Source organism: Podarcis tiliguerta (assembly GCF_965153285.1).
Source record: "Podarcis tiliguerta genome assembly, chromosome: 7".
NCBI lineage: Eukaryota > Metazoa > Chordata > Lepidosauria > Squamata > Lacertidae > Podarcis > Podarcis tiliguerta.
In genome coordinates this window covers 87,876,315-88,453,030 of record NC_139540.1, presented here as the reverse complement: position 1 = coordinate 88,453,030, position 576,716 = coordinate 87,876,315, and the positions used below count along the sequence as shown (strand labels likewise).

Below are 576,716 nucleotides of genomic sequence, written 5' to 3'. Positions count from 1 at the left end.
AAAACAGCATTTAGTATAATATTGTACAATTAAGGAATGTTGGGAGATGGTGGAATGAATTTATATGACTTTAGTGGAAATATGACAAGGATTTGAGATTTTAGGATTTAAGGGTATAAGATTTAAGGTTTTTCTCTTTTCTCTCTTTATTAGATTGGAGTATAGATTTCTTCTAGATGTTGATGGGAGGATAAGGTTTAAATGGATTAAGATAATTAAGTAAGTAAGCAGTGAAAGATGGAAAGAATTTGCTGACTTAATTAGTAATTGGAATACAAAAAGGGAGGTGGGAGGAGGTCGAGGAAATAAGTTATTGAAGGATGGAATTTTGAAAAATGGAAGTGTTTCTTTTTTAAATGTTTTTGTTTTTTGTTTTTTCTCTTGTTGGTGGGGTGGAGGTGTGGTTTTTTGTGTATTTTTAATTTTTATCTTTCCCCCCCTTATTTTACTGTATTTTGTCTTTTTCAATTCTTTTTGTATTTGTGAAAATTGGAATAAATATTATTATTTTAAAAAAAGAGAAATTATCTTTGCCAATCCTCCTTGCATGCCCCAGTGCCCCATCTGAAAATCTGTTCTAGAGGGTTAGAGTATAGAGGTTATATCCTTATTGATTTCATTCTGCTGCAGCATACTTCAAGAAGTGAAATCCTCAGAGTAATAAGTGTAGTATTTTGCAAGCCCATTTAAGTGGAGAAAATTCAAACAAATTGTGTTCCAGGAGCAAAACTTTCACAGGCACCAGCAAATACAGTCACAATTTCCTGGGGTCCACCTCTAAGGACACCTCTTTGCTGTCATCCTTCTCTGCTTATACGCAGTGCAACCATAGGCACTGCCTCTGTTATCCTGCCAGAGACACAGCAGTTGTTTTCCTTTTATTTCATGAAGAGGAGCAGAGAATTTCATGTTTTTATCTTGACAAGGCTAGCAATTGCTTTGCCATATAGTTGTCATTTAAACCAATCATGCCTACATATCATTGTGGTGTGTGACATTCATGCCAAATTGTACAGCCTCATTTGTAAAATGGGAAATACCGTATTTCACAGTGTATCTGTTCTGGATGTCTACTCTTAGAAGGATACAGGTAGAACTCTTTGCCCAGAGATAGCTTTGAAGCTATGGGAATATATTAACTCGGTAAGTTTCCAGACAATATTTGGTTGTTGGTTGTTGTTGTTTTGCTTTTTTAAGTGTGTGTGTGTTTTGGTGTGTGTATGTGAAAAACCTCATTACAAAAACAATCCTTCTAACTTTGTAAGGGATAAATCATATTTCAGAGAATTTGTGGATGTTGGGAATTAGAAATGGGTGTTCTATATTGGCTGGTTGGTTTATATTTTCATTCCTACCCTATTTATTTTGTTCCAACAAGAGCCCCTCACATGTTTGTTAAAATATTTATATTCCACCTTTTCGTTTTGTTTCCAAGATGCCCAAGGCACCTAACACTGACAAAATATAAAACATATAATACTAAATTATATATAACAGAAACAAGAACAGCAGGAGAAATCATCTATTTGCACAAGCAGAATATTAATAAGCTCAAAAATAACAGCTCAAAAATGCACAGGACAGTGGCCTCTGTGAGCAGAAATGTTTTTACTTGGAATGGGAATATTGTGAAGGAGGCCAGGTGCATTTCCCAGGAATCAAAGTTCCATAAATGTGATTGCCGCCCCAGAGGCTGCCCAGCCACCCACACCTCTGATGGTAGTGGGATATAGAGCAGCACCTCCCACCCTGAAGATCTGAGCATATAAGAATACATGTCCTTTACTGGGGAGCATGTGTTGGTGATATGGGAGTAACCGTTAGGCTTCCTGTGGCCCACAATGCATATAGAGCTGGCAGCTATACACATTCACACATGCAATCTATCCCTTTTTGCAGCAGACGGACCATGTGGTTGGGGTCATACTCATGATCAAGTGCACATCAGTCCACCTGAAATGTTATGCATACATGGACTGGTTGGGCATAAAGGAGTGAGTGGTAGGAGGAACCGGGTGGAGCCACCAAGGGAAGAAGGTCCAGAGCATGGGAAGTGGTGATGGGACAACGATGAGTGGTCAGAGGGAGAAGACTGGGAAGAGGAGTTAATGGAAGCTGAAGGGGTAACAGGACTCAGAGAGTTGGGAGAGTCTGTGGCAGAGAGAAGTCAGGAATCACAGGCAGAAGCTGAAGCAGGATGGTGGAAGGAGGGAGGTCAAGAGGCAGAGATGAACCAAGTTAGTGGAAAGTCATGGGTGTCTCCCCCTCCTGCTGCTACAAGCTGACTCCCAGAACCAGAAGAAGGGATGAAATGGGCTTCTGTGATGTATAATGTTTCTGGGGGTGGTCCTGAGTTTGAGGGTGGGCAATTTCAAAAGTCTATATAAGGGCTGGCACACCTTTGTTCTGGGTCTTTCTCCTCTCTCCTGCGTGTGGGGGGAGCACCCTGTTGCAACAGTTTTAATAAAGATCAGACTTACTAGCTGCTTTGCTTCTCAATATTCTATGGTTGGCCTCTGTTATTTTCTCCTACCGATAGGGAACCCACTTAAGGACTCTATACGGGCTCTTGGATACCCCTTAAGGGAAAAAGGGCAGATTTTGTTAACAAAATTGGGCTCCATGATCACTGCAGATGGTGACACAAAATTAAAAGACGCCTGCTTCTTGGGAGAAAAGCAATGACAAACCTAGACAGCATCTTAGAAAGCAGAGACATCACCTTGCCAACAAAGGTCCGTATAGTTAAAACTATGGTTTTCCCAGTAGTGATGTATGGAAGTGAGAGCTGATCGCCGAAGAATTGATGCTTTAGAATTATGGTGCTGGAGGAGACTCTTGAGAGTCCCATGGACTGCAAGAAGATCAAACCTATCCATTCTGAAGGAAATCAGCCCTGAGTGCTCACTGGAAGGACAGATCCTGAAGCTGAGGCTCCAATACTTTGGCCACCTCATGAGAAGAGAAGACTCCCTGGAAAAGACGTTGGGAAAGATTGAGGGCACAAGGAGAAGGGGACAACAGAGGACGAGATGGTGGGACAGTGTTCTCGAAGCTACCAGCATGAGTTTGACCAAACTGCGGGAGGCAGTGGAAGACAGAAGTGCCTGGCGTGCTCTGGTCCATGGGGTCACGAAGAGTTGGACATGACTAAACAACTAAACAACAACAACAATCCTTGGCTGAACCAGAGTGGGGAGCTTAATGCCAGCTGAGTCTGGCTGAGTCTGTAATCAGCTGGCTGAACTGGAGATCTGCTACATCCAAAAATGCTAATCCCAGCAAATCTTGCCAGAGGGTCGTCCTCTTAGCAACCAGCTTTATTAGGCTTTTTCTGTGGCAACTCCCCACCTCCAGAGTGATTTCCCCCTCCAAGGAGTGTCTTGCCTGCTGAGCTCATTCATTTCAATGTGATTTGCCATTGGTGGGCTGCACCTTGTGAGGTTTTCTGAGCAGATGTTTTGAATCCCCTTTGACATAACGATTGTTTAAATTCCCCCAGAGAATTTATGATGAGCCTCATTTTCAGAGCATCACTGTTTTTCAATGTTGATGCCATAGGAAAAGAATCTGAGTTTGCTCCAGAGTGCACTTTTATTAATTTACTGTGTCCAATAAATCATATCACTTGTGTAATTACTTCATAGGCTCCTGAATCACTGTGAATAAGGTTCCACCCCCAGCTCCCGCTGCACAGCTGTCATTCAGTGGCAGAGCTTCATGCTCCGGCAGCAGGGGGGGCAGAGAGCAGGCGGGGGTATGGCTGGTGTGCATCCTGGGGGTGTGGCACACCACCTGCGGGGCTGTGGCACCCAGCGCAGGCAGGGGGGCAGCCATAATGGCACCCTACCGGGATCGCGCTGCGGGGGTGGTGCGCTCCAACCGCCCTCCTCTTCCTCCGCCAGTGCTGTCATTGTCACCATAAAGGAAAGTGAATAGGTCTGGAGCTGATAGAATGCAGGCTATCACAGAACAACACTTACCCATTGCCTTGTCAAGTTCTAAATCAACTGATTTATGAGCTTTGACTATCATCCCCAGAAATTGTGTGAGTTTTCAATAATAAAAACCTTAAGAGGAAATGAAAAGACTTCTTACAGGAATATTTCAGTTTACCTGAGATGAATACCATCTCTTTTGCTGATGCTGTTCTTTATTTTTCTTTATTGTTAAAGACTGAGTTCATTTAATTGAATAGTCAACCTGCAGCACAGTAGAGGCAATGTTAGAGGCAACTGGGGTTTGATATCCTCCTCAAGACGACTAGGAGGGTCTGTTTGGACCTAGTTAGGATGGTGTAGAATCAGGAGTGTTCTTCTGCCTACTTTGGGAGCTCATTGTTACCTGCTCTCTGGCTAGTAGATGTACTAGGGGCCAAGGTGGCTTTCCTCAGCAACAAGTTGCCCATCCTCAAAGAAGACAGCCAATCTGGGAGCAAGAACATCACTAGAGCTGGAGCCTGGGGGGCACAGCATCATCCTCATCCTGAGCATCTTCCTTTATCTTCTCCTTGGAAAGAGATGAATAGCTCAGTTGGTTAGAGCTTGGTGCAGATAATGCCAAGGTTGCAGGTTTAATCCTTGTATGGGACAACTGCATATTCCTGCATTGGAGAGGGTTGGACTAGATGATCCTCAGGATCCCTTCCAACTCTGCAATTCTGTGAAGGATTCAACTGTGAACCATCTAACTTGGTGAGATAAATCTGAACCCAAATAAGTCCAGCACTAGCAGTGAGGGGTCCTCCACAAACATACCCAAATTAATTTTGATATACCCTTTTTATTAGTTTATGTGCTAACCATGATTTGGTTGGTAGATCAGATTTAATTGTCGTGTTGCATTCAGGGGCGAACAAAGGCATCGTGATACCTGGGGTGGGGTGTCGCTATGTAGGGCGCATGTGCAGCATCGATAAGTACGATGCATGCGCTGTACTTACTGACGCTACACATGTACTGTACATAGCGGTTTGCTGGCGGTGCTGCTCCAGTGCCATACGGATGGTGCCGGGGTCCTCTGCTTGCGCCTGCAGGCACGAATAGAGGATCCTCCACATGCAGCTGCGGCAGCACGATGCCTGCTCACGCCATTGCGGTGGGGCGAGCCCCTGCGGGGTGCCTTCTTGTCACCGCCAGGCATGGCACCCAGGGCGCAGTGTACCCCCCGCACCCCCGTTGCGGCGCCACTGGTTGCATTAATGTTATTATAGTCTTTAGGTCCTCCATAAACCTATTCCCAGTAGAAAAGCAGTCTCTAACTTTCCATATTTGTTGCTGTGTTCTACAGTTAGTTCTAAGTAACTAACTGCAGTGTAAACTAACTTTCTGTGTAAACAGAAAGTGTTTCTCTAAATGGTTCGAACGTTTCCTTGGGCTATTTGTATTAATGAGCTCCTGCTTATATTTCATTGCAGCCTGTATGAATAAAAGGCGATTCCCAAGCTACTTAGTTTCTTGCATGAATATGGATATCCTGAAGATTTCCATCCATTTTGGGGCTCATGGAAATGTAAGGGCAGTTGGAGCTTCACCTCTTACTAAAGGATTAATAGACCTGCTAATACATATTGCGGTTTCCTTCAATCATTTTATTATTTGCTCTCAACCTGTTCTTCTTAACCTTGCTCAGAAAGTGAGAGAATTCTCCAAAGAGCCCCAAAGAAAAGCTGGCTGCTCACCAGAATGCAGGATAGAGGACTCCTGAAGATGAAAACTTCAGGGGAGAAAATTGCCAAGAAACCAGGTTGCTGAGTTTAGGATCTGAATGCAAAATTAATTCTTCAATCATTGTAGAAAACTTTCTGCGTTTCTAACATCTTGTACAAATGAGGTTGCAACCCAGACCACTGTGTACCACTGGAGCCTTGGTAAGCAAGCTTAGGATGCTACATAGCTTACAAATGATAGCACAGTTATTATTTCATAGACCATGTACGCCCCCAAGTTTCACAGTTATGTCTTGCTTGCTTTCTTCATAATTTTAAAAACAAAGCTCAGCTTTGCCATGCACGCATTCTGAGGCCCAGGTGACACACAGGGCAAAAGGTCTCTTCTGCGATCATGGTTTAACATGAATTGCTAGTCATTCATATTTAGAGAAGAAGGGGTACAATACAAATTAATAATACAATTTCTCCTCCCTCAGGGCATGAGTCAGCAGCTACTGGTTTATGCAAAGAAAATACATTTTAATGGATTGCCTTTACTTGAGTGCTCTCTAATGTTTTAGGGCCTGGTTGTTAGTAAAGGCAGCATACCCATGAGAGAGATGCAAGGCCTGGACCTTGTTCCTTTTATCCTGATCAGGCCTAGGCAAACTCGGCCCTCCAGATGTTTTGCGACTATGACTCCCATCATTCCTGACCACTGGTCCTGTTAGCTAGGGATCATGAGAGTTGTACTCCCAAAACATCTGGAGGGCCAGGTTTGCCTAGGCCTGTTCCTGATTGACACACCTGCTGGGTGTGAAAGGGTTGCCTCTCTAGCAGCCAGTGAGAGACACAGGCCATTTCTTTTTCCCCCGTGCCTTTTACTTAGTTTGAGGCTTACCTAACCCCTTCACAGTTTAACTGGGAAGCTCTTAGCAGATTGGTGTTGTTCCTCATACAAACTGCTACACTAGCAAGGGGTGGGGCATGTTTTCACATAGCTGGAGAGGGAAGACTTAAACCTCCCAGTAGGAAGTCTCAGAGCAGAGAAATCCAGGTTCAAATCCACAGACATCTATGAAGCTTCCTGCATGACTCTAGCCAGGCTTTCTCTCTTTCTCTCCCCAGCCCCCTCTCTCTTTGTCTGGAACCATGGCTCTAGGGAAATTTTCTCTCTCTATGGATCCTCTCCTTCCATGCCATTTTCCATCATCACCACCACTGTTATGTACTGAAGTTCTCACCCTGGGCCAGCAGGGGAATACTGTAGATAGTTATGCAAATGAAGGATCAAAAGTGACGTTCAGTGATTGGATAGTTTGTATGCAAATGAAGGATCGGAAGTCATGTGCAGTGATTGGATAGTTTTAGAAAATGGCAACAGTTACATTGTTCTGGAGCTCTATATAAGCAGGCTGACTGAGCTCCTCAGTCAGTTCTGTTCCAGCTTACAAATAAAGAGCTGCTTTGGAAGAATCGCCGTGTCGTCTGATATGTTCGCCCACAACTTAACACTGGTGACGAAGGTGGGATTGATGGACATCAGAGCACAGCCACATGCGGCCATCCTCTGAACGGAGCTGAATCACTGAGCTGAATCACTGAGCGAAATCACTGAACAGAACCAATTCAGAGCTGACTGTTCTGGCTAGAGCACAGTGTTCCATCCATCGCTCTTCATGCCGGCATCAGAATCATGGCTTCACTTGTGCCTCTACCGCCGCTTGCACCAGCCTCTGAACCATGGGACTCCTACCTCGCTCGGTTCGACTGCTACCTCCAAGCCAACGAGCTGACAGCAGTATCAAAGGAACTGAAGCGGGGCCTATTCCTCAGCCTTTGTGGGCCTGAGGTGTTTGAGACGGCCTGAGCATTGGTTGCGCCTGAAGCAGTCCAGGCAACACCATGGGACACGATCCAAGAGAAGCTCCGCAACCACTACGCGCCAAAGCCGTCCAAGATTGCTGCCCACCATGCATTTTACCACCGGAACCAGGCAGAGGGGGAGTCAATCAGCAACTACACCACCGCCCTCCGACAGGCTGCAATGCACTGTGAGTTCCGAGACTTAGATGATGCCCTGATGGATCAAATTGTCTGCGGGGTCTGGGACATCCATCTGCAACGGCGTCTCCTCGCCAAGCCAGACTTCACACTACAGAAAGCCATTGAGGAGGCTGTGGTCTCGGAAGCTGCCCAGGAGATCCGCAAGGCCAGCAGCCTGCATCTTGCTAGGAAGCCAGTGAAGACAATGACATGCACCAGACAAAGCGGGAGCACAGAAAGTTCCAACAGAAGTCCAAGGGCCAACCGGAATGTGCCGGCTGCGGAGGCAACCATTCCCATGCCAAGTGTCGATTCAGAGACGCCATCTGTCGGACGTGTTCCAGAAGGGGCCACATCGCTAAGGTCTGCCGATCGGCTCTGTCTGACACCCCCCCTTCACCAACTCGCAAGTCCAAGTCTTCACTCCAGTCTGCCAAGGAAAGCTGTTTCGCTCTCACCAACTGCTGCTGCCCGTCTGGAACCACGATTGGCCAAACTGACTCGCCTACGCGACACAAGCTGAACGTCATGGTGCTCATTGAAGGAGCTCCATGTGACATGGAGATCGACACCGGGTCTGCCCTGTCCATCGTGTCTTGGAGCACCATCAAAAGAGTGGTACCCAGAGTGTCCAAAAGGCAACTCGACTCTCACCGCGTACACCTGAGAGACTACCAGGGAAACAACATTCCCGTGGTAGGCGTTGGCCGGTTCCAGATCGCCTTCAAGGATTTTTCGGGCCTGCTCCGGCTGGTGGTGGTCGAAGGCCAGCGGCCAAGCCTCCTAGGGCTAGACTGATTTGATGCCCTCGGCCTGGAAGTCACCGGCATCAACTGCATCTCTAACGCAGAGACTGAGGGTCTGGTCAAAGACTTTGCCAAGGTTTTTGACGGCACTTTGGGGCAATATACAGGTACGCCCATCTCCTTTAGCCTTGATCCACAAGTCACCCCCATCAATCTAAAGCCACGCCGGGTTCCCTTTGCTCTCAAGGCTAAGGTGGACGAACAACTGGACAAGCTGATAGCCCAAGGAATTTTGGAGCCGGTTGACCACACCAAGTGGGAAACCCCCATCGTCATGCCTGTCAAGCCGGATGGGTCGGTGAGAATCTGCGCTGACTACAAGTGCACGATCAACAAGGCACTTCAGCAGCACGCTTATCTGGTTCCTGTTGTCCAACACCTGCTGCATTCCTTGGGTGAGGGTAAGGTCTTTGCTAAGCTGGACCTTGCCCAAGCCTATCAACAACTGCCCGTTGATGATGCCACTGCTAAAGCCCAGACGATCGTCACCCACCGAGGGGCATTCCGTTGCCGCTGTTTGCAGTTCGGGGTGAGTGTGGCTCCTGGCATCTTCCAAAGCCTTATGGAGCGTCTCCTGCAAGGGCTTCCGGGCGTGGTACCGTATTTTGATGACGTCTTGGTGTCCGCAGACTCACACCAGCAGCTGTTCGAGCGCCTCCGTGCCATGCTGACCAGGTTCCAGGAGGCCGGGCTCAAGGTAAAGAGGGAGAAGTGCCAGATCGCCATTCCACAGGTGGAGTTCCTGGGCTATTTATCGATGCCTCCAGCCTTCACCCGACCGCATCCAAGATCCGCGCTATCCAGCAGACCCCCATCCAGAAGAACAAGACGGACTGCTGAACTTTTATAACATGTTCCTGCCCCACAAAGCCACGGTGGCTGAGCCTCTTCACCAACTTCTCAGCACGAAGACACCTTGGTCCTGGGGTCATCGGGAGACGGCCGCCTTCAACGCTGTCAAGGCTCTCCTTTCATCGGACAGTGTGCTGGTACAGTACAGTGAAGCCAGGCCGCTGGTCCTTGCCTGCGACGCTTCACCTTTTGACATCGGCACCGTCCTTAGTCACCATTTTCCAGACGGAAGAGAAGCACCGCTTGCCTACTTTTCCAGGACGCCATCTCTGACTGAACGGAATTACAGCCAGCTCGACAAGGAGGCACTGGCACTTGTGGCTGGAGTGAAGAGGTTCCATGAATACCTCTATGGCAGGACTTTCGACCTAATCACTGACCACAAGCCTCTCCTGGGCCTCCTCGCCGGTGCGGTGATCGACCAACTCCTCTCGCCGCTCATGCTGCGATGGACTGTTTTCCTGGCTGCCTACCACTACCGGCTCGTCCATCGCCCGGGGAAATTGATGGGCCATGCCGACGCCCTCAGCCATTGCCCTCTTCCAGCATTTGTGGAAGACCCAGCTCCTGCTTCATCGCTCCTCCTGATTGAGGATCTTCCGGCAGTGCCTGTATCGGCTGCTACTGTGAATCATAGAATCATAGAGTTGGAAGAGACCACAAGGGTCATCGAGTCCAACCCCCTGCCAAGCAGGAAACACCATCAGAGCACTCCCGACATATGGTTGTCAAGCCTCTGCTTAAAGACCTCCAAAATAGAATCATAGAATCATAGAGTTGGAAGAGACCACAAGTGGCCTCTGCATCTGCCCAGGATCGCACCATCAGCTGTGTGCTCAACTGGGTGTGGAGGGGGCGGCCACAAGGGCCTTTTGCATTGGAGTTCCAGCCCTTCGCAACCAGACAACACGAACTCTCGGCTCATCGCGGCTGTCTGCTGTGGGGAGACCGCGTTGTGATTCCCCAAAGACTCCGTCAATGTGTCCTGGAGGCTCTGCACGTTGGCCACCCAGGAATCGTCAAAATGAAGGCGTTGGCTCGGTGTTACGCCTGGTGGCCTAACATGAACGAAGCCATCACTGCCTGGCGTGCCAAGAATCGAGGCCTGCGCCACCGGCAGCTAAGGGACACACCTGGGAGACGCTCAAGACACCCTGGTCGAGGGTGCACATCGATCTGGCCGGCCCCTTTCATGGCCGGACCGTTATGCTAGTGGTGCACACCCATTCCAAATGGCTGGAGGTGGCCCTGATGCCCTCCACCACTACCGAGGCCGTCATCCGGGTGCTGCGAGGCCTCTTTGCGACGCATGGGTGTCCTGATGTCCTTGTCTCCAACAATGGACAGCAGTTCACGTCAGGCACTTTTGAGCGGTACCTTTTGGGACTGGGCATCCGGCATGCCCTAACGGCACCATTTCATCCATCTAGCAGCGGGCAAGCGGAGAGAATGGTGCGCTTAGCAAAAGAGGCACTGGGACACCTGGACCGGGGAGACTGGCACGAGCGGGTCGCCGAATACTTGTTCGTGCAACACATCACTCCTCATGCGGCCACAGTCCTGCCAAACTGCTTATGGGCCACCGCCTCAGATCTCCGCTCGACCGGCTGCACCCGGACTTTGCCGTGGCCGAACCCCCGGTTGTGCCAACGCGCCACGGTCATTTGTTCCAGGAAACCAGGTATTTGCCCGGAACTTTGTGGGGGACATTCCTTGGGTGCCAACCACAGTTGTGGGAGTCACTGGACCTCGCTCGTACCAGGTGGCACTCGAAAATGGACGTTTGTGGCGCCAGCACATAGACCAGCTTAGGCGCAGGGTTGGGGACTTGGACACTACCGTGGTGCCCCCAACTGTGCTTGTGGCTCCAGAACAGACACTTACAGATGGCGAGGCTCCACCTACACCTCTCTCGCAAACTGCGGGCGTGGAGCTGAACCAAGCCACTTCAGAGGGTCTGCCAGACTTACCACAGACTCAGACCACTGCCGTGCCTGACATTCCGCCAACTCCACTCGCGGAGGTTCCACCCACAGCAGCGGATCCAGGGGACTTGGTTTCAACGCCACCTACGGTCGCGCCACAGCCTCAGCAAGAATCGGGCAGCCCACCGGACCTGGGTACCGCTCCCCGGCAGTCTGGCAGAGTTTCTAAGCGCCCAACTTATTTAAAGGACTATGTTGTTGGACATGTAACACTGTTGGTCTAAGTATGTGGAAGTATGTGAAATGTAACCGATATGCTTTTGTGCCTAATTGAACCATTACGTGTAGTGCTGTATATAAGGAGACCATTACTATTGTAACTAACGCCTTATCTCAGTGGGGAGGGGTGTTATGTACTAAAGTTCTCACCCTGGGCCAGGAGGGGGATACTGTAGATAGTTATGCAAATGAAGGATCGAAAGTGACGTTCAGTGATTGGATAGTTTTAGAAAGTTGTTACAGTAACGTGGTACTGGAGCTCTATATAAGCAGGCTGACTGAGCCCTTCATAGAATCATAGAACTGTAGAGTTGGAAGGGACCCTGAGGATCATCTAGTCCAACCCCCTGCAATGCAGGAATATGCAGCTGGTACATACAGGGATCGAACCTGCAACCTTGGTGTTATCAGCACCATGGTCTAACCAATTGTGCTATCCAGGTATGTTTAGTTCTGCCCTGGCCTGTGAATAAACAAGAGCTGTTTGAAGAATCGCTGTGTCGTCTGATATGTTCACCCACAACGTAACAGGGGCGGGAGGAAGATGTGAATAGGAAACAGATGGAATCCCCATATACCCTTCCAAGGGAGAAGAGATATAATTGCAGATGTTTATGAGAAAACGACTGATGTCTGGCTTCAGCGATTGATGGATGGATGGATGGATGGATGGATGAGAGCTAGTGGCAAGAGATATTCTCCTGATGCTAGTGAATCTCTCTTTAGTTTTTGGATTGAGATTCCCATCAGAGCTTGGGGAAGGCAATCCCATGCTGACCGAGGGAAAGGAACAGGCAATAGTAGGAGCCAGTTTTGCAATTTGAATCTGGAGGGAATGCAATAGTGTGTGAAATGGCTGAAGGTGAAGCAACTTAGGTTGCAGGCGGTCTCTCTGGGAAATCAAATGCAGGGTTAGTGAATTTGCTGCATGCTGTAGGAATGCCTATTCTGCTCTGCTTGTATATTTGAAAATAAAGCAAAGATGATGTGAACACCATAAGTCTCTTGTATTGTCTCATCTAATGGAAGCTAAATCTAGTGCTGCTGCCCCAGAAAATTCTTAACGGAAGAGAATAACAGTATAATAAAATCAACCATACAACAATAATGCCCAGAAACATTTCAAGATGGGACAAAGATGCAGGTAGAGGCCGCATGAAATGGAAGCTATCTCCATGCACTAAGCCATTCATGCACACAGCCTCACAAAAAGCAGCTGGGGATTTTATCCATGTTACAGCAAAACCTTAAAGAGGAAAAAAAAGTCTGTAGCACTAAAGAGAAAATCTTGTGATCTGCAATTTGTCTGGTAGTTCCTGTGCTGTATAGTTATGTATTCCCCAGCTTTCGGAGTATGCTGAAAGAAGAATAAGACTTTAACCTTCATTGGTCAAACAACCCACCATTCGCCCAAAGGCCACAAAGTGCCCAGGAGCTCATCTGGATCAGATTAGTTCTGTGCTGCTTTCAACTGGCTCCATATTCTGCCGCCATTAAGTCCCACATTTTACCAAATCACTGAGTATGGGATTTAATTCAATTTCCATTCATATGCTACTGGAACTTAGCCACTAACAGAAAAGAGGTAATTAGTTTCCTTCGTATTTTAGGTGTCATCCTCTCTTCTTTGAAGTAATTTAATAGGATCTATTGGGAGGTAATAGGCCATAATTTGTTCTGTCCAATCCAAAGTCTTTGTACAGCGCAGGCAGCATTTTAAAGACAGATACCAAATATATTATCATTTCTGCTCTTCTAGGGTAATCCAGAATGTTTGGAGTGTCTGTGGTTCTCCTGGTCAGTCAAAAGGTGCATCGGGGAAGAGGGATCCAGCCTGCACTGGATAAGGTTCCACTCTCCTTGAAGACTCAGGCTCACAGTTTGAGGGTCCTTCTGGATTATGTCCTGAACCTGGAAGAGAAGTTTCACCAGTGGCCAGGACAGCATTTGCACAATTATGGCTTAGGCTCCAACTACACCCATTCCTTGAGATGATGGATCTGGCCACGGTGACACATGCCTGACTTGTATCCTGGCTAAACTACTGTAACACACTCTATGTGGGGCTGCCTTTGACAAGCATTTGGAAGCTTCTTCTGGTCCAGACTGCTGATGGGGGCTGCTTTCAGGGAGCATGTGAGCCCCTTGTTAAAACAACTTCACCACCTACTGAGCCATTTCTGTGCACAGTTCAGAGTGCTGGTTATGCCATCTGAAGCCCTATATAGCTCAGACTGCCCCAACCAGATGCCTTTGAGAACACCACAAGGAGAACATGAGCGGAACACAACAGGGAGGAGAAGCCTGCTGAATCCTCTACCTCATTAGGAATTGAAGTATGCAGAGCAAATCTCTGGGCTGAAACTCACCAGCCACACCTGTATAACCTGTAACCTACTAATCTGTGTGCAGAGCACCAAGTATAGCAGAAGCTTGATAAATGTTTGCTTTGAGGGGACTGTGAAGACAAAGCAGCTGACAGGCGTTCAATGGGCCACTAATAGGACATGCATTCAGTTTGGTGGGTCACAGATTTTGCAGACCTGGTTCAGGATGAGTTGTTAAACTCTGCTATGGGCAGCTTACCTGCCCATTCACTCATGATTGTGCCCATTTTAGTCTCAAGCAAGAGAGCGCTGCCATGCCCAACTTTTGAGTCCTGGGCCAAATAGTGAAAGTGACAAGTTTAGCAACGATAGCATTCACTTTCCCTGCAAACAGATTTGAGCTATGCTACATGAAAGAGGAACCCTTCTCATTGACATGACAGCTTTGTATTTTCCGGGAGGTTTTTGGCTATTCATTTCTACCCTACCAATCTGAAATGCTACAGTCCAACAGAGGCATGGGGTGCACCTGCTGATAATGCACCCTGTAAGCCACCATGTTACAGTTTTAGGTACTTTCCCTGCTACTAGCATAAACTGGCCCATGTGCTACTGCTGCCGCAGTGACAGATCTGCAGCATTAATGGTAATCTTCACTGGTACTCTTCTATTCAATTGTCTTTCCTTGGCATGATGTTACCTTTAAATTAAATTAACTAGAATTTGTGATTGCATTTCCTGGAACTTTTGCTGCCTAAGCCTGCAAGCTAAAACTTGCACCCACTTCAGAAAAAGGTGACTCTTCCATTTCTTGTTCGTTTTTCCTTTCTTTTTAATCAAAGTTGTCAGTGAACTCCAGTTCTGCCTCTGCTGTCTTGATTCTGCTTTGTTCACTGTATGTATGTATGTATGTATGTATGTATGTATATCTGTTCAACACAAAGTGTGATATTCCTTCGGATTCATTGGTAAAGACAAGGATTCGATTTCTTCAATATAGTGTTGCTTCATTTATTTGACACTCAGAAGGTAGCTTTAGCCTTTGTCCTGGTCCTCACACTGCTTTAAATCAGGGCATATGAGGCCCCACAGTCTGCATATAGCTTCTCCTTTCCAACCAGCTGCAAAACTCAAATTGTGGTCTACCCCCATCCCATCCCACATCAGGGACATTCTCCCTTCATGGATGCCAGTTTAAATGGCACCAGAGATTAATCTGGTCCAGAGAGAGGGGAGGGCATAAGCAGCAGTCGTCACATTGATTTTGAACTTAGATGTTTGGGTTCAGTTTGGTCAATGAGAAATTTCTCTCTGCAGGCAGCCGTTCTAATTTGCTTGGACAACCAAAGCAGCACAATACTTAAGCACTCCTTTCCAGACACTGAAATAATCAGCTTCCTCTTATCCCCTAGACAAAAGAGTGTAAAAGTATTTATAGAGAGGGAGCAAAAAGCAATTTCATGCTACAGAGGAATAATGCAGAATGGAATCATATTATTCAACAACTTAAATAGCTAAAATCCCAGCGTGCTTTTCCTGAAAGAACGACTCTGCATCTATCCAGGATTCATCCATTAAAACAGATGACAATAATGCTGATTCATATATTTCTGAGTTTCCAAAAGCACTTCACACCCATTATCTAATTAATTTTCCCAGCTTTTGTGGAAAATAGGTCAGTGATATTTATCTCCATAACAAAGGAGGCAGCTGAGAGAACAGCAGTGGCCTAAGGTCAAATAATGGCTTCATGGTTAAGGTGAGATTTATTATTTTTATTCCTAATGTTGGGGTGTATGGGGTGTTAGAGGAGGGGTAGTAGCTTTGGTGGGGGGCATGTTGTGCTTCTTCTGGGTAGTTTGTCCACCTTTGGTCCCCACCCTGTACTCCACTCCCACCTCTGGCTACTAGAAGCTGTCAGTATGTGACAGTGGCCACACCCTGGGAATGGCTTCAACTAGCTAAACAGGTGAGGGAGCTGATGGGTCTCAAACCCTCGGTGAGTTAGGGACTTCCCCTGCATGTGAAAACAGATGGGCTCCTGTGGATTGAGTGGACGAGACCAAAAGTGGGTCCAATGGTCAAGGAGGCGGTTTCTGCATGTGCTGTAGAGGGAAGTGAGGGGCAAATGGGGCTCATCCACCTGGGAAGGGAGCTCATCTACGAGAAGGAAACTCTGATCCTAAACCTCTGCTGCCTAGTAGGATATCTTCAGGAGAAGAAAAGGCTAAAGAACAAACCCTACACAAATCTGAAGGAAATCTCTAAGTCAGTTAGATGGTGTTTCATATGCCTCCTTCTGCAGCCAAGCTGGTGCCAAACATATTGCTCTGCTTTCCTTTGGACCACACCAGCAAGGCTGAGAGGGGGTCTGGTAATCTGGGCAGCCCAGGACCTCCGTACACACTGCCCAGGCTTGCAGCCTGATCAGGTCAGCAGTTTGACTTCACCCCCAGAGGTGCACTCATTTGTCTCTTGAGACAGACAGATACCAACAATTTCTAATATTGTGTGGACCTCCTGGCACAAAGCATATTCCCTTAACCACAAGAGCAGGTCAGTTCTCATTATGATTACCTGCTCAACATCACGATGGGTGGCATGCGTGAGAGGTTTGTATCATAAAGTCCCCTTGGCCTGTGTACCCCACCCAAATCAGATGTGTCCCAGCTTTGCTCTCATTGCCTCAGTGTCATCTATTGTTTATAGGGATAAATGGCAAGTATTCACTTACGAAGTATAAAGTGAATGTGATACATGTAGAAACGTTGTCTGACGTGCCTGGAACCATCTTTCTCTCCCTGGTGACAAAATCCCCCTTGGGGTTCTGTGTAGGCCTGTTCTGGAGCTATAAGCCAAACATACAAGGAAGACATCATGAGTAGTCCCAGCCTGCTGTCAGGCATCCACATGTATTATTACAAATATTTATATGCCACCCCACCCTCAGAGAGTATCCAGGCCATGTGAGCATCAGCCTGAAACCATATAAAGCATTATTTCCATTCACTTCATTTCAATGCACTGTCAGCAACATGGTTGGGCTAAAGTGTGGAAAGGAGGGAGCAGGAGCTACGTCAGACCCTTGGGGGAGAGATTCAATTCAGATCACATTCAAAGAGCTAATTTCACTTCTGAATGAAAACACAGTCCTTCTTTGAAATTCACACTTCTCTGAATTTTGCAATTCCAAATCTCCAGCCAAGTAACATGCACAAAATGCATGTACTATATTGGTGAACATAACAAAAATGCATTCTATCAGGGGAAATTGCTTTTCAAAAAATGTGTGTATTAGGCAAAATTGCATAGAAATCAATGCATTAGGAGAAATTAATTCTAAAATGCTGATGAATTTTCATGAGAACTTTTTAAAAAAAATGCAAACTGATGTGAAAATGTGGAGAACTGAATTTAAGATGGAAAAACTGAAAGCAACTGAAATGGACAGATTTGTCAATCCCTCCAGGTGGATGGAGCAGGGTCTGCTCAGCTGCCATGATGTCACAGCAGAATTCTTTGCCTAGTCCCCACTCGCCTCATGACTGACTTATCATGACAGACTGTGAGGAACTGCATATTGGCAGCTGGCTTATATATTCTCCAAGGCTAGTTAACATATCTCTAGCAGAGTTAACAAAGTCCAATCAATATTTATGTGGCGCCTTTTTATCTGCCACTGACGTACTGATCAGATGCATCCAGCCTGGTTTACATATAGTTTTGTCTTTCTGCTAGCAAATGAGAAACATTACCTGAAAAAATTCAGCATAGCTTTTACACACCTCAGTGAAGATACATCCTTCATGCTACTTGCCTTTGAAACAATAAGAGAAAAACCTTCAGAAAAATCAGAGTTTAAAAATAGGCCATGGATGCTTGGGGAATACTATTGAGATGAAAAATGAATCTCATCTTTGATTGAATACCTTGCTTGCGTTATGCTGCATACTTTGTTATGTAAAATCTCAGAATCTTTTTTCCTCCTGTAAAGGCTGTCAGTGAAAATTAGAAGAAAATTTGTGAATTGCATTTCCATAAATGAATTGCACTGAGCTCAGCTTTAATTATTTTTAGGAAATACAATTGAATTCAATTTTAATTATTCATCCTAGAATGTCTAGGCAGGGATGAATTCAAACAACAGTGCAGAGTTAGAAAATTACCTTGGGACAATATTATCATAAAAAGTCAGCTCAATGCTCTAAAACCCTGTTTTGCAACACTGGTTAGCTAACTCCCTTCAGAAATAATAGCAATATAGTACACACAGCACAGCCTTATCAAAAATGTGTCTCAAACTGTACAGTTTTTTAAAAATATTGTTTGCTTTTCTGAACACTCAGTCATGACGTACTATAGTGTTTCTGTACCATTGCCTTGCCTTTGAAAAGAACATCTAACTACCACAGGGTGAAAAAAGGAACAGCAGGATATTCATTATGTTGTAGAGAGAGGTTTGGAAAAGAGATCCTACTCTCCAGTAGCACAATGGTGATTGCTCCATTAAAACTTGGTTAGTTTTGCATCTGCCATCACTCAATTTTAAACAGCATTCCCCACAAAAATACATAGGCTAGAATGATTCACAGCTGTGCAAATAAGATAATATTTTACTCACAGAGTTTCCAGAAGTTACAGCAAACAAATCCCCATCCACTGGCAGTAAAAGAAAGGTGAAAACAAGGTTCCATATGACTTACAAAAGAAAAGAACTTTATTACCTTACAAAAAAGATCATGCAATCTTTGGGTTAGCAAAGATGCAGGCTATAAAATTTCCCTTTTGGAGAGATACAGTTCACTTGCAGCATTTGCTGAGTTGGGAGCCAAGCTGCATGTCTCCTTCTTCATTTGTTCCACAAAGAGAACAGACTGAAAAGAGAGGGAGCAGAGGTTGCTAAGCTACACCCACTCTGGTAACTAGAGCTCAGGGCTCAGGTTAACTCATTCATTCATGGACACAAGTTTGAGTCAGTATCTGCATATTACAGCACATTCAAGCCGAGACATTAACGTCTCACACCAGAGCCACCCCTGTCCTGGAAATCAGGTGAATCTTGAGACTGAATCATCTGTAGCCAGGGGGGAGAACTTCAGGTCCAGGAACCAAACATGGCCACCCAAAGTTCTCAAACTGGTCAGGATTTTCCCCAGGGCACACTTCCTACTAGCCCTTGTCTGGGCCCTCCTGGAGTGCTTTTCTTTGGATGGAATGTGTCCTTGAACTGTAATACTGACTTTTGCTTGTCTGAAGAGAGAGAGAGAGAGAGAGAGAGAAAGAGATTGTGATTTGCCATGGGACAGAGCTGCAGGAGCAAAATCGGTTCAGACTAGATTTCATTTCATTCCCAGATCTTAGTCTAGTTCAGAACTTATTCACATCTATCTTATTATTTTCCCTAAAAAAAAATATTATTGCACATAAATTATACCTGTTAAGATAATTTAACTAAGCTAATTCTTACAGATCTCCCAACACCAGCTTGACTTGTTTGTTGGTTTTTGTTTTACATTTTGCTAGTTGATCATCAGAGAGTAGAGGTGATCAGGGGAGTCTTACCCATAGACATTAGTAGCATGGGGCACCAGGGAGCCAGGATTTTGGAGGGCGCCACAGGCTGAGTGTCCAGCCCTCCCTTCCCCGCTCTGGGGCAGCCCTCTCCTCTCATCTCAGCCACCCATTGGAGCCCACTGCGTCCAGCTCAGGGAAGCCTCTTTGCATCCCCTCCCGCCGGGGCTGCCTGGGTGCCTGGCGGGTGCAATCGGGGGCCATTCCCAGGCGTCTGATCACTTGCTCCTTTGTCCCCTTGAGACTCCGCCCCCAGACTCTCACAGCTCTTGGAAGGTTTGCCGGTGTCCTGAGTGAGTAGCTGGAGGGATGTGAGAGCGGCAACTCAACAGAGGGATTCCCCCCCCGTCCCTGTCCCACTGGGAGCCAGCTAAGAGAGAGAGAGATTCATGGGTCCTCTAGACCAACCCCCCTCTAGTGCAGGAATCACAGCACAAGCATCTCTCACAAAACAGTTTGCTCCATCTTCCCTGTGAACAGGGAATGATAGAACTATTCAGAGAGTTGGAAGGGAACCACCAGGGTCATCTAGTCCAACCCCCTGCAATGCAGGAATCTTTTGCCCAACATCGGGCTTGAAACCGCAGCCCTGAGATTAAGAGTCTCATGTTTTACTGACTGAGGTATATCTAAGTTCAGGTTAAGCTATGCCATTTTGCTTGGACAATTTAAGACCAGGAGTGACTTGTCAGATTTTGGCTGGCCCACATGCACCTGAGACCACACGGCCCATAGGCTGTCTTGAACCCCATATATATATTCCCATGTAGTGGTAGAGCTGCTGCTTTGCATGCAGTAGATCGATCCCAGGTTCAATCCTCAATATCTTCATGTAGAGCTGGGAATGCCCCCTGTCTGAAACCCTCACCACTGCTGGTCACGGTAGACAATAAACTCAGCTTCCTGTGTTCCATAAGCCACTACTAGTATATCCTATCAGGGGCTTTAACAGAGAATTATCTCATATAATTTATGTAAGATGATCCTTTTTTCTGCGTTTATTTTCCTTTAATCTCTTAATATGCTTTCCGTTGGATATGTTACAGCTAGTTCTGCAATCTGATATTGAGTGTGTACTTAAGAATTATTGTGGGTAAAAGGAACACAAGCAAAATTGGCTTGGATCACAGTGGGCAGTGCAACAAAAGCCCTGCTAGTGCTTAGAATAAAAAATCACACTGATCTGTCCTCTTTGTGCCAAAAAATGCCCTGAAGTGTTGCACTGCTATACTAGCTGACAATTCCTTCTGGATCTTTTGCTTTTGTTTAAAACAATGATGCTTCCTAATTCTGTTGTTTCTGTGCAGATCACATTAGCTCGTTCTTGCTGCATAGCATTCCTTGCTTATAGATTTCTTTCTCTTTTACACATGCATACATGAACACACACACCAGGTTAAGGGGGGGAAACCCCTTCCTGTCAGTTGCCAGTGTTAAAAAGGTAAAGGTAAAGGTACCCCTGCCCGTACGGGCCAGTCTTGACAGACTCTAGGGTTGTGCGCCCATCTCACTCAAGAAGCCGGGGGCCAGCGCTGTCCGAAGACACTTCCGGGTCACGTGGCCAGCGTGACATTGCTGCTTTGGCGAGCCAGAGCCGCACACGGAAACGCCGTTTACCTTCCTGCAGTAAGCGGTCCCTATTTATCTACTTACACCCGAGAGTGCTTTCGAGTATTAAAAGAACTGGCAGATGTGATCTCAGAACCACTGGCAATCATCTTTGAGAATTCCTGGAGAACAGGCGAAGTCCCGGCAGACTGGAGGAGGGCAAATGTTGTCCCTATTTTCAAAAAGGGGAAAAGAGAGGACCCAAATAATTACCGCCCAGTCAGTCTGACATCAATACCAGGGAAGATTCTGGAGCAGATCATCAAGCAAACAATCTGTGAGCACCTAGAAAGGAATGCTGTGATCACCAATAGTCAGCATGGATTTCTGAAAAATAAGTCATGTCAGACTAACCTGATCTCGTTTTTTGACAGAATTACAAGCCTGGTAGATGAAGGGAACGCAGTGGATGTAGCCTACCTTGATTTCAGCAAGGCATTTGACAAGGTGCCCCATGATATTCTTGTAAAGAAGCTGGTAAAATGTGGTCTTGACTATGCTACTACTCAGTGGATTTGTAACTGGCTGACTGACCGGACCCAAAGGGTGCTCATCAATGGTTCCTCTTCATCCTGGAGAAGAGTGACTAGTGGGGTGCCACAGGGTTCTGTCTTGGGCCCGGTCTTATTCAACATCTTTATCAATGACTTGGATGATGGACTCAAGGGCATCCTGATCAAATTTGCAGATGACACCAAACTGGGAGGGGTGGCTAACACCCCAGAGGACAGGATCACACTTCAAAACGACCTTGACAGATTAGAGAACTGGGCCAAAACAAACAAGATGAATTTTAACAGGGAGAAATGTAAAGTATTGCACTTGGGCAAAAAAAATGAGAGGCACAAATACAAGATGGGTGACACCTGGCTTGAGAGCAGTACATGTGAAAAGGATCTAGGAGTCTTGGTTGACCACAAACTTGACATGAGCCAACAGTGTGACGCGGCAGCTAAAAAAGCCAATGCAATTCTGGGCTGCATCAATAGGAGTATAGCATCTAGATCAAGGGAAGTTATAGTGCCACTGTATTCTGCTCTGGTCAGACCTCACCTGGAGTACTGTGTCCAGTTCTGGGCACCACAGTTCAAGAAGGACACTGACAAACTGGAACGTGTCCAGAGGAGGGCAACCAAAATGGTCAAAGGCCTGGAAACGATGCCTTATGAGGAACGGCTAAGGGAGCTGGGCATGTTTAGCCTGGAGAAGAGGAGGTTAAGGGGGGATATGATAGCCATGTTCAAATATATAAAAGGATGTCACATAGAGGAGGGAGAAAGGTTGTTTTCTGCTGCTCCAGAGAAGCGGACACGGAGCAATGGATGCAAACTACAAGAAAGAAGATTCCACCTAAACATTAGGAAGAACTTCCTGACAGTAAGAGCTGTTCGACAGTGGAATTTGCTGCCAAGGAGTGTGGTGGAGTCTCCTTCTTTGGAGGTCTTTAAGCAGAGGCTTGACAACCATATGTCAGGAGTGCTCTGATGGTGTTTCCTGCTTGGCAGGGGGTTGGACTCGATGGCCCTTGTGGTCTCTTCCAACTCTATGATTCTATGATTCTATGATTCTAGGTTGGCAGGCGCTGGGACCGAACAGCGGGAGTGCACCCCGCCGCGGGGATTCGAACCGCCGACCTTTCGATTGGCAAGCCCTAGGCGCTGAGGCTTTAACCCACAGCGCCACCCGCGTCCCTTTAAAGCCAGAGTTAGGCTTTATCTATAATTTCTGGCTTTGCTCTGCTGTGAGCCTCTTGGATTGTTTTTATGAAAAAAGATCTGTTGGACTGACTTTGCAGTCATTTAGATTATTATTATTATTTTTTAAAGATCTGAATTTAAAAAGAAATCAACATTGTTAAAAACAAGGCGATACATAATAATATAATTTGTCTTAAATCTGAAAAAATAAGAAAAAACAAAACATGATGGTGTTGTATATACCACCTCCAGAACGGACCTCTAGAATGAATTAAGTTCTTAACCCGAGGTACCACTGTCTAAGTGCACTGTTAATAAATGAGCAACTAAAAAAAGCTTACAATATATTTCCTGTTTTCTTTTCTGGTGTCAGCTCCCTAAAAAAAGGTCAACAACTCTGAGGGAACCTTTCCTTAAAAAGTCAACAACTTTTGGGTCCCTCCTTAAAAAAGGGGAAATTGGGGGGGGGGCACTGGCAGGATCTTTGCACCATGGCGCCGGATACGCTTAAGATGGCCCTGGAGGTGATGGCAACAGGTCTGGATGTGAAAACTGGGTTTGTCCTCAAATCCATACAAAGAGAGAGGGGTGAGATGAACTGGGGTCTATTTAAAGCACAGAACGGGCATGGGGACATTGAACACCTCCCACACCGGTGCTAATCCACGAGTCCTGCGCTGGTTTTACCTACTAGGGCTCTGTAAAGGGCAGAGAGTTGGGGGACAAATACACAGGTATGCACACAGTTTTCATACTTTCAGTGTTTAATTATTTTTTAATGATTATTTTTCCCTTTGTTTTTAGTTGGTCTTCTTTTTATCTGTAAGCTGTTTTAGAATCATAGAATCATAGAGTTGGAAGAGACCACAAGGGCCATCGAGTCCAACCCCCTGGCAAGCAGGAACCACCATCAGAGCACTCCTGACATATGGTTGTCAAGCCTCTGCTTAAAGACCTCCAAAGAAGGAGACTCCACCACACTCCTTGGCAGCAAATTCCACCGTCGAACAGCTCTTACTGTTTTGAGTCCCATCAGGGAAAAAGCTGGGGTTATTATTATTATTATTATTATTATTATTCGGCTTCTTCCAAACCACTTGTCTGCCCTGTTTTTTCAATTATCACATCACCCCTTTATACAGATTCAGCAAGACCAAAATTGAGTCAGTCCCCATCAAGCCTGCTTTGGCCTGTATATCCTGAAATAAACTGAGCAAAGAGTCCCCCCTGCAAAACAGTTGCCTCCAGAACTGGATGTTTCATTTTAGAGCTGCCAAGTAGATTGATGTTCCCTCTCATGGCTCATGCTTCGTTTGCGTTCCCTCTTCAGAGCCCACTGAGATATCATGAATGGTAGGCTAATTTATCATGGCTGCGATGATAGAGCAGCTGCAATCTAATGTGTTTATTTCAGAAACAGAACACTTCTACTATTGATTTTTAATTAACTTGAACACTTTCCTTTTGGACTTCTGCATTCTGGGAAAACCATGTGGGAATGCTTGAAAGGACTCTAGCCATCAAACCTGAAGGCTGATTCGCCCATGTCTGTCCAAAGCTTAATGTCAGCAACCGCAAGTGGATGAATGGGTGAAGCAGTCATTGCAAACCATCAACTACCACAGAGAGCCTTTGCATCAGCTCATATCTGTCAGAGGAAGGTTTGGGGCCTGGGCAGCCACACCTGAATCCAGACCTTGGGGAGGGTCCCTGTGCTCTCTTGCTGAATGTTGAGGATGGGGAGCTTGAGGTACAACAGGGATAACACACTGCTTTGTCGACCAGGTGACAGCAGAGGGCTAGAGTCCTAGAATTTATAGCAATCTCATACTGCCTGCCAATCGTAGTGCCTGATGTTGCACCTTCATATTCCATTTTGTACCTTAGGGGGCTCTGAGTACACAACCCCAAACACCTTATTGGGTAGATCTTAGTCTCAGAGCAGAATAATAATAATAATATTATAATTATTTAGTATTTATAGCCTGCCCATCTGGCTGGGTTTCCCCAGCCACTCTGGGCGGCTCCCAGCAAAAGATGACACCGAATCTTTTCCTTTCTTTTTTTTACTTCCCTAAATTTCAGGTGTCTTCTAAAAGTCAGGTAGTTGCCTATTTCCTTGACATCTGGTGGGAGGGCATTCCACAGGGCGGGCACCACTACTCAGAAGGCCCTCTGCCTGGTTCCCTGTAACCTCACTTCTTGCAGTGAGGGAACTGCCAGAAGGCCCTTGGCGCTGGACCTCAGTGTCTGTTCCTGCCAACCAATCATACTGCTGCATTGTTCTAGGGCCAATCAGACTGCTGCATTCTGAATCCTATTGTTCTAGGACCAATCAGACTGCTGCAGTTTGGATCCTATTCAACTCAGTACATAACACCCCTCCCCTCTAAATTCCAGTCCTGACCGGGAGGTCACATTCATAGACCTCAAGGTACGCCGGCAGCCTACGTGTGCGTTGCGGCCTGGGATGTTCCCTGGTCCGGGGTTCAGGTTCATGTTCCAAGGATGCTGGCTGTGATGGGGCCATTGGGTCTGGCGCAACCGGCTCGCTCAGTCGTGGTTCTGGTTCCAGTGTCCTTTCGGCCTCACGGGTCCTCTCTGTATTTACTGATTCTGCCTCTCCTGCTGGCCCCTTCTGCTCTATGGGCCTCACTGCCCCACTGTTCCCTTGGGACTCCTCTGACCTGTCCTCCTCCTGGTTTTCTCCCGGGAATCGTCACCGTATCTGGTCGCAGTGGCGGTGCCAGCATTGCCCCCATCCGTTAGCACCTCGTACGACACGGGGCCAGTGACCCTGGTGACTGTGGCGGGTACCCATGCTGGGCCTGCCCCAAAATTCTTTGCGTACACTGGGTCCTGGGCCTCGAAGGTACTTGCCTTCCACCCCCACTACCTCAACCTGAGCTCTATAGGGGTGAAGGCGGTTCAATCTGATTGCAAGGCGCCGACCCATTAGTAGTTCAGCAGGGCTCCGGCCAGTCGTTGAGCTGGGAGTGCTGTGCTGTGCTAGAAGGAATGTGGCAAGGCGGTACTCCCAATCCCCTTGCGTCATGCGGTGGAGGGTGTCCTTGGTGGTCTGCACCATGCGTTCTGCTTGGCCATTGGTGGCAGGGTGGAATGGCGCCGAACGGATGTGTCGGATGGCGTTCTGCGCTGTGAAGGTTTGGAATTCTCCTGACGTGTCAGGGAGCCCGTGGGTTGCAAACAGCCTGCATAGTACCCGGATGGCTGCGGACGTAGAAGTGGATGGTACCAGTATAATCTAACAACTTAGACCTCCAGTCTTCTATTGTCGGTATTTCCTGTTGTTTCCATTTTTGTTAGATTATGCTGAATTAGATAAGATGACTGGAAAGATTAGATACCTAAGAGACCAAAAGTTTACAGAAAACTGGGGGAAATTTGTTAAATATCTGGAGAATATAAGTGATGGTCAAATAACGCTAGAAGGTTTCAAAAGAGCACTGTGAATATGCAAGAGACATTGTTAAAAGGAATGAGAGGGAAAAAAGATATAATTAATGACAATGGTAAAAAAGGAAATGCGGAAACTAATAGTGACTACGAAAGATTTACGGAAAAGCTGAAGGAAGTCCAAAATCAAAGATCTGGAAACTGAAATGTGAAATGTGAAAATAATGTATGTTCTGTTTTGTTTTGTTGTAAATTAATAAAAATTATTTAAAAAAAAGAAAAAAAGAAGTGGATGGTACCAGTGCGACTTCCAGCCATTTGGTGTAGGAGTCCACCACTATGAAGAATGTTTTCCCCTGAAAGGGGCCAGCGAAGTGCACATGCAGGCGTGACCATGGTGCTCGGGCAGACTCCCAGGACTGGACTGGGGCCCTTGGGCGATTTGGGCGGGATTCTTGGCAGGCCTGGCAGTGTTTGACCCAGGCCTCTATCTCTCTGTCGATCCCCGGCCACCACACATAACTCCTGGCAAGTGCCTTCATTCTTACTACCCCTGGGTGTGTCTCGTGTAGGGCTGTGAGGACCCTTTTACGGAGGGGCTGGGGAACAACGACCCTGCTTCCCCATAACAGGGACCCCTTGTGGGCCGACAGTTCATGTTTGCGGGTTGTGTAGCCGGCGAATTCTGGCCCGGGGCTGCTGCTGGGCCATCCCCTCCACACCCAGTCCAGGACCCGGGAGATGACCCTATCTTTCTTGGAATGGTGTGCAACTTCTTGTGCCTGAATGGGGTGGTCGGGAAGCAGCTCCAGGCTCATAACCTCTTGTGCAGGTGCTGGGTCGGGGCCTGTTTCCAGTAGTGGTAGCCTGCTGAGGGCATCCGCATGGCCCATTGCCTTCCCAGGTCGGTGAATCAGTGCATACTGGTAGCTGGCAAGGAAAATTGACCACCTGAGGACACAAGGAGACAGCAGTTGAGGGGTCTGCTTTTTGGGGGCAAACAAGCCAAGCAACGGCTTGTGGTCAGTCACCACAGTGAAGTGCCGCCCGTATAAGAAATCATGGGATTTTTTTGCCCCCTTCACGATTGCCAGACCCTCCTTGTCGATTTGCGAGTAGTTCCGCTTGGTTGCGTTGAGTGTCTGGGAAAAGTATGCCACCGGTACCTCTCTTCCATCCGGGAGTTGGTGTCCCAGGACAGTGTCAATGCCATAGGGCGTGGCGTCGCATGCTAGCACCACCGGCAGCCTCTCGTTGAAGTGTGCCAAGACTGAGTTTGAGACAAGCAAGTCCTTGACTACCTGGAATGCGGCCTCCTGGTGCTGGCCCCACACCCAAGGGGCCCGCTTGTCCAGGAGTCTGTGTAGGGGCTCCGCTACCACCGCCTTGTGGGGAAGGAAGGAATGGTAAAAGTTCAATAGTCCCAAGAAGGCCTGAAGTTCAGTCTTGCTCTTAGGCACTGGGACATCACAAATGGCCCGTACCTTGTCCCCAGTCGGGTGGACCCCTTCTGCGTCCACCATAAATCCCAGAAAGTCCACCTGAGGCACTCCTAGTAGACATTTTTCCCGCTTCACCTTGAGACCCGCCGTCTGGAAACGGTGCAGAACGGTGCGGAGGCAGTCCTCAAACTCCTCTGGTGTGGGCCGGGCAATCAACACATCATCGAAGAAGGGGGTGATGCCAGGAATCCCTTTAAGGAGAGAGTCCATTAGATTCTGGAATATGCCTGGTGCCACGCTGACACCGAATTGCAGCCGCTTTACCCTGAACACTCCTCTGTGCATCACAATCGTCTGTGCCTCTGCTGCGGCCTCATTTACTGGCAGCTGTTGATATGCTTGGGCCAAGTCCAGCTTGCCAAAAATTTTTGACCCAGCCAGGGTGGCAAGGACATGGCTGACCACTGGCACTGGGTATGCGTGGGCCGTGAGGGCCTTGTTTATGGTACATTTGTAGTCTGCGCAGATGCGGACCGAACCATTAGGCTTGATGGGTGTGACGATTGGGGTTTCCCAGGGGGCATTAGGCACCGGCTCCAGCACTCCTTGCTCCATGAGCCGGTCCAATTCCTCGTCTATACGGGGTTTCAGGGCGAACTGGACCCGACGGGCCTTGAGCCTGACAGGTCGTACTGCAGGGTCAAGCTGTAGAGCAATGGGGGGGGGGCCTGTATACTGTCCCAATTTCCCATCGAAAACCCCCGGAAATTACTTGCATATGGCGTCCAGGTCCACTTGTAAGCTAATGCGGTTCACCCCGGTGACGGCTAGCCCCACTGGTCCAAACCATGCCAATCCCAGTAAGCTAATGTAGGGGCCCTTGACCACAAGCAAGTCCAGTTGCCGTGTCCGCCCTCGATATTGCACCCTGAAGGTCCCCACCCCCATTGTGGGGACCTTACGTTTCTGGAAGTCCCGGAGGGTGAATGGCGCCAACCTGAGTTTGGGACCCTCACTAGGACACTTAAGGTCCTTGCCGAGATTATGGATAGAGTTGAACCCATGTCAAGCTCCATGCGGCACGGGGACCTCTCTATCTGTACCTCTACATAAATTTTCTCTACATTGGGGTGGGGCAACTGGTATACCTGGATGTCTGTGAGCTCCGTTGAGTTGCCTTGGTGCTTTGGGCCCTGGGGCTCTTGGATTGGTCATCTGATGCCTGGCGTCAGGTGGGCCGAGCCCGACACACCTGGGCGATGTGTCCCAATTTTCCACACTGTCTGCACTCTGCGTTGCGGAAACGGCAGGTCCTCCTCTTGTGACTCTCCCCACAGCTTGCACAGTTTCCTCCTTCTCGTTGAGGCAGTTGTGGTCTGTGCACTGTTTGAGTGCGCTGCTGTACTCGGTGCACCTCCTCTCTGTCAGATCCTGAGTCCTCGGTGATTGGTCCTAGAACAATAGAATTCAGCATGCAGCAGTCTGATTGCTCCTAGAACAATGCAGCAGTATGATTGGTCGGCAGGAACCACCCAATCATGCTCCAGATAGAAGTGAATCCACAACCTGATTGGCCTACAGGAGAATTCCGGAATTAGCCAATCACATGCAGCCCATTGTGTAAATAATGTATATAAAGCAGATACCTTGAGGGGACTTTCATTCCCTCCTCACCACTATGAGCTCAATAAAGAGCATGAAATCCACTCTCAACTCCGAGTATATTTCACTGGCGACGAGGATGGGATTCCGCTGAGCTGACCGCCACACGCAGCAATGCCTATGAATTTGTTTTATATAACAACATGGAACCTGTTTTTGAAGCTTTTCTTGGGTTCAAAAGCAACCTCCAGAAATGTGACAGGGTTTTCCATTTGAGCAATCCAAATCCAAATCCCTCTTCAATGTCCGAAATTAGTTGTGCAGTTCTTGGGATCCTGTCTGCTATATTTTAGATTCTGCATAAGTAAGGACGTCTCCTTGGTTACTTTCTGCAAGGCAGAAGACAGCTATAATTTGAATAATTAGGAGGTCTGTTCTTTGATTAAACACCCCCAGAATGTTTAGATTAACAAATGATGCTAATCACCATCTATTTAAAAAAATTATTCCATTTATGTCACAGTAATGAGGATTAATGGGTTGGATACTGATCACACACATCTCGATTTTGAAATTATTTACCTCCATGGGATCGTCATGATTTTCACCAGAGAATAAGGCAGCAGAAAAAGAAACTGACAATCCATAAACTCCATATTTTGGGTAGGCTTTAGGGAGTTCTTCTTCCTCTGAACGCCAGTCCTTCCTGAGTCCATGCATAGCCTGAAGTAATCTGGATGGGGCCCCTGAGTCACACTGGTGCTACTGCTGAAGCCTTGAGCCCCATAGGAGCCAATGGCATCACTCCCAGTTGTGGAGTGGCAAAGTGTACCCCTCTGTGGTGTAGTGGTTAGAGTGTCGGACTAGGACTCCGGAGACCAGGGCTCATAATCGCCTCCCGGCCATGAAGCTCACAGGGCGACCTTGGCCCAGTCACTGCCTCTCTGCCTACCAAGGTGGTCGGGGGAATTCAATGAGGAGGGGGAGAGCTGTGGGCACCACTCTGAGCTCCTTGGAGAAAAAGCTGGGTATAATTGCCACAAATGAATACACTGAGCATCCAAAGCCTCAGACTGTACTGTGATTTTCGCACCTCATCACCCTCCCCTTCTCCTTCCAGTGAGACAGAGCAGAAGAAAAGGACACAGCAGAATCTGAGGTTTTCCCGGTGCCACGCAATGATATCCAGAACTCGGAAGGTTCATCTGTAAAGAGCGGCATGAGCACCGCACACACAAGTTACAGCTTAAAACAAAAGCAGTATTAATAAAATTTAAAATTACTACCCACCCTTCATCCCAAGGGCCCAGGGTGGGTTACCACAATTACAAACATGGCACTAAAAACAGTTCAGAACAATGTAGAGTTATAGAAACAAGGTGGGTACAGCTGAAGTGTCAAAAGCCTAGTAACTGCTCCTCACTCTCCACGATGGTGGTGGATTTCAGAGCTTGCCATGAGTTCCATTTCTAGAAGAAGGCAAAGGGTGACAAAGGCTGTCATCATTCTATGCAGCAAACAAAGCCACTCTTGAGAGTGTGGGACAGTCTCGTAAATGTTGTGTGCTTCAAAGTGTGTGTGTGGGGGGGGAATTAATCTTTCGGTTGCCAAAATTACCCGTGTCTAATCTTATGTCATGCTTGACATTCTGCAGATGAATACAGAAATCTTTGAGGGTCCTGCTTTTAAAATACATGTCTCTAGAGACAAACAGTGGCTTCCTTTTCTTGTATGTCCTTGCTTCTACTTTTCCTCCACAGATTGCTTCTGACAAACAAGCATAAACAATAGAAAAGGGAAACAAAGATGCTAAGAAGACAATGGACAAATCTACAGATGAAAATAGTGATTTAATAAGAGCACACTAGGATTGATTGCATCAGGGCAAGCGCCTGTGCTGGCGTCAGATGCTGATGGTCCTGGGGCCAAGTCAGCAGGCCTGTGACTGACTGAGACTATGAACACCAGAGTCTGTTGTGTTCCATAAGGTTAGGCACACTTGCCTCTGCTTGGGTTCAGAGAACGTAAAGCTTTTTCTGATTTTCCGATTAAGCCTATTAAAGTCTGAAATCTCAATAAAAAGATTTCCATGGAGGCACAGGTTTCAGCAACAGCCAAGGCGACATTTTTCCTCCTTCGTTGCATTAAGCAGTTGGTCCCTTACCTCTCCCGCCCCGATCTGGCCCCAGGCTTGACTACTGTAATTCACTCTACGTGGGGCTGCCCTTGAAGCTGTCCCAGAAACTCCAGCGGGTGCAAAATGCTACAGCGAGGCTCCTCACAGGGTCTCTGCCATGGGAGCATATTCACCCAGTGCTTTACCAGTTGCACTGGCTCCCAGTGGAGTATCGGGTCAGGTTTAAGGTGCTGGTTTTGACCTTTAAAGCCCTTTGTGGCTTAGGGCCCTCGTATTTATGGGACCGCCTCTCCTGGTATGCCCCACAGAGGACCTTAAGGTCCATGAATAATCATAGTTTAGAGGGCCCGGGCCCTAAGGAAGTCAGAATATCCTCTACCAGGGCCAGGGCCTTCTCAGTGATGGCTCCGACCTGGTGAAATGCTCTGTCCCATGAGACCAGGGCCCTGCAGGATTTAACTTCCTTCCACAGGGCCTGTAAGACAGAGCTATTCCGCTGGCTTTCAATTTGAACTTAGCCTGATCTTTTATTCCCCTTCCTTCCCTCCCCCTCCCCTTTTTATGAAGATTACTCGCTCTGGGATCCCACAGCTATTCTCCCCTAGTCTCCTCGCTGGCCCAAATAGGAATAATTTAGCCAGCTAGCCCTGGTGATCATCTAACGTTTATTGAATGGATTTCCCCCCTAAATTGATTTTTGAATTCTGAATTTATTGCTATTCATGTTTTATACTGTATTTTATGCTGATGTTTTGTTTTGTTTTTTTGCATCAATTAAGTGTTTTAAATTTGTTGTTAGCCGCCCTGAGCCCGGTTTCTGAACTGGGAAGGACGGGGTATAAATAAAAAATTATTATTATTATTATTATTATTATTATTATTATTATTATTATTAATAGCTTTTGGAGGACTACTTACAGCTACACCAGCCAAGGGGAGTGAGAGATGCTCTAGAGAAGTGATAGATTCAACCCATATTCTGCTAACTTGAACGATTGTTCTCATTGTTGCTCTCTTCTTCCTTTGCAACCCTCTGTGGGCATTGCCCCATCAAACATTAATATATGCTACTGTGAGACCGAGCTTGAGAACATTTATTTAATACTTAATGGATGAATATATCCTAACTGAAACAGAAAACACAAAAAAAGAATGAAAGTCAGAGGAATTAAAAATTTCACGGTGTCAGCACAAAAAAGAAATCTATGCAGCTTGCACTTCAGCCACTAAACAGGTAACCAGACCTTTACTAACCAGGGTGTAGGTGTGCAGTTGCTACGACAACAGGGCAGCCTGATGCAAAGGCTTTAACAGCAGTGTTGAATATGGAGTTTCAGCTGGGTTAGCTGCCATATGACAGAGGTGGGAAACCTTTCTCAGTCCAAGGGCCTCACCCTGTGCTTGGGAACTTTCCTGGGGGTGCATGTCAGTGATGGGCAGGGCCAGAGGGAAAAGTGCTGGTGTGGACGGATGAGACTCTTAGCTGTTGTCAGGAAAAGCATTGACCATAGCACAGCAAGTACATCATAATAGGCTCAGGTTTGTATATATGTGTAAGTAAATGATATATCCTAAAGACACCACAGTCTCTCCTGGGCCTCATTTTCAAAAATGTAACATAGACCCTGGGTAAGTGTGTCTTAACCCCTGGAATCTCGCACCACTTAGAGACTGGGATGGGGGGGAGGGCAACAGTATCAAACGTCACTGAGAGATCAAGGAATGATAACAGGGTCACAATCCCTGTGTCCTTCTCCTGATAAAGTAATACACCCCAACATTTCTCTGATGAAAATAGGGACACCCTGTTCCACCATAATCATAACCATAATGTTATTATTTATACCCCACTCATCTGGCTGGGTTGCCCCAGACATTCTGGGCATCTTCCAACATATGTAAGAACATAACAAAACATTTCAAACCTTCCATATACAGAGCTGCCTTCAGGTGTCTTCTATAGGTTGTATAATTGCTTATCTCCTTGGCTCAGGGAGTCACATAATTTCATACCCCCTAACATTTCTGTGATGAAAATAGGGGCATCCTAAGGAAAAGTGGGACATTCTGGGATCAAATCAGAAATTGGGATGGCTTCCTTAAATCAGGGACTGCCCCTGGAAAATAGGGGCACTTGGAGGGTCTGTAAAGGTACCCAGGGCCGATTCAGTCCCATAGCTAGACCTGAATCTTGACTGGAATGGGTGAACTGTCCTTTCCTATCTCTCTTGACCACCTTTCCCAGAAAGAGGGTATTTATGACTGGGTGGTAGTTGCAACAAACTTCCAATGCATAACCATTGGTGAGGCTGACTGGGTGGGGGTTGGGCTTGACAGGAGGGCTGCTGGCCATCATTACACTGAGGATAGAAATGGATGTCATTGCACAAGCAAGATGCTATTTCCTTTCCTAGGGAAGGCTACCTTCATGCAGTGCTATCACACACTCCAGACCAGGACTCTTCCCTTGGAGATGAGCAAATCTGTCAATTTCAGTTTCTCTATGTTTCTCTTTAAGGTTACCATTAAAAAAACAAAAAATGTCCTCATGAAAATTCACCTGCATTTTTGTGTAAATTTGTCCTAATGGACACATGTTTACAAACCATTTTTTTCTAATACAATGCATTTTTAATGTTATTTTCAAATATATACACATTTTTATGCACACCTATCCATGAGCATGTGCATGGCAGGAGAAATGCTTTGCAAAATTTGGAGAAGTGCAAAATTCAAGGGATGGCTGTGGTTTGCTTCACACATTGTTCTATTGCTGTTTAGTCGTTTAGTCGTGTCCGACTCTTCGTGACCCCCTGGACCAGAGCACGCCAGGCACTCCTGTCTTCCACTGCCTCCCACAGTTTGGTCAAACTCATATTGGTAGCTTCGAGAACACTGTCCAACCATCTCGTCTTCTGTCATCCCCTTCTCCTTGTGCCCTCCATCTTTCCCAACATCAGGGTCTTTTCCAGGGAGTCTTCTTTTCTCATGAGGTGGCCAAAGTATTGGAGCCTCAGCTTCAGGATCTGTCCTTCTAGTGAGCACTCGGGGCTGATTTCCTTCAGAATGAATAGGTTTGATCTTCTTGCAGTCCATGGGACTCTCAAGAGTCTCCTCCAGCACCATAATTCTAGAGCCTCAATTCTTCGGCGATCAGCTCTCACTTCCATACATCACTACTGGGAAAACCAGAGCTTTAACTATACGGACCTTTGTCGGCAAGGTGATGTCTCTGCTTTTTAAGATGCTGTCTAGGTTTGTCATTGCTTTTCTCCCAAGAAGCAGGCATCTTTTAATTTCGTGTCACCATCTGCAGTGATCATGGAGCCCAATGTTGTAAACAAAATCTGCCCTTTTCCCCTTATGGTGTACCCAAGAGCCCGTATAGAGTCCTTAAGTGGGTTCCCTATCGGTAGGAGAAAACAACAGAGGCCAACCAGAGAATATTGAGAAGCAAAGCAGCCAGTAAGTCTGATCTTTATTAAAACTGTTGCAACAGGGTGCCCCATAATTCAAAAGAATCAATTCTTTGGCAATCAGCCTTCTTTATGGTCCAGTTGGCAAGGTGATGGCTCTGCTTTTTAAGATGCTGTCTAGGTTTGTCATTGCTTTTCTCCCAAGGAGCAGGCGTCTTCTAATTTCGTGACTGCTGTCACCATCTGCAGTGATCATGGAGCCCAAGAAAGTAAAATCTCCAATTCTCCATGACAATAAATGAAGAGATAGAATGGAAGATAAAATGGCTGAGACATAGAAATTTTGAGTTTGCAAATAAACCTGGCAAACTTCTGGCCTGGCAATTAAAGAAGAAAAAGGAAGATAGAATTATCAATAAAATTAAAATTGAAGACAAATGGATTTAAGAACCGAAGGAAATTAGTAAAAACTTTGCTAGTTTTTTTGGAAATCTATATAAAGAAGGTCCAGAGAATCTAGAAAAAATAATTGATTATTTGGGCAAAAATAAACTACCAATAATACCTAAGGAAAAAACTGAAATTTTGAACTTACCAATAACAGCTATGGAGGTGCAACAAGCTATACAGAGATCAAAATTAGGAAAGACACCGGGCCCAGATGGTCTCCCAGCTAATTACTATAAAAAGTTAGAACAAGCATTATTTCTTCCCATGAAAGACCTAATGAATAATATTCTGACAAATGGAAAGCTACTGAAAACCTGGAAGGACAGCTTTATTACTCTTATCCACAAACAGGGAACAGATGCCTCAAACATGGCCAATTACAGACCCATTGCACTGCTAAATAACGATTACAAGATATTTGCAGACATTCTTGCGAATAGATTAAAAATGGTGCTGAAAAAGATAATTCATAAAGATCAAACCGAATTTCTTCCCGGACGATTTATGCAATCCAATATTAGATGTGTGATAAATGTGTTAGAATATCTGGATATTAAAATTGATAAACCAGAAGCTATTATGTTGATGGACGCTGAAAAGGCTTTTGACAACATGTCCTGGAAGTTTATGAAAAAATTAATGGAAGAAATTGGACTGGGAGAAAATATTTGTAAAGGAATAAATGCCATCTATTCGGAACAATATGCAAAATTGATCATCAACGGAAGAATTACTGAGGAGTGCAAAATAAACAAAGGAACCAGACAGGGCTGCCCACTGTCACCACTGATATTTATCTTGGTGATGGAAGTCTTGAACAATCAGATAAGAAAGGATCAGCTTGTTAAAGGTATCACTCTGGGAAACAAATCATATAAAATTAAAGCTTTTGCGGACGATTTACTTGTTATGAGTGAAAACCCTAAAGAAAGTCTGAAAAGAATGCTGGAATTGATTAAAGAATTTGGAGAAGTGGCAGGCTTTAAGCTGAACATAACAAAAACAAAAATGCTTGTTAAAAATGTAACCATGGAAGAAAAGGACGACTTAGAAAAAATATTGGGTCTGAAAATCTCCTCAAAAGCGAAATACCTGGGTATTTGGATCCCCCCAAGAACATAAACCTATTTCAGGATAATTACACCAAAACTTGGTTAGAGATTAGAAAAAACTTTGAAACCTGGAGTAAATTAAAATTAACATTTCTGGGTAGGATTTCCATTATAAAGATGAATGTGCTTCCAAAATTAATCTTTTTATTTCAAATGATTCCAATACTGGGTGAAGCAGGTTGTCTCAAGATATGGCAAAGAGAAATTTCCAAATTCCTGTGGGAAGGGAAGAAGCCTAGGATTAAACACCTGATCTTAATAGACATAAAAGAGAGAGGAGGCTTTTCTCTACCCGACCTTAAACTTTACTACGAGGCAGCCTGTTTCACCTGGCTAAAAGATTGGTGCACGTTGCAGGATCCGGACCTCCTGGACCTGGAAGGTTTTGAAAACCATTGGGGATGGCACACCTACCTGATATATGGAAAAGCAAAAATTCATAAAAAATTTACCAATCATATAATAAGAAACTCACTCTTTGCTGTATGGGAAAAATACAGTGGTGCCTCGCAAGACGAAAAGAATCCGTTCCGTGAGTCTCTTCGTCTAGCGGTTTTTTCGTCTTGCGAAGCAACCCTATTAGCGGATTAGCGCTATTAGCGCTATTAGCGGTTTAGCGGCTATTAGCAGCTATTAGAGGCTATTAAAGGCTTAAGGGATTAGCGGATTAGCTGCTAAAAGGCTATTAGCAGCTTAGCGCCTTAGAAAAAGGGGGTGGGGAGCGGAAAAACCCCTCAAGAATCGCAAGACATTTTCGTCTTGCGAAGCAAGCCCATAGAGAAATTCGTCCTGCGAAGCACCTCTGAAAACGGAAAACCCTTTCGTCTAGCGGGTTTTCCATCTTGCGAGGCATTCGTCTTGCGGGGCACCACTGTATAAAGACCTGATGGAGCCTAAAGTGCTGTGGTGGACATCTCCAATAGAAGCCATAGCAGTAAAAAGGAAAAATACTCAGGAAAGCTGGCCAACATATAAAACACTTCTAAAAAATGAAGATAACCAAATAAAATTTAAAAACTTTGAGGAAATAAGAGAACACATCTCAGACTGGTTCCAATACCATCAGTTATTTGAAAAATTTAAATCTGACAAACAAAGGGGGTTCTCAACAGAAACTTCCAGATTCGAATCTGATCTTGTAAATTCTAAAAGAAAAACTCTTTCCAAAACTTATCGACTCCTCCTTGACTGTCCCGTCAAGGAGGAGAAGGTAACAGTAGCAATGGTGAGGTGGTCCCAGGATTTTGGCCACTCAATAACCATGGCCCAATGGGAAAACTTATGGAAGATCAATTGTAAATTCACAAATTGTTACACGATTAGAGAGAACTTTCAAAAAATACAACATTGATGGTATCTAACACCATGGAAACTTTCAAAAATGTATAAAAATGTGTCAAGTAATTGTTGGAGATGCGGAGACTCAGGAACTTTTTATCATATGTGGTGGATATGTAGAAAAATACAGGTATTCTGGGAGAGTATCCATGCAGAACTGCAAAAAATGCTAAAGATATCTTTCAATAAAAAACCAGAGGCCTACCTCCTGGGAATAACAAATTTGGATATTCCACAAAAGAGGAAGGGTATCTTTTTATATGCGACGGCGGCAGCAAGAGTTTTGATCGCAGCAAAATGGAAGAGTAATGAAATCCCCTCTATACAAGATTGGATCCAAAAGCTGACAGAATATGCCGAATTAGATAGTCTATCAGAAAAAATTAAGAATAAATCAAAACAGGAATTTGTTTCAAAATGGGAGGTTTTCAAAGAATATCTGAAAAATAAATATAGTAGTTTAAATTCTGTTGCAGCATTCGAGGAACTTCAGTAATAGTTGCAAGGTGGATATAAAAAATTAGATTTATTAAGAATAAGTTTAATTATGATAAAAGTGTGTATTGGCAATAAGTAATGTGAAATTGAAATATGGAATAGACAGGAGGTTGGGTCTTTAATGTTAAGACCAATATATGTTTTATTGTTTGCTAAGAAAATTATGTGTCTATGGTTATTCTTGTGTGTAATTTGGTATTTGTGTTTGTTTTTTTTCTTGTTGTATCAATATTTTTTTTTTTTAAAAAAGAACACATTGTTCTAAAATGTGCTACTTAGTTGGGCTTTCTTTTAAATGCAAATTGAATTGAATTTTCCCCTCTCTATCTGCCCCTTTAAATTCCTTCCAGCTTCTAGCTAATAGGTGCAGTTTGGGCACTCAGCAGGCCTGCTTGGCTGTTTAGGTGCTCAGTTGAGTTCAGTCAACTGTTGAAACAACATCAATCTCACCTTCAGGGCTCTCCAAGCTCCAGCACAATCGGCTTCTCGTTGCTGGATGACTCCTGTTCAAAGTAAGTTTTCCCCAGGCCTTGCTCCTCATCCTGTGAATTTATAGCTTGGTTAAGAACGGCAGACAAAGAAAGGCTGAGTTAAGCAAATTGGTTTCCCCCCCCTTTGACAGCTCATCAGATTCTATGAGTTGAAACTTTTGCAGAAAAAAAGAATTGGGGAAAGGGGAGACAAGGCATGCTCAGCTACTAGTTCAGTAAATTCTAGGAAGGCCTTTCTAAATAACTGTTGGCAACTTATACAAATCCTCTATTTCCCTATTCAACCAAGCTTGGTATCTTCAGACTATCTATATTGCTATTATCATTATAATCATTATTATTTTGATTACAGTACTTACCATAAGATCCCAGGGTGGGTTACAGCAATGTAAAATTCAATATTAAAAACAGTACAAAACAAATTACAATCACAGGATAGGTCTCAAATATGTGCGTGTGTGCATGCGCGTGCACATCTATCATCTATCTATCTATCTATCTATCACCCAAGTTGGTCTGTAGGGAAGGAAGCCATCTTTCAAATAGTTGAGGTTTAAGTCGTTTAAAAACTAAGGTGAGCACTGTGTGTCTGAGTCGCCAGAAGCCTGCAGATAGGTGTTGTTCCATCTTTAAAGGTGCTGGAGTCTGTAATGTGCCTGCTGCCTCTTCAGGCCTTGCACCAAAGCAGACTAACATGCCGTTTCTTTAAAGACATTGGGCCTGATCCAGCCAGAACCAAATTACAGCATTTTAAACACCATTGCTTTCAGTGGAAGAGATTTAAGCTGTACTTCTTACCATAAATTGAAATTAATGGGACTTTAAGGATGGAACTGTATGCATTCTTAAATGGGAACCGAACCCCAGTGAACTCACTGGGGCTTGCTCTGAGTAAATATGCATATAATAGGCTGCACAATACTTTAAATTTGTTTGGGTCATGCCCATCCTTTATACAGGATGGTTTTGTGATGGTGGAATATTTTAATTGGTAGTACTATTTTATGCTTTGTTTCCTCTTGCTTTTTATGTTTTGAAGAAGAATTGGAATACATAACTTGCATTTGCCTTGTTAGTCCTTGACGCTTCCATTTGTCATCCTGTTTTTCTTCTCCTATTGTCACAATTGTTCATTTATCAATGTTGCTTCTCTGCCTACAACAAAGCAGAGAAAAGAGCTTCCAAGAAGCTCTTTTTGAAGCTCCTTTCTTCCCACATTCCACAGCGTTATAAACTCCTTGACAGGTTAGCTTTAAAAGAAGAAAATAAAATATTTCCCTCCCCCATGCATAATTGCAAAAAGAACTGTGCTTAATGAAATCCCGCCAAGAGTGTGGCGAGGGCGCAGCCAACCTCCTGGGGGCATGACAGTTTGCTTGACAGAGATAGCACATGCCACACCGCTATTTCGTCTCCTAAATCTTTTTGAACTTGTTAGGAAGAGAGTTTGTTGTGTCTGAAAGACAAACTGAGGAGAGGACCTAGTGAAGAATTAAAAAACTGAGAAGACAGCAAGCTGGGAAGTGAAGGGTTGATTTGGTTGTTTTGGACAAAGGGCAATCTTTGAACTTGTCACTCATAACCAAACTAACAAAATGCTTTTCATTTTGGCAGAGGTGGTCCATCCAGCGCAGGCCTCCCTGGAGCACAACTTGTCTCTACCTTTTGTACATGGACACCTTGTGCCTTCCTTGGAGATGCTCTCCAACATCTGATGTTGCCCTTCCGGAAGAGTAGCACTTTTCTTTCTCCCATTGAAGTGAGCGGTGGTTATTTGTGTATATGGAAGAAACATAAAGTAAGTATATTTGGGGACACTGTTGGAACAGGAAGTAACTCTGCCTCATCCTGGCCCTGGTGGCAACAGCACCTTATCATAGAATCATGGAATTGTAGAGTTGGAAGGGACCACAAGGGTCATTGAGTCCATCCCCCTGCAGTGCAGGAATGTTTTGCCCAACATGGGGCTCGAACCCACAACCCTGTGATGAAGAGCCTCATGCTCTCTCTACTCTACTGAAGTAGTGTAGCTTCTCCCCCCCCCCCACCTCTCTAGCTGTGTCCACAAGACTGGAGTAAGAGGCATGAAAATGTGAGTTTCCCTGTTTCTGCATATTTCCAGCCCAGACTTTGTTTCTTGGGGTGATAGTAGACTATGACAGCACTCCAAACTAGCATCTGTATATGATTGATGAGTTGGATTATTGAATCATTCCTGTGCCATTCACTATGCCTAGTTTTATTTTATAGTCTCCTGCCTGCTTTTGAAAATCAGTATAACAAACAGTCCAGATGTTTTATGCAACAAGGAATGGCATGGCTTTCTTTTTGCTCCCACTGCACTGGTTTGAGTATATACCGTATTTTTCGCCCCATAGGACGCACTTTTTCCCCTCCAAAAATGAAGGGGAAATGTGTGTGCGTCCTATGGGGCGAATGCAGGCTTTCGCTGAAGCCAGGAGAGCGAGAGGCATCGGTGCGCACCGACCAGTGGCGTAGCGTGGGTTGTCAGCACCCGGGGCAAGGCAAGTAATTTGCGCCCCCTCACCCGTGGATTTGCGCCCCCTAACCCTAACCCCCAGATGTTGCGCCCGGTGCGGCCGGCCCCCCCTGCACCCCCCACGCTATGCCACTGGCACGACCCCTCTCGCTCTCCAGGCTTCAGGAAGCTATCCGCAAGCCTTGCAAGCCCTGTGGGAGTTCCCACAGGCTCAAAAGGCTTGCGGGCAGCAGCCTGCCACCAGAAGCACGGGGAACCCTCTGGAGGACTCCCCGTGCTTCGGGCGAGTGTCCCCAAGCCTGGCGCGCCCGAAGGGAGGTCCCGCCGAGCGCGCAAGGCTTGGGGCGGCAGCCTCCCGCCCGAAGCACGGGGAGCCCTCCGGAGGACTCCCCGTGCTTCGGGGGCGTGTCCGCAAGCCTTGCGCGCCCGACGGGAGGTCCCGCCGAGCGCGCGAGGCTTGGGGCGGCAGCCTCCCGCCTGAAGCACGGGGAGCCCTCCGGAGGACTCCCCGTGCTTCGGGGGCGTGTCCGCAAGCCTTGCGCGCCCGACGGGAGGTCCCGCCGAGCGCGCGAGGCTTGGGGCGGCACCTTGCCGCCCGAAGCACGGGGAGCCCTCCGGAGGACATCCCGTGCTTCAGGCGAGTGTCCGCAAGCCTTGCGCGCCCGACGGGAGGTCCCGCCGAGCGCGCGAGGCTTGGGGCGGCAGCCGCAGCTGAGGGGGGGGAATAAATTTTTTTTATTCATTTCCCCCCCAAAAAAACGAGGTGCGTCCTATGGGCCGGTGCGCCCTATAGGACGAAAAATACGGTACTTCACCTAATCACTTGTTGTCAGGGGTTCAGGAGCAGAGGCACAGGAAAGGGAGGAAATAGAGAGCGAGGGGGAGGAGTCCGAAGGAAATGTTAGCGATGACAGCGGTCCGAGGTCTCTGAGTCTTTCCAGCGAATCGGAAGATTCACAGAAAGGGGCTCCCATGGTCAGGGCAAGGGGGGTGCCTAGGGGGACACCCCAGGAAGAAGGGGCCAGAGGGGACTCAGAGAGCAGCAGTTGGAAATCAGGACCAGCGTCCACACCAGAGTGCAGTAGGGGGGAGGAGTCCCAGGCATCGGGATCAGGCGGCGCACTGCCAGCGGGAGGACATGAGTCAGGATTGGCCACGCCTCCATCGGGGAGTGAGGAAACGGTCGAGAGGAAGGTTGAAGGCTGGGCGCGCACGCCAAGTTCAAATGTACAGGAGGGCGGCACAGTTGGCAGCCCGGATAGGGAGCCAGGTCCCAAAGCCCGCCGAAAAGAGCGGGAGGAGTCAGGGGGGTCAACGTCAGCCTCAGAAGAATCCAGGAAGGAAGGGACCCCGGGGGGTAGCAGGACCCAGAGGAGAAAGGAGAGACGGAAGAGGTGGAGTAAGGCTAGAGTCTTAAACTGGTGTACAGGGGGCGGAGATTCAGATGGAGCTTCGCCGATCTAACCCTAGACGTAGAGCTGGGGCGCTGCGGCTTGAAAATGGAAACTGTACTTCAATAAAGACTTTTGTACATTACTACCGGCTAGCGTTGGTCCTCTGTGAGCTGGGACCTGGAGCCAGCTCTGACAGTAAGCTCCATCTCCAAAAATTTTGCACCAAAAACCTCGTAACGTGAGTGGACGCAGCAAGGGAAGAGGATTGGTGCTTAGCGAGCTCACAAAAGTCAGGCAAGATGACTACAGAACAGCAACTAGCAGCCCTGCAAAATGCAGTGACACAACTCAACGCGGAGGTACTTGCATCCAGGAAAAGGGAAGAGGAAGCGGCTGCCGCCTGCAGGGATCTCCAAGCCAGGTTGGAAGTGCTTGCTAAGCAGGGGCAACCGGGACCCAAATCAGAGGGGATTGGGCTGGGGAAAAGAGGAGGCAGCCTTGTATCTCATTTCGATGGGAATTTACAGCAGTACCCTAACTTCCGAGCAGACCTGCTGTTTGCGCTGGAACTGCTGGATAAAGACTTTAGAGATGAGCAAGAGAAGGTGGGGTTTATCTGGTCCCATTTGCATGGGGAAGCTAAAGCGTGGCTGCGCAATCTGTGGAGAGATAAGGATCCGGCGCTCCAAAATGCGGATGCTTTCATTAAAGCGATGGATTCGTGTTTTTTATCAAATATAGACATTGATATCGCCAGAAGAGACATACATGGGCTCAAACAAGGTAGAGCCAGTGTAAGGCAGTACCATTCTCGCTTTTTTGGATTAGTCCATGCGCTGGGATGGGAGAAGGATTCTGCTCCAGTCAGAGACCTTTTTTGGGAAGGCTTGAATGCAAATGTGAAAGATGAGATTGCAAGGGGGGAGAGACCAAAGAGCACTCAGCAGGTGGTCCAGCGGGCGCTGGAGATTGGGGTGCGTCTGGATGAACGTCCATGGAACAGAGAAGAAGGACGTTGGGGACGTACGCCAGCGAGAGCACCTCCCCTCTTTCCCAAGGATGCAGCGCGTGCGCAATCCACACCTCCGCAGGGAGGGGGAGAGGAACTGATGGAGATTGGAGGCGCCAGGGCTCAGTCAGCTACCAGAGCCCTAACACCGGGAGCAGTCAAAGCGAAGCCTCCTAGAGGGAACAGGAAGTGCTATATCTGCGACAGTGCTCAGCACATGGCGAAAGAGTGTCCCCAGAGGCTCCACAAGCACACTGCAGCCTCAGCAACAGTAACAGACGCAACTCAGCAGAGAGAACCACAGCAGGGAAACGACAGAGTCTGGCTGGAGGAAGAGGCACTGGGGTCCAGCCAGATAAGTCAGTGAAGCAATCCCCAGAAATTTTGCAGCCCACAGACCCCCTCCCGCCCAAACCAGTGGTGCAGCTCACAGCATCGCTCCAACTACCCAATGGACTCACTATGGAAGTGCCGATTACCATTGACTCTGGTAGTAACGCAGACTTCATAGGACTGGATTTCATTCAACAGCACAACATAGCACTACTGCCAGCCACGCTGCCTCTGAAGGTTGTCACGGTGGATGGCAGGGAATTGCTGGGGGGGCAGGTGGTGCAGCAAACGCCTCCGATGGTGATGCAAATTGGGAATCACCGGGAAGTCATCAGCTTCAATGTCACCCAACTGTCAGACACGCCTGTAGTATTGGGCATGAGTTGGCTGCACAGGCACAGCCCAGCAGTGGCGTGGTACCAGCGCCAACTGACCTTCGGCTCCTCCTACTGTGCGGAACATTGCATTCTGCCTAGCCCGGAAGGGGAAGAGGATGACCCGCAGCCACAATTAGGCACGCTGCAAGCAGTGCCACTCAAGTACGCAGAGTTTTTGGAGGTTTTCTGCGAGAAGGAAGCGGACAAGCTGCCTCCCCACAGGTCCTATGACTGCAAGATTGACCTCCTACCAGGGGCGACGCTGCCAACCGGGAAACTGTATTCCATGTCTGAAGACGAGTTGCAGGAACTCAGGGAGTTCATAGACCTCAACTTGAAGCGCGGTTTCATCCAGGAGTCGAAGGCAGTGGGGGGCAGTCCTGTATTCTTTGTGAAGAAGAAGGACACGCCCCCAAAAAAGGCTTGTGGTAGACTATAGAATTTTGAACTCGAAAACCAAGCCCACAGCCTTTCCCATGCCCAAGATAGACGACCTGCTCGCAACGGTGAGGAAAGGACGCGTTTTCACAAAGTTGGATCTGCGAGGGGCGTACAACCTGATTCGCATACGGGAGGGCGACGAGTGGAAGACTGCCATGTTCACGCCCCTGGGCACCTATGAATACAGAGTTATGCCCTTTGGATTACAAAATGGCTCCCACTGTTTTCAAGCCTTCATGCATCACGTATTGGCGGGTCTCCTCTACAAGAAATGTGTCTGCTTCCTGGACGACATCCTGATATTTTCAGAATCAGAGGAGACCCACGAGGGAGACGTCAAGGAAGTTCTGCAGAGACTGCAGGAGCATAGGCTGTACGCCAAGCTGGAGAAGTGCCAGTTCGACATGAAGGAGGTAGATTTCCTGGGCTACAAGTTGTCGGACACGGGGCTTGCCATGGACAGCGCCAAGGTTCGCTCAGTGTTGGACTGGAAGAGCCCGCGCAATCGGAAGGAGGTCCAGCGGTTTGTCGGTTTCGCCAACTTTTACCGCAAGTTCATCAAGGGGTTCGCGATGCAGACGGCGGCCATTACCGACACGCTCAGCTCCAAGAAGAAGAAGTTCATCTGGACGGAGCAAGCGGAGCAGTCCTTTCAGAAACTCAAGCGTCTCTTCTCGTCCGAAGAGCAGCTACTGCATGTGAATCCCAGCAGACCGATGAGGGTTGAAACGGACGCCTCAGACAGAGCCGTGGGAGCAGTACTGTTGCAGCAAGACCCGCATGGGGACTGGAGACCGTGTGCCTTCTACTCCAGGAAGCTCAGCAAGTCAGAGCAGAACTACACCATCTGGGACAGGGAGTTGCTGGCCATTCATGCAGCATTCAAGGTGTGGCGGCACTTCCTCATCGGAGCCAAACACACAGTGCAGGTCCGCACGGACCATAAGAACCTGGAGTACTGGCGCACGGCAAGGTTCCTGAACCAGAGGCACATACGATGGGCGGAGTTCTTTGCGGATTTCGACTTCAGGATAGAGTACATCCCAGGCGACAACAACATCATGGCGGATGCACTGTCCAGAAAGCCGCAATACCTCGAAGAGGCGGCACCAGCAGCGGCCAAGCACATTTTCGCACCGAAAGCGTGGGCGTGCGCATCAGCAACCGTGGACCTGGATGCTGTCCGTCGAGCGCTGCAGGAGGACCCCTTCGCACAAGCCAAGATGGAGGAGGTGCACAGAGGCACGGCGAAGGACGACGAGTTCCAGATGCGCGACGGATTGCTCATACGCAGAGGGGCCCTCTACGTACCGGGAGACGACCTCCGCGCGAAAGTACTGCAGCAGTTGCACGACGCACCCACCGCCGGGCACTTTGGCAAAGAGAAGACGGTAGAATTAGTGGCCAGAGATTTTTGGTGGCCCAAGATGCGGGAGGAAGTCGCGGATTACGTCTCGAGGTGCGACACCTGCCAAAGGGCCAAGTCAGTGCACAAACCGCCGGCGGGACTGCTCGAACCGCTGCAGACACCGCTCGAACCGTGGGAGAGGGTGGCCCTGGACTTTGTCACGGATTTACCCAGCTCGAGGGGCAAGATGGCAGTGCTAGTGGTGGTGGACATGTTCACCAAAATGGCCCACTTCATTCCGTGCGCGAAGGTGGCCACGGCGGAACAGACCGCCAAACTGTTCATAGACCACGTGTTCAGGGTTCACGGTCTGCCACGGTCTATCCTGTCCGACCGGGGGCGACAGTTCATCTCGAACTTCTGGCAGAAGCTGATGGGTTTCCTGAACGTCAAGATCAACCTAGCGTCGGCAAGACACCCGCAGACCAACGGACAAGCGGAGCGAGTCAACGCCATCATGCAGCAGTACCTGAGATGCTACGCAAATCAGCAGCCGGCAACATGGGTGGACTACCTGCCGCTCGCTGAGTTCGCCTACAACAACACGAAGCACGTGTCCACGGGGGTGACACCGTTCTTCGCCAACAACGGGAGGCATCCCAGAACCTTCCCGGGATTAGAGAGACTGGGGGAGGGGGAGCCACAGGCAGCGGAAGCCTTAGCGTCAGAGTTGCAGGAGGTTCACGAACGGCTTCGGAGGCAGTTAGAACTAGCAAAGCACGCATACAAACTGCAGGCTGACAAGCACAGAAGGGTTGGGGAAGACATACAGGTGGGAGACTGGGTTTGGTTAGCAGCCCAGGCAGTGCCGACCAGATCGTTAGCGAAGAAGAAGCTCGGACATAAGCAGCTAGGACCTTACCAAGTCGAGGCACAGATCAATCCAGTGGCCTTCCGGTTGACACTTCCGGAGGGATCCAGAATGCACCCAGTGTTCCATAGATCAGTGCTCACGCCCTACAAAGCACCTCACAGATTTCAGGAGCCGGGCACGGCACCAGACCCGCTCAGGGAGACGCCCACAAGGAGGGGGCCGCCAAGAGGGGAACCCATCAACCAGGTCACAGAGATTTTAGACTCGAGATGGGGGGAAGAGGGAGTAGAATATTTTCTCGCCAGAGAAGGTACCCCGGCCAGCGCCAACCGTTGGGTGCCGGACTATGCCTTGGACGAGCCTCTTCTCAAGGAAGAGTTTCATGCCATTTTCCCACACAGGCCCATGCCAGCCGCATATTTCGACGACTGGTTTTTCACACCCACATTTTCAGCCAGCACGTTCCAGGGGTTCACCTCGGACGAAGAACCGGCACTAGAAACACGTTCCCCGGAGGGATCGCCCTCGGGGTCTGCCTCAGACCGTGCTTATTGGTGGGACGATCGACCAGAGGAGCAGTGGCGCAGGAAGTGGCTGGGGGGTCCTTGGCAGGCAACGTCCCCAGAGGAGACCGGGGGAGAGACGGACATGGACGCGTTGGGGGAGGACCTTGGGTTCGAGCAGGGCGGCACAGAGATGGAAGCAGAGGAAATCGAGGTCGGCGAGAGCACGGAGGACGAGCCGGACTTATCCGGCTGGATGCACGCCACGGGGGACGAACTGTATCCGGCATTCACCCCCACAACGACGGAGCACCCAGCACCCACACCTGAAGGAGGGGAGGGGGGAAGGGGGGGCTTCGAGGGGGGGATGGATGTCAGGGGTTCAGGAGCAGAGGCACAGGAAAGGGAGGAAATAGAGAGCGAGGGGGAGGAGTCCGAAGGAAATGTTAGCGATGACAGCGGTCCGAGGTCTCTGAGTCTTTCCAGCGAATCGGAAGATTCACAGAAAGGGGCTCCCATGGTCAGGGCAAGGGGGGTGCCTAGGGGGACACCCCAGGAAGAAGGGGCCAGAGGGGACTCGGAGAGCAGCAGTTGGAAATCAGGACCAGCGTCCACACCAGAGTGCAGTAGGGGGGAGGAGTCCCAGGCATCGGGATCAGGCGGCGCACTGCCAGCGGGAGGACATGAGTCAGGATTGGCCACGCCTCCATCGGGGAGCGAGGAAACGGTCGAGAGGAAGGTTGAAGGCTGGGCGCGCGCGCCAAGTTCAAATGTACAGGAGGGCGGCGCAGTTGGCAGCCCGGATAGGGAGCCAGGTCCCAAAGCCCGCCGAAAAGAGCGGGAGGAGTCAGGGGGGTCAACGTCAGCCTCAGAAGAATCCAGGAAGGAAGGGACCCCGGGGGGTAGCAGGACCCAGAGGAGAAAGGAGAGGCGGAAGAGGTGGAGTAAGGCTAGAGTCTTAAACTGGTGTACAGGGGGCGGAGATTCAGATGGAGCTTCGCCGATCTAACCCTAGACGTAGAGCTGGGGCGCTGGGGATTGAAAATGGAAACTGTACTTCAATAAAGACTTTTGTACATTACTACCAGCTAGCGTTGGTCCTCTGTGAGCTGGGACCTGGAGCCAGCTCTGACACTTGTGGTTATTCTTCCCCTGTGACTGAATGTAACATCCAAAGGAATATGTAGTGTCAGCAATCGTGATGACTTATTCGTTGTGTTGGTGAAGCTAATCACAATACAGTGGTACGTCGGGTTAAGAACTTAATTCGTTCCGGAGGTCCGTTCTTAACCTGAAACTGTTCTTAACCTGAAGCACCACTTTAGCTAATGGGGCCTCCTGCTGCCACTGTGCCACCGAAGCACAATTTCTGTTCTCATCCTGAAGCAAAGTTCTTAACCTGAGGTACTATTTCTGGGTTAGCAGAGTCTGTAACCTGAAGCGTCTGTAACCCAAGGTACCACTGCAATGAATGATGCTTTCATGAGTGAATTTGTCAACCAAGTGCTGCTGCCACATGAGGCAAAAGACACAGCTGTGCATCCTTCTGTAATACTGAACAAATACTCATTATGAATCCAAGCAAACCGTGACACATGTTTAGGAAGCAAAGCAGGGCAGGTACCAATGGCAACCTGACATCTTCTGGAAAAAGTGCCAGGTCCAGTGCCGAGGGCCTTCTGGTGGTTCCCTCACTGTGAGAAGCCAAGTTACAGGGAACCAGGCAGAGGGCCTTCTTGGTGGTGGCGCCCTCCCTGTAGAACGCCCTCCCACCAGATGTCAAAGAGAACAACAACTACCAGACTTTTAGAAGACATCTGAAGGCAGCCCTCTTTAGGGAGGCTTTTAATGTTTAACAGACTACTGTATTTTAATACTTTGTTGGAAGCCGCCCAGATTGGCTGGGGAAACCCAGCCAGATGGGCGGGGTATAAATAATAAAAAATTATTATTATTATTACTACTACTACTACTACTCATTACAGTGGTACCTCAGGTTATATACGCTTCAGGTTACATACACTTCAGGTTACAGACTCTGCTAACCCAGAAATATTACCTCGGGTTAAGAACTTTGCTTCAGGATGAGAACAGAAATCGTGCTCCAGCGGCGCAGCAGCAGCAGGAGGCCCCATTAGCTAAAGTGGTGCTTCAGGTTAAGAACAGTTTCAGGTTAAGAATGGACCTCTGGAACGAATTAAGTACGTAACCAGAGGTACCACTGTATAGAGCTATGCTTTTCCTACTCCTGAACACTGAGAAGTTCCAGAAAGCAGCGCTGCAGTGAATTTGGCTTTCTTTGTATGACTTAAGGCATTTTTATTTATTTATTTACAAATATAAACACAGTATGTTAAGTGGAGGTGACCAGCAGATATCAGTGGTGGAGCTTCCACCCCCAGCAAGGAATTCAATGTCACACTAAGTGATTGTTCTGTCATTGCAAACATTTTCCACTGTGCACTCTTCTGTGGATTCTCCCGACTCTCCTGAGCCAGTTTGCACTGGCTTCTGCATGACCTCACTATTCTCCCAGGTTTTAAAAATGACCAGAGCTGCTTTTCATTATCTGGGATAGCTCAGGGTCGTGGATGTGAGCCCCACATTGAGCAAAAGATTCCTGCATTGCAGGGGGTTGGACTAGATGATCCTCATGGTCCCTTCCAACTCTGCGATTCTACCATTGCTGTTGGTGTTGGTTCTTGACTTCAAAATGAATGTTGGCGGTTCTTGGGGAGGGGGCGGCATTTCTTCTGTTTGTCTACGGCCCTGAAAACTGACACTGGAGGGTAGGTAGATTTGTTTGTTTTTAATACCCCCAAATAAATTGTGTGTAGCTTATTATAGGCTCCTTACTGAATACTTCCAATCTCCGTAGGGGATTGCAAGAAGCTGGGTACCAAATGAAGTGTGTGGGGAGAGGTTGGAATTTCTGCTGTTGTGCTTCATTACAGCTTTTGCTCTGCAGGACTTCAGCAGAATGAAATTGAAGCTGGTCGTTGTTGTGATATGTTGGAAGCAATTCCATCAGCTATTATTCCAGAGGTGGCTCCTGCTGCTTTAGTTTCTAAGATGAGCTCAAAGAACAGAAATAAAGAGATGGGGGGGGGGCTCTCTTTTTTTTAAAGGAAGCAGTCTTGCTTTAGTGAAATAAAATGAATTTGTGAATCTACCAGTGAGAGCAATCGCAATCTTTTTCTCCCCATAGAGCCGTGCCCCCCAAACCTGATGCCCAGGCAGGCTGAGGCCGAGGAGAGATGCAGCGCAAAATATCTGTGTGGCACCAGGCTGGGGGAGGCTGCCAGAGGCAGACGGAACAAAACCATGGATTGCTCCATTCTCCCATTCCAGGACAGTACGCAGGCTGCAGATGTGATGAATGTATTCTAGGCCCTTATTGGTAGAGGACGTAAACCCTGAAGAAGTAGGGATTAGTTATTCTTAACCATATAACAGATGATAATGGAAAAAGAGTCTGCTGGTACCTTAAAGACTGCCAGATTTATTATGACATTATGGACTAGAACTCAGTTCCCCAGATAAACTTAATCAAGGCTCTAATTTATGAAGTCTCTTTCTACAGAAAAACTTTTGGTTTTTAAGATGCCACAAGACTTATTCATCTTCCTGCAACAGACTGCAGAATTTTATCGCTGGGATAAAACTAAACAAGCAAATTGAAGACATAAACTTAAGAGGTGAGTGCGCGCTCTCTCTCTCTCACAGACACACACATGACTGACTGTGATACAGCACTACCAATCAGTGTGGAGTGTGCAATGATATTTTTATAATTTTATTATAGAGATATTCAACACAAGCACTTAAGTATGTCTGCTAACTTGCCAATAACAGCCCTTGGTAATATCCTGCACAGAAGGCAGAATTCAATCATGTTCCTCTTCCCACAGCCATGAACAAGACACAGATAATGTGTGAGAACACTGGATGTAGCTAAGCAGGGGTGCCAACTTGCATAAAATATTGGATGGGGGAGGCAGGTGAGCTCCACCACACAGAATCGATCACATGACATGGTGCACACACACCATTTGAAAGGCAATGCCCATCAACTTGAGGGGGCGGCCCCCTCAAATATTTTAGGGGGGCCCAAAGCCCCCTCAGGCCCTAGGAGCTGGTTCCTATACAGCTAAGAATTTCACTGCAGCAGCCATTGATAATACAGTTCTGTAATCCAATCGGGAATCACCCACAGAAACTGAAAGACCAAGCATTCTAGAGCCCTGGGCATTTGAAGAAAGAAATTTGAGATGTTAAAAAAAGAGTGATAGAGATGAAATTACATGTACTGAATTTTGTGAACTTTCTGTGTGTGTGTGTGTGTGTGTGTGTGTGTGTGTGTTTTGCAGCACAACATTTATCTTGAAGTTTGATATCCATATTTATAGCACAATTCTCTTTCATTGGTCCCTGCACCCATTTTCAAGAGGGCCAGAAAATAAAACACCCTGACCCAGTTCATACATAACACTATGCCCAACCATAGCTTAGTGTGAATGAGCAAACCTGTGGGTTCCTAGAGGAAAGATTGTGGCTTTGATGCAACTGCACCACTTGGGACTAAGCAATGGTTTGGCTGAGTATTGTGTCCAAGCTTAGGTTCATGATTTGCCCCCCCCCCCCGGCAAGCTACAGCTGGCAAACCTGGAGGAAACTTTGGCTACAGCTCATGGTTTGCCTGGAGTGACACAAACTATGAACCCAGGTTCAGAAGTAATACTTAGAAACCATGGGTTAGCTCTGCCTAGGGTGGCAACAGCAGAGCTGTGATTTGTTAGTGTTGCCATACGTCTGTAATTTCCTGGACATACTTAGAATACTGCAGTTGGAAGAAGTGTCCAGGTGGAAACCAACAAAATCTCTGGGAAAATCTGGACGTATGGCAACTCATGTCAGCTCAACAACTTTGGCAAAAAAAAAAAAAAAAAAAAAACCCCAAACCCCCATGTTTGCATTTTCAGCCTTGAGATTAATGGATATATCTCAGTGCAACTTGGCATGTATGATTCTGAAGCAATTATTTATATAAAGTTCAGATAAAACCAACATACGCATTTTCATGTGGGGAGCAATGAATGATGCAGAGATGAAAAATTATAATGTGAAATATGTGCTGTAATACAGCATCTGAAGCAAGGCCTCTTGGACCTGGTGCTTTGCTAGTTACATGAAACAACAACAACAAGATCACCTCCTTTCTATCCCAAGTCTCAGGCTGGGTTTCAAAAGAAGAGGACAGAATTCCACTTCTTGGAAAGGTATAGAAAGCTTAATGTGAGCATTCTCCTGAATATAATGAAATCCTGCTTGGTGATATTGTGCTTTGCAGCCATGTGTGTTTGGTTGTCTTATCAGTATCCTACAGCTGTGCAGTTCAAGATGAAACTGACAGCATTTTGGAGTGACAGGTCTTGTGGGACATCATGTGCAGAGGCACTTAAGCTGCTTGGTGGAATAGACTTCATAGCAAATAAACTGTGTAAACAGAAAAGTGGCACCTTTTAAAAATAGACTTTGGAATGCAGGTGTCCTATGCAGTGGCGTAGCGTGGGTTGTCAGCACCCGGGGCAAGGCAAGTAATTTGCGCCCCCTAACCCGTGGATTTTAGTACTCGAGTCTCTTCCACTAGATTAGCGTGCCCCCCCGATGTTGCGCCCGGTGCGGCCGGCCCCCCTGCAACCCCCACGCTACGCCACAGGTCCTATGCAACATTGGACCCACTTTGTGGAAGAGAAACCACAGTAGATTTCTGTATAGTAATGCTGTAACTAATTCAATATACAGTGGACGCTCAGGTTGCAAATGTGATCCATGCGGAATACACATTTGCAACCCATATCTGCGCATCTGCGCATGCGTAGGTTGCAATTTGGCGCTTCTGCGCATGCACGACCACTGAAACCCGGAGGTAGCGCATTCCGGGACTTCCGGGTTTCGGCGGTCCATAACCTGAAAAAACACAACCTGAAGCATCTGTAACCTGAGGTATGACTGTATTTAAAAACTGGTCAGAATCACTATACGTTCACACATACTATGTTTTTGTTTAAGCTTTTTATTTCTTCATTCAAATGTTTGTTTATTATTTACATTTTCCTGCCACCAGGTAACACAAGTCCTCTAGGTGACATCTCTTGTTTTGGACTTGGCCACAAAGATTGTTTGACATTCAAGTTCTTTATTACAGTCATAGACCAGCATAAGCAAAACATCTAAATAAATAGCAAAACAGTATGAATCTAAGCGAATAATTATTAAATAAATAGGAGCAAGAACCAAATGTAGATGTAAACATATACATAGAATACTTAATTAAGCATAGATAATGGGTGAGAAAAAATTTATAAGAAAAATTAAAAGATCTGTTAACACAGCTATATGGAGTAGGCTTCAGAAGTGCAGATCTAACAATATGTGCCTTCAGTTTAGGATTGAATTGTAGCATAGACCATTCTTCGTTGAATATTTATCATGGCAGCGCAAAATCTGGCGACTGAATATGTGACTTCTGGGCTCCGTCCTGTAGTACTAGGAAGATGTTGTGGTATTCTGAACACCCAGGAAACTTATACAGTGGTGCCTCGCAAGACGAAAAGAATCCGTTCTGCGAGTCTCTTCGTCTTGCGTTTTTTTCCGTCTTGCGAAGCAAGCCCATTAGCGGCTTAGCGGATTAGCGCTATTAGCGGCTTAGCGGGCTTAGCGGATCAGCTGATAAGCGGCTTAGCGGATCAGCTGATAAGCGGCTTAGCGGATCAGCTGTTAAGTGGCTTAGCGGACCAGCTGTTAAGCGGCTTAGCGGCTTGGGAAAAAGGGGGGGGGGGGAGAATGAAAAAAAAACCGCAGGAACTCGCAAGACATTTTCGTCTTGTGAAGCAAGCCCATAGGAAATTCGTTTTGTGAAGCACCTCCAAAACGGAAAACCCTTTTGTCTAGCGGGTTTTCCGTCTTGCGAGGCATTCGTCTTGCGGGGCACCACTGTATAAGGTGGGATGGATAAACCTAGTTCGAATGTCTATGTAATACTGGCAATGAAGAAGGGCACGCTCCGTTGTTTCCTGCTGCCCAGAGCCACATGGGCATTTCCTCTCCTCATAAGGTGTCTTCCTATAACGGCCTTCCTGAACTCCTGAAGGGAGGGCCTGAGAACGGGCCAAAGTGAAAGCCCTTTGTTGTTTTGGTATTTCAAGATTAGCTATGTATAGCATTTGGGAAGTCGTTTCGCTAATTAAATTTAATAATTAATAACTAATAATAATAATTAATAATTAATAACAATAATTAATAACTAATAACTAATTAAATTTTTTGGCTAGGTCTACCTGTCATTCTGTGTCTACCACACGCTGTTTAATGTTGTTTTTTGCTTGTTCGTGCGCCATGTTGAGTAGGATCTGTGGAATGAATCCTAAATTTGGTATTATATTTTCCACTGCTCATTTCCATGTAGACTGAAATTCATCTATAATAGTCAGGGAAGCAAGGCCACTCAGAAGGAAGGCTAGTCTCAGCCAGTAATTAAGAGTGGCGAGTCTCACTCTGGCCTCGATTCTTATGAATCCAGTTTCGAGGTGTATAGTTGTGTTGGAGACATAAGGTACTTGTAGAACAGATCTTAGGAATTTAGATTGCACTAATTCTAATGGAGCACAGTTGGCGAAGGGGCCTAATTGGGCACCGTATAACAATTGTGCAATCAATCTGGCCTCAGACAGTTTGAGGGCTGCTGGTATGTATTGTCCCCCTTTCGACCTAAAGGTACCTAAGGATGGTGTTAGCACTGCATTCCCTGCAACATAGTCGTCATGGGTTTTTCTGATTCCTGATGAATGAAGGGCTGTACCCAGGTATTTAAAGCAGGTGACCTGCTTGATCTTATGCCCTTCAATGTACCATACACGTAATTTAGGCCTCTTAGCAAAGACCATGATTTTGGTGTTTTGGTAGTTGAGGTTCAATTGGTTCTCTTTGCAGTATGTAATGAGTGTTTTGATAGCTCTTTTAAGGCCTATCGGTGTTCTGGAGAGGATTGCAGCAGCATCTATGTAAAGCAGCACCGAGATGTGATTTCCAGCAAGTTTTGGAGGATGGAAGTTTATATTGCGTAGGTAAGGGATCATATCATTTACAGCAGTACCTCGGGTTACAGACCCTTCAGGTTACAGACCCTTCAGGTTACAGACTCCGCTAACCCAGAAATAGTACCTCGGGTTAAGAACTTTGCTTCAGGATGAGGCCCCATTAGCTAAAGTGGTGATTCAGGTTAAGAACAGTTTCAGGTTAAGAACGGACCTCCAGAACAAATTAAGTTCTTAACCCAAGGTACCACTGTATATAATAACTGAACAAGGATGGGGCCAGTATGCATCCTTGTTTGATTCCTTTCCAAGTTTCCAAGTTTGCATTGGATAAGTGGCCCTGGGAGGTACAACACACTTTTAGTGAGGTCCCTTCATGTAACATGCATATTAGGTATAGGAAGCGTTTATCTAGTGTGGAGGTCTCCAGTTTTTCCCATAGTTTTTTTCGTCAAAGGCTGCTCTGAAGTCAATGAAGGCCACATAAAGAGAAGCGATATTGTTGGATGAGTACAGTGGTACCTCGGTTTAAGAATTTAATTTGTTCTGGAGGTCCGTTCTTAACCTGAAACTGTTCTTAACCTGAAGCACCACTTTAGCTAATGGGACCTCCCACTGCTGCTGTGCCACCGCCGCACGATTTCTGTTCTCATCCTGAAGCAAAGTTCTTAACCCGAGGTACTATTTCTGGGTTAGTGGAGTCTGTAACCTGAAGCGTATGTAACCCGAGGTACCACTGTACTTCTATTAGATGTTGAAGAACTAAACATTGGTCAATGGTCTAACAGCCTTCTCAAAATCCCGCTTGCTCGTGTTTGACATTTATTTGTTTACTTACTGTATTAGCCCCTAGGTTGCCTGCTGTATTTTGTTGTTAAATCTTTAGTTACCGTATTTTGCGCCCCATAGGACGCACCAGCCCATAGGACGCACCTAGTTTTTTGGGGGGGAAATAAAAAAAAAAAAATTTCCCCCCCAGGTGCGGGGCTGGAAGAACCAGGTCGGGGAAGAGTGGGAAGGCGCGCTCCGCCTCCCTGCTGTCCCCCGAGCTTGTGGGGAGGCGATGGGGAGAAGTGCGCTGAGCCCGGGACTGGAGGCAGCTCTGCGCAGCCATCGGGAGCCCAGGACTGCAGGCAGCTCTGCGCAACCCTCGGAGTCGGTCTCCCGAGGGTTGCGCAGAGCTTCCTGAAGCCTGGAGAGCGAAAGCCTGCATTTTTGGAGGGGAAAAAGTGCGTCCTATAGGGCAAAAAATACGGTATATAGAACCAGAGAATCATAGAATTGTAGAGTTGTAAGGGATCACGGGACGTGGGTGGTGCTGTGGTCTAAACCACAGAGCCTAGGGCTTTCCAATTGAAAGGTCAGTGGTTCGAATCCCGGCAGGTGTGGCCAATTTGCTCTGTCCTGCTACAGAAAATTTACAAAATTTCATTCCATTTTTTAAAAGGCATGATGCCGTTAGCCCTGCTGGACCCAACATTTATATTGGTATTGGCTATTCTATCTTTGGCTCTTATTCTTGGTTCAGATTTCTGGTAAGATATATATTAAAACTGGGGACGCGGGTGGCACTGTGGGTTAAACCACAGAGCCTAGGACTTGCTGATCAGAAGATTGGCGGTTCGAATCCCCGCGACGGGGTGAGCTCCTGTTGCTCAGTCCCAGCTCCTGCCAACCTAGCAGTTCAAAAGCACGTCAAAGTGCAAGTAGATAAATAGGTACCGCTCCGGCGGGAAGGTAAATGGCGTTTCCATTTGCTGCTCTGGTTTGCCAGAAGTGGCTTAGTCATGCTGGCCACATGACCCGGAAGGTGTCTGTGGAAAAACGTTGGCTCCCTCAGCCAGTAAAGCGAGATGAGCACCGCAACCCCAGAGTCGTTCACAACTGGACTTAACTGTCAGGGGCCCTTTACCTTTACCTTTTTAAGGGTCATTTAGTCCAACTCCCTGCAATGCAGGAATCTTTTGCCCAATATGGGCAATATGGGTCTTGAATCCACAACCCTGAGATTAAGAGTCTCTTGTTCTCCCAACTGAGTTGCATCTCTTGCACCACTGACGTTCATTGTGCTTCCATCAACACAAGTCATGGCTCCTTGACAGAGCAGTGAAAGGGCAGGTTCCTTCCCAAATGAATCTGCAATTTAGTCTTTTGGGGGGGCGACAATAGGAGGTATCTACCAGGAGTTCCTCTGCCAACAGGGGCATCTGTGGAAATGGAGGCAAGTGTTGTGACACCATCTCCCTCTAGCAAATCTGAGGAAATTGTTTCCCTCCTGTTCCATCCAGGAATGCCTTCAGTGAGCAGTGGGGAAGTGCTGGATACTACCCAATCATAGGAGCCAACTCCTAGGGGCTGATGTCCCTTTGACACCCCCCCCATAAAATATTTGAGGAGGCTCCCCCTTCTCCAGTTGATGGGCATTGCCCTTCAAATGGTGTACATGTGCCATGTCATGCAATCGATTATGTGAAGTGGGGCTTCCCTCCCCCCATATTTTAATCAGGTGGGCACCCCTGCAATCCATCAAAGCAAAAGAGGTGCAAAATGCAAGGGATGAATGCGAAGAAATGTGGGGACATGGATTTGGACTTAATTTCAGACGAGGGAGAGGGCTTGGATGAGATGTGATGTAACTGATTCTTATAGGGCATTGCTGTTGCATTACAAAAGTTTTTGGTGTTAGCTGGTCTGATGCCTTCTTGTGCATTGTCACAGTCTTATTTTATAATTGCAATAATAATAAGTGGCCAGGATAATAAAAAGTGATTTGAGAACTGAAAGTCATAGTACACAGTATTTCATGCATCCCTAGTCCTAGTCCTTTCCTAGATACCTTTTCACACCATTTTGCTAGTGTGTCCTTTCCCAGGATGGGAAATAGTTTAATAAATGAAACTTAGTTCCTCATAGCTACTTGCTTTGTAAGCCAGAAATTTTGCCTGCAAACCACCAAATCTTAAATAGCCTCTTTCTTTTTTGTAATCAGCAGTATAGGAAGGTTGATTTGTGTGATCATTTTAAATAAGGGTGGCTTCATATCAGAGAGGTTAAGCAACAACCATGAAATATGCCACTCAACAGACGATGCAGCACTGATGAGCACGCAAAGCGAACCATTGTGGTGCAGACCAGTAGCAAGAAAGAAGCCAGATGTGTACTGTTAGAGGAGGTGAATTGCATAATAGTCAGATCTTCAGTCTTGTAGCAGGGTTTTGGGATGCTGTTGCAAGTTCTGATATTTTGTATGGAATGCATTAGACATGGATTCCCGTAGTGCAGGGATGGGGGGCATATGGGCCTCCTGATGTTATTGGGCTACAGCTCCCATCGTCTCTGACCATTGGCCGTGGTGCCTGGGGTAGGTGGGGTTTTGGAAGACCATCCATATCTGGAGCATCCCAGATTTGGCCCCTGATTTCCCATTATTGCCGCCAGTACTTTTCTTCTAGAAAAAAAAGGTGCCGGTGCTGCGTACCCTTGAGTACCCACAGAAAAAAGTGTTGCTTGCCGCAATGTGAAAGTTCATATTGTATCGCCAAATCACCCACTCTTTTTGGAGAAGTCGTGTGGTGCCTGCTTTGCTTAGCTCAGCCCTGCTTTGTCCTCTGCAATTGCCAGTGTCAGCCTTCAGGGGACAGAGTGGGACGGCTGGGAACAGAGGCTTCCTTTTCACCCTTAGTAATCTGGGTTGGGAAAATGGTGAGGGAGAGAAACTAGGATTGCCTTCCTTTTTTGCTGGATAAATTATGGCCATCTGTTACTTAGGGCTTGTGCATGCTCCCACCTGTCCCGTACCTACAAAGCACATGACCAAGAGATTTTCTGCTTGCCCACCTCCTTTTCCAGGGAAAACCCCACTTTTTAGCTCCAAATTTCAATCTGGAGAAAACCCAAATTGCTGTTTGCTCCCACTGAGCACTAAAGAGTGGTTTTCCCCAGGGGAGAGCAGTGGGACAAGTGGGGATAAGCCCTCACATGGTAGGGGTTTTATCAAAACTTCAAAATACTTTTGAGCATCTAGTTACAAATGCATCAGTCTCCAGCTATAATAGTATAACATAAACTACCCTATGAGGTAAAATGGTAATGCAGGGGCATAACTTTTCTTAATCATCCATAATTCAGGAGGACGCCTCTCTTCCAGTTGGCAGGGCCTAGCAGAGCTTAATGCAAGAGGATCACAGTCCTTTCTTTCTCCCTTCAGAGCTTTCCCAGACCCTGCAAGTGACCCAAATTATCAGGGACATCCCAAATTGGCGGAAGATGCCTCTGCTTCTCCTCCCAATCCCCAGTGTCCCAATTTTGCTCCCCCCCCCCCACTGGTTGTGCCAGAGTGAGGGACCAAAAGACAGGTGTTTTTTGGTTCTGCTGTGGTGAGAGTCCAGAAATGTAACCAAAAAACAGAAAGAAAACTTGCCTTGACCTGACCTCCTCTTCCAGAAGTTCATCTTAGGTGCCGGAGGAGGCAGATGCGTGTCCAGTCTGTGCCACATCAGGAGATGTAGGCCAGGCCAAGATGCCCTCCTGGCAAGCCATGGGGCACAGGCCCAGCACAGCCTGCCGGAACATCAGCCCAGCCAGCGCCACATCTCCTGATGCTCCTTGAGGCTGTGGAGGAGGGCAAATGGAGAAAGGGGGGGAGGGGTGTCAGCTGCAGGGAGGGGGCAGGGGACGGCGTCAGTGGGGTGGTGGTGGGGTGCCCCAAATTCCCTCCCAAAAGGGATATGCTTTCCTTCCAGCAGTGGTTGCTGTGCTTTCAACTTTCCCAGCCACAGGTGCCTTGAGTTTCCTTCTGTGGTTCTTCCTGTTCTGCCCAAAATGCCCACACAAGGCTCACTCGCTCTGCCTTCACTTCTCCCCTGGAACTGCACTTTTCACACAACGTCTTTGGCTTGACCTCATGGTTCTAACCCCCAGATAAAACACCACAAGAGAGCAACCCTGGGCATGTCTACTCAGAAACAAGTTAGTCAATTCTATAAGCTCAGTGGGACTTACTCCCAAGTAAGAGTGTGTAGGATTGCAGCCTGAGTAAGTATCTCTTGCACTTGCTGCCATTTGTCCTTTGTTAACTTTGCACCAACATCTCTCCCCTTCGTTGGGCTCCTTCATTTTCAAAATGAATGTAAATTTGTTTTGGGATGTTTTGTGGGAAGTGATTCATATATGAAATAAATAAAAATATTGTACTGACCTTCCTAGAATGACTAAGGAGGGATATCAGCATGGCAGAAAAGTCAGTTGGTTATATCCTCCTAAAATTGGGTTTTTAAGGAAATTCTTAATATTCCAAACAAAAATGTTAAGAATCCCTGCCAATTTGAAGGTCAGTATAATTCAAGATAAATTATAACTAACACAGAATACTTACCTAAAGAGAGCCAGGGGTAGTGGAGAGCACAGTTTGCAGTTAATATCTATGCACAAAGAGTAATGGCAGTTAATCTTGCTTCACACTTTTAATGTTCAACAAACATTAACGAATATATCACTTTGAAGTGCATTTGTTTGGATCCACTTACGGATGGAAAACTTTAAAAGCATCAAGAAGCTTGATAGCATGTGGTAAAGGGGCACACAGAACAGAGACAATTAATAACCTGAAAATGAAAGGCCAGGCTCTGGGATTTTAAGTTTAATATCAAGGTAGCAGGCTAAAATTAGTCTGAAAACGCGTCAAGTTGTTGGTCTGAAAACATTCCTTCCTTTAGCTTACCAGCGGGTGGGGAGGGGCAGTATTCCATCAGACTCATTTCCCCCTCCAGCTGTTATGTGCAAATACGGATTTCCAGATCCAAGTTGCTTAAATAGAAAGATTGTTGAATTCTGGAGGTAATCCAAAAGTATTTACCGTACCAGTTTTCACAAACTTTTTCAGCAGTGTTGTCAATCACACTTGTTTCTAACCATTATTATTTTATTTTACTTTTGGTACTTCTTACAAATAACATCCACCTGTCCATGTACCTTTGCTTGCTTTCACACTCAGTTGCCCTTGGTGATGAGATTGCATAGCCATAACATTCACTGTATGGCAGGGGCTACGATCACCCATGTGACTAATCCAGAAATAACTGGTAGTTGGATGGCAAATGGTGCAGAAGCAACAGCCCCCCCAGCAGGTGAAACTGAACAATATATTTTGCAAAAAGATTAATAGTCAATCTATCCGTGTTTTGTTTTTTGTTTTTTTAAATGATATTTATTAAATTTTTCCAAAAATATCAAAAACAAAACTGCAAACAGAATATAGACAAAAAAGAGAAGAGAAAAAATAAAAGGAAAAGAAAAAACGCAAACCCGAGAAATACATATATAAAAAAACCCCTTCCCCACCCCACCAACACAAAAATTTTGCAAAACAACAACAACACAAAAACACTCAAACGAAACAAAGCAAAATTTCATTTTTCAAATTCCTTCTTTCATAACTTGGTTCCTCAGCCTCCTCCCACCTCCCTCTTTGTATTCCAGTTATTAATCAAGTCAGCAAATTCCTTCCGACTTTCACTGCTTATTCACTTATTTACTTTAACCCTTTTAAACCTTGTTTCTTCCTCAACATCACCAAACAGATAGGCATCAAAAAATATAAAATTATCCAATCCCCAATTCCCTAAATAGCAAAGAAAGATAAAAAGAGAAAATAGCCTTAAATCTTATACTCTCAAAACCTAAAATCATATACCCTTATATCCTAATGTCTTAAACTCTTTATCTTGTTTCACTGGAACCAGATAGAATCCTTCCACCATCACCCAAAAGTTCTTAATCAATCCATATTACACTAATATGAATTTTACTTAAAGATTCCCAATTTATCCCACCATCTCTTCCCCCCGGTTTCGGGTACTGCCAATCCTTTTTACAAGTTTTAGAGTCTTTCCAGTCGATAAAATAAATCACTCAACCAGGTTCTCTTATATCCGAGGCTTTCAAATCATCTTCCTGGCCTGTCTGCAAGTTCTTTTTCCTGCCGGAAATAGAGTCCCAAAGCACTTTCCCCCCAACGTCTCCTTTGACCCTCTTCAGTAAGCTTGCCCAAACTCTGTATTTCAACTTGTAGGCCAGAAAATAGTCCAAAGCTTGTTGCACACTCTCTTTAAAGTTGCTGAGGCTCACTTTTCCAAACTTTCTCACAGTGCCACCCTCCAAAATGTACCTTGTCAATCCTAAACCACTCAATCCATATGGGACACTGCTTCTCCAGATCTGTCCTTTGGTCTCCATGGTCTCACAATCAATTTTATGTCCATCAATTTGAGGCTCTGTTACTGTAACTTCCACGTAGGATTTCTCTTGCAGAAACAGAGCCTGTTCTGTTTGTTCCATCTTCTTCTCCGATGCCCGTCCTTGCGGGATTAATTCCATTTCTCGAACCAGATCTGGTGATTTACTCCCTTTCTGTGCCAAAATATATGCATTTTTTTTCAATTCAGAAATACCAAGTTCAAGAATGCTCACTTTTTTAAAGACTTGTTCCAACAGAGCTGTTATTTTTTCAGCCATGTTCCCAGGCTTATTCTTCCAGTGTTATCTTACTGTCAAGGTCAGTTACTTGTCTACAGTCTGCAAATTGCAGCCTGCATGGAAATTTCCATCCAAGAATGTAACAATCACAAACACCTTTCTGCAACAATCTGCAGCAATCTGATACAGTTTCCTTTGATTATTTTCCATCCACATTTCAGTTACAGTTATAATTCAGCTCCCTTTTTCCTTTCCAAAAAGAAAAGTCAATTAATCCGTTCCTTGGTTGTTATTATTTTTAATTATAAAAACTTTTTTCCTTTTGACAGCCTAGTCCCGGGCTCGAGAAGGTAGTAGATTAGATCAAATTCCACTGTCCTGCAGGGCAATAGTCTGTCGAAACAGTCTCCCCCTCTTCCCCTGCTTCCGAGGGGGGGTTCAAAAGGCTTAGATGACGAAGATATTTACTTTATAAAACACTTTTCAAAGGCTCCAGCTTCTATCGACTTTGCCTTGATCTTTCTACAAAATGGAAGGTGGGCTTCCTGTTTAAACCTTCCATTCAAGTGCCGAATTCCAGTAATTTTATAATCCAATTTCCGTTACTTACGAAGTTTCTTTAAGTCCGAATGTCCACAGGAAAGGTTGGTGCTTTCTGACAACAGCTGTGCGGCTTCACTCCCCGAAAACAGTGATCGATTCGAAGTGCCGCGCCACTCACCCCACGTCGCTCCGGAGCCCTGAAACCGGGTCTCCCCACGAGTAGGGGAGGCGCTAATGGCACGAGCCGAATCCCAAGCCCACGGTCTTCCTCCGACCGTGGTTTTTTGCGGGTCTCCGCCTCGCCGCGGTGGTCAGACCCTTCTTTTCGGAGAGCGGTCTCCTCCGAGACAGAGGAAATCTGCCATTGCCCAGGCGCGCCAACCCGGAAGCCACTCTATCCGTGTTTTGGAGGGGAAATGCTGTCCTGTGGAAATGGATACATTTGACTCATGAATGAAAACATTGTGAATATTTCTCATAGTACTGAATCTTTGGGCAAACCAGCAAATTTCTATTTGGTATGCAAGAATCAACTTGAATTTCTTTGTTTTTGCGGACTTCCGGTGCTGGACTTCCAGGGCCGGGGGGAACAGGATTCACTCATAGATTGTCTCGATACCTGACTTTCACTCCAGGAATGAATATGGGAGCAGGGAAGTGCTGACTGCAAAAAGCACATCGCCTATCAGTAACCCTCCATTACGACACCATTAAGAAGCAGAGGCTCTTCTGTTCATTAAAAGATTAATTAGGATTAAAGCTGGCTGGAGGAGTCAGGACAAGATTACAAATTGTTGAAATGATACAGCTGCGAGGTCATTAAGATTTGAATCAGAAGGAAGACTTTATTCGGTATGAATACAGTATGTGGGGGGAGCCTAAAAATGGAGAGAGAGGGGGGGGAAAAACTTCCCAGAAGTGGTAAACTTCCCAGAAGTCTATTTAATATTTTAAGTAAACAAGGGAAGATAAAAGTGGACTAAATTATATTATGGAGTACAAAAAAGAAGAAAAAGAACTGTGTGTAAGGAAAATAAAACAAAGAAAATAATCTTAAATGGATGTGGAATTAACAAGCCGGTCTTGGCCAACTATTTGGTGAGAAGAAGAGAAGGTGTTATCTCAGAATGTAAGAGAAATTGGATTTTGGAGATACGCCAAGTCTTTGGCAGGGAACCATCTTTAGCTGTATGGACAAAGAAAGGGAAATGGAGACCCGCTAGAGCTCTGGTGGGCTTCCAGTTAACTCTTTCCCCAAGCTGAAGCACTTATATTGTAATCATAATTGAGAGGAGAATGACTGGATCAACACAGAACTTTTGGGGAAGAAAAAAATGGACAAATAATTACTATAAGCAGGAAAAAGGGATATAGATCTTTACTTGTGGATTAATAAATTACTGAATATGTTAATATGAATGGAAGTCACAAACATCACAGCTGTTGAACAAGGGACTATGATTAAGATTGGAATACAACTGGAATAAATAAGACTTTGCAAGGAGGAAAAAATGAATATTTGATTAATTGTTATTTGATTGGTATTATGATTTGATATGCATATAATGAAGTTTGTTTAGGATTTTTGTAATTGAAAACTAATAAAAATTACACTGGTCAACAACAAATTTGTTGTCTGTGTTTTTTCAGTTGATTTAGGACGAATCTGATGCACTGAATCCAAAAATCACATTGGTTTTGCTCAATAAGGTCAAGTTTTTGAGCTATGGCCACATGTCGTTTTTTTACGTTTTTGTTCACATGTACGCTTGTGTGGAGCATTTTAGAAGAAGTTGGTGGGGGTAAAATGCCATGTCAAATAATTGTTTTGATTGGAAATGATTATTTTAATGACAAGAAGTATTCAGGTCTGATAGCTCTGGGTGATTATGTTGAAAAGGGATCAATTTGAAGTCATAAAACCTCGAAATCTTCCATAAATTGGTGCGGCAAAGCATAAAGTTGGGGGATCAAAACTAAGTTAATCCTGATCTTCAATCAGCACGTCGTCCTGTAGCTCATTGTGATGAAATTCCAGTGCCTATCTTCGGAGAACTTCCTGACATTAGTGACGAAGATGCCTCCAGTGTTGAAGGACATGAAGAAGAAGAAGTGGTTCTTGAAGATGATGCTCCATATCCATTTTCCCAAAAGGAGTTGAATAATCTAGTTCGCGACCTCAGCTTGTCAAAGGACTCTGCCGAACTGTTGGCATCCAGAATGAAGGAAAAAAACCTCCTCTCTGACAGTGCTCGCTAGTTTGTGGACTTGATTTGCTTGCAAGAAACACATGTGACCAGGCTTCACAGAAAAATTTTAATTAACAAAAAGTTGGGACAAGAATTTATCTCATCGGACAAAGTTAAAAAAAGAGGAGTTGTAATTTATGCTAAAGAAGGCCTGGCACCAAAATTTGTTTTTAAAGATGAGCAAGGAAGATATTTGGCTATTGAAATACAGTATCATGGACAGAAATATTTGATGGTGGGCGTATATGCGCCCAATGAAGGAAAATCAGAATTCTTTAAAAGACTGCATGAGACATTGTTGGATTATATGGAGTACAATGTGATTCTAATGGGAGATATGAACGGAGTAGTCTCAACGAATATGGATAAGGCACAAAGACAGGTAGTTACCAAAGATGGGAGACTACCGAAAACCTTTTTTGAAATGACTGATAACTTGGACTTGATTGACATTTGGAGAACGAAACATCCCCTGGAAAGAGAGGGAACCTTCTTTTCTGAAGCCCAAAAGACTTGGACTAGAATTGACCAAATTTGGACCACTAGAGAACTGGCCCCAAAGATAAATAAGGTGGAAATCTGCCCAAAGACTTGCTCCGACCATAACGCTATTAAGATGGTAATGAACTTACAACCAACTGGATCCTTCAGATGGAGGATGAATGACTCTCTTTTTAGAGATGCGGAATTAGTGAAGAAAGCCCAGAAAACTCTGAAAGATTATTTTGAAATAAATTTGAACACTACGGTGGAGAAAAGAATTATATGGGACGCAAGTAAGGCGGTTATGAGAGGCTTTTTGATCCAACAAAATGCACTCAAGAGAAGATTACAACAGGAAAAAAGAGAAAAGATTTTGGATAAGATCAAGGAAGGTGAAAAGAGATTGAGAACAAACCCAAAATCACAGGAAATATTAAGAGAGATAAAGTTGTATCAAGTACAGTACATGCAATTAATAAACCAAGAGATTGAATGGAAAATCAAACAGATGAGACAAAGAACATTTGATTCGGCAAATAAGTGTGGAAAGTTATTGGCATGGCAAATAAAGAAGAGACAAAAAATGAACACTATTACAAGTTTGGAAGTTGAAGGAAGAATGTTGCAATATCCCAACGAGATCAGGAGTGCTTTTCAAAAATATTTTAAAAAGCTCTACTCTCAACAACCACAGAAAGAAACAGAGATAGAAGAATTCTTGAAAGTGAATGGGCTACCAAAAATATCGCAAGAAAACAAACTTAAACTGAGCAGTAGGATAACAGAACAAGAGGTAGAGAGTGCCATCCAAAATATGCAACTAGGCAAAGCTCCGGGACCTGATGGGCTGACTGCAAGATATTATAAATCATTGAAAGACTGGCTAACTCAACCCTTAAAAGAAATATGTAATGAAATACTTCAGGGGAAAAAGGCTCCAGAATCGTGGAAAGAAGCTTTTGTGACTCTTATACCAAAGACAGACGTTGAAAAACATCAACTTAGGAATTACCGACCTATATCATTGTTAAATGTGGATTACAAAATATTTGCAGATATCTTGGCGAGAAGATTGAAGAAGGTACTAACAGAGGAGATTCATAAAGATCAAGCAGGCTTTCTCCCAGGAAGACATCTATCAGAGAACGTAAGAAATATAATTGATATTTTGGAACTTTTACAGGAAAATATAAATACAAAAGCGGCGCTGATATTTGTGGATGCGGAGAAAGCCTTTGACAATATCTCTTGGAGTTTTATGAAGAAGAATCTCCAAGGCATGGGGGTAGGCCAAGAATTTGAAAATGGTATAGGGGCAATCTATTCTGAACAAAAAGCTAAATTAATTGTAAATAATGTTTTGACAGAAGAGTTCAGAATAGAAAAAGGAACACGACAAGGGTGCCCAATTTCCCCACTACTTTTTATATCGGTCCTGGAGGTCTTGCTGAATACGATCAGAAAGGACCAATTGGTTAAAGGGATACAGGTCGGAGCCAAACAATATAAATTAAGAGCCTTTGCAGATGACCCGGTTTTGACGTTGCAGGAGCCAGAATCTAGTGGAAAAAAAGTTTTAGAACTGATTCAAGAATTTGGCCAATTGGCAGGCTTTAAATTAAATAAAACAAAAACTAAGGTTTTGACAAAAAATCTGACAGAAATTGAAAATGAAAGGTTTCAGAAAGAAACAGGTTTAACAGTAGTGAAGAAAGTTAAATATTTGGGAATAACTATGACAGCAAAAAATGGGAACTTATTTAAAGACAACTATGAGAAATGCTGGACGGAGATAAAAAAGGATCTAGATACGTGGGCTAGCTTGAAACTCTCACTACTGGGGCGTATTGCTGTAATTAAGATGAATGTATTGCCAAGAATGCTATTTTTGTTTCAGACACTGCAGATTATTGACAAAACTGATTGTTTCAAGAAGTGGCAAAAAGATCTATCTAAATTTGTCTGGCAGGGCAAAAAGCCAAGGATAAAATTTAAAATATTAACAGACGTTAAAGAAAGAGGGGGCTTTGCCCTGCCAGACCTAAAACTCTATTATGAAGCAGCAGCTTTCTGCTGGTTGAAGGAATGGCTACTTCTTGAAAACACAGACATATTGGATTTAGAAGGGTTTAATAATGCATTTGGCTGGCATGCATATCTATGGTATGATAAAGTTAAAGTGCATAGAATGTTCAAAATTCACATTGTTAGAAAAGCACTGTTCAATGTCTGGATCAGATACAAAGATCTTTTGGAAAACAAAACCCCAAGGTGGTTGTCTCCAATGGAAGCTAAGGCAGTAAAGAGACTCAGTATGGAGGCAAATTGGCCGAAGTATTGGGAGATCTTAGAGCAGGATGGTGACAAACTGAAATTGCAGAGTTTTGACAAACTAAAAAGTAAAGTCCGAGATTGGCTTCATTATTATCAAATAATGGAGGTATTTAAAATGGACAGAAAAATTGGCTTCCAGGTGGAAAAATCAAAATTGGAAACAGAACTATTAGAACCTAAAACAAAAATATTGTCTAGAATGTATAATTTGCTGCTGAAATGGAACACACAGGATGAGGAAGTGAAATCGGCTATGATTAAATGGGCTCAAGACGTTGGCCATAACATAATGTTTGCTGACTGGGAAAGGTTGTGGACCACTGGAATAAAGTTTACGGCATGTAATGCCTTAAGAGAGAACATAATGAAAATGATATATAGGTGGTACATGACACCAGTCAAGCTTGCAAAAATGTATCATATGCCTGATAACAAATGCTGGAAATGTAAAGAAGCAGAAGGTACCTTTTTTCACCTTTGGTGGACGTGCCCAAGGATTAAGGTTTTCTGGGAAATGATTTATAATGAATTGAAAAAAATATTTAAATACACATTTAGAAAGACCCCAGAAGCCTTTCTCCTGGGTATGGTAAACCAACAGGTTCAAGTGAAGGACAGAACTTTTTTTATGTACGCTACAACAGCAGCAAGAATACTCATCGCGCAATACTGGAAGACGCAAGATCTACCCACGCTGGAAGAATGGCAAATGAAGCTCATCGACTATATGGAACTTGCAGAAATGACTGGCAGAATCAGAGACCAGGGAGAAGAGATGGTGAAGGAAGATTGGAGGAAATTTAAAGACTATTTACAGAAGCATTATAAAATTACGAACGTTTGAGGTTATCAGATTGAATGTAAAAGAATGTTATTATAAAAATGACAATGTTAAAGAAAGTATATTTAATAAGACATAGGGAAATGTAAGGATAAATAAGACAATAATATTAATCTGAACCAAAGATACGCCAGAGGGAAAGAGTTTACTACCAGAATATAAGACCTAGAATACAGAGTGGGAAGGCATGGGGAAGTCGCAGACCTAAGTTAATGCTGAAGAATACAATGATACAATATTTGTTTTTAATTCTTTTATTCTTACTGTTTTCATTTTTCTTTTTGTCTTTGTACAATGTATGTATTGTTTTTCTTTTGCTTTTTTCCTTTTGATGTGTTTGTCGATTTGTTCTTTTTTTGTTTATTGAATGCGGAAAATAAAATATTATTTAAAAAAAAAATGAATAATCTAGTTCGCGACCTCAGCTTGTCAAAGGACTCTGCCGAACTGTTGGCATCCAGATTGAAGGGAAAAAACCTCCTCTCTGACAGTGCTTGCATCAGCTTCTTCCGCAACAGGCATCAAGAGTACCTCAGTTTTTTCTCAGAAGAGAAGGACTTGGTATACTGTGCAGATATTGCGCAGCTTCTGCTCAAGCTTGCATTGCCACAGAACGAACCCAAAGATTGGAGACTGTTCATTGACAGCAGCAAGCGATCACTGAAATGTGTTCTGCTACACAACGGCAACCAGTTTGCCTCTATACCCCTTGTTCACTCAAGTACACTGAAGGAGAACTACGAAGCGGTGAAGTATGTGCTGGAGAAAATTGGTTATGATCAGCATAAGTGGTTTATTTGTGTTGACCTGAAGATGGTGAACTTTTTGTTGGGACAACAGTCTGGCTTCACCAAGTACCCATGTTTTCTGTCCATGTGGGATAGTAGGGACTGTGCTCAGCATTACACAAAAAAGGACTGGCCTGTGCGGGAGGAATTGGTGCCTTGCAAAGAAAGGAACGTCATCAACGACCCTCTGGTGGACAGAGACAGAATACGCTTCCCACCAGTGCACATCAAGCTCGGCTTAATCAAGCAGTTCACCAAGGCTCTGGACAAGGATGGTGACTGCTTCACTTACTTGTGCCAGGATTGACCATGGAGAAGTTGAAAGCTGGCATCTTTGACGGTCCTCCGATCCGTCAGCTCATCAGAGATCCAGAGTTCGGAAACTCAATGAACGAAGTGGAACTGGAAGCGTGGAAGGCATTTGTTCTGGTAGTGAAGAACTTTCTGGGCAACAATAAGGCCAGAAACTACGCAGAACTTGTCAACAACATGCTGACTGGGCTGCAACATGAGCGTCAAGATGCACTACCTATTTTCACATATGGACCGGTTTCCTGAGAATGTGGGTTCAATGAGTGACGAGCAGGGGGAGAGATTCCATCAGGACATGAAAGAGATGGAGACCAGGTATCAGGGTTGCTGGGACGCAGTCATGATGGCTGACTACTGTTGGACTCTGAAGAGAGACCTCCGTGCTGCTGAGCATTCCAGGAGTTCCAAGAAATGGAAGTTCAAGCCCTGAAGTTTGAAAAATGGTGAAGCAACATGCAATTTACGTGTACTTACCTTTATCAATGCCCACCATTCAGTTTACAGTAAACCTGACCTGATGGAGAGAAACGGATGCCATTTCCTGATTCAGCCGTGCAAAAATACTCTAAATCAGTTGTAGAAATCTAGACAACATTCAAAAAGTAAAAAATTGTTGCCCAGTGTTATTGACAAAAAAGTTTCTTTGTTTTTGCATCTAGTACTGCCACTTTCGATGTGTTTAGACAGGTGTCGCTGGTAATCAGTTCTGCTGATGCATCATAAGGAACAATTCCTTGTTCACTAAATTAGCTGTTTGTTCTATAATGCTCTGAATATTATGTCCAGCAGATACCACACTGAATAAGTGGATATGTGCAGAATTGGATGTACAATATTTTGCCTATCACTTTCCAGGGCTCAGTTCGCACTGTACAGGGCATGGAAATATTGGTTGAACATTCAGACTAAATTGGTGTATTCACAATACCTTTCTGCTTTCCTACATCTCTTCTGTGAAAAATGATCTGTCCAGGCTTAAGCATGGCATGGATGCTTAGAAAGCAAATTCTTTCTCAACTTGACAGTAGGTCTCAGTAACCACTCTGGGCCAACTTCTGTTTGCTTTACCAAAGTTTGTACAACAGTAGTGACCGGACATTCTTGTGTTTGCGTGTTTATAAAGCCACTTTTCAAGAGAGCTTCTCCACAATGCAGCTTACAGCAATATGGAAGGTGTGCCCCCCACATGATTAAAAGCAAATGGGAAAGGCAAGTGGCTGCTAAGTGGGCCTTTTTCAAAGGTGGCACCACAAGTGTGCAATGCCCTTCTTACTCAAGATGTGGTCTTTCCAGTGCCACGTAAATATATTCTCTGAGGCCTTTTAGAAAGTGTGTTTGTGATGCTTTGTTATCATTGCACTGTTGTTTCATCTGTAAGTTTTTTCTGGTTCTATGCTGTGTTGTTTAGTTCTGTCTTTTTTAAGATTTTATTTTTGTGGTTTAATTTTTTTGAGAACATCAGCTACTGGATAGTATGAAAATGCAGCAAAGAAGCATTTCCAGTGTCACTCTCCTGTCTTTCATCAACTGTAGCTGTGCCGTTCTCCTTTTGGAGGATTCTCATAATAAATCTTACAGGGAAGTCTGGTGGAATGGCACACACACCAAGAGTCCCAGCTTCATAAACTGGAATCTTGTCTACAATGCACCTTCTCATCCTCATCAGAACAAACACAGAGATAGACTTCTTGCAGTCTGCTGAGGTCTTGAAGGGAGCTTTCCTGGTTCTTTGCCTTGCATCATGTGCCTAATAATAATAATAATAATAATAATAATAATAATAATAATAAATTTTATTTATATCCCGCCCTCCCCAGCCGAAGCCGGGCTCAGGGCGGCTAACAACAATAAAACAGTACAAACAACACTCTAAAATCATTCATTATAAAATTAATTAATTCAAGTCACTGGCAACCATTGGGCCAGAGCTCTGCGAAGATTGCCAATGGAGGGAGTCAGGCTGTGCCCTGGCCAAAGGCCTGGTGGAACAGTTCTGTCTTGCAGGCCCTGCGGAAAGATGTCAAGTCCCGCAGGGCCCTGGTCTCTTGTAACAGTGCATTCCACCAGATCGGAGCCACGGCCGAAAGAGCCCTGGCTCTAGTTGAGGCCAGCCTAACTTCTCTGTGGCCTGGGACCTTCAAGATGTTTTTATTTGAAGGCCGTAAGTTTCTCTGTGGGGCATACCAGGAGAGGCGGTCCCGTAGGTACGAGGGTCCTAGGCCGTATAGGGCTTTAAAAGTTAAAACCAGCACCTTAAACCTGATCCTGTACTCCACCGGGAGCCAGTGCAGCTGGTATAGCACCGGGTGAATGTGATCTCGCAGCGAAGACCCTGTAAGGAGTCTCGCTGCAGCATTCTGCACCCGCTGGAGTTTCTGGGTCAGTCTCAAGGGCAGCCCCACGTAGAGCGAGTTACAATAATCCAGTCTGGAGGTGACCGTCGCGTGGATCACAGTGGCTAGGTCAGGGCGAGAGAGGTAAGGAGCCAACTGCTTAGCTTGGCGGAGATGGAAAAATGCCGCCTTTGTTGTAGCTGCAATCTGCGCCTCCATGGAAAGCGAGGTGTCGAAGATTACACCCAAACTCTTAACGGACGGTGCTGGCACTAATTGCGCCCCCGCAAGAGATGGGAGTTGCCCCCCCAATCCCATATCATCCCGTCCCATCCACAGGACCTCTGTCTTCGAAGGATTTAGCTTCAACCGGCTCCCACATAACCATCCAGCCACAGCTTCCAAACATCTGGTCAGTGTGTCTGGGGCCGAGTCAGGATGGCCATCCATCAACAGATAGAGTTGGGTGTCATCAGCATACTGATGGCAACCCAGCCCAAAACTTATGCAAGGTGGATGCCAGAAACCTGTGCAGCCATTCCCCAATTGCCTATCTAAATAAAGGAGGAGTTTAAGAACTGGCCCCACCAGACCAGAAAAAACACCCTGTGCCTCGAGCTGATTAAACTAGTGAGCAAGATAATATTACCTATTGGGTCAGGTGAAACATCACCATTTTGAGAAACTGGATGCTCTCTGCCCCAAGGAGAATGTGGAAAAGCAGAAGGGACAGTATTTTTCCTAACCATTTCAACCATTTCCACATCCACAAACAGGGATGCATAACTGAGACAGATTTTCAAAGGCAAGTCAGAATCCCATCTCTGACCATAAAAGAACTCAAGGGGGAAGCCATTCTTGGATGACTTCCCAGAGTTAGCAGCTTCTGACAGATGGCATTATGTTGATGAATCAATTGTTAGTTTATTTTGCAAACTAAACACTATACGTAGAAAACACTGCAAGGAAAAATACCAAATATCAAAATACCTTGAACCAAAATTAGGGGTCCTCAAACTTTTTAAACAGGGGGCCGGTTCACTGTCCCTCAAACACTGTTGGGGGCCAGACTATAGTTTTTTTAAAATGCGTATTTACGCGGAAGTCGCTCCCCTATTTTTTTACTCAAGAGTAGACCCGTTGACATGTGGCCATGCCTACCCCAGGTCCATTCATTCCAGCGGGCCTGCCCTCTGTGTAAAAGTTGACATCACATCCCACCAGAGCGCAACAACTCCTGGGTAAGTGCGCACCATGCAATGGTTACAACAATATTGTGGCAAGGTCTCTGTGTGCGTGCGTAATTGCTGGCTCCATGCAAACGCCACACAAATCTTCTTACAACAATCATCCCCTCTGCTTTGCACGCTCCGCTTCACCCAAGCCAGCGAGGGGTCCGCAGCGCACGGGGACTGACCGAGCAGGCGGCAGGGTCCGAGGGCTGGATTTGCGAGCCTGGGGCTGCATCCAGCCCCCGGGCCATAGTTTGCTGACCCCATCATGTCCACAGAATCCTGTTTAGTCTTGCAAACCATAGACATTTGTAGAATCAAACTTCCAGATTTGATATTATTCAGTGTTTCCCCAGCCTCACAACTTCTGGGCTTCTGCCTCGGTCTTGTTATACATTTGCCAACTTTACAGATTAAACATGCTACATTTTAAAACAACATTTAAGTTTGCCTCCTACTGGACTGTTTCTGAAACTAGTCCTATTCAGAGAAGACCCATTAAAATTAATGGACACAACAAACTTAATTTCATTAATTTCACTGGGTCTACTCTGAGCAGAAATTAGTTGGAGATAACCTACCCTGAGGTGTGGATGTTTTTAAGGAAGTTCAGTCTTAAATGTATTTGTATTGGATATTTTAATAAATTGAGGACCATGAAGGGATGTAGTATTGTAATCTCACTTCTGCATATATATTTTTGTCACCTGTGAATAGAAGAGATTGTTCTGATTATCTGCTGCTTTAAATGCACTTCCCCTTAGAGTGTACACCTTTGGGATTGGCTTTTTCACGCTCCATCCCTCTTCCTTGCACTGGGGTGGGTGGGTGTGCTTCGTTGGTTTCACCAGTCTAGGGACGCTCCAGTTGTTCACCCCCTTTCCCCTCTCCACCTCCCCTTTACACAGGAAGAGATCATGCAGAACAAAGAAGAGGAACGCTCAGAATAGAATAATTTTTCAAGATACTTTACGTAGCTTCCAGCCTACCCACAAAATCCAGTTCTTTCTACAGCATCCTACCAAAGAGAGGTTGAAAGCAGACCATTTTTTCCTGCAGCAATTTGAAGGATAGTTTTGAGGGTAGTTTTTTTTAGCAATTACTACTGTTGTTGTGGACCCTTTTGCCTCTGAAAAAGTAGCTTTGCAGGTTTTGTATTGTTATGAAAACCTGTTTGACCAGAGACAAAAGTGGGACAAAAGTAATAAGTATGAATACTTGTGGGGGAAATTGCCAATTAACCAGAAAAATCCTTTCTGCTATGCTCTTGCCCCCGCTGGCTGTCAGGAGCCGGATCTTAGCCATGCCATGGGGCAGAGCCAATGGAGAAAATGGTGGGCTTCCCTCGGATCTGCCCCTTGCCTATTTAAGCAGCCCACACCTGGGGCGCAGCCTGTTTGTACTCCAAGGTAATTGTGTGTAAGATTGTCACCTTAGGTGTTGCTGGTTTTAAACTCAATAAGGTAAAAACTAAAATGTTGGTGAAAAATGTGAATGTACAATTAAAAGAAAAATTACAACAGATCAGAAGCAATATCTGAGTCAATTTAACTTGTACAGTGCTTTTTAATACACTTTTTACTTGCCCATGAGAACATGTAAAACCCCCCACAATAGTCAAGGTTATTATCTGGTCTCATATAAGGCAGCTTCTTAAGTTTGTCATTTAAAAAATAATCATGGATATGGATAACCTGCTCTAATATTGTGATCCCATTGGTCTCCCCTCCAGACAGTTGGCCAGATTCATGCCTCCTCCTTAGCACCTGAGGTTCTCACACTATTCATTTGATTTACCGTATTTTTCGCTCTATTGGACGCACCGGACCATAGGACGCACCGGACTATAGGAGGGGGAGAACAGGGAAAAAATATTTTTTCCTTGTTCTCCCCCTGTAAAACAAGGTGCGTTCAAGGTGCATTCACCCGAGCCTATGGAGCTGTTCCGTCTCGCTGTTCTGCCCTCCGTCTCGCTGTTCTGGCTTGGGGACAGCCTTGCTAGCCTCTGCAGGAGAGCGGGGTGAACGCACCCCCCTTTCCTGGAGAGGCTTTGCGCGCAGCCGTCCCCAAGCCAGAACAGCGAGACGGAGCCCTCTGTCTCGCTGTTCTGGCTTGGGGACAGCCTTGCTAGCCTCTGCAGGAGAGCGGGGTGAACGCACCCCCCTTTCCTGGAGAGGCTTTGCGCGCAGCCGCCCCAAGCCAGAACAGCGAGACGGAGCCCTCCGTGTCGCTGTTCTGGCTTGGGGACAGCCTCTCTAGCCTCTGCAGGAGAGCGGAGTGAACGCACCCCGCTTTCCTGGAGAGGCTTTGCGCGCAGCCGCCCCAAGCCAGAACAGCGAGACGGAGCCCTCCGTCTCGCTGTTCTGGCTTGGGGACAGCCTCGCTAGCCTCTGCAGGAGAGCGGGGTGAACGCACCCCGCTTTCCTGGAGAGGCTTTGCGCGCAGCCGCCCCAAGCCAGAACAGCGAGACGGAGCCCTCCGTCTCGCTGTTCTGGCTTGGGGACAGCCTTGCTAGCCTCTGCAGGAGAGCGGGGTGAACGCACCCCGCTGCCCTGGAGAGGCTTTGAGCCCATCCGTCCGCAAGCTAGAACAGCAAGACGGAGCCCTCCGCAGTGCTCCGTCTCCCTGTTCTGCCTTTCAGCTTAGCGGCGCAGCCTGCATTCGCTCTATAGGACGCACACACATTTCCCCTTAATTTTTGGAGGGGAAAAAGTGCGTCCTATAGAGCGAAAAATACGGTAATTTACAAACTCACAAATCATACATTTGCACAACTTATAATGCAATGTCTCTAAAACAGAACCATTTTAATAAAGGATTCCATTCCACAAATTTCTCACAGCAGCAACCTGGTAAGATAGAAATGGCAAAGACTAGTGGAAATCTTAGACCAGGAATTGACTCAGTGCCCATGGTATCAAGCCACCTATTAAAGCTTTCACTGGTACCCCCAACCAGCTGCCCCAAACTCTGAGCTTCCAGGGTTTTGTTTTGAAGTCTATAGCCCTCCTAGAAAGAAAGTTATGGGGTGAAATATGCAGGAGCCTTCTAAGTGATTTCTATGAAATGAGAAAGGTGTTGCTGTGGTCTATATAACCAACATGCTTAACTCTAATTAATCCATGGAGGGGTTAAGACCATAGAGTAAGCTGTCCTGCCAGGCTTAAATCCGGCAAGTCACTTAGAAGGTGGAAAAAAGTGGGCTGGATGAGATAACTGTTAGGTAGATTTGTAGCTGGTTGACTACGGAACCCAAAGAGTGCTCGGTAAGGCTCCTTGTCACCTTGGGCAAAAGTGAGAAGTGGGGTGCTGCAGGGTTCTGTCCTGGGTCCGTTGTTGGTCAATGTCTTTATAAATGACTTGAATGAAGGAATTGAGGGGATGCTCATCAAATCTGCAGATGAAGACAGAATCAGGATACAAGATGACCGTAAGAGATTGGAGAACTGGGCCCAAGTTAACAAAATGAATTTAAATAGGGAGGATATCTTAAACTGCAGTCTGACTTCTCCAAGTGGGGACCATCCCAACCATCTTACTGCTACCATCTTTAACTTTTTGGGTTACGCCATCTCCCAGATATGTAGCTGACAGGAACCCAAAGTTTTCTGCAAATGAGTTATGGAATCTGTATGTGCCTGACACTGGTCAAGAACAAATTTGTTGTCTGCATTTTTTCAGTTGATTTAGGACGAATCAGATGCGCTGAATCCAAAAATTACATTGGTTTTGCTCAATCAGGTCAAGTTTTTAAGCTATGGCCACATGTCTTTTTTTACGTTTTTGTTCACATGTACACTTGTGTGGAGCACTTTAGAAGAAGTTGGTGGGGGTAAAATGCCATGTCGAATAATTGTTTTGATTGGAAATGATTATTTTAATGACAAGAAGTATTCAGGTCCGATAGTTCTGGGTGATTATGTCGAAAAGGGATCAGTTTGAAGTGATAAAACCTCGAAATCTTCCATAAACTGGTGCACAAGTTTCATAAGGCGTGCTTACCATGCTTATTTTGGTATTAAACTTTGTGACAAGGATAAAGCTTGGGCGCCACAAGGCATGCACTGAGACTCTACATGGGTTGCCCAATGGCAAGAGGAGTCTGAACTTTATAATTCCCATGGTTTGGAGGGAGCTGACAAACCATGTCACTGACTGCTACTTCTGCGCTGTTGATGTGACTGGGATCAACAGAAAGAACCGGAGCAGCCTCAAGTATCCTGATCTTCAATCAGCACGTCGTCCTGTAGCTCATTGTGATGAAATTCCAGTGCCTATCTTCGGAGAACTTCCTGACATTAGTGACGAAGATGCCTCCAGTGTTGAAGGACATGAAGAAGAAGAAGTGGTTCTTGAAGATGATGCTCCACATCCATTTTCCCAAAAGGAGTTGAATGATCTAGTTCGCGACCTCAGCTTGTCAAAGGACTCTGCCGAACTGTTGGCATCCAGAATGAAGGAAAAAAACCTCCTCTCTGACAGTGCTCGAATCAGCTTCTTCTGCAACAGGCATCAAGAGTACCTCCGTTTTTTCTGGGAAGAGAAGGATTTGGTGTACTGTGCAGATATTGTGCAGCTCTTTGGAATTTATTCTTGACCTTGGCAATGTCAAGGGCAATGTATTCCTGGAGCTTGTCCGCTGTCTCACTCTTCTCTTTGAGGAAATATACAACACAAAATCTTGAAAAGTCATCCAGAAATATTAAAATATATCTATTCTTTCACACTGAGGGAACATTCATGGGTCCACATATGTCAGTGTGCACTATGTCAAGCACTTTGTTGCTTCTTTGTTCTGCACAACATGGAAACGAAGGTTTTACAGCCTTCTCAGTAATACAGCTTACACACTTTGCTGGAGCTTTGTTGCTCTGCTTTACCTGCAAACCTCTTACAAGATCTCTTTTCTGTAGATCCAAAATGACACTGGTATCTCTGTGTCCAAGCCTTCTGTGGCATAGGTCCAGAACTGCCTCATCCTTCTGGCTGGAATGTGCCACTTTTGCAGACTGGTTCTCTGAAAGATCAAGCTCATATACACCATTTATTAGCTTTGCTTGAGCAAACACTTTGCCATATTTAGTCACTTTACATTCTCCATTTCCAAATGTGATCTGGAAACCTTTCTTGTCCAAAGTGGACACGCTGATTAAATTGCAGCTCAGCTCTGTAATGTACAAAACTCTAGAGATTGTGTTCTCAATGCATTCATTGTTTATATTGCATTTCAAGCTCATGGAACCTGCACCTTTTGCTTTAACAATGTTGCCATCTGCAATCTCAATTTCAGATCCTTCTTCATCTTTATCTCATTAAAATAGTCCCTTTTATGACAAAAGTGGGAAGATGCACCTGAATCCAAAATCCATTTATTACGTTTATTTTCCCGATTCTGGACAGTTAAATTCCTTTCTTGCAGCAACCATGTGCATTCACTCCCCTTCTTTTCCCCTTTTGGCTGAAAGGGGTGGGGTTTCTTTGCTTTAGGAGCTTTGCAGTTCTTTGCAATGTGTCCTTCTTTGTTACAATTGAAACAAATCACTTTCTTAGGCATCTCTTTGGACTTTGTAAATTGCCTAGATACATAACTACTGTCCTTGCTTCTAGCATTTCTCACTGGAGCTTCAGCTCTATCTTCATTCTTCTTTTAAATAACCAATCAAGTCTTTAAAAGTCAGACCTTCTCTATGGTCCATCAAGCTTACAAAAGCGCTAAAACGTGGCCCGTGATGATAACAAAAATGCTATCTTTGTATCATCATCAAAAGCTTTGGGAGTCAGATCAATCCTCTGAATAATCTCAGTAAACTTGTTGATGTGCTCTGTGAAGTCCTCTTTTGAATTCATCCTCAATCTGGTTAATTTACACACCAAGTTTCTGTAGGAGTTTATGCTAGATTCTCCATATACGCGCTCAATATCTTTTAAGATTTGAGATGCATCATCTGTACTATTTATTAATGATAGATGCTCATCACGAAGACCAGTCAAAATTACATGTCTAGCTTCACTGTTCATGCGCTTCCAAGCACTTATCTTGGCTAAATCCTCCTCAGACGATCCTGTAGGTTGAGGGTTTAAAGCTTCCAAAATGTGCTTATAATCTAAACATGCTATCAAGCGCTGCTTCCAGTGTATGAAATTGTATTCATTCAGCACAGGCATTCCTAGCTTTGCATCACTATCAAAAGCAGCTCTAGCCATCTTAAAATCCAAAATTTGAAAATTCTTCAAAATTCAAAATTTCTCAAAATTTTAAAATCAAAATCTCAAAAATCTCAAAATACAAAACAATTCTTCACTGACTTGGGTCACTGTGAACTCTGAGGGAAGGGGGGGGGGTTGCTTAATCCCCACTCCACAATGGAACAAAGGACCATGTGCTTACCAGGAAGTTCTCTCAGAAAAATACCACTCAATTCAAAATCACAATCCAATGCAATCCTTCAAAAATACACAGAAATATGCAACACTGGGGCCAATAACCCTTTGTGGGAATGTTCAGGGGTGCAGGAGAGGATATATTGTGGGATTATATCCTAATCCAATTTGTGCTAACAAGTTTCCAAAATATCAGCAGAGTTTATAAACATTCCCTTTTAAAGTTCACAATGGTAGCGTCTGCACAGGTTTGCTAGAACCTCTATAATAATTACTCTGGTAATTTCCCCTTTTGTTCCCTCTTAAAATACAAGATATGACACAGTTTATAAAAGTATAAGAGTTTACTCACGTTCTGTTCTGTTCACAATATGATCCCAGAAGGCAGACAGGCTTAAAAAGGTAAAATACATTTAGAATCTATCTTATAGGAAGATAGTCCTTTCCTCCTCTCTTGGCTGAGAGCCAAGAGGGCATGTTGCTTCTTCGAAGGAAGATGGCAAAGAGGTGAGGCCACACACACCTCTGGTCACTGCACAGGTGAGGCCACACACACCTCTGGTCACATGCAGAGGAAGTCCGTCCCCAGGAAGTTTACCTGAGATGGTGAGCCATAGCACCCTTCCCATTCTAAAGAAGGCTACTACAATGCAAATATACAAGGCAGCAGCCATGCAGCAAGAACAAAAAGTACACTATTTTTTTACTAATATTGCACTACATAATTAAGACTACTATAGTGCAGGTTTAGTGTGTTTTTGAAATGAATGTTCGATGTTGACCAAATTTAGCCTTATACATGGTTAGTTTTATTAGTTTGAGATAAGGGCATCTTTCTTTGTCCCATAATTATTAAATGATCAGTACTGCAGGATAGGGAGACGAAACTATCTATTTCTTGTTTTATTTTAACCTGACAATTCATTTGCTGAAATTAATGCTCTTTCATGTGAATTTGTCACAGTTGAACCCTGCCAGCGACTAAATTGGTGTCACATGGCACTTTTCTAAATCATTGAGCTGGGTGAAATAATGAAGGTCTAAGAATAAATACAGACCTTCCAATTAATTCCAGACACAAGATGCATCCCTAGATGATAGGAACAAATGTGCATTTAATGTGTATCATTTCCTTGCAGAAGTGTTTTTCACTTGTGGCTATCGGTTGTGATTTGGCAGGCAAAAGCCATGCTCCAAACATCTCTGTGGCTCCTTTTTTCCCTCTCCTGTGGACTTTTACACACTTTGCAGTTTTGATTTAAAGAGCTGGCTCACACATGAATGTACCCCACTGGATGAATAGGAAACCAAGTGATGACAGACATATGTGAATGAGTCATCTTAGATCTGACACTGCAGACAAACTCTCATATCGCTCACAGGGCAAGGCTTTCCCAGTGACTCACATATTCAGCTGCCATCAAGGCCCATTTCAGATACTTAGTGGGCCCCAAAGCACTAGCAAACGAAAGCAGCCCCTTGTTGTTGTTTAGTCCTCCCACATAGCCCTATATAAAACCAGCATGCCCTGGCTGGCGTACTCCTGCAAATGGGGCAGACAAACCTCTAAATCATGCACAAGTGGGGAGAGCTTTTAAGCTCTCTGTCTTGCTTAGTGGACTCTGGGAGGCAATAATTTTGTGAGGCTGTCCAAGATCTAACAAGAGCCTCCCAGAGCCTGGCAAGCAAGTCTGAGAGCTTGAAATCTATTTCCATGCTTGGAGAGCCCTGCACAAAAAAAGCTTTGAAGCTCTCTGCCTTCTGTGCATTTAATTTCTGTTATTTCAACTGGCCAGCCTTTCAACTGTGTAAAGTTGATATCACGCGTGTTCAATGTGTGCAGGATGTGATATTGCATGGTTAAATTGCACGTGCCATCCCCTCCACAAATTCTGCACTGCTGGCAAGACCTTTGGCATCACTTTTCCTTTTAGTTAATGCATGCCATTATTTTTGTCAGCAAACAGAAAACTATTTTTGGTTTTCCTCTGGGGCATGGAAATCTTAGTAACTTTTAAACTGCTACTCAGAGGTTCACCAAATCAGTAAGAGGGCAGGCTCTGCAACAAGTCTGAATAAAAAAAAAGCAGTAATTTTTTCAAAGTTGTAAAGAATTATGTGATATGGTTTCTTTTGTGGTAGATTTGTTTTTGTGGCAATTTTTATCAGGTGTTTTTAATTTGGCTGCTGGGTAGACCTCATTAGGTCAGTCATATACATCAAGCCTTAAGTTATTAGCCTCCGAGATGCTATTTTTATAAACTACTATATAGTATTTTAAGGCTATAACAATGAAACTTTTTTTCTGATACTTGCCTTAACTATAGGAGCACTTCTGTGCTCCTATAATACAATCTTTGCTTGTGTCATCAAATCCTAAGTGATTTCTTTGGATCAATTCTCATATTCATAAGTATTATACAGATTCAATCTGTGACAGAAACATATTGCTTCTTTGTCAAATCAGAAATTGTTTGTCTATTCCCTGCAGCACTTACCATTTAAGTACCTAAATCTGGATTTATCTCAATAATCTGAGGCAGTTTTTAAACCTTTGACTTACTTAATTAGAAATTATCTCATTTTTATAAGGCAATTCTGCTTTATACTCTATTTGCCTGGATTTACATTCAGACCTGAATTAATTTAACCAGAACAGTTATTTCCAAATGTTCAGTGTCAATGCTAACGCAGAAGCATCACAGAACTTACTTTTTTACCAGCTTTCAGTGCTTTTGGAGGACATTTTATTTATAAGTAACAAAATGGTGAGCAGAAGAAATGGGAGCAAGGTGCCTTGGGAGGGCCACATAATCTGTGAACCCAGTTTTTTCAGCATTTATCTTCTTTCAACGCCGTGGCAAAGCCAGCATGCGTGCTCCTGAAGCCTTGCTACCTGTTAGCAATCTGTCCCCTGATGAGCTCTGTGCTACATAACACCCAGCATTCTATGTCTTTGGGATTATATGGCTTTCAACAATTCTGAAAAATGTCTTGAAGTAAATTCCTAAGCAATGTGATGGTCCACTGTAAACAAAATTAGTAGAGAAGAAGCTTAATGCTATATATCAGTTACAAAAAAATAAAAAAATAAAAAAATTAGTTGTCACAAATAATCTTACAAAGAAAGAACCCACACAGGAAGGGTTGTCTGGTTGTATTTACACAGTTCCACTTGGCTTATGATGATGAAATAGCTTGCCTAATGATGGGGAACTGGTGTTCATACAAGACATCCTGTTGTCAAGCTTGGTTCTCCTCAGCCTGTTCTCAATTATGAATAGTTTGCTCAGTGAATTGTCTTCTTGTAATTGTGAAAGTTATTAAGGTTTGGTGCATAAGAACAAAGTTGGGAGAATGGTCGCATCTGTATTGTCAGACACACGGCAAGCATCAGATTTCAGTGGGGACCTCAGCATGATTGATTGATTGATTGATTGATTGATTGATTTTTTATATCACATTACCCCCTGGGCCTGAGGTTCACCAGCCCTGGCCTAAAATAAACTTAATCAGCAGATCAATTAACTAACGTTTTAATTATTTAGGATTAGTTGAATCAGTTGATTCAGAGTTTTCTTGTTAATAATGGCATTAGATTAAAATGCACAAATAGAAGCAAAGTCCAATATTGGACATATATCTGTTTGGGGAACATAATTCTAGTATATTCTCTCTGTATGCCATATTCTTTTCTTCTCATCCCCATCAAAATGCTCTAGGACTAAGTGCCATTGCCGCTTTGAAGCTCACGAAGGCCAACATGAAAAACAAATCCATTAGCAAAAGCAATCAAGCATCACTTGATAATCACACAGCAACTACATGTAATTATCAAATGGCTATCGAGCTGTAGAGTCACTGGCACTCTAAATTAAGAGGTTGGTAATGAACCCAAGCAAGCCATGAACTCTTTGGAACACGAGAACAAGAGGCAATGCAAATGGCTGCAAAACAATGGTGGGCAGCTTACAGTGAGTGCTGCGTGTATAACGCTGAAGTCTTTTCATTTTGCAAAACCAGAACAGAAAGGAATGGTGCTTTTAAGGCTGCAGTCGCTACCCAGTCATGACCTACTCTTGGGAAAACAATCAGCCAAAATATATATTTTGCTCTTATATAGAGAACGGTGAGTAAGCTTGTTGAGCCTTGGCAAAAAGACTTTTGTTTTGTTTGGTTTTGTAAAAAAATCCTCTATCAAAGTTTGACCTACCTTCTTGCAAATCCTGTTCATATTCTGCAATATTGTGCATAGCACACTCCTCTTCCTCTGGTCACAGGAAGGAGCAAGGAAGTGTATATCCATCTTCTCTGACCACTGGTCTTAGTGGGCAATTACAGTGGTACCTCAGGTTAAGAACTTAATTCATTCTGGAGGTCTGTCCTTAACCTGAATGTTCTTAACCTGAGGTACCACTTTAGCTAATGGGGCCTCCTGCTGCTGCTGCACCGCCACCGGGCGATTTCTCATCCTGAAGCAAAGTTCTTAACCCGAGGTACTATTTCTGGGTTAGCAGAGTCTGTAACCTGAAGCGTCTGTAACCCAAGGTACCACTGTACTCTGGCTTTTGATATTTCACGGGACATGACCCACAGAACATTTCAATAATATTTTCATGCCCGTAAAGGTTAGAAATTTGAGGCCAAATACTGCAACATCTCATTGATTACAAAGGGACAGAGTGTTTCATTACTCTTTCTTTTATCCATTCAAATTGCTACCCAGGTCTGAATCCTGTAGTCTGTTCAGATGACACCTGCTAGAAATATAGAAAACTTAGTCTGCCATCCTCTACTGACATAGCTGGGAGTAAGCCCCATTTAACTCAATGGGACTTACGTTCGAGTAGATATATATAGGGTTGTGCAGTTGGAAAATGAGATGCGTAGTTCAGTATGTGAACTAGAATTCCTCAGTTCTGCAGCAACTTGCCAGGTGCAAGTCTCCTTGCTGCCCATTTTCTCTCCCAAGTTCCCCCTTGGATTTCTTCCTCTGGTCTTCACTCCTCTCCCCATGTTCAGGTGGGCCCAGCACTCTTCCGACACAGGGATGCTTCCAATCTCTCCCTCTATTTTAAAGCCATTGCATTTCTGTTGCTCTGTTTGTTTTTCTTTCAAAACCTTATATCATGCCTGTGCACCTTGTGGTAGATTTGAGTCCCTTCAGTACCTCTCCACCCCCGCCCTGCCCTAATACCATTCCATACTCACACATTTCAATAAAATACTGCAAAAAGCAATATTTATGTGTGATCATACGTATGGCCTTTTTTCTCTGGTCTGTTACCATCTGGATACAGAATCGCATGTGTATATGTCAATGAAACACCACACAAAAATAATTGCATCTAGATCACTTTCTCTCTCTCTTTGGCAGCATTTGAACGGTACATATGTGTGCATTGACATCATGGGAAGGGAACATGCAAATGAACTGAAGGAACAGAAAGCTGTGGCAAACCGCACAATTCTGGAATTGATATTAGAAATTAATTATAGAATTAAGAAGGAGAGGAATGCAAAAGGAATGGAATCTGGGAGGGAGGCAATTCTCTTGTCCCTGTTCTATCAGTGTTCTATCACTCAGTGTCAACTGACCTACTGTGTGTTTGTGCCCCTGCCTCCTTTCCTAGGACCACCCCCTTCCCCTTCCTCTCCTAGAGTCTTCTTCTTTTTTAACCTGTGCCTCACAAAGGCCTGAGCAACTCAGCCAATCACTGCCAGAGTTTTTAGCACCAGCACAAATTCCTTTAGTGAAAGAATACTGGGAATGGCGGAGTATCTCGATTTTGGTTTCTCTTGGTTTCTCTTTTTCCCCATTTTAAGTTCAGTTCTACGCATTTCTCCATCAGTTTGCAAACTCTGGGGTAGTTTTTTTTAAGTCCTTATGAAAATTCACTAGCATTTTAGTGCAAATTTTGAACCATTATGCACATTTTATATGGAATTCTACCTAATACATATGGTTTTATGTGTTTATTTTCACCAACATATTTTCATCCCTGAAAACAATGGAGCATTTGCACATTGCCCAAATGCCACCGCCTTGCTATATCTATGTCTGATTACACTGTGACTGGTATTATATTTCCTAGTACATATAGGCTTGGGGTTAGGGACATAGATTGCAGGAAGTGTCATCTTTGTTGTTGGCATCCATCTGTCTGGAGAGACAATGAAGTGCGCCTCTGGGGGGGGGGTTTGAAGTCAAACTGCTGCATTAGCAGCACCGGAGTGACCTCCCCAAGGCACAAGCTTGAGCAGTGTGTATGGAGGTCCTGGGCTGCCCAGATGACAAGACCCCGCTCTCAGCCTTGCTGATCAAGACGTTTGGCCCCAGCTTGGCTGCAGGAGTTGTCAGAAGGAGGTGTACAAGGCGCCATCCAACAATCTTAGGGACTCCACTCAGGAGTTGTGCTGGGTTTGCTCCTTAGACTTTTCTTTTCCTGAAGATGTCCCTCAAGGCAATGGAGGTTTAGGAGTCGAGTTTTCTTCTCCTTGATGGGGGACACCCTTCCCAGGTGGATGAGCCCCATCGGCCCCTCACTTCCCTCTACAGCACATGTAGAAACTTGACAATTGGACCCACAATTAGCTTCATCCACTCAATCCTCCAGAGCCTCTCTTTGCATACAGGGGAAGTCCCTAGTTCACTGTGGATTTGAGACCCGTTGGCTATCCTCACCTGGTTTAGCAAGCCAGTCAAAGCAGCTCCCAGGATTGTGGCCACTGTCACCTGCTGACAGCTTCTAGGAGCCACAGGTGAGAGCAGAGTGCAGGGTGGGGACCAAAGGTGGACAATGTATCCAAGAAGAAGCACAAGGTGTCCCCCACCAGAGGAACTTTGTTGTTGTTTAGTCGTTCAGTCGTGTCCGACTCTTTGTGACCCCATGGACCAGAGCACGCCAGCCACTCCTGTCTTCCACTGCCACCCGCAGTTTGGTCAGGTTCATGTTTGTAGCTTCGAGAACACTGTCTAACCATCTCATCCTCTGTCGTCCCCTTCTCCTTGTGCCCTCCATCTTTCCCAACATCAGAGTCTTTTCCAGGGAGTCTTCTCTTCTCATGAGGTGGCCAAAGTATTGGAGCCTCAGCTTCACGATCTGTCCTTCCAGTGAGCACTCAGGGCTGATTTCCTTCAGAATGGATGCGTTTGATCTTCTTGCAGTCCATGGGACTCTCAAGAGTCTCCTCCAGCACCATAATTCAAAAGCGTCAATTCTTCGGCGATCAACCTTCTTTATGGTCCAGCTCTCACTTCCATACATCACTACTGGGAAAACCATAGCTTTTACTATACGGACCTTTGTTGGCAAGGTGATGTCTCTACTTTTTAAAATGCTGTCTAGACCAGAGGAACTACCCCTCCTCTAACTCCCCATACACCCCAGGGAGCATCATCAGCCTTGCAAATATGTTGGTTCATTCTATATTCCCATCAAAGCCACTTTTTCTGTTGCCAACTTGTTAGCTTAAATTTGTCTGGAGTGTTTTACAGCCAAAGAATATTTTGAGCATATTCAATTTTAATATTTACCAGTGTGAATCCTGAGGAGTGTTTCTGAGGCTTTGTAAGAAAATCTATTTTATTTTATTGGTTTCAAAGCTTAGATTTGAAGGAAACTTTTGCAACTTTTCAAACTAGTTCATCCCTCCTCCCAACCTATTAACTACTATTTTTTCTCCTATTTCCTGCTGCTTTGGGACAATTTTGTATCTAAACCTGTTTTCTTCTTGAATTAGTGACATAGGTGATGCCAACCAATTGGGGATTATGTTTGATTGGGGGGAAATGGGGAAGAAGACGAAATAATCACACATTATGTAATTTCATGGTTTGCCTTCCTCTAGATTTTCTAATAACAACTAACCTCTCAGTGTATTTTTGGCTTTCATTTAACATAATCTCTGAAAGTCTTTAAACTGGCAATTTCCATTTCTCACAGTGTTTCATTTTCAAGTTGAAAGTACAGTGGTACCTCGGGTTACAAACACCTCAGGTTACAAACACTTTGGGTTACAGACTCCACTAACCCAGAAGTAGTACCTCAGGTTGAGAACTTTGCTTCAGGATGAGAACAGAAATTGCATGGCGGCGGTGCAGTGGCAGCGGGAGGCCCCATTAGCTAAAGTTGGTACCTCAGGTTAAGAATGGTTTCAGGTTAAGAACGGACCTCCAGAACGAGTTCATAACCAGAGGTACCACTGTAGTGCTTTTGGAGGGGATGGGATTTAAACATACACACTTGATTGTAGGAGTGTTTGTTGAGGCTGAACTTCCAAGCGGGCATTGCCAGTTAGCATTGGTTAATGCAGATGAAGTCCATCTATTGCAGAAAGTATATCAAATTTGAAAAATGGACTGTAACTCTACACACTCAATTTGCCAGTGGTAATTGACGTCTTTATAAGCTGCTGAAATGTATGCTTCCAAATGCAATACAGAGCAGGCATGAGGGAGCTGAAGAATGACAAATTATATATTACACATATTTCTTTTGCATATTTGTGCAGAAAGTTGATACACTTGAATGAAACCTGTCTGGAACTTTCCAACATATGAAAGCTTTTTAAAAGAACATTTAAAAGAACATTCTGAAAGCAATGGTAAAAGTGTGGGTGAGGTACATATTTTGTAACAATACACTAATGACACAATGCACACCCAGTCACAGGGTCCAGTGTGCAAGCTTGTGCACAGAGGATAATACATAAAGCAACTTGTTATGTTTTAATGCATGTATTAGTAGATATTAATGCTGAGAAATTATCACAAGGCCACAGGCCATCTCCTGGTCATATACCCGATTCCTGTCTGCCCCATTTTCTCCCTCTTCCAGGCTTCACCATTTCTCGGTTTGTGTTTGTTACTTTTTCTGCTTTCTTGTGGCATGGCTAAGTCTTTCCTCCTACGTTGAGTGAATGAAATCTGCATTGTGACCTTTTGCATTCACAGCTACTTCTTGGTGACTGAAATGCTGTCTAGAAAAGCCTCTCTAAATTTGTGGAAGTTTCCGTAGCCAGTGAAGCCTCTGGCACCTATTCTTCAATTTGCCAGATGAAATGTGCTGCCTGGCAGATTAAGTTCAATTACCGTAGTTTATATTGACACACTGCTGAGCTCAGATGCCACACACTGAGCATAATCTCAAATAAGATTAAATTTGAGAGGAGTGTAGAAAGAGAGCCTCATCTACACTGTGGGCTTCTCACTTTAATCTACTTTAATGACACAGACTGAGGAAGAAAATGTAACTTTGTTTCAGTTGCACCTTGTAATTAGACTAAGGTGCAGTCATCAGGTGCAGGAGCTGATGTTTAATGATTAAAGAGAACTACTACTCTCCAGGTTATCTTTTTAAGGAAAGAAACTTCCACAAATTTAGGGTATTCTTTCAGATGGTGTCTCAAAATACTCATCACAAAGTTAAATCAACATCAAAACCATCAAATGCATTATCTGTGCATTCATAGGGCAGTTCTTCACACTGACATTCAGTAGACTTACATTTACTTGCCATAACTAGCGAGAGTGTGCTCCCGAGGGGGGCAGGGCGTGGAGGGTGCCCTCCCAGGTGAGAGATAGCCATTTGGGCGCATGCCCTGCAGCCGGGGCAGAGTTAGCCGCTGATGGCGGACATTCAGCACACCACCTGCCCGCAACTACCAATTTTTTTACAAGAATTTTTTACTACTTTTTTTACAAGAAAGAAGATTCCACCTAAACATTAGGAAGAACTTCCTGACAGTAAGAGCTGTTCAACAGTGGAATTTGCTGCCAAGGAGTGTGGTGGAGTCTTCTTCTTTGGAGGTCTTTAAGCAGAGGCTTGACAACCATATGTCAGGAGTGCTCTGATGGTGTTTCCTGCTTGGCAGTGGGTTGGACTCGATGGCCCTTGTGGTCTCTTCCAACTCTATGATTCTATGATTCTATGAAATGTCACCCCCCCTCAGCAAAGACACCCGGGGCAGTCTACCCCACCACACACCCCTTCCTCCACCCCTGGACATAACCTGACTTCACTGAGCTCTATGTACTTCCTCTACAAGCATCAAGTATCCAAGATAGCATGCTAGATGAGGTCTGATGCCACAAGGAGATGCTGCCAGGCCATGTTAGGCCTCCCCCTTTATTTTGTTCCTGGATCAGATATCAATCCTACCAGAACTTGGTAGAGGTAAAGTACCCCTGGGTGGTTAAGTCCAGTCAAAAGTGACCATGAGGTTGTGGCGCTCATCTCACTTTCAGTCCGAGGGAGCAGCCATTTGTCCAGACAATTTTCTGGGTCATGTGGCCAGCAGGACTAAACCACTTCTGGCACAACGGAACACCGTGACAGAAACCAGAGTGCACCGAAACGCCGTTTACCTTCCTGCCACAGTGGTCCCTATTTATCTTCTTGCACTGGCGTGCTTTTGAACTGCTAGGTTGGCAGGAGCTGAGACAGAGCAACGGGCGCTCACCGTGTCGCGGGGATTCAAACCGCCGACCTTCTGATCATCATCATCAACCTTTATTATGGTCCAGACCCAACAAATCGTTACAAAGCAATACATAATTCATACAGCCTACCTCCAGGTTAAACAAGCATTTCGTTCAGAATATAAGAATCATTGGTTCTTGCAACCACCGATAAAAACTTGGCCACTGCTAATGTTCTAGCATGTGTCCGGTCTTCCAATAGGAACCTGACATAGTGAGCCTCTGGTTTTCCCGGGAAAGGTACCAGCAAGGGTAATATCAGTTCAGCCCTGGCTTGCTCATATTTTGCACAGTGCAACAAAATATGTTTTATGGAATCAATGTCTTGAGCACACGAGCAAAGTCTGTCCTGGCAGGGAACTCCTCTCAATCTGCCATCCAACACTGCAGGAGGAAAGATGTTTAGTCTGGCTTTGGTGAAAAGCCTTTGATAATTTGGTACTGTCAGGTTTTTAATGTAAGATGTTAACTTAAAGACATGCCCATATTGTACTCCTACTGCCAGCGGACTACAGACTGCGTGTGATCGAGATCGCAAGTCACTGTGTGCATTATCCCATAATCTTTGCTTTAATGTCTTTAGGGCGCCTTCATAACCCAGGTAATACAGTTGGGGGGGGGGGTGACAGACTAAAAGAGGTGGCTTTTTTAGCCATGGTTTTCTGCCATTTGCTGACAAATTCCTCATTGGTCAGGTGTTGGTACAAACCCTTCCCTAGATCAAACACTGAAAACCTGAGCCAATGTTTTAGGGCAGCCCACCACTCTTTAGTTGAAATTGGGCATTCACCAGCTTCTAACAGAAGTATGGAGTTGGGGACACAGTTGGGTACCTGCAGCAGAGATCGTAGAAATTTTGCCTGAAAGCCATCTAGCTTTGGCAGGTCCCCATTATGCCAGACATTTGCAGCGTACAGGAGTTGGGAAATGGGTTTTGCGTTGAAAACCCTTAAGGCTGCTGGAACATATTTGCTGCCCTTTGTGAAAAAGAATCTAAGTATGGCTATCTTTGTGATCTCCACCTTTTGAAGGGAGGTTTGCCAGTGATGCTTCCAAGATCCTGTATGATGGAATGTGAGCCCTAGATAACAAGTATTTGATCTGTTCAAGGTTATGGCCATCTAGCACCCATTTAGACCGGGAGAAGCTTCTTTCAAAAACTAAAATTTTAGATTTTTCATAATTAATGGATAAACCATTTCCAGAACAGTAATCAGAAAATTTCCTCAGCAGATAATTCAAACCCGGTCTGGAACGTGAGATGATGGCCTTCTCATCCTATTTTTTGAATGTGTCCATCTGGGTCCATTAAGCTCTCTTCTAGGTCATTTAAGAATAGACAAAACAATGTGGGGGCCCAAATGCATCCCTGTCTCACCCCCCCAGTCATCTCAATACTTCGATAACTGTCCCTGCCGACCGCATCAGACCTGCAGTTTGGTTCCATTGTACAGGGCTTTTATAAGCAAGAGGAGTCGTTTATCCTGCAAAATCAGATTTAATTTGGACCATAGCTGGGATCTGGGGGTGGAGTCAAATGCTGATTTCAGATCCATGAAGGCCACGAGGAGTTTGCCCTGTAGAGGCCTGGTATACTTCTCAGCTAGGAAGGACAGCACTAGACTGGCACCACAGTTCAAGAAGGACACTGACAAACTGGAACGTGTCCAGAGGAGGGCAACCAAAATGGTCAAAGGCCTGGAAACGATGCCTTATGAGGAACGGCTAAGGGAGCTGGGCATGATTAGCCTGGAGAAGAGGAGGTTAAGGGGTGATATGATAGCCATGTTCAAATATATAAAAGGATGTCACATAGAGGAGGGAGAACGGTTGTTTTGTGCTGCTCCAGAGAAGCGGACACGGAGCAATGGATCCAAACTACAAGAAAGAAGATTCCACCTAAACATGAGGAAGAACTTCCTGACAGTAAGAGCTGTTCGACAGTGGAATTTGCTGCCAAGGAGTGTGGTGGAGTCTCCTTCTTTGGAGGTCTTTAAGCAGAGGCTTGACAACCATATGTCAGGAGTGCTCTGATGGTGTTTCCTGCTTGGCCAGGGGGGTTGGACTCGATGGCCCTTCTGGTCTCTTCCAACTCTATGATTCTATGATTCTATGACAGTGGTCTGATGTTGAATGGTTCTCATGAAAGGCTGCCTGGGCTTCAGATAGTATATTATGTTCATTTAGAAAAGTTGTCAGTTTGCTACTGAGGAATCGGGCATACAGCTTCCCAATTATTGAGAGCAGGCTAATTGGCCTATAATTGGAGGGTACATTTGGGTGGCCTCTCTTAAAGATTAGCATGTTTCCAGCTATATGGTACTTTACCACAGTTATTTACTACCATAAAAAGTGCTGCCAGAAGCGGAGCCCACCAGTGCTGGTTTGATGTAATCAATTCCGCTGGGATAAAGTCTTTCCCCGGAGCCTTTCTGCTCTTCAGATTCCCAGTTAACATATGGACTTCCCCCACAGTAACCGGCCTCCAATGAGGGAGCAGTGACAATTCTGCCCTGTCATCATCCTGGAAGATGGAAGGGAGGTTTGGATTTTCCATAAATATATTTCTGAAGTGGTTCTCCCAAACCTGAGCTGGAATGGCACAGCTGGGGGCTGAAGAACTATTTTTCATTGAGTCGGAGACCGGTTGCCAAAAGTTTGGTTTCATTGTTTAGTGAGGCATTCAATAGCAGGGATCAGGAATTTTGTTCGGACTGCCTTTTTTTTTGAGGCCAAAAGGGCTTTATAATATTTTTTGATTTTGAGATAAGATGGAGGTAAGTAATTTACTCCAGCGTTTCTATAGGCCAAATAAGCGTTCCTTAAGGCTTCCTTCTTTGTCCGGCACTCTTGGTCAAACCAACAGCGCCCTTTAGCAGTGCGGGGCTTGCCGGCTGAGTTTATGTTGACAGAGACCACATCCTGCAAGGACTCAATGAGATTTTCATAAGCCATCAGGGAGGAATCTATTGATAAATTGTTTATTATAATTGATCTTAATTGCAGTTTGTGAATTCAATCTATTCTCAACTGCAATTGCTATCTCAGGTGTCAATTTTTTTCTACGCAATGCTAGATCATGGAATCATAGAGTTGGAAGAGACCACAAGGGCCATCGAGTCCAACCCCCTGCCAAGCAGGAACATTTGCTTTATCTATTTCCTCATGTTCTATGTAAGAGCGCTGAATTGTGCCAGTAGTGGAGACGATTAGAGGTAGGTGGTCGCTTTCAGTCCTATTATCTATGTTGAAATTTTTAATTGATTTGAAGGCCTCCCTGTTAGTGAGACAGTAGTCTATTGTGCTGGCTCCATTTGTATTTATGAATGTGTACTCGCCTTCTCTGTCCCCGGGGAGCGCCCCATTAGCAATGATGAGGTCAAGACTTATTTGTAAAAAAGCCAGGCAGAAGCCAGCATAGTTGATTTGACAATCTTTCGAATGTCTGCGAGGGGGTGGGTTTAGAAAGAGGGCGCTATTTTCCTTTAGATCTCTTAATATTAGGAATTTTATTTCCAGGCTATCATCATTTGAGCCTACTCTGGCATTCATATCTCCCATTAGGTAAAATGGCGATCCGGGGTACTTACTTTGTAGGGAATAAAGGAAACTAGGGAATTTACGCCATGCGCTCTCGATCTGTGTTTGAACTGTATATGGTGGGATATAAGCTGAAACAAGAATGATACTCTTGGATTCGAAAACTGAGCACCCAGTAACTTGTGGCACCAATTGAGTGGAAACCAGAATTACTATGCCCCCCTCGGTCGTCCCCTTCTGATCAGCAAGCCCAAGAGGCTCAGTGGTTTAGACCACAGTGTCCTGACCGTTTTACCTTACTGATGTAGAATGTGGTGGAGCAGAGCTCTGAAAAGATGTCAGATTAGGAGCAGTATTGTCTCAGCAGGTTATTTGACAGATTCTCCTTGTTACTGCAAATGAGTGAACCAAAGTTTCCTACTGTGTGACAAATTAGCATAAAGAAAGTTTGAAGCTGTCTCGCTATGACTGTCTGCTGATTCTAATAATTGGGTATTTCTGTTGTGTCCTGCTGCTCTTGGTTTGTGTGTGGTGGATCAGCAGAACTGCCAGAATTTGGAGGCTCTTCTTCATGGCTGTCAAGATGAACTCTCACACTTCAAAAATCAACTCTCCAAGACTGGAAATACAGAAATTGCTCTGTCACAACTATAGCAGGTCAATTCTGTGTCCAGGGCAGCTCCATCTGGTACACAGGCTGAGACCCTACCTGCCTGCGGACTGCTTCGCCAGAGTGGTGCATGCTCTGGTTATCTCTCACTTGGACTACTGCAATGCGCTCTATGTGGGGCTACCTTTGAAGGTGACCTGGAAACTACAACTAATCCAGAATGCGGCAGCCAGACTGGTGACTGGCCGAGACCATATAACACTGGTGTATTGAAAGACCTACACTGGCTCCCAGTACGTTTCCGAGCACAATTCAAAATGTTGGTGCTGACCTTGAAAGCCCTAAACGGCCTTGGTCCAGTATACCTGAAGGAGCATCTCCACCTCCATCGTTCTGCCCGGACACTGAGGTTCAGCGCCGAGGGCCTTCTGGCAGTTCCCTCACTATGAGAAGCCAAGTCACAGGGAACCAGGCAGAGGGCCTTCTCGGTAGTGGCACCCACCCTGTGGAACGCCCTCCCATCAGATGTCAAAGAGAAAAATAACTACCAAACTTTTAGAAGACATCTGAAGGCAGCCCTGTTTAGGGAAGCTTTTAATGTTTAATAGGTTAATAGTATTTTAGTGTTTAATTGGAAGCTGCCCAGAGTGGCGGGGAAACCCAGCCAGATGGGCGGGGTATAAATAATAAATTATTATTATTAACAGGGATTTTCAACCAAAGCTCTGCTCTGGGTAGAATTTTACACTTTGCCTGTGTCTCTGAAATGAGTGTCCTGGAGTGATTCTGCCAAGCACACTTTATACTGTGCACCTAAGTACAAAGTAACACAAGAATAGCCTTGCCTGCAGAATGTGAACTATGTGGAGTAGTGGGAGATGCTGGGAGATGTTCTGGAAATGTTTGGTTCTCATTAAATAATGTATTCAGTAGCCATAGCTCGAGGGGGGAAAGAGTAGGTGGAAGCCTGACTGAATTATGAATGTTAAGGATAAGCAAGCGGGTATTTGATTGACGGGGCTTGGCAAACATGAGGATTCATTGCAAAAGGTAGTTCACAAAAAAGGAGGCTATTCCTAACATGTCGGTTGCGAGTCATTCGATTAATGCCACCCTGGATATGAAGGCTGCAAATATCAATGTTATGCATAACAAGATTTGGTTCTGCTATTCCCAGTGATTTATGGCTTGGCAAATCTAAAGGTCTTTTCTCAAACTTGTTGCCTTGCCTGCTACCTCTGGCACTGTCAATCACACCCTGGCCCTAGACGGAGCTTCCATGATGCTGTCCCTTTCTGGACAGCCCATAATCCCTTAGCCTTCTCTGATGTCCTTCTGTATCCCCCATGCTCTCTGTGGAAGACCTGCTGTCCCACACTTCCCTGGTTTTCCCCATCACCTTTGTCACATTTCATTATCATGTCCTTAACGTTGCTGTTTCTCTTGCTTTCCAGAAGTCTGTTTACTCCCATATAACAAAGTGCCTTTTGGGCATTTTTTCCTTGATATGCCACCAACGTTTCGGTTTGAACAGAGCTTCTTCTCTTTCTACCCCAATCCAAAATCCCTTTTACTGTTAGGGATACAGGTGTCCTCCCTTCTCAGACACACTTTACACATTACAAGAAGAAATGAAGACCCACTGTACAATTCCACTTTTGTACTACTCCAACTTAAGCTTGTCTCTCCTTGGTCCTTTTGCTCAGGAGCACAAAAGCAGATATTCAAAGACCCATTTCAAGCCCGTAGGATGTGAAGTAACTCTCACTAACATGAAACTAGCCTTGCAATTCAGACATTCCTGAGATTTGGCCAGTTTTTCCTCCTTGTCATCTCCATGATTGGTCTTTTGCTTGCTGTACCTATTGCACCTATTGTGTGGATTTTATAGAAAATAGGCTTGCCTTTTCCCCTCCCCCCCTTTTTTTTGCCAAGTTGAGCATTTTGCTGATTTCCACCTGGATGCTTCTGCCAGATGCAGTATTCTGAATGTATGGCAACCCTATGAACATTACAATTTTTTTAGTCACATAACTAACCTGCCTAAATTGCCTGATTTTTTTTGAGCCAGGCTTGCAATTTGATGTTCAACCATTCATGGACATGTCATGTCATTTCTCCAGTAAAAGGGAATGTTTGTGGCATCTTCATTCAATGATAGTTTAACTCATCCAGCTCAATTTAGATAACTGGGCAGGATGCCCCCCAAGCCAGTTCCCTTCTCCTGTGTGTAAAGGTTATTCTCCTCTGGTTTACCACTTACCTTCTTCTCTGTCCTGCGATGAGATACTACAAGATTTTATCATGCATTATCTGTTCTAGAGGTGCACTAGGCCATGACCTTGCTGAATCTATGCAGAACTGGATCTAGACGCGTCAAAGAAGTGTTCCAGTTAAACACATTGTAAACCTTGTGTGAGAAAGCTGGCAAAAACAGAACTCCACAGCGCCATCTGGTGTCACAGTGTTATAGTGCATATTCAATGCATATAAAGCGCTTTTTCTTTGCCGATGTAGCTGAGTTCTAGGAGTCATGAGTCCAAGAGCCATCACAACTCGGAGTCTCCATTGTCCCCAGCAAAGAAGCTGAACCAGGTTCAGGACTCTGTGGCTGCTGCTGGAGATTAAGAGACCAGGGAGACTCAGGCTGACAGAGATTGAAGTCCTCAGAATAACCTCAGATGGACCCAGGGCCCATAGAGTCAGAGCTGGGAAACTTCCCTGAAGCCAGAGAAACCAAATGCCTGCCATAGCACCTCAGCAGCCAGAGGTACAAGCAGAGGTACAAGCAGACCAGGCAGGAAGCCATGGAGCATACCTGGAATACCAGTGGTCAGGACGGGGGGGGGGGGGGTTGAGAAGCTAAATTCTCCACAAAGCAGCAACGCCTAGGAGAGTTAGCAATTCTGCTTGTCCCATGCCTAGAAAGCACAGGTTCGAGCAGTTTCCCACTTTTCCTGTGCTTTCTAGGCATGAGGCTGAGCAGTTTTGCCCTCACCCGTGGCTTTCCCTAAGAAAGCCCACGGTCCAGCTCTATATCAGAACAAACAGCAATCCACGGCTTGTTCTGACTCAGCATATAGCCTGCTTTTTTCTCCAGGGTGAAGTGGTGGGGCAAATCATAGAATCATAGAATCATAGAGTTGGAAGAGACCACAAGGGTCATCGAGTCCAACCCCCTGCCAAGCAGGAAACACCATCAGAGCACTCCTGACATATGGTTGTCAAGCCTCTGCTTAAAGACCTCCAAAGAAGGAGACTCCACCACACTCCTTGGCAGCAAATTCCACTGTCGAACAGCTCTTACTGTCAGGAAGTTCTTCCTAATGTTTAGGTGGAATCTTCTTTCTTGTAGTTTGTATCCATTGCTCCGTGTCCGCTTCTCTGGAGCAGCAGAAAACAACCTTTCTCCCTCCTCTATGTGACATCCTTTTATATATTTGAACATGGCTATCATATCACCCCTTAACCTCCTCTTCTCCAGGCTAAACATGCCCAGCTCCCTTAGCCGATCCTCATTAGGCATTGTTTCCAGGCCTTTGACCATTTTGGTTGCCCTCCTCTGTACACGTTCTAGTTTGTCAGTGTCCTTCTTGAACTGTGGTGCCCAGAACTGGACACAGTACTCCAGGTGAGGTCTGACCAGAGCAGAATACAGTGGCACTATAACTTCCCTTGATCTAGATGCTATACTCCTATTGATGCAGCCCAGAATTGCATTGGCTTTTTTAGCTGCCGCGTCACACTGTTGGCTCATGTTAAGTTTGTGGTCAACCAAGACTCCTAGATCCTTTTCACATGTACTGCTCTCAAGCCAGGTGTCACCCATCTTGTATTTGTGCCTCTCATTTTTTTTGCCCAAGTGCAATACTTTACATTTCTCCCTGTTAAAATTCATCTTGTTTGTTTTGGCCCAGTTCTCTAATCTGTCAAGGTCGTTTTGAAGTGTGATCCTGTCTTCTGGGGTGTTAGCCACCCCTCCCAGTTTGGTGTCATCTGCAAATTTGATCAGGATGCCCTTGAGTCCATCATCCAAGTCGTTGATAAAGATGTTGAATAAGACCGGGCCCAAGACAGAACCCTGTGGCACCCCACTAGTCACTCTTCTCCAGGATGAAGAGGAACCATTGATGAGCACCCTTTGGGTCCGGTCAGTCAGCCAGTTACAAATCCACTGAGTGGTAGCATAGTCAAGACCGCATTTTACCAGCTTCTTTACAAGAATATCATGGGGCACCTTGTCAAATGCCTTGCTGAAATCAAGGTAGACTACATCCACTGCGTTCCCTTCATCTACCAGGCTTGTAATTCTGTCAAAAAATGAGATCAGGTTAGTCTGACATGACTTATTTTTCAGAAATCCATGCTGACTATTGGTGATCACAGCATTCCTTTCTAGGTGCTCACAGATTGTTTGCTTAATGATCTGCTCCAGAATCTTCCCTGGTATTGATGTTAGACTGACTGGGCGGTAATTATTTGGGTCCTCTCTTTTCCCCTTTTTGAAAATAGGGACAACATTTGCCCTCCTCCAGTCTGCCGGGACTTCGCCTGTTCTCCAGGAATTCTCAAAGATGACTGCCAGTGGTTCTGAGATCACATCTGCCAGTTCTTTTAATACTCTTGGATGCAGTTCATCTGGCCCTGGAGACTTGAATACATCTAAACTAGCCAAGTATTCTTGTACTATCTCCTTAGTTATTCTGGGCTGTGTTTCCTCTGCTGAATCATTTCCTCCAAATTCTTCAGGTCGGGCATTGTTTTCTTTATCGGAGAAGACTGAGGCAAAGAAGGCATTGAGGAGTTCAGCCCTTTCTGTGTCCCCTGTTTGCATTTCACCATCTTCTCCTCTGAGTGACCCCACTGTTTCTTTGTTCCTTTTGCTACGAACATACCCATAGAAGCCTTTTTTGTTGCTTTTAACCTCTCTAGCAAGCCTGAGTTCATTCTGTGCTTTAGCTTTTCTGACTTTGTGTCTACACGTGCTGGCTATTTGTTTGAATTCCTCTTTGGTGGTTTCCCCCCTTTTCCATTTTTTGTACACATCCTTTTTTAATCTTAACTCAGTTAAAAGTTCTTTAGATAGCCACCCTGGCTTCTTTAGGCACCTTCCATGTTTCCGTCTCATTGGTATTGCCTGAAGTTGTGCTTTTACTATCTCCCTCTTAACAAACTCCCAGCCATCATGAACTCCCTTTCCTTTTAGTATTACTGTCCATGGGATCTCACCCAGCACTTCCCTAAGTTTTATGAAGTCGGCTTTCTTAAAGTCAAGAAATTGAGTCCTAGTATGCTTGGCTGCTCCTTTCCGTTGTATAGTAAACTTCAGAAGAGCATGATCACTTGCGCCTAATGATCCTTCCACTTCTACCCCATTAACCAGGTCATCGACATTGGTTAGGACCAGATCTAAAATGGCTGTTCCTCTTGTTGCTTCTCCCACTTTCTGGACAATGAAGTTGTCTGCAAGGCCAGTGAGGAATCTGTTTGACCTTATGCTCTTGGCTGAGTTTGACCTCCAACAAATATCCGGGTAATTGAAGTCCCCCATTACTACTATCTCCCTTCCTTTTGCATGCTTGGCCATCTGTTCCAGGAAGGCATCATCTATGTCCTCCGTTTGGCTTGGGGATCTATAGTAAACTCCCACAATGAGGTCACTATTATTCTTCTCTCCCTTAATTTTGACCCAAATGCTCTCACTTTGGCTTTGAGGTTCTAAATCTTGGATCTCTTCACAGGTATACACATCCCTGACATATAACGCCACTCCTCCTCCTTTCTTGTCTGGTCTGTTTCTCTGAAATAGATTGTATCCCTCCATTTTTACATTCCAATCGTGGGACTTATCCCACCAGGTTTCAGTGATGCCTATTATGTCATATTTAGTTTGCTGTACCAAGAGCTCAAGCTCATCTTGTTTATTTCCCATGCTTTGTGCATTAGTGTACAGACATTGAAGTCCATTAGTCATTTCCCCGTGTCTCTTATTTAAGGATTTTTTCCTCCCACCACTAGGTCTGCTTGCTGTTTGCTCCATTTGGTCTATGACATTTGGATGATCATCTTCATCAATTAATAGACTCCTACCTTCAGGAGCACTGTCTCCCTCCCCCACATTAGTCAGTTTAAAGCCCTCCTGATGAGGTTTCTTAGTTTTTTGGCAAAAACATTCCTCCCAACCGTTGTGAGGTGCAGCCCATCGCTTGCCAGAAGTCCATCCTCAAGAAACTGCAGTCCGTGATCTAAGAATCCAAACCGTTCCTGTTTACACCATTTGCGAAGCCAGCTGTTTACTTCCACTATTTTCCTCTCTCTCCCTGGGCCACGTCGTTCAACTGGGAGGACAGATGAGATGACGATTTGTGCATTTAATTGCTTCAATTTCCTGCCCAGAGCCTCGTAGTCTCTTTTGATCTTCTGGAGGCTATTGCTTGCAGTGTCATTGGTTCCCACATGAACCAGGAGGAAGGGGTATTTGTCAGTGGGTTTTATGATTCCTTGCAGTCGTTCAGTTACATCTTGGATCTTAGCCCCGGGGAGACAGCACACTTCCCGAGACATCTTGTCAGGCCCACAGATCACTGCTTCTGTTCCCCTCAGTAGGGAATCCCCTATCACCACTACACGCCTTCTCTTAGGTTTGGTCAGGGTTCTTCCGTGAGCGGTCCGTTCCAAGGTCGCCTGCACATTCCCTGAGGACTGACTTTGCTGCTCATCTTCATATACGTGATCGACTGTAATGAGGGAGAGATCCTCAAATGGAGTCTGCTCTTCGTCTTCCATGCTAGGGGAGAGGACCTCAAAGCGATTGTGTATTTCTAGACAATCAGAGCGAACCCTGGGCCTCCTACTTCTTTGAGTCACGTTTCTCCACATATCAGGCTCCTGTGTTGGTGAACTAGCCTCCTTCTCAGGGGAGTCCCCTGTCTCCTCCTTGGTGGAGACGGTGTGCTCTGTTGCTTCCAAGAAGAGCTCCAGCTCTCTAATTCTTTGGAGCGTAGCTACACGTTCCTCCAGTTGCTGGACTTTGTCTTTTAGGAGGGCAATCAACATGCAATTGCTGCACGTAAAGCTGCCTGCAACCTTTGGCAAGATGGCAAACATTGCGCAGGAACCGCAGGCGACTGCAGCTGTTCCCTCCCCCTCCATCTTGAGAATGTGTCTTTGGGCTTGAGACTAGCTCCCCTAAATCTAAAAGATGGTTCAAACTGCGCGCGCCGCTGCCCTGCAAACACTGATAAGCTCCTCCCACAGCTAATCACCTGCCTCAACAGAAACCCTGCCCCCTCTGACCTTTGACCAGGGAAATCAGCTAATCAGCCACAAGAATCACACACACAAGAAACCCCTTTTGGCTCCTTCTTCAGCCGCTGCCCTTAGAACACAAAATGGAAGTGTGGGTGAGCCCTTAGTCTTTGGGCATTATGGGTTTATTCTTTCTTTTCTTTCTTTCTTAGGGAAATTCACTAGGGAGTTAATTGCAGCATTGCAGCACTGGGGGATGGACAAACATCATTTTCTTGCAAGCCATTTTTGGGATCAAAACTGTTGATCCCTTACTTACTGTATTTTTTGCTCTATAAGACTCGCTTTTTCCTTTCTAAAAAGTAAGGGGAAATGTGTGTGCGTCTTATGGAGTGAATGCAGGCTGCGCAGCTACCACAGAAGCCAGAACAGCAAGAGGGATTGCTGCTTTCACTGTGCAGCGATCCCTCTTGCTGTTCTGGCTTCTGAGATTCAGAATATTTTTTTTCTTGTTTTCCTCCTCCGAAAACTAGGTGCGTCTTGTGGTCTGGTGCGTCTTATAGAGCGAAAAATACGGTATTTTCTCAGCTGAATAAGCTGCCCTATGCCCCCCCCATGCACATGGGAAAGCAGCTGCATACAACTTTGTTCTCAAAAACAACTAGCAGAGAAGGGGTTAATTCCTCCCTTTCCCCCAGTGACATTGCTCTGACCAACTTTGTGGCATTCACCGCCTTTCCCTAAACAAACCATCATGCTGTTGCTGACGTTATTACTCCAATTTAGCATTAAAGAGTGGGTTTTCATAGGGAAAGCTTTGGGGCAACCCCCCCCCTTTGACACAGAGCTGTTAAGTGTGCACCTGTGCCTTGAAAGAATGGGGTAGAAAGCAAGTGTGGATAAGCCCCCAGTTGTGCTTGATCACTTTTTATTGTTGTTGGATTTCCATCCAAAAGACACATCCCTACAGAATGTATTTCGGGTTGCAGCAAAGGTCAGTCTAGTTAAATCCCCCCCCCCCCGGGCCCCTCGCAGTCCCAGCAGAAGCCTTGTGCTCTGTTGACTTGCATGCAGATACGCTGAGCTTTTGCCACCTGAGCATTGCAAGTCAACCCTCGACGTGTGGTTCTGTTCTTGGGCCAAGCGACTTCCTCTGCCAACTCTTCTCTTGGATGGGGTCTGGATCCGGAGGCAGAGTTTTCAGGGAAGACATGCTAAACTATTGAAAGTGTTAAAATAGCATACCCCAAGAGACAACAAAAATAAGATTAAAGGCTTTTACAAGTCATGAGTAGTAATAGTCATGTATCTTGTTGCTCCAAAGTAGGGGGGGGGAGAGAAAGAGAACCCCCCAATTAAAGGAGACATGTGGCCACGACCAGCCCAGATCCTGCCCCTGCCCCTCATTTGTTCCTTCATAATATTTCGAAAAAGAAACAGAACATCACTGCATTCTGTGTTGAAGAGTGCAGAATGAGCTGTCATGTCACACATTTTGTTCTCTGGGGCCTTGCACGCTTTCTGAGGGAACATCTTTACTGAGCCCAGTGAGACTTCCGTCAGAGGAAGCACCTATAGGACTGTGCTGCACATGTGAAAGAGGAGATTGGTGTGTGTTGCAGTAGCTACATATCTTCTATAATGTTTAGTAGAAGAAACAAAACTAAAAGCCTTATCAGCTGAGGAAAATATTTAATAAGAGGTTTATACTAGGGGTGTGCATCAGCTCTGAACATCTGCACAAATTTGGGTGATTTGGGCAAACTCACAAATTCCTGAATTGGATTGTGCTGTCAGCAAGGTATGTTGAGGCATATCAGGGTGTCCACCACTTCCAAGCAGCTTTGATGCCTCAGTTTTCCCAAAACAACCCCCACCCTTTATTTTTTATTTTATTTTTTAAGAAATGAAAACCAAACTGACTGGGGAAACACCCAGTACTTGAAAAGGGAGGGAGGGGAGAGTTGGGGAGTGATCTTTCATTTTGGTGGACAAGTCTATATTTTCATTTCAGTGAATTATTTTTAGAAGCCCCTCCAGTTACAGGTAGTTTGGGGAGTGATGCTGAACTAAATAAACAGAGTTCCTCTTCATGTAATTTATCATTCTTCAAGTCTGAGCTGTGAGACAAGGGCGTAAGTAGCAGACTGCCGAGTGGTCTCCTTTCCCATTCCTTCTTTTTCTTATCTGCCTGAAATCTGGCAGGCTTAATCCACTCTAATTTGGCTGCAAATTTCATCTGTGTAAAAAAAAATGTTATAAGTTTTTATATTCCCCAATATAGTCAATGGGGGTGAAACAGCTTCAGATTTATCCGATCACATTGGGATCAAAATAACTAACCTAATCAGAACAACATGGAATGGATCTGAAACAGAATCACCTGTTTCTAAATGCTACAGATGCAAGGCAAATCTTTGTTGCACACCCCTATTTTATATACTCCAGCTCCTGGAAAGTCAAGGGTGTAGAAGACAAAGCACTTCTCAAATAATAATTTTCCATCCTAAATTTAGGACACTTCAATTGTGTCTGAGCTGCCAACAATTTTATATCAGTTCCAGAAGTTGTAAGTTATAATTGATTTTTGCAGCTTCTATTTTTCACTCCACGAAGGATCACATAGCTCTCATTTCCAGACTTTGGATGTGGATGTGCTACAACTGTCATGATTTCCAAGTTATTTATTTCTGACAGATTCAGAATCCCTGTGGAGCTTTCTTTTCTCTCTTTTTTATTTTTGGCTGGCAGCATGTGCATATTTGAGGGGTGATGGTTTTTTTGTGATTTCATGCCTGAGTATTTTCTCTAACGTAGTCCAATACTTGTCGGAGTCATTAGTATGCTCCAGGGATGAGAGTCCTCTGAGGAGACTCCAGCCAGTAGGATGAGATCAAACTGGCCCTGACTGATTCTGCTGAACCAGCCAATAGATTTTTGCTTCGGTTGTGACCTATTGTACTTACTGAGCAGACACTAGCCTTGGAATCTCTATGTGCCTGATTCCACAGGCACCCAGGTCATGGGTCTGAATAAAGTTAGGATCAGGTCTAGTGTGACATCAACACCGCTGTCAGATGATAGCTCAAAAGCCTCATGTAGATCATGCTACATAAAAGAGAACATCATGTGCAAACAGAAATAACTTCTAGATGGACAAATGGGTCCCTTCTGCAGAATGCTATCCTCAAAGTCCTATAATTGCCACTTTGGAAACAGCATCACTTCATTTTTGTCAGAGCAGTGGACTAAGGCAAAAGCTAAAACACTTTGACAAAAAAGAGCAACAACAGCTTCCAGACTAAAAGCCAGCTGGAATAAAAAGGTATTTACTAACTGGTGGAATATTTGGGTGTCCCCCCCCAATATCTGTGTATATTTCTTGTGCATTTTTTGGCTTGCATATTGTTGTTTGCAATGCCCATTCCTTCTGCCGAGATAGCAGAAGGTCTTGCTTAAGGCAGTTATTTCTATTTCCTACAAAATTCCATTCAGCTCAGTTGCAGGGCTAGATTTAGGTTTGATGAGGCCCTAAGCTACTGAAGGTAATGGGGCCCTTTATATAGCAGGTGGGGCCCATGACTTACATCACAGGAGCCTACACAGCACAAAACACTGTTGCTGTATGTAGGTTTTATTTTATTTGTTTTTTATCTTATATTTTGGAAATGTACATCCAGTTTTTCACCCTTTAAATTCCCCCCCCCCAAGAGAGTGGGCCCCTAAGCTATAGCTTGTTTAGCTTATACGAAAATCTGGCACTACCCAGTTGTCAAGGGTTTGGTTGTGTGTTCAGACCTTTAAACCTCCCCCTTAAATAAATTCAGACAAGACTCAAATTTTGGTTTGGTTTTTGGCAGAATTTAGGCTACAATTTATTGATTACAGCAAGTGAGTGGTTGCATAGGCTCTGGTTTGACTAGCTCCCTGCACTGTGGCAGGTGGCGCTTATCAGTGATTGGAAAAGAAAAGGTTCTGACCTCCTTTTTACTCCTTTGCCTAGTCCTCAGACCTAAGTTGGCACAAAGAGTCCTTAAGAAAGAATACTTTGCAGAATGCTGCTTTTATTCTTAACTCATCTTTTCCAACCACGACCAACAGCTTTATACATATCAAACGCAACCAGCTTTCTACCATCCAACCAACTCACACCTAACACTAACATTGACCACTCTATATATACAGGTACAATTTGGTGAAAGTTGCATGAGTCATTGTAGGCCGCTGACTCATGCTGACTTCTTTTAGCATTAAAGAAACAGCGGCCAATTTTTAGCCGTGACAGCGCTGACCCAGGACACCAGCATAGGTCAGCCTAGGGTGAACACCTGGATAGCTGGAAAGCCAGGAACAGGCTATGTCCACCACCCACATGTCCCCCTGGAGTCAGGCACGGGCACAACCCCCTCACAAGGTTGACCATTGAGTCCCTGGATTCCTTTAACGGAATTCCCTTCACATAGGGATGGCAAGAGTGTTCCCCCATCCTTATCACCTGAACCAGAGCCTATCCACCACACGAGCACCTGCACTCACCACCAACCACTCACACCTGTAACCAATCCCTTAACCCCGCTGACACGGCAGTTAGCCACAAATCATTCCCAATCACAGACAGATGAACCCAATCAAGCCTGTAAAGGGACGCATCTTGGAAGGTAATGCCCAGGTGACAGATCACCGCCCCGCCCAAGGCCAGAACCTTCTTGGCCACTGTGCTCTGCATGCACCTCCTGGCCCTCTCAGTGGCAGCTGGGCAACGACTTCCTTCATGTCGCTGCAGCAGTTGCAACCAGAATATTTTGAGTCCAGCTGCCTTCAACTCTTCCAAGTCCTCCTGCATGCGGGTCCTCAGGCTTAAGTCGGGAGCTTCTGGCAGGTCATTCTCGCCTAGCTGCACCACTATTGCCACAGGTGTGCCTTCCGCTGACACCTTCGCCAGCACCGTTGGAAGAAGCTCCTCCCAACGCATCCCTCGTCTAGAAACCCAGGAGACGCTCATGTGGCCGGTGGGCCTGAGCCTGTGTCCGAAACCAGACTCCTCTGCCTCTTGCCAGCCCAGTGGACAATGCTGTGCCCAACTATCCAAACGTGCAAGGTGGGCAGACCTAGGAATAAACAGAACAACATTAGCAACTGCACCTCAGCACCGCTTCCAAACATAACCCTTGTATGCTTCAGATTTCCAGCGGCCCAGATCCTTAATCCTGTCAATGGACAGGCCCCAATGCGCAGCTGTGGTGCCCCAATACGAAAGGAATGAGGCGCAAACTCACTGGCTGACAGGCCTCACGCTGCCAATGCCTTGCGCATTACTGCAGCAAATTGATGGCTCCTTAACAAGAACCCATCCTCATGAACCAGGAAGGGACCATCCCCAGATGGGCGAAGGAACAAATATTTCTTGGCATCCTTAACTGGACAAGGGCCAGGCTTACCAGTGGCAGACAACCTCATCAAGGCGCCCCTGCCCAACTGGTCAGTTTTTGAGTTGCAAATGGTGAGCACCATCTTAGCACTGGACAGCTGGACATCCTGCAAAAGCAAGCCCATGGGAGCCCTTTCCTGTGCTGGCTCCTGCAGCACTTCGCCACACGCAGTGCACCAAGAAAGGCAATTGAAAACGCTGCCGAAAAGAGTCTCGCCTCATAAGTAGACCAGCAAATTAGTCTCAGCTTACTGCACATAGCGTAAAGAATGTCAAACGTGACCGACCTCCTCCCTGGCACCCTAGATGACTGCAATCTAGCCCAGCCCTCAAGAGCCTTGCGCCCCACAAACTTTGCACAAGGGTCTCTGGAATAAAGAACTTACAGAAAAACAAAATGGCAGACAATTGAATTCGGATGGACTTCACCACACAACCCATAAAATGCAGGTGGGCCAAATACTGCAACACCTGCTGCATAGATGGTGACTCTGTGCTAAGGCTGGTCATGAGCTGTACTCTGGAAGCTAAAAAGTCCATCCAGGCCTTTTTATAAGACATCAGGGTGGAAGGAGAAATAGAAGCTCCTACTCCCTGTAAACTAGCTGCTGCCAAGGTTCCAAAGTTGAACTGGTAAATATTCCAGAAGCTGCTGTGCCTCTAGAGCCAGGGATCTGATGTGCTCCATCTGAAAACGGGATAGGGCATCAGTGATATCATTATTGGCACCAGGAATAAAACGGGCGGAAAACACAATATTAGGGCTTCCGGTCGATCGCAGAGAGAAAATGCAAGCGGGAATTTTCTCTTGGGAGAGATTCCAAGCTTTAGGAGGAAAAAAGGGGCACTGCAAGGGCGCCACAGCCCCCATATCCCCCCTGGAGGGAAATCCAAGGGGTCAGGTTCCTGGCGAAGCCTTTTTGCGGACCACCTGGCCGTCAGGTAGCCCCCTAAAGGGGTGAAGAGTACAGCAGAGTGAAGAAGCAGGCTACAAGAAGCCATTTTCTATCCTCCAAAAGCGCACGGAGGCTTGCACGGAGAAGTGATCAATTCTCAATCAATAAAAAATTTGGACCTAAACTGAGGTATTTATTGAAATTTATTGAAATTTATAATTGGGAAAGGATTCGGACGGATGAAGTGGTAAAAAGGAGGTCAGCTTCATCTGAAATCTGAGCTACACGCAGGAGGTATTCACAGAATGCAAGGGTATGGAGTGTGATTTACTGCAAGTGGTTTTAATGCGATTAGACATCTACTTAGAAAATAAGGATTGAGAGAGTAAAAAGAGGAACAAAAAGATATTAATTAATAAGTTTTGAGGTTTTTTGGTGGAACTGGTGGGACCGTGGGAAAAGGATCATTAAGAGTTTTTTAGTTTCGGTTTTAAAAGTAACTGTGCAACAGATATAAAAGAATTTTGTCTCTATTTTTTCTGTGACAATTTTTCTTTTTCTGGCTGCAACTGAGGGTAAGGAGAGGTTAAAGAAAGACAGACTGGACTATTTTCTCTACTATATATAGTTTAAAGGGTATTTGCTATCCCCCCCTCCTACCTCTAAGGTTCCACGGGATATGAAAGGACTGTTTATTTTGTTTGGTAGTTGCTGCTTTTCTGGTGTGGCCTCTGTGTTTTTTATGTTCAGTTGATATATGCCTTGGGCACGATAATTTAAAAGGTTTAAAAGGTTGCACTTGAATCTGTTTTTATGCGAGACATGGATTAGCCAAATAAGTGGCAAGAAGACTAATTACAGACCTTTAAGCTTTAAACTTTTTGATGAAAATTTGGCTTGATTTGGATTGACTAGCCATCCAAGAGGCAAGAAGATATTTTTCTTTTTTTTCAAAGGGGGCGGTTTTGAATTTATAATACTCTACTTTGTTTTTATTTTTTATTTTTGGTTTTACTTCGGGTCTCGTTTTAAGAGTGGAAATAGCCAAGCAAGTGGCAAGAAGATTTATTTGAACTGATTGACTTGGGATTTAATTTAAAAATGTCTCACTCACAGAAAAAAACAAGTGAGGGAGTGACACCAGGGGACAGGAAGGGCTCAAGACAGGAGTCAGAACTTAAAGGGGATATATTGAAAATGTTTGCTGAAATTAAAAAGGACATAAAACAAAGTGAAAAAAATATAGAATCTAAATTAGAACAGGTGGACAAAAAAATAGGACAAATGGATAAAAAAATAGAAGTGACGGTGAATGAATTGAAGGGACAAATAAAGGAGGTTACTAAAAGGACACAAAGCTTGGAAGAAGGGATGAAAAGAACAAAGTTAGAAGTGAAAGAGGTTAAGAGAGGGGATGTCAGAAATTAATAAATCGCAAGAGGAGGTGTGGGATGCGATTGCTATGAATGAACTGAGGCAGAGGGAAGTTAATTTAAGGTTGAGGGCGGTGCCGGAATTGCAAGGTGAAAATATTAAAGAGAAATTGATCATAGAGATAGCACAATGGTTAGAGATGGAAACGGAGGAGATGGCAAAAATGGTGCAAAATGCATTTCGAATAAAGACTGGAATGACTAAAGCAAGGAAATTCCCAGGAGATTGTTTGATGATATTCAAAGATAGATATATGAGAAATCTGATATTACGGAAGAATAGAGAAAAGAGACTGAGTATAGATGGAAATTACATAATTATTCTTAAAGACATTCCGCTTCGTTTGTTGAAAAGGAAAGACCCCTTTAAACCATTGGTGCAAATATTGAAGAAAAATCAGATTGAATTTAAGTGGGAACTCCCACAAGGGATTTCCTTTTTTTATAAAGGCAAGAAGCATAGACATACAAGTCCAGAGGAGACAAGCAAATTTTTGAGAAGATACAAGGAGTTAGGAACAGGAGAAGAAGAAACAAGAGGCAGGAGCAGCAGCAGGAGTTGGAGATCAAGCAGAACCTGAAGAGGAGGAAGGGGATGATCAGGGAAAGAGCAAAGAGGAGGAGGAAGAAGAAAAATAGGAAGAGGAAGAAAGGTTATAAAATTTTAATATATTAAAATTATAAAAGGAGGACAAAATGGCGGTGAAATTATGGACATGGAATATTAATGGGATGAACGAGAGGAAAAAACACAATAAAGTTAAACACTTTTTAAAGAAGAAAAATTTGGACATTATATGTTTACAAGAAATACATGTGGCAAGAAGACACAGAAAAGTTTTAATTAATAAAAGATTAGGAAATGAATTTATATCATCAGATAGAAATAAGAAGAGAGGGGTAGTACTGTATATAAAGAATAAGATTGAAGCTCAGCAAATCTTTAAAGACGAAGAAGGGAGAATCATAGAATCATAGAGTTGGAAGAGACCACAAGGGCCATCGAGTCCAACCCCCTGCAGTCCAGATCAACTGGCAAGGAGAGAAATTAATAATAGTCGGGATTTATGCACCAAATCCTCTTCATGGATCACTGCCTTGCCGTGGCGAAGGGGCTTGAATAACTCAGAGAAGCTATGAGCTATGCCCTGCAGCGCCACCCAAGATGGACAGGTCATAGTGGAGAGTTCTGACCAAACGTGACCCACCTGGAGCAGGAACCGGCAAGTCACTCCAGTATCCCTGCCAAGAAAACTCCATGGACAAAGACAACAGGCATATAAAAGTTATGACGCCGGAAGATGAGCCCCTCAGGTCAGAAGGCGTCCAACATGCTACTGAGGAAGAGGGGATGACAAGTACAAGTAAATCCAGAGCTGATGAAGCGGCTGGGCCAAAGCCGAAAGGACGTTCAGTTGCGGATATGCCTGGAAGCGAAAGAAAGCTTCCAATGCTGTAAAGAAAAATATTGCATAGGAACCTGGAATGTAACAACCATGAACCTTGGTAAGTTGGATGTGGTCAAAAATGAGATGGCAAGAATTTTGACATCCTGGGCATCAGTGAACTAAAATGGACAGGAATGGGCGAATTCAGTTCAGATGACCATCATATCTACTACTGTGGGCAAGAAACCTGTAAAAGAAATGGAGTGGCCCTCATAGTCAACAAAAGAGTGGCAAAAGCTGTACTGGGATGCAATCTCAAAAATGATAGAATGATCTCGATACGAATCCAAGGCAGACCTTTTAACATCACAGCAATCCAAGTTTATGCACCAACCACTGGTGCTGCAGAAACTTAAATTGACCAATTCTATGAAGACTTACAACACCTTATAGAAATGACACCAAAGAAGGATGTTCTTCTCATTATAGGGGATTGGAATGCTAAAGTAGGGAGTCAAGAGATAAAAGGAACAACTGGCAGGTTTGGCCTTGGAGTTCAAAACGAAGCAGGGCAAAGGCTAATAGAGTTCTGTCAAGAGAACAAGCTGGTCATCACAAACACTCTTTTCCAACAACACAAGAGACGACTCTACACATGAACATCACCAGATGGGCAGCATCAAAATCAGATTGATTATATTCTCTGCAGCCAAAGATGGAGAAGCTCTATACAGTCAGCAAAAACAAGACCTGGAGCTGACTGTGGCTCAGATCATCAGCTTCTTATAGCAAAATTCAAGCTTAAACTGAAGAAAGTAGGAAAAACCACCGGGCCGGTAAGATACAATCTAAGTCAAATCCCTTATGAATACACAGTGGAAGTGAGGAACAGGTTTCAGGATTTAGATTTGGTGGACAGAGTGCCTGAAGAACTATGGATGGAGGCTCGTAACATTATACAGGAGGCAGCAACTAAAACCATCCCAATGAAAAGGAAATGCAAGAAAGCAAAGTGGCTGTCCAACGAGGCCTTACAAATAGCGGGGGAGAGAAGGCAAGCAAAATGCGAGGGAGATAGTGAAAGATACAGGAAATTGAATGCAGATTTCCAAAAAATAGCAAGGAGAGACAAGAAGGCCTTCTTAAACGAGCAATGCAAAGAAACAGAGGAAAACAATAGAATGGGGAAAACCAGAGATCTGTTCAAGAAAATTGGAGATATGAAAGGATCATTTCGTACAAAGATTACAATAATAAAAGACAAAAGTGGAAAGGACCTAACAGAAGCAGAAGACATCAAGAAGAGGTGGCAAGAATACACAGAGGAACTATGCCAGAAAGAAATGGATGCCTCGTATACCCCAGGTAGTGTGGTTGCTGACCTTGAGCCTGACATCCTGGAAAGTTGGGTGGAATATCAAACATTTTCAGGGATGCACCCTTGAAATAGTTTAGTGTAAGGTGTGGCAGACATCCTGAGCCAGACATCCTGGAGAGCCAGACATCCTGGAGAGTGAAATCAAATGGGCCTTAGAAAGCACTGCTAATAACAAAGCCAGTGGAAGTGATGATATTCCAACTGAACTATTTAAAATTTTAAAAGATGATGCTGTTAAGGTGCTACACTCAATATGCCATCAAGTTTGGAAAACTCAGCAGTGGCCAGAGGATAGGAGAAGATCAGTCTACATCCCAATCCCAAAGAAGGGCAGTGCCAAAGAATGCTCCAACTACCGCACAGTTGCACTCATTTCACACGCTAGCAAGGCTATGCTTAAAATTCTACAAGGCAGGCTTAAGCAGTATGTGGACCGAGAACTCCCAGAAGTGCAAGCTGGATTTCGAAGGGGCAGAGGAACCAGAGACCAAATTGCAAACATGCGCTGGATTATGGAGAAAGCTAGAGAGTGCCAGAGGACTTCCGGGTTGGCGCTTCTGGTAATGGCGGATTTCCTCCGTTTCGGCACAAGATTGAGGGCACAAGAAGAAGGGGACGACAGAGGACGAGATGGCTGGACAGTGTTCTTAAAGCTACAAACATGAGTCTGACCAAACTGCAGGAGGCAGTGGAAGACAGGAGTGCCTGGCATGCTCTGGTCCATGGGGTCATGAAGAGTCGGACATGACTAAACGACTAAACAACAAATGCACCAAATGGAAATAAGACTGATTTTTTAAAAAATTTGGAAGAAAAACTGTTTGATTTTATGGATCAAAAGATGATAATAATGGGAGATATGAATGGAGTGATTTCAATGTAGATGGACAGATTGAGGGCAGCGGGGAAGACTAGAGATGGGAAACTTCCAAAGACCTTTTTTTATATGATTGAGAATTGTAACCTAATAGACATTTGGAGATTAAGAAACCTGTTAGAAAAGCAGTTCACATTGCATTCTGAACCAAATCAGTCAATGTCAAGAATCGATCAAGTATGGATCTCCAATGAATTAACACCAAGAATTCTAGAAATTGAAATTCAACCAAACCAAAGGTAATCTCGGGCCATAATGCAATAAAATTGGAAATAAAGGGATTTGAGGGGGAAACGTTTAGACGGAGAATAAATGAGAACCTTTTCGATGATCAAGAATTTTTAATAAAAGCACAAAAAAATTGACTATTTTGTAAATAATTGTAATAAAGAAACGAAAATGAATATAGTAAGGGATGCCAGCAAAGCCGTGATGAGAGGTTTCTTTATTCATCAGAATTCGTTTAAAAATAAATTTAGAGAGAAAGGCAAAAAAGAGATTTTGAAACAAATAATGGAAAATGAGAAAAAACTAATCAAAAGACCAAACAATTTGAAAATAAAACAAAATATAAAGATTTTACAAACAATGATAATAAACAAAGAAGTGGAATGGAATATTAAAAGAATGAAACAAATAAATTTCAAATTTGCTAATAAATCAGGGAAATGGTTGGCTTGGCAGATTAAGAAAAGAAAGGAACAGAATACAATTAATAAAATCATCGTTGAGGGAATTGAAATAGATAACCCGAAAGGAATTAGAAAAGGATTCTTGGATTTTTATAGACATTTATATAAAAGAAGAGAGAAGAGTAATATGAAAAAAATAGAAAAATTTTTAAAGGAAAAAGAGGTGCAGAAAATCCCGACTGATAAAAGAGACAGACTGAATGACCCAATAGAAACTGAAGAGATAAAAGAGGCTATAAAGGAATTAAAAAAAGGAAAGACACCAGGACCAGATGGATTTACAGCAAGGTATTACAAAGAGATGAAACACATCCTACTAGTACCATTGAAAGAAGTTATGAATAACATCTTAAAGAAAAAAGAAATTCCTGAAACCTGGAAAGAAGCTTTTATCACGTTTATTCCAAAACAAGACTCTGAAGCTCTGGAGCCAAGTGAGGATTCCCAGGTAAGATCCTCCCTCTGTTGTGTGGGCAGGTAATCCCTCCCCTACCTGGCCTGCTCTCCTTGGCAACGCTTCCCCCAGGTGGGATTGGACAACTGACTGGGGTAGGCGGAGACCTCCAGGTATCTCACCTGAGGGAAAGCAAAGCCAAGCCTATGCTGATGGAGCCGCTCCAGGTCCAGGGGCTGCGCGCGTCCACGCAAAAGTCGCCCCCCGTTTTATGCGGGGAGCGGTCATTATCACGTTTAAACAAGACTCTGATCTAACACAAGTTAAAAACTACAGGCCTATTTCGTTGCTAAACAATGATTACAAATTATTTGCAAGTATTTTAGCTAAGAGGATGAAAAAGTTACTACAAGAAGTTATTCATAAAGATCAAGCTGGGTTCTACCTGGCAGACAGATGAAAGATAATATAAGAAATATAATTAATATTTTGGAATATCTGACAGCCAGAAATGAAAAACAAGCTATGTTGATATCTGTGGATGCAGAAAAGGCCTTTAACAATACATGTTGGGACTTTATGTTGAAAAAATTAGAAGCTATGGATGTAGGTCAAGAGTTCTTTAATGGTATAAAAACTATATATACGGAACAAAGAGCAAAATTGTAAATAATGTGACGACAGAAGATATAAAAATAACTAAAGGTACAAGACAGGGATGTCCTCTTTCACCATTATTATTCATCTTGGTGTTGGAAATCTTTCTGAGATCGATAAGGAAAAATAAATTAATAAGAGGGGTAACAGTCGCTCATAATAAGGTTAAAGCCTTTGCCGATGATCTGGTATTAACTGTGGAAGAACCGTCAAGAAGTGTTAAAGAGGTATTAGAGGAGATAGAACAGTTTGGTCAAGTAGCAGGATTTATACTAAATAAGAAAAAAACTAAAATAATTGCCAAAAACATGGAACAAGGTTTGATAGAAACAATGCAACAACAAATAGGAATAGAAGTGGTTAAGAAGGTTAAATATTTGGGAATTTGGTTAACCCCCCAAAATATTGATCTGTTTCAAAATAATAATATGCCAATGTGGAATGGAATTAAAAGGGACCTGGAGGTGTGGGGGAGGATGAAGTTATCATTTTGGGGAAGAATCTCAACGATAAAGATGAGCGTGTTACCAAAGATGCTATTTTTATTTCAGACAATCCCGATAATCAAAGGGGCAGTAATATTTAAAGAATGGCAAAGAACAATTTCAAGGTATACCTGGCAGGGTAAGAAGCCAAGAATACAGTTTAAGTTGCTAACAGATGCGAAAGAAAGAGGAGGCTTCGCCCTGCCAGACCTGAAATTCTATTATGAAGCATCATGCCTCTGTTGGTTGAAGGAGTGGATGAGATTAGAAAATGGAGAATTGTTAGACTTGGAAGGATTTGATAACAGATTTGGTTGGCACGCATATTTATGGTGTGATAAGAAAAAAAATCATAAAGGTTTTGAAAACCACATCTTCAGAAGATCTCTTATAGAAGTTTGGGATAGGTATAAAAACCTACTAGAACCAAGGATACCACACTGGTTGTCTCCATTAGAGGTGATGAGTGTAAAGAAGATCAATATGAGGGGGAATTGGGTAGCATATGGGAATCTGATTGTTAAAGAAGGAGGTAAATGGAAATTGAAACCCTATGAGGAAGTTAAAGAATATGGTAATGATTGGTTGTATTATTATCAGGTTAACGAAATGTTTAAAAAAGAACTAAAAGATAAAGGTTATGTTGAAAAAGAATCAAAATTTCAAATAGAGATATTGAATAATGACTTTAAAATTCTATCTAAGATGTATAAATTGCTGCTGGAATGGTATACCAAAGATGAAGAAATTAAATTGGTTATGATCCATTGGGCTAGACATTTTGGATATAATATACAGTTATGTGAATGGATAAAACTATGGAATGAAAGGTTAAAATTTATGGCCTGTACTGCGTTAAAAGAAAATGTTATGAAAATGGTATATAGATGGTATATAACACCAGTGAAGCTAGCAAGAATATACAAAATGTGTAATAAATGTTGGAAATGTAAAGAAAAAGAAGGGACTTTTTATCATATGTGGTGGGAATGGAAGAAGGTGAAAGGCTTCTGGGAAATGCTATATAATGAATTGAAAAAAATGTTGAAATATACATTTGTTAAGAAACCAGAGGCATTTTTGTTAGGAATGGTAGGAAATGAAATAAACAGAAAAGATTATAAGCTTTTTTTATACGCAGTAACAGCGGCAAGAATACTTCTAGCCGAAAAATGGAAACAAGAAGAACTACCGTCGATGGAAGAATGGAGAATGAAGTTAATGGAATACGCAGAACTTGATAAATTAACAGGAAGGATCCGATTCCTACGAGACCACAGATTCACTGAAGACTGGAGTAAATTTGTAGACTATTTGAAAAGTATATGCTATGAACAAATAATGTTTGTAGGTTTGCAAGAAGCTCTGTGGGGAAAAAATAGAAATTTTGTAAAAAAGGGAATAAGAGGGAGGAGGTTTTTAATAAAAGGCAATATTAAATTGAGAAATGCGGAAGAAGGATTAAAACGGAGGATTTGCAGAAGAGCTGAGGGAAGTCCAAAAAATGTATTTGTGAAAAACTTTGTTATGTGTTTTTATATTTTTGTATTGTAAAATGAATAAAATATTGAGAAGGAAAACACAATAGTAAATTTGAGGCACCGCAGCGCAAACGTGTGCAACAAGGCAGAGACTCTGCTGGAGTGGGATGACTGCTTTGCCAAAACGCTCGCCACAGCCTGGTTATCGGACCAGAAACAGACCCGCTCGTCCTTGAACTCCTTGGTCCAGATGTGCACTGCTACTACAATGGGGAAAAACTCAAGAAAGGTTAAATCGTGGGTGCTCAGGCCACCTCTGAGCGCACCAAGGGCCACGGAAATAGAGCCCAAAGCCCAATTAGCCAGCAGCATCCGAATGGACCTGAAAATCAAATTGCAGATTCAAAGTATTCTGCCGCAAGGATATGCCATTCCCTCAGGAATTCCAACCACATCTGGAGGTCTGCCTTGACCTCACTGGGCAAACGCACCCGATGATGGGGTGAACGCAAGCCTGCGGAAAGCCTGGCCAAACGTGCACAAATTCTACAGGCAAAATTCAAGTGACCTAGGAGGGACTGAGTCTGCCTCAAAGTAACCTTTTCTCGTGGCAAAAACTGCATAATAAATTCATGCAAAGCCACCAATTTTAATTCAGGCAAAGCAGAATTCTGCGCCACAGTATCCAGCTGAATTCTGAGGTAAGACAACCTCAAGACTGGGCCTTCAATTTTATCAGCCGCCAACGGAACACCTAACTCTACCGTTAGGTCATAAAAAGCTTGCAATAAAAGCAAGCATTCATCCAAATCGGCTGCAGAAATTAATAAAAAATCATCAAGATAATGGGTCACACCCCTAAAACCTGTTTTAGTGTGTAAAGCCCAGTCCAAAAATGTACTGAAGGCTTCAAATGCTGCACAAGATATTGAGCAGCCCATAGGCATAGCCTTATCCACATAGTAGGCTCCATCAAACTGGAACCTAAGCAACTTAAAGTCATGTGGATGCACAACCAGGCTGTGTAGGCGAAAGGCAACTTCCACATTGCACTTCACCAAAAGAGCACCTTTCCCAAAGCTCCTAATTACTGGTAGCTTGACCGCCCGGTCAAAAGTTGCATATTTAACAGAAGACAGCTCAGCAGGGATAGCATCATTTACCGATGGACCCCAAGGGTAAGATAAATTATGAATCAGGCAAAATTCACCGGGGGCCTTTTTAGGCACCACACTCAAAGGGGAAAGGTGCAAATCAGGGTAAGGGAGGCTGTCAAATGGACCAGGATTCCTTCCTGATCTTATGCCTTGCAACCTCAGGCAATTTTCTGACAGATTTCTGATTTTCTACTTTTGACACCCTTGGCGGGAACGCCACTAGGATACAAAAGCCCTCAGAAAATCCAAGCCACAAATATGAGGCAGCCACCGAGTCAGCGTACCTATTAAGCCACACCTTCAAGGCGGGCAACTTAATGGGAGTACGTGACCTCACTTAGCATCTTGGGCTGATTGAGGAGAGGCTTCCTTCTGTTCTTGCTGAGAGCCCCTCCTTGTCCCTCAAAAGGGCCGCTCCATACCACAAGATGTAGCAGGGTGACTTCCGGAACATTTATTGCAGGTGTGGGAATACCTACAACCCTGCCGCTGGCAAGAACCCTATTATATTCCCAGAAAATAAGAAGCTTTGCTGGCTTCTTAATCTCTTGCTTGGATTTCTGATGCTCAGTGGACTTGCTCTTGAAATTAGGGGAAACGTAAGTAGTCCACACATCAAGATCCTTATGATCCCATCAAGCCCTGGGGGTGCAGACTGCAGATGGGGCAGACCGGACTGGAATGCCCACTGAATCATGGCATCCATACTCCTAGGCTGACCCCTGGGACTGGCTGGGACTGGGATCCTAGAAGGTTGGAATTGGGGGAACAAGGCGCCAGAGGAATCAAAAGCCTCACTCCCTTCGCTAGTATCAGAAGGACCATGAGCCTCGAAAACCATAGAGGAGGTGGAAGGGCCAGGCTGAGAAACAGGCTGCCTTCCAAACTGCTGAACCAATGACTCCAGTTCTGTGTTAAATCTAGCCAGGGCCACAGGATCTGATCCAATTGTGCCCAATTGTACCCATAATTGTACCCAAACGATCCAGTGTCTGCTGGGGAACCACTGGAGAAGGAGTAGAACACAAAGCCTGAGACGGGCCTCTGATCACCCATTTAGAAGGGAGAGCAGGACTAGGGTTTCTTTTAACAGGCATCCTGACCTTTTAATAATCCGATAGAATTGGCAGAACTACAGATAAATAAAATTGCACTGGGCAATTAAGATGGCGCTCCCGCCAAACCAAGATGGCGCTCCCGCCAAAATTCTGTTGTAGATGTCCCCCACGAAAAGAAGGTACAAAATTAATGTGAGAAAGGGAGCCGCTCAGAGAGGGAACTCTCAGGATTTAAGAAATCGGCTCCATTTCGCAAGCCCCGATGCTGCAGCCACAGCCGGGGGACGGAGCGAGCTGCTGCACGGAGGTCCAGCTACTTAAAGGCAGCAGCAAGCTCAGAAAGCCCATGGGGCCGAAACCCCATGGGGCAAAAGCCCCTTAAGGGGAAAAGGGGGAAAGGCAAGGTAAGGAGGGAATTATTGTGAGGGGTAAGCAGCTAAAGGAACAATTGGGAAAGGATGGGAAATAACGAAAACAGATCACCAAGCGGAATCGTCAAAGGTAGATCTCTCTCTGTCTCTCTCTCTCTGCTCGCAGTGGACATGTTGCAGGTGTTCCGATGCACGCACCAAAAGAGGAAGCTCTGGGTCACGTGCATAGGTATATATAGGTCCCTTGATCCGTTTAGCCTGTGTCCCATTGGCCTGATTAAACCCTGCATCAAGGGACCTACCAATTGGGTGTTGTGGCTATCCAAACGTACCCACCCACAAGACAGGGTTTGGTTGCCAGGTCTCACCGCAACATGTGCCCTCTTTAAGGGAGGACCCAATAATGTACAATTTTTCTCATTGCACCTGTCACTGTGGCTTTGAGATCAGCAGTTGGGGAAAGAAACTAGGTCACTTGGCTTGTTGGTGTGCTGGCCTCCTCTGCTTGCTCTGAAGCCTTTTTTCTTATCTGCTGCTGCTCCCTCTTTTGCCACTTCAGATCCTTCCCCCCCCCCCCAAGTTCTCTACAGAGCTTCCCCTTTGCTCACGGAGAAAATACCAATGTGTTAGCAAAGAGGAAAGCCCAAAGAAAGCCATAGGATAAGACAGCAGTTGCCAATGGAGGGTGGGAAAATGGTTGAACAACAGGTGAAGCAGCCCTGGATTCCATACTGCTTCCGGCAGTGCCAATAGGAGTGAGCAGATGAAGGCAATAATGGGTGAATATGAAATCTTGCTGTAGCATTCAAAATGTCATTCCTAGAAGAGGGAGTTCCATTTGTGCTCTGTGTCAGGACAGAAAATGTTTTGGTCTGTGACTGCGTGAACTGCACAACGTATTTGAATACATGCACAGATCCAGTGGAGATGCTTGAATATGGACACTCACTCCAGCTGCAGGAACAGTCAATCTGACTCAGACGGGGAAGGGCGAACCAACAAGGCTCATATTGTTAGGATATAGTTCCGTTCCACCTTAAAAGGGACAGGCATGACTGTTGTGTGTCACATGCCTGTTTACTTCCAGCACAGTCTGCTGGGAACTTCCGTCTTTATATTGCTTTTGTGTTACTGCTGTTTTGCTGGACACGAAGGGAAGCAGACATGTTTTTTCCTTTGTTCCTGAATAAATGCTGTAAATATGCTTACACATGACTCTGTCCGCCACTTCTGTTGCGAGAAGATTTATTCATTCGGCTGATAGAGCATGCATAGCTTCTAAACATATCTGAGGCTTGTGTCGCTGTTTGATGCTGTTCCAAGTGAGACTGGTGATCGCCCAGCTGCCGGCCGGTGGCTGGAGCCGGCTGGGAGCCTGCCTGATGTCTCCCAGCAGTATCCCAACAACAATGGTTTTTGGGCCCAGAATCACGGTGCTTACAGGAAAGTAAGGCTGCTGACGGCTACTACCCAGCAGAGACAGAAGCATGTGAAGCAAGGCTTTTCTGTGCCGCAGCAGAGAGTCTTTGAAGTCCGAGCCAAGCAATTAGGCTGGAAAGAAGCAAGCTATGTCTGATTTATGACATGCTGAAGATAAGGCTGATTGTGAAGAGTCTTACAGCTCACGGCTGTAGTAAAGAGCTGAAATGGAGCTTTTAGAAGCCTCAGATGGGGGTCCGTGTCCAAAGTTTAATGGCCACAATTATCTGACCTGGGCAAGGTATTGCAAGGGCCAGATGAGAAAGCTTGGTGTGTGGTACATTGTTTCTTAGGATCCCCCCGCCCCTGTAACAGATGCATGGGTTGCACAAGATTCAAGAGCCATGGGAATAATTTTGCTCTCAGTAGCTCCAGAAGAGTTAATTACCCTGGCTGGCAAATCCAGCTCGCTTGAGATGTGGCAGGGGCTTCAGGCCTCTCATCTCCGACAAGACGCTGGGTTTGTGTTGCTTTACTTCAGAAAGCTGCACAAGAAGCGTTTGGGGCCAGGGGGAGACCTTAGAGCCCACATCTTGCATTTGCAGCATCTGAGACAGGAATTGATTCAGAGAGGTTTCACGATGCCAGAATCTCTGTTTGCTATATTAATACAGTGGTACCTCGGGTTACATACACTTCAGGTTACATACGCTTCAGGTTACACACTCCGCTAACCCAGAAATAGTGCTTCAGGTTAAGAACTTTGCTTCAGGATGAGAACAGAAATCGGGCTCCGGCGGCGCAGCAGCAGGAGACCCCATTAGCTAAAGTGGTGCTTCAGGTTAAGAACAGTTTCAGGTTAAGAATGGACCTCCGGAACGAATTAAGTACTTAACCTGAGGTACCACTGTATTGGATTCCTTGGATGAGAGCTACCACGCTGTGGCAAGCCAGCTGGCAACTCTTCCTGTGCAGGAGCTCACTGCTTCAAAAGTTTTGACGACCTTGCAAAACGAATATGATAGGAGGAATGCAGCTGAAGCAGCTTGTGTGCTTCAGGGGGATCAGTGTGGGACAGCATTCCAGCCTCCAGGGGGAGCCAAGGCATTGGCAGCTGGAAGTGCTGGAACTGTGGAATTCAAGCCATGTACAGCGTCTTTGTCCAAAGGCTGGAGAGAAACAAAAGAAAAAGCTTGCAGATGGCTGGAAGAAGGGGGGTGAGAAACCCAGGCCAGTGAAAAACAAGGCTTTGTTTGCTGGCACTGCTTCTCCAAAGGCCAAAGGCCGGTTTGTCATCGATTCAGGAGCTTCGAAGCACATAGCAAAGGATCGGCACCTGTTTATTTCCTTCACACCTCAGGATGGGGAAATCCAACAGGCTGATGGTAAGACTTTGAGAGTTGCAGGAGTCAGGACAGTGAAACTGGCAAGTCTGCACACAACCATCAGCAAAGTACTTTTTGTTCCAGATTCTGCAGACAATTTGCTCAGCATCGCACAGCTGACTGAGCAAGACTTTGAGATTTCCTTCAAGAAGGGCTTCTGCGTCATCAAGAAGAACAGAGAGGACATTTTGCATGTGAAGTTTGTAGATGGCTTGTTCTTGATGACTTATGATGACAAAGCTGTTGATGTGTCTAATGTTGAATCTTGTTGTGTTGCACAGACTAACAAAGTTCTTCATGCAGGATGTACCTTATTTTTTGCTCCATAAGGCGCACCTGACAAAAAAATGCACCTAGTTTTTAGAGGAGGAAAACAAGAAAAAAATATTCTGAACAAAACAGTGGCTGTATGATTTTTGTGGTTCATGCTGTGACCACAGACATGTGATCTGACGGTGAGTTTGGGGTAGCCCAATGCAAAAATCCTGAGAATCCATGTGGATCCGTGCTTTGTAACCACTTTTTTGTGCCATTGCGGCCCCAGGCAACAGTGGGTGCATGATTCTTTTGGTGCAGGCTGTAGACATGGACATGCTATGTGATCTGATGGTGAACATGGGGTGACCCAATGCAAAAATCCTGAGAATCCATGTGGACCCGTGCTTTGTAACCACGTTTTTGTACCACTGCGGCCGCACGCAATAGTGCGTGCGTGATTTTTCTGGTGCAGGCTGTAGCCATGGACATGCTATGTGAACTGATGGTGAACTTGGGGTGACCCAATGCAAAAATCCTGACGATCCATGTGGATCCGTGCTTTGTAACCACGTTTTAAGTGGGGAGGGAAAACACTGAAGGGACAAGGAGCACGCGTGGGGGGAGTGGAGAAGGAGGCAGCTAACAACGGAGAGGGGTTTATGGTGAGGGAAGGGAAAACACTGAAGGGACAAGGAGCATGTGTGGGGTGTGTGGAGAAGGAGCTTTTTAGCTCGCTGAGCCGGGGAGGGAGAGAGGGAAAGAAAGCATGGTTGCTTTAAAGGAGCCAACCGGACAGGAGCGGCTTACACCCATGTAAGTGGCTCCTCTTCTCTCCTACTTTGCCCTTTAAAGCAAGCGGGCTCTCCTTCTCTCCCTCCTCAGGCACAAAGCCAGGTTGGTCACCAGAGGTTTTTCACAGGTGCCAGGACAGGATTACCACAAGACCTACTCACCCACCGTCAAGTATGAGAGCATCAGGCTTATGCTCAAGATTGCTGCAGAAGAGAAACTTCACGTTTCTCATCACGATGTGAACACGGCTTTTTTGTAAGGGATTTTGGGGGAGGAGCTGTACATACTTCCACCTGATGGAGTGCAGGTACAGAAGGGAATGGTTTGTAAACTACGGAAATCCCTATATGGTCTCAAGCAGAGTGCCAGGTGTTGGAACACAAAACTCACTGAGACATTGCTTTCTCTAGGTTTTCACCAAAGCAAAGCTGATACATGTGTGTTTGTCAAAGAGGAGGGGCAAAACAAACTGTATTGTTTCTGTTCTGTTGATGATCTTTTGTTTTGGAAGAATCAGGCTTTGTACCAAAGCACCCTAGCTCGGCTGAAGGAGCACTTTGACATGAAGGATCTTGGTGAGGTATCCAACTATCTTTCTCTGCAGGTGGAGAAGGACCAAGCAGGTAATTTTCTGGTACACCAAACACAGAAAATTGCTGATGTATTAACCAGGCTGAATTTGGTTGATGCAAACCCAGCAGACACACCGATGGTGGCAGGTTACCAGGTAGAGAGTACTGCTGAAGCATTTTCTGACACCACACTGTACAGATGCATTCTAGGCAAGCTGAATTTCATTGCTAGATGTTTAGGACCTGACATAGCTGTAAGCACTAAACTGCTTAGCAGACATGCCAACAATTCTACTGTTCAGGGCTGGAAAGCTCTGAAGTGCATAGCTTGCTATTTAAAGGGCACTTTGCACTACAGGCTGAAGTTCACAAGTCAGAAGACTGGAGGTCTTGAAATCTTTGCAGATGCTAGTTTCAGAAGTGACGCCACGGATGGTGCCAGCACTTCTGGAGTGTGCTATATGTACAACCATTGTCTGTTTGACTGGTTGTGCAAAAAGCAGACGACAGTAAGCCTAAGTTCCTGTGAAGCAGAACTCAATGCCCTGTCATTTTCACTCATGGATTGTGAATGGTTGATGTAACTGTTTCAGGACATCAAGATTTCTGTGAAATGTCCTATACAGGTGTATCAAGACAATAGATACTGTTTGGCTTTGCTGAACTCAGAGAGTTGCAAGCAAAGAACCAAATACTTGCAGATTAAGTTACATCGTGCAAGAGAATGTATTCAGAAAGGACTCATTCAGGTGTCCTACATGCCAGGAAACGAAATTCCTGCAGATCTGTTGTCTAAGGTTGTTAACAGAGAACAACTTAAGGTTTATGTACAGAGGCTGCAATTGGGTTGAACCACAGGTACTACAGGTTACACAGAAAGGAGAGGATGTTAGGATATAGTTCCGTTCCACCTTAAAAGGGACAGGCATGTCTGTTTACTTCCAGCACAGTCTGCCTGGAACTTCTGTCAATATATTGCTTTTGTGTTACTGCTGTTTTGCTGGACACGAAGGGAAGCAGACATGTTTTTTTCCTTTGTTCCTGAACTATGCTGAATAAATGCTGTAAATATGCTTACACATGACTCTGTCTGCTACTTCTGTTGCGAGAAGATTTATTCACTCTGCTAATAGAGCGTGCACAGCTTCTAAACGTATCTGAGGCTTGTGTCGCTGTGTGATGCTGTTCCAAAGGAGACCAGTGATTGCCCAGCTGCCGGCCTGCCTGATGCCCCCGTCTCCCGGCAGTATCCCAACACATATTGTATTTTGTTTAGGATAAGAAATAACAGGGGAAACAGAGAGGAAGAGATTGCTGGAGACTTCTTGATGAGTGGTGCCTGGAATAACAGTATAGAAAATTAACAGTGGGTCTACTTCCTTTTCCTGCCCAGTGAGAAGTCCAAAGACAACCCTGAACGGGTTTAGAGTGTGTGTGCATTATATATATATATACAGAGAGATAGAGAGAGAGAAAGAAAGAATTATGTTGTATCTTTGTAGCATCCGTTTTCTTTGCATAGAGCCAAGTAGCACATAATGGAAGCAAGCAGACTCTCCTTCAACAATCAGCAAAACGGCTCCACACGTGTCCATTTCCAGAGCCTGCCTCCCGGAAGGTTCTTCCCCTTCAGACCTCGACTCCAAACTTCCTTTCAGTTTCTCAATCGCCAGACGCAAAGTGTTTTTCCTCTGCTGCCACCATCGTGCTAGCCAGAATTAACTTCCCAAGTTCTTACAACTATTACCTCAAGATTAGAGACTGATTTTCAGCCCTGAGGATGACATCTTGCACTAATACTTACTAGTGGAAATATCAGTTAGTGAATGTTAATTCTAACAAGGTAAATTAACCACATGGTGATATTTTTACTATATCAATTTCATGTGGCAAAGACGTTGTTTCAGTATGTTCTCACTTGGTAGAAGCTGACTAATGGTTAGGTTCCTCCACCCACATATGTATTCAAACAACATATTTAATATAGGAAAATGATAATGGTCAAATGCACATTTTGATAATTTAATTTTGATAACCTTGTGGTGTTTTACATATAGTATCTCAGTAATCCTTGCAACAACCCTTTTAAGGTGGCAGCATGGTTATGATTGCTAGTGAATCCATGAGGTAAGTGCATTTTTAATTGAGTATTTCTGGCCCATAGCTTCAAGTCACTAAATTTGTGCTGAAAAGTAGTTTGCATATCGTACCTGCTAATTTTGGCAGCCCTGTAGATTCTAGATTTGCTTAGAATTTGCACCCCTCTTGGACCTGAATTCAGTGGCCACAAATACTAGTTTCTACAAAGGCTAACTAGAGACCCTCTGTTTCCATGCTGCAATTTGTACCAAAAATTAATGATGGGGCATCTAGCACAGGGGTCATCAACCTTTTTCAGCCGTGGGCTGGTCCACCGTCCCTCAGACCATGTGGGGGGCCGGACTATATTTTTTGGGGGGGATGAACGAATTCCTATGCCCCACAAATAACCCAGAGATGCATTTTAAATAAAAGGACACATTCAACTCATGTAAAAACATGCTGATTCCCGGACCGTCCACAGGCTGGACTGAGAAGGCGATTGGGCCGGCTCCAGCTCCTGGGCCTTAGGTTGCCTACCCCTGATCTAGCACATGACAGCTGGTTTCTGGGAAGCAATATAAATTTGGTTTGAGGTGTTTTAGAAATAATGAAGACCATTTAGTTTGAATTTTTTTTGTGACACACCATACTGTATTTGCCATTCATAACCAGACCTAAAATGGTTTTATTGTATGATTGCCATCTTTGTGATGAACAAATAATGCTAAGAGCTGAGTTAATTAAGCTGGCATGCCAAGTGCCCAGAGTGGAATCTCTTAGCATAAAATAAATATAGCATTCTGAGTTGTCTTGGGTTTCTAAACATTTATTCTTGTTTGAAAAGCACGTGCCATTCTGTTTATATTCAGGGTTTCTGGTCATAGGAAACAGTGTTTCTGAATGCTGGGCTGCAGGCATGCAAGACATTGCCAGACTAGAGTATTTGGTGAATTAGGGGGCAATATTGACAGAGATTTTAAGGAGCTGCTGATCTGAGATCCGAACGTTGCCTATTGTCCACCACAGCAGAGCTGTTCACTGGAAGGCAAAGTTGAGGAATTTGTCCAGACAAAGCAAGAAGTGAGAGCAAGAGTTATCATGGGTGCATGCAGAGGATGGGGTAGTACCAGGAGGAGGAGTTTGAGAAAGTTTTTGCCCAGACAGAGGATGGGCCATCGACTGTGAGAAAGGGGGCTTGTAGGGCATGGGTCTGTAACAGCGAGAGGGAGGCTTTGCAGGGGCCTGGTCTGGTGCGGGAGAGAGAGGTTTCGCGCAGGCAGAGGCAGGTGGTTGGAGAAGGAGACTTGGAGTCAGAGAGCGTGAGAGAGTAATGGATTGCTTTGAAGTAATTTCTGCACCAGGTAATTTTTAGCCCCTCAATCCGCTGCCTCCGACTGTCCCGTATTTTGCCCAACCTGTCCTTTATTTGCCCAACCAAACGTGGCAGCCCTAACTATGACTACTGTCATCCCTGACCATTGTCCAAGCTGGCTAGGACTGATGCAACCCAGCGACATTTGGAGGGCCCCCAGTTGCCTACTCCTAGGCAGGCCCAAGCCAGGCGAGGGAGAACCAGGGATCTGTCTTGGGACGGGTGGGAAGATGGAACCTGAAGTCGGCAGTACTGTACTTACGCTCTCCTCTGAGCCCTTTTGCTTTCCACTCTGCAGCTTTGAGTAATTCATGATACACAGCACTAGTGATGCTACCAGAGGTTAAGAATGTACCAACCTGAGGTGAGCGGGAGAAATACCCTGACTTCCTCACTTTACAACCCAGCCACTTAATCTGAAGCACTTGACTTCACCCCAAAATGGATGAAATTCACCTGGTAATTTCAGAACAAACAGTGTTGTGAAATCATCCCATCCCCAACTTTCTTCCAGTGTATCAATTCACTTACAGTATTCCTCAGCGTGCTTACTTGGAGTAAGTTTTGTTGAACTCATAAGGTGAGTCTTATGCAGGCCAATGACCCATCTAGATGCGGAAAGCATTTGATTAATAATAAGCAAAATTTCTTGCTCTCTGCTCTGCTCTCCCTGTCCTCCCACCCAGAGCAGCTCTGTCCTCGGCCTGCCCCTCAGAGCCTGTGCTTCATGTGGGGCTGGGCCTCAGCTGTGACAGCCTCTCCCCCATGGAGAAGCTACGGAATGGTGCCTTGCAGCCGCCAGGCTGATCAGGTCAAGTGCCAGCTCCTCCCCCCCCCAACTCAGGAAAATAGGGACATTTGGGGATCTAATCAGAAGCCAGGATGTTGCTTGGGCTGGAAAGGGAGCTCAGTCAGATGCACACCTCATGAGAAGTAAGACATACTGAATTCAGTGGCGCTTACTCCCAGGTAAGTGTGCAAAGTATTGCAGCCTACAAAACAGATGGCTCTTATAGATCTGTCATGGTAATCTACAATAAGTTCTTCAGCAAGTTTAATGTTGTTCTACTTACGTTTTCTAAAACATCTTATGAATATGCATATTCAGTTTCACAAGAACATCTGAATAACATTTGTGCATAGCTTTCTTTAGTAATGCTGATTGTATAGCAACAGTGTTTGCCATTTATATACAAGCACTTTGAAATCCGCATGCTAACAGGAAATTTCTGAAGGCAATTAAATGTATTTGAATGTATTAACAGGCAGAAGGTTTAAAATAAAATATGGGCTTCCCACCCCCACCCCCACAGTGCATAAATAACTTGAAAAATCATTCCTGTGGGTTGTTGGGAAGGTGAATAATTTTAATTGGGGTTTCGTTTAAGATAAATTCATGAGGGATTCTTTGTATTTCTCTTTGCTATTAAGGAAGCAAAAATCTCCAAGGACAGTTTGGGGATTTTTTGTTGGCATCTGTGTGTCTCGAGAAGCAATGGAGTGCACGTCTGGGGGTGAAGCCAAACCACTCCAGGGCGCAAGTCTAGGCAGTGTGTGTGAAGCTTCTAGGAGCCACAAGTGAGAGCTGAGTACAGGGTAGGGACCAATTATTTTATTTATTTAACTAATTTATAAAGTACAGTGGTACCTCAGGTTAAGTACTTAATTTGTTCCGGAGGTCCGTACTTAACCTGAAACTGTTTTTAACCTGAAGCACCACTTTAGCTAATGGGGCCTCCCGCTGCCGCCGCACCACTGGAGCCCGATTTCTGTTCTTATCCTGAAGCAATGTTCTTAACCTGAAGCACTATTTCTGGGTTAGCAAAGTGTGTAACCTGAAGCGTATATAACCTGAAGCGTATGTAACCTGAGGTACCACTGTACTTTATAGCCTAAAGTCATCAAAATGGTGTGCCACAAGTTTTTTTAAATAAATAAATACAAAATCCACAAATTCTAAATGCAATAAAACCATTCCTACAGAGAGCAATATTATAATATTTTATTAGTGTCTGCAGAATGAGCAAGAGGGAAATGATCACATTCTGTTCCATTTCCTGTAACCTGGAAAACTCATTTTAATCATTCTGCAAGTTTAGCTTGTTCAGCTCCTGCTGAAACTTAGCCCTGTAGGAGATAGTTTTTAGGCAGAAATCATAATCAGAGGTCAAATGGCAGGTGAGCTGAAAGCTGGAGCTATGTGATCTTTACCATTCTATTTATAAAACAAGCCTTTAGCTCAGCTCCCTTTTTAAAGTATAAGTTACAATTATAATTTCATGATTTTGACACTGGCATCCTCAGTGTCACGCTGAGATAATCAAGTTTTCTGGAGCATTCCTATTGAGAGAATCGGTTGATTGTGCATTACAGAAGCATTACAGAATGTTATTTCCATTATTTGCTGGTTTGATGGGGTGGGCCAGATGTTTAGTATAACATACAGAAGTTAGTCATGCTGCTTTGAATAGCATTGGTGGGGAGTCATATGGCTCTATTCTGACATGCTGCATTGAAAGCATATCTCCCCCGTAATTAAATCCAAGCAACTAACTGAACAGTCTACCTCTTTTGAAATTAGTACCCACATTTTAGCTGTGCATGGTTGTGGGCTAGTAAGTTTATACTTCTTGGTTTGGAAGTTAGCACAATGTGAGAGGCTGCTGAGCGTATTTACTGCTTACCTGGTGCTAGTGCTGTGAAGAAAATGTCTCCTGAATTTTTCCTTTTCTTTTACCACTCTCCATCAATTAAAGGAGAAAATTATCAAAGGAGAGAGAAACATGCCAGTGAAATGCTCCTGGATGGAGTTCTGTCAGGGACTGGCTGGACACTGAGGAGGGGGCACGGGGAGAAGAGAAGGGCTTGGAAGAAGGGAGCAGAGATCTGGGAGAACCTGCACCATCCAGGAGACAAGAGGCAGAGTCAGGAGAAGCTGCAGGATTGGCGAGTGGGAAAAGGTGCCGGAGGAGGGAGAGAGAGGTCAGGCTGGGGCAGAGCCAAGGGCTCCCATCACCCTGGAGATGCATGCCATTGTCTCTCAAGACAGACAGATGCCAACAACAGCAGAGAATGGGGCATCGAGGGAAGAGATAGCCACTCTGTTGCTTACTTCAGTGGCCACATTGATGATGGTGGCAGCCAGTGCTTTTTCTCCAGGGGGTACTCAAGGGTACGCAGTACTGGCACACCTTTTTGTTGTTGTTTAAAAGTGTGGCATTTACTGTAACAACTTCATGGTGAGTACCAGCACCTATTTTTCGGGGTGGGGGAGCACTGGCTACAGGGATTTGTGTTACGTCCACACAAACCCTGTTTGAGTGCAGAGAAGAAAGAAGTTTTTGAGAGCTGAGATGGTGACGGCCCTTGCACCATCAGCAATTCCTGGTCGTGTATAATAGACCTGTGTGGTGCAGCAATTTCCGGGCAGGAGCCATCAGTGTAGACCCCCTCACCACCCCCACCCCCAGGAAAGAACAAATGGAAGGGGCTTCCGAATCCCTCAAACTGGCAGGAGAAACATTCTTTCGTGTCTGAGCATCCTTGAGGGGGTTATGAAATTTCTTAAGAACTGGGGATTTAGGGAAGGAGAACATTTTAACCAAGCTTTTATCTTTTAGGTGCTGGATATTTTCCAAAGGGCAGCATTTTCTGTGATGATAGGGAAGTCAGCAGAGATGCCGTTTACTTCTGCCTTCTTGGGCTTGCTTTTATCTTAAGTATTATAGATTCACAGAGCTTCAAAGCACTTTGCAAATGCTCCAGTAGCTGCCAGATGTGAATGTTGGCCCTGTCTCCAGCATTTGGGGCAGAAGCAGAGAGCACTTTAATAGGCTCCTGCATCTGAGCACAGTTGCAAAGCCTCGCCTAAATGCAAGCGTGTTCAGAAGCCAGTGCAGAGGAAATTCAATACAGAGTGTGAAAGTCATTCAGTGGCAATGCCAGCTGGCAAACACAAAGCTACTTTATAAAAAGCTCCTATTAAGGCTAAAACTCTGTAATTTCCCATGGTGTCTGTACTTACATCTGCTGGGTGACAGCAGCCATAACACACATTTCATGCTCAATTTGCTCTCACTTTCCCCTTTGAGTTATAAATATTGTTAGAAATCATCCTAGTTCTAATAAAAAATACCTCATTTCACAAGACTTTCACATTGGATGAGAGTTATTCCCACAAATGTTATCTGCACCTTTTAATATATAAGGTAAAGGTAAAGGGACCCCTGACCATTAGGTCCAGTTGTGACCGACTCTGGGGTTGCAGTGCTCATCTTGCTTTATTGGCCGAGGAAGCCGGCGTACAGCTTCCGGGTCATGTGGCCAGCATGACTAAGCTTCTTCTGGCGAACCAGAGCAGCGCACGGAAATGCTGTTTACCTTCTGCCGGAGCGGTACCTATTGATCTACTTGCACTTTGACGTGCTTTCGAACTGCTAGGTTGGCAGGAGCAGGGACCGAGCAACAGGAGCTCACCCCGTCGCGGGGATTCGAACTGCCAACCTTCTGATCAGCAAGTCCTAGGCTTTGTGGTTTAACCCACAGCGCCACCCGCGTCCCCATTTTTAATATGTACCTTACCAGAAATCTGAACCAAGAATAAGAGCCAAAGATAGAATAGGCAATACCAATATAAATGTTGGGTCCAGCAGGGCTAACGGTGTCATGCCTTTTAAAAAAATGGAATGAAATTTTGTAAATTTTCTGTGTGTTGGTTGGTGACAGCTGCACCAGGACAGAGAAGTGCTGAGCAAATTGGCCACAGCTGCTGCCAACCTTCCTACCCCAGGAGGCCTCTGAGTCCCAATGGATGCTCTCTTGGAGCTCAGGAGCATTCTCAGGTCATGTCAGGAATGGTGGGAGGAACCAGCCAGGGCAGACGGCTGGGGGTGGGATGAGGGGCCAGAGGGAGAAGATGGGGAAGAGAAGGGTTCAGAGATGGGGAAGAGGAGGGGTCAGCTGAAGAGGGAACAAGGCTTAGTGGGCGAGGAGAATCAGAATCCAGGGCAGACGCTGAAGCAGGAGAGTGCGGGGAAGGGGGCCAAGAGGCAGAGAGGGGCCAGGCTGGGGAAGAGTCACAGATGTCTCCCTCTCCCCTCTTCTCCCAGAACCAGAAGAGCTCTGAAAAGGGCAGAGGAGAGGTTGGCTGCACATAGGTGCAATCTCTGATTGCTTGGAAAAATCCCTGGAGAGGAGGGGACTGTGGGGAGGAGGGGGCTTTTGGCAGCTGACTTTCACGGAGTAAGACCACCGAGAATGAGCTGCTGTGCTCATTTGGCCTGACTCTCAGCCAAGTCTGTGGAAATCATGCTTTAGCTAATCATGAGTTAACTCCAACTTTGAATTGTGTGATTCCTGAATGGACCCCTCCTGTGAGAGGCCAGAGAAATGGGTGCTTTGGATACTTCCCGCAGTGCTTGGTCTGACATATCTGCTTCTGCTAACCACGGCCCCGCAGGCTTAGGGTGGGGGGCAGAGGGGCTGTGAGAAGCAGCAGCGGGCATTGGCCGGGGGGGGGGGCTGGCTGATCAGATGAACACCAACTGAATCAGCCTCCATTTCCCTGGGGAGGACCCACCAAGGTGGTGCCTAGAGGACAGCTTGACCGGGGCTGCTTCAAACATGGTGCTTGGCCTGCTAGTAGCAAATGTAACCCCCTTCCCACAGAGCTGACATGCTAAATCCAGTTTTATCCAGCAGCTCAGATAGTAATAATGCAAACTGTGTGCCATTTACAAATTTAGCTGGCTACTTCACAGCCCAATTTACCATGCAGAAGCACCTTAGTTTATCTGATTATCTAAAGGGCAATAGCAGCCATGTTCCAATGCATGCCAATAAAACATTAGAATCACACACAGGAACAGCAAAAGCAAGCCATCACAACAACATTAATCAGTCAAGCTGATGCTTTCCTGAATCAGAAGATTTTAAATTATGTGTAGGCAAACTAAGGGCCAGGGGCCGGATCCGGCCCAATCACCTTCTAAATCCAGCCCATGGACTGTCCGGGAATCAGAGTCTGTAATCTGGTCAAAGGACCCTCTCCTGATAGAGAGCTGCTCAGTGAAGGGGCCATTGCAGAAAAGGCTCTGCTTTTCATGCCCATAAGCCTGCCTTAATTCAGGAGGCAGTGGATCAAAGTCCCATCGGAAGAGCTCCGAATTCAGGATATGGTCATCATACAGGTGTTTGCTCCTTCAGGTTCCTGCCGTGCAAAAACCTACTCAACCAATCTTCATCCCTAATTACCGGTTTGTTTTATTCGCAGCTGTGCTGCTTTCCATCCAGCCAAGCAAGATAATACAGCAGCAGATTCATAGATTTAGTTCTAGATCTGCTGTGATCATGTAGAAAGTGAGATGTGTGTGTGGGGGAGGGAGGTAACCTGAGAAGCAAAGCCCTGATGGAGGTGAGGTGTGCAGAACCCTCCCCTGCCCACAGCTCACTTTCCTCTCCCAAGGACTTTCTTCTCAGCCATAATAGTAATAATAATATTCCTTTACTTATACCCCGTCCATCTGGGCGGCTTTCAACAAACTTAATAATAAAGCATCAAACATTAATAGTAACAATCTAATCCAATATAAAAAGTCACAATAACTTTAAAATAAACAACTTATATTCAATAATTTGTTGAATAATTAAACATCAGCAAATAATAATTAAACAGTTTACACTTATCAGTTACAATAAAGAATTACTAATCTATAATCAATAAAAATTATGGCACTGGAGGAGACTCTTGAGAGTCCCATGGACTGCAAGAAGATCAAACCTATTCTTCATTCTGAAGGAAATCAGCCCTGAGTGCTCACTGGAAGGACAGATCGTCAAGCTGAGGCTCCAATACTTTGGCCGTGGAAAAAACCCTGATGTTGGGAAAGATGGAGGGCACAAGGAGAAGGGGACAACAGAGGACGAGATGGTTGGACAGTGTTCTCGAAGCTACCAATATGAGTTTGACCAAATTGCAGGAGGCAGTGGAAGACAGGAGTGCCTGGCGTGCTCTGGTCCAGGGGGTCATGAAGAGTCGGACACGACTAAACGACTAAACAACAACAAATCAATACAAATAATGACAAATCAAAAGGCATAAAATACCACAAAACATACAAAACCATGCAATAGGATCAAACTGAGAAACAAGAACACACAACTTATACAATTTAAAAAAAATATATATCCCTGAACTCTTCCCAGCTGCTTTTGCTGTTCTCAAAGTCATGGTCTGGGAAAGGATGTGAGGGCTGGAGGGGGGGCATGGCAGGTGGAAGAAGCCATTGCCTTGCAGAAAGTCTCTCTCCCCTCGGTTCATCGGCACTCCAGCTGGATTTTTTTAACACTGGCTTGACAGTGTGTGTTGTTGGGGGGTACGCTCGGGGGGGGGGGGGTATTCTGTGCACCACTTCTGTACCACGTTTACTTCTTAACTCAGACCCAGGCCTCTTATCTCCTGTGTAGCTTGTTCCAGATCCAGCATCTGCTGCTTTCAAATCAATTTTTCAAATCAATTTTTAGTTTTAAAACAACACACAAATCTGCAAAACCTGTTGATCGGTGGCAAAAGCGGGGTGAGTGTAAGTTCACTGTGCTTTTAAAAAAATCAGTTTATTGATGTCGTTCTTTGTGTGCATGTTCTTATTTTAATTTTATTAATATTACATTGTAACAATATGTGGCAAAACCCATTATACCTCAAAACTCTTGCTTCTCATGCAAAAGGGGGGAGGGAATAAGTGGGGAAAAAAAGAAAAGAGAAAGCAAGGAAATGACATGTGAAGAGGCAAATAATGTTGAATGTTGTACTTCGTTAGCTGCCTTAAGGCTACGGGCAAAAGATGAATTTACATAGGATGTCCAAATTTCACTGCATCATTGAGGCCCCCCTCAATAAAAGATACTATGTAAGTTGTTGTTCTTTAAGTTTTGCTTCCAAATGTCCATTTGACTCCCTCCACTGCCACCACCCCCCCAGTGGATATTCAGCATAATTTTGCCAGGCAGGCATGCAAATAGCCCTCAGTGCTGATTTCATGGCTTCATTAGAGATGAAGAGAACTTAATTACGGTAGCCCTGGAACTACAGGGAAATCACCTGGCTGGAACTCTGCCTGGGCCTCAGTCCCACCTTCAGCAGCCAGAGCAGTCTCAGACACACCACCGCGAAGCCGCTCCCCCGGGCTCCTCTCTTCCTTTTCCATGGTTCTCTGCAAAGGCGGATGACCCCAAACCATCAAAATGTGATTGTCTTGGAATGTGTGGCAGCCTTTTTTGTTTCCAGTTCACTCAATTCTCTGGCTTCGTTTAAAAACAAAGCAAAACAAACACAAATAAAGCACACCATTATTGGAAATGGTTTTTTTTTTTGGGGGGGGAGGGATATAAAATTTGTTAAAAGGTTAAAATTGGAGTTTTAATATCACAACTGATTAATAATTTAGTTTTCCAATGAAAGCAATGGAACTTACATTAGTTATGACTACATTTTCACAGTGAGTTCACGCAACCTATGGAATAATTTGGTCCAGATCCAACCCAAAGGATTCTTTTTCAGATATAAAGTGCTTTTTATATGTGAGTAGTTTGTTTCCCCAAGTACCTATTATTGGCTACTTTGGTAGCATTCAAATTTTAGAAACGAACTCATTGTCACGTGGTTTGGTTTTTTAATTCTACTAATAGTGACTGGAATCCATAGAAGCTTATATATAAATTAAGCATGTTTGGAGCAAGCGTTGATCTGTACTGCAGAAACTATGCTTGGCATGGTCTAAGGAACACCCAAACCCAAGGCTATGTGCAGAGCTACACTGATGAACAGTCAGTTCTTGCAATTTGACAGAAGGTTGTTACATAAGGAACACTAGATTTCTGGAATATGTGTGTACACACACACACATACACATATACATGCACACACAAATGGGTATGGGATATGTTCGCATGGTATGTTAAGTTATAAATCACGACTTAGTGAGTCACACACACTTTGCTCCTCCTGCCACACTTCCTGGCTTAATGTATGGTCAAATCAGGAACTGTGGCTTCTTTCACCCCAAACAAACCATGATCTCTAACCAAGCTTTGCTCTTCCCTTACTGATTTTGGTCTGTTTTAATGAAATCAACTATGGTCCCGGCTTCAAGGATTATAGTTTGTTTTCCTCCAGTGCAGTGCAGGGTCTCAAGAATACTTTACCTATGTGGATGTGAGATGATGAGCTGAAGTTCTATTAAGAAAACTTTATTGTTGCATATATTGGGCATCTTTTCAGTTTACAGGCAACTTACATGGAGGTTACGTTCTGGTGCCCCCCCCTCCACATAAATGAAAATCAAGGAAGTGGGGAGCACCCTCTAAGCACACTCTCTGCTGCTCTCTCTCCAATCCATACCAAAAATACTGTAGCCAAAAATATCCACAACTGGAATTGAAGTTCTGGGGACTGGAGGATGCGTAGAATGCTCTGGTTGCGCTACCACATGCATCAGCTGATAGGCGGGAAGGCTGAGCAGCATAACAAAGCCCTGCTGCGCCCCCACTCTCTTCTCTGCCCTCACTGATGTCCTCTTTGGGAACCGGGGAAGGTACTCTTCTCGAGCCACAAGCTGTCTCCCTCCATTTCCTGGTGTGTATTAAATTATTTAATTATTCCCTGGCACCACATGTATACACAGTCGCATGCAAGCAGAGGGATGGCCGTATAATACTACTGAGATGCTTTTCTGATGCTAGAACAGGGGTCAGCAAACTTACCACACCTCGGGCCGGTGTCTCCAGCGCCGATCACGTGGCGGGCCGGAGGGCAGGGGAGCGCGTGCCCATACGCGTGCACACACCCTATTTCCTGCACACTTCTGGGTCAGGGGAGCACCGGAAATAGCTTGTGCGCATGTGCACGGGCCTCCTCTGACCGGATGTGCGCTGGAAATAACGCTTGCGCAAAAGCTACTTCCGGTGCTCCTCTGACCCAGAAGTGGGCAGCCACACAGCGCAGCGCCGGTAAGAGCACCTTATCCGGCCCACGGGCCTTAGTTTGGGGACCCCAGTGCTAGAATCTGGTCATATTTCCTGGTTGAAGGTAAAGGTAAAGGTACCCCTGCCCGTACGGGCCAGTTGTGACCGACTCTGGGGTTGCGCGCCCATCTCGCTTAAGAGGCCGGGGGCCAGCGCTGTCCGAGGACACTTCCGGGTCACGTGGCCAGAGTGACGAAGCTGCTCTGGCGAGCCAGCACCAGCGCAGCACATGGAAACGCCGTTTACCTTCCCGCTATAAAGCGGTACCTATTTATCTACTTGCACTTAGGGGTGCTTTCGAACTGCTAGGTGGGCAGGAGCTGAGACCGAAGGATGGGAGCTCACTCCGCCACGGGGATTCGAACCGCCAACCATGCGATCGGCAAGTCCTAGGCGCTGAGGTTTTACCCACCCGCGTCCCACTATTTCCTGGTTACTTAATCCTATATTGGATTAACAAGTGACAATGCAGGTTTATTATCTCAATATGCCTCCCAATTTGGCAGACATCTTAGGCTCTGCAGTGTCCAACATTCATGGCTGGGAGAAAACAGTTACTGAAAAATCCTGCCAATGAACTCCAAACAGAAGCCATTGATTTGTCTGTTATGACTATTTTGTGCTTCAGTAGCTTCCTCTATGACCTTTTGTGTTGCAGTTAATTAAAAACTGGATTCATTCATGCCTTACCCTTCTTTGCACACAAAGAATATATTGTAATCAATTGCAACAATCAATTTATCTATTTCTTTCGGCACCACACAATTTATTTTAAATCAATTAACAAATCTATTTCCCCCTGACAACAAAAAGGGTTTTTTAAAAATAATCAAAAACAACAAATCAGTACAGTGGTACTTCAGGTTAAGAACGTAATTCATTCTGGAGGTCCGTTCTTAACCTGAAACTGTTCTTAACCTGAAGCACCACTTTAGCTAATGGGGCCTTCCGCTGCTGCCACGTAATTTCTGTTCTCATCCTGAAGCAAAGTTCTTAACCCGAGGTAATATTTCTGGGCTAGTGGAGTCTGTAACCTGAAGTGTCTGTAACCTGAAGCGTCTGTAACCCGAGGTACCACTGTACTCCCATTTCCACAACACACACAAAAAGCGTATTAACTCTGCATTCTGTAGTGGGAGTTAGTTGGTATCTGTCTGCCTCGGGAGACAATGGATGAGTATGCCTTTGGGAGTGAAGGTTGCAGCGCCTGCTGTGGCTGTAGAGATCAATGTAGGAGAGACGTGTATTGTTGCATATGGGAGTGGGCGTTGAGACCCTATAACACTGGTCCGTACGTTTCTGAGCACAACTCAAAGTGTTGGTGGTGACCTTTAAAGCCCGAAACGTCCTTGGCCCAGCATACTTGAAGGAGTATCTCGAACCCCATTGTTCAGCCTGGACCTAGCGCCAAGGGCCTTCTGGCAGTTCCCTCCCTGTGAAAAGTAAGGTTACAAGGAACCAGGCAGAGGGCCTTCTCAGTAGTGGCGCCTGCCCTGTGGAACGCCCTCCCACCAGATGACAAGGAAATAAACAACTATCTGACTTTTAGACGACCTCTGAAGGCATCCTTGTTCAGGGAAGTTTTTAACGTTTGATGTTTTCTTGTGTTTTTAATATTCTGTTGGGAGCCGCCCAGAGTGGCTGGAGAAATCCAGCCAGATGGGTGGGGTATAAATAAATTATTATTATTATTATTATTATTATTCCTGACACAGTGCCTGTGACAATTGTAAGTTGCCCACATGCAAGCCTGGTAGACTTCCATCTTGGTATTGGAATAAGTCCTCTTAATACAGTGGAGATGTATTGCAAATCTCCCCACTTGTAAACTGATCCAGTGCCTCAGCGAGTTAAGGCACCGGAGTCTTTATTCCTCGACTGGAGCCCACTGTGACTTCAAAATATCAGTAATATTTTATTTCTGGTAATAATAATAAAATACAAAGTCCTGGTTTGAACATGATTCTAAGTCATACAGTGGTACCTTGGTTCTCAAACGCCAAAAACCTAGAAGTAAGTGTTCCGGTTTTCGAATGCTTTTCGGAAGCCAAGTGTCCGATGTGGCTCTCAGCTATTGTTTCCGGGGCACCTGCACCAATCTTTTGCAACTTGGCTGTATTTTTTCTCCCTGCTTATTTAACTTATATGCAGAATTCATCATGCGAAAGGCTGGGCTGGATGAATCCCTAGCCGGAATTAAGATTGCTGGAAGAAATATCAACAACCTCAGATATGCAGATGACACAACCTTGATGGCAGAAAGTGAGGAGGAATTTAAAAACCTTTTATTGAGGGTGAAAGAGGAGAGCGCAAAATATGGCCTGAAGCTCAACATCAAAAAAACGAAGATCATGGCCACTGGTCCCATCACCTCCTGGCAAATAGAAGGGGAGGAAATGGAGGCAGTGAGAGATTTTACTTTCTTGGGCTCCATGATCACTGCAGATGGTGACAGCAGCCATGAAATTAAGAGACGCCTGCTTCTTGGGAGGAAAGCAATGACAAACCTAGACAGCATTTTAAAAAGTAGAGACATCACCTTGCCAACAAAGGTCCGTATAGTAAAAGCTATGGTTTTCCCAGTAGTGATGTATGGAAGTGAGAGCTGGACCATAAAGAAGGCTGATCGCCGAAGAATTGATGCTTTTGAATTATGGTGCTGGAGGAAACTCTTGAGAGTCCCATGGACTGCAAGAAGATCAAATGCATCCATTCTTAAGGAAATTAGCCCTGAGTGCTCACTGGAAGGACAGATCGTGAAGCTGAGGCTCCAAGACTTTGGCCACCTCATGAGAAGAGAAGACTCCCTGGAAAAGACCCTGATGCTGGGAAAGATGGAGGGCACAAGGAGAAGGGGACGACAGAGGACAAGATGGTTAGACAGTGTTCTCGAAGCTACAAACATGAATCTGACCAAACTGCGGGTGGCAGTGGAAGACAGGAGTGCCTGGCGTGCTCTGGTCCATGGGGTCACGAAGAGTCGGACACGACTGAACGACTAAACAACAACAATTTCATACATTTCTGAAGTCAAACTTCCAGAACAGATTAAGTTTGGCGCTTTTGTTTTTGCTATTTATTTTGCATTTTTGTTTTTGAGGCTTTTTTGGTTAATTTGTTTTTGCGACTGTGTGGAACCCAGTTCAGCTACTGATTGATTGATTGATTGATTGATTGATTGTGTTACTGCGAAAATGGATTAAAAAAAACCCCATCCAAACAGTGACTATTATCAGTGCAGGGAAGAAAAAATAATTAATTTTAATTTTTATCATCCACAATATTGTCTTATTTATTTTATAGTACATTGATTATTGCTTTCATTTTATGGATCAATGGTCTTGTTAGATAGTAAAATGCATATTAAATTGCTGTTTTGGGGGTTGTTTTTAAAAGTCTGGAACGGATTAATCCACTTTGCATTACTTTCTATGGGATAGCGCCTTAGTTTTGGAACATTTTGGTTCTGGAACGGACTTCTGGAACTGATTACGTTTGAGAACTTTGGTTCTCAAACTTCTCAAACTTTGGTACCACTGCAATATGTTTAACAAACCATAAGTTTGGGCCGGTGGGCAGGGACACGGAGGTGCAGAGCAACGCTGCACACACTGAAAGCACTTGTCCCTGTAAGAGATCACAGTTGCATTCAGATGAATAAATTCAAATAAAGACCAGCAGAATGTGTCACAGCAGCCTCAGGGCAGGTCATATTGCTTCTGTTCATCATTCCATTGATTTGTTGCATTTGATGTAGCTGCTCCTGAGAGAGCATTTGTTATCCTGCCATCTGTGATTTGACTGGTTCTGTATTAGAATTTCATCCTGCATTCAAATGCAATGGGGCTATTTGGGCCATGCCTGCATGGAATTCTGCCTCCCCATCAGCCTGACAAAGACACCCTGGGTCAGGGCATGACCAGCACATCAGCGTGGGTGGCCACACACTTGAGGTGGTAGACGACATTGTCCGCCTGGGCAAGCATAATGGTGAGGCAGCAATGACAATGGCTCACCTCCCCAAAAGGGTCTGGGAGAATGTGATGCTCCTGGAGGTGGGGGTGCCTGACTCACACAATACAAGCACTAAATGGAAGAAATGTGAAACATGTTGCAACAACAACAACAATAATAATAATTTATTATTTATACCCCGCCCATCTGGCTGGGCTTCCCCAGCCACTCTGGGCGGCTTCCAAAAAAATATTAAAATACTGTAATACATCAAACACTAAAAGCTTCCCTAAACAGGGCTGCCTTCAGATGTCTTCTAAAAGTTGTTATTCTCTTTGACATCTGGTGGGAGGGCGTTCCACAGGGAGGGCGCCACTACCGAGTAGTCCTCTGCCTGGTTCCCTGTGACCTGGCTTCTTGCAGTGAGGGAACTGCCAGAAGGCCCTCGGTGCTGGACCTCAGTGTCCGGGTAGAACAATGGGGGTGGAGACATTCCTTCAGATATACTGGACCGAGGCCGTTTAGGGCTTTAAAGGTCAGCACCAACACTTTGAATTGTGCTCGGAAACGTACTGGGAGCCAATGTAGGTCTTTCAAGACCGGTGTTATATGGTCTCGGCGGCCGCTCCCAGTCACCAGACTGGCTGCCATGTTCTGGATTAGTTGTGGTTTCTGGGTCACCTCCAAAGGTAGCCCCGCGTAGAGCGCATTGCAGTAGTCCAAGCGGGAGATAACTAGAGCATGCACCACTCTGGCGAAGCAGTCCGCAGGCAGATAGGGTCTCAGCCTGCGTACCAGATGGAGCTGGTAAACAGCTGCCCTGGACATGGATTTGACCTGTGCCTCCATGGACAGCTGTGAGTCCAAAATGACTCCCAGGCTGCGCACCTGGTCCTTCAGGGGCACAGTTACTCCATTCAGGACCAGGGAATCCTCCACACCTGCCCACCTCCTGTCCCCCAAAAACAGTACTTCTGTCTTGTCAGGATTCGATCTCAATCTGTTAGCCGCCATCCATCCTCCAACCGCCTCCAGACACTCACACAGGACCTTCACCACCTTCACTGGTTCTGATTTAAAAGAGAGGTAGAGCTAGGTATCATCCGCATACTGATGAACACCCAGCCCAAACCCCCTGATGATCTCTCCCAGCGGCTGCATGCAGATGTTGAAAAGCATGGGGGAGAGGACAGAACCCTGAGGCACCCCACAAGTGAGAGCCCAGGGGTCTGAACACTCACCCCCCCACCACCACCACTTTCTGAACACGGGCCAGGAGGAAGGAGCAGAACCACCGTATAACAGTGTCCCCAGCTCCCAGCCCCTCTAGACAGTCGAAAAGGATGTTATGGTCGATGGTATCAAACGCCGCTGAGAGATCCAGCAGAACTAGGAAACAGCTCTCACCTTTGTCCCTAGCCCGCCGGAGATCATCGACCAGTGCGACCAAGCCAGTTTCAGTCCCATGGTGAGGCCTGAATCCCGACTGGAAGGGATCCAAATGCTTAAGCAATCACTGCTTAGGGTAGAGATTCCCAGACTGTGGTCTGTGGATCACCAATGGTCCATGAGTTTTAGTCAGGTGCTCTGTGGCATGCCTGTGGACTTTTGTTTGACAGGAGACGGCACCTCCACCATATTAGCTATTCATATTGGTTTTTAATTGCATTTTTATTGCTTGTTTTATTTCTTATACTGCAGGTTACAGTATTTCAATTCTATGGAGTTCAGATTATCGCACAATAAAGTGTGACTCAAAATAGATGAAATAAAAGATGCAAATAAAATACAGTTAAAAATCATGCAGCATCTAGCACATTACAATTGCTACAACAGGCAGGAAAATCATTAAGCAGTACACCAAGATCCTCAACTGTTTTCAAGAGGTCCATGCAAAAAACAGTTCAAGAACCACTAGCTTAAGGGATAATAAAAAGTAATAAATATATCACGCCTCTAATATTTTCCCTCCAGTCCAGAGTGAAAGCAAACAATAGTGTTTCACTATATTATAAACGCACACTAAAACAATATAGAAAAAGTTACGTACTTAAGATTTAAAATACAGTAGATGAGATGCTGGATATTTATTTCATTAGGACTGGGATAGACTTAGGAGCTTTGGGGAATAATGAGTAAAAAAGATTAGTATTTTCCCAACTAACAATCAAAAGAGCTACAGTATATATATGCCTGTCATTTTTGTCCATGGTCTGAAGCTCAAATTAAAAAAAACGAAGATCATGGCCACTGGTCCCATCACCTCCTGACAAATAGAAGGGGAAGAAATGGAGGCAGTGAGAGATTTTACTTTCTTGGGTTCCATGATCACTGCAGATGGTGACAGCAGTCACAAAATTAAAAGACGCCTGCTTCTTGGGAGAAAAGAAATGACAAACCTAGACAGCATCTTAAAAAGCAGAGACATCACCTTGCCAACCAAGGTCCGTATAGTTAGAGCTGTGGTTTTCCCAGTAGTGATGTATGGAAGTGAGAGCTGGACCATAAAGAAGGCTGATCGCTTAAGAATGGATGCTTTTGAATTATGGTGCTGGAGGAGACTCTTGAGAGTCCCATGGACTGCAAGAAGATCAAACCTATTCTTCATTCTGAAGGAAATCAGCCCTGAGTGCTCACTGGAAGGACAGATCGTGAAGCTGAGGCTCCAATACTTTGGCCACCTCATGAGAAGAGAAGACTCACTGGAAAAGACCCTGATGTTGGGAAAGATTGAGGGCACAAGGAGAAGGGGACGACAGAGGACAAGATGGTTGGACAATGTTCTCGAAGCTTCTAGCATGAGCTTGACCAAATTGCGGGAGGCAGTGGAAGACAGGAGTGCCTGGCGTGCTCTGGTCCATGGGGTTACGAAGAGTCGGACACAACTAAATGACTAAACAACAACAATGCAGTATATATACCAAGCATGTTATGGTGAGGTCTACTAGTTCCCATTGGAGGAATCTGAAGGAAAAATAATCCATGAGGAAAAGGAAGAAAACAAAAAAATAGAATGAAAAAGGAAACCCTAAGAAAGAGCTGACCTGTGTGATGCCTATCCCAAAAGGAGTGTAGGTCTCCTCTTGGCAAACAGATAAGCTTGCCCAACAAAAACACAAAAAACAGACCAATTCTCCATCTCACAACAACACTAGCATGCCTTCAGGGAAGACGGTGTTGGAGGGGAGGAATAGATCCAGGAAGGCACGCCAATGCAAGCTAAAAATTGTAAGAGAAAGATCAGAAGAGGAAAACTCAATTCCAAAATGTTCTACCCTTTTGTGTGTTTGCCTAACATACGGTAAAACTCTTTCCTTTTCAGATCTCCAGCTACACACTGATTTGTTCTCTCTCGCTACACCCCTGGATACTTGATTTTACTCATTAACAATTAGTCCTCTATTGATTTATGGCTTGCTCAAGCTTTCAAGTCTTCTTTAGTCCTCTTCCTATAGTTGCATCCCCTGATCTTACCAAAACTTTGCTATAGCTATTGCCCAAGCCAGGAAGACGAACCTTGAAACCATTTGGTTTCTACCTGAGAGAGTCTGTGCTTCCTTTCTCAAATAATTGCCGAAATCAAATATGTTGTTTAGAATTAAAATGGTTGTCATGAATACCACAGCCCCTTGTGTGAATAACTGGAAAGGAGGTTCACCACCTTCTGCCTGTCCAACAGAGCAGGAGCTTTATGGGGCGGGGGGAGGGGCAAAGAGATCATTGACTGCTGGCTGGGGATGACTAAGCGGAGGTATCAGAGGCTTACAGAAGCAAAGCACACAGCCTTGTCACTGAGGACCAGGCAGTGTCTCTGTAGATGGAAACGGAGCCACCCAGATGGGGTGCACGTATACAAGTTTGGCATTCTCGCCTGATGAGAAAGTATCACAAGTAAGCACCCTTCCCCTTCCCACCAGACAAAATAATCTGGACTTATATTAGTTAACTTTTGACAATGTGACAAAGTGATCTGCTCTGTCTCATGACCAACCAGGACATTCTAAGAGATGACTCACCATCCTTGAGTTTATCATAAAGGCACACACTTACGTAATTATGAGACAGCAGAAAAATACATTATTCACCTCAACCTTGAGGTGTCCAGCTGATATTTTACACTGCCTCATTCACTCCATCTCCTAGAGTTTATAATTGGGTTGCTTCTTGGTTTGAGATAAAAGAAACATGGGTAATTATTATTCTATATATTTTTTATTAAATTTGTATACCACCCTTCATCCATAGATCTCAGGATGGATCACAGCATAAAATAATAGGAAAACCAAAAGATACTCAACTATATCAGTGGATTGAAGTAATAAGATTCCCAATAAAACAATAGTTTCATCACAGACTTAAATCAGCCACGGAGATAAATTCTCTACTTTGTCTTGCTTTTCCTTGGAATATGGTCAACCAGGTTTCTCTTGTCTAGGGGTCCGTCTGGTGCAGCTATCAGAGAGAGATGCCAACTATCAAGACAGCCATCTTCAAAGGAAGGAATAGTCACTGTGTTTATCTCAAAGTTCATGTGGTAGCAAACATGGCCCATGTAGCCAGCATCTTTTCTGCTTCTACAGTCTTCAATCTAGGTATAATGACCATCATGGCTTCTCAAAACCAAACTTTGGTTCACACAATAATTGGATCTGGTCCTTCTGCACAGTGCCCCAGAAACCAAATCTGAAAGGGACGTAAATGATGGATGTTCTGTGAAGGTACTTTCAAGCATGTACTAAGGAAGGTAACGTGGATGTGAGATTGGAAGGCTATATCTTATCACTGCAAAAATCAGGGAGAGCCAGGGTAGCTTGCCACTCTCTAAACAGTCCCTTGATAATGCCTTTCTAGATGCAAGGTTCTTTGGCTCATTGTGGGCTGTAGCCTACCCTCTAATTCTACAGACACGGCTGCTGTTCTTCTGCCAGTCCATTTGTCCTGGACAACTTTCCTGACATCACTAGCACGTTAGCTCTGCTTCTTTCTAACTTGCTGTTCATCTGGCAATTCTGGCTTCCTATTCCTGGCTGCCTCTTTTCTGCAGTATCTCCTTTGAGAAAGAGGATTCTAATCTTCATCATTTATGGGCGGGGGGGTGGGGTGGATGACTCCACTCAAAAGATTTTTAGGGGTACTCTAGCAAAGGGTCCAGAAATCATTCTGAGGTAGGAGAAAAGAGCTTGTAAGATAATTTCACAATTGAATGCTGACATTTATAGAGCATCTACAGGCTCAGTGCAAAGGATAAGAAGGAACAATGACTGAAAGAGCAGATGGCCCATCATCTAGAAAGCCTCATGCAGATTAGGGTATCAAAATAGCTTTTGCACATCACATATTAATACAGCGCTTTCCCCATCTCCTTAAAATCTTTTCATAGTAGCGAAACTCTCTTACTAAATTAGAGAACTTCAGTAGAAGCTGGGGGCTCTTTTGGGCTGCAAAAAAAACAACCCAGTTTGACTCCAAGAAAACACAAATTCTTTCCTCAGAATCATGCAAATGGTGTGGGCTATTGGCTATTTTTATTATACAGTTTTATATATAGTTTTATTGGATCTTGTTACATTTTTGCAAAAAGTATTAATAGCAAAAAAGTCAATAGAAAATAAAGCCCAAACTATAGTAAGGAGCTGGAGAAAGGTTTTATTTGTGTGCATGTGTGTATTGAAACAAAAGGGAGATAAGGAATAGAAGGGACACACAGTTCTTTCCCTTGTTCTAGTGTGATTGTGGTGTTGCTTCAGTGTCCTTCTACTGGTTCACCAGCAAGGCATCTCTCTGAACCTCCTTCAGATGGAAAGGGAAGCATCTCATGCCTTTCTTCAACTGTGTCTAATATACACACAGTTCCTCATGGCCAAAATCAACGTCTCTTTCATCCACTGGTCAGTTTTAGAGCATACTTAGCTTTCCAAGTAAGCAGCAACAGTCCCTTCATAATAAACAGTGTACATCATAAACCACACCACATTGCTTCAGGTGCATGATGTTCCGCGTTGGGAGGTGTGTAGGCTGTTTGCCTGAGCCCCCTTCTAGTTCCTGAACCCTGCAGCTCCAGAATATAGACATGAAAGCTGCTCTTGCTCTTTTATACCTCCAGCAGTACTTCCATTGATTGTGAATTTTGCTTAATACTGATTAAGCAAAATTCACAACCAATGGAAGTACTGCTGGAGGTGAGGAGTCAGGTTCCATTGAAATTGGAAAAGAAATTCTTTTGAAATATCCCAACTGTGAAAATTAAGTGAAAATCTTAAACATCCAATCCCATTCTGTTTGTAAGATGGTGAAATTAAATTTTGACAGATCCCTTTCCCTCTTATATGATGGGTTTAAACATTCTCTTGTCAACTGGTGCTGAGAATGCTTTTGCAATTGCTTTTATCAGTTTTTTAACAGAAGCTTCTCAAATGCCATAAAAGGATGATGTATACCATATTTTGTTTTCAATTTTCCCACTGTGTGATTTCATTGACAAAAATTGAAATAGTGGTGTGTTTGTTACTTTTTTGGCCTGTTCATAGGAAATTGTAAAACCATAGTGAAGGAGATTATCCCAAGTAGACAAATCAATACTCAGTTTGGATTATACAACCATTTTTTCTAGAACTGACATTAAGGGGGATAAACTTGGAGTTATTTTTTGTGAGCTGCTGCTCCAAACTTTTAATATTGCTTTTGCTTAAGTGAGTAGAATGTGGTGATTTATGTTCTTCTTTGGTTTATAGAAAAGTAATTCCCATAGTTGTATCTTGTATAGTTCCTGCTCCCCAAGTAAAAATTTATCATGATTATCTCTGAACCACTCAAGAACTTTTGCTATTTTTGAGACTTGGGAATATATTGTATTAGGTACTCCCAACCAAAGTAGATAAATTTTACAGGAGTTTACTCAAAACATTGTGGTTTATTGGTGTTCGGGGAGTGGTGGTACCTCTGGTGGGGGGCATGTTGTGCTTCTTCTGGGATACATTGTCCACCTTCGGTCCCCACCCTGCACTCAGCTCCCACCTGTGGCTCCTGGAAGCTGTCAGCATGGGGCAGCAGCCACATCCCAGGAAGAGCTTTGACTGGCTGGCTAAACTGGGTGAGGGGAGCCAACGTGTCTCAAACCCTTGGTGAGTTAGGGACTTCCACAAAGACAGGCTCCAGTGGATTGGGCAGATGAGACGAATGCAATTTTTCTAGAAAAAGAAATGTGTGAACTCACCATGAACACCTCCCTTGTTCTCTTATAATGGCAATGGCACCCATGTGAGAGGTGCTAGAACTGAGTTCCGGCAAGTTCCGGCTGCAAAAGCCCTGAGTGGGTCCAGTGGTCAAGAAGGCGGTTTCTGCAGGTGCTGTAGAGGGAAATGAGGGGCAGGTGGGACTTGTCAGCCTGTGAGGAGAAGGACAACTCCACTGCCTTGTGGCTACACTCAATTATGAGAAAGGCTTCAGAAATAGCTGGAGATGGCAGGAGAGCTCTGGGACAGCCGGAGGGCAGCGTATTTTATCAGGCAAGAAGAAATGCTTGCACAGAGATGGAGCAAACTGCTTAACACTACATTGAATGCTGCTCATCAAACCCACTGCTGCCACATCAGTTTTCTGGAGTGGGGCCACCCCTCCAAGATCCCCAGACATGTTTTTCCTACAAGCTTTCGTGTTCACTTTCTCAGCTTTTCACTCCAAAAAGCCACAGTCTCAATCCGCATGCACACCTCACCACTGTTTCTGTTCTTTTCCACACAGAGAGACTTACATAATCCCTAGCGGTGAAAGGAAAGAACAGGAAAAGCCTGCCTGCTTCACCTAACCGCTCTTCTCACATCCCAGGATTCCAGAGTGGTTTGTGCACCAAAGAACCATTCCCTGGATGTGATGGGTCCTGTAGCAAGCAATTTATTTGACAAATGATATGGCCAGGGCAGCATGGCTAGCATTCGCAACAGTGTATGAACTTATTATAGCTACCAAATTTCACCTACAGCAACATATATATATTTTGCAGCTGGAGAGGTTATGTCCAAACAAAATAAGAAGGGAACAAAATGGGGAGAGGGTTCGGGCATGATCTGTGCAGCTAGAATGAAAGGGTGGATTCTGCCTACTCGACGTTTTGGCTCTGCATGAGGCCCAGCAGCAGCTGTGAGAGCTTCTTGCTGCCAGAATACAGAGTGGGAGCAGAAGCATGGCTCAGCCTAGCAGAAAAAGGAGCACGTACCCCGTGCCAAGGAAACTTACAAAAATCTCCAGCTGTAATCAATCCTGCCAATCAAGCTGGATCTCTTCTTTTCCCAGGTTATCAATTAATGCAGAACTTTCTTGGTGAGGCCTGAGCAATGGGGAAAAAAAGCTCTAAAGGGATAGAAAAAGGGCAGCAGTCATGAAGAAGAGACAAGGAGTGATTCGTGACTTTTTCAAAGCTTTGGAAGCTCTCCTGCACAACCTCTGGAGGTTTTGCAGCTGAACTTCTGTTGCACCAGGAAGTTCTTCTGGCACAAGCCCTTTGAAATACAGGTCCAGTTCAGTTGTCAGAAGAACTGTCTTGAGGTAGCATCTTAGGTTGAACGTCCTTTCAGTTCAGTTCTTCTAGCAAGTCTGACAAACTTCCTGTACATGCGCAAACGGAAGGTTTCAAATTACACTCTTCACAGAGCCTTTTCGAGCCTGTGAACTTCCTGGGAAATTCTTTCCCACAGCTAGCCGCATCTTGTGATGTCAACAAGCTGGCTGTTTGCAGCTGCGATGATCTCATATACTGACAGCTTTGTGTATCCATGTCTAATCTTGCCCCCTTCTAAAATTGAATTTTTGGTGTTTTTCTTTTCTTTTTGTAAATCTACCACAGAGCTGTGGACCCCTTCTCTTACTGAATGTCAAAATCTCAAGCTGTCCGATATCTCTGATTTCACCCTTATGCTGCAATCCAAGAGGACACAAAACCTTACCCGTACCATGTTTGTAGATGCAGGAATCACTCTCAAAAAACATGTGATCTCTGAAGAAGCTGTATTCTCAGACATGGGAGAGCCCTCAATATGGGTAGTGAATTGCACTTCTTCAGATATTATGTTGTGGGCCACTTTTGAATGCCTCCCTGTTTTGTTTTGAAGCCCTCCCTATAGGTATAAACCCCTTCATGGATCACTGCCTTGCCGTGGCGAAGGGGCTTGAAGAACTCAGAGAAGCTATGAACTATGCCGAGCAGGGCACCCAAGATGGACAGGTCATAGTGGAGAGTTTGGACCAAACGTGATCCACCTGGAGCAGGAACCGGCAAGCCACTCCAGTATCCCTGCCAAGAAAACTCCATGGACAAAGACAACAGGCATATAAAAGATATGACGCTGGAAGATGAGCCCCTCAGGTCGGAAGGCGTCCAACATGCTACTGGGGAAGAGCGGAGGACAAGTACAAGTAGATCCAGAGCTGATGAAGCGGCTGGGCCAAAGCCGAAAGGACGCTCAGTTGCGGATATGCATGGAAGCGAAAGGAAAGTCCAATGCTGTAAAGAAAAATATTGCATAGGAACCTGGAATGTAAGAACCATGAACCTGGGTAAGTTGGATGTGGTCAAAAATGAGATGGCAAGAATAAACATTGACATCCTGGGCATCAATGAACTAAAATGGACGGGAATGGGCGAATTCAGTTCGGATGACTATCATATCTACTACTGTGGGCAAGAAACCCGTAAAAGAAATGGAGTGGCCCTCATAGTCAACAAACGAGTGGCGAAAGCTGTACTGGGATGCAATCTCAAAAATGATAGAATGATCTCGATACGAATCCAAGGCAGACCTTTTAACATCACAGTAATCCAAGTTTATGCACCAACCACTGGTGCTGAAGAAACTGAAATCGACCAATTCTATGAAGACTTACAACACCTTATAGAAGTGACACCAAAGAAGGATGTTCTTCTCATTATAGGGGATTGGAATGCTAAAGTAGGGAATCAAGAGATAAAAGGAACAACTGGCAAATTTGGCCTTGGAATTCAAAACGAAGCAGGGCAAAGGCTAATAGAGTTCTGTCAAGAGAACAAGCTGGTCATCACAAACACTCTTTTCCAACAACACAAGAGACGACTCTACACATGGACATCACCAGATGGGCAGCATCGAAATCAGATTGATTATATTCTCTGCAGCCAAAGATGGAGAAGCTCTATACAGTCAGCAAAAACAAGACCTGGAGCTGACTGTGGCTCAGATCATCAGCTTCTTATAGCAAAATTCAAGCTTAAACTGAAGAAAGTAGGAAAAACCACTGGGCCGGTAAGATACAATCTAAACCAAATCCCTTATGAATACACAGTGGAAGTGAGGAACAGGTTTAAGGATTTAGATTTGCTGGACAGAGTGCCTGAAGAACTATGGATGGAGGCTCGAAACATTATACAGGAGGCAGCAACGAAAACCATCCCAATGAAAAGGAAATGCAAGAAAGCAAAGTGGCTGTCCAATGAGGCCTTACAAACAGCGGAGGAGAGAAGGCAAGCAAAATGCGAGGGAGATAGAGAAAGATACAGGAAATTGAATGCAGAATTCCAAAAAATAGCAAGGAGAGACAAGAAAGCCTTCTTAAATGAGCAATGCAAAGAAATAGAGGAAAACAACAGAATGGGAAGAACCAGAGATCTGTTCAAGAAAATTGGAGATATGAAAGGAACATTTCGTTCAAAGATTACCATAATAAAGGACAAAAGTGGTAAGGACCTAACAGAAGCAGAAGACATCAAGAAGAGGTGGCAAAATTTGACAGAATTACAAGCCTGGTAGATGAAGGGAACGCAGTGGATGTAGTCTACCTTGATTTCAGCAAGGCATTTGACAAGGTGCCCCATGATATTCTTGTAAAGAAGCTGGTAAAATGCGGTCTTGACTATGCTACCACTCAGTGGATTTGTAACTGGCTGACTGACCGGACCCAAAGGGTGCTCATCAATGGTTCCTCTTCATCCTGGAGAAGAGTGACTAGTGGGGTGCCACAGGGTTCTGTCTTGGGCCCGGTCTTATTCAACATCTTTATCAACGACTTGGATGATGGACTCAAGGGCATCCTGATCAAATTTGCAGATGACACCAAACTGGGAGGGGTGGCTAACACCCCAGAAGACAGGATCACACTTCAAAACGACCTTGACAGATTAGAGAACTGGGCCAAAACAAACAAGATGAATTTTAACAGGGAGAAATGTAAAGTATTGCACTTGGGCAAAAAAAATGAGAGGCACAAATACAAGATGGGTGACACCTGGCTTGAGAGCAGTACATGTGAAAAGGATCTAGGAGTCTTGGTTGACCACAAACTTAACATGAGCCAACAGTGTGACGCGGCAGCTAAAAAAGCCAATGCAATTCTGGGCTGCATCAATAGGAGTATAGCATCTAGATCAAGGGAAGTTATAGTGCCACTGTATTCTGCTCTGGTCAGACCTCACCTGGAGTACTGTGTCCAGTTCTGGGCACCACAGTTCAAGAAGGACACTGACAAACTAGAACGTGTACAGAGGAGGGCAACCAAAATGGTCAAAGGCCTGGAAACAATGCCTTATGAGGATCGGCTAAGGGAGCTGGGCATGTTTAGCCTGGAGAAGAGGAGGTTAAGGGGTGATATGATAGCCATGTTCAAATATATAAAAGGATGTCACATAGAGGAGGGAGAAAGGTTGTTTTCTGCTGCTCCAGAGAAGCGGACACGGAGCAATGGATACAAACTACAAGAAAGAAGATTCCACCTAAACATTAGGAAGAACTTCCTGACAGTAAGAGCTGTTCGACAGTGGAATTTGCTGCCAAGGAGTGTGGTGGAGTCTCCTTCTTTGGAAGTCTTTAAGCAGAGGCTTGACAACCATATGTCAGGAGTGCTCTGATGGTGTTTCCTGCTTGGCAGGGGGTTGGACTCGATGACCCTTGTGGTCTCTTCCAACTCTATGATTCTATGATTCTATTCTATGATTCAAAAATACACAGAGGAACTATACCAGAAAGATATGGATGTCTCGTACACCCCAGGTAGTGTGGTTGCTGACCTTGAGCCAGACATCCTGGAGAGTGAAGTCAAATGGGCCTTAGAAAGCATTGCAAATAACAAGGCCAGTGGAAGTGATGATATTCCAGCTGAACTATTTAAAATTTTAAAAGATGATGCTGTTAAGGTGCTACACTCAATATGCCAGCAAGTTTGGAAAACTCAGCAGTGGCCAGAAGATTGGAGAAGGTCAGTCTACATCCCAATCCCAAAGAAGGGCAGTGCTAAAGAATGCTCCAACTACCGCACAATTGCACTCATTTCACACGCCAGCAAGGTTATGCTTAAAATTCTTCAAGGAAGGCTCAAGCAGTATGTGGACCGAGAACTCCCAGAAGTGCAAGCTGGATTTAGAAGAGGCAGGGGAACCAGAGACCAAATTGCAAACATGCGCTGGATTATGGAGAAAGCTAGAGAGTTCCAGAAAGACATCTACTTCTGCTTCATTGACTATGCAAAAGCCTTTGACTGTGTCGATCACAGCAAACTATGGCAAGTTCTTAAAGAAATGGGAGTGCCTGATCACCTCATCTGTCTCCTGAGAAATCTCTATGTGGGACAAGAAGCTACAGTTAGAACTGGATATGGAACAACTGATTGGTTCAAAATTGGGAAAGGAGTACGACAAGGCTGTATTTTGTCTCCCTGCTTATTTAACTTATATGCAGAATTCATCATGCGAAAGGCTGGGCTGGATGAATCCCTAGCCGGGATTAAGATTGCTGGAAGAAATATCAACAACCTCAGATATGCAGATGACACAACCTTGATGGCAGAAAGTGAGGAGGAATTAAAAAACCTTTTATTGAGGGTGAAAGAGGAGAGCACAAAATATGGTCTGAAGCTCAACATCAAAAAAACGAAGATCATGGCCACTGGTCCCATCACCTCCTGGCAAATAGAAGGGGAAGAAATGGAGGCAGTGAGAGATTTTACTTTCTTGGGCTCCATGATCACTGCAGATGGTGACAGCAGCCACAAAATTAAGAGACGCCTGCTTCTTGGGAGGAAAGCAATGGCAAACCTAGATAGCATTTTAAAAAGTAGAGACATCACCTTGCCAACAAAGGTCCGTATAGTAAAAGCTATGGTTTTCCCAGTAGTGATGTATGGAAGTGAGAGCTGGACCATAAAGAAGGCTGATCGCCGAAGAATTGACGCTTTTGAATTATGGTGCTGGAGGAGACTCTTGAGAGTCCCATGGACTGCAAGAAGATCAAACGCATCCATTCTTAAGGAAATCAGCCCTGAGTGCTCACTGGAAGGACAGATCGTGAAGCTGAGGCTCCAATACTTTGGCCACCTCATGAGAAGAGAAGACTCACTGGAAAAGACCCTGATGTTGGGAAAGATGGAGGGCACAAGAAGAAGAGGACGACAGAGGACGAGATGGTTAGACAGTGTTCTCAAAGCTACAAACATGAATCTGACCAAACTGCGGGTGGCAGTGGAAGACAGAAGTGCCTGGCGTGCTCTGGTCCATGGGGTCACGAAGAGTCGGACACGACTGAACGACTAAACAACAACAACAACATAGGTATAAAGGCTGTAGTCACCTCCTTGCTCTACTAGTTTTCTATATACAGAAAGTATGACTGTGTGTGTGTGTGTGTGTGTGTGTGTGTGTGTGTAGGCGCGCGCACACACACATATACAGACTATACCTTCCAGACTCTTATCACTTCATTTCCTTGCATGTATAGCTCCAGCTTGAATGTACTTTATAGAGAGAATGTTATTACTAATACTAATTTGCATCAAGGACAAAATTGCTTTTCATTTATGAAAGAAGAAAAATGGGGAACGGGCTTAGTGAAAGCTTGCACAGATTTAAAACTGTACAGGCAAAAGTATTGTTATTGAGTCTGTGGGCTCTGCCTAGGTCCCTCTATTAGCAACACTTTCCATTTCAACATCTGTCAAGAGTTTCTCCTGCCCAATTTCCTGCACCTTCTATGCCACAACTAACAAAAGCATATGGATGGGGAATCCCTCTCTTTGCCCCCCCCCCTGCTTGACATAGGTATATGGAGGAGAAATTCCATTTAAAGGTGAAATGTAAAGGTGAAATTACCTAATCCACACTTTCTGAAATAATATGGAGAGTCACACATCTTGAAATTATGCAATGCAGTTCTTTAGCCAAGGAATGTGTAGAAAGATACATATACTTAACTGTGCATATAAATGAATATGCTATTGAAAGTAACATATAAAAATGCATTACCTTTGGCAAAGCTGCTTTATAAAACTGTGTATATTAGGCAAAACTGCACACAAAAATATGCATATTGAGAGAAATTTGCTGTAAAAGGCTGAAAAATTTCAGGACTTTTTTCCAATTGCACACTGATGAGGAAGTGGGGAGAACTGAAGTGAATAGTGGAAAAAAGAGAAAATGAAATGGACACCCTCGCCCATCCCTGATTTGTCTTTATCTTGGGTCCCAATGTGTCTTTCTGCCTCCAGCTGTCCTCTGCTCATGGATGTTTTAAAGGGTGAACAGCTGGCTTCCCTCCTGCCTCGTTTCTGCTGCCGGCTGGGACGGAGAGGTGCCACTGACGGGGCTCACGCGTGCTGGTGCCTGTCTCATCCCTTCACTGAAGTGCTGCCTTGGATACTTTGATCATGGTTTACTTAAACCACATGTAGCTCACCACCATCCCTATATTTGCAGGAGGAATGGGCAAATTCAGCCTCTCTTGACACTCCCTCTTAGCTCTGCTACTGCAGATCATTGCTGCTGGAAATGCCAGAGACCAAAGATGGGAATATGTGAGGTCCCAGGTTTGCGTGTCTTTCCACTGAGCTGTAGCCCTTCCTGTACCTGTTGTTCAGGTTTCCTTTTATCCCAGAAACTTATCTCAGGAGAGACTGAAGAAGGGAGCTGCATGCTCTTCTGCCGGGAGATGTTGGTTCAATAAATGATGTCACCTAACCTATATTTTCTCCCCTTTTCCTCCTGATTACATGCCTGGCTGGTCTGCATTTTAGCAAGCACAATAATGGGGCGACACGGTGTTTCTTGTCTCTCTTCTCCTGCTGCCTTTTATCGCTCTCTCCTTTTGTTTTCCTAATAGCCTTTTTCAATATGGAGAAATACATGATTAGAGCTCATTAGGCTCACTTTTGTCTACACCTCATGGTTTGGAAGGATAAATCCTGAACTTGATCATGTGCTGATGTATTCACATGCAAGCATGATGGAAGCTTTTCTTTTCTTCACCCTTTCCTTCCACCCTTTCCTTCCACAAGACTGCATCTCTCTCGGCTGCTATATGGAAGGAATGCTAGCCAGCCGTCAGAGTTCACTCCATGTTTGGTGCCAACAATGTAGGTGCCTAAGGAGAAAAGTTAATGCTGCTGCAGGTAGTCCCTGGAATAATGCCTTATATGACAGACTGCACAGAACCAAAAACTTTATTTCTCTGGCCAGATTAAAAACACTGGGATTTGCCAGCACAAGATGTAGTAACAGTTACAAATTTGAGACAGTTTGAAAGGAATGACTTCAGACAAATTCATGGAAGAGAAAGCTGTCAATGCCTACTTGCCATTATTAATATATACAGTGGTACCTCGGGTTAAGTACTTAATTCGTTCTGAAACTGTTCTTAACCTGAAGCACCACTTTAGCAAATGGGGCCTCCTGCTGCTGGCGCACCGCTGGAACATGATTTCTGTTCTCATCCTGACGCAAAGTTCTTAACCCGAGGTAATATTTCTGGGTCAGTGGAGTCTGTAACCTGAAGCGTCTGTAACCTGAAGCGTATGTAACCCGAGGTACCACTGTATTACCTTTGGTATTGGAGTTGGTATCTGTATCTGGGAAGAGAATTTGTGGATGCCAGGATCCAAGTACAGAGCAAACAGGGGCGTAGGAACGGAGGTGCGGGGAGTGCAGTCTGCCCCAGGTATCATCCTTTGGGGGGGGGGGACGAAATGGCACACCACGGGGGATGGCACTTACCACAGGGCCTGGCCTGCAGCACACCTGAGCCACATAGTCTCTCCTGGGAGTGACGCGGTGGCTCAGGGCCCCGCGCTGCCCAAAATGGCAGCGTGGGGCTTGCGTCTGCCAAGCGGACTCAGTGGGCAGCTCACCGCAGCGCCCCCATGGGTGGGTCGCTCCGCCCACCAGGTGTTGGAGCAGCTAGCTACGCCCCTGAGAGCAAAGCAAGTACTCTTTGGTCAAAGAACCCCAGTAGATTTAAAATGTTTAAAAAGGCATTTTAAAAGTAAAATGTGGAAATATAGGCTGTAAAACCTTTAAGGCATGGGTAGGCAACCTAAGGCTCGAGGGCCGGATCTGGCCCAATCGCCTTCTAAATCTGGCCCGTGGATGGTCTGGGAATCAGCGTGTTTTTACATGAGTAGAATGTGTCCTTTTATTTAAAATGCATCTCTGGGTTATTTGTGGGGCATATGAACTCATTCATTCCCCCCCCCCCAAATACAGTCTGGCCCCTCACAAGGTCTGAGGGACAGTGGACCGCCCCCCTGCTGAAAACGTTTGCTGACCCCTGCTTTAAGGCCTTTCCAGATGAGTTTCAAAATTGTCCCCTTTAAAATTTCCTTCCAAGTTTCCTTCTTCCCCCAGCATAGGAAAAGACCACGTTTGGTAAGTTAGAAAATGGTTTACTTACAAACTCTCCAAAGGTCAAATTCATGTGGTTTTCCACACGTCAAGTCATAAAAGCTGCATATGTCAGTCAGAAAAGTTGCACCCTCCGCCCACTGGAGCTAAATAGGGCAGCACTGCACCACCTGCTTGGCCGCACAATGGGGAGCCTGCCCAGGCAATGACACCCTATTTTGAGGGGTGCACTCGGGGTGCCCTGTGAGCCCAGTGCTGTTTCGTGAGACTTGCAAAAATGGCAGTTGGGTGGCAGAGCACCGTGAGCTGTTGCATCCTTCTCAAGGTGCCCTCCAGTGTGAGAAGGACGCAACAGCTCACAACACAGCAGGGCATTGAGAGGAATACACCCCCCTAAAACTGTGCCCCTCCCGTCCTCTCACATTATGCCACCGCTATGAAGCCCTACATAGCTTTGGTCCAGGCTATCCGAAAGACTGTATTCCCTCATCCAAAACTGCCCAGGTTCTGAGATCTTCCATGGAGGCCTTTCTCCATGCACACTTGGTGGGGATGCAGGACAGGGCCTTTTCAGTGGCTACTTCCAGACTATGGAACTCTCTCTGGGAAGCCAAACTGACTCCCTCCTTGTTGTTCTGCCCGGAGGTGAAGAACAGCAGGCTCTGGGGGACAGGTGGCTTTTACTGAAAGGGCTGGTGCCATGCTGTTTTTATTGTAATTATCTGTAAGTTTACTGTTGTTGTTGTTTAGTTGTTTAGTCGTGTCCGACTCTTCGTGACCCCATGGACCAGAGCACGCCAGGTACTCCTGTCTTCCACTGCCTCCCGCAGTTTGGTCATACTCATGTTTGTAGCTTCGAGAACAGTGTCCAACCATCTCGTCCTCTGTCGTCCCCTTCTCCTTGTGCCCTCCATCTTTCCCAGCATCAGGGTCTTTTCCAGGGAGTCTTCTCTTCTCATGAGGTGGCCAAAGTATTGGAGCCTCAGCTTCACGATCTGTCCTTCCAGTGGGCACTCAGGGCTCATTTCCTTCAGAATGGAGAAGTTTGATCTTCTTGCAGTCCATGGGGCTCTCAAGAATCTCCTCCAGCACAATAATTCAAAAGCATCAATTCTTAGGCGATCAGCCTTCTTTATGGTCCAGCTCTCACTTCCATACATCACTCCTGGGAAAACCATGGCTTTTACTATACGGACCTTTGTTGGCAAGGTGATGTCTCTGCTTTTTAAGATGTTGTCTAGGTTTGCCATCACCTTTCTCCCAAGGAGCAGGCATCTTTTAATTTTGTGACTGCTGTCACCATCTGCAGTGATTATGGAACCCAAGAAAGTAAAATCTCTCACTGCCTCCATTTCTTCCCCTTCTATTTGCCAGGAGGTGATGGGCCCAGTGGCCATGATCTTCATTTTTTTGATGTTGAGCTTCAGACCATATTTTGCGCTCTCCTCTTTCACTCTCATTAAAAGGTTCTTTAATTCCTCCTCACTTTCTGCCATCAAGGTTGTGTCATCTGCATATCTGAGGTTGTTGATGTTTCTTCCGGCAATCTTAATTCCGGCTTGCGATTCATCCAGCCCAGCCTTTCACATGATGAATTCTGCATAAAAGTTAAATAAGCAGGGAGACAATATACAGCCTTGCCGTACTCCTTTCCCAATTTCGAACCAATCAGTTGTTCCATATCCAGTTCTAACTGTAGCTTCTTGTCCCACATAGAGATTTCTCAGGAGACAGATGAGGTGATCAGTAACTCCCATTTCTTTAAGAACTTGCCATAGTTTGCTGTGGTCAACACAGTCTAAGGCTTTTGCATAGTCAATGAAGTAGAAGTAGATGTCTTTCTGGAACTCTCTAGCTTTCTCCATAATCCAGCACATGTTTGCAATTTGGTCTCTGGTTCCTCTGCCCCTTCGAAATCCAGCTTACACTTCTGGGAGTTCTCAGTCCACATACTGCTTAAGCCTGTAAATTTATACACAATGATAACTCTATCAGTGTTTATTTTTTATGACTGTTATTTTCATTGTTTTTAGCTGTTCTTATTTTTATCTGTAAGCTGCCGAGTTCCCAAACAAACACCCCCACCTATGCATTTCAGGTGCCACCACTGGGGCTCCAGGATGGGACCAAGTCTTTCTTTCTGCTTTGCTGCGCGTTCACCAGGAGCCAACTCGGCAGCCTTGCTGCGCTTGCACACCCGGCTATTAGCTGTTTGCATGAGCGCTGCTCGAGACAGAGGACAATCCAGTGGATCTAGTTGCGGGAAGCCCGGCGCCTTGCCCCACTTCCGACCCGTGCGCTCCGAGGCGCCGCCGAGGAAGCTTCGGCACTGATGGTTTCGGCGCAAGGCGCAGCTGAAGGAGAGCTCAGTCAGTAAAGCATGAGCCCCACGTTGGGCAAAAGATTTTTGCGTTCCGGCGGGTTGGACTAGATGTCCCCCGGGATCCCTTTCCACTCTCTCCCGTTTCTATAACACATCGAACCCGCGAAGTCCTTGTCCTGTCTGTCGGCGTCCGGAATGGATCCCCTTGCGCCCACCGCCCAGCTGCCCTCTGCACACGCTCAGATCCCCCGTCGCCAAGTGCAGCGCCCACCTCAGAGCACCGTGGCCTTGGAAGGGCTCCCCGGGGTCATCTAGTCCAACCCCGGCAGTGCCACGCGGCCTTCCCGGCGGCGGAGCGCGCGCTCCCGCGCCCAAGGCGGGGGGGGGGGCGGCGGGCAGGGGGCGGGCGCCGGAGCCGGAGCCGGAGCCCGCCTTCTCCTCGCGCGTCGCCGCCACCGCCGCCACTCGGGGACTGGCTGGGGCGCCTTCTTCGGCCGCTCGCCTCTCCGCCGGGACGCCGCCAGCAGCAGCAGCAGCAGCAGCAGGCGAGCGCCCTCCGGCTCCCGGCGCGGCATGCGGAGGCGGCCGGGGCGCTGCGCCGTCGGGGGCGGCCGGGGGGCGGCGGCGTCCTGAGTCGCGGGGCGGCCCCTGGCGACGCCCGGCCGGCCAGATCGGCGGCGCCCGCGCGCCATGAGGAGGCACCGGGAGCCTGCGGAGCGCGGCGAGGGCTGCGGGGCCCCGGAGGGCTCCGAGGGGCCCCGCCGGCTGCGCCTGTGCTGCCGCCGCCGCCCGCGCGCCCCTGGCCGCGACTGGCTCTACGAGTCGTACTACTGCCTGAGCCAGCAGCACCCGCTGCTCGTCTTCCTGCTGCTCATCGTGCTGGGCGCCTGCCTGGCGCTGCTGGCCGTCTTCTTCTTCTTCGCCGGCGGGATGGTGAGTCTCCCGGGAGGGCCGAGGGCTCCCGGGGCGCAGAGGGGCTTCTCCCGCGCCGCCCTGGGGAGCCGAGAGCAGGCTGGGCTGCGGCCCCCTCAACTTTCCAAAAGAGAAAGGAAGGCTTCCAACATAGGCAGAGCTTATTTTCCTTCTTTATATATATATATATCTGTGTATGTGAATAGTTTCATCGATGATTTTTTTTTTAAATCGTCTCGTTTTATTCTCACATGAATGGGCTGGATTTTAATTTGGAGCTTTATTGATTTTTCTTTTTTAAAAAATGTATGATTGTTCAGTTTCACGCATAACGGTACACATTTTTGTAGCTTTGCGTTTCTAATGAATGGGAAGCCTCAATTCTGGACAATTTTGGTGCAAGTGGCTTAGAGATTTGGCAGCTCTCAAACTTGCCGGAATACCACGATCCAGATGTTATGGGCGGATGGAGAAATGTTTTGTAAAAAAGCATTTCATGTGATTAGAAATTCAAACGTAGCCCTGCCTGTATTGCTTTGAAACACAAGTGACATTATGATCATGTTTAATTTCTGCATTTTGCGACCTACCACAGTTGATTAGCCGGGCAGCCTGATCCCACTCCGATCCACCCCAAGGAAGTCCCACTTTATACAGGGGCATTTACTCCAAGGAAAGTTTGTGAGGGATTGTAGCCTTACTTCCATCTCAGCTTTTTCAGGTTGCTTTTTATAAAGGATTGTTCTACTCTGCTGTAATCCCGTTGTACAGCTATTTGGAATGTTCTGGTCTGGATTTATCCCTTCTTTTCTGTACTCCAGAGCCTCTGCTGCGTTTTTCCTTTTACATTTTTTATACTGGCAGATAACTTCATAACCCATTTCTGCTCAGGAGATGCAGTTAATTTCAGATAAGCCGCTGCAATTGTTACCTCACGGTGTGTCTGGCAAAGCAGAGACTTTCCTTGGCCTCCCCAACCCCGGCACTTTCTAGCAGTTTCGTGTTTTCAAAGCAGGTTTGAATTGTGACTGCCTTTGGATCTGTTTCAGCACAAAATTACTTTGTGCAATCTCTCGGGCAACTTGCATGTATTCATGTAAATAGCAGAGGACACGCCTGCTTGGCAAGGCTGCTGGGTCCTTTTAGTTAAATATTCTGTTCATGGATCACAAGTGGAATAAAACTGCCAGGCCTCTAGTCCTCAACATAGCTACTTGGAAACATCCCGCAGATTTCAGCAGAGTATCTGGCCGAGTAAGTGTGCTTAGGCTTGCAGTCCAAATTTAATACCTCTAATTCATTTGCTTGCTTTCCTTCCTGCTGACAGATTAACCTTATTGGTATTTGTTGTTCAGGTGAAGGTTTTAAAGCTACAAAAGAGCTTTAACTCACACTTAAATGTTTTCACCTCAAAACAGGAGTTGAAGGAGCCACCTCCCTCCATTTTTGATGTTTGGGCATGAGTGCCATTGCTAATGTAGCAAAAATGACAGCGCCCACAGTCAGGAGGAAGTTTGGGCAGGCTGGGGAAAACCCCAAGGTTTGCAGAAGTGAGAAAAATATCCAGGAAAAGATGGTGTGGGGCGGGGGGGGGGGAGAGGAGGAGGAGGAGGGAGGACTGGGGGGGGCGCCATGGGACAGAATGCTGACTGATGGTGGGGGTGGGCAGGAACAGGATGGAATGGAGGATTCTAGAGAAAAGGTCTGACTGGCTGAGTGGAACAGTGAATAAGGAGCACTGCACACGGGAACAGCTTGTTACAGGTCCCACTCGCTATCCACGTTTTTCATTTGCTTCAAACAGTTAAAAGGTAGTCTGTTGCTCACATCATTTGCTACGCATGCAAGATTGACTGTGGTTAACAACCCTCTAATTTTCAGCAGAGGAAAACTTTGTGCCATTTGTCGAATTCCTTATTAGCTTGTTCCCAGGGCTCCAGTTCTTCTCCACTAAAATCAATGGGAGTTTTTGCTCTTGACTTCTGTATAGGAGCCGGATTGCACCCTCAGTCTAAAGTTCAGGGAAATAAACCGTAATCAGGTGTAGCCCATACACTCAGCCAAAATGCTCCTTTTTTCCTCCTGATTGCTGCAATTAGTCAAAGAGATTTCCATTCTTGTGAAGTATTTCCATGTTCAGAATGTAATGATGTGAACCACTGTGAGCTGCAATCTTGCTTATCAATGAACGTCACACGGAAGAGCTGCACTTACACCTTATTAATTTCTCCCTGAATCGAGAGTTGGAATAAATGAGGATTTTCCTACCCATTCTCTGCGCGCACAAAGAAACTCTCACACACTCCTTTTTTGCCTATCCTTCTCCACATCCCTGGCATATTCCCCTTCTTTGGAGGAGAGTAGGCAAACCAATTGTGGAAACTAGGTGGGAGAAGACATGGCTGCCTCATCACTGACTGCCTGATTCAGTGGGGAATTTAAAGGCACAGAGCAGATTTCCAGGTTGCAACTCTCAGGGTGACTTGCTCAGGCTAGCACCTTCTGCATTGAAACCATGTGCTCTGCTACTAAGCTGTGTCCTATCCTTAGCCTTAGAACTGTTTATCATTTGGTAACTTCAAAAGTGACCTCCTGTTTTATACATTTCTATTCTGATTTATTGAACTCTGGAAGCAGATAATAATAATAATAATAATAATAAATTTTATTTATATCCCGCCCTCCCCAGCCGAAGCCGGGCTCAGGGCGGCTAACAACAATTAAATAATCAAACAATCAAATAATCAAACATTCTAAAAACATTCCATTATAAAAATTAATTAAAGTCAAATTAATAGCAACCGTTGAGCAAAATTCTGTGCAGGTTGCCAGAGGAGGGAGTCAGGCTGGGACCTGACCAAAGGCCTGGTGGAACAACTCTGTCTTGCAGGCTCTGCGGAAAGATGTCAGGTCCCGCAGGGCCCTAGTCTCTTGTGACAGAGCGTTCCACCAGATTGGAGCCGCAGCCGAGAAAGCCCTGGCTCTAGTTGAGGCCAGCCTAACCTCTCTGAGGCCTGGGACCTTCAGGATGTTTTTATTTGACGAGCGTAGGTTTCTCTGTGGGGCATACCAGGAGAGGCGGTCCTGATAGGTTTTGGCTGATTTAAGCATGGATGTCAGCTTTGGTTTCTATCAGTTTTTCACATTTTCCACCTTTTTGCAACAATTTGGGAATTTTGTTTTTTAAATCCCCAAGAAAATTTCTCTGCATTTTATTGTTATTTTTTCCTAATGAACACCTTTTGGTATGCAGTTTTGACTAATACAGTATACACATTTTTGCAAGCAATTTTCTGTAATACAAAACATGCATTTATGTTTTTTTCAATCACTCCCCCCTAATTTATGCATTTTTGTACACATTGCAAAATTTGGAGAAGTGCTAATTTCTGAAGGATGCCTTCAGTTTTGGTTCACATATTGTTTCCAGAAGTACAAGTTAAATAGTTTCTCACTAATATGCAAATAAAATCTGATTCTTCCCCATCCCACCCTCATTTTATAAAATAAGATTACTGCATACTTGATGATTTGGACAGCCCTGTTTAGGGACGTTTTTAGTGTTTGATGTTTTATTGTCTTTTAAATCCCCTGTTGGAAGCCGCCCAGAGTGGCTGGGGAGGCATGGCCAGGTGGGCAGGGTATAAGTAATAAATAATAATAATAATAATAATAATAATAATAATAAATTGAATGTATGAGCGGACTCTGTTCAAAAACATTGCATTTGAAGGCATATGTAATATAAATAAAAACTACTTTGCATCAGTTTGATAGCAGGGCAATGTACAAAAGGCAATTATGTTCATGTAAACGTAAAATCCACAGTAATATGTCAGGCATAAAATGCCACTGAAACAACATTAAATAGGCAGTGAAAACAAAATACAAGAAGACTAGGTGCTAGAGGATAATAGAAATGTGATTCTATGACACTCAGGGGTGATGTGAGAATTGTACTGTTGGTATGAAGTCTAAGATGACTCTTCACACCTCCAAAGCAGTATTTTCTGTTGCAACGAGGATGCATTTGTAAACCGGAAGGGTGCTCGATTTTTACCATAGTGGTTAGTCAGTTGGGAATCTGAGTGCTTCACATTTGGAGCAGACTCTTATGGAGGAACTGCCTAGAAACTCCCTCTGCACCCGTCTCCCATTTTATGAAGGTTTCGCAGAGGTGTTAAATTGGAAGGTGGGGGGGGATGCATTCTGGTCAAGGAGGTGGGTTCTGCTGGAGAAGTGGGTCGCCTGGGTCAGGAATGGCCATGAGCCATGGGAAGGTACTTTCTGAGTTTTAATAGACCTTCAAAGTTTATAAACGTTTCTGTGGTATGCAGAGCTATGTCAATTTCAGAGCAGATACAAATCAAAAACACTGAAGCCAGTGAAATAGCTAGAGGTAAGCCAGAGCAGTAGTATTTCTCTTCAGATTAGACTGATGGTCTTCTCGCATCACCCTGCTCTAAATATTCTGTGATATGTTCAAGTCCAGTGCATAAAATAATTAGAGGGAGGGTGTTGCCTACAAAATCCAAAGCTTCCATTGTGGACGTCATAGAACTGAAATGCATTTAAAGAGCCTGTGTTGAAAATGCACAATCCCCTTGATCCTGATTTTGTTATGCATCTGAAACATTCTTAGGCTAGTTTAAACATTTTCCTCGCTGTAAGTGTGTCATCATGGCTGCAGCTCTGAGCTGATGGGCTCTTGAACGGTATGGAAGCCACGGTTTGCATTGGCAGAGGCTGGGCAGGCTGAGAGAGAGGCTGTGAATCACAGAAAAATAGAATAGTGCAACCCGCTCCAGTGCAGGAATTGCAGCTAAAGCATCCTGACAGATGGCCACCCAACCTCTGCTTAAAAACCTCCTAGAAAGCAGGGGCTGCCTCCTTCCAAGGGAGTCCTTTCCACTGTTGAACTGCTCTCACCACCAGAAAGAATGTTAGTTTAGTTTGTCTTTGGCATTCCAGGCATGCCATAGGAAGGGGGAGAAAGCTCATTTATAATGTATTTAGGAGGCTTTATTTCCCAATGGCTAGCAGTGAAAAATGGGATCTAGAGAGGGAGAAAGAACTAGCCACTTACTGTTTTATCCATGAAGTTTGCTTTATGACATAATATTTGTCCTTGTGTTCATCTTCCATTGGCTGCTGAACCAGAACCTTTGGGTCGCTGGACGTTTTATACTTCAAAGCTCCCCCCCCCCCCTTCTAGTCTCTCTTACCCTAGATACTATCAAGGGTCAAGTATTTTATCAGGTATAATTTTCCTTTTATTGTTTACAATGTACTGTGCTGCATCTTTGCTGTGTCTGAGAATTCATAATTACTAAGTGGTAATCAGAAAGATGAAAGAGAACGGCTGATTATCTATAAATTGTAAGACTATGCAAACTACATTTTCATTCACTGACTGATCATAGATGTTACATAGTAATAAAAGATAAAAAGTTATGATAATAATGCTAATTTTAATATCATAATTTGCAAAATTATTTGCAGTATAAATCCTGCAATTACATCTGTTGCATAAATTGAAACATATTATTCAGCATTTTCATATTCCTATATAATGAGACTATTCTTCTGCGTTGCTTTTGAAATTTGCAGTAAATGGTCTACTGTAATAATATCATTCCTGATTTGTGTCTGTGAGTGCATTAATTTTTCTGAGAAATGTAACACTGGCAGTTCCAAAGGAAATAAAACATTCTTGTCTCAAAAATAAGATGCAGCTTACGAATAGCAAGGACACTCCAGCTGGCAACGGATTTGGGCATTTAGGCCTGGGTTTAAGCTCAAACCTCCTGATGAAAATCAGAACAGCTTTAATTTTAGTTGGATTGCCTCAAATAAATGTGCAGATTATAAATATCAACACAAATATCACAAAATGCTACACAATATATAACAGGCCATTAAAAATAAATATTTATTCAATATGTCCTTCTAGAATGCCAGGTATGGTGATGCAGACTAGGTAAAGGTAAAGGGACCCCTGACCATTAGGTCCACTTGTGACCGACTTGCGGCGCTCATCTCGCTTTATTGGCCGCGGGAGCTGGCATACAGCTTCCGGGTCATGTGGCCAGCATGACTAAGCCGCTTCTGGCGAACCAGAGCAGCACACGGAAACGCTGTTTACCTTCCCGCCGGAGCGGTATCTATTTATCTACTTGCACTTTCGGTACCTATTTATCTACTTGCTTTCGAACTGCTAGGTTGGCAGGAGCAGGGACCGAGCAACGGGAGCGCACCCCGTAGCGGGGATTCGAACCACCGACCTTCTGACCGCGTTAAGTATAAACTATGCGGACTAGTTTATACTTAAAAGTCTATCATAACTCTAGAGAAACAGCATTTAAAAGAGGAAGTAAGCCACTGAGTTGAGTGGGACTTACTGGTAGGTAGGTGTGTATAGGATTTCAGCCTACCTCTTTAAAATATCAGTGTGCAGCTTTGGCAAATCCAGAATGGTTTGAAAATTTACTAATCAATTTCGCTTCTAAGAATGTAACACTTTTCTATATACAGTTTCTTAAATATAACATTTCCTGAGGCAACTTTGGAAATGAACATTCAAGGTTAGGAGTGCCATGCATTCAAATGACATTCTTTTGAACCATCATATTACTTTCTCTGTGACCAGGTACCTGCATTGCCTCTTTATTACTGATTTACAGTAGAATAATAAAGTGCACACTGAGGAAATCAGGCTTCAGGTTTTTACATATTTTTTAAGTGAAAGCAAGCAGCATTTCCCTCTGAGCCTCTTCAGAAGCTCATTACAGTGGTACCTCGGGTTAAGAACCTAATTTCTTCCGGAGGTCCGTTCTTAGCCTGAAACTGTTCTTAACCTGAAGCAGCACCACGTTGGCTAATGGGGCCTCCCGCTGTCACTGTGCTGCCGCCGCGAGATTTCTGTTCTCATCCTGAAGCAAAGTTCTTAACCCGAGGTACTATTTCTGGGTTAGCGGAGTCTATAACCTGAAGTGTTTGTAACTCGAGGTACCACTGTACAGTACTAACAAAGAAGTGTACTTTTATTTTCTGCTTATGTATGGCCAAGGGCTACTCTGTTTATAACCCATGATTTCCTCCTGACTTTTTTTTTTAAAAAAGAACTTTGTTGTTGTTTAGTCGTTTAGTCGTGTCCGACTCTTCGTGACCCCATGGACCAGAGCACGCCAGGCACTTCTGTCTTCCACTGCCTCCCGCAGTTTGGTCAAACTCATGCTGGTAGCTTCGAAGACACTATCCAACCATTTCATCCTCTGTCGTCCCCTTCTCCTTGTGCCCTCCATCTTTCCCAGCATCAGGGTCTTTTCCAGGGAGTCTTCTCTTCTCATGAGGTGGCCAAAGTCTTGGAGCCTCAGCTTCAGGATCTGTCCTTCCAGTGAGCACTCAGGGCTGATTTCCTTCAGAATGGATAGATCTTCTTGCAGTCCATGGGACTCTCAAGAGTCTCCTCCAGCACCAGAATTCAAAAGCATCCATTCTTTGGTGATCAGCCTTCTTTACGGTCCAGCTCTCACTTCCATACATCACTCCTGGGAAAACCAGAGCTTTAACTATAGGGACCTTTGTTGGCAAGGTCTGTATTTAAAGAACTACTTACTATAAATAAGCAATAAAAGTGTCTTGCTTTCCATCTGGGCAGCTTGTTTATAATCTTGATTTTTTTATGAATAAATAAGAATTCACTGATTTACTGATTTTCTTAATTCCCCTGTAAATTCAAGTGTACATTTCAAGGCAGTATAACAGAACCAGAGTTGCTTTTCTCCATATGTGCTTTATGTTGCTGAGAGCATAATCTGCCTTTCCATAACAATGATCAAGAAAAATATGAGGCCAGTTTAGTATATTCTCAGCAGGATATACTGTATGTGGACTTCTCAAATGAAAGTGTCCCTGTTGCAGAACAATCAGGCAAGAGTTTCAGAAAGTAACTTGATCAACAATACAGTGGTGCCCCGCAAGACGAATGCCTCGCAAGACGGAAAACCCGCAAGACAAAAGGGTTTTCCGTCTGCAGAGGCGCTTCGCAGGACGAATTTCCCTATGGGCTTGCTTCGCAAGACGAAAAATGACGAAAAAAATCGAATTTTTTTTTTGCTCCAAAACCCCTTATTCTGAATTGCTAAGCTGCTAAAAGCATTTTAGCAGCAAAACCGCTAACCCCCCCCTAAAAAAGCCGTTTTTAGCCCTTTTTTAGCCAATAGCGCTAATAGCGCTACTCCGTCAATGGGCTTGCTTCGCAAGACGAAAAAACCGCAAGACGAAAAGACTCCCGGAACGGATTCTTTTTGTCTTGCGAGGCACCACTGTATAATGTAATAATGTCCTCCCATTAATGTCCTCCCATTAATTTTACCTCTCCGCTCTCCAATATCTTTCATTTTTTGTTCTTACCAATTCTCTAAAGGATGGACTGGGTAATACTAATAATAATGTTTGTTTGTTTATACCCTGCCCATCTGGCTGGGTTCCCCCAGCTACTCTGGGTGGCTCCAAACAGAATATTAAAAACACGATAAAACATCAGACATTAAAGCTTCCTTAAACAGGGCTGCCTTCAGATGTCTTCTAAAAGATAGTTGTTTATTTCCTTGACATCTGGCGTTCCGCAGGGCGGGTGCCACCACCAAGAAGGCCCAAGAGGGAGCTTGGGCTGAGGCTTCTGGGCCCTTCTCAATAACTGATAGCTGCTGCTCAGTCTGATGCTGGGAGGCATTCTTTGGGTGGCTTAGGTGTTTACACATACATGACATATTCTTGGATTGCAATTCCATTATTTACAGGAGTACAACTAGAATTTTTCATGTGCTTGTCTTAACTCTAGTCGCTAAAGAATTTGCACAGATATTTTGAGTGACATGAGAAAGGCACTTTTGGCATTGGTGGTTTTCAGTAACCTGAAGAGCAGAGAAAATAAGAGTATGGAATCTTACAAATTAGGAAGAAAGAGTTTAACTGGCTAGGGCAGTAGCACTTGTGAGACATATTCTGTACAGGGCTTGTTGTCAATCAGTTAAACATGAGTCAGCAGCATGTTTTATTAAAATAGTTCAGTCCCACCTTACTTTCCCATAACAGGTTCGTAAAGGTTCGTAAAGAACATAAATCTCAATAAAGCAACAGGAGAACAAAGAAACAAGCACCAAAGCAACACTAACGGTACATCAGCGCAGAAAGCAAATAAATAATGCCAGGCTCCTTCATGTTGTGGGAGCACACTGAAACCAGGGCACATCGGGACCCTGCTGTTCTTACCTGTTGCCTAAAGATGCAGAGGGAAGGGTCAGCTGGGTTTCCCAAAGGAGTTTCCCGGTGTGAGTGCCTCGCTTTCTGCCATTGGTAGGAGATGCATGGCAGCCTGTACAGTGGTACCTCAGGTTACAAACGCTTCGGGTTACAAACACTTTCGCTAACCCGGAAGTAGTACCTCGGGTTGAGAACTTTACCTCAGGATGAGAACAGAAATCGTGCGGCAGCAGCAGGAGGCCCCATTAGCGAAAGCGCGCCTCAGGTTAAGAATGGTTTCAGGTTAAGAACGGACCTCCGGAATGAATTAAGTTTGAATTAAGAATACCACTGTATTCTCTTGATTGCAAAGTAAGGCCCCCAGCATTATTTAGTAGGCAGACTTTGTTTGGGAAGCCTTTGGGTTAAATCCCTGCTCAAGCACAAAGTTGGCTTTTTGACCTTGGGCTGCTAAGCTGCTTTGCGTGGCTGTGGTGGGAATGAAGTGGGAGAACTTGAAAGAATGGGATACAGCTGCAATAAAATGAGAAAGCTAACTTGATGGGGGTTATTTCAGGAGGGTTTGGAAGAGCAGAAGCAGTTGCTCACACTAAGAACAGGACAAGATGTAGGAATGTGGGCCTGTGATTTTGCAACAACTTCAGGGACCCCTTTCAGTATTGGCCCCTGTGTGTGGCACACAAAATTCCAAGGCAGGTTGTAGGTGCACCTTCAGTTCCATGCTGAGCTGTGGCCATTTGTGTCCACTTGGCTAGAGTGAGAAGCACCTGCCTTATCCTGAGTTAGACCATTGCTCCATCTTGCACAATATGGTCTATGCTGCCCAGAAGTAGCTCTCCACAATATCCAGCCCTACCTGAATGTGTTGGGGATTAGAACCTGGTAGCTTCTGCATGTGAAACAAGTGCTCTGCCACAACAAATGCCTTTCCCAGCCTTATCCTTCTGAAAGCCTTTATTAGATTGCATCTAGCGAATGTGTTTGGGTTCCATAAGTGATTTGCATACATTTTGGTCTGTAGTAAGAGAATTAGGAGAATAAAGTAGAACTTTGCAATCATTTTCTTCTCCCCTTTTTCTGCCTCTTCTTCATCTTGTTGGAAACTGGTGCAGGGAGAAGCTTCCCTGGAGAGAGAAAAACACAATTTGTAAGCCTCCCAAGTGTGACACTTTTGCAGCGATTAGCTTTGCGTATTCCGTTTCTCTGTAATGTTGATATTAAACAAAATAGTATGAAAACACATAGTCATCCATCATTTAAAAATAATTTATTTGTATCTGCTTGTCACCTCCTTGGTATGGAGTTGAAACTGAGCACACATATCTGAAAGGGGATGCTGACAGACAGGCAAAGGAGGGAGGGTATCTTTTGCCTCAGAAACTCAACAGCCAGTCTGTGGGGCAATGCAGCTGCCACCCTGTCCAAAGAGGAAGGAGGATCTTCCTGCAGGATCTTGGGAGGCCTGGCACCTCACCTTTAAGAAGACTGGCCTCCATATTCTCCAGCCTCCTCCTTCCTCTCCTCCCCTCCTGTAGGGGAAACTTCCGCAGCCTTCTCTGTTTAGGGGCTCCCACTGCAAATAGGGGCTCCCACGTGCTTGCAGTGGCTACTAGTGAACAGTGCTGGAAAAGAGTTTTACTCCCAACTGCAACTGGCCCTGGGTTCAAAGGTTTTTCGCCTTTCTGTGGGTGGGTAGCTGCAGTTTTGTTAAGATGTCTTATCTTCATTATCACAACTTGGTGAAAGTAGCATTGGGTAGGGTTTTTTTGTTGGCATCCATCTGTCTTGAGAGACTATGGCAGGCGCCTCTGGGGGTTAAGTCAAACCACAGCATCAGCAGCACCAAAGTGACCTCTCTGGGGTGCAAGCCTGGGCGGTGTGTATGGGGGTTCTGGGCTGGCCAGATGACAAGAGTACACACAAGACCCCCATCTTGGTCTCACTGATGTGGTCCAAAGGAAAGCAGGGCGATATGTTTGGCACCAGCTTGGCTGCAGGTGTTGCTGGAAGGAGGCGTACAAGGCGCCATCCAACCATCTTAGGGACTCCACTGCGGATTTGGGTTCCTAAATACAGAATTATAGAGAAATATTTTTAATGGATATTGTTTTATTTTGCTGTGGTATAAGATGAAACCTCATGCATTTTTGTCTTCTTTTTTATAATATTCTTTGAAATCAGTACTATTTATTGCTCCCATTAAATTTATTGAATAATGCATAGATTTAGTAACACTTGATCAAATATACAGCAATTCTAATTAGGATTTTTAAAATACTTGCTTAATAGCTGGAGGGCATGGTTTCTTGGCTTGATGAAACAGTACAATAAAGGCTGTTTTTTCCTAGAAGCAGAGGTGTGCAAGTGTGCCAGTACTTAGACTTTGCCTAATACTGACAGTTATTATTTTAGATGTGAGGAGGCATGAACATTGTGATGGCCACTGTTTCAGAGGGGAAGTTAAAGTAAGCATACCTGTCTCCCACTGAAATCAGTGGTGCTTTAAACAGCTTCACTAACTCATTTGTATGCCATATTTCTAATACAATTGCCAAGTTGAGTAACAGCCAGCTTCATTTTTTGAAGCAGCCCAGGCTAAGTGGCTTCACGTTCAGGGGGATATCCTAGTAGCTTTTTGGAAGGAATGGATAGAAGGCTTACTGTTAAGATGAGAGTGCATAGGGGTTTTAAGTTCTCTTTTTTACCACGTAGCAGTGGAGCTTATTCAGCCCCGTAAAGTGGGAACGTTCCCCTGCTGGCAGGACAAGCAGAGGCTGCCTAGTAAGCAAGCCAAGTCAATATTTGTAAGAGCCTTCCTGGATCAGATGGAAGGTCTGCCTCATTCAGCCTGGTCTTTCTGAGAGTGGTCGGCCGGATGCTTTGATGCCCATAGACAGGTATGCGCAGGACAGTCTTCTCCTTCAATGGTTGCAGTGGACGTGCTTATTCTGCCACAGATCCCTGGCTTAAAAGTATTGCCCAAGTCAGGGTCTGCTTGTAATTGGAGCAAGGAAATATAAAACTGAGCCATTCTTGCCCCCAGTGCTTTGCATGACATCCTTTACTCAGGAGGTTGCAAAGCAAACTAAGGCGTCTTTCACTGGTCTCACAAGCTATCTGTGTATAAGATTCATAAACAAATAAATTAAATATGATGCAAAAGTATATGATCTCTCTTCAGTGTTTTCACCATGAAACATGAATTGCATGAAGTTTGGCTGAATTAGGCCGCTGTCATAGACACACATTCCTTGAAACACGCCCCATTAGTGGGACTTGCCCTTTCTAAGTAAGCAGCACAGACTTACAGTAATAGAGTCCTAGAATTGTAGCATTGGAAGGGATCCCAAGGGTCATCTAGTTCAACCCCCTTGCAATGCAGACATCTCAACTAAAGCACCCATGACAGATGGCCACCCTACCTCTGCTTAACTTGCCCTGTAGAGTTCTCAAGCTCTTGTGCTCTGCCATGCTTAACCTATTCTGTTATTTAAGAGAGGATGCAAGGTCTGCTCCCTTCTGAAACAGTTTTTCCCAATCCAGTGCCCTCCAGCTATTGTGCCCTACACTTCCCATCATCCCAAACTAGCACGGCCATGCTGTGTGTATGCTGGCGTATGCTGACTGGTGTTGATGGGAGTTGTAGTCTACAACATCAGGAGTAGGAAAGGCTGTTCTAGAAAATGGAAAGATTGAGGATGCTTGCTTCCTATGTGGAATCCTCATTTATTAGGTTATAAGTCTTTGTATGCAAAAATTATACTATCTGGTAAGATAATAGAAATAAACAGTTACAATGCAATCCTATGTATGTCAACTCCCAGAGTATATAATTGCAGCCCTAAGCTCAATGAAATAAGCATTTCGGGGGGGGGGGGGGGTTAGTGCAAACAATATTTGGTGAATATTGGATATTAAAGATCCCTACTTAGTTTGCAGAAATATACTGTACATTAAATTAAAGTACTTTTGAAAGCAGAGGGAGCTCAAGAAAACTACTGTATTTTTTTGCACCATAACACTCACTTTTTTCCTTCTAGAAAGTAAGGGGAAATGTTTGTGCGTGTTATGGAGGGAATGCCTACGGGTGGCATGCCTATGGATTTTCCTCCTCTAAAAATTACATGTGTGTTATGGTCGAGTGCGTGTTATACAGCGAAAAATACGGTACTTGCCTCTAAATGAGCAAATAAATAAATAAAAATATGGAAGATTGGATGTGACTGTAAAAAGATTATTCTAGACAAAGAACTGTAGAGGAATTTGATTATTGAGAATCATTATATATTCATAAAAGACAGAGAGTTATATTAATAATTTCCTAAATGGATCATATTAATTCCACATTCAAGTGATGGTCAATGAATTTATGGATTAGTTTATCAGAAGAAGTGGTTAACTCAATTGAAACACTAAGGTTCTGGGTTCAGATGGTTTAAGAGCTGGTATTTTAAAAACCTCTGACAGAAACAGTGCAGGTGGAAGAAATGGCTTAGATCAAAAGCAGTGCATCTCTTTCACCACAGCAGCTTCCAAAAAACTGACTCCAGGAGGGATCAGTGGGAAATTAGTGAACCCATATGAAACTATCAAACATTGATGAGTTAGTCTGCTTTTCTGTGATTTCCTATACACAGAAAAATCTAAGGCTGTCATCACGCAGCCCCCATGGGAGGGTTTGTAGTGCCTCATCACAATCCCGGATTTGCATGAAGTCGGGGTGGGGGAGGGAGCAAAAATGAAGGCAGGTTTTAAAATGGCAGTTTTAAACAATGGCAGAGATTTGAGTGAATTTGGGGCAGAGAAGCAGGTTGTTCCGTTAAAGCTGATTTGGTGTTCGTGTGCAACAAGCACATCCCCCCCGTCTGCTACTTTTTGTGGTAAATCAAGCAATAATGGGAGAAAATGCCGGCAAGTGTGAGATAGCAATTGCTTGATGTTGTATAACCTCTCTGCAAACAAACCAGGATGAGTGCTTAATAAATAGCTGACACAGTTCGACCTTCCTGCAAAAATTTTTGGAAACAAAATCAGGATGATTGTTAAATAAAGAAGTTGTATAGAAATGGCCTGGGAGTAACATGTATTGAACATAGTAGGACTTGCTTCTGAGCATGCAAATACAGGATTGCACTATTACGTAGCTGTCAATCTTCCCTTTTTTTTTGCGGGAAATTCCCTTATTCTAGCGCTGTTTCCCGCTGCTTCCCGCTGCTATCTCGGATTGTTAGATATCCTGTAGACCAGTGTTTTTCAACCACTGTTCCGCGGCACACTAGTGTGCCGCGAGATGTTGCCTGGTGTGCCATGGGAAAAATTTAAAAATTCGAAAGATTTTTAAAAAAAAAATATCAAATTTTCGCCCACTAGGCGGGCGCCGGAGTGTGTCCTGGGTATGGTTGGGGTGGGGTTTTTGACCCCACCCTCGGCCAGCAGGGGCGCCGATTGGCGCTCCTCAGGGGGGACACCCTCCACTTTTCTGATGTCCGGGCTGTGATTGGTCCAGACTCCAGCCTGGACCTATCACAGTATGACATCATCTTCCAACTTCCTTCCCGCCCGAGCACAGTGTGCGCAGCAGCGGAGAGAAGAAGACGTTGCGACTCGAGTCACCAGGAGGACCGGAGAAGTTGTCATTTAATTTCTCTTCAGTCTCCACTGAATGCCTTGACTGGGTTAGGGACCCTTATAGCTCAGCATCAGTTGGTGGAAAGGTCATGACTTTACAGGAGCAGGAGGAACTAACTGAACTGAGACAAAATCGTGGTTTCAAGCTAAGATTTGCTGATCTACCTTTGGACAGTTTTTGGTTGGATACTGCCAAGGAGTTCCACCTTCTGGCAAACAAAGCTATTTTGACATTGCTCCCATTTTCCACTACGTATCTGTGTGAGATGAGCTTTTCAAGCATGATTGCTATAAAAACTAAATACAGAGAGAGACTGAGAGCTGTTGACGAAGAGCTACGTGTGTGTCTTTCTTCGATTCCAGCCAGAATATCAGCTTTGTGTTCAGCCAAACAGGCCCAGGTTGCGCACTGAATAAAGTATTTTATAATTTTTCATGTTTCTTTTTACTTACTGTTTCATAATAAAGTAATTATAAAATACTTTCTTTGTGTTTATTTGATTCCTATTCAAGAGAATTACTTTATATATAGTCAATATAGGCACAGAGTTAAATTTTTTAACATTTTCTAATGGTGGTGTGCCTCGTGATTTTTTTCATGAAACAAGTGTGCCTTTGCCCAAAAAAGGTTGAAAAACACTGCTGTAGACTGTCCCCGGGACAGGTGAGGCTGCTGATCCCTTATTTTCAAGGCTGCTGATCCCTTATTTTCAAATCTGAAAGTTGACAGCTATGCACTATAAGTTGCAAACTGATATGTTTTTAATTGTTCAAGCAGCCAGGAAATAATTACAAGTTTTTCTATGAATTACAAAATTGCTCCTCCCTCCTCAGTGACTTAAATTGCTCTCACCAAATCAGTACACCTTGTCATTCTCCACCTCTTGATTTAATCAGAGAATAGTTTACTCTTGAAAACTTAATTCCAGGTTTTGTAAGTCTCGCACTTAAGTAGGCAATTGATTTGAATTGGCAAATCTGGTGGTTCGTTGATTCATAATACAGTGGTACCTTGAGTTACAAACGCCTCAGGTTACAAATTCTTCAGGTTAAAAACACCGCTGACCTGGAAGAGTTACCTCAAGTTGAGAACTTGCCCCAGGATGAGAACGGAAATTGTGTGCCGGTGGCGCAGCGGCAGCAAGATGCCCCATTAGCGAAAGCATGCCTCTAGTTAAGAACAGTTTCAGGTTAAGAATGGACCTCCGGAATGAATTAAGTTCGTAACTAGAGGTACCACTGTAATGAAAGCAAAATGTTGGTTTCCTGTTGCATGGGTTGAGTAGTAAGCTTTCCTTTCTTCTTGTTTTCAGGAAACGGAGGACCATGTGGCCTTCCTAGTAACTGTTCCAACAGCCCTGGCAATTTTCTTCACCATATTTATCCTTGCCTGTATAGAGCCATTATTCAAGAAGTTCCTTCGTGTTTTCTCTTTGGTCGTTTGGGTGTGTCTGGTTGCCATGGGATATCTCTTCATGTGTTTTGGTGGAATAATCTGTCCATGGGACCAGGTAAGTTTTTGTATGAAATTGATTCTTGCTGGTTTTGAGAGGGCCATATTATTTTGTCAGAAATGTGAAGGAGGAAAAAAAAAGGTCACGGATTTCAAGAATTGACACTTAAGACTCCTTGATCCAGTTGGGAAAACTTCCAATGCAAAGGCTGCAGATCTCTACTTGAAAATCCAACATTCCCAAAGAACATTTTTAGAGAACATAGATAGAAATAATTATGTATTTTAAGTAGGGCACAATCATATGGGAAAGTCTTCTGCACAAACCCTATTGAAACAAATGGGTACTGGACAAGGGCATGCCAGTCTGATGACTGCCCTTTAAAACATCCCATGTGATGTCTCTAACATTATAAAGAGCTAATTATTAGAATTTTGGTCAAGTGATAGAAGAATTCTCCTTTTGGGTCAGCAGTTCAGCTAGCTGAGTCATAGAATAATCTGGAAGGGGGGCTGCTCACACCATAGTCTGCTTTGTTTTCTACATCCCTCTTTAATTTCAAATAGTATTTTAAAGCAAGGCAATGGCTAATATGCAGAAAGTCCTAAAGAGATGTAGAGTGGATGTATTTGACATTTTTTTCACAGGGAAATATTGTCATAAATTGATAAATCCCTTTAATTTATTCTATGGTTACCTAGAATAAACACAGCCTGTAAAGGTGTAATAGCCGTAGGTCATAGTCTTCCACTGATAACTAAGCAGGTATCAAGTATAATTACGCTGCACATTTTTCCTCCATGAATTTCTGAAAGATTGCAGAAGTATGGTAAAAGACAAAGACAAATATTAATGGTCAGCTGCAGCAATGCATTGATTTTCATTTGTTTCTTTTTCTGTTACTTTATTGTGTACGCAAATACACTCACAAACATACAGTGTTCCATTTGTTTCAATGGGCTTTGTTTAGAGGCATTTACTGTAACTTGTATTCTTGCAATTGAACTGAACGCAATTGAAATGAATGGGCAGCTGGCCTTCTGACTTTGCCTGTTAAACAGAGCAGCGCTTTCTGGGTGCTGCAGCTCAGGCTTCAGCTTCTGCAGCTTCAGTCAGTGACCTGAGGGACCCTGGACTGGAGGAGATTCTGTCCATCTCTAGATTTGGGCAAACCACCTTCAGCCCTAACGCAGGCAGAGGTTTGAAGCAGGGACACAACCGGATGCTTACCGTTTACATGCCTTGTTGCTATACCAGCCATTAAGAAGATGGTTAAATTACGTTGACCACGGTGGAGGGAGTTGGGGATGCGTGGCCTGGAGAAGAGGAGGCTGCGAGGAGATAGGAGAGTCATCTTCAAATATCAAAAGGACTGCCAAATGGAGGGTGGAACATGCTTGTTTTCTCCTGTTCTGGAGGCCAGGACCTGAACCCATGGCTTGAAGTTACCAAAAAGGAGATTCTGACTAAATACCAGAAAGAACTTTGTGATGGTGTGAGCTGTTTGGCAGCAAAACAGCCTCCCTTGGAAGATGGTGGACTCGCCTTCCTGGGAGGTTTTAAAGCAGAGGTTGGATGGTCATCTGCCATGGATGTTTTAGTTGAGATCCCTGCATTGCAGAGATTGGATAACCCTCAGGGTCAGCGCTACAGTTCTATGACTATGTTCTGCAGTGTTTTTGGATGCATTTAAATGACATTTGTAAGACGATGTGTAAAGTTTTAGGAAATCTTTATTTCAGTTGTAATTTATCTGGCTTGGTTTTTAAATTTGTAGATCTCATTGCCCTCTTCTTCATGTTATCCCTTTGTCATCACATGTTCCCCTGGTGTATGAGCACATCCTTGAGTTCCTTCTAGTCTAGTTGGTGTGAGGACAGAGTGTCCCATGTGCAGATTAGGGTCTTGCTGATGTCAGCAAGGAGGTTCAACTGCCCCAGCCTGTTAGCAGAGCTGGAGAAACCCTTCTTTGTTTTTTAAATTTTGTTTACATTAGTTTGTTTTTTCATTATGAAAAGCCTAAGCAAATTCATTCAGATGAGACTCTGGGAGAGTGGCAGTTTCAGGAGGCTGGGAGAGGGCTGGTCCCTTGAGGCCCCCCCCTCCAGCCATGCTGGACCCACCGCATGGCCGACTGGGTCGTGCCCACTTCTGCTGTATTTAGGAGGGGCGTGGGTGGGCAGAGCGCCCTCTTTGCTGGCTGGTGTGGGATTTACCACCCACCCACTCAGTGGGGGAGCAGGCAAGTTGGTGCAAGGACCTTGCTATGGTTTACTTGGTCGCCATATTCGGGGCCAGGGAGGAATTTTGTCCTGCAAGCAAATGGGCTGGTTTTCAAGTTTTTGCCTCCTAATGAGAACCGTCACAACTCTGGCAGATAAGGCATTGGGCTGGATAATGCGGGTACCCTGTTAAAGTGGCCCGGGTGTGTGTGTGTGACTCTATCTGGGAGTCTTCTGGTTGACCAAAGCACCTGTGCGGGGTCGTGGCACCTGATCCATGTCGGCAGTGACTCGTCAGCACAGGATTAACCCTGCTGGGTTCCTATCAGGCACCTTGCTGGATGCCGGATGCATGTCTGGTGCCTCAACCAAACATACTCTTACCTTTAATCACTAAAGTTGTGGCCTAATTCAACTCAGTTCCAGTCTCCTGTGTTCATTTCTTTAGTCTTCCCAGTGCTGGCCACAGACATCATGTTCCAGTGGTGGCAAATATTTTCTTTAGTGTTGAGATTTCTAAGGTGTTAAGTTGTGGGCGAACATAGCAGACGACACAGCGATTCTTCAAACAGCTCTTCTTTATTCAGATGTCAGAACAGAACTAAGCTGAGGGGCTCAGTCAGCCTGCTTATATGGAGCTCCAGAACAATTGTAACTGTTGCCATTTTCTAAAACTATCCAATCACTGAACGTCACTTTTCGATCCTTCATTTGCATACAAAACTATCCAATCACTGAACGTCACTTTTCGATCCTTCATTTGCATAACTATCTACAGTATCCCCCTGCTGGCCCAGGGTGAGAACTTCAGTACATAACATAAGGAGATTCAAGATTATATGGGAAATGGCACAGGTTGGAGATGGAAAGAAGATCTGATGGAGGCCTATCAGGTTGCTGAAATCAAGCTGTGATTCTCATTTAACTGTCAGAAGATTTTGCAGGCCAAGAAGATGGAATGCATTGCAAAGTATCTCTGCTTGAAGTATCGTTTTTGGAATTCAGTAGAATGGCTTAAAAGTGGCTTTTAGGCAACCATCAAGGAATTTCTTGCCAGCTGCAGGGGCGCGTTGCAGCCAGCCGGACAAGCAGGAACCGTCTCCCTCATTGCTTTCCAATGACTCACTGAAATGAACAAACATTAGTGGATTAAAAATGAAATGTGTCCAGGTTTAAAGAAGGGAAGTCAAAACTGAAAGGGGCTCGTAAATGAGGGAAGGCAATTCCCCCCCCCCCAGTAAGGTGGGTCACCTGGCATTTGTCAAAGGCTAATGCAAAAACCCCCAAAGCTGAAACTAGCCAGTGATTGTACTAACTCTATCCTTAAACTTTATACATTTGAATTAAGAGGGATTAGGAAAGTCAAACATATTACCTTATGGAACTTGAGATGTCTTTCGTCTTCCAGCGAGGGTATATTTTTCTGGTTTTGTATGTGATATTATTAACAATATTTTTCTTTAATTTACATTACCTTCTCATCTACCCAAAGGGCAAGATTACAACACATCTTCTGCTCTTTATACCTCTGTAAAAACTTTGAGAAAGATTAGCATGTAGCAGACTTGCCAAGACCACCCAGACTGCTGGGTCTCCCGCGTTCAAACCCAAGCCACACCATTTGAGGTGGGGTGGGTGGTGACCCGGAAAGCAATCCTTTCAGTAATGGTACCCCATTAATGCTGTTCCTTCCCTAGAGAAGCATGCCCTGCTGCGTTTTGGATGCCAGGCAAAGACCTTTTTATTCTCCCAGAACTTTTAAGTTCTGAATTTTGCTGTAAACTTCTGTCTAAATTGCTGCTCTTATTAATTGCTTTGTGATTTAAAAATTGATTGTGTGATTCCCCACCCCCCCATTACGGCTTTGATTTTATTCTGTTTTGTTGTAAATCACCCCCTGGCAACCATCAGGCTGTATACATATACAAAATTAAGTGTTCATGCTTACATATTCAAAATCAGTGATTCATGCTACAGTGATGGTGTGCAGAATAGCACAAAACCAAGTTACCTGGAAATAGCCTTGATATGCAGATATTCTTCATGTGTGGAAGTTTAGAATGTCAGTGGGAACATTAGGTTAGGACCTTTTCCCCTGACACTTGGGGGTCACTTTTGTTTGGAGGGGCATTCAGTTATAAGAACCCCCATTTGATGTAGGAAATGTGGCAGCCCATACACAGATTTACCACCTCAGCGAGCATTAAGTCTGAATCATAATCCATAAGTATTATAAATCATGTATGAAATAAAACATAACATTTTTGCATTTGTACTAGTTAACATAGTTGATTGCTTCCTTAACCCTTCAGTCATGAAACATGTGCCCTGCCTGCTTCATTCAAACCCTTTAAGACAGCAGAAGTATGAACAAATAGTGTATATATTTAATTTGACTGAATGTTAAGAGATCAGGATGGATTGTTGAAAACAGGCGTTTATATTTATACATTAAAAGGAAGGGCAGTATAGATGAGGCAGCTGACTTTTTCAGCCTCTGGCCATTGCAGAGCCTGCAAATTCAATTTGTTATAAGAATGGGGTGGCTTGTCTTTGACAAGGAGAATCCACTTGGTGAAAGGTATAATCTGGCCTAAATTCAGAACAGTCCAGTGAAGAATGGCTGGATTGCAGCAGTTTTAAATTTTTGCTTTGAGGTTCGGGGCATCTTCTGATTGTGGCCATTATAGTAACCACCTTCAATTTCTCCTTCCATTGCTTTGGGCTTTGTCAAACATTCACAAATATTGCAGTGGTGTGCGCTCCACTGATCTGTTGAAAATCTGTTGCGTCTTCGTAATGTTCTGAGGTTTCAAAAATCCCATTTTAATCAACCATTTAATTAAGGGCAAGTTATGAGCACATGTCTGTTTGTTGAGTTTCCTTCCCAAGGGAAAAATGGTCACTGCTGAACTGAGCTGGCAGATACCCACAGAAGTCTGTAGGCAGGGGTGGGGGGATGCTTTTGTGTTGTGTGCTGTTTGTTTCTGGGGCTGCTTCTCTATCTGTGTGTGTGCGTAAGAGAAACTCACATTGATCCTGCCATTTCTATCCTGTCTCTAATGTAAGTAAAATGTGACTGCAAGGGAGGCTGGGTTGTAATACGTGAGATTCTAGACTGTTTTCCAGTTAGCACATTTTAGAGCTGAAGGTTGGTCCTATGCTTTTTAGTACACAAGTGGTTTTTTTAAAGAGTCTTTATTTTTCACATAAACCAAAGGTGTTCTGAACGTGGAATATAAATGAATGTTTCTCCAGCTTGAAGAACTTGACTCTGCTGGAGGTTTTCATGGGGCATTAGAGACTGATATTTTTGCAAACATGTTGGAAATGATTAGATGAAATGAAATATAGTGAGTTTGTACTGGCTACTCGAAGATTCAAAGGACATATTAAGGGAACTATTCTAGCTTTGAAAGGCATCTCATGGGAATTTCATTGCATTTCATAGCCCAGCATGTTTTGAAAAGATACCCGAAAGGCTATAACTCTCAAGTCTGCAGGATTTGTAGCAAACTGATATTCTACAAATGCAGCAACAGAGATAAATGTTTACAACCCATACATAACTTTTGCTCAGTCTGACAACATCTTTATGGACATAAACATCCACAAATCTCTTTTTCTCCCGTCTCTGTACATCTTGTTATATATGATGCTATTGAGTGGAGGAAGTCTCGGGGTGATATCTGATTGTGCTGCTGCATAATTGCAAGAGCTGTTGAGCCAGTGGGAAGTGTCTGCTCACAGAAGAGGAAGGGAGATGACTTTCCCTTATTTCCCCAAATCATCCAAAGCAGATTATTGGGGGGGAGGGTTGTTAAAGGAGAAAGGGGAATTGGCAAAAATCTTATCACATCCTCTTCTGTGAACAAGGATGCCTGCTGGCCTGATGCTGTCATGATTCATCATTCAACGGTACGAGCAGTTGTAAGTACAGTGGTACCTCAGGATGCAAACGGGATCCGTTCCGGAGCCCTGTTCGCATCCTGAAGTGAACGCAACCCGCGTCTGTGCGTACGCGAATTGAGATTCGCCGCTTCCGCTCATGCACATGATGTCATTTTGTCCGTCTGCGCATGCGTGGGCAGCGAAACCCGGAAGTAATGCGTTCCGTTACTTCCAGGTCGTCGCGGAGCGCAACCCGAAAGTGCTCAACCTGAAGCGTATTCAACCCGAAGTATGACTGTAGAAGGCCACCTTCCTGCAGCTCTTCTAGTCCAACCTGACTCCTGATGTAATGGGAATCCCTTTCTGTGGATGCAAAGGGAATAGCAGCTGAGTGACTGAAGGGGAACACCTGAGGATGTTCATCGGTGTTGCTGCTGTTATGCCAAGCAAATAAGGGCTAGAAACTGCACTATATTGGGCTCAGACAGCTTGTTTAGCTATAGCTTTCCATTTTGTATTGCTGTTTAAGCAGAAGGCAACTTGGGCACATGGACTGAAGTCTGCCTTGTGTTGCTTCCAATTGTTAGTGTAACTTTTATTGCGTAGCTCTTGAATTACTTTATGTCAAGCGATTTAACAATAGTAGCAATACTTTTCCAGTGGTTTGTTTTTTTTTAAACGGAGTACACAATTGAGGCTGCTGTCCTCCAGGAGTGAGTCATCTTTTCTAGCCTGAGGGCAATTTTCTGGGGGCCACATGTGACTGATGAGGTAGACCAGAGGCAAAAGGGAGCAGAGCAGCATGGGTCACCTTTGCTTTTCACTGTAAGCTGCACTCTACCTCCCACAAAAGTCAGTGGCTTCTCTGTGCATGCGCACCAACGCACATCTTCCCATGGTCCATCCACTTACTGTAGTTCAGGGATCATGCCCAGCGGGTGAAATCACTCAAGGAGTGTGCGGATTATTCACTCCCATTTGCTCTTGCTGCTCTGTCTTCGCTACCCTGAAGCCTTCCACAAATCCAAATGTAGATTCTCGAGGTAGAGAACTGTATCTTCGTTGTTCCACATTAGCTGTGTGCATAGGCCATCAATTAACCAATCTCCCCTTTGGTAGGTTGCCCACCCTGAAACCTAAGACCTTCTTTAATTATTTCAGAATCTCACCTACCAACTTCCCAATCAAACTTCCTTTCCAAGCCTTCTGTGCAATGGGGACGTGAGCTAAGAATGTCAGATTCAGAAATCCATGCAGATTCTGTGATGGATATATTTGCGGCTTGCTGTCTTGGGACTCTTATTAGATGGTGTAAAGGCTTTGTTTGGGGAAGTGTTTCATGAGACGGGAAATGGCAGAGCAGGAAAGGTGGGGGGAAGGGACAAGAGTAGAGTAGTTTAAAAACTGTAGTTCTGTTATTGGTTTACTCCATCTGCTTTGTGTTATCTAAGAATCCAAATATCTCTCTCAAATAAATCTCATTTAAAGTTTCAGATAGATTGTTATAAGTCACCAGGGATTTTTCATTGAAAGACCACCTTTGGAATACAGAAGTGAAAGAGAGGCTTACTTAGTCCATTCCAACCTGATTGTGTGGCTCTTTATAGGTGTGGTGATGGGGACATGTCATGCCAACCCACATCCCTTGGATTAGGTTGCAGAAAAAAGCTGGCAAAGTCTTGTGCTGTATTCTTGGTGTCTAAAAGGCACATAAGACCTCCCATACTAGGGGTTGTCCAGCGCTCTACCTTCTTCTGTTTGGGAGTACAGGCAGCTCTCCATTTGCATGTATTTGGCATGTGTGCAACCACTGACACACACACACACACACACACACATTTCATTATTCCATAACATCCTTTTACGAATTCATATCAAGCTGAAATGTGAACTCACATCCCCATAAAAATCTGTTAAAATGTATGTAAGTAGCAAATGAAAAATGTTAGTACCAGAGTCAAAACACAGTGCTGAAGGTTGTATTTTTTTGTCATCACTTTTTTTAGTGATGTAAAGAACTGTTTGTAGTTGTGATTGCTTTATGTACACTTTTCCGTGTATAAGACTATGTTTTTTTATTCATAGAATCATAGAATCATAGAGTTGGAAGAGACCACAAGGGCCATTGAGTCCAACTCCCTGCCAAGCAGGAAACTCCATCAGAGCACTCCTGACATATGGTTGTCAAGCCTCTGCTTAAAGACCTCCAAAGAAGGAGACTCCACCACAATCCTTGGCAGCAAATTCCACTGTTGAACAGCTCTTACTGTCAGGAAGTTCTTCCTAAAGTTTAGGTGGAATCTTCTTCCTTGTAGTTTGGATCCATTGCTCCGTGTCCGCTTCCTTTTATATATTTGAACATGGGTATCATATCACCCCTTAACCTCCTCTTCTCCAGGCTAAACATGCCCAGCTCCCTTAGCCGTTCCTCATAAGGCATCATTTCCAGTCCTTTGACCATTTTGGTTGCCCTCCTCTGGACACGTTCCAGTTTGTCAGTGTCCTTCTTGAACTGTGGTGCCCAGAACTGGACACACTGTTGGCTCATGTCAAGTTTGTGGTCAACCAAGACTCCTAGATCCTTTTCACATGTACTGCTCTTAAGCCAGGTGTCATTTTCAAAATTAGGGGTTGTCTTATACATGGGTAGAGCAGGTGGGCAACTCTTGGCATCCCCCCTAAAAAGCTCAACAACTGGGGGTAATCCTCCCCCCAAAAAGCACAACAACTTCAGGGAATCTCCCCCCCTTTTTGTTAAATTTGAGTCCCCCAAAATAGGGGCTTTGTTGTACAAGGAAAAGTATGGTAGTTTTGATCAACCTTGGAGCTGCTTGTTGTTCTTCAGCAAGACTCAGTGTCTAAGAGACGCTACTCATAGCTTGTCAATCTGCTTGGAGTTGTTCTCGAAAATGAAACATAGGTTGAAGGCTGTAGCTTGCAGCAATCGCCTTCAGTTGTTTTCAATATGAGCATAATACCTTGCTTAGGATACTGCTTTGTGCCAGAAATTGCTGCTAGGTGTCATTTTCCTCTAGGTGTTGGATTAATAATGCACATCCTCATTAATCTGAACAGTCCGGATAAAGTTGAAAACTGAGGAGCCAAAGCTATTGCAGTTTTTGATAGCTTTTTGATGGCTGTCTTAGGAGAAGACTATGAAGCCTTCAGACCACAATAAAAGTATACGGAGAAGTGGCATTTATTGACTGCTCCTCTTTATGCTTTTGTCACATAGCCAGCACATTTTGTCATGGAACCATTTTAATCTAAGCTGCTTGGAAAAATTAGTGAAGAAATAATGAAGTGGCAGGTCAAAATTTTCATTACTGCTTTTTGCTGTGACCTCTGTGCCAGGTATGGAAATCGTGGTTCCAGAAGCTCAGGTCAACCCTTTTGCATAGCTAACATTAATTTTCCATAAATCTTTTTTAGGAAAAGATCTCAAGGTGGCCAGTGTGAGAGCAGCGGGGATAACCTTGAAGCAACAGGGTAACAGTGGAGTCTCACAGTCCAGAGTTGCAAGCAATTGGCTCAAGAATGAAAGTTCTGGAGCCAGTTGTCAACTGAGCCCGATGAGGCAAGCTTTTTAGGGCTAAGAGAGCTCCCTTGATAATGGATGAGGGAAAGTGTTTCCAAATCTGAAGGCAGGCAGCGAGAGAGGTCAAATTCCAGTCAGTGTCATTTGCACATGCGTTCCTTTCATAATTCCATTTGCCTTCTGTTTTCATATCAATGGGATTTTTGCTTTAAAAATTGAAACAAAAATAATAAATATTTAAATATTACATATTTTCTTATTCTAATTCCTAAATTGTCCTAAATGTACGCATTCCTGTGTAGCTTGGTGCAAGCTTTGAGCTGAGAATTGCATTGCAGTATTTTGCAAAACTCCACAATCTGTAGGATATCTGTGTTCTAGTCTGCACATTAGTCTGGGAGGTGTGTGGGTCAGGTCTGTTCATTGTGGAGGTTCTGAATTCTGCAAGCATCCCAATAAGAAGGTTGAAATATCAAAACCAGCAATGTGGGTTAGGACAAGGCAAAGCAGACAAACCAAGGAGCAGGCACAGGTCTTGCTGGCACAGTGGATCTGTCCTATTGCTCTCCATCCTGATTTAACCTGGTCCTCAGATTGTTATGCAACAGCAGGCTCTGGAGGTGGTGGAAGTGAGAGGGGGCTGGTTCCTCATGGCCACTTCACCACAGCGACAATGGCTTGCTTATTTATTTATTTAATGCTTTATTTTATGTAACAAGATTAACAAAACTTTCCAACAATGGAAAGGAAGGAAGGAAGGAAGGAAGGAAGGAAGGAAGGAAAAAGAAAAACAATTATTATTTAATTTATATAACACCAAAATGCCTAATAAGTTTTTTACAAGTAGAAAATTAATTATCAAGTGTCCACATGCAATAAAAATACGCCATAAAGAAAGCCTGCCAGATGTCAAAAAGAACAACAACTACCAGACTTTTAGGAGACATCTGAAGGCAGCCCTGTTTAGGGAAGCTTTTAATGTTTGATGCATTACTGTATTTTAATATTTTGTTGAAAGCTGCCCAGAGTGGCTGGGGAAGCCCAGCCAGATGGGCGGGGTATAAATAAATTATTATTATTATTATTATTATTATTATTATTATTACATTCAACCTCCAAGGTACAACTGTATACTGAAAGAAATTCCACTGAGGATACTCCGTAAAACAAAAGACTACTCCTTTATAACAAATAAAATTAAGCAGAAAAGATTGGACATAATGGATGGAGTGATTTTACCTTTAATTAGAAAGATTTTGACTTGATTTGGTACAAAAAACAAGAGACTATGGAAAAATTCAAGCAAATGGATGAGACTGAAGAAACAGAATGGGGAGCTGGGGATAGGTTAACATTCAACAGAAGCCAGAACTTTTCCTATTAGGAATAAAGGATATACAGTTAGAAAAGAACCATAGAACATTATTTCAGTATATCATCACATTGGATTTTATATGCACAAAGATTGAAAGATACATTATCTGCCTTGGAGGAATGGTGGCTAAAGTTAATGGATTTGGCTGAGATGACAAAGTGAATGCGTTTAAGTAGTGAAAAATCATTGTTGATATTTACAGAAGATTGGAAACCCCTTATAGACTTTTTGCATGAAAAAGAAAATGAACTTGTGATATCTGGATTTCAGCATTGAAGAAAATATTGGTTTTTACAAAAAGTGGAGTAGTGTTACCTTGCAGAGTGGGACAATGTTGGGTGGCAGAGAACAGAGCAATCTGTGCCATGTGGCCTGTCTTGTGCCCCCTAAGCTATCTGTTGTTCTCAAATGCAGTGGAGGATGCTGTCACATTGCCAGTGTTGCAGTAAGAGTCAGCTACCCATCTTGTCCTTTGCCTCAGGCAGCAAAATGTCTTGGGCTGGCCCTGAGCAGGGTGTGACTGCAACTTTTTTATGTGATGATGGCAAAGCAACCTTTGCTTACTCTCCCTGCCTCCCTGCCTTTGGAGGAGCAAAGGGCTTGAAGTCTTCATGAGATCTGGGAGGGTTTCCTTAAATTATTATTTAAACAGAAGCAGTAGCATAATACCTTTTTTTAAGTGGTATTAATTTTTAGTGCTATGAATTTCCCAGAACTCTCCTTTAACTGGATGTTTAACAACAACAAAAAAGACAGCAGGTTAGAGGGTATTGTTTGGGACTAAGAAAAGCCAAGCTGCAGTAAGTAATAGTCTTTAAAAGGGGATGGAAGAGGTATTATTCAGACAGTGCAATCCTATGCACTTATATACTTGGAATTTCAGTAGGACCTACTCCCAGTTAAGTGTGCATAGGGTTTTAGCCTTAATTAGGTTAGGTGAGCAGTAGCAAACATGGGGCGCTGCAAATTTAATAAATAAAATGTACCCCTTTTAAATGTGTTTGTGGGAGGAGGGAGTTATTTTTATTTTGTTGTTTATGTATTTTGTGTTTTTATAATGTGTTTCTATCTACGGATGGAGGGTGGCATATAAATTTAATAAACAAATAATATTTTGGACTATAACCCCTATCAGTCCCTGCCAGTTGGGCCAGTGGTCAGGGGTGAGGGGACCTGCAGTTGAAAACATAGGGAGGCCCCCACTCTGGCTATTTGCCAGGTTAGGGCTGAGGGTTATGGGATAAAAATATATTGGGTGGTAGCTAGGCATGCTGCACTGAAGAAACAAAGGTGGCAGCTTTATTTAGTAGCTCTACATTTCATGCAGACATCAATGAGAGCTAGTACCTCTGATTCTATTCGTGTTTACTCCACATTGAGTTCCCGTAAGAAGCCCAGTAGTTCACAGAGAGCTTCAAAGCAGACCAGTTAATCTTTCCACACCAAGATGTTCTACCTGTTTCTGTGTAGCATATGAAACCAAATACATTCCTATTTCATGTGCTATTTTTGGCAGTGGCAGTACCCTGCTGCCTGGGAGAAGGGGGGAAGCAGTTGTTGTTTTGCTGGTGCTGAAAGCTGGCCCTTTTGAAGGAGGAAATCGGGTACATCTCATAATTTTTGTTTTAAAACCCAGATCTCTAACATCTGCCTAATCATTTGGGTTAATCTGACTCGCTGTTGTAAAGAGCAGGCAAGTGTGTGTGTCAGTTGGGCAACAGCACCAGTGAAATAACATTTCTGTAAAATATCTTGGTCCAGGCTGTTTTTCTTTACTGTCTGCTTGATGTATTGAAAACAGTTTAAATTTCAGAATTAAGTTATCTCAGTCTCTGAGCAACAGACAACACAATATTTTATGGCCAAAACTGTCAGTGAGAAGGGAAAGACACTTTAAAATAAATAAATTAGAGATGTACTGTATTACAGGGTCATTTTCCATCTCTTCTCATCCTCTTTTGCAATCCACTTCTTTCCACCTTAAAATATTTTGTTGTCAGTTGATATCACTTTGGGAGACCTGTAGTTTACAAACTCTCCTGCATCCTTATCTTAGCCTTCTAAAGCCTCTGAAAATCTTGAATAGGGAAAAGCAGCATTTGAGGGCGGGGACTAACCTGCCTCAAATGATGCAAGCAAAAATATGAAATATGAATTCAGTTGTTATTTAAGCAAGTAATGGTGCAAGTTCAGCAGCAGACACAGGTTCAGGTATTCCAGAGCAGAGCGAGAAGTTAAGAAGAGGACGGAAATGACATAGATCTCCCAACAAGTTTCCACGTCCTGTCCAACAAGCTTTTATATATGAGGTGGGATGCGCTAGCTCAGAAGACTTGCTCACCTTGCAGGAATGTTGAGATGGTGTGTGTGCATGCGCGCACAAACATACATTCAGTCGGGATAGGTGGGTCTGCTCCATTCTGCGAAGGCAGTGCCCTGTTCTGGTGACAGGACTGCACTCTCCAGTTCTGGCTTCTGTTTGGTTGCCGCCGCCGCCTTTTCCGCCTCCCACTTCTGCTTCCACAAACCCTCCTTAGGCTACACTGAGGCTTTGCACTCCACAGGAAGGCTGCTGGGGGGGGGGGGAGTGCCGGCATCCCTGCACCTCCTTCTGAAGCAGCTGGCATTGAGTCAGGGAGGGGAGATCCCTCCTCCTCCTGCATCAGAACCTGCCTCTCCAAGCACAATCCTGACAGCACTGTGAGGCTGGTGATAGGAGCACGGAGAGAGCTGGGGGGGGGGATGAGGAGCTTCCTGCCATTTCTGCCCATTATTTCTGCTCATACTTGCCCCAAAGTTCTTCACTTGGAGACTCCAAATAGGTCTACTGAATGGCAAATGCACATTTGGTACCCTATGTGGGGGATGGCTTGGGTGCTGGTGGTTTGGAGTGGATAGGGAAAGAGTTAGGTGCGCACACACACACACACACGCCAAACACATAGCTGTGCACCACTTCTAAATCCCTTTTCCTAGACTGCCTTCATTTAATCTGTTTGCAGGTGTATATGTATGTGTATATATGTGACATGTAATTACATCCTTTAGTGAAGTCTTGTACGCTGCACAATCTCTTGGAAAGCCACAGCATTGTTCTGATGTCTGTTTGCAGAGCTGAAATTAATTGGTGTCGAAATATTATCCGGAGAATTGGTGAATACTCCCTGGTGAATAATCAGTTGGACAGCCAATAGCATTTTCCTGTTCCTGTTTTCTCCATGGGCTCTTCCAGCCATACCTTTTATAGTTCTATTTGTCCTGTTCGTTTATAGAATTCACAGGAGTGGCAGTCATTTGTATTGCTGTTCTGGTTGATTTCTCTTATCATCCCTTTGTTGCAGCTACCATACACTTATTTGGAGGCCATGCGGCTTGATTTTCAAACTGTCTCCCATAGCTTTTAAAAAATTGTAAAATGCGGTATGATGCTTGCTATTGGGACAAAAATCACCATCATATTTGTCTGTAGCCCTGAAACGCATCTAGCTTTTAACCTTTTGGATTTGGATCAAACCTGGTCAGCCATCCATTTGTATCCAAATGTGGCCAGCTGCTCTGCAACCTATCTAAAAACAGAAGCAACAAGAAGAGGAGTTCTTGCTATAAATCTTTCTGCTGTTCCCATTTCCATTAGCAGCAAAAGCAGCTGCCAAACCTCCTCAGTTCTACAATAAGATCCTTTTTGTAAGCAGACTGCCTGTCCGGATCTTAGATTTGCCTTTATTACACACCAGGGGCCTCTATTGGAATTACAGGCAGTCCCAATTTCTTGCTTACTCCCCTGAACCTTCACTCTGAAAGAACGTACAGAGCCTCTTTGCTGAGCACTCCTCCTTCCATAACGTATTGTTCTAGCAGGTTTGAAAATAAAAATATTTACTATGTATTTAAAATTCTAAACACATTTACAGCAGTCAGCATTTTAATAAATGAACAAAAGGCAAACAAGACTTCAATAAAGCAAGCTATACATTTGCAGACAAAAGCCAGACAAGTGTACACTTTCCCTCATGGGCTTATGAATTGTCATTTGGCTGGTCTTCTATGCCATAAGGAGGCAGTGCCACATCCTAAGGAACAATCCCATTATCAGCTAATGTTAGTTAGTTAGTTAGGCTCTTAGTTTCACCCATGTTACACAGCCCCACTCATGAGGTGACCTATTATTGCCAGTTGGAGCAATAATAGGGAAGTAGCACCTGCCCACAATCTGTATTGTATGCTGGGACCCCATTTAGGCAGGTCTGTCCTTGATCTGTGTAATAGAAGAATGCACTTAGCAAATACATTTTTTTCCAGGAGACAGCAGCTGTGCAGTTTTATTACTAACCATCAAGGTGAGACTACTGGCACCTCTAAATTACCAACCAAAAGAAAGTGGATAAAATAAGTTTTATTGAAACACCTATCAAAAGAAAGGGGAAAATGAAGGGGGAAACCATGAAGGTGGGAGAAATGGAATATCATTTTTTCAGGGTATCAGTATGACCAAGACACATGGTGTGTGTGTGTGTGTGTGTGTGTGAGAGAGAGAGAGAGAGAGAGAGAGAGAGAGAGAGAGTGTTATTGCACGAATACAACTCAATTTGCAACTAACTTTACGGTAGTCCTCTAACTTCAGAGTGGAGTGCAGCAGCAGCAGACAGGGCTCTGTGGTGAAGCCCATGCCAAGGCCTGTCTCGTCCACAGTGAATTTCCAAAGGCCAAACTTCAGTGCAACTTCACCATATCACTTGAGCACAGAGAACCACCACACAGCAAAAGCAGCTTGCTTCGCAGCAGATACTAGTTCCCTCCTCATCATTTTCTGTCCCTGGAGATGTGGCCAAGGGATTTTAGCAATCTTGAAGAGAGTAGCTCTGGAAATTCTAAAACGGAAAATCTAGTGTGCATCATCCCAAATATTTAGAACAGCATTCTCCCTCTAACCGTGATTGTTGGTTTCAACTGAACATGTTCTGGGGGACTGTTTCACTTATAAAGAGAGTAAGAGTGGGTCCAAAGTGGTAATAATTAAATGGCTGGCAGTTCTCTAATCCTCCTCAAGTTCATGCACTGGTTTCTACTCAGGCTAAAGAATATGCTGGCATCTCCTCTGATGGCTCCTTCTCAGTTTGGAGAAGAAGACCTTAACATTGCCTAATCATCAAGCCAGTTAGGATACTACACCAGCCGGCCAGGCTATATGCCTGCTGAATTAATATAATGCTGATTCAGATGGTGCCTCAATGTGCTCAAACGGATTTGCAAGTGGAGATGCTGGAGCAAAGAATTCTAGAGAGCAAGGTTTGCCATGGGAAATAAACTGTCCTATATCCCGACCAATGAAAGGGAGTGATCAGGCTGCTTCACGTGGCTGGTGTTGGTGGAGGGAGGCGGCTCTTCTAGTTTGAGAGGGCCTAGGCCAGTAGAATGCAAACATGTACACTCTTCTCTGGAACGGAGTCCTGTTGAACCCAATGGGGTGATTTTTCTGATCATACATATATCAAATTGCACTGTAAAACACTTGAGCTTGTGGTGAGAGCTTTGCTCCATACCCGTATTACAAGCTGGACACTGATAGCCAGAAACTCTAGGCTAAATTTAGAATTTTAATCATTAGAATTTGCACAGCCTTCTAATATAGCACGGTCTGAGACAGATGGAAATAGAAATCCTATTTATTTCTGTCCAGTGCTGTTTGTGAATCACCTTTAATTCTGCAGAATGTGTTAACTCTGAATAAGTATGCCACCTGGATAATTATAGGCCATTGGCGATGTGCAAAGTGTCATTTTCTTACTCCTTCCCCCAATGGTGTGAAGGGGGCAGCATTCCAATAAACGTGTTTTTGTTTTGTTTTTCATTCTGGAACAGAAGGATGGAGTAAATATTCTACATTCTCTTTAAGACTTGACGTGGTATTAGAGAAATTTCACATATGAAATCCCATTTTCATTAACAAATCTCCCCAAATGAAGCTGAATGCTGGGGATGAAAAGTACGGTAATTCTAGCACACAGTGGCATTTCTTATTGAAAAGTATGTTGTTGTTGTTTAGTCGTTCAGTCGTGTCCAGACCAGAGCACGCCAGGCACTTCTGTCTTCCACTGCCACCCGCAGTTTGGTCAGATTCATGTTTGTAGCTTCGAGATTGAAAAGTATAATGTTCCCCATATCTCATATCCACATTTTTGGGTGGCTATTCAATATTTGAAGAGGGTATTGTCTTTCTTGCTGCATATTTCTTGCTTGTCAAATATTTGAGACATCAAAGCTAAATCTTCTAAACTTACAGTGACTAATTCCAGCTTTGCAAACTGGTTGCTGACGTTTTAATTTATATGTATATGACTATGGGTGCATCGTACAACATTCTAAATGTCACATACTTCTTCAACAATGTACATCCCTTTAAAACTAAAAGTAGAATGTGGGCTATTGGTGAACCACTGGAAAATTTGTGATGGACCACAAGCAGATTGGTTGCTGGGAGTTTTGCAATGAAAGTCGGACTCTGTTGACCATTGTTTGATTCAGCAAGGGATTGCTTATAGTCTTAAGTAGCAGGACCACTTACCACAGAGCCTCTTGTTCACACAGATTAGTTATTATGGCTCAACTGCAAAGAAATCCTGAATAAATTTGTAAACTTAAAGCACATCAGCAGACTATGCAGACTGCAGTAAAAACAAATCCCCAAACACATGTAAGCCAGAAAACCTGGCAAACATACCCCTGTTTTAAAACCTGTTCCTGAATTTATGCACAACAAGATTTTTGATGCTGAGCAGTGCAGCTAGTTCTGTGTGGCTGAGAGGGATTATGGGTCTTGAACCATACCCTATAGCAATTTGCTTTTGAAACAAACAGGACTTTTTAAAAAAGCTGGTGGTGATAAGGCCGTGTAAGTTTATCTGTTGATCACATTAAAAAATCCTTTTAAGAAATCCTGTGCATACTTAAAATAGCTCTTTTGTAATTTTAGATAACATGTACTTGAAATATTTTTAGAATTACTTTTGACAAGTATTGTCTTTGTCTTTTCTGCACAGGTGTCATTTTTCTTATTCATCATTTTTGTGGTCTATACCATGTTGCCCTTCAACATGCAGGATGCTATAATCGCCAGCGTTTTCACCTCTGCATCACATACCATTGTGCTAAGTATCTGCCTGTCATCAACAGACATAATCAAGGAACACTTGGTTTGGCAGGTATGTTTCCAGTGATGTGGGTCATTATGTGCTGTGAATGACTTGATGATCATCCTTACCATCAAGCATAAGTGGTCTGTGATTAGAAGCATAATTGTCTCCTTGCACTGTACATTGCTTACTTACCTATTTTTCATTGGGACAGTCAGCTCCTCAACTCTGTAGAAGCTCTTTGTATGCCCTGGGATTGCCATTTGCATGCAAGGAGATGCTGCACTGGGGCAATTGCAGTTTAATATTTCCATATTGCATATTTAATATTTAAAAGGATGCAGAATGCTTAAGAATATTACATAGATGGGCCTGTGCACATTTCATAGCATTTATGTCATGCAAAACTTCTCATGGTTCCCAAGGATAATATATGATCCTTTAAAAAGCACACAGATCAAGGCTTGCTACATACGATGATACATTCCACAACACAGAATGTGGGAACTCTGCATCCATAGCACATCCATTGTTAGCTGTCTGCTTCAGTTTATTGGTCCTTGTCTAGCCCATTTACTGAATCCAGGTTTTGACTCAGCATTTCCACAGCCTCATTTGAGTTAGTTTTATGACTTCTACTCTAAAGGCAAATAATGCACACTATCAAGCACCATATGGATGTTGCTTTGACAGTCAGGTTCTCCCCCTGATTATTATTATTATTATTATTATTATTATTATTATTATTATTATTTTATATACCACTAAGTTGACTGGGTTGCTCCAGCCATTCTGGGTGGCTTCCAACAAATTAAAATATCAAACACAGTAAAACATCAAGCATTAAAAACTTCTCTGTACCTCCAGATGTCTTCTAAAAGGCATAGTTTATTTCCTTGACACCTGACGGGAGGGCATTCCACAGGGTGGGCGCCACTACTGAGAAGACCCTTTGCCTGGTTTCTGTAGCCTCACTTCTCTCAGTGCCAGAAGGCCCTTGGCACTAGATCTCAGTGTCTGGGCTGGACGACAAAGAAGATGCTTCTTCAGGTATACAGGGATCAGAAACGTACTGGGAGCCAGTGTTGACTTTTTAGAACTGGTGTTATATGGTCCCTGTGGCCCCTCCCAGTCATCAATCTGGCAGCCGCATTCTGGATTAGTTGTAGGTTCTGAGTCCTTCAAAGGTATCCCCACATGGAGTGCATTGCAGTAGCCCAAGTGGGAGATAACCAGAGCATGTACCACTCTGACAAGACAGTGGCAGAGGCAGGGAGGGTCGCAGCTGGCATACCAGATGGAGCTGACCTGGACCAGACAGCTGCCCTGGACACAGAATTGACCTGTGCCTCCACGGACAGCTGTGAGTCCAAAGTGACTCCCAGGCTGTGCACCTGGTCCTTTACGGGCATATTTACCCCACTCAGGACCAGGGAATTCCCCACACCATCCCATTCCCTGTCCCCAGAAACAGTATGGAATTCAACCTTAGTCTGTTGACCACCATCCACCCCCACAACCCCCTCCAGACACCCACACAGGATGTTCACCTCCTTCACTAGTTCCGATTTAAAAGAGAGGTAGAGCTGGGTATCATCCAAATATTGGTGAACACCTGGCCCACTGGGATGATCTCTCTCAATGGTTTCATATTGATGTTTAAAAGCAAGGGGGAGAGGATGGAGCCCTGAGGCACCCCACAAGTGAGAGCCCAGGGGTCTGACCACTCATCCCTTACCACTACTTTCTGGACACAATCCCTTACCACTACTTTCTGGAGGAAGGAGTGCAACCACTGTATAACAGTGCCCCCAGCTCCCAGCACGTCTAGTTGGTCCAGGAGGATACAATGGGTGACAGTACTGAAAGCTGCTGAGAGATCCAGCACAGTCAGAAAACAGCTTTCACCTCTGTCCCTAGCCTGCCAGAGATCATCAACTAGTGTGACCAAGGAAGTTTCAGTCCCATGATGAGGCCTCAAACCCAACTGGAAGGGGTCCAAATAGTTTGCATCCTGCAGGTGTGTCTGGTGTTGTTCCATGACCTTCTCAATCACCTTGCCCAGGAATGGAAGATTTGAGACGGAGCGATAATTGGCCATAGTGGCTGGGTCCAAAGATGTTTTTTTAAAGAAGTGGTTTGATAGTTGTTTATATACCTGAGGAGCGGACCTGAGTGAAGCCTGCAAGTTCAGTCAGCTCCACCGCTCGAGGGATGCCTGCCCCCAAGCCTTCCTGCCGTTGGCCAGTTTGGTAGGCAGACTAGATTCAAGCCGAGCGAGCCGTTCCAGCCGTCCAATGGCTAGAGATTCCCTGGCAGAGGCAGCCTTGTCTGGGATGCATTGGGGAAGTGTCACCTGCTGCAGCGCTGCCACATCTCGAAAGATGTGAGCAGAGCTGTGGCTTGCCCAGATGACAGCTTTTTCCACAGTCGACTTTTCGTCATCATTTTTTTTCCCAACTGCAGCACAAAAGCAAAAGTGAGGAAGGAAGGACTGCCCACAATATCATCAGAGAGTGTGGAGTTTTTGCTCTTTAATTCCATGTCAAAAGTTGGGCCATCAGCAGTCAGCACGGAGCTTGTGCCAATCTCTGTGTGGACATGCTGAAATGGCATCTCTGCCACTTGAGAAACTTTGTCGGGAAGAATCTGTGCTGCCTACTAAGCACAGTACTTTTCTAAATTGCTGGGATCATATTCATTTCATTTAATTTTTGAAATGTATACATGCTACTAACCACATGACCCCCAACAAGTGAGTACATGAGTAGCTTACTGCATGTCAAACAGACAGCCAAGGCTGAATCAGTAGCTTCCTCCAATACAAAGGTGATGAAACTATGAGACAATGATGATGACAATGATTAATTGAATTTCTTAGCAGCTTTTTATGCCCAGGTCCCAGAGCAGGCTAAAATTTAGAAATATAATATTAGAGCAAATTACAATGAAGAGAATAGGGTTGGTGGCATAGGTCAGGCTCAAGAGGTCTTTCTTTGCATACATTGGAGCTTTTAAAAGAAATGGCCCAGGGTTGCATTTCACAGCCTTTCAGGCCCTATTGAATGCCGTTGTTCCTCTGCCTTACAATCTGCCAGCTAAAGATAACACTCCTCACAGCCAGTCCATGAATGCTGATGGCACAATAAATCTTGGAGTCTTTAAGGTGTCACAAGGTTCGTGGTTGTAATTGGGAACCAGTGCAGCTATTTCAGGACAGGTGTAGAACTGGATGGCATTTCCTGTGACATTTCTCACTACAAAGGGCACACAAGAGAATGGCCCAAACCGGGGCAAAGCACAGCCTCGGAAATGAACCTCTAAAGCTATGAGTTCACAACATCTTTCCTCACTTGCCCAAGGCTTTAAAAACTTCCCTGCCTTGTGGTTTTATTCCCTGCCAGCAACCAGGCAAGCAGCTCTTTACAAGTCTGCACAAAATCACATTGGTATTTGTCAATGGATTTCAATCTAATCAAGACCCTCCCCCCAAAAGAATTAATTAAAAGCAATGTGTCTAATTTTAAAGGTTAAAATTTAGCCTTTAAGCCACTTTGAGCATTTGTCTTTAAACCTCTGCTCTGTTTTCCATGCCTCAGTAATTAGAGGGCTGTGTGTTTTTCCCAGCGTGTCTTGTTTGCTACAGATTGCAGTTTGGTGACTCTCCTTAATTTTTCCCATTTCATTTCATGGAGGTTATATAACATTGCGCCAAGGAAGTGTTGTCCTGCCACTCTGCAACACAGTTTCCTATCACTTTGTAGTTCATAAAGTCCAATTTTAGGTTGTATATATGTGTGTAGGCTGTATAGGGTGTATTTATGCACACACACACACAAGTGGTCTGTGCAAGTTTCTTAACTACTGAGCAGCTTGGTAAAATACCCCTCTGTGCTCTCCTCTGTATCATTTCCATATGAGAAAGGGCTTAGGGTATTCTGGAGAAGCCCTGCTCCCCTCCAGTGTCTTAATCTAGCTAGGGGCCATATTGCCATGGATACTGACATGTGTGGTGATTTCCCAGACTTGCCTTGCAGACTGGGGGTTGCATATCATAGAATCATAGATTTGTGGAGTTGGAAGGTACCCCTGGGGTCATCTGGTCCAACCCCCTGTAATGCAGGAATCTCCGCTCAAGCATCCATGACAGATGCCCACCCGACCTCTGCTTAAAAGCTTCCAGTGAAGGAGAGATTGTGCAAAAAGCTGGAATCTTGCTGCGCTGCTGTTTAGGCAGGGTGTGTGTGCTGGATTGAAGCTCCTCTAGCCTCCGCTTTCATGCCCGTGTTCTGCCTGCGCTGTTGGAGGCAGCGGGAATTGCAAGTGGGGAGAGCGCTGTTCTCATTCTGCTTGTGAGCTTCCCAGAGGAATCTAGTTGGCCACTTTGAGAGCAGGATGCCCAAACCTTCCTGGCCAAATCCAGCAGGACTCTTCCTGCTCTCCCATGTGCTTGCAGCCCTGGCTCTCTCCATACACTGCCGCACTGAAACCTGCCTCTGTGGCGCGGACAGAGATGTATCTCTGTGAGTTAAGGAGGTTGTGTTCTCTTATGACTCAGAGCACTTGGACCTTGTTTGTTTGTTTCATCTATGCCACCTTTCATCCAAGGATCACAGGGGGGGTTACAATGTAAAACGCAGAAATGCATGACATAGTAACCAACAAAAACAATAATCCCACAGCACATTTAAACACCTTTCACTCTGTCCAGTTATGACATCCAGGCATGACCAAGAGTTCCCACTTAACAATGCTAACCTTGCACCTAGTGCAAAGACCACTGAAGACTAACTCCTCTTACCGTTTCTGGACTGGAGAACCACTGAGTCTCGGAATCTGCAAATGGTCACAGGCTGAAGGAGACAGGCACCGGGTGCTTTGGGTGAACATTTTCTTCCCCTCTGAAAAGTGTCCCCGCAGCTGTTTTGAGGGGGCGTGAATGAGGTTAAGAGTTTTTCTGAAGCTGCAGAATGATCCTGAAGCAACTGCTGACCAAGGCTGCTTTGAATGTCCTGAATGAATATTTTTCACACAAAGTATGTTTGGCTCTAAACTTTTGCCACAGCCCCAACCATCGATTTCAAAGATATGCAGAAGAATGGCAATGACTGTGCCTTATTTTGTCTTGTTCCAAAGACTTCTGTATCTCTAGGGTGTTTGATCTATGGGTACATACTGGTATGACAGTATAGCACTGCTTTCCAAAGAGAGGCAATGGTTGTTTCTTTAAATAATAATAATACTCTGAATCATAAATAATCTGGTAGAAGTTCATTTATTTAAAAGTTCAATGCCTAATTTGCTCTGAATTCTCCTGTATGCTAAACTATTTAATCTACTTTCCTTCTGCACTTTACAAACAAAGTGGAAAAAGATAATTTGCGAATAGAAAACCAATTAATTTTACTAAATGGCCATGTTTTATCTTTTAAGAGTTCTACATGGAGGAAAAATACTGGGCCTAATTTTTGCCTTGCTGTTAAATGGGGAAGAGCAAATTGGTGATGCATTCGGAGACAGTCTTGTCCATCAGTTAGCATGATTTGAGGGTGGCTCAGCAAGTTGAGAAGCAGGAGATCGTTTTCCAAGCGTTGCTTTAATGGGTGGCCTGGGAAAGTTCAGTTCACTGGTCTCCCACCGTAACAGCTTTAAACTGGTCAACAACAAATTTGCTGTCTGCATTTTTTCAGTTGATTTAGGACGAATCTGATGCGCTGAATCCAAAAATCACATTGGTTTTGCTCAATCAGGTCAAGTTTTTGAGCTATGGCCACATGTCTTTTTTTACATTTTTGTTCACATGTACGCTTGTGTGGAGCATTTTAGAAGAAGTTGGTGGGGGTAAAATGCCATGTCGAATAATTGTTTTGATTGGAAATGATTATTTTAATGACAAGAAGTATTCAGGTCCGATAGTTCTGGGTGATTATGTCGAAAAGGGATCAGTTTGAAGTCATAAAACCTCGAAATCTTCCATAAATTGGTGCGGCAAAGCATAAAGTTATTTTGGTATTAAACTTTGTGACCAGGATAAAGCTTGGGCGCCACACATGGTGTGCAAGGCATGCACCGAGACGCTACGTGGGTGGGCCATTGGCAAGAGGAGTCTGAACTTTGAAATTCCCATGGTTTGGAGGGAGCCGACAAACCATGTCACTGACTGCTACTTCTGCGCTGTTGATGTGACTGGGATCAACAGAAAGAACCGGATCAGCCTCAAGTATCCTGATCTTCAATCAGCACGTTGTCCTGTAGCTCATTGTGATGAAATTCCAGTGCCTATCTTCGGAGAACTTCCTGACATTAGTGACGAAGATGCCTCCAGTGTTGAAGGACATGAAGAAGAAGTGGTTCTTGAAGATGATGCTCCACATCCATTTTCCAAAAAGGAGTTGAATGATCTAGTTCGCAACCTCAGCTTGTCAAAGGACTCTGCCGAACTGTTGGCATCCAGATTGAAGGGAAAAAACCTCCTCTCTGACAATGCTCGCATCAGCTTCTTCTGCAACAGGCATCTAGAGTACCTCCGTTTTTTTCTCAGAAGAGAAGGACTTGGTGTACTGTGCAGATATTGCACAGCTTCTGCTCAAGCTTGGAGTGCCACAGAACGAACCTAAAGATTGGAGACTGTTCATTGACAGCAGCAAGCAATCACTGAAATGTGTTCTGCTACACAACGGCAACCAGTTTGCCTCTATACCCCTGGCTCACTCGACTACACTGAAGGAGAACTATGAAGCGGTGAAGTATGTGCTGTAGAAAATTGGTTATGATCAGCATAAGTGGTTTATTTGTGTTGACCTGAAGATGGTGAACTTTTTGTTGGGACAACAGTCTGGCTTCACCAAGTACCCATGTTTTCTGTGCATGTGGGATAGTAGGGACTGTGCTCAGCATTACACGAAGAAGGACTGGCCTGTGCAGGAGGAATTGGTGCCTTGCAGAAAAAGGGACGTCATCAACGACCCTCTGGTGGATAGAGACAGAATACGCTTCCCACCAGTGCACATCAAGCTTGGCTTAATCAAGCAGTTCACCAAGGCTCTGGACAAGGATGGTGACTACTTCACTTACTTGTGCCAGGCTTTTCCAGGATTGACCATGGAGAAGTTGAAAGCTGGCATCTTTGACGGTCCTCAGATCCGTCAGCTCATCAGAGATCCAGAGTTTGGAAACTCAATGAACAAAGTGGAACTGGAAGCGTGGAAGGCATTTGTTCTGGTAGTGAAGAACTTTCTGGGCAACAATAAGGGCAGAAACTACGCAGAACTTGTCAACAACATGCTGACTCCTTTCAGAAACCTGGGCTGCAACATGAGCGTCAAGATGCACTACCTATTTTCACATATGGACCAGTTTCCTGAAAACCTGGGTTCAATGAGTGACGAGCAGGGGGAGAGATTCCATCAGGACATGAAAGAGATGGAGACCAGGTATCAGGGTCGCTGGGACGCAGTCATGATGGCTGACTACTGTTGGACTGAAGAGAGACCTCCCTGCCGCTGAGCATTCCAGGAGTTCCAAGAAACGGAAGTTCAAGCCCTGAAGTTTGAAAAATGGTGAAGCAACATGCAATTTACATGTACATACCTTTATCAATGCCCACCTGTGATGGCCTGGGAATCCGATTCAGAGGCTGAACCGGAGGAATCCCAGCCTGCACAGGAGTCCCTGCCTCCAGGGCTGGCTGAACTGGGGCAGGGCCTTGATTCTGAAGCCCCTGCACCTGTGCCGGATCCTCAGGAGCAGGCACCAGGTGAATCCACTCTGGCTCCGGAGGTGGTTGAGGACTCAGTGCCTACAGGTGAGTCTCCCCCTGGGTCCAGTAACCCTTCAGCCTCTCCTGAACTGCAGAGGCTCAGGGCAGAGAGGCGGAGGGAACTGGTTTCTCCCAGGAGGAGTGCTTGCCTTAAGGCCAGGAGAGGCGGGTCTCCTGGGGGCTGGGACCGCCCCTGACCTCAGAGAAGATAAAGGCCAGTCAGCCCGGTCCCAGGTTGCGGGAGCAACGTTGTTGAAGAGCTGTGTCGGCCAGCACCCAGTCCGGTTCCCCCAGAGTTCCTGTCCTTGCCCGGCTCCTTTGCCCGTGGAGGACTGTCTGCCAACCCTCGACTCAGGTCCTGGACCTCGCCCCACGGGAACCTCCCCCCTGGACCAGCACACCACCATTCACTTTACAGTAATCGACGTTTCTATCAGGTCATCAATATATGTTGTTGGAAAAATATTTTTTTCTCTTAAAAACATATTTAGAATGATATGTGTTGACAAAAATCAGCTGATAATGCCACAAAAATGTAATCGATTTTGTCACAAGATCTGATTTTTTTCAAATCAACATAACATAAAAATCTGACCTGATGGAGAGAAAAGGATGCCATTTCCTGATTCAGCAGTGCAAAAATACCCTAAATCAGTTGTAGAAATCTAGACAACATTCAAAAAGTAAAAAATTGTTGCCCAGTGTCAGGTTGGATTTTTTTTTTAGGTGACATATTATTCTTATCTTGGAATAGCTATCTAGCACTCTGTGAAATTTGAAAGAGAAACTCGTAGCTACCATTTACCAGAGAATTGAGATTCTGAAATATCTGCATACTGGTGTGAAAAACATGGTGACCTTAACCCAAGAATGGAAAATAAGAAACTGAGAGAAACTGAAATGAACAGATCTGTCCATCGCTATTTGGGGGTGACAGAGGAAGATTCAACATAAACTTAGGCAGTGTAGCCTGGGGGTCCTCCTGGATCCTTTGCTGTCGCTCGAGGCTCAGGTGGCCTCAGTGGCTTGGAGTGCCTTCCATCAGCTTTGGCTGGTGGCCCAGCCATGCCCCTATATTCCCTGGACAGGAATAGCCTACCTACTGTCAGTGGTGGAGGAAGCCGCTTGGGCGCCTGGGCGGCATGCTTAGGGGCAGGGTGAGGGTGGGGCAAGCCACCCATAGGGTCTCCAGAGTTTGCCTGCCTCCTCCCACTCAGCCGCCTACAGCTGGGGGGAGGCAGTGAGTGGACCGTTTGGGCAGCACGGAGCCTGCATGCGCCAAAGCCACTGTGTCTCTCCCAGGAGAGACATGTGGCTCAGGAGCATTGCAGGCCCTGCGGTGAGTGCCAGCCAGCATTTTGTCACCCCCCTCAGTGGTGACACCCGGGGAGGCACACCCCCACTGTGACCCCCCCTTCCTCCGCTCATGACTACTGTTGTCTATTCTCTGGTAATCTCAAGGTTAAATTACTGCAATGTGTTATACGTAGGGCTGCCTCTGAAGATGGTTCAGAGGTGCAGAATTCAGCGGTCAGGTTGCTCACCGGGACAAGACGGTTTGAGGATATTACACCTATCCTGGTCCGACTGCACTGGCTACCAGTTAGTTTCCGGGCCCAATTCAAAGTGCAGGTTTTGACTTACAAAGCCTTAAACGGCTCAGGACTGCAGTACCTCAAGGACCTCTTCTCTCCATGTGAAGCAACCCAGACCCTGAGATCATCTTCTGAGGCCCTTCTTCGTGTGCCTCCTCCTCAAGAGGTCTGGAGGGTGGCAACACAAGAACGGGCCTTCTCTGCAGTGGCTCCTCGTCTGTGGAATGCTCTCCCCAGGGAAGTTCGCCTGGCGCCTTCATTATACACCTTTAGACACCAGGCAAAAATCTTCCTTTTTAACCAGGCCTTTGGCTGATCTGTTTGACATCCTATACCCTTTAAAATGTGTGTTTTTTAGAGGGGGGGGCAATTGGGTTGTTATTGTTTTTATTTCGATTATGCATTTGTGGTTTTATATTTTGATTTTATTCGGTGAACCTCCCTGAGACTCTGGGTATAGGGTGGTATATAAATTCAATAAATAAATAAATAATAAAAATACACACTCCGGTTTACCCTGCATCCAGGGTGCTCCTGCTGCTGGTTTTGGAAGTGGTGCACATGCATGGTTGTTCCTACTGAAATATTCAGTTATTGAGTATATATCCTACCCTTCCTTCCAAAGTTGCCCAGAGTGACAAACACAGAGACATTTCAGAAACAAAAAACAAAACAGCTAAATAGTTAAAACATTTTAAAAACAATTGTTGTTGTTGTTTAGTCGTTCAGTCGTGTCCGACTCTTCGTGACCCCATGGACCAGAGCACGCCAGGCACTCCTGTCTTCTAAAAAACAACAACAACAACAACAACAATTAAAAATACCTAAAAACAATTTCAGTTAAAAACTTTCTAAAAGCAGTTGCATTAAAAACATCATTAACAATATTATTTCATCCAAGACACTCAGATTTGCCTGAAATACTGTGTGTCCCCCCCCCCCCCCGACTCCAGCTTCAACCTGAATTGAGGGGGAAAAGGACCTAGATTCATTTTAAACTGATAGGGTGTACACAGCCCTAATCTCAGCAGGGATCTGTTTCATTAGCTCGGAACTATTTTTTCCTCAGTTTCCAAAGAAGCGATTTCTTGCTCCTCCACCTGCAGCTGCTGGGTGACCTTGGGCCAGTCACACTTCTCTGAAGTCTCTCAGCCCCACACACCTCACAGAGTGTTTGTTGTGGAGGAGGAAGGGAAAGGAGAATGTGAGCTGCTTTGAGACTCCTTAGGGTAGTGATAAAGCGGGATATCAAACTCTTCTTCTTCTTCTTTTGTTACCTTCTTATTCCTCTGTATGCTGCAGTTGTCCTTTCGTGGGTGAGAGGGACTATCATTATAATTTCAGATGATATATATATATATTGGTGTTTTAAAATATGACATTAAAAACAATTTTTTAAAAATTGCAATCACAAAACATAGTGGGTCCTAAAATATACATCATACCTGTCAAAGGCCAAGATAAAGAACTGTATCTTGTAAATCTATTTTAATAAAAACTATTCTAAGCCTATTAATATATCTATTATTTATCTTTATGCCCACCCAGAACTCCATACACCAGGCATGTCCGAATTCCGTTTTGGGGGCCCAGTCTGGCCCGCCGGTTGGTTTAATCCGATCCCTGCAGCAGTTTAATTCCTATGGTAAAATCCTCAAAAGAGCTCAAGATATTCAATCCTCAAGAAAGCTCAAGAACTTCGGTTGGCCCTCACGCATGTTCACTTCATCAAATCTGGCTCTCTTTGAAAAAAGTTTGGGCACCCTTGCCATACCCCAAATAGGCCTCAGTGCAAAAAGCCAGTTACAAAGGGGAGATTGAGGGAAACAACTCTCTTGTGCAGATAAATGACAGGTGTACATTATCCAATGCATTGTCAGAGGGAGCACATGATGGCAGACTTAACGGTGTCAGAAGCTTCAGACTGAGCCACTTCAGGTGAAATCTCACTTGTATGTTCAGCACTCTCCTGTGCTGAAAAATAAACCTGTCTGCCTATAAAAGGGAAGGTCATGGCAAAATACAGAATATTGTTTGATAGGTTTTGTGACAAGGACTGTGAGCAGTGCTATTTCATGAACAGCTCCCTTGTTCTCTTAGAATGGCAACGGCCCCCCCTGAGAGGGGCTGGGACTGAGTTCCAACAAGTTCCAGCTGAAAAAAAGCCCAGACTGTGAGGATGCAGGAAACTATAAAATCTTCACAAATAAACCAAGTACAGTTGTACCTTGGTTTTTGAACAGCTTAGTGCTCAAACATTTTGGCTTCTGAATGCCACAATCTGGTTCCGGTTCCGGTTTGTGAACTATTTTTGGAAGCCGAACGTCCGACAGGGCTTCCGTGGCTTCTGATTGGCCGCAGGAGCTTCCTACAGCCAATCAGAAGCCGTGCTTTCGTTTCCGAATGTTTTGGAAGTCGAACAGACTTCTGAAACGGATTCTGTTCAACTTCCAAGGTATGTCTGTACTGTCTGACAGTGACATCGGACTGTTTCATTGCTCTCTTCTTTGTGTGTCTGTATATGTGTCTGTGTGCTTAGATCCTGGCCAATGTTATCATCTTTATCTGTGGGAACCTGGCAGGAGCATATCACAAACAATTAATGGAACTTGCTCTGCAGCAAACATATCAGGACACCTGCAACTGCATCAAGTCCCGGATCAAGCTTGAGTTTGAGAAGCGGCAGCAGGTAAAGCTCTTCTCAGGATTTCATTTACCTTTCCATTTTGTCCAGTTCTTTGTTTTCCTTTGTTGGGTGTGTGAAAATGATTATTGATTAGGCAGGAGAGGCAAGAAGCTCTTCAGAAATCCATTTACGACTTGCAGTTTCCACCCAGGCGTAGAGATGTAATTGCTGCTGCTGTCCTTGTGCTTTTTCCCCTCCTTCACTTGTAATCCAAAATAAGTGAAGAAGAAAAAACAGTAAGAAGAGAAAGTGTGAGATAAAAGGAATATTAGGCTGATATCATCAAAGTTCTTGTTTTGGTATGGTCTTTTGCTGTGGCACATCAATGACCATTCATCCTTTATGCTGAAGAGCAATTTCAAGGAGCATCATCCAGACTAATGGACATAGCTTGTTAATGGATGAGTCTTCTCTTTAGGTGGAAGGATCATGTGATTTACAGAAGTCTTGGGGAAATGCAAGAAGATTCTGTTTTGTAATAAGAGAAAATAGAAGCTCTTATTCAGATAAATTCAGGGCTATAGAAACTTGCAACAATTCATAAAACCACAGTCAAACATTAAAAACTTCCCAGTACCACAGGAAGTACCATATTTTTCGCTCTATAGGACGCACCGGACCATAGGATGCACGTTGTTTTAGAGGGGGGAGAACAAGAAAAAAATAATCTCCCCCTCTCTGCCCAGCACCCCTTCAGCGGAGCGGCAGGAGGCGCTGCGCAGAGAGGGGGAGAATTCCCCCCCCTTGTTTTCCCCCTCTAAAACAAGGTGCCATTCAAGGTGCATTCAGCCGCCACCAGGCGGCTACCTTGGAAGCCTGGAGAGCGAGAGGGGTCGGTGCGCACCGACCCCTCTCGCTCTCCAGGCTTCAGGTTCCTTTCTTCTTTTTCTTTTTTTTTGGGGGGGGGCCACCTCGGAATTTTTTTTTTTTTTAAAAAAATAATATTTATTGATCTTTCCAACACCATAGCAACAAAACAAAAACATACCCACAATAAAAAGAACAAAGAAAATAAAAAATAAAGAAGAAAAAGGAAGAAATAGAAAAACCCAACAAAAGAAACCCTCTTCCCCACCCCCCAACACAAAAAAATCCAAAAAACAGACACAAAAACACCTAACCAAAACAAAGAAAAATTTCATTTTTCAAATTCCTTCTTTTTTGACTTGGTTCCTTAGCCTCCTCCCACCTCCCTCTTTGTATACCAGTTTTTAATCCAGTCGGCAAATTCCATCCAGCTTTCACTGCTTTTTCACTTATTTACTTTTACCCCTTTTAACCTCATTTCTTCCCCAACATCTCCAATCAAATAAACTTCAAAATAGAATATAAAACTATCCAATCCCCTATTTCCTAATTAATAAATAATACAAAAAAGATGGTAATAGAAAAAGAAAATTAGCCTTAAATCTTCTAATCTTAAACCCTGTAATAATATACCCTTATATCCTAATGTTTTAAACTCTTTATCTTAATTCCCTGGAACCAAATAAATTCCTTCCATCATTCCCCAAAAGTACTTATTCAAACCATGTTACATTAAATTTTACTTAAAAATTTCCAATTTATCCCACCATCTCTTCCCCCCGGTTTCGGGTACTGCCAGTCCTTTTTACAAATTTTAAAGTCTTTCCAGTCCACAAGGTCAGTCAATCAGCCAGGTTGTCTTATATCCGCAGGCTCCAGGTTCCTTTCGACCTGCTCTTTGGGGCTGGCAGGGGGAAGCCTTCCGCCAGCCCCAAAGAACAGGTCAGGGAACAGCGGAAAGGCGCGCAACCTTCCCGTTGTTCCGCGAGCTTCTCGGGGCTGCCGGGGAAGCCCAAGGCTATGGCTTCTATAGCCCCTCGCACCCTCTCCCGGCTGGTGAGGTGGCGCGCGGCTATGGCAATATTCCCACCTCCCGCAAAAGCACCCTTTAAGGAGCGCGCGGCTCCTGTGGGCTTTTCTACGAGGAGGGAGAAGGCATTGACTGGCCGCGTCAGTCCCTTGTCCCTCCTGAGGAAAAACCCGCAAAAGTGACGCGGAGCTTTTGTGCGGCTTTTGGGGGCTTTTCCTGCCTGCCTCCCCCCCTGCATTCGCTCCATAGGACACACACACATTTCCCCTTCATTTTTGGAGGGGGAAAAGTGCGTCCTATAGAGCGAAAAATACGGTACCTTATACCATTACTCTGCCTGTTTTTCCTTAGACTTTTAGCATATGCACAACCCTGGCTTTTGTGTCAAGTGTTAGTGCATGTGATAGATTAATAATTTAATAATCAAAGTAGAAGCCCGAATTCATAACTTTCTGATAAATTTAAAGGCAGATTTTTAAAAGGCAATGAAAAATGTCATAATGCATTCTTAAAATCCTTACTGATAAAGAATTTTGCCTGAAAGATGAGCTAGTGAGCATTGCATCAATCCAGATGCAATTTGAAAGAGTTGCTTCCTCAAGCAGAAGAATTCGCAGGACTCTTCAGTGGTTGTCCCAGAGCAGCTTGGGTTTCCTTCGGTCTAGTTAGTATATCGGTTTTAAAATGACTAAGGGTGATAATCAGAACAGAATAGCTTGTCACATGTCTCAGGGGATTGTTGCCCCCATGAGTGCCCTGCTATCCAAGCAAAATGGGACCACCTGACTTTCAAACAAACAAAGGGCAAGGGCAAAACGTGGCTTGCTCTTCGCTTTTCCCTAATCCCTCAGATGCGGCCGCATCCTGGCTTTCTCGTGACACTTTGCTAGAATTTTGTATTTTTATGCTGTGAGCTGTCCTGTGATCTTCAGAGGAAGGGTGGTATACAGATTTAATAAAAAAATATTTAAAAAGTAAAATGAGCATGTGCCTCTTTTTGTCTCATTTATTGCTTTTATGACAAATATAAAATAGATGCATGCTCTGTATGTGTATATGTGTGTCTAAATATATATGTATGTAAGCTCTTTTAGCACATATATTTCAGCTACCCTATAAAATTGTTTGCCCCATTGATAAATTGTTGCAGAAAATAAACTAAGGCACTTTCAAAGCTTTCATGCCTGGTTTTGACATTGACAAGTAGTTAGCATAATTAGCCTTGTTCATTTCAGGTGTTTTGCATCTTATGACTTCTAAGATGTTTTGAAAGACTCTAGCAGGAGGCGGCAGAGGTATCTCAGAGAGAGCTAACTGAATGTCACTCTCAGGGAGGAGGCAGGATCCGAATAATAATAATAATAATAATAATAATGGGATTAGAAGCTGGAGTCAGGAGCTGTGACAGGTTTAAATGAACAAGGTAACCGAGTGGTTACACTAGATGTGTAACTGAAGCAATGCCTTTCTTTACTATGGTGAAAAGCATTTTCCAGCTTGCGAGAGAAAATGAATCCAGTAGGAAAGATCTTCATTCTAAATAAACTGGGATGGAGGAAGAAAGCTTGTTAATTGCTAGTGAAGCATTATTGTATTGAACTTGTACATCTGATTAATTCATAGTTGTAGAAGTGGCATGCTGTCCATTTCTGAGCAGCAGGAAGTCCAGGGGCAGGGCTATAGGATTTGGAACGGAGGATTTATTAGGTATTTACTTTATTTGCCAATATTGAAGCAGAACATAACTGGAGGCCAAAACAGGCATGCCCAGTGCAGGTAGAAGATCCTTTTGGGAGTCTGTGTGCCTGTAGTTTTGTGCTAATGGGGCAGAGAGTTTTCATTAGGAAGAAGGCAAGCATGGCTGCTGTTTGAATGAAATGTATTCCTCTGAAATGTCAGAGATGTATTCCACTTGAATGTGATTTAGCTTTAACTTGACTGTATCATGTGCTTATCAGGCCTTGATCTCTGCCCTACCTGAGCATTCAAGAAGCCCCCACAGCCATTAAGAAACATTAACGTTGTTAAATGGGCTCTGAGCAGTCATTCATAGTTAGTAGGTCACTCAAACTTGCAATGCTGTAAATGTTAATGCCTACATAAAACAATGCACTAATTTCACATTTCAGGAAAAAATAGCTCCCCTGGAGTGTTAGTGTATATTGGCTTATTCTTTTTTAAATGACTTATCTTTTCACTCATACCTGGAGAGGAAAAGCTATTTGAGTCAGGTTAATGCTCAGGACATCAAAAATAGATTTTCTTTTCAGTTCTATGGTTGCAGGGGAAGGAGGAGGAGAACTAGATATGGTTTGGCCAGGCTGATATTTTTTTTTCTTCAATATAATTTTTATTCAGTTTACAAATAAAACAAATTAATACAATTCATACAGTTTTTTAAGTCCATTCTCTTTTTTTGACTTCCCTCAACTTGGCTGGTACTCCTTCTCTTCTTCCTTTCCTACACATTTCTGAAGTCTCATCTAATTTGTAAATTAAATCTTGTTTCATTCCAATTCTAATCTTTCTTTTTTACAAAGCTTCATTAAAAGTTACAAGCGTTATTTGTTTTTCACTTAGATTATGCATATATTCTGAGAACTTTTCCCATTCTTCAGTAAATCTCTGATCTCGTCAATTTCTGATTCTTCCTGTCAATCTGTCGAGTTCTGCAAAGTCCATCATCGTCATTCTCCATTCTTCCAGTGTTGGTAGTTCTTCTTGCGGTTTGGCCAGGCTGATAGGGTGTTGGCTTAGGAGAGTCCTTTTCATTTCAGATTGCCAGTTGAGGGACCTTTCTTGTTTGTCTCAGAACTCTCTCTCTTTGGCTGGGAATACTGGGGTTGAGATGTAAGACATTCAGTTCACATGGAAACATTGGACAGGTCTTTTGGGCTGTAGTTGTGTACCAAGAAGTTGAAAATGTATTGATAATATTTCCAACATCCAGAAAAAAGGTGCCAGCACTCACCACGCAAGGACATTCTGGCCCCACAACCCAGACTCTAGCCACAAAAGTGGAGGCCTAATGTTTGTTTAGTGATCACAGCATTCCTTTCTAGGTGCTCACAGACTGTTTGCTTAATGATCTGCTCCAGAATCTTCCCTGGTATTGATGTCAGACTGACTGGGCGGTAATTATTTGGGTCCTCTCTTTCCCCCTTTTTGAAAATAGGGACAACATTTGCCCTCCTCCAGTCTGCCAGGACTTCACCTGTTCTCCAGGAATTCTCAAATATGACTGCCAGTGGTTCTGAGATCACATCTGCCAGTTCTTTTAATACTCTTGGATGCAGTTCATCTGGCCCTGGAGACTTGAATACATCTAAACTAGCCAAGTATTCTTGTACTATCTCCTTAGTTATTCTGGGCTGTGTTTCCTCTACTGAATCATTTGCTCCAAATTCTTCAGGTCGGGCATTGTTTTCTTTATCGGAGAAGACTGAGGCAAAGAAGGCATTGAGGAGTTCAGCCCTTGCTGTGTCCCCTGTTTGCATTTCACCATCTTCTCCTCTGAGTGACCCCACTGTTTCTTTGTTCTTCCTTTTGCTACGGACATACCCATAAAAGCCTTTTTTGTTGCTTTTAACCTCTCTAGCAAGCCTGAGTTCATTCTGTGCTTTAGCTTTTCTGACTTTGTGTCTGCATGTGCTGGCTATTTGTTTGAATTCCTCTTTGGTGGTTTCCCCCCTTTTCCATTTTTTGTACACATCCTTTTTTAATCTTAACTCAGTTAAAAGTTCTTTAGATAGCCACCCTGGCTTCTTTAGGCACCTTCCATGTTTCCGTCTCATTGGTATTGCCTGCAGTTGTGCTTTTACTATCTCCCTCTTAACAAACTCCCAGCCATCATGAACTCCCTTTCCTTTTAGTATTACTGTCCATGGGATCTCACCCAGCACTTCCCTAAGTTTTATGAAGTCGGCTTTCTTAAAGTCAAGAAATTGAGTCCTAGTATGCTTGGCTGCTCCTTTCCGCTGTATAGTAAACTTCAGAAGAGCATGATCACTCGCACCTAATGATCCTTCCACTTCTACCCCACTAACCAGGTCATCAACCCTGCTTGAGAGGCCAGAGATCACCTTATCTCAGAGTCCTTAAAGATCTGCGTCTTGGGGTGCCTGCAGACTCTAAGGATGGGGTGTTGCTTAGGAGTCTTTTCATTGGGGTGAAGATTTCATTTCGGAGACATTAATTTTGCTGTTATTGCCATTGGCTTTTTGTATTTTTAGTTTTAGATCTCATTATGGCTTATGTTGGGGTGGTTTAATTTTGACACATACGTTCTGGTATGTTTTTATTTCTTGCTTAAGTGTGCTTTCGTTATATTTTTGCAATTGCCCGAATCTCTTCTTGCTGTACGCTGCCTTGAGCAGGGTTTTAATTGTGGAGAGATTTCACAAGAGGAGCGAAAGTCTCCAGCCAAGGAAGGCACCGCTTGGCACAGAGGTTCTTGCGGCCAGAAGCAGCAAGGTGTCCTCCTGTTCTGTACAGGCTGATCCCAGCCCTGCAGTGCTCCTGCTCACCCCCCCCCCATGGGCACCACAATGTCCTCCCATGCCCTTTGAACCTGCCCTTGAGTCTGGGAGGAGCATCTCATGCCTTTTCAAGATGAATGGAATCTGGGCCAGAAAACACCAACACCCCATCCCAAAATAAAATAAACCCCAAGACAATAAAGTAAGACTGTGTGTGTGTAAATATCTCTCTATCTATCTCTCTATCATCATCTTCATAGTCTGCTTAGTTCTTGTCCTGCATAGTGCTAGTCCAAATCTTTTAAAAGACCAATGGCACAGGTTTAGCAGCATCTTTCAGAACTGGTGTACATAATGAAAGGCTACCAAGCTATCAAGAATGTCTCTCTCTTTCTCTTTCTTTTTTTACCCCTGGCCCAACATAACCTTTGTGTGACTTTCTCAGTAAAAGTGTCTTCCCAAGCTCCTCCCCCTTTCCATCTAAGATCTTATGAATCCCCCATGCTCCTATTAAAGCCCAGGCAGAAATAGGTGGCTCACCCGTAACTGAGCCGGACACCTGTGCAGTCACCCATACAGGCTTTATGGCACAGACCATGCTCTGGGATCTTTTAAAGCTGCTGCTTCTGTCTTGTGCCCTCAAGGAGATCGAGGGGTCGGGCCAAGTGTCTTTCTAGTCAGCTAGTTCCTCATGGACAGCCAAAGGAAAGGCCACCCCCTCAAGACAACCTAAAAAACACCAGCAAACTGTTTTGGTCTGCATTTTACAAGGCAGGGCAAGGAAGGAGCATTTTCTTGTACAAATAGGATCAGGCCCCTGCAGAGTCACTACTGCCCTAAAAGTGTCAGGGCCAGTGGGATAAGTTTAGCCAACACTCTTTTTAATTGCATTTCTGGTGCAACCTGTGTTACTACTCTGAGGAGCTTATCTTTCACTGAACATGCTCAGGATTGCACTGAAATATTTAGGTTTAAAAAACTGGTGGTAGAACTCTTTATTCTATATAACTTGATCAATATTTTTGCAGAGTAGCATAAGCAAGAAAAGGCATGTTCTTTCCCCTTGAGGAGCTTAGTGTCAATTTTGAAAGCAAGAGGGGGGAGACGGAGGCAAGGACAGTGGGGACAGAATCCACTGCCCCACCTTGCCATCTGCTACTGGTAGGAGAGATGGAGGATGAAAGCAGGAAGGGATATATCAGGATCTGGGGGCAGAGAGATTATAGTGGGAGTGATTAAAACCTGTGTATAAAGGAATATGTTTCACTTCTCCCTGCTGTAATGCTTTGTTAGGAGAGTCAGTACCAAGCCAACCAACCTGTTTCCCCAACTCTGTGATTTATCCAGTGATGTTAAATGAATTAGCATTGATATATGGAAATTTGTTGGCCTCCATATCAGAGCTGTCCCCTTCGCCACGGCAAGGCAGTGATCCATGGCAGTCCCATGGACTGCAAGAAGATCAAACACATCCATTCTTAAGGAAATCAGCCCCGAGTGCTCACTAGAAGGACAGATCCTGAAGCTGAGGCTCCAATACTTTGGCCACCTCATGAGAAGAGAAGACTCCCTGGAAAAGACCCTGATGTTAGGAAAGATTGAGGGCACAAGGAGAAGGGGACGACAGAGGACAAGATGGTTAGACAGTGTTCTCGAAGCTACAAGCATGAGCCTGACCAAACTGCGGGAGGCAGTGGAAGACAGGAGTGCCTGGCGTGCTCTGGTCCATGGGGTCACGAAGAGTCGGACACGACTAAACAACTAAACAACAACATATCAGAGCTGTGCTTTGGTTCCAAGAAAGTGGTGTGCGGGTTAAAAGATTGTGGGGGTTTTTTGCCTTGTATGGTATGGAGAATAAATAGGCACATCAAGGTCTTGTCATGTATCTGTCGGAAATGCAGCCTGTTTTGTGTTGCCCACATTAGAGCTGACACAGAACTATTGTGCTGAAAAGAACCTCAAGGGTTGGAAAACAAGGTCAACTGAGACAGAACGACTACAGCTAACTCCCATTTTTGCTGCACCTCTCCCTGTTTTAAAGCATCAGGAACCAGCAGGATGGTTTCTGAGGAAGGAAGATGTGATAGAGTATGGTGGATAGCTCTGAAAGGCTTCAGGGTGGCACATAGACACCAGGTCAATGGCTGATTTTTTACAAGGGAAAACCTGATGAGTGCTGAAAGGCCAGCACCATTGGTTGTTTCCACTGACTCCTACACAACTGAAACCAGCTTTTCTCCAGATCAAGCATAGCTTTGACAGAGGCCTCCCAGGTGAGCTCTTCCTTATCTTCTTTCTTGTGACCAACAGCAGCTATGTGTATCTGCTGTTAGAACAGCTAGCTCCCTTCTGACACAGCTGATGACAAACTTCTGGCTTGCAGGACCTACGTTTCTGTTTTGCTGGAAACCTCGTGATCCACCGGTTGGAGCCAGGAGCAAAAGACATCCTCATAGAATTAAGGAACATGGTGCTTTTGAGCAGTTGCTGACCTGTTTTGAGTGCCAGAACTGAGCTGGGCTCACAGTACTGCTAAAAAAAAACCACCCAACCCAACCACATTCTTCATCACCTCTAGCTTTCTTCATTGCTGCAGATTTGTCTTGGGGGGGGGGAGGCATTTTAAACAATTGGAAGTCAGAAATCCTTTCCAATCTACTTGTAGACCAGTCTTCCTTCTGTCCTGTCCCTGAAATAAGTTGCAAGAAGAGAGAAGTCAGACAAGAGGACTCTGTCGAAACCTCTTAGGTTTTTACGTTGTGTGTGGAAGAAGCTAACAGAGCCTTTGGCTCCTTCTTGACATGAATGATAAAAGTGGCCAAGGTCATGTCAGACGAACCTGATCTCATTTTTTGACAGAATTACAAGCCTGGTAGATGAAGGGAACGCAGTGGATGTAGCCTACCTTGATTTCAGCAAGGCATTTGACAAGGTGCCCCATGATATTCTTGTAAAGAAGCTGGTAAAATGCGGTCTTGACTATGCTACCACTCAGTGGATTTGTAACTGGCTGACTGACCGGACCCAAAGGGTGCTCATCAATGGTTCCTCTTCATCCTGGAGAAGAGTGACTAGTGGGGTGCCACAGGGTTCTGTCTTGGGCCCGGTCTTATTCAACATCTTTATCAACGACTTGGATGATGGACTCAAGGGCATCCTGATCAAATTTGCAGATGACACCAAACTGGGAGGGGTGGCTAACACCCCAGAGGACAGGATCACACTTCAAAACGACCTTGACAGATTAGATAACTGGGCCAAAACAAACAAGATGAATTTTAACAGGGAGAAATGTAAAGTATTGCACTTGGGCAAAAAAAATGAGAGGCACAAATACAAGATGGGTGACACCTAGCTTGAGAGCAGTACATGTGAAAAGGATCTAGGAGTCTTGGTTGACCACAAACTTGACATGAGCCAACAGTGTGACGCGGCAGCTAAAAAAGCCAATGCAATTCTGGGCTGCATCAATAGGAGTATAGCATCTAGATCAAGGGAAGTAATAGTGCCACTGTATTCTGCTCTGGTCAGACCTCACCTGGAGTACTGTGTCCAGTTCTGGGCACCACAGTTCAAGAAGGACACTGACAAACTGGAACGTGTCCAGAGGAGGGCAACCAAAATGGTCAAAGGCCTGGAAACGATGCCTTATGAGGAACGGCTAAGGGAGCTGGGCATGTTTAGCCTGGAGAAGAGGAGGTTAAGGGTTGATATGATAGCCATGTTCAAATATATAAAAGGATGTCACATAGAGGAGGGAGAAAGGTTGTTTTCTGCTGCTCCAGAGAAGCGGACACGGAGCAATGGATCCAAACTACAAGAAAGAAGATTCCACCTAAACATTAGGAAGAACTTCCTGACAGTAAGAGCTGTTTGACAGTGGAATTTGCTGCCAAGGAGTGTGGTGGAGTCTCCTTCTTTGGAGGTCTTTAAGCAGAGGCTTGACAGCCATATGTCAGGAGTGCTCTGATGGTGTTTCCTGCTTGGCAGGGGGTTGGACTCGATGGCCCTTGTGGTCTCTTCCAACTCTAGGATTCTATGATTCTATGTGTGGACATCAAAGCTGCACCCTTGGGATCAGTAACTTTGTTGGGGGCAGGCTCTGCCACCAGATTACCTATCCATGGTGTCATTAGTAAGCGCAAGTTTTGTTATGGGAATTTACCCGATTAAATATATTCTTGATGTCCCTCACAATCTCCTTCACTTGAAATATGAAGCTGGTCCATCTGCCTATAATTAGATCTGTTTGTGGGTTAATGCCCAGTCTGCCTCCTGCAGGTACATTGTGCAGGGATGCCACAACTCTCTAGTTTGTGAACTGATGCACTTGTACGGTGGATTCTCAGCCTACTGTTGGTCCCTTTATCCTGTGGCTTCCTGTCCTGATCTATGCATGCGTGTTCTTCATGCGCACAGAGAGCAACTGACAAACAAGAAAGACAATTGGTGGATAATAAGGGCCAAGGAGGGAGTAAGAGGAGAGCCTGCCAAAGGCATTCAGAGTCCTGGAGGCAAGTGCTTGTAGAGTCATGAGGACATGAAATAATTTTTCTTTTGTAAGAGCTAACTTTGAGCAGATTGTGTGTATTGATGCAGCTTTTCTACCCATTTTTAATTTTTTAATTTTTTTTAAAGCCCTGGAGAAGAAAGGATGCTGAAGCCATTCATGCTCCTCTTCACATAACCCCACCCCCACCTCCGGTCAGCTTTCCACAGAAGAGTTAATCTTTTGCAGCTGCATTTCATAAAGAAAAGAAAACGTGAAGTGGAGGTGGGGGCCACAAGTGAGAGTGCATCGTGTGCAGTTTCCTCCCAATCCTTGAAATAAATTCCACCCCACTGTTGCTCATAGAAAATGTGTTCGTAATAACTACTTAGCAGATTTTCCTGCTTGAAGCTCAGTTGAAGCCTGGGCCATTTTGTCTTTCTTCTCTCCCACCTAGGAGCGTCTCCTGCTTTCCTTACTTCCTGCTCACATAGCCATGGAGATGAAAGCTGAGATCATCCAGAGGTTACAAGGACCCAAAGCAGGCCAGCTGGAAAATACAAACAACTTTCATAATTTATATGTCAAAAGGCACACCAATGTAAGGTATTGTTTGGAACAGACACTTGCCCATTCTCAGTGCTGAAGTCCATTAGTTACCATTACTAGCAAAATGCTTTAATCACAGCGGGTGGCGCTGTGGGTTAAAGCCTCAGCGCCTAGGGCTTGCCGATCGAAAGGTCGGGGGTTCGAATCCCCGCAGCGGGGTGCGCTCCCGCTGTTCGGTCCCAGCGCCTGCCAACCTAGCAGTTCGAAAGCACCCCCGGGTGCAAGTAGATAAATAGGGACCGCTTACTAGCGGGAAGGTAAACGGCGTTTCCGTGTGCGGCTCTGGCTCGCCAGAGCAGCGATGTCACGCTGGCCACGTGACCCGGAAGTGTCTGCGGACAGCGCTGGCTCCTGGCCTCTAGAGTGAGATGAGCGCACAACCGTAGAGTCTGTCAAGACTGGCCCGTACGGGCTGTGGTACCTTTACCTTTACCTTTATACATTGTTTAGAGGGAGGCGGTTGCCTTGTTCTTTCCTTGTTCTTTTCTTTCCTTGGAAGCAGGTGTTCAGGCACACGGATATTGCAGGTTGATTCCATAGAACTGTGACTATAGATAACCTCTGTGGACCTTGTGACATGTTTATTTTGGGAAGGCAGCTGAATTTAATTAGGCATATCAAATTTAAAAGCAATCCAGAGGCTGAAATATTATTGCTTGAACAAATGGCCTTAAAGTTTTCGTGGTAAATATCGAAAGCAAAAAAAAGCGAGAATGCTTTGCACTTGATACAAGCTAACTTGTTATATGGCTGCCATCAGCACTGATTAGCACAGTCATTTGGGGGCAATTTTCAGTGTGGCAAAGCTGGAATGTGTTTCAGTCTCAAGGACGGGTAAGTGGGAGATGAGAAACGTGGTGGAAGTCATGTTGGCCTGTTTCATTCAGGCTCTGGTCCCATCCTGCACCCTTGAGGCCTATACTGCCCTTCAGCTAAAGTCACAGAAGAGTAGGGGGCAGGTTCCATACATTGATGCCCAGAGTATGAGTTTTGGGCTGGCAGGGCTGCCTCAGACTCTGAAGGACCTGAGAGAGTCGCCAGTGGGTGATCTAGGAAAGGCAAATGTGCTGTGGCATCTCCAGAAGGGATTTTGAATTGATGTGATTTATTATACTTCTATATCCCAAAGCACCTTACAAACAACAAATGACAATAGCTTGACAGAACATAATAAAATGTCACAAATACAGCCTAAGTCATATGGAATAATTAACAAATCATCAGTGAAACAATTGCAATCTATAAAACATGGTTAACAAAGCACAATTAAAGCAAAAGTCATATTGTATGGTTAACAAATCAATACAACATATATAATCTATAAAACAATATTAACAACATTAACAAAATAGCAAGCAAAAATGAAAAATAAACAAAGCACTATGGGAACAGGGAATCTTTTTCCCCTCAAGGTGCTGCATTCCCCTAGGGGTAAAAGGCTGTGGGTTGCATGCCAATGATGTGTGAGGCAGAGCCCAAACAAGATGGGGCTTCCCATTTCTCCCCCACCCCCCAATGAACTGCTGCATGAGGGGCAGCGCACCCTTGCCAGGCCCTTGCAGAAGACTCCCCTGTTTTGCCTTTTCTCCTGTCTCACCTTCCTTCTCTCCTTGTAGGCCCACCCTCCTGCGTGGAATTAATACTGTAATTGGTTAAGCAACGATCTTGCCTGGTGGGTGGCTCAGTTTAGGCACCAGAAGATATTAGCAGCTCCTCTTTGCAGACTGGTAACCTGCCCTTCTCTTCAAAGAGGTCTGCTGGGAGTTCAGCTTCCGACCGCAGTGTGGCAAACTGCGGGGTGAGGCACAATCCTTTATAGGCAAGCGGTCCTGGCAGGGTCACAGCCTGAGTGGACACAGTGGAAGGGGAGTCAGACCACAACAGCGGGCCATCCAAAAAGGATGTATGAGCTCAGCATCCAAACATATGGTTTTGGACAAGTTGTATCTGCTGCTGGTGAGGTGTTTAGTGCATTCCCTTTTCTCTTGTTTGTTTTCTCCAAGAAACTCTAGGGATAGTTTTAAGCTAAGCAAAATGGTAAAATCCCCTTTTTCACTTGTAGCATTTTATACGCTGATATTGTGGGATTCACTCGCTTGGCTAGTGATTGCTCTCCTGGAGAACTGGTGCACATGCTGAATGAGCTCTTTGGCAAGTTTGACCAAATTGCAAAAGTAAGTACCCCTGAGGGCTTCAGTAATGGCTGTTAGGTTATCATTGTCTTTGATGTTAAGATTTATAGCTGTGGCGTGAGAGTGGCATGCCAGGTTGTTGACCTGGGGTCTGCTGCGAATGCAGTTTTCACAACCACCAAGCAACCCTCACATCCTGGGCCAATGCTGAGTGCCATGGGAAATTGGGGAGCCAGCCCGTAGTTCTCAGGTTGACCCTGGGGCTTTCAGTTCCTGGTCTATAATTTGCACTGTCCTTTGGTCACAAGCTAATACAAATGTGGTGGGGGGAAGGGCACAAAGAAAGAGGATAAAAACAGCAATTCTGTGTGTATCTGCTATGGGTCCCAGCCAACAAAATGGCTAGGGCAGGTTTCAGAGGGGGGAGGGGGAATGCACTGGGACAACCGATTTCAATGATCACAAGTAGGAGGAGGAGTTACGCTAAGACCAGACCATGTCATTACTGAGGAGGCAGGTTTAGTCATTGTTTGAGGGGTCTGGTCTTGACCAGACGGATACTGGAATCAGCAAGGGATACCCACATGACCTTAAGCTACTGCTGTACAATGCCAGGTCAATGATTCATAAGACCACTGCCATCCATGACTTGATCATGGATGGAGGACTTGACCTGGCATGTGTAACAGAGACTTGGTTGGATGAAGCAGATGGGCCTGTTCTTGCCACTGCTTGCCCACCAGGTTTCTCTTATGCACAGCAACCCAGGCCTTGTGGGCGGGGGGGGGGGGGTTGCAGTGATATTTATGAAGTCATTAGTTTGCATCAGGCGTTCTATTGGGAAGATCCAGAACATGCACTCAGAAAACTGGATCTTCCCAATAGAACGCCTGATGCAAACTAATGACTTCATAAATATCACTGCAACCCCCCCCCCCCCGCCCACAAGTGGGCAATAGGGGCAGTACAGGATTCCTTTTGGTGTACCGACCTCCCTGCTGCACCAAGGATTCCCTGCCCGAGCTGCTTCAGGTCGTGGCGGATGTTCTCCTGGAGACACCTAGTTTGGTTGTCCTAGGGGATTTTAACATCCATGCCGATACGACCTTACAAGGGGCTGCTCGGAACTTCATGGAAAGCATGGCCTCCATGGGGCTGTCCCTGAATAAGTCTGGCCCAACTCATAGTCATGGACATGCCTTAGACCTGGTGTTCACCTCTATGGATCTGACACTAAGTAAAAATGAAACAAAAGAAGTGCCATGGTCAGATCACTTCCTGGTGCAACTGGACTTCTCCGTGACCCTTCCCCTCTGCAGGGAGGTGGGACCGATTCGGATAGTCCACCCCCGCCACTTAATGGATCCAAATGGTTTCCAGAGAGTGGTAGGGGATGTTTTATCCCATGTTGATGGCCTTTCAGCTGATTCCCTGGTGGCCCGCTGGAATGTGGCGTTAACCAGGGCTATTGACTGTCTGGCTCCAAAGCGCCCTCTCCGATTGCATGAGCCCGGACAGCCCCGTGATTTTCCCTGGATCTGAGGGCAATGAAACAATCGCTGAGACGGCTAGAGCGCCAGTGGCGGATAACTCATTCTGAAACTGACTGGACATGGGCTAGAGCTCAATGTTGAGCCTACCAAGTGGCGGTAGCTATGGTGAAGAAGACTTTCTTCACCGCCTCCATTGCATCTGCAGAAAACAGCAGCAAGAGACTCAGGTGGTTTGCAATTTAGCGGAACCACCTGCTCCAGTGGGGCCCAGTATGGGCCACATGATCTCCTGCAATGCTTTTGCAAAGTTTTTTGCAGATAAAGTCGCTCTGCACCTGAGACTTGCCTGCCTGTGAGCATTGCTGAGGAAGATCAGCACTGGTGGGGAAGCTGCCTTTGGGGCAGCTTGCCAATAGCACTGATCTCACCAAGAAAACCCTGAGGAACCGCTGAGGAACCCTAGAGTTTTATGATAAATGATTTGCAAATCACTAACATCTAATGGAACAGTATTTGCTTTTGAACGGATTAAAAATAACGCTGGTGGGCATAATTTAAAAGACTAATCATGCTGTCGTGAAGGAGCACGGCAAAGTGGCAATAAGCCTAGGAAGTGGTGTTGCTCTTCCTGCAAGTGCTGGAATAGGGATGACAACAAATATCCCGTACTCCCAACAGAGATATCTATTTTTGTACCAGGCAGGAGGAGTTTTCATTTAATTTCCTAGGTCTCTGGATGCTGCATAGCTTGTGTGTGCTTCTGATTTCACATTTCAGCAAAAGTAGGTCAGTGGAAATGGGATGCACATAGCTCTTGGCAGAGCATCTCATCCTGCATGTCCAGCCCAGCTATCTTCCTCCCCATCGTTATGTCTTAACAGTTAGTCTGTAAGTGTCAGTGGGGGCCAATTCTGGATCCACACATTCTTCCACAGTGGGGACATTGGTTTCCAGGCGGGAGTTAATCACGGTGTGGATTTGGCAAGCGTGCTTTCCTCTTAGCACATTTCTCCCTTGCGTCCTGAGTTCGAGTGTCTTCAAAGTCCATGACACCTTTGGTAAAGGCTGCTCTCCAATGGGAGCGCTTGCAGGCAACTGTTTCCCAATTGTTGGTGTTTATACTACATTTTTAAAAATTTGCCTTGAGACTTTAAACCTCTTTTGTTGACCACCAGCATTACGCTTTCCATTTTTAAGTTCGGAATAGAGTAGTTGCTGTGCTGGCCATCTCTTAACTGAACCTTCTTTCCCCCTCTCAGGAAAATGAATGCATGAGAATTAAAATTTTGGGAGATTGCTACTACTGTGTGTCCGGCCTCCCTATATCTCTCCAAAACCATGCCAAGAACTGTGTGAAAATGGGACTGGACATGTGTGAAGCCATAAAGTAGGTAGAGGCGTTTTGTAACTTGTCCTTGTCCTTACCTTGAACCTCCCCAGTAAGCCTCACACGGTTGCCTTAAATCTGAAGTTTTTGCTCTGGTTTGTGCTTCAGTATGTTTAACATTTTCAGCTCCATATCAAATGAGATGATGTTGTTTCTCTCCATAGCTACAACAGTGAGGGATAGTATGGATTTGGGGGTATACCACATGAAACAGCATTGCAGCGCAGTAAGATAATACACAGAAGAGGTAAAAGGCAATCTTTCCCTCACGATGTAGTGCCCACTAGAGATGGCAAGGAATTCTGTTCAGTTTGCATTTAAAGACTAGCCTGCCAAAGTCATGCTTTCCCAAACAATGCAAGAAATGAAGTACAGCCATCCTTGGGAATTTGTACTTCTCCGAATTTTGCAGCCCAGTTGTCCAGCTAGGTAATGTGTGCATGTAGATAAAGCATCCATAAAATGTCCATACTGGTGAACATAACATACAAAAAGCATCATTTTAGAGGGAAATGCTTTGCAAATGTGTATGTTAGGAGAAATTAACACTAAAATGCTGGGGTGTTTGCAGGAGGACTTTTTTTAAAAAAGCAAACTGATGTGGAAATGTGGAGAACTAAACTTTTGATTGCAAAAGCGAGAAACCAATTTGCCCATTTTTTTGTGTTCACTCCCTGCCCGTTATGGATCTAGATCAGTGATGGCCAAACTTGGCCCTCCAGCTGTTTTGGGACTACAATTTCCATCATCCCTGACCACTAGTCCTGTTAGCTAGGGATGATGGGAGTTGTAGTCCCAAAATATCTGGAGGGCCAAGTTTGGCCATCACTGATCTATATTATCTGACCATGTTGGAAGATCTAGATCTGCTAAGACCTTTTTAATGACAGCATCGACTTTCCCAGGTTTTCCGAAGATATTCTAAAAGTGGGCTAACTGCCCCCATCTTGGAGCAGAGGCTGGCTGATGTGCAAATTACAGGGCCCAATGTTGGAGTGTATACAATATTTTTGAGCAGCCACAAATTTGTCTAGCATCATCAATGTAAATAGTGCTTTATGGCAGTAGCCACCAAGGTGGTCGTCTCTAGATGTTGAGAACTACAGTTCCCACCATCCTTGACCATTGGCGGAGGGCTGAGTATCTGGAGGGCACCATGTCGTCTAGGTCTAGTTTACAGAGTAACACAAAACAAGGCCCTGATCCAATAAGCTTAGAATCTAAATTTTGATGGTGGAGAAGACCATGGAGAATAGCAAGGGGAATAGGATGATGACTTGCAGCAGGAACAAGAAACCTTATATACCATAGCCTAACTACAGCTACCAGCAGTGAAGGAGAATCAGGGATTGCTTACTGACAACTAAACCCCCTTTTCATGAGTAGACCAATGACTCTGGGTCCACAGCTCTACTGTGTTGTCACTCTTTGGCCTGAACCCAAAGACTTGGGCGCCAGCACTCAAAGGCTGGAGGATGGCTCCACCTGCTCCTCTGACCATTCCAGGGGTTCCTTGTCAGGTATTAACGCAAAGGGCCCCTCAAAGAGGATCTTCAACACTGTATTTAGCTGGCCTTGACTGCTCCTCAAGGTCCTTGGCCTGTGGGGTGTTTGGTTTGTCCTCCCAAGGACTCAGCATCTGATTCCAGATCAGGCTAGGTATGACAACTGCCATTTCGTCTCAAAAAATAAAAAGCAAGTTCCAATTTTATTTAGAATCAGTTCTTTGTAAATAATACTTGTGAGCTTGAATTGAATTTGTGGCCATTTTTTTTAGCTTGTTTACTTTTATATTGATGTTAACATGGCTGTGCTTTAACCAGCAAATATCTTAGTTATAAAAGTATAAATATTTCTATACCACTTTTTAATTAAGACATGAACAGTAGCACATGAAAAAGTCATTGTGTGGTAATGGTAGCACCGTGCACTTTTTTCAAAGTCCAGAAAATAACAGCTGCGATTGATAATAATTTCTCATCAATAGGAAGGTCAGAGATGCAACTGGAGTTGATATTAATATGCGAGTAGGAGTGCACTCTGGGAATGTCCTTTGTGGCGTGATTGGACTGCAGAAATGGCAGTATGATGTATGGTCACATGATGTTACACTAGCCAATCACATGGAAGCCGGAGGAGTTCCTGGGTAAGACTAGTCTCTATTTAAGATGGGTGTAGATACATTTCCCCAAATAAATTGGTGCCTACAAGGTCACCCAAAACGCCTACTGTGCAGTTAAGAGGGCCCTGTAGTCCTCAGCCACGGGGATGGCCTTGCCTCGCCCACTGGAATGTTCTATATTTAAATAGGCCTGATTACCTTTTATAAACATTGGATGTGATCCCACCAAAGTTAAGTCCTTTTAAGCCATGTGTTTAACTCTGCAATTGAAAGTAGTAGGCCTACAGGTGTGGCTAGATTGTGCCCACTCCTCTATTAAAATTCATGCATTTTACCCTGTTTATTTGCTCTGATCCTGAGCAAACAGAGATTTTTCCCTTTTACTGAAATGCAATAGTCTTGGAAGGCACACAATACTGTTCAACTGCTGAGCATATAGGTTTGGCTCCCATAAGTTGATGAGAAGGCAGACCCCCTAGAAACCAAATAGAAGCTGCTCTGATCTGTCCTGAGGAAGAGAAACATTTAAGTGGATAGGGAACAGCTCCATACCTTTCAAATGTATTAGTTGAATGGAGAAGCCACTTGCCTTGGGGCTTCTTGTGCTCCTTGGATCCTTTTCACCCACAAGGGATAACTTGATTGGAACAAATGAGAATGTTAAAGACTGGCTGTTTTTCTGGAGCGCAATTGAATGATGGGCCTAGTTCTCACTGAGGTGGCCATCTGGAATCAGGGTTTTACTGTTCTGTTCTACAGGTTCAAGTGACTGAATCCACTCCACATTAAAAGTCTAGAGAAGGATGGTGGAAGAGGTACTAATGTAGTCCTTGGACATGCTCGGATTCTGTGTACAGATGTATTTCTCTATTTTTGAATGCAGGAATCATGTGAGCTCCTGCTGAAGTTTGAAATAATACAGACAAGTTTAGGCTGACTACATCAGTGTGGATGAGAGCAGAGTTTGCATTTGTTTTTGTGCTCAGCAATCCAGTTTCGTTGCCTGCAAATATATATATATATGCAAATAAATATATATATAAGTATGAAATACTTGTGAACTAAACAACACATTGTAAATGAACATATATATGTTCATTTACAATGTGTTGTTTAGTTCACAAGTATTTCATTTTGTATAGCTATTGGGAATATTTCCCAATAGTAAAAGAAAAGAAAAAAAGCAGTGTGACATTCTTAATGTTGTATAATGGTCATTTTAAAATAAACCATAATTTCAGCCGTGTTCACATTACTTCAGTCACCTTGGCCCACTTGAATGGAGCTTACCAAGTGGAGGAAGGGGATGGAGATGCAAGGGACCCGTATCTCAAGGAGCATAAGGTGAAAACCTACTTCATTATCAACCCCAAGGTTAGTAATGTTTCATTTGTTTTCTCCACATTGTATTTGAAACTGCTATAAGCAGACAAGAGCCATGATTTTGTTTCTGTGGCTTCTAGGGCTACATTGGGCTCGTTCAGACATAAAAATGAGTTTAGGCAATCATAGTTAAGTACAACCGCAGTTTAGGGTTTGGGGCTAATCTGTGGCTGATCTAAAAGTGGAAGCTTTTGCTTTCTTCTTCTGGCACAGCCATAAGTTGGGGACGGGGGGGGGGGGAGAAAAGTGCACCAGGTGGGGGCTTACTGCTGCTTGCCTTCACAGCTCTGCTTCACAGCTGTCCAGGCCTGGCTTGCCCAGTGGGGCAGAGCCACAGCGGCCGCCTCTTGGTAGGTATGTCATGCCTGCTTCCCAGAAGAGGGAGGGTCGAGATGACTGGGAGGAGGGGTGACCCATCTGAGGTGAACCCCCCCCCCCACCAAAGCCTCGCTTACCCGGGTTGTTCTGCTGCAGTGGCTTCCAATGAGACAGCGGCTTCCGACAAGACAGAACCCTGTGGCACCCCACTAGTGGGGTGCCACAGGGTTCTGTCTTGGGCCTGGTCTTACTCAACATCTTTATCAACAACTTGGATGATGGACTCAAGGGCATCCTGATCAAATTTGCAGATGACACCAAACTGGGAGGGGTGGCTAACACCCCAGAGGACAGGATCACACTTCAAAACGACCTTGACAGATTAGAGAACTGGGCCAAAACAAACAAGATGAATTTTAACAGGGAGAAATGTAAAGTATTGCGCTTGGGCAAAAAAAATGAGAGGCACAAATACAAGATGGGTGACACCTAGCTTGAGAGCAGTACATTTGAAAAGGATCTAGGAGTCTTGGTTGACCACAAACTTGACATGAGCCAACAGTGTGACGCGGCAGCTAAAAAAGCCAATGCAATTCTGGGCTGCATCAATAGGAGTATAGCATCTAGATCAAGGGAAGTAATAGTGCCACTGTATTCTGCTCTGGTCAGACCTCACCTGGAGTACTGTGTCCAGTTCTGGGCACCACAGTTCAAGAAGGACACTGGTAAACTGGAACGTGTCCAGAGGAGGGCAACCAAAATGGTCAAAGGCCTGGAAACGATGCCTTATGAGGAACGGCTAAGGGAGCTGGGCATGCTTAGCCTGGAGAAGAGGAGGTTAAGGGGTGATATGATAGCCATGTTCAAATATATAAAAGGATGTCACATAGAGGAGGGAGAAAGGTTGTTTTCTGCTGCTCCAGAGAAGCGGACACGGAGCAATGGATCCAAACTACAAGAAAGAAGATTCCACCTAAATGTTAGGAAGAACTTCCTGACAGTAAGAGCTGTTTGACAGTGGAATTTGCTGCCAAGGAGTGTGGTGGAGTCTCCTTCTTTGGAGGTCTTTAAGCAGAGGCATGACAACCATATGTCAGGAGTGCTCTGATGGTGTTTCCTGCTTGGCAGGGGGTTGGACTCAATGGCCCTTGTGGTCTCTTCCAACTCTATGATTCTATGAGATATAGCGAGATCTTGCAGAAATTTTATGCGATCTTGCTGGAAGCCATCACTTCAGGGGACGGGGGATGTGCATGGGGGGGACCACCCACTGGATTTCACCTCCTGAGGTGGCTGCTTCAGTCTGCCTCGTGGGCGGGCCGGCGTGGACAGGGAGACAGGTACAGCACAGGTGCAGTGGTGCGAGGCCTGCAGTGGCTCACCTCCCGGCAGCAGCAGTGGCATCCCTGCTGAGAAGCTGCTGTTGTGGCTCCATCCCATCAGGTGAACCACTTCTGGATTGTGCTTTGTCAGGACAATAAGAACTGCAACACTGAGCATTTACTTACCTAGATCATTATGTTACGTGGCTGCGTGGTATTGTCGTCTTCCTGAGGATCTTGGTTTGTTTGATTTTAAGGAACAAGTCCCTTGCCCTTATTTATCTGTCCACAACGCTAGCTATAATCTCAAAAGTCAGGAGGCGGCTAAATAAGATTTTCAGTAGTTTGTGTTTTATTGCTCTCCGCGGCTTCACCCCATGATGAGCAAAACTAGAATAAATTGGGCGAAATAGGAAACAATAAAAATTGTGCAAGCTTTATGCTATCTGTACCTCTTGGGTTTATTTATTCCCTAACCAGGAAGAAAAACGAAGTCCGCAGCATCATTTCCGACCCCGGAATACTCTGGATGGAGCTAAAATGAGAGCATCCGTTCGTATGACCCGGTACTTGGAGTCATGGGGAGCAGCCAAGCCATTTGCTCACTTGCACCATCGGGACAGCATGATTACAGAAAATGGCAAGATCAGCACCATGGTATGAGTTTTCTGCATCGTTATATATCAGCGCTAGCACAGTGGAGGAGAGGGAAAAGTATGCCCTCCCCTCCTCTCCAGATTTCTCTCCTTCCCCCACCCCCAGACAACAATTCAGTTCTCAGATTTGAGACTGGCAACCAGCCCTGAACCAGAGCCCTTTAGCACTGTGCAGTGTAGGAAAGGGGAGATAAGGGAAATGGACAAACTCCACCAGCCTCCATAGGATCCTCCTACAAGACTCTGAAGCCCTGGAATCTCCTGATTCCAGGGTGGGACACTTCTGAAGACCAGCTGGGAAAATAAACTAGGGACTGGTGTTGCTTTCATGGCTGTCAGGCGGGCTTCCTCCAAGTGTCTGACTGAGAAAGAGGGTGCTGATCAGCCTGTGTTCTGCTCTGTCAGAGCTTGGCCTGTATTAATATGATCCTGAAATCATTAGCCTCTCATGCTTAATTTAGCTGGGTGTGTTGCTGTCGTTTGGCTTGCACCACTCAGGCTACACACATTGACCAGGGACTAAGTCATATTCAGCTCAGTAGGACTTTACTTATGAGTTGACATACAAGGAATTGCACTGATGCAATTCTGGCCCATTAAAATTAATAAGGATTTTATCATATACTTCACTGGGATTTTTGAGCTGGAGAAAATGTTCTCTGACACAACATTTGCGTTGCAATACAATCTTATATACTGAGAATCAAGAATTTTTTTTATAATACTATGTGGACATTTTCTCTCAATTTCTCTTAGGACATGCCTATGGGTCAGTATAATTTCCAGCGATGTAGAGAAAGGTATGTGTTGATTTTTCAGACATTGATTCTATGAGAAAAATGCATTACAGTGGTATCTCGGGTTAAGTACTTAATTCGTTTTGGAGGTCCGTTCTTAATCTGAAACTGTTCTTAACCTGAAGCACCACTTTAGCTAATGGGGCCTCGCCGCCGCTGCACAATTTCTGTTCTCATCCTGATGCAAAGTTCTCAACCCGAGGTACTATTTCTGGGTTAGCGGAGTCTGTAACCTGAAGCATATGTAACCTGAAGTGTATGTAACCCGAGGTACTACTGTACTCTCTTTAACCAGCAATTCTAATCTATATAAGCATTCACTTTGTTAGCTAGGGTCATTTTGAACAGCAGTTAGGATTAAGCTGAAATAACATAATTCTGCTACAATTTGACTCAGGCAAGCTGATGCTACAGTACATTTGCTCTTTTGTATTGGCCTGGATTTGTTGAAGTACTTACAGTATTGGAGGGTGACTTAAGCATTTTGTTGCTGCTGCAGTCCTGATTAGAACTGGACCCCCACCCCCCCCCACCCCTGCAAACGCTGGCTATTCACAATGGGAGGGGAGTTCACAATAAAAGCTTTCCTTCCATTATGAATAACAAGCGTGGAAGGAAGTCTAGTTTGGGGACCTTGGTGAGGACAAAGCCCCCCTTTCCTATTCAGTGGTCTTGATCTGCCCCACCATTGAGGGGAAACTCCACTATACTGTCAAGTCATATGACAGATGCCATGTCTAATTCAGCCCTGAGACTTGAAATCAGCCGACTGCTTAGTAATTGTAAGAATGCCATTTCTGGGCTGGGATAGTCTGGCCACAGGACTTCATGCCCTGGTAACCTCACAGTTAGATTTCTGTAATGCGCTCTACATAGGGCAACCTGAAGTCTGGGAACTTCAGCTAGTGCAGAATGCAAGAGTTCTGTTGGATGTTACCTGGTAAAGGGACCCCTGACCATTAGGTCCAGTTGTGGATGACTCTGAGGTTTCGGTGCTCATCTCGCTTTATTGGCCGAGGGAGCCGGTGTACAGCTTCCGGGTCATGTGGCCAGCATGACTAAGCCGCTTCTGGCAAAACAGAGCAGCGCATGGAAACGCCGTTTACCTTCCCGCCGGAGTGGTACCAATTGATCTACTTGCACTTTAACGTGCTTTTGAACTGCTAGGTTGGCAGGAGCAGGGACCAAGCAATGGGAGCTCACCCCGTCGTGGGGATTCGAACCACCGACCTTCTGATTGGCAAGTCCTAGGCTCTGCAGTTTAACCCACAGCACCACCCGCGTCACTGTTACTTGGTACACCCACATAAAACCAACCGCATGGGATCTGTTCTGACATCCTATGTGCTACTTCTCATGATGTCATTATATAAAACCCATAACTGACTTGGGACCCACTTGCTTGAGGACATGTCCCTTCCTGTGGCCTGATGGGTGGCAACGCAGGAGAAGGCTTTCTCTGCAGTGATGTCCCAACTGTGAAATTCCTTTCTCCTGGAGTCATGGATGGCCGTTATGATATTGGGTTTCCAGTTCCAGGTAAAAACTCACTTGCTTAGCCAGGCATTTGGAGATACGTGATGGTTCCAAGTCTTACTGTGGTTGTTGATTGCTCAAACTCTTGTGGTCTGACTCAGTGTAGGGCAGCTTCCTGTGTTCCAATTGTTAATATCTTATTTAACTTGTTAATTTTTTATTGGACATGGTAATTGTTTAAAATATTATTTGTGGGTCCCTCCAGGCATCGTTTATTGTCCATTCCTGAAGATTTGTGCTCATTTATGCATGATCTTACTTTCAATAATGTTTGCACCTGCAAAAGTTTTGGGGCAGACATTTTGCTCTGTTTCCAATCATTTCATGTCCCGTGGCTTCCTGCTGAAATTCTGTAACTTTTCATACCACAAGGGCTCTGGGTTGGTACCACTTTTGTCACACTATACTGCTTTTCCAGATGACAATAATGTGGCTTTAGGGAACAACTAATAAAACTGAGTTATATATGGTGCTCCACTATAAATCCAACCACTAATGTACTATTATTGTACCAATGCAGAATACACTTGCAAAAAAATTCAGTCTGGTAGGACCCCATATTCCACCTTGAAATCTGGAATGGATGAAGAGCAGTCAAAGCTCAATAAATACCGTATTTTTCGCTCTATAAGATGCACCAGACCACAAGACGCACCTAGTTTTGGGAGGAGGAAAACAATAAAAAAAAATATTCTGAATCTCAGAAGCCAGAACAGCAAGAGGGATCACTGCGCAGTGAAAGCAGTGATCCCTCTTGCTGTTCTGGCTTCTGGGATAGCTGCGCAGCCTGCAATCGCTCCATAAGACGCACACACATTCCCCCTTACTTTTTAGGAGGGAAAAAGTGAGTCTTATAGAGCAAAAAATACGGTAGATAAAAATGTTTGTGACCTACTGTGATAGCTCGTGTATGCTCTTCGCAATAAGCACCTCTGCTCATTCAGAGATATTTACAGTTCTTTATTTTACATATGTACAGGCAGCACATTACAATCATGCATCTGAATGCTCCAGTTCAGATTCTGGAAGTGGCTTTTGTCGGCTTCTCCTCCAACAGAAAAGGCGAGGAAGTTTCCTGTGACGCCTCTCGCCCCTCTCTTTAACTCTCCCCTCTCCTGGGCAGACGGAATAGGCACCGCCTCACCATCAGTACCAGAACTTCCTGTGCTTGCTGGGGCTCTGCTTCTGCATCTAAGGGCCTTTCCGCCTCCTGGCTCTCTCCCCCTTCCCCATCCGTCACTTCCTGTCTACCTCCCTCTGAATGTTCCTCCTCCTCCCCGGCATTCTCTAGCAGTCCCATGACACCTACCTGCCAGGTGACTTGCATACAACCCTCTTTTGTAGTTTCAGGCAAGACAGAAAAGCAGAAGAGTTATTCTCTTAGTGAGTTACCTACTACATGTAGCTGTGAACTATGTTCAGCTTGGTGGGTGCTCTGAGTTGGGTCAGAAAGGAAGGCTCTCCTCTTAGGGCTTTTAGGCTACCTTGGGCTTGTGAAAGGAAGAATATGCCCATGCAGGCATATAGTCAGAGACTTCAGGTGGTGCAGATAAACTTGGTTCACTCATTCAGAGGCTTCATCGTGAAGAGTGAAGAGATAAAATAAGCCATTTCTTGCAAACTTCTAAATGTCACGATACCACAGAATCACATAAGGTCAAGTTTATAGGTAACAAAATGTGTAACTTTAGCAGTCCACTTGAGGGCAACTATATCAGACCCAGTTATTCTAAGAGAATTCCTAAATTCTAGTTTCCTGCAGTTTTGGGACGACCTGAAGTCAAACTGTTGGTTATGTTGTTCTAAAGTCAACTCAGCAACAAGTCAACTTCATATTGCAAAACGAATGGCTGATGTTAAATGCAGGTCCAAATATGGCAAGTTGTGTAGACTCTGTTCTATATACTGCTGCAGGAAAACAAGAATACAAAGAGCTGGCTTCCTTTTCGTTCTCTGTTCTCTAATTGTTGCCATGCCTTATTTGGGTATTTTCCCCAAGGCTACTAACTCCTATTTGCCCTTTTGTCCTCCACAGAACAAAATCTCAGAAGAAGAAGTTTGAAGAAGAACTGAATGAAAGGATGATTCGAGCAATTGATGGAATAAACGCTCAAAAGTATGTTTGCACACAAGGTTGCCCTGATACTGATACCACCAGTAGCGCTCTGTGCAGTGGTGTAGGTGAGGCACTGGCTTCCGAAAACAGCATGTCACTGGGGCTAACCAATGTGGGGAGGGGCAAGGCACCGAGACCTTGGCACTGTGCAAGCACACAGAAACACAGAAGGGATAACAAGGGCCATCTAGTCCAACCCCCTGCAATGCCCAATGTGACCCTGAGAAGAATTGTCTCATGTTCTGCCAACATAATGGCAAGAGTGCCTCATTGGCTGTGCCACTCCGCACTGAGCTCCCTTCCCCCTGTCCTCCCCCCACCCCTCTCTCTGGTAAGTCCAGTGATTCACTGTGTTTGGAAGTCAGGAGTTCAAAGGAACAAAGCACTCCATTGCTGAATTTCCTATAGATGAGGAATAAGTATTTTAGTAACCTGGGGTGTCTGGTTTATTGGAAGCAAATGAGAACTGAGCAAAGACTATGCTAAATGACTCAGAGACCTATTTAGAACACCATATGAGATGAGGCTCTTTGGTCCTCTTCATTGTTGGGGAATGTGCTATAGGTTGTGGTGGTGGTTGTGGTGGTGGTGGTTGTTTTTACTTTATTAAAAGAATTTCATTTATTGAAAACAAAGTGATGAAAGAAAAAAATTAAGAGAGAGAGAAAATTATCAAAAATGCAAGAAAAATCATTCCAACTTGGACCAGTTAATATTCTGATATTTTACCACAGGTATCTATTGTTTGGCTCAACATAGGAATGTTAGTATGAAGCTTCAAAATAAACAGAAGTATATCATCTGCAGATAAAACCAATTTATATTCAACTGAATTGTGAACTGCCCTGTAATAGCACAAGCCGGGGGGGGGGTTCTAAGGTGAATGTAGACGCTCTTGCCCAATTCCTCGGGACAGTGGAAAACTAGCAGACTTTTGCCATTCACTTTAACTCTAGATGTAGGCGAGTCATACAATATTTTAATCCATTTTATAAAACACAACGGAAAACGAAATTTAGTTAGAGCTACCTCTGTACGCAGGTGGCGCTGTGGTCTAAACACGCTGTGGCTTGCCAATCAGAAGGTCAGCGGTTTGAATCCCCGCGATGGGGTGAGCTCCTGTTGCTCGGTCCCTGCTCCTGCCAACTAGCAGTTCGAAAGCATGCCAGTGCAAGTAGATAAATAGGTACCACTCTGGCAGGAAGGTAAACGGTGTTTCCATGTGCCGCTCTGGTTCGCCAGAAGCGGCTTAGTCAAGCTGTCTGCGGACAAACACTGGCTCCCTTGGCCAGTAAAGTGAGATGAGCGCCGCAACCCCAGAGTCGTCCGCGACTGGACCTAACAGTCAGGAGTTCCTTTACCTTTACCTTTACCTTTACCTTTACCTTTACCTCTGTTTATAAATTTTGTCAAAAGCCTTTTTAGCATCTAGTCATAAAATTAGAAATTGGTCTTTATTTTTGTTTAAATCTACCAAATTCATCACTCTAATATTATCTGCTGCTTGTCTTGTTTTATAAAACTGGTCTGGTCATTCTTAATAACAGATACTATCACTTGCTGGATTATGTTTGCTAAGGTTGCTGATACATATGCAAACGTTTTTTATGTGCATTGTTTTGCATGCTTAAGCCTCAGCTAGTTAAACTGAATTTAAGTGTGAAATTTGATCTGCAGTTGTTCCTCTTGCCTTCTGGTTCAGTGGACTGCCTAGAGCATGTGTAGCAGAGCTCCAGAATCCTCACTGGCTGTTTATAATTTGGGGACATAATTCCAGGTCTGGGTTTGACCTATAATTGCAATAATAATAATAATAATAATAATAATAATAATAATAATTTTTATTTATACCCCGCCCTCCCCAGCCAAGGCCGGGCTCAGAGCAGCTTAAATGAGTTGAATGTCAAGAAGCTGCTCTCTCAAATATTCTTTTGGGACCCGATCAACTAAGAGCACCAACACATGATCATATAGTGTTGTTGTCAGGGGTTCAGGAGCAGAGTCACAGGAGAGGGAAGAAACGGAGAGCGAGGGGGAGGAGTCGGAAGGAAATGTCAGCGGCGACAGTAGTCCGAGGTCTCTGAGTCTCTCCAGTGACTCGGAGGATTCACAGAAAGGGGCCCCCATGGTCAGGGCAAGGGGAGAGCCCAGGGGGACACCTCGGGAAGGAGGGGACTCAGGGAGTAGCAGCTGGAAATCCGGGCCAGCGTCCCCCCCAGAGTGCAGTAGGGGGGAGGAGTCCAAGGCATCGGGATCAGGGAGCGCGCAGGCAGAGGGAGAACGTGAGGCAGGACTGACCACACCCTCGTCAGGGAGCGAGGAAACGGTCATCCGGAAAGTAAAACGCGCGCGCGCGCCAAGTTCAAATGTACAGGAGGGCGGCAAGGTGGGCAGCCCGGGTAGGGAGCCAGGTCCTAAAGCCCGCCGAAGAGAGGGGGAGGAGTCAGAGGGGTCAAGCTCTGCGTCGGAAGAGTCCAGGAGGAATGAGACCCCGGGGGGTAGTAAGACCCAGAGGAAGAGAGAGAGAAGGAAGAGGTGGAGTAAGATTAGAGTATTAAACTGGTGCACAGGGGGCGGAGATCCAGACAGAGCTTCGCCGGTCTAAAGTCCAGACGTAGGGCTGGGACGCTAAGACTTGTAAATGGAGACTATTCTTCAATAAAGACTTTGTTACTGTACGATCGGCTAGCGTTGGTCCTTGGTGAGCTGGGACCCGGAGCCAGCTCTGACAGTAAGCTCTGTCTCCAATTTTAAAGTTTTGGCACCAAGAACCTCGCCACGTGAGTCGACGCAGCGAGGACAGAGGAGGGGTGCTTACGGAGCTCACAAAACTCAGGCAAGATGACGACGGAAGAGCAGATAAAAGCCCTGCAAGAAGCGGTGACGCACCTCAGCACGGAGGTAATTGCATCCAGGAAGAGAGAGGAGGAAATGGTTACCTCCTGCCGGGATCTCCAGGCCAGGTTGGACGTGCTTTCTAAACAGGGGCAAACGGGATCCAAGGCAGAAGGCATTGGCTTGGGGAGGAGGGGAGGCAGCCTGGTATCGCATTTCGACGGGAGTTTGCAGCAGTACCCCAACTTCAGAGCAGACCTGCTGTTTGCGCTGGATCTCCTTGACAAAGACTTTAGAGATGAGAGAGAGAGAGTGGGGTTTATCCTGTCCCATTTGCATGGGGAAGCCAAAACGTGGCTGCGGAATCTATGGAGGGACAATGATCCAGCGCTCCAAGATGCGAAGGCTTTTATTAAAGCAATGGACTCATGCTTTTTATCAAAGGTAGACGTCGATATTGCCAGGAGGGACATACATGGACTTAAACAAGGCAAAGCCAGCGTGCGGCAGTACCATACTCGATTTTTCGGACTGGTTCATGCCCTGGGGTGGGAAAAAGATTCTGCGCCAGTCAGAGACCTCTTTTGGGAGGGGTTGAATGCAGATGTAAAAGCGGAGATTGGAAGAGGGGAGAGACCAAAGAGCACCCAGCAGGTAGTCCAGAGGGCTCTGGAGATCGGGGTGCATCTGGAAGAACGTCCTTGGAACAGGGAAGAAGGGCGTTGGGGAAGGGCACCAGCCAGAGCACCTCCCTTCTTTCCCAGAGAAGCAGCGCGTGCGCACTCCACACCCTCGCAGGGAGGGGGAGAAGAGCCGATGGAGATAGGAGGTGCCAGGGCTCAGTCAGCTAACAGAGCCCTAACGCCGGGAGCAGCCAAAACGAAGCCTCCTAGAGGGAACAGGAAGTGCTACATCTGCGACAGTGCTCAACACATGGCGAAAGAGTGTCCCCAGAGGCTCCACAAGCACACTGCAGCCTCGGCAACAGTCGCTGAAGCAGCTCAATTGAAAACGCAGCAACAGTTAAACGACGGAGTCTGGCTGGAGGAAGAGGCACTGGGGTCCAGCCAGACAAGTCAATGAAACAATCCCCAGCACTTTTGCAACCCACAGACCCCCTCCCACCCAAACCAGTGGTGCAGCTTACAGCGTCTCTCCAACTGCCCAATGGACGCACTGTGGAGGTGCCGATCACCATTGACTCCGGCAGCAACGCTGACTTTATAGGACTGGAATTCATTCAGCAGCACAATATACCACTGCTACCAGCCACACTGCCCCTGAACGTTGTCACGGTGGATGGCAGAGACTTGTTAGGGGGGCAGGTGGTGCAACAAACGCAACCAATGGTGATGCGGATTGGAAATCACCGAGAAGTCATCAGCTTTAACGTCACCCACCTGTCGGACACGCCTGTAGTCCTGGGCATGAGTTGGCTGCACAGGCACAGCCCAGCATTGGCGTGGTACCAGCGCCAACTGACCTTCGGCTCCTCCTATTGCGCGGAACATTGCATCCTTCCTAGCCCGGAAGAAGGAGGGGACGACCCGCAGCTACAATTAGGCACGCTGCAAGCAGTGCCGCGCAAGTACGCAGCGTTTTTGGAGGTTTTCTGCGAGAAGGAAGCGGACAAGCTGCCTCCCCACAGGCCCTATGACTGCAAGATTGACCTCCTGCCAGGAGCGACGCTGCCAGCCGGGAAACTGTATTCCATGTCTGAGGACGAGCTGCAGGAGCTCAAGGAGTTCATAGACCTCAACTTGAAGCGCGGTTTCATCCGGGAGTCGAAGGCAGCGGGGGGCAGTCCTGTATTCTTTGTGAAGAAAAGGGACACGCCCCAAAAAAGACTTGTGGTAGACTTCAGGCTCTTAAATTCAAAGACCAAGCCCGCGGCCTTTCCCATGCCCAAGATAGATGACCTGCTGGCGACGGCGAGGAAAGGACGCGTTTTTACAAAGTTGGATCTGCGAGGGGCGTACAACCTGATTCGCATACGGGAAGGAGACGAGTGGAAGACTGCCATGTTCACGCCCCTGGGCACATATGAATACAGAGTTATGCCCTTCGGTTTACAAAATGGCGCCCACTGTTTTCAAGCTTTCATGCATCACGTCCTGGCGGGTCTCCTCTACAAGACATGCGTCTGCTTCTTGGACGACATCCTGATATTCTCAGAATCTGAGGAGACCCACGAGAGAGACGTCAAGGAAGTTCTGCAGAGACTGCAGGAGCATCGACTGTATGCCAAGCTGGAGAAGTGCCAGTTCGACAGGAAGGAGGTGGATTTCCTGGGCTACAAGCTGTCGGACAAGGGGCTTGCCATGGACAGCGCCAAGGTTCGCGCAGTGTTGGACTGGAAGAGCCCGCGCAATCGGAAGGAGGTCCAGCGGTTTGTGGGGTTCGCCAACTTTTACCGCAAGTTCATCAAGGGGTTCGCGATGCAGACGGCGGCCATTACGGACACGCTCAGCTCTAAGAAGAAGAAGTTCATCTGGACGGAGCAAGCGGAGCAGTCCTTTCAGAACCTTAAGCGTCTCTTCTCGTCCGAAGGGCAGCTACTGCATGTGAATCCCAGCAAACCGCTGAGGGTTGAAACAGACGCCTCAGACAGAGCCGTGGGCGCCGTACTGTTGCAAGAGGACCCGCATGGGGACTGGAGACCGTGTGCCTTCTACTCTAGGAAGCTCAGCAAGTCGGAGCAAAACTACACCATCTGGGACAGGGAGTTGCTGGCCATTCATGCAGCATTCAAGGCGTGGCGGCACTTCCTCGTCGGGGCCAAGCACACCGTGCAGGTTCGCACGGATCATAAGAACCTGGAGTACTGGCGCACGGCAAGATTCCTAAACCAGCGGCACATCAGATGGGCGGAATTTTTCGCGGATTTCGACTTCAGGATAGAATACATCCCAGGCGACAACAACATCATGGCGGATGCACTGTCCAGGAAGCCGCAATACCTTGAAGAGGCGGCACCAGCAGCGGCCAAGCACATTTTCGCTCCGAAAGCGTGGGCGTGCGCTGCAGCAACCGTGGACTTGGAGGCGGTCCGTCGAGCACTGCAGGGGGACCCCTTTGCACAAGCCAAGATGGAGGAGGTGCACAAGGGCACGGTGAAGGACGACGAGTTCCAAGTACGAGACGGATTGCTCATCCGCAGAGGAGCTCTCTATGTACCGGGAGACGACCTCCGGGCGAAGGTACTGCAGCAGTTACACGACGCACCCACCACCGGGCACTTTGGCAAGGAGAAGACGGCAGACCTTGTTGCCAGGGATTTTTGGTGGCCCAAGATGCGGGGGGAAGTCGCGGAGTACGTCTCGAGGTGCGACACCTGCCAAAGGGCCAAATCAGTGCACAAACCTCCGGCGGGACTGCTCGAACCGCTGCAGACTCCGAGCGAACCGTGGGAGAGGGTGGCCCTGGACTTTGTCACGGATTTACCCAGCTCAAGGGGTAAAACGGCAGTGCTAGTGGTGGTGGACATGTTCACTAAAATGGCCCACTTCATTCCGTGCGCGAAGGTGGCCACGGCAGAACAGACCGCCAAGCTGTTCATAGACCACGTCTTCAGAGTGCATGGACTGCCACGGTCTATTTTGTCCGACAGGGGGCGCCAGTTCATTTCGAGCTTCTGGCAGAAGCTGATGGGTTTCCTGAATGTCAAGATCAACCTAGCGTCGGCGAGACACCCGCAGACCAACGGACAAGCGGAACGCGTGAACGCCGTCATGCAGCAGTACCTGAGATGCTATGCAAATCAACAGCCGACGACATGGGTGGACTACCTGCCGCTCGCTGAGTTCGCTTACAACAACACGAAGCACGTGTCCACAGGGGTGACGCCGTTCTTCGCCAACAACGGGAGGCATCCCAGAACCTTCCCGGGATTAGAGAGACTGGGGGAGGGGGAGCCACAGGCAGCGGAAGTCTTGGCGGCGGAATTGCAGGAAGTTCACGAGCAGCTTCGGAGGCAGTTAGAGCTGGCAAAGCACGCATACAAACTGCAGGCTGACAAGCACAGGAGGGTTGGTGAAGACATACAGGTGGGAGACTGGGTGTGGTTAGCGGCCCACGCAGTGCCGACAAGATCCTTAGCTAAGAAGAAACTCGGACATAAGCAGCTAGGACCTTACCTAGTTGAGGCACAGATCAATCCGGTGGCCTTCCGGTTGACACTTCCGGAAGGATCCAGAATGCACCCAGTATTCCATAGGTCGGTGCTCACGCCCTACAAAGCACCTCACCGATTTCAGGCGCAGGGCACGGCACCAGACCAGTATAAGGAGATCCCCCCAAGGAGGGAGTCGCCAAGAAGGGAACCCATCAACCAGGTCACAGAGATTTTGGACTCGAGATGGGGGGAAGAGGGAGTCGAATATTTTCTCGCAAGGGAAGGTACCCCGGCCAGCGCCAACAGTTGGGTGCCGGACTATGCCCTGGACGAGCCTCTCCTCAAAGAGGAGTTTCATGCCTTGTTCCCACACAGGCCCATGCCAGCCGAGTATTTCGACGACTGGCTTTTCACACCCACGCTTTCTACCAGCACGTTCCAGGGATTCACCTCGGACGAAGAACCAGCATTAGAAACACGTTCACCGGAGGGCTCGCCCTCGGGGTTTGCCTCAGACCGCTCCTTTTGGTGGGACAATCGAGGAGAGGAGAGGTGGCTGAGGGGCCCTTGGCAGGCAACGGACCCAGAGGGGAACGAGGGTGAGAGGGACATGGACGTGATGGGGGAGGACGTTGGGTTCGAGCATGGCGGCACGGAGATGGAAGCAGAGGAGAACGAGGTCGGCGAAGACATGGAGGACGAGCCGGATTTCTCTAACTGGATGCACGCCACGGGGGACGAACTGTATCCACCATTCACCCCCACAACGACGGAGCACCCAGCACCCCCGCCGGAGGAAGGGGAGGGGGGAAGGGGGGGCTTCGAGGGGGGGATGGATGTCAGGGGTTCAGGAGCAGAGTCACAGGAGAGGGAAGAAACGGAGAGCGAGGGGGAGGAGTCGGAAGGAAATGTCAGCGGCGACAGTAGTCCGAGGTCTCTGAGTCTCTCCAGTGACTCGGAGGATTCACAGAAAGGGGCCCCCATGGTCAGGGCAAGGGGAGAGCCCAGGGGGACACCTCGGGAAGGAGGGGACTCAGGGAGTAGCAGCTGGAAATCCGGGCCAGCGTCCCCCCCAGAGTGCAGTAGGGGGGAGGAGTCCAAGGCATCGGGATCAGGGAGCGCGCAGGCAGAGGGAGAACGTGAGGCAGGACTGACCACACCCTCGTCAGGGAGCGAGGAAACGGTCATCCGGAAAGTAAAACGCGCGCGCGCGCCAAGTTCAAATGTACAGGAGGGCGGCAAGGTGGGCAGCCCGGGTAGGGAGCCAGGTCCTAAAGCCCGCCGAAGAGAGGGGGAGGAGTCAGAGGGGTCAAGCTCTGCGTCGGAAGAGTCCAGGAGGAATGAGACCCCGGGGGGTAGTAAGACCCAGAGGAAGAGAGAGAGAAGGAAGAGGTGGAGTAAGATTAGAGTATTAAACTGGTGCACAGGGGGCGGAGATCCAGACAGAGCTTCGCCGGTCTAAAGTCCAGACGTAGGGCTGGGACGCTAAGACTTGTAAATGGAGACTATTCTTCAATAAAGACTTTGTTACTGTACGATCGGCTAGCGTTGGTCCTTGGTGAGCTGGGACCCGGAGCCAGCTCTGACAGTTGTTTACTCAGAAGGTTTGAAATCAGAAGGCCTCATTGCCAGTATGGACTGTGGCTATTTGATGCGCCAGTGCCAGAGGAAGAGAAAAAACTTAAACACATAGTAGAGATTCCCAAAAATAGACCAGAGGCAATTGTACTTCATCCAGCAGAGCTTTACTTGCTACTGAAGGCAGATGAGCATAATGGCCACTAATCCAGTACATTCAGGCTTGGCACAGTCCATAAAAATCCAGTTGCAGCACTTGCAAAACTTATAAACCTATAGCAAGACTAAACCTTAACACTAGGCATACTATGTACAGAGTACCACACCAAAAGGAAGAGAGATAGAAAGTAAAACGCAGGCTCCTTCTGGTCTATATTTATAGTCAGCATGACCTTAATTGGAAGAGATAAGAGAACCAGTTCAAACCAGCTTCCCAGAAGGTATAACCCAAACAATCATGAAGCTTCTTTCATACAGAGAAGCTTCCAGTAGCTTCCAGAACCTTCTTGAATTAATCAGAATAGGAAAAATCTCTACACATCAGATCAATACTTTCTGCACTAAGAAACGCAAACTCCCTATATTAAAAATTGAAATTGGTTGTATTCCCTCACAGGGCTATAGTTTCTTTTCTCAGGCTTCCCTGTGCCTCTTACTTAAACTTTTCAGAAAAATATAATAAGCAAATAATTATCCAGCTTTATGTATAATATTCTGTATGTTCTTTCTTCCTCTTCTAGGCAGTGGCTTAAGTCTGAGGATATTCAAAGGATATCATTGCTCTTCTATAACAAAGCACTGGAAAAAGAAGTAAGTAACACTTAGCATAGAAGGGACGCGGGTGGCGCTGTGGGTTAAACTACAGAGCCTAGGACTTGCCGATTGGAAGGTCGGTGGTTTGAACCCCCGGGACGGGAGTGCTCTGATGGTGTTTCCTGCTTGGCAGGGGGTTGGACTCGATGGCCCTTGTGGTCTCTTCCAACTCTATGATTCTGTGATTCTATGAGCTCCCATTGCTCGGTCCCTGCTCCTGCCAACCTAGCAGTTTGAAAGCACGTCAAAGTGCAAGTAGATAAATAGGTACCGCTCCGGCAGAGTCAGTCACGACTTGACCTAATGGTCAGGGGTCCCTTTACCTTTAACACTTAGCATACAGTATCAGGGTTCTGTGTTCATTTTGTAAAAGCACGTCATGGCACTAGTTGTTTCTAGTTACATGGGGGTCCTCTGACCTGAAAAATGTGTGGCCCTATTGGTATCTAAGTTGAGGTTTTTCTCACCGATTCTTCTATTTAATCTCCTTCCTGACATGAAGCAAAATTGGATTCCTTCTGGTAATGTAAATGATGTGCCTGTTCTCCAGATTGCAGCCTTTCGGCTCTTCCTGCAAAGCACTGTAAATTTCATAGAAGTGGCGTCTGACTGACCAGAGAACTTGAACTTTGTTGGTTTTGAGTTCTTCCACTGCTGTGTTTTATATATGCTTGTCCACCAGGCCTAACAAATCAGAGCATTTGGTCCAAACGAGAGTCGTCCTTCCTTTCTCTTTTTGCTGTGAATGTTTTCAGTGCTACCACACAATGGTTATCTCCTGCTCTGTCTTCAACATTTCTGGTTCAATTACCGTATTTTTCGCCCTATAGGACGCACTTTTTCCCCTCCAAAAATGAAGGGGAAATGTGTGTGCGTCCTATGGGGCGAATGCAGGCTTTCGCTGAAGTCTGGAGAGCAAGAGGGGTCGGTGCGCACCGACCCCTCTCGCTCTCCAGGCTTCAGGAGAGCCCCACCCCCAGCCCCACAAGCTCGGGGGAGAGCAGGGAGGCGGAACGCCGCCATCCCATTGTCCCCAGACCTGGTTTGGAGGCTGGCGGCGGGGAGAAGCCTGCTCCTCCCCGTCGCCAGCCCCGCAAACTCGGGCGATAGCGGGAGAGGCGCGGCGCGCCTTTCCCACTGTCCCCCGACTTGGTTACAAGGCTGGCGGGGGGAGAAGCCTGCTCCTCCACGTCGCCAGCCCCGCAAACTCGGGGGACAGCGGGAGAGGCGCAGCGCGCCTTTCCCGCTGTCCCCCGACTTGGTTAGAAGGCTGGCGGGGGGGAGAAGCCTGCTCCTCCCCGTCGCCAGCCCCGCAAACTCGGGGGACAGCTTCCCGCCCCAGCCCCGCACCTGGGGGGGAAATAAATTTTTTTTCTTTATTTCCCCCCAAAAAAACTAGGTGCGTCCTATGGGCCGGTGCGCCTTATGGGGCGAAAAATACGGTATGTCAGCTTATTCTAAGGCTAGAAGTGGGCTGTTTGGGGATTTCTGGGTCAAGTTGGTTTTGCCCATTTTCCATTGCAGGGAGAAAGGGAAACATTCCATGATAAACATGTTATCCCAGTAGGCCTTGCCACAATCAACTGGGAAGCTCCCCACTAAAATGCAGCATAAGGGAGCATTGGGTGCAGTTTGATAGGACTTGTGCAAGAGAACTTATTGGTGGTTTGTTTCCTATAATTATACAGTAGTTAAAGGACCCCTGACCATTAGGTCCAGTCGTGACCGACTCTGAGGTTTCGGCGCTCATCTCGCTCTATTGGCCGAGGGAGCCACCGTACAGCTTCCGGGTCATGTGGCCAGCATGACTAAGCCGCTTCTGGCAAACCAGAGCAGCACACGGAAACGCTGTTTACCTTCCCGCTGGAGCAGTACCTGTTGATCTACTTGCACTTTGATGTGCTTTCGAACTGCTAGGTTGGCAGGAGCAGGGACAGAGCAACGGGAGCTCACCCCGTCGTAGGGATTCAAACCACCGACCTTCTGATCAGCAAGTCCTAGGCTCTGAGGTTTAACCCACAGTGCCACCAGCGTCCCTATAATTATAGTTACGTACCCCCAAATAGTCACAGTTTTTGAGCCCCTTGTTTATGTAAAACATTTTTTAAACAAATGGTCAAGAGAGTCACAACTGTTAGTGGCAGTGGCTCCTCTTGCTGTTTTCTTTCTGGAAAACCATTGAAGAGGTACAATATAACAATATAAAATCTGTGATGGATCAGTCCAAGAGTCCATCTAGTTTGGTGCCCCCTGACCAAAGAGATGCTTCCAGGAAGCCTATCAGCTGGGCATGAAAGCAAGACCCATTTCCCATAATTGGTCCCTCTGCCACCAGCGGGCAGAGGTGCATCGCCGTGGTACATGGAGGTTCTGTTTAGCTACTATAGCTAAGAGCAGCTGATAAACCTGCTCTCCGTGATTTTTTCCAGTTCTTTTCTTTAAAGTCTTTTAGTTAATGGTCAGCTCAGGAAGCATAAGCCTGTGTTCTAGTAACTGAGTTAATTTTACCAACTGTTTTAAAAGTATGTTAGGTTGTGTTTTTTTGTAATCTCTTTCTAATTTTGTTTTAGTATAGAGCAACAACGCTTCCTGCGTTCAAGTACTATGTGACCTGTGCTTGTCTTATATTCTTCTGCATTTTTCTTGTGCAGATCCTAGTACTACCCAAGTAAGTAAGAAATTTGCACAGCTCTTTGTTTATCTCCATTCATGTTGTTGTCACCCTTTTCAGTTCTGGGAAGGTTGTGCCATTAATCCCAAATGCAATAAGGGACTGGCTGATTAAATAAACAAATAAATCCTGGCATGTAATTCTGCTTCTATTTCTGGCTGGTTTTGCCCTCCTACATCTTTCTGACCCATCAGTGCCCATTGGGACAGAGCTACAGAGCTGGCCTTCCAACACTGGTATTGCTGTAGCATATCTGGATGGGACTGGGATGGGACACTGTGTTGTGACACACAGACAAATGACTGGTTTCTGGGAAAGAGCCTCTGGGTGGGAGCAGTTCAAGTCATACAAAACTGCTCAAAAACCTTGTGCAATTCAAACCGCTGTTGAATTTCATGCATTTATAAATAGGAAACTTTCAGAATATTGGGATGGGAGCAGTAGAACAGTATGTACAGTACACTTGAATTTCGAAAAAAACAAACCACTTGTACCATCGATTGTCAGGAAGCAATTGACAAAAAAAGAAAGAAAGAAAGAAAGAAAGAAAGAAAGAAAGAAGTAGTTAAAAAAACCCACTCGTGTTTATAAGGGCTTTCTTTCTCCTGCACCTGGTAAAAGAAAAGGGAGGGCTGCCATGGATTTTTATATTCAAAAGATGTTTTAACAATGAAGCTCTTATGCAGTCCAAGCCTCTGCACTGACTGAAATCTGTTGAAAGCTTCATGAATGTACAAAAAAAAAAAAAAGAACACCCAACCCCACAGAGTGAAAGATACTGAAATTATCAAACTCAAGTCGAAGCTCTTGAAGATAAAAATTAGCTCCCTGCAGGAATCTGTCAATGAACATATTTCCCATACATATATTGAAATCTTAAAAACAGGGATAGACAGAAGGTTGTTGTTGTTAAGTCATTTAGTCGTGTATGACTCTTCGTGACCCCATGGACCAGAGCACGCCAGGCAGAAGGTGCCATTGGTTAATGACAGACTAGTTTGTAGTAGCCTACTTAATACCTCCTTGTTTCTGGGATTCTTGCAAAGAATGCTGGACTGCTTAGCTAGCTCCAATTTTGGGAGTCCCTGGGCAATACACTAGCATTGGCCCCTCAGATCTATTTTGTTCCTACCCATGTAAAAAAGAAAATGACAGCAGCCTTGAGAAGGTACATTGCGTTTCTCCAAACCCAGTACATAAGCACATCTAGTCTTAAAGCATGTTTGTTTTGGCAAAAGGGCTTCCAGGAAAGATTGCTGCCACATGGAATGAGAGGTGTTGCCTGGAAGGAGTAAACGTCCTTGCTACTCACATGTCATAGTCCATGTCAGAATCCACATGAGTACTCTAATAGGAAAGTTTGCAGGAGGGGTTAGTGGTGGGCCTCCAGCATTCTGACTCCCATCTGTGGCCAAATGGAGATCGATGATAGCTATAATTTTTAGCTTGCTTTTCTGGGCAAATGCCCATGCAAATCAGCTTGCAATCAAAAACAAACAAAGATGAAAAGAGCAGGAATATAAAAGTTGGTGTTATTCAGCAAGCCACTTCTTAGTTCCTCAACAAGTGCAAATATTCATTTAGATTACTTATACCTAAAACTAATCTAACCTACAATTGTTAAAAGATCCATTCCTTAGTATTCACTCTTGTTTTGAAAATTTAAAACATACGAGAATGTACCATTGGGATTTCAATACAACCAAAGTAGACCAATCAAGACTGAATTCATTCTGCCTATTCTTTAGGATACAATAATATATGATGCATTTTCTTTTTTCCTTTTAAGCAATTTTCAAAGGAGGCAGACCCACATGGCTGTTGCAGTGCCATTAAGTGACTGCAAACATGCTTGAACAATCCATCAACCAGAATTCCTTCTGTGTCTTTTATTTGTACATTGGTTTCTCTAACAGGCCTTTCTTCCTGTCTTGTAGAAAGTCTGCCCTTGGGATCTCCTTTGGAGCTGCCTTCCTTGTGCTCTCCTTCATTCTTTTTATCTGTTTTGCTGGACAGCTTTTGGTAGGTATTAAGAGAATGCCCTAGCAACACAATTCGTTCTGCATAAGCAATGAGGCCTTAACGCCCATGCAATACAGCCAAGGTTACTTTCCCTTCCTGTTAGTTGTCTGGGTGAGAAATAAACCTTTTGAGAACTTCCTTACTTGGAGTTAATTTGCTTAACACTTTTCTCAATGATGTGAAATGCAGAAGCTTTTTCATATAGGCATTGCTATGTACTGACCTTTACTGGAGATGAAAAACTGAGAGACTTGCATTGTAGCTTGCCTGACCTGTCATAGCCAATGACTTTTGCTGACAAGCATGAATAATTTTTAATTAAGCCCCCCCCCCAATATGTGTAACCAATCAAGAATTTAAACTAAGATACAACATCCTGAGATAAAAGGTTCTAAACCCCGCACATCTCAGGTCACAAGTGGCTCTTGAAATTGAACAGTTTACTGTGTGGGATGGGGGGGGGGATGCTGTTTCAGGACCAAACTGCACAGTTCTGCTCTGGAGTGCAGGTTTCTACCCCCACACAAATGGACAGCACGGGGCCTCCAGTTCAGTTTGGGATTATAGCATGGAAGGGTAAGGGGACTTGTTTACAGTGCAAGTTGCAAGTAGGAGGCCCCTAATACAGCTTGAGTCGTCACTCAGCACAGTAAGGGCCCATCCACACAGCTGTTTGTCCTGTGATTTCTAGCCTTTTGTATCTATCTATTATCACGGGTCCAGTAGGGTTTTTTCTTGTCCCATTGCCTTTCCTAGGAAAACGCGCTGTTTCCTGCTGAATCAGGACAAACATTAGTCTACAGAAAACTGGAAGAAATATTTGTCCCTCTTCTAATCCTAAAATAGACCTTGAAGGGGAATAAGCATGCTTTCCTGGGAGCTGATTTTGGGGCAATCTGCTCTTCCCTCCTTTCCTTCTTTTCCCCCCATCACCTACAGAATAATTTCTCTGGTTGCAGTGCACTTCCAGTTTTCTCTGAGTGCTTAATTTTTTATTACTCTTCCCTGTTTAGCGCTAATAAAAACTGTGGTCAAATGATACATGTGCAAAATGTGTGTGTTCCTGCTCGTTTTCTTTGATTTGTTGTGATGATTCCAATCACAGCTTTATTTTCTGTCTTTAAAAATAAGTGTTAATTAATAGGTATTGGAAGGGTCGCAGGTCCTTTTGTATATGTCAAATGATGGTTTGATTCTCTGGTTTTCTGATTCTCTGACTCTCTGCCACGGATGGGGGGACCTGAAGGTGTAGACAACACGAAAAGCAGACTATTGGTTATACGAAGAATGAAGGGGAAAACACTGGGTTTTGGGGGTTTTTCCCAAGTAAAATCCAAGGCAAAAATCACAAGTGGGAACACCCAGCCCTGGACCAAATTGAAAATGGCACAAAGAGTTCTGGATTTAAGGGGAAACATGGCTGGGCCCTAAGCGTGCGTAGAAATTGTACTCAAGACCAGAACTACACAGTTAAGGCCACATATAGTTATGCACTGAGAAAAAGAAGTCTAAAGTCTCTATGGGGACACAGAACTTGTTCTACCGGATCCTGACCCCAGGAGTTCCATTGCAGCACAACCACCACCACTGGTAACTCGGCTTATCAAAACTTTGGGTCAGCATTCTCAGGACAATGAATCAAAATGAAGAAACTGCTTTAAGGAGATCCAGGCTCTGAAAGATGCTCTTTGTTACTTATCCAAGCAAGAGGAAAATGAGATTGTCCTGCAGTCGCAGGGAATCCAGTTAACACTGACCAGATATAGGTATCACCGGGTGCTGACTACATTGCAGTAACACACTTTGTCTCCTGTTTTCCCCAAATGTTTCAGAAGAAGAGAGCAGCTGAAGAAGCCTGCATCTCAGCTAGGAAGAAGAACTTGACTGGGGGTTTAGTAGGGATTTGAGACTTTGGGGCTTTGGACAACTAGGACAACGTCCCTCATTGTTAGTGGCATTATATCCTAGCCTGCTCTCAAGCATTTTACTTGCACTTTTGTGCATCTGTTTGGAGCTTGAAGCTGGCAAGTCAGTGCACCTACTTGCAAATGCAAATGGGTGGATTTGTCCCTTGTGGAGTGCACTTGCACCACAAGTAGGTAAAGAGTACCCAGGAACAAATGAGAAAGAGAACAGACAAAATCAGATCAAATGAAGCCATGATGGAGGTGCTGCAGCGCAGGCTGCTCTCAAACTGTGCTAGACAAAAAGTGCCTTAAGACAAAAGTTGTGCTCAGAATGAAAGGATGGCTTTTGATTGTTTTCTTTCTCTGAAGAGGTAATTACATTACTGCAAAGGTGCTTTGTGTTCCTCCCTCTAAGGAACATACACATTTCCTTCCTGTACAGTCATCATCATATTATTACAAAAAGGAGATATTTTAAGGGAGGCCTGGCATTTTTTATATTAATTCCAGTCTCCTTTGCAGCTGCCTGTCTTTTGCTTTCAGTAATACTTTTTCTCTGTTTTGCTGAATAGCTCAGTAGGTGCTGGGAGCATGTTGCTTTTCTTAGAACCTCAATTCCAGTAATAAGGCCATAATATCTCAACATTATTGAAGACCACCTTATAAAGAAAAGTTCCTTCTTCGTAGCTTGGGTAAGGAAACAGATCGCTGAGGACTTTCTTCCCTGGAGTTAATTTACTTTTACTTACCAACCTGTGGTGATTTCTAGAGTTCGCATCACTCAGTGTTGTCAAGACTGCAAGCAATTTCTTTCTCGCCCATTGTGTTTTCTGTTAAATGAAACTGTCTTACTAGCTGGACAGTTTTTCCAAAGCGACTTGGTTTTTGATGTATAGGAGAAAAAAAGCAAAAAGGGTATGTGACCTGATGTGTCCCTGATTGTTACTTAGCAGATGGATGCCAAATATCTCTTGAGCTTGAAATGTGCAGATAGTTTTCAGGTCAGAGCTGTTCCTACTCCAAGTAATGCCAAATAAAAGAACAGGAGGAACCTGGAAAAAATAAAGCATTCGTTCTAGTGAAAGGCACAAAGATCACCCCCCCCCCTTCTTAATGCAGCACCTTTATTGAATGGTGCAGCTCTCTTCAAACATAAACCTTTTTGGTTAAAAGTAGCTTTTATCAATGCTGATAAAAGGTTCCATGAAAGTGGTTAGGTAAGTGGTGTTAGTGTAATAAAACTGGTATGTAGACATTTAGGGTATGTTGTTAAAGCAGCCATGCTACCGAAGGCAGAGATTTATTTCATACTGTCAGGGGTTCAGGAGCAGAGTCACTGGAGAGGGAAGAAACAGAGAGCGAGGGGGAGGAGTCGGAAGGAAATGTCAGCGGCGACAGTAGTCCAAGGTCTCTGAGTCTCTCCAGTGACTCGGAGGATTCACAGAAAGGGGCCCCCATGGTCAGGGCAAGGGGAGTGCCCAGGGGGACACCTCGGGAAGAAGGGGCCAGAGGGGACTCAGAGAGTAGCAGCTGGAAATCCGGACCAGCGTCCCCCCCAGAGTGCAGTAGGGGGGAGGAGTCCAAGGCATCGGGATCAGGGAGCGCGCAGGCAGAGGGAGAACGTGAGGCAGGAGTGGCCACACCCTCGTCAGGGAGCGAGGAAACGGTCATCCGGAAAGTAAAACGCGCGCGCGCGCCAAGTTCAAATGTACAGGAGGGCGGCAAGGTGGGCAGCCCGGGTAGGGAGCCAGGTCCTAAAGCCCGCCGAAGAGAGGGGGAGGAGTCAGAGGGGTCAAGCTCTGCGTCGGAAGAGTCCAGGAGGAATGAGACCCCGGGGGGTAGTAAGACCCAGAGGAAGAGAGAGAGAAGGAAGAGGTGGAGTAAGATTAGAGTCTTGAACTGGTGCACAGGGGGTGGAGATCCAGACAGAGCTTCACCGGTCTAAAGTCCAGACGTAGGGCTGGGACGCTAAGACTTGTAAATGGAGACTATTCTTCAATAAAGACTTTGATACTGTACTATCGGCTAGCGTTGGTCCTTGGTGAGCTGGGACCCGGAGCCAGCCCTGACAGTAAGCTCTGTCTCCAATTTTAAAGTTTTGGCACCAAGAACCTCGCCACGTGAGTCGGCGCAGCGAGGACAGAGGAGGGGTGCTTACAGAGCTCACAAAACTCAGGCAAGATGACGACGGAAGAGCAGATAAAAGCCCTGCAAGAAGCGGTGACACAACTCAGCACGGAGGTAATTGCATCCAGGAAGAGAGAGGAGGAGATGGTTACCTCCTGCCGGGATCTCCAGGCCAGGTTGGACGTGCTTTCCAAACAGGGGCAAACGGGATCCAAGGCAGAAGGCATAGGTTTGGGGAGAAGGGGAGGAAGCCTTGTATCGCATTTCGACGGGAGTTTGCAGCAGTACCCCAACTTCAGAGCAGACCTGCTGTTTGCGCTGGATTTACTTGACAAAGACTTTAGAGATGAGAGAGAGAGAGTGGGGTTTATCTTGTCCCATTTGCATGGGGAAGCCAAAACGTGGCTGCGGAATCTATGGAGGGACAATGATCCAGCGCTCCAAGATGCGAAGGCTTTTATTAAAGCAATGGACTCATGCTTTTTATCAAAGGTAGACGTCGATCTTGCCAGGAGGGACATACATGGACTTAAACAAGGCAAAGCCAGCGTGCGGCAGTACCATACTCGATTTTTCGGACTGGTTCATGCCCTGGGGTGGGAAAAAGATTCTGCGCCAGTCAGAGACCTCTTTTGGGAGGGGTTGAATGCAGATGTAAAAGCGGAGATTGGAAGAGGGGAGAGACCAAGGAGCACCCAGCAGGTAGTCCAGAGGGCTCTGGAGATCGGGGTGCATCTGGAAGAACGTCCTTGGAACAGGGAAGAAGGGCGTTGGGGAAGGGCGCCAGCCAGAGCACCTCCCTTCTTTCCCAGAGAAGCAGCGCGTGCGCACTCCACACCCTCGCAGGGAGGGGGAGAAGAGCCGATGGAAATCGGAGGTGCCAGGGCTCAGTCAGCTAACAGAGCCCTAACGCCGGGAGCAGCCAAAACGAAGCCTCCTAGAGGGAACAGGAAGTGCTACATCTGCGACAGTGCTCAACACATGGCGAAAGAGTGTCCCCAGAGGCTCCACAAGCACACTGCAGCCTCCGCAACAGTCGCTGAAGCAGCTCAATTGAAAACGCAGCAACAGTTAAACGACGGAGTCTGGCTGGAGGAAGAGGCACTGGGGTCCAGCCAGACAAGTCAATGAAACAATCCCCAGCACTTTTGCAACCCACAGACCCCCTCCCACCCAAACCAGTGGTGCAGCTTACAGCGTCTCTCCAACTGCCCAATGGACGCACTCTGGAGGTGCCGATCACCATTGACTCCGGCAGCAACGCTGACTTTATAGGACTGGAATTCATTCAGCAGCACAATATACCACTGCTACCAGCCACGCTGCCCCTGAACGTGGTCACGGTGGATGGCAGAGACTTGTTAGGGGGGCAGGTGGTGCAACAAACGCAACCAATGGTGATGCGGATTGGAAATCACCGAGAAGTCATCAGCTTTAATGTCACACACCTGTCAGACACGCCTGTAGTATTGGGCATGAGTTGGCTGCACAGGCACAGCCCAGCATTGGCGTGGTACCAGCGCCAACTGACCTTTGGCTCCTCCTATTGCGCGGAACATTGCATCCTTCCTAGCCCGGAAGAAGGAGGGGACGACCCGCAGCTACAATTAGGCACGCTGCAAGCAGTGCCGCGCAAGTACACAGCGTTTTTGGAGGTTTTCTGCGAGAAGGAAGCGGACAAGCTGCCCCCCCACAGGCCCTATGACTGCAAGATTGACCTCCTGCCAGGAGCGACGCTGCCAGCCGGGAAACTGTATTCCATGTCTGAGGACGAGCTGCAGGAGCTCAAGGAGTTCATAGACCTCAACTTGAAGCGCGGTTTCATCCGGGAGTCGAAGGCAGCGGGGGGCAGTCCTGTATTCTTTGTGAAGAAGAGGGACACGCCCCAAAAAAGACTTGTGGTAGACTTCAGAATTTTAAATTCCAGAACCAAGCCCGCGGCCTTTCCCATGCCCAAGATAGATGACCTGCTGGCGACGGCGAGGAAAGGACGCGTTTTTACTAAGTTGGATCTGCGAGGGGCGTACAACCTGATTCGCATACGGGAAGGAGACGAGTGGAAGACTGCCATGTTCACGCCCCTGGGCACATATGAATACAGAGTTATGCCCTTCGGTTTACAAAATGGCGCCCACTGTTTTCAAGCTTTCATGCATCACGTCCTGGCGGGTCTCCTCTACAAGACATGCGTCTGCTTCTTGGACGACATCCTGATATTCTCAGAATCTGAGGAGACCCACGAAGGTGACGTCAAGGAAGTTCTGCAGAGACTGCAGGAGCATCGGCTGTATGCCAAGCTGGAGAAGTGCCAGTTCGACAGGATGGAGGTGGATTTCCTGGGCTACAAGCTGTCGGACAAGGGGCTTGCCATGGACAGCGCCAAGGTTCGCGCAGTGTTGGACTGGAAGAGCCCGCGCAATCGGAAGGAGGTCCAGCGGTTTGTGGGGTTCGCCAACTTTTACCGCAAGTTCATCAAGGGGTTCGCGATGCAGACGGCGGCCATTACTGACACGCTCAGCTCTAAGAAGAAGAAGTTCATCTGGACGGAGCAAGCGGAGCAGTCCTTTCAGAACCTTAAGCGTCTCTTCTCGTCCGAAGGGCAGCTACTGCATGTGAATCCCAGCAAACCGATGAGGGTTGAAACAGACGCCTCAGACAGAGCCGTGGGCGCCGTACTGTTGCAGGAGGACCCGCATGGGGACTGGAGACCGTGTGCCTTCTACTCTAGGAAGCTCAGCAAGTCGGAGCAAAACTACACCATCTGGGACAGGGAGTTGCTGGCCATTCATGCAGCATTCAAGGCGTGGCGACACTTGCTCTTCGGGGCCAAGCACACCGTGCAGGTCCGCACGGATCATAAGAACCTGGAGTACTGGCGCACGGCAAGATTCCTAAACCAGCGGCACATCAGATGGGCGGAATTTTTCGCGGATTTCGACTTCAGGATAGAATACATCCCAGGCGACAACAACATCATGGCGGATGCACTGTCCAGGAAGCCGCAATACCTCGAAGAGGCGGCACCAGCAGCGGCCAAGCACATTTTCGCTCCGAAAGCGTGGGCGTGCGCTGCAGCAACCGTGGACTTGGAGGCGGTCCGTCGAGCACTGCAGAGGGACCCCTTTGCACAAGCCAAGATGGAGGAGGTGCACAAGGGCACGGTGAAGGACGACGAGTTCCAAGTACGAGACGGATTGCTCATCCGCAGAGGGGCCCTCTACGTACCGGGAGACGACCTCCGGGCGAAAGTACTGCAGCAGTTACACGACGCACCCACCGCCGGGCACTTTGGCAAGGAGAAGACGGCAGAACTCGTTGCCAGAGATTTTTGGTGGCCCAAGATGCGGGGGGAAGTCGCGGAGTACGTCTCGAGGTGCGACACCTGCCAAAGGGCCAAGTCAGTGCACAAACCTCCGGCGGGACTGCTCGAACCGCTGCAGACTCCGAGCGAACCGTGGGAGAGGGTGGCCCTGGACTTTGTCACGGATTTACCCAGCTCAAGGGGTAAAACGGCAGTGCTAGTGGTGGTGGACATGTTCACTAAAATGGCCCACTTCATTCCGTGCGCGAAGGTCGCCACGGCAGAACAGACCGCCAAACTGTTCATAGACCACATCTTCAGAGTGCATGGACTGCCACGGTCTATCTTGTCCGACAGGGGGCGCCAGTTCATTTCGAGCTTCTGGCAGAAGCTGATGGGTTTCCTGAACGTCAAGATCAACCTAGCGTCGGCGAGACACCCGCAGACCAATGGACAAGCGGAACGCGTCAACGCCGTCATGCAGCAGTACCTGAGATGCTACGCAAATCAACAGCCGACGACATGGGTGGACTACCTGCCGCTCGCTGAGTTCGCTTACAACAACACGAAGCACGTGTCCACAGGGGTGACGCCGTTCTTCGCCAACAACGGGAGGCATCCCAGAACCTTCCCGGGATTAGAGAGACTGGGGGAGGGGGAGCCACAGGCAGCGGAAGTCTTGGCGGCGGAATTGCAGGAAGTCCACGAGCAGCTTAGGAGGCAGTTAGAGCTGGCAAAGCACGCATACAAACTGCAGGCTGACAAGCACAGGAGGGTTGGTGAAGACATACAGGTGGGAGACTGGGTGTGGTTAGCGGCCCACGCAGTGCCGACCAGATCCTTAGCTAAGAAGAAACTCGGACATAAGCAGCTAGGACCTTACCTAGTTGAGGCACAGATCAATCCGGTGGCCTTCCAGTTGACACTTCCGGAAGGATCCAGAATGCACCCAGTATTCCATAGGTCGGTGCTCACGCCCTACAAAGCACCTCACCGATTTCAGGCGCAGGGCACGGCACCAGACCAGTATAAGGAGATCCCCCCAAGGAGGGAGTCGCCAAGAAGGGAACCCATCAACCAGGTCACAGAGATTTTGGACTCGAGATGGGGGGAAGAGGGAGTAGAATATTTTCTCGCAAGGGAAGGTACCCCGGCCAGCGCCAACAGTTGGGTGCCGGACTATGCCCTGGACGAGCCTCTCCTCAAAGAGGAGTTTCATGCCTTGTTCCCACACAGGCCCATGCCAGCCGAGTATTTCGACGACTGGCTTTTCACACCCACGCTTTCTACCAGCACGTTCCAGGGATTCACCTCGGACGAAGAACCAGCATTAGACACACGTTCACCGGAGGGCTCGCCCTCGGGGTTTGCCTCAGACCGCTCGTTTTGGTGGGACAATCGAGGAGAGGAGAGGTGGCTGAGGGGCCCTTGGCAGGCAACGGACCCAGAGGGGAACGAGGGTGAGAGGGACATGGACGTGATGGGGGAGGACGTTGGGTTCGAGCATGGCGGCACGGAGATGGAAGCAGAGGAGAACGAGGTCGGCGAAGACATGGAGGACGAGCCGGATTTCTCTAACTGGATGCACGCCACGGGGGACGAACTGTATCCACCATTCACCCCCACAACGACGGAGCACCCAGCACCCCCGCCGGAGGAAGGGGAGGGGGGAAGGGGGGGCTTCGAGGGGGGGATGGATGTCAGGGGTTCAGGAGCAGAGTCACTGGAGAGGGAAGAAACAGAGAGCGAGGGGGAGGAGTCGGAAGGAAATGTCAGCGGCGACAGTAGTCCAAGGTCTCTGAGTCTCTCCAGTGACTCGGAGGATTCACAGAAAGGGGCCCCCATGGTCAGGGCAAGGGGAGTGCCCAGGGGGACACCTCGGGAAGAAGGGGCCAGAGGGGACTCAGAGAGTAGCAGCTGGAAATCCGGACCAGCGTCCCCCCCAGAGTGCAGTAGGGGGGAGGAGTCCAAGGCATCGGGATCAGGGAGCGCGCAGGCAGAGGGAGAACGTGAGGCAGGAGTGGCCACACCCTCGTCAGGGAGCGAGGAAACGGTCATCCGGAAAGTAAAACGCGCGCGCGCGCCAAGTTCAAATGTACAGGAGGGCGGCAAGGTGGGCAGCCCGGGTAGGGAGCCAGGTCCTAAAGCCCGCCGAAGAGAGGGGGAGGAGTCAGAGGGGTCAAGCTCTGCGTCGGAAGAGTCCAGGAGGAATGAGACCCCGGGGGGTAGTAAGACCCAGAGGAAGAGAGAGAGAAGGAAGAGGTGGAGTAAGATTAGAGTCTTGAACTGGTGCACAGGGGGTGGAGATCCAGACAGAGCTTCGCCGGTCTAAAGTCCAGACGTAGGGCTGGGACGCTGAGACTTGTAAATGGAGACTATTCTTCAATAAAGACTTTGATACTGTACTATCGGCTAGCGTTGGTCCTTGGTGAGCTGGGACCCGGAGCCAGCCCTGACACATACGCTTTTCAATGTGGAGCATTGTTGGGTGGAATATCAAACATTTTCAGGGATGCACCCTTGAAATAGTTCAGTGTAAGGTGTGGCAGACATCCTGAGCCAGACATCCTGGAGAGCCAGACATCCTGGAGAGTGAAATCAAATGGGCCTTAGAAAGCACTGCAAATAACAAGGCCAGTGGAAGTGATGGTATTCCAGCTGAACTATTTAAAATTTTAAAAGGTGATGCTGTTAAGGTGCTACACTCAATATGCCAGCAAGTTTGGAAAACTCAGCAGTGGCCAGAGGACTGGAGAAGATCAGTCTACACCCCAATTCCAAAGAAGGGCAGTGCCAAAGAATGCTCCAACTACCGCACAATTGCACTCATTTCACACGCTAGCAAGGTTATGCTTAAAGTTCTACAAGGCAGGCTTAAGCAGTATATGGACCGAGAACTCCCAGAAGTGCAAGCTGGATTTAGAAGAGGCAGAGGAACCAGAGACCAAATTGCAAACATGCGCTGGATTATGGAGAAAGCTAGAGAGTTCCAGAAAGAAATCTACTTCTGCTTCATTGACTTTGCAAAGGCCTTAGACTGTGTCGACCACAGCAAACTATGGCAAGTTCTTAAAGAAATGGGAGTGCCTGATCACCTCATCTGTCTCCTGAGAAATCTCTACGTGGGACAAGAAGCTATAGTTAGAACTGGGTATGGAACAACTGATTGGTTCGAAATTGGGAAAGGAGTACGTCAAGGCTATATATTGTATTCCTGCTTATTTAACTTATATGCAGAATTCATCATGCGAAAGGCTGGGCTGGATGAATCCCTAGCCGAAATTAAGATTGCCGGAAGAAATATCAACAACCTCAGATATGCAGATGACACAACCTTGATGGCAGAAAGTGAGGAGGAATTAAAGAAACTTTTATTGAGGGTGAAAGAGGAGAGTGCAAAATATGGTCTGAAGCTCAACATCAAAAAAACGAAGATCATGGCCACTGGTCCCATCACCTCCTGGCAAATAGAAGGGGAAGAAATGGAGGCAGTGAGAGATTTTACTTTCTTGGGCTCCATGATCACTGCAGATGGTGACAGCAGCCACAAAATTAAAAGAGGCCTGCTTCTTGGGAGAAAAGCAATGACAAACCTAGATAGCATCTTAAAAAGTAGAGACATCACCTTGCCAACAAAGGTCCGTATAGTTAAAGCTATGGTTTTCCCAGGAGTGATGTATGGAAGTGAGAGCTGGACCGTAAAGAAGGCTGATCGCCGAATAATTGATGCTTTTGAATTATTGTGCTGGAGGAGACTATTGAGAGTCCCATGGACTGCAAGAAGATCAAACCTATTCTTCATTCTGAAGGAAATGAGCCCTGAGTGCTCACTGGAAGGACAGATCGTGAAGCTGAGGCTCCAATACTTTGGCCACCTCATGAGAAGAGAAGACTCCCTGGAAAAGACCCTGATGTTGTGAAAGATGGAGGGCACAAGGAGAAGGGGACGACAGAGGACAATATGGTTGGATAGTGTTCTCAAAGCTACCAGCATCAGTCTGACCAAACTGCGGGAGGCAGTGGAAGACAGAAGTGCCTGGCGTGCTCTGGTCCATGGGGTCACGAAGAGTCGGACACGACTGAACGCCTAAACAACAACAAGGTGTGGCAGAAGGATCCGGACAAAACTTGTGGTGCTACTCATGTGCCCTGTGACAAACGGAAGAAAATGTGGAACAAGCCGAAGGGTGGATAGGCCCTCTGTCACATGTTCAGTTGCCTTTAGTTCGTTGCTTTTTAAATAAAAGTTAAAGGGATGGATAGAAATGTCCCCCATGGGAGTTTTGCAATGTGTGTTCATGGCAAGTAATCTAAGCAGAAACTGAGAGAGAATAAAATGAAGTAGGTTATGGATAAATGGCTGATGCTCCTTCTGGGCTGATCATGTCATAATAATTGTAGTTTATTTTAGCAGTTTTTTAGTTTAATTGTAGCTGAGCTTTACTTATGTGAAAGTGGAAAGCAGTTATGGTAACTTCAGTTTTAAATGTTTTTATAGAATCCGTTCACATCTATCTGAAATAAAAGTGCTCAAGACTGAGATGTTGATAGTGGGGACTTGTGTAGTACAGAAAGCTTTTAGGGTTTGATTTTTTATGATGTCATACTCTTCCCAGGGAGGTCTGCCTGGCTGGATTTATTGTAGGCCTTACAAGGCAAATGAAATAACTTTTCATGCTGCTTGGCTTTAGGGCTCTGTGAGTTGGATGGTTTTTAATACTGCGTTTATCATTCTGCTATTAATGTTTAGTATTGTTAATGGGTTTTTAACATGTCTGGGTCCTTTCTTTAATATACTGCGAATTTTAAAATTATGTTATACTTGCTAGCTAGTCTGGAGTCTCTGCATTTGCCAAAAAATGAAATAAGAACTGTCTGATCCCCGGATCCTACATATGACTCAGTTGATCAGTGACCTTTGCGCTTAATTCCCATTTTATCTACTGTTGTGGTTAGCCAGTCATTTCCTACCTTACAGCTCCAATATGGAAATAGTTGCAATTCAGTGCACATTTTAATCCACTCAAGAACAATTCATCAATGTGTTTGAGCAATGCTTGAGACCCTCTCCTCAGCTGCTCTCTGTGCATCGCCTGCATGTTCTTGCCGTTTAAAATTGTGAGAATTCTTGTTTGAAGCTAACGTGGAAGAAACAGATTATTCATAGTGATGCATTTTCCTGTATTCCGTGTACAGCAGTGCAACAAGAAAGTCTCGGCCTCACTGATGTGGATCTTGAAGTCCTCCGGATTCATCGCAAACCACCCCTGGCCACGTATCCTGCTCACTTTGATAACAACAGCTATAATATTAACAATGGCTGTATTCAATATGGTAAGTTGAATGGGATTTTGTTTCCATTGCTATTTTTCTATCTTTCTGACGTGTTTCTGTGATGCTTGTTACATGCAGCAGTTTCACTCGGGTTTGGGATTGACTCAACCTGCCCCCAAAGTTGCACACTCTGGTTAGCCTTGCCCCTGGTGTCCACACATACGGTGATAACATCTGCAAGGAAAGAGCTGTACATGCAGAGCCCTCTCTGTGCAGATGTTTGCAGTGGGGCCAGGGCTTATCAAAGAGCCCGGTGTTGGGGCTGACTTGTTGACAGAGCTCCACTTGTGGATTGATGCAACTTTGGGGTCAGATCACCTGAATAGAGCTAATATAAATAAAGAAATGGGGCAAAGCCAGTGTCTGAGGAAACAAAGGAGTTGAAGAAAGGAGGCGCTGAGGAAGAAATAGGCCTAGAGAAAAATCTTACAAGGGTCTATACACCATTGGCAAGAAGGAACTAGACCAGCAAGGGAGATTTGAGAACTGTGGACCATAGCCTGGGTGGCAAAGTGGGTATATGGTTGCTAGGTCAATGATCTTGACCTCAACTAGTCTGCTGTACCTTTGACAATTTCCAGAGGGGTACTGTGTCACACTCGTTGCATAAAAACCAACAAGAGTTCTGCGGCACCTTAAAGACTATAAATTTATTATGGTATCAGCTTTTATGGACTACCACCCACCTCGTCAGATACAACAAATCTTTCTTGCTAAGCACTGTTGCACATTTCAGGTCTCCAGAACCTGAAGGTTCATAGTCCTGGGCCAAAGCAAGATAGACTGAGGTAGTTGTTGTCCCACCCCCATGGGGGCATTAAAGGCTGTTTGAAGGTGAATTATTGTCCCTTTTGCCTCTAAAGGTGGTAGGTTTATGTCTCGTTTTTCCAGATCCTAAGAGATTTCATGTTTGTTCTAGTTTTTCTTGGACGATGATGGTGTGCTTGAATTCCTCTCCATGCTAAATACATCAAATGCAAGTTCTCTGAATACAAGCAGTCATATCCTCTCATATATGCAAAACAACTATTTTTTCCTTCCAGTAAGTTCATATTATATTTCTTATTTGTATAAGCTTGTTCTGGTACCGTCAGTAGAGCCAGAAAGACTAAGTTCCACTTTGGAGGCACCTCTTAACGTTCCCTCCATAGTTGCTACTGCTATGCAAAGGTTTCCATTCCAAGGAAATGTCACACCTTCCCAGGAGCTGTTAGACATTCTAGCAAAGGGCCTTGGGGAAAGAAGTTCTGCTGGGTTCACTGGGACAAACTCCCAAGTGAGTGTACATAGGATTGGAGTCTTTTAGTCCAGTCCTAACTACATTTGCATGAAAGTCCATGCTCCTTCAGGTTCTTCAATTAAGGAGACTAAGAAGCAGGAAACCAGCAGGCAGTGCCAGCCTTTGGTTGGTTGTAAATGTGGGGACAGGTTGAGCGTGGTGGGGCACTGCCCTGTTGGCCTTAATGGAGCAACCTCCACTGTCCTGAACCAAGAGGGAGGGGCTATTGTGTAGGTCCTTCTCATCCAGTTGTCTCCTGGTTGGGAAGCAAGTACAACAATTGTGCAGGATGGACCTGGGGAATTGATTATGTGGTTCCAGCGTTTTAAATGTCACCACAGTGGCATGGGATGAAACCACAGAAACCATTGTGATAATGCCCCCTCTGATCTCATGGAGCATGTGAAAATAGGCTCTTGTGCATGGAAAACTCACTTGTCATGGAGAAGACTTGGATTCTTCACCCTGACACACACACTGTATGTGTGAATTTATTTTTATTTATTTTCTACTTGAGGGCACAACCACAGATTAGTGAGAACTAGGCCTTAGCTGCAAACTAAATCCAAATATTTGCTTTCCTTTTCCAGTACTTCATCTATAGCTGCATCCTGGGCTTGATTTCCTGTTCTGTTTTCCTCCGGATAAATCATGAGCTGAAAATGGCAATCATGCTGCTTGCTCTGGTGGCCTATAATGTCATTCTTCTGCACACACATGGCTCTGTGCTGGACAACTACAGCAAATCCCTCTATACAATGGCCCCTCTGAAAAGGTAGGCCAGCGAATCTGAGCCTCAGGGAAGGAGCTGCTTAGGATCAAACTAGGTGTTGTTGGAGCCACAGAGCTGCCTGCACTGCGCTCCTCCTCTGGTAATGTGTAGTAGTCAAACAAACGTGGCATGACATCAACATACTTTGTGGGCTCATCCACACTCCTGATTGTCCTGTGCCTAGAAATCACAGGGCCGAGAGGTTTTCTGCTTCTCCTGCGCTTTCTATGCACGGATCCAAGCCGTTTCCCTTTTGCCCGGGAGCTTTCCCAGGGAAACCTGCTCTTTAGCACTGATGGGGCAGGTGGGGCTTGTCAAGCTGGGAAGGGAGCCCATCTGGGAGAAGGAAAACTGATTCTATACCTCCACTGCCTTGTGGGATGTCTTTGGGAAAAGAAAAGGCTAAGGAGTGAATTCTACACAAATCCAGAATGGAGTTGGATGGTGCCTTGTGTGCCTCCTTCTGGTAATTCCAGCAGCCAAGCTGGTGTCAGACGTATTGCCCTGCTTTCCTTTGGACCACATCAGTGAAGCAGAGAGGTGGGTCTTGTCCTCTTGGCAGCTCATGACCTCCCTATACACTGTCCAGTTAGTGTGGGGAGGTCACTTCAGTACTGCTACCGGAGCAAAAAGAACGCAGGAGGCAGAAGTTACAAGGTGCCGGTTACTGCTGCCACAGCAGGCACTGTGATCCTTCAGCGGTTTGACTTCACCCCTGGAGATGCACTCCATTGCTTCATGAGACAGATGGATGCCAACAACAGCGCTGAATTGGATCAGACATCACTCAGTGGAAAACCCAATGGATGTTTTCTCTACCGGAGCTCTAAAGAGCAGGTTTCCCCATGGGAAAGCAGGGGGACCAGCAGAAGTGTGGACAAGCCCTGTGTTAGCCTGCTGGTTATGTATGGCGATGTCATGTCACACATGGGCTCAGCAGTGGCAGCTCTGTCTCCCTTTAAAACCTAGTTTGGCCCCTGCTTCCTGGAGGAGGGAGGAAAAAACAATTGCGTTCAGTTCAGCTGTTTGGTTTAGGTTTTATAAGTAGCATGACAAAATAATAATAATGCAAATATCGCCAAGCAGGCAAGGGCAATAACAAGCAGGGCAGGCGTTAATTTTTAGGATTGCAGAATTGACCCATTAAATATGGAAACTCTGTCTCCAGATTTGTCAGGCTAGCAAGAGATAATGTTCTCTAGCATTAGTGATTATATGTGCAATTACTGTGGCATTATTCATAGGAAACTAATATGTTCCACAAATGAGGTATTTAATTTTCTTTACCGTGACCAAAATTTCATTCTCTCAATACAAATTTATTCAAAGGAAATGTGATTCATAAATGAAATAAATAAATAAAAATAAAGATCATAACTCTAGTTATCTGATCTCTTTATGAAAAGGGGCATGGGAACAAATAACAGTCTGAAAGCTTTATGCACCTGGTGTGACCCTACTAGAGCGTAAATTGTTTCTCGTATCCTATATAGTTCCTCTTTACAGCAGATGTATGTGTCGTCTGGAATCTTGCTGCAATTAAACTAATGACAAGGGGGAGATCCCAAAATACGTTGGAAACTAGTCAGTCAGAGAGAAAATTTGACTTGTTTTCATTGAACCCTGCTCATGAATTTCTTACGTGGAGAAACATTTGCTCACATCAGATAGCAGCCTGAAGTGTTATAGTGCAAGAAATGCTTTACAGCTTGCATTTCATAGTATAATCTGGTCCTCCATCGCAGCAACTCAAAGGAAAGTGGACAGGCTCAGAATATGAATAGCATTTTTGTTTTCCTGCCAATTCTACTTACGCATTTGCTTTCACAGACCAGGGATACTGAAAGATCTCAAGACAATGGGCTCGGTGTCCCTCTTCATTTTCTTCATCACTCTGCTGGTACTCAGCAGGCAGGTAGGAACCTCCATCTTTTCCCACCTTTTCATACCACTTGAAAGGTTCGCTCTGCGTTTTTTTAGGAGGCTCCCACTGTTTCTCGCTTACTGCATTGTCACAGTTACCTCTCGCATTGAACAGCTGGATCGCCTTATGCTTGTTAGACAAAATGTTGTGGCATGAAACAATCACCAGAGAACCCAATTGAACATCGTATTGGTTCTGAGGTGTGAAATAATTAAATCTTTGAAATTGTCATTTTTTACACCTTTAAACCCTAGAAGCTTGCCTTGAGATTTTTGCTCAGATTCCATTTGTTTGTGTACAACTTGCCTCCCCGCCCCGTTTAGGTCCATAGTGGTAAGCAGCAAGGCAGGTTTATTTGTTTTATTGTTACAGCATCTTGATCATACAGTGTTGTTCAGAAAAACTTGTTCTGGAAACCTCTATTCATAGTATCAAGAATTTTGTTTGCATGTTGCTTTGTATTTAGTGTAGGGTGCAAGACCAAGAAAAGTTGTTTATTTATTATTACGTTTATATCCTGCCTTCCCTTCAAGGATCTCAAGGTTTTGTGAACATTTTACCCCCAGCCACAAGGTCACCAAATGAGCTTCATGCTGGAGTGGAGATTTAAAACTGGGTTTTCCTAGTCCATCCCTCTAACCACTACCCCACACTGGCACCATAAGAAATGCTGTGATGATATGCTTGTCAGTTATTGGTGAAAGCTAGTCAGCTATAGGTACAAAGAGCAGGGCCTTTTCTGTGGTGCCCCCTCTCAATTGGTGGAACTTAATTCTAGGCTAAATGAGGCAAGCTGACATCTTTAAACAAGCTCTATAGACACTTCTTTAGGATTGTCTTCGTGCTGTGCTGTGCAGTGGGCTCTTTTTAGATCCCTGCATTGGAGGGGGTTGGACCTTGGGGTCCCTTCCAACTCTACAATTCTATGAGTCTGTGATTAAAATATAAGGTTGATCGTTGGGCTAGACTAGTTGGGCCTTGTGGCCAAGGCTCATTTTAGTCCTACATTTATTTGTCATCAGAATCAGAGTTGTTTATTGTTGTATTTTAAATCTTGTTAAACTGCTGTGTGAGATTATTGTTCTGAAAAGTAGCACGTAAACCTTTTCAATTAATACATGAATACATTCTTGTTTTTTGTAGATGAACTCTAATATAAAACAGAGTATGTTGTTACTTGTAAAACTAAACAGTCAACTTTTTGAAAATGACAATTTCTATAGCATTGAGCTTCTCACATTATTATCCATTAAAGTACAGGTTTTTCATAACCTGTTGGGAGAGGTGTTTAAATATGAATTCAGGATTGTGTTTGCCCGTACCAATTTACTGATAATGACCAGTTTACTGCAGTAATTTCGGCAGTTTGGTTTTCTAAGAGGTCTATTTTTGTGTTACAACGGCTGGTGCTCTTTCACTTTATGAGCTCTGCTAGCAAGAGCTGAGAGAGACATTGTTTGTTTTGCTCAGTAAATTAGCCTAGGATAGTAATGAGGCATTGAAAGGCCACAGTTCTAATTCTCATGATAAATATGCACTTGAACAAAGCATCTCTTGGCTATATTTTGCATTATAAGGTCAGTTTGGAAAATGGTTCATCATCTGAGTTTGCCTCATGGCGCTATCTGTGAATGCTTTTGAGTAGAAACTGAAGTCAGTTCCTTGATTCTCACATAGATAATCAATTCTGAGGGCTTTTATTAAAAATATAGGGCCTGCCTTAGTGACTCAGTTCTGAAGTCCACCTGGATCCAATTGAAGAGGGTGTAAATAGGACGTGCCCTGCCAAGCAACTTCCCCACCTTCTTGTTTTTACTAGAGGTCGACTTACTCTTCACATGGAGGTTTCACTCAGCTGTCACGGCTGACAGCACTCATTGCCAAAGTTCATGCGCTGGATACTTCAGGGCTGGATTACTGCAAGGCACTCTGTGTGGGGCTTCCCTCACACTTGATCCAGAGGCTACTTTTGGTGCAGGATGCTGCAGCACAATTGCTGACGGGAGTGAGGCCCTTTCAGGATACAGCACCTGTCATAGCTGACAACTTACAGATTTGAAAATAAGGGACCAGCAGCCTCCATAAAAGGGATCAGCAGCCAAAATGAGGGATTTTGGCTTAGTTTATACAGGAATCCATCCCGCACTCATGGAGCCATGCTGCTTTGGCTGCCCCTGACTGTGTTTTGCAGGGGGTTGGACTAGATGATCCTAAGGATCACAACCCCCACCAAAGAAGAGGGGCATACAAAACTGATGAACGACGTAGAGTTGGCAAAGCTTACAGGCAGAATTAGAAACCAGGAAGAGGATCTCTTTAATAAAGAATGGGGAAAGTTTATAATTTAGTTGAAAAGCTATTGTAAAGAGTTACATACATTGGTAGGATTGACAGAAAACTTGTAGTAAAAATTTGAACTATGGATGGACAAATGATTTATAAAAATAGAGTTATGAAAGGGATGCAGAGGGGGAAATCACTACATTAAGATGCTGCACTGGTTGGAGGGGATGCTAAGCAGCATGTCGGGGCTGCCGTCATCCTGGCGCCAGGAGTTCCATCGGCCCTTCCCCGCCCGAGGGGGGGAAGGGAGAGAGACTCTTGCCCATGCCGCCTGCGAGCCCGGCATGAGGCGGTTGTGGCACAGACGCGGCCGCTGAGGCGCTGCCCTTCTGTGTCCCTCCCCATCCCCTCCTCTTCCTCCTCCCTCAGGCCGCCTCCTCTGCCGCTGCCCCCTCCGGCTTCCCCTGGCAGCGCGGCGGAAGTCTCGCAAGAGAGGGGCTGCCTGCCCCGCCACCCGTCTCCTCACGACGCGCCCCTGAGGGGATAAAAGGGAGAGACGGAGACACGGCAGCTCGTGCGCGTGCTCTCTCGCACTCTCTCAAGGCGGAGGACCCCGAGCCGCTGCTTCCCTCCCGAGCCGGGCGAGCATGAAACCCGGGAAATTTAAGGGACATCATCAATAAGGGACAGCAGCGGGGAATGGCGCAGGGATAAGGGAGTTTCCTGCCAAAAAGGGACGGTTGACAGCTATGGCGCCTCTGCTCAGAGATCTGCACTGGTTGCTGATCTGCTACAAGGCTGAGTTCATGGTGTCACTGTACAATGTCATGTGACAAAGACACATGAGAGCAGAAGCAGCCAAGCAGGCTGGGAGGTGCTGGGACTGCGCAGTCATTTGGGCGACTCAAGTTCTCCAGGCCTGACTGCTAACTGGGGAGTCCCTCTGGCAGGGGACGTGGCAGCCAGTTTCTCTGTAAGTGTTCAGTCAGCGTCCGTCTGCCTCAGCTGTGAGCAGTGTGTAATCTCAGTCAAACTGTTTGGAACCATGTTGTTTATGAAGAAGTTTATTTTAACTCAGTAAAGCTCTTATTCTTTAAAACTCTGCATTATTAATTTACGCCGCACGTCATACAAAGCCATTAACAACTTGGGCCAGTTTACCTACGAGATCCTCTGACCCTGCCTGTGCCCTCTCAGCTGCCTCGGTCTGTGAATTTGACACTATTACAGGCACCTTCGTAAGAAATTTGTTGTTTTGTGTGGCTGCGCCTAGACTTTGGAACTCCCTGCCTCTTGAGATCAAGCAAGCGCCTTCACTGTACTTTTTTTGGCACATGCTGATAACATTCCTGTTTAAAGAAGCCCTACTCAGATGCTTAGAAAGTTGAGGTGATTCTAATCTGCTTTAGTATTTTAACTTTTGTATGTTTTAAAGCAGAACTATTACTTGACTTTACTGTTTCATCTTTTTGTAAACCGCTCTGAGGTTTTTTATAATCAAGCGGGGTATAAAGTTTATGAAATAAGTAAGTAATGTTGTCCCTTACCACATTTTGTGTCAGTGTCGTGTGGTGAAGCACTTTGATTTTCCCAGTCCTGAGCCTATTGCCAGTCCATCCCCTCTAGAAATATGTCACCCAAAGATTAATAAAGCAGATCTGTTTTATGTCAGCTAAAACGAGAACAAAAAAGGAGCATTGCTGTTGTTTTACTTTGCCTCTTTGCCTGACTCTCCTTAGTGCTGCCTCAGCAGGACTGCAGATTTGTTGCCTTGCCTGCTCTGCGTTTTTGCCCTGCCGTGCCAGTGGGGCTTATCTGGGCCAGCAGGAACCAGCCCAAGACTGGGGGGCTGTTTAATTCCATCCAGATATTGTTCTCCTGCGGGCTGTGCCAATATTGTGCTTGTGGAATGCAATTTAATTGAAACTCTCCTTACCACTGTGGAATATTAATACTGTGATAAAGTACCTTATTAAGCTTTGAGTAGACTTTAACTCTTATTTGGTGGCTAGTGCTGAGCAAGAGGAGTATTTTAATTTGCTGTTGAGTTGCAGTTAAAGGTCAGATCTTGTGAATCTTTTGCCAGCCCCACAACCTCAACCTCTCCAGCCGTTGAGCTTCTGGCGTCTAACATGCTTCATAGGCAACTAGTGCTTGAATCATAGAATTGTAGGGTTGGAAGGGACTGCAAGGGTCATCTAGTCCAACCCCCTGCAGTGCAGGAATCTTTTGCCCAACGTGGAACTCGAACTCATGACCCTGAGATGAAGAGTCTCCTGCTCTACTGACTGAGCTATCCCAGTTAGCTGCTGGATCGCACGGTGTGCACACACACATCTATTCCAGTGCAATCTTTGTTCTTTCAAAAAAATGTTTTATTTAGATTATTTTAAAAATCTGTATACAATATTTTGCCATCTTTTATTATAATTTATTTTAAAAAATATATTTTTATTGAACAGTTTTAACAGACAAATTATCAATCAATATAACCAATTACATTCCCCCCCCCTTTTATTCCCTCCCATTCCTTCCTCTCCCACCCTCAGCTCCACACTCTTGACTTCCCTCAGCTCCACACTCTGATTTGTTTGCACATATTATTCTCTGCATGTTAAAAAGTTATACATATCATACCTTATCTATCCTATGTTCTACTAATAAATTTGTGGATGTTTATTCAAAACTTGCCAAGGAATCCAAGTATTTTTGTTGTCTTTTTTAATAGTTTGTAAAAAGTTCCTATTCTTCCTTGAAGTCACGGTTGTCCTTCTCTCGTGGTTTATATGTTAATTTGTCCTAAAATCCCTAAGAAAAATGCTTCTGGTTCTTTTACAAATGTCATTTTGAACATTTTTTTCAGTTCATTATATTTCATCTCCCAATTTTTTTTAGCTTCTCTACATTCCCACCACATATGATACAAAGTACCTTCTTTTTCCTTACATTTCCAACATATATTTGACACAGTTTTATACATTTTTGCCATTTTTCTGGTGTGATATACCATCTATACATCTTTTTCATATAGTTTTCCTTCAGAAGAGAACAGTCTGTAAATTTCAAATCTACTTTCCACAATTTTTCCCAGTTCTCAAATTGTATATTATGTCCTATATATTGCACCCATTTAATCATAACCGATTTGACCTCCTCGTCTTTCTTTTCCCACTCTAGCAGTATACTATATTCTTTCTTCAATAACTTTGTGTCTTCTTCTATAACCTCTTTTTGGAATCTAGAGATTGTATAACTAAACCTGTCAGGGAACTGCCATCGGAGCAGGAGGAGGTGAGAGGGCTCTCGGACGATGGTGGAGAGGGTACCAGTAGGAGGAGGGATAGCCCATACGCTGGGGAAGGAAATCAGCGTAACACCAGTGGAGAAGGGGAGGAGATAGAGGAAGCGGAGAGTTGGCTCCAAGACTCTTCGCAGGAGACCAGTGGAGAGGGGACAAGTGCTCCGTTACCCACACCCACAGCGCGCAAAAAGCTTGCGCGCAGGCAACGGGGGAGGAGACTGGGCGTGAAGCAGCTTTTATGTTGGAAGCGGTTTAAGAAACGCCCATTGACGGATTCTGCCAGCGACTGAGGCAGCCACGAGATAGAGGCTGCTCTGTCAGAAAGGGTTCGACCATGCAAGATAGCCACGAGTAAAGGCAATTTACGCACAAGCAATCCCTAGAACCATAACAAAAGCCTTTTTTGCTATCTTCCTTATAAATTTCATTTAATTGTCTGTAATGCAACCAACTCTGAAAATGGTCTTTAATTTCATCATAATCTTTTAGTTTCCATTTTCCTTCTTGATCTCTCAGTAAGTCTCTGTATGTAGGCTGTTATGTACTGAAGTTCGCACGCTGGGCCAGCAGGGGGATACTGTAGATAGTTATGCAAATGAAGGATCAAAAATGACGTTCAGTGATTGGATAGTTTTAGAAAGTTGTTACAATAACGTGGTACTGGAGCTCTATATAAGCAGGCTGACTGAGCCCTTCAGCTCAGTTCTGTCCTGGCCTGTGAATAAACAAGAGCTGTTTGAAGAATCACTTAACACAGGCCATTTCCCCTTTTTACCGAGCGGTTTGAGTAATGAAGCTTCAATTGGTGATAGCCACCAAGGTATTTTTTGTTCTATTAAATCTTTATATCTCTTCCATACTCTCATTAATGATTTCCTAATGTAATGATTTTAAAATCCTTTATGTACTTTCCCTTTTCCATAGCATAAATATGCATGCCATCCATATCTGTTATCATGACCTTCTAAATCTAATGCTTCTTCCTTTTCCAGTTTTATCCAGTCCCTAATCCAAACCAAGCATGCAGCCTCATAGTACAGTTTAAGGTCTGGGAGGGCGAGGGCCTCCTCTTTCTCTTGTGTCTATAAGTAAGGTAAAGGTAAAGGAACCCCTGACCATTAGGGCCAGTCGTGACCGGCTCTGGGGTTGCGGCGCTCATCTCGCTTTATTGGCCGAGGGAGCCGGCGTACAGCTTCCGGGTCATGTGGCCAGCATAACTAAGCCACTTCTGGCTAACCAGAGCAGCGCACGGAAACACCGTTTACCTTCCTGCCAGAGCTGTTGATCTACTTGCACTTTGACGTGCTTTTGAACTGCTAGGTTGGCAGGAGCAGGAGCCGAGCAACGGGAGCTCACCCCGTCGCGGGGATTCAAATCGCCAACATTTTGAGCGGCAAGTCCTAGGCTCTGCGGTTTAACCCACAGCGCCACCTGCGTCACCTAAGTCCCTAAGTCTGTACATATCTTATGTTTAATCCTTGGCCTTTTGGCCCCCCAGACAAACTTAGAAATATCCTTTGGCCATCTTTTGAGACAATCATCCTTAACCATTACTGGGACTGTCTGAAAAAGGAAGAGCATCTTCGGCAACACATTCATTTTAATCACAGCAATTCTTCCTAGTAGGGAGAGATTCTTTCTGCTCCAAATTTCTCAATTCCTTTTTATCTCACACCATACTTTTTCGCAGTTGTCATTATACACATTTATATTCCTTTTTTAAAAAATAATCTTTATTGGTTTTTCAGTTACATACTCCACATACACATATTGTATTACATTTTACATTTATCCTTGCTCCTGAGAGCTGACTTCCTTCCTTCCTTCTTCTGGCTTTTTTGTATCGCATCTAACTTTTTCACATTGTCTTTATCCATTTTGCATATTGTTGTTCTTCCATATTTGTCCATATTTGTCCATAGAGTATTTGTACACGAATAAATCTTTCTATTTACACAATTCTTGTTGTCTATCTATATTCATTTGTGATTGCTATTAATTACATTAGTCACATTATACATTTTACTTATTATTTTTATTATCCGATGAATTTCTTTGTATTTCACGTTATGAGGATTATTTCAGTTCTACTGGTTTCATTATTTCACCTTATCTTTCCTATATACAACATATTTTTTCCCCATTCTTTTTGAAATGTTTCCTCGCCCTGTTGTCTAATTTTTGCCCTTAATTTAGCTAGTTCTGTGTATTCCATTACCTTCTGTCGCCATTGTTCTACTGTTGGTAATTGCTGTTGTTTTCAAACCTGAGCTAATAATAATCTCGCCGCTGTTGTTGCGTATAAAAACAGTTTCTGATCATTCTTAACAATATCTTCTCCTACCATTCCCAACAAGAATGCCTCTGGCTTTTTCAAAAACGTATATCTAAAGATCTTCTTTAGTTCATTGTATATGTTTTCCCAGTAGGTTTTCACCTTATCACATGACCACTGCATGTGAAAGAAACTACCTTCTTTCACCCCACATTTCCAGCAATTCTTGTTTCCTTATACATCCTTGTCAGTTTAATTGGAGTGAGGTACCATCTACACATCATTTTTAACAGCTTTTCTTTCAACAGTGTACATGCTGTAAATTTTACCCCCGTGTTCCATAATTTTGACCATTTCTTATACTCAGTGTTATGGCCGACATTCATTACCCATTTAATCATAACACTCTTGATTTCTTCATCTTTTGTGTACCATTCTAATAAAAACTCAGAAACCTTAAGACCGTGTTTTGGTGTTATTTTGTATTACTGCAGTTTCTAATATTGATCTTGTTTGCTCAAAACGTCTTGCTTTTTTATCTTTTGAGATGATATCATTCATTTGGTGGTACTCCATCCAACTTGATAATTTATCTTTTAGTTCCTCATACGGCCTGATCTTAATTGCGTTATTTTCTTCCTGCAGCATGTCTCTATACATTAACCATTCTCCTTTCATATTTAATTTTTTCACTGAGAAGGCTTCTTGGGGTGACAGCCACCATGGTGTTTTCCTTTTAAACCACTCTTTATACCTCCTCCAAACTTCATATAGTGATCTTTTTACAATATGATTTAAAAAGTCTTGGTGTACTCCGACCTTGTCCTACCAAAGGTATGCATGCCACCCGTATCTATTTCCAAACCCCTCCAGATCTAATATATTGTGTTTTTCAGGCTGAACACATTTATATTCCTTATTGTTAACCATATCCCTAGATATTTTACTTTTTGTGGATTTCTATCTCAATGCTTTGCACCAAATCTTTTTTCTCTTCTTTTAGATTTTTAAATAATAATTTAGTTTTATTTCTATTTAATTTTAATCCTGCCACTTCCCCAAATTCATTTTATTATAATTTCTTGGTCCACTCAATCTGCTGGAGCCTGTCTTCGGAAGCAGGGAAGTCTCTGACTCATTGAGGGTTTGAGACCCATCGGTTCCCCCCACCTGGTTTAGCCAACCAGTCCTAGTGCCGGGTGGGGACCAAAGGTGGACAGACTCCCCCAGGAGGAACACAAGGTGTTCTCCAGCAGAGGTCCTCCCCTTCCCCTAACACCCCAAGGGAGACCACCACAGAAAACACTGAGACGTTTCCGCAGTTCAGGTTCTCTCCCCTCTCCACACTTTTGCACAAGAGGTGGGAGGTGATGGGAGGGTGGAGCAAACCTCTGATGAAGGGGGACTTAAACAGGAAGTATGACAAAGCTGTTTGAGCGAGTGTTAGAAATAGTGTTTTCATATTTCCCAGGAGGCCGTCTTTAAAGGATTTATTAAATATAAAAGTGATAAGAGAGTAGCATCCAGTAATTTAATATGCATCACGAGTACATTGATAATGCTAGAATGATATTTCCTATTTGGTGATGAATAGGTTTTTATTCTTTGGCTCTGCATAGGAATGTCATCAGCTTCAGTGTTTTAAGTCATCCATTTGGCACTCCACTAATTTTTTAATAACACAGTACAGTGGTACCTCGGGTTAAGTACTTAATTCGTTCCAGACGTCCGTACTTAACCTGAAACTATTCTTAACCTGAAGCACCACTTTAGCTAATGGGGCCTCCTGCTTACGCCGCGTGATTTCTGTTCTCATCCTGAAGCAAAGTTCTTAACCTGAGGTACTATTTCTGGGTTAGTGGAGTCTGTAACCTGAAGCGTATGTAACCCGAGGTACCACTGTAATAACTGATGATCTGCAAGATAGTGAAGTGAAATGTGATGCGTGTATTTAGGGCTCAATTCTGAATTTCAGATTTAAAGACCAGGTCAACCCCCACGGCTGCTTTTAGAGGCATAAGGAAATGGCAAAGAGGGAGGGAGGGAGGGAGGGAGAACACAGTTGTGGTTTCTGCATTGAAGATTGAGACATCAGAATGAAAGTTGGTACAGGCACTTTTATTTTGTGTCTTTCAAGTGTCAACTCCTCCTTGGTCCCTGCACCTGTTCTCCAGGGAAACAGGAAAGATGTAAAACTTAATACAGTACAATATCTCTTTTGAAGACTGCAGCAAGTTTGAAGACCAGTATGACTCTCCACACCTCTTTTGAAGCAGGGGGAATTCAAAGAAGATTGTAATTTGTCTTTGGAAGGAAAGCCTTCTGAATACTGTGACTTCCTAGTTTCTTGCAGTACAGTGCTTTAAGCACAACCTTGGCTTCCATTTTGCAAACAGAGAAAACTCTCCAATTCAGATTTCCTTCTCTCTTCCCCAGTCCTTTAAATCCAACAGAAAATGTCATTGTAAATTAATTCAGCTGCAGATTTGTGGTTCTTTAGCATTTCCTTTACTATCTTAGAACAGCCTGTATATTAAGTAGGGCTTTCCCCATATTTGCCCTGTCTGATGCTTTGAAAATCTCCCTTCTCTGAGGTGAGTTAAATAGGAGCCATGAAGCAGAGCTACTATTCCCAAGGTTTTCTTCTTTTTGTTTTAATTTTCAATTCTTTGCTCCCACCCCCACCCCCGCCTTACTAGAGCTTGTTCTGTTTGAACATTGTTCATGCTGTCGCTGCAGAATTGAGGCTGGTGTAAAGGTACGCCTGGAAGGCAGGCTGCCCCATCCATTCCCAAATATATTGTTGGCCGTTGTCATTCGCTTCCCTCAGCTCCACTGCTCTGAAAAGGTGATTCGGAGGTGTCAGGGGACTGCCATCAGCTCAGAGGCGAGAGGTGGAGCCTCCCTAGATCGTGAGAAGCAGCACTTCCTCCGCGGAGGAGGGAAGCCCCGCCTCTAGTGGGGAAGAGATGCAGGGCTCGGAGGATGCAAGAGAGAGCCAAAGAACCGTGCATGAGCAAAGCGGGGGGGGGGGAGGCAGGTCCCCCTTTGGCCACGCCCTCTCTGCGCAGTAGGTTTACGCGCAGAGAGGGGAGGCGTCGGCTGGGGGTCAAGAGACTACTCCGCTGGGGAAAGTTTAAGGACCGCCCACTCCCAGATTCTGCTAGTGACTGAGCAAGACATGGAATTGAGACGTTCTGCACTGTAAGTGTTTCTGCACCAGTAATAAAGCCTTTGAAAAGACCAGTGGGGATCTTGCCTGTTCGCTCTCGAGCAACCACGCCGGTAGGCATAACAGGAGGTTTTGGACACCTGTGGCCTCTGAGACTTCCCATCCTCGGCTCTTATCCCAAACCACCAGGAGTGATTCGTCTGCAGACTCCAGATTAGACCCAGACATGGGCTCGCCCTCAAGTCCTTCATGACTCGCTGTTTCCACTGGGGCAAATAAAAAGGGACCATTCCACTGGGCTGGAAGCCCTCTTTCAAAAAACTGCTTTGTAACTTTTCCTGTGTAATAAATAGGATGGGTTCATTCACACCTCCGTTTGCTCTGCCACTTTCACTCGGGGAAACCCTCTCTTTGCCGCTGGATTGAAAGAAACAGCAGTTGGGTTTTCCATGGACTCCCGTTTGTTCTGATTCATCAGTAAGGAGCAGGTGCTGTGGGGCAAACGCAAAACCACTCAGCCCCCTGTTGAGAGGGTCCGGCTCCTGCCGTTTTCCACCAGGCCGAGGGAGGGGCCTGACAGACTAGAAAAGGACTGCTGCTGCCAAGCAGAGAGAACTGTTTGCATTCTTTTAAACTGCTTTTCAATTGTCTTTTAAAAATATTTGAATTGTTTTTAACTTTTGAGAGGGTTTTTGGGGGGGTATTATTCCGCTACTTCTGTTTATATTTTGAGTATGTATTCTGTGTTTTTATATTGTAATTTTATCCTGTGCCCTGAGACCTGCAGGTGATTTATTATTATTATTATTATTATTATTACTATTATTATTATTATCTAGAAAGTATGGGGCAAGTGGATAACCACTCTGACAGCTTTCTAGGCAAGGGACAAGTGGGAGTGTGGGCCGGCTATGGGGCCTCCTCTGAGTAGCACCACTTGATGGTTCAGCTGTTATCTGTTATCTGTTCACACAGTGGACCATCTCTCATCGTCCCTCTGGCCCTATAAACTCAGCCCATCCTCACTCCCCATCAGATGATCACTAGTTAAGTTTGTGAAAAGTGACAAATAGTTGTTGTCATCCATCTGTCTCAGGAGACAATGGAGTGTGCCTCCGGGGGTGAAGTCAAAGTGCTAGAGTATCGCAGCACCTGCTGTGACTTCTTAGACTGGTAACTTGCAACTGCTGCCTCCTGCGTTGTTGTTTTCTGCATTAGGAGCACCAAAGTGATCTCCCTGGGGTGCAAGGCTGTGTAGTGTGTATGGGAGATCCTGGGCTGCCCAGGTGACAAGACCCCCCCTCTCGACCTTGCTTATGTGGTCCAAAGGAAAGCAGAGCAAGACGTTTGGGCACCAGCTTGGCTTCATGACACCATCCAACTAACAAATAAATTAAGTAAATAAGAATGAGGATGCTGACCTGAAGGGTTTCTCCCCCCCCCCCCTCTCTCTCTCTCTCTCTCTCACACACACACACACACTGTCATATTTGCTGGATCAAGCTGGGTAATAATATGCATGCACAGAATCTGCCTGTTTAACATTGACAGATTTTGGGTTCTCAGATTTAAGCAGCGTCCTATGTGACGCTGAAGTTTGGCATCCCCTCCTGCTTCTCACATGTTGTTCTACAGGATTGTTGCAGCTGCCTTGGTGGCACTGCCCTAAAACCGCCTCTGTCTTTGGGCCCCAGCTGGAGTGGAATGAATACCTTAACCTACTGCTTCATTGTTTTGGGGGAGGGGTGTGTTTTTCTCTCTCTCTTAAAACCATCTGATAGGACAAGATGCCTATTGTTTCTTTACTTCTGTGTCCTCTTTGTAACAGAATGAATATTACTGTAGGTTAGATTTCCTGTGGAAGAACAAGTTCAAAAAAGAGCGTGAGGAGATTGAGACCATGGAGAATTTGAACCGGCTGCTGCTGGAGAATGTGCTGCCTGCTCACGTGGCCGAACATTTCTTGGCAAGGAACCTGAAGAATGAGGTCAGTCCTCACCACCTTTAGTCGTCTTCGCTGTTCTGAAATAAAACTGGCAACCTTCAGGAACACCTGCACACCTTCAGGAACAAATCTAGTCCAGTGCGCACACAGTATATTATAGACTGCCCTCTCACTGAAAGTGAGAATTGGCATACCAGCTTGCCTCCATTTCTAGTTTGTTTCCAAGAATAAAACAGGAGAGAGATAGACTGTGACAGATTATTTCTGGTGTGCACTGTGGGTTTTACACACTCCCCAGTTGCCCAGTGATAATTTCAAGGGCAAGGCTACTGAGCTTTGCTTTCTTTTGCAGAGTGGATCACACAGGCCTTACTTTGCCTTTTATAATAACTGTTTGCTTAGAAATAACTTCAAAACACGAGAAAACAGGCAGGCAGTGCAAGCCTTTGAGAAGCTGCCACAGGTCCACCCTTTCCAAAGCGATCAATGTGTCTTTGGAGTCCTCCAATTCTGTGGTTGCTTTTTGCAAGCCGGCTGCAAAAATCAGACCTCTGTCTCTCCTGAGGTCTATGTACCAACTCCAAATATTTTTTTCTAGTCCCTCAAACACACTGGAAAGGCACTGTTCCCTAGCCCCACTTGGACATAGGTTGCCCATTAAGAAAGCAGACATTGCAAACACTTTTGTAAAACAAGAAAATCTTTGATAAAAAAGGGAGGGGAGAAAGCCTATTGAGGAAACATCCCCAGCTATTATGTCATGAGCCATAGCAAATGATGACCTTTGCAGTGATGACCAATATGAGAGAAACATCAGTGAAGATTTTGGTGACAAACTGCGTAAAGAGACCAAACATACTCAGTCCAAATAGCACTATTTGTGTTCTAGAGTCTGTTGATATTTAACGGTTAGGAGATTACTGCTTTCTCAATGATACCTTCTTGCATTATGTCTGCTCTGAACAAGCAGTTTTTATCTGTGAGTTACCAGTTGCTGGGGGACAACTATGGAAGAGTTTGCATTTGTGTTCTGCTTGTGGGCATCTGGTTGGCACTTTTGGAAACAGGGTGCTGGAAGGGTCTTTGGCTTGATCTGGCAGCTCTCTTCTTTGGTACATTGGAGCAAATGGGCCTCTGGAACAGTATTCATTTCCATTTTTCTTGCCTAGAAGTGATGAAGAACTTTGATGATGATAAGTAACTTTGACTTCCTTTTGCTGTAGCATTTTTCAAGCACTTCCAACTTAATTAAAAAGATTGAGAAAACAGTGTCATGGTTGCCAGGCTTCCAAATGACAGAAATCCCTCAGTTTCACTAGAACAATGTTCTGGTCCTTTTGCACTGCGCTAGAAATGGGATCAAGTCAGGTGCAAGGCTTCAGGGCTTTTGTCACCTGCTTGGTAAACCTGTTCCTTGAATATCACTGAGCTGTTTCCAATATATCCACTGATGTAAAATGTGTAGCCAGTTATATAGAGAGGTAATTTAACTGAATAAAACAGGTTAATTAAGGGACGCGGGTGGCGCTGTGGGTAAAACCTCAGCACCTAGGACTTGCCGATCGCATGGTTGGCGGTTCGAATCCCCGCGGCGGGGTGCGCTCCTGTCGTTCGGTCCCAGCGCCTGCCAACCTAGCAGCTCGAAAGCACCCCGGGTGCAAGTAGATAAATAGGGACCGCTTACCAGCGGGAAGGTAAACGGCATTCCGTGTGCTGCACTGGCTCGCCAAATGCAGCTTGTCAGGCTGGCCACGTGACCCGGAAGTGTCTGCGGACAGCGCTGGCTCCTGGCCTATAGAGTGAGATGAGCGCACAACCCTAGAGTCTGGCAAGACTGGCCCGTACGGGCAGGGGTACCTTTACCTTTAACTTGATGAAATTATTCATGGATGGGCATGGCTTACTATAAAAGTAGTAAAACATCAGCAAATTATCTTTGTACTAAATAGGTGCAAGCACACCTTACACGAACTTTTCATCCATCCTTTTTCTTTCCAATCTGTACTTCATTTTATGAACGCCTTCTACTGAGAACATTTTGTGACTGGTTTCTCATTCTTCTCTCTTGAACAGGATTTATACCATCAATCATATGACTGTGTTTGCGTCATGTTTGCCTCCATTCCAGATTTCAAAGAATTTTATACAGAATCTGATGTCAACAAAGAGGGCTTAGAATGCCTCCGGCTTCTAAATGAGATCATTGCTGACTTTGATGATGTAAGTACATCATGTCTGTATTTGGCTAAAGGACAAGCAAGAAATTATTTCGTTACAGAAGAGTTTCCCACATTGTGGCCCCAATTCAAAACAGATTTAAGTGCATTTTATTCCATTTAAATCAGTTAACTTAAACACATTTAACTCTATGCTGGACTATGGCCTCCATGTTTTGTTTGTAAGACTAAAACTTGCTTATCCTTCTAAGGCAGAAGAAGCTGTTGCCTCCATATCTCTTGGAATTGTGTGATAAATATTTTTACACCAACCTTTGAGTCATCTCTTATAAATATAGCCCATACAAGACCCTCCTGTGTCTCGTAAGATTATGTAGGAAGGGCTTATAAATCTGACCAGTGCCTAGGAAGACTCAAGTGAGAATCAGCAATGTTTATGGTTTGACACACAGGATAGTGACTTGTAGAGCAATTCTGTGACAGGTAAAGGAATGTAAAAATGTGATTTAATCTGTTTTAGTATTTTAACTTTTGTATATTTTAAGCTTTGGGTTGTAAACTTCCATTGATTTTACTTTTTATCTTTTGTAAACCACTTTGAGGGTTTTTTCTATAATCAAATAATAAAATACAATAGAATAAATATATTTTTCTTATACTGTAAATCACTATCACTTTGAGATGCTTTGTGGGAAGCAATTCATAAAGGAAAGAAATAATAATAATAATAATAATAATAATAATAATAATTCCTAGCCAGCACAGCCAATACTGGCAGAGGCTTGTACTGGCAGAAGCTGCACTCTGAATTTGAGAGGGCACCAGCTGCTGTAGAAATGTAGAGTTACACACCAATGCAGTCTTTATAGGCACTTCTGCATAAAATGGCATAATTTTCCATGCAGCATTTAAGGGGCACATGGATGACTTTTGTGTTCCTAAATGGCCAGTAGTGGTTTTTTATATTTACCAGAATTCTAGGTTATGATTCATTCTAGATTCCTTTGCATTGAAATGAATGTCCTTGGCATTATTGAAATGAGTGGTGTGGAAATAATTGCATCATTAATTACATTTAAGTTCTTAATTTACATGAATAACGATGTAAATCACATTGACTAGTGGACAGGGAGATGAATTTGGTGGAGGCCAAACTGCAGCAGAGAGGAAACAGCAGAGGTTGTGACAAAGACAGGTCAGAAGAGAAGTCATTGCCTTCTTGCTTCTGCTGCTCAGAAGTGCAGTTGATTCCCCTCCCCCACCACAAAAGCAGCACTCTACCTTATCAAAATGCCTAAGGCAGTTTATATAAGGCACCACTGAAGAGAACAGCACCGCAAATCCAGATGTCGCAGTAACACTGACTGCTCCTTTTGCAAAATGTTAAAATAGTTTCTCAGTGAAACCAAGAGTTGCATTAAAGCTCAGAATGTGTTGGGTTTCAGGGAGCTATTCTCACCTGCAGGCACCTTTTGCTGTAAAATATGATCCCCTACCCGTGTCCTATGTGAGATTGGGCCAAAGTTAAATAAAAGGCTTTACTACTGTCTCAACTAGTTTGGCTGCTTCTGGATCTGCTAAATGTGCTTGAAAGATGCTCCAAACAAGTGCAGCCCTGGGAAGCGTGTGTATTAACAATGCTGATGCATTATTTGGCAATCAGACACCTGAGTGCCTTATTTCTTCACAGCTATTGTCGAAACCCAAATTTAGCGGCGTTGAAAAGATCAAGACCATTGGGAGCACTTACATGGCAGCCACAGGGCTAAGTGCAATGCCCAGCCAGGAACATAGTCAGGTACGTCAAAGTTACTGTGTCCACTTTGTAGGGACCATATTTTGTCTGGAGTGCAAAAGGCCACATCTGGGAATGCAGTGAAGCTTCTAAGTCATCTCCCCACCAAGCCGGTTCAAAGGCTCTGAAAAGCTGCTCCCAAAACTTGGGAGGAATATTAGGAGCATCCCAGATGAGGCTTGCCAACTTCAGCTATGCCAGTGTTCCCAGAAACATTTGCATGCGCCTGTGCAACTTTTGGCTCCTGATCTCAGGAAATACAGTTAAGACAGTTCCCCTCCAATGAAACACAACACTCAAGCACTTGGATTTTTTAACTCTGAATATGCTTTTCATTCCCTGCATAAACACCCTGCTATTACAGAACAGTGTTTTATTTCTTGCTGTTACAGCATTATATAGCAATGCCTAATGTGGGTGGGTGGGTAGGCAAAATGATATTCCTGCATAATTTCCCTGGTGTTCCAATATTTGAAGAATCTCATCTACATTTTGTGAAGTGGTGCTAAACTTTACCCCCCCCCCCCAAAAAAAACCATCCACACTTCAACCCCACCCTTTATTTCTTTCTCCTTCGCTTCCCACTCAGCTTCTGAGTGAGAATGGATTTATGCCTATAGAGAAAGTAGGATATTTTTGAATAATCATGCTTCATATTCACAGAACATTAAAACAGCTCAATCCTAATCTCCTACAGTCCACGGTTGCAGCTCAGAGGGTCCTGTGCACTGGTGTACATTAAGTATGTGTGAAGACCTGGCACACACACAAAAAACAGCTGGGCCCTCCCCTCTCACAAATGAACAGATATGAGCCTCTCAGGTGACTCCCCCTATCTGTACGGTATGAAATGGGCAGTGCCACCTGGAACTGAGAGCGTGCACAGGTGACCCATTTGGCCGTTGTCTTAAGGCCCGAGACTTGAAGGGCCTATTGCATCAAGCTAGGGCTGGTCCACCCAGGAGGCAAAGCGAGGCCTGACCCAGAGAGACAGGAAACCCAGTCTCCAAGGAATGTGTTGCCCATGGTGATGTCAGCAGCTCTGCCACCTCCCTGGCAGCCTCCCCCATGCCACTTGTACAGCAGCCTCTAAGCAAATAGGAGGCACTGCTGGGCCCTCCCACCCTTGTTCCCAATGAAGCTCTTTATCCCTCCCCACCCGCTTGTTCCCAGTGTAGATGTTCACTCACCCCTTCTTCCCTCGCAGGAGGATGCACCATTTTGTGGTTCGCCTCAGGTGCCAAAATGTCTAGGGCCAACATGGCGTCCAGCTTTAGACCCAGCACAATTCTTTATCCTCTTTCCTGCACTTCCCATCATTCAGGAGACCAGCAGGGGAGCAAAGAGGGAAAGGATCATAGGAGGGAGGGAGGGACCTGTTCTTGCAAGGGGAGCTGCGAGTCTGTTACTTACTGGGAACCAAAAGCAGATCTCTTACCCAGGGGCCAACAAGCACTCGGAGCCATTCCAGGACCCATTTTGACCAGGCACATTGATTTTCCACAAGGACATAGCTGATACAAAACTGAGCTGTGCGCAGGCATAAATAGCATACAGCCCAATCCTATGCATGTTTCCTCAGAAATAAATCACACTGAGCTCAATTTAATTAATTAAATTTTTATATTTGTTAGTTTATATCCCACTTTGATCAGGAATAAATCCAAAGTACTGTGATTCTGTTGGAACAAGTAAAAGTATATAGGGTTGTAACTCTAGAATTAAAACACTGACTTCTTGTAAGTTTTCAGTATATTGCAACATTTACAGAGAGCAAATCTCTATTGAGGATTCTTTGATAATTGCAGTGGCATTACAGGATATGTCTATGTGTTTACATCCAGGAGCCTGACAGACAATACATGCATATTGGGACTATGGTGGAGTTTGCATTTGCCCTGGGAGCAAAACTGGATGTCATAAACAAGCATTCCTTCAATGACTTCAAGCTACGCGTAGGTAAGCAGCATAAATATTTTGTCTCGTCTCCAAGTACAGCAATAATATCCTTTTTTAATACAGTGCTAACAGTTCAAGTTCCTCCACTTTGTTATTCCAGCATTGTGTTTGCAGAACTTCCCCCCTCATTGCTAATTTCAGCACATCACTGCATTGAATATTGTGAGGCTGTGGCCGTGATCACTAGGGTTATAACTTTTTGATTTTCAAAAAAAAAATGGATTTTTTTTCCCCGTTTTTAAAAATGGACTTTATTTCAAAAAAAAATTAGTCCCTTTTCAGTATTTGCTTAGAAACTGAGCTGTGAAAAAAGGTCACCCCAAAATGAAAAGTGGGAATCACCATATATGCAACATTACCACTCATTGAAAATGACTTCAAGAACTTGTCAGAAATATTGAAACCTTTTTTTGAAAAAAAGCATTGTGGGTATTGGAGACTCACTGGAAGCAGGGGCCATCCATCCTCCAGATACCAAGAAGCAAGCAGTGTGCAGAAGGCGCAATCAAAGTGATGTGGGAACTTTATGGCGCTTGCAGCAGAAACAAAGAAGAATTGCAACCAGGCAGAGGGCCTTCTCAGTGGAACACCCTCCCGTCAGATGTCAAGGAAATAAACAACTATCTGACTTTTAGAAGACATCTGAAGGCAGCCCTGTTTAGGGAAGTTTTTAATGTTTGATTCTATTTTTAATATTTTGTTGGGAGCCGCCCAGAGTGGCTGGGGAAACCCAGCCAGAGTGGCGGGGTATAAATGATGATGATGATGATTCTAAGCAATAAGAATTGATATGCAATGAACAGAACATTGTACAAGCATTAGAAAATTTGCAAGCTATTTTCCTGTATTATAATGTATAATTATTATTATGTATAATGGCACAATAATGACACAATACATTAGACAGTTACATATACTAAAATCGATTTATTGATTTTGGGGTAAGCTTTTTTCAAATGACAGTTCATTGCTTTGTTTTTAGGCAAAAGTTAATCTAACTAAGCTACAGCACATGAGGTTGTAAAAAAGTTATAACCCTACTAATCACACATCAAAATAAGCCATAAACAATTGTTTAATGTGTACAAGCAAATTATGCTTTCTTTGCTCTGGGAGGGAACAAACAATGGTTCCTAGCTTAGCCTTTGTACTCCAACAAACCATGGTCAATAGGTCAAGAGCACATCTTGTGCTTTTGGGGAGCAAAGCAGTCCACGATTGCTCTTTCAAATTTAACACAACTTGGGGGTCATGGCTTGTTTCCTCACAGAACAAACAAATAACTCACTTCTGTACATTATGGCTTACCAAAATGTGTGACGGCAGCCAGTCTCTGAAGAACAATGGCTCATAATGAATTAAATCAAGGATATACGGTGGTACCTCGGTCTACGAACAGCCCTGTTAACGAAAACTTCGGACAATGAACTCCGCAAAACTGGAAGTAGGTGTTCCGGTTAGCGAACTTTGCCCCGAAAGAACGGAAGCTGAACACCGGTGGCGGGAGGCCTCATTAGGGAAAGGGTGCCTTGGTTTAAGAACGATTTGGTTTAAGAACGGACCTCCAGAATGGATTAAGTTAGTAAACTGAGGTACCACTGTAATCTATCTATATCTGCTGGATTCCCTGATAGGGACTCAAAGTGGCTTACAGATAAAATAAAAACAGCTAAAAACAGGGTGAAGGATGTCACTAAAAAAATTAAACATTCTTAAAGAACAATTAAACATTATAAACAGAGATTCTAGAAAGCAAATATGATTGTAATTTGGCCTTTTATATATTTTTCATCAATGTTCCTTTTTATGGCTTGCCGATCAGAAGGTCGGTGGTTCGAATCCCCACGACGGTGTGAGCTCCCGTTGTTCAGTCCCAGCTCCTGCCAACCTAACAGTTCGAAAGCACGTCAAAGTGCAAGTAGATAAATAGGTACCGCTCCGCCGGGAAGGTAAACGGCATTTCCATGTGCTGCTCTGGTTCGCCAGAAGCGGCTTAGTCATGCTGGCCTCATGACCTGGAAAAACTGTTTGCGGACAAACGCTGGCTTCCTCGGCCAGTAAAGTGAGATGAGCGCCGCAATCCCAGAGTGTTCGCGACTGGACTTAACTGTCAGGGGTCCTTTACCTTTACCTTTACCTTTTTTTTAATGTTTCATGACGTTGCTTTCATACTTGATCTGTTGTACACCATCTTCGTGGCTTTCAAAAAGGCAGCGCAAAAATATTAAAAGTAAATAAAATTATATTAATAGAGAAAGCTGCTGTTATCACTGTTCTCAAGTTCCTAAACTGGAAAATTAAGGCAGGCAGGGAAAGGCAAAAACAGCTTGTCAGTTTTATTTTCTTTGGGAAGTTGCCTGGAATATTTTTTTTTAAAGACCTGCTTGTACAGTTTCTCTCACTCTCTTATACTAGGACCCAGGGTCTTCCAATGAAGCTGAAAGGCAGATGATTCAGGACAGACCATAGGAGGCAGTTCTTCACACAGTGCATAGTTAAAATGATGAGATTTCCTACCTCAAGACATAGAGATAGGTGCCAACTTGACACAATTTTTAAAAAGATGGTTAGATTCTTGGAGGATAAGGCTAAAGCAATGACTGGTATTCCTGATGGTTAGAGCCTTAGCATCAGAGAGAATATGCCTCTGAATGCTGATATCTGGGAAGTGTGACTGGGAGAGTTCTGCTGTGCTCATGTGCTGCTCATAGGCATCTCGGTGGAAATTGTGGAAACAACTCTGGAACTAGATGGGGGGATCCAGCAGAGCTATGCAAGTTCCTATATTGTAACATCTAAGGGAAACATTGATTTGAGTTACTTCTTTTTGTGTGTGTGAAATTAACCAGACTGCTTTGACAGCATAAATATTGTTATAAATAAGAGGAATTCAATACATATTGCGAGATTTTTTTCTTTTTTGGACACACTCTTAAAGTTTGAGCATGTAGAATCATGCTATGTAATACACTCTTCTTTAATATATTGTACTTTTTCTTGAAAGTTAGAATCATAGAATCTTAGTCCCACCCCCTGCAATGCAGGAATTTCAGCTAAAGCATCCATGAGAGATGGCCACTCTGCTTAAAAACCTCCAAGGAAGGAGAATCCATCACCTCTCGTGGGAGTCTGTTCCACTGCTGAACAGCTCTTACTGTCAGAAAGTTTTTTCGAATGTTTGGTTGGAATCTCCTTTCTTGCAACTTGAAGCCATTGGTTCGAGTCCTACCCTCCAGAGCAGGAGAAAACAAGTTTGTTCCACCCTCCACGTGATGGCCTTTGAGATATTTGAAGATGGCTATCATATCTCCTGTCAGCCTCTTTTCCAGACTAAACATACCCAGCTTCCTTCAAGCACTCCTCATAAGGCTTGGTTTCCAGACCCTTGATCGTCTTGGTTGCCCTCCTCTGCTCACCTTCCAGCTTGTCAACATCCTTCTTAAATTGTGGTGCCCAAAATTGGACACAGTATTCCAAGTGTGGTCTGATCAAGGCAGATTAGAGTGGTACTATTATTTCCCTTGATCTGGACACTAGAGTTCTGTTGATGCAGCCAAGAATAGTGTTAGCTTTTTTGCTGCTGCATCACACTGTTGACTCATGTTAAGCTTGTGGTCCACCAAGACCCCTAGATCCTTTTCACATGTACTGCTAGTAAGCCAATTGCCCCCCATCCTATATATGTGCATCTGGTTCTTCCTGCCTAAGTGCAGAACCTTACATTTGTCTCCACTGAAATTCATTTTGTTAGCTTGCGCCCAGTTCTCCAGTCATTTTGAATTCTGATTCTTTCTTCTGAGGCATTAGCTACCCCTCCCAAATTGGTGTCATCTGCAAATTTGATGAGCATCCCCTCAATTCCTTCATCCAAGTCATTTACAAAGATATTGACCAACAATGGGCCCAGGACAGAACCCTGCGGCACCCCACTTGTCACTTTTTTCCAAGATGACAAGGAACCATTAATGAGTACTCTTTGAGTTTGGTCAGTCAACCAGCTACAAATCCATCTCGCAGTTACCTCATCTCCACAAGAAAGCCTTACTGAAATCAAGATATACTATGTCCACAGCATTTCCTTGATCCACCAAGTTTGTAATTCCATCAAAAAAGGAAATCAGATTGGTCTGGCATGACTTATTTTTGAGAAACCCATGCTGGGTCTTATTAATCACAGCATCCTCTTCTAAATGCTCACAGACCGACTGTTGAATTATCTGTTCTAGGACCTTTCCTGGTATTGATGTCAAGCTCACCAGTTGGTAGTTACCTGGGTCTTCCTTTCCTCCCTTTTTGAAGATGGGGACAACATTTGCCCACTGTCAGGCTTTGGGGAATCAGATCCCTTCCCCAGGGGCAGTAAATAAGCAGATCAAACAAAAGTAGCGTTCTTATCAGTTAGTTTCTTTAATAATCACAGTGAGAGACAAAGGAATGCATCTCTCTCTAGAAATGGTGTTGCTCCCAGTTAAGGTTCACCTCCTCCGTCCCCCCTAATCAACGTCACTCCTACGTCAGTTAATCTGAGCTTGTTGCCATTGTGCTTTCTGTTCTATCACTCTCAAAGCCCGTCTAGTCTTAGGCGAAGGGGGAGTCAGGAATGCTGTCCAAGGACAATGAATCTGCCAGCTCTCTTCTGGTGTTTCCTCATCTAGCTGTTCCTCATCCAGTATTTCCCAGCTTTTCTCCTCTGGACTGTGCTCTTCTGCAAACCACTGTTCGAAATCAATAGTGTCCTCCTGCCCTTGGGAAGGTTCAGGAGAAGGAGTGGGGGCTCCCACCATTTCTCCTCAGTTCAGCCCCTGACACCTGCCTCCAGTCTGTAGGGACCTCACCTCTTCTCCAAGAATTCTCAAAGATAATAGACAAAGGCTCTGAAATTACATCCGTAAGCTCCCTTTCGTACCCTTGGATGCAGCTCATCAGACCCTGGAGATTCGAATCCATTTAAAGCAGCCTGGTGTTCCCATACTACTTCTTTTGCTATCTTGGTAATTCCTTTTTAAAAGGAACATAAAAACGAGATAATAAATCCATTTCCAAGCTAGAGGGTGTCATATCACCTTAGAGGTGTGGGCAGAATCCCACCTAATGGAGGTTCGAGTTCTTCTCTCCTGCTTGCTTTCTTTCACTCAGAAATCTTAAACCTTTTTTTTAAAAAAACAACAAACCACACAATTGTCTGTTCTGCTTAACTGCATTTTTTCATTCTCTTATTTTCATTTAAATACTTATGCAGCAAATTCACATAAATTCAAATACTGCCATCTTCCCAAAATATCCAAGGTTTGTAGAATGCAACAGCAGAAAATTAAATTCCTGACTGACTGACAGAGGGGTCATTCCAGGATTTTAATATCCTTTTAGTAATGCCATTTGTTTTTGAAGGCTTCAGAAGTTTTAAAAGTATGCAAGAAAATGGAACCAACCTATAAATAAATATGAAATATTTCATGTTTAATGTAACAGTATTTTTCTTTCTGGGGTTCTCGCCGCCCACCCCAGTTTGTATAATTCTAGTTTTGCTCACTGGCTGATTCTGTTCATTTTAGCTTATAGTGTCACCTAGTGGCAGAAGCAGGTTGTGGAAGAATGCTTTGAAACTAAGAGACACAGCACTGAATCGAAACAAAAAGCAGTTGGCTTTTCTGTAGATTGCCTTTTGTTCCAATTTAATGCTAAAGAGCGGATTTTCTGGGGAAAGTGGCAGGCCAAAGGCCATGCATAGAAAGCAGGAGACAAATGGAAAACTGCTTGGACCCAGCCTTTCTAGTGTGGATGAGCCCCAAGTGGCAAACACTTTTCTTCAGAAACCTGTAATGTAGCGCTTCTAAATAACATCAAGGAAAACCTTTTTTCTAAGGCACAAAGGATACTTTCCCTCAGAAAAAAGATGGGGCAACTTGTAAAAAGAAAGCTGTTACACTTCTAACAAATATTTTGATTTTATATATAGCGCTTCCTAGTCATTCATTAGCAGAGCAGTGTTCAGTGTGTTCCAATTATATGACATATTCCTAGGAAACAAAAAGGAGGTAATACAAATCCATAACAAAGCGATACTCATTTCCACAGCAAATGCTTTACAGCTCTGCCACAGAAAGATAACCATCAGCCTCATACAAATCTGTGCTGGCATCTTAACACATTCCCTAGTATTGCCTATGTTGTTCTGTCAATGCATTAATACTTCTCAATTTTCCCATTATAATTGTTCAATGCTTATTTGATGGAATTTTGCACTTCTTAAATGAACAATACTATTATTAATAAATTAAATATTAATTTGATCTGAATCCCAGCCATAGGAATAAATTCTGCATAACTCCAGACCCCAAATTTGACTGCAGATGTGCCTATGTGTTTCAAAACATTTTTGTTTCCTCCAGGGAGCTCTGCAATTTGTAGCATTTAAAAATATATATTTGGTGAGGTGGAACACCCTTAATTTGCCATCTTCTTTACAGGAATTAACCATGGACCTGTAATTGCGGGTGTCATTGGAGCACAGAAGCCACAGTACGATATCTGGGGCAACACTGTAAATGTGGCCAGCAGAATGGATAGCACCGGTGTCTTAGATAAAATTCAGGTTTGGCTTCTATTTGTGTTTTTACTCAAGTGCCCCTGCACAGCAGTGGAATCTCCCCACTAAAAGTCCCTCGCAGGCAAAGATACAGGCTATGACACACGTGGGGGAAGCTCATCAAGTGAAGACAGCAGCAGCACAGCTGGGGGGGGGGCAACTTGTAGGTTAGTTGAAGGTTCATTGGTTAAAATCTGATCCAAAATCATACTTCAACATTTTTTATTAGGTGGGTATCCAACAGGGTTGCTCAGCTGACAGGGAATCTACCATCGGCAGAATGGGGAGGAAAGCATTTTTCAGTAATTCCAACTCCATCAACTCGCCATCTCTTCTTTTGAGGGGCCCATAATTCTCTGGAGCAAATTTTGGGGCTGTGATGGTGGCGGCGGCTGCAGGGTGGTGATGGAGGAACTGATTCCAAGAGATGACAGCATTGTCTGTTGTTGCTGCTGCTGCTGCTGTTTTTTTCCTGTGAATTGATAGAAGTTGTAGATATGCTTGGGGGTGGGTTAAATTTTTATTTATATATTTCAAAGTTTTTTAGAATCTGTTCAGTTCAAGGTGCTGTTTTTATCCTGTTGTGTAAATTATTTGTGGTGGATCTTCTGTGATTGTATTCACTCACCTGCCCATTAAGATTAGCAAAAACGAGACCCTGTGTGAAGTAAAACAGTCCAATGAAGGGCTTTCCTCACTGCTATGTCACTTGGGCAAAGAGGGGGAGGGAGGGAGGGAGGGAGGCTTTGAGATTTCCTTTTCTTAAAGTATGGTGTGCTTGTCTGTCTCTTGCATTGCAGGTCACAGAAGAGACCAGTAACATTTTACAAACATTGGGCTACATTTGCACCTGCCGAGGCATAATTAACGTAAAAGGAAAAGGGGAGTTGCAGACCTATTTTGTACATACAGAAATGACAAAATCCCTCTCACAAGGGAACGTGGTGTCCTGAAACAGGCTCTCGGCTGCAGGCAGTGCCGCATTTTAAAAGAAGCATTGCCCATTTTCTCTCAAGTCTCTTTCAGCCCATACCATGAACATGTGTGTAATTTTCTGGTACATAGAAATGTTGCTGTAGTTATACTTACGGTCTCCTCCCACCATTCTGTATCCAGAGACCTTAATAGTCTTAATGTTCCAGGATGGCCGAAACAAGGTATGCTCTGGGCTGGGAAGACTGAGCTTGCACTGTCAACTCTTCAGTGGAAAAGAGAAAATTTGGACAGGAGTTGGAGATATTAAAGGTCTGAGACCTTGGGGAAGACGGTTTTAAGAAAGAAAGAAAAATACAAAAAAAACTTATGGCAATAAAACTGGAGCTGCATGGAAAGTTGTGGGAAGTATGGTGGCTCCCCAATATCACCTTCTAGTCCTGAATTTGTAACCTCTAATTCTGTCCCTTCATCTACTACAACTAAGGTGTGTTCACTAGATGCCAGGGACAGGAAATGGAGCCCCTGACTAACCACCTTCTCAAAAGAACTATAGATGAGCAGGACCAGTTTTGTACAAAATGTGTCAAATGTTTTGATGCCATTGTCTTTTGTAAGTTTAACTCATTAAAACTTTATATGTACTTTTGTCTTGCAATGTGAGGTTATTGCGACTCTTGCATGAATACATACAGCACCATCAAAGTATGGGATCTTTTATAGCCTAAAAAAGGCAGACCCAATAAGTTCACAATTTACTTCTGACAGGAAGGGAGAGGAGGCAGGGGAGACATGGGGCAGGCAAGCCAGGGTGGATGTGAGGCCATGCAGCAATTTATACTTTACCTCTTTTATGGATGATGAAGAAGAAGAGGAGGAGGAGTTTGGATTTGATATCCCGCCTTTCACTCCCTTTAAGGAGTCTCAAAGCGGCTAACATTCTCCTTTCCCTTCCTCCCCCACAACAAACACTCTGTGAGGTGAGTGGGGCTGACAGACTTCAGAGATGTGTGACTGGCCCAAGGTCACCCAGCAGCTGCATGTGGAGGAGCGGAGACGCGAACCCGGTTCCCCAGATTATGAGACTACCGTTCTTAACCACTACACCACACAGGCTCTCACCACACTGGATAGCAACTTCACTTATTTCATGTGGGTTACTTTCACCCTATAGCCTCCCTAGTGCTTGTTAGAACCAGTTCACTCTTTAAAAAATAGTAATGAAAGGAAATCAGTAATTAAAATCTCCTCCACACTGGGAACAGAATCAAGCAAATCGGGGAAGCAATTCAAGTAGCAACTAACTCCTCCTCACTAATCTCCCAGTTGGGCTCAACAGGAAGCAGTAACAACAGATGACCTGCGGAAAATAAGTGTTTAATTTCAAAGGTACAAGAACCCTGAAAAGCTTTTAAGTACAGTGGTACCTTGGTTTTTGAACAGCTTAGTTCACGAACAACTTGAAACCTGAACGCTACAAAACTGAAAGTATGTGTTCCGGTCTTTGAACTTTTTTTCGGAAGCCGAACATGCTCCGTTTTGAGTCCTAAGCTTCTGTTTTTACTGTTGCGCTGCTAATTTGCGCCCCCTATTGTAATTCAAGGCTTCCGTTTCCGATTGCAGTGTTCTGAGGTGGTATTTGGAGCTTATATTTTGGTGCCTTTGTTTTTGCTATTTATTTTGCATTTTTTGTTTTTGAGTCTTTTTCGGTTAATTTGTTTTTGTGACTGTGTGGAACCTAGTACAGCTACCAATTGATTGATTGTGACTCCAGAAATGAATAAAAGCCCCCCATCCAAACAATGATTATCATCAGTGCAAGTATGAATTTTTTAAAAATTTTATCATCTGCAATACTGTTTTATTTTATAGTACAATGCATTGTTTTTTGCTTTCATTTTATGGATCAATGGTCTCCTTAAATGTTCATGTTAAATTGCTGTTTTAGGGGTTGTTTTTAAAAGTCTGGAACGGATTAATCCGTTTTGCATTACTTTCTATGGGAAAGTGTGTCTTGGTTTTGGAACGCTCTGGTTTTGGAACGGACTTCTGGAACGGATTAAGTTTGAGAACCAAGGGACCACTGTAGTACTTTATACCTAGACAGGCTGGTGCTGGAGCTGCATTGAGTTACAAACATGTTGTTATAAATCACTATACATCAGCTCTCACAGAAAACAGTAGACTGAAGCAGTTTGATAATGACTCTGTAAAACAGGAGAGGAACCAGGGTGTTAATTCTAGGGCATGGAGAGGAACAATATGGAAGCAACTGCGGTTTGACTCTCTGTAACAAAGTTGCTGATATTATGTGCCAGCATCCACACTTGCAAATTCTGCTGCAGGAAAATACCGGGTGTGAGAGCTGAGTTGTATGTTATGCAACTTATTTGTTGTTTGTTGTTATTTAGTCGTTAGTTGTGTCCCACTCTTCGTGACCGCATGGACCAGCGCATGCCAGGCACTCCTGTCTTCCACTGCTTCCCGCAGTTTGGGCAAACTCATGCTGGTAGCTTTGAGAACACTGTCAAACCATCTCGTCCTCTGTCATCCCCTTCTCCTTGTGCCCTCCCAGCATCTTTACCAGCATCAGGGTCTTTTCCAAGGAGTCTTCTCTTCTCATGAGGTGGCCAAAGTATTGGAGCCTCAGCTTCAGGATCCGTCCTTCCAGTGAGCACTAAAGGCTGATTTCCTTAAGAAAGGAGAGGTTTGATCCTCTTGCAGTCCATGGGACTCTCAAGAGTCTCCTTCAACACCATAATTCTAAAGCATCAATTCTTCAGCGATCAGCCTTCTTTATGGTCCAGCTCTCACTTCTATACATCACTCCTGGGAAAACCATAGCTTTAACTATACGGACCTTTGTTGGCAAGGCGATGTCTCTTTTTTTTAAGATGGAACCTGGAATGTAAGAACCATGAACCTTGGTAAGCTGGATGTGGTCAAAAATGAGATGGCAAGAATAAATATTGACATCCTGGGCATTAGTGAACTAAAATGGACAGGAATGGGCGAATTCAGTTTGGATGACCATCATATCTACTACTGTGGGCAAGAATCCTGTAAAAGAAATGGAGTGGCCCTCATAGTCAACAAGAGTGGTGAAAGCTGTACTGGGATGTAATCTCAAAAATGACAGAATGATCTCGATATGAATCCAAGGCAGACCTTTTAACATCACTGTAATCCAAGTTTATGCACCAACTGAAGAAACTGAAATTGACCAGTTCTATGAAGACTTGCAACACCTTCCAGAAATGACACCAAAGAAGGATGTTCTTCTCATTATAGGAGATTGAAATGCTAAAGTAGGAGTCAAGAGATAACAGGAACTGGCAAGTTTGGCCTTGGAGTTCAAAATGAAGCAGGGCAAAGGCTAATAGAGTTCTGCCAAGAGAACAAGCTGGTCATCACAAACATGCTTTTCCAACAACACAAGAGACGACTCTACACATGAACATCACCAGATGGGCAGCATCAAAATCAGATTGATATTCTCTGCAGCCAAAGATGGAGAAGCTCAATACAGTCAGCAAAAACAAGACCTGGAGCTGACTGTGGCTCAGATCATCAGCTTCTTATAGCAAAATTCAAGCTTAAACTGAAGAAAGTAGGAAAAACCACTGGGCCACTAAGACACAATCAAAATCAAATCCCTTATGAATACACATTGGAAGTGAGGAACAGGTTTCAGGATTTAGATTTGGTGGACAGAGTGCCTGAAGAACTATGGATGGAGGCTCGTAACATTATACAGGAGGCAGCAACTAAAACCATCCCAATGAAAAGGAAATGCAAGAAAGCAAAGTGGCTGTCCAATGAGGCCTTACAAATAGCGGGGGAGAGAGGGCAAGCAAAATGCGAGGGAGATAGAGAAAGATACAGGAAACTGAATGCAGATTTCCAAAAAGTAGCAAGGAGAGACAAAAGGGCCTTCTTAAATGAGCAATGCAAAGAAATAAGAGAAAACAAGGCAGCCCAAAAGGCTGCACATGGAAGTGCTGTAATGCTCTATGGTTCCGGGTGCTCTTCAATAGCAGCTGCTGCTGAGGAACATCTGAGCCTCCCAGCAGCCTCTTTGTAAGCACAAATCAATAATGTCCAGTTTCTCCGCTTATTCAATCTTTAATGCCTTCCCCATTGCTTTAGCAGCTTTGGCCCCTCTTCCAGATGGATGCATCCCCACCTCCTGGAGCCTGGCCGGCCTATCCATCATTGATGTGGGTGTCTCACATTTCGGAAGCTATACAACATCATACGGAAGACCCTGTCCAGTGAATTCATTCTCAAGCCCAGCTTTAGTGATCCTTGTCAGATCCAGGAATACTTGTGGCCTTTTGCTGCAATCTCCTCTAGACAAATTGGTTTTAAGCTCCTTTGTTCACGCAGAAGCAGCTTTTCTCAGCCTTCCAGTCTCCTTTATATGTTGTCTGACATCACACTTAACACAGACCGTCTCTTAGTAACCAAAGAACTCAGCAGACGGGGGGGGGGGGGGGCTGGCTGGAGAAAAAGCGGCCACTGGAGCCCTGAAGGCAGCCAGCCTGCCTCCCAGCAACGCTTTTAGGCTTCAGTAGGGAATGCAAGAAACCCAAAATGGGGGGAAACTGGGAGCAGAAGAGGAAGAGTTGGAGGAACTGGGAGGCATCAATGAACAACTAATAAGGAAACACCAGCTGCCACTCTCAGCACAATCAGCCTTCAGCTATGTTCCCCCCCGACGCAAAGATCCCCCTGAACTCAGCTATTTTCACCAAGAGAGCAAGGTGCGTAGAGCAGAGGGGAAGGAGCAGTCGTGAGGAGGAAGGAATCCAGTTTTGAACTGCTGTTTCACTGAAGGAACAAAGTGGGAAGGAGGGGGAGAGAGTGAAAGGCAACTCAAAACTTTAAGCAGCTAAAAGCAGCTAATAGGGAGCCAGTGTGGTGTAGTGGTTGAGAGCGGGGGACTCGTAATCTGGCGAACCGGGTTCACGTCTCTGCTCCTCCACCTGCAGCTGCTGGGTGACCTTGGGCCAGTCACACTTCTCTGAAGTCTCTCAGCCCCACTCACCTCACAGAGTGTTTGTTGTGGGGGAGGAAGGGAAAGGAGAATGTTAGCCGCTTTGAGACTCCTTAGGGTAGTGATAAAGCGGGATATCAAATCCAAACTCTTCTTCTTCTAGCAAATTCTCTATTAGCAGTTATATCTGTGCTACAGGTAATTTCTCAATATTTGCACACACACAACCTTCCATTGGTGCCAGCTCTGGACTGGCCCATTTGGAAAACGACTTGTCCAGACTTCCACTTGTCCTGTGCCAAGAAAGCATGGGTCCAAGCGGTTTTCTGTTTGTCCTTCCACTTTCCCTGGGAAAACCCAACCTTTACTGCTCAATCCCTGGAACATCAATCCCTGGAAAACCTGACTGCCGTTTGTTCAGTGGTAAAGTTCAGCTTTCCCTGGGGAACAGTGGTGGGAGAAGTGGAAGTCTGCATGAGCCCTAAGTGGTAAAATGAGGGTCATGTGTCTGCTTTTTCTCCCTCACAAGGAATAGTCTGTATTTGTCCTTGGAGTCATTCTGCTGGTTCTTGTTTCCTTAGACTCTTGCTTCTTCTTACTCCTTTTCTAGATCCTTCTGTTTACAGTCCCCCCTCTGGGATCTGAGCTTTTCTGTCCCTTAGGAGAGTTCTGTGTCTCAGGAGGTCACTATCGAGAGGCTTCAGTGGTCTCCATCTTCACAAAAGCTCTTTAACCTATTACATGATACATTAATTGGGAAGAAGCGTGTTGCCCCGACCTGTGTGGGACAGTTGTAGCAATGCCAAAGACAGTGCTCCAATCTATGCGCAGTTCTCGGCTCCAGATCGATTTTCAGCATCAGGGCTGAATGTTAAAGCTATGTGGTGCTGCCATCATGAAAAGCGCATGTGGGCATTGTGCTCACAGCAGACGCAACCAAACCTCATTATATCTGTCTGTTTTATTGGTATGATTCTTTGTAACCTGTGTCATCTTGTCAGTTAACGGCATGGCATTTCTTCCCCCCTTTATTTTTAAGCCAGGAATTGTTTCCCTGTACGACTGCATCTTTAAAAGACCCATGGGCTATGACGAAAAACTCCACCGCTGTGACAGAGAACACGCCAAAAGCAGAGGACTTCATATTAATGATGAGGTGACCAAATTGATGATCTCTTGACTGGGCTGCAGTTTGACGGCAATCACTTTTTGCTCATCTTTCTGTTCTCCCAGTCATGAGAACTGCAGCTCCCCTCCTCCTTGGCCACTGGCCATGCCGGCTGGAGCTGGTGGGAGTGGCAGTTCATCAATAGCCGGGGAGCCACAGGCTGCCACACCTACTGCAAAGTGCTTTACAAATGCTAAGTATCGTATCGTGTAGGTTTGAGGAGGCGACAAGAACAGCTAGTGGTCACTCTGAACCCACTTCATGGACCATAGCTGTGTCAATTTTATGAATGCTCCTCTCTCCCACCAGCAACAGTAATGATACTAAAGACTATAGACAGTAAAGGACACTGACAATGAAGTGCACCTAGAGGAGGGCAACCAGGAGCACCAAGAACACAAATGCAAACCCAAAGCACAGTCCCATGAAACACCCACCACCATTTATAGAACCAAAGAGTTGGAAGGGCCTCCCGGGGTCATCTAGTTCAGCCCCCTGCAATGCAGAAATCTTGGCAGTTTCCCCCTTCCAAATTTAAACCAGTCCAGACCCTTCTTAGCTTTGCAAATGTGCTAGCAATTTCATTGCTGCACCACTAGGAGGACACAGGCCTATCCCTCCACCCCCACCCTGTCCCCCTCCACCCTGTTCCACCTTTGCTCTGGATGTGGATCAAAAGTGGGAAGGCACCTGACAGAATGATACCACAAGATGGGCAGGGAGCGGAGGAAAGAACATTTTGGCAGCAACCCTGCACTAACCACCAGTTTCACTCTCTTGCCATACTCAGAAATAACATCTAACATTTCTTAACAGGAAAAAGCAAGGCCTATGGCAGTCTTGTCCTCCTCTGAATATGGGCGACGCATAGACAAGCCCGTGGAGCAGCTGGTCCGAGACCATGTGCGCATTAAACATGTTCAGGCGGAATTCTACAGGAAAAACGGAATAGCTTGCTTGATAGAAAAATCATCCAGAAACATTGAAGCAACCTAAGGCTACTTGTGATTGATAGCAGGGGAGAATTAATCTGCCTGGGTTTTGTTTCTGTATTATTTCCTGTACTGTGCTACTGGGATTTTGGGGGAAATCCAATGTTGCATCAAATCATCTGATGAATTCTTTGCAGGGTTGCTAAATTAAGTGAGGCATGTTTTACTTGAATGTGCCTGTAACATGGCAACATTTATGCAACGAGCAGCTCACAGCAGCATTCTACAAGGAGCATTAGCTCATAATACAATATTCGGGGAAGAGGGCACAGTTGCTCCCATGACAAGGGGGTTTCCACTTTTTTCAGTGCATCCTGCTTGCTAAAGCAGCCATGTGCTTGTCTGTGAGTACTAGACTCAACCATTTCTTATGACATGCTAATAATATGCAGGTTCGAGCTTTGATTCACAAATCAATGGATGTTAGATCACAAATGAAGGTGCTGACAACATGCTTTTGCTTAATGTGTCTTTTCTCCCCTCATTCTTGGAAACAAAACCTTGTTGCATATCTCATCGTTACCATGTCTTATAGTGTTAACAGCTTAGTATAGTTATAAAGCAAAATTCTTCATCCATGCATTCAGAATGCTCAGATAATGATAAATCTGCAAAATAAAAAAGCTTAGGAAAAGATATGCATTTATTTGACAGTACAGTATGCACATCATGATTCACAGAGCCAAAGGCAGCCCACCAAACTTGGGCTGGAGCTGTGTCCAAGTTCAAGGGTCACCAACCTCACATTCAGAGGTGTTATGGCGCCTGCAAAGGCCTTCTTTGCTGCATCTGGGATGAACCATAATCCCCAGATTCATTTTTAAGAAAAGCTTATAGTATTTTAGAATCTGAGATATGAAGCAAAATATATAAGCAGCATTCCGCCAATTTTTTGTGAGAAACTAGCCTGCTCCAACCCCTCTCACTTACTTCCCCACTCTGGTCTGGGGAAAAATCCCGTGGGTGCCCAGAGGAAGAGCTGCCTGAGTAGTGAGAAGGGGAGGGGGAACATAAGTGCTCTTTGAGAGAAGGAACACAGGCATTTGTGGTCTGTGAGAGAGATGTCTGTGTGGGTGGCAGACCAATGGCTGTGTGCCTGCGGTCTGTATGCTTTGTTGAGATTCCTACATTGCAGGGGGTAGGACTAGATGACTCTACAGTTCTATCACCTGATGGTTCTATGTGCACCTGGCTGTGAATGTAGTGTGGGCACCATGTAACTTTCTTGGTACTGGGGAATGCTCCCTGTTGCAATTAGGCAGCAACATCCTCTGTGTGTTTGTCTGAGAAAGAATCAATATTGTGCAGTCTCCACACTCAGGATCAGCAGGACATAGCAGACTTCCCATTGTAAGCCGGAGGTTATCCAGGTGTGGGAATGATGGCAATTACTAAAGTCTCCCCAATTTTCTATTACGCCACTCCTCCATGGCAGCCATTTTTTGAAGGGTGTCCATGGCACTTTCTCAGAATTCAAAATGTGCCAGGCGATCCCTGCCCTAGTGCTTGAAGAAGGGAATTATTCAAATCAAGATTTACAGCCCCAAATATCTATTTAAATCTCTATTTCCATACAGTATTGTTATTGTTACAGCTCTTGGCCTGTAGCTGTAAAAAGCAGGCAGACACAACCATGGCTTGAGGTGAGAAGCAATTTGGAAGAAACTTACAAGCCACTTGGACTGGCAGTGATGTTTCTTTTAGTGCCATCACAGGTATTATTGTAACTTTAAGGGGCCAGAAGCCAAAGGGCAATGTCTAAGCGACCTGACACTTTGGGGTCCAAGCAAATGTGTCTGGAAGTTGTGTCTGGGGTGGGTTTTCATTTAACTGCTTTAAAATGGTTCTAAGATGTTGCAACAAGACGGGGAAGGACTTCTTAGAGGTGAAACTAACAAGGTTGGAGCACTTTTGTGGTCAACCAAGACTCCTAGATCCTTTTCACATGTACTGCTCTCAAGCCAGGTGTTACCCATCTTGTATTTGTGCCTCTCATTTTTTTTGCCCAAGTGCAATACTTTACATTTCTCTCTGTTAAAATTCATCTTGTTTGTTTTGGCCCAGTTCTCTAATCTGTCAAGGTCGTTTTAAAGTGTGATCCTGTCCTCTGGGGTGTTAGCCACCCCTCCCAGTTTGGTGTCATCTGCAAATTTGATCAGGATGCCCTTGAGTCCATCATCCAAGTCGTTGATAAAGATGTTGAATAAGACCGGGCCCAAGACAGAACCCTGTGGCACCCCACTAGTCACTCTTCTCCAGGATGAAGAGGAACCATTGATGAGCACCCTTTGGGTTTGGTCAGTCAGCCAGTTACAAATCCACTGAGTGGTAGCATAGTCAAGACCGCATTTTACCAGCTTCTTTACAAGAATATCATGGGCACCTTGTCGAATGCCTTGCCCCTACCAAGTCCCAAATTTAAAATAATAATAATAATAAACCAATCTTCATAGATCTGTCAGCATCATTTGGATTCTATTTCAATCACCAACTGAGCCTATAAGAGTTAGAAAAAATTTTCTTGTGCAGGTATTCCACTATTTCACTTCTGGTCTTCAGTGACTCAAATTCAAAAAATGGAATCTGAAAGTTAAAAGGAAGGAAGAATGTATTACTGAAAGCATTTTTCAGGAAGCAAACTCTGATAATTTTTCTTCTGTGAAATTAGAGGAATTCGTCTGTTGCTTATTTTTTCTTATGTATTGTATCCTATAGTTTTTGATAGAAAACAAAAAGAGCAATAAAAATTTAATTAAAAATCAATCCACAGCCACTATAGCACATCACAACTGATACAACAGGCAGAAAAACCATTGAGTGGTCTGCTGAGTGATCTTCAAGTGGTTCATGGGGGCAGCAGAAGTTTGGAAACTACTTTTATAGATCTATTCCATCTTTGGGAAGAATTATATACACCTAGGGTAGAATTCTCCTAGCAATCCCATTCACCTGTGGGGAGTGAACCACCCAATAACAGTACCTCTGCCTCATCTGGAATGAGTTTCCATTTATTAATCCCAATCTAGTCCATTACTGTGGCCATGAATTGTTTCAGGATGCCCATAGCCTTGCCTGAAGTCAGCGACAAAGAGATAAAGTTGGGTGTCACCTGTATATTGGTGACACTTGAGGCCAAATCTCTGGATGACCTCTTCCATCTGCTTCATGTAGATGTTCCACAGCCTGGAGCAGAGTGTGGAACCTTGTGGGGACCCCAAGCAAAGCTGCCATAGGGTTCCAACAGCCCCACCCTCTGGAACTGCTCCTCCAAATAGAAGCAGGACCAGTCCTAAGCAGCGCCTTCAACACTCAGCTCAGTCAGACTGTTAAGAAGGATGCCATGGTCAACAGTACTGAAAGCCGCTGAGAGGTCTGAGGAATCCAGCAGAGCCATGCTCCCCTACCCTTCTCTTTCTTGGGAAAGGTCATATCATTATGACCAAGGCAGTTTCTCTGTGCCAAAGCCAGTTCTGAAGCCAAATCAAAATGGTTAAAAAAAACCCAAAACAAAACAAAAACCCCAGCTTCATCCAGAAGTATCCTAGCATTTGCCAGCTGCCACTCTCTTCAGCAACTTGCCCAGGAATAGGATATTAACCACTGGCCTGCAATTGTTGACATTTTCCAGGTTCAGATTAAGCATTCAATTGGAGTAGGTATCAGCTCTTAAGAGCCCAAGCTTCAAGAGAGAGTCTGAGGCAGCAATATGGATTTCCAGTGCTACCTGCTGTTCACACTATCTTGCCTGCAATTTTCCTATCCGCTTTGAACAGCAACCATTTGATTCACCCCAACTACTTCAAATATTTACCTGCACAACTTCGTAACCAGCTAGCTGTAGGTGCCTTTGCTTAATGGCCTCTTTTCCAAGAAGATTGTGACTGTTGGTACAAAATCTTCTTTGATCATCAATGCAGAGAGCTATTCTGCCAATCAAACACAAAATAAGATTAAATATTTATCGCATTTGAATCAAACTTTTATGACATCCTGCATAGTTGTTGTTTTTTAGGTTATTACACGTCTTGTGTGATACAAAGACCTGACAAAACCTCCATGGTGCAATGTGGCTGCCATTTCCCTGCGGTGGGATGTCATATTGCTCTTAGGATTTGAACCACAGAATCTTGTGAAGTGCCTCGACCCCAGGGGAAGATCCCACAGGAGGAGCACACCTTGCCATGGGCTGGTGCCACAGAACAAGTTCTTTGAAAGTGGTCTGACTCAGTGCAATTGTTTAACTGAAATGTTTCTGGAGTCCTGTGGGGTGCAGCCCCAGGGAAGCAACAAGCAAAGACACAAATTGAAAGAATAGAAAATTGTACACCACTTGAACTACCCTGTTTATATTTAGCATCTTGCTTACCTTTGGTACGCCTCTTCATGTCTATTAGCTGGTAGTACAAATCCTTCATCATTGAGTTTAATCTCAATATCTGGTGCGAGGAAGGAGCAAGAAAAAAGTTACTATGTTTCTATAGCAGGGATGGTCAACAGGTAGATCGCGAGGGCTGTGGTAGATCGCTGCCCTGCCCCCCCCCGACTCAAAAAAAGAAAAAGAAAAAGGAAAAAAGGCCCAACAATTTTGACTTCCTAAAAAAATCTCTACAATTTTGGTAGATCACTGCCAGTTTTTTTAATAGTGGGAGTAGATCTCAGTCTCTTGAAAGTTGGACATGCCTCTTCTATAGCATATACTATAAATGTTGTGCAAAACCACCCAAAATACTTGAGCATTATTCTTCTTTACCATCTGGAATGTGGAAATCATATGTGGGCCTTTCTGCTTCTTATCTACACTTGATATGAATGCAAAGTATGAGATCTGTTAAAAGAAATCCATCTCTCATAATAGAAAAACATTACGTATTAAAGGTAGCAAGAGGATAAAAGTATCGTCTACATCCTATTTCCAACTCATTTAGTCTGCATGTGAATGGAAAATGGGGGGTGGGTGGGTCAAAATAGGATTTCTATGATGGTAAGGACCCCTTTTCCTTCTGCAGAATAGTATAGTATCTGGCAGTCAACCGGATACTGACACAATCATGGGAATTTCCCGCAATATTATGCTGAGCAAGGAGGCATTTGGCAAGTAACTCTACTATTTAGGAGAAGCAATCATGTCAGGGATCAGCTATAACTGAAGGGTTTGTTTGCTTGCTTGTTTGTTTGTTACTGCATTCATTCATGCAAAGTACAGGTCTGTTGAAGATTAATGCAGCATTACTTTACACACTGAAACAGAAATTTTCATAATTATGGGACTGTGACCATTAACATTTGCATTCAGCAAGACACGCATTAGCAACAGCTTCCCTACCCAGAGTATAGCAGTATGGTGTCAACACGTGAGAGGCAAAATATATCCGGGCCCCCAAGAGGTCAGTGAGGCCAGCCTTTACTCTGCTGTAGAGGTGACTGTCTACCAAGGACTCCATTGAACGATCTGGCGTGAGAAAGGACTTGACAATGTACTTGGGAAGGAGTTGGGGACCCTATTAAGACAGGAGAGGAAAATAAGCAGTTTCTTCCTGCAGGTAGAAATACTAATAAATATGCAAGCAGTTTGGTACAAGGACAGGAATGGGTTGCAAGGGAACACTTGGTGGCACAGAACAAGTTATTTGCAGTCTTTTTTTGGAAGGTACTCCGCTGAACTGAAAGCCCAACGGGCCACACATGGAACACTAAGCTACCAGCAAAATTCAGTATGACTGCTGCTATTGACAGTTACTAATTAGCATCATTACTTAAGGCTGCTTATTTTATTATGCAACGCTGTTGCCTATTCTGAATAAACATGTGCAGGATCAAAACATGCACAAAAATGAATAGCATATTCTCATACCTCGTAGGAAGGACACTCCAGTGTAACTGTTAGAAATAGCTGGGTCAACTGAGAAAGAACAGACTTCTTCAAACCAGGTCCTTCAGCTGGGATAAAAGAATCAGAGGCATCAAGAAAGATGGTTACACAATTTATTTTCCTTTTTTTTTTAAAAAAAAAAGGGGGGGGCTAAGAAACAGCTGCTTAAAGCTATTTCCTAAGCTTTCATTTCACAGGAAAGCTACTAATCACCAAGGGGAGTATAAAGTAAGATTTGCTACCAACTCTGCTGTACAACTAACAAAATCCTGGGAGGCTACCCCTGAGCTCTTGCCCCACTTCAATCCTACTGCAGATGTAATTTCCCAAGGTCTCTCCAAGACCCACTCCTGTTCTCCAATGTGAATTCACAACTTCCATTACTAGCCCATGTGAGTTAACAATGTTACCAGGGGCATGTCATTTATATGAGGTGACATTTCTGAACATCCACATCCCTAGACAAGCTATATACTTACCTTGCAACTGCTGCAGAAAATAGGGACTAAAGACTTTTGCCAGGAAATTCAGGGGATAGCGTTCAACTAGGGTGCATGCATGAAGAAGGCTCAAGAATACATGAGGCTGAAACTGGGCCGATCGAGTGCTGAGTATCCTTTCAAGCTTTTGGAAAAGAGAAGGAGCACACGGAGGCAAATAGTTGAGTTTCCCAAATGGAATAATCTGCTCAGCGATCTGAGCAGTGGTGAAGTTGTCAGCATTGTAGATGAAACTTTCTGCCACTGCATTGAAGATGCTTTTAGAAAGGATGCGCTTCCTGCTGCAGAACTGCATGACTTTGGAAACGGCACAGGGATGCATGGTGAAGGCGTATTTGGCAACATGTCTTTCTAGAGCTTCAGTGAAGAACTGGTCGTTGTGTCCAAAATGAATGAAAGCCTCCAGCACCTTTTCTAGCTCATTGTCAGTGAAATATGGGATGTGCCGTACTGAATGCTTGCAAAGCTTTATCACTAGAGGAACGGCTTGGGTTTGATCAAGAACCACCAGAGCATTTAACACTGTACTGGTCATTTCGGGGCTGAACTGAGGAACCCGAGTTACAGTTAAATTGCTCATTTTGTTTAACAGGGCTTGGTACTTTCCTCTCTCCCCGACACCCAGCTGCAGCATTTTGTAGACCATAGCCATTTCATCAGCCTTCCAGTCCTCCAGGTTTGTACTTTGAACTTGGTCCATAATTTGTTCCAGAATAGCACAACTTGGACCCTCTAGATTGAACAAGGATTCTCCAAGAACACACAGATTTCTAATAGTCATCTGGCCTTTATCAAGACGTTCTTGGCTCTCTGACACCAAACGAACCATCAAGGTACTCCAGGGATCCACACGTAATTTTATCAAAGCATTTAGTGAATTTACAAGACCAGATTCAGATAGGCTTCGTGATTCTTGTTCCAGCTGGAAGCAAAGTGACCTGAAGACTTCATCCTCCATCACCTCTTCTGGATTATTCAGCATACTGTCCTCCAGTTGAACATCACACAACCGCTGAAGGACAGCTGCCACCATGGTGTCAGATAAACTTTCCAATGTGCTTACAAATCTGAAAATGTCTTTGTATGAACAGAAACAGTTCAACTTCAAAAACACCTGTTCATCTGTCCACGTGCTGCCAGATTTTACACTGTTACCAGCTTCTCCATGGAGTTGCACCATTCCCGTAACATAGCCGGGGTGATTTCCCAGTTCCATATGGTAGTTTCTACAAGCCGTGCACTGAAAACCACAGACTGAACACACTGTTCGCAATGTTGAAGAACCATGGGGACATAACCTGAACTGCCTAATTTGCTGGCCAAAATGGTTCAAGGCTGTGCCTCGTGTTAGTAGCTGCCTACATGCTTGCATTCTAGAAATAGATGCCTGGATACATCTAAAATTCATGGAAGCCATTTCAGGTCTGCTTTGAACATTTCTCCCTGAAAGAAAAACAACAACTAAAAGTCAGTGTCACTATAGAGATATCCTGGTTAGCCTTCGAGAGCTTTTATTATTATTATTATTTTTTTTTTTTAAAACAGTATGAATAGAAAGGTCAAGAGATGGCACAATGAGGACTGTGTCCATCCCATAGTTCTACAGAAGGGGAGACTAATTACATAACATGGTACTGTCCACAGAATCAAGTGTCTTAATAACCTCAAATTTCCATATTCATGGAGAATCACATTTCTAGCCATTATAGATGCACAGCTATGCTTCAAAGTGTGATGGGCAGTGGCTGTTGAAATTCCAGGAGCCTAGAGTAAGGGTTGGCTTTTCTTAGTATGGAATCTGGATTTCCGCGGCATGGAATTTACATTATTAAGCATGGAATACTAACTTCTTTACAGTGAACAAGAAGTGAATAAATAAATGCACTGAGCTGAAATTACAGGCAGACTGATGATCCACTGGCCCATGGCCTAAGTATTAATCCTTTACTGCCATACATAGGTTACAAGTATAAGTCAAAGTGTAAAATTGGCATCTGTTCATGAAAGCAGATACTTTAAGATAAAACAGATAGACGTCATAAGGTTAAAAAGTGCCTCTCAAGTTTTACAGCGACATCATTTCATGGCATCTCTCAGAAATTTTGCTACATTCACCATAATGTCAGTAGAAAGGAAACCTTGGATAAATCAGGGCAATTAAACCTTTCTTTCAGCATGAGATTTAAATATTTCTTGCCGATTTCAGCATAAAAATGGACAGTAAAATAAAACATGTGCAATGGTTTCAACCTGTTTTATACCACAAGGACAATGCCTTTCTAAATATGGGATTTTCAAGAAGCTTCCTTGCAGAAGCAAGATGGAATGAAGTTACATCTTGCAACGGGAAAAGTTCTATGTTGGTGGGGATTGTATAGGTGATGTAAATATGGAGTGATCTGGCCAAAGAAAGGTAAGATTCCTAACCCCAATTGAGAGCAAGATTTATGGGGCTGTAAGGCTGAGATTTTGGAATTCAATCTCTAGAAACCTGTGCTTGTTTGAAATGCTTCTGACAGTGATCTAAGCAAATGGTACCAGTATGGGCAGCCAAGGAAATCAGCACATGCAATTGGTCCTAAAGAATTAGAATGTTAAGTCCTTGTGCACTCTCAGTCCTTGGAGGACTGCTGGCCTGTGGGGGTCAGGCCCCACTGCTTGCCATATCTTCCTTAATCACACAGATGCACATTGGTTTTCCTGCTACTGAAGGACAGCATAGAACTGGGAGAGCTGGTTAGGAGGGCAAATTTCCTTGCCCACCCCACAAGCATTTGTTAAGACTTAAGAGCCTCAGTAAAAAGAAGCGATGAGACATCCAAACAAACATCAAATCAAACTGTACCACATTCTGGTACAAACATTGCAAGCTATATCTCTTGTGCTGAGCTGTGGCGAGAAGGGACTTCAGTTATGTTCTCAAGAGGACCCCTCCCCACAACACAACACAACACAACACCAGCTGGGTTCTACCAGAAAATGTTGCATTACATTATGACTCAGGCGAAATCTATCTAGAAATCAGATAGAAAGGTCACTTTTAGTTAAAAGCATGGGGGTTCATTAAAGGACAAACATATGTGTGTGTTTAAAACATACAGATAATTATAACAAAAACAGCAAGGCGGCAAAGAGGGAGCCAATTTGGCTTCCCTATGCAGGGAGGAGCCACCCCCGAGAAGGCCCTCTCCTGCGGGAGGGGCGGGCCTGAGGGAAGGGAGCTGGACCCGCCAGCGGCCCTTCGAGCGGGGCCCGGAAAGGGAGGCCTTGGCGGGAGGCGCTTCATCCCCGCGCGCCAAGGTCGGAGGCGAGGCTTCGCTTGCCCTCTTCGCCTTACCCGCTTCTCCGCGGAACTGTGGAAAGAGCGGCGCTTCCCCTCCACTACCCGCCTTCCGGTTGGGGTTCGGCCTAGCTTTTCGGCAACAGGAAGCGGGGGTTCAAATGCACGACCCCGGAAGTGGCCTTCGAGCCGCCCGATGGAGCCCGACCACAACTCCCATCGCCCCTCGCGAGGGCCCGGCGCGCAAGCTCAGAAGAGTGTCCTTGTTTCTGCCGGAATGCTTGGCTCCCTTGGGCGGGTCAGGCTTCGCCCTCCAGCCACAACTCCGGCCTCGGCGCGTGCGCACTGGGCAGCCCTGCGCTCGGGGAGAGGAGAGAGAGAGGGAAAGAGAGAGGAGCCCCGAAGCACCTCCTTCCCGTCCCTACTCTACTTCTCCAGTCTATGGTTCGAGTGCCGAGCGCCCAATCGGGCGCCTTGTCCCGCCCCCTCTTTGCTCCGACGGGCGGCTCTCCTCTTCCGCTGCTTCTTCCCCGGCGGGCGGGCGAGCGGCGGGCGAGCAGGTCTGGGCCCGGAGAGGCGCGGGGGGGGGGGAGGCCCCGGAGGCCATTTCGCCGGGGCGGGAGCCAAGCCTGGTCCGGGGGCGGCGGGGCTGCCTGGCCGTCGTCTCCTCCTCCACACGGTCCTTTCCGCGTGTCTTCTTCAGGCTTTCCTAATGCAGCTCCTCTTTTCCGTCGCGGGCAAGAAAATGGAACGCAGGGAAGCATTTTGCTCCGCTCCCTTGTACAGAATGAGGGGGATCTGACTGCAGTCAGGAAAATAGGACCTACTCAGTTGCTGCCCCCCCTGCTGTGGTTATGTTTTCCTAAGCAAGAATCAGGATGATGATCATGAAGATGATAATAATAATAATAATATAATAATAATAATTTATTACTTATACCCCGCTCATTTGACTGGGCCTTCCCAGCCACTCTGGCCATCTTCCAACAGGTGATTAAAAACACAATAAAAGATCAAACATTTAAAACTTCCCTGAACAGGGCTGCCTTCAGATGTCTTCTGAAAGTCATATAGTTGTTTCTTTCCTTGACATCTGATGGGAGGGCGTTCCACAGGGCGGGTGCCACCACCGAGAAGGCCCTCTGCCTGGTTCCCTGTAACTTGGCTTCTCATAGTGAGGGAAATGCCAGAAGGCCCACGGCGGCGCTGGATCTCAGTGTCTGGGCTGAACAATGGGGTGGAGATGCTCCTTCAGGTATACAGAAATAAGGATAGAGAGGTTTTTCTTAGAGGGGTTTTCCAATTAGCCTTGAGCTCCTGGATTTCTGCTGCCCCAAGCAGCAGCCTGTACTGAATCATAGAATCATAGAGTTGGAAGAGACCACAAGGGCCATCGAGTCCAACCCCCTGCCAAGCAGGAAACGCCAATACTGCCTATTTTGGTTGGGCCACCTCACTTGGGGTGGGTAAAGTATGTCCAACCTGATCCTGCACATATATTCTTGGAGGCAAGTCCCACTTTGTTCAGTAATGTGTATAGAATTTTGGCCCTGAACTTGCTTTCTGAAGGGTAATATATTTGGAAGGCTGCGGGGAGAAGAGAAGCAGCAACTGCCGTTTCTGGAAAGGATTAGAGTCTCATTGTTGCATATGAAGTAACCCCTTTGCTTTTCTCTCTTTTTTCCTTTCCCATGTACTGTAGTTGATCTTTGAAAGATGTGCTGTAAAACAAACCGTAGGTTTTTGCTCCTTTATGCGAGCCAGAAGGGTCAGGCAAAAGCTATAGCTGAGGAAATATACCATCAGGCCAAGGACAGTGGGCTTGAAGCAGATCTTCACTGCATCAGTGAGTCAGACAAGGTAAGATTCTTTGAACACCCCGTTCAAATATACAGGAGTGGCATATTTTCAAATGACTTTCCACAACATTTCTTTGGATCATTCAGAGCTTTCCTTAGAAATCTTTCCCCTCAAAAGGTACATCTTGATTTTGTTCTCTTTTTGTTGAAGTCTTTGGGTAAAAAGGGTAATCAACGTAGATGGTAGTGACGTGTTAAAGACTGCACCTTGTACCAGGTTGCTCACACTGCAGATTTTGTCCAAGGGAAAAGAAATTGGAGAGGGGGAAAGGGAGGGTCATGGAATCATAGAAATGTAGAGTTTCAAGGGATCCCGAGGGTATAAGAAGGCAGAAATGTGAGCAGACACACTTATGCATACTTGGGTTTCCTCTTGATTACATTTACATTTCTTCTTATGCCCCCTCATGGAAGTTATCCTGTTTTATCCTTAGGGCAACCCTATGAGGTAGGTTAGGTTGAGAGTTACCTAGTGACGTTCATGGCTGAGCTAGGATTTGAATACAGGGCTATCTTATCTAAGTTCAATACTGCAGGAAATCTACTACACTGTGCTTATATATTGCATAGATTTGTTCATGGAGAATTAGGATGCAAGAGGTTAAATTGTGGACTGAGTATATATAATTGGGGAGAGTATGTGATTTTTGATTCCAAGCTCAACTATTGCATCTAGCTTTGGATCCTTGCAACATGTAGATGTTGCAGATGACACCAAACTGGGAGGGGTGGCTAACACCCCGCTTCACACTTCAAAACGACCTTGACAGATTAGAGAACTGGGCCAAAACAAACAAGATGAATTTTAACAGGGAGAAATGTAAAGTATGGCACTTGGGCAAAAAAAAAATGAGAGGCACAAATACAAGATGGGTGACACCTGGCTTGAGAGCAGTACATGTGAAAAGGATCCACTGAGTCTTGGTTGACCACAAACTTGACATGAGCCAACAGTGTGACGCGGCAGCTAAAAAAGCCAATGCAATTCTGGGCTGCATCAATAGGAGTATAGCATCTAGATCAAGGGAAGTAATAGTGCCAATGTATTCTGCTCTGGTCAGACCTCACCTGGAGTACTGTGTCCAGTTCTGGGCACCACAGTTCAAGAAGGACACTGACAAACTGGAACGTGTCCAGAGGAGGGCAACCAAAATGGTCAAAGGCCTGGAAACAATGCCTTATGAGGAACGGCTAAGGGAGCTGGGCATGTTTAGCCTGGAGAAGAGGAGGTTAAGGGGTGATATGATAGCCATGTTCAAATATATAAAAGGATGTCATATAGAGGAGGGAGAAAGGTTGTTTTCTGCTGCTCCAGAGAAGCGGACACGGAGCAATGGATCCAAACTACAAGAAAGAAGATTCCACCTAAACATTAGGAAGAACTTCCTGACAGTGGAATTTGCTGCCAAGGAGTGTGGTGGAGTCTCCTTCTTTGGAGGTCTTTAAGCAGAGGCTTGACAACCATATGTCAGGAGTGCTCTGATGGTGTTTCCTGCTTGGCAGGGGGTTGGACTCGATGGCCCTTGTGGTCTCTTCCAACTCTATGATTCTATGTAAAGTCCTACCTACTGTACAAGCTGAGGCAAGACTTGGAATTAGAACCATTATTCTGTTCCTTTCACTGGTTGTAAAACTCTGCTATTTGTGTGGGATTCAACAAATGACTCCCACCCGCAGAAACCCTGTGCAAGGACTTTTGCTTGTGCAATAGGGCCTTCCTCCCTTCTGCTGCCCCCATGCACCCCCTCCTGAAATTGGCTCAGGGGTCTGTGTCAAGAGAACTCCTGGGACAGCCCATGTGGGGAGGAGAGGGGGGGATTCTTCTATCTGGAAACCAAAATGCTTGCGCAGATAGAATCATCACCTTAGTGTGATATTCCTCCCCGTAGGAGGCTCAGAGGTATCAAAATAGATTTTAAAAAGCTAATTGAAAAACCTGATGAATTGAAACATCACAATGGCTTAACCCCACATTACTGGATGTTCAGCTCTGATTGTGTGCGTCCAAATACCACCCAGTTTTGAACGTTTCTGCATTATGCTCCAACTTTGTTTCTTTTAATTTACAGTATAACTTGAATAGTGAAAAAGACCCCGTGGTTATTGTTACTTCTACTACGGGTACAGGAGAGCCACCGGACACAGCAGTCAAGTTTGTTAAGGAAATTAACGATAAATCTCTGCCGTCGGACCACTTTTCCCATTTACGATACGGATTGCTAGGTAATTTGCTTGTAAGCTGCTATTCGTATAAAGCAGGGGAGAAACCTTGTTGCAAAAAACTGCAGGCTGGATCCAATATATTTTTGATCGAATTGCTTAACTATGATCACAGTTAGTATAGCTGTGCGGCCCTCATTACGAGTATGGATGAGGCACCACACAGAATCAGGGTACAATTCAAGCCTCTCTGAAATAAGGATTTAGCTGTACTTTCTTCATTGGGAAATATGAGCTATATATTTTTAAATTTTACAATTTAGCATCCTTTGTATTTTTAGACTGTGTTTTTGCTATATCTTTCCGTATTTTAAAATTATGATCCATGAAAGAACTCTGATCCAACAAATGTGATTCCAAAGTCAATGGCAAATTGGTATGAATTTCAATTGTATAACCAAAGGGGATTATTTCATTTATGATAGTGAAATAAAAAATAGCACTATACATTATTTTTTTACTTCATGTGTGCTGTTGAATAGGAAACCAGTAAAAAAAAAAACATGACTTGGTGTTTTAACTTTACTTATTGAATTCGAACATGCTTTTCTGCTTTTAAGGTACTATCAGCCATATATAGCCAGCTATTCTGCTAATTAATTAATTTTGTCTTTTAAAATTTGGAAGTCTGAAGAATAGGATGATGACTTAAATACAGGCATCCAAAACTTAATTGTGGAAGAGGACTTGCCTATTGCACTTTGGCGATTGTGAATATTGCCCATAATTCATTGACTTTTTCACTAATAATTCTGGTGCCTGGCTACTTACCTTTATCAATGAGCAATTTTTTATTTTTATTTTTTTTTGTAATAGCAGTTGATTCCCAACCAGATTGCAGGGAGGTAATGGTTTTCTCTAGATAGCTGTTTGGAGGGATGGGTAGGAGCAGCAGCCTAAGCCTCCAGGTTGCTAAAATGGCGCATGCCCCCACTTTCTGCTTTTGTGGCCCCCTTTCTTTCTCCTTTCTGTTTCTCCTGCTGCACAGAGGAAGTGGCTGTTCCTAGAGCAGGTCTGTGTGCTTCGCAGTTACTTCCAGATAGCCTGAGAGCACTACGACACCATGTGGGGCCGCTGCCCAGCAATTATGCCACACGTCATCCGTTTCCAGCATCACCTGGGGCAGGCAGGGAGGGGTGAAGAGTGAGAATGAGAACCGTTCTCTCTGTTCCAGTCCTTATGCGAAACATTTCAAGCTGCGTAGAAGAGAAGTGCTTCTTTCTGAGTTAGTATCTTAGGGCCAGTCCAGATTGGACTGATGGTGCCAGTTCCCAGTTCAGAAGAAACTTACATTCTTGTTCTCCTCTTCTGAACCGCCTGAATGGTTTAGAGACTGGGACAGGTGAGAGAGTCAGCTTTGGAAAATTCCACCCTGCCTTACCAAAGCTTTGGGGGGGGGGACACAGTTGGACTCTGCATGGAAGAAACCATTGTCTACTTGGCACCATCCATGTCTGCACAAGGAGGCCTGTGTTGGCAATCCTAGGAACTTGTGCTTATTGTTTTGTAGTTTGTCTTACTGCTGCATCAAAGCTGGAGGGCAGAGTTTGATTTATTCTGAAACACCTTCTCCAGGGAATTGATCTGATGCAGGTTTTCTTGGTTTGCCTTTTCCCTTACTGTTATTTGCAGGCCTGGGAGACTCAGAATACACATTTTTCTGCAATGGTGGGAAGATAATAGACAAACGATTTCAGGAACTTGGAGCACAACGCTTTTATGAGGTTGGACTCGCTGATGATGCTGTCGGGTAAGAAACCTAAATTTCTCTGATGAGGTTTTGGTTAAGTCGCCTTGTGTGGCATTTGTTCCAATCCCCACCCCCACCCCGGCTATTTATAGCCCCATCTGGACACCAATTTAGAAACTGAGGAGGAGCAAAATAGGAGAGATCTGCCAGTGAAATAATTTACTTTTCCCCAAACTAAGCACAAGGGTGGAATGACTCTCCACTGCTACTAAAAATTTCATTTCTATCCTAGATGAAGATTGCTCCTGCATCATGCTTCCTTCATTCCCCCAGGAAATATTCCCAGAAGCAGACAGTGTGTCAGCAGTAGCCATGGGCAATTGTGACGGTTCAAGTTAAGAGCATAGCTTGTTTAGCCTCAGCTGAAATGACCCCACTGAGTCTTTTTGCCCACTGGTTCTGCAGAGCTACTGGGCAGAAACATTCCCAAACTCCTGTGTACAGCTGCCTTCACTGCTGCCTTGCCCTCCTGCTCCATATCTCTTCTTGGAAAGAGCCTCTTGTGACTTGATCTCCCAGAAGAAGTAAGAGGAGTTGAAATTGATAGACATGGTTGAATTTGTCCTTCTTTGCCTCATTAAGTACTGCTATTGTTTTCGTTTTTTGCAAATGCAGTGCAAAGAGCAGCACAGCACATCCCAGGAAGTAAATATCTTGCTGGGGCTCTTGTGATTATATCAGCTCTGGTGTGCTGCTTTTAATAATGGCTTTTAAAGTGGGAGAAAGCCAATAGCCTGCACACGTAGCCAGAAGAGCGAACTTGGTTATTCAACACATCATTATTAATAAAGTTTTAACCTTAATAGTCTTTTCAAATTCATGTATCAGTGGCATTTAACACCCTACAGGATAAGCAAAATTTACAAATCTCTACTATAAGATGCTGGAGATCCAGAGCAATTTGAGCAAGAAACTTCATACACGTTTCCTGACCACATGTCACTATAAAGAAAAATTCTGGAACAACATATGAAGAAAACCCAAAATGATTCTTTTGTTCGCAGTCCAGACAGAAATAGAAAAGGTGGACATACAGTTAGTCACATATCTTCTGATAGGTGCAAGACTGCGCATTAGTCATCTCTGGAGAAACAAAAATCCACCTCCTGTATCAGAATAAAAGGAAAATATGGGAAAAGCCTTATTATTTAGATTAACATACCAAATAAGAGCTAGCATCAGAACAGTAAATAAGAAAACATTTTTTAAAAGATGGGCATTTCTAAGTTTCTGGAATGAGAAAATTAAATATAATACCACACATTGTAACTTTTCCCCACTACTATAAAGTCTGTTAAAATATGTTAAAGTCCTGTCTAGTGAGATATGTGTGCAATGTCTCAGTTCCTGCTTTTTCTTTTGTAAACCGCTCTTTAAAAAAACCAACATAAACCTTTGAAATAACTTGTAAACTGTGTTTAAATAATCTGCAGGTGCTGTTTGGGTGCTGACATTTATCCTGATCTTTTCATACATACTTTTTAAAATTCACTTTTTTTGCTTGGTTTCAGTTTGGAACTGGTGGTTGACCCTTGGATTGCTGGACTTTGGCCTGCCCTCCACCAAGAATTTGCATCCAGAAAGAAAGAAAGAAACCACACTGAACAACCTTCATCTCTTTGTGCTGATGCAGTTTGTAACTCGTGCATAAACTCCAGAGTAGAGCGTTTGAAGCTAGAAGTTTCGGGTGTGAACAATGATCTCCTAGCAAAAGCAGTTACTAAGTCAGAACTTCCCCTTCAAGGCTCTCAGCCTTCACTTTTCCACTCGGTTCCTCCACTTTCACAGTTGGCCCTTAATGTTCCTGCTCTGCCACCAGAATACCTAGAAGTGCACTTTCAAGAAAGCTCTGAGCAGGTAGGTCTCCCACAGGGACACCATTTCCAGATGTAAAACTCCGATCTTCTGTAAGTTTACATTTGGGAACTAAAGATGCAATATGATTTTAAAGTTACTTATTTGTGAAGAAGGGAAATGATTTTATTATTACATTTATATCCATTTTTTTCCTTCAAGGAACGCACATTGGTGCGTGTGGTTCTCCTTCCCCCCATGTTATCCTCACAAGTGGGGAGAGGAAGATAAGAGATGATTGTTTTTACTGGGAAAGACCACAGTGGCTTTCTTCTAAAGTTGGAGAGTTAAACATGTTCTCAGCTCTTTCATTGAAATGATAGGCCTTGATGTGCTGGGGGGGCAGGGCAGGATCATGTATATATTCTACTGTTATTTCATATAATGGTGTACAAATATGTATGTGCTTATTCCTTTGGTCTAAATTTACGTCAGCTTGTTTTTAGGATCCCAGCCTGTGTTGCGTTTCGGAGAGCTCCGTTTTCCAGGTTCCTGTCATCAAGGCTGTTCAGCTTACTAGGGATGATGCAATTAAAAGGACTTTGCTGCTAGAACTTGATATTTCTGTAAGTTGAATTAGTTTGGGGTTTTTTGATTAACTTGACAGAAATGATAATGATGATAAACCTACGGTACAAGACAACCCTTTTGAAGTCCACTGTCCCAATTTTAACACTAAACAAGTTTTAAAATATGATTTTACAAGGGGAATCTGCAATAAATGTTGCAATGTGAAGTGCTCCTCTTTTGTGTTCCAACCAGGCAGCTGTTCCCTTTTCCAAGACATTCCATTCCCTCTTCCCAGGTTTCTGGGTATCACCAGATCTATCCAGTCCATCATTTCATGTCCACTGAACTTCTCAGTTCACAATGAGTTGGTTTGGGCTGCTCCTGCATTAAGTTCCTCCCTCCCAAATTCCGTAAAACTTTGGGATTACCTGCCAGTGCCTCTTTTTGATGTGTCAGTGGTGCCATTTGGACTACCTAAGGATCCAGACATGGCCCTCAATTTGGTAAACAGAAGTGTATCAGTACATGCTGCAGTAGATGTTCAGGTTAGTACAGTGGTGCCCCGCAAGACCAATGGCTCGCAAGACGGAAAACCCGCTAGACGAAAGGGTTTTCCATTTTTCAATGCGCTTCGCAGGACGAATTTCTCTATGGGCTTGCTTCGCAAGACGAAAATGTCTTGCGATTCTTGCGATTTTTTTTCGCTCCCCACCCCCTTTTTCTAAGGCACTAAGCTGCTAATAGCCTTTTAGCAGCTAATCCGCTAATCCCTTAAGCCTTTAATAGCCGCTAATAGCCGCTAATTCCGCTAATCCGCTAATAGGGTTGCTTCGCAAGACGAAAAAACCGCTAGACGAAGAGACTGGCGGAACGGATTCTTTTCGTCTTGCGAGGCACCACTGTATAATGAAACACTTCCTTCACGGGAGTTTATAGTTGCCAATGAGCTGCAAAGGTCTTGGAGGACAAGAAGGAGCACACATCCATTGCTTTGACAAGTGTTTATTTTCACAAATTGTGGCATTAACAGAAGGGATTGTATCTGGCTAATATGTGGAGAAGACCACCGATTTCAATAAGTCTAAAGATTCCTGACTGACTTATTTCCTTATGGTGTCCATGTAGTTCTGAGGCAGTTTCCACTCAGACCCAAACCTGCTTAGCTTTAGCAAGGTGGTGTGCTCGTGCACCGTCAGCCCATACCTTGGGATCAAGTCTGTTGGAATCATGGGTTTCCTTGGATAGGTCTTGCTGAGATAGAATAACCCACAATGTTTGCATGCAATGTAATAGAGGGAAGGAAATGGTGTATGGCACGTGTCTTTTCAGTTTCACATGGACCAACTTGTATTTTAAATACAGAAAACCACATTTAGCTACCAGCCTGGAGATGCCTTTAATGTCATTTGCCCTAATTATACCAGTGAGGTGGAAGAGCTTCTTCATATCTTGGGACTGTCAGAGAAGAAAGATTACTTTGTTTGCTTGAAGGTTAAAGCAGGCACTAAAAAAAGAGGTAGGTTTTATGCATTTACCATGATATTGCATGTGATACTGCCCTTGAGAAGAGAAGAGAAGAGAAAACACATATTGTGTAACTGCCCCTTCATTTTGGGATCTCAGGAGTTCTGTGCAAATTGCATTTCAAGTTAAAATACCTGAGGCACTTGTTAGACAGTCTTGTCCCCAAACTTGTGCCATCTGTCTCTTAGAGCCTTGTGACATATGAGCTTGGACTCCAAAGCTGAAATAATTTTAATCTTTTTACAGCTTCTAAATCATTGCCCTTTCTCTTCTCTTTTCTGAGATTTTGCATATGTGATCCTTTGAGCAAGTAGCAGAATATCTAAAAATGTACTCCAGTTTGATTTTGAAAACTCCCAAAGTTACAGGCAGCAGATGTACTAGCTGGATATCCTATTTGATGTCAGTGGGAAAACAGAAACAAAAATAGACATAGATGGGTTTTAAGGCATTTCAATTTCCATTAGATTTTTAAACTGAAATGTTTGGGGGGCATTTTGTTCTTTCTATTCATTTTAAAACTAATGCACACCCCTAGTTCATATGCCACCAGCATATGTGTGAAGTTGGGGAGCGTTGTCTCAATGTACACCCCTTCCTTAGTCCTGAATATTTTCAAATACAAGCCTAATTTATCACAATGGAACTTACATAAATGTAATAAGTGTAACACCTTACTACTATTTTGTTTGCCCATTTACCTAGTTTGTGGAGATTCTTTTGGAGTTTTTATTGGTCTCATTGGGATTTCGCCACAATGAATAATCTGGTGTCCCACTGCAAATTTGGCCACTGCTCTGTCTGCCTCTGCATTCTGATAACTTCTGTACAAGTTAAATAGTCCTGGTTTAAATGATTACAGAATTTGTGCAGAGCTTGTTGTTTACTTCCCTGCTTTGTGACACTGTCAGTCTACTTAGAATCATAGAATCATAGAGTTGGAAGAGACCACAAGGGCCATCGAGTCCAACCCCCTGCCAAGCAGGAAACACCATCAGAGCACTCCTGACATATGGTTGTCAAGCCTCTGCTTAAAGACCTCCAAAGAAGGAGACTCCACCACACTCCTTGGCAGCAAATTCCACTGTCAGGAAGTTCTTCCTAATGTTTAGGTGGAATCTTCTTTCTTGTAGTTTGGATCCATTGCTCCGTGTCCGCTTCTCTGGAGCAGCAGAAAACAACCTTTCTCCCTCCTCTATATGACATCCTTTTATATATTTGAACATGGCTATCATATCACCCCTTAACCTCCTCTTCTCCAGGCTAAACATGCCCAGCTCCCTTAGCCGTTCCTCATAAGGCATTGTTTCCAGGCCTTTGACCATTTTGGTTGCCCTCCTCTGGACACGTTCCAGTTTGTCAGTGTCCTTCTTGAACTGTGGTGCCCAGAACTGGACACAGTACTCCAGGTGAGGTCTGACCAGAGCAGAATACAGTGGCACTATTACTTCCCTTGATCTAGATGCTATACTCCTATTGATGCAGCCCAGAATTGCATTGGCTTTTTTAGCTGCCACGTCACACTGTTGGCTCATGTCAAGTTTGTGGTCAACCAAGACTCCTAGATCCTTTTCACATGTACTGCTCTCAAGCCAGGTGTCACCCATCTTGTATTTGTGCCTCTCATTTTTTTTGCCCAAGTGCAATACTTTACATTTCTCCCTGTTAAAATTCATCTTGTTTGTTTTGGCCCAGAATCTGTCAAGGTCGTTTTGAAGTGTGATCCTGTCCTCTGGGGTGTTAGCCACCCCTCCCAGTTTGGTGTCATCTGCAAATTTGATCAGGATGCCCTTGAGTCCATCCTCCAAGTCGTTGATAAAGATGTTGAATAAGACCGGGCCCAAGACAGAACCCTGTGGCACCCCACTAGTCACTCTTCTCCAGGATGAAGAGGAACCATTGATGAGCACCCTTTGGGTTTGGTCAGTCAGCCAGTTACAAATCCACTGAGTGGTAGCATAGTCAAGACCGCATTTTAGCAGCTTCTTTACAAGAATATCATGGGGCACCTTGTCAAATGCCTTGCTGAAATCAAGGTAGGCTACATCCACTGCGTTCCCTTCATCTACCAGGCATGTAATTCTGTCATAAAACGAGATCAGGTTAGTCTGACATGACTTATTTTTCAGAAATCCATGCTGACTATTGGTGATCACAGCATTTCTTTCTAGGTGCTCACAGACTGTTTGCTTAATGATCTGCTCCAGAATCTTCCCTGGTATTGATGTCAGACTGACTGGGCGGTAATTATTTGGGTCCTCTCTTTTCCCCTTTTTGAAAATAGGGACAACATTTGCCCTCCTCCAGTCTGCCGGGACTTCGCCTGTTCTCCAGGAATTCTCAAAGATGACTGCCAGTGGTTCTGAGATCACATCTGCCAGTTCTTTTAATACTCTTGGATGCAGTTCATCTGGCCCTGGAGACTTGAATACATCTAAACTAGCCAAGTATTCTTGTACTATCTCCTTAGTTATTCTGGGCTGTGTTTTCTCTACTGAATCATTTGCTCCAAATTCTTCAGGTCGGGCATTGTTTTCTTTATCGGAGAAGACTGAGGCAAAGAAGGCATTGAGGAGTTCAGCCCTTTCTGTGTCCCCTGTTTGCATTTCACTATCTTCTCCTCTGAGTGACCCCACTGTTTCTTTGTTCTTCCTTTTGCTACGAACATACCCATAAAAGCCTTTTTTGTTGCTTTTAACCTCTCTAGCAAGCCTGAGTTCATTCTGTGCCTTAGCTTTTCTGACTTTGTGTCTACATGTGCTGGCTATTTGTTTGAATTCCTCTTTGGTGGTTTCCCCCCTTTTCCATTTTTTGTACACATCCTTTTTTAATCTTTTTTTTTTTTTTAAATAATATTTATTGAGATTTTCCAACAACATAACACCAAAACAAAACATATCCACAAAAAACAGAAGAAAAAAAGAACAGAAAAAGGAAAAAAGGAAAAAAGAAAAACAAAGAACCCTCTTCCCCTTCCCCCAACACAAAAATCCCAAAAAACAAAACAAAAAAATACCCCACACAACACAAAGTCTCACATTCCCTTTTTCCCTTTAACTTGTTTCCATGGCTTCCTCCCACCTCCCTCTTTATATTCCTGATTTTAATCTAATCGGCAAATTCCCTCCAACTTTTGATACTTTTTCCCTTAGTTACCTTTACCTCTTTTTTAAAAAAAAACAATAATAATAGAAAAAGAGAATTTATCTTAAAACTTCTAATCTTAAATTCTATAATTATATACCCTTATATCTTAGTTTTTCATTTTCCTTATCTTACTCCTGGAACCAGTTAACCTCCTTCCGTCATCCCCTCAAAATACTTATTAAAACCATATTTTGTCAAAATTTACTTAATAATCTCCAATTTTTTCCCCCATCTCATTCCCCCGGTATCGGGTACTGCCAATCCTTTTTACAAATTTTTAGAGTCTTTCCAATCCATAAATTCAGTCTATCAGCCAGGTTGCCTGGTGTCCGAGGCCTTTAAGTCATCTTTCTGGCCTGTCTGGAGAGTCTTTTTCGAGCTTAAAATTATGTCCCAAACCACATTCCCCTCAACATCTCCTTTAACCTTTGTGAACAAGCTTGCCCGAACTCTGTAGTTCCTCTTGTAGACCAAAGAATTGTCCAAAGTTTGCTCCACACTCTCTTTAAGGTTGCTAAAATTCACTTCTTCAAACTCTCTCAGAGTGCCAATTTCCAAAATATATCTTATCAAACCTGTGTCTCTTAGTCCATACATGGCACTCCTTTTCCAGATCTGTCCTTTAAACTCTTTACTCTCATAGTCCATTTTTTGTCCATCAACTTGAGGCTCTATTACTGTATTTTCCACCAGAGATTCCTCTTGTAAAGACGGAACCTGTTCTGTTTGATCCATATTCTTGTCAGTTGTCCTTCCTTGTTGGTTTAATTCCAGTCCTTGGGCCGAGTTTAATAATTTTTTCCCTTCTTGAGCCAGGCTGTGCACATTTTCCTTCAAATCAGAAATGCCAAATTCCAAAATAGACAGTTTTTTTTGAAATTGCTCAAACAGAGCTGCTATTCTTCCCTCCATGTTCCCAAGTCTGTTCTTTCAATGTTATCTTACTGTCAAGGTCAGATGCTTATTTAGTCTGTAAAGTTGCAGCCTGTGTGAAAGTTTCTATCCAAAAGTGTAACATTTGTAACGATCCAACATGAGTTTCTGTAACTTTCCACAGCCACCTGATTACAGTTTCCTTTAGTTATTTTTCATCCACCTTTCAAAAACAATTGTCATTTAACTCCTTTTTTCCTTTCCCAAACAGTAAGCAAAAGATTCAGTTCTCTCTTAATACTTTTCTTCTTAATAATTCTTAGTAGTTTATTTCTTGTTATAAAGATTCTTTTTCTTGTTTTGGCCGCCCGGTCCCGGGCTCGAGATGGTAAAAAATAAGTTCAAAGTACCCTGCTCTGCAGGACTATAAACTGTTAAAGCAATCTCCCCCTCTTCCCTGCTTCCGAGGGGGGGTTTAAAGGGCTTAGGTGACAGATTTATTTCCTTGTGAAGTACTTTTTAGAGGCTCCAGTTCTCACACTTTTGCCTTGATCTTTCTACAAAGTGGAAGGTGGGCTTCCTGTTTTAACCTTCCATCTGATGCCGAATTTCAGTAATTTATAATCCAATTTCCGTTTACTTACGAGAGTTTCTTTAGTCCAAATGTCCACAGGAAAAGTTAGCGCTTCCTGACAGCAGCTGTGCGGCTTCACTCCCCGAAAACAGCGATCGATCCAAAGTGCCGCGCCACACACCCCACGTCGCTCCGGAGCCCGTAACCGGGTCTCCCCGCGAGTAAGGGAGGCGCTACTGGCACCAGCCGGATCCCAAGTCCACGGTCTTCCTCCGACTGTGGTTTTTAACGGGTCTCCGCCTCGCCGGTCAGACCCTTCTTTTCAGAGAGCAGTCTCCTCCGAGACGAAGGAGGTCCGCCATTGCCAGGCGCGCCAACCCGGAAGCCCACATCCTTTTTTAATCTTAACTCAGTTAGAAGTTCTTTAGATAGCCACCCTGGTTTCTTTAGGCACCTTCCATGTTTCCGTCTCATTGGTATTGCCTGAAGTTGTGCTTTTACTATCTCCCTCTTAACAAACTCCCAGCCATCATTAACTCCCTTTCCTTTTAGTATTACTGTCCATGGGATCTCACCCAGCACTTCCCTAAGTTTTATGAAGTCGGCTTTCTTAAAGTCAAGAAATTGAGTCCTAGTATGCTTGGCTGCTCCTTTCCGCTGTATAGTAAACTTCAGAAGAGCATGATCACTCGCGCCTAATGATCCTTCCACTTCTACCCCACTAACCAGGTCATCAGCATTGGTTAGGACCAGATCTAAAATGGCTGTTCCTCTTGTTGCTTCTCCCACTTTCTGGACAATGAAGTTGTCTGCAAGGCCAGTGAGGAATCTGTTTGACCTTATGCTCTTGGCTGAGTTTGACATCCAAGAAATATCCGGGTAATTGAAGTCCCCCATTACTACTATCTCCCTTCCTTTTGCATGTTTGGCCATCTGTTCCAGGAAGGCATCATCTATGTCCTCCGTTTGGCTTGGGGATCTATAGTAAACTCCCACAATGAGGTCTCTGTTATTCTTCTCTCCCTTAATTTTGACCCAAATGCTCTCACTTTGGCTTTGAGGTTCTAAATCTTGGATCTCTTCACAGGTATACACATCCCTGACATATAATGCCACTCCTCCTCCTTTCTTGTCTGGTCTGTTTCTCTGAAATAGATTGTATCCCTCCATTATTACATTCCAATCGTGGGACTTATCCCACCAGGTTTCAGTGATGCCTATTATGTCATATTTAGTTTGCTGTACCAAGAGCTCAAGCTCATCTTGTTTATTTCCCATGCTTTGTGCATTAGTGTACAGACATTGAAGTCCATTAATCATTCCCCCGTGTCTCTTATTTAAGGATTTTTTCCTCCCACCACCAGGTCTGCGTGCTGTTTGCTCCATTTGGTCTATGACATTTGGATGATCATCTTCATCAGTTGATAGACTCCTACCTTCAGGAGCACTGTCTCCCTCCCCCACATTAGTCAGTTTAAAGCCCTCCTGATGAGGTTTCTGAGATTTTTGGCAAAAACATTCCTCCCAACCGTTGTGAGGTGCAGCCCATCGCTTGCCAGAAGTCCATCTTCCAGAAACTGCAGTCCGTGATCGAAGAATCCAAACCGTTCCTGTTTACACCATTTGCGAAGCCAGCTGTTCACTTCCACTATTTTTCCCTCTCTCCCTGGGCCACGTCGTTCAACTGGGAGGACAGATGAGATGACAATTTGTGCATTTAATTGCTTCAATTTCCTGCCCAGAGCCTCGTAGTCTCTTTTGATCTTCTGGAGGCTATTGCAAGCAGTGTCATTGGTTCCCACATGAACCAAGAGGAAGGGGTATTTGTCAGTGGGTTTTATGATTCCTTGCACTCGTTCAGTTACATCTTCGATCTTAGCCCCGGGGAGACAGCACACTTCCCGAGACATCTTGTCAGGCCCACAGATCACTGCTTCTGTTCCCCTCAGTAGGGAATCCCCTATCACCACTACACGCCTCCTCTTAGGTTTGGTCGGGGTTCTTCCGTGAGCTGACCGTTCCAAGGTCGCCTGCACATTCCCTGAGGACTGACTTTGCTGCTCGTCTTCATATACCTGATCGACTGTAATGAGGGAGAGATCCTCAAATGGAGTCTGCTCTTCGTCTTCCATGCTAGGGGAGAGGACCTCAAAACGATTGTGTATTTCTAAACAATCAGAATGAACCCTGGGCCTCCTACTTCTTTGAGTCACGTTTCTCCACATATCTGGCTCCTGTGTTGGTGAACTAGCCTCCTTCTCAGGGGAGTCCCCTGTCTCCTCCTTGGTGGAGACGGTGTGCTCTGTTGCTTCCAAGAAGAGCTCCAGCTCTCTAATTCTTTGGAGCGTAGCTACACGTTCCTCCAGTTGCTGGACTTTGTCTTTTAGGAGGGCAATCAACATGCAATTGCTGCACGTAAAGCTGCCTGCAACCTTTGGCAAGATGGCAAACATTGCGCAGGAACCGCAGGCGACTGCAGCTGTTCCCTCCCCCTCCATCTTGAGAATGTGTCGTTGGGCTTGAGACTAGCTCCCCTAAATCTAAAAGATGGTTCAAAGATGGTCCAAACTGACCTTTGACCAGGGAAAGCAGCTAATCAGCCACAAGAATCACACACACAAGAAAACCCTTTTGGCTCCTTCTTCAGCCGCTGCCCTGCAAACACTGACTACTACTTTTGCTTACTTAAAAAAAACTACTGATTCTTAAGGACCTGTCCTCTTATTCCATGACTGCTAGGTAACAGTCAGCTTCTTGATGTAAAAGTTAAGGAATCCTTGATAAGGTTTGAAGGAAACCTAGGATTCCCTGGGATATAATTCGAAAGCTGCCACTCTACATGAGTGAGTCTTCTAGGAGGTAGCTTTTACAACTCACAAGTAATCGTAAAGAAGAGTGGAACTGTTTCTCGATATGTTCCCAATTTAAATTTATTTTTTCTTCTTAAACAGGAGCAGCTGTGCCACTGTATATACCTGAAAAGAGTACTGTGAAATTTATTCTGACGTGGTGTCTGGAAATAAGAGCAGTTCTCAAAAAGGTGACTTTTTACTTTTTCAAATAACTTTATTATATCCATTCTTGGTACTCTCTAAGGCCTAGACCGGTTGGGTGGTTCAAGCCTACATTGGAGAAGTTTGGAACTTGGAACCATTGGCATCAGGTAGCTGACACAGGGACTTCCCATATAAATTTATTTTTGCCTGAGGTCAAGAGGAAGACATTCTCAGTTGCTCCGGTTTTAACTGTTAGTCTCTGAGCAGTGCAGAATCTTTGCAATAAGCTCTCAGAAAGTAGTTTGTCCCCTGAAGCCGTCAGCCCATTTGTGAGCTGTTGCAATGCCATGGAATGTTCATGGGATGGAGGAGGCCGGATTCCGATCATACTGAAGCCAAGGAATGAGGCTTCCCTTGGCCAAGAGCCTCCCATGCTTGGAGCAGCTCCCATTTCCAGCTACTGCCAGACCCATCAGCAGACAATCCCTTTCAGGTTCTCTCTCTGCGCTGCCACTTGCTCGCTCACTCGCCCTTGGCTTGCTGCACCAGGCCTCCTTTTCTGGACCTGGAGCAGCAGAGAGGATTAGGAAATTTGCTGCTCACGACAACTGCCTTGTTCCTCTCTGCTGCTCTGAGTCCAAGAAGAAGTCAAGTGCTGCTAGTGAGAGGGCAAATGAAGAAATAAGTGCTGAGAGGCGCTGCCTTTGCAGGGCTCAAAGTTGTGGAAGAATAGTTAACAAATACATGTTTGAACAAGCAGGCTGTATTGATATCTGTGCTATCAACGCTCTTCCACTAACTAAAATAATCAGTAACTGGATACCAGCAACGATGAGCAGCCAGCCAGATGAAAGGCTTTGTAACTTGAATACAGTGGACCCTCTGGATACGAATGTAATTCGTACCAGGGGGTCCGTATGTACCCCGAAAAATCCACAAGAAGAGGTGCCGCTTCTGTGCAAGCACGCAGCGCGATAGAGCGCCTTTGCGCATTCGTGCGCAGCAAAACCCAGAAGAATACACTTCCAGGTTTGCCACGTTCACAACCCGAGGTTCCACTGTACATCTTCCCTTGGTGCTAGATTAAACATGTTTGTGGGTTTATTTTGGTGGGCCTTTCCCACTAGACCACTAGATGTCATCAGTAAACCACATGTAGCAGCCTCTATGAACGGCTGTACCTTGTAAACACACATTTAAAGGCTTGGAGACTGATTTCCCATGAGCAGAACTTCAGTTGCGTGGTCCTCCTGCTGAGCTGCTCTGGAGACAGTGTTGCGGAATGTCTCCCTGCCCTCGCCAACTTCCGAGCTGCTCTGGAGATTGCAGAGCAGAGGGGGAATTGTCTAAAGTCACTGCCTCTTTTCAGCAGGAACCTCTGCCTGATTTCAGGAGACCTTCTGTTCACAGAAGTCACATTTGACTCAACCCTGGGCGTTCATAAATTACAGAGTTATAGGTCAGAGTGCTACCCAAAGCACTCATCCTCTGTATATGTTACTCAGCATGGTGACATACATACTTTATGCAGTTTGCTTCTGTCAGCTGTTATTGTGGTGCTTCAGTGCGCAAACTGCTTGGGCAAGTCACTCAGTCAGCCTAAAAGATATGTAATTGGCCTCTCTTGGTTGCCTGTGCCAAGCAAAAGCCGCCTAGGTGACTAGACAGGAACGCTTTACCCAGCTTGATCCTTCTCCGTGAGCCTTCTCCTTTTAGACCAAGAATGACAGACACACTGGGCCAGAAGGCTAATAGGAAGCTCTGTGGGCGAGTAGCCTTTGCAAACTGATTTTCAAGACTTGCCTCAACAGTTTTATTACAAAGGATTTCATGAGATAACGTCATGTGTGCAACCCTAAGCTCCTTGGAGGAAAGCCATGTATCTTTTTCTTAAAGCATTTTATTAAAAATATTGTAACAATGCAAAATACCTTTTTTCAGATAACAAAACAAAAATTGGGACCATAAAAATATGCTACGTGTTACAATGGAGAGAAGAGTAAGGCAGTGACAGTGGTACATTTCATCAGCCATTCATCCAGATCTATCCAAAATCATCCAGATCTCCGGCGATTGAAGTCCATGCTGTCTGGATATCTGAAATAGAGCTATGGCATGTGCCACAAAATGAGTCTGAAGCCTGTTAGTTTTCTGGTTGCTTTCAGTTGGCAGGTCAGCTTTTCAGCCAAAGCAAACATCCAGACCTGTGCACACCAAGTTTTGGGTAACCCATTCCCTCCAAACCTTCAAGCACCTAGTAATCTCAAGTCTTGCCATCCGTAGGAGAAACACCACAAGGTCTTTATCTTGCCCTTACAAACACCCAATAAAGCTGAAACTACTATTGTCTGCAAGAACACTCTACACCAGATGTTTTGCATTGTAAAATATGACCGGCATATGTTAAATTTTGTCCCCCATGCTGCACCCCCTCCAACATTCTGGAGTGGTGGAGCCCCTAATAAAGGAGCAAATAAATGGGAGGGGTGTGAGGTACCACCTGTGGACCAATTTCCTCATACTAGGATTGGGACCTGTATCTCCGTATTCCCCACCCACAACCTGGAGCATGGCTCTCCTGGTACAGCAGTCCCCAGGCATGTTCCCGTAACATCCTCAACCACCTGGTTTACTAGGAGCCGATTCACAGAGGGTTGTCTGTACCTGTTCTGCCTTCAAAGGCATATTATTAGCAAAGAGATGGTACAGCCTGACAGCCTCCCTTCCTCTCAGCTGAAGTCACTTCCTGCCTGACTAAAGGCTGGGTGTGCTAAGAGTGGGAGCAGAGATGACCATAGTTGGGAGAGTTTTTTACCACTAGGTCCAAACAACGAAAGGACATTTTAGCAAGAGGTTATTGATGTTTGTGAGGTTCTGCAGAGCCCCTGCCTTACAGGAATCCTTAGGAACACTGTTTATCACAGATGTGACAGAGGATGCGGAACATAAGTTGAGAATAATCAAACCAAATTAAAAACAGACTCTTCTCTTCTGCTAGGCATTTTTGCGCTCTCTGGTAGAATACACCACTAATGCTGGAGAAAAAAGGAGACTGCAAGAGCTGTGCAGCAAACAAGGATCCTCTGACTACAATGCTTTCATAAGGGATGTGGGTGTGTGCTTGTTGGACTTACTCCATGCTTTTCCAGCTTGCAAGCCTCCCCTAAGTCTTCTCCTTGGTGAGTAGTTGCATGGAATAGACACAGCAAGAAAAGGAAGATATTGTGACCATTGTAGCAAATGGATGTCTTGGAAATAAGGTTCACTGATTGCGGGAAAATTATAAGTCTGGGCAGAGTTACCAGAAATGCAAAGTAAGATTTTCTCTTGCACCTACCGTATTTTTCGCCCTATAGGACGCACTTTTTCCCTTCCAAAAATGAAGGGGAAGTGTGTGTGCGTCCTGTGAGGCGAATGCAGGCTTTCGCTGAAGCCTGGAGAGCGAGAGGGGTTGGTGCGCACCGACCCCTCTCGCTCTCCAGGCTTCAGGAAGCTATCCACAAACTGTGGAAGAGCTGCGCAACTTCTCACAGCTCTCCCACCGCTTGTGGAGAGCTGCCTGCACCCCAAAGCCTGGGGGCGCACAGAGCTCAGCACCCCCCAGGCTTCGGGCTTTGCGCAGCTCTCCGCAAGCCATGGGAGGGCTCCGCGAAGTCGCGCAGCTCTCCCACGGCTTGTGGAGAGCTGCCTATTCTGGAGTCGGGGGAAACTCGGGCTTCCCCTGCCCCAGCCCCACGCCTGGGGGGGGGGAATATTTTTTTTTCTTTATTTCCCCCCCAAAAAACTAGGTGCACCCTATGGGCCGAAAAATACGGTCTCTCCATCCTGGCAGCAGCTAAGAGAAAACAGTCTAGACTTCAGGGTAGAACCCCAGGGCCAGGGTCAAAGATAACATTTGCAATCACGGGAACCAATTGTGATATTGCATTTTTAATAAAATCAAAAGGTTGACACCTGTTTTCTGAAACTTGTACATATGGGTGTGTCTTCTTTAAAATGTTACAGGTAAATAAAGGAAAATAATTTCTGAAGTTGCTCCGATTCTTAGGAGCAGCGGAAGATGTAGAAATACATACTAGTGAAGCTTATTTTCCTGCTGAGACCATGCAGGAAACGTGTGTGATTAGAATAATAGAATCATGGAGGTGGAAGGGACCCCACGGGTCATCTAGTCCAGCCCCCTGCAATGCAGGAATCTTTTGCCCAAGGTGGGGCTTAAGCCCACAACCCTGAGATTAAGAGTCTCATGCTGTACCAACTGAGCTATCCCAGATGTATTGCATTTGAAAACATGAAATGTAAGATCCATGCATTGCTGTTATTTTAGAATGGCACATGTGTGAGCAAGTGCTCCTGACTTACAGCCCTTTGCCAGAAAGCTGTGAACTAGAAACTAGAAATCTTAACCTCGGCCATATATTCAGTAGTTCAGCTTTGGCTAACCATCTTTCTCTGCCTCCCTTCTCCCCACTCCTTCCAAATTATTGAGATAATAGTACTGGACTATCTGGCAAGGTTATTTATAAAAATTACTGATATAACGTATGTCGAGCTCTTTGGAATGCTTTAAAGCGTTATGTAAATGCCTGTCATTTAGTATTGGAAGTGTCTTGATGTCGTAGGTAGGTGAGAGTAGAAGGAAGGGTGAAATCTTGCATTCATTCACTTCTGTTCTTTTCAGAACATCTTCCTAAATTGCAAGCCAGACCCTACTCGGCTGCAAGGTAATGCAATATCTAAGTTTAATTTTAATTATAAACTGGGTGTCTTTCTTTCTTTCTTTCTTTCTTTCTTTCTTTCTTTCTTTGGACCTCATCCTCCTATGATGGAGAAGGCTCCTAAGGTGCTAAACTAGGCTTCTTCAACCTTGGCCCTCCAGATGTTTTGAGACTACAATTCCCATCATCCCTGACTGCTGGTCCTGCTAGCTAGGGATCATGGGAATTGTAGGCCAAAAACATCTGGAGGGCCGAGGTTGAGGAAGCCTGTGCTAAACTGAAAATGTTTTCAATAAATAACACATTGATCCCAGGCATCTGGAGGCATTTCCCATATGCCTCTACTTCACTAACTCTCATTGCTTCATTACTGAACAACTAGATGACTCACAGCCGAATGCATGAAGGAACTTTTTGGAACCTGTTGTTTCTGAGACATTACAGAAATTCTGTGTGTGGTACTTATTCTGTGATGGCTCATTGGTGCACGCAAGTAACAATGTGATGTTACAACAAGATCCTCAGTAAAAATCATTTTAAAGGTCTTGTATAACCATTATCAGGAGAGAAAATGATTTACTTAATATTTTTCCCCCCCAGATGGGGTTTTTCATACCCATTTGCGGCGTGGGGGGTGAGATGCAATATCTGCTCACCTGACCTTTCCTACACTGAGATAGTTGTTTCCTTTAACTGTCCCAAGTGTTTGATTTCCTTTTAATTGTTTCATTGCAGCTCCAGTTTATTTCAGTCTGGAAAGATGAGTTTCATCTTTAATGTTCTGGAGTTTCCCACCCATCTAGGTGAACTGCGAAGAGGGGTGTGCACCGGGTGGCTGCTTCAGCTGGTTTCCCCAATCCTTCAGTCAAGTACAAAAGCAGAGGAGCTCCTAATTCCAAAGGTATCAGAAGACAGCTAAGTTCTTGGGCATTTCTTATGGTACAGACAGAGCTTGTGTATTCCTAAAATAAAGGCCATCTTTTCCACTTTGTTATGATTTGGGGGCTTGGAAGCGGCAGCAGTAACATCAGCAGTAACTGATGTTGCAACTATTTTAGGAAATGGAGTGGGTTTTTCTTTTCTTTAGATGAATCCAGTTAATAGGATTTTCCAGTACCTGCATCTCTAACTGTGGGGCCTGGGGATTGCAGTTGCAGCCCACTTTGGAAGTAAAGGGGGGTTGCATAAGAAGTTAAAGAACCAGGAAAGGACATGTGGAAGATGGGTGTATATGGTTAAAAATGAAAAGTAGGTTTTGCATGGCAAGTTTTAGTTCCAGACTTGAAACTGCTGAAGTCAGTATTGTTCTAAGACAGACTGAATGGTTCAAGGAGGAATGAACGTTCTAGGTTTCCTGCTGGAGTTGATGATTGCTTTCCCACCCCTCTGCACCTGACGTGTGGTTTAAAAAACACAAAAAGCTCCTTACGACTTAGTTGACAGGATGGTCCAGGGGGAGGCAGCTTACTCTTGCATATTTGGGTCATCTAAATTGAGAAAAAATGGGCAATTAATAAAAGAGTGCATGTTTTCTGCAAGTGTTCTGTTGAAGTCTGTCTGGGAGTTATAAGGATTTTGGCATTCATTTGAAAAATGGAAAACTTGGTTACAGGGATTGGTTTGTGGCAGTATGAGGCACTTCGTAGCCAAAAGAGAAATGGCAGCTACTCCAGCTAGTTACTTCATGGCACCCAAATATTTGCTGCTAGCAACAGCAAGTGCCTTGGGTTGTGTGTCACAACACAGGACCTAATGTGCCTTACAGTTGGAGAAAGAGTGTTTTACATGGAAATCTGTGAAATACCCTGTTTCCCTGAAAGTAAGACATCCCCCCAAAATAAGACCTACTTCCAGTTTTGCCTCTCGCTGTAATATAAGGCGTCCCCCAAATATAAGGCCACCCCGATAATAAGGCCACCCCGGAATATAAGGCCCCCAAAGCTACCGTAAGGCATTGTACCGTATACAGGTAATAAATTTCCTCTTTTTTTTTTGTTCAACAATAAATGTGTACCGTATTCGTCTTCATGGAAAAATATGACATCCCATGAAAATAAGACCTAGCACATCTTTGGGAACAAAAATTAATATAAGACACTGTCTTATTTTGGGGGGAACAGGGTAGCTGTGCTGCTTTTAGCTCATGGTGTATCTAATTCTTATGAAAATGTGGAAGACCTTTATTTTAGTGGGTGTTGTGGCAGTGCATTTTTTAATACAAATCTTAGAAGAAGGGTATAGTTTATAAATGTATCTGCTAGTTCTCCTCATCTACATTTTAATGATACTGAACTGCATTGTAGATTTCCATATCTTCTCGTCCAGCAAACATTTTTCACTTACCAGAGGATCCATCAATTCCCTTTATTATGGTTGGTCCAGGAACTGGAATTGCACCATTTATTGGTTTCCTGCAACATAGGTAAGCCCATGATTTATATTTTTAAAAAACCTCTCCTCCCTGCCAGCTTGTAATGTTTAGGAAAGTAATTCACAGCACCTGGAGATGCCCGTGGCAGAGGACAGGGGGGAACAGAGTGAAAAATACTAGTGGGAAGCAGACAGATTCAGCAATATATATCAGCCACCACAAAGGCACAGAGTCCTTCATCCCCTGAGGCAGGGAAAGTTATCTGGTGTCTTGCATAATGTACAGAAATGGATCTTCACCCGCGCACATTGTGTGGGCTGAGACCCTCGTCATGTCCTTCCTGGTGACAACATCCCACATGGTTACGACATGTGCATGAATACTGTAACCGCATGATTCTCCTCTCTCTCTCACGCACACCCCTCTACCTCCAGGGAAGGGGCTCCCCATCTGATGGTCTCTGTGTGTTTGTGAGTAGAAAGGAGCCCTGTCTTGGGAAAGGGACTCTTAACTTTGTATTGCCCCAAGGGAGATCACAGTTAAGTTGGTGGGTTTTGTTTTGTTTTTTATAGTGTGACCATTCCAATTCAATGTCAAAAAAGAAGAAGAAAGGGCAACCATTATTTATTTATTTTCCACATTTTACTGACCACTGAATTACATTAATCATTTAAGGATTTTTTTCATACTGAAGGGATGTGACTATAAAAGAAGGGGGTTGTTGTTTTGCTTTTTTGTTTTACTTGTTTACATCCTGTATTTTATTCTGTGAACCATCCTGAGATCTTATGAGGAAGGGCGATATATAAATCTAATGAATTAAATAAATAATGAGGAGTCTGTTAGATTGGACCATGAAGTGAATCAGTCTCCAGTCTTATTCTCTATGGGATGTTGCAGGCCGCTGGTAATGTTCTGCTGCCTTTCCTTCAATTAATATCTCTTAGTAGTCAACGCCACCTTATCTGACATGCGCCAGGTCACGGAATGAAGGCTTGATGGGAATGTTGTACACTTTAAGCTATACATTATGACCACAGATGTATGGAAGGGCTGAAATGCAGGATTGCACATTCTAACTCTGTTTTGATTTTATCTGTTGTGTTTTCATTTAGCTCAGTAATTCTGAGCAATGCATTAAGGCATTGTCATTGTTGTTTTCCACACACCAAACACGTTTTCTTGTAGGGTGTGTAGATTTTTAATTTTTTTCCCCGCACATCAACCAGGCTTGAAGATCATTGTTGTTGAAGTTAAGCTGTGCATGTACCAAATGTCCTGCCTTTAACATTTGATTCTCATCTTTGTAGTTCTGTGTTTTCCAAATTCACATTTGATTTAACATGATTTTAAAGTGTCAACTTGCTGCCTTGGTTTTTGTAATTTAGGGTAGAGAAGTAGGGAAAATAATCTAGAGACGTATCTGTATGTGGAGCATGAAATTGAATTGTTGCAAAGCCAAATGATTTCTTTTTTAAACTGGGTAATAAATTCTTGGGAAAGCGTTACATGGGACAGCCAGAAGCTGTCTTCCAGAATGAAGGGGAAACAGATTTGCTATCATTACTGCTAATAATGAGAACTCGTGATGTTTAACAAGCTGCTGTGACTAATTTAGTCCATATCATTTCAATGGCTTGAGTATTTTATTGAAAGGCAGCTTGTAGCAGCTGTGAATTAAAGTGGGCTGAAACTTTGATGTAGTTACAATAGAAAGTATTTGAGAGTTATAATGCCACTGTGAGCCCACTGTTGGTGCTTAGCGGGTATCACGTAGTGCAAATGGAGAATATGATAACCTAAAGGGAGGGAGTTTGCATTCACCAGGCATTTAAATAGTCACAGACACCTTGGGCTATTTTTAATGAAAAGTTAGGTCATAAATTAATTTTATTTATTTTCATCATTTATTAAAGAATTATATACTGCCCTTCATCATAAGATCTCAGAGAGTGGTTCAGAGAGTAAAATACAGGATAAAAACATGAAAATAAGTAAAACAATAAACCCCCTTCCCACAGACACATTTAAAAGACTGTAGAATATTAATCAGCCCAAGGTCTGGTTGAAGAGGAACATTTTCACCTGGCACCTAAAAATATATAATGAAGGTGCCTGGCGAGCCTCCCTGGGAAGAGCATCCCACAAATGGGGAATCACTACAGAGAAGGCCCTGTTCTTGTGTTGCCCCCCTCCAGACCTCTCTAGGGGGAGGCACACAAAGAAGGGCCTCGGAGGATGAATGCAGAGTCCAATGCTGTTCATTTTTAACTTTAATTCAGCAGGAGCTGCATATATGAAGTATACCAGTGCCCCACGTTCTGCTAGATCCCCTTCCCTCATAGATGCCCCCTCAAGGGCTTCAGACTGCACCAGGTGCCACATAAGAAACCGATCTTCTAGCTCCTACACTTTGGAACTCGCTTCCTATTGACACCAGGCAGGCACCTTCACTGGACTCTTTTTTGCACTTGCTAAAAACATTTTTGTTCAGGCAAGCCTATACAGATAAGCAAAAGTTTGACAGGTGCTTTTATCTGGTTTTTAGTGTACTGTTGATTTTAATGTTTTTTTTAATGTTTTAAACAGCTGTTTTTAACTGTCTTTTTACTGATAATTTCATTGTTTCATTCATTTTGTGTGGTTTTTTACAATCAAGCAGTATATAAATTTTATGAACTAAATAAATAAGCGTTCTCTAAAGGCTGGAAGTAGCTTCATTGTTCGTGGCAACCATTCAGCTGCTTTCAAGGAAGTTTGGAGGCTGCCTGGTGTTCCTTCAGGCTGGCTGGCCGGCCCAGGATTGACTGCTTTGGCTGGCAGCCGCCGCTGCTCTCCAGGGTCAGCGTCTCAGGAAGGTCCTTCATCCCCCCCCCCCCTTTTTCTTTTTTGGCAGTATTTTTATTAAGTTTACTTATCATTACAGTTATTCGATTCATTATTCAAAACATCATAAGATACATAAAGAAAAACCAGAATAATTTAACATCTTTGAAAATGACTTCCCTTCACCTCATTGTGGGCCCTTACTTCTTCTTTTTCTTTTTAACTGTGTCCTTTTTCAAATTCAATTCATTGATCTCACATAACGTAAATTATCTGTCTGTTAACTAATTTGCGAAAATTAATCAAAGCATATTAGAGATTTTGTTTGGGAACAGTGTTTTTCTAAGTGTACTCTGTAAAACTTCCACTCAGTTTTAAATTTTTGGTTTGTTTGATTCCTGATTGCCTCTGTCATCTTTGCTAGTTCTAAGTATTCACATAATTTATTTTGCCATTCTTCCTTGGTTGGAATTTTCTCTCCCTTCCAATTTTTGGCAATCAACATTCTTGCTGCTGTTGTTGCGTACAGGAAAACCCTCTTATCATTTGGAATATCATCTGTCAAAATGCCAATAAAAGGCTTCAGGTTTTTCCGCATTTGTTTGTTTAAACATTTTTTTATAGTTTTTTATGTTGCAGTTCTGAGCCATTTAAGGCTTCATAGGTCAAAACCAGCACTTTGAATGATGCCTGAGAATTAATTGGCAGCCATTGCAATTGGGCCAGGATTGGTGTAATATTCTCAGACCGCCTTGTCCCAATGATAAATGCAACACGTTAAATAATAAGGATGAAAAGAAAGGTGTTTCGGGCCTCATGTCTTCTTCAGAAATCTTCTTTCTTTAAATTGATTTAAAGAAATGAGGACATCATTTCTAATCATTACTGAGTTCTCTTATTCCAGCCTGCAAGAGGATCTATGAATAGGTTTTTTAATGGTCATTCTGATTCTTCATGTCACTGCAGCGTGCCCTCAAGTAACATGTGTAAAAGATTTTGCTGTGAACTGCCGTTAGAAAAGGCGCATGGCTCCCTCTTTGACTGGCTTCATCCATATCCCTGCAAGCAGCAGAATCGTTGTTATCATGAGGCCTAGAAACTTATGAGGCCAAGGGAGGATGGTCACATTTTGCAGCAGTGGGCACACTCTGGTCCAGAATCCTTCGTGCTGCTATATATGCATGTTTATACCCTGCATGTGGCCTCCATGTTTACTTTAATGGAGGTGACATCTAGATATCTACAGCTCAGCCCATTGCACACTGAATGACTTCATCTAGTGATGTGAGTGAGGAATTTTGTATGCATCTTGGATCCACTGCCCATAAGATGCCACTGAATTGAGTGGTTAGGCTCTCTCCCTCCTCCCTTCCTTAGTGTTTATCTCCCTGTGTTGCAGTATTGTAGCACAGAATATTGAATTAAGGATCTTTTCAAACAGCCGTGATCAGGAGCAAACCTACTCATAACAGTGCTCACAGATACTTGAACAGAGGAAGTGGAAACTAGATTTGAAGTGCGCCCTTAGTGCAGATAATTTAAAAAAATCAGGGCTGTATGTGCACACTCCCCATGACAAGAAAGGTAGATTGGCTAGATCATGGGTAGGCAAACTAAGGCCCGGGGGCCGGATCTGGCCCAATCACCTTCTCAATCCAGCCCACGGATGAATCAGCTTGTTTTTACATGAATAGAATGTGTCCTTTTATTTAAAATGCATCTCTGGGTTATTTGTGGGGCATAGGAATTCGTTCATTTCTCCCCCCCCCCAAAAAAAAATATATATAGTCCGGCAGTGTCTGAGGGACAGTGGACCGGCCCCCTGCTGAAAAAGTTTGCTGACCCCTGCTAGATGTTATGGACAGTGTTTGGTGAAATCTCAGACCTGATAATAGGGCTCTGTAGGATTTCAGGTAGTCAAGAGTGTTGAAGATAAACTTCTTGGCCCATCCCTTGACAAGCAGAGCCAGAATGAATGATGCGAAATAAATGTAAACCAGCATAATGAGTGCAGGCTTCCATCAACTGGGGCCATCTTGAGGTTTGGCCTCCAGCTTTCATCAGCCCCAGCCGGTTGGAGAGAGCTGTAATACAGGATGCAGAACTTGGGTTTGTTTTGTGCTGCTGCTGCTGCTGTTTTTAAGTATAGGGCATGCACAGTCTTAAGTTACAGTTTTTTTCAAAATTCTTTTTCAGACAGAAGCTCCAAAAAGATCACAAAGACTGGACATTTGGAGAGACATGGTTGTTTTTTGGCTGTCGCCACCAGGTCAAAGATTACCTGTTCCAGTAAGTTGTTGCCTTGTGCTCTCTTTCCTCTCAGCCCCCTGCCCCCTAAGCTGCTGTGCAAGGGAATTATGTCTTTACCCTTGCAGTGATCCTTAACTTTTATCTTTCAGAGAGGAGCTCAGGTGCTTTGCTGAAAGTGGCACATTAACTCACCTAAAGGTTTCTTTCTCAAGAGACGCCCCAGCTGCAGTAGAAGCTGCCACTCCTAAATACGTTCAAGATAACCTTCGGCTTTACTGCAAAGAGGTTAGCAGGATTCTGCTGCAGGAAAAAGGGTATTTTTACGTGTGCGGGTGAGTCATGCCGAATTTTATGAAACTTGGATTTGCAAGAACTTGTAGAAACGTTAACTGCTTTTAGATTAGCAAGAGCTGGGAGCAAAAGATGAGAAAACAAAATTAATGGGAGCCCAGGTGTGGTGGTGGGTTTGTTTGTCTTTTCCTGAAGAGAATACTCCCTTTAGGCACAGTTTCATAACATCGCTGCTTGTGAGAAGATGAGGATTGCAGAAAGAGCTGCCCAGAGAGCTTCTTAACAAGCTGAAAAGTGAACTGGAAGGGAGGGCAGCAAGCTTCGTATGGGGCTTGTTGAGACAAAACAAAAGAGCAAGGGCGTTAGAGAGAAATAAGAAGGCCATGTTAGTACCCTATATGCCCTGCTGACACAAGCATGGTCTTCACTCATCTGGCTCTAACAGAAGGACTGATTGCTGTCATTTTTACATGGACATGATCTCACCCAGTGGAGCTGCTCTTAAGTTGCATATGCTAACCTAAACTTCATGGTTATTACCATCTCGGTGGTTAGCCCCTGTTATGTCCCATTAATTTCAGTACAGTGGTACCTTGGGTTACATACACTTCAGGTTACATATGCTTCAGGTTACAGACTCCGCTAACCCAGAAATAGTACCTCGGGTTAAGAACTTTGCTTCAGGATGAGAAATCAGGTGGTGGCAGCAGGAGGCCCCATTAGCTAAAGTGGTGCTTCAGGTTAAGAACAGTTTCAGGTTAAGAACAGACCTCTGGAACGAATTAAGTACTTAACCCGAGGTACCACTGTAGCGGGAATCTGAGAATGTGCATAAACTCACCTATCAGTAGAATTTAGAAGTGTTTGAACTTTGGCTGGACCGTGCCTTGTGTCTATAAAATGCATAAACCTTATTTGAGGGATCTTTGAGAAGGTTGGGTAGGCTGTTAACCTAAAGGAAAATGCAGTGGTTCAAGATTGTGGAATTCAAGGCTGTAAGAGGTGCATTCAGTTAGCATTATCAGAGTTTGTACTGAGCCATGACCTCTAATCTCATCAAAGCTTCCACCCCTCCAGTATCCTTGAGTGTAGAAATGTCAAAGTCAGCAGTTTGTGGCGTAGGGCGAGAAAACCTCCTTCAAGTGCCAAATGCTTTGCAGCATCTAATCTTCCTGCAGGTCAATAGCTATTTAGCAACTTAACCTCAAACATCTCAAGAGCCCTATTCTATCCAACTGCCCCTCTTTTAGCTTAGATGCTTGGCAGATGAAATAATGCCTAAACATTGGTCAGATGTTCTAAGTATTTATTTACTACAAATGTAGTTAATTGAGAGACTTGTTTGAATCCTAAAGCCCTATGGGCATAATCCACTGGGTGGTTCTCCTGCACAAGCTGTATTGGGGGGGGGGATTGGAAATGTGCAAAAGCATAGCAGTACATTTGAACAACTCCCATTCATTCCAGTGGGGCAGGAGAACCTCCCATTTAAGCATGTAGCTTAAATGTTACCAAGTTAAATTCTAAACCTTTGTTATACTCCAAATTCTGGGGGAAACAGAATTTTTATTTCTACATACACAGTCTAGCAGGACTGCAGAGCAAAAACTTCTGCCTTTTCAGGTGTGCAGTTAGAAAGGGGTAGTCAACTTACAATGGCGTGATTGACTTTATACAATATGTCAAGATAATACGTGGCCAGTTGACCAGTCAATTGATTTTAAATGTGACCAGTTCTTTTACGCGTGCGCGCGCACACATATTGTACTCTTCTCTTTCTGATAATTGTCTGAAAGTGACACCACCTCCATCAACGATACTGGTTTGTCTGCTTGACTGATGATGATTTTTCCCATTTTTTCAGAGATGCAAAGAATATGGCTAAAGATGTGAACGATGCTTTAGTAGATATCTTAACTTCTGAGAGAGGAGTTGATAAACTGGAAGCACTGAAGATGCTTGCTCTGTTAAGAGAAGAGAAGAGATATTTGCAAGACATCTGGGCCTAGGAGCTAGCCACTCTCTGCTTAGTCCATTTGGCGTTGATGATCTATGGATAACCTTTTTATGCATATGCTGGTTGGTGGTGACACAAGTCCTCTTGTCTGATACCTAATTGATATTATCCTACTTAGCCTGCACAGTTGGAATCACTCATTTCAGAGAAGTTTTGCACAATGAAAGGAACTCTTCAAATATGCCATCTGTCAGTGCCTTTTAATTTGTAGGTATTTTCTCAGCAAAAGTTGTCAGATGGCGTTTATTTTCTGGCTTGGAGCACCAGATGAAGTAAATATTTAAAGCAATCCTACATATGCTGGTCTTTCTCTTCTGCTGATCTGGAGATGCATTCAAAAATAAGATAGTGTGTGCAGCCTCTACCACTTCTGCTTGGGCAATAGGGTTTTCTTATTGAGTGTCCTAAGTTTAGATTTCATTTCAAAATTATTTTCACAAATTATTTTCACTATAGCACCTGGATGGGCTGTCAGGATCCTGGAGTAAAGCTTCAAGTTCAACAATGGACTTGCTTTTGGGCGCAAATAATTATTCCAGTACACTAATTTTCACCTCTGAAGTTGCATCCACGGGGTCATGTCCAGTGCTGGTGGTTCCACTTTCTCAGCAGAACCAAATTGTTCCATGTGCGTAGAACAAAGAGGCAGTGAAGCATTCCACAGTGACACTAGAATTTGGGGACATCACTAATGGTAGAACACTGGAAGGTTTAGGACAATCAAAGAAAGTATTTCTTCACATAGTGCATAGTTAAACTCTGGCAATCGTTGCCACAAAAAGCAGCAATAGCCACCAACTTAGATGGCTTTGAAAGAGAACTTTGGGGCTGCGAAGACAGAAACATGACTCATGTAACATTGGATACAATGCATGGCTATGGTTTTAAATGCAAACAGTATAATTGTTTTGATGGAAATTAGAGCATATGGATGATAATTATTTTAAATTGTTGGGACTTAAATGTGTTGAAATTGGATTGAAACATGCCCAGTGTTTGTGAGAAAGTGCAAACTGATTTTATTTTCAATATATATTTTAAAACTAAAACGGTTCAGAGTTTTTCTTATCTTCTTTGAACCATTTGACTGGGTTACAAGGTTGTCCTTAGACCAGGAAGCAAACAAACAAAGCAGATTCTTCTTTTAACACCTGCTTGAAATCCACACATAACGTTCTTTGTGGCAGAACATTTTGATGTTAAAAGCAAAGGAGCAGTGCAAAAACTGGCAACTCCCTTGGATCTACCTTGATACTTCCTATAATTATTTCAAATGTGAGTAACTTCTGAAGATATTAAGGGAACAGCTCAGTCACCCCTGCAAAGAACTCTGTAGTTTCATTTCCCTTTTAGCATTGCTCTTAAAATGTTGCTGACACTCAGTTTAGGTGGTTTATGGATCTCTTAATGCTAATGCTGATGGATTTCTGATGACCTCTAGTTTTTATAGATGCTGATTACTGCATCTGTTACAAACTCATAGAATTTTAAAAATGGAAGTGCTGTTGTGGGTTTTTTGGGCTTTCACTGGGTGGTCAGTTTGTTTCCAGCTGCCACATGTTCCTTCTGTGGTTTATTGCCGTAGGTTTTCATCTTCCACCTTTGCTACTTACCAGGGTAGCACTCAGTGGAGCTACCACCATTCAAAGAATGATTTGAAAAAATGAAGCAGTGAACTCCCCACCCACCCCCACCCCAAGTTTAAAATGTGGAAGTTAACACACGCCACCCACATGTTTTCACCGGGTACCTTCCCAAGGAGAGTGTTCCATAACACTGGAATGTAGTGTAGTGTTCCTTCTCCCCGTGTTAGAGAAATGTGACTTGAGAGAGAGAGGACTTAAAGGCTTAGGATAACTTTGTTAACAATCTGTTTATTTACAAATGTACAAGTTGACTGTGATGGAGGCACAGCAGTCCACAAAGGCAGTGTCACTTCCAAAGCAACCACAGGCTCCCCACCAGCCAGCTCTAAACAATCAAGACCTGCTAGGCTCTCTCCAGCGTCTCTTGTAGTTCCAGGCAAAGCAGCCTCCATCCTTGCACCATCCTGGGCATTGCTGTCACTGTGCATGCTGTGTGCACAAGGCCAAGACAAATGGTCTAGGGGGGATTTTTAATTGGTAGTTTTATATATACACACAGACACCTGCTCCAGGAAGGAGACAGTTGTCCTTTTCGTGACAATCGAGCTGTTCACATACTTGAAGGCGCTGCTCAGCTGGCTTCAAACGTTGTGGGAGAGACTCACCTTGCCCCCACGCTGGTTTTATCATAGAAAACATTCCAATAGAAACAACAGGAATTAAATGCTTATCTGCACACCTAGCAGCTATGTGCCAATGGGGAAGAGCACACTGGGCTGTACAAAACTCGATGGTGCATTGATACCGAAAGGCTTCCTAATGGCAACACAATCCATGTCATTAATCACAAAGAGCCTCAAATTTAAGTGAACTATCAAAAATATGATACTGAGTTGAATGCAACAGTGTACACACTCTGAAATCAATAAGCTTAAGCTCGTCGTGCCCATTGACTGCTGTGGGGTCGCCTCTGAGGAGGGCTTAGTTGGAGTCACCTTATAGCAGGGGTGCAAATTTCCAAGGGCCTAGTTGGCCCAAGTTCCAGGTGGTGACAGAGAAGGAAACAAGAGGCCCTCCTTTCCCCCGTGCAGAATGAAGGAACAGGAGTGAAACTTGACAGGTCAACTGTGCCAGCTGCTGCTAAGTTCTACTTGGGTTTCCATGGAAATTTAGCAGCAGCAAATGAGCTGTTGTGTGTCCACCCTTTCACACTGCCCTGTGCCAGTCTATGAGAAGGGGCTCTTGGGAAGGAGCCTTTCCCCAGAGGGTGGCAAGAGGAACATGCTTTGTGGCTTCTGCAGGTGGTGGGTGGGTTGAGAGCTGACTTCTAAACACAAAACAACCCTAAGCATGGGTGTAAAACATGAGTATTCCTTGATGGAGAGAAGGGAGGATGCAGTAAAGAAGAAGCATGAGGTGGAAGGAACGGGAAACAAGGGCGGGGAGACCTCCTGAGCAGAGGAAGGTGAGGCAAGCGGAGCAAGCACTGCATTTCCAGGGAGGAGATACAGCTTCGGCCTTGTTTTTTCATCCAACAAATTTGAGGCATGTCTGTTACTTCTTAAGGCCAGTTCTATGCCCAAAGACTTGTGGACAGTATCCAGCAAGAAAAGCGTGTCCCAGGTTAGACAGTGGAAGAATTCTGTTGGCTGAAGGAAAGTTTTGTCAATTCATGGATCTGGGGAGGTTAGGTGAGCAGAAAGAGGCAGGCAACCCCTTTTGCCACAGCAGAAATGGGCTTCCGAATCCCACTGCTCTATTGACACAGTTGCATCACCACAGGAAGCACCAGCACAATCCAAGCAAGAGGGAGGAGTTTCAATACACTGAAATCCATGGCTGAAGGCACAGCTAACTCTAACAGGTATGACATTTCCTGTTCACTTAAAGTAAACCATGGTTAAAAGTTCAAAAATTCCCATTAACCCTGGGCAGGAATGTAAAATAGGTAAGATAGGAATAGAGCCTGAAAAACTCAACCAGTCTTGCTAAAAGAATTGAAAACGTTAGTGGCCTCAGATCACTAATTCCCTCAAATGGAGGGAATTGGCAAAGTCAGGATATGATGAGAAGAGAAACTAGGCCAGAACCATAGTCATAGTACCTGCGTTTTGTGTGAATAAGAAAAATCTCTCGGGAATCAATACTACAAGATGGGGAATGCCCATAAATGAATATAAGGTTAAATACTGTAAATTAAGGGGTAGAAGTGTTTCCCTGTTGCAAAAGGGTTGGGTGGTGGTGGGCAGTAAGAAGGAACCCTGTAAAAACTGGCCTTGAGCTTTCAGGCTTTTTATGCAATACAAGGGGTAACTGGCTATTCTTTGACAACAAAATGGCAATGTGCATCCTAATGAACTACTTGACTCGCCAAGGCATTTTTGCATGGCTGCAGTCCTACAGCCACCCATCATGTCCCCCAGTAATCTCACCTGAGATTTTAGATGCTCTTTGCTCACCAATACAGAGGGATCCTTTGCAGCTGCAGAGGGGTGGGGAGCCCCAGAGGCAGAAAAGGACAGCTGCGGGAGGGGAGCCAATTCCCAACTTGTTTTAAGAAAACCATCAAGGGAAATTGTGTTACGTTTGACAAAGAAGGTGTACTGCAGCTGTAAATTCGTCTCAAGCAGTGCCGATTAAGAAACCATTTGTGCAGCTGCCTCTGTGTTTATTCCCTCCGACGGTTTGGCTCTTAGGGAAGAAATGTGTTCTCAGGACCAGGTATAAAAAACAGGAAGGAATCTGAGGAAAGAAACACAGTGTCTTCTACAGAGGCACAGGAAAAAATATCCACTATGCTTTGCGTTTCCACACTGTAGCTCTTGCATTTCCTCTTAAGGCCTGACTGCCGCCTTGTGAGTGTCAGTGGCCAATGGGTCTCTTGCTTCAAAATAAGAGGCCATTTCCATTGAGCCAATGCTGTCCGTTGCTGAAGACAAGCATGGGGTTGCTAGCTTAAGGTGAGGCACTGAGCTTCAAATTTGTGTGCTTGGAGGGAGGGCAAAAGCAGTCTTGTGTGTGCAGAGCTAAAGAATCAAGCGCACATCCAAAGAGCGTAGAGCCCTGGCTTGCTCTCTCCTTTTTCGCTACTTTAGCAAATAGAACATATACACCTGAGCTATACATGCTGTGAAACCAGCTGGCTGAAGCATTTAATGTAATAACTCTGGCATTCCTTGCAACAGAATAGTAGTTTTTCTTTGAAAAAAGGCAAACCTATCATTATTGATAAAAGCAAGCAACAGCAAGATGGCAGTGAAACTGGTACAAAATTTGGAGCCCCAATTTATTTCCTCTAGTTTGTCATCAAGCACTTCCACTATTTACATAACCAGGCATGATGAGAAATCTCACTTGGTGCATCAAAACTATTGCAATAATGCTTTGCTTAATATACTTTATGCTGTTTTTAACTTCATGAATAATAAAAAAGAGCCATTAAAAATAGAAGCATTTGTGCTTTCCATCTCTTCCTAAGGGAGGCAGGCAAAGGGTGTGATGGATCTGCAAGCCAGTCCGGGGCCATCTTTCTGTTCTGGTGGCTTTGTGAATGTCCTAATGCACAATCCAGGTGGAGTCCATGCAGATACATTGCAGGGACCACCCATCAGGCAGAAGTAGATCCTTAGTAACATGTGAAAACAGTTTGACATGTCTTCCCTGCTTCCGTTTCACAGATACATCCCAGCAGATTGAAACAGGCAAAGCATGCACATTTCTGATCGGTTCTATCACTCAATGGCTCCATTTCTCTAGCACTTCTTTTACCAGCTTCCCTTGTGCCAGAAGTAGCTTGTAGTCCTGCCATAAACTATTCCCAGTTTCCACAAGGTCCAAAACAAGTTCATGAGTCCCAAGTATCCAGCCAAGAAGATGCCAATGACCCTTGAAGGTGAGAAGGACTGGCTTCCATACAAATCAGGATCATTCCATTCAATAATCTTATTTGTGGCAGGGAGGAGGCCTCCCAGTTGTATAAACGTATTCTCCTAGGCGGTCTCTAGCAATTAGGAGGATGGCAGCATGTTGACCAAAACAGATTGGCCAATGCAAAAGGACCCCATGATCTAATTCTGCAGTACAAATATTGTACTGAAATGCAACATTTTAGAAAGGGAAACCTTTTACCCACACAAGTCAATGTTTTGTTGACGATGGCAGCAACATGATGTCTGAGGACCCAGGCCTTGGGGACGAATGTGAGTTATACAGATTTTCCCTCTTAATACTCATCATAGTGGTTCAGATCTGTAAAATAGGCATTGGAATATGCCTTTGCAGTGAGATGTGGATTAAAGTACTTGTTTTGCTCTTCTAGTATCAGGTTATTTTTGTTAAATGCCTGGGAATAAGAAAAGGGAGGGGGAGGAAGAGTTTAGAAAACACATCATTCAAACTGAAATAATAAAATGCAAAACAGGGCAACTGATCACTAAAAGATATGCACACTTATAACATTATCTAGGAGGAGGGGGGGTAGAGATGGCAAAAGCAACACCAGAGGTTGAAATTGGAGCGATAGCAAGAGGAAGCTATTGTAAGAAATACAGATTTAATAAGGAAGGAGGTTGAAAAAGAGAACTGAAGTAGCAAGAAGATGTTCAGGACAAGAAGACTGGGAAGAACACAAGAGGAGGAGGAAACCCGAAAGGTATGACTTTGTAAATGCGTAACACCTTTGAGGAGGCAGCAGACACTGCCATGGTCACTATTATTCACACAAGAATGATAAGAAGGAAGTCTTCATGTGGAAATCTTTTCCTGTAGTCTCCGTGTGAGTAAAATAATGTGTGTGGTTCTTTGTTTTGTATTTTTGCCTCCCCTTCACCCAAAAAAAAAAGTTTTGACCCATTAGAATACTGGTTCCATAAATCTGAAACATAACTGCAGCAGTCCCTTTTTGGACCACAGTAATTGTCCAGAGTATCTGCACATCTAACACCTTTAAAGAGCACCAGCCCTGTCCATTCCTTACCTTGATGGCTTCTACAGAGTCGTACTTGTCCAGCTTGTTGATGTGATTAGTGATGTTGGTATTCAGAGGAGCCGGTGATACTGGGTGGATGACAGTTGCATCGTGCGACTGCTGCTGGTACCGTTGGCAGTAAGTGTAAACCAAAAGAGTCAGAAGGCACCCGAGAATGCAGCTGCTCAGCCCCACAGCAGTCATATGGAACATATTAAACTCTACAGGGTGGAAGAGGCAAAGCAGAGTTGGCAGGTTTCGCTTATGTTTGATTGATTTCCAGACAACCTGCTTATGCATCACTATGTCAGCACTTTGTATGCACCATGCAAAACAGGCACAGCGGGGGAAATACACATAGTAAAACTACATACAGGTCTTTCTTTTTTAGTAGGCATGGCTGGGCAGTTCTCTCCCTTCATTCTTCATGCAACTTTCTGAGAATCTAGCATTCTTTTTAAAAAAACAACAAGAAAAGAACAAATATGTTTCTTGTCCTCATGACTGGGAAAGGCTGTGGTGTGGGATTAGGAGTTCCTGTGATCATAAGATGCTCTCATTGGAGAACTAGAAGAGTGTTACTATTCTGATTATTTGTATACTTCAATTTATCCAAAGATCCCAGGGTGGTGTACAACATTAAGAACATAATCATAAGAACAGCCCCCCCCCCCCCATATTTAACAGGCCACATATTATCTTATGGCCAAAGGCCTGGGGAAAGAGAAATGTGTTCACCTAAAGATATGCAAGCCTCTCTGGGGAGAGCATTTCACAGTCGGGAGCCACCACAGAAAAGGCCCATTCTCATGTTGCCACCCTCCAAACCTCTCCGGGAGGGAGGACACAGAGAAGGGCTCCGTTCTGTCTTCTTGCCCGCTTTGTCTTCCCCCTGAAAAACTCTGCTGGAGAGCCTCCAGAACAACAACAAGTGGCTGCAGGGGGAAGGGGAAATTATTTCCTCAACACTTTCCTCCTGTGGGAGCCTCAGCTTGACTGCAGTGCCTTCCGCGAAGGGGAGGAGTGAAATCTCGAAGAGGTTTCTCTTTGAAGTGGTGGAGGAAATAGCTTGCCTATTTTACCAGCATTTTTAAAAGTAGAGAACTAGTGCAAAAGGAGTAAGAAGCTACAGGGAAAACAGTTCCCAAGAATACTGGGGAAAAGAACAAGTCAGTATTAAACTTAAATCTACTGCTGCTTCCTTTATTCACTCACTTTTTACAGTATATCTAAATGATATTGCCATCAAACTGTTGTTCTCTTGTGTTTCCCCCATGCTGCTTTGTCTCTTTGGGGACGGACATTAATCCAACTTTTTTCCTTTTTTTATAGACAAACGGAACAGCAGAGCAATCTCTGCAAGTGGAGATAGCCTTTTCCGTCCCTGGTGCTTTCTAGATGTTCTGGACTCTTAATAGTCCCAAAACATCTGGAGGGCACCTGGTTGGCAAAGGTTGTCTTCATGTTACTCTTCTGTCTGCTTAGAGGGGCATTTGCAGTCACATTTTGGGGTGTTTTAACCAGGCCCTGATTGCCATTGTCGGAGGTGGGGGTGTTCCTTTCTTTCATTCAATTGATGATGATAAACACTGCTACAATGTAAGTTTGCTTCATTTTCTTTTTAATTATTAAAATATTCATACCATAGCACTTGAACATAATTAATCGCTCTGGAATAAGTCCACAAATTGAAATAGAAGAATGGGGAAATGGTGGTCGCTAAGGGAAAAGCAATTAAAGGAGATGGGGCCAGAGAAGGCCAGTTAAGGAGCCGGTTGCACCGCTGCTGGGAGAAGCAGGAGCTACCATACTTTTCTGTGTATAAGACTAGGTTTTTTTTACTTTAAAATAAGGTTAAAAATATGGGGGTGTCTTATACATGGATAGTGCATATGTCCATTTTCTAAATTTGGGTGTCCCCAAAAGTAGGGAGTGTCTTATACATGGCGGCGTCTTATACATGGGAAAATACGGTACTTTCAGCCACATCAGAGAAGATGCCTTCACCAACCAAAGGCTACAGTTCTAAGCACACCTTCATCCACACTTCCGCTTATCCCATCGCTTTCCCCTGGGAAAACCTGTTCTTTACCACTGAATTGGAGGAAATATCAATCGAGTTTCCCACAGATCGACGTTTGCTCTGATTCAGCGGTAAAGAGCAGGTTTTCCCAGGGGAAAGTGGTGGCGCAAATGGAAAGCCGCACGGGACAAGCAAAGTGCGGACGAGCCCTAAGTCCCATTAAACAGAAGGAGCAAAGATACTTTTAGGGAACTTGCTACAAAGCTGCCTGTCCCATCTCAGTACGGCTAGTCGACTTTTGCCTTTGCTGTGGTGGCAGAGCAGCGGAAGATTTCCATGGGGATAAAGCGCTAAGGACCCAAGAACAATGCTCCAGCATCACTAGAAGGCTCAGAGGAACATTCTGCAGAGAACACCTGGAGCTTCAGAGGAATCCTAGAACTGTAGAGTTGGATCTAGTACCTTTTGATGTGTGTTTTATTGTGTATGACTTTTGTTATGTTGGTAATTGTGTAAATCTTGTCGTGTTGTAAGCCGCCTTGAGCATTGTTTTAACTATGGAAAGGCAGCATACAGTTGATGATAATGATCTAGTCCAACCTCCTGCAGTGCAGGAATCTCAACTAGGTTGTCCATGACAGATTACAAGACTTCCATCCAACCTCTGCTTAAAAACCTCCAAGGAAAGAGAGTCCACCGCCTCTTGTGGAGGTCTGTTCCACTGTCAAACAACTCTTATTCTGGTTTGCTTCACTGCTACAGTGCCCCCAGGCAGCAGCAAGGCAGCGCTGAGAAAACAGGACAAACTGCAGCAGAATGAATCCACCACTGGTGCAGCCTTTTTGCGTTAAGACCATGTTGCCAATTACACCCACAATAAAACACCAGTCCGGGGGGGGGGGGTTAATGTCATGCAAGAACAACAGCCTTAAAATTCTGATTTCAGGATTCTGCTTCACACAAATCTCAGTTTTCACTGTATTTTTTTTAAAAAGCATGTTTCTAACACTGTGGGTTAAACCACAGAGCCTAGGACTTGCCAATCAGAATCCCTGCGATGGGGTGAGCTCCCGTTGCTCGGTCCCTGCTCCTGCCAACCTAGCAGTTCGAAAGAACGTCAAAGTGCAAGTAGATAAATAGGTACAGCTCCAGCTGGAAGGTAAACGGCGTTTCCGTGCGCTGCTCTGATTCGCCAGAACCATTTAGTCATGCTGGCCACATGACCCAGAAGCTGTACGCCAGCTCCCTCGGCCAATAAAGCGAGATGAACACCGCAACCCCAGAGTCGGCCACGCCTGGACCTAATGGTCAGGGGTCCCTTTACCTTTACCCCTGATTCTTATTTATACATGCTGTGAAGCCTGCATTCCTCCAGTGAAACCTCCAGCCAGCACAAGGCGATAAGAGGCCTTCCTGTCCTTACCTTTCAGCGCCAAAAGGCAGCAGTGGAGACAGTGGGGGCTGCAGCCAACCCTTTCCAAGAGTGCAGTTGCCAAGGGGATGGCCCCATGCCAAGGTGACCATCCACTGGCGTGGGGACACCATTGAGCAAAACTCCAGGAAGCCACACCCTCCCTCTCGTGTTGTGGTGTCTGGTATCCATCTGCAGCCACCAAATGTATTCTTTAAAATGTGAAAATAATGTTTGCCAGAACCTTGGAAGTCAGTGTAGTTTCTCAGTAAGATTTACACTCACTATAAAACCAGGCTAGGGTGGCCCACAGAGCTCCTTGCCCTCCCCCTGACTAAGAGAAGCAGAATAAATGCTTCAAGCTAAGAAAACTCAATGTCATTGTTTTCCATAATTGACTCTTTTCACTTTGCATAACTGCTCCTGATAACATAAATCCAGCGTTCATTGGCTTTTGTAGATATGGTGCACACTTTAAATTTTAACACTGAATGCACACGATTTATAGTACAAATCTGACCCAACGTCCTCTTGAAAGGAAACTGAGTACTCTTTGAGGTATCAAGGACCCTTATGGAGAAGAAAGTTGTTTTCTGGCTTCCTCGTTTCAACCCATAATTTAGAAAATAGTGGTGTATGGATCTGTACATGGATTGAAAACAAACACTCTCCTTATATGGTTGAAATACCCCGTTTCCTTCACTGACAATATACAGGCACCAATTCTGAGATGTTGTAAATACTGTTCCCAGAGCTCAAGTCAGCAATTACATGCCTATTTTCAGACTCTCGTTTAAGAACTTTCCTAGTCTCATCTGAGATGCACAAACCCCCGGGTTAAGTACTCAAAATGGGTATTGATGGTTTCTCTGATGCTAAGGATGATGGCAACTTATGAGTGGGAAGACTCGTCTTTTGGGACTCTGGAGGTGAACTGAAGATGATCTCTGGACTAGTCCTGCCTTGGAGAGTCTTCTTTTGCCATTCCTCTCCTCTTTGCTTTAAACAAATCACAGTCAAGTTGTTGTAATAGGCCACTGAAGGCCCTTTCTCCTGTAAGGCTGTGTGCTCCCTGAACTTTTTTAAATCCTGCTTTAAGTATAACATATGCAATGTAAGCAGCTGTGCCTAGTTACTCTTATTTTTACTATTTTTCAAAATGTATTCTGCTTCTGTTAGTCACAAGGAGGGAAGGAGTGAGGAGATTTCAGCAGGCATTGTTTTAGGACTTCTGCATAGATTGCCACTTATTTATTTAAATTGTTTTATTTACCGTACTTTTCGCACCATAGGACGCACTTTTCCCGTCTTAAAAACTAAGGGGAAAAGTCTGTGCGTCCTATGGAGCGAATGCAGGGGGGGAGGCAGGCAGGAAAAGCCCCCAAGAGCCCCACACAAGCTTCGCGCGGCTCTTGCGGGCTTTTCCCCAAGAGGGAGAAGGGACTGACACTGCCAGTCAGTCCCTTTCTCTCCTCTAGAAAAGCCTTGCACAACCTCTCCAGCCGCGGGAGGCTTCGCAAGTCTAAAGAGGAAGCCAGGGCAGCGAGCGCGATCCATCCCGTTCGCTGCCCTATCTTGCTCTTTAGGCTTGCGCGCCTCTCCAGCAGGGGTGGGGTGGGGGGGTGGGGGAGGCTTTGCAAGGCTAAAGAGGAAGCCAGGGCAGGGAGCGCGATCCATCCCGTTCGCTGCCCTATCTTGCTCTTTAGGCTTGCGCGCGGGGGGGGGGGGAGGCTTCGCAAGTCTAAAGAGGAAGCCAGGGCAGGGAGCGAGATCCATCCCGTTCGCTGCCCTATCTTGCTCTTTAGGCTTGCGCGCCTCTCCAGCAGGGTGGGGGGTGGGGGAGGCTTCGCAAGTCTAAAGAGGAAGCCAGGGCAGGGAGCGAGATCCATCCCGTTCGCTGCCCTGGCTTGCTCTTTAGACTTGCGTCCCTCTCCAGCAGGGTGGGGGGTGGGGGAGGCTTCGCAAGTCTAAAGAGGAAGCCAGGGCAGCGAGCGCGATCCATCCCGTTCGCTGCCCTATCTTGCTCTTTAGGCTTGCGCGCCTCTCCAGCAGGGGTGGGGTGGGGGGGTGGGGGAGGCTTTGCAAGGCTAAAGAGGAAGCCAGGGCAGGGAGCGCGATCCATCCCGTTCGCTGCCCTATCTTGCTCTTTAGGCTTGCGCGCGGGGGGGGGGGGGGGAGGCTTCGCAAGTCTAAAGAGGAAGCCAGGGCAGGGAGCGAGATCCATCCCGTTCGCTGCCCTATCTTGCTCTTTAGGCTTGCGCGCCTCTCCAGCAGGGTGGGGGGTGGGGGAGGCTTCGCAAGTCTAAAGAGGAAGCCAGGGCAGGGAGCGAGATCCATCCCGTTCGCTGCCCTATCTTGCTCTTTAGGCTTGCGCGCCTCTCCAGCAGGGGTGGGGTGGGGGAGGCTTTGCAAGGCTAAAGAGGAAGCCAGGGCAGGGAGCGCGATCCATCCCGTTCGCTGCCCTATCTTGCTCTTTAGGCTAGCGCGCCTCTCCAGCAGGGGTGGGGTGGGGGAGGCTTTGCAAGGCTAAAGAGGAAGCCAGGGCAGGGAGCGCGATCCATCCCGTTCGCTGCCCTATCTTGCTCTTTAGGCTTGCGCGCCTCTCCAGCGGGGGGGGGGGGGAGGCTTCGCAAGTCTAAAGAGGAAGCCAGGGCAGGGAGCGCGATCCATCCCGTTCGCTGCCCTGGCTTGCTCTTTAGACTTGCGTCCCTCTCCAGCCGCAAGAGATCTACCAGAGGTAGATCTTAACCCTTGCCTCACCTGGGAGCTTCTCTGGGCAGGAATTCCCTCAGCTTAAGTGGGGTGGGGGAAGTGTGGCAGGTAGGGTGGTACCTACCTAGACACTGAAGCCACATGTCTCTCAGATAAAAATTGGGAGTGGGCATTGTGTGAAGTGGCTGTGGATCTCCTGCTGCAGAACTGTAGGAATGTATAGAGTTGGGAGGGCCACCCGAGGGTCATCTAGCCCAGCCCCCTCACAATCTAGGAATCACAGCTAAAGAATGCCAGGCAGATGGTCCCCCAACCGCTGCTTAAAAGCCTCCAGTGGTGGAGACCCCAAACACCTTCTGATGTCATAGAATTGCAGGGTTGGAATGGGACCCTAGGAGTCATCTAGTCCAGCCCCGGTGGACAGCGGGCGCCATCCATCCCGTTGCGCAAGACTAAAGATGCTGCACAAGGCTAAAGAGGAAGCCAGGGCAGTGAGTGGGATGGATCGCGCTCACTGCCTTGTCTTCTTCTTTAGCCACGCTGGAGAGGTTAACTCCTGGCTGGAGAGGTTGCGCGGCTATGGATCCCGCGCGCTGTCTTGGCTTCTTTGCTCTTTGGGGCTGGTGGGGGAACCCGGGCTTTCCCTGCAGCCCCGAGAAGCTCTGGGAGAAGCAGTCAGGCTGCACGCAGCCTGTCCGTTGCTCTTTGGGGCTGGGGGGGGGGTAATATTTTTTTCCTTGATTTCCCCCTCTAAAAACTAGGTGCGTCCTGTGGTCCGGTGCGTCCAATAGAGCGAAAAATACGGTATGTGTTCCTGATTTAAATTTGTACCCTGCATTTCCAATCAAAGCAATTTATACTGATCAATCTGCAAATGTACTAGTAAATAATATTATCTCAGACAAATGCCAAATAATAAAAGGTACTAGACAAGGCTATCCCTTATTTCCGTTGTTCATTTTGACATTAGAAATATTGCAGCAGAATATAAGGAGAAACAAGGAACTCAAAGGAATAGAGGTGGGACTCAGAGCCTATAAATTAAGGCCATTTGCTGATGATGTGGTGTTAACATTGGAACAGCATATGGTAAGCATTCCCAAAGCATTAGAAGAAATTAAAAGGTTTGGAGAAGTGGCGGGTTTCAAAATAAATACAGATAAAACCAAAATGTTGGTTAAAAACATGGATGAGCAGCCAAAAAAGGCCTTAGAAAAGATCTCTGGCCTAAAGACATTAAAAGTAAAATATTTCAGGATTTGGCTGTTGGTGAGAAATCTCAACTTATTATCTCAACTAATTATATTAAACTGTGGGAAGAGATTAAGAAAGAATTGGAGATTTGGGAAAGGATGAATAAAGCTTTCACTATTAGGCAGAATTTCAGCCATTAAAATGAATGTACTACTAATATGTTGTTTTTATTCGAATCTATTCCGATTGTAAATAAGTTGCCTCAAAGAATGGAAAAAAGATGGCTTTTTCTGGCAGGGGAAAAAAGCCATGAATCAAACAAAATCTTGATAGATGTAAAGAAAGAGGAGACTTTGCCTTGTCAGACCTACAACTGTATTATGAGGCAGCCTGTTTGTGTTGGCTAAAGCAATGGATCATATTGTAAAATGCAGACATTTTGGATTTGGAAGGCCATGATATAAAATTTGGCTGGCATGCATGTCTTTGGTATGGGAAAGCTAAAATTTATAAGAGTTTTACAAACCACATCATTAGGAAGAATTTATATAGAGCTTGGGAGAAAAACAAAATTTTGTTGGAAAGAAAAATACCTTTGTGGTTATCCCCTATTGAAGCAATTACAATTAATAAAATTAATATGGATAGACAATGGGCGACAAATAGGGAACTGCTGGATTTTACAGGCAGGGAACCCAGACTGAAACCTATGGAGGAATTAAGGAGCCATCTTACGGGTTGATTACAGTACCACCAGTTACTTGATACGTTTAAGATAGATTCAAAAAATGGATTCCTGGACCAAAGTTCACAATTTGAAAAACAATTATTACAGAATAAGGGCAAGCCATTGTCTAAAAACTATAACTTTTTATTAGAATAGGAAACAAAATACGAGCTAGTCAAAGCTTCAATGACACATTGGGCAATAGATGTAGGATACAATATAGACTTAAACCTCTGGGAGAAACTCTGGAAAAACGATTCAAAATTTACTGCATGCTATTAAATGAAAAAGAACTTTATGAAAATGATTCATAGATGGTATTTAACTTCAAGTAAGTTGGCTAAAATGCTTAAAGCCGAATCAGATATGTGTTGGAAATGTAAAGAAATGGAGGAAATTTTTTTTCATATGTGGTGGACATGTAAGAAGGTAAAAGAATATTGGGAAATTATTTATAACAAGTTGAAAAAAATGTTCAAAACAACTTTTTCAAAAAGACCGTAGTCCTTTTCGATGAGAATAATTCAGACAGAAGTTCCTAGGTGTCAGGAAAAAAATATTTATGTACACAACAACAGCAGCTTGGGTTTGGTTGCTCAAAAATGGAAAGTGAGGGAGTTTCCAAGCAAAGAGGACTGGCAACTTAAGATGTTAGAATATGCAGAAATTGTAGGTTTAACATATAAAATAAGAGAGCAAGAAGAACATATATTTAAAGAAGAGTGGAAAATATTTATTGAGTGTATGGAAAATAACTGTACACAGCTGAAAACGCTGGCAGCATTAAGATAAAATCAACAGTGTAAGTAATTTTGAGTGTTGTAAAAGTGGAGAACTGATTAAAATGGCTAGAGTAAAATATGCAGAATGAACCATGGAAGGAGAAGGAGAAGGAGAAGAAGTCGTTGGATATTTAACAGTATGTAAAATGTTTATTTTGAACTGAAAAATTGAAAACTTAATTCAAAAAATGAAAAAACAAATTGTACCCTGCATTTCCAAACAATCACTGGTGGACGAAGGGGGGGCGGGGTGAGGGGTCTGCCATCACAGCTGTCCCTGGGACGCGTGCCACATCCCCGCGGGTGGCGCACCACACCCCCGGGAACCTGTGCCAGCCATGCCCACGCCTGTTCTCCGCTCCCGGGGCCAGAGCACGTAGCTCCGCCACGGCATGCAACATAAAATGATCCTAAAGCAAGAAGGTAAAAAACAAAACAATGACAACAGCCAGTTTTACTGAGTTGCAGACTTAATGTCTGCACATTCAAGGCTCAAATTCTGTATCATTCTACGATTCTTCCCTCCCCCCTCATTTTTTTTAAAAAACCCAAAGCAGCCTGAGCAGGTTGTGAATCTGGGCAGAAGAAGAATGGATGGAGAAAGGTACAATTACCCTTCCCAAACGGCTTCTTCATCTGGGGTCATCTTCCCACCCCAGGGGGAAATGCAGCTTGGGGAGGTTGAACTGAACACCATCCAGGGTCTTGCCTGATTGGACTTTCTTCCATGCAGGTTTGTTGCTTTACATTTAAAAAGCAAGGAGAATGGAGGACAGCATCACGTCCAGGGTAGCAGAAAACAGCACAGAAAGAATCAGGGAAAGAATGCAGAAAAATAATCAGGGATGGAAAGAAACCTGGGGAGGAAAACTTACCGCCACATCGTTGTTCTTTGATGCTGCTGGTCCTTGCTACTGTTATGTCTGCAACAGCAAATAATTCAATTATGCAGAAGTCATAAAGAAAAACAGCCCAATATAATTCTTTAACATTTCTGTTCAAGTGTGAACAATATATATATCAGTCTGGTATGAATAATTCTTAACTCAGCAAGAATGCTCTTCACTATCAATCACACACTTTGCTAATTTGCTGTGGAAAAAGAAAACACGCTTCATTCTGCAAACATAGCTGCTGTGGCCCCAGTTATTTCCAGTAAATGCTAGCAGGACCCTCGTTTGTGAGACTTCATTGTGAAGCTCTACACACCTCCCCTTCTGCCAACTCTTGTTGGCAGAGCCCCACACACTGTAGGCAGCTTACGTTTTTGTAAAATGATTTGTAAAAATTACACACTTGCTGGATTCCAGATTAGAAGACAGGAGAAAGAGATAAGCAATACCCTTACCTGGTATGAAATTGGAATCAGAAATACATGGGTGACTCTCAGTGGTATTTCCAGAACACTGGTTACCCACAGGAAATAAAACATTGCACTGGCGGGTGCGGAACTGGACTCCGGATGAATCGCAGCCAGACCACTCTGACCAGTCCGACCAGCTATCTGTGACAGCCAAGAAATAAAGAGGCACATGAAGGGGTCAGCCCACACTGCAAATTGTTTTTAAGTGTTTTGTATACTTTTCCTATGAAATAATCCATTTTTATCGCAAAGTTGCCCTGATTCTGCAAGGAAAATCCATGCACACACAAAAAGGATTGCCTAACTTGAGGTGGTTACCATGCACAAAGGATGCTGTGAATGTTCAAGAAATGCACATCTAAATCTTGAGACTGCATGTGGGGTGTCCTCAGATGGACCAGGACTGAGTCAAAGCCAATCACCAGCTTGGAGGGCTGGGGGCGGGGGATGAATCCAGCTATTCCCTCCTTCAGCCAATAACAAGTCACCAAAGAGTACAGTGTACTGACAATTTGTACAATGAAGAGATGCTCACATCCAGCAACAAGCAAGGAAGCTACTGCTATGCAGGAGGTCACAGAGTCTGAGGCCCAAATGTGCATATTCTTATGATTCTTTCTTTGAATAAGCAAGGCTTCTCTTACAAATCCTGTGGCTGCATAGCTGACCTACAGCGAAACCAGGGCTGGCACCACATCTCACATTCAGTACAGGAGGGCTGCTGTCACAAAAGGTACCTCTGTGTCAAGTTCTCTCAAGAATACGACCACAGACCCTACGACCTGACATCAGCACACAAAGTTTCATGGCCACTTCTTTGCATCACTAGCAGAGGCTCAACGCATGATGTGACAACATCACAATGCAATGTAAATGAGCCCACCTCTATGGGGGGCACTGAACCTGAGGATGTTCTTTGTGGTGGCAGCTCTTAGTGATGTGTGTGGTCGGTCTAGGACATTGCTGGTATCAAGGCAGAGATTGTTTTACAGCCTGGTGTGGAGACTTAGCACCACCACGGAACACCTGGGTGCCTCAGCCTCACCATTTTCACAGGGTTGTGGAGATAAAATGGGGGCAGGGAGCTATTTTGTTCTGCAGAAAAGCAAGAGAATGAATGAGCTGGGCTTTCCTGTACCTGGGCATTGCTGTGTATTGCAGAGTGCTTCTTCGGTGTGGAGTCCTAGGCAGATATCACCTCCGTAAGCTGGCGCTGGGTTGCTGCACGAGCGAGTCCTCATATAATGGCCACTTCCACAAGTAGTGGAGCACTTAGACCACGATGACCAGCAGGACCAACCTCCATCAACTGGGAAATGGCAAAACTACATTGTTTCTTTCCTCTCAATATGGAGATAAATAGTTGAATTAAGAACACAAGAAGAGTTTGGCAGACCAGGTGCCTTTGGGAACCCCATAAGCATGAGGGCTTCAGCACTCTTCCCCCGGTAATTTCCAGCAACTGGTATTCTGTGACATGCCACCTCAGGCACTGGAGGTAGTACACCAGGGGTCAGCAAACTTTTTCAGCAGGGGGCTGGTCCACTGTCCCTCAGACACGGGGGGGGGGGGGCAGACTGTATTTAGAAAAAATAATAACAAACAAATTCCTATGCCCCACAAATAACCCAGAGATGCATTTTAAATAAAAGGACACATTCTACTCATGTAAAAACATGCTGATTCCCAGACCGTCCACGGGCCGGATTGAGAAGGCGATTGGCCCGCATCCGGCCCCTGGGCCTTAGTTTGCCTACCCATGTAGTACAAACTCATCATGGCCAACAGCCAATTAGAATCAAGGGTCATCTAGTTCAGCCCCCTGCAATGAAGGGATCCTCTCCACAGCCACCCCTGGGTGGGCTCAAACCACCAACCTTCCAATTCACAGCCAGATGCACTGACCCACTGAATCATTTTCATTTGTATTTCATAGCCAAAACCCCCATAAGTAATGGCAAGAGTTTCAGGCATTTTTCTAGATTCCAAAAATTCAATGTTTTAAAATTGTCCCTCTAGAAAGAGATCACAATATTTTTATTGATATAGGACAGAGGGACAAAAGCCCATTCCAATGGTGCATTTTCCAAAGTAGAGGATGATGGGCCTAGTGGCATCTGACAGAAAAATCAAGGAAATTTGAAGCCCTTTCAAAAGTAACTTTTGTGCCTTCTTTCTACATCTAACTTAAAAAAAACACCCCAAAGAAACCACCACCACCAAAACCATCACAATTTAAATAATAAAGCAAAAGGAACAGTAAAACAAGTCAGCAATCCAACTGTAAAAATTAATATTTACACAGTGATTAAAAGACAGCAGAGACAACAAAGATACATCTCCTAATTAAAAGTCAATTGAAATAAAATGCTAAGCAGTTAGCTTGCAGTCCTATACACTCTTAGCTTGGAGTAAGTCCCACTGAAGTCAATGAGGCTTACTCCTGCGTAGACATGCATAGGATTACACTATATGTATAAAATCTCTACTACTGTCCTTAGAAACTTTTTTTTTAAAGAAACCCTTTTGTTCATTTCCTTGGCCACTTACCTGGGCAAGGGAGCATGTTGCATTCCTGGTATTCCAGGGGTGGTCCCAGACAGGGCAGCCCCCCATACTTTGGCTCAGGGTTGTTGCAAACACGCTTGCGGTTTCGAATGCCTCTGCTGCAATCGCGGCTGCACTGGGACCAGGGAGACCAAGGGGACCAGGCGCCATTGATGGTGTGAGCTGAGTGACGCCCAGAACGCAGGAATTCACCTGCAGGAAACGGAGGCACACGGTACACAAAAATGTGCCTGCTAAGGAACACAATGATGGCGTTTTGTTTTTTAAAAAATACTGTTCTGATTTAATTTGAATTCTCCCACCAGTAATTTTACTACTGAGATATTTAAAAAGTGTACACAAAAAATATAATTTGGTATCAAATCTGACTGTAGTGCAAAGCTGACCGTGGCATAGACCCAAAATGGCCTTGCCAAAGTCACGAAAAACAGCAATCTGGAGGCAATTAAGCAGGGCAGGGCTAAATACTGAAAAAACCAAATGAAGCCCAACAAAAGCAGAATAGATGTATAAAATTAAAGAGAGTTAATTTTAGTCAAATTGATTCTTTTCCAAAAATCTACTGGGCGGAGTATACAACAAATATGGGAACCTGCAAGGCATATTTAATGAACCCAAAGTCCAGTCTACATTTATAATCAATTCTGTGTCCTTTTTATGAGATATTTCTGATGATTATTTTTGTGTAGCATGATTTGTGTATGACTCTTATGAAATGTGAAACAAGTTTTATTTTAAAAAAGGTTATTAACTGATTGATTGACTCTCTGCACAACCTACATTAGATAGGTAGGTAGGTAGGTAGGTAGGTAGGTAGATGCAGTGCTACCTCGAGTTACAAATGCTTCAGGTTACAAACTCCGCTAACCTGGAATAATTACCTCGAGTTGAGAACTTGCCCCAGGATGAGAACGAAAATCATGTGCCGGTGGTGCAGTGGCAGCAGCAAGAGGCCCATTAGCGAAAGAGCGCCTCTAGTTAAGAACAGTTTCAGGTTAAGAACAGACCTCTGGAACAAATTAAGTTCATAACTAGAGGTACCGCTGTAGATAGGAAACCTTTTTTTATCACAGCCCTGTATACCTGTTTGCTTAGGGGCAAATCTCATTCCTCTCAGTAAGGTTAAAGCTAAAGGGACCCCTGACCAGTTGTGGCCGACTCTGGGGTTGCAGCGCTCATCTCACTTTATTGGCCGAGGGAGCCGGCGTACAGCTTCCGGGTCATGTGGCCAGCATGACTAAGCCGCTTCTGGCGAACCAGAGTAGCGCATGGAAACGCCGTTTACCTTCCCGCTGGTGCGGTCCCTATTTATCTATTTGCACATGACGTGCTTTCAAACTGCTAGGTTGGCAGGAGTAAGGTTACTCCTATGTAAATGTGCAACCTCTCTGAATGTATCTGTGGTCTGTACAGCGACATCCCTCCCTCTCATAGGAAACTCCCCCAGGGCCAGACTTAGGGTAGCACGGGTGGTTCCCCCACACAGGGCGCCAAGCTGAGGGGGTGCAAAATTGGGAAGATCCATTTGAGGGTGCCAAATTTTTGTACAGGATGTCGTATTGCTAAAGATAACCAAAGTTCCCACATGACACTTCCCAAAACTAGGCCTCTGAGAAACAAGAGGGAGGTACTGTCTTGTTCAAGGAAACACCAAGATTTGCAGAAGTCAACGTGTTTAAAGGAAAAGGACCCTAAAGAGGCAACCCAATAGTCCTGCAGGGACTGAGCTTGCTTCCTGGACACAGAATGCTGACTGGACAAGGAGAACAAGGGCCTGGCTGGCTGACAGGAAACCTGAACAAGATCAGTCCACAGCATTAGCCTTTTGTTGCAGGCCCCAGTTGTGTGGACATTCACATATAGCAGATAAGAGATGTTCTAAGGATCTCATGAACATTATCTCAATAATCCGTACAAAAAATCAGCAAGGTAGGCCAATAGTATTTCTCCATATTGTAAATGCTGGACGAAAAGAGTAGCTAGACTGAGACCACCTAGTGAGTTAATGACAGAGGCAAGATTTGAATCTTGGGTTTCTTGGCTCAGTCTCCTAACCTGCACATTGGTTCTTTTTCGCTCTCTTCCTTCAATCTTAGAACTACTTTCATTTGCAGACTCTCAACCGTTGCAATTACCAGGCCATTTTTAATTAAGAAAAAAATCAAAGTTAAGGGAGACAATGATAAAAGCCTTTGGATATTTGGGATGCTGCCAGAAAAAGGAGCGTCTGCTATTGTTGTCTCCTGGCCCAGAGTCAAGGATGAGCTGGAGTAATGGACAAGTTGTAACAACGTAAGTTTGGTGGAGCCTTAGGAAATGCTGCACAATGGCTACAATGTTGCTGCAGTGAAAGATCTGTCCCTGGGAGATGGTTTAAAAATCGGGCAGGAAGGCACTGAGATGAAGAATGTGGCAAGAAATGGCGCCGCAAGCATTTCAAAGCAGCCATATTTCCGCCTTGTACTTAAGCACTAGGTGAGAAGGAATTCCACGTGGGCAAGAGGACAGACTGGAAGCGCTCTGTCCTCCTCTGGGCTCAGCTAAGAACCCAAAGGACTGTCAGAGAAGGAAAGTCCCCTTCTCTGGGCTCCTTTTGGCAACCTATTTATTGAGCATTCATTCTTACTTACTTGCACAAAGCTTATGCAGAGGTCATATTATATCGAACATTTGTTCTGATTTGTTTGCAGGGAAGTTAAGACGACAATGAGCAGCCATCCTGCGCTGCTCACATGGCGGTTATACATCTTCCCATTAATCATTTGTTCATTCCACACTTTTCAGTGCCTGGTTTGAGCAGCAAAAGGGTGCCAGAGAGAGTGCAAGCCTATATTTCCCAGAATGTGCTTGGATTCATCCCACAAAATAGTGACAGTCTTGAAGGGGCCTCTGTTTGCAAGCTGCTATACTATATTCTGAATTTTGCTTCACAGACACATCATGCTTCCATTTTCACCAGAAATTCACCTGCCTACCTCTACACACATGCAAACAAGAATCAGAGAGCAAGGGAGCTCTAGCCAACACCTGCATGTGCTGTGGCAAGCTGCACTACAGCAATAAAAGACTGAGGGAAAACAATGAGGCCCATTCACTAAGCCCATTCACTTCACCTGTCTCAGTCTCTGGCTTTTAATAGCACAACAAAGTACTACGGCTGTGGCTGATTTCAAAGGAGGGTTTGGTTGAATTGCAGCTGGCAGTATTGCCACAGCTTCCAAAATGGAAACTACACATTATCTCAGGTTCCCAAACTGAAGGGGAAGCTTGAAATCAGTGGTTGGGGGCAAAAGGTGATCATTCTTCCTCTCTCCAATCTTCCCAGATGTTGCCCCCTCAGGCTTATTTAATATTTTGCCATCCAGCAGGAGATATGTGATTTTTAAACTCCAGGCAAGGAGCACTGGTGACTCTCCTAGAAATCTTTTTTAAAAGGTAGACTTCATGAAGCTAAGATTAGGTGGACGCATGACATGCAACTGACTGACAAGCTACCAAAATACTGGACTGGAACTAGGTACCAAATGCTATTTTGCAGGGATTTGTGGTGGGTGAAGCAGCATGTGAAAGAATGGGCTGCACACTCATCAAAGGAAAGGATCATATAAAAAACGGGGGAACTGCCAACTTTTTAGAGGTTAAGATACAAGTTCAAACCAATCTCAGACTTGACAGCTGGGCAGACAGTATTAAGATGAAACCTATTAAGGGAAAATATAAAGTATTACTCACAGGGAGCAAAAATCAAATGCATGAGATGGGACATAACTGGAAAAACTTTTAAGTTTGCCAAGAAGGGTTTGGGATAAATAATGAATTACCAGGAGGCTGATGTTGTGGCAAAAATGGAATATGCCACTTTAACTGGGAAGCACCATCATCTCTGAATTCTGAGAAATTTCAATAAGATTCTATGAAGTACTGGCAAATTGGCACACAATGTAAAGTTCTGGGTGCCACAACAGAAAGAAGCAGAAAAAACATTGAAAAAATGCCCCGTTCAGATGAGAGCAATGAAGATGATGGGGGGGGGGGGGGAATATCTAGACTGAAAATTGTAAGAATGAAATCAGAAGCCTGGTTATATTTAGCTGCAAGGAAGGAGACTGAAAGTTGAGAGGTTTCAAATATGTAAAAGATGTCAGGAAATGAGGAAGAGCTATAGCTTTCTACCAGTTTCAATGTTAGGAAAAATGTCCCAATGGTAAGAGCTGTTCAGCCATCAATCCAGCTACCTGGGAAGGTTACAGAATCTTCTGTGAGATTTTCAAGGAGAGGCTGAGCAGGCAAGAAGGCTTCCAGTGCGTGATATATTGCATGACGGAAGGAGGCTGGGGAAAGGAAGGCGCCAGATTCTGCCCAAAGTTCCTACCGTATATCACCACACTTTGGGACATGGTCTCCCCTGCGGCAGCATTTTCTCCTTTGCCACAGAAAGGAACGGCACCCGTTGACTGTGCAGTGCGCGCGGGAGAGATGTATGTGCCACAGGAGTCAATAGCTAATTTACTTTCTTAATCAAAGAGCACAATGTCAAAGGGGAGCCACTAGAGATGGGCAAATTCTGCCACACTACTGATACTGGAATCATCAGTATCTGACAGAGGCAGCATGTTTGATCCTCACCTGAACTTTGTCCTTGAGAACAGCATGTGGTCCCTTAATCAGTAACAGATTTCCTGCAGTAGCAGGAAAGGTCTCAGCTGATGGCCTTTGAGGACCCTTTTATGCCTAGGGACCCAATTCAGGCTGATGGCAAAGTTGGTGACTTCTTGGGGCGGGGGAGGTTGCTCCTGGACTGACGATATTATTGGACGCACCTCATTAGGAAGAACTTCCTGGCAGTAAGAGCTGTTCGACAGTGGAATTTGCTGCCAAGGAGTGTGGTGGAGTCTCCTTCTTTGGAGGTCTTTAAGCAGAGGCTTGACAACCATATGTCAGGAGTGCTCTGATGGTGTTTCCTGCTTGGCAGGGGGTTGGACTCGATGGCCCTTGTGGTCTCTTTCAACTCTATGATTCTATGATTCTAGGATTCATTATGATCTTCCACAAAGCGTGTCCTGCTTTTGCCCACTGTGGCAATAGGTGCTTTGCTAGTGGTTCTATCAGTACCAACAAAACCAAAGTCACCTCCAGCCATAGCAATGGCAAGAAACCTAAGATTCTGATGCACACGGCTGCTTACCATCTGTTGAGCATCCAGTGGTCCCGTCGCTGGAACAGTAACGCATTTCAATCCTCTGCCTTCCCACATCTAACAAACTTGCATCAGGCAGCCGTGCCTTGCAGGTGTATCGGAATCGTTGTTCATAGTGCCCACCGTTGTCGGAGATGTTCACCGGAGTCCATGGGGTCCAGGGAGTTGTCTTTTTCAACTCTGGGCAGGGGCTGGTGTTGCAGCCTTGATACTCCTGAGGGAAAGGGGTTGATTACTTCTATTTAGTGTCTAGCATGGCCCACAAACACCTTGAAACTTTGCATTCACTCTCTGGGCCAAAGGGGTTTAGAAACTATAATATCATTGTTTAAACATGGAAATTAAGGTTATTTGGGGGCTCCTATACTCACAATGCCTGCATTAATAAAGCACAACCTTAATATAATATTCATTACGAGACAAACCCAAGAACTAGACTGTAGGATTCCAAGGCAGCAGCTGCTACTTTTGACGATTTTTAGTTGGTTTATTTCTTTATTGGATTTTGTTGTTGTTGTTGCTCCCAGAATAGCTTTTAGAATTTTTCTTGGCACCTGTCTGTCTCGAGGGACAATGGAGTGCATCCCCAGTGAGTGTGTGTGTGTGTGTGTGTGTGTGTGTGTGTGAAATCACAGCACCTGCTGTGGCTGCAGAAACTGGTAACTCATAACTGTTGCCTCCTGTGTTGTTTTTGCTGCATTACCAGCACTGAAGTGACCTCCCTGGGGTGCAAGACTGGGCAGTGTATATGAAAGTCCTGGGCTGCCCAGACAACAAGACCCTTCTCTTGGCCTCACGGATGTGGTCCAAAGGAAAGCAGAGCAATATGTTTGGCACCAGCTTGGCTGCAGGAATTGCCGGAAGGAGGCATACAATACGCCATCCAACTGTCTTAGGGACCCCACTCCGGATTTGTGTAGGATTTACTCCTTAGTACTTTCTTCTCCCGAAGATTTCCCCTTAAGGCAGTGGGCAAGTGTTTAGAATGCCTCTTACATAACAGAATGGCAGTGAGGCTCCGAAAGGTTGGCTGACTCTTTTCTAGATTCCCACCCCAAAAAGAGTTGCTTTTTTGGGAAACGATGGATGCCACATCTTTTGTAAGCTCAGCCTGCCCCAATCTGGTGCCTTCCAAATGTTGTGGACTACAGTTCTATCAGCTCAGGGTTCTGCTGGCTGGGACTGATGGGATTTGCAGTCCAAAACATGTGCAGGGCACCAGGTTGGCAAAGGCTGGCAAACCACTTTGTTCGAACCAGCAGCCACTGAACCACGCACATTTTACTACAAAGTCTTCTCATTTTTAGGCCCTCAGGTTAATGCTGCTCAGCACATAATCTCCGGCTTTTCCTTCTAAATATACAGTTAGCACGAACAAGCTATAACGCAGCTTCAAACGAGAGTCATAATTACAGCAGCTAAAAAGAGAAGCATTTCCCCCCTTCTACCCTGTGCACTGCCATTGACTTTTCATGGGTAAATGCCAAATCACACCCTTCAATATAAAAAGCCATGGCAGGTCAACACAGGTCTTTGCTTGCGCTGTCTTACGACATTGCGCACTCTCTCTCTGACCTTTTTTTTAACCATTCGGAATTAAAGGTTCTCCAAGGAAGATCAAAGTAACCCTTTCCACTCCGAAGACTGAAAGGGCACCATTCCAGAAGCCTGAATCTGCCATTCCCAGAGGCCACTGAGAAGAAGCGAGGGGATCGGGAGCAGGAGACACTGGCTTGAGACCCAGGTCGATCCCAGTTTTACTTATTTAATTTATGGGTCACACTTCAGTAAAACTACAGGGAAAACATGCAAGTGAAACAACAATGAAAACAAGGACACAGAGTAGATCAACACAGCAGTGAAACTCAACAGAGCAGATCAAACAAACATTAAATCCAGCTTGCATCCCATGCTAGAATGCCTTTCCCTGGTGCATCACGGTTGGCACCAGTTGAGCCTCCCTAAGGAGGGCATTCCAGAAGCAGGGGGCCATGACCAAAAAGTCCTTCTCCTTTGCACCCAGCTCGCCTCAGGTGCAAAACAGAGCCGGTGCCGAGGTCTCAGGCCACTCCAGATGTTAGAGGGAAGCATCAGGGCTTTGTGTTGTGCCTTGAAATGGACATGCAGCTACCAGCATTGTTTAAGAGCAGGTTTTGAATCATCAGTCCCAGTTAGTAATCCAGGCTGCATTCCTTGCCCTCACTCCCCTCCAGTGGGACTTTGCAGGGTGGGGGAGTCACTGGAGCAACCACAGCCCAGCTGTTAATCATGGCTGCTATGGAGGGTGGTGCTGCGGAGAATGACCAGGCCAAATCAATGCCAGATCCTGGCTGATACAGTGATCAGCTCTAGGTTGGTCCCAGTGCCTCACCCAACAGCCAGGAGATCAGCTTAAGAGCCATGGGATCCTGGGCCAGCTCAGCCCCAACCCTCCTCCCCACCCTGGATAACCCCAGCATGTGTCCCTCCTACACAGTTGAGCAGAAAGACATCTCTGCTCAATACACATACACCGTCCAAGACAAAGGAAGTTTGGGTTGTTCTGCCAGTTGCTGCATTGTGTACCAACTGAAGTTTCTAAGAAGTCTTCAAAGGCAGCCCAACAAGCAAGGAATTGCAGTAGTTTAACCCAAGAGGTTTCCACACCTGGTCAACACAGGCCAGGCTCTGACTGTCAGTACACATCTATCTATTTATCTATCTATCTATATATCTGTATCTATAGGTAGGTTGGTTGGTAGGTAGGTAGGTAGGTAGGTAGGTAGGTAGGTAGATATTGGGTTTCACCATTACCAGTTTGTGTCAGTATCTCTGTCACAGCTTAGTATGCTACAAAATCCCCTCATGAATACATATTAAGGTCATAAAAATATAAAATACTGTATTTTTCGCCCTATAGGACGCACTTTTTCCCCTCCAAAAATGAAGGGGAAATGTGTGTGCGTCCTATGGGGTGAATGCAGGCTTTCGCTGAAGCCTGGAGAGTGAGAGGGGTCGGTGCGCACCGACCCCTCTTGCTCTCCAGGCTTCAGGAGAGCCCCACCACCAGCCCCACAAGCTCAGGGAACAGCGGGTGGGGAAATATTTTTTTTCCCTTTATTCCCCCCCCCCCCCCCCAAATCTAGGTGCGTCCTATGGGCCGGTGCGTCCTATAGGGCGAAAAATACGGTATGCATATACACAATTAGAGCAATTAATGTGTGACTCACCACGCTGCAGCCGGGACAGTCAGGGCCATTCTCACAGGTTCTGTGGCGGGCCTGGATCCCGCCTCCACACTGGGATGTACAACGTTCCCAGGCACCCCAGCCAGTCCAGAACATGTGCGGAGAGCACAGCAGGTGCTCATTGCAATACCTGTGAGAAGGGAAGCAAAAGAGAAAAGAAACAGTATACCTGGTCACAGCTATTTGCATTATTTAAGAACAGGGTTTAGTGCTTTTACTATCAAGAAGGTACACATACATTTCTGAAGACCAATGTGAAGCCGAATATGATTGTGGTCTTACCATAATATTTTGTGGTAATATATAGGACTGGTCTCTGCCTCAAAAAGGTTACATTCAGAATTTTGAAAAAAAGGGCAAGATGGAGGATGGGGAGACGAATTGTAACAATAAGGGATGCATGTGAACAAGTGTGAGTAAAAGAACCTACATACACACATGGTGGGACTGTCATCTTTTGAGAAAACACTGTGTAGTTATTTTACATATTTTATGTGCCATAACAAGGAACTTATTACCACATGCACCAGTGGTACAGTGGTACCTCGGGTTACATACGCTTCAGGTTACATACGCTTCAGGTTACAGACTCCGCTAACCCAGAAATAGTGCTTCAGGTTAAGAACTTTGCTTCAGGATAAGAACAGAAATCGTGTGGCGGTGGCATGGCGGCAGCGGGAGGCTCCATTAGCTAAAGTGGTGCTTCAGGTTAAGAACAGTTTCAGGTTAATAACGGACCTCCAGAACGAATTAGGTACGTAACCAGAGGTACCACTATATTCCTGTCAGGATATATTCAAGAGACTGTGACCCATCTTGATTTAGTTCAATTTTTGCTGGTAGCAGCTAAGATCTGACTTGCTAGATTTTTGAAACATGCCAACAATTTTGAAAGGTTGTCTGAGTTCTAGGCTATTGCAGCTATGGAAAAGAGGGAGTCTGTTCCGCTGTCAAATAGCTCTTACTGTCAGAAAGTTCTTCCTGATGTTTAGTCAGAATCTCATGTCTTGTAATTTGAATCCATTGGTTCAAGTCTACCCTCCAAAGCAGGGGAAAACAAACTTGCTCCATTGTCTATGTGACAGCCCTTGAGATATTTGAAGATGGCTATCGTATCTCCTCTCAGTCTCCTCTTTACAGGCTAAGCATACTGTACACAATTCCCTCCACCGTTCCTCATAAGGCTTTGTTTCCAGAACCTTTATCATCTGGATTGAACACATTCCAGCTTGTCAAAATTGACAATGAAGGCCTTTTCAGTTGTGGATTTTTCAGCTGCCAAAGTTTTTGCTGCTGTTTTTTTCCTGCTTTTTTCTATGTATTCTTGTTTGTTGTATGGCTTTTATTGTAAAGCATTGTTTTTCTCTCCTGGTGCTATGTTATGCTTTATTTTCTTATAGTTTTGTAAGTTGCTTAGATACTTTTTCTGTAGCAACCAACTTATAAAAATTAATAACATGATACCTGTCAGATGCAGGTGGTGGTTGCTCGTGAGTAACCAGGCAGGACTCCAACCTGTCTTTTACAGGTTTTATTGGTGCAAACTATTTACAGTGCAGAACCAACAAGTTCATGTCCGTCTTAGTCACTTGCAGGATCTGGGAGTGGCCTCTTCTGGCTTCTCCCCAACATAAGAACTTAATCACCCCAAATCTCCTCCTCCCCTCCTTGCGTTTCACCCCCCTGCGCAGGCTGGGCGATGGAAGTGGCGTGTCTGCCCCCTGGCCAGCCGGGCTAGGTGAGGCGCTTGGGCTCTCAGCAGCATCTTCCAGCCCTCTCCTCGCTTGGCTGGCCCCTTCCCTTTCTGCTCCACTGGAGGTGTGGCTTTCCCCACCGCTGGACCAGGAGCTGCTCCTCAGAAGCCTCATAGGCTCTCTGTATTCCCCTGCCTCCCTCCCCTGTTCCGATGGCAGTCCCCTGACAATACCCAACCGAAAATCGCCCCATATCAAGCACTACACGTTCAAGGATATTGTCCCTACTGGCAGTTATGGAACTTCTCTCTCTCTCTCTCTCTCTCTCTCTCTCTCTCACACACACACACACACAAAAACACAGCAGACAACTCAAGCCCAGTACATGCACAGGACTCTCGACTGCAGCCAGAGAGTTTGTAAAAACTGCTTTGCTTTTAATAAAACAAAACGAAACATGAAGCCAACTTCACATTTGCCTCCCAGTCAGAATGAGCCACGACACACATGTTAAATTGCTGCACCAAGCAGACAAGCCCCAGAAGCCTCCAAGTCTCATTGTGGGGGTGAATCTGCTGGAACGCAGGATTTTGAGCAAAGTCTGATTAATCCTCTTTCTGGAAGCATTTCAAGCTAGCAGGAAGCGCTTTTCCCCAGCTGCTCTTCCCCTGCCTGTTAATTTCTTCTTTTCTCAGGACCCAGAGGGCTTATGTTTTGCAGCGATTCTGCAAAACAAGCAATGCAAGGGTTTTAGATCTGTGAAACTGGAGACCTCTGCACTGACCCTGCGTCTGGAAGTGATGAGGGCAGAAGTGAGAGGGTGACATGGAAAAATTGCCAGGCCAGTGACATGACCCTAGATGCATCGACTGAGGCCATAGTCAATCTCCCCAAAGATAGCAATTGCTATTTGAAGGTGTGGAAGGGAGAGGGGGAGGAGCGACAGATGATTAAAAACATGCACACAAGCTGGTCCCTTCCCCCCAGTGACTCCAAACTCAAGCTTGTTTCCTGGAAAATAATTCATTGTGCTCACACAGACTTCATATTTCCCTCCATAGAATGGGAACAGATGCTCGTTCTTATGGTGACTGAGCACCTCACAAACGCAACACCAGCAGACTTACAGGGTTGGGGGCAGCAATACTGGCGGTATTTGGTGATGCAGCTTAGTAATAGTTATGATGAGGCAAAAGGAATTAACTACAGCAATTATCTCCACGTGTCCCAGGGCTGGGAGAAGGCTGGCAGTGACTTGCTCCCTTGCCACACCATTTACTTGCATGAGCAGTGTTTGCTTCTTTCACAGCGGTCTAGTTGCATTCTGCTTTTCATTCCACAGAACTTAGAAGATACCATCAAAGATAAAAGCCTGCTCTTTTCCACGCAGCCTGACCCTTGGCTCCCCTCCTTGGTCATTATACCGGTGGGAAGTTTCAGACTGCGCCCAGGAAAGCCCTGGAGCTTCTGAGAACTCAGCAAGAGTGGACAGCCTCCCCAAAGGGCAGCTCTTCCTGCATTATTACAGATCTTCCCTTGCAAAGCACATCTGCAAGGAAGCCTTGGGCATGTTCTGGGTTGCTTCCCCTGAAAACATGCTCCAGAAGATTTTGCAATGCCCCAGATTTTTGTTTCAGATGTGCTGGGGTCCGGAAGCAGACAGGTCAAGTTGTAAAGAGTATCCTGACAGCAGGAAATTTCAAAACCTCTGCTTTAAAATGTGATGGAGCCTGTGTGGTGGAAGCATGAGGACCCCCAGCTCTGCCAAGCTGGAAGAGGTGAGCTTTATATAGCAATTAAAATACTTTTTAAGCATAGTCTGCTTTAATGTAACATAGATTGTTAGGCAGCTACAACCTTGAAAGCATTCTCTAGCGCTTTACAGAGCCTTAGAATACTCAGTGAAGAAATCAAAAACCAGCTGGCTAACAATCCAGTGCAGAGATCATACACTTTCCCCTGAATTGCAGAGAGTCATGTGCCAGGCTAAAGGCACTGCAGGGAGAGGCAGAACTATGTGGCAATGCTGATTTGGGGAGATCCCAACTAAGTGAAAACTGCAACTGAATTTTTATTCCCTCAGTAACTATAAGGATGCTACAAGCAGAAATAGCAGAAATTGGAGGAGCAAAGGCTGATTGACACAAAGGAGAAGAAATGAAAGAGGTTGATAGAATCAAGGAGACACCTAAAGGTTAAGTCAATGACGAGGAGAGAGCAGCTTACCTTTCTTCCCGGTTCTGTCCCACACACACACGGCCGCCATGCCGAGGGCTTGGGTTGGTGCAAGAGCGCTGGCGGACTTGGAAGCCTATCCCACAGGAAGTGCTGCAAGGGGACCACGATGTCCAAGGAGTCCAGCCTCCATTTCTAGAAGAATAAGGGAGCAGAACTCTGAACCTACGTGGGAAACAGCTGTTTGGAAGGGATTGTGGAAATCTGGACTGAGGACAGGCAAGGAAAGAGTTAAGCACCCCTTTCTCTCACTACTCCAGTGATTTTTTCTTTAAAAAATTACATCCTATACACGTCCATAGTTGACATTTTAAGGTTTATACCTAAAAGATCCTACATTTACACCTAAAACATGTATGGAGTGGCCCAAAGTGCGACATCAATACCCATTTGCAGAAAAGTTCCCCACCCCTTCAGGTCCCCTCCTCTTTCTTTGGCTCACCTGGAGCAGTTGGCCACTTCTAGACTTGGCCCTTCACACTGCCGCCCTCCGCATTTCGGAACTGGGCTGTCACACGAGCGTCTTCTGCAGAGGCAAAAGCCCACACTGGAGCCGTCCACGTGGGAGCAAGACTTCCACTCTGACCAGGCTCCAAAATGGCCATCCACAGTCAGATTCCTTACCTAGAAAGCAAAAGGCAAAAAGACAAGCTCTGGTTGCCATAGTTAAGGTAATAATCACAGCAGTCATGGAGCTCAGCTCTTGCTGAATTATACTGCTTTCATATGCTTGAATATTTCTCATTAAAAAAAACAAAAAACACTTCTGCATTTCAAAAATTAGCATGCCTGGGGAAAAGGGCTTTATTTCCCTGATGTGACAGCTTTCCATACGCAGGGAGTTTTTGCATATGGGGAAAATTTAAACATGGGACTTCCTCACTTTCATCATGAAGTGATACAGTCCTATGAGGACTGTACTATGATGCGATTCTGCTGGCAATGTGTGTCAATCGCTGTCATTTTACCATTTCCTCAAAATTCTAGACCAAAAGGCTTTCTCCATCTTTTCTACAAAAGGGGAAATTATCTCATTGCACACAAGACATTTTTCATTATGCATGATGAGTATTTTTGCCTCTTCAAGACCCAGCATGTACAACTGGAGCTGCTGGATCATGGCCACAGTGTGCCCAAAACTTATTACCAGCTGTCTCACCTACCAGCTGTCTCTTAGCAGAGGCAGCCAGGGTTCATCGAGCCATTCAACACCACGAACAGCTGTGCTATATGCAGCAATCTGCAGATACTATGATTGTGTATCAAAAAGACTGGCTTCCTGCTGCCATCAACATTACCTTAGGTTCTTCGGGGAAACTGTTCAGTTCACAGTTTTGCAATTCAGTTCATACATATAGACCAGAAATAAATTGAAGTAGATACTCGGTGCATTGAGTTGAAACACAGGCTTAAAAATAAATAGGCTGAAAGTAGACAGCCATTTTAAGTGTTGTGGAAGTTGTTTCAATACACAATCTCTACCTTAAAAACCAACACCTTGGAAGGCGGTGAATGCATGTCAGAAACCCTTCAACCACCCAACAGCATGCCTGTCTCCCTTCATCGATAGTCCATAATCCATGATATATGATTATGTGAATGACATTGGTCACCAGCGCAACATACCTCAAGCTTAGAGAAAAGCAGCATATCCAACTAGCATTGACACAGATAAAAGGCTATCATGCAGTGCAAAGGTGTAAGAATGAAATAAAATTAGTCTGGACTCAATAAACCCATCAGGCAGATCACCGGGAGCAAGTGTGACATTACCAAGTCCCATGAGCAAGTTAAACAAGGCTGGGAGCAACAGGCTCAAGAGTCCTCCAGCCTTCCTCCCATTTGCCTGGCCTGGCATTCCTGCCTCTCCAACCCACAGCCCTCCGGGGCCAGCTTACAGCATCACTTGTCACTGGGCCCCATGGGAGGCTTCCTGGCAGTCTTCCTCTTTATCAACCTCTCCTTTCACGGAGCCCCTTCTCCTCAGACTCGGGCTCGCCTACCTAACTTTCTAGATTTTGACTGCTCAGCCCCCTGCTTCCTGTCTGAACTCTTCTTCCTCAAGACTCCCTTCTTCCCACTCTGCTCCAAACCTGCATTTCCCTGCAGCACAGCCTTGGATTCCTTCCCACTTCCTGCCAACAGCACACATCTCTTGGGATGTCCCAATCCCTGTGCGAGGCTTCCGCAGCCAGCCTGACGTTCCACTTCTCCGCAACAACTGCAATTGCCAGCATCCTACAGCTGCAACAGACGGATCTTCTCTTGTTATGCAGGTGAGACTGTTGGTGGATAACTTAATGACTCAGACATACAAATCATGCTGCGTAACAGCTTGCAGAGGAAAGAAGAAAGGTTCAGCCTGTAGCTCAGATCAGAGAGACAAGAAGGCTTGAACTGACATTATTTGTGCATAATCACTTCCTTGACCCAAATACTCAGACTTACTTCTGCGGGAATCACTTGGACTCAGGGAAAAGAAGAATCTGAATTGAACTTACTGGACACACTGAGATGCTTTGCTCCCACTGACTCATACTCAGGCTTTCTTCCAGTGGTGTGCACTTCTTGAGCACCAGGTCCCAGCCGCAGTAAGGATCCTGGGATCCAACACATGCGCTGGAAACACAAACCCAAAACATCAGACTGCAGTATAATCGTGCACCAGGAAGGGCTTCAAGTGGGTCCCCGCTCAAGAAGGCATGTGCCGTAGAGGGGCACAGAGGACTTGTCAACCTGGGAAGGGAGCCCATCTAGGAGAAGGAAAACTCTGATCCTAAATCTCTGCTGCCTTGTGACTATATTCATTCATGAGAAAGGCTTTGGGAGTAGACCCTGAGGAAAAACCTGTACCACCTGCCTTGTGGGACACATTAAGGAGAAGAAAAGGCTCAGGAGTGAACCCTGCACAAATCCAGAGTGGAGTCCTGAAGGCAGCTGGGTGGCGCCTTGTACACCCCCTTCCGGCAACTCCTGCAGCCAAGCTGGGGCCAAGCCTTTTGCTCTGCTTCCGTCTGCACATCAGCAAGGCTGAGAGAGGGGTCTTGTCATCTGGGCAGCCCAGGACCTTCATACCTGCTGCCCAGCCTTGCACCCCCAAGGTCACTTCAGTGCTGCTAACACAGCAGTTTGACTTTGCCTCCGGAGGAGCACTCCATTGTCCCTCGAGACAGATGGATACCCACAACCTGTGCTTGAGAAAGAGCTGCTGTTTCTAGCAAAAGACCTGTCACACTTGACAAGTAGGGCAGAGTAGGAGGGAGAATTCTAGCCCTTCCCCAACTCTCCTCCCCATTCCAGAGAGGTCTCAGAGGTTGAATTTCCCTACAGATAATCTCCATTTGTTGGAGCAATTAATAGTTTTCTGGAGATGTTCTACTTTGTCCCAAAAGGAAAAGCACTGTAGATTATATTACTGAGATTAGATAATTATTAAACCCTTTAATTGGAATATTAAACAACTAAAGCTTCAGCTGATTAATTGATAGGAGGCTATTTTGGATGGGTGCAATAGACCTCAACTGTCCTTGAGCACATGTGCAAACCAGAGAAACTGTGGCAACCATGCACATACCACAACTACATGCACATACCACACCACTTTCTCCTCAGCTAGCAGTAAGTCTTGATTCCCCCAACTCTTTATTTTATGGGGGTTGATCTTCATAGATAATGCATCTTGGAGGAACCCCACCCCCCATTCAATTAATAGATTAAGTGGAAGTTGAATGATCAACTAAAATTCTTTAGGATTGGCTGGTGGCCCCAACAGTAATGCGTTTTTACAAATCCCTGATATCTTTGAATTCTGCACTTCTCAAAGTCAGCCAGCCAGATACCTGTGTGTTTTGTAAAACAGACATCTCTTCAGTGGGATCTTCACCACACTTCTCTGAAGGCCCACATACAGAGCACTTTGGCTGTGTAAAATCTGCAGACTCCTGATGGGCTCCCACTGCTTCTTTGGGAATATGTCAATCTCCTCCAGCAAGCAGCTGCTCGATGTTTGATTAACTGGAGCAAGTACTTTCTTAATAGTGCCATGATCTGTAACAGCAAGAGAAGGGAGTTATTTGTGAAAACAATGATGCAAGTAGAGGATGCATGCATTCCTTGCAACTCAAAGGAGACCTACGTTGCATGAAACCAACTGACACTGAATTGGCCAAATGGCCCATCTTGCAAGGTGTTGTGTAATCTGACTGGAAACAGCTCTCCTGGATTTGGACTTTTAGGCAGATTTCACTCCCAGTTCTGCGGCTTACCGGTGCTAATTTAAGATGGATGGAGATGATGGGAGCCATAATCCAACAACATCTGGGGATCCAAGGTTGAAGAACACTGTTTCAGGTGATCTAGCAGTGAATTATTGCATCCTCACATATGCAATAATTGCTGCGCTGCGCAGGAGTGTAACTGTGCTCCAGAGCACTGATTGGCAACTAGTTTCAACCCAGGGCCTCCTAGAAGAAGGGATGGGCAATGGCTGACCAGGGTACTGCCCCAACTGGACAACCAGTAAATCTCACTCCTGTGGCCACTATTCAATCCTTATTCTCCTCTTGCCTTAGGCTTCCAGTTGCTGATTCATGGGGTGGTGAACCTGCAGCACGGGTGCCACAAGTGATACTGGTATCATAGAATTGTAGAGTTCCAACTATAGAGTTGGAAGGGACCCCAAGGGTCATCTAGTCCAACCCTCTGCAATACAGGAATCTTTTGCCCAATGTGGGGCTCAAACCCATGACCCTGAGATGAAGAGTCTTTTGCCCCACTGGCTGAGCTATCCCGGCTCTGACAGAATCAGACCTGCACTTCTGCCTGCCTCTCCTGATGGATGCTCTCTAGATCAACAGACTACAGGCAAAATCACCTCAAGGCATTGAAATGATTCAGTGTACACTAAAGTATGCGTTAGAACGCCACTCTCCCACCCTTTGGACTGGCAGCACACTTGACCAAAAGGTTAATCACAACTCTTGTTTGGAGTTCCTCTGGGCAGCCAGCCACTTTCCCTTCATACAAAACAAGGCCAGGAATGCAATACCATGTGCAGAGAGACCCCTGAACCGTGCAATGGACTCTGTTTGCTCCTCCCATGGCACAAGGGCAGCCAGCCATTCTAGGGAAGGGAGGCCTGAGAGCATCTCCTGTCCAGCGCCTCTTGTTGCCCAGTTAGGCCTGCAATTGTTGGATAAAATACCATGGGAATGATCCAGTCCAGTGAACAGGGACAGAGACATAGATTAACTCCCACTCTTCTCTTTCCCAGTGTTTCCTTTGTATTGTGTGGAGGCCTAGATACCTAAGCTTAAGTCAAGGAAACATTCTGTTTGTTCTAATATCCCATTCTGTTCATTTCTGTTTCTGTAATTATTACCATAGATCATATTCTGTCTGGGGCTTCGAGGGAAAACTGCACTTCTTATGATTTTTCAATCGCTCAGATATGCTATCCTTAGACTATTACAAAGGAAAAGTTAATTTAAAATTAAATCAAAATGTAACACTGTGAAGATTAAATCTTCGTCAAGAAAATGCAACAGGTCTGGGCTGGAAGCAAAGTCATGAAGAAACACTGGAGTTCAGAGCCAGGGATTTTAGCAGCAGCCACAAATAGGTGCAAGGTCAGCACACGATATCTAAAAACGGAACGCAGGATGGGAGGCATTCAGACACACACCAAAAGTGTCCAGAGTTAGAAAGCATCTTCTTCACTTTTCCTCTGTATTAAATGTCCGGGAAGCTTTTGTCAACAGACCAATGAAGGTAGATGCTGTGGGGGTTTCTAGCTCTGAAAAATGTACCTTTCTTTTTCTTCTTCTTCTTCTTAATAATAATAATAATAATTTTTTATTTGTATCCCGCCCTCCCCTGCCGGAGCTGGGCTCAGAGCGGCTAACATCATATTAATAACACAATATACATAAAAACAAGCAATCAGTTGATTAAAATGCATCCCAAAATTAATTCAAATAAATTAAAATTAAAATCAAACTAAACAAATGGCAGTCCTCAGGTTAAATTGAAAGCGGTTAATTCTCACCAGGACCAACTGTTTCCACTGATATTATAAGGACCTGTGAGCGGGCTAGGAAATCTCCTTTGTGCTTGTTCTTATACAAAGAGAAAATGAGTCAGACTGAACCCTGACCATAGGCCTGGCAGAACAGCTCTGTCTTGCAGGCCCTACGAAAAGATATCAAATCTCGCAGGGCCCTGGTCTCTTTTGAGTGAGTGTTCCACCAGGCCGGGGCCATGACTGAAAAGGCGCTGGCTCTGGTCAAGGCCAGTCTGACCACTCTGGGGCCCGGGATCTTCAGGGTGTTGTTATTAGCAGACCGTAGGGTCCTCCGTGGGACATACCAGGAAAGGCAGTCCCGTAGGTATGAGGGTCCTAGGCCGTATAGGGCAGGCTTCCTCAACCTCGGCCCTCCAGATGTTTTTGGCCTACAACTCACATATGTCACATAGAGGAGGGAGAAAGGTTGTTTTCTGCTGCTCCAGAGAAGCGGACACGGAGCAATGGATCCAAACTACAAGAAAGAAGATTCCACCTAAACATTAGGAAGAACTTCCTGACAGTAAGAGCTGTTCGACAGTGGAATTTGCTGCCAAGGAGTGTGGTGGAGTCTCCTTCTTTGGAGGTCTTTAAGCAGAGGCTTGACAACCATATGTCAGGAGTGCTCTGATGGTGTTTCCTGCTTGGCAGGGGGTTGGACTCGATGGCCCTTGTGGTCTCTTCCAACTCTATGATTCTATGATTCTAACTCCCATGATCCCTAGCTAGCAGGACCAGTGGTCAGGGATGATGGGAATTGTAGTCTCAAAACATCTGGAGGGCCGAGGTTGAGGAAGCCTGGTATAGGGCTTTAAAGATTAAAACCAGCACCTTAAACCTGACCCCGTACTCCACCAGGAAACAGTGTAGCTGGTGTAGCACCAGGTGAATGTGATCTCGCAGCGAAGACCCCGTAAGGAGTCTTGCTGCGGCATTCTGCACCCGCTGGAGTTTCTGGGTCAGTCTCAAGGGCAGCCCCACGTAGAGCGAGTTACAATAATCCAGTCTGGAGGTGACCGTCGCGTGGATCACAGTGGCTAGGTCAGGGCGAGAGAGGTAAGGAGCCAACTGCTTAGCTTGGTGGAGATGTAAAAATGCCGCCTTTGTTGTAGCTGCAATCTGCGCCTCCATGGAAAGGGAGGCATCAAATGTTACACCAAACTTTTGACGGAAGGCGCTGGCACCAGTTGTGCCCCCGGCAAGGGATAGGAATTGGGCCCCCAAGCCCATACCATCTCGACCGAGCCAAAGGACCTCTGTCTTCAAAGGATTTAACTTCAACCGGATCCCATGCAGCCATTCAGCCACGGCTTCCAGTCATCTGAACAGTGTCGTCGTCGCCTCCTCCTCCTCCTCCTCCTCTTAAAACAGCTCTATGAAGCCACTTAGTATGGCCTCCACTATTGCTCTCTTTCCCCACAACACATTGTATCATAAGTGTCTGGTGTTGGTAACAGGGAAGTTTATAGAGGGAGAATGCTACAAGTCTATATCTAGTCTCGGAGGCTAATCAGATATAATCTTTGTCAATTTCACTCCTGCAGCAAAGGTTCTTGCCAGTTTCACTGCTGCTCTTTTCAGCCTTTGCAATGGGACTCGATAATGTGCAGCTGGCACTGAATTATCCAGGGCTAGCAGCTAGGTACACAAGCCTTTGTTTGAGACAGCGAAAGCGGGAGACAGGCGTGTACATATTCTGTGGACAGAACTGAAAACAGCACCAAACTTCTGAGGAAACCAGGGGACAAAGTTCCATATATCTCTGCCTGGATCCAAAAGGTGATGAGTGGAAGGAAATAGTGCTCTTTTGCAAACGTGCTAAGAGAGAGGACGCCACACTAACTATAAGGGGTAGGCTCTATAGCAATCTTCTTGTGAAAGGAGAACATGGATTAGGTTTTCCTCTTCTCATTCAGTGCTCTGAGCAGCTCTTCCACACAAGGAAGAAGGGCATTTTGGGATCCATCCCTCACTGCAGTTCCCTTGCTTGTTGCAACCTTCCATGGGTCTCCACTTGCACACATTACAAGCTGGATCCTGAACACAAACTGGTTCTGACCTGATCTTCTAAAGAGAGAATTCTGAGTCTTCTGCTATGCTGCCATAGAAATTAAATCTGATGAGGACAGGAATATTAGCATTGCAGCTGTACTGCTGCTGTAACCAGTTAATACCGAGAGTATTTCAGATGTAGTAATAGTCCCTTAGAAAGAGCTAATATGAAATATTTCAGTTAATTTCTTTCCTTATGCAACAGCATCAGGCCAGAGAAGCTGCGGTGGAGGAGGAGTAGAATTTGCATCTAGGAGCATCAGTCTGGAATGGCTGTGTGCAATCCTTTAACCACCAACCGTTTCCCCTCTGCACCTCCCCAGCTCCACTTATGAAGCAAGCTTACTTGTGGGTGTCCTGGCTGGAGGGGCAAAGGTGTGGGGGAGGAAAAGTGGCTGATGAGAGAAGTAGGCAGAGAAAGATTTATGCACGTGATGATCCATTAAAAATGTGCAGATAAGTGAATTCATTTGCAAACTCCTCAGATACATTAAAAGGCACCATCCAAAATGATAATTCATTTGAGTTCCTTGAGTCTATCTTGAGGACGCCATGAGACAATCCGCTGTACATTTTCAGAATCAAGTAAGTATTTTGACAATTGCTTGTCATGCTGTCCAAATGCTTATTCTACAGCAATAGGATAATTATGGTTATCTTTTCACATCCCTCTGAATAAGACTACTCTCGTTCAGCCTTGTCCTTTTCAGACTTGTGCTTTTAATGGCTTCATCTCTACACCCGGTGATTATTCAAAAGAAAAGGCTGTGCCCTAGTCAAAACAAAGAGTTTTGATGAAGAACAAAAGAATCAGGGAACAAAAAATTCTGTTTTCCTAACCCCTCTATCATGAGACAAACCTGTTTCTGAATGGGATGTGACTGCCTGGGTTTCCTACCCAAAATCAGGCAATGCACATGCTCATGAAACAAAACCCAGGCCAAGCACCACATCACACATACCCAAGGCCGCCTCCCTCTTCTGGCGTACTATATCAGGCCTCCTGGAGAATGACCGCAACGTGCCAGTCTGCGCTATCCAACCTCTTGAAGCCTCTATCACTCACTCGATCGAGACCAGGATGCTGAGTCCAATCAGCTAACAGTCCAGCCTTGCCTCCAGTAACTATAAATGAGGTCAAAAACCTCATTATGCAGCTAAAAAACAATAAAGCACCAGGCATTGATCACTTGCCTCCAGAACTCTTGAAATCCAATATTGATTGGTGGGCACCCCTGCTTGTGGTACTCTTCTCACTTATTGACTCATCTGGTCTACTCCCAGATGCCTGGGCCACAGCGGTATATTCAAAAAGGGCCTCACATCTGATCTGGCTAGTTACAGACCAATCAGTTTGTTACCTATAACTAGTAAACTATATGCAAAGCACTTCTATAACAAACTAGCCGACTGGATAGACGATGAGGCTATTCTCACCGAAGAGCAAGCAGGATTTAGGCAAGGCAGATCCACTCTAGATCATTGCTTTGTTCTAGCACATCTCATAGACAAGTAAGCTAAGAAACCACATGGTGTGCTTTACGCTGTTTTCATCAATTTGAAAGCTGCATTTGACTCAATTTCGCGAATAAGACTCTGGGATAATCTGAACTCCTCATGTATAGACAAAAGACTACTGTACTTGATCAAATGCTTATATGAAGATACAGTGGTGCCTCGCAAGACGAAAAGAATCCGTTCCGCCAGTCTCTTCGTCTTGCGGTTTTTTTCGTCTTGCGAAGCAAGCCCATTAGTGGATTAGCGCTATTAGCGCTATTAGCAGTTTAGCGGCTATTAGGGGCTATTAAAGGCTTAAGGGATTAGCGGATTAGCTGCTAAAAGGCTATTAGCGGCTTAGATCAGCTGATAAGCGGCTTAGATCAGCTGTTAAGCGGCTTAGATCAGCTGTTAAGCGGCTTAGCGATCAGCTGTTAAGTGGCTTAGCGAACAGCTGTTAAGCGGCTTAGGGGCTTGGGAAAAAGGGGGGGAGGGGGGGAAAACCCCAGGAATCGCAAGACATTTTCGTCTTGCGAAGCAAGCCCATAGCAAATTCGTTTTGCGAAGCACCTCCAAAACGGAAAACCCTTTCGTCTAGCGGGTTTTCCGTCTTGCGAGGCATTCGTCTTGCGGGGCACCACTGTACAGTGCTGAAAGTGTGCTGCTCCACAAATGGACAAGTTACAGCATCTATACAAGCCACAAAGGGATTCAAGCAAGGGTGTATCCTAGCTCTGGCACTGTTCAACTTGGATATAAATGACATTGTCCAGTGTCTAACATCTCCACCCCTAAATTGGCCACAAAACCCATCTCAATACTATTATATGCAGATGATGCGGTTCTTCTATCCCAAACAAAAGTAGGCCTAAAAAGACTAATCAGAGCATTTTCAGGATATTTCCAGAGAGAACAGCTGGCCGTGAATTATCGTATTTTTCGACCTATAAGACGCACCGTATTTTTCGCTCTATAAGTCGCACCAGACCATAAGACGCACCTAGTTTTTGGAGGAGAACAACAAGAAAAAAAATATTCTGAATCCCATAAGCCAGGACAGCAAGCGGGATCGCAGCTCAGTGATCCCGCTTGCTGTCCTGGCTTATGGGATAGCTGCGCGCAGCCTCTCCTGGGCAGCGGCATGAATTCTCCCCCTGCCCGGGAGAGGCTGCGAGCGGCTAAGGCTCCCCCAAGAGCCACTCTCCCTTTAAAGAGCGCGTGGAGCGTGTGTGCGGCTCTTTAAAGGGAGCACTGAGCAGAGCCTCTCACCTGCATTTGCTCCATAAGATGCACACACATTTCCCCTTACTTTTTAGGAGGGGAAAAGTGCATCTTATATTTTTATTTTAAATATTTTTTATTAAGTTTAACATAAGAAAAAAAATAAAAACAACATACAATAAACAACAAACAGAACAAAATAAAATACACAATTACAAAAAAAGGAATAAAAACAATTTTATCTTCATACTGTTCCTTGCATTTCCTTGTTTCTCCGACTTCCCCAAGCCTCCCTTCCCTGTATTCCAAGTCATACCATCTGACAGCAAATCCCTTCCCTCTGTCTTAGTTAAATTTTTATCTTAGTTTAAATATCCTAATTTAGCTTGTTCAATTCTTATATCTTAAAATGTTGGATCTTTTAATTTTTAAAATTTTTAACTAATAACCTTATTACATTCAATCTGATGTCCTCTAACATTCATTAATCTTATAATATTTCTGTAAATAATCTTTGAACTTCTTCCAATCTTCTTTCACCGTCTCTTCTCCCTGGTCTCTGATTCTGCCAGTCATTTCAGCCAGTTCCATATAGTCGATTACTTTCATCTGCCATTCTTCCAGAGTGGGTAGTTCTTGTGTCTTCCAATGCTGTGCGATGAGTATTCTTGCTGCTGCTGTAGCATACATAAAAAAAGTCCTATCTTTCTTTTGCACCTGTTGGTCGACCAGAAAGGCCTCTGGTTTAAACCTTACTGCTTCGGTTCCAAATTTACGTTCTTTGCTTTAAGTCCCAATTCTTTTCCAAATTTATATACTTGTGTCCTTTAGAATTTCTGTATTTCCCCTACTCACGGGTACTTCTTTTGTAGTCCAATTTGTCCCAAGAAGAAGTTGAGCGCTCTCCGATTACAGCTATGCGACGTCGCTCCGAGGAAGTAGCGATCGACTCTCAGCACCGCGCCAGCCCCCGTCACACTCCGGGGCCCTTACTGGGCTCCAGAGACGTTTTGGGGAGGCACTAATGGTGCCCGCCGAGTCCCACGGTCATAGGCTTCCTCCGCCTACTATTTCACGGGCTCACTGCCGTAGCGGTAGAACCCCGGCTTTCTCAGAGCTCTCCCCTCCGCTGTTCAGAGGGAAGCCGCCATAACCGATGGCGCTCAAACCGGAAGTCTGGAAAAGTGCATCTTATAGAGCGAAAAATACGATACAAGAAAACAAAAGTCATGGTTTTCTGAAGAAACTATAGGGCCCATAGATGGCGCATGGACAACCAGCTAAGTGAACAGTTCAAAGTTTTCAAATATCTTGGCCTTATTTTCCAGTCTATAGGGTCATGGGGAGCACACCAGAAATGTGCAAAGGAAAAAGCATCCCAAAGCGCCAAAATTCTGACACGCCTTTTCCACACAAAATGTGGTAAACATATACTCTCAGTCCTGGAAGTGTTCCAAGCTAAACCCCTAGCACAGTTGTTACATGGGGCTCAGATGTGGACAGGCACTCACCTTGCATCTACGGAAGCTGTCCAATCAAAGTTCTTAAGGCAAATTTTCTCTGTACCACCCTGTGCCCCAAGCACATCATTGCGCAAAGAGGCTAATCTTCCCTCAGTAGAATTACAGATCCGGCCTAGGACACTTAACTCTTGGCTTCACCTAAATTCAAATCCCCCCAGTCTAATATCCCTAGTGCTGCAAGATGGTCACAAGAGCGCCTGGACTAAAATTGTCTATCAAAAATTTCACTCTTGTGGTTTATCACCACAACAGCTACTCACTTTGGGTTTTAGTAAAGCAAACAGTCTAATTTGTCAACGCCTAAATGATATCGAGCGCCAGAACAACTTGGCCTCAATAAGGAAATTTTGCCCATGGTATGCCTATTTTCCACCTTCCTTCCCATTTTGACTCTCTGGCACCCTATCTGCAGAACCTAGCAATTCTAAAATATAGACACGCTTTTACTCTCACAAGATTGAATGTATTGCCCTTGGCTGTACTTGAGAGATGATTCCAACAGATTCCACATGAAAAACTCTTATGTCCCTGTGGAGATGGCAGTACCAAATCGGGGGCACATGCCCTTCTGGCTTGCACTCTTGATTAAGACTCAAGGAATGAGATTATCACCCCTCTTTTATTGTCCATTCCGGGTCGCCCAACCACTGCCACAGGGTCCTTTCTCTTGGCAGATCAAGATGAGCAGGTGACAGCAAAGGTTGCAAGGTTTTTAGCTGGGGCAATCAGAATAGGATCCACTATTTGACTATTGATTCAAAACCCTAAAATGTATTTCATATGATTGACCTTTTATTTCTATTCTTTGTATATTGTATTGTTGTTTTATTGCTATGGCCAATAGCTGATGCAAATAAAGATTCATTCATTCATACCCCAGAAGCTTTTGCTCCTTACAGCCTTCTAAAACAGGTTGCTAGAAGCAAGCAGCCAAGTGGGGGCCCTTTCTTGATTGATTCTGTCCTTGTACAGTACCGAGCGAGAAGGCATTTTAAGACTGGTTAGGGTAAGGCAGAGGGAGCCAATGTGATACCTTCGAGACATTATTGGACTCCAGTTTCCACATCTTCCCCAGCCAGCATACTCAATGCCCAGGGAAGACGTGAGCTATGGTCCAACAATATCTGGAGGGCCCCACACTGGGGTATGGCAAGGGGATAATGACCTCTGTGACACTGAGGTATTCCTCCAAAAGAAACCTTCTCCCTGCAAATAATGGGCTTTGGCAAGACAAGGTGCAGCCTGTTCGTCTTCTGCTGCCAACCACAGATACCGGGCCCTTTGCCCATTCCCCAAACCACATGAGAGCCACTGTCCCATGGGGCTTCCATGGGGCTGGGATAATGCTCAAGTGACCCAAACACATAGACATGAACGGACGCCATAGTGACTTTATGCTATGCCATGTTTAAAACTGCTTTTAATACTTCCTTCATATTCAAATGTGATTTGCTCAGTGGCCCAGGAGGTCTCGGGTGAGAAACACTGGACCAGAGGTTATGAGCACAAAGTGCTGTTTTGTAGCCATGCCATGTATACTGAAGCAGAAAGAAAGAGGGTGCAACTCCACAAAGGGCTGATGCAGGAATATATACTGATGCTTCAAAAGTAATTACTATGCACCTCTATGGAAAACTGGAGACTACAGGATAAATCTCTACAAGAAAATGTGATACTTAATTTTCTTATTTTAAAAAATCCTACGAGACTGTATTTGAGCACTTGGAAGGAGAGGGAGAGAGCGAGTGAGGAACAAGGCAAGACAGATAGAAAGAGAGAAACCGCTAGTAGTGGCTCTTTCAAGATTTTCGTCAGCTCAAAGGTTCACTTCTGGTTCCTGCCCTGAGACCACACACAGACTAGAAACATCCCTGATCCACATATCCAGACTTGCACATGAACTTACGGTAAGTATGCACAGTCCGAGCACAGAGAGATTTATTCTGCTGGGCTGCGTGATAAATTGCTAATGGGCCAAGGCACAGATTTATATAGCATAGCAAACAAGTACAGTGGTACCTCTGGTTACATATTTAATTTGTTCCGGAGGTCCATTCTTAACCCGAAACTGTTCTTAACCTGAAGCACCACTTTAGCTAATGGGGCCTCCCGCTGCTGCCACGTGATTTCTGTTCTCATCCTGAAGCAAAGTTCTTAACCCGAGGTACTACTTCCAGGTTAGCGGAGTCTGTAACCTGAAGTGTTTGTAACCTAAAGCATCTGTAACCCGAGGTACCACTGTATATGTATTTGTGGCTGCAGAGGTGAACAATGGGAACCTGTCTCATTTTACCTAAGTCTGGCACTAACACCTTCCAAGCTTACCTCTTCAGGGTTAATTTCTCTTTTTTTGCTGCAACTCCCAGCCCCCCCCCCCCGACCATTAGCCATGCTGGCTGGGGCTGATAATGGGAGCCACAGTCCAACAACAACTGGAGGGTAAGGTGTTGGCTACAGAGGTAGTTTTAGCTCAACAACTTTGGGTCTATCCAAGAGTGTAAATGACACACCACTGTGTCTCCAGTTACTATGGGCAAGGACACTGTGGTTCTCCTAAACAAAAAACATACCCATATACGAGGGTCAGGGAACATTCCTATATGATACAATGGATGAACATTCTTGAGCTCTGTCTGCAATTAACAGCAGCCAAGTTGAAAGAAATCCACATAATTACAACCTTGCTGCTAAAAAGACTTCTGCTACAGACACACTTTCCCAGCTAAACACTTGCTTGCAGCACACTGTTGTTAGTTATAAATAAAAATGAATGGAGGGAGAAGTTTTGTACACTACAGTGGTACCTCGGGTTACATATGCTTCAAGTTACAGACTCCGCTAACCCAGAAATAGTACCTCGGGTTAAGAACTTTGCTTCAGGATGAGAACAGAAATCGTGCTCTGGCGGCACGGCAGCAGCAGGAGGCCCCATTAGCGAAAGTGGTGCTTCAGGTTAAGAACGGACCTCTGGAACAAATTAAGTATGTGACCAGAGGTACCACTGTATTAGTGTTTTTAAAATCTTCAGAACTCAAAAGACATACAAAAGATCATCAGTTGCATCTGAGTAATTTCTGCCTCTTAGCTTCTTCCTGGCTCCTACGGCATCCCTTGGCCCGGTTTCACTTGCTTCCTTTGCTTCCCATACTATTTAATATTTCGAGGAAAACATGCAATATGCAGATTCAAGGCTCTCCACTATAAGTCCTGCCTCCATTAGTGCTGCCAGGTAGGAGGGTAAATATCTGCAACATTACACTGTCTGAAAGTGAAGAACTCTGCAGGGTAAAATCAGGTTTAAAACTACTAAGCTGTAAATTATATATGACATTGTAATTTTAAAGCCCTGTTTTATGTATGCACACAAAGTGTGATGCATCTACAGTTATGTACTCATCATTTTTATGAATGTTATTTTATGAGTCATTTAGTGTGCATTTTGAACAGCTGGTTTTAAATTGTTGTGTTTTTATCATTTCATAAGCTATGTTGAAGGAGGGGGGTTGTATATCCTATGAAGAAGAATTTAAATGGGAAATAAATAAGTAACATAACATAAGGTACCATGTGGTTGCTTTGAATGAAGCACTTCAAAATTGTAAAAATATAAAAGCTGCAGCACACAGATAAACATGTAAAATTTGAAATAATATGTGATCCACATCTACCTGTCACAAGCAATGCCATGAAATTCCTATGGGGATTTTGAGATGGATAATGAAATCAAGGAGACTGCAGTAATGGAAGACTTCAATTACTCCAATATAGGCTGGGTACATATGTGTTCTAGTCACAACACAGAGATTTTTTTATTTTTAAGATATCCTAAATGATTGTACCCAGAACTTTTGGTGATGGAACTGGCCAAGTAGGTGCACATGTGTCAGGGTGGAGCACACAATCCTGGACTCAAGTGATGTCCGGAACCTGGTGTGAGATTTAAGCGTTGTTGTACCAACCGGGAACAGTGACTATGCGCTATCAATGCAACATGTATGAAAGTGGACATTTGCTGGGAAGGTCAAACATGGTCACAAATGATTTGAAAAGAGGAACTTTGTAAAAAGGACATTGAAAGGCAAAAACAAGGGAGTGAAGTTTCTCCAAAAAGCTTGGGGGTTGTTTAAAACCATGGTGATAGAAGCTCCATTAACATGTATTCCACAACAGATCAGAAAAGGTACACTGGGGCCAAGAAGATTAACAAGCAGAGTCAGACTGGTTAATGAGCAGTCCCTCCCATCAAACACCTCCACCACCTCTCCTGCCCCCCCCCCCAAAAAAATATCCGAAGCAGGGGATTTCCCAGTGCTGTTAACAAAGCATTTACCTGTGGCCAAATAGATGATGTGAAAAAGCATGTCCTTGCCTTGAACCACATCCACCACCACGTGGGAAAAACGGCTGTTGTCTTCCATGAAGTAAGGAAAGGGTGAGATGGGCTGGATCACTTCATGCATCAAAATAAATTTCTGGGCATCTTGGAGATTCCTCTCTGTCAGATTCAAATATGCACCCTGGTCCATGGTGCCACACTGAAAAGGCATAGGTTTTCTACTATTGTCATAATAAAAGATTTAGCGAATGAAGACAAACCCTTCATATCCCTAGATAAGAGAATCCCCAAGCTAGTTCTTACATAAATTTGTGCAGTAATGACTGGTCATTGAGCTACACAATGTACTTCAAAGAAAAATGTTTTTTCCATACTGGCAAGTCATTCATACTTCCTCTGCAAATATATGACAAAATAAATATAGCAAATAATACAATTAAGGGCAATGAAAGAAAAAAGGCAGGAGGAGGTTTTTTTGGTGGCCATACACATGTATCCCAAATATATGGGAAGAGAATGTAGGTTTTGAGAGATGCCTCCTCCTGCAGCTGCAGCAGCAACTCTTCAAGGGCCCTCTTCTCTGCCATGGGGCCTCGCCTGAGACAAAAGCCAGGGTGGAACAGGAAATTCCTTGCCAAGCTCCATCTTGCCAGACCGAAGAGCGCTGGCCGGAGGCAGACCGTCTTGCTGTGCTCTCTCAGGCTGATTAGGAAGAGGGTGACCTACATGTCCTCAAATTCCAAAGGATCTAAAATCATGCTCAGGTTGAGGGTAGATTTGTCCACATGTTTCTACCCCACCTTTCCCCTGCCTGTACAAAGTTGCCTCCTTCCTTTCCACACAAGAGGCACGCAGAGGAGGATAACAAGCAGAAATAATTGTTTTTCCCCTCCTGTTGAGCAACCTCAAGGTTTCCCTGCCTTCATGTTGCCTCTGGCACTTGTACTTAACAGCCAATTAGTCAGTGATGACTCTGATGGCTCAGATAGGACATCTTCCTTTTTATTTTTCAAAACTGTTACTGGTGAGTTAGTTTAAAGTTATTTTTTTAAGAATAAAATGCTGCATGTGGTTACATTTAAGCAATCTTTTCTTTTTTAAAAAAACCAACAACCTACTTTAAAGAACAAAATCAAGTTGTGACGTTGGTCTGAGGAGGGGTGGGGTTCATGATGTCATAAGGCAGCAGCCAACACACAGTTTGTCTGAAACAAGACAACTGTTTCATAAAATAAAGTCTTTAAGCTCTCTTTGGCTTTTAATACTCAATCATTTTGTTCTTTAAATGAGGACTGGGTGTCTTGTTCGACATCTGAAGGGGAGAAATTATCCAGTTCTGTATCCACTTGTGACTTCACTTGTGTTTGGACAGAATAATTTTGTCTCCATAGAGATGAAGTTGGGGAGAACTTGCTAAAGCCTCCATAATAAAAATGGGTATTCTGCATTTGCACACTGCCTACTCAGATTCAATGATATTTTTCTAAGGACATTCAAAGAGTACCATGTCCTTTCAAAGTTTTTCTTGCATTCCTGAGTGGGGGCTGGGAGACACTTGCAGAGAAAGAGTTGCACTACTGGTCTCATCAAGCCTCATTCTATTGCTCTTAACCTTCCTTAGAGGCTTCTCCAAAGCAGGAATTTCCAAGATTACCTCATGATTTTAGGTGACTTTTGATGGCAATTCTAACCCCAGGTCTTACCAACTTTGGCCACTGTTTTACCAATCCAAGACTTCCCAACCGGACACCCAGTGTATATAAGAAGCAGATCCTGAAAGGGCCACGGGGAGGCAAACTAAGGCCCGCGGGCCAGATCCGGCGCAATTGCCTTCTCAATGTGGCCCACAGATGGTCCAGGAATCAGCGTGTTTTTACATGAGTACAATGTGTACTTTTATTTAAAATGCATCTCTGGGTTATTTGAGAGGCATTGGAATTCGTTCATTCCCCCCCCCCCAACAATATAGTCCAACCCCCCACAAGGTCTGAGGGACAGTGGGCCGGCCCCCTGCTGAAAAAGTCTGCTGACCCTGTGCTAGGCAATGCTTTTTTCAGGGGGCACTCAAGTGTACACAGTCCTGGCACCTCTTTTTTGTTGTCAAAAAGTGTGGCACTTAGTGTAGCAACTTCATGGTGAGTGAAGTTTTTCTAGAAAAAAGCACTGCTGATAGAGCTATGCCACAACTTGACCCATTTAAACCTTTGGGGTCAAAAATAGTGCTTTTGGTGAGACAGAGCTTTTTTCTTCAGTTGTGAGCATGTTCACCCCTTCCCAACCCATTAACTATAATTGTTTCTCTGATTTTCTGTTACTTTGGATTGATTTTTTATTTAAACATGTTTTCTTCCTGAGGACTGTTTTGAGGCTCTTAAATATACATATATTGTTTTATTGGCTTCAAAGCTTAGCTCTAAAGAGAACTACACAACATTGCAACTTTTCAAACAGATTCTATTGAATATTAATGGATTTGGTTCCTGACCTCAACTCAGGATAGGTATGAGAAACAAGAACATGGCAAGTACACTGATGGAGAACAGTGGCTCCTCTTTTTAGGGCCATTTGTATGCACCCACACGGATGTCAATGTGTGACACATGTCACTCAAAATACCCAAATGAAGCTGTTTTTTAGCAGCATGTTATCATTAGAGGTGTACATCAATGCATGGTAAGGACAAAGATCACAACTGCAGTTGGACAGAAATATTTCCCTGTAGTCATAATGAGTACAGGGCTATCTCCACTCTTGCAAAACAAATAATCCCGTTTTAAATATCGTTTTTATAAATTTATTCCCCCTTATTTTTGATCTCTGGAGTACACTATAGTTCAGAGTTATGCACATTTCCAATTTAATGAAAAGATTTACTTGCAGGGTATTAAGGGTAATTAATATAACTAATGAATAAACTGAAGTGATGCAAACCAGTAGTTTTTGCTGCTCTAATCTTGCTCCCCTGATCACATACTCCATAATGCCCAAGTTGAAACATGGCAAAATCACCAGCCCTCGGGGTGGTCACCTGCCATGTGTGATGTGCTGCTTTGGATGTGCTTCCTTCTTAGTGCAGAAATGCCCTCAGTGATCTCTGAGGATGGGACATTCTGGAGCTTGCTTGTATCAGGTGATAACATATCATTCATCCAACCAATATAGAGGCACGGAAGGTAATTACAAGACCTCAGAGGATGCTGCTTGGAAGGCCATTTGCTTAGAGCCTCACAGAATATTCATCCATTTATCACTGTACACCAACACACACTCTCAAGTCACATTAGTGGGAATGATGGCTCGATTTGCTCATGTTTTATTCAGTCCATAGCCACATTGCCCATGACAATGGTCTGCTTTATTCCCTGGTCTAGATTAATGTCACCCATTACCAAGTGGCTGCTTAGGAAGATTTCTGCCCATTGGCTCAAAGTGAGGTTGGGCACACCACCTTCTGGTGAACCCTCACAGGGGCATTTCCTATAGCAGTTTAGAGAGAGCTTCTTCCTAATCATCCCATCATGACAAGGAAACTGGAAGTATGCTGGGCAACATACTGGAAGTATGGTGGAAGTATGCTGGGCAACAATCCGCCCATCATCTCAGCTACTTTTAAAAATGCAATAGCAGTTTAAAGACAATTCATATGATTCAGTACCTCCCCCCTGCCCCCACCCATTTCCCTCCAAGTACCTGAAAGTTGGGGTTAGGGTTGGGGTAAGGCAGCCAAGCAGAGCGGGAGTTCTCTTGGAACTTAAATGGCCCACTGAAGACCTGAGTTATTGCAGTCATGTTGAATACACAAACGGCTGAAACTGCTATGCTGTTCCTTAAAAAAGAAGAAGAAACACACACAAGCAACACCACACACAAGCAAAAGATGAAGTACTTCAAGCAGACTGAAATACAACTCTTTCCCTTCATAGCTATAAAAGGGCAGTGCTGGCATGTTAACAAAGAGGTGGGAAACCCAAGGTCCTCCTGGTGCTGCTGGACTGCAGCTCCTGATCAACAGCTGGCTGGCAGATGCTGATGTGAGATGGAGTCCAACGATATCTGAAGGGCCACAGGCCACCCCTGTGCTAATAGCTACATTATGTAATTCATCTGTGAAAGAAAGAGGCAAGAATGGTGTGGTTTGCTCATTGTCAATTTAGGGGTTGGCAGGGAGAAAAGGCATGCTTGCAGGTGCAACATCTTACTTCATTTGTTTGTCCAAACCCCTCAAAATTCTGGATCTAAGGAAGGCTGAAAGCTCTCTCTACTTATCCAGGATTTTTTAAAACAACTATCACCCACTAGCATAAACTGAAATAATGAAATCTGCCACTCTGAAGCTAATAAAAAACTGTCTAGGTGGTGTGTTGTTCGATAAGAGATTGAGTGTTTGGGGGGGTGAGGCTCGTTTAATTTCATTTTACACAGGTTGTACAATAAAGGTGTTGTCATTATTATTATTATTATTATTATTATTATTATTATTATTAGCTTCCATTTAGTTCCAGCGTCACTGCAGAACAGCATCTCTATGCTTCTTGACTGAGTAGCATGTGTGTATATTTGTCAGGGAAGAGTTAGAAGTTTCCAGTTTCTCAGAGGGAGAAAGCATTCCCCAAGGGGGGAGGAGAGCAGTGAATCTAATAGAAGGGAGCAAGAGGAACAACAGGGAGGGACCGGCTGTTCCCAGGAAAGGCAAGGGTTCAGTTCTAGCTCAGATTCGGAGGAGGGGAGATACAGGCCAGCTCTAGCCAGGAGGGTAGAAAAAAGAGCAGGAAAGTGAAGGGAAGGGCGCCTTCGCCATTTTGAGGGTGGCTGGTCATGGAGAAGCAGAGCTCAGAAGGTATCTGAAAGAAGGGACTCTGAGGAAGAAGAGTTAAGAACTGTTTATAAGATTATTTTGTTAATACACAATAAAAAGTTATAAAAGTACAAGAAGCGTTTGTGTGGTGATCTGAAGAGGACAACGACCAGGCCTGACAATATTAAAACGCACTAAACATTTGTTTAAGATCATCATTGCCCTGGGTCGGCTAATTACCCAAAGGTTCTGCCCTCCAGGGAAAGAGATGGCAGAATGCAGAGCTCCTAAGCAGGAGCGCTTTCAGTTGAGTGGCTCAGACACAGGAGCAAATTACAAGCTGGTGCTGTCAGAAAAGCACAAGGAAAACTAGCTCAGCAGAACAGCAGATTGAATTGGAAGTTTTAAGAATATTGATAAAAGGTTTAGCTGAAGCAAGATCTTCAGTGCTGAGTGGAAGCAGATATGGAAGTACTTCAACTAAATAATTCATGGGGTAAAACACCAGCTTTATATTTCTTTCTAAGAAAAGATGTAGACAGGAGTTGGTAGACTTTTACACAAAGTATTCTGTTTAAGTGAAACTGTTAGAGTGATCCTACTCCCTAAAAAAAGTATTCCACTACCAACACTGGGGCTACCACAACTACCAGAAAGAAGTTGATTTATATAAATTGCATTGGCTTCCAATTCAATTCAACATGTTGTTCATTGCCTTTAAAGCCCCTCCCCCAACCCCCAACTTAGGACCAAACTTATTTAAAGGACTGCCTTCTCCTGCATGACCTTGCCTGGACACTCAGATCTTGGAGGACGGTCCTGTTATTACAGAAAAGGTCCTGTGCTGCATTCTCAGCAGGTGAAGCTCAGCTGGTGGGAACAGAGGACGAGATCTTCTCCTTTGCAGGCTCTGGAACTTTGCTCCCTGCCTTGAGAGGCCCTCATGGGTCCTCCCTGATGACATCTGAACAGTATTGCTCTTTAGGGCCTTTGGCCTATTATCAACTGCTCTCCCACACTACGTGATGGATGCTGCGCTGTGGTGACCATAGGTGTTTCCTTGCCTGCTTGTTTTTATGCTTCTTTTGTTTTTAAAAAAGGATCTCATGATTGTTTTTAATGGACTTGTTAGTAGCACTGAAGATTCTTGATGAAGCCGAAAGCACAGGAGACAAATATTTCAATTAATAAATAACTGCTCCCTTAGACATGTAATCACAGACTCATAGAATTGCAGAGTTGGAAGGGACCCCTGCGGTCATCTAGTCCAACCCTGCAATGAGGGGATCTCAACTAGATCATGCATAATAGGTGGCCATCCAATCTCTGCTTAAAACTCCTTTAAAGGAAGGAAGTTTCCATTTAGTTGTGTTAAACTAAAAACTCCATCAACAAAAGTTTTCTGGTTTGAGAAGTTGGCCTGCCCTCAGGTCCTGCACTTCTATAAGCAATGGATGGATGTATTTCCGTCAACACTCCCTATTCCGTTCCTCCAAGAGCCCTTCTCTCAGAATTTTTTCAATATCAATTCTATTTCCCAGGAGGAGCAGGCAGCACAACTCTTTTCTCTAATTCATTCTGAATATTCTAGAAATAAAAAATTTCATAAACTACATACATATTAGTGGTAAAGATCCCGTAGATTAAGTCCAGTTCTGGCAGGAAGAACGTACTCTGCAATTCATTGTAGTAAAATGGGATTTCTCCAGGGCGGGAGCAGTTCAAGCGAGCTTTCATGAAGGTGGTCCAGGTGTCCTCCAGCAGGAACCTGCCTCCAATGTCATTCTTGCAAACTCGAGCAGCTCGGGAAAAGACTATCTTGCCACAGTCATACTCCACTGCGTTCTCTCGGAAGAAGAAATAGACGAAGTTCCCAATGTCATAAGAAGACACAAAATTTGGTTCTGAAATGCATTGATAGACAAAATATCAGAAAACAACTATTTTCAAAAGGAGAAACAAATGTTACACTGGACTGCTGTTTAAAAGCCACATCTACTTGTGATTGTGACAGTACCTATCTGTACATTTAAATTGTTGATGCTTTATTTATTATTTTATCCCTGTTTAGGGAAGCTTTTAATGTTCAATGCATTATTGTATTTTAATATTTTGTTGGAAGCCACCCAGAGTGGTTGGGGAAGCCCAGCCAGATAGGCGGGGTATAAATAAATTATTGTTATTGCTGTTGTTGCTGTTGCTGTTGTTGTTGTTGTTCTATCCTGCCCTTCCTCCTAAAGAAGCCTAGGGCATGACTTGAGAATATTCCAGCCAGGTGGTGCTTACTCCTCCACGCTCAGCTGCCTTACAGACACCTGCTCATTTAACTGGTTCCATCCATTCACTCTTCAGGTCCTTCCTTTGGAAAGGTCTTCCGCTGAGTCTTTTAGTCCTCATCCCCAATTGTAATCAAGCTGAAGCACAGCTGACGCATTTGTACACATTCGTCCCTTGCCATCTTTGTCTCTCTCACCATGTTGTATTCCTCCATTTCCAGTTCCTTGGGGATCAAAGCCTGTCTTTTGTGCTTTTGCTCACTCATCTCTGTAAATTGCCATGTGCATTAAAATAATAGCAATGAATTTAATGATGCAGTCCAAAGACTGAGAAGGAGTCCATGTACCAAGGATCTTTATAGCTGACAGTGCAGGAGACTGAACCCATGACCTTCTGCTCACAAAGCAAGCCCTCTGCGACTGAGCTGTGGACGTTCCCTGCCTCTTCTTACACTCTCTCACCTCCTCTCTATGTTTTCCTCTCCTTTTCCTCCCCACTCACCCCCTCCTTCCATGCTGAACTGCCAACTTTAAACCATCGGTGGTTGAAGACTTTCCCAGAGTCCGGAGAAACAGGCAAGAACCTTTTCAAAAGCACCAAGAAAGGACTTGTGCTCCTTCAGAACAATATTTACTCACGTAAACAACCAGTTGTCTCTGCACTCACCATTAAGCCACTTAGAGTTGTACTGTGCAGTCCGGAGAGGAGGAAACACCCCCAAGCTGCGATAAATTGCAGGATCCCTTCCTGGGAAGTCCATGACTGTTGCTGCATATAGCTCACCAGTGCTTGCAAGCAGAGCGGTGGAGTTGTGCTGGGGGCTGTAGGGACAGCGAGCCATGCCGCTGATCTGATCATGCGTCTCTTCCAGGTTATTTAGCTGCAGCGGAGGGAATTAAAACCATATTACTGAGCAGGAAACCATAAATCAATCTACAACATTACGTGCCACAAGAGAGCGTGCATCCTCTCACACAGAGCAACAACCACTTTCTAGCTCTGTGGTGAGTATCTGAAAACAGAAGGCGGCACTCCCACTTGCACACTTTGCAATCGAAAGATATCTAATAGAATATCACTAGCATTAACTCTAATTGCATTGCCTGGTCTCCCTGTTCGTGATACCACCTGTGCATCAAATTCAAACAGTAAGAATGCAAAGAAAGGAGTTGCCCCATTACCTGGAGTACACTAATCTCAGCAGCATTGTGGGACTAGCCTGTTTCCGGAGTTAACCCAGCAGAGAGATGATGGGATGTGGTTCTCTTTTGCTAGAATTCTTTTGCTTTCATTACCAGCCTCAAGCCTTCAGGATACAAGCAGCTTATAAATGAATACATAAATGAGCACAAAAATAAATAATTTCTAGCAGAAAATAAAACCAGGGGCAGAGTGATAGATGTAGAGTGGTGTAGGAGGCTCTGCCATCAAACATGCATCCAGAATCTATGTTCTGCTATGTTATTTTTCTTCCCAAGTTCTAGACATTGCTCAAAGCGAGAGGCACAGTAGTGTAGGAAGCCCCCAAAGGACTTTTTTTAAAGCTCCAAAAAAGTTACATGTTGCATTTAATATGGGATTTCTAGTGGATCCAGGGACTAGCAAATCATCACAGGTACTGAAGGTATGAGAGGAGATGCTATACTGGGCAATCCTTAGAGTACTTATTTTTCTACTCTTGCTTCATGCCTGTCAATTTTCTGACTTCTGCAACATATTCAGACAAAATATGACTATGTATGCACTTTTCAACCTGATACCTAAAAACATTTGCCTTGTTAACTGCCAGTCCTGTACAGACATTCTGGATACTTACAACATGGTTGTTGGATCAACTAACTGCTCTTACTTAATATCCTCACAGGTATATAGAAAGAACCGCACACAATTCTGCTCCTTGTCTCTGAGCGGGTATAATTCTGCAAGGCATACGTCATCATGACCAAAAGGTTTATATTGTGCTTCTAGATAGCATAAAGACTCCATTTGGTTGCAAGCCAAAATGACTTAATTGTGATAGAAGCCAATTATAAATGCAGGAACTTCAAAAAGGGGAAATCTTAATTTAAATTGGCCTTATTTCTCGATTATTATTTTAAAATAATCTAAATTTGCTTAATTTAAATTAACTAATTCTGACAACAATCAAACTCAGGGTCCTTCTCACCATCCCAACAGAACAAGATTTCAGTCCCTTTCCCTTTACATAACTTACATAAAGACTCCTCCCCACGACTCATGAAACTCAGTGCTGGCTTGCAGGCTGAGGCTTAAGTGGGGCTGTAACCAACTGCACGACCAGGGAAGGGGTTGATAATAATAAAAATGAAATTGCATGAATAGTATTCAGGTTAGCCCCAATATTAAAGCAAGCTCTCCCACAGATTTCATCTAATTTCAACCTATGAATTGCCATGAACAGCATCAGCTAAGCAACCTCCAGATATTTCCTCCAGCTGGCAGCAATAATCATGACTGCTTACCTACTTTATTTGTTTCTATTTATTATATTTTATTCTATTTCTATAGAAGCAATGCCTCCCTTTTTATGGATGCACATGTTGCAGCTGCAGCAAAGCGGCGTTTTTCCACCTCTGGCGTGCTAAGCAGCTGGTCCCTTACCTTTCCTGCCCCGACCTGGCCACAGTGATCCATGTGATGGTCACCTCCAGGCTTGATTATTGTAACTTGCTCTACGTGGGGCTGCCCTTGAAGCTGACCCAGAAACTCCAGCGGGTGCAGAACGCTGCGGCGAGGCTCCTTATGGGGCTCTCGCCGCGGGATCACATTCATTCAGTGTTTTACCAGCTGCACTGGCTCCTGGTAGAGTACAGGGTCGGGTTTAAAGTGCTGGTTTTAACCTTTAAAGCCCTATACGGCCTAGGACCCTCATACTTACGGGACCGCCTCTCCTGGTATGTCCCACAGAGGACCCTATACGGTCCACAAAGAATAACATCTTGGAGGTCCCGGGTCTCAAGGAGGTTAGTCCAGGGCCAGAGCCTTTTCAGCTGTGGCCCCAGCCTGGTGGAATGCTCTGTCACAAGAGACATCTTTCCGCAGGGCCTGCAAGACGGAGCTGTTCCGCCCTTTGGTCTGGGCCCAGTCTGACCCCCTTCTTTCTATGGGACCCTATATGTAAGTGGCTTCCTTGGCTCTTTCTATCAGCCCATATGGGACCAGCACGGGTGGCTGGGCCTGGTGAACTTTTAATTTTATTTTGATTTTAAATGTGATTTCAAATTGTATTTTAACTAATCATTTGATTTTGTGTTTTTAATGTATTAATATATTTGGTGTTAGCCACCATGAGCCCGGTCTTGGCCGGGGAGGGCTGGGTATTATTATTAATAATAATAATAATAATAATAATAATAGTAATATTTCAAATTAACTTTTGTATTGCGACCATGCACTCCTCCTATCTTGGAAACTGTAGTTTGGTACACGCGCTGAAAATCTTCTCTTAACTTGCCAACAGGACCAGAGCCTAGCATGTAAAGAACTGCAAAAAGGGCCTCAGGTGGATCTCCCCGGAAAGGGCCTTCTCCCAGGCAGCCATAGCACCCTTCCAGCCCACACAATCCCAGTATCCAGGGCTCCCTGAGAAGAAGGAATGAGTTCTGATACAGTTTAATTCTGTAGTGTGGATTTGTCCATATTCTTACCGTCCGATTAGTGCAAATGGGCGTAAACGCATTAGTTCCACATGCAAAGAGTCTGTCCCCACCAATGAGAAGGACACGGATATAATTCTGGCACTCTTCCTAACATCAAAAAAGAAAGAGAAAACAGGATCATCAATATCCCATAAGCAGCGTATGCTAAGCAAAACCTGACCTGCTCTTCAGTATCCTATGGTATGAAACTATGTATGGAAAAAAACAGATAAACTATACCTGAAGGTGTGTGCAGATTATATTTACAATCAATTCCTAATTACAAGAAACCCATTGATCCTTTTGCGAAGCTCTGCTGCATCACTTTCTCTATGCTTTGTTGTAGCAGTTGACTCAACTGTGGCAAGGGCCACTAAAAAACTTAATGCAAGTAATTCAGGCTCTTTTTTCCTCCAACCTCCAACAAACAATGCAGTACTCCATTCTTTGCTGTATTGCACATTGAATTTTCTAATACTAAAATGTCACAATGGTCCTCTCTAATTCTACGATTCCTTTCTTTACATGCGCTCACATTTTGCACCCTGTAACTCTTCCAGGCATTTTGGATTTGGTATAACTCTTTGGGGCCATACGATCTCAGGTTCATAAAGGAAGCCGTATGAAGCCCACCCTTCCCCATGAAAGAGGGAGAGATGGGGAGGGAGAAAGGGAGTATTGTGGCAAACTCCGTTATCGATATGTGGGGGTAATTTCAGAGGAACAGACACTCCTTGGAGCATGCACCGCACCACCCACACCTGGCGATGCAGAAACTGTCAAACATTCGTAGAGTTGGTCAAAGGAATCAATCAATCTCCAAGTTTTTCTGCCTCTTTCAAAAGTATGATTCAAGGGTGCCTTGGCTGTGACTGTGCTCATAATTGTGCAGCTGGACATTTTTGTGGAGGTCAGCTTGTCCATACAAGAACTGTGTGTGTTGTGGGCAATGCCAAGGCAACCCTTTGTGGTCTATATATGCAGCTACCATTATATGTGGCATGAAACAGACCGACTGCAGTCACAGAATGCATTCAGCCCATAGCTTTGGGGTATGCAGAACAAAGAGTATTCAGATTTCTACCTTGAAGTACTATCTCAAGGGGAATTACGGATTTTATAAGATTTGTAAACGCCAAATAATCTCTGGTGTCTGTACTATATGTTGTCATGCAAGCAGGAAACAAATTTGGTAAGGCTTGTTTCTATTTTCATAGTCCTAGTGTTTTAAAATTGCATCTGTAGATTTTTAAACCTCCAGCCTGACTTTTTCCAGAAGTAAGAATGCATTATGATTGATTGTTATAACTGCAAAGATATGCTTCCTGCTTTTATCACTCTACCCCCCCCCTCAAAGGACTGAATTTGGAAACAACAACAAAGGTCTATTTGCTGTACCATTCAGGTGCTTCCAGCACCCCAGAAAGTCTGCAGACAAGGCTGAGTGAAATTCAGTCTGGTTACCGACTTTGTCCCAGGACCAAAGAACAAAGCCTAAGGAGTTCATTGTAACTAAAAAACATGCACCCAACATGGTAAACACTAGCAGGTTCCCATAATAATATAGCTCCAAGTGTTCTGCTGTGGTGTGAGAGCAACCACAGTACAAAGACTCTTGAGTGGGACTTTAAGCATGCATGCACAAAGGTGAACCCTCCAGTTCCTAAGCCTGCCAAGTGTCCATGCACTGGATGCAATATCTGCATGAGGTCTCTGCGTGTGGGTCCAAACTGGAGTTAACTCACATAGGACACTGCACAAATGTGCAATCCAGTAAGCAGATCCCAACAGGTCTTTAGGCAGGAAAGATGCACACACTGAGCAGTGTGGTCTTGTTCCTTCACTATGTACAGATGCCAACTTGATTAGAACCTTGCTTGAATGAGTCTCCAATCCTGTGAACATTTTCAAGTAAACATGCATAGGCACAAGTGGACAGATGAACTTTCTCACTGGGATCTAGGAAATTAATTATTTAAGTAGGAGCTACTCACCTTTGATTTGCCTTTACTGTAACAAGCCTTTGTAGTAGCTTCATCACAAGACCACTCCACTCCCTAGCACACAGAAATAAATAAAGATTAGATGCAGAAAACAACAAGCAAAATGCCCAGGAGCAGGCTTAGAGATCGTGTGTTTCCACTGAAATAAACAACAATGATACAAAATTGCATGGGAGAGAAAATATAATGGCTGTATTTGGGCATCACGGTAAACCATAAATCATGGCTTGCTGGGCACGAGTGAATCATGACTGTTTCGCTTCTCCACGCTAGCACTGGGAACAAGCAAACCGCAAGCCCTGGCTCAGCATTGCTTCTGAACCGGAAGTCGTGGGTTGTTTTGCTCCAGATGATGGTAACTTACAGTTTGCTTTTGGCTTAGCAATCATGGTGTGCTTCTTCTGCACGCAAGAGGCAAGGAGTGAAGCAAGTAAATTCATTCACGCACAGGATGACGAAAGACCAAAATATAACTATGGAGAAATTAATTCAGGGCCACACGTAGCCACGTTTGTTCACCTGTTCCCCTTGTTCATGTATGAGGTGTGGCTGGGGTGGGTGTGGGGTTCAGGGTCTTGTTTCAACATCAAAACCTTTAATGTGCTGAACAAGCACATTAAGAAATAAACATGTTTTTTATTATTTAGAATGGCCAAAATGTTTACGTGTTTATTTAAAAAATCTGTATGCTGCCGTTCACCAAATGATTTCAAGACAGTCCAGGACAGCATACTAACAACCATGAAATACTATAAATAACAAATAAACACCATAAGGGATTAAAACAAAACATGAGGATGCAGGATGGATAAAGATGCACATTAAAATCAAAGACATTTTAAAGACCCAGGTGGAAAAAAGCAGTACCTTGAAAGCCAAGGAGATGACCGCAATTTAGGTCCCAGGCTATATAGGGCATTGCTGGGAAACCTCCAACGGGTCATTTCCCCCAAACCACGTCCCCCTGCTCTACATCTGACATCATATAAGGTAAGGCTCCCTGTTGAAAGCAGAATTTGCAGGAGCCTCTGATCAGCTGATGCCTGCAAATCTTTGTATCTTTGCCTGTGCAGTATATTGATTTCTGCAGTACTGCTGCTGAAGTCACGGAGTAGGCCATTTACCTCCCTGTTCTATGGACAACCTTTGAACATTCATTCCCTGCATTCCTTGCAACCAAGTCAGTGTTCATGTGAACCTAACCAGTGTGGGGTCATAGTTAGAGCACCAAACGAGGACTGAGGAGAACGGTGTTCAATTCTCTCTCTCCTGAACCATGAAGCTCACTGAGTACCTTTGGAGCAGTCAGCAACACTCACCCCACTTCACTGGGTTGTGAGGAGAAGATAGGGAGAAGATAGTATGTGTTGCCTGGAGGATATAAATATTATATTTATATTTATATATTTATTTTCAGGGTTTCATTTTCCTTTCTAAAAAACCTTACACTATTCAGTCAGATATTAAAAATACATAAAATTAGTATATTATTAATTATTTATCAATAATGCATTATTAATGTATCATTCTATATGATTAGAACTTCCAAATTATACTAAAGATTATTATACTAATAACCCAAATTATACTAAATCCCTATGTGGGACTGATATACCACTGTACTGCTCCAAAGGGTTGACAAAGGTGAGAGCTGAAGGAAGAGTTGAAGTCATCAATTCTTTGTCTGCTGAGGGACCAGTTTCCATGGAGACCCAGCCGTCAGCTGAGACAGACTGGAAGAGGGAGGGAGACCCACAAGATGCTTTTCCTTTCCAGGCATGGGCTGGAAATCTGTAGAACCTTTGCAAGTTTTCACTTGACTTGGCTAGTGCAATTGCCTCTACCTGACTTCAGCAACCCTACAACTGGCACAGAAACTAGAGCTGTGACTTCTTGATTCTTGTTTAAATAAATTCCCAAAGCCAAGAATCAACACTTGGCACGTAGCATCATGCAAGCAGCTTTTCTTGGAACCTGTACTTAGTTTGCTGTGAAATAATAGGCGAGGGGGGGGGGGGAGTATTTAACAGCAGGGATAATAGCTCAAAGATAATGTGATTTTCCAAACTTTCTACTGTCAAGGAACCTTGTTCACATTGACTCGCATGCAAAGTAATCAAGCTGTGATTGTCCCATGTGTTGGAGAAACCGCCCCATAATATTCCACATTTCAGAAGGAATTGGTCCTGATTTATCACTGCATCTGAAAGAAACTCATTGATGTGCTTCATTGTAGGTCGGGGAAAGTGTTTCCTGTGGTTTGAGAGGGCTCGCCCTGAAATGTCAGCGCATCATTTTTAAAAAGTCTCCTTGAATCAGAGAGGGGATCAGCAAATTCTGGAAGCATATTAAAAGCAGACTTTCAGGTAAAAGTCAACAAATTCACGGTTGCAGGTTCGTTGGGGAAGGAGTAGGACGTGTACCTTGCGGCTGATAGGAGCAGAATTGTTTTTAAAGGCTCCGTTCCTGAAAGTGTAAAAAAGTAAAGGGAAATGGCCAAGCATACCAAGCAGCATAGCTGTCAAGCGTCCCTTATCCCAGCGCCATGTCCCGCTGCTGTCCCTTATTGATGATGTCCCTTAAATAAGCTACTGAAGGTAATGGGGCCCTTTCTATGTCCAGCTGTGCTTTGTCAACAACAAATTGTTGCTGTTTTTTTGTGTTGAATATATGCTATATGGTAATTTATGGACCTAATGGGTATCTAAAGCCATTTGCACGCAACAAAATATGTATTTCATCAAAGTAATTGTTGATCCCTTATTTTGGCTGCTGATCCCTTATTTTCAAATCTGTAAGTTGACAGCTATGCCAAGCAGACTGCCCGTACGTCCACTGGTGGCAAAGCTCCATGTAAACAGCTGGCTACCAAAGCTGCTCGGAAAAGTGCTCCCTCTACTGGTGGAGTCATAGAATCATAGAATCATAGAATCATAGAGTTGGAAGAGACCACAAGGGCCGTCGAGTCCAACCCCCTGCCAAGCAGGAAACACCATCAGAGCACTCCTGACATATGGTTGTCAAGCCTCTGCTTAAAGACCTCCAAAGAAGGAGACTCCACCACACTCCTTGGCAGCAAATTCCACTGTCGAACAGCTCTTACTGTCAGGAAGTTCTTCCTAATGTTTAGGTGGAATCTTCTTTCTTGTAGTTTGGATCCATTGCTCCGTGTCCGCTTCTCTGGAGCAGCAGAAAACAACCTTTCTCCCTCCTTCATGTGACATCCCTTCATATATTTGAACATGGCTATCATGTTCAAGAAACCCCTTCGCTACAGGCCTGGTACTGTGGCGCTGCGAGAGATTCGTTATTACCAAAAGTCCACGGAACTTTTGATGCGCAAGCTTCCGTTCCAGAGGCTGGTAAGGGAGATGGCTCAAGACTTCAAGACAGACTTGAGGTTCCAGAGTGCAGCCATTGGTGCTCTGCAAGAGGCTAGTGAAGCATATCTGGTGGGTCTCTTTGAAGACACAAACCTGTGTGCCATCCATGCCAAGAGAGTCACCATCATGCCCAGAGACATCCAATTGGCTCGTAGGATGTGGGGGGAGAGGGCTTAAGAGGAGGAAGTTTTTATGGTGTTTTGTAGTAAATTCTGTAAAATACTTTGGTTTCAATTTGTGAGGTTTTTTTTGTATGAAATTGTTTATAATATGTTACATTTGTACTTAAACCATTCCATCTTTCACCCAGGATGAATGCTAAAAGTGACTGTTCACATAAAAACGCAGTGATGTGAGCTTTGTTGCTCAACAGTGACAAGTTGCTAATATGCAGACGGGATGGGTGATCTTTCTTGCTTTTCATGCATGTTTCCGTATGTTAATGACTTGTTGGGTAGCTAAAATTGTAAGGTACTAGAATCATAGAATCATAGAATCATAGAGTTGGAAGAGACCACAAGGGCCATCGAGTCCAACCCCCTGCCAAGCAGGAAACACCATCAGAGCACTCCTGACATATGGTTGTCAAGCCTCTGCTTAAAGACCTCCAAAGAAGGAGACTCCACCACACTCCTTGGCAGCAAATTCCACTGTCGAACAGCTCTTACTGTCAGGAAGTTCTTCCTAATGTTTAGGTGGAATCTTCTTTCTTGTACTTTGGATCCATTGCTCCGTGTCCGCTTCTCTGGAGCAGCAGAAAACAACCTTTCTCCCTCCTCTATGTGACATCCTTTTATATATTTGAACATGGCTATCATATCACCCCTTAACCTCCTCTTCTCCAGGCTAAACATGCCCAGCTCCCTTAGCCGTTCCTCATAAGGCATCGTTTCCAGGCCTTTGACCATTTTGGTTGCCCTCCTCTGGACACGTTCCAGTTTGTCAGTGTCCTTCTTGAACTGTGGTGCCCAGAACTGGACACAGTACTCCAGGTGAGGTCTGACCAGAGCAGAATCCAGTGGCACTGTTACTTCCCTTGATCTAGATGCTATACTCCTATTGATGCAGCCCAGAATTGCATTGGCTTTTTTAGCTGCCGCGTCACACTGTTGGCTCATGTCAAGTTTGTGGTCAACCAAGACTCCTAGATCCTTTTCACATGTACTGCTCTCAAGCCAGGTGTCACCCATCTTGTATTTGTGCCTCTCGTTGTTTTTTTTGCCCAAGTGCAATACTTTACATTTCTCCCTGTTAAAATTCATCTTGTTTGTTTTGGCCCAGTTCTCTAATCTGTCAAGGTCGTTTTGAAGTGTGATCCTGTCCTCTGGGGTGTTAGCCACCCCTCCCAGTTTGGTGTCATCTGCAAATTTGATTAGGATGCACTTGAGTCCATCATCCAAGTCGTTGATAAAGATGTTGAATAAGACCGGGCCCAAGACAGAACCCTGTGGCACCCCACTAGTCACTCTTCTCCAGGATGAAGAGGAACCATTGATGAGCACCCTTTGGGTCTGGTCAGTCAGCCAGTTACAAATCCACTGAGTGGTAGCATAGTCAAGACCGCATTTTACCAGCTTCTTTACAAGAATATCATGGGGCACCTTGTCAAATGCCTTGCTGAAATCAAGGTAGGCTACATCCACTGCGTTCCCTTCATCTACCAGGCTTGTAATTCTGTCAAAAAATGAGATCAGGTTCGTCTGACATGACTTATTTTTCAGAAATCCATGCTGACTATTGGTGATCACAGCATTCCTTTCTAGGTGCTCACAGATTGTTTGCTTAATGATCTGCTCCAGAATCTTCCCTGGTATTGATGTCAGACTGACTGGGCGGTAATTATTTGGGTCCTCTCTTTTCCCCTTTTTGAAAATAGGGACAACATTTGCCCTCCTCCAGTCTGCCGGGACTTCGCCTGTTCTCCAGGAATTCTCAAAGTTGATTGCCAGTGGTTCTGAGATCACATCTGCCAGTTCTTTTAATACTCTTGGATGCAGTTCATCTGGCCCTGGAAGAAGAAGAAGAGAAGAGTTTGGATTTGATATCCCGCCTTTCACTCCCTTTAAGGAGTCTCAAAGCGGCTAACATTCTCCTTTCCCTTCCTCCCCCACAACAAACACTCTGTGAGGTGAGTGGGGCTGAGAGACTGTGACTGGCCCAAGGTCACCCAGCAGTTGCATGTGGAGGAGCGGAGACGCGAACCCGGTTACCCAGATTACGTGACTACCGCTCTTAACCACTACCCCACACTGGCTCTCATTGGAGACTTGAATACATCTAAACTAGCCAAATATTCTTGTACTATCTCCTTAGTTATTCTGGGCTGTGTTTTCTCTGCTGAATCATTTGCTCCAAATTCTTCAGGTCGGGCATTGTTTTCTTTATCGGAGAAGACTGAGGCAAAGAAGGCATTGAGGAGTTCAGCCCTTTCTGTGTCCCCTGTTTGCATTTCACCATTTTCTCCTCTGAGTGACCCCACTGTTTCTTTGTTCTTCCTTTTGCTACGAACATACCCATAAAAGCCTTTTTTGTTGCTTTTAACCTCTCTAGCAAGCCTGAGTTCATTCTGTGCTTTAGCTTTTCTGACTTTGTGTCTACACGTGCTGGCTATTTGTTTGAATTCCTCTTTGGTGGTTTCCCCCCTTTTCCATTTTTTGTACACATCCTTTTTTAATCTTAACTCAGTTAAAAGTTCTTTAGATAGCCACCCTGGCTTCTTTAGGCACCTTCCATGTTTCCGTCTCATTGGTATTGCCTGAAGTTGTGCTTTTACTATCTCCCTCTTAACAAACTCCCAGCCATCATGAACTCCCTTTCCTTTTAGTATTACTGTCCATGGGATCTCACCCAGCACTTCCCTAAGTTTTATGAAGTCGGCTTTCTTAAAGTCAAGAAATTGAGTCCTAGTATGCTTGGCTGCTCCTTTCCGTTGTATAGTAAACTTCAGAAGAGCATGATCACTTGCGCCTAATGATCCTTCCACTTCTACCCCATTAACCAGGTCATCGACATTGGTTAGGACCAGATCTAAAATGGCTGTTCCTCTTGTTGCTTCTCCCACTTTCTGGACAATGAAGTTGTCTGCAAGGCCAGTGAGGAATCTGTTTGACCTTATGCTCTTGGCTGAGTTTGACATCCAACAAATATCTGGGTAATTGAAGTCCCCCATTACTACTATCTCCCTTCCTTTTGCATGCTTGGCCATCTGTTCCAGGAAGGCATCATCTATGTCCTCCATTTGGCTTGGGGATCTATAGTAAACTCCCACAATGAGGTCACTGTTATTCTTCTCTCCCTTAATTTTGACCCAAATGCTCTCACTTTGGCTTTGAGGTTCTAAATCTTGGATCTCTTCACAGGTATACACATCCCTGACATATAACGCCACTCCTCCTCCTTTCTTGTCTGGTCTGTTTCTCTGAAATAGATTGTATCCCTCCATTATTACATTCCAATCGTGGGACTTATCCCACCAGGTTTCAGTGATGCCTATTATGTCATATTTAGTTTGCTGTACCAAGAGCTCAAGCTCATCTTCTTTATTTCCCATGCTTTGTGCATTAGTGTACAGACATTGAAGTCCATTAGTCATTCCCCCGTGTCTCTTATTTAAGGATTTTTTCCTCCCACCACTAGGTCTGCTTGCTGTTTCCTCCATTTGGTCTATGACATTTGGATGATCATCTTCATCAATTGATAGACTCCTACCTTCAGGAGCACTGTCTCCCTCCCCCACATTAGTCAGTTTAAAGCCCTCCTGATGAGGTTTCTGAGTTTTTTGGCAAAAACATTCCTCCCAACCGTTGTGAGGTGCAGCCCATCGCTTGCCAGAAGTCCATCTTCAAGAAACTGCAGTCCGTGATCTAAAAATCCAAACCGTTCCTGTTTACACCATTTGCGAAGCCAGCTGTTTACTTCCACTATTTTCCCCGCTCTGCCTGAGCCACTAGAATTGATATAAATGTGTACAGGGTATTTTTGCAATAAAACTGGTTATAAGGTAAAGGGACCCCTGACCATTAGGTCCAATTGTGACCGACTCTGGGGTTGGGGCGCTCATCTCGCTCTATAGGCAGAGGGAGCCGCCGTACAGCTTCCGGGTCATGTGGCCAGCATAACTAAGCCGCTTCTGGCAAACCAGAGCAGCACGCGGAAATGCCGTTTACCTTCCCGCTGGAGCGGTACCTATTTATCTACTTGCAATTTGACTTGCTTTCGAACTGCTAGGTTGGCAGGAGCAGGGACCGAGCAACGGGAGCTCACCCCGTCGCGGGGATTCGAACCACTGACCTTCTGATAGGCAAGTCGTAGGCTCTGTGGTTTAACCCACAGTGCCACCTGTGTCCCTAAAACTGGTTACAACTTGATCCAAAAAAAAAAAAGGCAACAAATTCTTAATTCAGGGCAAGCATACAAATAACCAGATTTAAACAATTATTTAATTCTGGTTCTTTTATTTTCTTGATTATGATTACTGGATTATTTATACAGTGGTACCTCATGTTACAGATGCTTCAGGTTCCAGACGCTTCAAGTTCCAGACTCTGCTAACCCAGAAATACTACCTCGGGTTAAGAACTTTGCTTCAGGATGAGAACAGAAATCATGCTCCGGTGGCGCAGCAGCAGCAGCAGCAGCAGCAGGAGGCCCCATTAGCTAAAGTGGTGCTTCAGGTTAAGAACAGTTTCAGGTTAAGAATGGACTACTGGAACGAATTAAGTTCTTAACCCGAGGTACCACTGTACAGTCAAACCTTGGTTGTCAAATATAATCTGTTCCGGAAGACCTTTCAACTTCCGAAACGTTTGACAACCGAGGCGCAGCTTCCGATTGGTTGCCAGAGCTTCTTGCACTCAAGCAGCGAAAACCATGTGCGTGGGAGGCAGACCCCAGAGACAGCTCTTGAGGTTTGTTACAGTCTTCAACTGGCCTTTGTCTTTGCTTTGATCTGCAGCAATTAGCAGGTGATAGCATGTATCTCCATGCTATGAAAATGTTCACCTGCTAATTGCTGAAGATCAAACACTTTTAAAAGACACAGGAACCAGGGCTGGTTGAAAAGTTGACAACCGTGCCCTGTTCTGTTTCAGGACTTCTGATCTTCACTGTTCCACATGGTTAGGACTAGAAATCAGAGAGATCGGCTTTTTTCTGCTTAACCTGCTTCCCAATTCAGTGAATGGTTCTATTGCCTTGAAATGCCAGATTTCAACATGAAAAGTTTGGTCCAGCTCTAGTATAAACTCTTGCCTTCTGTCTCCTGCTTTTCCCCAAACCCCTGCCTGCTCTAAGCACCAAATTCAGTTAACAGCAAGCCTGGTTTGTTTCTTTGCTTTTTGTTTTTTTTACCACCAGAAAAATACACATTTTACAGAGTAACATAAAGAAAAGGAGGGGGGAAAGACAGAAGCAGATCTCTGCCCCAAGGAGCTTACAATCTTAGTTTAGACAGAGGAGAAACGAAGGAAGGAAAGAAAAAGGTAACTGGATGAATGGAAGAATATAACTGAAGGCAGTTCAGTGGGTGGAGTCCAGCAAGTGGAGGCTATTTATTTATTTTTATTTAATATTTACAATACACTTATACTGAAGTACACAACACCACCACACTTAAACTTATAAGTATTGTTTAGGCACCTGCTTAGGAGAAACATCAGTCATGTCAAAGGTGCCGCTGACCCCGCTGCTGCATAGCAGCTCAATACAACACGTAACACAATATTTTAATGTAAGAGTTAATTTCGTGTGCATAGCGCCATTGAGTCTGATAAGCCCCACTGTTGTGAATGACAAGCGCTGCCGCTGGCGTGGCATGTCTTTGGTAAATGACCGCAGAAAGATGAAAGTCTTTTGGTGAAACAGTACGTATACATTTCAGTAATACCTAGGTATATATGTATTTTGTTTTTCTAGCTTAATCAGAATTATTTATTACTTCATAACAGGTAGATAGTTAAGAGCTTAGGTGGCTTCAGCAGTGGGCGTCCCCCAGAATTCAGCGCCCGGGTGCCCCGCACCCCTTGCACCCTGGGTAAAGACAGCCCTGCCCATAGGAGCTTTGGAGGAAGAACAAGGAGGAGTTTGTGTATGAATGAAGTATTGCGCTGTTACACCCATTATGACACACACCAGACAGATACAGCAACAACATCTACCATCGCAACCACTCATACCAACAGAAATACATCTCTTTTGAGCCCCTTCCAACTCCACAATTCTGTGATTCTATGAACTTCTATAAACTAAAAACAGAAAACAAACAGAAAAGAACAAAACAAAATTCCAGACAGATGGCAGAGCATGCCTTAGGCAGATGGCTCTGGTAATTAGACACTGGCAAAATATATTATTTCCAAAGGTGGTTGGATTACACCGCCTCAGAAAACAGCTACATAATTTCATAATTCCATTTAGTTGCGTTTTTACTATTGTTATCTGTTTGCCTTCACATCTTATGCCATGTATTCAAACACCATGTTTTTCAAAGGTGCAATGCAACCAAGAATATAATTTGACAGAACAAAATGACAGTAATCAGTGCAGGCTTCAGGTTTGCAGGCCTGGTGAAGGGGGGCTCTGGCAAAAACCGTCATCCTCCACCCCAGGAGTTTGCTAGCTGGTCAGGGAGAGCGAGGCAGTGGGGAAGCAGCTTCTCCCTCGCTGCCATTGCTACTCACTTGCTCCCCCCTCCAGGCCTGGGTTTGGTGAGCACATGGGCAATGAAAGCCAAAGGAGGAGAAGCATCAGGGGCAGAAGGTCCTTGGCAGAGAGACTCTGCCAACCTCTGACAGACACAGATTGACCGTACCCATGCAACAATGGAATAGCATCACTGTGCATCGCTCCAAGATGTCTTAGCTGTTGTAGCTACTGACTCATAGTCAGGGAACGGAGTTTATTGCTTACTGAAGGAACCAGGGGCGTTTTACCCATAGAGGCTAGTGGCGCGGGGCACCAGGGCGCCAAGTTCTGGAGGGTGCCAGGGAAGAGGCGGAGGCTGGACGCGGTGCCTCTCAGCTCACCGCTGAAGCAGTGCCGTGCCCGGCGCCTCCTTCTGCCGTGGCCACCACAGCACAAAGCGGCCAGTTGAGCCGGGAGGCACCGTGTCCAGCCTCTTCCCTGGCACCCTCCAGAACTTGGTGCCCTGGTGCCGCACTCCAGCCGCTGCCTGCCACTTCCAGCCCCACCGGCAGCGCCATTCTCCCTAAACGGGGAGGGGGGGAGGGGGCGCTGGAGGGAGCTTTGCACCATGGCGCCGGATATGCTTAAGACGGCCTTGGAAGGAACACACGTGAACATGAGAACTGCCTTGCTAGATCAACTCCAGTCATTTCTCCAACAACTGCAAGACAAGACAGCTCTGGAAACTTACAAGCAGAGCACAAGGGTTATGGCCAAGCCAAGGTTTAATTTAGCAGTAGTGGTTAACAGCAGTAACAGCCTCATCCTCCATTTAAAGCCATTCTGCTGCCTCCTGTGGTGTCTCTCATGGGGACAGAAGATTCTTCAATCCAGTGGAGGTTTTACTCAGTGGAAAGGAGACTGAGGTGAGTTTTGTCAATTGGTTCTCTCCTCTGCAGGTCCCCCTTCCCTCTGAATCTTATGTGCTGTTCTGAAGGGTCCCCCATTCAGGCATAGATGGGGGCTGCAGTGAGGACAAACTGGAGAAAATCTCCTCCTTCCCGGTTCTGCTAAAGCCTCTGCTGGATCAAAGTGTCTTCTGTCAGCAGACGGTCACCACTGGATGCAACCCATTTAGCTAGTGGTGACTGTCACATCTAGCCAGGCCCCCAAAAGGAGTTATGCACTTGAGACAGGTGAGACTTTGCAAAATAGGGTGGCAGGAGCAAGTTCTTTTTACCAGTTCAAAATACTCTCCCTAAGTCTTGTTGCACCTGGAAGAAGTGCTGCTTTCTCTGTTGCAACAGCTTATGAGGAAGAAAGGAAAATATCACAGCCCACATTCAGAGAACCTGCGCCGTTCTCTAGCTGCAGGGTAATCTCAGAGGGAGAGAAGCCACTGCCTGAGGAGTCATCACCTCCCGCTCCTCCCAGACCACCCAGGCCAGAGGATGGACTACTGTCAGGCTCCATCAGATCCTCCAAGCGTCCCTCGTTTACAGGGACAGTTCTGGATTTACAGAAACTGTCCCGGTTTCTGATTTGATCCCGGAATGTCCCCCTTTTCCTTAGAACATCCCTATTTTCATTGGAGTAATGTTGGAGGGTATGGAGTTATCTGGCCCCCGAGCCATCTGAAGGGAAGTTTTTTAATGTCTGGAAGTTTTTTAATGTTTAATGTTTTATTATGTTTTTATATATGTTGGAAGCCACTGTGAGTGGCTAGGGCAACCCAGTCAGATGGGTGGGATATAAATAGTAAAGTTGCTGCTGTTGTTATGGACGCCTCTATTTTCGTCACAGAAATGTTGGAGGGTTGTCAGCTCAGGACACCCCTCACTTCCTCCAGCCTGCAGGAGGCAGCTTTTGCAGAAGAGGGCGATGGCCCTTTAAAAGAACAAACCATTCTCCTGAAGGGGTGGAGCAAATGCAGGGGGCTCAGGCCAGCCAACCAGCCTCTATATGACTTCAGGATGCTCTTGAGGTAGAAGTTCTCCTCTCTAAGACTTAGTCAAGAAGACCGAGACCAGGATAGGCAACATGGCAGCCTGCAGGTATTTTGGACTACAACTCCCATTATCCCTGATCATTAGTCCTGCTGGCTGGGGCTGGAGGGCACCATGTTGAGAACCCCTGACCTGACTCTGTAGGACATTCCGAGTTCTGCCTGGATATGCCATTACTGGAACTTTTGTATGCAGTGCATATGCTCTGCCAGCCAGCAATGGTCCTTCCTCTTTCTCATTCCTAATAATAATTCACATGGTGGTTGTCTTTAAAAAAACACACACAAAACAGTACTGCACATATTTTCATGGAGCAGCCCCCTCAGAAGCCAGCATCCCTCCCAGCTCCTCTGAGCAGCCTGCATTTAAAGTTACTTTTTCAAACAGTTATGGTACCAACACATGGCAGCTGAGGGCATCTTAAGAGATGCAATGAGCATTATTCAAAACACTATTGAGAAGCAATTATGAGAAAATTCTTCAAGCTGTGTCAAAATGCGCTCAAACAAATTTGGCATTTATTTCCAGCCGTACCCTTTAGCAATGCTTGGCAGGATTTTTGGAATAATGCTGTCGAACTGGTAACATGTACTGTGGTCTTCTGTCAGACAAATTCTGTAATCAAACTGAGGCAGAACTGAAAGGATAGTGGTACATGCTTTAAAATAAAAGCTGATAAAGGCCAGAGTGTGTATGATATCAATAGCTGAAGAATCTATATGGATGGCTGTAGAGAAAGGTTAGTGAAATATATAATGTGTTGTGCTATGCAAGCAGTCCTGCAGGGAACCTGGCATCACAGCAGATAAATAACTGTCAGGCCAAAAATCCTATGAATTGTAGTTTCTACATTTCTGTTTATTACAATTATAATTCCAACCTCTTTGAACTTCAGTCCTTGGTGAAGTAGCACATAGCTGTATTTGTTCTTACCTGTGCACACATTTAAAAGACATGTGGACATGCATGAATATTACCCATAGATTTATAACTCTGTCCTGTGCATGCCTAATCTCCAGTAATACCCATTAATTTCACTCGTCTCTCTCCTAGGCAAGTATCTATGGGAAGCTCTGGCAACCACACAACAAAAATATTTGCCTGGCAAAGGGTGAAGCCGCCCTCAATAAATACCCCATATATGCTAGTATTTCAACTTCACTCACCATTAACCTCATTAATGCAGGGAGTAAAACACCTGCACGGCTACAGTGCATGACCGTATGCCTCCTTCTCCCCCTTTCTAAAAAAAATTGTAGGTGGTTAATTTGGACACATTGTGCCCCAAGAGCACAGTGAAAATGGCCCTGAGTAGGTAGACAGACCAAGTTCCTCTTGTAGCGGGGGTGGCTTCTAATATAAAGGCCTTTGGCTGCCAAGGCAAGCAGGTGTTTTGTATGTTTTTAAAAGGCATCTTTACAAGATGGACTATAAAGGCAATTCAGTAACAGCTGAAACCCTCTGTGCAATAGGAATACAAAATACAAAATGCAGACTCAGGTAGGGATCATACGCACAATTAGTTTCCATTATTATGCTTAGCTTATAGGGAATTTCTGTTCCCCACAAGCAAAGAGTTGAATGCCATCCACGTCATGGCTTCACAAAGTAAGAGCCAATTTATATGTTAGATTTTGAAGATAATTCACACATGACCTTTTTAGGTTAAGAGGAACATCTTTGGGAAAGTATTAAGCACAAGGGCGTATTAGCAAAGAGCCAGGATTGGCTATAGCTCTCTCTGTCAGAGAACCTGGTTGCCAGCCCAGGTTTTCTGTCAAATAATGTGTGGCAGAGGTGCTAAGTTGTGCCTAACATGGGGGGGGGGGGGAGGCACGCAATACAGGTGCGCTGGGCTCCTCAAAGAGTTGCACACACACACACACCTTACCTGGCTGCATAACATATGGAGCTAAGACATAATTAAACCTTATCTATCTATAAGAAATGTAAATACAAGCCATCAGCAGTAGCAACCATATTGCGCATGTACAAGTCATGGTAGATACATTTGTATATAGATCACTGTAGGTAGTACCCACTTCAGACTGCAGGTGGGAATTCACTTGATGAAATGCCCTTCCGTACCAGAGAGAGAGAGAGAGAGAGAGAGAGAGAGAGAGAGAGAGAGAGAAAACCCTCTGCATAGAAAACTAGGTATCAAGGACAGAAGGCAGCAGAACCACATGCTCATAGTCCCTGAAATGCTAATTGCTAGAAGAAAGATGTATTAAAAGAAGCCTACACAATTTGTCCCAAAAAGCTGGTCTGAGATTTATTTTAAAATACTGTATAGTGAGAAATAAAATATACAAGAGAAGCCAACTGTGTGGATAAAATTCAATAAAAATGCTTTAAAGGGGACAAAAGAAGGGGGAAACAAAACAAAAGTCAATTGCACCATTTGGCATCCTGAAGCTTTTTCACATCTTCACTGAAAACGTTTTAATGTCCATTTGTTTTGCTTCTTTTTTAAAAGAGGGAGGGGTAAAAGTTAACTGCTTACCTGGATGAGAGAAAGATCCTCACTATGTAGCCTGAAGAGGTAGTTTCTAAAAGAGGGAAAGGAGAAATGGCATCAGTTATGCAGGTGAACCAGGAGAAGATGGTGCTTGGATATTCTTGATTTAGAAGCTTAAAAGCCTTTGTCACAGTAAACCTGGATTTGCCACTGACAGTGCACTTGACAAATAGCTGCAGCCGCCCCTGGCTCTTCAATAAGGAGTAAACCTATATAATGTATCTGTTAACCACACATTGTGTTTAGCTTAGCAGAACCAGGAGTTGGGAAGATTTCCTATTGAAATCAAACAAGCCCCTGCAATTTTGGAAATCTTCTGCCTGCTGAAAATGTTTCTATTCTGCGAAGAAGTGTTGGCCACTTGTTCTGTATTTCATTATTTTATAGTTTTATGATGTTTCATCATTTTATTGTACACAGCCATGGTATTTTTCAATGAGTTGTCAATTTAGAAATACTCTGACAGAGAAATAAAACGTTTCAAAACTTGTTTGTCTTGTTAGGCGTTTCTAAGTGTACACTGAAGGTTGTCGAAAGCAGAGAGATGTTTGATAATTTTACTGTAGGTATCTTACCTTAAGCATCTTAGGATATGAGATCTACATTTTCTTTCTTAGTTTCTCTAAAGTTTACTCCCACTGGCATTTTGAGCGACTAGGAGGAGGATATACAAATATCTGTGTGTCTGTTATATATCAAATATCAAATAACTCTATAGACTCTTGACATGTGGAGCATAGACAGAGAGGAAGTCCCAGAGCCCAGGGTTGGATTCAAGTAGCACTAAGTAGGAATGGCCTAGGCTTGTACAATGTGACTCTCCTCCCCTACATCTTCCCCTTTGGGGGACAGTGGGGGGGGTGCAGGAGGGAAGGGGAAGGGAAGGGGAAGTCCCACTGCACAAGCAGAAGTCACTCTGTGCAATTATTTGGTTGAATACTGCAAAAGTCCTTTAAGGACCTTCCTTCTTTTCTTTCTTAATCTACAGGAGCTCGTCTTTTCATACATTTTACATGAATATTTCTGTAGACTTTCCTGCAGCAAGCACAAAAATAAAATATTCCTCTAGTCAGCAACTAGATTTGCAGGAGAAGCTTGATAAAGATGGGATGAAAGTTGTGGGAGCAGCTTCCTCTGTGGACTGTCAGTGACTATCGGCTCAACCCTACATATCTTGCTTCTGAGTTGGCCAGATAATAGTCCTCAGAGAAGGGCACTTTGGCCTATGGGCTTTCAGCTGCTTATCCCTAATTTATGCAGAATGGAAACCCTGTTTTAGGAATTGCAAGGCTGAAGGTTTTTTTCAGTTGGACAGCCTCTCTCAGATTGCCTTCCTGTAGCAGCAGAGCATCTGATGTTTTCTATTTGAGAAAAATGAAGAGCCGGCCAGGAAGTAACGACCTTCCTTTCCTACAGTAGCTCATTGTCAAAAACGTCTTTGAAATTTTCACCCTCACTACTGTGGTCTCCATTATTAAAACTCCTATCTCTCTCTCACACACACATTTCCTCTGACAGCATCAAATCCGCAATGTGTAAAGACAGGACATCTCTAATGCAGCCATTAAGACCTTCTTATACAGGCATCCATATTCCAGTGGCACTTTGGATCTCCCATTTCCAACTCTCACTCGCTCTTGGTTACAAACTTTAATGAAACATCATAAAAATAAATGTACTGTTGTGGCTGCTGGCTAACCATTATTTTTGTTAGGTGGTTGCTGGGTAACAGCCCAAGATAATCTGTTAGTTTCATTAATTAACATGAATATCAGAAGGTGGTCTTTATAAAATCTGTAATAGGAGTTAGGGAGGTTTTTTCTGACTTTGAAAACAATTCAAATTCAGGTTTGGCCATCATCTTGAACAACTGTGGCAATGATTAATGAGAGGAATTATTGCTATCTCAGTACCTATGAAACCAAATTTGAATTCATAAGTTATTTTTAAGAGGCATTGCAATAACCTAAAAAATTCCTTCACCTTTTGATGAGCAGCTGTTCCATTGTTTGAAGCCGTAAGGATTTAGAAACAAAAAACCAAAGCAACCTGCTTCAGCCCAGATCTGAAAAACCATATTTTTCTTCTCTGCAGAACCAAACCACCACCACCTCCACAGATCTCTTTTGGTTGTTTTTACAGCCAGGGCATGGGTGGTAGAGCTATATCAAAGGCAAACCAGGAGAGTACAAGCTGGGTAGGATTCATGGAGTATCAGGGCAGAGCAGGCGGAAAAATCAGCAAGCAGGTTCATGGCACATTCCAGGAGTTCCAAGTGAGAGCTTTTCAGCAGCCTGCTAACATTCTCTTCCTACTTCCTTCTAGAGGGGCTGGTAGGAGCATAGCTGTCAACTTTTCCCTTTTCTTGCGAGGAATCCTATTCGGAATAAGGGAATTTCCCTTTAAAAAAGGGAAATGTTGACAGCTATGGGTAGGAAGCTCAAATGAACTGGCATTGAAAGGCAGGACTGGGCTAAGGAGCAATGTTCACCAATTTGATCAGAACTGAATTTTAACAAACGTAAGAAAGAACTTTCATCCATGCACACTGCAGGTGGTGACATGGCATGTTTTATTTAAGTTGCATTGCTTCATCAAAACAAAAACAACACTTTGGGGGTTAGCTGTTTAAATTTTTGGGCAACTAATAAAACAAACCACCAGTCATCATCTAAGCCACTTCCTTAAAGCAGTATTATTATAGCTCAGTCTGACCCCAGAAACCCAGGTCAACATCTGTAGATAGAATCAAAAGCAGGATAATAAAAAGGGCAAAAATATTGCATGCTTAGGGCCACAACAGTTGTATCCCAAATTAAGATATTGCTGGGCAAGTTTAAGCATGTTTGACTCTTAACTGTTTGCAAGATTTGTTCGTTGGGCTGATTTGAAACTAGTAAAAGTCTAGGCTCATAGCAGAGTGTCAAGATGCACTCTAATGCTAAAAAAATCCACTCATGACAGAAATATAAAGAGCAGTAACAGACAGTGCTTTAACTTGTTGTGAGTCAGCTTCACAATTTGCATGAAAGGGAGAAACACCCACAAATCAAATGCTAATTCAGCCAGTCCCTTCCTTACTGTGACAGTCTAACCAGAACTGTATAATATGATTCTCTTGGCTGCATCACTGAGCTTCAAGTCCTAAACACTGCCAGGATTGCAGAATCTAGTTTTCTTAAAAAAGTGGTTACCAAGTATCACAGCTAATTTTGAAGTCCATAGCTTGTTCACATGTTAAGGTTAAGGTAAAGGTACCCCTGCCCGTACGGGCCAGTCGTGACCGACTCTGGGGTTGCGCGCCCATCTCACTCAAAGAGGCCGGGGGCCAGCGCTGTCCGAAGACACTTCCGGGTCACATGGCCAGCGTGACGAAGCTGCTCTGGCGAGCTTGCAGCAGCGCAGCACATGGAAACGCCGTTTACCTTCCCGCTATAAAGCGGTACCTATTTATCTACTTGCACTTAGGGGTGCTTTCGAACTCCTAGGTGAGCAGGAGCTGGGACCGAACGACGGGAGCTCACGCGGGGATTCGAACCGCCGACCATACGATCGGCAAGTCCTAGGCACTGAGGTTTTACCCACAGCGCCACCCACGTCCCTTGTTCACATGTTACATGGATATAAATGATGCATTTTAATCAAATATGCATTCAAACAAGAAAAATTAGCCATCTGATAAGAGAGAATTTTTTAAAAGCATTGTCTCACCTTGCTCCAACAACAAGTTCTTTTTGTCTTGGATCAAATGTTATCTGAGAGAAGTCGACAGCATTTTCTGCTCTGAATACATGTAACCAAGGAGCAATCTCTATACAAACATAAATTTGATAAATACATAAAATCAGATTATTAGCATTAAAAATATTTAGCATTTACCTAGATTTTTCAATGCTATCAAGGAACTTTGCCTATCTTATTTCATGAATCCTTACAACAGCCTTGTAAGCTGATGTTTCTTTAGCATAGTGCTAGCCTAAGGCAGTCCTCTGACTGAGAGGTTTCCAGGCACAGACTCATGTGCTTCTTTCTGTCCATTTCTCCTCAGAAGAACTGGAGGTGGTTTCAAGATTCACACGTTTCCTGGTTTTGCATGAACCTGGTCCCCTTATATAGCTACCTGGAAAAGCAACTTCAAGCTATGGTTGTCAACTGTATGGTTTAGGGTGGATTTATGGTTCATGTAGGTGCACATGCATTGTGAAAATATGGTGTCATGGTTAAGGTTATCAGACATCCCCGTTTCCCGGGACAGTTCCCAGATTTACAAATCTGTCCCCAGACAAAATCCATCCCCGGATTTCATTTAATGTCCCTGGATTTATATTTTAAGTGCTGCAGATTTATTAGTAGGGAATGAATGTTGCATGATTGGTTCAACGGCACAAGACACATCATATGGGGACTTCTGGCAAGGCAAAATGGCGGGCGCCACAGCAGCAAGCAGCTCCAGAAGCCAGCCAGAGTCAACTGTGCTACCGCTGCCGCTGCCATTGCCAAGCGGGAACTGGGGTGCATCAACTGGGAGAGCCACTAAACCCCCCCCCCCCCCGCGACCCAAATCAAGCCGGGCGCAAGAGCGCCCGGCCAACTGTCCAGAGCCACTCCGGGGCCAGGAAAACCATGGAGCCGGCACAGGGGGAAGAAAGAAGAGGGAAGCCCTGACCTTGCCGCGCCACCGCCGCTGCTGAGGAGGAGGAGAGGTGGGAGAGAGCACCGGGAGGGCAAGGGCACGTGACCAAGCCCAGACCCAACCCGAGAGAGCAGGCAGGGGCCCCGAGGAAGGCCATGCAACAGAGGAGAAATATTACATTTTTATAATGTTAACGAAGAAGCCATTTGCATTCATGTAAATGCAATACAGTTCAGAGTTAACACAGATTGGTGTTCCTGCTTTCCTTCAGTTGCCCAAGGCAATATTTGCTTTTGTCGTTCTTATTATGTGTTTTGTACTCCAACTGAAGTTGAAAAGTGTCCCCAGATTCACTGGAAAAAAATCTGGTAACCTTAGTCATGGTTCTCACACACCCTTTAGGCAATTCAATGAGAATGCAAGTGTCAGGGGTTCAGGAGCAGAGTCACAGGAGAGGGAGGAAGTGGAGAGCGAGGGGGAGGAGTCCGAAGGAAATGTCAGCGAGGACAGCAGTCCGAGGTCTCTGAGTCTCTCCAGTGACTCGGAAGATTCACAGAAAGGGGCCCCCATAGTCAGGGCAAGGGGAGTGCCCAGGGGGGCACCTCGGGAAGAAGGGACCAGAGGGGACTCAGAGAGTAGCAGCTGGAAATCCGGACCAGCGTCCCCCCCAGAGCACAGTAGGGGGGAGGAGTCCCAGGCATCGGGATCAGGGGGCGCGCGGGCAGCGGGAGAACGTGAGGCAGGAGGGATCACACCCTCGTCAGGGAGCGAGGAAACGGTCATCAGGAAAGTTAAACGCGCGCGCGCGCCAAGTTCAAATGTACAGGAGGGCGGCAAGGTGGGCAGCCCGGGTAGGGAGCCAGGTCCTAAAGCCCGCCGAAGAGAGGGGGAGGAGTCAGAGGGGTCAACGTCTGCCTCAGAAGAGTCCAGGAGGGAGGAGACCCCAGGGGGTAGTAGGACCCAGAGGAAGAGAGAGAGAAGGAAGAGGTGGAGTAAGATTAGAGTCTTAAACTGGTGCGCAGGGGGCGGAGACTCAGACGGAGCTTCGCCGGTCTAGACTCCAGATGTAGAGCTGGGACGCTGAGGCTTGGAAATGGAAACTATTCTTCAATAAAGACTTTGATACGTTACTACCGGCTAGCGTTGGTCCTTGGTGAGCTGGGACCCGGAGCCAGCTCTGACAGCAAGGAACTGGGTTTTCATTTTTTAAATGGAAAGGCCAACCATGTAACAATCAGAGGAGAGAATAAGAACAGACAAAACCCCCTGTAATTTAGCAAGAGGACATGGTTTGGAAAGTTACAGTGAGCAGCTTTTGGAGGGGTCTAAACAATAAAAACAACACTAGTAGAGATGAAACAGAAGTTGCAGCTGAAGACTGTGACCAGTCAAGACATTCAATAAATTTAGATGAAAGAGAGGGGAAGATAGCAAGAATGAAAGGATCAATGAAAACAGGGAATATTGGAGATTGCTTGCAGTTAAAAGGCACCCAAACAGACAAAAAGAGAAAAGGTTAAAATATAAGAGCAGAGCAGCAGGGTCAACTGACACCAAAAAATCAATAGGATTAAGAACATAGGAAGAGCCCTGCTAGATCTGACCAGGCACATCCTGTCCATTCTTCGCTTCTCACAGTGGCCAGTCCCTGGAATGCCTCAAGAGAACAAGGAATGAGCTGACCATTACTTTTAAGAAAGGAAAGAGGAGGAGACATCAATGGAAGGTAAGTGGTGGGGTTGATAAGGGAGGCAAGAAGATGAGACACATGAAGATGACCTGAAGAAGAAACAAGAGATGATTCAAGAGTGTGGTAGATATCATTGCTACCTTCCTGCACCCAGCTACATTCCTAGGTTATTCACCTGAGTTTTTTCTGTTTTGTTTTTGTTTCTTTGCTGGGCCTGCTGTTTTATTCTGTCTTTCATGAAACTAAAAACAAATATATTTTTAAAAAGAAAGAAAGGAAGGAAGGAAGGAAACTTTATGCATACAATAGTCAGCAGACAGGGGGAGAAAATTACATGGAAGAAGAAGGGCTGGGAAAGGAGATGAGAATTAATGTGGGGGGGCGGGAATACAAGAAAGAGGAAAGGATTGATGAAGGAGGGGGGAAAGAAAAAAATGCAGATGAGGGAAACGCAGAGATTAAAAATGAAGAAAAAGCAAATGAGAACGAGGTTTCTGCCAAAGCTGCTCAAAGCTTCAAGAGATCACAATGGGTGAGGCAGTCATGAGCAGAACCTCGAACTGTGCTCTGCAGGATGCATTTATTCAGTGCATTGACAAAATAGTTAAGACACCCCCCACCCCGGAGGAGATGAGCTGGTGATGCTCTGCCCCAGCTGAAGCTTCTAAGCAATCTTTGAGGCATGTGGTACTTGAAGAGTACTGTTCTGCTGTTTCCCCCTCTAATTTTCTTGTGGCATCCATTTATATTCCACTCCTGCTTTATCTGTTATTGTTGTTATTGGTTGTTATTTTTGGTTGTTTTTAAAATAAAGCTGGAAATTGAGCGCGGATGTTCTGTAACGCCAAGAAAGTGAAGTGAAGTGAAGTGGAAAGCTAATGCTTGGCACTCAGAGGATATGCCAACCCCCTTCCAATATAACAGAATGTTCTGCAACTACAACATGAAGAGTCTAATTTATCATCTTCGTTAAGTCTATGTGCTCAATCAAAAATTCTGTTTCAAATGGGCAATGAAACAAGACACACACAACCGCATTTCAAACTACTCTCCCTTTCCATATGTCACCAGGGCAATTCCAGGAGGCTTGTAAAAGTTTTGCTACATTTGTTCTGCCTTCTGTTGCCGGAGATGCTCATTCAATTAATCTTCATTTATGACAGACTGAAATCAGCCCATTTGTTGTGGACTTCATAAGGATCGGCGGCCTGAGAGAATCTTTTCCCCCAAAAGGCCTTCTGTTTCTGCAAACTAGGATAATGCAAGTTGATTTACAGCTCAAAGAAGAGTCTAATAGGGCTTCCTCAAGGTCAGTGTGCACAAGATTGTAGCCTGTCCGGTTTAAAGGGAGATGATGGAATGATATCAAACTCTGAATGAAGACTTCAAATTATAAATTTGAGGTGACTAAATGGGAAATCATTCTTTTATGATTCTGGCCGCAGCCCCTGATCCTGTGTTGGAAGCTGCACTGGAGGTTGTTCTGGTCCAAAGAGGGGGAAAGATATGGGAAGATGCTGTAGGGAGGAAGAGCCCAAACAGGTCCTGGTGCAGAAGCAGCCTTGCGGTTCTCCAGATCCAAGCCAGAACCTGCCCTTCAGAAAATGTTGTTCTTGTCCTGAATTTCAGATGGCACAATCAGTGGCTCCATTGTTCTTCCACAAACCCTTTTTTAACCCTTGCCTGGCCTGTGCCCTCCACTGAATTTTACAGAGCTGATTTCAGCAACTATAATTGCCAAGTAAGTAAATGAATCTATTTCAGCAGATCATCCTTACAGTTGCAGCAAGCAAGGGAACTCAGCTGTGTTTAGCAGTTACTTGCATCAGATTGTTGTGGTTTAATTCCTTGGGGTGTATGCTAGTTACGCAAATAAAAAAAAAAATACTGCAAGAAGAAATTGGGGCATTTATTTATTTGTTCGCCCTGCTGGCTTCCTATCGTCCCACTGAGTAATCACTTTACTTTTAACAGCATCTGTGCTGGTTACTCCCCTCATTCATACATTCTAGTATGCCCCTTCTCCCGTCTGTAGCACCACTGCTAACTTTCGTAGCTGCTCAAATTGCCAATATGTTCACTGCTGGTACCCTGAAAGAACACTGGCAATTATGGCAGTCCCTGTGGAGAAAAGGAGGCTGATTAGCAGCAAAACCCACAAAGACATCTTTAAGTCTGGTCATTAAGCAGTCATACGTCTGATCAGAATCGATCAGAAAGAAGAACAAGGAGTCTCAAGTACGAAGAATAAGGCCTCACACCTGAAAGCAGCTTACAACCACAAGTAAACACCACCTTTAAGTTTATGCAATGTTCTTTCTCTAGCTCCCTTTCATCAGGATTTAAAAGAGGTTATGGAATCATTTTCAGCTCCCTGCAAATGGTGGGAATGCAAAAAGCGATATGGTTGTCATGAGGAGCAGTAGCTGAGTGGGCTGATGAATGCCAGCATTATTCTCCCTTGGTTTTGCCCTATTTTTGCTTCCCTGAGCCCCTGCCTCATCCTACTCTCTGTCCCTTAGGATCAGATCTCTGTCTGCTTCCCCATGTTCCTCTGGCACTATCACATAGTTGCATTTCCAGAAAGCAGTTGTGCTGTTTCTTGCTTTCATAGCCCTGCCTTAAACCTCAACATTTGGCTTCTAAGTCTGTTAAGTATGGCAGTCTGCCCCAGCATGAAGTGGGCTGGTTGCTAGGCATGCAAATAGGTGTGAAACGGGGGGGGGGGGGAGGATCAGAGTAATGGCTGCTGATGTCACAAAGTAAAAGTGCTGTTCCCATATGCAATCCCTTTAAAAAAAAAGTCCTTTGACATCTCAAATGAAAGCTTGCTAGTTTCTCACATACAAGTCTATCATCTTCCGCTTCCTCCTAAATTTCAAATGGTCTTGGGTCTTTCCTGACCACACCAGCAAAGAGGTTCAGGAAGAAAATGCAGTTAGGTTCATAAAGGTGTGAAATGCTATGAGTGTGTGTCATTTTCTTGGCCTAACAGAACGTCAGTGATTTTTGGCTACTGCTAAACTTAAATAGAACTATCATAATTAAACACAGTAATTTTGAAAATGTAACAGTAGTGTTTCCTTTTTATAGCTTATGAATATGAATACATATTCAGATGTAGGACTCCAAAATTTCCACTCTCTGTTGACTCCCCTTCTTTGTGGAGTAAAAACAGGCTGTAGCTTGGCCTATGAATATATCTTTGCATAACTTTTCTTGCAATATCTTTGGGGAGAAGCAGCTTCAGGACAAACAGATAGAGCTTTCTTTCCTGGTGCAGCAAAGCTCTGGTGCTTGGCTGTCAAAACCTGCTGGCATTTGGTCTTTTGCCTTCATTGCTCATTCCATAGGTGCCCCCTTTCCACCCAACTGAGCAAGAGGGCTGCAGAACGACAGGCAAGATTCAACGCAAGGGAATGAAAAGTGATGCTTACTGAAGCAAAGAGTCCTAACTTCACATATATACTAAAGTCAAAATTGGCTATAGCTCCACAGGAGATGGAGGTCTTGGAATCATATACAGATACAGGCACAGGCACAGGCACAAGCGCGCGCACACACACACACACACACGCAATACACCAGGAAATAATGAAATCATTCAATTCAAACCCGGAAATGGTGAGAGAGAAATGGAGAGTTCTTGTGGTTCGTGAGGAGACCCTCCCTGGAGCCCGAAGAGGACGTCAGTTTTGCCTGACCTTGTTCATCTGAACTTACCCTCTGCTGGGTTTGACCTTGCCTCACCGGAACCTAAGCCATGCTTGACATGGCTCTGCTTCTTGGGTTTGGAAAGGATGCTAGCAGTATGTGATCTAGAGTCCCTGGACTCTGTGCTTGGGATAGGTCTCCCTTTGGCTGGAAGCCCATTTGCTAGCTGGGGCTACTGCCCCGGACAAAACAATAGCAGCCTTTTAACAATGCTGGCTTGAGAGATAATGACTGTTCTTGGGAAAATAGTGCGCCAAACATTTTGTGGACTCACAGCAGTCGTTGCCCTTGGTGAGCATTTATGAACTAGCCCACTGATTCAAAGGAGTGAAAATTAAAATGCAGGTCAATTATGAGCAGAGATTTCCAACCAATATGTTGCAATCTCAGATTTTCTTAATACAGACAGAGGTCTATAAGGACACTAGCCAAAGAACAACAAATCAGTGCCAATTTTGCTATTCTTTGCCAACGTGGTGTAGTGGTTAAGAGCAGTGGACTTGTAATCTGGTGAACTGGGTTCGCTTCCCCGTTCCTCCACCTGCAGCTGCTGGGTGACCTTGGGCTTGTCACACTTCTCTGAAGTCACTCACCTCACAGAGTGTTTGTTGTGGGGGAGGAAGGGAAAGGAGAATGTTAGCTGCTTTGAGACTCCTGAAGGGGTGTGAAATGCGGGGTATCAAGTCCAAACTCTTCTTCTTCTCTTCTACTTTATTTGGAAATCGCCTTCTCAATCACTTACCTTCACTTGTAACAACAGGATGCTCCACCCGCTGGCACTGGGAATCCTCTGTGGACACTGTTCCAAAGTATATCATCCCCAGACCTGTGACCAGTATCACCATCCAAATGCCATCCTGCACGTTAGCCATGTTTTCCTGTGCACCGGTCACATCTCTCTTAGCCGGGAACTCTTCTTGTCTTCAGATGCGAAAAGGCCCTAGAGAATGTCACAACATAATTACAACTAAACCAACAATGGCCAATATTCGGTGACAGTTGACTCTTCAAGGGTGATCACCTGACACCTCCAAGTGTTAAGTGGTCCCTAATTTAGGCTACTCAAAGACAGGACAACAATTTATCTTCCCCTCTTATAGGAACTAATTATTCTTATTTTAAGAGATTTATAGTCTGCTTTTTTAGGAGGAAGTCCTCCCAAAAGGGGTTTACTACATGCGTAAAATACAAATCCAACTCATAAAATGTTCTTAAAATATACTATCAACAGTGACAGCAGAATCAAACACAACAAAGTAGCAACAATAAAACTTAGCCATGACCTAATAAACAGCCACTACTTATGACCTTGTGGAGAAGAAATCAGCATAAGGGCCACTTTAAAAATGTGAGGGATGGGGCATGCCTGATCTCTGTAGAATGACCGCTCTCCCCATCAACCGGAGGGCGCCCTTTGCGTGGCCACGCGCAGCACCCCCAATCCTTTGAGACTCCCGGCAGAATGCTCCTGGTCCACCTCCCCACGTCACAGCCCTTGAGGTTCCCGCCAAACCTCAGCTCAGAATGAACCCATTGTGACGGGCGGAGGCGGAGCCAGGAGAGCGGACCAAGAAGGGGTAGCCATCACTCCTTTGCATATGAAGGGGGTGGAGCCTACTTGGGAGCCCCCAGTCAGCTCCAGAGCTTCACCCGCCCTACCCTCCCTTTCTTTATGCTCTTTATTTCAGGTTAACCTCTTTACAGGCATGCGGGCACTGCTATGGTTGTTCGCTGGTTGCTGTTAAAGGACTGGGAAGGGATTTCCCCAGCATTGGCAGGTGTCTCCTTCCCTGTAGCAAAATGTCACAACTTTGGTGGTTTTAGGCCTTGGGTGGAATCCTTTAGTCTATCTTCCCTAAGTGCGGGGGGGGGGGGGGGAGGTGTGAAGCGGTGACACATGCCTCCCCTCCCCACACACAGCGGTGATCCCACGGTTCCCTGTTAAAGGGGCTGTGTTGATGGGAGTCACTGGCCATATGCTGAAAGGTTGTCAGTGGACTCCCCTGTGTTGTGGTGAAATGGGGGTGGGCTCTCTGCTTAAATCCCCAGACAGATCTGTTAACCCTGATGTGCCCCAGATCCCCGGCTGGGGACTGAAAGCGATAAACGCCCAATGGCTAAGCAAGCCAAGGTCTAAGCTAGCTCTCAGAGTATGGGCTGGAAACATGGGTGCAGTCCTTTGAATAAACTGGTCCCAAACGTATAAAAATGTAATTATATGAGTTAAGTTTCTGTTTTCATCATGTATTTAGGTAAGAGCACAGCGAATAGTGCTGCCTGCAGTGGGAGAACCAGAAGAGGAAGGAAACATCCATGCAGCCTTTTTCGCCAAGAAACAAGTTATGGAAGCAGTAGCGAAAAAAAGTGTTGCGTTTATACAAGTATCACTCTTCTGTTAAAATAGTCTATAGAGGTCCTTCAGAATGCATGTGTTCCAGGGCAGCGCATCTCTGCTATGAATATTCTATGAATCTGTGCTCAGAGTTTCCATGTGAGAGCTTCGTTTCATACATCTCTGTTATATATGTAGCAATCTTGTCATCCTTTTTATATAGATTGCCCAAGAGGAATATAAGAATAAATGAGACCTATTAGAGAATGCTGCTATTTGCACCAAGGCAAAGCTCCGTTTTATCTCTTAGCAGGAAATGATTCAATGTACTTTTCGTTTCTTTTTCTTTTTCGCTGAGCCACAAAAGGTGGCAACTGTTATGACACTGGCTTTGGAGCAGCGTCCTGGGAATCCTGGAGTTGAGTGGAAGGCAAGCTTCTCCAAAAGACACAATCCCTTACAATGTGCAGGTGCACAAGGAACAATGGTGGCCCCCCCTCACCATGAGGTGGCATGCATCCCTGCTGCTTCCCAAAGGGGGGGGGGCGCTGAGTGCCAGGACTGAGGTGGGGTGCCAGTGCAGGGCCAGGAGCAGTGACTTGGCTCTGATGCCTGCTCCCATGCTTTGTCCCTTCTCCTGTCAGTGAGCGGCAGCCACTGGGAATCCACGGCCAGTATTGTCCAAAGTGACTGGCAGCAGCTCTCCAGGCTTCATGGAAAGGGGCATTCACTGCCCTCCATGGAGGTGCCAAGAAATGACCCTGGACACAACGCAGACACGCTACTGCCAAACTACAGTCTTGCTCAAGAAATATGAAAAATGACTCCGGAGCAAATCCCATTAAATTCAGTGGAACTGATGTGCTCAGGAATGAAGCCATACAACCTAATCCTAACCAAGACTTCCCACACCAGCCCACAAATATTTATTTGTTTGTTTGCTTTTGTTTGTTTGATGGAGCACAATAAAGGCCATACCAAAAACATACCATCTTTGTGGCAGCATCAAAGGCAAATACAGTGGTGCCCCGCAAGACGAATGCCTCGCAAGACAGAAATCCCGCAAGACGAAAGGGTTTTCCGTCTGCAGAGGCGCTTCGCAAGACGAATTTCCCTATGGGCTTGCTTCGCAAGACGAAAACTGACGAAAAATTTTGAGGGTGTTTTTTTTTGCTCCAAACCCCTTTTTCTGAATCACTAAGCTGCATTTTAGCAGCAAAACCGCTAATCCCTTAAGCCTTAAAAAGCCGTTTTTAGCCCTTAAAGTGCCAATAGCGCTAATAGCGCTAATCCGTCAATGGGCTTGCTTCGCAAGACGAAAAAACCGCAAGACGAAAAGACTCGCGGAACGGATTCTTTTCGTCTTGCGAGGCACCACTGTACTTTGCTCCAAATATAAAGGACCGGTGTGTAAAGTTTCCTTCACACATTGTGGTTTGTTTTTAGGTTTACACTTTTGTCCCTAAAACCTTGTCTAACTGAGATAAGCAGAGGCTTCAGGAATAATTTTCAGATTGCATCAGCTGTTCTGACAGCAGACAGACTAGATGATCACCTATAAACAAGCAGTAGGAATGCATTTCATATACTGCCAAGGAGTTGGCTGACCTCTGAGGTCTTTTCCAACTCTATGATTCTGTGACTGAGTTAACTGTCAGCCTTCACTGGTATATATATCACCAAATGTCAGTGAGATTTGTTTTACCCTATACATATCAAACCTGCCTCCATCACCCAGCCCCAAAGAAAAAGCCTCTATCCCCATGGCTTCAATATTTCTGGGAAGTTTGTATCTCTGCAAGACTATTCTCGGTTTGGCAATTATATAACATTCCAGCTTTACATGATACGGACACAACATTCACTGCACTGAAGTGAAGATGACTTAACAGCCAGCAAGTTCTTTCACCCACACATCCAGGGTAGCCTCTGCTTGGCAATAAAAGGCTACTCAGACTGATAAACAGAACAGGGCAATCCCATAAAGCAGCATGGGAAAAGTCATGAGGCAAATAATGCTTTCAACAAATGCTGATCACCGAACATAATTGTTTTATCAAGCAGCAGTCAAGGAAAGATTAATTGCTGTGGTCTTCCTGATGTGCTAAACTCATAAAGTCTTCATTCCCCACCCCAAAAAGGTTAAATCAGATAAAATATATGGGCTGAGAGGTGGGGGGAAAGGAGGGAGAGAGAGAGAGAGAGAGGGAGGGAGGGAGGGAGGGAGGGAGGGAGGGAGGGAGGGAGAGGGAGAGAGAGAGAGAGAGCGCTAATAGGCTTGGAAAGCTATTTCCAAGATGTCAACTTATTCTTTAATTATGCACAATAGGTTGACAGCCTGAGGAAACATTAAGAGTTGCCTGTGAGAGCCGTATGACGGAAAGTTTACTTCTGAGAAAACTCCACTGACTTCTTCCTAAGCCTTCCACAGGAAGTGCTCAAAAAGTGCAGGGTCATCTAAGAGAGACCAGTCCTCTCCCTGAATTACGACAACTCTCTTAATGTGAAGATCTGGCACCTGAGTTTATTTGCTTTCCTCTTTCCTCTTCATCCCTTTTTTTCCTTTTGTGTAACATATTTTATTTTATAAGCCTGAGAGCAGGGACCATTTTTGGGTTGGTTTTTTTTATCTGTAAGCTGCTCTGGGAGTCCTGTCTGCTGAAGAAGGAGATAAAATACTTTCAGTAATTTATGTGCGCAGAGAACTGCAATTTGACTGTCTCCATTCCACCAAGTATTACATTAAAAACAGAAGGTCTGACAACACCGTTCCGGAGAGTCTGCCTTCCTCTGAATGCCACATACACCAGTCCCTGGGAATCACGTGTCCAGTTACAGTCTGCTTCTGCCTGCAGGCTCTCCATGTGAGAACCAGGTGCTGGAGCAGACAGGGCTCATCTTTTGCTATGTTCTCAAAGCAACCTTTGAGACCAGGTATTTGTTCTAGAGCAGCTAATAGGAACAGGAGTCCACAAACGCAGCTGCCCAGCCACCAGTGGCAACCACAAGATGAATTCTGCCAACGGCTAATACTGAATGTCCACGCACAGACAACATACCCCTTCCAAAGGAGCCTCACCAAAATATGGGGCAAAGTGGGGAAACGTGGAAAAGGTGTTAGAAATTAGCCAAGTGCCAGGCGCATTTTGCACCCGCGTCTCCTTTCCCAGGGCAGGAGCAATAAAACACAATACCAAAATGTGTGGATTTCTGAATAGGCAAGACTCATGATAGATCTGAGATATAAATTGGAGGAGGGGGGTTCCAAAAGTTTGTTTTAGGGTGAAGAGACCATCAAATGCTCATTTTCTATTCAGTTATTTTATAAACCACTTAACAGACGGTATCTCTAAACATTGCATATATCCTCAGCATCTACATATTGAACCAAGAGTTTGGAACTGGAAACTGATTTCAGCCATGCTTTTGACTTCTGGGGGGTTTTATTTCTCTGTGTCAGGCAGGGTTCAAATGGGACCCTCCAGGTCTCTCTCTCTGCCCAGGGCACACACCTTCCTCAACTGCTTTTGTGTGGCTGGAATGTATCAGAAAACTACAAAATAATGCCTCTTGCTTGCCAGGATGGAGAGACGTGCAAAGATTGTGTGGGGCTGGACTGCAGCCTAGTGCACAAATGAAAGAGCTGCGCCTGTTGCTCTCCCCACTTTTGTCCATGGCTCCACCCACCGGGGGCATGCGGCCCCCAGGAAGTTTGCCCATGAATCCTGGCCAGTGGCTACTAAATATATAGGCTGTGGAAAAGTCAGCAAATTTCCATTTGCATTGGGCAAACATGCACTACAGTTCCATGCACGCACGGCACCAAAATAATTCCACCTCTGCTCCCCCCCCCAGCCTCTACTATCTGTGCACATTTGGCGCCAAGATGGAGTGCAGTCATAGCAAGCAGGGCTGGCTCCCTCTAACCTCCACTCCCCGTTTGTCTGTTTCCACTGTCTTTCCAGTTGATTTTGTACTCCTTCCAGCTGGAATTAATCCTCCATATAAGACACGATTAGATAGTTTACAGTTTATGCTACGAAAACTGAACAGGGAATATGAGCAACCTCAGGCAAATCAGTCATTATCATCTATTAATCTGGAAGGCCACACAGAATGACTAAATCAATGAAGAGGCATTGAATGGTTATTTAACTCCTTCTATTCTCTTTAACAGCATTTCACCCTCTTCTGAGTATGAATCACCCCTCCTGGTCAACATTTAATCACGAGATCGGTAAAGAACATATTTGTAACCCTAATGTGCAGAAGAGGTTCACAAAACAAGAGGCACTCAAGCTTTGACTCGGGAAATTCGTTTCTAAGAAGCTTTCTCATTTACATTCTCTCTGCCTGCTCCTCTCTGGATTATATTGATGGTAGATGGAGAGATGCAGCAGTTAGCAAAGGCTGGCCACACAACCTTAATTAGTCATTCCTTATGCACAATTTCCCTAATCTCTTGAGAGACAGGTCAAAGTTATACTTCTAAAAATTCATAATCCATCAATTTGTGCACAGATTTTAACTCTGGCCACAACTGATAACTCAACTGTAGAGCAGCCCCATTAAAATGGAAAATACTGGAGAAAGTTGTGGATTCATCCTCTGCTGTTGCAAGCATTTGATGTCTTGTTTTTATTCACAAAATCATTTGTTCTCCACCTTTCTGGTTCAAAATGAACCACCAAAGGCCACTAAAGAATAAGATAAATGCACGAGAATAATACAATTGAAAACACAAATGGCAGACCTGGCTTTTCATTGAGAGCAAAACCACATCTAATATAGGCGGCAGCCCTATTGCTGAAGCAAAGGTTTTCCTGACTGAAAGCATTTCAGCCTTGTTTAGAATGTGTGTTTGGTACTCTGTGTTGCACTCCAGGAAGGACTGGAGGCCCCAGGGAAACAATGGCCCCAATCTCCATTCTTGTCAGGTGATCTAAAAGAAAGTCATAGTCAATGGTGTTAAAGCCACTGAGAGAGAAAGCTGAACAGAAGCACACTTCTCCTGCCCAGCTCCCAGGGCACATCATAAGCCAGGACAACCAAAGTTGTCCCAATCCCAAACCTGGGAAAGAAATCAGACTGAAACAGAACTAGCTAATCAGTATCATCCAGAAATACCTGAAAACTGGGTCACCAGCCCTCACTTTAACTCCTTGCCCCGTGTTGGAATACTGGCGACTGGGTGGTAATTATCCAATAGAGCACCATCAAGAAAGGTCTTTTTAAAGCAACTATCTTACTCTTGCTTCTCTGCTGCCTTCATAAACAGAAAGGTACAATTGCTCTTTCAGTTATTTAGTAACAGGAGACATGCACACCCATGCTTCAGATCTGCATAATGAACAATCAAAACAAAAGCCAAGCAAAGATGGAAAGATTTAAAGGAATTTTGTCCTAACGAATCAGTTCAAGCAAACCAGCAGAAATCAAAATCCGGCTATCCATTTTTGTTGAGATGTTATTATCACTCTTTTAAAAAACAAAACAAAAAACCCCAATAAAAATAGGAAGGGGTAATGTCAGATTCTTTCATTTAACCCATTTGTATGAACGATTGTTAAAAAGCAATATGAATTCCACACACACTGAAACATGTTTAGCCCCATAAAGTATAATGACATTTACCACACTAATATCATTCACATCAATGGATGGCCCATAAATTCCACAACTCCCCCTGCCCATTTTGACAACCTTCTCCAAGGAAGCTCATAAAAGAAGCTGATTGTTCTCTCCCCCAGCCCTTTCCAATATCACTTAATAGGTCTCTAAGGACTTTTACAGTCTTATTAAAGCACCATCTAGGCTGTACCATAACCGAGATGTAACCTGTGATTGATTAAGAACCCAGAATGTGGAAAGCCCTTTCTTTCTGCAGTGTAGTACAACTTCTGATCTCCAACAGAAAAAATACATAACATTTTTTTTAATTCATCTAAAAATACAGTAAACTAATTTTATGTTTCAACACAGGAGCATTTAAAGCAACATAAAGAGCCCATCAGACAATCCAATCCAGGGTTTAACAGCCAAATACTTATTCCTCTGGAATTTTCCCCTCACACACAAAATATAATATACTTAATGCAGGTCTATCCATGCTACAATTAAGAGGTGAGGCAGCTCTAGCGATGTTTTTAAGATTGTGCTCCCATATTTCATCTTGAAGATTTTAAATATGATTTTGGTTTCACAGTCCCCAACACACCCCATAGTTCCTGGGGCAAACATCAAAAGATGTTGTGGTTTTACTTCTCCATCTTTCCTTACGAATACAAAACAATGTACAGTGATACCTCAGGTTCCATACGCTTCAGGTTACAGACTCTGCTAACCCAGAAATAGTGCTTCAGGTTAAGAACTTTGCTTCAGGGTGAGAACAGAAATCGTGCTCCGGCGGCACAGCAGCAGCAGGAGGCCCCATTAGCTAAAGTGGTGCTTCAGGTTAAGAACAGTTTCAGGTTAAGTACGGACCTCCAGAACGAATTAAGTACTTAACCCGAGGTACCACTGTAATTCACAAGGTGTAACAAGGCCAGATCAGGAGTGCCAGGCCTAATGAGCAGGCCAACTCTTCTCGGTAGGTCTTGCCCCAATGAGGCAGTTGTGGAGACTAAAGGTTTCCCACAGCTGCCTAAGCTTCCCCCTCTCCCACGTCCTTCCCAAGCAATCTGAGGCTGTGCTGGCACGCTTGTCTCTGCTCCTCCCGTTTCATGCCTCTCCTGGTCCTGGAAGACCAGGGGAAGAGCAGCTTGTCACAGCAGGAGGGGAAGACACCCTGGCTTGTTCATCAGTCGGACTCATCTCTGCCTTTTGGCCTCCCTCCTCTCCTGCTTCTGGACTTCCCTCTGACACAGACTCTCCACCGTCTCGGCTTCAGACCCCTCCTCCTCCTAGGCGTCTCCTTCTTCTCCCTCGGATCATTTATGGTCATCCTATCACCAATCCCTGGGCTCAGAGCCTTGGTTCCTGGGTGGTTCTCCAGCTGTTGCCTCCCACTATTCCACAGTGTCCAGCCAGTCCGTGACATTCGGCACTAATAGAACAATCTGGTTAGCACTATGTTGAATTCCTCCTACTATATTTTATGGTTAGCTGAGGTTTTGCTGAAGCAAGATGTGCAGTATAATGGATGGACCCGGGACTGAAGGCGTGTTGCAAGAATAAAATAAGAGCAAAACCGTTTTATGCGGATGTGAACTCCCTGCAAGAAGCAAGAAGCATGAATGAACCAGCCAACCAGTCCTTGGAAATCTACTGTATTTTTCCAAGTATGAGACACCCCCAAGTATAAGGCTACCCTTATTTTTTTGAAACCAAAATTAAGATAACAAAACCCTAAAATAGAAGTGAAAATCTGGATGATCTGCGGTGGCAAGTTTATCTTTTTTTGGGCAAAGTTTCCTGCATGAGGAGCACCCCACACTCAGGGGCGTAGGAAGGGGGGGCGGTCCGCCCCAGGTTCCATCATGGAGGGGGGTGACAAATTATCAAGGAACAATTACTGCCCTACTAGGGCGGTTCATAAAAAACTTTTTTTAAAAAATGCATGCTCCAAAGGTCTTATCTTACTAAACTAGGGATTACCGTATTTTTCACTCCATAGGGCGCACCGGACCATAGGGCACACCTAGTTTTTTTTGGGGGGGGAATAAAGAAAAAAATATTCCCCCCCAGCCCCAAAGAGCAAAGGATCCATCCCGCTGGCGGTCTTGGCTTCCTCTTTAGCCACGCACAACCTCTCCAGCCGGGAGAGGCTGCGCACGGCTTTGTTTTTAGCCGCGGGGCTGGGGCGGGGGAAGCCCAAGCTTCCACCGACCCCACCCCCAGAACAGGTCCAGGGGCGGTGGCAAGATTGCGCACAACCTCGCCGCTGCTCCCAGAGCTTGCGGGGCTGGGGGCAGGGGAAGCCCAAGCTTCCCCCAACCCCAGCCCCCAGAACAGGCTGCTATCCGCAAGCCTTCGGAGCCCGGCGGGCACTCCTGCCGCACTCCGAAGGCTTGCGGATAGCTTCCTGAAGCCTGGAGAGCGAGAGGGGTCGGTGAGCACCGACCCCTCTTGCTCTCCAGGCTTCAGCGAAAGCCTGCATTCGCTCCATAGGACGCACACACATTTCCCCTTCAGTTTTGGAGGGGGGAAGTGCGTCCTATAGAGCGAAAAATACGATATATAGCTATATCTGAAATTTCATGCAAATCAGTGAATATCTTGACCCTGCTCCACTGAATTGAAATTTTAGCCTTCACGACATAGGAAAACGGCCAAGTAAACAGCTATTTTCGTGGAGGAGGGTCAAGATATTGGCCCTACTGCCCTCCCCTCCACTGGGCTTCCCTCCCCCACCTCCAGTCCCCCTTGTTGTGTCTTTATCCGTTGTGTGTCCTGGCTGAGGAAAAAAACAGAAGGAGGATGGCCATCGGTCAGGGATGGTCTAGTTGAGATTCCTGCATTGCCCCAGGGGTTCGGCTAGATGACCCTCGGGGTCCCTTCCAACTCTACAATTCTCTGGCGCAGGCTTGTGCAGAGTTTTAGGTACAAGTTGGATGCAAAGGGTGCATAGGATTTCTGCCCATCTTACGCACCGTCGGCTCGGGAATGATGAGACTAAATAGATGTTGTGCAGTCCTGTTTTTTAAATAAATGTTTTCCTTTTCAGATAATACACAGCACGATGAAATCACAATAAATAAAACCTCTCCTTCAGTAGTTTCAAGCACTACCTCAGGTTCCACATAATATCTGTACTGCATTGTTTAGTGTGGCAGCACCTGCACTGTGGAACTCCCCGCCTCTTGCAACAAAGCACGTGCCTTTGCCAGACTCTTTTCGGGCACCTGCTAAAAGCATTCTTCCTTAGGCAAGCACACCTAGATGCTTTGGAAGTTGAAGCTTTTGTATGTTTTAAGGTAGGATTGTTAATTTTTCTTGATTTTAGTGCTGTGGTTTTTTGTTTTGTTTTTTGTTTTGATAAACCACTTTGCAGGTTTTTAAAATTAATTTTATTAAATAAATAAACAATAAATATAAATAAAATAACACAAGCCAAAACACAATCCATCCTGTAGATTTAAGTATCTGTTCATAGTCGCCTACTTGTTATCAGAGGCCCAGAATCCACATTCCTTTGTAAGAAAATATGAAATAACGTAAAACCATTTTTGCAGGCAAAAATAAAATAAAAATCAATGGGGGGGGGCAAGAAATTTTCCGCACCGGGTACCACCTTGCCTTCCTACGCCTCTGCCCACGACCCTCCTCAGTGGCAGCGCCCAGCAGGATGCCAAGGAAGAGCTGGGAAGGCAGCGTCCGCTCTGCATGGGGCCATGCCGTTGAGCAAAGTGAGCTGAGGAAGGGGGTGAGCGGGGTGGGGGCAGGGAGGGCGTCTGAGAGGGGAGGGGGGGGAGGAAAGAAGGGCAAGGAGGGGCAGCTGCTCTCGATCCAATGCTGAGCCAGCGGGGGCTTCCGGAGGCGAGCCAGTCGCCAGCATGCAGCCCGAGGGGGGGCAAGGGGGGACGGCAGCAGGAGGGACCGCCTCAGCCTGTCCAAGCCAAAATCCCAGACATATGCTTAAATATTACAAAAAAATCCCTCTGGATGCCCGTGTTCTGTGTACAAGATGACCCCCAATTTTTTACTATTTTTTTTAAGCAAAAAACCTTGTCTTATACATGGAAAAATACGGTATATCCTTGATATACAGACTCATTTGGCATTATGCCAAGCCCTACACAATCTTAACAGTGGTTTGGCATGGGTCTGAACTGAAAAAGCAGTAGTTAAGATTGTTCTTTCTCCCAAGGCTGTTGCACTATAAAAATAAGAGCTGACTTAGGAAGCTAAACACTGCAAGGATGAAAAACAAACTGAGACGCTGCTGTAAGCGAAGGTTTGCCCATTGTGCATTTGGAAACTCAAACCATGATGTGGTTCTAAGCAAAAACAACCAACCCCATAATTTAGCATGGCAATTGTCTGAAATGCACAGTGCCGCTGTCAGAATGACTTGGGCTGATGTCAACCATACAGATCTTTCAGAAAAGTCTCTTTTCTATTGTTTGCATATGTAGGAGCACAAGTTCATATTCTAGCCATAGTTGGCATAATTGTATAGACTGACTGGAGCAATGGAATCAAGCCTTGTGTTGCACTGGCAGTATCCTTAGTGATTTCGGGATACGTTTTTAAAGTTCAAAGGCTAGGAAATTGGAGGGTGTGGTAACACAGTACTTAAAATAGAAGGGCTGCACAAACAGCCAAGATAATTGCTCTCTGAAATAACAGTGGCAGAAAACAACAGCTGCTGTTTGGACACATCAATGTTCAGTTTTTCTAGGATGCCCTCAATCTATGAAATGTTGAAATCAGCATTGCCGCTTCCCAACAACACAAAAAATAATCAACTTTTTCTTCTCCTGTGCTCAACAGCCATCTCTGCCTTGGTTTTCAATTGAAAAACTTTTAAGATGAACAATGCATTATAGAGCTAAAAGCAAACATATTTTAATATGGGGAAAATGTCATGAAAATGAATCTACATTTTTTGAATTGAGTAGAATTAAAGGAATTTCCCACTTAAAAAAAAAATCAGAATTCCACACCTGTATTCATGAAACTATTTTCCTTTGAAATGAAGTACATTAAATGGAAGGTATTTTTGTTGTGCCAAGTGAAGAGAAAACCACTCTAGATGCTGTACAGCTAATAACTAAAGATATTCATTTAAACACCCCCCCCCATCAATAGGAAAACTGACTGCAGCAATGTGGAATTGAGATCAAATGCAAAATACCGGGTGGAAGCTATTAGGCATGACTCCACTTGCAAGAAATCATCCCTTTGCTGAGACCTTCTCTTTTTCCAGTAGAGCAAAAAGTCAACAAGGTCAGCACAACCCCACAACATAAAACCTACTAGTTGTTAAGATTTTAAGAAAGGCATGACCATTATTGTGCATATAGCCAAAGTTTAACAAGGCAATAATGATGTGAATGACTGGTAACTGCTTAGATTCAGTAGGTTGGTCTGACACAGTCAAAACATATATATATAAAAAAAAAATATCCAGTAGCACCTTAGAGACCAACAAAGTTTGTTTTTGGTACAGTGGTACCTCGGGTTAAGTACTTAATTCATTCTGGAGGTCTGTTCTTAACCTGAAACTGTTCTTAACCTGAAGCACCACTTTAGCTAATGGGGCCTCCTGCTGCCGCTGCTGCACAATTTCTGTTCTCATCCTGAAGCAAAGTTTTTAACCTGAGGTACTATTTCTGGGTTAGCGGAGTCTGTAACCTGAAGCGTCTGTAACCCGAGGTACCGCTGTATAAGCTTTCGTGTGCATGCATACTTCTTCAGATACCAATGGTAACTGCTTAGTTTGTAAGCCCACAGGCAGAGACAGCTTTGTTTTAATTGGCTGTATGCAAGTCACCCTGGGAGCAGGATATGAACAAACACCAAAAAAATCTCACACTAACTACTTGTGCAGCTTATGCACAATCACTGTGCAGAACAGGCAAAACTGTTACATGAAGCACAACACTGCTGTGATTTTCCACCTTTGTGTTAACCACAGAGAACACACAGTCCCCTTTTCTTCGTGTTATATTTTTGGTCATTACTGTGTTATGTATTTTTGTGTTTTTATATTGTAAGCTGCCCTGTAATCCTCGGATGAAGGGTGGTATAGAAACTTAACAATAATTTTAAAACCTAACATTTCCAAGACTGCCTCTCTTGGGTTTGTGGGCAAGGAACTCGGGGAGTTATGATTGTTGTTTCAATGTTAACAACCACAGTCTGATTTTTCTAACTAATCTCCTGGCAAAGGAGTTATCAGGCGTTATATTCCATCCAGCAAATGTGCTGTTAGAATCATAGAATCATAGAGTTGGAAGAGACCACAAGGGCCATCGAGTCCAACCCCCTGCCAAGCAGGAAACACCATCAGAGCACTCCTGACATATGGTTGTCAAGCCTCTGCTTAAAGACCTCCAAAGAAGGAGACTCCACCACACTCCTTGGCAGCAAATTCCACTGTCGAACAGCTCTTACTGTCAGGAAGTTCTTCCTAAGGTTTAGGTGGAATCTTCTTTCTTGTAGTTTGGATCCATTGCTCCATGTCCGCTTCTCTGGAGCAGCAGAAAACAACCTTTCTCCCTCCTCCATGTGACATCCCTTCATATACTTGAACATGGCTATCATATCACCCCTTAACCTCCTCTTCTCCAGGCTAAACATGCCCAGCTCCCTTAGCCGTTCCTCATAAGGCATCGTTTCCAGGCCTTTGACCATTTTGGTTGCCCTCCTCTGGACACGTTCCAGTTTGTCAGTGTCCTTCTTGAACTGTGGTGCCCAGAACTGGACACAGTACTCCAGGTGAGGTCTGACCAGAGCAGAATACAGTGGCACTATTACTTCTCTTGATCTAGATGCTATACTCCTATTGATGCAGCCCAGAATTGCATTGGCTTTTTAGCTGCCGCGTCACACTGTTGGCTCATGTCAAGTTTGTGGTCAACCAAGACTCCTAGATCCTTTTCACATGTACTGCTCTCAAGCCAGGTGTCACCCATCTTGTATTTGTGCCTCTCATTTTTTTTGCCCAAGTGCAATACTTTACATTTCTCCCTGTTAAAATTCATCTTGTTTGTTTTGGCCCAGTTCTCTAATCTGTCAAGGTCATTTTGAAGTGTGATCCTGTCCTCTGGGGTGTTAGCCACCCCTCCCAGTTTGGTGTTGTCAGGGGTTCAGGAGCAGAGGCACAGGAGAGGGAGGAAATGGAGAGCGAAGGGGAGGAGTCCGAAGGAAATGTCAGCGATGACAGCGATCCGAGGTCTCTGAGTCTGTCCAGTCAATCAGAGGATTCACAAAAAGGGGCTCCCATGGTCAGGGCAAGGGGAGTACCCAGGGGGGCACTTCAGGGAGAAGGGGCCAGAGGGGACTCAGAGAGCAGCAGCTGGAAATCTGGACCAGCGTCCACACCAGAGGGAAGTAGGGGGGAGGAGTCCCAGGCATCGGGATCAGGCGGCGCGCTACCAGCGGGAGAACATGAGGCAGGATTGACCACGCCTCCGTCAGGGAGCGAGGAAACGGTTAAGAGGAAGGTTAAACGCGCGCGCGCGCCAAGTTCAAATGTACAGGAAGGCGGCACAGTTGGCAGCCCGGGTAGGGAGCCAAGTCCTAAAGCCCGCCGAAGAGAGCGGGAGGAGTCAGGAGGGTCAACGTCTGCGTCAGAGGAGTCCAGGAGGGAGGAGACCCCGGGGGGCAGCAGGACCCAGAGGAGAAAGGAGAGAAGGGAGAGGTGGAGTAAGATTAGAGTCTTAAACTGGTGTACAGGGGGCGGAGATTCAGACGGAGCTTCGCCGGTCTAGACTCTAGACGTAGAGCTGGGGCGCTGAGGCTTGGAAATGGAAACTATTCTTCAATAAAGACTTTGATACTTTACTACCGGCTAGCGTTGGTCCTTTGTGAGCTGGGACCAGGAGCCAGCTCTGACAGTAAGCTCCGTCTCTTGTTTTGGCACCAAGAACCTCGCCACGTGAGTCGACACGGCGAGGGCAGAGGAGGGGTGCTTCGAGAGCTCACACAAATCAGGCAAAATGACTCCAGAACAGCAACTGACAGAACTGCAAAATGCAGTAACTCAACTCAACGCGGAGGTATGGGCCTCCAAGAAAAGGGAAGAGGAAATGGATGCCGCCTGCAGAGATCTCCGAACCAGGTTGGAAGCGCTCACTACACTGGGGCAAATGGGACCCAAGTCCGAGGGCATTGGACTGGGGAGGAGGGGAGGCAGTCTGGTATCTCATTTCGACGGGAGTTTACAGCAGTACCCCAACTTCAGAGCCGACCTGCTGTTTGCGCTGGATCTGCTAGAAAAAGACTTTAGAGATGAGAGAGAGAAAGTGGGGTTTATCTTGTCCCATTTGCATGGGGAGGCCAAAACGTGGCTGAGGAATTTATGGAGAGATAATGATCCGGCGCTCCAAGATGCGAAGGCTTTCATTAAAGCAATGGATTCGTGTTTTTTATCAAAGATAGACATCGACATTGCCAGAAGAGACATACACGGGCTTAAACAAGGCAGAGCCAGTGTGAGGCAGTACCATGCACGCTTTTTTGGCTTAGTTCATGCACTGGGATGGGAGAAAGATTCTGCTCCAGTGAGAGACCTCTTTTGGGAAGGCTTGAATGCAGATGTAAAAGCTGAGATTGCAAGGGGAGAGAGGCCAAAGAACACTCAGCAAGTGGTCCAGAGGGCGCTGGAGATTGGGGTGCGCTTGGAGGAACGTCCTTGGAACAGAGAAGAAGGACGTTGGGGAAGGGCACCAGCCAGAGCACCTCCCTTCTCTCCCAAAGATGCAACGCGTGCGCAATCCACACCCTCGCAGGGAGGGGGAGAAGAACCGATGGAGATCGGAGGTGCCAGGGCTCAGTCAGCTACCAGAGCCCTAACACCGGGAGCAGTCAAAACGAAGCCTCCTAGAGGGAACAGGAAGTGCTACATCTGCGAGAGTGCTCAGCACATGGCGAAAGAGTGTCCCCAGAGGCTCCACAAGCACACTGCAGCCTCGGCAACAGTCACAGACGCCACTCCACAGGGAACACCGCAACATGGAAACGACGGAGTCTGGCTGGAGGAAGAGGCACTGGGGTCCAGCCAGACAAGTCAATGAAGCAATCCCCAGCAATTTTGCAGCCCACAGACCCCCTCCCACCCAAACCAGTGGTGCAGCTTACAGCGTCTCTCCAACTGCCCAATGGACGCACTCTGGAAGTGCCGATCACCATTGACTCCGGCAGCAACGCCGACTTTATAGGACTGGATTTCATTCAGCAGCACAATATACCACTACTACCAGCCACACTGCCCCTGAAGGTTGTCACGGTGGATGGCAGAGAATTGTTGGGGGGGCAGGTGGTGCAACAAACGCAGCCAATGGTGATGCGGATTGGAAATCACAGAGAAGTCATCAGCTTCAATGTCACCCACCTGTCGGACACGCCTGTAGTCTTGGGCATGAGTTGGCTGCACAGGCACAGCCCAGCATTGGCGTGGTACCAGCGCCAACTGACCTTCGGCTCATCCTATTGCGCGGAACATTGCATCCTACCTAGTCCGGAAGAGGGAGGGGAAGACACGCAGCTACAATTAGGCACGCTGCAAGCAGTGCCACGCAAGTACGCAGCGTTTTTGGAGGTTTTCTGCGAGAAAGAAGCAGACAAGCTGCCTCCCCACAGGCCCTATGACTGCAAGATTGACCTCCTGCCAGGGGCGACGCTGCCAAACGGGAAACTGTATTCAATGTCTGAAGACGAGCTGCAGGAGCTCAAGGAGTTCATAGACCTCAACTTGAAGCGCGGTTTCATCCGGGAGTCGAAGGCAGTGGGGGGCAGTCCTGTATTCTTTGTGAAGAAAAAGGACACGCCCCAAAAGAGACTTGTAGTTGATTTCAGACTCTTAAATTCCAAGACCAAGCCCACGGCCTTTCCCATGCCCAAAATAGATGACCTGCTCGCAACGGTGAGGAAAGGACGCGTTTTCACAAAGTTGGATCTGCGAGGGGCGTACAACCTGATTCGCATATGGGAGGGAGACGAGTGGAAGACTGCCATGTTCACGCCCCTGGGCACCTATGAATACAGAGTTATGCCCTTCGGTTTACAAAATGGCTCTCACTGTTTTCAAGCCTTCATGCATCACGTCCTGGCGGGTCTCCTCTACAAGAAATGCGTCTGCTTCTTGGATGACATCCTGATATTCTCAGAATCAGAGGAAACCCACGAGGGAGACGTCAAGGAGGTTCTGCAGAGACTGCAGGAGCATCGGCTGTACGCCAAGCTGGAGAAGTGCCAGTTCGACAGGAAGGAGGTGGATTCCCTGGGCTACAAGTTGTCGGACAAGGGGCTCGCCATGGACAGCGCCAAGGTTCGCGCAGTGTTGGACTGGAAGAGCCCGCGCAATCGGAAGGAGGTCCAGCGGTTTGTGGGTTTCGCCAACTTTTACCGCAAGTTCATCAAGGGGTTCGCGATGCAGACAGCGGCCATTACCGACACGCTCAGCTCCAAGAAGAAGAAGTTCATCTGGACGGAGCAAGCGGAGCAGTCCTTCCAGAACCTTAAGCGTCTCTTCTCGTCCGAAGGGCAGCTACTGCATGTGAATCCCAGCAGACCGATGAGAGTTGAAACGGACGCCTCAGACAGAGCCGTGGGCGCAGTACTGTTGCAGCAGGACCCGCATGGGGACTGGAGACCGTGTGCCTTCTACTCCAGGAAGCTCAGCAAGTCAGAGCAGAACTACACCATCTGGGACAGGGAGTTGCTGGCCATTCATGCAGCATTCAAGGCGTGGCGGCACTTCCTCATCGGAGCCAAACACACAGTGCAGGTTCGCACGGATCATAAGAACCTGGAGTACTGGCGTACGGCAAGGTTCCTGAACCAGCGGCACATCAGATGGGCGGAGTTCTTTGCGGATTTCGACTTCAGGATAGAGTACATCCCAGGCGACAACAACATCATGGCAGATGCACTGTCCAGAAAGCCGCAATACCTCGAAGAGGCGGCACCAGCAGCGGCCAAGCACATTTTCGCACCGAAAGCGTGGGCGTGCGCTTCAGCAACCGTGGACCTGGATGCGGTCCGTCGAGCGCTGCAGGAGGACCCCTTCGCACAAGCCAAAATGGAGGAGGTGCACAAGGGCACGGTGAAGGACGACGAGTTCCAAATACGTGATGGATTGCTCATCCGCAGAGGGGCACTCTATGTACCGGGAGACGACCTCCGCGCGAAAGTACTGCAGCAGTTGCACGACGCACCCACCGCCGGGCACTTTGGCAAGGAGAAGACGGCAGAATTAGTTGCCAGAGATTTTTGGTGGCCCAAGATGCGGGGGGAAGTCGCGGAGTACGTCTCGAGGTGCGACACCTGCCAAAGGGCCAAGTCAGTGCACAAACCTCCGGCGGGACTGCTCGAACCACTGCAGACACCGAGCGAACCGTGGGAGAGGGTGGCCCTGGACTTTGTCACGGATTTACCCAGCTCGAGGGGTAAAACGGCAGTGCTAGTGGTGGTGGACATGTTCACCAAAATGGCCCACTTCATTCCGTGCGCGAAGGTGGCCACGGCGGAACAGACCGCCAAACTGTTCATAGACCACGTCTTCAGGGTGCACGGTCTGCCACGGTCTATCTTGTCCGACAGGGGGCGACAGTTCATCTCGAACTTCTGGCAGAAGCTGATGGGTTTCCTGAACGTCAAGATCAACCTAGCGTCGGCGAGACACCCGCAGACCAACGGACAAGCGGAGCGCGTCAACGCCATCATGCAGCAGTACCTGAGATGCTATGCAAATCAGCAGCCGGCAACATGGGTGGACTACCTGCCGCTCGCTGAGTTCGCTTACAACAACACGAAGCACGTGTCCACGGGGGTGACACCGTTCTTCGCCAACAACGGGAGGCATCCCAGAACCTTCCCGGGATTAGAGAGACTGGGGGAGGGGGAGCCACAGGCAGCGGAAGTCTTAGCGTCAGAATTGCAGGAAGTTCACGAACAGCTTAGGAGGCAGTTAGAACTTGCAAAGCACGCATACAAACTGCAGGCTGACAAGCACAGAAGGGTCGGGGAGGACATACAGGTGGGAGACTGGGTGTGGTTAGCGGCCCAAGCAGTGCCGACCAGATCATTAGCGAAGAAGAAACTCGGACATAAGCAGCTAGGACCTTACCAAGTTGAGGCACGGATCAATCCAGTGGCCTTCTGGTTGACACTTCCGGAGGGATCCAGAATGCACCCAGTGTTCCATAGGTCGGTGCTCACGCCCTACAAAGCACCTCACCGATTTCAGGCGCAGGGCACGGCACCAGACCCGTATAGGGAGACGCCCCCAAGGAGGGAGTCGCCAAGAAGGGAGCCCATCAACCAGGTCACAGAGATTTTAGACTCGAGATGGGGGGAAGAGGGAGTAGAATATTTTCTCGCCAGTGAAGGTACCCCGGCCAGCGCCAACCGTTGGGTGCCGGGCTATGCCCTGAACGAGCCTCTTCTCAAGGAGGAGTTTCATGCCTTGTTCCCACACAGGCCCATGCCAGCCGAGTATTTCGACGACTGGCTTTTCACACCCACGCTTTCAACCAGCACATTCCAGGGGTTCACCTCGGACGAAGAACCGGCAATAGAAACACGTTCCCCGGAGGGATCGCCCTCGGGGTTTGCCTCAGACCGCTCGTTTTGGTGGGACGATCGAGGAGAGGAGCGGTGGAGCAGGAGGTGGCTGGGGGGTCCTTGGCAGGCAACGGACCCAGAGGTGACAGAGGGAGAGATGGACATGGACGTGCTGGGGGAGGACGTTGGGTTCGAGCACGGCGGCACAGAGATGGAAGCAGAGGAAATCGAGGTCGGCGAGAGCACGGAGGACGAGCCGGACTTATCCGGCTGGATGCACGCCACGGGGGACGAACTGTATCCGCCATTCACCCCCACAACGACGGAGCACCCAGCACCCCCACCTGAGGAAGGGGAGGGGGGAAGGGGGGGCTTCGAGGGGGGGATGGATGTCAGGGGTTCAGGAGAAGAGGCACAGGAGAGGGAGGAAATGGAGAGCGAAGGGGAGGAGTCCGAAGGAAATGTCAGCGATGACAGCGATCCGAGGTCTCTGAGTCTGTCCAGTGAATCAGAGGATTCACAAAAAGGGGCTCCCATGGTCAGGGCAAGGGGAGTACCCAGGGGGGCACTTCAGGGAGAAGGGGCCAGAGGGGACTCAGAGAGCAGCAGCTGGAAATCTGGACCAGCGTCCACACCAGAGGGAAGTAGGGGGGAGGAGTCCCAGGCATCGGGATCAGGCGGCGCGCTACCAGCGGGAGAACATGAGGCAGGATTGACCACGCCTCCGTCAGGGAGCGAGGAAACGGTTAAGAGGAAGGTTAAACGCGCGCGCGCGCCAAGTTCAAATGTACAGGAAGGCGGCACAGTTGGCAGCCCGGGTAGGGAGCCAAGTCCTAAAGCCCGCCGAAGAGAGCGGGAGGAGTCAGGAGGGTCAACGTCTGCGTCAGAGGAGTCCAGGAGGGAGGAGACCCCGGGGGGCAGCAGGACCCAGAGGAGAAAGGAGAGAAGGGAGAGGTGGAGTAAGATTAGAGTCTTAAACTGGTGTACAGGGGGCGGAGATTCAGACGGAGCTTCGCCGGTCTAGACTCTAGACGTAGAGCTGGGGCGCTGAGGCTTGGAAATGGAAACTATTCTTCAATAAAGACTTTGATACTTTACTACCGGCTAGCGTTGGTCCTTTGTGAGCTGGGACCAGGAGCCAGCTCTGACAGGTGTCATCTGCAAATTTGATCAGGATGCCCTTGAGTCCATCATCCAAGTCGTTGATAAAGATGTTGAATAAGACCGGGCCCAAGACAGAACCCTGTGGCACCCCACTAGTCACTCTTCTCCAGGATGAAGAGGAACCATTGTTTTCTCAATGTCCAGATTCTGAAACTATTGTTTTCTCAATGTCTAGATTCTGAGCACATTTTGGCAGCGCACGTTAGCTAAATATGCACTAGAATCATAGAACTGTAGAGTCCTTAGGGTCATCTAGTCCAACCCCCTGAAATGCAGGAATCTCAACTAAATCATACATGACAGATGACCATACAAGCTCTGCTAAAAAAAAAAAACCCAGTTAGAAATTCAACAACATGTTAGAATTACTTCTGCTTATCTAACGCTCCCTCATCCAGCAGGTATATAAATCCCATTGATTTATGTAGTGCCACTAGCACATGACATTTTACAGAGTCTTAAACAAAAGGAAGTCTGGTCTCTGCCCATGAAGCTTACAATCGAAACTAAATTTCAGTAAAATACCAATATAATCAGAAACAGGTTGTAGGATCCGTTGTCTATTGCATTACACTTCACTGCTCACCAATTATATAAGACATCTTACTAGTTACCTATTCATTAAATGTCTTCTGGGTCAGGGGGATAATGAGGAAAATGTCACAGGAAGAAAGGTGAGTTCCTCCTTCCTCCCCCCCTTGAAAGGCACAAACGTAATTCCCAGAACAAATTGCCCGCACAGGAACATATATAGGATGGAACGGGATAGCATAGGATGCTCTGTTCTTGCAAACAGCAATCTGTTATTCACATTTTAATATCTTCAGTGTCACCCTCCAGCATAACATGTACAATTAAGAAGAAATAGAAAGATAATTTCCCCCCTATGCAAACGTTAAGATGCACACAGCACCAGAAGAAATTGCGTCAACCACTCAACCAACTTTAAACATTTTCATTAATCTTCAACACCTTCCGTCACTATTCAAATGCTAATTATGTGCAGTCTTTGTTTTTCCCAGCTAGCAGCAATTTCATCTGGAAATAGAAATGGAGTAATTATGAGAAGGGTAGCTCAGAAATGTGAGACTTGATACTTCTTGAGGACATGCATAGACCCCAAGACTGAAACACAAAGTCCAACCCCACCTGCAACATATCTCTGTGTGTCTATCTCAATCAACTTTCTTTTTCAACACAAAACACCCACCCAGGGACTTCAATCTTGAGTAGGGAACGAGTCAATTTGATGCTCAAAGTCTCTACTCCCCAAAGCTGCTTTTTGACCAACAGGAGGAAAGATGAAAATACCCAAATCTTTTTTAAAAAAACAACCACTCTCAAAGAGAAGCCAAGAGCAAACCAAAAAAGGGGGGCTCTGAATGGGAAAGCAGCCAGAGTACAAAGGGTTAAAGAGTGCCCCTGCATCCTCCTCCTCAAGACTGCAGCCGCCTATGGTTGCTTTCAAAGTCAGGGAAGCATAGGTGGAATCCACACACATATAAAAAAATGCTGTGAAAATGATTTTTAAAAAAAGTTTTGGAAAATATATTGAATTTGCCATAGCTCACCATTGCCATCTAATGTCACATTTGTATATTATACTTTACAACACACTTAAAACGTTTTATTCGCAGCTGTATAGCTGAGTCCATAGTTTCAACCTGAGAGGCTGTACTAAAATGGATCTTTTAAAATCACTGTTCATGGACAGAATCAGCAAAGCATAAAGGATCCGAAAATTATTCCGTCCAATCCACACCCTAAAGCCGACCCCATCAAATATTGATCAGTATTTGCTCCTCACTAAGCCCGTTACAGATTATAATCAGGGTGATTTGGGGGTAAAGAGTGCCTAGACTGGACAAGGCATCCAGCTGCCTCAGGTTCCTAAAGGGATGTTGTTCTCAAGAGACAATGAAGTGCACCTCTGGGGATGAAGTCAAACGTCTGGAGAATCGCAGCGCCTGCTGTGGCTGCAGAGACTGGTAACTCGTAACTGCTGCCTCCTGTGTTGTTCTTGCTGTGTTAGCAGCACCAAAGTGGCCTCCCGGGGACGCAGGCCTGGGCAGTGTGTAGGGAGGTCCTGGGCTGCCCCCCCCCCTTGCTGCACTGATGTGCTTGGCTGCAGGGGTTGCCAGAAGGAGGCGGACAAAACACCTCTCCAAATTTGTGTTGGGCTTACTCCTTCGCTTTTTCTTCTCCCAAAGGTGTCCCACAAGGCAGTGGGTGATCTATCCTATGGGGATAGTGTAGGAAAATAAACATGGCAGGCAAGTCACACGCAGCGTGTGCACCGTGGGATGTAATCCATTGGTGCAGTCAAATGCCACATTCCTTATTTCCCTAGAGTGGGCACAGGCAGGCGGACATCCAGTCAGGGTAAAGTCCTCTTCCACTGGTCTGGAGCATCCTCCCCCTGCATGTGACCTGGGAGATGCACCTGGCTCTGGCTGACTCCACAAAAGAGCCGAGTCACGCAGCCATTTTCTCACTTGCAGTTTTGTCTTGTCTTGTTCTCTCTTTTGAGCCATGCTGCTTTCCTGCAGCCACTTTGTATTCTTAATGTAATTTTTCTGTCTGCTGGCTCTTAGCCAGCAGCACATGAGTTCAGTCTCCATACAGTGGCAGAGCAAGGGGGTGCAGTGGGGGTGGAAAGCCCCAAATGTCATCCCTAAGGGGGGTGGCATTCGGCGTGCCGCGCGCCCGCTGCACAAGCCGCCAGAGGAAGGGGGGAGCTGCGCCGCTTTGCCAGCGGCCTTCTTGGCAGTTCGGGAGTCGGGGAAGGTTTGGGAGTCGCGGGTGGGATGCGTGTGCCCCTCTTGGCTGGAGGAGGCAGGCAGGCAGGGGAGAGGATGGGAAGGAGGCAGGTGAGTGGGAAAGGGAGAGGAAGGAAGTGGAGTCGGTGGGTGTGCCTTTCATTCTGCCTGGAAGCCGGCGTGGTGAGTCCAGAATCGGGGAGGGGGGCGTCATGGGAAACGGACCCCCCAGAAGAATCCAAAATGGGGGGCGTGGGGTTGACCCAGCACTTTCTCCCCTCCCAGCCCGTCACTGCTGCCCTCCCGGGGCCCCCTCCCCTCCCGCTTTGCAGAGAGGAAGAGGGGCTGTTCCTGCTGCCCCCCTCCGGATGCAGAAGCTGGGCTGGGGGCAGGAGGTGTTTCTGTGGTCGCTGGAAGCATTAGAAACCATTTCGTGTATTGCAATGCGGATGGTGTCCTTCTTAGTTTATTTATTATAATTAATTAAAATTGTATCCCGCCCTATACCTGTAGGTCTTAGGGCGGCTTGCAACCTTTGCTTCATTTACTGCACGTTCCTTCCCACCATTTCCCACTAGGGGCTTGAGATGGAGTGCTGTCTATGGCTCTCCCTCTCTTCATTTCATCCCCACAGCAACCCTGTGAGGGAGGCCAGGCTGAGGGGAGGGGCTGGCCAGGGACACCCAGGAGCCTCAAGGCCCAGGGGGGATCTGAACCCGGGACTCAGTCCAACACCGAACTGCATTAGAGTGGGGGGCTGCAAGGGGAGAATAGGGGGAGGAAAGAGAGCGTATTTCAAACAGAAACCCTGAGCATTTTTTAAGTACAAAATGATGTTATTTGGACATTACTCAATTTTTAATTGTGGCATCTTAGCATGTTTTTTCCTGCACACCTGACATGGATTCAGGTAGGTCTGCCATACGTTCGGGTTTCCTGGACATGGGGGGGGGGACTTCAGGGAATATGGCAACCCTAATTAAGCGTCAGAAATTAACCCCATAATCTCCAAATCAAATACATACAGGATTAAATAATAATTATTATAAAAACGGTCCATTTCCTTCCCACCCACTCATTGCTATTTTCAGCTCCCAGGCTCCCCTCCAGCTCCCCCCCGCCCCCCCCCCCGGTTCTCCAGGGATCATTCGTAAATCAAAAGTATATTGAAAGGAAAGTTACTATAATCACTGGGGGGTGGGGGTTGTGGATTTGCATAACATCTGCTCTATATAATACACAAATTGCTGTGCTGTTTTTCAGTTGGAGTGAAGGGCCCAAAAATAAATTGGTTCTCTCTCTCTCTCTCTCTCTCACACACACACACAAATGCCTGAAAGGTGAAGCTTTCCCAATGTGAACAGGTGAAGCTTTCCCCATAATTGCATTTCCATGGGAGAACCTGTTGAATTTCTGCCTGCCACACAGTTCTAATAGGCACAAGAACCTCAGCTGTTTTTGTGCAACTCCCACCATCCCTAGCGAGCAGGACCAGTGGTCAGGGAGAATGGGAATTATAGTCCAAAAGCAGTTGGCAACCCAAGTTTGGGAAACACTGAGGAGACCATTGTACTGTAAGTGAAGGATACTGTACAGTGAATTCTTAATAGCATCCTGTTTGCTAGGAAAAAAGGAAGCACAAACCCCTGAGATTGCCAGGACCAGGAAATGGGACAGAAGGGGAGGGGCCTCCCAAGGACCCCCAGGGAGCAGCAGTCCCTGTCTGTGGAATGCCCAGCCTGACCCCTGGGGAAAGTGGGCTGACTTTGGCTAGATGGGGGGGGGGGTAGTCAGACATCCCACTGGTGGGAGTGGGACGTTGGGGGCTGGGAGGGTAGGACTGACCGACTGTCCCAGGGCCAAAACTAGGCTTTCTGTAAGTATCTTATTTTTCCTTCTCTTAATAATTTCCGGGGGGGGGGGTTGACAAGAAATTTTCCGCACCAGGTACCACCTGACCTTGCTGCGCCACTGTCTCCATAGGAGATAAACTCACAGTTTATTGCTTAACTACTAAGAAAAGCCTGCCTTTCGGGGATCGAATTGTGAACTGAAATGTGAGTAAACTTTTGTTACTTTACTCAGACTCTTGTGCCTTTATTCTTTTAAGAGGAATTAAAGGGGACACCAGGAAATCATCTTAACTAAGAGATTCAAACAAATCTGCAAACTAGCTTCCAGCTATATTGAGGGGAATCTGCTCTGCTACATCACTTGCTAGCATGAGTGAAGGAAGGATAATACTTCTTCAATATATCCTTTCCTACTATCTTTAACATTCCCACATGCACACTGCTACTAGCCAATCAGACAATGATAACTTTCCAAAACAGTTCATTAAAGAAAAGGCCCAAGGTTGGTTTCTTTATCAAGCACATCTGTATCTCACCTTTCCTCGTCAATGTAGTTGACATTATTCCCTATTTAAATAGCCAGAGTAGACCAAGGCCCTGGGTCCAACATCAATATTCTGCCAAGGACCCTGCGGCCTGTACTAGCGATCTTGGCCTCCAAGGCGGAGGACGCAGCCTACTAAGCCCTCCGAGGTGGGTGCCAAGTGCTCTTCAAGCACATGTGCCGCCAGTTTCTCTGAGTGGTGGCCAGGCTGAAGCTTCTCGGCTGGCCTGCCTCTTGCCTTTGGACATTCTGCCTGCTGCATTTCAGCACCCAGTAACTGACCTCTCAGATGCATCCACACCAAGTCTGGATTCAAGTACCACTGCCAGTGATGCAGATATGTATTTTAGGCTCTGGATGCAGCAGTTTTGCTGGGGATGTATGTGAACTCTTCAGCTGGCAATGTGTACTGCTTATCTCACTTTGAGAGACAGTGTGGTGCAGTGGTTAGAGTGTCTGACTAGGACCTGGGAGACCAGAGTTCAACTCCCAACTCAACTGTGAAGCTCACTGGGCAATCTTCGGCCCCCTTCATGGGATTGTCTGAGGGTAATATGTGGGGGGACAGAACTACCAATGCCAGCTTCAGCTCCTTGAAGGAAAGGTGGGATACCAAAGTAATTAGACAGATATTTTATTTATTCAGACTCTTTTAATGGCGAGAGAGAGGTGGGGGGGGGGGTAACATTTTGCTGAGTGGGGCCCAGGATCCCAAAGCTCTTCCCTGATGGCACCAGTGACCACGGTCCTGGTCCTACTCCATCATTCCTCCTCCTCCTCCTTTTCTAGTTGAAGCCTGGCTTGAAATGTATTCTTGCCCATCATTTCCCAGCCCACTCTCATGCCAAGCAATGTAGGCAGATCTACGGAGAACACTTGCCAAACAAAGCACAGTCTCAAAGGGCGGGCAAGCAAGGATAACAAGGTGGCAGGCAATTTCGCCTCCTTCCAGGCTGGACCCTGAATACAAAGACAGCCACCTCAGGTGTGCTGAATTCATAATAAAATGCACTAATGAGACGGATTTCAGAACCCTCGGTAGGGTTACGTTCCCCGAGAAAAAGAAGAACAGAAAGAGGCATGAGTAGAAAAGGGAAACTGAAGGCCACAGAAACGTCCTTTAGCAATTATAATGATCTCAGAAATTAAACGGAATGCTTTTCATCACAGAAATCAGTATGTAGATGGACGTGTGACCCCAGAGCTCTGTGGGGGCTTCTCTCCACTGACTGCAGGAGGTTTAATTCAGATGTGTAAGAACGATACCCGCCAACAAAAAGAGAAAATCAATCCACCACAATTTTCCCAATTATTCCTGCTTTTAAAGGTCTTTGGATAGCACACCTCAAATTACTACGATGCCTTCGGCTTTTCACTGCTGTCTCCACAGCTAGCCAGAAATGTTACACGTGTATCGGAGCTATGTAAAGACATTACTAGAGTTTTACTGCTGTATCTGGTAATTTCTGTGCCTGGACCAGGCTCTTAATTGCACCAGCCATTGGGAACTGTCCAAAACGCTGGTAGACCAGAAATCCCAATTTCTTGCTGCTCAGCAGCTTTAGAACCGTGTGGTGGGTGTTGTAGTTCAAAACACCTGGAGGGCACCAGGTTGGAGAATGGTGTGCAGAACATCTGTAAGGTTTCGAATCCAGCTGTTCTGTTAGGTTGCAGCCACCAGGCCAATGAAAGAGGGCAGCTGTGCCACTCTTGCCTTCCCTGCTGCTCTCACTGCGCCTCTAAGTTGACAACATCTTGAAGACAATCATTCCACACTCTAGATAAAACCTCACACAGCATAGTGTACCCTTGTCCACTTTTCAGCCAGAGGAGGTGGCCCTTTTATCCTGGCCTAATTACGTAAATTTTCACATTTTTTTGTACAATTACAGGAATTTTAGATGACAAAGCTCTACATTCGGGCTATGGAAGTCATGTGGTTGAAGCACAATTCACAATTCCTTCGCCCTTGGGCCAGGCTGACTCAACAACACAGGTTCCTCACCCCTGCTCTACATCACCTTAAATTCCTTTCTAACTCCGTTTTTACACACTTGTCACTCCTTGCATATCAAGCGTTTCTTGCTGGAATTTTCTTAAGTGTTGATCTTATTTAAGTAGATAAAATACCTTGGTGTATTTCAGACTCCAAGCAGTACCAGTAATCTCATTTCTTGCTGCCAAAGCCTGGTTCTTAATTAAAATAAAATCCTCTTAGGTTTCAAGTTGAAACTTTAAGAGCCATTTCACTGGTCTCCGTGTTCCAATTAAAATATCTTCTCTGCTGCCTGCTATTCTGCTTTTTCAACTGTGTCTAACAGAACAGTATATAAGTAAAAGCAAGTAATTATTCCATGGGCTCCCTAGAAATGTGGAATGCTGTTGTATGAAGTACTCAGCAATTCTCAACCACATTCCAAATGTTTACTCTGCCTATCCAGATCTCTTCAAGTACGGCCACTCAAACAATTACACCAGACTGTGCTAACAAACACTTACGATAAATAGTTGACTATACTGGTGGTTTCTGACCAAACTGCGGGTGGCAGTGGAAGACAGGAGTGCCTGGCGTGCTCTGGTCCATGGGGTCACGAAGAGTCAGACATGACTAAACGACTAAACAACAACAACTGGTGGTTGGTTACTGGGGGGGGGGGGGTTTCAAACGAGTTTCTCGGAAAACAGAGAATATGCTCCAGTTTTGGGTCACTTTTCTGTAGCTGCGCTCCTCAGGCACTGGAGTCTTCCAACTCATGCTAATAAAGCTAAAAGATTTGTCTTTCCAATTTGTTTTATTGAGCTGGCAACAGATAGACCTCCAATCGGGAAGTCCCTGGTTAGAATCTGGCCTCTGCCATGAAAGCACTGGGTGGCATGAGGCAAGCTGCTCAGCCTGTGCTCTTCTACAGTCTGAAGGTGTCCCACCTGGCAGAGTTGTTGTAGTCCCTGGCTTGCACTAGGCATTGAAAACGCCAGTGTTTGTGTGTCTGCAGGAACAAGTGGTCAGTTCAAACATGGTTCCAGGTCACTCGCTTACAATTCAGATCAAGGCAAACCAAACTGAGATCATAAATGCAGCCCTGAAGCACCACAAAAGACAAAAGCCCACAACAATTTTTACCAGCTTACTTATTTGTCAGTCAGTCATACATGTCACTGATAGCCCCAAAGAACCACAATTCTCCCAGTTTACAAAAAAGTTCCCTTTCAGTTTGCTTGGAGGCAATTGTTAGTCATACCAGCAAAGAGGTGAGTCTCTATTTAATAGTCTGTACAGCAGTCTCTAGCTCCCTGTAAACATTACCTTGATGTATTTTCATGTAAAAAACTGGGGGCTTTTAAACTTTCTGATTAAGACAGCCAATTGGCAAAAGGAGATCAGAACGCACACATTCACTGTCAAATGTGTCCAACTCAGTCATGGCACCCTGCTAAGAAGCCAGCCATGGGGCGGAATAAATGGCTATTCTTTCAGAAGTCAGTTTCCAGAACTACCAGTGTTCAAAGAAGTCACAGTATGGGTGGCGATGTAAGTTTCCTTGGGCCCTTGCAAACTCTCTTGATGCTTTCCTGCATTTACATGGCTGGAAAAAGACCAGTTTCTGCTGTATAAACAACACCACCTCTTTTTTTAAATCATGTGTCCATGCATCAGTTACGAGGACAAGGGCAGCTTTGTGCAAGAGCCCCCTCGGCCAACACGGTTTTACCTGTATCCACAGCAACCGTGAAATCTGCACACAACTTTAATTTCAATAGGAGCCAAAGGCCAGGCAAACATTCATTTAGCACATCTGAGAATGGAGCACAGCCTGGCTCCCTCCCTCGGCAATCTTCGCCGAGCTCTGGCCCAATGGTTGCCAGTGGCTTGAATTAATTAATTTTATAATGAATGGTTTTAGAGTGTTGTTTGTGCTGTACTTTTGTACTGTTTTATTGTTGTTAGCCGCCCTGTGCCCGGCTTCGGCTGGGGAGGGCAGGATATAAATAAAATCTATTATTATTAATTATTATTATTATTATTATTATTATTATTATTATTATTTTAACCTAAGACTCCCCAGCTCACATTTTATTTAAATAATGCTATCAGCGTTCTAAACTCTGTGGGGAAACAGTAGCGGGAGCCAGGGACACACAATAGTACAAGGGAATAATATGGGCAAATATGTTTACATATGCTTAAAGCTTGATTGACAATAAGGATTTATAGGAAATGTGACATCACATTCACAGCTGGGGTGCAGAGGAGAACAGGGGGCCCCCTCGCACTTCTGACTGCAGCACAGAAGAGGGAGTTTCAGCAGAGGCCGCTTGTAATGAGAGGCTTGGAAGTGAGGTTCTCTTGGCAGTTCTTAGAATCACAGAATTGTAGAGCTGGAAGGACCCAAGGACCTAGCTGACAACTTTCAGATTTGAAAATAAGGGATGAGCAGCCTCCCCTGTCCCGGAGACAGTCTACGGGATATCTAACAATCTGGGATAGCAGCGGGAAGCAGCGCTGGAAGAAGGGAATTTCCAGCAAAAAAAAGGGAAGGTTGACAGCTATGCCCAAGGATCATCTAGTCCAACCCCCTGCAATGCAGGAATCTCGGCTAAAGCATCCATGACAGATGGTGCTCAGTGCAGGGCCCCTTGAAAAAGCCTTTTGAGTGTTGGCCCCACCACTAAGAAGTGACTGGCCTCTACATTTTGGTGACAGTTGCAGACACACCTCTTTCATCAGGCTTTTTATTGGTGGAGAGTTGTGATTAGTGAAGTCAGTTTTCAGTACAATGCTGTTACTCTGTTAGTTATGTAGCAGTTTTGTACAAATTGACTTAAATTGGCTGTATTATGTTTTGTTGTATTTTATTTTGCTATACATTGCCCTTTCTCTGACTGTTACGGAGAAGGGCACTATAAAACTAAGTAACTACACAACTTAATGGAAATAATTCCTTCTTTTTATTGGACTCCCCCCCCCCCAGCAAAATGTACAATAGGATGCAGTTATTCCTACAAGCAGCTATAGTAATGAAATCTGCACTGTGTGGTGTAGTTGGCAGAAAGGCAGATATATGCACAGGACTCAAAAAGTTAGCTTGCAGTCACAAAATCATTCTTTTCAACCAACAAAACAAAAGTTGCATAGTTCAAAAATCATCCACAACAGCTTCTTTAAAGAAACTGGATGCTTAGTGGGTGGGTTTCTAGAGCCATAAATTCCAGTCTTGTCCCGAAACAGTAAACAACAACCTGACAGTGTGTTTCATCAAAACTACATCCATTATTAAGCAAGGGGGAGCACTCTCCTGCCCTGCTCTTCCGTGAGCCCCTCTCCTCTCAGATGGCTCAGCTACGTTCCAGAAGAATAGCAGAGCAAAATCAATATGGAATGGATGCACCTGCCCCAATCTGCTTCTAATTTGCCATTATCCCTCTCTAGTTATAATTAATTTTGTGCAGCCCCTTTTTGAGACTTTAATCTTTGCAAGGGAAAGAGGGGACAGGGAAGATAATTTGCTTCCACTGAACATGCATTTTTCATACCCCAGAGGCATATTTTAAAAAATCATCTCAATAGGTTCTGAAAACTTACAGGGAGGTTGCAAGATTGCTAAAATTCAAGCCAAAAGAATATCCTCTAAGGTTAGGCGATACTCAATGACTATGATACAAGTTTCCGAGTCAGGCTTGCTTGCTGGCACTTTTGGACTGTTGCTATCTGGGGGTGGGATCCAATCACATGCCAGCAAATTCAGCTCACCCAGTTAAGTGGATTTTGAGCTCTTGCACAACAAATCATCTTCCCTCCTAAAATTAGACTTTCTGTGACAAGGGAAGTAATAAATCGAAGCAACAAGTAATTTTAGAACTACTTGGCTCTAGCTGGCCACTGATGAACTAGAATGCAAAAATCACAAAATCAAACCCAAATAAATAACTCTTGCTGGTAGATTTCTGTGGCTGAGCTCTAATGGGCTTCAGGCCACTTCAGAAGCAGGGGGGGGGGGGGGAGAAAGGCACCAACTTCAGGCCACCAATAACATCAGTGAAAAGATATTTTTAATGCTTCTGTGGCTTTTGATCCCATTGGCCATGGAATCCTTCTGGAGTAGGTCAAGGAGGAGGTGCTTGTCACAGGGGATCATACTATTAATAGTGTTGACATCTTTTAGGAGGGAAAGAAATTGAGAGTCCCAATTAAGTCCACATTGAACAGAATCAAATTGTCTAATGTTTTAGCGGAGCGATGTCAAACTGGGTTCCCTCTCTGAAGTCTTCTTGCTGAATCATTCAGATCAGCAGCAGAGTATTCTGGGAGACTCAAATGTTTCTCACTAACAAAAAAAAACCACAACTCACCCTCCAAAAGACACCTTGAATAATTTTGAATAAATGAATAATTAAGTCATCTGAAATCATAAGGTATTTTCTAAAGATATAAATCAATAGAAATAATGTAGCGTTGCTAATGCAACAGACAAGCTTACACATTCTGCTGCATGCTTCTTTTGCTTTCTGTTTTGCAAAACAGTTTTCCTCCAGGAAAACAGATCAATATATTTTTATTATCTTGATTTCACTGCTCCCTTTTCTTGGGCCAATAGGATTTTTATATGCCTTCTCTGAAATTCAGATAAGGCTAGTTTCTAAAATGTTTTACTGATGCACTTTAATTTGCCCCATTCACTATATATTCAATTTTATAGAACAGACAACAAGGTCTAAATATCAATTTAATAGAAGTCATTACAAAATACCTGTGTTGCAGGTATCTGTTCATGAGAAACAGATGAGCAAGCACCGACGCAAACCCTCGGCAGGACATTGTGACTTATTTGCAAAACCCTGCCAATAAAATAGCTCACATCCCTTCCAACTTGGATCACATAATGGATAAAGGTCAAGTGCAGGAGGTTTCCTTAGACACCGTTGTCATCATTTTATGGGAGAGGTTCAGTTATTGCAGCCTGAAGATATGGGCAGGGTATGGTCCAAAATTTGCCCTTCTTGGCTAATAGTGTCTAGCAAAGGAGGAGTGCCCAGCTGGGTTCAGCGAGGGGTTAATGACCTGGCAACTTGTAGGTCCCAGTTGGATCCAGTTTTGCTTCCTGACTCAGATGGAGCATCTTTTAGAAAATAGTTCCACTGTTCTATAAGCAGTGGGCCACATACATCAATACTTTAAGTTACTAACATAAGTCAGCGTTATTTTGCCCACTTCTATTAATACCCCAGTAACAGCCTCTCCTGGATAACAATAGTCCTGCCACAGTTATCCTTTGGAAACATCCAAGTTAAGAGTACTGTAACTTTTTGGCACTGGAACAGCCCATGAAAACATTGGAAGGCAGGAGCCAAGTTTCTAACTGGGAGTCATGAAATCATAGCGCTAGAAAGGACCTTAAAAGGCATGGAACCCGCCCGCCAACAAGTGATGCAGCAAATGAGTTGCTACATCATCCAAAATGGGAGGCCATCGAGACTCTGCTTAAAAACCTCTAACAAAGCGGAGTCCTTCCTGGTCGAGGCAGTCTATTTCATTATCCAACAGCTGCGCCGTCAGGAAGACCTTCCTAACATTTATTTGAAAACCACTTCTTTGCAATTCACAGAAATAAATCCTCACTGGCTTGCAGCTTGTTTCCAAGCACAATTAATTGGCAGGCCTGCTTTCAACCCACAAAGCCCTAAATGACCTGGGATCCAAGTCTCTGTAGGACCATCCTTCCCCATATCTGTCTGCTGGTGCATGGAGAGAATGGCCAGGGCCCTGTGGCATTCTGCCGAGGGAACCCCCCCCCCTCCACATGCACTCGCCTACTTCACCTTCCTTCAGGCATTGGCTGGAAAGGGTGTCATTCATGATTTCCGTTTTCATTTTCTGCTTTTGCAGGAACAGCGCTGAGCTGAAAGCAGCTCAACAACAATAATATTCAAATTTAGTAAATGTTAAAAGTAGGTAAACATTACCATCACTAAAAGCATATTAAAAACACAACAGCAAATAAAGCAAACAACCCCAAACAAATTCATCAAGCAATTAATACAATTCAATACAAGCTCATTGTGATTCAAAATATCATAAATGGATGCCGAGCACCAACCCTGTGCTAGCTGACATTTTTCTCTCTGGAAAGAGGATTCTCTCAAGCTTTTGGCACCGTTTCATTTGGAGCTGCCCTAATACTGGGGTGTTCTGTAGTCAATTTATATTGTTTGTTTTGATCTATGTGATGCTATTTATGCAAAGTTGCAAGTCAACCTAGAGGCCACTGGGGTTCAGGGGGTTAAATGTCTTTAAAAATAAACACTACTACGAATCCTGATACACAAATTCCAAAAGCAATTCACTGTTAAAAGATCAAGAAGCAAATGAAGAGATAAACCCACACCATGTTGCCAGAAAAAGAAAAGAAAAAGTTTTACAGCAAACAGTTTGCCTGAAGTATGGGAGAGGTCTACAGCTGAGCCAAGATTCAGTTTGCTCATATGCATATCTGATATTTCAGTTGCAAAACTGGGCCCTCTCCACAACTCAGGAACATGCGGAATACACTCAGGCACAAGCTTCATAGTGATGAGCACAAGCAGCAGTAGCCAGGGTCTGGGAGATCAGGGTTCAAATGCTGATTCAGTCATGAAGCTCACTGGGCGCCCTTGGGCCAGTCAGCCTAACCCACCTTCACGGGGTTGTTGTGAGGAGAACTTTGGAAAGGAATCATGCATGTTGTACTGAGCTCTTTGAAGGAACAGCATGAAAAAGCTATCATCCACTATATGTCTTTCTGTCTGCCCATCTGTTCTCTATGGGTTTGGCACCTCTTGAGATGGCACAAAATGTTCCCAAGGTGGAGGTAGTGGTCTTCATTGACATTTGGGTGCCAGTTGCCAGTTGCCATTTTGAATCAAGATAGTGGATTGAAATGTGCTTTTGGTACGGCTTTGTCTTCTTTCCTGGCACAGGCTAGATACCATCACCAAACTTAGCAGGAGGGTTTCCAAAGACGGGTGGCCCTCTTATTTGATGTTTGGATGCCAGGAACCATTTTGAATCAGGATGGTGGACTAAAGGATGACTTTGGTATGATGGGTCCGAATTCACAAATCACAGTATTTGGGGGTTTCTACAAGTTCCTGGGCAGCATCGAGAACTCCCCGCCAGCAGACAAATAATGATTTTGGCAGCAGTGTTGTTAACGGAAGTGTGCTTGCAACATCCTGTTAACTACAGTATTGTCAGGATTTAAAGTTTAAGGGGGGGTGAAGATCACATTGTAAAGATGCTGAGTTAACAAAATAGAAGGGTTATCAAATGCCAATAACTGTTACAGAAACTCTCAAGACTATAAAATGTGTACAAGCTGACATTCTATGGGGCACGCACTAACCAGGCAAATGTAAGCCCTTTTCAGGTCCCACTGATTGCTCCGGAACAGAATTAAGCTGCTGTTTAATTCTCCTCCTGAAATGCATAGAGGAGAAAAGTGCTCAATATTGGCTGCATCATTTCCATAGTGTATACATTAGTCCATTTATGCAAGGCTTTTACTTCATCCTGCCCCACAAGCTTTCCTCTTCCTCTCTTTTAACATTCCCTGATATTTCCTCATTTTAATGATGCCGTTTATATAACCCATGGTTTCTTTCTCCGCAGATATCATTAGTGGAAGCCACCCAAAGTTCCAAAACTCTTAAAATCCCACAGCTTTAAGTGGGGGGAAATTTAAGCACGTTTTCCCACTGAAATCATGAAAGCATTTAACTTAGACATGCATCACATGTTTTGTGTAGTAAGTTTTATTTAATGAACAATAATTTTAAAAAGCATAGGAAGAGCCCTGCTGGATCCGACCCAAGGCCCATCGGCCCCAGCATTCTCCTCTCCCAGTGGCCAACCAGTTCGCTATGGAAAGACCAAAACAGGACCTGAGGGCAACTGCTCTCCCCTCACTTTTGATTTCCAGCCCCTGGGTACAGATGGGCACACTGCCTCTGACAAGGAGAACACAGCCATCATGGCTAGTAGCCTCTGACAGCCCTGAAAATAGTTTTTAAAAACCAACAAGCCACCTCCTTTCAGTGCAGTATTTGTGATTCGTTTATCTTGCTCACCCAATAGCCTTCTTTTAATTGCCATTAATTTGAGCTGAAGTGGCTGAGTCCAGCTTGGAAAAGCATTTCCAATTCCTAAGTGCCCACTCACTTTTTTTGGGGGGGGGATTACAAGCTGGAGAATAAGCAGTTTTTTTTTTAATGCACAAGCTGCAAATTTTGGGGTGCCAGGGAGACCAGGTGCTCGGGTTTTCCTCCAGCCTGAGATCTTAAGCCATCCTACATTTCCAAATTCCATTAAGCTGTTTGATGCCAGCCTGTCTTCAAATGTTAAAATGCATGTAACAGGTTGCGGTCTCAATTTACCGCCCTGCCCTGTTTCATGTTACCACAATATTAAAAATAACACACATGTAGAAGAATGCTTTTGTATACGGAAGTGTTAAAACCATTCCCAGCATAGATTCATTATTGGTTCAGACATATGACTGCAAAAAGTTAACCTTTGCGGAGCTTTACGCTGAAAAAGAGGCATGGTGGTTTCACTGCTTTTCTAATGTTACTGACAGATATATATCCCCCAGATTATCCCAACAAATAACTCTACTTACTGCACTGTACTGTGTATATACACATTGCTTCATATGACAATAAGCTCAGGAGAAATGAACTGTATCATTCATTTCCTGATGAATTCAGGAGTCCTGAGAACAATTAAAGACTTGGTAGAAGTAAAACAAAAGTCCCCAACACCAAATTTAATTCTTAGCATTTGGGTGCACTAACTGTAACACTTCGTCTGTCTCCTGAGAAATCTCTACGTGGGACAAGAAGCTACAGTTAGAACTGGATATGGAACAACTGATTGGTGCAAAATTGGGAAAGGAGTACGGCAAGGCTGTATATTGTCTCCCTGCTTATTTAACTTATATGCAGAATTCATCATGCGAAAGGCTGGGCTGGATGAATCCCAAGCCGGAATTAAGATCGCCGGAAGAAATATCAACAACCTCAGATATGCAGATGACACAACCTTGATGGCAGAAAGTGAGGAGGAATTAAAGAACTTCTTAAAGAGGGTGAAAGAGGAGAGCGCAAAATATGGTCTGAAGCTCAACATCAAAAAAACGAAGATCATGGCCACTGGTCCCATCACCTCCTGGCAAATAGAAGGGGAGGAAATGGAGGCAGTGAGAGATTTTACTTTCTTGGGCTCCGTGATCACTGCAGATGGTGACAGCAGCCACGAAATTAAAAGACCCCTGCATCTTGGGAGAAAAGCAATGACAAACCTAGACAGCATCTTAAAAAGCAGAGACATCACCTTGCCGACAAAGATTCGTATAGTTAAAGCTATGGTTTTCCCAGTAGTGATGTATGGAAGTGAGAGCTGGACCATAAAGAAGGCTGATCGCTTAAGAATGGATGCTTTTGAATTATGGTGCTGGAGAAGACTCTTGAGAGTCCCATGGACTGCAAGAAGATCAAACGTATCCATTCTTATGGAAATCAGCCCTGAGTGCTCACTGGAAGGACAGATCCTGAAGCTGAGGCTCCAATACTTTGGCCACCTCATAAGAAGAGAAGACTCCCTGGAAAAGACCCTGATGTTGGGAAAGATGGAGGGCACAAGGAGAAGGGGACGACAGAGGACGAGATGGTTGGGCAGTGTTCTCGAAGCCACAAACATGTGTCTGACCAAACCAAATACTCATACAAGAAGCAAGCAGTTCTAGAAGATGTGGTTATCTTTTTTAAAATAATATTTTTATTACCGTATTTTTCGCTCTATTGGACGCAGTTTTTCCCCTCAAAAAATTGAGGGGAAATGTGTGTGCGTCCTATGGAGCGAATGCAGGCTTGTGCCATAGCCGCGTGCAACCCCTCCAGCAGGGAGAGGCTGCACAGGGCTATGGCTTCTTTAGGCCTGCGCAGCATCTCCCGGCAAGGAGAGGCTGCACGGGGCTGAAGGGGAAGGCAAAACAGCGAGCAGGATGGATCCCACTCGCTGCCTTGCCTTCTTCCATAGCTGCACGCAACCCCTCCGGCAAGGAGAGGCTGCACGGGGCTATGGCTTCTTTAGCCCCACGGAGCCTCTCCCAGGAGGGAGAGGCTGCACGGGGCTAAAGGGGAAGCCAAAACAGCGAGCAGGATCCATCCCGCTCGCTGCCTTGCCTTCTTCCATAGCTGCGCGCAACCCCTCTGGCAGGGAGAGGTTGTGTGCAGCCTGTACGCTGCTCTTTGGGGCTGGGCGGGGGGAAATATTTTTTTCTTGATTTCCCCCCCCCCCTTAAAACTGGGTGCGCCCTATGGTCCGGTGCGCCCAATGGTGCGAAAAATACGGTAATTTTCACAATGAATAAAATCATTACATTAAAGAAAAACATAAGACATAAGATAAAACATTTAAAACAACTGTGTACAGACTTAATCCACATTATGGGATTATTTGAAGAGGGAAAAAAAACCCGATTTCCCTCCCCTGGTTCCTTTGTATTATCTTCATTTATGCATGTCAATAAAGTCTTTATTTCTAATTACCTCCAAATTGAAAAATTACAATCCTGCTAATGCATTCACTTCCTTGCAATGCTTTTATAAATATGCAATAAACATTTCCCATTCTTTTTTATATTTGTTATTGTCTTGATTTCTTAGTTTCCCAGTTAGTTTAGCCGCATATTCCATTAACTTCCTCATATTCCATTAACTTAATTTGGCAATCTTCCTTAGTGGGGACTTTGTGTTCTTTCCAGTGTTGGGCTAGCAATATTTGAGCAGCCGTTGTTGCATACATGAACAAATTATTGTACTCTTAAGGTAGATCCATTCCTGTAATTCCTAATAGAAAAGTTTCTGGTTTTTTTAACAAAGATTATTTTGAACCTTTTTTTTCCAGTTTGTTATATTTCATTTCCCATTTTTTTAGATAACCTTACATTGCCACCACATATGACAAAACTTATCTTCCACTTCTTTACATTTCCAACACTTATTTTCCCTTGTTTTGTACATTTTTGCCAATTTAACCGGCGTTAAATACCACCTATACATCATTTTCATAAAATTCTCCTTAAGTAAAGCACAGGCTGTAAATTTTATATCGTTCTTCCATAGTCTTTCCCAATCTGCCATTTGAATATTATGTCCCACATCTATTGCCCGCTTCATCCTTAGTTTCCCATTCCAACAATACATCATACATTTCTGATAATAATTTATTATCATTTTCTATTATTTCTCACTGGAAATTTGAAATTTCATAGGGGAATCCTTTCTTTTTAACATTTTTAACATTTAACATTTAACATTTAACATTTTTAAATACTTCATTTAACTGAAAATATTGTAACCAATCTGTTACCTTCCCTTGTATTTCTTGAAATTCCTTCAATTTTAGTTGATTATCAATTTCCGTTAACAGCTCTCTATATGTTGCCCAATTAGTTTTCATATTTAATTTTTTCATGGATATCGCTTACATGTTCAATTCTGTTCCTTTTTCTTTTATTTTTTAATCCATTTACATTCCAGTTTAACATCCTCAAGTCAGCCATGTTTAGTTTAGTTATTAAAGTCTTGTCTTGTCTTTTCTTTTTACCTTTTTTCTTTTTCTTTTTCTTTTTACTCCCTTTCTCTTCTTCTTCTGTGCTATTATCTGATATTTCTTGCTCCTGCCCTCCTACTGCTCCCTCTCATAAAGGTTCAACTCCTCCTAATTCTTTGTTATATCTCCTCCAAAATTTATCAGCTTCAACTGCGTCTCTAAATCTGAACTTTTTCTCTTTATATGTACAGTCCTTCTGGAAACTCCCATCTGTACCGTGTGTTATTTCTTCTTAAAGCATCAGTTAGGATTTTATAATGAATGCATTTCTTGAGAAGGCAAGCAGGAATCTATTTAAGAAAAATGATATTTTGGCCTTCAATCTGAAGTCTCTTACTATAATTGGTCTGAAAAATTATGTCTTTAATGGATCCAGAATTTAAAAATACCAGGCAATCCCCTGGCATCTTCTTTTCCAATTTAGATCTAATTCTAAAAATCCTGTCCATTGAATTGCCCAGGATTTCTTTGTCGATTTCCAACCAGGTTGCTAAATTCTCAATTAAATATTCTTTTAAATCCTGCTCACCTTCTTCTGGTACTCCTCTCAGACGGCTCACCAGTTCTTTCTGTTTCATCTCAACCACCAAAGCATCCCATGCCAATCCCTGAGATGTGGAGACTCTGTCCACATCTACCTTTAGTTTTTCCTGTTTTCTTTTCACACCTTTCACCTCTTCCTGCATTCGTTTAGTTTTCTCTTCTACCCTTTTTAGCACAGTTTAAACTTTTGTAGTTCTCACATTTAATTCCTTCATTTGTCCCATCATCTCTAGAACCGTCTTTGGTTTTTTTCAATTTGGGTAGCTAATGCGCCTACAGTTTCTTTTAAAGCCTTGCCTATTTCATTTTAAATTCTGGGGAAAAAAATCAGCAAGTTCAGATCTATTATCTTCTTGCAAGTAGGCTTTTCTGCTTGGTGTTGGCGTTAGGACTTTCTTTGCTGCCATTCCTACCCTTAAATTCTACACCAATAATTTCTCAAACTTGACCACTTCCTTTCAATTTCCTATTCTCCCTTAACAGTAAGTTTCAAAACAAATAGCCTCTACCACCAAGTGCCAAGCTGTTTGGCCTTATCAACACTTTGTCAAGGTGTTTCCATGGAGGCTGGAAAAATACTGTACAGCTTTTTGCTAGTTTCTCTTTGTTCTAGCCCCTTTACCAACCCCAGGTTCTTAGCCTGAGTACTATAAATGATTTACAAATCAAAATTTAAAAGAAATAAAAACCTTACATACATATATACTTTGTCTTATTTTAAAGATATAAGGAATAAAGTAATATGAAAGTATGATATGTAGAGAGAATAAATAAAGAAGAGGAAGAGATGCGTAAGTAGCAGTCTTTTCACACAAAGCTATTTAGTACAGTGGTACCTCTGGATGTGAACGGGATCCATTCCGGAGCCCCGTTCGCATCCTGAGTAGAATGCAACCGGTGACTGTGCATGCCACGATTTGCCGCTTCAGCGCATGCGCGTAACGTCATTTTGAGCGTCTGCGCATGCACGAGTGGTGAAACCCGGAAGTAACACGTTCCGTTACTTCCGGGTCGCCGCGGAGCATAACCTGAAAACGCTCAACCTAAAGCATATTTAACCCAAGGTATGACTGTATATAAAATAATGTAATCCAACAGTAGAGTTTATCTCAATTCCAGTTGATTTAAAAAATAAAATAAAAAATAAACCAAGGAGTTAGTTCCACTTGTTGTTGCTTCAATGTCCAGTAGAAATAAATTTCAATATAGTTTTAATTCTATAATAATCCAAAGTAATTTTGCCAGAATATAGATATGATCCACTTTTTTATTCTTGAAACTTGACACAATGTTTAGTCTCAGTTGTTTTCTCCAATATCTCAAGCTTCTTTGAATATGAAAGTATTAATAACTTCCCAAATTAATCAGAGTCAATTAATTCCACCAGGTTTGTTCTAAAAATCAAATATATATGTCCAAGTTCAATACTGATGTAACTATAATCACAGGTCAAGGTCAAGTTTAAATACAGTCTCAAGTTCAGGTCAAATTTAATTCAAGTTAAAAGTTTTAAAAATCCATAAAATATCCAGATTGGTATTTTAAAAGCTATGTAGATTCCTTGTCCATTAGCTGGCTTTAACTCCAAAAATTAATCCACAGTTTTTTCCGGTTGTAAAGGTTCTCATGCGATATAAAATACCCACAGACAGGAGTAGACTTCCTTTTTAGCCTCCTGTTTTTTGCTGAATTAAATTAAAAGTATTATCGAGAGATTGTTCTCCTCACCTTTGTAATTTGGCTTGGCGTTATTTGGAATGATAGTCTGCTGCTGGCTGGTTCAGAGGCTTCGCTCTGCAGAGTCGCGCTGGTGCCTAAACCACTGGCTTTTTGCTCGGCTCCCCACCCCCCCACTTCCCGCACCTTTCGGTACAGGGGCAGAGACCAGAGCTACCGAGCTGCCGTTTGCGGTCTGCAGGATTCCTCGACACCTCAAACACCCTTTTGAGGCTTTTTGGGGGATACACTTTGCCTCAGAGCTTCCCCGATCCTCTGCAGAGTCAGAGTTTGACAGAGCTGTCAAATTCGTGGTCCATCCGCCATTTCACAGCTATCTGGAAGTCTAGAAGATATGATTATCAATGTTCCCCGTCCTGGGGCCCTCCAGATGTTTTGCACTGTAGCTCAGATTCTGAACCACAGGCAATGCTGAATGGGGCTAATAAAAGTGATAGTCCAAAACATCTGGAAGGTGCCAGTTGGGGAATGCAGATCGAAATGCCCCTTCACCATATACAAAAATGTGTGAGTGCAGTAAGCAAATGTAGCAGAATATGTAAACACATGGAAAGCACTATTAATGTTTGGGTCTGATTAAAATAGTGACTGCACTAATAAATTCAGCACTTGTGATGCATCAATTAAATGGGAATTAAAAACATGTATGCATGGTAATTTGTTTAAAACTAATTATACTGGTTGCCAAGTTTGTACTGAAACTAATAAAGCATAATGGGAAGGGGATGCTTACTTGATAAAGGGTGCATAGACCATTATCTTTGCCTGCGTATAAAAGGACTCATCTGTCCTTAAATACGGCCATGATGAAACCAGAAATCAAGCCAAAGTAGCCACAGGGAGGCATATAGGGAAGATGGCTCCTGCCTGGGCCTCAGACTGCGGGGCCAGCAGAAAAGCCAGTGCTGGGCCACCCATTTATCATACGTGTAGAAAGGTAAATGTCATAAAATGGAAGCGGTCGTCTCCCAAGAAAACAGCTTTACACTGCTTATTAACGGCTCTCAGGAATTAATTCACGTGTGGTTAATTAAATCCTGACACCAACAAGGTCTTTAAAGAAATGAATGGATTCAGTATAAACACAGATAGTTTAGCACCACAGGGATCTCTAACATTCATCTTCCATGAAAAAGATGTGCTAATTGCTCCCTTAATCATCAGGTTCTTAATGATATTTTGACACAAGGAAAATCAGTGTGTCTTCACAAAGACATCTGCAGTAAAAAGAATAGTCAATGAAGAAACTGAAAGCCTATAGAAGACACTTTCCAATTGCCTCTTATGCTGCAGCACAGCAGACCACACCTGGCCCCATCGAGGTCCCACAAACCCCGCCAGACAAGGCCTTAGCATCGCCTGAGGACCCCTCTCTCCCAGCTGGAGAGATGTGGAACAGGCTGACACAGTGCAAGACTAAGGGCAATGCTCAGTCATTCTGGACACACTTCCATGGGACGTAAACCCCAATGAAGTCATAGAACTGCACTGTAAAGCAGTATCTTCAGCAGGTGTATCTCCAAACAACCCTCTTCATCTGCAAAACAGCACTGGGTTGTCCTAAGGCGAACAAATCACAGATTCCCTCTCTTCTATTAGCTACATTCACACTATTTAACCATTTTTTCCAGCCTCCAACCTGTCATTCTCAGCTGGCCACCAGTGCCCTTCAGCACTGCAATCAAGCTACACAAAAGCCTAAAGAGACGAAAATCTCTTCCCTTGAAGCAACACAATAGCATTCAGAATAATGTAACAACCTAGTACTCTAGTGCAGCCCTGCAATGAGGGAGTGAGACCAAAGAAACCTCAACTCAGGAAGCCATTTGAAGACACGAGGGGGACAAGAGACCAAAAGGAGCATACGCAATTAGCAAGATAAGGAGGACTTTGGAATCTTTCTCCACTTCAGTTACTATGAATTGTTGCTTTTTCCTTCTTCAAACATCACCACCACAACTCTGCTTCCTGCAGGTGAAGACACTCCCTCGCCTCCCTGCCTCCCTTGGCAGTTCAGCTGCCTGAGGCTAGAACTCTAGGCAACGCCGTCAGAGAATCATAACACTGTAGAGTTAGAAGGGACCCCCAAGGTCAGGGGTCCCCCGTGGGCCAGGGGAGGATGCTCCCCTACTTTCCTTGGGGACCCATTTGCCTTATATCGGGTGTTGGTGGGACCAGAAGGAGATCCTCTGAAATGGAACGGGGAACCTGGGAGATGCATCCCCATCCCTAACCATTTCAGAGGTATGTACTGCAAGTGGAAGAACTCTTTGGATCAAGGTCAATTTTTCTCAGGCAATGTTGTAGCACAACATTTTGAGATTCCCGTTTTGCAGGGGATTGGACTAGATAACTCTCAGGGTCTCTTCCAACTCCACAATTCTATGTAAAACAGCTCTCCTGTGAGTGGAAGTTGCCTTCCACACACACAAGGATGGCTTTGGACAAAAGTCTGCTTCCAATTTCACATTCCATTTCGTTCTCTCCCCCCACCCCCCTAAACACACACTTGCAGAATCGAAGCATACTCACAGCCTGAAATATGTCTTTTCTCTGCACTGCAGGCAATACTGAGATTGCTTCCCTCTGGGGTCCCCTGTTTGTGCTGTTTCTAACATTACGCATGTCTAGAAATGACAAAAGCGCAGGCACCAAAACGCCACAGAAGCGAGTCGCACAACGACTCTATTCCACGGAGATCATAACTCTTGATGGTGTGTGCGTGAGCCTCGGCTGCATAAATTAGCCTTCTCAATGCAACTTTGTTTTTTTCTCCCACTCCAACTTGTCTAATCAGATTCCAATCATACAAAGAAAATTACACAGCTGCTTAACATTCCTGCTTCCATTGACTTCAATGCAGACAAGGCGTCCGCTGGCTAAATATCTTCCCTGTTGGTTTATGCTGGATCAGGGCATTAGGTCAGTGTCAGCCTCTCTGAAAGAAAGGGGACTATCAGCTCTCTGCGTGTGCACAATAGACAAATCCATGCTGATAGAGATCCAGGCATAAGCAACCAGACACTGAGGCCGCCTTTAACTCCTGCCATTGTTACATAGGTGTCACTGACAGATAGTGAAGCTGACGGGAAAGGTCCCAAACCCTCCTCAAAGCTGGCTGCATTTGCAAGAACGAAAGGGGCCTGCAGTCTAGGCACACCAACTTCTAGTTTAGGAGCTCACATCTGCCTTTTCATTTTTCTTCCATTTGGGCCAGGCATGTTCAGAATCCAAGAAGTCTCTTACATGGACACAGGTTGAAGCACCCCACTTGTGGGCAAGCCTTAACCATGCCGAAATAGACTCTACCCTGAAAAGTCACGTAACCAGGGCTTTTTCCAGCTGGAACTCAGTTCTGGCACTTCTCATGTGGGCGCCATTGTCTTTATACGAGAGCAAGGGAAACGTTCATGGTGAGTTTCGGAACCTCTTTTTATTTTCTTTATTTCCTTTTTCTTTTTCCTGCAATCAGATATTATTATTAAACTTTTCTTGGTTTACAAAGGTCTCTTTTTCAAGCTAGGAACCTCTTTTCTTTCTCTAGAAAAATAGCACTGTGTGTAACCAGAGACCATCCTCTGCTGTGAAGTGACACATTTGTTTGTGGAATTTGTATCTTACATTTCCACCATAAGACGATCAAGGCAGCTTACAAATATAACAAAACGGAAGTGAAAAACCAAGCAAGCAAAACATAAATGTAATCAAACAAAGCCATCCAGAATTGTCCCTGGAAAGTCACTTTTCTTCTTTAAGTTTTCAAAGTTTTTAACCTAGCTCAAGGTTGTCACCTGAACTAGAATCCTAGAATCCTAGAGTTGGAAGAGACCACAAGGGCCATCGAGTCCAACCCCCTGCCAAGCAGGAAACACCCTCAGAGCACTCCTGACATATGGTTGTCAAGCCTCTGCTTAAAGACCTCCAAAGGAGGAGACTCCTTGGCAGCAAATTCCACTGTCGAGCAGCTCTTACTGTCAGGAAGTTCTTCCTAATGTTTAGGTGGAATCTAGCCAGATGTTTAACTGATAATCAATCTGAATCAGTTCATCATTTGAAAAATAAGACTTTAGAGCCGTCTTGCCCCAAAATGGCAGCTAGACATTCTGCTTTGCCAACTGTAACCTTGGTTTAAGGAACCATTTGGTCCCTTGCTTATATATCTGAGTTTCTAACTCTGTGCATCAACCTTTTTATATATACTTCTTGCAAATTTATCTTATTAAACATTTGTTTGGGGTCTTAAAAAAAATTTTGGCGGTAATGTTCGGATGTCACAAAGGCACTCCAATCTGTGCTGAGCCAAGCTACCTTCTGTTGGAAATTAGCTGCATTGTTTTTTTCCTAAGCCAAGTCCTGCAGGAATCATTGTGGGCTTGGCCAAAGCAAAACTGAGTGCAGCTCCACAGCAACCTGACTGCTGTCCCTGTGTATGTCTTTATACGCCCCCAGTTTTCAACAGAACAACTCCAGCCCATGAATGCATTTGCAAACAAAGACGTTGAGTCCTACACAGTTAATATTAGGACTTTAAAATACTGTGGAAAATGATAAGCCGATAACAGTGTTTACAACAGATAGCACTGTAATTTTTGCAATTAAAATGAATACTTCTGTTCTATTGTGTCCTTTCACAAAGAACGTTTCTGTATATAGAGTGATATCTTCTGCACTGGCTAACATCCTACCATCAGACAGGGTCTGTTCTTAAATACAAAATAACCCAATAACTTTAACAGCTGCTGATGTTATCACAGTACTGGATAGGTCTTATCTTGATTTCATGTCTACTTAAATTTTAACTATTCTTCTGGAGCAACTAGGGGGACAAATACTGGCACATTTATGTGAAATTTCAGAAACCTGGTTCTGGACCCAGCCCTCTCATTTTGAAATATACTATTATTGGCAAGTTCGCCTCTGGGCAGATCCCCCAGGGGCAACAGAAGTGTGGCAGGCGTCCTCCCTTCAGAGGCTGCCCAAAGAATTCCAAAAGAAGGTGTCACCTCTTGCCAATAAATAGGTGCAGCAGTTTTGAAGCGTTTTAGGATTAGCCAGGACTTGAACTGGGAGCCTCCTGATCTATGCCCTGGTGTCCCTTGGGATGAATGAGTGACCTCCCAAGTCTCTGTGTGGCTCCCACCCCGGCTGCCCAGTCAAGCTAATAGTTGGACAAATCTATCCATTTGGGTTTCTCTCAGATTATCACTTCTCCGATCTCAAATTCAATTTGTCACATTTCCACATCAATTTGCCATTTTAAAAAAAAAGTTTGCATGAAAATTTGCATGCTAAAATGCATTTTGGTATGTTATTTTAACTAATTATACATTTGTGCATGAGCTTTCCCCTATTATTATAAAAATGTAACTGATAGAATTCTACAGGATGTGGTATTAGTGTGTGAAAACAGTCCCGATCTGATGATTCCCCAAATGCTGGAGATATCAGGTGCCATCCTGGCGCCCAGGCATCTTCGCTTGGTCACAGGTGCCTAATGCTCCGGGCCCCTGGCTAATTTCGACACTGGCTGCACAGCAGCAATACATGTTCACAGTTAAACATAAAGCGCCAATGAAAACAGTAGAAAATAATCATTCAAGTGGCAGGCTGCCACAGCTGCAAAGGCCTCTTGGCCTAAAAAAGTCTTCCAGAGACACCTGAAAGTCGAAAGGGGAAATGCCTGCCATTTCTCTGCTGGAAGAGTGTTCCACAGCATGGGATCAGTGGTGATAAATGCCTGGTTTCTTGCTGAGCCAAATTGGGCCTCTGTAACTCTGAGATGACTAACAGCTCTCCTCTGAATGATCTCCAGGATCTGGCTGGGATGTCAGAGCTGGGATCCAAACCCCAAAATCTTGGCACTAGAACTCCCGGCGAGGTTTGGAGCGTTGCCTCTGGCCTTACCTAGGTGCCACATAACCCAGCTTCATTAGGGGGATGAAATGCCCCATGCTGGCATTTCCAGAGGAAGGTCTCCTTTAAAAACCCCACTAAATTTGGCATAACATTGAAGGGGGAAAAGAAGGAAAATGGAGAGCAGGGATTCCTCAACCCCAACAGCTTCTAGTCAGTGTCCTGAAGTGGGACCTGCAATGAGGCTGGGGTGGGGCAGGAAATGGGGAACGTTAAAGAGGGAGGAAAGTAACAAGGAAACATTTCCCCCTTCTACTCTCCACAAACCTTCTCTACCCATGATGTGTTATTTACATTACTATCCGAACACAGCAGGGAGAGGGGATGTGGGGAAAGTGATTTTTCTCTCTGTCCACATGCCTCGCTTCTCCTGAGCACCAAAACCAGGGTGGCGTAATGGTTGGCGTGTCTGATGAGGACCTGAGAGAGCAGCGTTGGAATCCCCACTCCGCCACGGAGCCCACGGGGGAACCTCGGGCCAGTCACCCCCTCTCAGCCTGACCTACCTCACAGGGTTATTGTGGGGATGAAATGGGGAGGAGGAGAACCATGCACACCACCTCGAACTCCTCGGAAGATAAAGGCGGTACGTCTATAAATGGAACAAGCCCTACTGAAAGCCTCATCTTCCAGACTAACTGGGTCCTTGAGGAGGAACACACCTGTTTTTTGAATGGATGGGGAACCTTTTTCATTCCCATCTGCACTACCTGGCAGGGGTGTGGCCAGGGCAAAAGAGGGTGGAGCAATGAAGGTAAATCCCACCTTTGTTTCTACACACATCCTCCAGGCAGATAAGCAAGGGGCATCATCATCCAGCAAAGAAATGAAACAAAACAAACTCAGGGTGAGGGGGGAGCATGGCCAGGGGAGACTGCTGAGGGCCAGTTAGGGAGGCTTGGAGGGCCACATCCAGCATTAGGTTGCCCACTTCTGTGTTAGGGATAGGAGTACACTGCAAAACATTGTCAGAGGTCAGCACCTGTAGCTTAAAATAACCACAGATACAGGTGCTCCTGAGAAACGAAACCACATGTCACCTGCATTATTTGCACACATTATTTTGCAACAGAAATAAGAGGTATAGCACATTAAAAAAGAAACATATTGATAGATTCCACAGTAAAAAGAAAAAGAAAAAAGAATGGTGCACAAGTTCATCACATTTCAACCACAAGCATTATCATTCCCATTTCAACTGTGTCGCTCAAGTTCCATCCAATATTATATGCAGAGGCTGGGAGCAATGAAACCACAAGAAGAAATCCATACTCATCTCTGCCCACAAAAAAATGGTGTCCAAACAAGATTTGCCCTCCCCGTCCGCTTGCCTGCTTGCGTGTTGGTGGCCCGGAGGCAGCCTAGATCAGCCTTCCTCATCCTGCTGCCCCTCCAGATGTTTTGAACTACAACTCCCATCAGGCCAAGCTGGAGGGCACCAGGTTGAGGAAAGGCCAGTAGAGAGCAAATGTACTACAGGAGAACATGTTTCTTACCAGCTTGTCTGCCAAGGAAACTCTATGGTGGCTGCAGAGGCTTCTGCTACATCCAGGGGCAGTTGTTCCCAAGCTTCCCCCCTCATGGACCCCTCTGAAAATTGCTGATTGTCTTTGGGGGGGCACTTAATTCTTTTTCTGCTTGTTGCAGCAATTCTAATGTGCTGTGCTAGATGCTGTATGATTTTTAATTGTATTTTTATTGCTTCTCTGTTATCTATTGTATTTTATTGCATTACAATCAATGCAACGCGATTCATGAAATAAAAGCAGCAATAAAAATACAATTCAAATCAATATGAATATTGGATGCAATGGATGTGCCACCCCGTCTTCAGCTACAAATCCCCAGACATGCTGTGCACCACCTGAATGAAGTTCACAGAACCAACACCCTGTGTGAAATGAGAATGCCCCAACCGAGAGCAAACCTCACACTTCTCTGAACTGCAGCTAAACCCTAGAGAAGGAAAACTGGTGAGCAAACCATTTCCCCGGGAAATTTGTCTGCTGTTACTGATCTTCCAATCCATAACCTTGCAGATGAGCAATGGCGCAGTCAGGTAATTTTAGCCTCTGGAACCAATGGTCTCATGACAGGAGGGAATGTATATTACCACACTTACTTCAAAATGTGGTCAGCCACCCCTGCTGCATTTTGAGAACTCTCTTGTTGGTTCTGCCAGGACCCCGGCCCCAAAGACCTGCTCCGATGGAGTCACTGTGGATCAGTCTGCAAACAGCCCTGGCCTTTACCAGAGCAGTTTGAAAGCGGCTGAAGTAAACAAAGTTCACAGCTGAGAAGTATCAAGAGCATGGTCTTAGTCGTAAGAGCATAAAGGGACAGAGCAACCGCCCACAAGCAATCTTCAAGGGCCACGTCTGAACCAAAACTCCTCCGTCGCCTCCCTCACTCCATGGCAGCCACCTGATCCCACTGCTACCCTCCAGTTTTCTTCTCATATCCGTAACTAATTTCCTTTCCCCACATTTTATTCACCCTTCCCTCAGGCTACCAGGACCTTTTGTCTGCCTTTGCTTTTTAAAAGGTGTGGGGGTTTTCCTAGCTGTAATTATAAAACAATTAAGATATTATATTACTTTTGAATAAACAACATGAGACCAGCTGCCTTTTGCTCTGTCAGCTAGCAGCAGCTTCCTGAACTATCCCATCCTAGCTAGTCATTATAAGAACTGTAACTTGAAGAGTTGGCGGCCAAGTTTCTTTTCTTCTTTCTCCACCGCCATTCCCCTTTCCTTTTGTGCTATGTATTTTAGATTGCAAGCCAGGAACACTCTTGGTTTTTATTGATCTGTGAATGTGAGAAAGCTTTAAATAAATCATAAACAACTGTAAAGGCACAATAATCAAGATGCAATTAACATTGCCTATTAGGAGAAAGGCATGCATGTATAAGTTACATGGACCACTGGAAATTTCAGAATGCACAAAAAAGTATACATTTCCTACGACAGAGACACAAAACCTTTGACCAAAGAGAGACCCAAATGTACAGAAATCCCCATCTGCCTGCATAGCTTCACACCTAATTTTTACAAAGAACTACCGGTAATTTTCAGCGGCAATTGAGGATATTTTTAAACAAATGCATGTCTTTTTTCCTGTTTCCCTGGAGCATTTGGGCCTTCCTTCGCCACTTGCTTTTCAAGAGCAGCAAAAGCCCCTCAGCCCAGGAAGTGTATCAGCAGCTCCTGCAGTCAAGGATTCCCTGGGGCAGCTTCCCAAAGCTGTCTAGGGCTGTTTGCTGAGGGGCACAAGAGAATGAGCTTATGGGGAATGAGGGTGGGGAACTTGGCGAAAAGCTGTGTCTTCAGGACCTAATTTTACCTGCAAAGGCCTGTTTGGGCTCCAAGATTCCTCAGATTTTTGGAGGGATTCAGAAGAGCAGACTGCCACCTGTTCTTGGCTGGTCAATCCTGCAACGCTCCAGGCTAGATGTTTAAAACTAGTCTACCATGAACAGCTGGCAAAAACTATATGTCACAGAGAGGTCAGTTTGAAATATGTTTTGGCACGCCTGATAGAACACTCATTCTTTCAAGTCAGCAATACTTTGCAGAGACAAATTGGAAAAGACAAAACCCATGTGCCTTGTGTTTTATAGCCGATTTCACAAGAGAATATAAAGGAGAGTAGCATGGAAGAGAAAAAGCCAATTGATTCTCTCTAGCGTATTTTTATCTTATTATCATTATTTGTTAAATTAGTTTGTGACTTTATCTTGCCCAATGCCATATTAAAGAAATACAAATACATATACTGAGGCATTTGAGAGTGTGGGAGGATAAGAATCATGACTCTTCTTTAGCAATTAAAATATTTTAATGCCTTGCTCATGCGACAATACAACAAGCGCTCATAATGTTGATCAGACACTCAGCTTAACTGTTAGACTTTGTCAAGACCTGCCAGGACTCAAATCAGGAGCCTCCTGGTCTATTGGCTGATGCTGCCTGCTGAGTTGGTCCTGGGAAATCCTGAGGTCTGCAGTTCCAGAATGGGGGTTGTCCTCTGTGACGGAAGAGGCACTGCTCGGACGTTGAGACAGAATGAAAGACGGAGGGCAAATAAGGCTACACTGCAGACTGCAGCATGGGATCATTCACAAAAAGCCACAGGCTCTCCCTAAGTTGGTTTGGAGATAAAAGCTCGTGGAAATGGCTTTCTGGCCTGAGAAACGGCTACCTTTGTCCCTCGCCCATCTGGCTCACTGTCTCCTTGCGCTGCCTCCAGCCTGCTTGCTCCACTGCCCATCCCTACAACCTCCCTTCATCCTACTCAGCTCAGACCAAACTGTGTCTTCTACCTCTGCCAGTGCATGGCTTGGCTTCTGGGCACCCCTTTCCATGGGAAGCCTTGAGCTTCTCCTATGGGATGCCTCCTATGGGATGCTTCTGCAGTGGGAGTGAGGAACCTTCAGGCCGCAAGTCCAGTTCACTGGTGCTGTCAGCAGATGGCCAGGAGCACAGGGTTACATCCTGCCTTGGCTGCACACATCTTTTTCCATGATGGAACAGGCTTGCTCAGCCAAGGTGGCAGGATTTAATTCCTGCTCATCGAATGTTTTGATCTCATCTCATCAGTAGCAGGTTTTTGGAGGCTCGGGAGCGGGGAGCCCTTGGCTCTGAGCCTTCCTCCCCTGGGGTTCCCCTTGGGGGCTCCCACCACTCCTCTTCATCCAACCAGTGCATGACAGCTGAGCCCACCCACCTGTCGAATTTGGCCTGCCAGGGGCTGGGAGATAATAATCTGGCCCACAGACCATGAAAGTTTATCCACCCAGGGAATGAGTCTTTGGACCAAGGTAGCAGCATGCAAGTGCTTGACCAGCCAATGCAGTCTTACACAGAAGCACAGCATCCTGAGCATGGAAAGTAAGTCATCCCTCGATGCTGCAGTCACTTAGATACATCAGCGCATGTGTGATCTGGCCCTTAACCCTACTCAGAAATTACCAGTATATGTCTGACCAAGCCCATGCGAAAAACAAAGTGCTGCTTGCTTGTTGGTTATTTACTTACTTGAAACATTTCTGCCCCACTGTTTGAGTAAAAGCCTCCCATAGCAGTTAACATAATTGCACACTTAAAATAACAACTCCTCCCTCCAAAAGCAAACTTGAGTGCAGAGTGCCTGCAGTTTTGTGGTGATCAGTACTGAGGAACAAGAGGAAGGTATCAGAATGTTCAGAGTAACTCCAATGTCTACAGGAGAGTAAAAAAAATATTTAGGAGGGAAAATCTAAGGGAGCAAAGAACTTGCTCAAGAGCTCAGTTGCTTAGAACATGGTGTTGATAATGTCAAGGTTTCAGGTTCAATCCCAGTAAGGGGCAGCTGCAAATTCCTGCATTGCAAGGGGTTGGATTAGATGATCCTCAGGGTCCCTTCCAATTATACGATTCTAAAAAAGAAAAGGAAACAAACCACCCATCCCAAATAGCCGAATGAGGCCTGAGTACACTCAGTGACCATGAAATAGTGAGACTCTGTTGGGGAAACAAGAAAGAAAACTGGAAGAGACGGAGAATATGATGCAGTGCCCTGAAGGAAAGTGTTGCTTTCTTCCAGAAATCCTAAAATGGAATGCTTCACACTGCAACAGTTTGTTGCAGCTCCCACTTGTAGTTATATAAAAGGGATGTAAAACAGAAGTAGCAGAGGGATCTGACAAAACCATGGGTGGCAGTCAACTATGTCTTACTCAAAGTAGACCTATTGAAATTAATGGCCCCAACAGAGTCATGTTCCCTTCAGTGGGTCTGCTCTGAATAAAACATAATTGAATACGACCTACAGAAAATTCAGCATTTTTAAAAAATCCCCACTCTACTCAAGTAACAGAATAAAAGGTGACACTGTTTATTTGTAAAACAAATTTATCCCATTTGTAATCTTTGAGGAGATCCTGCTGAACACAGTTTGTACTTTGCATTTCTGAGGTGCTTCAGAGAAAGAAGGAGCACACATAATACAGTGGTTTTCTCATCAGCTAATTCAAAAAACTGCAAGAATATATGCCCAGAAGGAGGGAAATTATAAAATTTAAATTACCACCTATGCAAAAACTCAAGCACCATCTCCAAATGCGTGAGCCTCATGTTTCATGGAACTTACTAATGGGCTGTTTGAATTATACAGCTTGACATTTTAAAAAATAAAAATCATTCTGCCCCAAGCATGTATGCTTTAATAGAATGCTATTTAAATCTGAACACTTCAGAAATATGTGGTTCTTATAACCACCCCTTAAAAAACCTACAACCACTTGTTTCTTAAAGGTTCAATTATTTGCTTCTAGAAAACGTTAGGATATTGGCTAGATATAAACTTATAAATCTAGCTAATCAATTTGTTTTCTGAGATATGCGAACCAGCACATTTTCTGTCAATTAAAATGCCATAAGGATTATTTTCTGTTTAAATTTAGCATTTACACTTGGCAACAAACTGATACTCATTTATCAGTTCAGTACTCGGCACAATAAGGACCATTTGCACAATACGTCAGGTTATTCTCTGAAGATTTAAAGGCCAATAAATCAAAGCAGTCTCTGGAGCCTCTTACACAAAGAGATACCTACGGTATTTTATGAGCAAGCAGAACCCAACTGGTATTCTGGCTTCAGATGGTGTATAATAAAAGTTATTTCCCACATTACACAGAAACAAAATTATGCGCTGGTAGTAAGTATTTATTCAAACAAAGTCCTGCATGCAGACACAACTCCATGACAAGAGTGCACAAGCAGTTGTTTGTCAAAGCCACACATGGACAATATCTATATGGGCATCTTCATCATTCAAGAACTGAACCCACCGAGGGAGAATACAGGAATCAAGCGTAAAGCCAGCCACTGGGGTGCATGCATGCGCTAACACATGTGCTTGGTGTCACAAGATACATAGGCTTGAAACTCCACAGCATAATATGCAAGCAGTAATTCACTATTATAATATTAATAATAATTTATCATTTATACCCCGCCCATCTGGCTGAGTTTCCCCAGCCTCTCTGGGCAGCTCCCAATCGAGTGTTAAAAACAATACAGCATTAACTATTAATGGAGACTTGTAACCTTGGTTTGAGGAGCCATTTATTGCCTAGCTCATATATCTTGGCTTCTAACCCTGCATCCAAGACCAAAAAGATGCAGCCAAGAAAGGCCTGCCTGAGTCTTTGCCTGTTGACTGATCAAAAGTATGCTGCTTTATAAAGCCTTTAAGGATAAATGGACTCTTGATAAAAGGATTCTTCTTTTTAGAGTTATTAATTTCATGCTACTGTGATAGTTTTTCATAAACAGTAATGTCTTCTTATTTAATGTTTGATGCAAGTTCCCCAATGAATCATTTTAGTTAAAAGGAAAAATACAGGTGTGGCGAAATCAGGTGTAACTAACCTATTGCGTTTTTAATATTCAGTTGGGAGCCACCCAGGGTGGCTGGGGAATAAACAATAAATTTATTATTATTATTATTATTATTATTATTATTACCCTCCAGATTACAGCTCCTACAACCCCTGACAACTGGCTTACCTGGAGGTCCTCTGTGCTAGGCCTGTTTTAAAGAAAGGACTATCAAATGGGCCAGAGTCAACCTGCAAACTGAAAGGGCTTTGAATTTTATGGAATTGTTATAATAGCAACAAATGCCCTCTGAGCAGGAAGGGCCAGAGCTCAGTGCATCTGCTTTGCATGTCAAGGGCCCCAGGTTCAAACTCCCAGACAGGTAGTGGATTCCAGGTAAGAGAAGGCTGGAAAAGGCTCCCTGTCTGAAACTAGGGACAGCTGCTGCCAGCCTGTGTAGACGCCACTCCGCTAGATGGGCCAGTGATGGGACTTGCTCTACGGCACTTTGCTCTGTCAGACTGAAGTAAATAGGACAGGATTTTAGGTGCTGGTTCTCTTCGACTGCAACGCTAGGAATAAGCCCCAAAGAGCCTAAGCTTACTAACTTCTTTTAAGCTGTCTTGTAGGTGGGTTCACAAAAGTTACTAGGCTGAAAAATAAAAACTTCCAGAGAAAAGAAGCCCCATCACCTGCGGTCAGAATAGAAACATAGGCTGTAAAAAGAAAACAAATTTGCCTTCTCCCAAGTGGATCCCTCAGTTGCCTGCAAGGAATTCCTGGCCAGTTGCTAAATGCAAGGCACAGGTTTCTATCCTTTTGCTTAATGAGCGCAGCATCATAGAAGCCAAGTCAGAAATTTAACTTGATTCTTCAAAGGCAATTTAGCCAGCCAAAATCTCCCTTCTCCCTTCCTCAAAGATCAGAAGTGCCAGATAACATCAAGGACGGTTCTGCATAATGGAGAACATCTGCGCAAACCCTTTGGCTTTTGACTCCACCACCTTCCCTCTCAAATCGATCTGGTTTTTTGGCGCGTGTTTCCCCCCCAACAAGGTGCCCAAAGAACCTTTTCTGGAGCCTTCCTTGTGGCGCCCCCTGCCGGTCGGGGCGCAGACTCCCACAGCGGGAGTCCAGAATGTGCAGGAAATGGTAAAGTTAAAAGAGCACCGACGGCGCGAACTCCGAAGCCTCAGCGGAGCGCAGGGCACAAACACGCCTCCTCCCCATCGCGAGCAGCTCCCGTCTGCTCCGACGTGCTCTCCCGCAAAGAGGAACCGGCCACACAAGGGCTCCTCGTCACCGCGCAACATCCGCGGCCAGAGACCGCTCCTCGCGCAACGCCCCCGCCCTCCCGACGGCTTTTCCTCCACAGACGCCCCTTGCTTCCCGCACCTCCTTCCTCCGCCCCGTCGAGAGCAGGTTTGCACCGGGAACGCCAAGTTTCCTTTCCACACGAGAGCCCCCCGCCCCGCCCAGCGCGCTCCTTCACCTGGCAACGACATCCAAGCTTGCAAGCCCAGCGAACTCCGTGGGGCTTCTCGGAGCCGGAACACTCGCATGATCAAGCGAGCCTCGGAAGGGCTACTCACGAGTAAACCCCGCGGAAATCTACCGGGCTTGCCTTGCGAGCAATCAAGGAAGGTAACTGAAATGATCCGACGCCGCTTCCCGCGAAGAAGACCCAGGCCCCCGGGAAATTGCATTGCAGAGGGTTGGACTAGATGACCCCGGGGACCCTTCCCACACTACCATTCTCTAACCCCAAGGATGTACTGAGACGGGGGCACTGACGGGGTACTTACCCCAGGGGAAGCACCATAGCGGGGCCCGCGCCGCGTGGTTGTCGCCGAAGGGCAGATCCGACGGCAGCTGCGGAGAGCTCCCGGGGGCAGCCCCGGCAGCGGCAGCAGCAGCAGCAAGGGCGGCGCTTGCCGGACCTCCGCGCTCATAAAGCGCCCGGCGGGGATCCTGGCGAGGCTCGGCGGGTGGAAGGGTCGAGGGGGCGGGAGGCGCCGTCCGGAGCGGGATCCGCGGGGCGCGAGCGGCAGCGCAGGACCAGGCGCGCCCGCAGCAGGTCCCGGCGGAGGCGGCAGCGCGGCTGAGATTGCTGCTGCTGCTGCCGCGGTTGCCGCTCCTCCCCCGAGGGGGAAACTGGAGCCGGCGGAGCCCCTTCCCGCCCCTCCCTCGGGCTCGCCCACAGGGGCGGCCCGGCCCGCCCTCCTGCTCCGCCTCCGCCGCCGAGGTCCGCGCAGCGCGCTGCTTGGAGACCTCCCTCCCTCTCTCCGGCTCGGAGCCAGTGACGTCCGCCTTTTGGGCCCGTCGCGGCTGCCGCCTGCTTCCTCGGGAGACCGGGCGTCTCTCCCACGTGCAGCGCGCCCGCGGGCTTCAGACGTGCTGCGGGTTGCGGAGTAGGGTTGCCCCGTTTCAGGGCGTGAAGGAAACCTTCTCCCCAGAGAAGGGGACAGACGGCGGACTTGTGGGGAGGGGAGACAAGACCACCAACACATCCAGATACTTAGCTGTCATTTAAAAAGAAAGTCAATCAGACATTTCTGAAGAAAGTTAGAGCAGAAGCCGTGGAGAGACGGCGCTAGGGTTTTGGCGCTGGCCAGAGGGCGCCGTTGCTAAGGACACTTGATCGCGGTTGCTAGGCAATCGGAGGATGGGATGCTGGCACTCCCACCTGGAGTCCCTCCCAGAGCACCAGGAGAAGCTGGATGGAGAGAGGGGGGGGGCATGTTTGTTAAAGCACTGTCCTGGTGTCAGCATGATTTAATTCACTCCCAAGTGTGCTTCTTTCTTTACAGAATGAAGCACAGTTGACTGGATTTGATTTGTTTTACTTTTCCAAAGTAACTCCCTGGAAATAAATGGTTTCCTTCTTACTGGCATTGCCGCGGATTTTCCATAACAGATTGGCTGTCTGTCGTGGATGCTTTAGTTGAGATTCCAGCATTGCAGGGGGTTGGGCTAGATGACCCTTGAGGTCCCTTTTACCTCTCCACAACCACTACTGGCCTGCTTGGCATCAGTGGGCTATTATTTATTTATATATATACAGAGAGAGGTGTGTGTACTTAGGAGGGTGGGTAAGAATAATGCAAAATGAATTGGCAAATGCACCTATAAAATAATGAAATACCTTACAGCTGCAGCAAGTTAACATTCCTAAAAGCTGTACTTTAATACAAGGGGTTTTTGTTTTGTTTCTGAGGTGGACAAAATGTTTTGCGTGTATATATGTGTTTTGCTGAGGGACCCAGGTGGCGCTGTGGGTAAAAGCCTCAGCGCCTAGGGCTTGCCGATCGAAAGGTCGGCAATTCGAATCCCTGCGGCGGGGTGCGCTCCCGTCATTCGGTCCCAGCGCCTGCCAACCTAGCAGTTCGAAAGCACCCTTGGGTGCAAGTAGATAAATAGGGACCGCTTACTGGCGGGAAGGTAAACAGCGTTTCCGTGTGCTGCGCTGGCTCGCCAGATGCAGCTTTGTCACACTGGCCATGTGACCCGGAAGTGTCTCCGGACAACGCTGGCCCATGGCCTCTTAAGTGAGATGGGCGCACAACCCTAGAGTCTGTCAAGACTGGCCCGTACGGGCAGGGGTACCTTTACCTTATGTGTTTTGCTGAGAGTTGTGAAACTGCACAAATTTGTTGCAACTTGCTGTATATTCTTGATTTTCTTGATTTCCCACCCAGCTTGCTTGCTTGTGTCAAGCTTGCTTGTGTTTCCCCCCACTCCCCACTCTTATATTTGCAACAGCCCTGTGAGGTAGGCTGGGTTCAGTTAATATATGTACATAAGCAGCAGGTCTCATCACTCAGTAGATTGTGGGATGTGGGGATGCAGGCAGCCCAATCCATATGTAGTGCAGCCGGCCCAGGAAATCCAGCTGATGTCCCTGGGAAGCAGTCTGTTTCCCCCTGTCTTATGTGGTAGGTGGGTAACTCAGCTGGTAGAGCACGAGACTCTTAATCTGGGGGATGTGAGTTCGAGCCCCGTGTTGGGTGAACTATTCTTGCATTGAAAGGGGTTGGACTGGATAATCCTTGTGGCCCCTTCCAACCCTATGATTCTGCGCATGGTGGTGGGAACTCTTAGGTCTTGCCCCACTCCACCAGGTTGCAGCCCCTGCCAGGTGCCCCCTTTCAGCTCCAGACTCCAGCCAGCATCTCAGGCTCTGGGGCTCAGGAGAGCTGTTCCCAATTATTTTGTTACTTGATTGTTTGGATGGCAATGCCTACGTAGTCCAGTCAATTGTAGGCATTACTTGGCCCTATTTTACGCTTTTAAAAATACCAGCCATCTAACAGCCCTAAATCTTACATTGGACACTTGGTACTGATCACTCTGGAATATAGCTGTTATGGAGAAAATCACACGTTATTTTGAGATTTCATAGAATCGTAGAATCGTTGAACTGTAGAGTTGGAAGGGACCCCCAAGGGTCATCTAGTCCAACCGCCTGCAATGCAGGAATCTCAATTAAAGCATTCATGGGACAAGGACAAGGACCTCCAGACACTTTGTATATGATTTTGGCATCATTTCCAAGGCAACCCTCGTCACAAGGCTGGCAAATCTGGAGCTAGACTTGAGGATCTGAGAACGTCTTTACTTTTCTTTACTTAGACTTTGTTAAAATATGTGCAACTACTCATTCTATGTGCCTATTTTATAGTTTTGTTTTTCATCTTTCATTTTTGTCTGTTATAATTGTTCTCTCTGTTTTATATACATTATAAAATAATAATCAAAACCTTCGCCAAAAAACCATCTGTCTCAGGATATCCATGGGTGGAACGAGGGTTGGTGGAATCAATTAAGAACCTGGTGGATGCTGACTGAGTTTACTGGTTTTTTAGATATCGGTAATAGTTATCTGATGAAAGATAACTTCATTGGTCAGGCAATATATTTGAATTCAATAAATCTGAATGAGCTTTTGCAAGTCAGAATGTCTTTAATCTGACACCATTATGCTTAAGGGGCCTTGCAAGGAAAAAGAATCAGATTGGTGCAGTTTTATTATTCTGATACTCTCATGACAGAGTTTCCCACGTTTGGGTCTCCAGCTGTTTTTGGACTACAACTCCCATCCTCCCTAGCCAGCAAGGACCAGTAGTCAGGGATGATGGGAATTGTAGTCCAGAAACAGCTGCTGTATGTTATTGTCTTTTACTCTCTACAGAGGACGGACAGAGAGAGAGAGAGAGAGAGAGATTGTAAACAAAGCTTTGCCTGAAGATCTTTGTCGGTGAAGAGGGGGCTAAACCATTCTTCTTAAACAAGATTGACGCATTTTATGTGCGGACTCTGCAGTACAACACAACTACCAGGAGTCCAAAGCATTTCTTTGTCCCACCTTGAAACTTCTTGCATAATACAACCAAGAATTCCGTTCAAACTTTGTGCAGCTAACTGAATCACAATAGCTTCTTCTACCCATTGTATACTCACTATGCTACACTCACACTTGTTATATTTGACCAGCATACTCTACTTTTAGTGAAACTGTGAAGACCTACATCTGTTAGCTTTATTTTGGAAAAAACAAGGTATGAAAACTAGAGCTCATAAAACATTAGAAGTTTGGGAGTGGGATTCAAACCATGCAAATTTCCCTTTAATTTACACATTTGAATGTTAGAAATTGGTATATAACATCATAATTCAAAATTCATCAGACCTGGTTTTTCCATCTATATTCAATTAGATGTTTCCTGGTTGGTTGAATGAAAATATGAAGCTGGTTGTGTTGCAAGGCAGCTGTCAGACACTGCCAAATACGAGAGGAATGCAAGTTTCCCAGATGACTTGTTGCCCTGAAGAGCATCAGCAGGCTTGGAAATTGTTATAGGTAGAAGGCAATGGTTGAAGGTCTCATCCAGAGAAGCTTCTGCTTGTTGCCTTAAAGAGCCTGTTATGTACTGAAGTTCTCACCCTGGGCCAGCAGGGGGATACTGTAGATAGTTATGCAAATGAAGGATCGAAAAGTGACGTTCAGTGATTGGATAGTTTTAGAAAATGGCAACAGTTACATTGTTCTGGAGCTCTATATAAGCAGGCTGACTGAGCTCCTCAGTTTAGTTCTGTTCCAGCTTACAAAATAAAGAGCTGCTTTGGAGAAATCGCTGTGTCGTCTGCTATGTCAACCCACAACTTAACACTGGCGACGAGGATGGGATCGATGGGCATCAGAGCACAGCCAGATGCGGCCATCCTCTGAACTGAGCTGAATCACTGAGCTGAATCACAGAGCGAAATCACTGAGCGAAATCACTGGACAGAACCAATTCAGAGCTGACTGTTCTGGCTAGAGCACTGTGTTCCATCCATCGCCCTTCACGCCAGCATCGGAATCATGACTTCACTTGTGCCTCTACCGCCGTTTGCGCCAGCCTCTGAATCATGGGACTCCTACCTCGCTCGGTTCGACTGCTACCTCCAAGCCAACGAGCTGACAGCAGTATCAAAGGAACGGAAGTGGGGCCTATTCCTCAGCCTCTGTGGACCTGAGGTGTTTGAGACAGCCTGAGCATTGGTTGCGCCTGAAGCAGTCCAGGCAACACCATGGGACACGATCCAAGAGAAGCTCCGCAACCACTACGCGCCAAAGCCGTCCAAGATTGCTGCCCGCCATGCGTTTTACCACCGGAACCAGGCAGAGGGGGAGTCAATTAACAACTACACCACTGCTCTCAGACAGGCTGCAATGCACTGTGAGTTCCAAGACTTAGATGATGCCCTGATGGATCAAATCGTCTGCGGGGTCCGGGACATCCATCTGCAATGGCGTCTCCTCACCAAGCCAGACTTCACACTACAGAAAGCCATTGAGGAGGCTGTGGCCTCAGAAGCCGCAAGGCCAGCAGCCCGCGTCTTGCTAGGAAGCCAGTTCCAGTGCATCATGAAGAGGCCGGCAGTGATGAGGCATCTTCCAGTGAAGACGATGACGTGCACCAGACAAAGCGGGAGCACAGGAAGTTCCAACAGAAGTCCAAGGGCCAACCGGAATGTGCCAGCTGCGGAGGCAACCATTCCCATGCCAAGTGTCGATTCAGAGATGCCATCTGTAGGAAGTGTTCCAGAAGGGGCCACATCGCTAAGGTCTGCCGATCGGCTCCGTCTGACACCCCCCCTTCACCAACTCGCAAGTCCAAGTCTTCACTCCAGTCTGCCAAGGAAAGCTGTTTCACTCTCACCAACTGCTGCTGCCCGTCTGGAACCACGATTGGCCAAACCGACTCGCCTACGCAACGCAAGCTGAACGTCACGGTGCTCATTGAAGGAGCTTCATGTGACATGGAGATCGACACCAGGTCTGCTCTGTCCATCGTGTCTTGGAGCACCATCAAAAGACTGGTACTCAGAGTGTCCAAAAGGCAACTCGACTCTCACCGCGTACACCTGAGAGACTACCAGGGAAACGACATTCCCGTGGTAGGCGTTGGCCAGTTCCGGATCGCCTTCAATGATTTTTTGGGCCTGCTCGGCTGCTGGTGGTCGAAGGTCAGCGGCCAAGCCTCCTAGGGCTAGACTGGTTTGATGCCCTTGGCCTGGAAGTCACCGGCATCAACTGCATCTCTAACGCAGAGACTGAGGGTCTGGTCAAAGACTTTGCCGAGGTTTTTGACGGCACTTTGGGGCAATATACAGGTACGCCCATCTCCTTTAGCCTTGATCCACAAGTTGCCCCCATCAAGCTAAAGCCACGCTGGGTTCCCTTTGTTCTCAAGGCTAAGGTGGACGAACAACTGGACAAGCTGATCGCCCAAGGAATTTTGGAGCCGGTTGACCACGCCAAGTGGGAAACCCCCATCGTCATGCCTGTCAAGCCGGACGGGTCGGTGAGAATCTGCGCTGACTACAAGTGCACGATCAACAAGGCACTTCAGCAGCACGCTTATCCAGTTCCTGTTGTCCAACACCTGCTGCATTCCTTGGGTGAGGGTAAGGTCTTTGCTAAGCTGGACCTTGCCCAAGCCTATCAACAACTGCCCGTTGATGATGCCACTGCTGAAGCCCAGACGATCGTCACCCACCGAGGGGCATTCCATTGCTGCTGTTTGCAGTTTGGGGTGAGTGTGGCTCCTGGCATCTTCCAAAGCCTTATGGAGCGTCTCCTGCAAGGGCTTCTGGGCATGGTACCGTATTTTGATGACGTCTTGGTGTCCGCAGATTCACACCAGCAGCTGTTCGAGCGCCTCCGCGCCATGCTGACCAGGTTCCAGGAGGCCGGGCTCAAGGTAAAGAGGGAGAAGTACCAGATCACCATTCCACAGGTGGAATTCCTGGGCTATTTATCGATGCCTCCGGCCTTCACCCAACCGCATCCAAGATCCGCTCTATCCAGCAGACCCCCATCCCGAAGAACAAGACGGACTGCTGAACTTTTATAACATGTTCCTGCCCCACAAAGCCACGGTGGCTGAGCCTCTTCACCAACTTCTCAGCACGAAGACACCTTGGTCCTGGGGTCATCGGGAGACGGCCGCCTTCAACGCTGTCAAGGCTCTCCTTTCATCGGACAGTGTGCTGGTACAGTACAGTGAAGCCAGGCCGCTGGTCCTTGCCTGCGACGCCTCACCTTTTGGCATCGGCGCTGTCCTTAGTCACCGTTTTCCAGACGGAAGAGAAGCACCGCTCGCTTACTTTTCCAGGATGCTATGTCTGACTGAACGGAATTACAGCCAGCTCGACAAGGAGGCACTGGCACTTGTGGCTGGAGTGAAGAGGTTCCATGAATACCTCTACGGCAGGACTTTTGACCTCATCACTGACCACAAGCCGCTCCTGGGCCTCCTCGCCAGTGATCGTCCAACTCCACCGGTCCTCTCGCCGCGCATGCTGCGATGGACTGTTTTCCTGGCTGCCTACCATTACCGGCTCATCCATCGCCCGGGGAAATCGATGGGCCATGCCGACGCCCTCAGCCGTTGCCCTCTTCCAGCGTTTGTGGAAGACCCAGCTCCAGCTTCATCGCTCCTCCATAATTCAAAAGCATCCATTCTTCGGCGATCAGCCTTCTTTATGGTCCAGCTCTCACTTCCATACATCACTACTGGGAAAACCATAGCTTTAACTATACGAACCTTTGATGTCTCTACTTCTCAAGAGGCTGTCTAGGCCTGTCATTGCCCTTCTCCCAAGAAGCAGGCGTCTTTTAATTTCGTGGCTGCTGTCACCATCTGCAGTGATCATGGAGCCCAAGAAAGTAAAATCTCTCACTGCCTCAATTTCTTCCCCTTCTATTTGCCAGCAGGTGATGGGACCAGTGGCCATGATCTTCGTTTTTTTGATGTTGAGCTTCAGACCATATTTTGCGCTCTCCTCTTTCACCCTCATTAAAAGGTTCTTTCATTCCTCCTCACTTTCTGTCATCAAGGTTGTGTCATCTGCATATCTGAGGTTGTTGATATTTCTTCCAGCAATCTTAATTCCGGCTTAGGGATTCATCCAGCCCAGCCTTTCGCATGATGAATTCTGCATATAAGTTAAATAAGCAGGGAGACAATATACAGCCTTGTCATACTCCTTTCCCAATTTTGAATAAATCAGTTGTTCCATATCCAGTTCTAACTGTAGCTTCTTGTTTCTCAGAAACTGAGAGATTTCTCAGCAGACAGATGAGGTGATCAGGCACTCCCATTTCTTTAAGAACTTGCCATAGTTTGCTGTGGTCCACGCAGTCAAAGGCTTTTACATAGTCAATGAAGCAGAAGTAGATGTCTTTCTGGAACTCGCTAGCTTTCTCCATAATCCAGCACATGTTTGCAATTTGGTCTCTGGTTCCTCTGCCTCTTCTAAATCCAGTTTACACTTCTGGGAGTTCTCAGTCCACATACTGCTTGAGCCTGCCTAGTAGAATTTTAAGCATAACCTTACTTGTGTGTGAAATGAGTGCAATTGTGCGGTAGTTGGAGCATTCTTTGGCACTGCCCTTCTTTGGGATTGGGATGTAGACTGATCTTCTCCAGTCCTCTGGCCACTGCTGAGTTTTCCAAACTTGCTGGCATATTGAGTGTAGCACCTTAACAGCATCATCTTTTAAAATTTTAAATAGTTCAGCTGGAATACCATCACTTCCACTGGCCTTGTTATTTGCAGTGCTTTCTAAGGCCCATTTGACTTCACTCTCCAGGATGCCTGGCTCAAGGTCAGCAACCACACTACCTGGGGTGTACGAGCCATCCATATCTTTCTGGTATAATTCCTCTCTGTATTCTTGCCACCTCTTCTTGATGTCTTCTGCTTCTGTTAGGTCCTTACCACTTTTGTCCTTTATTATTAGTACTAATAAATATGCTGCCATGCTGAAATTCTATACCCACATGAAGCTACTCATTAAAAAAGCAATTATTTTTGAAAGATTTCTGGAGCACTTCAGCACCTGCTAATGAACATGGTTACATAGGTGGAGCGTGCTTTCCTGCCAACAGTAAATATAATCCTTTTCTAAGAAAACTACGGAAGGAAGCATAGATTAGGTGTGTGTAGAAAAAGCTTAACAACATAAGATGGGCCATGCCTACAACTTTTTAGTCAAATTATACATAAAAAGGTAAAGGTACCCCTGCCCGTACGGGCCAGTCTTGCCAGACTCTAGGGTTGTGCGCCTATCTCACTCAAAGAGGCCGGGGGCCAGCGCTGTCCGAAGACACTTCCGGGTCACGTGGCCAGCATGACATCGCTGCTCTGGTGAGCCAGAGCCGCACACGGAAACGCCGTTTACCTTCCCGCTAGTAAGCGGTCCCTATTTATCTACTTGCACCCGAGAGTGCTTTCGAACTGCTAGGTTGGCAGGCGCTGGGACCGAACAACGGGAGCGCACCCCGCCGCGGGGATTCGAACCGCCGACCTTTCGATCGGCAAGCCCTAGGCGCTGAGGCGTTAACCCACAGCGCCACCCGCGTCCCATCAAATTATACATACACCTTCACAATTTTTTTATGTCACCCATCTTATTCACATGCACACAAATGCTCACATTAAAAAACAACACCCTGAGTTTTGAAAGGGGCCAAAAAGCTTATTCCCTCCCCAATCTTTCTTTCTTTATGCTGGTTCACAGCCCCAGAACAATGCTGCTTTAGGACGCTGGTCTGCTTTAGGACTTCTTTGCTGCAGGTGATCCATACCAATCAGGGTTCATATTACGTTTGGTTCCTGACAATGTTGCTATGACCAAATAAAGCTCTCACATGCGGGGAGGGGAAATGGTCCTTGTTGCCAAGGCAACCGCTAGATGCTCCCCATCTTGTTGTGTTCGCAGATCCATTGCCTGCCCATGCTGCACAGCAAGACTCTTGCCCGAATTCCACTCTAGCTACATGCAGTTCTGCATGACTAGATGTAGCAGAATATGAATGGGAATGTGTTGCTGGATGATTATCCCTGACACTGACATATGAATAACATTATATAGCAAGTCATTAACAATCTGTGATTAGGTTGTATGCAAAGTCGCCCAATGTCCACTCTCTTACAAACTCTTTTGTACCCTTTCACAGATATGGAAAATAAAAAAGGAGGGACTATCTCAGGATAGGGAAGGACTCAGGAAAAGCAAAAAACACCTACAGTGGTGCCTTGGGTTAAGTACTTAATTCGTTCCGGAGGTCCGTTCTTAACCTGAAACTGTTCTTAATCTGAAGCATCACTTTAGCTAATGGGGCCTCCTGCTGCTGCTGTGCCGCCGCTGTTCTCATCCTGAAGCAAAGTTCTTAACCTGAAGCACTATTTCTGGGTTAGCGGAGTCTGTAACCTGAAGCGTATGCAACCTGAGGTACCACTGTATTTGGGTTTAAGACTAATGCTTCTGGGGAAGAATCAAACTTAGTACTGCCTATAAATTCTAATGAAAAGCCTACAGTCCAAGATTTGGTTGGTTTCTTCAAAGGTCCAATTTCTTGGCTCTTATTGCTTCTCTGTACTCTTTTCTATCCTTGAACTTCCCTAGTTTTTTTAATTTCTTCTGAGACTTTATCATCCACAAAGTTACTTCTGTCCCAAGAGCCTGTGTGAAGTTGTATTCCCAGCAACAAATCTGACAACATTCCTTTCCATCACAGAAGTTATAGCACAAACTTTCTGACAGCTTTGCAGTTGTGATGGTCATGAATATTTTGTGACAAAGCACCAGCTTAGCCAACTGTGTTAAAAGGTTCGCAAACACAATAAGACAAGAGGGAAACTTTGAAGGGGAGGAGCTATGCCTGGTTTATAAGAGAGCTAGCGTACTTGATAGCAGTGCTGGCTTCAGGTTCCATGCGATCTGCATATTTCTCCATTTGCTGAAGAAGTATGAAATGAGGTTCAATCCTGGAGATCTCATCCTGCTTCATTTGAGTTATGTTATTGTTTATATGTGCAATGAGACTGGGATGACCTACAAGCACTTGGCAGTTCTCTGTATCATCATTACGCTGCCTTTTGTCAAAACCATTTAATCAATTGCATCATCTTCATTTCAACATACTGGCCTGGACTCAACATTCTCTGAGTACTGGTTCAAGGAGCTGTTGCACTGGAGTAAAGGCAAAAATAATGGTTCTACAATATGAAATCCAGTGCAACGGATGCAGAAGCTTGCTGTGCAACCAGAAGTGTTGGGGCTACATCAATCTGCTATACAACCAGCCAGCAGAACCATGCTGGCTTCCTTCCCTTCCCTGGTGCAACTAGTATACCGCCAAGTGACTTTAACTTAGCATGATGCTGAACTCCTCCCATTGGCTGCTTCTTCTGATGCTTTGTACTGATTTGTAACTCCAGTCACACACACACCCTACTGTGTACTCTTTCTGTGGCCCTGCACCCTGGCAGGCACTTTAAATAAAATGTGGCAATATAGTTTCTTGTTCTGACGAAGTGGAAGTGTATTGAGTAGGAAAGGTAGAAGAGCAAGCAGCGAGGGAGAGACCTGCTTCAGAGGAAGCGTGTCTAAGGTCTTCATCTAATCGTAAAGCACAAAGAATACTCAAAGGAAAGTTAGCTGTATCAGACAGCCCAATTTTTAATAAAACCTTGTTAGATATTACAATTGATTATGCATTAGAGTGAAATACACATATAACTGAGGACACATTTTACCAGTGCATTTTTAAGAATTGGTAAGTCATAATTCTGTCATTTACTTTTTAAATTAAAGCTATATCCCACCTAACCATGACTAGGGTGGGGGGGGGGATTGTACAAGTATTTTACATGGCTGAAGCCCTCCTTGGCAAGATACAGGAAATATTCAGGAAGCATTTAGTGCTACCACTAGTGAAATATTCTCCCACCTGCCTAAGAGACACAATACTATCTATAAGATGCCCACATTCACCGTTTAAAGGCACCAGTGCAATACATCTGGAATTTAAACTAATTGGAAAGAATGCACTTAGTCTTAATCAAATCATTTTCTTCTTTCATTCCAAAGGATTCTGAATCATATGCCCACACAGCATCAATGCCCTCTCCAAAGCTGTGCTTTGGTCTCCAGTGGGGGAAGGGAAAGCGGCAGGCAATGACCCTGGCATCTGACGCCAGCTCTTCTCCAAGCTTCTTCTCTAGTTGCGGCATCTGTGAAGGAACAAAACCACACAAAACCCCTTCAGACGGTGGGGAGGACATGGTGTTCAGCACTAGGATATGTACACGAATAACTAACTGGGTATATAAAACATAAGCTTTCCAGTGCTTGACAGAGAACATCCAGGAACTGCCAATTTATTTCGAAGTTAGGCAAGGGACGACCTACTGTGGAACATGCATGTCAAACAATGTATGGAATTATAAAATCAAGTGAGGACTAAATGTCAGAAGACTTCGGCAGAACCTTAGAATCACCTTGGAAGACTTCAGTGGGCTGGAAGAGGGATGCAAGAATTAAAAGAGGTTTGCTGAGTGTGGAATAAGACACTGGCTGTACAGAAATGTTGATAGCAAATGAGCAGAAGACACAGCAGACGTAGCCTGCGATAAGCACTCTGTAGAGGAAGGAAGGCTCTATGCACTTGAATGGTTGTGGGGAGACTTCTGGAGAGTTTCACATTTTAGCAGCAGTTTCTACCCCTTTTAAAATTTTTATTATTAAAGATTGTCATGCTTTACAAAAGGACATGCCTTGTCTCCTTTTTCAAGTTGTACAGTCTTTTCTACTGATCAGTTACATTTGTTATGGGACATTAGTGTTGAGTACAGTATAAGGTCAGGAAGAGGGGGTGATTTTTTTTTTATTTTGCAGTGTACGTGTGGGGTTTTGTGTCTATTCGCTGGTTACGTTTCCTTGGTAGTGAGAGGCTGGGGGCCCAAGGAGTGGTTGTCTGTCTGTGGTTGCCTGTGATGGGATTTGTTTGCCTTTGTGAGGAGAGGAGAACTTGTTGGGTCAAGGAAGCCAGACTGATTTGTATGCTGTCGGCGGGTTCTTGACGTTGTCTTGCTGGGCTGTGTATGTGATAAAGGGGAGCCATACTGGAGCGAAGACGTCCTCTTTTATTTGTCCCCGTGTCAGTTTCAGGTTATTGGTTAGCTTTTCTAATAAGCTGTTTCTACTCCTCACCCCCCCAAACATAAAACAAGGATTCTGTCCTACCTATTCATTAAAAAGGTTCTACTTGATTTCTATATACCAACATTCTAAATAATTTTATGATTCAATAACAGAAACTTACCATTTGAGGTACTCCAAATATAACAACATTTGTGTACTGGGAAAAACTGACCTATTAAAAAAAAGGCAGTCATAAATATTCATCCTCTAAAAATTCTGTTTGTCTGTCTACTTAGTACAGACCATATAGAATCATATAATCATAGAGTTGGAAGAGACCACAAGGGCCATCGAGTCCAACCCCCTGCCAAGCAGGAAACACCATCAGAGCACTCCTGACATATGGTTGTCAAGCCTCTGCTTAAAGACCTCCAAAGAAGGAGACTCCACCACACTCCTTGGCAGCAAATTCCACTGTCGAATATGTGTGTAGCGTGATGAAAAAGTACATCTAGTTCTTTCTTTTACACTCTAAGAATCAGAAAATCTGTATTTAAGTTAAATTAAACATTTTGCTCCAGCTGCCTAATGGCAGCAATGCACTGCAGTGGAGATCCCTGCTCCGCTTCTACATATGGACGACAGAAGGAAACTGGTGGTGAGTTTTGCTACTTTGACTTGCCTGCCACTAAAAAATACCTGAATTTCTGCTGCATAAGCAAATGAAAGTCTCATTTTCTAAACTTATCTTCTAAACAATTCATTTTGTGTGTTCTTCCTAGGCTTTACTTCCATTGGAAGAAGCCTAGATTGGTCTCTAAGCTGGGATACTGATCATATTACACTCAAGAACAAACTTTATAGGTTAAGGTTTCTTAAAAAGAGAGATATTTCTAATATTTAACAAGGAATAAATAATTTGGTAGGCTGGTCCAATATTAAAGATCCTGTTCCAGTCTTTTTATGTTTCTCTTTCATTATATTTTCATGAATTTCAAACATAATTATATTATATGAGAGGAACTGCTTAGTCTACCACCCTCTGAAAAGCTCCTGTTTCTTTTAAAGTCACAGCCATTTAACAACTAACTCTCAAGAGAACATACCAGATTAACAGTGAAAAGATAACCAGCTTATTCACTAACTCTGATGGAACTTGTATTCCAAAACAACTTGTGGGTTCTGGGTTGGGGATGGCCAATTAATTTAAATACAGCAATGAAAAGAGTCAGATCAAAACCAGGAGATAAAGAATTCAAACAACTGGGAAGAAATGGTGAGGTTCAGTAGTGGAAATTAATTTAATTCCTTTGAAATGTTTGTTAGCTGTTTTCCTCAAAAGCTCAAAGTGGCCTACAATAAACAAAATAGAAAGACAACACCATGAAATCCCAGTGTTACAAACACAAAAGATAACAGCATTCAAAAACTTCCAGTTCCCACAGCTCAGATAATAACTTTTAGCCAGAGAAACAGAACTTTTTGCCATTTGGGCTTCAAAAGGACAACGAAACAAGTTTACAGAATACAAGGAGAACAGAAAAAAGGAGTCCTGTGACCATTAAAGATGAGCAAAATAGATTAGGCAAGTTGAATTCAAGACAGAGAAAAGAGAGAAGACACCAAGCAGAGAGTGTTGAAAGAGTTACAGGAGAGAGAGGTTTAGTTGTGTTAAAGGAGAGTAAAGGATGTCTTTTATAGACATTACAAAGGGGAAAGCAACACGACTTCGCACTGAATGAATGTGGGCTTGTACATAAAGCCAGAGAGAAACCCAGTCTTCTATGTGTCCTATCTAAAGAGCAGCACAGTGCAACCACCCCACCCTGCAAATTCAGATTGTGACAGGCGTTGGGAGGTGGCAGACCTAAAGACCCACCTGCTCTTATGACCTCTAGTCATTTTGGTGCCTGAGGCAAGCCACAAAGGAGTGCCCCCTTCACCATCAGGGAAGAAGGGGTGAGTGAAGACCTACATCAGGAACAAGGAGGGGAGAATCAAATTTACCTGATCTGATGGTTGAGTGGGAATCAAAGGCCGCCACAGGGGGAAAGGGCCCCACTCTGCATCACACTGTGCAGGTGCAGAGTTGAGAAGACCCTAGAAGGCAGCCCCCGCCATTTCCTCCCTAGGCGTAGCAGGAGATCCGCAGTCTATTTGCCAAAAGGCCGCTGTGGAGGTGGCACTGAGGAGGTGGCTGAAAAGGAGGGGGCAGATTTGGCATCCGAGGAGGAGGATGCAGCAGGTGATGCCTCCCTTGGAGACCAGATCTGCTGCTCCTGAGGATCTTGCCGCCCCACCTTGCCTAATGGGTGGGCTACCCGGCCTCTAGTTTGGCCCAAAGACAGACACAAACAAAAAGGTTGAAGAAAGGGGGAAAGGAGAATTGCCATTTTGCCTCTGGTTTTAATTTAATTTAATATGTGTGCTCCAATTCTTATTTCCCATTGGAATTTCAATATTAGTATGCAGCATTTTTTAAAAAGTTAAAAGCCATATTCATTATTGCAACTGACCATTTTACTAGCATCGCTGATAGTTGTAAATGTTCTCGTACCTTCCATAAGTCTGAAATGTAAAATTTGGTATCCTGATGAACTCCTTCTTTCCAGGCACAGTACCTGGAATACCACACGAGCCAAGGATTTAATTCATAACCAACAGCTTTGAATCCAACTTTTGCAGCTGCTATTACCTGCAAAAAGATAAATCAGTCTTTGTTCAGTAAAATAAACAGATTCCTTGGGACACCGAATATTAGAACTTGGTATTCTGTGAAAATACAGAAATAATTTAAATAAGGCAAACATACATCAGGATCTTAGGCATGTATAGCATTGTATACAGAGTTCAATGGGACTTAATTTTTATTGCATGTACAGGTGAAACTTGAAAAATTAGAATATCGTGGAAAAGTTCATTTATTTCAGTAATTCAACTTAAAAGGTGAAACTAATATATGAGATAGACTCATGACATGCAAAGCGAGATATGTCAAGCCTTTATTTGTTATAATTGTGATGATTATGGCGTAAAGCTGATGAAAACCCCAAATTAACAATCTCAGAAAATTAGAGTATTAAATGAAATCAGCAAAACAAGGATTGCAAAATAGAGCAATATTGGACCTCTGAGAAGCAGAAGCATGCATATGTACTCAGTACTTGGTTTGGGCCCCTTTTGCATCAATTACTGCCTCTATGCGGCGTGGCATGGATGCTATCAGCCTGTGGCACTGCTGAGGTGTTATGGAAGACCAGGATGCTTCAATAGCAGCCTTCAGCTCTTCTGCATTGCTCGGTCTCATGTCTCTAATCTTTCTCTTGGCAATGCCCCATAGATTCTCTATGGGATACAGGTCAGACGAGTTTGCTGGCCAATCAAGCACAGTAATCCCATGAGCACCGAACCAGGTTTTGGTACTTTTGGCAGTGTGGGCAGTGACAAAGTCCTGCTGGAAAATTTAATCAGCATCCCCATAAAGCTCATCTGCAGAAGAAAGCATGAAGTGCTCCGAAATTTCCTGGTAGACGGCTGTGTTGACCCTGGACTTAATGAAGCACAGGGGACCAACACCAGCTGATGACATGGCTCCCCAAATCAACACAGACTGTGGAAACTTCACACTAGACTTCAAGCATCTGGCATTGTGTGCCTCCCCATTCTTCCTCCAGACTCCTGGTCCTTGGTTTCCAAATGAGATGCAAAAGTTGCTCACATCAGAAAACAGGACTTGGGACCACTGAGCAACAGACCGGTTCTTTTTTTCTTTAGCCCAGGTAAGACACTTCTGACGTTGTTTCTTGTTCAGCAGCAGCTTGACAAGAGGAATACAACATTTGAAGCCCATCTCCATGATCCATCTCTGTGTGGTGGCTAACTCCAGCCTCAGTCCAGTCCTTGTGAAAGTCCCCAATACGTTTGAGTGGTCTTTTTCTGACAATCCTCTCCAGGCTGCGGTCATCCCTGCTGCTTGTGCACCTTTTTCTTCCACACTTTTCCCTTCCAAAAAACTTTCCATTAATGTGCTTCGATACAGCACTTTGGGAACATCCAACTTCTTCTGCAATTACCTTTTGAGGCTTTCCCTCCTTATGGAGGGTCTCAATGATGGCTTTCTGCACAACTGTCAAGGCAGCAGCCTTCCCCATGATTGTGCTTCTTACTGAACCAGACTGAGGGACCATTTAAAGGCTCAGGAACCCATTGCAGGTGTTATGGATTGAATAGCTACTGCACCTTTTCACAATATTCTAATTTTCTGAGATTGTTAATTTGGGGTTTTCATCAGCTGTACGCCATACTCATCACAAGTATAACAAATAAAGGCTTGACACATCTCACTTTGCATGTCATGAGTCTATCTCATATATTAGTTTCACCTTTTAAGTTGAATTTCTGAAATAAATGAACTTTTCCAAGATATTCTCATTTTTCGAGTTTCACCTATATATACGATAGGAATCATAAAAGGAATGTTTTCTTGTTGAAGCAATTATCTGTTCAATTGCAGATCTCAGCCTTGCAAATATCTGAATAAATCGATTTGGCTATTCACTTTAACGGGAATCTGTCAATTTGTTCATAACAAGCAGGTGATGCAATTGTTTGGAGCCACTTCTATCAGGGTTGCCTGATAATGTATTTTCTCCTGCAATGGTTTAAAAAGACAAGAGCTGCAACTTCTTCCATCATGCTCCACCCTTGGTCCCATTGCCCACATGCCTGCTGAGAGGTGGTCAGAGAAATCCAAACCACCCTTCCTCCAGGGCTCTTCCAGATAAGATGGTCTCCTGCCAGCTTCCAAATGAGGCATTCCGGGGGGGGGGGGGGGAGCAGGCAGGGCTGAACCACTCTAGGATCTGATGAATCTACCTCTCTTCTAAATCGGAATCAGTGAAGGCGGTGAAGGTCCTGTGTGAGTGTCTGGAGGCGGTTGGAGGATGGATGGCGGCTATCAGATTGAGGTAGACTCCTGACAAGACAGAAGTACTGTTTTGGGGGGACAGGGGGCGGGCTGGTGTGGAGGACTCCCTGGTCCTGTCGGGGGTAACTGTGCCCCTGAAGGACCAGGTGCGCAGCCTGGGAGTCATTTTGGACTGTCCATGAAGGCACAGGCCAATTCTGTGTCCAGGGCGGCTGTCTACCAGCTCCATCTGGTACGCAGGCTGAGACCCTACCTGTCTGTGAACTGTCTCGCCCGAGTGGTACTACTCTGTCATGCGCTCTACATGGCTCTACATGACTACTGCCATGCGCTCTACATGGAGCTACCTTTGAAGGTGACCAGGAAACTACAACTAATCCAGAATGTGGCAGCTAGACTGGGGACTGGGAGCAGCCACCGAGACCATGTAACTATGGTCCTGAAAGACTTACATTGGCTCCCAGGACGTTTCCAAGCACAATTCAAAGTGTTGGTGCTGACCTTTAAAGCCCTAAATGGCCTCGGCCCAGTATACCTGAAGGAGCGTCTCCACCCCCATCGTTCTGCTCGGACACTGAGGTCCAGCTCCGAGGGCCTTCTGGTGGTTCCCTCATTGCGAGAAGTGAAGTTACAGGAAACCAGGTAGAGGACCTTCTTGGTAGTGGTGCCCACCCTGTAGAACGCCCTCCCATCAGATGTCAAAGGAATAAACTATCGGACTTTTAGAAGACATCTGAGGGCAGCCCTGTTTAAAGAAGCTTTTAATACTAGATGAATCATTGTATTTTAATATTCTGCTGGAAGCCGCCTAGATGGGTGGGGTATAATATTATTATTATTATTATTATTATTATTATTATCGAGCTAATCTCACAGTCATCACTGGCTTAGGCCTGATCTCAACCCAACTGCTGGGCCCGGCTGGACCTGGCACAGGGATGACGCCCAGCCATCATCATCCCTCAGCAACCAGCCTGTGACTGCAGCAGCACCGCTCTGCAAAGCCCTGCCAGGCTGGGGGTTAGAATGGAAGCCTAAACCAGGAAGTTAAGAAGTCACAGAAACTCTGCCTCCCTCTCATTTTTCCTCTTGTCCTTTTGACATGGAGTCCCAACTGCTAGAGCAGCAGGGAGTGTGCAAAATGCCTGGGATGGTGGACAGGGCAGGAAAAGTTGAGGTGCTTCAACACCCGACTTAGCAGCAGATTTTAAAGTGCCCATGTGTGTGTGGCAGGGGACACTGGACGGCAGCTGGCAGCTCTACTGATGTGCTTTATAGTTCAAATGCAATGCTCATGATTGGCAAGTCAACTGGAAACATCTCCAATTAAAAGATTTAGGTAGCAGGACTGGGAAAGAAACCTCTGCCTGGGAGCTGCTGCCAATGAGACCAAACAAGACAGGACTGCATGCGCCAATGGATCCGTCAAAGCAGCTTCATGTGTTCCTACGTCTCACCCAGTCCTAGCCCTGTATGAAAGCTACATACACTTTGAGCACAGTGCCACAAAGGTCGACATGCACTAGCATGGCTCCAACAAGAACAAAACCTGACTTTGACTCACAATGCGCCCATCACCACTACCGATATCAACCAGGGGTCCATTTCTGCCCTTTAGCATCCTCAGGACATTTTCAACCTGCTTTGAAGTTGCAGGGACATATGGCAGGCAATGCCTCCTCAGCGCAGGAGCAATAAATGGCGTGGCAACAGAGTACAGGGCCACTAATGTCCCACCAATAACGCCGGTGACCAGTAAGCCCCAGTTCCTTTGTTTAGGGCCCTCATCAGAGGTCATCAATGGCATCATGTCTTGTGCTGTGTTGCCTCCAGAAAGTTTTTCCGGCATACCAAAAATACCTAGAAAAGGGAAAGCACAAGAGAATGCCTATTAAGCTTATATTCTTACACCCCAATTTCAACAGGAGATATTATATGAGAAAGAGCCCTGCTGGATCAGGCTGTCCAATCTTACATCTTGTTTCCAGCACAGACAATTCAGATATATTTGAGAAGGCATAATGGCAACAGCCCCCCCCCCCCCCCCGCTGTTTGTCCCTCACTAATGGGCATTCTGGTCCATGGGGTCACGAAGAGTCGGACATGACTAATCAACTAAACAACAACAAACTGGCATTCAAAGGTATCCAGACTCTGAACAAGGAGGGTCCATTAAGGATTAGATAAATTTACCATTCACAAATTTATCTAATTCCCGTTTAAAGCTGTCTGAGTGATGGGCCACCACATCTTGTAGCAGCAAATTTCATTAGTTAATTATACATGAAGTTCATGTTTAAATCTCTCGCATTCACAGCAGCAGGATTTAAAAATTCCTGGCTTTGGGAATATCATGCCTCTGCTTTCTAATTTAAAACATCAATTTCCTTTCTGGACTGTGCCTCTTGTCAACACTGCCTCAAATTGTATTAACAAAAATGAATTATGAGAGAAACTGAATTATGCCTCAGTTCTGTTCTCATTTAAACAGTACAAAATATACATACACAATCTAGTATTAATACATACTACCCAGTCTCGCAGGATCTGAATAATGAAGGATGATCTCTCATCAGAAATATTTCCTTTGGCATTTCTACTGTAACATTCATTGGTGTTCTAACACTTGAAATGTTAATGATCCTTCGTAAATTGGATTCTATTTGCAATGGGGGGGGGGAAATCTGGAAAACATCATATGATATATAAGCTCACTATGCAAATATACTCCTTTTGAATGCATTATCAGAATCACTGAGAATTCAGAAACACTCAGCCTGATCCTAAGCTTGTTTATTCAGAAGCAGGTCCAACTGATCTGAATGGGACTTACATGTGAGAAGCATGCATAGGATTAGGCTGCTCATTTCACTGCAAGTTCTGCAACAAAATGAGCAGTCTAACCCTGTGCAGGCCTACTCATCTGTAAGCCCCACACGCTGCAGAATATGCCACAAGCCACATTCTGTAGACCAGAGACATTTATTGAAGGCCATCTGCTCTACCCTATGGAGAGTTAGACCTGCTGATTCCAACAGCCCTTGTTATCCCCCATTTTGCATAGGATTGGGCTGTGAATATTCATGATGTGCACTGTATGGCATATGAAAGAACCTTTATAGTAACAAGACGGGGGGGGGAAACAATGGCCACAAACAGCTATGCAGCAAGATAATAGAATGTAATACAGTGGTACCTCAGGTTACATACGCTTCAGGTTACAGACTCCGCTAACCCAGAAATAGTGCTTCAGGTTAAGAACTTTGCTTCAGGATGAGAACAGAAATCGTGCTCCGGCGGCTCAGTGGCAGCAGGAGGCCCCATTAGCTAAAGTGGTGCTTCAGGTTAAGAGCAGTTTCAGGTTAAGAACGGACCTCCGGAACGAATTAAATACTTAACCCGAGGTACCACTGTATTGGAAGTCAAAAACATCTAAGCCTGGCCTGGAATACCTTTTATCAGCTTTTGCTGATTTGCCAACTGCAATCCTATCTACATGGATTTATCTGCTTTGGTTATCCACGTTCTGGTAATCTACCCTTTGGACAAATTCAGTGCAGCATTTGTGGTTCTGCCTTTGAAAACAGGCCAGAAACTTCAGCTTCTCCAAAATAGGGTTGTAAGACTGTTAACTGGGGCTGGCCCATCTAACCATATTAGCTAAAGGTAAAGGACCCCTGGGCGGTTAAGTCTGGTCAAAGGTGACTATGGGATTGCAGTGCTCTTCTCGCTTTCAGGCCGAGGGAGCTGGCGTTTGTCCACAAACAGATTTCTGGGTCATGTGGCCAGCAGGACTAAACTGCTTCTGGCGCAACAGGACACTGTGATGGAAGCCAGAGTGCACAGAAACGCCATTTACCTTCCTGCCACAGCGGTACCTATTTATCTAGTTGCACTGGCATGCTTTCGAACTGCTAGGTTGGCAGGAGCTGGGACAGAGCAACGGGAGCTCAGACTCAGCGGTTTAGACCACAGTGCCACCCGCGTCCTTATCATATTATGATAGTGCTGTCATCTGCATTGGCTTCCAGTCTGTTTCCAGACTCAGTTCCAGGTGCTGATGCTGACTTGTAAAGTCCTAAACAGCCTGGGACTGTCTCCTCCCATATGTCCCAAGCCAGACACTGAGATTATCTTCCATCAGCGAATGGGTATCTCTTTTGGGGTGGGGGTACACTTTTCAGTATCGGGCAAAATGTTTTTCTTTTCCTGGGCTTTTTAAACTCTCAAGAATCCAAGTAGTTATTGCAGCTTCCGGTTCCAGTTGCCTCAATGGTGCAGCTCCCACAACAACGGGAGATTGGTGGCGAAGGAATAAACAAAGATGACTGAGGGTAATTATCTTTGTAAACTCCCCCAACCCTGGGGGCGAGTTTCACTCGCAGATCATCTGGCTTTCGCTCTGACATGGAATGCGGGAGGCAGGGAGGCGCTGAATGAAAAAGCACTTCACCTGTTGGTAATCCTCCAACAGCGCCATTAAGAAGGAGCAGTTCTTCTGTTCATTAAGAATTTAATTAGGATTAATGCACAGATTAATGCACAGATGTGTGCTGGTAATGATGGGACAAGATTAAGGATTGCTGAATTGAAATACAGTGGTACCTCTGGTTGCGAACGGGATCCGTTTCGGAGGCCCGTCTGCACACACGCGGGTTGCGATTCGCCGCTTCTGTGCATGACATCATTTTGCGCTTCTGCGCATGTGGCGAAACCTGGAAGTAACTCTTTCCGGTACTTCCAGGTCGCCGCAGGACGTAACCTGAGAGAACGTAACATGAAGCGGACGTAACATGAGGTATGACAAGGTCGTACAGATTTAAATTCGAATGATGACTTCATTCGATCTAAAAAATGGTATGTGTTGCAGAGGGGAGCCAATGGCTTCATTATAAATACTTTGTTACATAAAAGACTCAGCAACGCCCCCAAGAAAGCCCCCCCAATTCTTTTTTCATATAGCAAGTGAAGATGAAGGGAGACGGGAGTATAGATATGGATTACAATGACAAATGGAACTGTGTGAGGGAAACGTAACAGTATGGAATAATTTTAAAAAGACTGGGAATCTACTGAGTTAATTCTTATTTTTTCCCGAGATTGAGGGGAGGACGGATTGGACTTTGAGGACTTGCCAAGGCTTTGGCGGGGCACCAGATCACTCTTCTACGAGTAATTTTAGCTAATTTCTTCAGCTGGACAGAGAAGGGAGAGCTTGGAGGCTTGCCAGGGCTTTGGCAGGGCGTCAGGGACCCCCCCCCCCCAGGACTGAAAGTAATGGCGATGGAATTTTAAGGCTGCAATCAGAGGGCTTAGAGAACAAAATAGGAGAGATCTCTTTAGAGTGACACCGAGTCAACAGCGCCGTAAGGCACGAAGGAGACCAGGAACAACCAAGATGGGTATAATATTTACAAAGACATAAAATAACAATTGATTAAGATTAATACCTGACACAGGAAGAAGAAAGGATAACTTCACTAGCGAACTTATATATTACTAAATGTGTTAATACAAATTGAAGTTAAATCATTGTAACTGTGATATAAGGGATTTTATCAAGATTGGATTGTAATTGGATTAATAGTTTGGAAGCAGAATTAAAGGGAATTAGTAGACCTTGAAGTACAGCATGCAGGGGGCCACTTAAATTTTATAATTGGTTATGTTATTGATTTGTATTTGAATTGGCATTGTAATTTGGTATTGATATACAGTGGAACCTCTACTTACGGACATAATCCATTCCGGAGTTCCTTTTGCTGGTCGAAACGAGTCGCTAGAAGAGGCATCCTGTGCATGTGCACATTCAGCGGCAGCCACTTCCGCGCATGCGCGAATCACAGCAAACCTGGTGTTTACTTCCAGGTTTGCTGCGGATGCAACTTGGAATGTTCGCAAGAAGAGGCTTATGTAAGTCGAGGCTCCACTGTAATAAGGTCTATACTGGATTTCTGCAATTGAAAATTAATAAAACTTATTTCCAAGTAGTTGTCGATGCACTATTGCTTCAGCAGAGGTGTCTGCTAATGGAAGGGGCAGCAATTTTTGCAAATTCTTTCTCTCTCCCCCCCCCCCGTCACCTCCCTGCACTCCAAATATCTGTTCTGGACAGTTGGTGGAACCCTCCAAAATATGTCTTAAGATGGATGCAAGGGGGAACTGGCAAAAACTGCTTGCCCTCCCCCTCCATTAGCAGACAACTCCGATAAAAAAACCCTTGCCTGCCAGAGTACCAACTGGATAAAGCCCTTTACTTCAAAATCTAAACCCTGAGTTTGCATGTGTTGGATTTTTTTTATTCCGATTTTATTTTCCTCTTTATACTTAGTTTATAGTTGTAGTATATTGCACTGGAAATCACTCATTCTTGCAGCTTGTTACTAAATTAGTAGGCCGTTGTTGTCGGACCCGTGGCTTCATCTGGGTCAAACCTTACCTGGCCATTTGCCACAATTTCGAAGAAAGAGGGAGGAGGGCGGCGGGGAAAGGGAAAAGAGGGGGGCAAAGAGCGGCCCCGATGAGGGAAAAGAAAGGCGCCGGGATTCCGAAACAGAACTCCCAAGACTCCCGGGCCCCGCGCAGAGCCCGCCTGCCGGGCAGGGAGGGAGGGACGCCCAGCGCGCCAACTCCGGGCAGAAGCCTCAGGGAGGCCGCCACTCCGGGCAGACGGCACCATTGTGGTCCCCGAAGGGGGGGGGAACAGGGCGTCCCCCGGAGTGAAGGGATTCCTTGCCTGCATCCACTGCAAAGCCCAAGGATACCGTCGAGTTCAGAAGAGCCTCCGCCACCTGGCTGCTCCTCGAAGCGAGGCCGCAGGGGGGAAAGGGCAGCCTCGGCTTCCGAATCCAGGATTTCCCTCCCCCGCCCCGCCTAGGCTGGTTGGCGCATAGAGGTAGGAAAACCGCAGAGGGGCACAACAAAAGCTTTCAGGCTCGCAAAGCCCTGGAGGTGGGAGCTGCCCGCAGAGAACATGGAGAAATCCAGGGCTTTAGTTGAGCTGAGACTGGCGCCCTCTGCCGGAGAGAAGGCGGCGGCAGAGACAGACATCATCTCAGATGATGGACGAGGTGCTGACAGGGGCTTGTTTTTGCTGGGACTTATTTGTATTGGATGCGGGTCCGTTATAAGAACTGCGATCTTCGTGGCGCATGTTGGTTCGCTTCCTTGTAAACCGCCTCGCGTAGACCAACACAGGAAGACGGTATACAAAAGAAACGACGTAGATTTGTTAAGCACGTAGCGTGGAGAGGCTTTCGCTTTTAAGCCGGAAGTTCAGATGCTAACCCCTCCCTCTATCTCTATGACGGTTGGGCGTGACCGTAGCGCATGCGCGCTTGCGCCCCTGCCCCAGACGCTTCCAGAACCGTTTGGGCGAGGTACCCGTCGGGAGGTTCTCGCGAGACGGGAGCGACAGCGGGAGTTGGCGTTTCCCTCACGCGGCCGCTCCGAGGCCTCCATCCCTTTCTCTGCCTCCCGCCGCCATGTCGGCCATGGGGACTCTGGCCTTCGACGAGTACGGGCGGCCCTTCCTCATCCTCAAGGACCAGGAGCGGAAAAGCCGCTCCACCGGCATAGAGGCCCTCAAGGTACGCGGCGGGCGGGCGGGGGAGGCCGGCGCTCGGATTCAAAGGCCGCCTCTCTCCCCTGGCGGCTCAGGGCGGCGCGCTGGGCTCTCGCTGCTCCTTGGTGGGGCATCTCGGAGCCGCCGCCTCGCTCCGGCCCCCCTCCCTGTGGCGCGTGCTCGTGCCCCCTTCGACCCCCCCCCCCCACTGCCGCCCCTTCTCTGTTCCCGCTCCTTGCAGGCCGCCTCGTTTTATTTCCCCCGACCCTCCTCCTACACCAGGGGTCTGCAGGCTTTTTCCGCCGGGCCGGTCCACCGTCCCTCAGACCTTGTGGGGGGCCGGACTGCATTCTTATGCCCCACAAATGACCCAGAGATGCATTTTAAATAAAAGGACACATTGTGCTCATGTAAAAACACGCTGTTTCCCCGACAGTCCATGGGCCAGATTTAGAAGGCGATTGGGTCGGATCTGGCCCCCGGGCCTTGGGTTGCCTACCCATGTTCTACACCTTATTTTCCCCTTCCCGTCCATTTCTGTTTTCGTCTCTCTTTGGAGCGTTTGACAGAATTGATCGGGATCCTTGACGATCCAGAGGGACAGGAATGTCGTCACACTGCACTAACCGTTTGAAATATTTTTTGGGGGGGGGGGGTGAACGAGAGAGAGCTCCTTTCCTTTCATTTTGAAAGTTTCGGAAAGGAGCTAACACCCTGCCTAGCAAATACTCTCCATGTTCTTAGAGACACGAAAATGATGCAGTCATTCAGGTTGTATAATTCATCTGTATGTACAGATTCAATTACAGAAAGAATTATATGAATGGTTACATTTCTTGGTGACCCTTATGTTATACGTCTATTCCATTTAGCTAATGAAATATAAAAAAAAAAAAATGAGGCAGCACTGTCTCCATCTCTGCTCTTGCAAGATTTTCTAATACTGGTTCTGTACTTGTGCTTTATAGTCTCACATATTGGCAGCTAAGGCAGTAGCCAATACTCTAAGATCTTCGCTTGGGCCCAATGGTAAGTATAATTATGTTATAAACCTTTAAATCTGCTGTGTTAAAATGCTTTTCTATTCATACAGGCATTTTGTTTCAATATTTGTTGCAGGCCTTGATAAAATGATGGTTGACAAGGATGGTGATGTGACTGTGACAAACGATGGTGCCACCATCTTGAATATGATGGATGTGGACCATCAAATTGCTAAACTTATGGTTGAGCTGGCGAAATCTCAGGATGATGAGATTGGGGATGGGACCACAGGTGTTGTTGGTAAGATTACTGAATCTTATGTGTTGAAATTTTGTAACTTTAAAAGTGATTTCAAGTTCCTTATAAAAAATGCTAAGTTTGACAGTAACGACTAATTATCATATGTAACTGGTACCTCGGTTTTTGAACACTCCTCGGAAGTTTAACATTCCATGCGGCTTTCACTGAGTGCAAAATCCTGAGGCCTAGCTGTCGGCTATTGAGTTTTCGGTTTTCGAACATTTCAGAACTTGGAACGGTCTTCCAGAATGGATTATGTTCGAAAACCAAGGTACCACTGTGTTTAATTATACACATTGCCACATTGTGTTTTTGTTTATAAAAGAGTCAAAGCTACAGCTTATAGCAGTTGATCAGTTGCCAGTGCAGAAAACTTTAACCCAGTTGAGTGCATAAAATGACATTATTTGCAGTAACTGCATGGATTGTGCACCTGGATCAGTTTCTTTAAATAGTTTTGCGCATTCTAGAGAATGTGTATTCAATAGGGATTCCTCCCAGTGTTTGTAAAATTGCATGATAGGTCTTAAATTGTGGTACTCCGTTTTTATCCACACTAATATTTGAGGTGGTAAAAGTGGTTTTATCATCTCTGCTCATGATGAAACTTGCCAAGTACATGAAATTCAAAGGTTAACATGATAAGAGGATATATATATATATATATATATATATATATATATATATTGTCCAGTAGCACCTTAGAGACCAACTATTGAGTCAATCACCCATCTCCTACTACCCTCCTGAGAAACCCCCCCCCCCCACTATATATAACTTCTGTTTCAGTGTATCTGAAGAAGTGTGCATGCACACAAAAGCTTATACCAAGAACAAACTTAGTTGATCTCTAAAGTGCTACTGGACAGTTTTTTTATGTATTTCGACTGCATCAGACCAACACAGCTACCTACCTAAATGAAAGAGGATACTTTGAAATAAAATGAGTTTTATTTAATGTCCAGTATGTTCTATAAAGGGACGTGGGTGGTGCTGTGGGTTAAACCACAGAGCCTAGGACTTGCCGATCAGAAGGTTGGCGGTTTGAATCACCGTGACGGGGTGAGCTCCCGTTACTCGGTCCCTGCTCCTGCCCACCTAGCAGTTCGAGAGCACATCAAAGTACAAGTAGATAAATAGGTACTGCTCCGGCAGGAAGGTAAACAGCATTTCCGTGCTTCTCTGGTTCACCAGAAGCGGCTTTGTCATGCTGGCCACATGACCCGGAAGCTGTGTGCCGGCTCCCTTGGCCAATAAAGTGAGATGGGCCACGACTGGACCTAATGGTCAGGGGTCCCTTTACCTTTAAGTTCTATAAAACAGAACTGGCACTGGATGATGTTCAACTTTGTCATACTTGAAATACAGTGGTACCTCGGGTTACAGACGCTTCAGGTTACAGATGCTTCAGGTTACAGACTCCGCTAACCCAGAAATAGTACCTCAGGTTAAGAACTTTGCTTCAGGATGAGAACAGAAATTGTGCAGCAGCAGCGGCAGCAGTAGGCCCAATAGCTAAAGTGGTGCTTCAGGTTAAGAACGGATCTCCAGAACAAATTAAGTTCTTAACCCGAGGTACCACTGTAGACCCATACAAATCGATAAACTTAAATCCATTCATTTCAGTAGGTCTAATCTCAGTAACACAAAAGTTTTGTGTTCCATGACCAATGATCTTTTTCCAAATATCCAAAATGAAAAAGTGTAAGAATCTTAATCTTCAAATTGGCAGCACTGGCCAGTCCTCTGCCTGGTGGGAGCAATTTGTTTCTGTAGGATGGAGCTTATTTTCTGATGGAATAATGCTTTATAAAGCTATATTTTAAGTTGTTTATTTTATGTATGGGTTAATTTGTGTTATATTGACACACTGCCTTGATTTTATATTTTACTCTTGCTATTGGTTATTACGTTTCACATTCTGTATAATATCTCATTAAAAATGGTTTTTGGAAATTATGAGACTATTACTTTGAATTGGACATCTTTAGTCCTTCTACCCTATTTGGCTTCAAAACCCTATAAATACCTATTTACCTGATCATCTGATTGTAGCTGGTAAAATGATTTCCAAGTTATTGTTCAATATCAAGTTCTTGTAAAACTGGAAGATTTAGGTTTTTCAGTTAGTTGGTATTCTTCAAAATATTCTAATTGGTGTGTGTTGGCAGGTATATTAATAAAAATATTCATGGACTTGCTTGCACACAGCTGTCTGTTTCATGAACTTATCTTTAGGTGCCAGGAAAAACATTCCTCACCTCACAAGCTGTTGGCTAATTAAACCGTGTACAGTGGTACCTCGGGTTACATACGCTTCAGGTTACAGACTCCGCTAACCCAGAAATAATGCTTCAGGTTAAGAACTTTGCTTCAGGAAATCTTGCTCCGGCGGCGCAGCAGCAGCAGGAGGCCCCATTAGCTAAAGTGGTGCTTCAGGTTAAGAACAGTTTCAGGTTAAGAACGGACCTCCGGAACGAATTAAGTACTTAACCTGAGGTACCACTGTATTGGCTTTTAAACTGCGGTGGGGGTATTATTTGTTTGTTATTATGGTATGTAGTTTTGTGGTTTTATACTGTAAACCACCTTTTGATCTTCGGATGAAGAGCAGTATATAAATTTAATAAATAATAATGGAGGTAAAATTGCCTATTAAAGAGGCAAAACGTTTTTGTTACAACTTTGCTTCTGCAGTTCTTGCAGGTGCTCTATTGGAACAGGCAGAGCACTTGTTGGATCGTGGTATTCATCCTATCAGAATAGCAGATGGGTATGAACAAGCTGCTCGCATTGCTATTGAGAACTTGGACAAGATCAGTGACAGTTTTCCTGTTGACCCAGAGAACCTAGAGCCTCTCATTCAGACAGCAAAGACTACTCTGGGCTCTAAAGTGTGAGTACACACTACTTCTTTTAAAAAAATTAATACTCCTAGGTATTGTAATTCTGCAGGCAAATTTCTGTTTGAGCTTATGGTTACTGAGAGTTGATTTATGCATTACATTGAGCACATGGTGTGTTTTTTAAAGCAATGGGTAATATTCAACCCAATTACATTATACAGAGTAGATTCATTGTAATCAAAGGACTTGAATGATTTAAGTACAATGCTTCATTGGGTCTATTGAGTATAACTAGCATTGGCTATTGCCCAATGTGCTTAACACTGAGCCTTATTTTGAAGGAAAACCTGCTGATTTTCAACTGTTGCTAGTGAGGAAAGATTATCAAACAGTGAACTGCCACAGAAGCAGGAATGCCCCAGGCTGCCTGCCCTGCCACCTTTGAGAGTAGCCAGAGGAGGTACAGGAATGAACACAACACCCACACCTATCTGCTTTTGCTCACCCTTTCTTAAGAGAAATGTGTTTGACTGCTCACTTACTCTTCTCTCTGGAAGTTGTGGTGCACCAGATTAATCAAGGAAGGAGCAGTTACTTAATTCACCAGTGTTCTACAGGTGGTGACAATTGAACTCAAGCCTCCACTGAATGCTACCCATTGATAGAAGAGGGTGGGTGAGAAGGAGCAGCAGCTGTTCCTTGCTGCTTTCTTGCAATAGCAAGGAGTGGGAAAGTGATGCTTGCTGCTGCTTCTGATCACTCATTTGCTCTTTTCATCTGGTAGGCTACACCTGCTTGTGTGCTCGTTGTTTTGGTGAGCAAAAGTAGGTAGTTACTGCTTTTTGGAAGACCAGCTGCCAGAGCGGTGGACTCGTAATCTGGTGAACCAGGTTCGCGTCCCTGCTCTTCCACATGCAGCTGCTGGGTGACCTTGGGCTAGTCACACTTCTCTGAAGTCTCTCAGCCTCACATATCTCACAGAGTGTTTGTTGTGGGGGAGGAAGGTAAAGGAGATTGTTAGCAGCTTTGAGACTCCTTAGGGTAGTGATAAAGCGGGATATCAAATCCAAACTCCTCTTCTTCTTACCTGCTTTTTTGTCCTTTTACTATGTGGTGTATTGGGTAGCTTTGGGCTCATCAGGCCCACTCTCCACCAGAGTTCCATGCAGAGGGAGAGCAAAGGTAAACAAGTGAGAAGCTGAAGTAACTGCCTCCATGATGAACCACCTATGTTGTGTCACCCAAAGAAAAGAGTGAGGAAGCAGAGACAGCTGCTTGCAATTTCTCTAGGTCAGGCATGGCCTGCATTGACAGGTTAGACACCCACCTGATGTTAGGTCACAAAGTTCAGCCAGACTTGCAAAAAAATATTGTTCCTTTGCAGCCCCAACTTTAATTCAGAGTCAAGACATGGCTGCAAGGAAAGAATCAGAAACACGCTTAGAGTGCGCTTCTGATTCTTCATCCTTTAGTTGCAGCTTGAAGTTTTAGTGGTGGCTTGATGTTTCCTATGTCTGACATCATACGACATCAGGCCAAAGGTGGCTGTGGTTAGCTCAAAAAGACCTTGCAGACCTGAGGTTCTTCACTCCTCTACAGTTTGATTTTCTCTTCTCTTTGATTTCTGCTGATAAGTTATTTTTCTTCAAAATAAAAGTGGTGGCATTGAGGAAAAGTGATTAACGTAATATGCAGTTTGATCATAAGTTTAAAGTGAGCTTGTGTCAACATACCATATTTTTCGCCCCATAGGACGCACTTTTTCCCCTCCAAAAATGAAGGGGAAATCTGTGTGCATCCTATGGGGCGAATGCAGGCTTTCGCTGAAGCCTGGAGAGCGAGAGGCGTCAGTGCACACCGACCCCTCTTGCTCTCGAGGCTTCGTGCAGATCTCCGCAAGCCGTGCGAGCCCGCGCCGGGCTCCCGCTGCTTGCGGAGAGTTGCCTGCATGCCGAAGGCTAGGCGCGCTGAGTTCAATGCGCCCAGACTTCGCGCACCTCTCCGCAAGCAGCGGGAGCCCGGTGCTGGGCTCCTGCGCCTTGCGGAGAGTTGCATGCATGACGAAAGCTGGGCATGCTGAGCCCAGCGCTCCCAGACTTCGCACTTCGTTGCTTGTTCTGGGGTCGGGGGATTCTCGGGCCTGGGGGTGAAATAATTTTTTTCCCCTTTATTCCCCCCCCCCCCCCCAAAAAAAACCCCTAGGTGCACCTTATGGGACGGTGCGTCCTATAGGGCGAAAAATACGGTAGTTTAAAGATTAATATTCTGTGAGTTCTCCAAAATCTTCAGTAAGCCATTTGGGTCTACAATGTTTGATTTTGATTTTTTTTAATTACCTGAATATTTTATAATGAAACTTCCTTTCATTTTTAGAATTAATCGTTGCCACAGACAAATGGCAGAAATAGCTGTAAATGCAGTGCTAACTGTGGCAGATATGGAGCGCAGAGATGTTGATTTTGAGCTGATAAAAGTCCAGGGCAAGGTCGGTGGTAGACTGGAGGACACCCAACTAGTAAAAGGTGTGATAGTAGATAAAGACTTCAGCCACCCACAGATGCCTAAAGTGAGTGACCTTTTTGATTTGATAATGGGATTTTTTCTTTGTAAACCTTGAGTTTTCTTATTGCTGCTTAAGTCCAGCTGTTTTTTTTTTAAATCAACTCAAAATGTATTATTACAGTGGTATTTTGAGTTACAAACACTTCAGGTTGCAGACTCTGCTAACCTGGAAGTAGTACCTAGGGTTAAGAACTTTACCTCAGGATGGGAACAGAAATCGTGTGGCGGCAGGCCCCATTAACTAAAGTAGTATCTCAGGTTAGGAAGGGTTTCAGATTAAGAACGGACCTCCGGAACAAATTAAGTTTGTAACCAGAGGTACCATTGTATTACCATTATTATCTGGGATGGTTTGTTCTTGAGGAAACCATTAATTTTTAATCGTTAAAACTTGAAAGTTTATTGCCCACTTTAACTCTAGCCCTTATTTTCCCAGGAACTTAAAGATGTTAAAATTGCAATACTGACTTGCCCATTTGAGCCACCTAAGCCAAAAACTAAGCATAAGCTTGATGTAACATCTGTGGAAGACTATAGGGCATTGCAGCAGTACGAGAAGGAGAAGTTTGATGAGATGGTGAAACAGGTTAGAATGATACTTATTTGTTTTAATATGCTAAAAGGCTTTTGAAAAGTGTCATAAAAATCTTCACTTGCATTTGACAATTAACACTCTTGCCAAATAGTACTGAAAGTGACCATTGTGTTCAGTGTTGTATATGTTGTTGTCGTTTAGTCGTGACCCCATGGACCAGAGCACGTCTTCCACTGCCTCCCGCAGTTTGGTCAAACTCATGCTGGTAGCTTCGAGAACACTGTCCCACCATCTCGTCCTCTGCCATCCCCTTCTCCTTGTGCCCTCAACCTTTCCCAGCATCAGGGTCTTTTCCAGGGCGTCTTCTCTTCTCATGAGGTGGCCAAAGTATTGGAGCCTCAGCTTCAGGATCTGTCCTTCCAGTGAGCACTCAGGGCTGATTTCCTAAGAATGGATAGGTTTGATCTTCTTGCAGTCCATGGGACTCTCAAGAGTCTCCTCCAGCACCAGTGTTGTATATATTCCACTCCTAAAGTTTATATTCCACATGCAGGTTATTCAAATTCTTTATCAAGGGAAGCCAAATAACATAACCCATATATAAAAGCAGTTTTTGCATAATTCTGGTATTCCTAATCATGGGTAGGGGAAGGTGCTGTGCAAGACACTGAAACTTTGTCCCCCTGCCACTAGATAGCTTATTTATCCACCTCTGTGGCTTGTGAGATTTATCTTCCAGACTTCCAGTTTTGCAATCTATGTTTAAAGTTTCTAACGTTTAAAGAGAGGTGTGTGTGGAAATGCGCTTCTGCAGAATTTCTGTATGCACTTAGCCCAGATTATACTTCTTGCAATACTAAAAGGAAATTGAACAACATTTCTGAATTTCCTATTTACAGCAAGGTTTATCTTGCATAAAATCAGAAGTTTAATGATGTCAGAGAATCGTCTTGGAGTAGCTTTGAAGTGGATATGCACTTGATTAGGATTTAGAAGTGAGGCTGATGTATGTTGCACTCAGAGTTGGAATCCAGTGTACTGTATTCACTATTCATGACTAAGCCTCTTGATTTTCAATGAGTCTGTTCTGAGTTTTGCTTTGTTGGATACCACTCAGTGCTTCTAAAGCTGGGAGTAAAATTGTGAACCAGTGCTTCCCTGCCCACTTCTTACTTTTATGTACTTCTGAGAAGCTCAAAACTAACATTTCAAGTCAAAACGGAAGCTCGCCAGCATGTGTGAGTCTGCACTTTTTTGAGATCTATGACTCCACCTAGCTGTGATTGGTCAAACTATGGTGCAGGACCAATTCATGTTTCCTTTTCTTCCATCCGTCTCCTGTGTAGCAGCGGTAGGCTTTAAGCTTTCGAGCCAGGCCTCTACCGTTGCAGGAATGTTAGCATGAAGGCCCTTCCAAGCTGCACATTTATTTGATGTGCACCACAACCAGGGGCAACCCCCAAACCAGCTAGGGAGACAGCTTGCCATAGTTTTTAGCACCTCCATGGGTGGTGAATGTAACTGGCATCTGTTCAGGCCTGCCCCTATTCATGCGGCTACTTACTGTAACAACTTCATGGTGAGTTACAGCAACTATTTTTCTTGAAAAAAAGCACTGAATAAATATGTATGTATGTATTTTAGATCAAAGACACTGGTGCAACCCTAGCTATTTGCCAGTGGGGATTTGATGATGAGGCCAATCACCTACTGCTTCAGAATGAGTTACCTGCTGTTCGCTGGGTTGGTGGTCCTGAAATAGAAGTAAGTATGAGTCACTTGCTACTCCTTATTTTTCCCGTGTACTTTAAGGTTTGTCACTCATAGCTTTTCTGATTGCTTTCAGTTGATTGCCATTGCAACTGGAGGCCGCATTGTACCTCGTTTTTGTGAGCTCACACCTGAAAAACTAGGATTTGCTGGCATTGTCAAAGAGCTCTCATTTGGAACCACAAAAGACAGAATGCTTGTAATTGAGCAATGCAAAAATTCCAGAGCTGTGACCATCTTCATTAGAGGTGGAAATAAAATGGTGAGTGAGCTAATTTAATCAGATAGTGTCTGCAGTTGTTTTTTCCCTGTTAAAATCTTTGTACTGTTTCGCTTTGATCTGCCTTAATAGGAATTCCTAAGTTGTGACAAGAACAAGTAGTAATCATTTATATGTATTAGTATGCCCTTATTAACCTTGGAATTAGGTGATGTAAGAAAAGCACCGTATTTTTCGCTCCATAAGGCGCACCTACTTTTTTGGGAGGGGGGGAATTCAAGGAAAAAAATATGCGGCTTTTGCGGGAGGTGGGGGAAGTGAGAGAGCCTTGCTTTGTCCCTTCCCCCACCTCCTGCAAAAGCCAGGGATAGCCGCGCGAAGCCTCCCCAGGGCAACGGGATGAAAGCTCCCCCCTGCCCTGCGGAGGCTTTGTGCCACTAAGGCAGAAGCTAAAACAGCTAGAGGGAGTGCTGTGCAGCGCTCTCTCTAGCTGTTCTGGCTTCTGGGGTAGCCCGCAAAGCCTCCGCAGGACAGGGGGGAGCCTTCATCCCACTGCCCTGCGGAGGCTTCGCGGGCTACCCCAGAGCTGCTCAGGGGCTGGCGGGGGAAGCCCAGCTTTCCCCCACCCCCAGCCTCAGCCCCCAAAAGCGGGTCGAGGAGCAGCGGAAAGGCTGTCACCCTTTCTTTTGATATACTATGGGTGGATAGTTGGCTCTTAATTCTGGATACCTTAAGGGTTTGTTTAAACATAACAGGTTGCATTAACATTGTGTTCTGCTTGCACAGCAGATTTTCACTTTTTCAAGGGAACTTCTCCATCCTTGCCTTTCCCCTGCAGCCTCCTGCACACCCTCAAAATTGTGATTAACTTTTGAATGTCATCAGGCCTTTCTACTGCTTGAATGTACCTGTTCTGCTCTTTACATGTTTTACTCCCACATGCACATCATGTTGAAATTAAAGAGTTTTATTTGTTTCACTGTGTTGTGAGCATAATTTTTATCCCACTTTTTGTCTTCAACCAGTGAACCTTCTAAAACTAGATTATCAAATTAATTTTGCCACTTTGAAATTAAGTTTGTAGACCTTCAGTAGAAGCATCAAAACTGAATAGTAGTGTTGTTTGCACATCCTGAGTTGGACAGGAGAACTGCTGTCCAAAAGGAATTCTTGGGAGGCAGGAAAGGGCTGCAGTTCATACCTTTTGTGTGCTGTTGCTTCTGATACACATAGAAGTAGCTGGAGGAGGGGTTGTGTGGATTTTTAGAACAGCAGTCCTACTCAGAAGCAAGTCTCATTCTATTCAGTAGGGTTTACTCAACTGATAAATGGAAATAGGATTTCAGCCTAACTGTTTTGATAGGATTTTTGGGTAGCCGTGCTTTTTAATTTTAAGCCACTAAAAAGAGTGAAACTGGGCAAATGACAGCAGTAAAATTGCTAGTGGAATCTGCTGTTCAAATTTTGTATGCTTGTTGTATTTTCTGTTTATTGGAAAAGTGCTATAACCTCACCTTTCTTGTGTCTCTGCAATTGCATTGTCTAATTGAAGATCATTGAAGAAGCCAAACGATCCCTTCATGATGCATTATGTGTGATCAGGAATCTTGTTCGTGACAACCGTATCGTTTATGGCGGAGGTGCTTCTGAGATCTCTTGTGCACTGGCTGTTAGTGAAACAGCAGATAAGGTAAAAAAGAAGTTAGTTGATATGCCATGCTGACCAACTTTACATTAAGCTTTCGTAGAACTACGGATGCTGCACTGCAGATCCAATTTTGTTTCTACTTGTGGTTTCTAGTGAAGCACCTGCAAATTTGTTGTTGTTGTTGTTTAGTCGTTTAGTCGTGTCCGACTCTTCGTGACCACCTGGACCAGAGCACGCCAGACACTCCTGTCTTCCACTGCCTCCCGCAGTTTGGTCAGACTCATGTTTGTGGCTTCGAGAACACTGTCCAACCATCTCATCCTCTGTTGTCCCCTTCTCCTTGTGCCCTCAATCTTTCCCAACATCAGGGTCTTTTTCAGGGAGTCTTCTCTTCTCATGAGGTGGCCAAAGTCTTGGAGCCTCAGCTTCAGGATCTGTCCTTCCAGTGAGCACTCAGGGCTGATTTCCTTAAGAATGGATACGTTTGATCTTCATGCAGTCCATGGGAGTCTCAAGAGTCTCCTCCAGCACCTTCAAATAGCCGCACCCTATTCACTTCTGTATCCATAAGCAATTTTATGCTTATGGATTGGTAAGGGTGAATTGTTCCCAGGCTGATAAAACTGCAATATTCTTCAGATGTGTAGTATCACTTTAAACCTAAAAATAGATGCTTGAGTGCTCCCACACAAGAAATCTTCAAATTATTGGCATCTAGGCCCATCTCTAAAATTCAGTCACTGTAGTATATTGGAGTGTCAGACTTGAACCAGGAAAAAAATGAGTTTAAATCCCATCTCAGTCATGAATTTGAATGGATGGCCTTGGACCATTATTTCCCCCTCGCATCCTAAACTACCTGACAGATTGGGAAAAGGACTGGATGCATTTTGATGGCAGTGGGAATGCTTTCTGGAGGGCCACATGTATCTCATTTTTTTAAGGGGAGGAGAGTTGCTGCTTTTCCTTTCTTCGTTTTGTTTTGGGAGCTGTTCTTGAAGTATAATTATACTAGTTTTTTCCTTAGCAGAGTTATCTGTTTTCCACATTTATTGGGCTGGGGTGTTAGCCTGCATGTATACAGACACCTCCTTGGATTATTATTTGTACTCCTTGCAGAACTGTTGAGTTGCTCATATAAATTGAACTCACTTGTCCTCATTGGCATAATCACCCAGCCAAATATGATTCATTATATGGCCTCATGACATTATATTCACTATGTGAGTCTTGAGTGGTTTGTTTTGTCCATGTAGCTAATATGGAGGTGGAAGAGAGAAGAAGCCTTGGGGTGGGGGGGCAAATACCAAAGCAGTTGCAAAGGGAAACTGGATCAGTAAAATGACAAATAGGCACACAGTCTAAAACACTGACAATAAACAAAAAAACAAACAAACCCACAGTCCTGTTTCCCATAAAGTAAAGATACAATGTAAAAATATATAAACCGGGGCTCAACAGGTTATGCTCAGGTACATGTCTTTCTGATCACAGCGTCTAACAGCACAGCTGTTCATGTTTACCTAGCTGCTCCTTCTAACTGACTTATAAGGCTTCATATATAAGCAGTATAGCTGATGGCCGCTGCTGCTGGGAGCACTGCTGCTTCTGTTGTTCCTCTTTGGGGTGGAATGCAGAACTGAAGCAGCACTTCCTTAGACTTTGGTCTTACTTCATGCTGTTAAACTTTAGGATAGATAAAATAAAAATGTTGGGTGAGGTAAAGCCAAAATGGTGTAATAGATTAGGAGTGTCTTGGAGGCAACAGAGCACACCATCTCCACCAAGGAGGAGACAGGGGACTCCCCTGAGAAGGAGGCTAGTTCACCAACACAGGAGCCAGATATATGGAGAAACGTGACTCAAAGAAGTAGGAGGCCCAGGGTTCACTCTGATTGTTTAGAAATACACAATCGCTTTGAGGTCCTCTCCCCTAGCATGGAAGACGAAGAGCAGACTCCATTTGAGGATCTCTCCCTCATTACAGTCAATCAGGTATATGAAGACAAGCAGCAAAGTCAGTCCTCAGGGAATGTGCAGGCGACCTTAGAACGGACAGCTCACGGAAGAACCCCGACCAAACCTAAGAGGAAGTGTGTAGTGACCTGAAGAATTTGGAGCAAATGATTCAGCAGTGGAAACACAGCCCAGAATAACTAAGGAGATAGTACAAGAATACCTGGCTAGTTTAGATGTATTCAAGTCTCCAGGGCCAGATGAACTGCATCCAAGAGTATTAAAAGAACTGGCAGATGTGATCTCAGAACCACTGGCAGTCATCTTTGAGAATTCCTGGAGAACAGGCAAAGTCCCGGCAGACTGGAGGAGGGCAAATGATGTCCCTATTTTCAAAAAGGGGAAAAGAGAGGACCCAAATAATTACCGCCCAGTCAGTCTGACATCAATACCAGGGAAGATCATAGAATCATAGAGTTGGAAGAGACCACAAGGGCCATCGAGTCCAACCCCCTGCCAAGCAGGAAACACCCTCAGAGCACTCCTGACATATGGTTGTCAAGCCTCTGCTTAAAGACCTCCAAAGAAGGAGACTCCACCACACTCCTTGGCAGCAAATTCCACTGTCGAACAGCTCTTACTGTCAGGAAGTTCTTCCTAATGTTTAGGTGGAACCCTCTTTCTTGTAGTTTGGATCCATTGCTCCGTGTCCGCTTCTCTGGAGCAGCAGAAAACAACCTTTCTCCCTCCTCCATGTGACATCCCTTCATATATTTGAACATGGCTATCATATCACTTCCCTTGATCTAGATGCTATACTCCTATTGATGCAGCCCAGAATTGCATTGGCTTTTTTAGCTGCCGCGTCACACTGTTGGCTCATGTCAAGTTTGTGGTCAACCAAGACTCCTAGATCCTTTTCACATGTACTGCTCTCAAGCCAAGTGATCTAGATCAAGGGAAGTAATAGTGCCACCGTATTCTGCTCTGGTCAGACCTCACCTGGAGTACTGTGTCCAGTTCTGGGCACCACAGTTCAAGAAGGACACTGACAAACTGGAACGTGTCCAGAGGAGGGCAACCAAAATGGTCAAAGGCCTGGAAACAATGCCTTATGAGGAACGGCTAAGGGAGCTGGGCATGTTTAGCCTGGAGAAGAGGAGGTTAAGGGGTGATATGATAGCCATGTTCAAATATATAAAAGGATGTCACATAGAGGAGGGAGAAAGGTTGTTTTCTGCTGCTCCAGAGAAGCGGACACGGAGCAATGGATCCAAACTACAAGAAAGAAGATTCCACCTAAACATTAGGAAGAACTTCCTGACAGTAAGAGCTGTTCGACAGTGGAATTTGCTGCCAAGGAGTGTGGTGGAGTCTCCTTCTTTGGAGGTCTTTAAGCAGAGGCTTGACAACCATATGTCAGGAGTGCTCTGAGGGTGTTTCCTGCTTGGCAGGGGGTTGGACTCGATGGCCCTTGTGGTCTCTTCCAACTCTATGATTCTATGAAATTTAATAAATGACAAAAAATGTCATGGTCACATGAAAAATACAAGGATATTCAGGGTAATAGTGACTGGGTTTATGCACCAGAATTCAGCTTTATAAAAGTGAGAGAATCTTGAAGCTTTTATTCTGTATCTTCATCTGAATTCTCCACTTATTCAATATTAATATTTAATACAGTAATTAATATCAAGTTTAGATTTTTATGTAGTAGCTTTGGTTCTGAGGGTAGGGAAGGAAGCTATATTTTGTCAGCTGGAGAAACATAATTCTCTGTATAATGTCACTCCTCACTCTGCAAAGATGGTTACAGCTGCAATCCTGTTAAGTGGAGAAAGATATAATAAAGTAGGCAGTTAAGATTGAAAGGCACATCTCATAAGCAGGTTCATGTAGCTAAACGTCTTGTGCAGCCTGTGTTCTGTCTGGTTGTTTTTTTAAAAAAAGAGCAGCATATATTTTCAGGTAACCAGTTATCAAAACATAAAGCAGGCTCTGTTTTCGGACTTCTTATTCTGTGATACTTGTTCTCCTAGTGCCCATCACTGGAGCAGTATGCCATGAGGGCTTTTGCTGATGCCCTCGAAGCCATTCCAATGGCACTTGCTGAGAATAGTGGCATGAATCCCATACAGACAATGGCTGCAGTGCGGGCTCGGCAAGTGAAAGAAGAAAACTCTGCTTTGGGTATTGACTGCTTACGCAAAGGGACAAATGGTAAGGACCACAAGTGCCAGCATTATTTTCAGATAAGTGTCAGTGAATGTAACAATTGTTATTCTACTGCACGTAATTTCTTAGAAACACCTGAATGTCATTAATATTCTGATCTTGCCACCCACTCCAAAGGATGGGCTCTTCAATTGGATTTAGTGAAATAGAGTGGCATTCCTTTTGTGCCATTGACATTCCAGGGGAGATTCCATGGAGAATTGGGCTATGCCTTAGGCCATTTGTCTCTGAACACCAGCTGCTGGAAATCGCACATGGGGAGAGTGCTCTTGCTCTTAGGTGCTGCTTGGGGGCTTTCTATAGTCATCTGGTTGGCCACCTGAGAATCAGAAGCTAGCCAGGATGGGCTCTTGGCCTATTCCAGGTTCTTATAATCCCATACAATGTGATCTTTCCTTTGGGTCCTTCTAACTCTTGATTGTACCAGCCATTGGTCCTAAGGCACAGGCTGGATAAATGTTTCTTGGGTCTGCAGGCAACTCTAGTTCTGCTAGTGACTGCTCTTACCACTGAATAAAATGAATTGTTGTAACAAGAACATACATAGAAATCTATTCCTTGCTGATGCATAGAACAGATCTGTTTTCTATGTTCTTGTATTGTGCTGGGAATGTTAAATAATTTTAAGTGAACGCAGTACATTCACATTTTCTTTCTCTTGGCAGATATGAAGGAACAACATGTTATAGAAACTTTGATTGGCAAGAAGCAGCAGATCTCTCTGGCTACTCAAATGGTTAGAATGATTCTGAAGATTGATGATATTCGCAAGCCTGGTGAATCTGAAGAATAAAAAATTAAACCTGACATGTTTCAATTGCAGTGGTCCCATCAGCCCAATTCCAGTGTTTTCTCGTAGGCCGTTTCTGTTTGATATACTTATTTACATCAATAAATAGCTGTTGTGGTGTCAGTACTTTTTCAAAAGTTTCATTGTTCTTTTTCTTAATTTATGCTGGGTCCCAGCTCCTCTTATACAAAGATACTGTAGAAATAGAAACGTTAAATTGTTCACATTATCTGTAGCTTTTAATCTACTGCTCTCGCTTCCTTGTGGTGTTAGTATAGAAATTACATTAGTACATTTAGCACATTAGACTTGTATAAGACTGTCGCCCTAATTTTTGGATTTTAGCATGGATTGTATTAAAAATGGGCTTTGTGGAATTGTAACTGGGAGGAACTCGAAATAAAAAAAGATGTGGGTTTTGGAAGAGCAGCAAAACAGTGTGCTTATGGTTCTGGAAAAGAGTCTCATCAATACACTGATGCGCCGGGCTTCCGAGGGTTGCACAGGGCTTCGTGAAGCCTGGAGAGCAAGAGGGGTCGGTGCACACCGACCCCTCTCGCTTTCCAGGCTTCAGCTAAAGCCTGTATTCGCCCCATAGGACGCACACACATGTCCCCTTCATTTTTGAAGGGGAAAAAGTGCGTCCTATTGGGCGAAAAATACGGTACTTGCCTGTGGTTGCATTGGCAATTGTTGGCAGGGAGGGAATTTTATGTGGCAGTGTCCTACATGGAAATGAAGCTAGGCGTCAGACACAGTGCTCAGGCACCCCACAGTGTCAGCTTCCTACGTGGCAGATTTATACCGTAGATTCTGGCGTATAAGACGACTTTTTAACCCCGGAAAAGGTTAAAAAGTCGGGGGTCGTCTTATACGCTGGGTATGGGCGGCACGGAGCGGAGCCTCCCTCCCGCTGCTGCTGTGGCGGCTCTGAAGCAGCACCAGCCAGTGGTGGGCTTCGCTCTGCACCGGGAGAAAGCCACCCAGCGCAGAGCCCGTCCCCCGCTGCCTCAGAAGCAGCAGCAGCGGGCGGTGGGCTCCGCTCCACGCCAAGCAGATTTCTCCCAGCGCAGAGCTGCCCAGCGTGGCCAATTTGGGGGGTCGTCTAATACACCCAGTCGCCTAATACACCAGAATCTGTAGTACATTTTGGGATTCATTGAAAAGCCTCAGTCCATAGGTGGTGGTGTACTGTAGAAAATTTCTGGTAGCAGACTCCACCACAAGGAGGCAGAGTATGGGTATCTGTTTGCTTTACACTACACTCTGTCTTAGCCAAGCCCTGCTTTTCCAAAGCCAGAAGGGTTAGAAAATTAACACCCTCAGCTGAATAAGAATATGAAAGCCATATGCAACAGTTGATTATACAGATGCCCCCCCCCCCACATGCAGGGGTCACATTCTGGACCCCTGTGGGTATAGGTGAAGTCACATAAGTGGGGAGCACCCACTAGAAACACTCTAAATGCCTATTTCCCCTGCTGTCTCCAGTCCAGACAAAAATAGAGTTGAAGCTCAGACACCTGCTGGAGGATGCACAGGAAAGCAGGAGCGAGTTGTAACTGACCACAAATAAATGGATTAAAATTTGTGCATGCCCTGACTGCAACTGATTCAAAAGTCAGCTGAGAGATTATTTCAGAAGTTGTTATCTCAGGGTTGCCCCCCTATGATTTTTCCCTGCTGTTGACCCAATTTGTATAAAAAGGAGTCTTGCTTTGCCATTCCTCACTTCTTGGCTTATTTCTATCTGACTTAATCTTTTTATGAAATTGTGGACTCCAGATTTTGGAGCCCAGCTGCTGTCTATATCAGTAGTCTTCCAACAACTTCAGATACAGGATTAAACCCACCTGTAATGTTCAAAATGTTTTGCATGTTTGCATTTTGATTAGAAGAGGTGATGTTAGGTTGTATCTGGACAAGTTTCTTCCTAAGGCTGGTGGATTTCCACTTCACGCGGCCAAAGTTTGTGCCTTCCACTGTAACAATTTCCAGAGGGGTTTGTCTTTAAAAAATTTAAAGACTAACAAGACTAACCTCTGTCTGCCTAGTTGTGTGTCTTCCCTCCATGTGATCAGCATTAACAAAAGGGTGCAGAGCTTCAAGTGCAGATGGCAGCAGCCTTGGCAGAGGATTAAGAGGCAACGAGCAGCAACAAGCCTACATGATGGCAACATCTAGTGGTGATTTAAATTTAGTAATTGGGTCTCCTCTGCTCCCCCCGGTACTGTAATTTGTTTAATTTGCCTTTATTCAGGTTAGAATAGATTAGAAACAAAATTAAATCTTTACTCTTCCTGGTTCCCCACATCTATTAAGTATATATTATTGATAAAACAATTGTATATAAATTCAGGTAGTATAGATCTGGGAGGAGGGGTTCAAACCTGGCGTCCAAAGGCAGGCCTCTCTAAAACCACAGAATTGGATCTTGAGGGTCATCTAGGCCAGCCCCCTGCCATGCAGGAGTATCAGCTAAAGCATGCATGGCATTCTGGCCCTCTTCTCAGAAGCAGCCTTACACAGCATTTCTTTGATTCAAATTGCCCCCAACCTTCGCTACTATTTAATTAGAAAATAATTGGCAATGGATGACTTTTGATGTGGTGCTGGGGCAGCTCATTGGGACCAGTCTTGTTAGGGCATAGATTTATTAATTTTGTGGCTGCGTGAGACAGCTTTGATAACATGCACAAATATTAACTTTAAGCTTATGTAGGTATAGGAAAACACATGATCATAGGGACCACCTCTAGGCTTGTTTTTAGAATTACATCTCTGTATTATGTTAATCAACATTTGATGATCTACCGGTCAACAATAGAAAGTGTCCTTTCCTACTGCATCACAGTGTGGTACGCTGGTTTGACATCAACTGATAGGAAGTGCCTACAGAGGGTGGTGAATACAGCACAAGATATTATGGGCTGTCCCATGAATCCGCTGGATGAAATAGCAGAAGAAGGTTGCCTCAGGAGAGTGCGGAAAATTCTCGGATGATTCACACCCTGGCTGGCACTTTCTTGATTTCCTGCTCTCGGGCAGAAGATACAGAAGCATGATTAGTCGCACCAACAGGGTAAAGAACAACTATCCGTGGGCTGTTGGGCCACTGAATGAAAAGATAACAACAGGGCAACTGACTTTCGGGTTTTGTGGGTGTGCGTCAGTAAACGAGGGGAATTAAGACTAAGAGAGCTGAGTGGGGGGTGCTTGTGTAATCTCACTGTACAGTGGTACCTCGTGTTACAGACGCTTCACGTTACAGACGCTTCATGTTACAGACTCTGCTAACCCAGAAATAGTACCTTGGGTTAAGAACTTTGCTTCAGGATGAGAACAGAAATTGTGCTGCGGCAGCAGCAGGAGGCCCCATTAGCTAAAGTGGTGCTTCAGGTTAAGAACAGTTTCAGGTTAAGAATGGACCTCCAGAATGAATTAAGTTCTTAACCCGAGGTACCACTGTATACAAGTTGTACAAGTATTTCAATTTCAATTATGCTGGACATAAGTAATTTATTTAGAAGTATTAACCATTACAGTGGAACCTCTGCTTATAACCATAATCCATTCTGGAGATCTGGTCATAACTAGAAACATACATATGTAGAGGCGCACTTTTCCATAGAAAGTAATGGAAAAGTTAATTGATCCGCTTTAGACAATGAAAAACACCCCCTAAAACAGCAATTTAACATGGATTTTACTGTCTAATGAGACCATGGATCCATAAAATGAAGGCAATAATCAATGTACTGTAGTATAAAATAAATAAGACAGTACTGTATTGTAGATGAAAAAAATTAACTTTTTTTTCTTACATGCACTGAGGGTGAGTGGGTTTACTTGGCTACAAGCTGGGGGTGGGGCAAGGGTCAGTAAAGAGCTGATTCACTTCGTCCAGGTTCACTTTTTTTTCTTGCCGGGCCAGGTTCTTCTCTGGACTCCCTCAGGTTAGTTCCTTGGCGGGGTTTGGGGCTGCAGGCGGCACCTCTTCCACAGCTTTGGGGGTGGGATGGGGGCCCTCTCCCCGGCAGCAGAGGCCTCAGCGCTGCTCTGCAGCCGGCCGGGTGAGCTCCGGGCTGCTGGCAAGGCCTCTGTTTGTATCCAGGGGAAAGTTCATAAGTCGAAGCACCTACTGAAGGTCGTAATGTAAGAGTCGTACATAAGTTGAGGTTCCACTGTCTTGGCCTCCACAGTCACCTACAGACTCGCCGTTAAAACCGTGTTTATGGAAGACAATCTTACTCAGCTATGAGTGATTGCCAAAGAAGAATTTTAACTAGAGCTGTCAGGTTTCTGGAACAGAAAATGGGTACAAAGAGTCAGAGAACATTATGTACTTAGATGTCAAGCAGTTTCATGAAAAGTAGATGGAAATTATTTTTTTCTGCTCCTCCCAGTCACATTCTCAGCATATTTTTTCTGCTTCTCCCTCCTTCCAACTCCCCCCACCAACTACTTGGATCTTTTCAGGACAACCTTCCGAAACCAGACCTATAATTAATTGAATTCAACACAGATTCCCTTTTGATATTGACAAAAGTACCAAAACTCTGCAACTAAAGTCCTGAAATATTTTGTGGTTTTCTGTCTTAGGAATTCCTATCAGCTTGTACTGAAAATGTCTCACATAGTCCCTCTGTCTCATTGGATAAGTCCAAATGAAAGAAAGGATCAGAGTTTGCTTCTGATTCTTGCGTCATGTATACTTTGGACAATCTTCACATACTCCATATTGCCCTAAGCTGTGGTGGAGAGTGCTGTATGCTGTTACCAGTGCTGAAGCGAGATTTAACTAAATGTGAAATAGGGATGGCATCTTGTTCTGAGCCTCACGCAGGAAATTTTATTGGACTGGCCTTGGAGTCCAAGACTATAAGACAGTAGCGGGTTCAATGGTCAAGAAGGTGGTTTCGGCCTGTGCTGCAGAGGGAACTGAGGGGCTCATCAGCCCATGTAGGAGAAGGAAAACTGATCCTAAACCTCTGCTGCCTTGTGGGATATCTTTGGGAGAATAAAAGGCTGAGGAGTAAATCCCACACAATCCGGAGCGGAGTCCCTAAAACGATTGCACACCTCCTTCTGGCAACTCCTGAAGCCAGGCTCGTGTCAAAGGTCTCGCTCTGCTTTCCTTTGGACCCATCGGTGAGATCAGGAGAGGGCCTTGTCCTCTGGGCAGCCCCGGCCCTCCAGCCCCCGGCCCAGGCTTCTTCCCTGGGGCTGCTAAGGCAGCAGTTGGACTTCACCCGGCAGGCGCACTCCATTGCCTCTCCAGACTCTAATAGGAATTTTATGGTCTTAGATATATGGCAATGTTCATAACCGCACATACATAGATCACCACAGGAAGGCCAACTTGGAACCATTTTGATTCCTAAACTGAGCAAATGTTTCTCTGCATGGTCAAAGTGGAAAAGCCTCCCCATTGTCTTTTCCTTCACAAATCCTGTCTTAAGGGTGTTTGAATAAGTATTTATCACTACAAAAGAATGGCCAGGCTCCTCAGGCAATCCAATCAAGTAACCTGCCAGACAGGAAATAAACAAGGATAAGAGAAAAACAATATTGAAATTTCTGTTTTAAGACCACCTTTTCTGTGATGTATCTGAGGGGTGGTCTTAGGTTACACCCCTTCTGTGATGTATGCATAATGTTTCTGGGGGTGGTCTTGATCTACAGGATGGGAATTTCAAAAGTCTTTATAAGCCCTTGCACAGCATTTTTCTGGGTCCTCCTCCTTCCCTGTTGCAACAGATCAATAAAGATCAAGCTTACTAGCTGCTTTGCTTCTCAATATCCTCTGCTTGGCCTCTGTTATTTTCTCCTACCAATAGGGAACCTATGTAAGGTCTCTATATGGGCTCTTGGTTGCCCCATAAGGGAAAAGGGCATATTTTTTATTTACAACAAGACAGATGCGTGACAAGCATTAGCTTGGTGGCCATCCCGGCCTCCTGGGGGAATGAATTCTTTAACTATCAAGAAGGCTGGATTCCTCCCCAGGCCTTGAAGAGGCTCCTGGACTCTTGGTCGCTAACAAATGGGGAGCCTTAGCAAAGGCAGGGAAGAAACGCTGCGAACAAAGGAAGCGCAAGGGAGGGCAGCTGTGCAACAGAAACCCCCCGTCGGGTAATCCGGGAGGGCTGCGGGAAGGCTTGCCAGGTCTGCGCAACTTTCCGCCGTGGCGCGAGGCTGCGCGAAGCAGGGAGCGGCGCCTCCCAGTCCGGCGGGGGGGGGGGGCGGGGAGTCAGCTGGGCTTTCCGCTCGAGGGGCGGGGCGGCGGGACGAGAAAAAGCGCCGCGCGCGCCCGAGCCGCCACTTTCCGCGCAGCAGCGTCGCCCAGCTTCGGCCGTGCGGAGGAGACCAGCGAGCAAGCGAGCGAGCGAGGAGCGAGGAGCGATGGCTTCGTGGCGGTGGCTGGTGGCGTGCAGCGCCCTCCTGCTCTGCGCCGCGCCGGGCACGGGCCAGCAGCGGCCGCCCCTGCTGGGGGGCGTGCAGGAGGCGTCGGCGGACGAGGAGGGCGCGCGGCGGGCGCTGCAGTTCGCCATGAACGAGTACAACCGGGGCAGCAACGACAAGTACGCCAGCCGCGTGGCCGAGGTGGTCCGGGTCAGGAAGCAAGTGAGTATGCTGGGCGGGCGGGGCGGACTGGATGACCCCGGAGCGGGGCCGGCTGGAGTCCAGCCCAAGTCCGGGGCGGGAGACTCCCCCAAGAAGCAGCCCCTGAAGCCTCTTCGTCGGCCCGTTGCGCGGAGCTGCTTTCTCGGGCGCGGGACTTGGCAGCCTTGAATGTCTCTTCTTCCACGCGCAGTATCTTTTTGGCCATCTGCTCTTCGCTGGTCAGGCGGCGAAGGACGGGTCTCCCGCTCTCAGGCAAGGCCTTGGTTTCTTTGCCCAGGGAGGAGAGTTGTCTGTTTTCCTGGGACTAGGCAGCGAGAGGAGCCCCCAGGAAGAATCGCCGCCGCCGCCGCCGCCGCCGCCGCCTGGGAAGCTGCCTGCCCCTTAAGAGGTCGAGCTGAGACGGAAAGAGGCGGCCTGCCAGGCGGCAGCAGGGCTCTTCTCTCCTCTCTCCCGCCTCCCCTCCTGTTTTTAGCTGCAGCTCGCTGCACATAAATATTCTGAATGATTACAAGTGCACGTGGGACTAAACTTGTGCGCTCCAGGCTGCCATTAAAGGCACAAGTGCAGGAGCAAGGCGAGCAGTTGGCAGCCTGACCCGTGAGCAGAGCAGAGCAGCTGGCTTGTTCCAGGCGGTGGGGCTCAGCTCCAGCTTGACTCCCCCCCCCCCCTGCAGGATTCCAGGGGGGAGGTCTGTCTCTCCTGCTTACATAGTCAGCAGACAAGATTATGGCTGCTTGTTGTTGACTGGAACAGCCTAACTAGGACATGTTGGTTTTTAATGTTTGTGTGTAATTGATTTAAAAGAATAAAGGTCAAATTTCCTAGTTGCCTAGATCCAGGTTTGGGGGCAACTATATTCTTGCTGAGCAAGCCCCAGCAGACCTTTAAAACCAAAAAACATGAAGCAAAATAAAGCATGGAAATATTGGCGGTTAGACCTCCCCTTACTTCCCCTTTGGCATAGAAAAAGCCCACACATTTAGTAAGTTAAAAATGTTTTGTTTTCAAACTCTTCAAAGTTCAGTTTTATGTGCTTTTCCGTTCAGCAGAAAAAAGGCAGGCAGTTTAACTTAGTTTCAGCCCTGATGTCCTTTTGGGTTGGATTCATAGGCTGAAGGATAATGAATAAAGGCTTTGGTAACCCTCCTCCCAAGGTGAGGGGGCTTGTCCTAGTTATGCTTGGCAGGACTGCCTACTCGAGGTCTCAATCCCTTCATGCACTCGCTAGAACTAAGCATTTGGTTATGTGAGGCCGATATTTACCCCACAGGACAAAGAGCGCTTCCCTGATTCCTTTCCTCCAATATTGCTTAATTCAGATATGCTGCTTACAGTTTTTGGGTGTAATTCAGCAGGAATCTGGGCTGTCCAAGTGCCCTTGAAAATTTCAGCAAATTGGGGCTGCAAAAGGTCACATGAATTGGTCTTTCTTCCATCTTTACACTGGTAGCAGACGTGCAACGTGTGTCCAGATGCAATCTGTTAACCAGAGCTGTACTGAGTTAAGAACCTAAGAAGAGCCTGCTGGATCAGGCCCATGGCCCATCTAGTCCAGCATCCTGTTCTCACAGTGGCCGACCAGATGCCCCACAGAGAAGCCCCCAAGCAGGGCCAGGGGGAAAGAGCATCTCCTCACTGGCAATTCCTATCAACTGGCATTCAGTACAAGTTCTGCCACTTCTGCACAGCTGTGTCCTTTGATGCAGTTTGATTGACAGCTAGTTGGTTGCCATGACAAATGACAGCACTGTCAAAATAAAAGGAAGATGTTGGCCTGAGACATCAGTATCCTGCAGAGCCAAGCCTCTTTACATTTCCTATTGCTATTTGTGTCTGGCTGGTCAGTACTATAATCTTTAGGGCTCAGCCAGCAGTTTCTCTTCCCCCAAGCTTGACTTCCTCTTCTCTTTTTAACTAAAAGATGCAAACATTTCCTGAAATTTAAGGAAGTAGCTTTCTCTAATTTGTTTGCATCTTGAAACAAGTGGTGGTATCCTGATTTTCTAGGGTTCAAGTCAGCTATGCAAACATGCATGATTCTGTGGGGGAATTAAAAATTTGAATCCCTATGGGACCCACATGTGTGGGTGAACAACAAAATAATCGGTTGGGTGCCTAGATTCAAAATGCAGGGCTAGAATATAGGTTGTTAGACCCTTCTTATCCCTTTTACAATTCTCCCCTCTTTCTACTCCTGTTGCAAGGAACAGACCACATAAAGCTAAGCAAGTTTAAAATGCTTTACTTACAAGGTCAGACTTCAAAGGTCTGATACCTTCATTGTTCCATGCAGCTGCAAGAAGAACATAGGCAGAATACTCTTGGGTAGGAAAATCAGAATATACTTCCAGACACATGCTTCAAACTTGGGAGCAACCTTAGCCACATCCTCCCTGGTGGGTTACATGTCTTGGAGGGAGAGAGAGAAGGTAGAAGAAGAAGCGTCACTTACTCATGGAGGTAAGAGAGTATGACCTAGCTGAGTCTATGAATCTTACCCCAGCGGTCTTAACTCCTTCATGCACTAACTAGAACCCATGCATAATTATGTTTGACTGCAATTTCCCTCAGATTCAAGGTGTGCCATTCCTTGCAGACAGCACACCAGAACCTGGCTTTTCTTGCTACTTTCAGCATAAAATGTGCAGAATCATGTGAACTCCAGAATCAACAAGAAACCTAATGATTGAGTTGGCTCAGTTCTCCCATCCTCGGGTAGGGCATTAAAAAGACATTAAATCAATCCCCAAAGGCACTCCAAATCTCTAAGAAGCTTGACTTTTTATGTAGTTTATAGAGTAGAATTTTCTTCCGGGATTGCAGACCAATCCCTCCAAAATTTGTCCTGTTTTTCTTAAAGCCATCTATGCCAATAGCTGTCACCACATCTTATGACAGTGACTTGCGTTAACCAAAGCCTATTAACGTTAGGGGATGCATTCAGCATGCTTTGCCCTCCCATCATGGAGATGTGTCGCCTTAAGGTTAAGGGTCTGCTATTGGTGCCTCTGTTGGATATGGTCTGTGTGTAGGGGTGGGGGTCACTATAACCTCCTATCTTTTCCCCTTGCAAAGCAGGGGTGAGCCTGAAGCCATGCAGCTCCATAAAGGTCTGGATTTGGACCTTCTGATGTCAACGCTGGCTCTCTTCTTGTTCCTTGATGTTATAGTAATGCCACTTGTCAGCTCTTTGAGATAAAGAAATAACCCAAATGTCTATGATGCAGGCAGATTTATAGTTCCTGTCTAAAAGGAAAGGCTAAGCACAGGCGGCTCCTGTATCCCTCTCACTGTTTTCCAGGGGGGCAGCCTTGGACACTGTTCACAGATGAATCCCAGTCTTCTTCTGTGATTAGAAAAGGCATCGGGTCTCGTGCAATATATTGAATATTCTCTCTAGTAACGGAGCCATTTCCCACATCTTACAGATTGTCTCTGGAGTCCTTTATTTTTTCGATGTTAAAGTTGGGCGAACAACTTGTCCGAAGTCAGTAGCCAATGTTGAGAACTGTGCATTCCATGAAGCACCAGAGCTGGCAAAGGTATGTAGCAAAAACAAAGACATTGCTTAACAGTGCTAAATACAATAATTGGCAGTAAAAATGTCCCTCATTATGAAGGTACTTGTGCAGCACTATTTTGAACTTGGAAGTGAAGGGTTGCTTAAAAAGAAGAAGGAAATAAAGAAAGGCAGTGCTTGGGGATATCCCTGGGGTGGGAACTAAATCTGAGGAACCTAGTTTTTGGGGAAAATACATTTTCTCTCTAAACAGTCTGCTTGACTGTTTTTACAGGGTCTACCTTTACCCTGTAAAACTCAGTAAACATGTAAAACTTTGCCTTTTTTCTCCTAGTTCCACTCTGGATTATGTTGTTTTGGGGATCAGTTCTGATAATGTTTTCCTTAGATGTTCAGTTCTAAGTTATGGGCATGAATAATGTACCAGGAAATTCTCTTGCTGAAGCCACCCTATAATGAACTGGAGCTGTGCAAGAGCTCCAAAAAATATCTGTGGGGCTGATAAAGGGATTAGCCTGTTTTATCCCCAGTAGCCCTGTGAGGGCCAGTTGAGACATGATCTTAAATGTGTCTTTGCATTTTGTGTGCTGCTTTTTTAAAAACAATGAAAGTGGGGTGGGGTTGATCATGCCATCAGAGCAGACAGATATTAAGAATATTCTTCTGAAGCAGCAATGGAGGTATTTTTCTACAAAGCAAATATTGGCTTTGGAAAGCATTTTATCAGGATGGCAGCTGGATGGGGGAGAAAGGCTCTAATCCCATTAATGATTAGCCTCACTCCAGTTTGAAACATCTGCACATTGGTTGCAAAGACACACTTAGTTTGGCCTTGAGAGTTAAGGAGTTGCCTAAGGCTTCCCATAAACCTTGTTGGCTAAGTAAAGATTTGAATGTGTGTTTCTCTTCTCCACCACTTCAGAGCCTGATCCTTGTAGCCCAGTCCTGTGCATATTCACTCTGCACATGTGGACCTCTGCGCAACCCATTTACTTACTTCCCCCATAAATGTGCAGAGGATTCCCCTAAGTATGAGGACTGAAGTGCAGCCTGCTTTCTCTGGTTTGGTGCAGGGGGGTCTGTGGAGTAGAGGAATGGTTTTATTGTGTCCTCACACCACAAGAAACATCTTGCATCCATTCATTATAGCAACTAGAGCACAAAGAATTGCCAAAATTGGCTGATTACAAAGAAAAGCAAAAAAAGAGAAGAAAATCTGTAGCAACTACCAAATGACTCAGGAGCCAAAAAGAGTAAAACGCCTGGGTTTTCCAGCAGCCTCTGTTCAACACACAAAGAAGCCCTTGTGTTTTCTGTTTGGGGGTGCTGTTGCCTAGTCAAAGAACTCAAAACAGTTGCTTGGTGACTTGGAAGACTTCTAGCTGAGCACAGCACAAAAAGCCTTCTGTCCTTAACTAGTTCAAGTTCCCTTTCCAGTAGTTTTGTAGCATCAGCAGTGCCTGTCTGTGCAACTATCTAAACTTTGTTATACAAGTCCCCCCCCCCAAAAAAAGTGAAAAGAAGCACTTGTCTTACTCCAGTTAGCCATTCTTATCTCCTCCATGATTTCAGGGGGGATTTGCTTCCAAGTAAATACATTTACGGTATGTTTCTTGTAATAACAGTCAGCAGCTTGGGCTGTCCCATAATTGCGAAGTATTGCTCATTTTAACATTTTTCATGTAGTAAAGCTTAAAATGGTACTAAACCTAGTACAAGTATATGTAGCCCGATTCAGCTGAAGTTCAGCGCTTTGGCCCCATTAATGTCAGGACTGTATTGTGTGCTTAATTCTCCCATTGGAGTAGAGCAACGGAAGTCTCCCTGAAAGGCAGTTTTCAGTCTTCTGTCACAGTCTGGCATGACAAGCAAGGGAGCTTAGGACGGGGCTTCATTCCCAGGGGCCTTTCTACTTTTCCTCAGATGGAGGAATGATTGGCATTTCTTCTGACTGGGAAAATGTACTTGGCATCAAGGTTGTGGGAAAGAAAAATCTCCAGTCAGGTGCTCTTCTCTGTTGGGAAACCTCAGGGGGTCATCTGGCTATAATTTATCTCCATTCCAGAATGCCCAAGAAACCGGGGGTGCCAATAAGGGGCTGAGCCTATACAGACAAGGACCCATTAAGTGACGTGGGGCGAGTCATTGGGCTACATGGTCTGGGGGACAGCTGAAGAGAGACAAATTGTATCTGACCCCGCCCCCCCCCCCCCGGTGCCATTCTGTGCTTCCCATTGACTCTTCCCTCTAGGAGAAAATGATAGCCATTCAAACTTATGGCAACATGGCATGAGGTTGTCCCTTTTGATGAGGAGACCATGAGAGTGGCTCTGTCCATTTGGGTCCTGTGATTATCCCTCAAGAAGGGCAGGCCTTCTCTTCACTTACCTTGCTTGTTGTAACGCTGAGCATTTTTATTGTTTGTATTGTCCACCTGTGCTTACCCCACAGCCAAAAGGGTCAGTTTATGCTCACATGTTTGCATTTACTGTGATTTACTATGTACATTTACTATGCTTGTGTACTGCATAACAAGTTGAGAGTGAAGCAGACTCGCATTACAACCCATATTGTCTCAAAACTCATTGTAGAACTGTGGATAAATGAGTGTGCAAGCGGCATTGCTGTCAGTAGCAGATCTGTCCTGCTGGGGACCTGCATGTGTGAAGATAAATGAATGAATGTTCAATGAATGTTGTTGGTGTTTGGGGTGGGAGGGGGAAGGGATTTGTTGTATCCCTAATGATTGAAAACCCAGAAACATGCATGTCCCTCTGCTAAACAGAGAGACATGAATTCATGTTTCACAGAGGGACTAAAGATGGCACATGTAACTTCTGTGCTGACACAGGATGCAGTGCACTGGAAAAGTCCCCTATGAAATCTCCCTTTATTACAGTAAAGATTGTGCAGCAATATTTTCCAGTGTTTTGTGCCCATGCAGTCTTCATAGGCTGCTGTAAAACAAGGAGCACAACACAGACCAAGTTAACATTTAATTCCCTTTAAGGGACTACAGGTGCAATCCTGCACACCCTTACTTGGAAGTTAGTCTCATTAAACCCAGTAAAAATTTACTGCTCAGCACACAAACAGAAGCGCTTCACTTTAGCTGGGCCATGTCCAACATAAGGATGTTCATTGGGAGTTGGGGAGGGAACTATCACTAGGATGCTTATAACATTAACATTAACTTTTAATTAGTAACATTCTGATTTACTATGGATGCAGTTCATATTAGTCATATTAATAGGTTCTCTCTCTCTCATTCCCTGCTTGTAGCATGTGACTTGCAACTTTCAGGTGTACTCTGTTCCTTGGACAAACCACATCAGCCTGAAGAGAAACAATTGCACCTAAACGCCTGTTTGCTTCATCACAGCTGTTCTGGTGGTCTTCTCCAGATTCAAGAAGAGCAATAATCCAGATGTATTCTCAAGCAAATGTTACTAACTCTAAAATTCTGACATATACTTACAGGATGCAAACAAATCATGTAGTTTTCCTTTAAAATGTATTTTCTAAACTTTTTCTTTGTGATTTATCATTAGGTTTGTAATCAATGTTTTCATGCTGGATTAGTATGAAAAATAAAAACATACCCTGTCAGAGACTGAGGTTTTTAAAAGATTTGTGTCCCATATATATTCATTGCTAAGAATAAAGTACCATTATTCAGTACTGGCTCATGTGATTACTAACAGTGGGGGAAAAACACAAATCATAGCTTTTGTCATATTTTCTGAGCATCTGTTCAGGCCCTACTCTTGCCACCAGTTGATCAGCCCTATTCAAGACCACCTGACTGAATTGTGATGCCTTTGGAGATTAGAGTTTTCAGCCTTAGGAATTGCAGACCCAGTAGTTTTGCCAGGTTGGTTCTTGGGATGCCAGAATGAAATAATATGCAGGGCCATGCTAAGCATGTTTCCATTAAAGTAAAGCCCACTGAGTTCTAGAGTCTTAGGGACCATACACACACCTCAGCTTCAAGTGGATCACAAACCTCTTGCACCTTCATTAATTCCCCCTCATCCATTTGAGGTTTTCCTTCAGCTACTACTGCCCAACACTTTATTTCCCCCAGCACCACCCAAAATAAAAAAATAAATCTGGAGTTTTTCTGTCCTCTGGAAATCTGAAAAGGAGATCAGCACCATGGCTGGCATAGCAGGAAATAGCATTTCATGGGTGTGGACAGAAAATCTGGGTCTGAAAACATATTTCATCTGTGCAAACATTGCAGCTTTCCAAACAGAAATATTCCCTTCCCCTGTGCACTGTTAAGAGAGGTTGTCTTGACCCCCAAAGAGCCAGTTGGGGGGTGCAGGGGGACAATGGGAGGAGCCCCTTTGCACAAGCTCATCGTGGAGCTGGCAGGGCAGGTGAATGCCATGTGATATTTGAATACAATCCCATTTGGATATGAGCTGCCACAGGAGAAAACAATTGGGGGAAATGTGGATTTTGTGGGTCCTTCCCAATAAGGTTGCAGACTAAAAGCACACCTGGAAGTAAGTGTCGCTGAACACAATGCATATTTAATTTATTTAAGGCAGTTATACTCCACCCTTTAGCCAAACTTCAAACCTAAGAAGACACACACATATTGCTTTGTACATCATCGAGCCTACCTAGTGGCAGTGAAGGATGCAAAGAAAAACTACTTTCCTGCCTCCATTGCAGCCTCATTGTGTCGGCCAGCAGAACTTTTTTTAGGCCTGGCCTAAAGGAAGTGGCAGAACCGACGGCAGCTCCATGTGATTGTTTGCAAAACATTCTGAGGATAAAACCAGTTGCCTCCATCGAGAACTTGCTTCCACTGTTACAGCAGATGAATCTCAAGGGGTGTGCAGAGCACAGTCTGGTCCTGTGGTGTTGGACTGCTTTGGTTGCCCTGTATGATGACCTTGGCCAAGACAGATACAGGGGAAATATATCCTCGTTAATTCTCAACTTCTCAGTGGCTTTTGATACCATCAAAAATTGTATCTTTCTGGAATAGCTGGCTGAGTTGGGGATACATGGCACTGCTTTGTGGTGGTTCTGGTCCTACTGGATGTTGTGTTGGATGAGTTTCAGCTGGTAAGGCTGGAGGATGTGAACAAGGTCCTTGGATCAGTCAGGACAACCACTTGCGCTCTGGACCCTTGCCCCTCATGAGAAAAGCTAGCAGGGAGGGGGCAGCTGGCTGGGTGATCAATGCCTCCCTACGAGACTGGATGGTTTCTGCCTGCTTGAAGGAGGCGGTGGTAAAACCACTCCTTAAGAAACGCTCCCTGGACTCAGAAAATTTAAATAACTACTGGCCAGTTGCTAATCTCCCCTACTTGGGCAAGGTTCTTGAGGTTATGGAACAGATCCAGGTGCTCTTGGAGGAAACTGATTTTCTAGATCCATTTCAATTGGGGTTTAGGTCTGGTTTTGGCCCAGAAGGATCTAGAACGTGTGCAGAGGAGGGCAACCAAACCTTACGAAGAACGGTTGAGGGAACCAGGTTTGTTTAACTTGGAACAGAGGAGACTGGGAGGAGATATGAGAGCCAACTTCAAATATCTAAAGCGCTGTCACACGGAAGATGGTGCAAGCTTGTTTTCTCCTGTTCTGGAGGCTAGGACCCAAACCAATGGCTTCAGGATACAAGAAAGAAGATTATGGCCAAAACAGCAGAGATAACTTTCAAAAGTGAAACAGCCTCTCTCAGGAGCGTGTGGACTCTCCTTTATTTGAGGTTGGGTGCGCACCTGCCATGTATGATCTGGCTGAGATTGGGGTGCCATTTCCTGGACATTCCCGGGATGTCAATGCCGGAATTGATGTCTAGGAGGAATTTCCAAAAAGTAGTGCTTTGTCCTGGATCTTATGCAAGTCAATTGAAAAATCAGGTGACTTTTTGGTGTGTTTTTTTTTTAAAAAAAAACTCAACAACATTTGGGGTGTCCTGGTCTTTACTTTTTGAAATATGGCAACCCTAACCCTTGGGATCCCTGTCAACTCTATGCCACTTTTCTTCAAAATTTGCATAGAGATGGGGAGGTGGCCTTCAATGGCCACATGATGGCACCAGAGAAAAGCAGTTAGTCCCAACCAGGCCAGCCGAGGGGCCTTACTGCCTCCTCTTGATGGCTTTATGTTTGGCATAGCTGGCGTTCCTTTCAGGGCCCTGGTCTCACTTGTGAGATGGAAAGAACCATAGACATATCCTCTCCTGCACAATAGAGCTCGATTGGTTTCTTAATTTACTCAGGAGATAGTGGTAATTAATCAGGCAGGGAGATTTCTAAGTGCAGATGGCAGAAGTCTCACAGTGAATATGACCAAATAGAAGTACAGAAGCATTATCATATTTACTTTGTGACAGTGATTGCTGCAAAGCTTTCTCCTTCCCCAGCCCATCAGCCCAACAGTTGTCTGGTAGAGGGTTTTCTAGCTGGTTATTACTTCCAGAACCTGTGGGATCAGAACAGCTCAACCAATGGAAGCCAGATAACTTTTCACCTCTGTCACATTGGGGTTTCTAGAAAAGGTTTCAGGATAATTAGTACAAAATCCTTTACACAGTATTAGATTGCAAATGAGCCGTCCTTTAAAAGTACTTGTTGAGATTATTATTATTTTAATATGTCATGACAGCTAAAGAGGGTTGTTGACACTGGATATGCAAACTTGACATTTTTAAAGCAACAGGATTTGTGCCTTTCACATGTTCCTAAAAAATAGGTTCATTGAATGATTGATAATGATATTTGCTCAGTATGTAAGAAGAAAAGAGATCTGGAAAGAGATATAGGTGCTCTTGACAGGTGAGCTTTGCATTGGTACCAAGAAAGGTCCTAGAACAGATAAACAGTTGGTCTGTGGGCACCCAAAGGGTGCTCATTAATGGTTCCTCATCATCCTGGAAGAAAGTGTCAAGTGAGGTGCCACAGGGTTCTGTCCTGGGCCCATTGTTCTTCATCATCTTTATAAATGACTTGGATGAAGGAATTGAGGGGAGGCTGATCAAATTTGCAGATGACACCAAACTGAGAAGGGTAGCTGATGCCACAGAAGACAGAATCAGGATTCAAGATGACCTTAGCAGACTGGAGAACTGGGCCCAAACTAACAAAATGAATTTCAAGAGGGGGAAATGTTAGGTTATACACTTAGGCAGGAAGAACCAGCTGCACAAATATAAGATGGGGGACACCTGTTGTCAAGTACGGGAGTTCCCCTCTCCCTTCTGGTAGCTCTCTGATAAGAATTAAGGAGCATTTGGTAGATTTATAATTTTTCTATTACAGTATCATGTTGCGAACGCAGACACAACTTTCTGCAAGCACAGCAGTTGCTCATTCTGACTCCTCCCCTCTACTTCCGCAGCAAGAAGTACGCCAGTGGGATGTCCCTCCCCCGCTGCATTTCCTTTGTTCTCTGACACGCTCATACTTCTGAGTTCGGGGGGAGGGAGTTCCCCCCCACTCTTGATTGATGTATCACCCAGCTGCTCCCTCCCTTCTGATTGCTTAGTTACTATCTCAAAGCTGGGGAGCTCCTCTCTCAATTGTGCAGCCTCTGTGCCTGCCTCTTTGCTTCTGGAGACGCTGGACTCAGGGAAGGTGAATATTCCCCCTCCTCTTCTGTTAGGATCTGATCTTCCTGCGATTGCATTCCCTACTCTTTTGATCCAGTCCAGCCCCTAACATCTGGCTTCCCTGTAGCACACAAGAAAAGGATCTAGGGGTCTTAGCAGACCAGAAGCTTAACATGAGTCAACAGTGTGATGCAGCAGCAAAAACGTTAATGCAATTCTAGGCTCATCAACAAAAGTTTAGTGTCCAGATCATGGGAAGTGATAGTACCACTCTGTGTCAAACCACACCTGGAGTCCTGTGCCCAGTTCTGGGCATCACAATTTAAGAAGGATATGGACAAGCTGGAATGTGTGTGGAGGAGGGCAACCAAGATGATCAGGGGTCTGGAAACCAAGCCTTATGGGGAATGGTTGAGGGAATTAGATATATTTAGCCTGGGAAAAGAGGAGACATGATAGCCATCTTCAAATACCTAAAGGGCAGTCACATAGAAGATGGGGCAAGCTTGTTTTCTCCTGCTCCAGAGCCAGAGGGTAGGACTCAAACCAACGGATTCAAGTTACAAGAAAGAAGATTCTGACTAAACATCAGGAAGAACTGTCTGACAGGAAGGTCTCCCTTGGGAGGTGGCGGACTCTTCCTTGGAGCATTTTAAGCAGAGGTTGGGTGGCCATCTGTCAAGTCTGATCTAGTTGCGATTCCTGCATTGCGGGGGTTGGACTAGATGACCATTGAGGTACTTTGCAACTGTACAATTCTATGATTCCATGATTTGGCTTGAAATATGAGTGGGGACACTGAACCCCTTTTCCTGAATGGTGTCCCTGAGTAAAGCCCCACCCCACAGCTCACCAAGACCCTGTCACAGGAAATTAGCCTTGGAACAATGGGATTTATAGCTGCTTCTGCATTTGCCCTTTTCCCTTAGCTGAATGTACTTGGGAAACACTTCAAGGGATTCCTTGGAGAACCCTTCTAGAAGCACAATAATGGACAAGCCCAGACATTAGGCCCCAAACTTACTTTAAACAATATAGTTGAAGGAGACCCGAGTGATTTCAGAGGCTCTGTTTCTCAGCCTTCCTGCAATTGAAATGCCCCAAAGCCCCATTTCCTTGAATAAACATTAGAGATGGTTTACAATATACAAAGCTCATCTGATGTCTGTAAGAATGAAAAGCTTATTGCCAAGATAAATGCTTGAATGCAGAACATTGTTCTTGGCTTCAAACCTGACTGCACTCCAATCTCCCCACCCAACCCCACCTTGCTCTATAAATTCAAAATTGGTTTTGATGCTATATAATGTTGTCACCGGCCACTTCCAGACAACCTGTTTATTGAGCATTCATCCTGATCCGCTTGCACAAAGTTTGTGAAGAGGTACTATGTTGTCTGCTGTTTATTGAGAATTAATTCTGATTTGTTTGCTGGGCCCAACATTTCACCAAGCAACACACTTTTTAGTGCATTTTCTTGTCTCTTTATTTCAACAAGTCAGCCTTTTTGTGTGTGTTTCTGCAGTGGGCTTTCTGTTGCAGATGCGAAGGAAAGGTTTGCCCCTTCCATGACCCCATCCCCAACATCCTACCCCACAGCTAAGAAACTTAGTAAAAAAAGGTTCCCATTGGTGCTGCAATAGCAGTCAGGGACCTCCATGGCTGTAGTTAAGAAAAAACAAGAGTTTGACCCTGTCTGTATATGACTCTACAGGTTGGTTGGTTGTTTGCTTTCCTATTTGTGGTTAACAGAAAAGGAAGAGATGTAGCTCTAGGGGCACATTAAATGACTGAAGTCTCGTCTTTATGCCTATGGGATGTATGTTTCTCCTGCAGTTCAAAAAGCAGTTGGGTGTGTAATTCTAAACCCAGAAGGCAGCGGTGTGGGTGGCAAGGGCTGGGTGCCACAACAGGCTCCTTCCCCCTGCACTCTCCTGGCGTGTGCACCCCCTCTGCGTACACACACGCCCGCCTGGGCATGGGAACTCACACTCTGCTGCTGGTTTATTAGGTAAACATTAGGAGAGATTTGCACCAAAGTGCTGAAGAAGTTTCAAAAGGATTTTTAAAAAAATAAATGACTACAAAATGTAGAGAATTCAATTTAGGACTGAAAAAAATGAGAAATGGGGAAAAGTGAAATGGCCAGATCATCCCATCTGACTTGAGAGCATTCTCTCAAACCCGGATTCAAATGCAGATTCTCCCAGCCTGACCTCAAATAGCACTATCAAGTTGTTCTTCAGCACTGGCTGGCTTCCTACAGCTCATCCCACTCCACCCTCTTTCCTGGATTCTCTCCCAGAAGATAACCATAGAGATGGTGAGATGTCAGGAATCAGGCTGGTTTTCCTTTGAGTAAATCTTAGAGGAATGACTGCTGAGTTGCACTACCCTGTGATTTCTCTAAGATAGATATGCAGTGCCATTATGTATGCCCCCCCCCCCGAGAGAGAGAGAGAGAGAGAGAGAGAGAGAGAGAGAGTTATTGAAGTTGCCAAGCCAAATGTTTACAAGCTGAGGTTAGCAGATAGATGAATGGTTGTTTCTTTGCCTTCCCTTCTGCATATTCATCAGAATGCCTCCTCTAAAGGCAATTCAACATTTGTCCTATCAGGATTCTGCAGTTTTGCACAGAAGAGACCAGAGTTCATTGCTTAAAAAAAGGGCAGGAAATTACAGTTCAAAATAACATTCCAAAATGATGAGAGTTTTCCATGTTTAAAGCCAATCCAAGTAAGGCTTCAATAACTCTGCCCCATTTGAGACAGAATATTATTTTGAAGCTGTTACAATTGTGGCAGGTTCACTCTTTCTTTCTGAGTCATTCTTCATCCCATAGTTCATGAACTGGTTACTTCAGGACTGGATTACTGCAATACACTGTGTGGGGCTTCCCTCAAGCTTGATCCAGAGGCTGCTGTTGGTGCAGGATGCTGCCCCCCCGATTGCTGACGGGAGTGAGGCCCTTTCAGGATGCAGCGCCTGTGCTCAGAGACCTGCACTGGTTGCTGATCTGCTACCAGGCTGGGTTCAAGGTGTTACTATTAGTTTATAAGTGGGACGCGGGTGGCGCTGTGGGTAAAAGCCTCAGCGCCTAGGGCTTGCTGATCGAAAGGTCGGTAGTTCGAATCCCCGCGGCGGGGTGCGCTCCCGTTGTTCGGTCTCAGCGCCTGCCAACCTAGCAGTTCGAAAGCACCCCTGGGTGCAAGTAGATAAATAGGAACCGCTTACTAGCGGGAAGGTAAACGGCGTTCCATGTGCTGTGCTGGCTCGCCAGATGCAGCTTGTCACGCTGGCCACGTGACCCGGAAGTGTCTCCGGACAGCGCTGGCTCCCGGCCTCTTGAGTGAGATGGGCGCACAACCCTAGAGTCTGTCAAGACTGGCCCGTACGGGCAGGGGTACCTTTACCTTTTATTAGTTTATAAAGCCCTTAACAACTTGGGCCAGTTTACCTGCAAGATTCCTTGCCACCCCCCCCCCCCAATCATCCGACTTCTGCTTCAACTGGCAGAATTGGCTCTACTAAATATGCCCCATAATCCCTGTTCCACATTTGTAAGAACTTGATCATTTAGTGTGGCAGCTGCCACACTTTGGAACTCCCTGCCTATTGAGATCAAGCATGTGCTTTCACTGTACTCTTTGGGGTGCCTGCTAAAAACATGCTTGTTTTGCCAAGGTGTCTCTACAGCCACAGCTGGAGCTGTAACTCCCCAGCGGTTTGACTTCACCCCCAAAGGTACACCCTTCTATTGTCTCCCGAGACAGACAGTTGCCAGCCAACCCAGATGCTTAGAAAGCTGAGGTACCGTAATTATAATTTGTTTAAGGTTTTTAACTTTTGTATGTTTTAAAGCAGGGTTGTGAATTTGTTCTTGATTTTCTTGTTTTATCTTTTTGTAAACCGCTTTGAGGGTTTGGGTTTGTTTTTTACAGCCAAGCCGTATATACATTTTATGAAACAAACAAACAAAACTACCTCTTCCTGTGGGTAGCTCAGCTGGCAGAGCATGAGACTCCTCAACTCAGGGTCCTGGGCTTGAGCCCCCATTGGGTGAAAAGATCCCGGCTTTGCAAGGGGCTTGACTAGATGACCCTCGTGATGCCTTCCAACTCTGCAATTCTATGATTCTAGGAAACAAACATAGCAGCCTGCCTTAGACTGTGAGGCAGACCGTTGGTCCTGGTAACCTGTCCAGGATTTCAGAGGTGGAGATGCTGAGGACTGAGGCTAAGCAGAGGCTCTGCCACTGAGCAATGACCCTTCCCCAACTCAGCTGTAACCACAAATGTCTTTTAAGCTCCCTCTGGGGTTATAAAGTTTCATCCACCTTTTCCACTTCCCTGCCTCCGTACAATCAGTGCAATTTATTTCCTTCTTTCTGGGTCCTCCATAGACTTCTTCGGTTCAGAATGAATTATTTCCTCCCTATTCTCATATATCCTTTTCTCCTTTCTCCTCCCTCCTCAAAGCTCTTCTTGCTTTAACCATTTTTGGCAGCTCACTTTGAGAAGTTCTTCTCCTGGCTTTTATCCTGACACCCCTCCCTTTACTCCATACCAGTTGCTTAATGGACTCTGCCTTAAGCCCATCGGTGCAGCAGTTAGTCGAGATCGGCAGCTGTGCTACCTTGTTCACAAAGCAAAGTGGGGAAAGCCAAACTGGTAAAAGTTAAAAACCCACAAAAAGTGCAAAAATATTTATTCTCATAACAATACGGTAAGATTATTTCAGCACATTTTGAGCTTCTGCCACACTTTATCATCAAGGCAATCACTGTAGTGAGTGATTACTGCCCAATGGTAGCTTGCCAAGGCTGCTTTTGGACAAAAACAAACAAGCAAACACAGAGCAAAGCAGTAAGAACTCATATGGTTTTGCTTCAAGACTCTTTCCAGTTCTGTGGACTGAATCATGGCTGCCCTGTGACACCACGGAAACTTCCCCTCATAGCTCCAAAAATAGTAGCCTGTGAATGCTTGGTGTCTTCTTGGAGACCTTCCCAGTCACAAGTGGAGGAGATGTTTGAACAGGTGCATGTGAGTGAAAATGGCTTGCCCTGAGAGTATTTAGATTAATCCTCTCTATTTCTGAAAGGTGATTGGAGCTAGTAATAGGTTCAGCTGTATATGCGTGATCCTGAAGCACTGGTTCTTGGTTCTAAACGCGGGTTTACCAGCTGCACTCACCCACCCCACACACTACAGAATGACACCTTTTTTGCATGTGCATGGCCTAATGTAGAAACACAGTTCACACAGTTGCTTTTTAAAGCAGGGATTGCCTAGCATGTACTGAGATGGAACTGATGAGCATGAAATCTCGGTGCTATACATGTATCTGCAATGAAGAAGACAGAAAGCCTGCCAAGTGCATACAGGGCTTTAGCCGGTCAGACAGCCAACTTGAACTCGGGACTCCTTGCGCATGCACCAAACAGACTGCCTGTATGGGTAAGTGCTTCCCCATGTCTGCAAACAGCACAGTACATATTCCTCTGTGTCTGCAGAAGTGCTTTCAGCATCAAGATGGATGAAAAGGCTTGTCCATGAGATTGCTCCCTGTAAGGGCCAAAACATGTGGAATTTTGGGCTGGAGTCATTAGCCTTGGCCTCACAGCAGCCCAAGCTGGGACTGTAGTAGGGTTGCCACACGTCCCTAGAAGAACATGATCACATGATCCCTTTTTGGGGGGAGAAAAGTGTCCCCTGTTCTGTTTGGACTTCAAACATATTCATGCTCATTTTCCTCTTCCTCCTCCTCCTCCTCCAGGTGGGCAGAGGGTGGGTCCAGTGGGAGGAGGAGAGTGAGAGCCTGAGTGGGAGTTTGTGCAGGCAGAGAGAGGGTCCATGAGGAGGGGAGCCAAGAGTTGTTGTGAAACGTGTCATCATTCATTGCCTTGCGGGGAGGTCATAGTTCTGTTATAAAGCAACTGCACTGCATGCAGAAGGTTCCAGGTTCAGCTGCCTGCACCTGCAGGTTGGTCTGGAGGCATCCATGGTCTGAAACCCTGGAGAACTGCTGCCAATTAGTGTAGGCAGGACTGCCCTAGATGGGTGAACGGTCTGAGCTAGTGTGCAGTTGCTAACGATGCTCCTTTCCTCCCTTTGGATCAGCTTTGGATCTGCTTGTAGAAGCCTTGTAAGCTCCCAACTGGATCAAAGCAATAATGCTGAGAACCAGGCCAGCTCTTTGCTGTGTAGTCTAGCTTGTAATTTGCCACAATTTACACACCCACACCAACTCACAACTTTTTGTAACACTTGCATTATAGCAGACTGCACCTTAGACATATGAGAAATAACTTACATTGTATTTCCTGTGATTAAGAAGAGCCATCATGATTCAACAGATGCCTAAGATGAAAGAACAGGATATCGCAGCAGGATGTTCAACACAGCGCACAATACCACACAGCATATATTTTCATTAGATAGAATTTTCTGGCTCCCTAAGATAAACCAAGGGCACAGTCCACCAGGAAGTTCTTCCTTGTAAGTCTCGCTGAAATGTACAGGAGCAGTGAAACAGCAACACAGCTACAGCTTTGTTTGTCACTGAATTTTTGCCTTCTGAAAAATTACACAAACCTGTCATTGAACTCAATTCACCACACACAGAGCAAGAGTTCTGGCGGCAAATGTGTCCTCAAACATTTATCTAGGCAAAAAACAAAGACCACACAAAAGCAGTAACATGAGATTCATGATACCCCAAACTTGGAAACTTGTATCTCACTTTCTGGAGAGGGGGGAAACGGCAAAAGTGCTCCAGAAGGGGAGGGTTTTCACTAGGTTTGCAAGATGGCAGGAAAGGACTGAAATCTGCATCCTGTGTGACGTGGTCCCAATTCTGATCAGCAGCCACCCCTCCTAAGACCAGAACTAAAAGGCTGGAAGACTCAGGAAGTCCTTCTTCATGCAGTGCAGAGTTAAACCATGGGACTCCCTCCCAGGGGAGGCAGGGATGGCCATCCACCTGGATGGCTTCAAAAGAGGAGCATTTATTATTTACCTGCAGCCCATCTGACTGCGTTGCCCCAGCCACTCTGGGTGGCTTCCAGCAAAATATAAAAAGACAATAAAAATCAAGCATCAAAAAACTCCCCATATGGGGCTGCCTTCCGATGTCTTCTAAAAGTCATAGAGTTGTTTTTCTGTTTTAGTGGCTTTCCAAGAGGACTGGACGAACCCATGACGGAGAGGGCTATCGGTGGCTGTCAGCTACGAGGACCATGCTCTGCCTGCACAGCCATGCTGCTGGGAGAGAGTTCTTGTGCTTGAATCCTGCCACTGTGCCGGTGGTCTCATCCAGCAGTCTCCTCTTCTGTTCTTATTTAAATAACAAAACCGTAAATGCACTGGCACATACTGTCTACCTTGATGTTTGAGAAGCTCAGACTGTCACAAGCAGAGGCTTCCTCATGACCATTAGCACAAAATCCCTTTGTGTCTTGCAACAGAGATTGTTCAGAATATGCTCTCTTAAGCCAGCAGCAGTCCTACAGACTATGATTGTGAGCTGAAAGATGAGATGGGAGCCAGAGATATCAGCCCACTGCACAACACATTCTCCTCAAAATATTTTTCATGCTGTGAAAAGCAGAGATAGTTTCCTCTTTTTTAAAAAATCATTTTTATTTGATTTTACAATACAAAATTATTTAAAAAATCAAATACATAACCATATACAGAGATTCCTCCAAATCTCAGGACTTCCCCACCTCCACCCCCTCCCTGGAGTACCGTTTTAAACATTTAAAATTGCATCTTCTTCCACATTCTAACTATTCTATCAATCCATATCTTCCATGGTAATTGTTACACTACAAGTGAGATCAAAATCCTGCCAATGTTTCCATCTGCTTACAGTGGTCTTTTAAATAACTTACAACCCCCCCCCCCCATTCTTTCGTAAACTTTTTGTCCTCTTGGTTCCTGTGTTTTCCAGTCAGCTTTGCCATTTTGGCAGAGTCCATCAGCTTAGTTTGCCATTCTTCTCTGGGAGGGACTTTGTCTTCTTTCCATCTCTGGGCTAGTAGCATCTGAGAGGCTGTTGCTCCAGATATAAAAAGTCTTTTCTGGTCTTTAGGAATATTGGTGCCTGTAATAAAAAAGCTTCTGTTTTTTTAACAAAAGTTATTTTAAACATTTCCCCCCCATTTCATTGTATATCATCTCCCGGAAAGCTTTTACCACCTTACAAGTCCACCTGATCGCCAAAGAATTGATGCTTTTGAATTATGGTGCTGGAGAAGACTCTTGAGAGTCCCATGGACTGCAAGAAGATCAAACCTCTCCATTCTTAAGGAAATCAGCCCCGAGTGCTCACTGGAAGGACAGATTGTGAAGCTGAGGCTCCAATATTCTGGCCACCTCACGAGAAAGGGAAGACTCACTGGAAAAGACCCTGATGTTGGGAAAGATGGAGGGCACAAGGAGAAGGGGACGACAGAAGACGAGATGGTTGGACAGTGTTCTCGAAGCTACCAGCATGAGTTTGACCAAACTGCGGGAGGCAGTGGAAGACGTGCTCTGGTCCATGGGGTCACGACTAAACGACAACAACATATACAACACTGAACACAATGGTCACTTTCAGTACTATTTGGCAAGAGTGTTAATTGTCAAATGCAAGTGAAGATTTTTATGACACTTTTCAAAAGCCTTTTAGCATATTAAAACAAATAAGTATCATTCTAACCTGTTTCACCATCTCATCAAACTTCTCCTTCTCGTACTGCTGCAATGCCCTATAGTCTTCCACAGATGTTACATCAAGCTTATGCTTAGTTTTTGGCTTAGGTGGCTCAAATGGGCAAGTCAGTATTGCAATTTTAACATCTTTAAGTTCCTGGGGAAATAAGGGCTAGAGTTATTCTATACTCTCCAGCAGTTTTATGTTACGTTTATTTACAAAAAACACATCCAGAGCACGGCTTCTCGCCTGCTCGCATTGACAGAGCCCGTCAGTCTGAATCTCCTCCCCTTTCACAGCAGGAAGGGACGCCAAATTCCTGCCCTTCCCCTCTTCTCCTTCCGTTGTCCACTGACCTTATCCAGTCTCCTAGAAAGGGGGCTGAGAGGCTGGCCTCCCCCCTCCCCCCTTCCACTCGACACACTCTCAGTCCTCTGCTTATATGCTGGTTGCCTAGCAACACTGGCTGCCTCCTAACTCTCCTGCTTCTTGAGAGATAACAGTGTCTTCTTTGGGAAGGGAGGGGTCAAACTACCCCTTCTCAGCTCTGTCAGCCAACTCTCATCTGCAGAGTCGGTCTCTATCACTTAGTTCAGTTTCTGAAACTGACTCTTCCCTTGCTCTTGGGTGAGCCACATTCCTGACACTATCATTTTCTTCATAAAATTCCATGAAATATTATCAAAGGCCTTTTCTACATCTATAAACATTAAAGCAGGTTGTTTCTCATTCCTGACTTCCAGATATTCTATGATGTCAATTATATTTCTTATATAATTCTTATATTCTTCATCTGGCGATCTGGCAAGAAACCTGCTTGATCTTGATGAATTATATCCACTAATACCCTCTTCATTCAATTGGCAAGTAGGTTGGCATATAGTTTATAGTCATTATTTAGTTCTGCACTTTCCAAAGCAGAAACAAAACCCTTGATGGCAGTTTAGGAAGCATTTTAGATCAGCAGCATCTCTTGTCAGACTGAAACCTTAGGAGGACAACCTAGGCTGCTTTGGGAGTCAGTAATGTTAACAGAGCCTTGTGTTTTACAGTCATCACTAACACAGTGGTACCTTGGTTCTCAAACTTAATTCATTCCAAGAGTCCGTTCAACTCCTGGAACAGTTCAAAAACCAAGGTGCGGCTTCTGATTGGCTGCAGGAGCTTCCTGCACTCAATTGGAAGCTGTGTTGGATGTTCGGCTTCCGAAAAACATTTGCAATCCGGAACACTCTCTTCCGGGTTTGCAGCTTTCGGGAGCCGATTTGTTCGGGAGCCAAGCCATTCGGGAACCAAGGTACCACTGTAGATACCATACGGAACGTGCCACATTCATATGGAAACCATTCACAAACACTCTTCTTTCACAGGCACACCCCTTCACACTTCTCTGGCCACTGAAGACTGCTGCAGCATTGCCAAAGACCATGAGCCTCAGGCTGCATCCTCAGCTGGGCTCTCTAGAGGTCAGGCTGGAAGATTCATGCCCAACACTTTTTGATTTTGTATAAAACATCATTTAGATACCTTTGGTTATATGCTCTGAAGAAGTGTTGAAACTTGATGAAGCATCATCTTGAAGATCATAATCCTGATTTCATTGGATCTGCTGCTTTGGAAGACTTGATGTGGTCGCAGTTTCATCATGTAGAACTGATTACAGTGGTGCCTCGCAAGACGAAATTAATCCATTCCGCGAGTCTCTTCGTCTAGCGGTTTTTTCGTCTTGCAAAGCAACCCTATTAGAGGATTAGCGCTATTAGCAGTTTAGCGGCTATTAGCGGCTATTAAAGGCTATTAAATGCTTAAGGGATTAGCGGATTAGCTGCTAAAAGTCTATTAGCAGCTTAGTGCCTTAGAAAAAGGGGGTGGGGAGCGAAAAACCCCCTCAAGAATCGCAAGACATTTTCGTCTTGCGAAGCAAGCCCATAGAGAAATTCGTCCTGTGAAGCACCTCTGAAAACGGAAAACCCTTTCATCTAGCGGGTTTTCCGTCTTGCGAGGCATTCGTCTTGCGGGGCACCACTGTAATTGGTTGGGAAGAGCTTAACGGATTTCATACCAGCCCAAGATAGTTTGATGTGCAAAGCCAAGCCCAAATAGAGCCACCCCCAGCCCTAACCCCACTAGGGCAGATTGTTGAAAAAGTCTTGCTACACCTATCAGGCACCAGTTCTTGCCTTCACGTATTTCACCCTGCTGCCTACTAGGGTATCTTACTCCATGGGATTGTCAGGAACTAGGCAGATGAGGAAGACTGGCAGAGACCTCCATCCCAAGATGCTTCTGGGCAGGAGGAAGATGACAATAGTATGGACTCGGGTTTGTGGTGGTGGCGAACAGGGCACACCCCAGAAGAAGAAGCAAAGAGATGAGAAATAATGGAGGATAAGGAACAGGAGAAAGCGAGTAGTTGCCCTAATCCTGAACAGAGACAGGACTCAGATGTGGGAGAAACATTAAAGCAGACATCACGTCAACTGAAAGCCTGGTAGAACCTCCTCCTTTTCTGAGAGCAGAGAGCCAAACACAAACAGAAAGATTCCGTTGCCGGCCACCATAGGAGTAAGGAGGGGATTGGAAGCTAGGAAGTAACACAAGGGGGTGGAGCAGGCACTGAGCAACTTCTTGAGACCAAGGGGAGCATAATTCACCACCTCTCTGTGTATTTTGTTGATTTAAATAAAAGAGCTGGAAGAAGCTCTCTATGTCTCTGATTTCACTAGGCAGCCAGACTGTAGTCATGACAGGGACTGACTTCTGTGTAAGTATATGTAGAATTGTGCCATGGCATATGTTATGTGCCATAACATATCTGTTACTTTTTGTCTAGTTAAATAAATAAATAATGCATAAGCCTGTTATGAAGATCACTTGCTATAGGAAGAGGAAAAATTTAGGCTGCAATCATAAGCAAACTCTGGGCTCATCCAGAGGTCCTGTTGTGCTGCACTTACTGGGCTCAGATCCGTGCTTTAAAGCCGTGTGTGTGTGTGTGTCTGTGTGTGTGTGTTTAATCCTGGTGCTTTCCCTGGGAAAACTCTTGTCTTATTGCGGTAAATGACAATCTACAGAAAACCCAGTTGCCATTTGCCCCAGTTCAGTTGGTGAAATACATGTTTTCCCCAAGAAATTGGCAAGACAATCCAAAAACCCTGCTCAGATATGGAGTTTTAAAGCCCAGACCTGTGCCTAGAAATGCAGTCCAAAAGGAAGTTAGATGAGCCCTTACTTGGGAATAAACACAATTAAATTACACTTACCTCTGAATAAACATGCATATGATTGCCCTATATGTATATAATTCATACATTAGTTTACTCATTCAAAATTAGGTTTACAAAATTCCTTTTGGCTGATAGGCTGATATACTAAACCAGTTGCACTCAACAGAAATTTAGGCCTATCAACTTTATCTGAATCAGGACTTTATGCATGTAGTAGTTGGTTTAGAAGTTGGCTGTCTTTAAAGCTTAGACATTCCCATGACCCATTTTCTATTTCAGGGCTTCTGTGCCTATTTATAGATAACAAAAAATGTGAGATTAATATTGTGAGGGAGCTATGCAGTATGGCAACTTATCTCCAGATCACATGATTAAAAATAAAATTACAGTGGTGGCTTGACAAACCCAAGGCCCTATTTGGATTGTTTGGAGCTCGATGATGTTTCACTACTATAAAAATAGGAAGAGAAGGAGTCTTCCAGCCAGATTCTCACACGAAGTGAAAAGGCTGGGTTAAAAGTAAAAAAGCAGAAAGTGGGTATAAAAAGAAGGATGTATCCAATAATGACAGGTTAAACCAAATGGTCTAACAAGGTCTGCCATTAACAATAACCCTTTTCTCAGGAAACTCAAGTCTCCGGTGATAAATAAGAATCACAACAAGACAGGATGCATATGGACCCAGCTGCTGAGCTGAAGGGATATGGGAGGCAAACAATCTGTGCTCCATTGTCTTAGCATGTCCTTTACAAGACTTATTTGTGCAATTTGAGCTTGCAAGGGGAAGATCACGAAGTTCACAGCTCCTTTGCTCCGCAAAGATGGAGATTCTCCTCCGCATCTTTTGGCAAGGGCTGCTTTTGGGACTGATGGTCCAGCCCAGCAAAACGGGGGAGGTCCTGTGTTCTGGCACTGCTTGCTACACACTACACTTTGGGAGGCACAGCTGGATGGAGGCTCAGCAAAAGTGCGAAGACAATGGGGGCAACCTGATGACTGTGAAGAGCCAAGAGGAGGCATCGCTGGCCTGGCAACTGCTGGACAAGATGCCCAAGGAGGGAGCTGGCACAGACGTGAAGGTAAGACTGTGGATCGGGCTCCATCGGGAGATGGGCAAATGCTACCAGCAGCATCAGCCACTGAAGGGCTTCAGCTGGGTGAAAGGAGGCGAGGACACCAAGTACTCTAATTGGGAACGGGAGCCCCTTGGAACATGCACAACCAAGAGGTGTGTGACCCTTCAGAGGGCTCCTTCCTCACTTCAGGAACTGGCCTGGGTAGACAGCCACTGCAGTAGTTCAGCTGTCGGGATGTCTGGCTACTTGTGCAAGTTCAGCTTCCAGGGGATGTGCCGCCCGCTTGTTTTGGCGGGGCCAGGTGTTGCCAGATACACCACCCCTTTTGGCATTGCCACTGCTTCCCTTGTTGCTGTGCCCCTTGGCTCCACCGCTGAAGTGGCATGTGGTCCTCAGAGGGAGGAGGTGCCGAACGACTTCCTCATGTGCAAGCCACAGTCTAACAGCAACACCTCGGAATGGAGCAGCCCAGGCCCATTCTGTGCTTCCCCCACTTTGGGTTGCAGCTACAGCAACGGGGGCTGCGAACACGAGTGCCGGGACTTGGGCAGGGGCTTGTTCCAGTGTGCTTGCCACGCCGGATACCAGCTTGCAGCAGACCGCCTTTCCTGCGTCTTGGTGGACTATTGCAGCTCCAGCCCGTGCCAAGGACAGTGCCTGCCACGCCCAGGCAGCTTTGAATGCCTCTGCCCTCAGGGTTACATGTTGGCTGACGATGGGCTGCACTGTGTGGATGTGAACGAATGCAGTGCTTCCCAAAGCCCGTGTGGACAGATCTGTGTTAACACAATGGGCAGCTTCACCTGCCTTTGTAAACCAGGCTACAAGCCTGCCAGTCCTGATGGCCAGGAATGCCAGGACATCGATGAGTGTGCCAGGGGCATGCCATGTGAGCAGCTTTGTGTAAATAGGGACGGCTCCTTCCTCTGCTCCTGCTACCCAGGCTACCAGCTGGAGAGTATCAATAGCTCTTCTTGTCTTGATGTGGATGAGTGCCTGGAAGAGCCTTGTGAACATATGTGCATCAACCAGCTGGGCAGCTATCAGTGCTCTTGCAGACCAGGCTCGACTTTGGCAGACAATGAGATCTCCTGTGTCCCTGATGTCATGGGCAGGGCCCCCTTCCTCCCCACCCATGGAGAGAGAGAACTGAGAAGGCCAGCTAACATCCATCCTTCTTCAGAGACACCGACCTTGCTGCCTCAATCTTCAATTCAAGCTGAACTAGAAGGATCTCAGGATTTTACCACCCACCCAAGTATGCTGAGCACACCACTAGGTGCTGAAAATCAGACTGGTGACATGATAGACCATGACAGTGGCAGCTCCAAGCAGCTCCTATATTATATCTTGGGTGGCATCGCTATTTTGCTACTGTTGGCACTTGCCCTGTCCTTGCTGACCTACAGGAAAATGAAGGCAAAGAAAAGCAATAAGAAATCGACGAGTGCTGCTGATAATTACTCTTGGGTGCCAGACCAGGGGGCGACCAGCGCGTGACACTGTGTTTCTGTTGTGGCTGTCATTTTTGAGACGGAGGCAGGGAGGAAAGAGAAGATCTCTCTCTCTCTCTCTCTCTCTCTCTCTGTGTGTGTGTGTGTATAAAATGATGCAAGAACAAAAATGCATATATGGGGAAATGTACAACAGCAACATTCTTACTGGGCCATCTGAAACTCTAAGGGTTCAGGCAGAAGTAGGATTTTAAGAGCAACCACGGCAGGCTCTGCACCTGTAGAAGAATTCTAGCTAAGTATTTCACTTTAGAGAGATACGCAGCAGCAAGCTGAATGCTGGATCAACCTGACCTCACCAGCTTCTGGTACCTTGATTATTATTATTTTTTAAGAGCAACACATAGAATCGTAGCATCATAGAATAGGGATAGAAGGGACCCTCCTGTACATTTCTTTATATGTATATGCCCATCTATCACTTACTCCCCCTGCTTCCAAATCAAAACATTTAGGAACAATGGTTGCAAAATTACTCCAGGGATTGGAGGAAGGAGACCTGCGGGTGATGTGACAGGTGCTTGCCCATAGGTGTCTTTCATGATGTGCTTTTTCTTATTCAAGCAGAATTACTCTAAAAGCCTTGCAGAGACAGATCAGCAGAGGATCCTCAAACTGTCTCCACAACTCTTAAACCATTGCTTCTATTTCACCCTAAGCTAACAAACTTGTGACCCATCCTTAGGATACCCTATAAGGCTTGACTTTGACTAGAATTAGATGAATCAAAATCCTACAACTATAGTTTAAGCAGCCTGTGAATTAGCTAGGTTTGGATAAGCTGAAATCAAAGCAGGACCACAAGAAGATTAAGAAATGGTAGTGCTTCATACACATTTAGACTGCACTGCAGTCTCTGCCGTTCTGCATTCTAGCCAAAGCATTTAAGATAGGCTGAAACATTCCTTGGAGATGACTGGGAATCCCACTGTAGGTGCAGAATCTGTGACAGCCTGGGGTCTTCTTCAGTATCAATGCTAGGATGTTCTTGGGGACCTCTCTGGGCTGCTTCAGGGACCATGTTGTCATAATAAGGACCAATATAATAAGGACCATGACTGGGTGCAAAGAGGGAAGTAGTTCTGGGGAATACCAACAGAAGATTGAAACCTAGGGAAGCAGCCATTGTGAGATTAATTGTAGTAATTGTTCAGTGCTGAGTAAACTTTGTTTTTGTTCATGCTTCAGTTTCCGGTTGCATCATTTTATGAAGTCTGTAGAAGCAAATATTACTGTTGAGTTTCTTTTATTTTTATATTTAATTTTGGATTTTCAGCATTAATGATTCTTTAATAATAAGCCCATCAGCAACCTGCTTAATGTACTCTAGGGATGGGGTGGTGGTATCCAAGGTATGAAGCGATGTTCAGACCTTCAGAATCATCCAGGTCTGACAATCCGGGTCATTACAGGGACAATGAGAAAGATTTTCCACCCCACTTTATTAATGCATGTACAGCCTGGGTGATTCTGAAGGTCTGACCATGGTCTTATTGTGCAGGCTTTGACAAATGGCACAAAGCTTTGTTAAATATTTTAAATGCCACACAGTTGTAATCCCCACCCCCTTTTGTATTACGTGTGTGAAAAGATCATTTTTACTGCGGTTGTTTTTGTCACATTTATATTTCTTTGTATGACAATACAAATCTTTTCAACCTAGATTTTGAAAAGCAGCTTAGTTTGGGGGTTGCAAAGGTGATTAAAGTTTTCTTTTTCTATCTTGAAATATTTTTACAGAACATGTTTATGGGTTACTAAAAAAACTGGTCATATATATAATATCAGAGAAATAGATGGTAATAGTAAAGGTAAAGGGACCCCTGACCATTAGGTCCAGTCGTGACCGACTCTGGAGTTGCGGTGCTCATCTCGCTTTATTGGCCAAGGGAGCCGGCGTACAGCTTCCAGGTCTTGTGGCCAGCATGACTAAGCCGCTTCTGGCGAACCAGAGCAGCGTACGGAAATGCTATTTACCTTCCCACCGGAGAGGTACCTATTTATCTCCTTGCACTTTTGACGTGCTTTCGAACTGCTAGGTTGGCAGGAGCAGGGACAGAGCAATGGGAGCTCACCCCGTCACGGGGATTCGAACTGCTGACCTTCCAATTGGCAAGTCCTAGGCTCTGTGGTTTAACCCACAGCGCCACCCGCGTCCCTATAGATGGTAATACCACTCTTTAATTTCACCAATGAGTACTAGGCATGTGATCTATAAGGTCCAAATGGAGAGGATATACATAAACATTTGAGTGGGGAAAACTAATCGTGAACATCCTCACAGTGCTCCTGCAAAAAAATATTTGCAGCCACAGGTATTTTTATGTTTTTGTCAATAACTGCATTTGGCACTGGGGCCCTATTCAGTAATAGCAGTTTTGGTGCCTGAACAGCTACCCTCCCAGATCTTCCCATGGAAAGCTATTTCTATAAATAATATTTCTATCAGTAATTTATTTACTGAAATATTCATAAAGCCAAGTGAGCATTAGTATAATGGGATTTATGTTTTACCATTAAATCTACATGGTCAATGTTTTTGTCAGCACTGTTATATGCACTGGGCAAAATTAAGCACTTCAAAGGCCACTTGATTTCTACTGCAGATAATTAAACACATGCTTAACTTGTTTATCAGAATCTATTAAACTGACTTCATGTGGCTTGGATCATTGCCATTCAGCTGCTTAAGGTGTGTTTAGCACAATAAAGTTTCTAATGGCCCACCAGCTACATCCTGTTTCTTACTGTGTATAGGAAAACGTTTTCTTGCTGTTTTTCCTCTCTGTTGGCCCTATTGTGAAATCAAGAAAGTATTAAGGAAATGTTATGACTCTTAATGTCTTAAAGGGCTACCATTACCTTATTTGTGTATAACTGCCAATATTGTGCTTTGGCAAAACAGAATATGAAAACACTCCCCATTATAGCTTAAATCAGATGCTTGGGTTATAGCATATAAATAAAAAATTAAAAGATGTACTTATGAACTTTGCTAGGAAGTGGGACATGCTGATTTAGAATCATGACATTCAGGATGCCCTTTTCATAAACTTGCTTTGTATCTTCTTATCATTTTAATTCTATTATTGTTTAATTACCTTTTAACTATTACCTTTCTATGTTTTTAGGTTTCTGGGTTTTATCTTCTTCCTCTTTCTTTTTTGTGTGAGTTCTGGGGGAAAACACAGGATGTTATTATCCCTATGATTATTATTCACAACAACTGAGCCAATGATGGACATGTTTCAGTGCTCCAGGCACAGGTGAAGGTGATATAGCCTACAGTTGGCACTCCAAGTGGTGGCTCATAGGTATGGAGACCTAAAGGCAAAGTCCTATGCCCTTTTAAAATGTGGAGGGTTTTTTTTGGGGGGGGCATTATTGGGTTATTGTTTCTATTTTGATTATGCATTTTGTGGTTTTATATTTTGATTTTATTCTGTGAACTACCCCTTCCATTTCTGAAATGCAGTGCAATGAAGAATCTGCGGCTCTGCAGATGTTGCCACTTGCCAGACTACAGTTCCCACCCCCTCTGGCCATGGACTGTGTTGCTTGATAGGAGCTGCAAGTCTGTTAACATCTGGAGGGACCATAGCAGGACCCCCACCCCTTCCCTAGATCTTTCAGAGGGCACAGTTCTTTACCTTGGTTCCTGATAACATTCTTATTTATGGTACGCTCAAGGATTTAGGGTGTGCAACCTTTTTCAATTCCAGCATTTTGGTCCACAGTGTAACCTGGATATCGTAGTTTGTGTTGAGGAAATTCCAGAATCTGTTTCCTGGAGTCCCCCCCCCCCTCTCTCTGTGTGTGTGTTCCTTCTGCTCAGCAAAGGCATTCTCCCCTTTTATATATTCCTCATCTAGACTCTAATCTACTCTAGACTCTATTCTCTAGTTTATCTCGAATCTATCTGGAATCTCCTGGAAGATTCTTGCACTGGTGGGGGGGGGGCTGTCCAGATGTTGTTAGACTCATCCCCAAATGGTCAGGGATGTTAGGAATTGTAGTTCAGCAACATCTGGAGGGCCACGGGTTGCCCATCGCACTCCTAGCAGCATCTCAAGGGAGGTTGGCACAGTATAAGGGCCTACCAGCAGTTAGCCTTTAGAAAGGCCCGTGGCATTGGTGGCCAAACTGTGGATCTCCCTCCTGATTCACGTTCACCTGCTATCCATGCTGCTTCCCAGGTTCAGCCCATCCCATCTTATCCGCATTTGCATTTTAGCTGCTTTTGATGCTACTGATTCTTCCCCTGAATTAGAGGTGATTTTTTTACATGATTGACTTCACCCCCTAAAATGACACATCCTCCTGAGCTCTTCAGTATAATAGGGTTAATATCGTCCACAGAATTGTAGAACCCAGCTCCTGCAATGCAGGAATCTGTCACCCAACATGGGGCTCATCCTCTACCAACTGAGCTGTCCCAGCAGTCAAAATTCACAATTGCACATTGTGAAATATGGAGGGGTAAAACACTAATTATTCCGACTGAATGAGAAATTTGGCTCTGCATCACCAGATTCTTTGTTGTTTAAACTTCAAATGAGCATTCACCAGTGATTCATCTCCATCTATATTAGCAAATTTACATCTTGCATCACTATTTGGCTTTTGCTTTGAAATTTTTGTTGTGGGTTGGGGGTTTTGTTCCTCCCTCCCCAAGGTGCCAACCTTTCTAAGAAATGCCAGAAACATTCCAGAATAATAACCACCCTGCTTGAACTTATTGTTGGGAATTGGAAAAGAAGAAACACAGCCTCTAGCTATATATTATTCCAGATGCTTGGAGGGGTAAATATGTATCTGGAACCCTATGTGAAGGATTGGGGAGGAGTACAGCAGGTGGCAGAGAGATACAGTGGGGAAGTACATGTGAAAAGGATCTAGGAGTCTTGGTTGACCACAAACTTGACATGAGCCAACAGTGTGACGCGGCAGCTAAAAAAGCCAATGCAATTCTGGGCTGCATCAATAGGAGTATAGCATCTAGATCAAGGGAAGTAATAGTTCCACTGTATTCTGCTCTGGTCAGACCTTACCTGGAGTACTGTGTCCAGTTCTGGGCACCACAGTTCAAGAAGGACACTGACAAACTGGAACATGTCCAGAGGAGGGCAACCAAAATGGTCAAAGGCCTGGAAACGATGCCTTATGAGGATCGGCTAAGGGAGCTGGGCATGTTTAGCCTGGAGAAGAGGAGGTTAAGGGTTGATATGATAGCCATGTTCAAATATATAAAAGGATGTCACCTAGAGGAGGGAGAAAGGTTGTTTTCTGCTGCTCCAGAGAAGCGGACACGGAGCAATGGATCCAAACTACAAGAAAGAAGATTCCACCTAAACATTAGGAAGAACTTCCTGACAGTAAGAGCTGTTCGACAGTGGAATTTGCTGCCAAGGAGTGTGGTGGAGTCTCCTTCTTTGGAGGTCTTTAAGCAGAGGCTTGACAACCATATGTCAGGAGTGCTCTGATGGTGTTTCCTGCTTGGCAGGGGGTTGGACTCGATGGCCCTTGTGGTCTCTTCCAACTCTATGATTCTATGATTCTAAGTGGTGAGCAGGGAAAGGGTTAAAGCGCCCGCTTTCCTGCAAAACTGATTCTCTCAACCTGTGTTTCAACATGCACATTTGCCTATAATGTGTAGTTTAGTCCTAAGAATCATAGCATTGTAGCGCTGGAAGGAACCCTGATGGTCATCTAGTCCAAGCCCCTGCAGCTGATCCCTGTGGGGATGGAACCTGCAGCCTTGGTGTTAACAGCACCACGCTCTAACTAAAGATGCCCAGTAGGGATTGCCCTCCATACTTTGGTGTCCTGGAGGACAGCAGCACCCACTTATCAAGGGCTCATAGTAACCTTTTGAGAGTCCAAACAACTAGGGCCAATCCTGGTAGTGCAAAACAGCAGAAAACGTGACCAAGAAAATCCTGAAATCTCTACCACCTGTTCCAAATTTGTACAATTCTCATGTAACTTTTGACTGTCCAATTTCTAATGGCTTTCCCCCTTATTTATGTTGAGAATGTGATGTTTAGTTGCAAACAGCACTTTATAGATTGCATTTTTATGCTATGAATTTCCTCAGGATCAATGGATGGAAAGCGGTATACAAATTTAATAAAGGAAACAAACAAACAAACTTCTGTCTGGGTGTTTCCCATGTGATGGCAGGAAGCAATCGTGAGGATCAGATGCTTGATGTAGTTATTCCAACACCAAGACGCCCAGCACCAGGGCTTGGCAATGACGGCAAGGAAATTAACTTGCCAGGTTCGTACAAATGCTTCCAACACACATTTGAAGAGGCTTGAAAATCCTTGATGGCGGTCCCTCAAACATTCAAAATGTGTGCTCTCTCTGCTGATGTCAAAAAACAATACGTTTCGTGTATCCTTCTCATTCCTTCTACTAATGGCAGCCCACCCCTTGCTGAACACACCTAGGTGCCTAGGAGGGGGGAGGATTGCGCCACATTTTAGTCAGTGACATGGAAAGAAAAAGCTGGTCTTCTAAAAGAAGAAGGGCGAGATCCCTAAAAGCCAAATCTGACCAAAATATTTTCTTCCCACATAAGAAAAGTGATTTATCTCGGATTCCTGAGTATGCGTAAAATGCAAATACAAAGATTCTGGCAAGGGGAAAGTGAGAGGAAGGAGAGTAAGAAGAACACTGTCTGTGTTTACCAGTACAGATTTCTGAATACAGTGGTGCCCCGCAAGACGAATGCCTCGCAAGATGGAAAACCTGCAAGACGAAAGGGTTTTCCGTTTGCAGAGGCGCTTCGCAAGACGAATTTCCCTATGGGCTTGCTTCGCAAGACGAAAAATGACAAAAAAAATTGAATTCCCCCCCCTGCTCCAAAACCCCTTATTTTGAATCGCTAAGCTGCTAAAAGCATTTTAGCAGCAAAACCGCTAATCTCCCAAGCGTTAAAAAGCCGTTTTTAGCCCTTAAAATGTCAATAGCGCTAATAGCGCTACTCCGTCAATGGGCTTCCTTCGCAAGACGAAAAAACCGCAAGACGAAAAGACCCGTGGAACGGATTCTTTTCGTCTTGAGAGGCACCACTGTAGTCACAGCAACTGATACCCCATGTATACATACAGACAGACATGCAAAGAAGGACCCAGTGGGCTGGACCCAAAGGCTTGGGCCTGGGGGCAGGTAGCGGTGGTGGGGGAAAGAAGTGTGCAGACAGACACACAAGATCTCCATCTCAGGTCTGACCAGTGGATCACCGAGTTTTATGTGATTTGTACCTTTAGGTGGAAGAATAATTCCTGGAAGCTCCCGTGACTCATCCCTTCAGCTGATATGGAGGTTAGTCTCACCTTCAGTATCAGACTGTGCCAAGGGATAAGGGTGGAATGAAATTATCTCCTTAAACCCATCTTAATAAGATATTATAGGATTACCCAAACACAACCAATATATCATTTTTATTGCTTATTTGATTGATTTTGTTCTCTGCTGTGTATTAACTGGAAGATCCCTCACCTTACCTCTGGGCTAAAATCCTGCCTGCGTACTCCTAATTCCAAATAAGACAAGTGTGTATGGGAAGACTCAGCAATCGGTGGAATTCTGAAACTGGAGCAGTGGAGAACATCAACTAAGAATGGCTCTTCGTGTATCCTTGCTATGTATTTTTTTTTTTTTAAAAAAAACATTTTTATTAAAGATTTTCTTGGTTTACAAAAGTACATGCCTTGTCTCTTTTTTCACGTTGTACAGTCTTTCTTACAAATCTGTTACATTTGTTGTGAGACATTAGTGTTGAGTACAGGATAAGGTTGGGGAAGAAGGGCTGGGGTGGTGAGGCTTTGGATCGTGTCCGTGTGGGGTTTTGTGTCGGTCAACTGGGTGGGTTCTCTTTCTATTTGTTTATTACATTACCTTGGTAGTGAGAGGTATGGGGGGGGCAGGGTGTGGTTGGCTGTCTGTGGTTGGACGCAGTGGGGTTTGTTTGCATTTGTCGGGGGGAGGGCTTGTTGGGTCAGGTAAACCAGATTGATTCGTATACTGTCAGTGGATTCTTGTTGTTGCCTTGCTGGGATGTGTATGTGATAAAGGGGAGCCATAATGAGGTGAAGGCGTCCTCTTCTATTTGTCCCCGTGTCATAAGGCCCTCTGCCTGGTTCCCTGTAACTTCTCACAGTGAGGGAACCACCAGAAGCCTCAGATTTTGCAAAGTTTACGAATGTGTTCTTTAGTTAGGGTGGTTGGTGTGTTTATGGGGTCTGGTGTCGTGACCATCAGGTCATCTGCGAAGAGCCCTTCGTTTGTAGGTTTTACCTTTCACTTCCACACCCTTGATATCTGGGTTTGATTGGAGTCAGATTGCTAGGAGTTCCAGGGCCAAGATGAATAGGAAGGAAGACAGTGGGCATCCTTGTTTTGTGCCTCTTTGGATTGGTATGGTATTGGAGTCCATATTGTTAATTGTGCATTTTGCGGAGGCTTGGGAGTAAATTTGTTTGAGGGTTTGTAGGAAGTTGGGGCCAAATTTCATATTAGTTAATACTGCTAATAGATATTTCCCTTCTAAGCAATCAAAGGCTTTAAGGATGTCTAGGGACATGATCGTCAGTAGGAATTTGGTTGTTTTGCTGTGTTCTGTCAGATTCAGTAGTTTCTCCTAATGGGGTTTGTTATGTTGCGACCAGGGACAAAGCCTGCCTGATCCGGCACGATTAGTTTGTATAGGAAGATTTTTAGGCAGTTAGGATTGATGTGACTATCTTATAGTCTTAGTTTATCAATGAGATTGGGCAGTGTGATTCTGTTTTGAGGCTATCTTTGCGTGGTTTTGGGATAGAGACTATTTTGGAAGAGGTCCAGGTTTGGGGGATATCATTAAATAGGCAGGTGATGTAAGGCATCAGGGTTTCTTTGATTTTTTTTGTAGAATTCTGCTGTATAGCCATCCAGGCCTGGGGTTTTGCATGGTTTCAGGTTTTTGAGTACCATCTCTATTTCCTCTGGGGTGAGAGGGCAGTTAAGGTTGACATGGCCAGCCTGGTTAGGAATCTTCTGATTTCCTGTTCAGGTGGGTTGTGGGAGGTGTATGGATTGGCATGAAATTCAGCAAATTCTGAGGTTATTTATTTGATGGAGGATGTTATGTTACTTTTTAGTGACACAGTGTATTCTTGTTTTGAGTGATCCCCCCCCGCCCGCATCTGTTTGCATAGTTGGGAGTTCTTCCCTCCTTATTTGTAAAAGCGTTATTTAGAATATAGGATGTTAATCATATTGTTTTATTGATTTCTAGAGAGTCACTTTCCCTTCTTTTTTGTTCTATGAGTTTAAGGAGTTTTTTGGCTCCTGTTTGTTTGAAGTGTGATGAGAGGGTCATAATGTCTTGTTCTAATTGACCAATTTTTGAGGTTTGTTTTTTAATAGATGCCCTCTCCTTTATGCAGGCTCCTCTGGTGACCACTTTCATTGTGTCCCAGAGGAGGGGAGTTGTTATGTCGCCCACATCATTATCCTTAAATTGTTTTGGAGAGTTTTCAAGAGACTCTCTTTAGCTAGTTGGTTTGTGGTTAGGATGGGGCTGAAGGACCATGATAAAATAGTTTGTGCGTCCTCTCCTATTTTCAGGATAGCTTCTACAGGGGTGTGGTCTGTGATTTTAAAGTTACCAATGCTTGTTGTTTCTACCAGGAGAAATGACCCAGAGTTGCCTGTGGATCCGAGTTTGGGAATTTGCTTAACAAACTAGATTGAATTGGGGGATGGTCTCTGCCTACAGATCTGTGCGCAGAATCTGGCAACCATCTGGGTCGCCTTGTTATCTTTGCCTAATGGGAGATGATCAAATTTTTTGCTTTACTGGGAAGTCAGCAAGCCTCACCAGCAGGGGGTCAATGGTTTCTCTACCTGCCTCATCGTAAAAGGGGCATCTAAAAAATATATGTTCAGGGCTTCCTATATCCCCCAATGGACAGGCACAAATTCTCTGATCATGTGGGACTTTTTTGAAGGATCTTTCCAAGACTGGCGAGGGCAGAGCCTCTGGAAAGTGTAAAAGCCCTTCTTGCATTTTCTGATACAACAAAAAAGAGATATGCTGCCAGTGCAGCTATCTCTCTCTCGATTTCTACAATCTTGTAGTCGGGGCACCTTCAGCATTCCTGTTGTCTCTTGGTGTCGATAATTCTTTGCCTAACCATATCGTTTGCTTGGCCCAAGCCCAGACTTAGAAGGGCTTGAGGGGCAAAACCCAGTTTCTGAAGTGTTCAGGATTGCTGTCTGCCATCCTGACTGGAACTGGCTGCAAAAGAACAGTGGAGCTATACCACGGGGGAGCAGTTTCAGCGACAGCCAACCGAAATATGCTGATTTGCTAGCTTTGGGGGCTGGAATTCTGGATTATTGAGAGTGGTTACTAAGTTACTGAAATAAAAATTAAATAGTAGGGGGGCCAGAGGTTCTATTTAATTATCACCATTGAGAGAATGACTTCTCATAAAAATAAGAGTGAGGAGGATAACAGAGGCTTCGTACTCATGTTGCTCCTCCATGCCTAGGTACAGTTTCAGGGTAGCCAAAACCAAGCAGTCTTTTATGGGACCATAAAGACCACAGTAGAAAATGATTAAAGCATTAGCCTTGGTCAGACTGTGGCAAATATAGACAGTGGACAATTGTTGCTGTCTATATGAAGAATTGGTGCTTGGTGGTGCCAAGACTGAGGCTGTAAAAGACCCCCCCCCCCAAAATGCAGTGGGCTCCCTCCCAGCATCCAGAGAATGAAAGCAAGAGACGTAGGAAGCAGAAGCTTGATGGCATTAACTGCTAAGTGTAGGGGAAACTGGCCACATGGTACTCTTCCTGTCTAGACATCTACTGGAAAGAGGGTTCTGCAGTGAGAACCCTTTTAACTGTCTAAAATGCTACAGGAAAGGAATGAATATATGAGCTGCATATACATTTAAAGCACCCCCCCCCCCGCAAGAATCCTGGGAACCATTGTCTACCCTCTCGCAGCACCTCACAATTCCCAGCCCCCTTAACAAACTAGAGTTTCCAGGAATCTCTAGTGGAGGAACTGGACTTTAAACGTGCTTTAAAAGTATGGCATATGCAGTTGGACTTAGATGTGCCATGGGATTATTCAGCATTTTATCTAACAGCTCTGCTCTCTGTCCTGGTGAGATGCCAGTTCCCTCTCGGGTGTTGACTGCTTGCTTGCGCTTTGGGAGGAGTGCTCGCTCCTTGGCAGTCCTTGCAGCTCCTCTGAATCACTCCAGACCACCTCGCCCTTGGAGACCGAGGGGGGATTCCGAAACTTCAAAATTCTTTTTCTTCCTAAACGTCTACAAACTGACGCAGGCAGCTGTTTCTCCTATTGAGAGTGTCATGCTCCTATGAACACCATCTTACAAAAAGCACCATTTACTCAGAGGGTGCCATGAGGCATCTTGGGAGGCAAAAAAGCATCTCTGCCATTGCACAAGAGGGGACTGAGGGCAAATGTGACAAGCTTCACAGCTGCTGCTGCTGCTGCTGCAGAGGCTCTGGCAATGAGAAACCCCGGAGGGGGGGAAATTACATTTAGCATTAATATCACAACTAACAGCTGCAGCATTAAGAGCCAACATGAAGCCAAGTGGATGTATTGTGCAAGGCTTTCTCTTGAAAGTGTTACTTCAGGCAGCAATCATGTTTGTTGCAACTCCCCTGATGCTTGCTGTAAGATGTACACATGTAATACTCCCTAGATCTTGAGACTCTTAATCTCAGGGTCGTTAGGCAAATGATTCCTGCATTGCCAGGGGTTGTACCAGATGACCCTTGTGACCCCTTCCAACTTTACAATCCTATGATTCTATGTGCGAATGAATATATGCATCCCCAAACATGCAGGGAGAGCACTCAGAAATGCACATTTCCCCTTCATACTTTTATGAGAACATTGACGCGGCAACACTCACCGTAACCACGACAAACACAATGTGTAATGTAATGTTGTGTAATGGATGAAGTATTTCTCTGGATTCCCTTTTACAAGATTGCATCTGACAATGAAAGACACATAGCTATTCTGTGCACCAGAACTTGGTCTCTACTGTGGTGCGCATGCACTTCACTCACTAATAAGAGGAGCTCTGATGGATCAGGCCAGAATCCTGTTCTCACTTCAGCCACCCAGATGCCTGTGCGAAGCCCACAAGCTGGACACGGAAGCATGCAGCCTCAGATCCCGGAGGGGGTGTAAAACTGTAATGAGTAATAGCCATTGATAGCCTTATCCTCTCTGGACTTGTTTCAGCCCCCTTTTAAGCCGCCCGTCTTTCTGCCTCTTGCAGTAGTGACTTCCATAGTTTAACTATGCACTGTGTTAAGTTCTTCCTTTTGTCTGTCCCGAATCCTCCAATATTCAGTGGGGGCCCCTGACTTCCATCATTATGAAGGACAAATAGACAACAACTCTCCAGCCACTTTTCTCATGCTGTATATAAACACCTTCCTCTGCCCCAGCTGCAACAAAACATGTCAGGCAGCAGGCGCTGCAACCTTTCAGCGGCTTGACCTCACCCCCAAAGGTGCGCTCCTCCACTGTCTCCCGAGACAGACAGATGCCAGCACACACAATTTCATACATCTCACCATGCCCTGCCTCTTACTTACTTTTTCTCTAAACGAAAAGCCCCCAAATGTTGTAATTTTTCCTCATAGGGGAAAGAGTCGGCGCATACTCTCTACGGCATCCCATTTTCACTAGCAGAAAACCTTTCTGGCACATGCCCCACATATCAAGTCTCCCTAGCACCAACTGCAGTTCTCCCTCTTGTTGCCTTGCTGTGCTTCTACGTCTGACCTTGTGATCAGGCCTTTCTCTATTTTGTAGTCAAGTCTATGGGCTTTGCTGCTCCCATTCATCCAAGAGCATCATGGGTCACCCTGTGATACTGGCAGACTGGCCCAGTTCCATTTGCCTTCCTCGTGTGATGTGTCCGGTTATCACCTATGATGTTCTCTGAATCCCTTTTTAAAAGCTACTAAAAAGGGAACACAGGATGCTAACCACCAATTTTACATGGTTAAGATGCAAATGACTCTACATCCCATTTCTTAAAATGCAGCTGTGATAGTCTTTAACATTTCGTACATTTAACGCACATGACTCCCCCCCCCCCCGCGAATCCTTGCTTCTGAAGAGTCTTCTGTGGGGAGTCACTACCAACGGTTACTGGCAGCTGCATTCCAGGACCCCTCCCTCACTGTCTCCCCAAATATATCTACTTCTCTACTTCCTGTTCCCACAAGAGCCTTGGCTGCTGCTGGGAAGCCATTGCAAAATGGCCAAGGTCCTTCCTTAGTAACAGGCCAGGAAAGTGATTGATGAGATTCCAGCTCAGGGTCATCTCTGTTGTTTACTCTTCCATCAGCTCACGGTGGAAGTGGGAAAGCAGGGAGCAGCCGGCAGCCTCTTCCATGCAGAACCGCTCGTGGTTAATGCAAGGGAGCTGAGCCAGCAAGATCCAAAGCGATTTTATGAGTTCCACTGCAATGTTCTTGTTGATGGATGCAGTTTGGCACTGGCCATTTCCACTGGGGAAATAAAAGTGGGTTATAAGCTGAATGAATGAGTGATATATTTATAGTATCTATATACTGCTTTTCAGACAGACTTTACAAAGTGGTTCAAGGATGGTTATTACAAGAATAAGCATCTTCTTTTTTAAAAAAAAAGTTACAGGAAAATGGAAAAGACACCTTAAGAAAAATCGGTTACTGCTTCTTCTCCATTTCCCAGGGCAAGGTGGTCCTACAGATGCCCCTGTGGTGGCAGATGGGGGGAGGCAGGGGCCACTCTGGAAGGTGGTGGCAATTTCCTAAGTTTCTTTCTTTTGCACTTTCATATATTTCCCATGGGACGCAGGTGGCGCTGTGGGTTAAACCACAGAGCCTAGGACTTGCCAATCAGAAGGTCGGCGGTTCGAATCCCTGCGACAGGGTGAGCTCCTGTTGCTCTGTCCCTGCTCCTGCCAACCTAGCAGTTTGAAAGCACGTCAAAGTGTAAGTAGATCAACAGGTACCTCTCCGGCGGGAAGGTAAACGGTGTTTCCGTGCGTTGCTTTGGTTTGCCAGAAGTGGCTTAGTCATGCTGGCCACATGACCCAGAAGCTGTACGCCGGCTCCCTCGGCCAGTAAAGCGAGATGAGTGCCGCAACCCCAGAGTTGGCCACGACTGGACCTAACGGTCAGGGGTCCCTTTACCTTTACATTTCCCATAACTGACCTGAGTGAGCTGGTGTTATACGGCAGCAAAGAGACTGATCTCCCCACCCCAGTACCAAACCTGTCCTGTCATGAACTCAGTAGATGGCCTTTGGCAAGGCAAGTTCTATCCCATCCCACTGGAAAATTGGGAATAGTAATATTGCCTAGTTCTTGTGCTATGTCAGTCAGGCTGCCTCATGGCCTGTGCCCTGTCTCAAGCGCTGTTCCTGGTCATGTTTTGAGAGACAGAGATATATGAAGTACAACCAAATCCATTCTGTTAAGCAGCCTTTTGAAAAGGAAAGTGGTATGATCAGTCCACTTACTGCTTCAGAAGTCAGAACACCGTTTTAAGAGATTAAAAGCAGCAGCAGCAGAACCTCCCTAGTGGACAGGTGAGGTAACCTCTGTTGAGAGCATGCACACATAAATATACAAGCAAGACCTGATGTTGTATACTGGCTCATCCAAACTTGCCTTTGTGCTGCCTTTCCCTGTCCAAGCACTTTTGTCTTTTGCCTGGCCTTTCCCCACAAAACCCCACTCTTTGCTGCTGAATCAAAACAAACAGCAATCCATGGAAAAACTGAATTGCCCTTTGTTAAAGAGGTTTCCCAGGGGACAGGGGCAGACCTGATCTTTCAAATTTCAGTGGTGCTCTGAGCCAGGCCAAAATTTTATATTCCTGCCTTTCGCCTTCTGTTCTGTGCATGCCCTAGGCCATAGTTGCAACGCCCTGCAACACCTCCCTCAGCTCAGCACACAGTATGCGGGAAGCCAGTCATGCTCCCCTAGATACTCCTCGGCTTGGAAATCAGCGAGGCAAAATAACACAAACAAAAAACTCCGAGATACAGACTGGGAAAGTGCGGGCCTGTGCTTCAAAAGTGTGGACGGCTCCTAAGTTGGTGCATGTGGCGCAATGGATAGGGAGCGCAAGAGAAGCAGAGTCCGCGCTGCCACCCGCAGCCAGACTCCCTTTTCTCGCGCGCAAACACGTGTTGAGCGGCCGCCCCCCGCGGAACTCCCCGCTGCAGCTCCGGGCTGCACGTGTGGCCGTTTCCCTGCTGCTGCTGCCAGGGATGAGGCATCTCTTCGGGACGGGGCGGCGGCGGGGTCTCGGTGAGGCGCTGCCCTGGGCTGAGGGCGGGTCGGGCGCGGCCGGGGCGCGCTGCTTGGGCGGCCCTTCCTTCGCAGCCGGGAGCCCCGCCTTCCGCCCCCTCCCGTGACTCCTCGGCCCCGGGAGGTTTCCTCCCGACGGGCGGCGTTTCCCTTCCCTTCCCGGAGCCGCCGTCCCCACCCAGCCCTGGCCGCCCGGAGGCCGTTATAAGCGCGGCGCGCCGAGGGCGGGAAGCTTCGCCCGCCAGGATGCGGCTCCTCGCCGGGCTCCTGCTGGCGGCGGCGGCGCTGGCCGGCCGAGGCAGCAGCAGCGGCGAGCCGGCGGCCCCTTCGGGCGCGCAGTGCCTGGGCGCCGTGTGCTACGGCTTGTTCTGGGGGCCGCGCAGCTTCGCGCAGGCCAGCGAGGGGTGCGCGGCGGGCGGCGGGCACCTGATGACGGTGCGCTCGACGGTGGCGGCCGAGGCGGCGGCGGTGCTGCTGGGCGGCCGCGCGGGCGGCGCGTGGCTGGGCCTGCGGCTGCCCGACGGCTCGTCGTGCGTGGAGCCGGCCAAGCAGCTGCGCGGCTTCCTCTGGGTGACGGGCGACGAGCGCACGGACTACGAGGCCTGGGCCCAGCCGGCGGCGCCGTCGTGCGGCCCCCGGTGCGCGCTGCTGAACGAGCGGCTGGGCTGGGAGGAGCGCGCCTGCGACGCCGCCGCCGCCGGCTTCCTCTGCGAGTACAGCTACCCCGGCGGCACGTGCGGCCCGCTGGCCCTGCCCGCGCCCGCCCCCGCCGTCTCCTACCTGACGCCCTTCGGCGCCCGCGAGAGCGAGCTGCTGGCCGCCCCGCCGGGCACGGCGGCCGAGGTGGCCGGCCTGGAGGCCCGGCTGGAGTGCGGCGCGCCCGGGGGCGGCGGCCCGGCGCGGTGGGGCTCGGCGGCGCCCGGCGCCTGGGACTGCCGGCTGGAGAACGGCGGCTGCCAGCAGCACTGCGTGGCCTCGCCCGACGGCCCCCTCTGCATGTGCAGCGAGGGCTACGCGCTGGGCGCCGACGGGCGGAGCTGCCTGGACGTGGACGACTGCCGGGCCGAGGCGAGCCCTTGCGAGCAGGAGTGCGTGAACACCCAGGGCGGCTTCGAGTGCCGCTGCTATGAAGCCTACGAGCTGGTCGAGGGCAGGTGCCTGCTGAAGAGTCGCAAGTGCGAGGAGTTAATGTGCGAGCACGAATGTGCAGACGTCGAGGGAGAGTATGGGTGCATCTGCTCTGAAGGATATGTGCCCAATCCCCAAATGCCGAATAGGTGTGTGATGTTCTGCAATGAGACCAGCTGCCCAGCTGAGTGCGACCCCCACACCGGGGACACCTGCTACTGTGCAGATGGCTTTATCTTGGTAGACGACCAAGATGGGACAAAGGCCTGCGTGGATATTGATGAGTGTGATTCTGGAAGTTGCCAGAAACTGGAGTGCATTAACGTGCCAGGCAGCTATATGTGTCTCTGTCCAGGTGGGCAGTTGTGCAAGGAACCACCAGATGAAACAGAGTACTCTGGTGATGCTGAAACTTATTCCACACCCTCAGTTCCCTCCTTTATCCCACCCAAGGAGGAAGATGCTGGCAGAAGCCAAGGGGTATTGATTGCTATCATTGTTAGTACCACATTGATGGTTATAGCGTTAGTAGCGATTTTGTGCTACTTGGTGAAAAAACGCTGCACTTTACCCACCGTAATGGATTACAAATGTCAGCAACCCGAGACTGGGGTGCCATTGCAGCAAGTAGTCACCCCAAGCAGCGCCTCTTCCTGACGGAAAATGTGGACCTTCACATGTGAGGGAAAGAAGTGGGAATGGGGGAGAGCTAAATTATTTGAATACTGGATGGGAAATGCCTGCGAATTCCCCTCGGAACCGCTGTGCAAACACCGCTTCTTGAGAGTGGTCCTACAAACGCCATGCATTGAGGTCAATGTCAGTGTGTGACACTTTCCTGTACATGAATCCCAAGGCGAGAGAGAATGCACAGCTGGAGGGCGACTGGACTGCATTCAGCTCTAGGACTTCTGCTCCAACTGCTTTTTCTCCAGATGCAGCATTCATGATTTCTTTTTCTCTCTCAACCAGACATGGAACTAACGGTGCCTTTCTTCTAAAAATGACTTTTTGTTAGTTTTGAAAACTTGGTTACCTAAAATAAAAAATAATAAAAAGGGGCTGTATTTTATTAGCATTGATACTGATCTATTTTCAGTCTGCTTCATGCATCTGATAAAAGGTGTTTGCTACAAAGCTTATGCCAGCCACATCAACCACTTAGGATACAGAACTACTGTGCAACTCTCAATTTATTTTAATGGTCACTGTGTCAGTAGAACTTCTAATTAGGATCAATGTGTAGTTTTTATGTGGCAGGAGCAGTTTTGCATATTTGCAGTTAAGAAGGTGTGTTTTATGTAGCAGCAACATTAGGAAGCTCCCTTCCACTGAGTCAGATCGTTGGTCTATCTCAGTGGTTCCCAATTAGGGGTCAGAACGCACCCAGTGGATTCACGGCCCCATCCCTTGCCCCCCCCCCTTTGGTCATTTTTGCATGGTAATATCACAGATTTTATGGTCTTTTTTAAGTAAACCTAAAAACCTTTGCTTATTAGGGGCTCCCCCACATTTTGTTAAAAAAATGCTTTGCAGAGGTAACTACCATAGAGTTATCAAAATTTTCAAAAGTAGGGGGTCCATGCCTTGGCTTTTGAAAAATAGGGGGTCCTCCATAATTACCTAACTGGGAACCACTGGTCTATCTTATTCATTATTGTTTGCACAGAGATTCAGCGGGCCGCGGAGCTCTGCCATACTTCCCCCCTCATCCCAGTGAAATATCTGTTTTACAATCTCATTTTCAGGCTGTGGGGTTTTTTTGTTTTTGTTTTGCAAAACAACAAATTATTTAACATTGGCAAATTCAGAAACATAATCTGTAGTTATTCAAACATTTATTTTGCTGAACTGAATTCTTTTGTCTTCATCCTATTTTCTTTTCCATTGCAAAATTTTCACTGATGTCTTTGAAAGTGGGTTCAATGATACTTGCTTCTCAGTATCATGGTGGGGAAATCTGTATTATGGTGTTTAATGTCCTCATTTCGGACTTTTTTTATTAAAAAGGTGGTAAAAAAGACTTCAGATCCAATTTTAAAACCAGTTCCATATCAAATCAAGCCTAGAGCATTAAGTTAAGTGCTTCACATTGGAAGAGCTGAACACAAATCTGAACTTCAACAGGACCCTGAAGAAGTCTGCTTTAAAGATTTATCTCATCTGTGCCTTTTGTGAGTTATGACTCCAGCCTCACACTGTGTTCTTGGTAAAGAGTGAACAATCCTACAAAAACTCTAGCTGAGTTTAGACTTTTTATTTGCTTGGCACAGTTCTGACTAAACAACCTTGATATTTCCGATTGTGTTAAAATGTGACTTTTTTAAAAAATGAAAGTGAGTGGGAGAGGTGTTTTTCATCAGCTGTTTTGTAAACTTCATAGTTGCAAGTTTTTATTCAGAGAGCCAAGTATTATTTAGAGAGCCAGTGTGGTGTAGTGGTTAAGAGCGGTAGTCTCGTAATCTGGGGAACCGGGTTCGCGTCTCCGCTTCTCCACATGCAGCTGCTGGGTGACCTTGGGCCAGTCACACTTCTCTGAAGTCTCTCAGCCTCACTCACCTCACAGAGTGTTTGCTGTGGGGGAGGAAGGGAAAGGAGAATGTTAGCCGCTTTGAGACTCCTTAAAGGGAGTGAAAGGCGGGATATCAAATCCAAACTCTTCTTCTTCTTCTTCTTCTTCTTCTTCTTCTTCTTCTTCTTCTTCTTTATTTATGGGATATATATCATTTCAGAAT

General features: G+C 45.0%; 11 protein-coding genes across 30 annotated transcripts; 8 read left to right on the top strand and 3 right to left on the bottom strand.

Moving 5' to 3' along the window:
- The first annotated feature begins 161,559 nt into the window (after positions 1-161,559).
- Positions 161,560-292,767, top strand: ADCY2 (adenylate cyclase 2). 2 transcript variants are annotated; one of them, XM_083448574.1, is made up of 25 exons: positions 161,560-161,818; positions 178,006-178,203; positions 196,210-196,371; positions 208,196-208,345; positions 219,607-219,755; positions 221,821-221,932; positions 224,643-224,770; positions 226,758-226,916; positions 228,134-228,266; positions 230,396-230,572; positions 231,328-231,371; positions 234,940-235,020; positions 244,288-244,357; positions 246,931-247,028; positions 248,969-249,053; positions 261,585-261,722; positions 262,642-262,764; positions 263,592-263,776; positions 265,604-265,688; positions 278,557-278,715; positions 280,747-280,893; positions 282,541-282,648; positions 284,490-284,604; positions 291,072-291,196; positions 291,991-292,767. In XM_083448574.1, the coding sequence occupies exons 1-25, from the start codon at positions 161,576-161,578 to the stop codon at positions 292,141-292,143; spliced, it is 3,327 nt and encodes a 1,108-aa protein (XP_083304700.1). In that variant the 5' UTR covers positions 161,560-161,575; the 3' UTR covers positions 292,144-292,767. The 2 variants fall into 2 exon arrangements, with proteins under 2 accessions (XP_083304700.1, XP_083304701.1); XM_083448575.1 differs by lacking the exons at positions 219,607-219,755; positions 221,821-221,932.
- A 3,841-nt stretch (positions 292,768-296,608) lies between these two features.
- On the top strand, positions 296,609-299,734 carry CFAP90 (cilia and flagella associated protein 90). The gene is made up of 3 exons (XM_083448848.1): positions 296,609-296,889; positions 298,162-298,278; positions 299,107-299,734. Exons 1-3 carry the CDS (start codon positions 296,704-296,706, stop codon positions 299,284-299,286), a joined length of 483 nt encoding a protein of 160 aa, XP_083304974.1. The 5' UTR covers positions 296,609-296,703; the 3' UTR covers positions 299,287-299,734.
- Positions 299,735-301,738: 2,004 nt separating this feature from the next.
- Positions 301,739-312,590, bottom strand: FASTKD3 (FAST kinase domains 3). Its single transcript, XM_083448703.1, has 8 exons — positions 312,587-312,590; positions 308,989-309,004; positions 305,631-307,094; positions 305,134-305,219; positions 304,606-304,780; positions 303,649-303,718; positions 303,094-303,208; positions 301,739-301,865 (listed from the first exon to the last, which is right to left on the bottom strand). Exons 3-8 carry the CDS (start codon positions 307,066-307,068, stop codon positions 301,767-301,769), a joined length of 1,983 nt encoding a protein of 660 aa, XP_083304829.1. The 5' UTR covers positions 307,069-307,094; positions 308,989-309,004; positions 312,587-312,590; the 3' UTR covers positions 301,739-301,766.
- MTRR (5-methyltetrahydrofolate-homocysteine methyltransferase reductase) lies at positions 309,279-341,005 on the top strand. Of its 4 annotated transcripts, none has more exons than XM_083448699.1 (15): positions 309,279-309,491; positions 310,634-310,791; positions 312,860-313,013; positions 314,643-314,760; positions 316,272-316,617; positions 317,061-317,180; positions 318,487-318,640; positions 326,194-326,282; positions 329,237-329,417; positions 330,920-330,962; positions 331,692-331,857; positions 333,260-333,378; positions 338,350-338,442; positions 338,553-338,735; positions 340,559-341,005. In XM_083448699.1, exons 2-15 carry the CDS (start codon positions 310,648-310,650, stop codon positions 340,701-340,703), a joined length of 2,055 nt encoding a protein of 684 aa, XP_083304825.1. In that variant the 5' UTR covers positions 309,279-309,491; positions 310,634-310,647; the 3' UTR covers positions 340,704-341,005. The 4 variants fall into 4 exon arrangements, 3 of the variants coding, with proteins under 3 accessions (XP_083304825.1, XP_083304827.1, XP_083304826.1); XM_083448701.1 differs by having other exon boundaries at positions 309,353-309,375; XR_014513137.1 differs by having other exon boundaries at positions 309,357-309,491; positions 333,282-333,378.
- A 1,560-nt stretch (positions 341,006-342,565) lies between these two features.
- SEMA5A (semaphorin 5A) lies at positions 342,566-484,617 on the bottom strand. 5 transcript variants are annotated; one of them, XM_083448595.1, is made up of 22 exons: positions 484,228-484,617; positions 427,131-427,328; positions 420,063-420,162; positions 416,337-416,382; positions 401,812-401,874; positions 399,827-399,925; positions 396,825-397,038; positions 395,500-395,785; positions 392,777-392,912; positions 389,081-389,285; positions 376,236-376,443; positions 374,898-375,015; positions 372,839-373,020; positions 372,388-372,531; positions 368,450-368,597; positions 365,229-365,454; positions 360,026-360,235; positions 358,614-358,784; positions 357,461-357,616; positions 356,988-357,035; positions 347,273-347,484; positions 342,566-346,639 (listed from the first exon to the last, which is right to left on the bottom strand). In XM_083448595.1, the coding sequence occupies exons 2-22, from the start codon at positions 427,258-427,260 to the stop codon at positions 346,520-346,522; spliced, it is 3,222 nt and encodes a 1,073-aa protein (XP_083304721.1). In that variant the 5' UTR covers positions 427,261-427,328; positions 484,228-484,617; the 3' UTR covers positions 342,566-346,519. The 5 variants fall into 5 exon arrangements, with proteins under 5 accessions (XP_083304721.1, XP_083304722.1, XP_083304723.1 ...); XM_083448596.1 differs by lacking the exon at positions 484,228-484,617 and adding an exon at positions 471,675-471,840; XM_083448597.1 differs by lacking the exon at positions 484,228-484,617 and adding an exon at positions 471,648-471,744 and having other exon boundaries at positions 427,131-427,446.
- On the top strand, positions 402,208-405,539 carry LOC310682055 (histone H3.3A-like; the record flags this gene model as incomplete). The annotated part of the gene is made up of 3 exons (XM_083450300.1): positions 402,208-402,250; positions 404,620-404,726; positions 405,081-405,539. 3 exons carry the CDS (start codon positions 402,208-402,210, stop codon positions 405,378-405,380), a joined length of 450 nt encoding a protein of 149 aa, XP_083306426.1. The 3' UTR covers positions 405,381-405,539.
- Positions 484,618-495,410: 10,793 nt separating the features above from the next.
- ATPSCKMT (ATP synthase c subunit lysine N-methyltransferase) lies at positions 495,411-508,837 on the bottom strand. Of its 12 annotated transcripts, none has more exons than XM_083448827.1 (6): positions 508,596-508,837; positions 507,565-507,785; positions 503,396-503,691; positions 499,462-499,599; positions 497,086-497,136; positions 495,411-495,994 (listed from the first exon to the last, which is right to left on the bottom strand). In XM_083448827.1, the coding sequence occupies exons 2-6, from the start codon at positions 507,575-507,577 to the stop codon at positions 495,794-495,796; spliced, it is 699 nt and encodes a 232-aa protein (XP_083304953.1). In that variant the 5' UTR covers positions 507,578-507,785; positions 508,596-508,837; the 3' UTR covers positions 495,411-495,793. The 12 variants fall into 12 exon arrangements, with proteins under 12 accessions (XP_083304953.1, XP_083304958.1, XP_083304957.1 ...); XM_083448832.1 differs by having other exon boundaries at positions 508,568-508,696; XM_083448831.1 differs by lacking the exon at positions 508,596-508,837 and adding an exon at positions 508,271-508,416.
- Positions 508,838-509,165: 328 nt separating this feature from the next.
- On the top strand, positions 509,166-525,367 carry CCT5 (chaperonin containing TCP1 subunit 5). The gene is made up of 11 exons (XM_083448745.1): positions 509,166-509,420; positions 510,364-510,424; positions 510,515-510,679; positions 513,377-513,575; positions 515,899-516,091; positions 516,524-516,673; positions 518,267-518,386; positions 518,469-518,654; positions 520,165-520,302; positions 524,256-524,436; positions 525,117-525,367. The coding sequence occupies exons 1-11, from the start codon at positions 509,316-509,318 to the stop codon at positions 525,242-525,244; spliced, it is 1,626 nt and encodes a 541-aa protein (XP_083304871.1). The 5' UTR covers positions 509,166-509,315; the 3' UTR covers positions 525,245-525,367.
- A 5,611-nt stretch (positions 525,368-530,978) lies between these two features.
- Positions 530,979-539,069, top strand: LOC310681229 (cystatin-like). Its single transcript, XM_083448859.1, has 3 exons — positions 530,979-531,868; positions 535,297-535,410; positions 538,671-539,069. Exons 1-3 carry the CDS (start codon positions 531,647-531,649, stop codon positions 538,746-538,748), a joined length of 414 nt encoding a protein of 137 aa, XP_083304985.1. The 5' UTR covers positions 530,979-531,646; the 3' UTR covers positions 538,749-539,069.
- A 15,484-nt stretch (positions 539,070-554,553) lies between these two features.
- Positions 554,554-560,217, top strand: CD93 (CD93 molecule). The gene has a single exon (XM_083451768.1). The coding sequence runs from the start codon at positions 555,716-555,718 to the stop codon at positions 557,468-557,470; it is 1,755 nt and encodes a 584-aa protein (XP_083307894.1). The 5' UTR covers positions 554,554-555,715; the 3' UTR covers positions 557,471-560,217.
- A 12,581-nt stretch (positions 560,218-572,798) lies between these two features.
- On the top strand, positions 572,799-575,053 carry THBD (thrombomodulin). The gene is given in 2 exon segments (XM_083451767.1): positions 572,799-572,894; positions 572,896-575,053. Coding segments are annotated over 2 exon segments (1,824 nt in total). The 5' UTR covers positions 572,799-572,813; the 3' UTR covers positions 574,639-575,053.
- The last annotated feature ends 1,663 nt before the right edge of the window (positions 575,054-576,716 follow it).

What these genes read in the sequence shown, in the direction of transcription:
- ADCY2 (XM_083448574.1), top strand. Translation starts at nt 161,576, where the DNA reads ATGAGGAGGCACCGGGAGCCTGCGGAGCGCGGCGAGGGCTGCGGGGCC. An exon ending in AAAAGGCACACCAATGTAAG is followed by an intron (nt 219,756 to 221,820) that starts GTATTGTTTGGA and finishes TTTCACTTGTAG; the next exon opens with CATTTTATACGCTGATATTG. An exon ending in ATGGCAAGATCAGCACCATG is followed by an intron (nt 230,573 to 231,327) that starts GTATGAGTTTTC and finishes AATTTCTCTTAG; the next exon opens with GACATGCCTATGGGTCAGTA.
- CFAP90 (XM_083448848.1), top strand. Translation starts at nt 296,704, where the DNA reads ATGCAAGAAACCCAAAATGGGGGGAAACTGGGAGCAGAAGAGGAAGAG. An exon ending in ATTTTCACCAAGAGAGCAAG is followed by an intron (nt 296,890 to 298,161) that starts GTGCGTAGAGCA and finishes TTTATTTTTAAG; the next exon opens with CCAGGAATTGTTTCCCTGTA. An exon ending in GACTTCATATTAATGATGAG is followed by an intron (nt 298,279 to 299,106) that starts GTGACCAAATTG and finishes ATTTCTTAACAG; the next exon opens with GAAAAAGCAAGGCCTATGGC.
- FASTKD3 (XM_083448703.1), bottom strand. Translation starts at nt 307,068, where the DNA reads ATGGCTTCCATGAATTTTAGATGTATCCAGGCATCTATTTCTAGAATG. An exon ending in ACCATACTGCTATACTCTGG is followed by an intron (nt 303,719 to 304,605) that starts GTAGGGAAGCTG and finishes TCCTCGCACCAG; the next exon opens with ATATTGAGATTAAACTCAAT. An exon ending in CTGGTTACGAAGTTGTGCAG is followed by an intron (nt 301,866 to 303,093) that starts GTAAATATTTGA and finishes TTTAACTTTCAG; the next exon opens with ATTCCATTTTTTGAATTTGA.
- MTRR (XM_083448699.1), top strand. Translation starts at nt 310,648, where the DNA reads ATGTGCTGTAAAACAAACCGTAGGTTTTTGCTCCTTTATGCGAGCCAG. An exon ending in GCATCAGTGAGTCAGACAAG is followed by an intron (nt 310,792 to 312,859) that starts GTAAGATTCTTT and finishes TTTAATTTACAG; the next exon opens with TATAACTTGAATAGTGAAAA. An exon ending in TTTACGATACGGATTGCTAG is followed by an intron (nt 313,014 to 314,642) that starts GTAATTTGCTTG and finishes TGTTATTTGCAG; the next exon opens with GCCTGGGAGACTCAGAATAC.
- SEMA5A (XM_083448595.1), bottom strand. Translation starts at nt 427,260, where the DNA reads ATGGCTAACGTGCAGGATGGCATTTGGATGGTGATACTGGTCACAGGT. An exon ending in CCATTTGCACTAATCGGACG is followed by an intron (nt 397,039 to 399,826) that starts GTAAGAATATGG and finishes CCTCCGCTGCAG; the next exon opens with CTAAATAACCTGGAAGAGAC. An exon ending in CAAAGAACAACGATGTGGCG is followed by an intron (nt 347,485 to 356,987) that starts GTAAGTTTTCCT and finishes TCCACCCTGTAG; the next exon opens with AGTTTAATATGTTCCATATG.
- ATPSCKMT (XM_083448827.1), bottom strand. An exon ending in GTAGTGGTGATGGGCGCATT is followed by an intron (nt 499,600 to 503,395) that starts GTGAGTCAAAGT and finishes ATCTTTTTGCAG; the next exon opens with GTAATAGCAGCTGCAAAAGT. An exon ending in TATTTGGAGTACCTCAAATG is followed by an intron (nt 495,995 to 497,085) that starts GTAAGTTTCTGT and finishes GTTCCTTCACAG; the next exon opens with ATGCCGCAACTAGAGAAGAA.
- CCT5 (XM_083448745.1), top strand. Translation starts at nt 509,316, where the DNA reads ATGTCGGCCATGGGGACTCTGGCCTTCGACGAGTACGGGCGGCCCTTC. An exon ending in ATCTTCGCTTGGGCCCAATG is followed by an intron (nt 510,425 to 510,514) that starts GTAAGTATAATT and finishes TATTTGTTGCAG; the next exon opens with GCCTTGATAAAATGATGGTT. An exon ending in TTAGAGGTGGAAATAAAATG is followed by an intron (nt 518,655 to 520,164) that starts GTGAGTGAGCTA and finishes GTCTAATTGAAG; the next exon opens with ATCATTGAAGAAGCCAAACG.
- LOC310681229 (XM_083448859.1), top strand. Translation starts at nt 531,647, where the DNA reads ATGGCTTCGTGGCGGTGGCTGGTGGCGTGCAGCGCCCTCCTGCTCTGC. An exon ending in TGGTCCGGGTCAGGAAGCAA is followed by an intron (nt 531,869 to 535,296) that starts GTGAGTATGCTG and finishes CACATCTTACAG; the next exon opens with ATTGTCTCTGGAGTCCTTTA. An exon ending in AAGCACCAGAGCTGGCAAAG is followed by an intron (nt 535,411 to 538,670) that starts GTATGTAGCAAA and finishes CCCTGCTTGTAG; the next exon opens with CATGTGACTTGCAACTTTCA.
- CD93 (XM_083451768.1), top strand. Translation starts at nt 555,716, where the DNA reads ATGGAGATTCTCCTCCGCATCTTTTGGCAAGGGCTGCTTTTGGGACTG.